At 41.1% G+C, this 576716-nt stretch overlaps 3 protein-coding genes across 10 annotated transcripts; 1 reads left to right on the plus strand and 2 right to left on the minus strand.

Moving 5' to 3' along the window:
* Positions 1-43960: 43960 nt before the first annotated feature.
* Positions 43961-158969, minus strand: map3k9 (mitogen-activated protein kinase kinase kinase 9). The gene is made up of 11 exons (XM_048538127.2): positions 158609-158969; positions 148026-148578; positions 85026-85206; positions 81994-82142; positions 77287-77462; positions 74619-74859; positions 74046-74168; positions 68385-68538; positions 56344-56456; positions 53586-54377; positions 43961-52110 (listed from the first exon to the last, which is right to left on the minus strand). The coding sequence occupies exons 1-11, from the start codon at positions 158924-158926 to the stop codon at positions 51641-51643; spliced, it is 3270 nt and encodes a 1089-aa protein (XP_048394084.2). The 5' UTR covers positions 158927-158969; the 3' UTR covers positions 43961-51640.
* A 25962-nt stretch (positions 158970-184931) lies between these two features.
* pcnx1 (pecanex 1) lies at positions 184932-433423 on the plus strand. Of its 4 annotated transcripts, none has more exons than XM_048537155.2 (36): positions 184932-185284; positions 247443-247651; positions 267248-267353; positions 273405-273444; positions 282588-282680; positions 286789-288534; positions 303870-303999; positions 308076-308260; positions 321859-321940; positions 326549-326606; positions 327686-327900; positions 331802-331955; positions 332048-332080; positions 333549-333720; positions 336926-337036; positions 339673-339764; positions 343300-343409; positions 355969-356074; positions 357459-357551; positions 365210-365360; positions 366712-366853; positions 370363-370540; positions 372919-373027; positions 374699-374828; positions 375710-375768; positions 385599-385814; positions 397211-397464; positions 398681-398911; positions 400507-400607; positions 403058-403208; positions 410000-410230; positions 416701-416975; positions 419331-419530; positions 422135-422571; positions 429055-429195; positions 432175-433423. In XM_048537155.2, the coding sequence occupies exons 1-36, from the start codon at positions 185132-185134 to the stop codon at positions 432313-432315; spliced, it is 7035 nt and encodes a 2344-aa protein (XP_048393112.1). In that variant the 5' UTR covers positions 184932-185131; the 3' UTR covers positions 432316-433423. The 4 variants fall into 4 exon arrangements, with proteins under 4 accessions (XP_048393112.1, XP_048393114.1, XP_048393113.1 ...); XM_048537157.2 differs by having other exon boundaries at positions 327701-327900; XM_048537156.2 differs by having other exon boundaries at positions 282591-282680.
* A 3759-nt stretch (positions 433424-437182) lies between these two features.
* Positions 437183-479479, minus strand: LOC125455589 (polypeptide N-acetylgalactosaminyltransferase 11-like). 5 transcript variants are annotated; one of them, XM_048537745.2, is made up of 12 exons: positions 479255-479479; positions 476380-476688; positions 475511-475634; positions 474550-474716; positions 474150-474275; positions 472591-472840; positions 472246-472363; positions 471955-472107; positions 465578-465802; positions 454282-454386; positions 451273-451410; positions 437183-443077 (listed from the first exon to the last, which is right to left on the minus strand). In XM_048537745.2, exons 2-12 carry the CDS (start codon positions 476648-476650, stop codon positions 442946-442948), a joined length of 1809 nt encoding a protein of 602 aa, XP_048393702.1. In that variant the 5' UTR covers positions 476651-476688; positions 479255-479479; the 3' UTR covers positions 437183-442945. The 5 variants fall into 5 exon arrangements, with proteins under 5 accessions (XP_048393702.1, XP_048393703.1, XP_048393705.1 ...); XM_048537746.2 differs by having other exon boundaries at positions 479058-479479; XM_048537748.2 differs by lacking the exon at positions 454282-454386.
* Positions 479480-576716: the final 97237 nt, after the last annotated feature.

Genomic DNA, 576716 nt, shown 5'->3' on the forward strand with positions numbered 1-576716 from the left:
GGTCCTGCTCTCTGATGTATCCATTACAGCTGGAAGCATAAATATGCACAAGAAGAACAGGGCCAGGTCTGAGCTGTTTAAAGCGCAGTCATAGAATCATTGTGGCAAAGAAGGAGGCCATTTGGCCTATCAAATTCATGCTGACCATCTGTATAGCAACATGTTCAGTCTCCACTTCAGCTGTTTCATATGTAGGTTTTAATGGCTTCTCTCACTAAAAGCACTTACAGCAAAGGTTACAAGATTATGGCAAGTCACAATGTACAGTATTCTCACAAATGCATTTCTCGAAGCATCTCACATTTAATAAAAGAAGCGAAGCGAAAGTAGTTGTATGCAATATCATTTGCAGCTACAAGTTACCGGTTGTCAATATAGAAAATATTCCTCCATAATATTAAAAAAACTGCTCATCCCAATCTGTCACACTTTTGTCTGTCTCTGCAAATGTATTACATCCATAATCTTTCAATCTTTCAGGTCTTTTATTGGCACACATGCAAGTTCTTTGTGGACAGTTTGTCTGGCATCTTTTCACTCCTGGAGTAATATTTCTTCTCCAAGAGTGTTGGTTCTGAGGCTCAGAGCTTGCCCGGGGCTGCAGGAGTTTTATTTTCCTGATTTTTTTTTTCATTTCTCTTCCAGTTCCCCTATTATGCCTTTCAAGCTGGATTCAAGGGCAGTCGGAACAATCCTCAGCAGATGTTGAGTTGGTTTCACACTTTATCAACTTAAGATGATATTCACTTGGAAGACATCCAAGACGGGTAAAAATATCTGTACAATTTGTCAGGACCCGTCCAGTTGTCCATCACCTGCTGCCCTGAAAATGCTGCAAATTCTTTTTGGTACATGCAGGCTTACGGTAAACTTTAGACTTGCTGAGGGACTTGCAGATCTTTGTTATTTCCATTACTTTGGGCTTTCATCTTTATTTGTTCGCTTGGGGTGCACATCATTCCCTCATACGGTTTTAGCTCCTCCCTCTGAACAGCATCATAGCCAAACCCAGCCACCTACCTTATTCCTGTAATCCTGCAATTACTATGGATAATCTGCCGAGCCTCCATACCCCTGAGCCCACGCAGACATGGAGAGAATGTGCAAACGCCACACAGACAGTCATCCAAGGCCGGAATCAAACCCAGGTCCCTGGTGTTGTGAAGGAGCACAGCTAACCCCTGAGCCACTGTACCACTTTATAGGGTTGCTTTTCTTGTTTCCAGTTAAATACTCACATGGAAAGTGATTTAGCTTCTTGTGTTTTCAGTACTGGGTTTCCCAAAGCTAGCTGTGTTTCCCTTCCTTTCGTATGGCATTTTCTGCAATATGTACATCCCATATTCTGGCCTTGACCTTTCTGTGAGTCAATGTCATCTCCTGTGCCGTGTACCAGCTTGTACAGTGGGGAAGGGCCTTGATTTAGAGGATGGAGCCTCACTCCAGTTCTGGTCCAGAGATGCAGACAAATTGGTAGACAAAGGACAGGATGATAAGCCTCTTACACTGAATGCCAGAGCAAGTGAAAAATGCATAAAGCAGGCTCATGGCACCACCCATGCCCTCCACTTCCTCCAGGACTTCCAATTCCCGGGCCCCCAACACCTCATTTTCACCATGGACGTCCAGTCCCTATACACAAGTATTCGGCATGCAGATGGCCTCAAGGCCCTCCACTTCTTCCGGTCCCTCAGGCCCGACCAGTCCCCCTCCACCGACACCCTCATCCGCCTAGCCGAACTCGTCCTCATCCTCAACAACTTCTCTTTCGATTCCTCTCACTTCCTACAGACTAAGGGGGTGGCCATGGGCACCCGCATGGGCCCCAGCTATGCCTGCCTCTTTGTAGGTTACGTGGAACAGTCCCTCTTCCGCACCTACACAGGCCCCAAACCCCACCTCTTCCTCCGTTACATTGATGACTGTATCAGCGCCGCCTCTTGCTCCCCAGAGGAGCTCGAACAGTTCATCCACTTCACCAACACCTTCCACCCCAACCTTCAGTTCACCTGGGCCATCTCCAACCCATCCCTCACCTTCCTGGACCTCTCAGTCTCCATCTCAGGCAACCAGCTTGTAACTGATGTCCATTTCAAGCCCACCGACTCCCACAGCTACCTAGAATACACCTCCTCCCACCCACCCTCCTGCAAAAATTCCATCCCCTATTCCCAATTCCTCCGCCTCCGCCGCATCTGCTCCCACGATGAGGCATTCCACTCCCGCACGTCCCAGATGTCCAAGTTCTTCAAGGACCACAACTTTCACCCCACAGTGGTCCAGAACGCCCTTGACCGCGTCTCCCGCATTTCCCGCAACACATCCCTCACACTCCGCCCCCGCCACAACCGCCCAAAGAGGATCCCCCTCGATCTCACACACCACCCCACCAACGTCCGGATACAATGCATCATCCTCCGACACTTCCGCCATCTACAATCCGATCCCACCACCCAAGACATTTTTCCATCCCCACCCTTGTCTGCTTTCCGGAGAGACCACTCTCTCCGTGACTCCCTTGTTTGCTCCACACTGCCCTCCAACCCCACCACACCCGGCACCTTCCCCTGCAACCGCAGGAAATGCTACACTTGCCCCCACACCTCCTCCCTCACCCCTATCCCAGGCCCCAAGATGACTTTCCACGTTAAGCAGAGGTTCACCTGCACATCTGCCAATGTGGTATACTGCATCCACTGTACCGGTGTGGCTTCCTCTACATTGGGGAAACCAAGCGGAGGCTTGGGGACCGCTTTGCAGAACACCTTCACTCTGTTCGCAATAAACAATTGCACCTCCCAGTCGCAAACCATTTCAACTCCCCCTCCCATTCTTTAGACGACATGTCCATCATGGGCCTCCTGCAGTGCCACGATGATGCCACCCGAAGGTTGCAGGAACAGCAACTCATATTCCACTTGGGAACCCTGCTGCCCAATGCTATCAATGTGGACTTCACCAGCTTCAAAATCTCCCCTTCCCCCACCGCATCCCAAAACCAGCCCAGTTCGTCCCCTCCCCCCACTGCACCACACAACCAGCCCAGCTCTTCCCCTCCACCCACTGCATCCCAAAACCAGTCCAACCTGTCTCTGCCTCCCTAACCTGTTCTTCCTCTCACCCATCCCTTCCTCCCCACCCCAAGCCACACCTCCATCTCCTACCTACTAACCTCATCCCACCTCCTTGACCTGTCCGTCTTCCCTGGACTGTCCTATCCCCTCCCTACCTCCCATGCACCCAACCCCTGCAGCCACCCCCCAACTTTTTTGTGTTGTCATTGTTGCTTTGAGCTCTTGGCCAAACAATGCTTTGCAGGTCACGTATACATTCAGCACCCAGTGTGCGATCTCCTGGATCTGGCTATCCATGAGAACTGCTAAATTGTCAATGGATAAAGCCAAGCAGGCATACTCCTGAGATATGGCAGCACCTCTCCGAGAGATAGAGATGCTGCAGCCTCCCAACTTTCTGGAGTACTGAAATCTATCTGGCAGAATGTAAAATGTTTGGATAAGACTCCCACATTTCCCTCTATAATCTAACGTTGCTATCCATATTCATTTGTCCGGAGTGGACAAATGAGCTGACAGCCTCGTCTCTCTCTCTCTCTCTCTCTCCCTCCCTCCCTCTCTCTCTGTCTCTCTCTCTCTCTTTGTCTTCATTTGCAACTCCAGACTTGCCATCTGTAATCGCCAAACCGTGCGGCATCCTTGCCCATTCAAGGACCTCCTCATCTGCAAGTGCTAGCAGTGAATCTATGGTAGTGCACTATCAGCCTTGGGCTTCTCCTTGCTGTTGTGAGCTGTTTATCATGCAGGAAGGAGGAGGAATACTATTCGTCTCCACACAATGGTCAGCTGGATGTGCTGCAGGTATCGCCCTGTCATGTCACTGAGGCTGATATAGCGATCTCGGAGGATGCAGGGAATTCAGGTCTAGCTGCCAATTGAAGATGATACCAACATGTGTCTTTTCATCAGCTGACGCGGTAACCGATGTCTCTCTGCCCACTCTATCATGTGTTTGGACAAATCCCACACCCCAATCTTACCAACTGCCCAGCCATTCACATTCTTCCCAGTTAACAACGTGCCCACTTCTAGCTCTGTTGCCAGGGCCCAGCCACAGTAATTCAATTCAACCCAACTCAAGGTACACCATTTACAAAAATTTTTTTTCATATCTAACCCATATTTTCTGATCTGGAAGGGCTTGATGTCAGCATATTTGCAGGTTTTGGGGGAAATGGGGATTTCGTACTTAATTAACCAATTCCCAAGAAAAACGGGGCAGGGAGTTCTCTGTGAGTTTAGTTCTATAACTTGTGGCTCATCATAAAGTAAAGGGATAAGACAGGAACATGATAACCTTAAAGTCTCGGAAAGAAATTTTCTAAATTTTATTCCTTCAGATTGTGGCTCTATCTTTGTTCTAATCCAAAATGCAGTGAGAATACACTGGGAAAAATGCAATATGTCAGGTAATGTGTATGGGAGAACACAAATCTATTCTGGGGTACTTGAAAACCTATACCATCAACCCTGCTTTCCTCATCAACCCTATCAGGTTAAAAACTGAAAGAACTGTGTGTGCTGTAAATCAGGAACAAAAATAAAGTTGCTGGAAAAGCTCAGCAGGCCTGGCAGCATCTGTGAAGAAAAAATCAGAGTTAACGTTTTGGTTCAGTGGCCCTTCCTCAGAACTTTATCAGGTTTGTCAAACAGGACTTGCCTTAAACAAATCCATGCTGACATTCATTTACAAGAACATATTTTTCTGAGTGATATTTATTTTATCTCATATCATTGTCTCCAAACATTCCCTATACTAGATTGAATCATTGTGTCACCGGATTTTCCCTTTTTGAACAAAGCTAAGTGTTTGCAATCCTCCAGCAAACCTGAACTTGATTAATTTTATATTTAGTTTAATATCTATAGTCCATGCGAATAAACGATTGGCATAATTGTAGAAGATGTTATAGGTTCTGGATTAAGTAGGAAGCAGGGTTGGGAGTGTTGGGTATATAAGCAAATGATGTTCTACAAAAGATAGGATGGCTTATCCTGAAGACTTTTGTCCTGATTTCAAGGCATCATCAAATAACAGAAAAGAAATCATGTGAGACAAATACCTGGAACAAATCCTAGCTGACTATTACTTACAATCTCAAAGACTGGGAGTACAAGCCCCAAGGAGATTCAGAGTATGCTAGATCTACTAGAAGAGGAACACAGGAGGAAGGGGAGAGTCCTCAGCTGGAAGCTATATCTGCCCAATGTGTACATTGGCAACCTTGGTGCTAAGCTGGAGTTGTCAGGCTGTTTGCAATTGAACTGTTGAGTGCAGAATAATTAAGCAGCCTGATGTCCCTGTCCATTTTTGGCAGCTACTGTATTTTTAGGTCTGCACAGCCCAGTAAGGATTCTGCAATCTGAATGTTTGAAAAGACACGGTAGAACTTTGTGACTATACCTGCAGCGGGAATGGAGGCGGAAGTGTCCAGAATTTACCACTGGAGAGCCAGAAAATTGATTTGTACACATGGGCCCATCATGGTCCAGGCCATTTCTACAAATGCCAGGATGAGGCAGATACCCACCCACAAGCAGCGAGCAGCTTTTGAACCCATCCCATGCTGACTGGAGATTTCTAGTCCCCAGTGGCCAAACACAATCAAATAAGGGGCAGTATACCAATACAATAAAATATTATACTTGTGGGAGGAGGGGTGTCAGTGTCCAGTATCCATTCTCCCCAATGGCTGACTGACAGACTCCCACATGCAGTCCTGTGCCGCACCCCCGGCCCCTCCCCACCCCAGGTGGTCTAGCAGTTGTGTTCTCAATGATAATGCCAACTCCAACTTGAGACACTCCCTCTTTTGACTGTGTTAGCAATCTTTAGCTCTCTCAGGCTTGGAGGGTCAACTCCCAGCATCTGTATCCTCCAGTCCAAAATGTACGGTTTTGCACAACCCACCTTCATGAGGGTATATTGACATTGGGGGTATGTTACCAACAATTCACTAGGATAGAACCCGGTATGAAATGACATTAATGAATCACAGCATGAATGTGTTTGGTGAAGGACTCCCCAAAGCGTCTCCCCCAAGTGCGTGATGGAATACTCTTCATTTGACTAAATGATGGTATCTGCAACAAAATCCAGGCTAAAGCGGCTTGCTGGATCAACACAACTTCTACCACCTCAAACATTCACTCCATCCAGCTCGGATCCACAGTGACAGTAGTTTGTACCATTTACAAGGTGCACTGCTGCAACTCATCAAGGTTCCCTCAAACATACCTTCCAAGCCTTTATCACCTAAAAGGACAAGGGCAGCAAATGTGTGAAAACGCAACTGCCTTCAAAGTTTCACTGCAAATTGACTTCAGGAAGTGGAGCAGAGGGCACTGCTCTTCTGCACCAATGCTCCTGAGGTGGAGATGGTTGAGAGAATCAAGTTCCTGGGAATGATGATCACCAACAACATGTCCTGGTCCACCCATGTCCACAACAATGTCTCTATTCCCTCAGGAGGTGCAGGAAATTTGGCATGCCTGCAAAGACTCTGGTCAATTTTTATAGATGCACCATAGAAAGCATTTTATTTGGATGCATCACAGCTTGGTATGGCAACTGCCCTTCCCAAGACCACAAGAAATTACAGAGAGTTGTGAGCACAGCTAGCCCATCACCCAAACTAGCCTTCCATCTATTAACTCTGCCTATACTTTGCGCTGTCTCTCAGGAAACAAACCACACCAGTTATACTCTCTTCTACTCTCTTCTGCTGGGCAGAAGATGTAAACGTTTGTATACACGTACGAATAGATTCAAGAATAGCTTCTTCCCTGCTGTTATTAGATTTCTGAATAGACCTGTCAAATTTTAAAATGCATGTGATTTCACTCTCAGTGCATCTTCTCTGCAGCTGTAACATCATATTCTTTGCTCTGTTCTGTTACACTAATGCACCTTGTTTGATATGACCTGCCTGTACTGCACGCAAAACAAAACTTTTCACTGTACCTAGGTATATGTGGCAACAGTAAATCAAATCACATTACAAAATTCTGACTTGGGACTATATTGCTATTCACTCTACTATCATCAGGTCAAAATGCTGAAACTTCCTTCCTTTCCACACCTCTTGGAATGCAGTGTTTCAAGAATGGAGTTCGCTGCCCCCTATTCATGGGCATTTGTAATAAAAGCCGATATAGCCAATGATAGACATCCCAAGAAAAAAATGTTAATTGTTTAAAGTGCATTGAGCTGTAAATGACAGAGGTTGTCCGTATTGCCCACAAAAGGGTCGAAAATCTCCATTCTGCCACAGAAGTTGGGAAAATGTCCACTTACCTGCAAAAGATAGGAAACAACTATTCTGGCCACATAAAGGTAGGTAGGCCCCCCGGTAAGCTGTATCATTATCATTTAAATTATCTAAATCTTTTATGGAAGAAAACAAAATAGCATGTGATATTTCACAGTTTTAAGGCCTGCAAAGAGGAGAACATATAAACAGCATTATTACATATGGAAGCAAAAGTCTTCCAAAGAAAGAATTTCAAACAGTTTTATTACTACATAGAATTACTATAGAAGTAAAAACATGAAAACAGAAATATAGCAGCATTTATTCTCTGCAGAATTTAAAACAGTTTAAAAAGAAGCAGAATAAGTAATTACGTAAGGAGGATATTGCAGGAGAAATAATATTGCCACAGAGAAACAACATCCTTAAAAGAGATAGTAGTAACTGCCGAGATAATGGGAACTGCAGATGCTGGAGAATTCCAAGATAATAAAATGTGAGGCTGGATGAACACAGCAGGCCAAGCAGCATCTCAGGAGCACCTGATGAAGGGTCTAGGCCCGAAACGTCAGCTTTTGTGCTCCTGAGATGCTGCTTGGCCTGCTGTGTTCATCCAGCCTCACATTTTATTATCGTAGTAACTGCCGATGCTGGAGTCTGAGATAACAAGGTGTGGAGCTGGATGAACACAGCAAGCCAGGCAGCATCAGAGGTGCAACTTTTAATGCAAGAGTTTGATGTCCAGGGGAATCTAGACATAATTGCAGAAAGGATTCCTCTACATATTAGTGTAAAACTGGGGCCAAGAAGTTTTGAAATCAGAATTCAGGAGAGAAAGAATAATTATTGAAATTATTGATGAGTCCTTGTCAAATATATTACAGTGTGAAGAATTTGGACTTTGAAGAAAGCAATTCAAATTTCACTAAAAGCAGAAACTAGGAATGCTTACAAATAAATCTTGGGATGAGAGAGACAGCCTTAGCACAAAAGAGGGAAACAATCCATTCACTTTCTAAAACTAGATGTGACAAGCCAACATACCAAGAGTTCACTAAAAAGCAGTTATGAAGATTCAGTGCCAGTGTATAGAATAAAAATGCCTCAAAGTCACAAGCAATGCCCAGCTTTGAGAAATTAATGCAATATCTGTAAAGTTATAGACTACTCCACAAAATGTGTAAATGTTAGACATAACTTCAGGGCTGCAAAAAGGCAAATACTCATTCATATAACAATGTTAATACAATAGAACGACCACCAATGATAATATATCTAAGCATTCCTTGGGGAAATTGGCAATTCAGCCAACTCAGCTTTGATATAATCTTTGTATGTCAATGGACATCTCATTAATTTTAAGCTTAATACAGATGCAAATCTCACAGTCATATGAAATCAAGTACCAAAGAAACTGAAGTTACAGTCACGGAGCTGAAGTTACATTATCCAGATGGCACAATTTTCCAAATTAAAGTAATGCTTCAGCAACTCTACAACAAAGGGTGGAAGATGGTTGAAAATGTGTATGTAATTCACTATTTAATTTCTCAGTTTGAGTTTCCATGAATATCTTGAGAACTGAATTCTGAAGAAGAGTCATACCAGACTCAAAATATTCAGTCTGTTTCTTTCCCACAGACCTGCTGAGTTTCTCCAGTGATTTCTGCTTTTATATTATTATAAGTAGTATTTTATAGTACAGAATAGGTATTGTATGCAATACCCCAGCTTCTGCCTTATTTTTGTATTTGTTAAGGTGTTTTATTAACTTAAGTAAAAATTTAAACTTGGAAAGAAGTGGGAACATCTGAGGTGTTCCTGAAACTGGCCTGGGCTTCTGGATTAGCTAGGTGGATTGGCCATGCTAAATTGCCCGTAGTGTTTGGGAAGGTGTAGATTAGGTGGGTTATCGGGGGATGGGTCTGTGTGGGATGCTGTGAGGTTCAGTGTGGACTTCTTGGGCTAAAGGGCCTGTTTCCACATTGTAGGGATTCTATGATTCTATGATTACTAATCCAGTGACAATACCACCATGTCACCATCTCCCCAGCCAACTGTCTTTCTACACTGGTTCGAACATACTGTTTTGTTCACAATAGGAGATATGTTATGACACATGTCTGGAGCATGTTGGACTTGAACTTGGACCTTCTGACCCAAAAGCAAGGACATTACCACTGCACCGCAAGACATTAACCAATTCATCAAATTATTTTATTTCAATCTACTCCAACAGGTATGACACTCCTCTGGGGCAAACAGGAATTGAACCTAAGGTTACTAGCCCAGAAGTAGGGATGCTACCATTGCAGCACATGACCCTTAACAGTGGTAGAGGATGACACACTAACTAGTCTCAAAAAGATGTAGTTTAATTCATGAATAAATAGGTACAAGTTGCATTGGTTAATTAGATGTAATTACTAACATTATCAGGGGCAAGGGATTCCGGGCCTGATTCAATCAGGATCTGAAGCTAGACTCCTCAGTTGCCCACCAAAAAAAATGTGGAAAATAATCAGGTCTGTAACATTACCCCTTCAGGACAATTGCCCTATACTGCAATTATCACATTACTATTTGTGCGTGCAAATTTGGTGCCCCATTTCTTACATTAGAAGAGTGCTCACTCTTCATAGAGTCATGGAATCATAAGGTCTGCAAAACAGCAAATGGCCCATTTTTGCTCACTGTGTGTACTGAAACGCAGCATCATAGACTCATGTGGCACAGAATGAGGCCATTCAGCTCATCAAGTCCAGGTTGGTCCTCTGTTGAGCAATCCAACAATGCAGTGTGAAGACATGCTCCTGAAGAATCTGGTGTCTGTGGACCCATATTAGGAAAACACATGACACCTTCAGGAAAGAAGAGGAAAGAACATTCTTCCTTTGCATGTTGAGTAGCTTTTATTTGACACGATCTACATAATTAATGCCATGCTGAACAGATTTCTAACTTAATTTATTATTGAAGAGCCATTCTGTGAACTATTTTTATCCACATTTAAATTTAGATGGTGAAAATTGGCCAGATAAAACAAGACTTGTCTTTCCTGAAAGCAGTTTCTGAAATGTATTAATTCTTCTGCTAAAATATCTCAAAAGAGCTTTTAGGCCAGTCAGATCACCTGGCATCAAGTTGGGCACTAGAAACATCAACTGCAAACACAGCCATGTCTGTCCTGCAAGGTCCTCCTTACTGCCATTTGGGCTGGCAAAATTGGGACAGCTGTTTCACAGACTGGTCAAGCAACAACTGGATACAGTCATCCTCACAGAATCAACACAGGATGTCTTAGATATCACCACATACCACAGGCAGGACAGACCCAGCAGAGGTGGCAAACAGTTGGCATGAAGTTACTCCTGGAATCCTCAAATTTGAGCCTGGACCCCATGAGGTCCCACAGCATCAGGTCAAACATAGACGTGGGAACATCCCACTGACTAGAACCTACCCACGGCCCAAGCCACTCACCATCCTAACTTGGAAATGGATTGCCATTCCTTCAATGTCTCTGGATCAAAATCCTGGAATAAACTTAAACTTACAGCATTGCATGCGTATCTACAATAAATGAACTGCTGCAGTTCACCAGCACCTTCTCAAGGTGAACTGGCAATAAAAACTGGCCCAGCAAGCAATGCTTACATCTCATGAATGAATCAAAAAAAACATATTTCAAAGGCCTGCACCCACCAGAAATGAACTGTGAAGAGATGTTCTATCTGGGAAGAGTGTAATGGAAACTACGGCTTGTTGATCAGTTACCCTCATTCTTTATCTGTGGCCTTTGAAGGTGAGTGGGACATACTTCAGTAAAGTCAAAATATTTCCCCACGAAGGATTAAAAGTTGAAATCCAGACTAATGTCTATATTTGCTTAGACCTGGGTGAGTTGACTAATTATATCACCCAAAGCTCTACCAGCTGACCTCAGTTAATTCAGGACAGATCTACTTGGCTGAATGTCACAAGTACGACAATGACGAACATTTATTCAGCATCTTTGATCTATGAAAACACAGAAGTGTCATTAAATAAAATTTGACATGCCAAGCTACAATAAAGGCTTTTAGAACAGGTGACCTCCAGCATGGTCAAGAAGTTGGTAGGAAGTAACACCTTAAAGGAGAAAAGAGAGATAGAGAGGTAGAAAGTGCAGTTAGGATCATAGCAATTGACTGCACGATGATTGGTGGAGAAAGTGCATTTCGAGATGCATGAGGGAAGCGGATCATAGGTTCCCTACAGTGTGGAAGCAGGCCATTCATTCCCCACCTCGAGTCCACTCCAACTGTCCAAAGAGCATCCCAGCCAGACCCACCCCCTATCCTTGCAACCCTGCATTCCACATGGCCAATTCACCTAGCCTGCACATCTTTGGACTGAAACTGGAGTACCCGGAAGAAACCCATGCATGATGGGGACAATGTTCAAACTGCACACAGATGGTCATCCAAGGCTAGAATTGAGCTCATGCCTCTGGTGCTGTAAGGCAACAGTGTTAATCACTGAGCCACCATGCCACCCTCACTGAGCCACTGTGCAGAAATATTGAAGGATTTTGTAGGGCTGTAGGGGATACAGAGAATGAGGGCATGAAGGAATTTAAAAGCAAGAATATGAATAGAAACAAGAATGAGACATTATGCCTATTAATTTCTCGGATGAGAAATTGTACATTTTCAAATAAAACTAATTGGTTATTTAAGTTTAATGAAAATGGATGTGGATTATTCATTGCTCAACCTTTTTAAGGCTGAATCTGGCCATATGCTTCCAATGAGTTCATGTATGTATTGACAGAAGGACTTTCAGTATCATACTCTGTAAAATTCAAACAATGTTCTGTACATGTTTGGGCATTAAAGTGTAGCTTCTAAAAGGCCATGAACAGGCTTAAGTGTACAGTAGGGCACCAGGCTAGAAGAGAAACAAGTCATGTGCAAGCTACAATGTCTCAAAGCTGTTCACAAGTGCAGCATAAAACCAAATATGACACTGAAGAGGACATTAGATCAAATGGCCAAAAGCCTGGCCAAAGAAGTAGGTTTTAATGAGTTTCTCAACGGAGGAAAGCAAAGGAAAGATGTTCAGAAGTTTAAGGAGAAAATTCCCAAGTCTGGCAACTGAACTCAGTACCTCTACTAACAGGGTGATCAAAATCAGGGATTCACAAGAGGAAGAGGAGGGGAATGGAGTAAGGTTAGGTCTACTTTCAAGTGTGTGAAAATTAACAGGTTTTATTGAACTGTGTGGTATAGAGCACAGAAGAAACCTTATCTGAGACCCTGCATAATCAGGTCCTGTTTCCATTTTGTTCTGGCACCATCATGACACAGCTCCTCATGCACATTCTCAGTAGGTACATTGCAGTAAAGGTAGTGTTAACTCTATACTCTACACCTCCTCCAAATTCTTTCACTGTATCCCATTCAACTACCAACAATTCCACTTCCAACTTGTCCTGACATCTTCATGAGTCCTTAAGTATGTGTTCAGTCCATACAATTAGAATAAAATGTAGTTCAGCCATGACTCAACAGGGGATCTTCTTTTTTCCAGGTTAGTTAGTGATTAATTAATTTTTCAAGTTAGTGTGCAATCCTAACCACAATCCATAGTCCTTACTTTTAGAAAGTGCCCAAGGAAGGAAAAGGAAGGGTAAATGCATTGCTTTGTCAGCCTTAGTTATGCCATTGATTTTCTTGCAAATCCAGTCTGCGTTTCTCTTGGGACTCAGTGGCACCTCTATCCATTAGTAACATTTTTGGCAACTTCCTCCAACTGAGACTTATCTCTCTCCATTTCTCTCTTACCCTACTCAGTCTCTTAAAGGAGAACATGGAGGTTGCTCTGCCCAAAATTATGAGCTGTTCTTTTGTTGCCCTGTGTGAATCCCTCACCCTTTCACTTTGGCTGTCTGTGGCAGACTGTACAGCAGTTCAGAAAGTGGCACAACATCAAGCAGAGACTGTCCAATGCAACTAACATAGCAGTGAACGCAGTAACCCAAATAGCTTGCACATGACTTGTTTCTCTTCTAGCCTGGTGCCCTACTGTACACTTAAGCCTGTTCATGGCCTTTTAGAAGCTACACTTTAATGCCCAAACATGTACAGAACATTGTTTGAATTTTACAGAGTATGATACTGAAAGTCCTTCTGTCAATACATACATGAACTCATTGGAAGCATATGGCCAGATTCAGCCTTAAAAAGGTTGAGCAATGAATAATCCACATCCATTTTCATTAAACTTAAATAATGAGTAACTTTGGGGCCCAATTAGTTTTATTTGAAAATGTACAATTTCTCATCCGAGAAATTAATAGGCAAGTTTCAATGTTTGAGAAATGTAGAGAATACTGAAGTGTTGGACGATTGGAGATATGTTTTACAGACATTTCACTTTACAAGCCAATGTGATATTTGCCTGTCACTGGGAGCGTGCTATCTCCCACGGTGACAAACTACATGGTGTGTTCTCCATGGATGCAACTCCTTATTATTTGGAATGCCCTCTCCGGCTTCCTGCTGCTTGAATAATAGGACAGCTGACAACTGAGGATTGTACCCTGAGAGGCAGACATATGAAATCTGGTGGGGATGCTCTTTTAATGCAGAAGAAATGGAGCCATATATCTACCTCTGTAAATATGACACAAGGTAAGAGAAATCTGCAAAACAGTGAGGAAAATGAGGGACTGGAGTACCCAACACCTTTTCAAAATCACTGCATTCTACTTGCAGCAGGGAAGATGGGGAATGGCCCTCCATCCACTTATTTGACACAGTAGCACTTTTACTCAGTGCCTGTAATGGAAACTTCTATTTGCATATCGGCAACCAAGACAATTTTCCTGAACAATGTTATCGGATTTTTATTGTGATCATCTAACATTATTATGGTTCGTTTTACTGACATCTGCTCTTGTTTTGAAACTGAATTCAAATTCTCAAACTGCTATAGTCAGATTTGTACTGTAAATTATTATTAATATTATATATAACTTATATTATTAATTTATGCTACCATTAATAATCCATGTTCCAGCCCATTGCCATAACTATTACATTATATGGGAACAGCACCTCAGGTACTTCATGAGCTGTAAGGTGATTTGGGATAGCATGACGTGAAAGACTCTATATAAATGCAATTTTTTTTCAATATTATCATGCCCCACCCCCAGGGTATCCTGACTCCACATTTCTTTAACTATTTTTATTATTGCCAATGGAACAATTTTTTATTTTGAATAGTTTTAGAAGAGGTAAAGGTGTGTCAATGCCTTCAAAAACAAAATCTTTGGATCCAAGGTCAAAGTAAGTCAGTTTGATCTTCAGCCGTGTCTGTTTTCTGAACTGTAACCCACACGTTGCTGAATGTTAGAATGCTGGCAGCAGCAGCCAAGTCGCATTGGTGTGACTTTCATCCGACTGTTTTTTAAGTGAAGCATTAAACAATTTATAGTAAATAGCCCTACCACTTCCATTCATGATGAACGGAGAACTATCAAGTTAATCATCATCCAACAGTCATTTCAAGCACATGTTTCTCTCTTAATGATTTTAAAACTGCTTATTTTCCTTTACTGGATGCAAATTGCATTATTCTCTGCAGTCATTAAGCGTGTATAAACCTGTTTTACCAAATTGGAATTGGGGAGCCTAATTATCTGTGTTATCAGATGGTCCTTTCTGGCTGAATTCACTTCATGATTGGTGATTAATATCATTGCTGACATTGCCTTATTAGAGTTGGCCACTCCTAACAAATGTAATAAATATCTCTCTCCTTGGTTCCTGCATGGAGATTGCTGGGTTTGTCCTGTGTTCAGTATGTCAATATCCCTTTATGTGACTTAGAGTATGAAAATCTCAGACTCCACCTTAACCCAGAACATTGAAGCATGACGTGCTATTGAAGGCATGCTGCTCTATTTTAACCAACTGCTTAATACTAGTTCAAGACACTTATGTGCCTAAGGAATGCAATGATTATGTATAACGGGTGAGCTGCGATAAAACGTCTGAGAGATCCTTCAATACCATGTTATCCGCATCATTGTTTCTTAGGTTATGAGTGGTAACATGAGCATTGCCACATCAAGTATAGATACCCTGCTGAAGGTTAACCACACATCAGATAGCTTTCGATTTTAACAACCAGCTACCACAATATGTTCATGAAAAGGGCAACTACACACAGTAATCTAGATTTACCAACTATAGAGTCATATAGAATGGAAATAGACCCTTCAGTCCAACTAGTCCAAATTTCCCAAACTAAACTAGTTTCACTTGATGCTTTTGGCCCACATCCCTCCAAACCTTTCCTATTCATGTACTTATCCAAGTTGCTTTTAAATGTTCTAACTGTACCCTCAACCACCAGTTCCTCTGGCAGTTCATTCCACTTGTGAACCACTCTCCAGGTCAAGAAGTTGCCACTTGTGTCCTTTTTAAATCTTTCTCCTCTCACCTTTAAAACATGTATCTCTAGCTTTGAGCTAGGGAAAAGACCTTTGCTATTCACCCTATCTATTGCCCCACATGATTTTATAGGCCTCTGTAAGGTCACCCCCCAAACTCCTACGCTTCAGTGAAAAAAGCCCCAGCCCATCCAGCCTCTCCTTATTACTCAAAGCCTCCACTTGCAGCAACATCCTGGTAAATCTTTTCTGAAACCACTCCAATTTAATAATATCCTTCCTAGAGCACGGCAACTAGAACCGCACTATATTACTCCAGTCTGTGAGAGAATCTGGGGCAGAGTGAATGTGGGTAGCTGTGGAGCCCCCATCACATTCTCAACACCACTGAGTCCTCCACGTAACAGTAGCCCAGTGGTCAACATCCCTCCCACCCAGAGGCCAGTTGGCCCATATAAGCTGCAAATTAAGTGTCCTTTCCTGCTGCTTCTGCTGCTGGCATGTACCAAAAGGTTGTGCAGTGGTCACTTTTTCTAGAGTGGATGGGAGACACCTCGTAAACATGCGCTTTGCGGCTCATGGCACCCAAGCAACAATGGCCACACCCACAGCAATAGCTCAGATAAATATTATGAAAAGTTTCAGCAATTTTTTGTTTTAATTTCCTTTATCCCAACTCTCGGTTTTCAGCAACTCAATCTGTTCCCAAATGAAACCGCAAGGCCACCTCCAATTTGTGTGCACTCGCATTTTCATCTTGGGTGGGCTTTTCTTGTGAACCTCTCTGGCATTCCATACATACAGTAATAACCAGAGGCATAACCAGACAGTCATAGAGATATACAGCGAGGAAATAAACAAGGTGTAGAGCTGGATGAACGCAGCAGGCCAAGCAGCATCAGAGGAGCAGGGAGGCTGACGTTTCAGGCCTAGACCCTTCATCAGAAATGGGGGCAGGGAAGGGGGTTCGGAAATAAATAGGGAGAGGGGGGGAGGCAGGTTGAAGATGGATAAAGGAGTGCCTTATATTCCACTTGGGAACCCTGCAGCCCAATGGTATCAATGTGGACTTACCAAGCTTCAAAATTTCCCCGTCCCCCACTGCATCCCAAAACCAGCCCAGCTCATCCACACCTCCCTAACCTGACCTTCCTCCCACCTATCTGCTCCTCCCACATCAAGCCCCACCCCTTTCTCCTACTTACGAATCTCATCCTGCCCCTTGACATGTCGATCCTCCCTGGACTGACCTATCCCCTCCCTAACTCTCCACCTACACTCAACTTTACTGGCTCTATCACTGCCTCTTTCACATGACTGTCTCCTCTCCACCTATCTTCTCCTCTATCCTCTTCTATTCGTCTTCCCCTCTCTCCCAACTTATTTCAGAACTCCCTTCCCCTTGCCCATTTCTGAAGAAGGGATCTAGGCCTGAAACGTCAGCCTTCCTGCCCCTCTGATGCTGCTGGGCCTGCTGTGTTCATCCAGCTCTACACCTTGTTATCTCAGATTCTCCACCATCCGCAGTTCCTACTATACCAGGAAATAAACCCTTCGGTCCAACTCCACCATGCTGACAAGGTATCCTAAATAAATCTAGTCCCATTTGCCAGCATTTGGCCCCTATCTCTCTCAACCCCTGCTACTCATATGCCCATCCAGATTCCTTTTAAATGTTGTAATTGTACCAGCCTCCGTCAGCTACCCAGGCAACTCATTCTATGCACGCACCACCCTGTGTGTGGAAACGTTGCCCCTTAGGTCCTTTTTAAATCCTTCCCCTCTCACCTTAAACCTATGTCCCTCTAGTTTTGGACTCCCCCACTCCATGGAAAAGACTTTGTCTATTCACCCTGTCCATGCCCCTCATGATTTTATACACCTCTGTGACCCCATAGCGTCCGATGCTCCAGTCAGACTTAACTTAGTGGTGATCTCCTGTTTAATTAGCCTAATTTGTTGAGACCACAAAAGCCTTGTGCCTCTGATAAAAGCTGTGATTTTTCCTGCAAATTGCTGACGCTGAAAAATCAGTAGACATTTTGATTGTTGAGTATCTGTGAGTGCATCTGTTAACAAGAAATAGAAAAGAGAGAAAACAAAAGGTACTTTTCTTCATGTTATTTATAACACCTGAGTTATTTCGGACAAAAATTCAAGCTTCATCATGGGTTCCTACACTTCACATGCGCACAAATTCAACTTCTGGTCAATATTTATTGTGTAGTTTTATACAATGCTCCGTGACATTCTAAGCACATGTGAAATTTGAAAACGGTCACTTTTCCTGGCAATAAGTTACCACCAATCCAAGTGTCTGAGTAAATCACATATGAGAATTCATGAGCTGCCAAGATGTCTGTTTGAGAGAATTACTATAATGTAGCTGCAGGCTTCTGAGGAATTGTTTAGAATAGCCCCATCTGGTGGTATGCCTTGGAAATGTAGCCGTTTCACAAAAACGCAGGGAAGAATTTTCGCAGCCCCTGGGGCTTTGGCAAGTCTGTTGGTAAAATATAGGAGGAGTGGAAAAGTGAAATTGAGGGGATAAAAAAAATCATATTTTCCACCCGTGGTTTTAACGGTGAGGTGACAATCTTGCTAGTGAGCATCTGGGGGAATGAGGAGCCTATTTTCATGCATTAACATCTCATGGTTAAATAATTTGAGCTCATTCACATGCAAGTTTCTGTTAACCAAGGCAGTAGAGAGAAACAAGATGGCAACAACGCCAACATTCAAGTCTGAGCTGGTACCTGAGGGGCACCAGTCGAGGAACATCGTCTTTAGGCCTCCATCTTGCCCCAGCAGTCTCCTACATCTCAGGGTATGTCCCATGGTCAGAGGCCACCTGCATGGATCCCTTATCCCCATGGAGGCTGGCATCAGACAAGCACCAGCCTCATCACATGAATATGGAACACTTCTGATTGATTTACAGCACAGTTCACCACTTCACTAGGACTCGCCAACACCTCCCATTACAATGTTGCTGCCAGTCAGCTTGGCCCAAAGGCATCCAGCTCACACATTGGGAATAGAGTGTATCACTGGGCTCCTCGCTCACTCTCTTCGTGCCCACTCACTCTGTGCCCACATGGATGCTCATTACACTCTGCCTTTACTTGCCTTTTGGCACATTGGTGCCTTATTACAGCTGTCAGGTTCACCGTAGTTGTGTCTTGCCTTGCCCCTTAATGCAGAGACAAAGTCAGGTAACCTGCCATCTTTGCCAGTGATAGATACACTGTATTGTCTTCCATTCTCATCTGAATGTGCTTTGAGTAATCCTATCGCGCTTAGAGTAGTGGCACTAAGGGACTAGTGGTTTATTTTTATAGCGGCAGCTGCTTTAACAGTTGACCAGACGGGTGATAATGTAAAGAGGCAACATTTTCCGAATGTGATCTCTCGTTTCCAATGAAGTGCTCCTGGAAGCTTTTGGTTCTCATCTTGCTTCTACTCTGTCCACTGCAAAGGGCTATTCCTGACTAACAGCATTTGATCTGGCGTATTGCTGGACTTCAACCTGGAAGGTCCTGGCCGCAGCAAGATCTTCAGTGCTGGTGAGCATAGGGGAATGGGAGGTCGGTGCCACAGTTAATGAGAGGAACTGTTAGAGCTCATGAGGGGTGAATCGTCACTACATTCCTGGAAATAGACCGTTGGACTCAAAGATTCAGAGTTCTTATGATAGGTCACCAATCCTACAGTATTGCCAGTGATTGTGGCAGAACAGAAAGTGTTCAGGCCTGTTATATTGACTGGGTGATGGGATTAAAGGCAGCACAGGGGCTCAGCGGTTAGCACCAGGGACTTGGGTTCGATTCCAGCCTCAGGCAGCTATTCTCTCTGCGTCTGTGTGGGTTCCCTCCAGGTACTCCAGTTTCTTCCCACAGTCACAAAGATGTGCAGGTTGGGTAGACAGGCCGTGTTAAATTGTTCCATAGTGTCCAGGGATGTGCAGCCTAAGTGGATTAGCAATGATAAATGTGGGGTCACAGGGATAGGTTTGGAAAGTGATCCTGGGTGGGATGGTCATTGGACGGAGGGTGCAGATTTGATGGGCCATGTAGACTCTATCTGAATTGTAGGATTTCTATGATTAAAGCTCGACCTTCTCTGAATGTGAGATTAGAAGCAGACCTGTTCTGCGATCAGGTAAGTACATTAAAAATTCCACCTTGTTGACGCTGCTTTGATCAGGACCAGGAGATATATCCACCTTTATACAGTCTAAGACTTCCAACAGCTTTGGCTAAGTGTGGTCTGCTTCATATTGAAAAACAACGTCGCACTCTGTCGTCACATTTTCAGCTCATTTTCTGCCAGCATAGCTCCAATAGTAAGAATTCCAACACAAATCTAGCACAGAGGTGATGGCCTAATGGTATTATCGCTGCACTGTTAATCCGGATACCCAGATAATGTTCTGGGGATGTGGGTTCACATCCTGCCATGGCAGATTGTGGAATTTGAATTCAATAAAGTATCTGGAACTAAGAATCTAATGATGGCCGTGAACCAATTGTCGGGGTTCACTAATGTCCTTCAGGAAATGGAACTGCCATCCTCACCTGGTCTGGCCTGCATGTGACTCCAGACCCACAGCAATGTGGTTGACTTGTAACTGCTCTCTGGGCAATAAATGCTGCCCAGCCACAATGCCCTCATCCCCTGAATGAATAAAGGGAAAAAAAATCTGTATCAATTGTTTTGTGCATTGTCTTTTGGAATTTGCCAACACAATGTCAAAGGGTCATTCAGAAAGGTAGCATGGTTCAGAATTTGAAGCTGTCACCTCAAATTGCAAAATTGCAGTACCAAGGCAATGCTCTTCCAAAGAATTCTCATTCAGCCCATCTGTTCTCAGAGATAGAATTTTAATTTACTGTCTCTTGACTGTGGATGCCCTTGTCCTGTTTTTTGTTAACACTACCAGCTAATTTGGCTGATCATTTTTTTTTATTAAGATGCAACAATTCCCATTATGGATTCTGCCGCTAACTTCAAACTAGGCAATAGTCTCCATGTTGAACAATGCATGGAGGAAACACTGGGAGCGCCAAAGGCACAGAATGTGCTCTGGGTGCGGCATTTTTAATTTCAACCATCAAGAGTGGCTCGGCAGCAGTACGACTGATCAAGCTGGTTAGATCCTAAAAGACATGGATGCTGGACTGTGTCTGCAAAAGGTAATGAGGGGAAAACGTACTTGACCTCATCCTTATAAGTCTGTTGGTTGCAGATGCATTTGCCCAGGACAGTATCAGTAATAGCAATTACTGCACAGTCCTTGTGGAGAACAAGTCCTGCCTTCACATTGAGAATACATCATGTTGTGAGGCACTATCACCGTGCTAACTGGGACAGAATTTGAACAGGGCCAGCAACTCAAGACTGGGCATCCCTGAGGCACTGTGGACCATATGCAACCACATGGCCCAGCGTATTCCCCACGGGATAGTCTTGGCTGAGAAAATAGTTGAATCCAAAGAGATTCTTTAAGTACATTAAAGGAAAAAGAATAACTAGAGAGAGAATAGGACCCCTCAAGAGCTAAAGTAGACATGTGTGGAACCACAGGAAATGGTGGAGCACCTCAATGAATATTTCTCCTCTGTGTTTACCATGGAGAAAGACACGAAGACTTGGGAACTTGGGGAGTTTAGTGGTGATATCTTGGGGACAGTCAATATCACAGCAGGAGAGGTGTCGGACGTTTTAGAATGTATGAAGGTGGATAAATCTCCTGGTCCTGATCAGATATATCCAAGAAACCTGTAAGAGGCTAGAGAAGTAATTGCAGGCCCTGCATCATCGTTGGGTCCCAGAAAACTAGAGGATAGTGAATGTTGTACTCTTATTCAAGAAAGGCTACAAAGAAAAACTTAGGAATTATAGGCCAGTGAGCTTAACATTTGTGGTAAGTAAATTACTTGAGAAGATTCTGAGGGATAAGGTATATATGCATTTGAAAAGACAGGGTTTGATTCGGAGTAGTAAGCATGGTTTTGTGCTTGGGCAATCATTCCTCACAAATTTCTTAGAGTTCTTTGATGAAGTGACCAGGAATGTTGAAATAGTCTACATGAATTTCAGTAAGACCTTTGATAAGATTCTACATGTTAGAATGCTCTAGAAGGTTATATTGCATGGAACCCAGGGAGAGCTGGCAAATTGGATACACAACTGGTTTGATGGTAGGAAGCAAGGGTAACAGTGGAAGGATGCCTGTCGTACTGGAGGCTTTTGACTAGTGGTGTGCCTCAGGGGTCAGTGCTGGGCCCATTGCTGTTTGTTATCTATATCAATGATTTGGCTGAGAATGTACAAGGCACTTTACAAGAATGTGGATGACACTAAAATAGCAGGTATCGTGGACATTGTGAAAGGTTTTCAGAAATTGCAGTAGGATCTTGATCAGCTGGGGAAGTTGTCCGAGAAATGGAGATTAATATAGATCAGTGGGAGGTGTTGCATTTTGGAAAGTTAAATCAAGGTAGGAGTTTCGTAGTGAATGGTCGGGCCTTAAGGACTGTAGTGGAACAGAGGGACCTTGGAAATCAGGTGCATGGTTCTCTGAAAGTGGAGTCATAGGTAGACAGGGCAGTGAAGAAGGCTTTTGGCAGACTGGCCTTCATCAGTCAGGGAGGTGAATACAGAACTTGGGAAGTTATGTGGCAGTTGTACAGGACATTGGTGAGGCTGCACTTGGGAGTATTGTGTTCAGTTTTGGTCACCTTGCTATCAGAAGGATGGTATTAAACTGAATAGAGTTCAAAAGAAATTTACAAGGATGTTGCTAGGCCTCAAGGGAATGAGTTATAGGGAGGTGTGGACAAGCTAGGACCTCTTTCTTTAGAGCGTAGGAGACTCGGGGGGATCTTACAGAAGTGTATGAGAGCGTGGGAGGTATGGATAGGGTGAATGCACTCTGTCGTTTTCCCAGGGTTGGGGAATTGAGGACTAGAGGGTATCCGTTTAAGGTAAGAAGGGAATGAATACATGAGAACCTGAGGGGCAACCATTTAGCACAGAGGCCAATACACATATAGAATGAGCTTCAAGTGGAAGTGATTGAGGAAGGTACATTAACAACACTTATTTGGCATGTGGACGAATACATGGATAGGAAAAGTTTAGAAGGATATGGCTCAGTGGGGGGAAATGGGGTTAGCGTGGGTGGACATTTTGGTCAGCAGGGGCCTGTTTGGACTGAAGGGCCTGCCTCCATGTTATAGAACTCTATGAGCCTACGACTCTATGACTATCAAGCCAGAAATCACCACTGGTTCAATGGAGAGTGCGAAAGTGCGTGCCAGGAGCAGCAGCAGACCTGCCTAAAAATGAGGTATCAACCTGGTAAAGCTACCAAACAGGACAACTCACATGCCAAACAGCAAGTGACAGACAGAGCTAAGCGATACTGCAACCAACGGATCAGATCTAAGCTCCGCATTGCTGCCACATGCCATTGTGAACGGTGGTGGACAATTAAACAACTCACTGGAGGAGGACGCTCCACAAATATCCCCATTCTCAATGATGGAAGAGCCCAGCACATCAGTGCAAAAGATAAGGCTGAGACATCCTCAGCAATCTTCAGCCAGAAGTGCAAAATGGATGATCCATCTCAGCCTCCTCCAGTGATCCCCAGTATTACAGATACCAGTCTTCAGCCAATTCGATTCACTCCTTGTGTTATCATGAAACAGTTAGAGACACTAGATATTGCAATGGAGATGGGCCCCTACAACATTACGGCAAGAGCATGAAGACTTGTGCTTCGGAACTAGCCACTCCCCAATCCAACTTATTCCAGTACATTTACAACACTGGCATTTACCGAACAATGTTAAAAAAAAAGTATGTCCTGTACACAAAAGCAGGACAAATCCAACCTGGCCAATCACCAAGATTCTACTCTTGAACACCAGTAAAATGATGGAAGGTATCATCAATTGGAAAGCTAATGGCATGCTTGCCTGCATAGCAGGAGGATTTGACTATCGGAGTAAGGATGTCTTGCCGAAGTTATACAGGGTCTTTGTGAGGCCACATCTTGAATAATGTGTGCAGTTTTGATTTCCTAGTCTGAGCAAGGACATTCTTAATATTGAGGGAGCCTAGCACAAGTTGACCAGTCTGATTCCGTGGATGGCAAGACAGACATATGAGGAAAGGTTAGATCAACTGTGTTTGTGCTCACTGGAATTTAGTAGAATGAGGGGAGATCTCATAGAAACGTGTAAAATCTTGATGGGACTGGTCAGGCTAGTTGTGGGAAGAATGTTCCCGACATTGGTCACAATCTAAGAATAGGGGGTAAGCCAGTCAGGGCTGAGATGAGGAAGAATTTCTTCACTCAGAGTTGTGATACCCTGGAATTATTTCCCCCAAAAAGCTGTTGAGTCCAGTTCCTTAGATATATTCAAGAGGTAGCTAGATGTGGTCCTTGTCACTAAAGAGTTAGAAAGGTATGGAGAGAAAGTGGGATAACAAAGTGTGGAACTGGATGAATACAGCAGGCCAAGCAGCATCTTAGGAGCAGGAAAGCTGATGTTTCGGAAGGGTCTAGGCCTGAAACATCAGCTTTTGTGCTCCTAAGATGCTGCTTGGCCTGCTGTGTTCATCCAGCTCCATACTTTGTTATCTTGGATTCTCCAGCATCTGCAGTTCCCATTATCTCCGGAGAGAAAGTGGGATGGGTCTGAAATTGAACGATCAGCCATGACCGTACTGAATGGTGGTGTGGGCTCAAAGGGCCAAATGCCCAACTTCTGTACTGGTTTCCTATGTTTCTAATAGTGCTATTAAGCAGCACCTGCTCAGCAATAACCTGCTCAGTGACACCCAGTTTGGGCTCTGCCAGGGCCACTCAGCTCCTGACCTCAGTACAGCCTTGGTTCAAACATGGACAAAAGAGCTGAATTCCAAAGGTGAGGTAATTGAGCCAGCCCTTGACATTAAGACCACATTCAACCAAATGTAGCATCAAGGAGCCCTAGCAAAACTGGAATCAATAGGAATCACGAGGCAAACTCTATGCTAATTGGAGTCAAAGTTGGCACACAGGAAGATGGCTGTGATTGTTTGAGATCAATCCTCTCAGCTCCAGGACATCTCTGCATGAGATCCTCAGGACAGTGTCCTAAGCCCAACTTTCTTCCGTTGCTTCATCAATGACATTTCCTCCATCATAAGATCAGAAGGGGGGATGTTTGCAACATTTGTAACTCCTCAGATACTGAAGAAGTCCATGAATGCAACAAGATCCAGACAATATCTGGGCTTGAACTGACAAGTGGGAAGTAACATCTGTGCCACACAAACACCTAAGACCACCTCCAACAACAGTCAATCGAACCATCACTTGTTGACATTCAATGGTGTCACCATCACTGAATCCCCCACTGTCAACATTCTTGTGGTTATCAGTGACTAGGAACTCAATTATACTTTTCACATAAACACAGTGGCTACAACAGCAGTTCAAACACTAGGAATACTGCAACGAGTAACTCACCTCCTGACTCCTCAATGCCCGTCCACCATCTACTAGGCACAAGTCAAGAGTGTGATGGAATACCCCACTTTCCTAGATGAGTGCGACTCCAACAACACTCAAGAAACTTAACAGCATCCCGGACAAAGCAGCCCGCCTGATTGGTACCACATCCACTCCCTCCACCAACAACATTCAGTAGCAGCAGTGTATACTATCTACAAGATGGCACAGAAATTAATCAAAGATCCTTAGACAGCACTACCCATACGTATTGCCATTTCATCAAGAATTACATGGGCAGCAGAGGCATGGGAGCACCACTGTCTGGAATTCCCCTCCAACCCAGTCACCATCCTGACTTGGAAATATATCACCAATACTTCACTGCTGCTGAGTCAAAACCCTAGAATCCCCTCTCTAATGGCACGGTGGAGCAATTTAGGCTGCAATAGCTCAAGAAGACAGCTCACCAACTGAAGTGCAGCTAGTGACAGGCGATAAATACTGGCCAGCCAACTGTATCCAAAGCCATGATCTTCCCTCATCAAATTCATACTGACATTCAATCTCAGTCATGATCCAAGCAGTCAATGATGACAATAGAGTTTTACTCTGCTAATAGTGCAGATTTAACTGGCTGTCACTGCATTTGGATACCATCTTTCAGTGAGCCGAAAACTGCATCAGGCCCAAAGTGTAATTAAAAAGCATCCTATCAAACACTCAGATTGATTCAAACCATAGAACCTTCACCAATGTCCATGACAACATAACCCACTCTTGGCTGCACCAGACTGACCCTAATTAAATGGGCCCTAATTCATAATTCTTTTGATCTGACATAGTTGATGAGTTTTGCGGCCTTTCAGGATTTGCAGTGTGTTTTTAAAATTAATTAAGATAGCAGTCTGGGAATCTCTTTCCTGTAGATGTTCGTACGTACACTGGCTCTGAGGCTGCACATTCCCTATCTCTAAGTAAGGTTCTTCAGTTCCCTTACTTACATCTGTGTACATACAGCTCTCTAGTGCAGTGCCTAAGATCTGTCTCTTCATATGCTCAGTCTAGACTGGTGTCTACTCCCTTGCTGATAGCAGTCATATATTCGGGATTTACATAAATCTCATTATGCTACTGTTTGAAGAACTTGTGTGTATGTGACATAGTCATTTACAGCTCATCAGCCTCACAGTGCCAGGGACCCAGATTCAATTGCAGCCTCGGGTGACTGTCTGTGTGGAGTTTGCACGTTCTCCTTGTGTCTGCATAAGTTTCCTCTGGGTTCCCTGGTTTCCTCCGACAGTCTAAAGATGTGTAGGTGAGATGGTTTCACCGGGCTCAATTGCCCATAAGGTCCAGGGATATGCAGGCTAGAGAAGTTAGCCTTTGGTGATGGTGGGGTGGGATGCTTTATGGAGGGTTGGTGTAGTATCAATGGGCCGAATGACCTGCTCCCACCCCCTAGGGATTCTGTGATCTAATCCAAACAGTACAGTCTTGGGCATACAGCTATGTCACTTCATTATGTCAAAGATTTCCATTAAATGTGCCCACGGTCTAGAGTTAAACAAAAAAAACTTTCAATGCCTGGTACAGCTATATATGATCTTTGGAGTTTGCTAACAGCCTAGCACTGCTTAATGTGAATATTTTCAGAGCTTTTACATACCGTACCTTGTGAAAGGTCTGCTTAGTAATCAGCTGGTATAGAGAGAGAACACGTGAGCTACAGCAGAACAAAATGTGAGGCTTGAAGCCACCTGAAATAGGTTCATATTACCTTTAATAGTTCCTTTCCTGACAAATTACAACCTTTCATGGACAGCACTTAACAATCACATTCTTTGAGAAAAGACACAGAAGGGAGCAGTAAGATTCAGAGACACCAACTGCATAGTACTCCTAATAATATGCAGTGAAAAGAATTTCTAAGTTGGTGCATTTTGCACAGTGGGTAAATGATGGGCAACAGATGGCAGGAACTTTGATTGGCAGGTACAGATTTCCATCCCTTGCATTTCATGAATATGGTAGATTTTCTTTTCTATTTAAATTTCTAACCAGGCTGCTAAAGCAACATTTTAAAAATGTTTGTCAATTTCATTCTCCGTGTTGTATCATTTCTAATTAGTCTTATTTTTTGACATGCTTTTAACAAAAATCAATCTCTTATCCAATCTGCAACGTCAGATCTGCACAGTTTCTGCAGTCATTAATGTGATACATATTTAAACCACATCTTGCCTAGGAAAGCAAAGAAACAGTTACACTTCTGTCCACATCTAAAACAGTAACTATGAGAAAGCAGCACGATATCCAATAGTAAAGTACAGTGATAATTGTTGTCAGTTTGAGTTCTGGATGATGCTTATGGGTCTTACTCAAAGATAAAGGTATGGCCAGACTCTTGGATTATCTTAAAACAGTTCTTTATCTACAACAAGCTAACTACATACCTTACAATTTTGCATGAGGTCGAAGTTAAAGTCTTCTCATCATCAAGTTTATCATCATGTAGACATGACATCAACAATGGCAAACTTCTTTTGCGCACGTCCAGGAATTAATCCATTACTGCACTATCGTTCTTCAAATCTCTATCCTATACCATGCTATACATATTTGTGTATAGATATTCTCTTACATCTCCCTAAAGTCTGTTCTACAGTGGCAGTTTTTGTGGTGGTTTCAATGATCTCCCTGATTGTGCTATTGAGTTCTCTTTGAGTTTGTTGAGGTTCTGTTTTCTCTAAATTCACCTTCTTCATCTGAGAGAAGTTATTGTTTCTCATTGATTTTCTTCCCTTCTCCTCCATTTGGATGAAAGGCTGTGTTTTAATTTAAAATTCCAATGTTTTAATACTTGCGTGGAAATATTTGGTGCTTTGAGAAGAATAATCTCCAACTGCTTTGACAAATCTTCCTGTTATAGGTAGTCATGCATTCTCAGTAATGTATCTGTAGTAGTTTATATTTGCCTTGAACTCAGTAATGATACCATTTTATATTTGTCTCAGTCTGAATTATTAGGCCTTAGGCAGCATCTTAGTGATTTCCTTTGTAATTAACAAGGATATAAGTGACTTATGGTTGTTTCAATCCTGAACTGTAATCCACAAATATATTCCTAAAACTCTTGACTGTCTACGCGTCTGCGAGGGTGCCTTTTCTTCTGTGAATATCATTGGTGCCAAAATGACAGCAGAGGGAAAATGGTTAAAGCAGCCATGCCCAAGTGGCTTAATGAAGGTCAGTAACAACTTCGACTGTCCATCAGAATCTATTATTCACACCCAGTTTTGTGAAAATAGTGCTTTTTGTGAATTTTGCCAAGTTTTCAACTACTGATGCCACTGGGGGTACATCACATTCTACAGCCTTGTCCAATTGGGAGAGGTTTATGCAAATTCTAATAGGTCCATTTGCTGCTGAATTTTATGTTTTTTTTGGCTAAGGTGTCAGTGTTATCAAGTTTTCTGCAGGGTTTCTTGCCCTGAGGCCTAGTGAAATCTTTTGCAAGATCTAAACAAATTTGTCTCATTGGCTACGTGTCCCATTCCCATGACACCTCTGATTCCATCTATCTCTATTCTGCCACTTGCTCTTCCTGCCACTACACTGTCAAGCTACCTCTGAAATGACCAGCATCCCTGGCACTATCGCCATCTTTAAAAGGCTACTGTGCACCCAGACAAGCTAGACACAAACCATCTTGTCTCAAATACCTCACGTGCACACTATCTCTGCAACTGCACCCACCTCCCACCGAGGCTCATGCTCTACCACTCTCTGTATTGCATATAACTTCCCTCATGCATCCTCATCCACCCCAAAGCCTGACTCTACTAACTTTGAATGTGCTGTTTACTCACTCTCTTGGGACACGTCCCCAACTGCACCAAAAGCAAAAGCCCTTCCACCCAATTTCATCTCCCATACTAACAATCTCTCTCTCTCTCTCTCTCTCCCCCCCCCCCCCTCCCCCTCTATCTCCATCCAGGAGGAAAGCTATTGCTGGAAAAGCTCAGCAGGTCTGGCAACATCTGTGAAGAGAAATCAGAGTTAACGTTAATGTCCGGTGACCCTTCCTCAGAACTGATGCGGTCTAGGAAAATATTGATTTTTATGCAGAAGATAAGGGGGTGAGGGGAAGAGCATAAGGAATAAATGATAGGTGTGGATAGAGTCCAAAGAGAGAAAGGAACAATTGGACAGACAAAGTAATTGATAACAATCTGGCTGGGAGCTGTTAATGGAGATGAACAATAGGTAATGTATAATGTCAGGCCATGTGATAACAAAGCCTGGTGTGTGGGTGAGGAGGCTGGGACATGGGAAAGTTGATATTGAGTCTGGAGGGCTATAGGGTCCCCAAGTGGAAAATAAGGTGTTGTTCTTCCAGCTTGGGGTGCATGTGGTTGGCGCTTATGGAGCGTGCTCTGTGATGTTGGTGCTCAGTGTGCAACACGGAGCTTGTTTGGAGAGAGTGGCAATCTGAAGTTGGCAGGTACTCACTTTGGCTTCTATGTCAAGAACTGTCAATGTCTGAATTGCTGGTAGAATAAGAAGCTGCATATTAATAAGGTGAGTTTGCAGTTAACAAGATTGCCAACAAGCAATAAAGTCCCATTTAATAGGCAGCCCACCACTCGGTTGCAGGAATCTCACCTTGACATCCGGAGCTTAGTTAAAAGATGGAGCTCATTGGTTCCATGATGAGATAGGGATCTCTGGGTCTCTGGTCTGACTGCCTCATTTCTCAGTGTAGCCTACATCATTCAGGCCTCATTAAGATCCCTCCTTTGGTTTTGGCACAAGAACCAAACCAGAACACCAAAGAAAATGTCTGGCTAAGTAGCCCCTCTGTCCCGAAACATTAATGGTGTTTCTCAGCGGCTTGGCCTGCTGAGCTTTTCTAGCATTTTTTGCACTTGTTGCTACCAGTGATCCATTCTGTCTGAAACTTAGCATTTTGAATTTTTTTTAAAAATATTTAATAGTGAGACAACAATAACCGATTGAAGAATGGCAAGAATTTGCCAATGAAGGGACAATGTAGAGAGAGCCACAGAATATCTTGAGTAAGTGTTGAAGAACCTTTGAAATGTAGCTATTGTAGAATTTTAGAATAGGCACTCCAGTGACTGCCAGCTAATCCCGTGGCTCAATTTCTGAACAATCAAAGACAAGAAGCCATCTAAAACTGTATCAGAGATAATGGGAACTGCAGATGCTGGAGATTCCAAGCTAATAAAATGTGAGGCTGGACGAACACAGCAGGCCAAGCAGCATCTCAGGAGCGAGATGCTGCTTGGCCTGCTGTGTTCGTCCAGCCTCACATTTTATTAGCCATCTAAAACGTTTCCTTTCTCAAGGATTTCAGTACGAGATACTTCCTTGGGTTATAGAGTTAATGCATTAGTGGGAATTAGAGACAGCAATAATAACAGCTTCCCTTTAGTGCACATAGTTTAGTTATGAGAGATGCAGAACAATTCTCATTGACATGATTAGAACTTACAGCTTTGAGTTACTGGGTCTTTGAGACCTAGGATATGGATTTATAGGCCTTGGGTATTTGTGCCAATGATGTCAAAACAGCCTGTCATTCCCTCTTCCACACCTACACAGGCCCCAAACGCCACCTCTTCCTCCATTACATTGATGACTGTATCAGCACCGCCTCTTGCTCCCCAGAGGAGCTCGAACAGTTCATTCACTTCACCAACACCTTCCACCCCAACCTCAAGTTCACCTGGGCCATCTCCAACCCATCCCTCACCTTCCTGGACCTCTCAGTCTCCATCTCAGGTAACCAGCTAGAAACTGATGTCCATTTCAAGCCCACCGACTCCCACAGCTACCTAGAATACACCTCCTCCCACCCACCCTCCTGCAAAAATTCCATCCCCTATTCCCAATTCCTCCGCCTCTGCCGCATCTGCTCCCAGGATGAGGCATTCCACTCCCACACATCCCAGATGTATACGTTCTTCAAGGACTACAACTTTTCCCCCGCAGTGGTCGAGAACGCCCTTGACCGCGTCTCCCGCATTTCCCGCAACACATCCCTCACACCCCGCCTCCGCCACAACCGCCCCCAGAGGATCCCCCTCGTTCTCACATACCACTCCACCAACCTCCGGATACAACGCATCATCCTCCGACACTTCCGCCATCTACAATCCGACCCCACCACCCAAGCTATTTTTCCATCCCCACCCTTGTCTGCTTTCCGGAGAGACCACTCTCTCCGCGACTCCCTTGTCCACTCCACACTCCCCTCCAACCCCACCACACCCAGCACCTTCCCCTGCAACTGCAGGAAATGCTACACTTGCCCCCACACCTCCTCCCTCACCCCTATCCCAGGCCCCAAGATGACCTTCCACATCAAGCAGATGTTCACCTGCACATCTGCCCATGTGGTATATTGTATCCATTGTACCCGGTGTGGCTTCCTCTACATTGGGGAGACCAAGCAGAGGCTTGGGGATCACTTTGCAGAACACCTCCGCTCAGTTCGCAACAAACAACTGCACCTCCCATCGCGAACCATTTTAATTCCCCCTCCCATTCCACAGATGACATGTCCATCATGGGCCTCCTGCAGTGCCACAATGATGCCACCCGAAGGTTGCAGGAACAGCAACTCATACTCCACTTGGGAACCCTGCAGCCCAATGGTATCAATGTGGACTTCACAAGCTTCAAAATCTCCCCTTCCCCCACTGCATCCCAAAACCAGCCCAGCTCGTCCCCTTCCCCCACTGCATCTCAAAACCAGCCCAGCTCGTCCCCTACCCCCACTGCATCCCAAAACCAGCCCAGCTTGTCTCCGCTTCCCTAACCTATTCTTCCTCTCACCCATCCCTTCCTCTCACCTCAAGCTGCACCTTCATTTCCTACCTACCACCTCATCCCACCTCCTTGACCTGTCCGTCTTCCCTGCACTGACCTATCCCCTCCCTATTTCCTCACCTATACTCTCCTCTCTACCTATCTTCTTTTCTCTCCATCTTCAGTCCGCCTCCCCCTCTCTCCCTATTTATTCCAGTTGCCTTTCCCCATCCCCCTCTCTGATGAAGGGTCTAGGCCCGAAACGTCAGCTTTTGTGCTCCTGAGATGCTGCTTGGCCTGCTGTGTTTATCCAGGTCCACACTTTGTTATCTGTCATTCTCCACTGATTATTTCAGCTCTAAGATTCAAATGAGAAGGGAATTGGCACAGCACGGAAGCTGCTGTGTTCTTGGGGAGATCGTGCACTGAGCACGGGGTGGGCCGTGTGCTCACTACCTTTATTCCCAAGCCATACGGGGAACTGGAAAAGGCGGGTGAAACTTTTTTTTAGTCTTGTGTGACTTTGGGGGGAAGCATGGCAGGATCAGATGTCGTGTATGGCCTCTGTACGTCTTGTGGCCAGACTGAGCGAGTGTGATTACTTTCTCTCCACGCTTGAATTCAGTGGGCTTCGCCGGTAGCAGTCTCAGCTGCAAATCACAAGGTTTTCGGGTTCAGGTTTGACTCCTGGACTTGAGCACAAAAGTCAGCGTCGATACTCCAGCACTGCACTGAAGGTATGTTGCACTGTCAAAGATGCCAACTTGCAGGTGTGGCATCAAACCAAGGCACTCCCTCTCTCTTCAACCTAAAGATCCTGAGGTTCTTTTTCATAGATCAGAGGAGTTCCCTCATGTGTCCTATCTTATACTTAGCCCCAGTGAGCATCACAAGAATTATCTGGTCGTTATCACACTGCTGTTTGCAGAAGCTATGCTCGCCTTTTAAAACACTGGTCTCATCACAATCCACTGGCTGTAAAACATTTTGAATCAGCCTGTTCTCATAGGCACTGCGTAAATGCATACCTGTCTTACATTTTATTCTGCTGGTTGGAATTTAGAATAATAACTGGGATTAAAAAAAGACAATGCTAATTTATTGCATAAGAAATTAACTTAACTTGGTATATTTATCTTGGCATGAAGGGGACAATTTCAAAGTTTGCGAAGGATGTAGAAGTTAGGAGCTTTGTGAACAACAAGGAGGACAGTGCCAATGTTCAAAAGGACATCGGCAAGTTGGTGGAGTGGGGACATAGGTGGCAGATGAAGTTCAATGCCAAGAGGTGTGGGGTAATGTGATTTTGCAGGAGGAATAGTGCTAATAAAAAGGGTATTATTCTAAAAGGTGTGTGGGAGCAAAGAGACTTGGTTGATTATGTGTATAAGTCATTAAAATGTGCTAGGAAAGGTAGAGAGAACATTTAATAAAGCATACAGTATTCTAGGCTTCCTTAATAGCGGCATAGAGTACAAAAGCAGAGAGGTTACACCGATGTATACAGAAAATGAATTAGACCTCAGCTGCAACACTGCTGTACTGGGTAGTGTGCTTTGGGAAGGACGTGAATGCGTTGGAGAATATAGAGAAGACGTTTATGACAATGATTCTAGGGATGAGAAATAGTCAGGAGGATAGATCAGAAAATTCGGCACTGCTTTTCTTGGAGAGGAGAATACTAGAGAAAATACTAAGTAAAAACAGAAAGAACTGTGGATGCTGTAAATCAGAAACAAGAACAGAAGTTTCTGGAGAAGCCCAGCAGGTCTGGAAGCATCTGTAAAGGGGAAAATCAGAGTTAACGTTTCAGGTCTGGTGACCCTTCCTCAGAACTCATGGTAGCTGGGAAAATGTCAGTTTACATTAATTGATTGATTTATTGTCACACGTACCATAGTACAGAGAAAAGTCTTGTTTGTTTACAAGCCGTCCAGGTAGATCACAGTAAGCAAGGATGACACAGATCAAAAGGAATTAAACAGAGACATACAGGTTACATTGCACAGGGCCTGGGCGAGGCAAAATCAATGTTAGCAAGATCAGTGTTATTTGAGGCTAAAGAGTCCATTCATCAGTCTAATAAGAAGAAGCTGTTCCTGAACTCGCTCGTGTGTGTGTTCAGGCCTCTGTATCTGCTGCCTGATGGAAGAGGTTGTCGGAGATCATTACCAGAATGCGATGGGCCTTTGATGATGACTGCCTTCCCAAGGCAGCGAGCTGTATAAATAGAGTCCATGGATGGAAGATTGGCTTCTGTGATGGTTTGGGCTGTGCACACCACATTCTGTAGTTTCTTATGGCCTCAAGCAGAGCAGCTGCCGTATCAGGCTGTTATATACCCGGACAGTATACTTTCAAATGTGCATCTGGAGAAGTTGATGAGGACATATTGCGGACATGCCAAATTTCCTGAGCCGCCTGAGGAAGAAGAGACATTGCTGGGCCTTCTTCGACTGTCGCGTCTACATGGGAAGTCCAGGGCAGGTTGTTGGTTAGCGTTGCTCCGAGGAACTTGGCAGTCTCCACCCTGATGTAGGTGGGGGTGTGTTTTCCTCTCTTTTTTCGAAGCCGATGATCGGTTCTTCAGTTTTGCCAATGTTAGAGACAGGTTGTTCTCTTTGCACCACATCACCAAACCCTCCACCCCACTTCTGTAGTTTGGCTCGGCATTGTTAGACATCCATCCCACTATGGTGGTGTCGTCAACAGACTTGTAGATAGCGTTCATTCGGAATTTGTTGGTGTACAGAGAGTACAGTAAGGGTTTGAGGATGAATCCATTGGTTGGGTGGGGGTGGGGGCCTTCAGTATTGAGTATTATTGTGGAGGAGATGCAGTTACCTATCCTCACTGATTGCGGTCTGTGGGTCGGAAAGCTGAGGATGCAGTTGCAGAGGGCAGAACCAAGACCAACGTCATAGAGTTTTGAGATCAGTATAGAGAGGATAATGGTGTTGAAGGCAGAGCTGTAGTCAATGAGTAGGAGCTTGATGTAGGTGTCCTTGTTGTCCAGATGTTCCATGGATGAGTGCAGGGCTAGGGATATGGCATTTGCAGTGGGCCTGTTGCATTGGTAGGCAAATTGTATGGGATCGAGTCACCCTGTGGGAGACTGGATTTGATGTGGGTCATGACCAGCTCCTTGAAGCACTTCATGATTATTGAGGTCAGAGACACTGGGTGGTAGTCATTAAAGTATATTGCATGTGCTTTCTTTTGTACATTGATGATGGTGATCTTCTTGAAGCAGATGGGGACTTCAGCTGGTAGGAGGGAGAGGTTGAAGATGACGGTGAATACTTCTGCCAGTTGGTCCGCCCAGGATTTGAGTGCACAGTTGGGGACAACGTCCGGGCCTGTCGCGTTCCTTGGGTTAATTCCCACGAAGGCTGACCTGGTGTCTGCGGTGGTGACTGAGGGAACAAGAGTGCCCGGGCCTGTTGGGTCAAGCGTCACCATGCTGTTGGCATTCTGCTCAAACCGAGCAGAGAAAGCATACATTGCATCATTGAGAGGTGTGTCTTTGTCTGCTATCTCACTCTGCTTCATTTTTGTATCCTGTAATGTTGTGTAGGCCTTGCCAAAGGTTTTGGGAGACTGTTTGGTAGTTTTGGGGTTGTAACTAGTTCCGGTGCTGCCCCTTGGCCTCCCTAATGGCTTTGCGGAGTTCATATCTGGATTTTCTGTATTAGTCTGGATCATCTGACTTGAATGCTGCACATCTTGGTCTTCAATGGAGAGTGGATTTCCTAACAGGGAGGGATTCCTGTCTGCAGAAGATACGGTGGGGGGAGGAGATATAGTGGGGATAGAGCCCAAAAATAGAAAAACAGTTTGACAGACAAAGGAGTGGATAACGATTTGGGTGGGAGAATGAGTTGCCGTTAATGGAGACTGTTAGCGGCTAACAATAGATAGTGTGTAATGGCAGGTTATATGATAACAAAGACTGGTGTGTAGGTGGCGGGGGGGAGTGGGGGGCGCGAGGATGTGGCAGAGATCAGGCTCTAAAATCATTTAGCTCGATATTTAGTTTGGAGGGCTGCAGGGTCCCCAAGTGGAAAATGAGGTGTTGTTCTTCCAGCTTGTGCTGAGCTTTGCTGGAACACTGCAGCAAGCCTGAGACAGAGATGTTGGCCAGGGAATGGGGTGGTACATTGAAGTGGCAGGCAACAGGTAGTTCAGGGTCTTTTTTTACAAGCAGAATGTAGATGTTCTACGAAGTGGTCACCCAGTTTACACTTTGTTTCCCCAATGTAGAGGAGGCCACATTGTGAGCAACAAATGCAGTAGACTAGATTCTGGGAAGTGCAGGTAAAGTGCTGTTTCACCTGGAAGGTATGTTTTTTGCCCTTGGATACTGAGGAGGGAGGAGGTAAATAGGCAGGTGCTACACTTTCAGCAGTTGCAGGGGGAGATGCCATGGGGCTGTGCTGGATGTTTGGGGTGAAGAAAGTGTGGACCAGGGTGTCCCGGAGAGAACAGTCCCTGCAGAAGTTGGGCTAGGGAGCGGAAGTAACTATGCATCTGGTGGTGGCATCTTGTTTGGGGCGGGGGGGTTGGCAGAAATGGTGGCCAATGATCTTCTGGATGTGGATGCTGGTGGGATGGTAGTTAAGGACAAGGCAGACCCTATCGCTGTTGTGGCAGTTAAGAGAGGGTGCGAGGGCAGATTTGTGGGAGATGGGTCAGACCCGGTTGAAAGCCCTGTCAACAATGGAGCTGAGTAATCCTCGGTTGAGGAAGAAGGTGGACATTTTAGAGGCTCCCTTGTCGAAGTTGGCCTCATTGGAGCATGTACGTTGGAGACGGAGGAGCTGACAGAATGGGACGGAGTGTTTACAGGAAGTGGGGTGTGAATATGTATAGTCCAGGGAGGTGTGGGAGTCAGTGGGTTTATAATGGATATTAGTGGCCAGTCTATCCCCAGAAATGGAAATAGAGATGTTGATGAAGAGGAGGGAGGAGCCAGAGATGGGCCTTGTGAAAGTGAGAGCAGGATGGAAATTGGAAGCGAAGTAGATGAACTTCTCCAATTCCAGACAAGAGAGGGAAGCAGCACTGCTTATATCATCAACATATCAGAGAAGGAGTTGTCGGTGGACACCGGAATAGGACTGGAAGAAGGAATGTTCCATGTCCTCCAAAGAAACAGGCATAGCTGGAGCCAATGTGTGCACCCATGCCCACCCCCCTGACCTGAAGAAAATGTGAGAAGTTTAAAGAGAAGTTGTTGAGGGTGAGGACGATTTCGACCAAGCGGAGGAGGGTGGTGGTGGTGGGTGGGGACAGCTCAGACCTTTGTTCCAGGAAGAAGCGGAGAGTCCTGAGACCCTCCTGGTGGGAGAAGGACGTGTAAAGGGATTGCACTTCTATGGTAAAGGAGGTGGCCGGAATCTGCAAACTGGAGTAAAGTGACAAAGGAATCATGGATGTATGTGGGAAGGGCCTGGACCAGGGGTAAAAAGACTGAGTGAAGGTAGGAACAGAAGAGTTCTGTGGGGCATGAGCAGGCTGAAACAATGGGGTCTGCCAGGACAGTCCTGTTTGTGGATCTTTGGAAGGAGGTAGAAGTGAGCTTTGAGGGCTTGGGTGACTATCAGCTTGGAGGCAGTTTGGGGGGATCATCAGATGAAAGGATGTCCGTGACCATTTTTCATACAATGGCCTGATGCAGCATGGTTGGGTCATGGTCCAGGGGAAGGTAGGAGGAGGTATCTGAGAGCTGGCACTCAGTCTTTGCAAAGTAGAGGTCAGTACGCCAGACTACAGCAACACTACCCTTATCGGCTGGCTTAACAACAAAGTGAGGGCTGGATATAAGTGCACGGAGTACAGTCAATTCAGAGGGAGATAGGTTGAATTGGGTGAGGGGAGCAGAGAAATTAAGAAATTCGGGCCCAAGCATACCTTCCAGGTGAAGCACTTGACACAATTTAGTCTACTGCATTCACTGCTCAAAATGTGGTCTCCTCTACATTGGAGAAACGAAGCATAGACTGGATGACCACTTTACAGGACATCTACCTTCTGCCCGCAAAAAAAAAACAGACCCTGAGCTACCTGTTGCCTGCCACTTTAACACACCACCCTATTCCCTGGCCAACATCTCTGTCTCGGACTTGCTGCAGTGTTCCAGCGCAGCTCAGCGCAAGCTTGAAGAACAGCATCCTATTTTCCACTTGGGGACACTGCAGCCATCCAGACTCGATATCAAGAACAAAAACAAAGTTGCTGGAAAAGCTCAGCAGGCCTGGCAGCATCTGCCAGTTCTGAGGAAGGGTCACCGGGCCCAAAAAATTAACTTTGCTTTCTCCTTCACAGATGCTGCCAGACCTGCTGAGCTTTTCCAGCAACTTTGCTCTTGTTCCTGATTTACAGCATCTGCAGTTCTTTTGGTTTTTATTTAGTATCAGATTCAATATCAAGTTCAATAATTTTAGAGCCTGATCTCTCCCATATCCAAGCCCCCTACCGCACACACCAGGCCTTATTATCACATAGCCTGCCATTACACACTACCTATTGCTAGTCACTAATAGCTATTCACTCTCCTAATGAGATTGTTATCCACTCCTTTGTCTGTCCAGCTACTCCTCTTCCTCCTTGGGCTCTGTCCGCACCTGCTGTTTACTCCCTACATCCTCGTCTTCCACATAAAAACCAACATTTTCCTAGCCACCATCTTTTCTGAGGAAGGAACACTGGACTCAAAAAGTTAACTCTGATTTCCCTTGAGAGATGCTTTCAGACCTGCTGAACTTCTCCAGCAACTTCTGAAGGTTGAGGAAAGTTTTGATGTAAGTTTTCAGAATCATGAAGAGTCTGGGTACAGTCAACAAGGGAAACAAGAAGGCACATGAGAAAATATTTTGCAAAAGAAGCAAATGTGGTTTGAGAAAAATCCTTGTTCACCAGTGAGCAGTTTCAGGTTGGGATGCAGTGCCTGGAAGTGTGGTGATAGCAGATTTAATTGAGGCATTCAAGAGAGCATTTCATGTTTATTTAACTAGAAACAATATGCAGGGTATTCGGGAACAGGCAGGAGATTGACACAAAGCCTAAATGATCAGAAACCAGTGAAGAGATGCTGGGCCAAAAATCTTCTTTCTGCAGAGTAACAGTGATAGTAATGACATGTTCACAGCAGCTATATCCTCAGAGTGGTCCATTACCAATTTATTGGAGCCTACTTTTAGATTTTAATGCTTCAACTATGCAATACCTCTTAGCACAAATGTATGGTCGAAACAAAAGGTTAGTTTATTGCACAATTATTGCTGAAAGCTATTAGAGTAAAAAGTGACAAACACCTAAAGCATAGCTACAAATATTTAAAGTATGGAAGAATATGAAGTTTAAAATTGGATCAGAAGAACTTGAAAGCTTGAAATCAGAATTTAGGAACTGTGATTGCTTCTGTTGTCAAATAGTTTGAGGTTGTCCTCACAGGGTGGACTGAACAAAACTGGTCCTCAGTATGCATGAAGACTCCTTTGTTTCATATTTACAATGTATCAGGTTGTGACTCTTAGTAGTCTGGTTCCATGCAGTAGTCCTGAATACTCTCCACTTGTCTGTCTATTGAGAAGCAGTTGTGTTTCAAGGTCTTTCTCTGTGCACACAATGATTGCTCACAGCTAAATGTTTGCATGGATCAAAACATAAATGTTAATAAAACTATGCAATGAAGCTTCACGTTAGGTTTAATCTCATCTACCCACAAACTAGTGTAGGTGCAATGATGGACTTTTTACCTTCAGTAGGGCATTCACATCTGATGAGCCAATCATAAGGCCATAAAACAGAGAAGCAGAAATTAGGCCATTTGGCCCATCGAGTCTGCTCTGCCATTCAATCATGGCTGATAAGTTCCTCAAACCTATTCTCCTGCTTTCTCCCCGTAACCCTTGATTTCCTTGAGAATCAAGGACCTATCTATCTCAGTCTTAATTGTACTCAATGACCTGGCTTCCACAGCCTTCTGTGGCAGTGAATTCCATAGATTCACCACTCTCTGGCTGAAGAAGTTTCTCCTTATCTCCGTTCTAAAAGGTCTTCCCTTTACTCTAAGGCTGTACCCTCAGGTCCTAGACTCTCCTACCAATGGAAGCATCTCCCCAACATCCACTTTGTCCAGGCCATTCAGTATTCTTATGTTAGCTCCCTTTAAGACAAAAACTGGATGCAAGTTTCAATACTTCAGCCTTTGCTAACCACATCTAATAACAGGCACTCGTGTTTAGGCTAATATGAAGGAATTCTATTGCAAACAGTTGGTCGGTTCTCTAAGGGAGTCATGCTGCAAGTTCACTGAAGAGGTGGAAACAGAGATCTTTATATCATCATCAGGTCACATGCTGTTTAATGGTCATACCACCTACAGGTGTATTGCACATTAGCTGAGAGACATAATGCAACTAGTTTAGTCTGGGTCTGGAATATGGAGGCATTTATTATCGTTCAGTCAGGGTAATTGGCAGTTTAACTCTCTCAATTTTTAGTTTGGATGATTGTCATCCTGTCAGGTTTCTGGTGAGATGGGAAGACTGTTCACACCTTCAGGAAACCACTAGAAAGTCCCTGCTTACCTTTGAAAATGTTCATTAAATTTCAAAAAGAAAACTTGTATGTTTTTTTTCTTGAGAAATGCTACGTGAATCCAAAATACTTAGTGACTTGATTTCTGAGAGATATTTTGAGAGATTCTTTGGGCCCATTTTAAGGACAGATAAACTCACTTGTGGCATCAACGTAAGTGAAGTTTTTTGTTCATGGGATGGTGTTCCATGCATCTACTGCCCTTGTTTTCCAGGCCATAGAGGTGGCAGGTTTCAGAGGTATCGATGAGGGAGCCATGTTGAGTTGTTTCTGCGTATCCAGTAGATGTCACCATACATCAATGCAGGGAATGATTGTTGAAGGTGTCATATATGAGGTACCAACCAAATGGACTGCTCCAGGCACATGGCAAGAATTTCATTCACACTCCTGACTTGTGCGTTATAGATGGTTGACAGAGTAGGGAAAATCAACAACTGAGTTACTCAATGCAGGAACCCAGTCTCTGGCAAGTCTTCAGCTTGAGCGTGAATGTTGTCTAAATTTTGCTACTTTGAACATGGACTGCCCTAGTATTTGAGGAGAGAAGATACTGGTAAGGCCCTATTAGCAGTACTGTGCACAATTCTGGTTGCCCCGCCGAAGGGAGAACATTATTAAAGTGAAAACAGTGAAAAAAGATTTACAAAAGGATGTTACTGAGACTGGAGACTTTAAATTATAAAGGAGAAACTGGATAGGCTGGGACTCTTTTCCCTGGAGCATAGGAGGCTGAGGGTTTTTAAAAAGGTTTATAAAATCATGAGGAACATAGATAAGGTGAACAGCCAAGGTCTTTTGCCCAGGGCAGGGAATCTAAAACTAGACAGCATAGTTTCAAATTCTTTGAGGAAGTAACAAGCAGGGTAGACTAAGGAGGGCCAATGGATGTTATCTACCCGGGCTTCAAGGCAGCCTTTGATAAGGTGCCACACAGGAGGCTGCTTAGTAAGGTAAGAGCCAACGACGTTAGAGGCAAGGTGCTAGCATGCGTAGAAGATTGGCTGTCTGGCAGAAAGTAGAGAGTGGGGATAAAAAGGTCTTTTTCAGGATGGCAGCTGGTGACAAGTGGTGTTCTGCAAGGGTCAGTGTTGGGACCACAACTTTTCACTTTGTACGTTAATGACCCTGATGAAGGAACTGTGGGCATTCTGGCTAAGTTTGCAGATGATACAAAGATAGGTGGAGGGACAGGTAGTATTGGGGAGATGGCAAGGCTTTAGAAGGATTAGGACAGGTTAGGAAAGGGGGAAAATAAGTGACAGGTGTAATACAATGTGGGAAAATGTGAGGTCATGCACTTTGGTAAGAAAAATAAAAGCATGGGCTATTTTCTAAATGGGGAGAAAATTCAGATGTCTCAGGTGCAAATAAACTGGGGAGTTCTAGTCCAGGATTCTCTCAAGGTAAACCTGCAGGTTGAGTCAGTAGTCAGGAAGGCAAATGCAACATTTGGCATTTATTTTAAGAGGATTTTAATATAAAAGCAGGGATGTACTACTGAGGCTTTATCAGGCTCCGGTCAGGCCACATTTGGAGTATTGTGTGCAGTTTTGGGCCACATATCTCAGGAACGATGTACTGGCCCTGGCACATGTTCAGAGGAGATTCACAGGAATGGTCCCAGGAATGGAAAGCTTAACATATGAGGAACGTTTGGGACTAAACTCATTAGAATTTAGGAGGATGAGAGGAGACCTAATTGAAACTTTCGGAATACTGAATGGCCTGGACAAAATGGATGTTGGGAAGGTGCTTCCAAGGGTAGGAGAGGCTAGGACCCGAGGGCACAGTGTTAGAGTAAAAGGAAGGCCTTTTAGAACGGGGATAAGGAGAAACTTCTTCAGCCAGAGAATGGTGAGTCTATGGAATTCATTGCCACAGAAGGCTGTGGAAGCCAGGTCATTGCGTATATTTAAAACTGAGATAGATAGGGGATCAAGGGTTAAGTGGAACAAGCAAGAGAATGGGGTTGAGGAACTTATTTATCAGCCATGATTGAATGGCGGAGCAGACTTGATGGGCTGAGTGGTCTAATTTCTGCTCCTAAGTCTTATGGTTTAAAGTAAGGGGAAAGTTTTGAAAGGGAGCAGAGGGAAAGCTTTTTCACACAGAGGGTGGTATGTACATGGAATGAGTTGCCAGGGAAAGTGTTAGAGATGAGTATAATTACAACATTTAAAAGATATGGTTAGAAAAGGTTTAGATGAATACGGACCAAATGCAAACAAATGGGACTTGTTCAGCTTAGAAACCTGGTCAGTATGGATGGTTGGGCTGAAGGGTCTGTTACATTGCTGTATGACTCTGAGTCAATGAATTGTGATTGGTACTAAACATGGTGCAATTATTGGTGAATATCCCCACTTCTGAGCTTATAATGGTTGGAAGGGCATTGATGAAGCAGCTGAAGATGACTGGGTCTGTGGTACTGTACACATGAAACTCCTGCAACGACATCTTATGACTGAGATAGTTCACCTCCAACAAACACAATCAAATGAACACATACTTCCTGAGCATTAGTCTATACCTCTGGATTACTAGTACAGATACATTACCACTTTGCCACGCCTTCACCCAGACAGTGTCTTGGTTTTACATCCTCATCCAAAAGTCAGCATCTCCAACTTTGCAGCAGTCCCTTAGCGCTACACTCGAGCATCAACCTTTACTTATCTGCACGTGGGTAGGAATGACCCAGTGGTATTATCCAGCTAGACGAGAATATTAATCCAGAAACCCAAGTAATGCTTTGGGGACCTGGGTTCAAATCCTGCCATGGCAGATGGTGGAATTTGAATTCAATAATAATCTGGAGTTAAGATTCTAATGATGACCATGAAACCATTAATGATTGTCAGGAAAAAAAAAACAAACAATCTGGTTCACTAATGTCCTTTAGGGAAGGATATCTGCGACCCTTACCTAGTCTGGTCTAAATGTGACTCCAGATCCACAGAAATGTGGTTGACACTTAACTGTCCTCTGTGCAATTAAGGATTGGCAATAAATGCTAGTCCAACTCGTGATGCACACATCCCATGAATGAAAAAAAATCTTGAGGTGGGAATTGAACCTAAGATTTTCTGATTCATGGATAAAAGCGCTACCATTTGAGCTGTAGTTAACACATACTGAAGAAAGAAAAATGTTGTGTTTAGAAATGAATGCATGTGGCCACAATTTTAATGATACAAGAACTTTATTCAAGTTGATATATTTAGTGCAGAGATGAGGCTGAACAGTTTGAACAACAGTAGGTTTAGTGAGTAAACCAAGCCTGCTTGGCTAAGTGGTGTCTCTTTTTTTAAAAAAAACAAAAAGTAACAAATGACTTCATTTGATTCTTTTTAAACAAAAATATATGTTCTTTTTCTCTTAAACCATAACTTAATACAAAAAATGCAAAATACGTACAGAATCAATTTACATCAACCAGGCAAGACGAGACAGTGGTATTTCCCAACCATGAAATATTTTGTTAACCATTGTCATTTTAACTGAAGTGCACACAAAAAACTTGAGTAACCACTTCAAATCAAAAAGAGAGATGTGAATAACAGAAAGGTCCATTCCTGATGCCTGAAGGATGGCAAACACAAATGTTTCTCTGTGCAATAAATAAGACCATTGTGCATTTGCCCTGTAATTAAAGTCACTTCCTCTCAAATATTCCAAACCAGTTCAGACTATTCAGTTGGGAGCTTGAAAAATATTTCTCTCACTTTCAACAAATAAATTTAACAACATTAAAAAGATAGTGCAATAATCCAAATCAGAATGCAGTGTTGTAGAAATCTAAATCAGCCCAACTGTGTAAGAAAACAAGAATTAAATAAAAACCAGACCAAGAATGGGGTGGGCTGGGATGGAAGGAGTCGTTATCTGTGCTGACTGCCCTTTAAAGGTGACTGTATATGGTACCACTATTCTTGGCATGAATAGAGCTTATGTAACTACCTTCCAATCAAATTCAAGTTAAATAAAAACCTTTGATCAGGTGACATTACTGTTGTTTCAGTTACAAGTTCTAGTTGCTTTAGTTTGAAGAGGCTCTTTTCAAGTACATTCTGTTTGTTCAATAAACAGACTTTGTTCACTGTACCGTAGATTGTGTTGCTGTTCATCCTGCTGCATATGCAACACCGCGTCTATTTAGAGACAGTAAGAACTGCCGATTCTGGAGTCAGAAAAAAACAGTGTGGAGCTAGGGGAACACAGCAGGCCAGGCAGCATCAGAGGAGCAGCAGGCTTGATGTTTCGGGCTGGGACCCTTCTTCAGAAATGTTGTGTTCCTCCAGCTCCACACTGTGTTAACACATCTATTTAATTGGCTACCAAAGTGGAGATTACTGCTTTCCCCTCTGAAATGTTCACACTATGTGCTCCGAAAACAGTAGAAGAATCATTTGCATTTGCAGAGTGACTGACTGCAAAATAGTTTAGATTCAGAAACAAGTTGTCCGTGTCAAACGCCTACAGTTTCATAATGGTCAAAAAGGGATTGCTAATTTAAATACTGACAGCAGTGCAGATAAAATAATAAAACACCAACAGTCACAGCTTTGCATAAGTTATTTCATTACTCACTGGCTGTTGGTCCCCAAATTCAATTAACTAGACATACTTTGTCATCCCAATGTCATTTAGCTACCCAGTTTTTAAAGTAAAGAAACCTATTTACTAATTAGTGTCAGGTGATGCAATTATAACCATACACGTTTATATTATTTGTATCTTTCAACATTCACCCACCACCTAATTCCCACTGAAGTCTTTTCGCACTTAAGTGGATGTTGAATTGCCAGGAGCAGAATGTTGTATTGAACACAACATGTATTTTGCTCACACATTCTTTTTAGTTGCAAGATATTTTATGTAGCCCAACTACCCTCTTAAATTAAACAGGAACCCCTGAAAATGCAAAGAATACTAGAAAAAAAATGCAACTTACATTTCTTAAATTTCAAAGGACCACCAAACACCAAAGACATTGACAGTATTAAACATTAGGGATTTAAACAAACAATTATTATAAAGATCAGGGTGGACTTGTCCACAAGCCACAAAATGGTATAAACCTGAACCCAAAGTTTGAAATAACAAGTGCACACAGCCTTTCTAATCAGCCAATAATTATCACTTCACAGCCTTCAAAATCAGATGAAAGTTAATATCTTCAAAAATCAGACTTAGAACAAGTAGTGTGAGTGTTTCTAGCATTCATATTATACATAGAACATTCAGTAGTGAATTAGCCTCAAGAAATAATGCCTAATCTGCCAAATTATGCAAAAAAAGGGGAACTAAGTTTGATCACAAAGGGTAACTTTCCCATTTTATTCTGCTAACAATCTCTGTCCAGTCAGCGCTATGGTGAACCTCCATCTCAAATATGAAGGAGGCAAGCTTTAAGTTACAGATTGGGTGGAGGAGAGTTGAAAGCGTCATCTCTTCCACAGACCAATGTTGTCACTTTAACATGTTGTCATTTATGCCCCACTGCTCTGGAGGAGCCGCTAACCAAAGATATAAAATTCCAAATCCTCCTTTCAAAATAAACTTCATTGAGAGCACAGAGAAGAGGCATCTGCAACATTACCTATTAGCAATGGTGCAAAGGGGAAAATGTCTCTGAGTCAGTTCATGTCAGGAGAGAATCTCAGCATTTGTCTTCATTGCTGATGGTATAGGTTTGGTCACAGCAACTACTCACAATCATAACACTAGCACTGTAAGCATCCTGACTCTAGAGGCAGCATAGTAATAAAAAAGAAAGGCAATGTGTATGTTTATTGGGTTTGTTCTGTATTGGGGTTACTGTCCTGAACTGCCTGTTAACAACCAAATTGAGATGTCCAGGGCCTCCATACCATCTCCTAAGGTCAACTCTGAACTCCCATTGATAAAAGCAATGGCTCAACACAAGTTGAAAGCAACTCAAAAGCAACTCCACACAATAAAGTGCCATCCAATTACCCTATCAGGCAAGTACAATCAAAACGTGCTCCAAGTTGAACTGAAGGCAGGTGAGGTGAAATGGGATGGGGTGAGGTGAAATGGGGTGAGATGAAATGGGGTGAGATGAAATGGGGTGAGATGAAATGGGGTGGGGTGGGGTGGATGAGGTAGGGAGGGGAAGATCTCATAATGACTGGCTCATGAGTAAAATTTGTTGGTGCTAGTTTTGCCAGTGAGTGGAATTTATACCTTCAAGCAGCTTAATGTCTCATTCTGAAAAAAAAATCTTGTCTCTGATTTATCAGCTGACGTGCTTAATCCAACAAACCATGTGCAAATTCATTTAATAAGCTGGTAGCTCAACACAGGCTCTCAACTACTGTTCATACATATTGCCCAGTTAAAAAGACAATTAATTTTAATCAGCATTGTGCTGTCTATGAGTTAGATTTTCCAACTAGTGCAGCAGTCAATGTATTTCAAGATCAAATTGTTGAGAGACTTTCTAGCATCCAAAGATATTCAGCATTAATTTTCTAACAGCAGATTGTGGAAAGGCCTGCACTTTCTTAGTAAAGTGCCTTTGTCTTAATTTAAGGAACTTTAACAGAATTTACCCCATTTTCCTTCAGAACAGGGGACGACTCAGCTCAAATCTTCTCTTCAGACCAAAATTTGCTTTGGGCATCTAGTGATTTCAGGTACAGTTCTGTATTTATTCTATTACGCAGACACTAACTTCCTCATTAACTAATGATCTGACAATACATTCGTTGGATTGGATTATCAAATATGCCAGAGACCTCTCTATTTAATGATTTGAGGTTTCTTGCACAAGGTCTATTCAAGTCTTGCGCTGGAAGAAAATCTAACACTCCACACTGTTGTCATTTCGCGGAGAGCCATGAAACTCTTGTTATCCCTCATTCTCACAATCGACTATGTTTTCACTAAATTTTTAAGTTCAGAGTCACTTGTATACCGATTGTTTTGTGCCATCCTATTGACACATCAGACGTTATCTATTCTCAGTTATCAAAGCACTCTGGTGAGATTGAGTGGGTAGATTTAGCAGACTAATCACCTGTGTCAGCATTTTGCTCTCAGACAATAGGCTTAAAGAAACAGAAACTCAGAAGCAGGCTGGTAGCATACTATTGGTTTGAAGTTAGTTGCCATCCATTCTTGCTGCAGAGATTATTCTATTGTATCTTCTGGGTCAAATCAAAAAGTGTAGGTAGTGCTCGGCTTTCAGGTTTCCCACTGACGCTCTAAACACCAAGATCATGGGTACAGCACGTGCCTTTTCTGGTCATACAAATGGGGCAATGGTTCTGCTGGAAAGGTTACATACCTATTCGGGGGAGTCACATTTATAACTGTTCTTATAGTCACATCCTCGATCAGAACTCTCAAATTCTGACTGCATTCTGTTTACACCCTTGTCTTCTACAGAATCTAGAAAAGCCATGGAGTAAGAAGCAGTACAATTCCATGTATGTAGGATTTTGAACATTTAATTCACATCTCCAAAATGCATTTGTACCTATTCTACACACTTTTAGTTTTTGATCAGTGCACTGAAGTCATTTTCAGATCATACTAGTGAGCAAATTTACTGGGTAGTTGTTCATGGTAACTGGCTCCCTGTGCTACTGATCTTTATTGCCAGCATTAACACAAGTGGCTGAATGTCATTTGTATTTTGTTAAATTCTGTTCCAAACAGCCAGAATGCCACTCGGGACTAAAGCAACTTGACTGCCTATTTAGAGGTGAGCAGCACTAAAAGGCAGCAAACTTTATGAATCCACCAGTGAATATATGCACTCTTGGACAAATCATTTACTGTAGCCAAAGTCTCAAACACACACTTCTCTACCTTCTGTTTTAATAAATATATGGAATAATATATATATGCCAGTGATAGGAGCATGCTGTCAGAATCCGTTAGTGCGCAGACCCACATTCCACATGTAAATGATTTTAAGGAGTCAGAATTATCTTCTGTAAGTAGAGATCACTCATCAGTTGCATCAGAGGTGTATATTTGGTCAATTCATTAAGTGGACTCACACACGAAAGTGTCATCCAGCATATCATGAGGAGTGAACTGTGAAACATTGTTTCTAAATTCACTACCGTTTCGTCACTAACATATTATCAATTCAATACTGACTGAGAGCCAAGAAGTACGCATTGCCTTGGCTAGTGTGAGTGTGAGTGAGTGTGAGAGAGATAGAGAGAGAGAGAGAGAGTGTGAGTGAGAATGAGAGTGAGTGTGTATGTTTAACTGTGTGTGTGTGAGAGAGAGTGATAACAAAGGAAAAGGCAAATCCAAAAAACATTTGACATTTGCCTTTGTAAGGGAAAATGTTCATATGCCAGAGCCAGCTGACAATGAGGTTGGCTTTAAAAAATGGAATGGTCAACCTGCACAATCTACTCTTTGGCCTGAACCGCACAAGATTGAAGTAAACCAAAGACAAAAGTGTCAGACCTTACCTTCAAAAGGAAACAAGTGAAAGGAAACAAGTTGTACTATCCTCAGAGCAGAGATGTATTTAAATGACGAGCACAAGTGGGTACTTGCTGCTTGTTCCAGATAAATCAAAGGGATTCCTGGTCAGATATGGGAATGGCTGTGTGTGAAGGTAACAGTGCCTTTCAACTGCTTAAAGACCACAATCCCATTTCTTTCCTCACTGGTCTCTTCTGTTCCCCTATCAAAGCTATAAAAGAGACAGTATAATGCCACTCACATCCATGCACTCCAATATGGTTTGTGTATCCTGTAACTACACCTTCCATTGACCAGGAGGAAATGCACAGACTCAAGGCAGGATGAAGAGGGTTGTCAGTTTTAGCTGAAACTTATTCTAGGTCCATCGCATTATGAAACTGGGAGACTTGTGAATCCCAAGTGCTCCACTGTGAAAAACACTTCATTCTTCCTGGAAGTTATAAGTCTGTTACCAGGGGCAGTGGGGGGGAAAAGAGAAAAATAAGGCTGATGCATTTTCCTGCCTCATAAACTATACCCACAAAGTTACCAAGCTTACAAGTGGGACAAATGAAAATAGAAACAAAAAAAAAATATGCACTTCAATTATGCCATTTGAGAAATTGTTTTCTGTAGCTGAATGCTCAATATACGCACTGAGTAAGCAGATTTTTGTGGAGTTGATAAATTACCATCATAGCACACACTGTGAAGATGTACTACATTTTCCTCCCATCAAACACTGGCTTGTATCAGTGGTACTTGTAATATCACTAGCAGACCATTTGCTTCCCAGCTTCCCACCATTATGGCCTTTGGCAAGTTTACTCTTCTGTAGCGGACAAATCTACTCCTCTTATTTGCTACCCAGGAGAAGTACAGGGAATTTAATGGGGAGGCAAGGCTGTTGCAGCATTCACAAATGGGGAGAAAAAAACCCTGCGGTGGAGACAGAACGATCAGTCCCACATACAGCAACCACTCTGTCACCATGTCTCATTAGTCTCGGGTGTCATTTGTTGAAAAATTGTAGGAAGCAGCCACCATAAAACGCTAGCAAGTAACACTGGCTTATGTCAAAAGGCATAGATAAAAGATTTGACTTCTGGACTGAGAACTTTTGCAAATACTGTTGAGCCTATGGACTTGAGGCTAATAAAATGGGACATCGTTTCCTCACAGTTAACAATAAAACATTCCACTGACAATTTTCCATTACACGTTATTAATAATATCATAATCTTTGACCGTCAAGGTCTCAGTGCAATAAATACTTACTAAGAGCATTAAATACAAGTGGTCACTTAGACAAGGACATGAGATGAACACTGGAATATATGTTCCCAATCCTTTGATTCAGCAAATACAATTAATAACCAATAGACCGGGGAGCTGTGAGCTGCATTGCTGGCCCAAAATCTTTGATGTTGATACTTTTCTTAACAGCTGATGTCCAGAAACAGATTTATTTGTAAATAGGTCAAGAATTACTTCAGCTGAGATAATGCAGTTGGACATATTTGCAGAAAAGTCTATTCAATCTCACTGACCATGAGAAAATAAAACTCTCTTTGTAATGGGTGCTTGTCAGGAATGGTGAGGGAGTTTAGTAAACAGATTCAGAAAAGTTGGCTCAAGAGGATGACATGAGACTCACTGGAAAAAAAAACACATGAATACCTTGCCTTCACCAGTCTGTTGAGCTGCAAGTGACTTGTCCATGTGACAAAAAGTTCTGAGCTGCGTATTCACTTCACAGATACTATTCGCATTGCAAAACTGCTGAGTTTCTCAGCTTTAAATCATGATCATCCAGCTTAAGTAATGTAGAGGTATGGGAGTGCCACAAATTTCTTCTCTCTCTTTCTCTTCACCTTTACTGCTTTTGTCATCATTTGGGATGGGAGGAACAACAGACTTGCAGAGAGGAAAAGAAATGTATGGTCTTAAAATTTTTGAAGAACAGGCATGGTTTAACACGTCTTCATTGGAGACTATTTATAGCTTGTTGGAAGGTGCATAAATCTCTATCGGTCATGCTTTATGCCTTTAGCATCTGCTAACGTGCTTGCCTTGGAACTTGTTTAAGTAGGTTACAACACAGGAGAATACAGACATAATTTTTTTTCTACTAACAAATGCAACTTGAACTTAGCCTTGATTCATAACAACATGATTCTAAGCCAAAAGGTCAATGGGAATGGGAACAGAAATCTTGGATACGTACAGTACAAGATGAGTTTTGGGAATAAGATGGATTAACCCAACTGAACTGCATCCAACTGCTTGTTTTTATTGTTGGCTACGTGGATCCCGGATCCAAGTTTGAAGTTCAGTAAAATTCTAGGATGACATTAAATGGCATTGAGTTCAAGCCAGTCTTTCAATAAAAGTGCATTCCCAGTGCAAGTTCCTTTCGTGGACTCATGCAGTATACCATGTGCTGCTATGACCAGAAGCTGTGCTGTAGCTCGTAGGCGGTTGTCTTACGTGGATTCATCTCTGCTCCACACAGTGGGAGCGTTCCATCCTGGCTCTGACCTTCCACATCTGTGTCTAACAATGTCCGCTCGTAGCTACCGAGTCCTTGCCTGTAAGGCAGAAAGAGGGGCCTTTCCTCCACAGTGCCACTGCTGCTGAGGCAGGAGTCCAGGTTGGATGGTGTTTCGGTGCTTGAACTGTTGACAGGGGAGTTACTGCATGTTTTGCTGGGTGAGACAAACCACCACGTGTCTAAACGTTGACGGTTTGCGGATGGGCGTGGCCTCGGTACAAATTCCAAAGTTTTGGGTCTTTCCAATGTGAAGTCTTGTTTTGTGTTCCTTCGTCTTGGAGTCGGTGGAAAAACCAGATTGGGATCAGGCAGGCGAGGAACTTCCGCTGGATCCCTGCTGGGACTTGGAATTTTACCTATACCTTAAAAAAAAACACAGAAATGTTAATCCCTACCAATTTGTATCTTTCCCCATTCCGTTATAATAGCCACTAATTGTAAGGGTACGGCAGGGAACAGAACCAAAAAAAGGTCATTAACCGCATTACTCCCATAGGAATTCCTTGGATGTGATTGCTAATACATCGTTTCTCATTTCCTCTTTCGCTTCCCCTCTGATCCTCCAGTATTCAGTCTGGTTTTCACTTGTATTATTAAACTGAAATATATTTCTTTTTTCTGTCATTTTCATTTTTTTTAATCTCATAGGAAGAACGGGCCACTAAAGGGTGGCACGGTGGCTCAGTATTTAGCACTGCTGCCTCATAGCACCAGGGACCCAGATTCGATTCTACCCTCGGGCGACTGTCTGTGTGGAGTTTGCACATTCTCCCCGTGTCTACGTGGATTTCCTCCAACAGTTCAAAGATGTACAGGCTAGGTAGATTGGCTGAGCTAAATTGCCCGAAGTGTTCAGAGATGTGTACATTAGGTGGATTATCGGGGGATGGGTCTGGGTGGGATGCTCTGAGGGTCGGTGTTGACTTGTTGGGCCAAAGGGCCTGTTTCCACACTGTAGGGATTCTATGAAGAAAAATCCTTAGAATTCCTGCCCTTCCCGAAACTACTTCCAATTTTAGTTGAGTCTATTCCATCTCAGCCTCCTTAGTGAATAAGTTAATTTCGATGTTTCTGCTCAAGGTGCGTAAACAGACAACAGTGGCCCAGCTCCTTGGATGCACCTAGTTTTTGGCAATAGAACTAGTCATCCAACAGGCATCTATTTCATCCCTTTCCAAAGTTACAACTGTGTAATGTGTAATAAATGTCCAAATACACAAGATAACTGCATCATGCGAAGTGTTAGACTACACCAAGTTATTTAGAAGGTGCATTTATCAATTTTTAAAAATATCTTTACTGCAATTCTACGTGGCAATATTTTGAGACAACATTAGAACTCTGTTCTTCCCACTGTTTGCAAATACACATAGAATGAAGTATTCACAGAAGTGGGTGTTCTGGTGACACTCTACAACTCACAATGGCAATACAGCCATGCAGCAAGTATGATCACGGGATTCGTTGCTTTCATTAGGAAGGCGCAAGAACTGATTGGCCTTCTTTTTGCATGGAGACTGGAATGGTTACAAAGGCAGAATGTTGGGTTTCCTCTGACCACCACGCCCCGCACCCAACCACAACCCTTACTGACAGGTTGGGCCTGCCTTGAGGAGTAGCTTGGGGGAAGTGGTGTGTGAGTGGGAGTAGGAGGGCAAAGGAGAAAATAGGGTAGAATTCAAAGTAATTGGATGGCTTGCACTTATGAGAACCAATAAAACACAAAGTTGCATTTTACAAGGAGCAAGATACCACAAATCCTTTCAAGGAGCCGCATTGGTTGAACTGCCTATTTCTGGGAACACCAAGACATCAATATAAAACACAAAGCACCTACCTGTAACAACAGAGCCCACGGCACCATTGGACGGCGTACAGTTCGGAGTCTGAGGAATTTGTTTAATAGCTCCATCAGAAGGAGTTCGCCTGTGACCCCAGTGCACTGCAGTGGAGGTTGTTGTCACATGTGTTGGAGTCAATGATTGCTTAGGGTCACGTTTGAAGCGTTCAATGGTTACATCAACCAAAGGATGATTGGTAATAAGCTTGGAGCTCTCATTCATCGAACTTGGGGTTGTAGGCATTTCATACACCACCATTTCATCACTATCTGAGCGTAACAAAGATCTCGTGGAGTTGTATTCAGAAATCGAAGATAATGAGAGCAATGTCAAAGAGGAAGGTGTATCAAAGGAGGCAATCACCGATTCTTCGTTCTTGAAGAGATTTCGAGACGGAGGGCTGGTGCTCCTTCGCAATCGGCTGGTGCGTTGAAAAATGCCTTCCTTCTTTTTCTTCTCCTCCTTTGGTTCAACTTCTTCTTGCAAAGTATGACATTTCCCCAGTTCGAGCAAGTCTAATCCCAAAGCCACTGCTGCTAGGACAGCCCCACAACCAAGGAAGACAAAGTCACATTTCTTCCTTTGCGAGCTCCGCTTTGTACTGTTGGTCGGAGTATGCTGTGGGGTGCTAGTAGCTGAGTTTACTGGAGTAGGATCCTCATTGTTGTCACTAACAGCAGCCTCCCCATCATTTCGGTCAAATGGTAAAGAGAGGTAGGCTTGGTTATGTAAAGCAGGTTGTTGTAGCGTTGTATCGAAATCAATAATGGTATCACCATCTTCATGCTCTGGAGGTAAAGGAAAAGGATCTTGAATCTGGTTTCTTTATGAAAGACACCCTTTCATATATCACACCCCAACAATATTGTTAACTTTGGATTTTTTTTAAACTCAGGAATAGTTCAATTCCCAAAACTCTTAAGAGTCAGACCATTCAGTCCCACAAGCCTTTTCCTTCATTCAACTTAGTAATGGCTGATTTGACTCCCAGTTCCATTTTTCCATTGGATCCTTCCATGGAGAAGGAGAGAATTTCAGATTTCTATTCTCTTTGCGAGGGGAAACATTTCATGATTTCAGTCCCAAGCATTCTAACTCTGACTTTATGATCAACAGTCTGCTCTATCTGCATGATCCACCAGAGGAAATGGTTTCTCTAAACTGTTAAGCACATTGAAGACTTATTCCTAACTTACAAGTAGGAAGGAAAGGAATACATAGGCCTCAAGAAGAGTTACAGGCTGTAACAGCGTATGGTCACCAAGCCCTTTCTTTTCCAGGTCCACCAAGACAACAAATGGACCGTCTGCTTACAAACTGACTTTGTGGCCTGCAGAAAGTCTGGCACGTAAAGAGAATCCTGAAAAAATATTAGTTGTTAAATTCACCTAAACAACCCTTCAGGAGTGAAAGTATCTTCTTTATTAGGCCTGCAACATGTGTTTTCCATTAACAGGACAATCACATGAATCAATAACATTTTTGCACTACTCTGTAAAAATGTCCCCTGTTCTCTTAAACACTCAAAAAAATGGTTAAAATGCATATAGGAAGGATATTAATAAGCTGTGGAGGGTTCAGAAGACATTTACCAGGACGTTGCGGGGCAGGAAGGTTTGAGTTAAGAAAGGCTGGACAGTCTGGAAAATTGGAAATTGAGAGGTGACCTTGTAGAGGTTTATAAAATCATGAGGGGTACAAATAGGGTTAATATTAAGTATCTTTTCTGTAGGAAGGGGAATTTCCAGACTAGGGGGCATGTGTTTAAGGTGACAGGACAGAGATTTAAAAGAAACGTGAGGGGAAAATTTTTTTACACAGAGAATGGTTCGCGTGTGCAATGAACTTGCTCATGAAATGGTGGACGTGGGCACAGTTACAACATTTAAAAGAAACCTAGGTAAGTACGTAAAAAGGAAAGGCTTGGGGGGGATATGGGCCAGGAGCAGGCAGCTGGGAATATGGACTGAAGGGTCTGTTTTCATGTTGTATGACTCTCTGACTGCGAATGAGTTTTGTGTTGTTATATTTAGGGGTAACACCATGAACAAGCAATCCTTTTTAGTTAACCTCTCAAAATACCTACTGCTAGATCTCAATTTGTCCACACATTAAGGAATTTAAAACATGCATATTTTCATCAGAAAAACTTATTGTTCACAAACTACTGAGAAGGGAATAGGGATATTAGCAGCTCTGGGGCAAATACTCTCTAATCAATCTGTTCAAAAATATGTGCACACCTCTACTACACTGAACGCATGCTACCTGGCACTGAGGTAGGGACACTACCAGTACACCACACGAGTCCTCCCATAATCTGCAATTTATATACTTAGATTCTGCATGTCTATGATGATTATTTGATCTGGTTGGTGGAACATATACTCCTATCTTGTCACATAGACGGTGGCAGAGTTTCACAACTTGTTAATTCCAACAAATTGCAGTGTAGTTCAGTGGGCAACTGGAAAAGCGTTGAATGTTGGGAGCCATTAATTCACCACTAACTACAAGATCTGGCCAAAACAAGTTAATTAACCTGTTGATACTCATTGACGCAATCCATGAGATGACAGCCCACTTGAACCATGGATCGTGGAACCACATGAACCGTGGATCTGCTTTACCACTGTGGAATAGCTAACCCAGTAAAACTTAGCACCTTTAGCAAAGAATAGGTGAAAAATGGAAAAAAAATAAATAATCAATGCAACAAAGTTTGATTTTTAGAACAGTTCACATTTTCCATACCTATTTCAACAAGGCTGGCAAACCCTGGGACAGTAGGAGTTGGTCGATGGCTTTTTCCCAGATTGGGAGCACTGGAGGACCACTGCTTGTTTCCATCTACCAGATGTTTAAGGCTTGGAGAAGGGAAATAATAAAAGAGAGATAATGCAATAACTAACTGTCAGCATACATACAGTTTGTAGGACATGCTTCAAACATTTAATACAAAGTTTGTCTGTTGTTAGGAGTGCAAGTAGACCTCTTTTGAATGACACACATCCCATGTCCTCACCTCCTGGAGCCACACACTAACTAAGATGCTTCTAGTCTTCTGTCAAAACTGATGAATTAGCTATGGTAGTAAATCTCTCTTTGAGGTTCCATCTGCAATTTCATACTGGAAATCAAAATTTCTGAGGGCAGTGAGAGGTGGGCATGGAGTAAAGATGGGCATTGCAGATGGCATTTTCCATTTTTCTATGATGACACCCCCCCCCCCCACCCCATTTTTCCTGACCATTAGATGCACACAATACAGCTTATCAATGATACCTAAGGCTGAGACAGACAGATTTTTCGGCATCTCAGAATCAAGGATACTAGGAGCATTCGTAAAGTTGGAATTAAATCGAATGATTAGCCATGAACTTCTATGATTGGGAGATCTTGTGACACAGTGTCAGAATTCCTACCTGGCCCAAAAATTGCATATTCAGCTCCATCCCTGGGATGTGATATCCAAGAAAGATGCTTTGTTAACACAACTGGTTACCAATTCTATTGTACTGAATGACAGAGCAAGCTCAAGGGATCCAATGGTATAATCCTGTTTCTATTTCTATGTTCAATAAACTGCATATTATCTTCATACAAATTACCAATCCAAAGAGATACTGTTATCATTAAGGATGCAGACCAAGAGGATTAGTTAGTTTGCAAGTCCCCAACGCAATTTGATTGCACACACTGAAACTGAACATAATAGAAAGCGCTTCCAATATCAGTGAATGGTCTCAACGGCTGCTGGTTATGTTGCTAAGAGGTAAAAGGAGGTACGGAGTGTTTTTCATACAATTCACCACTCCCTACTGAGTAACAATCGTGTCAATTGGTTGTCGATGTTGCAAATAATTGGAAATTAACAGAATGCAATCTGATGCAGCGTTGATATTTTCCACTCGACTGTGAAGCTCCTGACTGTTTGAGCTTTGCAATCACATCTTAAATAAAGCCAGATGGGACAACAAAGATTCAACAAGCATGCACTTGTTCATCCAAACATTAATTACAGACCTTCGCCTTTCTATTTTAATTAAAATGTAACATGCCACACTGTGGCTTAGATGCACTGTCAATTTTCATGCAAATTTTATTGCAAAATCTCACCAAACAAAAAAAATGCGTTTATCTGACAGTTATATTTTTGGACCCACAAGCAGAAGTCCAGGTGATAACAATGCCAGTCTGCATGGCTTGATAAAACAATTAATAAAACATTATTCATAATAAATTCAAATTATCTCAAGTCAGCGGAAGTCATCTCGGCCAAATATTGTTCTGTAATATTCTTCTGAATCCATCTTATGATGACACTTTATGCAGAAAGATTCAAGGAAAAGTATACTGGGATCATTTACTGAGTTAATTCCGTACATAAATGCTGTGTATTTCAATCCCATCATGAATCCTCAAATACGTCAAGCTGCAATGCAGACAAAACGTAGACACATTGAAGAGTCTTGATTGAATAGAAGAGCCGTGATGAACAGATGAGTTTTTAAACTGACTATGTTATCAGACGGATAAAGCCTATTAGCTATCTCTACAGGAACTCTACAAGAATACTCTGGGAGAAGCTTTCTCAGACTGAGAATCAAGACCTCACTTTCTTGGAGTTGGACATCCCAAGGCAGCAATGACTGCTGTGGATCTCTGACCTTGTTAATAACAGCCAGGAGGGCCCTTCATATCCTTATCATTCTGTAATGGTGACAGTGGTCTAATGACCGAAAGTTGAGAGCCAGCATCACAGAATTGCTACAGTGCAGAAATAGACCATTCGACCCATCATATTTGCAACCAACTCCTGTTCCGAAAAAGCCAGTGCAAATATAGGTTTTCAAAAAACCCTTAAGATGAAAGGCTTTGCCTCCCACCTTGTAACCTCATCCTGGATTTCTCCAGTCTAAGTTGCTACTGTGGGGTTATGGTAATTTTCAAGCTTTGAAATGGAGTTACAGCCATAAAATGACTGAAGCTGTGCTGCAGAAAAAAAATGACTTTTCATTTTGAGAATTGCTGAAAAAGGAAACATTTTGTCAAAGCTGTTCAGCTTGCATCGATCAGGCCAATTTCAGTACCACCAGTGCATACAAATAAACAACATAAATAATATTTATATTCACGGGAAGTCAGTGCTGATTGGTTAACAAGTAGACTTTGATTGAGCTATTTTCTTGAGAGTTAACAAAGCCTGGCAGTTAACTGCCAATCAGCATTAATGGGTGCATTCTCCATGGCATCTTGCATTTTGTTCTGATGAGTACAAGATGAAAAGCTTTGACAAAAGGTGCAGTGAAGACCAAATTTGGGATAGCAACATCTTTTCACCTTAATGAACATTGTTGGGGTAAGACAGATATTGCTATGCGGTCAAGGGTTCAAATTTAATTTTGGCAGCTGTTGGACTTTAAATCCAATTGATCAGACAAAAAAATTCTGAAATGAATGCTAATCTCAGTCATGGTGACCACCAAACTATAACTGATTACCATAAAAACCCATTGGGTACACTAATTTGCTTTAAGGAAGGGAATTTATTGTCCTTCCCTCATTTGGCCGATATGTGACTTCAGATGCAGAGCAATGTTGTTGACTCTTAACTGTCCTCAAAGTGGAATGAGGGATGTGGCAATAAATGCTGACCTTACCCATATAAAATTTTAAAAGCCTCATTTTCTCAAGTAGCACAATTCCTTTTAATTTTTTTTAAAAATAGTTAGCATTGAATTTATCCACAGCACAGGAAAATTAATTCTGTCTGAACTAGCCCAATGTCCATTCTGCATCTTAAAAGTACACCTTGCAATTCTTTGTGGCCACATTTAGAATGGAATTTTCTAGTAAAGTTTATTTCAGGTTAACTTCCAAATCAATTTATATCATCTGGTTCTGTGTCCAGACGCAATACTGAAGAGAATGAAATCCCCAAAGCAAACTCTGCCCTTAATTTGATGAATATTCACAGAAATTAGTATGTCATTAACCTTTTTGCTAAATGCCAACCTCCAATTTTACAAACACCAAGTACCTACCATATTCAACAGTTTCTAACTTCAATGAAATATTCCCAACAATCAGAGGACAATACCTGATTCTAACGCATCTTCCCCACCTGGGGGAAATCCAATTTCTTCTGAAAAAACGCTGAATATGATTGCTGTCAAGTTTTTTTTGGAAATACAGCAAACAAAATATTGCACCTTCAAGCAAAACAAGAAATCTCTGAACACTTAAGTCTGCCTGTGCAGAACTGATTAAAATATCATTTGCTCAAAGATAAAAATGTGAAAGATTTATTTTGAGATTTGAGAATTAAATTAAGTCTTGAGTGTAAGCCTTTAGGATAAGTAACACTGTGCACAATTTATGCATTTTATTTCTTCTCCTTCCCACCCACTCAATTGCAGGCCACACTGACTTATGATAGGGACTGAATCACACAAGCTGCATCACGACTTGTTGGGTAAATCTTATGTGATTTTAAACATTTTGAAAGTAAATTAATTTTTAAAATGTAAATTGAGACACCTGGGATTTTAGACGGTACTGAAATTTTATACTCAATTCTATTTTGTAATATGGATCCATTAATAACTAAGGTTTTCAATGACTTTGTAAAAACACATTCTGAGGAGGCAACAGCTTAGTGGTATTATTGCTGGACTGTCAATCGTCGGGAAAAATCCATCTGGAACACCAATGTCCAATAGGGACAGAAGCTGCCATCCTTACCTGGTCTGGCCTACAAGTGACTCCAGACCCACAGCAATATGGTAGATTCTTAACTGACCACTGGGCAATTAGAGATGGACAATAAATGGTGGCCTAGCCAGTGATGCTCTCATTCTGTGACTGAATAATAATATCAGGATTCTAAGGTTTTATCTCCCATTCCTGTGTTCACCCAGTTTTGCACCTCTTCTGGGTTTGAAATCTGCATTACAAAAAAAACTTTAAAAGGCAGTACAAGGCCATTCACTTTGCCTGTTCTATGTCAATGTTTATGTTGTATATAAGTGTTCTGCTACCCTGGTTCACCCTACAGTGTCAGAATATCCTATCGTTCTTTTCTCCTGAGCTTCCTTTCCATTATTTGGCTCAGCCAATGCACATCATAGCAGTGATTTGACATTTGAATGAATGAATGAATGAATGATAAGTAGGAACAGAAGATGCATTGACCTGAAATGTTAACCTTGTTTCTCTTTCCCCATGTACTGTTGGATCTGGTCTTTTCCAGCATTGTCTCCATTTGCAGACTGTTAGTATCTGCAAATATTTTATTGCTTTCCTCGATAAATGTTCATGAATTTGGTCATTTAATTTGTTAGTGAAAATCCATTTTTGTGGCCCTTACTCTAGATGATACAAAGTGAAAACAACTTTCTATATATCTACCAGAGATTAAATCTAACTTTCGCCACGACCACACCCCTTTTTTAATGCCAATAATGCCAATCGAGTGATGAAGGTTTGTGATAACTGTTATTATTATTGTTGTTGTTCTAATAGTGTACCAGTTTCACCGATTTATCTCATGGATTAGGTTTAAAACACCAATAGCAGCACTCAAACAACTTAGAAAGTATACAATCTACAGCTGAACAGCTACCCAAAGATTACTGCCTGTGGAAGTAAAACAGAGAAATAGAGAGGGTTATTGCATGAAATAGTGTGGGCAAGGGTTGAAATCTGGGAAGATGTAGTGAATTAAAGAGTACAAATAAAGCAAGAGAAAAGTATTAATATGTAAAATTATAAAAAGAGCATGATAGGTAGAGATAGAAAGTATAAATCTACAAAGCAAATCAACAGTTAAGACTAGTGGTTATAAAAATAATAAAGTAAACAAAATTGAAGCTCTCTATCCCAATGCACATAGCTTTCAAAATAAAACAGATGACTTGATGGCGCAAACAAACTCACATAAATAACTAAGTACGACCTGATGGCCAGACTGCAAAATGACATACACTGGAGCCTGAACGTTGAACAGCACGTGAGATTTAGTAAAGCCAGGAAGCTTAGAATAGGTAGAGCAGGTGGAAATGTTAATTTGTTGTGCTGATACCATCATTAAGAGAGATGACCTATATTCAGGAAACCAGGATTAGAAGTGAATCGTGCAGAGAGGAGAAATTATTGAAATGAATTGCTGGATTGGTGTACAAGCCCTTTCACAGTAACAACACGGTAGGATGAAGTATAAAGGAAAGCATAATGCAAACATATCAGAAAGGTGCAGCAATACTCCAAATCATGGGGGATTTTAATGTATATATCAACTGCAAAAACCAGATTAATCAAAATGAAAAGTGAGAACTTCTGGCACTTAGAAATCGAGAAATGGTTTTTTTGAAAAATATCTATTTATTCAGGGATAATGGGAACTGCAGATGCTGGAGATTCCAAGATAATAAAATGTGAGGCTGGATGAACACAGCAGGCCAAGCAGCATCTCAGGAGCACAAAAGCTGACGTTTCGGGCCTAGACCCTTCATCAGAGAGGGGGATGGGGGGAGGGAACTGGAATAAATAGGGAGAGAGGGGGAGGCGGACCGAAGATGGAGAGTAAAGAAGATAGGTGGAGAGGGTGTAGGTGGGGAGGTAGGGAGGGGATAGGTCAGTCCAGGGAAGACGGACAGGTCAAGGAGGTGGGATGAGGTTAGTAGGTAGCTGGGGGTGCGGCTTGGGGTGGGAGGAAGGGATGGGTGAGAGGAAGAACCGGTTAGGGAGGCAGAGACAGGTTGGACTGGTTTTGGGATGCAGTGGGTGGGGGGGAAGAGCTGGGCTGGTTGTGTGGTGCAGTGGGGGGAGGGGACGAACTGGGCTGGTTTAGGGATGCAGTGGGGGAAGGGGAGATTTTGAAACTGGTGAAGTCCACATTGATACCATATGGCTGCACGGTTCCCAGGCGGAATATGAGTTGCTGTTCCTGCAACCTTCGGGTGGCATCATTGTGGCAGTGCAGGAGGCCCATGATGGACATGTCATCAAGAGAATGGGAGGGGGAGTGGAAATGGTTTGCGACTGGGAGGTGCAGTTGTTTGTTACGAACTGAGCGGAGGTGTTCTGCAAAGCGGTCCCCAAGCCTCCGCTTGGTTTCCCCAATGTAGAGGAAGCCGCACCGGGTACAGTGGATGCAGTATACCACATTGGCAGATGTGCAGGTGAACCTCTGCTTAATGTGGAATGTCATCTTGGGGCCTGGGATGGGGGTGAGGGAGGAGGTGTGGGGACAAGTGTAGCATTTCCTGCGGTTGCAGGGGAAGGTGCCGGGTATGGTGGGGTTGGAGGGCAGTGTGGAGCGAACAAGGGAGTCACGGAGAGAGTGGTCTCTCCGGAAAGCAGACAGGGGAGGGGATGGAAAAATGTCTGGGGTGGTGGGGTCGGATTGTAAATGGCGGAAGTGTCGGAGGATAATGCGTTGTATCCGGAGGTTGGTAGGGTGGTGTGTGAGAACGAGGGGGATCCTCTTGGGGCGGTTGTGGCGGGGGCGGGGTGTGAGGGATGTGTCGCGGGAGATGCGGGAGACGCGGTCAAGGGCGTTCTCAATCACCGTGGGGGGAAAGTTGCGGTCCTTAAAGAAGTTGGACATCTGGGATGTGCGGGAGTGGAATGTCTTATCGTGGGAGCAGATGCGGCGGAGGCGGAGGAATTGGGAATAGGGGATGGAATTTTTGCAGGAGGGTGGGTGGGAGGAGGTGTATTCTAGGTAGCTGTGGGAGTCGGTGGGCTTGAAATGGACATCAGTTACAAGCTGGTTGCCTGAGATGGAGACCGAGAGGTCCAGGAAGGTGAGGGATGTGCTGGAGATGGCCCAGGTGAACTGAAGGTTGGGGTGGAAGGTGTTGGTGAAGTGGATGAACTGTTCGAGCTCCTCTGGGGAGCAAGAGGCGGCGCCGATACAGTCATCAATGTACCGGAGGAAGAGGTGGGGTTTGGGGCCTGTGTAGGTGCGGAAGATGGACTGTTCCACGTAACCTACAAAGAGGCAGGCATAGCTGGGGCCCATGCGGGTGCCCATGGCCACCCCCTTAGTCTGTAGGAAGTGGGAGGAGTCAAAAGAGAAGTTGTTGAGTGTGAGGACGAGTTCCGCTAGGCGGATGAGAGTGTCGGTGGAGGGGGCCTGGTCGGGCCTGCGGGACAGGAAGAAGCGGAGGGCCTTGAGGCCATCTCCATGCGGAATGCAGGTGTACAGGGACTGGACGTCCATGGTGAATATGAGGTGTTGGGGGCCAGGGAATTGGAAGTCCTGGAGGAGGTGGAGGGCGTGGGTGGTGTCACGGACATAGGTGGGGAGTTCCTGGACCAAAGGGGAGAAAATGGAGTCCAGATAGGTGGAGATGAGTTCGGTGGGGCAGGAGCAGGCTGAGACGATGGGTCGACCGGGGCAGGCAGCAGGAGCAGGCTGAGACGATGGGTCGACCGGGGCAGGCAGCAGGAGCAGGCTGAGACGATGGGTTGACCGGGGCAGGCCTGCCCCGGTCGACCCATCGTCTCAGCCTGCTCCTGCCCCACCGAACTCATCTCCACCCCGCCCCAGCCACAACCGCCCCAAGAGGATCCCCCTCGTTCTCACACACCACCCTACCAACCTCCGGATACAACGCATTATCCTCCGACACTTCCGCCATTTACAATCCGACCCCACCACCCAAGACATTTTTCCATCCCCTCCCCTGTCTGCTTTCCGGAGAGACCACTCTCTCCGTGACTCCCTTGTTCGCTCCACACTGCCCTCCAACCCCACCATACCCGGCACCTTCCCCTGCAACCGCAGGAAATGCTACACTTGTCCCCACACCTCCTCCCTCACCCCCATCCCAGGCCCCAAGATGACATTCCACATTAAGCAGAGGTTCACCTGCACATCTGCCAATGTGGTATACTGCATCCACTGTACCCGGTGCGGCTTCCTCTACATTGGGGAAACCAAGCGGAGGCTTGGGGACCGCTTTGCAGAACACCTCCGCTCAGTTCGTAACAAACAACTGCACCTCCCAGTCGCAAACCATTTCCACTCCCCCCTCCCATTCTCTTGATGACATGTCCATCATGGGCCTCCTGCACTGCCACAATGATGCCACCCGAAGGTTGCAGGAACAGCAACTCATATTCCGCCTGGGAACCCTGCAGCCATATGGTATCAATGTGGACTTCACCAGTTTCAAAATCTCCCCTTCCCCCACTGCATCCCTAAACCAGCCCAGTTCATCCCCTCCCCCCACTGCACCACACAACCAGCCCAGCTCTTCCCCCCCACCCACTGCATCCCAAAACCAGTCCAACCTGTCTCTGCCTCCCTAACCGGTTCTTCCTCTCACCCATCCCTTCCTCCCACCCCAAGCCGCACCCCCAGCTACCTACTAACCTCATCCCACCTCCTTGACCTGTCCGTCTTCCCTGGACTGACCTATCCCCTCCCTACCTCCCCACCTACACCCTCTCCACCTATCTTCTTTACTCTCCATCTTCGGTCCGCCTCCCCCTCTCTCCCTATTTATTCCAGTTCCCTCCCCCCATCCCCCTCTCTGATGAAGGGTCTAGGCCCGAAACGTCAGCTTTTGTGCTCCTGAGATGCTGCTTGGCCTGCTGTGTTCATCCAGCCTCACATTTTATTATTTATTCAGGGATGTGGCATTCCCTGGTAGGTCAGTATTTCTTTCCCATCCCTCCTTGCCCTTGAGAAGGTGGTGGTGAGCTGCCTTCTTGATCTGCTCCAGCCCATTTGCTGTAAGATAAGCCCACAATGCATTAAGGAGATAATTCCAAGATTCTGACCCAGTGACACCTAAGCAACAATGACATATTTCAAAGTTAGGATAATGAGTGGCTTGAAGGGGAACTCGCATGTGGTGTTGTTCCAGGTATCTGCTGCCCTTGTCCTTCTACACTGTAGTGGTGTTGGTTAGAAAACTGCTGTCTAAGGACTCTTGGGGAATTTCTGCAGTGCTTCTAGTAGAATGTACACAACTGTGGCAACTTTGTGTAGATTATGGAAGGAGTGGTTTTTTTTTGTGGAAGCTGTGCCTATTCAAGCAGATTGCTGTGTCCTGGATGGTGTCAAACATTTTGAGTGGCGTTGGAAGTACACTCATCCAGGCAAGTAGGGAGTATTCCATCGCATTGGTATACATGACAATAAATCAAAGTACAGTGAACATCCTATTTTCTAGGAGCAGTACAGGCAGATGAAAGTAAGCAAGGATATATGGATCAAAAAGACTTAGACAGAGGCATACTGGTTATGGTGCACAGGGAGTGCGCTAGACGAGATCAATGTTAGCAGGATCAGCATTGCTTGAGGTTAGAGAGTCCATTCATCAGTCTGATAAGGATACTTGACTTGTGCCTCGTAAATAGTGGGCAGGCTTTGGGAAGTCAAGTGAGTTTCTTGCTGCAAGACTCCTAGCCTCTTGTGGCCACTGCAATTATACTGTTTTCCTAGTTTAATTTCTGGCCAATGATAACACCGAGGATGTTGATCATGGGGGGAATGGTGATGCCATTGAATATTGAGGGGTGACAATTCAAAGATGATACTAAAATAGATGGGCTAGTAGGTTACAATGAAGAAAAAAGAAACTTACAAATGGATATGGATAGGTTAGATCAATTTGGCAAATGGAGTTTAAGTGAGAGGTTGTCAACTTCAGTCAGAAGAATCGAAAAGTAACTCATTATCTAAATTTTAGGCAGCAAGGTGACTCAGTGGTTAGCACTGCAGCCTCACAGCTCCACGGCGACTGTCTGTTGGAGTTGGCACATTCTCCCCGTGTCTGCATGGGTTTCCTCCGGGCGCTCTGGTTTCCTCCACAGTCCAAAGAGGTGCAGGCTAGGTGGATTGGCCATGCTAAATTGCCTGTCGTGTTCAGGGGGGTGTGAGTTATAGGGGGAATGGGTCTGGGTGGGATGCTTCAAGGGGCAGTGTGGACTTGTTGGGCCGGAGGGCCTGTTTCCACACTGTAGGGAATCTAATCTAATCTGAAAGTAAACATTTCTACAGATATATAGAAAAGGAGACCATTAACACAGCTAATGCTGGTCTTATAGAAAATGCAGAATTAATCATGGGAAATATGTAGTGATAGATGAAGGGACCAGTTATTTTGCATTTGTTTTCACTGGAGATAATATGCTTGACAGCTGAGTGACAAAAATCAAGAAATGGAACAAAGGGAAGAACTGAAGAAAATTATAATACCAAGGAAGTAGCACTGATCTCTAGGCTGACAAATCTTCAGGTACTGACAGGCTTCATCTTAGAGTCTGAAAAAAGTGAGGCTAGTGAGATAGCTGATGCATTGGTTTTAATTTTCCAAAACTCCCTCGATTCCAAGAATGTTCCATTTGATTTGACAATAGCAAATGTAGCTCCATTATTCAAAAAGGATACGAGATAGAAATAGGAAACGACATTCCACTTACCTTAACATCTGAAGATGCTAGTAACTACTATTAAAGACACTATAGCACAGCATTTACAAAATTTCAAGATAATTTATGCACTGGGATAGTGAGATCTTTTTGCACCTCTGAGCCCTGTGACAGGCAGTCAGTCAATGTGGCTTGTGAAAGGGAGATCATGATTAACAAATATATACATTTATGTGAAGAAGTAACATGAATAAAAGGGAACCAGTGGATATACTGTATTTAGATTTCCTGAAGATAGTCAATAAGATGTCATACCAAGGGTTCTTTCAGAAAATAAATACTCACAGTGCAGTGGGTAGCATATTGCCACAGAAAGAACACTGGATAACTAATAGGGAACAAACTAGGCACAAGGGGTCATTTTCTATTTGTAATGAGTGGTATACCACAGGAATCAGTGTTGGGGCCTCAACTTTTTATAATTTATGTAAATGACTCAGATGAAGGGACCAGAGGGTTGAAAAGTTTGCTGACACCACAATGATGGGTAGGAAAGTAAGTTGTAAAAAGGGAATAAGATGGCTACGAAGGGATATGGATAGGTTAGGTGCATGGGCAAAGATCTGGCAAATGGTTATAAATCTTAAACTTTAGCAGGAAAAAGGAAGCATATTATCTAAATGGTAAGAGTCACAGGGCTCAGAGGTGCAAAAAGATCTCACTATCCCAGTGCATAAATTGCAAAAGGCAAGAATGTAGGTAAAGCAATTAATTATGAAAGTTAATTGAATGTCATCATTTACTTCAAAGGGAATTGAATACATATGTAAGACGGTTATTTTTCAGTTACCCAGGAGTTGGTGAAATTGCATCTGGAGTACTGCGTGCAAAATTGATTTCTCAAAATTACCAATTGTACCTTCAGCTTCCAAGACCCTAATCTCTGCAATTCCTTCCCATTACTCTGCCTCTCTTTAGATGCTCCTCAAAATCTACCCCTTTGATGAAGTTGTTGTGTATGTGCTCTAATACCTCCTTCTATGGTTTGGTTTCAAATTTTAATTGATAACACTGCATCAAAGAGTTTTGGAACATTGTACTATGTTGCTGCTGTAAATTGAGGGCTGTCACACTTGTAAGAAATTACTACGTGTGATATTCAGGGTCAAGGTTGAAGTTTATCTCTGACCCACTGTCCCTCTAATGCAATGCACTGCTGGAGGACACCAAGTTATCCTACAAATAATTCTTTGCAGTCAAAAGCCTACAAATTTCCCTCAGAAGGTAACTGGAAGAATGTTGGTTAAAAATTGGAGTAAGCCCGTTCACTGTAACATTGTAGAATGACAACAGACAATGTGAACAGACAGAGTTGATATTGTACAATGCTTTAGTCTTACCTATCTTCCCCACCAGCAAGATCCTTTTGATGTAAAGAACTGGGGCCCCACGTCCAGCCCTTCTTTTTCTGCACTTTCTTTTCTTCCTCATCACATTCCTCTCGCTGAAACACTGAACTGCGGCCCCAGGTCTTATTGCTTTCACCTGGTGTTACTATGAAGAGGTTAAAAAGATGGCCATTTATCCCAGTAGTTTCATATCAGTCACTGGTGAAATAATTTAATGTTATTCAACATGTAAGACTTTCATACAAAAATGTACAAATTGTCCAGCAATGGAATACATTTAGCACAGCTCGCTAAAGGATCGCATACAGCTCAGATGCTGTCTACCAAACATCATAGCCCTATTACCTGACAATCATGATCTCCTTCCCAAATTTTACCAAAAAATGCACAATTTGGAGGTCTTCTTGTACCCACCATCATTGTTATTCAATGGATGCAAACTCAGAGACTGCTGACCTGTTGACTATTTGACCACAGGGAAAGAATGGAACTTCATAGCTTATCCTGATCCCAACCCAATGTCACCACGCGTGCATTTTCAGCAGAGGCTGTTGGGATACCAGTCAGGAGTGGTAATCCTCGAAGTGCTCCTTTGCTATCTCTGACTCAGGATACTAGTTGCACATTTCTGTCAGCATTTTCAAACAGTAATTCTACAAGACTGGGCAGGCAACATCCAGAAGAATGCAAGTTGCAAGGTTGACTGCTGGTTTTAACAGCAAAAGTAATGGAAATGCACAATAAAAGCTGAAAAACGCTCTTTATATCACTTGGAATTTAGATCATAATAACTGAATTAAATATTGACTTTTTAACCTTCTATTTCTTCCAGTTAAAGACCATTTGGAGTCATTTATGTTTAGTCTTTAAAGACAATATAGTTTCTCTTAGTGTTGAAAGATTAATTGAAACTTACTTTATTTACATATTTTGGCGCTTTACCAGTATGGTCATTAACTCTCCTCCAACAATGTGCCTTTGTAACACGTGTCAAAATCAATTCCACTCTAAGCCAATGCACCAGAGCGACGTTACCCTTGCCAATTCTGGCCATGTTTGCAACATTGAGATGCTCCCACATTTAAATCACAAATAAAGAGGAATAAAACCATTCAGCTAATTGAAGTGTAGACAATGAAAAAAAATTCCCTCAGCCTCTCATTTTTCTTTGCCACTGGAGCTATAATATCCAACTGCCTTTTGGACGACCCTCAAATTTTGTATCTTCACTCAGAACCCAAAATCCATTCCATCTGTCAGATCGAATGCTGAACAAAAAAACTTTCTGAAATCAGTCCTGATGTCAAAGTGACCTAAAGTAGGGCTCTTTGCTAATTAGCACAAAATTATATGCATTGCAATGCTGACAGCAATTGTAAGAATTCATGAGATAAAAACTCAAAGCAGCCCAGTTTCAAATGATAAGATTTTCCATATTATCAATTAATAAAACAAATTTAAACTGGGCCATGGGCTGTTTCTGAAACAGATTCCCAGCAAATTCCAGGGGCAGCTGCTGGCTGTGTATTTTGGATTAAATTGAAGGGGTTTTGGATCTGTTTGGTTTCTAAGTCTTAGATTGAAATAGCAACTGTGAGGGTGGGACAGCAGTTATCTCATAGCTCCATTGCTATGCAATTCAAAGTGAGCTTGGTGTTTCAAAATCTAGCTGGCCAACTTTAGGAATGAGACTAGGGTAACAGAAAGCCAGTGCAGTTTTCACACTGTGTCATTTGGGTTCATGAATTAATTGTGCACAATGCAGAAAGTCAATTAACTCTTGACAAGTGCAAAAATTAAGGACCCTGATCATAACCTGAATTGCATACTGAAGCAATTCTCCACTTTGAAAAGAGGCTGAATGGGAGACCCTGTTGGATATGTGATAAATTACCCATAGGGCTCCACTGGACTCTTGGAAACCACTTTTGCTTGACGAATTTGTTATGATAAAGAGAACATTATTTTAATGAAATTGTTCCTTTGTCATAGAGACATAACTAAGGCTACCTTCCAGGTGCTTTATCTACAGTTTGGTTATTCAGGTTGGGGTTAGTACAGCACTCCAGTCACTTCTAACCATACACATCTCCTGCATGATTTATTCACCACACAGAACTGCTGAAACCCAACGAGTGACTATTGTTTAGGAACCTATGTAAGACAAGTGTCGCGATTGTGATGAGGTCAGTTAGGTGAATCTCAGAATACCAGTTCCCTAACTGGGGCCATTAGAAGAGATAACAAGGTGTAGAGCTGGATGAACACAGCAGGTTAAGCAGCATCAGAGGAGCAGGAAAGCTGACATTTTGGATCTAGACCCTTCTTCAGAAATGGCTGTTAACCTGCTTCAATCAGGGAACCCTGGCTGACAAATATAAACAATAGTGTCAGAGAGTGTCTGAGAGCTCGTGCTGAGGGAGCTGGGTCAGTGTCAAGTACAATGCACGTGTAAATAAAGGGTGTCATGGTGATGGGATATTGCGCAGTATTTCAACAAGTATATAAATTGAATTTATTTGCTCATTTCTTTTCATTTCTTCTTAATAAACTCACATGCTGGTTTTCTGCTTGAATTATATGAATGGTCAATCTGGTGTTTAACAATCACTCAGACTCAGATGGGATCCTAGATTACTTTCAGCACTTATTGTAACAACTGAAATGGTCCATGATGCTCCTCAATAAATGAAGTCATGCTGTGGATGCAAAAGTTATCAAAGCGGCATCAAGTATTAGTAATGAGGTGAAAAGATGCATTGGAAAGATACCTGAATTACGTGATTTGAGATTTAAAAGGGAACTAGATTGATATCTGTGGAGAACGTCAATTGAGAATGACAGAAATTAATGGCATTGTTTGATTTCTTTCTCCCCAGGGGGATACAGGTAGCACTCCATATACAGAGTGGGATAGAGGAGGGGCGCGGGATGAAGTCAACACACAGTCTGTCAATGGAACTGAGACAGTGAGTGAAATCTGAATTTTACCTTAGAACTCGTTGCAAGCCAATGATGGCTTCTGAGAGCAAAAGCCACTGTTCATGAAAAAGAACTATTCAAAATGAATTAAGTAATTCTAATTAATTATATCAAAACTAAACTCATTTAGATAATGAAAACCATCTGCCAATGGAGCAGAAAGGAGAGGTCATTTTGTTTTTAATTCATTCAAAAGGATGTGGGCACTTCTGGCTGAACCACTATTGTTGCCAAACCCTTGAGGAGGTGATGGTGAGCAACATTCTTGAAACATTGCAGTCTATTTGATGTAGCTACTCTAGGCACAGTGCTGTCAGGAAGAGAGTTCCAGCATTCTGAAACAGTGACACTGAAAGAACGGTGGTATATTTGGTAATCAATTGTACAGGAGCCTGGTTAGACCACCCTGGGTACCGAGGGCAATTCCCTTACCAAGGAACGATTTATTGCCACAGATGAAACGCAACAAGGGCTCCACAGACTTCTTCCCGGGATGGTGGGACTATCTTGGAAACAGAGATTGGGAGAACTGGGCCTGTATTCTCTGGAGTCTCTAAGAATGATCTCGTTGAAATCCACAAAATACCTGCTGGGATTGACAGGGTAAGATGTAGCTAAGATATTTTCCCTGGTCTGGGAGTCTAGATCCAGGGAGGTCAATTTAAACATAATGAAGCTGCCATTTAGGGCTGAGCAAGGTCTACTTTAAAAACTTAGACGGAAGTAAATCTTCAGAATTCTCTACACCAATGGACCATGGATAATCAACCTTTATGTATGTTTAAAGCTGAGGTTGACACATTTTTGATTACCAACGGCCGATTGGGTAATGGAGATTGTGTGGGTAAAAGGGCATTGAAGCGACTGGTCAGTATGATTGTATTAATTAGTGGAGAAAGCAGAAGGGCTGAATGACCTATGCCTGTTCTTATGCTGCAAGTCAGGATGGTCAGTGGCTTGGAGGGGAACACAAAGGTGGAGGTGTTCCCATATATTTTTGCTGTCCTTGTCCTTCTAGAAGGTAGTGTTCATAAGGGCAAGTGCTTTCTAAAGAGCCTGGATGAACTTCTGCACTGCATCTTGTAGATTGTATGCACCACTGTTGCTGGGTGTCAGTGTTAGAGGGAGTGCCTGTTTGTGGATGTGGTGCCAATCAATCGGGCTGCTTTGTACCAGATGGTGTCAAGCTTCTTGAAGGTTGTTGGAGCTGCACCCATCCTGGGCAAGTGGGGAGTATTCCATTACAGTCTTGGCTTGTGACTTGTGGAAGTGCTCTGGGGAGTCAGGAAGTGAGTTACTCTTGCCTCTGATCTGCTCTTGTAGTTACTGTATTTACAGGGCCAGTCCAGTTCAGCCTCTGGCCAATGGTAATACCCAAAACATTGGCAGTAGAGGATTTGGCAATTGTGATGGAATGTTCAGTAACAGTGGTTAGACGGTTTCTCATTGGAGATCTCTTCTTCATCTGTCTAAGGTGGAACTGAACTCAGCTCGAAGGACGGTGTTCAAGTTCTTTGTGCAGAGTGCTTTTTTAAAATTAAAAATGGAATTTAGCTTTTTACAACCATCAAACATAGGCAATGGCAAAAAACACAAGACAGTGATAGAGAGAGAGAGAGAGAGAGAGAGAGAGAAGAGAGAGAAAGACGCACACAGATTAGCGTCTGAGATAATGCAAAATTGGAGTTTGGTTTATTAAACTCAGCATCATCAGTAGGTCAGCATTGGAAATGAGGCATGTTAGATACAGGTCTGATTGACAATCTGAGAAAGTGCTATTGCTTAGACAAAAAATGTAGCTGCAGTCTCATGTTACTACGCTGATACAATATCTCTGTTTTGTGAGGTGTGCCATCTTGTGTCTTAAATGAGCACTGGCAAATCAAGACCTTTTATAACTCCTTCATCTACATGCTGAGGGCTAAAATGCCCCATAAGTAACCCTGGAAGCTCCTTTAACTGGGTGCCCATGACTCATTCATTGTCATTAATAGACAGCAGCTACTTAGGAGTATGCTAAAACAGACAGAAGGCTAGAGGTGGTCAAACATAAAAGCAAGCTCACAGACAGTTGTTTGAAACTAGAGAAATGTTACAATTGTGCATCTTGCTACTAGCTACCACACATTTTAGATGAAAATCCTAATACATTTTGTAGAGTTTTGATAACAACATAGATGTGGAATATGTCTTTGAAAACAGTAGTGAGGCAAATCTAGCGGAAGCCAGATGTCATTAATGTTACTGAAAACAACAAATGCTGGAGACAGCATCCATGGAGAGAGAGCAAAGAGTCACCTAAACTCGAAATGTTAGCTTGCTGTCTCTCCATGGATGCTGTCTGAACCGCTGTGATCGCCAGCATTTGTTGCTTGCAGTACAGATTCGGGAATCTGCAGTAATTTGCTCCTATCATTAAAGTTAAGAATTTATTGGTCAAATTGTATCAGTGTATTAGGTGATATAAGTATTGTATAGAGGAACCGGAATCATGAGTAGTGAGACATAAAGCACAAACTGTACTGACAAATTCTGTTGAATATCAAACTATCTTTGGTTCATTGCTGCCTTCAGTATATTTGTTATCAAAACGATGTACAACATCTGCCTTGTCAGAAATGATGCTTGATGTTCCACACATCAAAGCCACACTGTTACTGCAGTACTCACGCTGAATTGCCCTGAGTCGTGGGATGATGGTAGGGCTTGCTGGAGGACTTGACTTGCTGCTGATCAGACTCTTCCTCTTGTCCAGGGTGGGGGAGGCCTGCACGGTGATCTTATGCTGGAAATCTGTAGGATATTTGAAGGCCAAAAGAATTCAAGAAGAGTTGGAGAGAGTTGTGGTTGCTGGAGTGGAGGGTGGGGAGGTTGGAGGAGAAGGGGCAGTGGACAGAAATGGTGCGGAGAGCAGGGAGAGAGATAGGCATGAGAAAAAGACACTTAAGTGTGGTTAACCAAGTGTGAAGCTGGATGAACACAACAGGCCAAGCAGCATGTTAGGAGCACAAAAGCTGACCTTTCGGGCCTAGGTGACATGGCAGCAGAGCGAGTCATTACAGACCAGTTCACAGTGGAGTGTCCGGAGTAAATACTTCAACATGTTTACCTGCCTTTCAAAGTCTTGACCACTTTTACTAGCATTCCTTTTCATTGGCCAAGCGAAGCATCCATCACTGCCATTTGGTGAGAATGATTAGGGATAAGTCATGGAAGGTAAAAAAGAGAAACAGCGTCACTTACCAGAGGGCAGACTGATCCGGTTGCCATCCTTGAGCTTGAGCCTGCTCTTCTTGAAGTTGCCTTTGCGTTTCTTCACCTTTGGTTTCTCCTGGTGGAGCTGGTGGAAGATGATGTTGAGCTCTCGTTCCAGAATGTCAATCTCTCGCTCTGCCAGCTCCTGCTCCCGGCGCCGCAACACCTCCTCGTGGTTCTTCTGCTGCAGGGCAGCGCGGGACAGCTCTTCCTCCCAGGTCCGCAATTCCTGGTTAAAACAGCATGTTACTGGCGACAGAGTTAAAGCTACAGAAAAAAATACTGGTCCCAGATAAAACCCACCATTAAGGACAGTTACTGTTCTCTGCTCAGAGCTTCAAGTGTTGATTCTTGTTTTCTTAAATCAGCAATCTGGTACATTAATGTCCATTAGGAAAGGAAATCTACAGTTCTTACCTGTTTTGGTCTAAATGTGAATCTTTATTGTGCTTGAGCATTCAAGAAATGGGCAGTGAATGCAGGCCGAGTCACTGAGACCCACATCCCACAAATGACATTTTTTTTAGAAAAATGACAACACTACAGTAGGCAGAAAGACTTGCAAATGGATTATAATGTGGGGAAATGCGAGGTTATGGACTTTGGCAGGAAGAATCGATGAGTGAATATTATTTAAAGGGAGAAAGATTGCAGAAAGCTGCAGAATCCCAGGGGTTGAGACTTCTCCTGCATAAATCACAAGAGGCTGGCATACAATTTCAGCAGGCATTTGTGAAGGCTAATGAAATGCTGGCCATTATTTCAAAGGGAATGGAGTGTAAAAATCAGAAAGTCTTGCTAAAACTAGTTAGGCTACACCAAAACTGTAAACAGTTTTCGGCGCCTATTCATATTCCCATCTAGATGCCTTTTAAATGTTGTAACTGTACCAGCCTCTACCACTTTCTCTGGCAGCTCATTCCATACATGCACCACCATCTGTGTGAAAACCTTTGCCCCTTAGGTCCCTTTTAAATGTTTCCCCTCTCACTTTAAACCTACGCCCTCTCTTTTTGGACTCCCCGACTCCAGGAAAAGTGACCTTATATATTTACCCTATTCATGCCCCTCATGATTTTATAAGGACACCCCTCAGCCACCACTGCTCCACGGAAAATAGTCCCAGTCTATTTAGCCTTCCCTTTAGAGTTCAAACCCATCAACCCTGATAACATCATTGTAATTGTCCTCTGAACCCTTTCAAGCTTCGCAGCATCCTTCCAAGAGCAGGAAGACCAGAATTGCACGCAGCATTCCAATAGTGGCCTAACCAATGTGCTATACGGCCTCCACGTGACTTCCGAACTCCACTAGTAAACGCACTGACCAATAAAGGCAAGCATATCAAATGACTTCTTCATTATCCTACTTACCTGGGACTCCACTTCCAGGGAACTGCACTGCAAGTATCTGCACTCCAAGATCTCTTTATTCAGCAATACCCTCCAGGTCCTCACCATTAAGTGTATAAGTTCTGCCCTGATTAGCATTTTCAAAATGCAGCACTTCACATTTATCTAAATTAATCTCGATCTGCCACTCCTCAGCCCCTTGGCCCATTGGAGTAAGATCCCATTGTACCCTGAGGTAACCTTTTTTGCTGTCCACTACACCTCCAATTTTAGTGTCATCTGCAAATTTACTAACCATAGCTCCTATGTTCACATCCAAATCACTTATATAAATGACAAAAAAAAAGTGGACCCAGCACCGATCCTTGTGGCACACGCTGGTCACAGGCTTCCAGTCTGAAAAGCTCACTCCACCACCAGCACCACCACCCTCTATCTTCTACCTTCGAGCCAGTCCTATATCCAAACAGGTAGTTCTCCCTCTGTTCCATTTGATCTAGTCTTGCTAACCAGTCCACCATGAGGAACCTTGTCGAACGCCTTGCTGAATTCTATATAGATCACATCCACCACTCTGCCCTCGACAATCCTCTTCGTTACTTCTTCAAAAAAACTGAATCAAGTTACTTGATAGGCTGAATAGCCTGTTTCCACACTGTAGGGATTCTATGATTCTTCTTCCCTTTGCTCACGCCCTGTGGCATAAGAGACAGACGTAACATCCACTTACATCTGTTTCCACAGTTAGGTTTTATATGAAGCAGGTCACTAGGGAGTTGCCAGGGTTATATTTTGAGGGGAGCCGTTACACAGCAAGCATGGCTGACCAGGATGTTCCGCTGAATTTAGCACCTGCCCTAGGTGTATCAGAAGGAATTTAGAGGATAACCTGTTTGGTCACATTGAGGATAGAGCATCTGTGACCACCAAGTCTCGGGCTTGCAGCCTCCAGCCTGAAGATTGGAACACTACTGCCGTGCCACTTAACCTTCAGACAAGTCTCATAGTGACTCAGTTGGAAAGTGATGATCTGTTCTCAAATTGGAAAACCTATGGAGGACAACAGAGAGATGCACTGTATTGCTACTGCTTCACCCAGCGGTGCTGAATTGCACAGAGGGATGTGCCATCTGGTTCAACTTCATGTGAACTGGTTCACGAATCATTCCTAACTCGCTTCTCTTGGTTGAAGTATAGTGCACGTGGATGACAAAGAGAATATCCAACTCAAAGAAAGCAAAATGGGTTCGGGAAGGAGGTGAGGGAGTGGAAAGCGTTAAGGTGGAAAAGTTTAAATATCCTACTTTCTCCTTTTCCCGGAGTTGTTCAAACATTTCCTGGATCTCCTGCTTCCATTCTTCTTGCAAGGAATGAAATGAATCCTGCGGCATTTCAAAAAAGCCTGACTCCTCGATGGCTGTGAGTTGGTCCAGAATGCAGCTGAACGAGGGGCGTGAGTGTGGATCTGTGTTCCAGCAATCTGAAGCAAAGATGCCAAAATTTATATCATGTTATGCATGAAGCACAATAAAATTGTTTACCCTCATTCTACAAGTAGGAGGGGACACAAAAACAGGTCAGGGATAATATGCCTTCACAACTTTCTGATGGAAAATTAACAAGCTTTTAACTCAGCACCGAACCGAAGCAATCTGGTGAAGTATCGGCATTTGACTTGTATTTCACAGTCTGCACAACATTGTGCTTATCCCCACCATTCAAGGTGGCTGCAAACAACAGTCCCTCCCTGCAGCCATACTGGAAACTGAAATAAAAACTGAAAGAAATCTAGATGCTGTGGATCCACAAGGTAGGTTTTACATGAAGCAGGTCACTAGGGTGAAACAAAAACAAATTGCTACAAAAGCTCAGCAGATCTGGCAGCAACTGTGGCGAGAAATCAGAGTTACCGTTTTAGGACGGGTGAGCCTTCCTCTGAACTTGAGAACTCAAAGTAAAACGCTGATTTTTCTCCACAGAACTGCATCCTCTCACAGAAGTGAGAAGAGTCGGCACTGGTGCCTCACAGCACCAGGGACCAAAGTTTGATTTCACCCCCCACCCCACCGGCTAACTGTCTGTGTGGAGTTTGCACGTTCTTCCCGTGTCTCCGTGGGTTTCCTCTGGGAGCTCGTTTCCTCCCACAGTCCAAAGACGTATGGGTTAGGTGGATTAGCCAGGGGAAATGCAGGGTTACAGGGATAGGGTAGATCTGGGTGCAGTACTCTGAGGGTTGGAGTGGACTTGATGGGCCAAATGGTCTGATTCTGTACTGTATGGATTCTTTGAGTAAGCCACCCTCCTGTGGATACAAATTTAAAATTGCAGTTGCTCCTATTTCTATTCTCTCCAGCAACTGAAATTTCAGTCCCTCATGCCCTCTAACAGTTTACTTTCCCATACTGCTTTATATTGTGGGCAAATCCAGATATATTACATCATAGAATCCCTACAGTGTGGAAACAGGCCCTTTGGCCCAACAAGTTCACGCCAACCCTCACCGCATCCCACCCAGACTCATCCCCCCAATCTACATATCCCTAAACACTACGGGCAATTTAGCGTGGCCAATCCATGTAGCCTGCACGTCTTTGGACTGTGGGAGGAAACCAGAGCACCTGGAGGAAACTCATGCAGACACGGGGAGAAAGCGCATACTCCACACAGACAGACAGTCAACCAAGGGTGGAATTGAATCCCGGTCTCTAGTGCTATGAGGCAGCAGTGCTCACCAAAGACATTAGTGAACAAGATGGCTTTTTCCCAACCATCAACAATGGATTCATGGTCATCATTGGATTCATAATTCCAGATACTTTATTGAATTCAAATTCCACCATCTGCTGTGGTGGGATTTGAACCCAGGACTCAAAATGTTATCTGGGTCTCTGGATTAACAGTCCAGCAATATCACTAGGCCATCACCTCCATCTAGTCCCTTTATCTAATTCACCAATATGTATTGGAACTGCCTGAGGTCCCAGCCGTGATTTGCATGGTTGCATGCAGCCTGTCAATTTGAAAAATGTCCCATTCGCCCCTGCGCTCTGCTTTTGGCCCATAACCAACTCTCTACTCATACTAATATATTACCCTAATCCCAATTTTATGATCATGACTGCTTCCTTTGTGGCACCTTATCAAAAGCTTCTTGAAAATCCGACTAGAATGCATCCACTGATTCCTCCTTTGTCTACACTGTTAATTACATCCTCAAAAAAATTGACATATCACACACATAGTAGAATCCTGACTCTGCTTAATTATCTTATTATTTTCCAAGTGTACTGATGCCATTTCCTTAACAATTGATTCAGCAAATTGATTCTCAAAGACTAATATGTGGTTAACTGGCCTACTGTTCCCAATTTTGGCTCATTTCCAGAATAATGATGTTCGCATTGTGCTACTTTACAATCCACTTGGGCCAATCTGAAATCTAGGGAACTCCCAGTGATCACCATCCACTGCAGCCTCCTCTTTCAATGCCTTCATGAGTGAGGTTTCAGGGCCAGGAGTCTTATTACCTTTCAAACTGATTCATTTCACAAATATTTGTAGGTTTCTCATTCTCATTATACTGTTGTCTTCCCACAATTTCTGGGACCGGTTGTATACTCTACAAAATAATTCTCTAACATCTCAGCCATTTCTTTCGCCCCAAACTAATTTTTCCCTTATCGCCAGGAAACTAAAGGCTGGTAAGCTTTATGTCAGTGGTAGAGAAATTAATGGAGAAGATTCTTAGGGATAGGACTCACTCACATTTGGAAAACTATGGGCTTATTAGAGATAGGCAGCATTGCTTTGTGTACGGAAGCTCATGTCTCACAAACTTACTTCAGCTTTTTGAGCAAGTGACAAAAGTGATTGAGGGCAGAGCAGTGGATATTGTCTACATGGGCTTCAGCATGGGCTTTGACAAGATCACTCAGAACAGGCTGATACAAAAGGTAGAGCCACATGGGATCTGCAGTGAGCAAGTAAGATGGATACAGAACTGGGTCAGTCATAGGACATGGAGAGTATTGGTGGAAGGGTGTTTTTCTGACTAGACATCTGTCACCACTATCGTTCAGCAGGGGATCAGTGCTGAGACTCCTGTTGTTTGTAATTAGTGGAGAATGTAGGTGACCATAAGTTTACAGATGACACAAAGATTTAGGAGGCTGCAGATAGCAAGGAGGATTGCCAGAGTATACAGCCGGACAAAGACAGCTAGAAATTGTCAAGTCATGTCACCTCTGGAAAGAAAGTTAGTTAGGCCACATTTGGAGTATTGTGTACCGTTCTGGTCACTACAGTACAAGGAGGAGACTTTGGTGAAACAGTTTATCAGGATGTTACAAAAGCAGAGATTGCCGGAAAAGCTCAGCAGGCCCGGCAGCATTGTTGAGGTAGTGGCACCAGTACACTTGGAAAATAATAAGATAATTAAGCAGAGTCAGATCCTGCTATGTATGTGATATGTCACTTTTTAAATGTAATTAAACAGTGCAAACAAAGGGGAAATCACTGGATGCATTCTATGTGGAAAGAAATCAGTGTTAACGTTTCGGGTCAAGTGACCCTTCCTCAGGAGTCATGACAACTGACACAAAATGTTGACTCAGTTCTCTCCACAGATGCTGCCAGACCTGCTGATCTTTTCCAGCAATCTCTATTTTTGTTTCTGATTTACAGCATCCATGGATATTTTACCAGAATGCTGCCTGGTTGGAAGTGTATTAGCTAGGAAGAGAGATTGGATAAATTTGGTCTGTTTTAACTTGAATGTCAAAATAGAAGTTACGGCCTGACAGAAGGTTACAAATTTATGAGAGGCAAGGGTAGCATGGATAGTTAGAGTCTTTATCCGAGGGTAAAAATTTCAATTACTACAGTCTAAGGTGAAGGGGGGCAAGTTTAAAGGGGATGAGAGAGGTGGAATGTGCAGCTAGAGGTGGTGCTGGAGGCGGATACAATAGCAACTTTTAAGAGGCACCTTGATAACTCAATAGGCAGGGAGCAGAGAGATACAGCTATGTCCAGGCAACAGCTTATTAGTTTAGAAAAGCATCATGTGTCAGTGCAGTCTTGGTGGGCTCAAAGGCCTATTTCTGTGCTGTCTTGTTCTGTTCTTCTTTCTTTGCTCACTCTCCAGGGGACCCAAGTTTCTTTCCACTAGTCTCTTCCATTTTACAGACTTGTCTCAAGTTTTCTTCTCAGTTTACTCTCATATTCTAGTTACACCCTCTTTCAATTTTGGGTCACCTTTTGCTGGTCATCGAAAGTCTTCCAATCCTCAAGTTTACTGCTCTTCTTGATAATATTATGAATCTTTTCTTTTAATCCAATATTACCCTGAACCTATTTCGTAGCCACACTGGATCACTCTTTCCCTGGACCCTTAATTTTCAGTGAAATACCTATTCCTTGTAAATTGTAATGTATTTTCACAACTGTTCAGGATTACTTAGATGCCGTAATAATTTCCTGTGCCCATTCCAGGCATGAATGGTATATTCTTCTACCATTTTGTACTACTCGTATCCTTGCTGAGGATGTGGTTACAATACAAGGACAACATTTTTATCGTTTAGCCAAGCCTCTGCAATGTAGTTGTACAACATTTTCAAAACTAAGATATTGGGCATTGCTACATTGGTATGAGCTGGTGATGTAAAATATAAATATTTAAAAGAAGCTACTTTACCTACATTATTTGTTCTCTTCAGTTCTACCCTTAATTTTGAATTGGTGGATATGTAAGGGAATTAGGATATTTTGTACAATGGAGTGTCTCTACCAGGGTATTTTTATAAACCTGTCTTTAAACAGCAGGGAAAATGAAGCACAATATTGAAGAAAACATGTTAAATCAAAGAAAGCTTCAACACCTACAGCAGGTCTTTGATAAAGAAATAAGATGTTGGAAACATGAACTCATCTCATCCTTTGTTTTAGCTTTCCATTTGAATTGTTGTGCGGATGAGAGGACAATTCTGGTCCAGTTAAGGTGGGCACCTTACCTTCCATGAGTTTACTGAAAAGCTCTGGGCAGGTTGAAGGAATTGGAAGGGCCAATTTGTTCATAGCCACCCCATAGGCCACAGCCAGTCCATCAATCCCCCTGAATGGAACCTCCCCAGTCAGCAGTTCCCACAGCAACACACCATAGCTGAGGAAAAAGCAGAAGGTGCTCGGTTAGTGAAAAAAATCGCAATCGTATAAAACCCACAAAACGTAATACGAAAGATCTAGAATTGGAGGTCGCATCGCTAGGCTGACTATATCTTTCCTGACTGTGGCCACAAATGGCGTGAAAACTCCCATTTTGCAGTCAAAGTTCAATGACATGTGGAATTGAGAGTCACTTAGAGTGGGAGGTAGAGGCCGTCTTTCTCAAATGATTACATGGCTCCCAGCTTATTACACACGCAACATGGCAAACGCTGGGCTGAGGTGAGCAGGAAATCGATTCCCCACTGTTGCCATGAAGGGGGTCAAAGCCCCCATAGTTAAAGGGTCAGGCATTTACTCGCTGCAAGCCAACACGCGGGTTCCCGGTCTGGATGCCTGTAGCAAACATTCTGGCTGTTGCCCAGGCAGCCTGCCTCCTTTCCTAGACCAGTCCACTACCTTGTTTTGGTCAGATGGCCATCCTTGGTTACCCACCATTTCCTGTGACACTGCAGCTTTCTTTACTCCTCCACTCTCCTCTCTCCCCAGTCAATCATCCTTCATGGCCTGTGCATTGTAGACAACTGATCTCAACCACGGCAAGGCACAGACAATCTTTCCTCAAAGAGATGACAACTCGCTCCAAAGTCAAGCAGGTACAGCATGTCACCCATTGGATACTTCTGATATGCCAGGATCCATAAGGCACGTCCTGCTCACTCGCAGAGAGCTTCATTGGAAAGGGGAAACTTAAATTCTGATGAGCCAGCTATTTAATAAGCACACATGAAATGCAAAAGCGAGCAGAAATGTTTCCTACATCCTGCTGTCGGTGAGCTTGATTCATTGTGCAAGTTCTGAGAACTTAACTGCAAGCTAAGTTCATACCCCCTGATCTTTGACCTCTCACCCAATAATGTTCTCCCACCCACCCGGCTTCCCACTCTCAGGAGTGGTGCAAGGGTCTGCCCATCAAACAAGAAAATGAACGGTTCCCATACAAAAGTTGTTTTGTCTGTGGTTTTTCTTTTTTCAAAAACAGAACAGCCAAGTTCGCAAGTCAGGGATAATTAGTTTCAAACCTGAAGAGTGTTGGTTCTTCGTCTTTAAAACAAAAACATTATTAGACCTGTACAAGATAGTCAATGATACTGGCAGTTGAATTTCTAGCTCTGCTTTGAGGACAGGGCAGGGATTCAAAACAGCCTCAAGCTCAGGGCAAGTATTCTCCACCTGAAGAATGATCCAATCATAGAACAGACCCTAAACCAGCAAAGGAAGCAAATCACAGTGAGTTCAGTTATTTTTGGACAGGCCACAACTGGAGTGCTGTGCGCAGTTCTGATTGTCTCATTACAGGAAGGATGTGATAGTATGAGAGGGCATACAAAGAAGTTTAACTGGAACATTGCCTGGGATGGAGAAACTGAGTTATAAGCAGAGGCTAAATAGGCTTGGTTTGTTTTCTTTAAAGCAGAGAAGGCTGAGTGTTACAAAATTGAGGTGTGTAAGACTATGAGGAGTACAGACAAGGTGAATAGAGAGCAGCTAATCCCCTTGGCTGAGAATCAATCACAAGAGGGCATAGTTTTACAATAAGGGGCAGGAGATTCAAAGGGGATTTGGGGGAAAAAAAATCTTTTAAGTCAGCAGGTGGTCGGAATCTGGGATGTACTGCCTGGGAAGAGAGTGGAGGCCGGAAGTCTTACAACCTTTAAAAAATATCTGGATGAATGCTTCAAATATCAAAACATTCAAGCATATGAGACAAGTGTAGGAAACTGGGGATGAGCACACTTTTAGTAGTAGCAATGTCGATGCAGACTCGATGGGACAAAGGGCCTTTTCTATGCTGCATGAATCTATAAATCTGCAAAGGATGCCTTGGGTACAAACATGAGAGTGAGGGACATTGAATAACTTAGCAAGAGGATTGAGCAACGCACCTTTCTTTAAATGGACAAATACATCCGCCTCACCCATGTTTACTTTTTGATATAGCTTCTTGCCTTACAAAGAACCACATCCTTCATACTTGCTGGACTCTGTAAACACTGAGCTTTATGTTTGGAAAGTATCCAGAGCTGTCGATTACATTTGAGCTTTGTGTGTGTCTGGACAACCACTGCTAAAATAAACATTTTCAAAGCCTCTACATGCACAAAGACTGGGGTGGCAGGAAAGCAGTTTGTCTTAATAGCATAGTTTCTTGAGCCCGCAATCTGGGAGTGACCTTTCGGTCTTCCTGTCTGACAGGCACAGGGCAGTTTGGAAGTTGAAATGCCTCACATGCCTCATTCTGTTTGACTGCATCCCCATGCCTACCGCTGGTCATGTCCTCTCTGACATTCTCACCCTGAGTGACATGGGATGGGGACGTGAAGACAACAGGCAGGGGGCGAGAAATGAAGAAGCAGAAGTTGACAAAGAACCACACATGAGTTGACGTCGTGCAACTCCTCATCTCTGTGCACAGTAGCACTTTTTCAAACATGGCACACATGCAAAGTCAAAGACACTTTGGTCTAAGGGATTGCAATGGCAACTTTGTAACCCCACATCAGTGCCTCACATAATTAAATGTTTCAAAGTAATGAACTACCAAAGGTTTCAATCCTTTCACATGTTCTTCCCAGAGCTCACCTTGGTTTGTAAGAGCTGGATAACATGCCATTCAGTAACCAGCCAGCTAGCTTTCACCCTCACTCTTCCTTCCCTCAGACTAATATGAATTAAGACAATTCACAACTTCTCCGTGCTGTACATTGCCACATCATTATACTTCTCCAAAGAAATCATATCGCCCCCTATTTTTTTTCAATGCAGAGGATGCAGTCAGGAAGAAGGACTTAAGGAACAAGGCCGACCAATAAACTCATACCTCCAGATGTCGCTGCTCTTGGAGAACATGGAGGATCGGATGACTTCTGGAGCCATCCAGGCATAGGTCCCTGCAGCACTCATTTTGGTTGTTTTGTGCCACTCTCGTGCCAGGCCGAAGTCTGTGATTTTCAGAGTCTTGTTACTTAGGGTCTCGTTTTCCACCTTCTCGTGTATTAAAACTAGAGATAAACGGAGCAAGAGCTTTTAACCTCAACAAAAATATCCTCAGTGAACATCTCATCAAAAACTGGGAGATGCCTGTGTCGTGTCCCTGGCTGGCATATATCCTATTGCAAACTCCACACCCTAAAAGTGGGGATAGAAAGGCTGGAAAATGTGGCTGCCCGAGGGCACCTAACCTCTTTTATGGATTCAATCGACAAACCCATAAAAGGGAATAAAAGAACATTCCGCACAGAAGTGAATCATTGAAGAATCAAGTAAGTAAAATCCACTGAATGGGACAGGTTTACATTTTGAGGAAATCAAATCTCTGAATGTCTCAAAGTCTCAAAAGACATGGTCACAAACCTTTAATTTGGAAAAGATTTTGTATTTGTAGAGAAGTTACACAATGGAGCAGCCATGTTGTCTCCATCTGCTCAATGACACAGCGCAAAGCTGGATCCACCAGAAGCGAATGAGTCCAGATTAGCTGCGCGTCAGCAAGCAGCCAAGGTGATTAACTGCAATATCTTGCAAACTGTGGAATATGACAGAAAGGAGGATTTACCCCACACACCCTCCCCCACTTCCAAAAATCGTTCCAACCTTAAGTTCACCTGAGAAAACATCCTGAAAATTTGACAACAGATAATCTCACAGCCTGTGAACCTCTCCCTTTCAAAGCCCAGACCTCAACTTTGAGGCATCAAAACCATCCAAGGAACTACAGGCCTGTCATGGGAAACTGGTGACTGTAAATCAGAGGATGAGATAATCATTAATATTTTCTAACCGACCTGTTCAGAGATATTACAACACATCCCTGGAGTGGGTGTGGATGAACTCAGGCCGCTTGCTCCATAGGTAGAGATGCTACCACCACAAGATAGATTTTTTCAAAATCTACCTGCTCAGATATTTTATTACATCACTGTGGGGCAAGTGAAACTTAAACCCAGGCTTCCTGGTCCAGTGATAGGGGCACTGCCATTGCAAGGTAACGACAAGATATTTTCTAACCAACCAGTTCAGAGATGTTACTACTCATCTCTGAAGCAGGTGACTGTTGAACCCAGGCCCCTCAGTCCAGGGGTAGGGACATTGCTACTGTGCCACAAGAGGGCCAATGCAAGATAGTTATATTTTTTTTTCCCGCATTTAACTTATTTCCTAACTAACCTGCTCAGAGTTGTTACTACATACATTTGGAGCAGGTGGGACCTGAACCCAGGCCTCTCAGTCCAGGCGTAGGGACACTACCACTGTGCCACAAGAGGGTCAAGGCAAGATAATTATCATTTCTTTATTGATATGTTTTGCCAATCAAACTGTTCAGAGATACCTTTACACAATTCAAGCAGGTGGGACTTGAACCTGAACCGCCTGGTCCATAGATAGGGACGCTACCACTGCACCACTGGATGGCCGGTGCAAGATAATTACAACTTTTAAATTTAACCCATTTTTCTAATCAACCAGTTCAGAGATGTTATTACTCAACTCTGAAGTTTGAACCTGGGTCTCCAGGTCCAGGGGTAGGAACACTACTACTGCACATCAAGAGGGCCAATGGAAGATATTTACAATCTGAAACAGTACATTCCCTTCACCTGCGTACAATCCTTGTACATGTAAGATATCACATTTGATTTGGGCTAAGTGTGCAAGGATCAATAACCTTTTTACTTGAAGCAAATAAACCTGTCGCTGCAATTGCTTAACTGGGCTAAAATAACAAGGATAAGAGAACACACATCTTTCATCACAAGGCAGAGTAGGACATTCTGTCCAAGAGACATGGGTGTCTTCCATCTTCAGGACAGACAATATCAAAGAATTATCCACCAGAGATTTTCAGGCTGTTCAAATACAAACATTCACTTTTTAGATCTGACACAGTGTGATTGACAACTTTTTGATTTTAATTCTGATTCTCATTATTATCTGGATGCTTAATTATGTGTGTGGTACCAATATCCCCTCAAAGCTATGCAGCTGTGTGCATCCCCAAAAGTTCCTGTGCAGGCCAACTGAGAGTCTGCTGTTTTTAGTCATTATGAGGAGATAGCATCTTGCAAAATGAATGCAAAGGGCCTGCACATTAAAATAAAAACTCAAATTAGAAGGTTACCATGATTTCTGTGTGCACACACAGCCGGATGCACATCTTGTTCTATGGGGTGAAATTGATGTTAAAGGTCCCAAGTCATTATGAAGATCAAGAGAATTCTTCAACTGTACTGGCCAATAATCCCACCCTACCTTTACCACCACCATTACACACTTTAACCATTGGCAGTGAAGAGGAGATCTGCAAGTATTGCTATTTGAGGGATCTTGCTGCATGCAACATGTTAGCCTCATTAGCCAGCAAATGGTTAACACACCATAGTCTCATTGACTGAATGGAGTTTTTTGTGGCATTGACTGAAGTAGAATCCCCTATGCAGGATTCCTCCTTCTGATCGCTATTAGATAGAGAGCAAAGATCGAGCCCCACTGTTGCTAAAGCTGGGCAACCTTACAATTTTCAGTGCTTTGGATCAGACACAAAGAACGGACATGTAGAAGGCAGTAATTATCGCATCTTGTAATGAATCAAGACTTTCATAAGGTTCAATACATATACATCATTAGTTGGTCCCAGTATGTGATGATTCATTTTAGTGCAAAACAATATTGGCTGGATTTGGTCTAATTAACTCAGGAGTTTGAAGTATAGGCTATGAGGATGCATGGAAAACACTCATTAAGGTTACAAACTCAGTACATTCTGCTCACTTTCAACTTCATCATTGAAGCACTTTGAAAATACCAGTGGGAGATCAGAAAAATTAAGTACCTTTTTCACCAGCAACAGGCATTTAATAGGTCAGTATGATCTAGGTTACTCTGCCATAACTACAAGCTGCTACGTAGTGTGAACATCTCCTTAGTGTGTTTCCGTAATGCCAGGTCCAGTGGACAAAGCGAAAGGAAGGAAGAACCACCTAATGACAGTCGGTCATTCACTACTTTACACATCCAGCAACCATCCAGGGAAACCTGGGGTCTCTCCACCTTCTCCTTGAACTCAGTCCAAGCACCCAGCTGAATTTGTTCTCACATTCAATAACACCATCTTCAGCTCCAATCGCTTTCGCCAAAGGCATTGTTTTTGAGAACTCTCACAGGTACAAGCAATGCCTGTCTTCTGTAGGACATGTTAAACACCCTTTGTTCCAGTTTTATTCATGTGTTCTCTCTGACCTCTGTTAGCACTGAGAAAATTGCATTAGTGCTCTTCCCCATCCTTACCCTGAACTGGAGAATTTCATTACATTCTGCTTCTAAGGAGGACACTTCTAACTGTTCCATTCCTTTCCTGACCTTCTCGAACCATCTCAGAAGAGGGTCTGCACATTGATAACAAAGTGCCACCAACTCCTATATTTGCTGTGGTTGTGCGTCTTCCCAGCCTGGTTCCCAAGGAAATTCCACTTTCCCTCCCCAGTTTTGACACTTTCTTCGCATCAGCTGTGATGATGTAATTGTCCACGCTACAGCTTCCTGAAATTGGGTGGCAAGGTGGCTCAGTGGTTAGCACTACAGCCTTATAGCGAGAGTTCGATTCCAGTCTCAGGCGACTGTCTGTGTGGAGTTTGCACATTCTCCCTGTGTCTGCATGGGTTTCCTCCGGTTGCTCCGGTGTCCTCCCACAGTCCAAAAACGTGCAGACTAGGTGGATCGGCCATGCTAAATTGCCCATAGTGTTCAGGGGAGTGTGGGTCATGGAGGATGGGTCTGGGTGCGATGCTTCAAGGGGCAGTGTGGACTTGTTGGGCCAAAGGGCCTGTTTCCACACTGTAGGGAATTGAATCTGATCTAAAAAAAATGGTCTCTTTGTGTCTTCAATCAGTCTTCAATCACGCCCCTCCATTTACGTCTACAAGCAAGATGGTCTTCACCTGAACCAGAGGGGTACCGATATCCCGGGGGGGAAATTTGCTAAGGCTGTTCAGGTGGGTTTAAACTAATTCAGCAGGGGGATGGGCACCAAAATTGTAGTTCGACTATAGAAAAGGTTGAGAGTAGGGTGGTCTGAAATAAAGTTTCAGGGAAGCAAGAAGTTGGATTGAAGTGTGTCTACTTCAATGCCAGGAGCGATGGAATAAGGTGGGTGAACTTGCAGCATGGGTTAGTACCTGGGACTTCGATGTTGTGGCCATTTCGGAGACATGGATAGAGCAGGGACAGGAATGGTTGTTGCAGGTTCCGGGATTTAGATGTTTCAGTAAGAACAGAGAAGATGGTAAAAGGGGCGGAGGTGTGGCATTGTTGGTCAAGGACAGTATTACAGTTGCAGAAAGGATGTTTGGGGACTCGTCAACTGAGGTAGTATGGGCTGAGGTTAGAAACAGGAAAGGAGAGGTCACCCTGTTGGGAGTTTTCTATAGGCCTCCGAATAGTTCCAGAGATGTAGAGGAAAGGATAGCAAAGATGATTCTCGATGGGAGTGAGAGAGGCAGGGTAGTTGTCATGGGGGACTTCAACTTTCCAGATATTGACTGGGAACACTATAGTTCGAGTACTATAGATGGGTCAGTTTTTGTCCAGAGTGTGCAGGAGGGCTTCCTGACACAGTATGTAGATAGGCCAACAAGGGGCGAAGCCACATTAGATTTGGTACTGGGTAATGAGCCCGGCCAGGTGTTAGATTTGGAAGTAGGTGAGCACTTTGGTGATAGCGATCACAATTCTGTTATGTTTACTTTAGTGATGGAAAGGGATAGGTGTATACCACTGGGCAAGAGTTATAGCTGGGGGAAAGGCAATTACGAGGAGATTAGGCAAGACTTAGGGAGCACAGGGTGGGTAAGGAAACTGCAGGGGATGGGCACATTAGAAATGTGGAGCTTATTCAAAGAAAAGCTCCTGTGTGTCCTAGATAAATATGTACCTGTCAGGCAGGGAGGAAGCTGTAGAGTGCGGGAGCCGTGGTTTATGAAGGAAGTGGAATCTCTGGTCAAGAGGAAGAAGAAGGCTTATGTTAGGATGAGATGTGATGTGAAGGCTCAGTTAGGGCACTTGAGGGCTACGAGGTAGCAGGAAAGACCTAAAGAAAGAGAGAGCTCAGAAGAGCCAGGAGGACACATGAGAAGTTGTTGGCGGATAGGATCAGGGTAAACCCTAAGGCTTTCTAAGGTATTTAAGGAATAAAAGAATGACGAAAGTAAGACTAGGCCCAATCAAGGATAGTAGTGGTAAGTTGTGTGTGGAGTCAGATGAGATAGGGGAAGCGCTAAATGAATATCTTTGAACAGTATTCACTCTAGAAAATGACAATGTTGTCAAGGAGAATACTGAGATACAGGCTACTAGACTAGGTGGGATTGAGGTTCACACGGAAGAGGTATTAGAAATCCTTCAGAAGGCGAAGATAGATAAGTCCCCTGGGCCGGATGGGATTTATCCTTGGATCCTCTGGGACGCCAGGGAGGAGACTGCCGAGCCTTTGGCATTGATCTTTGACTCGTCATTGTCTACAGGAATAGTGCCAGTTGACTGGAGGATAGCAAATGTGGTTCCCCGGTTCAAGAAGGGGAGTAGAGACAACCCTGGTAATTATAGACCAGTGAGCCTCACCTCAGTTGTTGGTAAAGTGTTGGAAAAGGTTATAAGGGATAGGATTTATAATCATCTAGAAAAGAATAAATTGATTAGGGATAGTCAACACGATTTTGTGAAGGGAAGGTCGTGCCTCACAAACCTTATTGAGTTCTTTGAGAAGGTGACCAAACAGGTAGATGAGAGTAAACCGGTTGATGTGGTGTATATGGATTTCAGCAAGGCGTTCGATAAGGTTCCCCACAATAGGCTATTGTACAAAATGCGGAGGAATGGAATTGTGGGAGATATAGCAGTTTGGATCAGAAATTGGCTTGCTGAAAGAAGACAGAGAGTGGTAGTTGATGGGAAATGTTCATCCTGGAGACCAGTTACTAGTGGTGTACCGCAAGGGTCGGTGTTGGGTCCACTGCTGTTTGTCACTTTTATAAATGACCTGGATGAGGGCATAGAAGATAATAAAATGTGAGGCTGGATGAACACAGCAGGCCAAGCAGCATCTCAGGAGCACAAAAGCTGACGTTTCGGGCCTAGACCCTTCATCAGAGAGGGGGATGGGGGGAGGGAACTGGAATAAATAGGGAGAGAGGGGGAGGCGGACCGAAGATGGAGAGCAAAGAAGATAGGTGGAGAGGGTGTAGGTGGGGAGGTAGGGAGGGGATAGGTCAGTCCAGGGAAGACGGACAGGTCAAGGAGGTGGGATGAGGTTAGTAGGTAGCTGGGGGTGCGGCTGGGGGTGGGAGGAAGGGATGGGTGAGAGGAAGAACCGGTTAGGGAGGCAGAGACAGGTCAGTTCGCTCAGTTCGCTCAGTTCGCAACAAACAACTGCACCTCCCAGTCGCAAACCATTTCCACTCCCCCTCCCATTCTCTTGATGACATGTCCATCATGGGCCTCCTGCACTGCCACAATGATGCCACCCGAAGGTTGCAGGAACAGCAACTCATATTCCGCCTGGGAACCCTGCAGCCATATGGTATCAATGTGGACTTCACCAGTTTCAAAATCTCCCCTTCCCCCACTGCATCCCTAAACCAGCCCAGTTCATCCCCTCCCCCCACTGCACCACACAACCAGCCCAGCTCTTCCCCCCCACCCACTGCATCCCAAAACCAGTCCAACCTGTCTCTGCCTCCCTAACCGGTTCTTCCTCTCACCCATCCCTTCCTCCCACCCCCAGCCGCACCCCCAGCTACCTACTAACCTCATCCCACCTCCTTGACCTGTCCGTCTTCCCTGGACTGACCTATCCCCTCCCTACCTCCCCACCTACACCCTCTCCACCTATCTTCTTTGCTCTCCATCTTCGGTCCGCCTCCCCCTCTCTCCCTATTTATTCCAGTTCCCTCCCCCCATCCCCCTCTCTGATGAAGGGTCTAGGCCCGAAACGTCAGCTTTTGTGCTCCTGAGATGCTGCTTGGCCTGCTGTGTTCATCCAGCCTCACATTTTATTATCTTGGAATCTCCAGCATCTGCAGTTCCCATTATCTCTGAGGGCATAGAAGGATGGGTTAGTAAATTTGCAGACGACACTAAGGTCGGTGGAGTTGTGGATAGTGACGAAGGATGCTGTAGGTTGCAGAGAGACATAGATAAGCTGTAGGGCTGGGCTGAGAGGTAGCAAATGGAGTTTAATGCAGACAAGTGTGAGGTGATGCACTTTGGTAGGAGTAACCAGAAGGCAAAGTGCTGGGCTAATGGTAAGATTCTTAGCAGTGTAGATGAGCAGAGAGATCTCGGTGTCCATGTACACAGATCCTTGAAAGTTGCCACCCAGGCTGACAGGGCTGTTAAGGCGGCATACAGTGTTTTAGCTTTTATTAATAGAGGGATCGAGTTCCGGAACTAAGAGGTTATGGTGAAGCTGTACAAAACTCTGGTGCGGCCGCACTTGGAGTATTGTGTACAGTTCTGGTCACCGCATTATAAGAAGGATGTGGAAGCTTTGGAAAGGGTGCAGAGGAGATTTACTAGGATGTTGCCTGGTATGGAGGGAAGGTCTTACAAGGAAAGGCTGAGGGACTTGAGGCTGTTTTCATTAGAGAGAAGAAGGTTGGGAGGTGACTTAATTGAAACAAATAAAATAATCAGAGGGTTAGATAGGGTGGATAGGGAGAGCATTTTTCCTAGGATGGTGACGGCGAGCTTGAGGGGGCATAGCTTTAAATTGAGGGGTGAATGATATAGGACAGATGTCAGAGGTAGTCTCTTTACTCAGAGAGAAGTAAGGGAATGGAACGCTTTGCCTGCAACGGCAGTAGATTCGCTAACTTTAGGTAAATTTAAGTTGTCATTGGACAAGCATATGGACGTACATGGAATAGTGTAGGTTAGATGGGCTTGAGATCGGTATGACAGGTCAGCACAACATTGAGGGCCGAAGGGCCTGTACTGTGCTGTAATGTTCTATGTTCTATGTTCATTGCTTATTCTTCAGCCTTTATAGATTCTTTTCCCTTGTGGATCTGTTAGGGACTCCATAGACAATGGATCACCCTTCGCCAAATCCATCCTGATTCCATCACCAAATACATCCCCTTTCAGTGATTTCAAACTGATCACTCCTTAATGGCCTGGTCCACACATGGATTACCTTCTCCCACCTTTTCCCTAGTACATTCCTGTGCATGCCCGTTTGTTCTTTCACTGCCTCACGTACAACTATGCAGAGGCTACAAACACTTCTGCTGGATGAGAAGATGATTTATTATGCTCTGCTCATATGATTGCCACCCCCGCTTCTACATTGTGGAACTGGGTAATTGCTTCCATTCTAACCTCAACTGTGATGCTGAGCTTCTGGTCACTCACTGCTTTGATGGTCTGTTCCACTCCTGGCTCCTTTTCTCTTCAATGAAATCTTGACAGAGCCTCCGGAAGCAGCACTTCATATTTTTACCAGGAACTTCCCAGCTGTTTGGGATTAACCTTGACTTTGAACAACTTCAGGTCTTAACCATGGTCCGTGCTTTCTTTCAGAAAGCTGGTGGCAGTAAGATGCAATGGGGGTACCAGCGTTTTCCAGGAACAGAGATGGTGGTTAATCAGTGCTTGGAATGAGGTGACCAACAGATTTCGTATTCACCTGCCTTCTTCTCCCACCAGAGCCAGGCTTCTTTGCCAGATTCTTCACATTTCCCTCTCATTTACTGTCCTGCTGCAAACCATTTGCGCATTCTATGGCTCTCACGCATCTTTCATTTCTCTCCTTCATTGCTTCTTTCTGTATTCTGTTGTTACAGCTTTTCAGTTAATAAGCTCCTATCCTCCCTCTGATTACTGTTCAATTAAGTTTTATCTTGGTTTGCAGAGTTACACAAGCAGACTTTCACGGATGCTGGAAATCTGGAACGAAACTGAAGACATCAGGAACACTCAAAGAAATCAGGCAGCTTCTGTGGAGAGACAAAAGGATAAAAGCTTACAGCTTGATGACCTCCCGGTGAACCAGTTCTGACGAGATTCAATGCTACGAGTTGCATGGCAAAATATAAGGAGAAATGAGAAAATTAGGGGCTCTTGTGTGAACCCGAATAGAGTGCACATACATGCACACACTACTGTCAGTTCAAAACTAGTTACTGCACAATGAATAGCAGAGTGCAGGACACACCCACTAATTCTTAACAATAAAGAAATAATTCCTTGATTCAAGGTTTCAGACAATTTAAGTAACATGAATCATGTTACTTCACACTTAACATTAACATTACCAAGCACTTGGCAAGCCTACCTGATAACATTGGTTACACAATCAAATCATTTAGAATGAGGTTCATGGGCAAAACCTCGATGTCTCCTTCTCTCCAGCCCAAAAACTCTCATTACACAATAACAAACAGAACCACATTAAAATTTAAAATATTCAATGGAAAATACTGAAGCCAGTTACACCGGTCAGGAAAAGCAGTGAATCATCTCATTTTGCATCAGTAAGAGGAGGCCATCCAACCCATCATTCCTGCATTAGCTCTTTAAATAAATATTCACTTAGACAAAATTCCTTACTCTTTCTCAAAATACCAATAAATTTATCCATGTTCACGTAATTATAACATTTTTAAAATAGGTTTTCATCGAATCTGCGGTCACCATCCCTCTCAGACAGCATATCCAAGTTTGCAGTGATGGGACATTGTGAAACTCCAAGATGTAAAGGGATCTGGTTGACCTGGAAAAAGGTTGGGTGTAGGTTCAGTAAGAAATTGGAAAGCTAAGAGAATGTCATCATTTATTTTGAGGGAAATCAAATACAAAATTTAGGAGGTTAAGCTTATGTAATGATTACTGGCAAGGCTGCACCTGAAGTACAATGTTCAGTACTGGTCACCTTAGTTTGGGAAGGATGAAAATGCATTAAGAAGCAGTTCTGAGGTTGTTTACAAGACTAACACCTGAATGATCAAACTGACTTATAATAAAGGTTGGACAGGCTAGGCTTGTAGATTAGGAAGAAGAGATGAAGTTGGGTCTTGAAGCTTCCAAGTGATAAAGTTGTGATTATTTCCTTTGGCAGGCCATTGTGGGATCATTCTTTGGGAAGAAAGTTTGTTGATGAGGAGTCTTGGAAAAAGGTCCTTGGTAGCTGAGAGGTAGGCCACCTTATGATGTGCCATTGCCAAAGGGCACCAAGTTCTTGTTTCTGGCAATTCCTACCAGCCAATTCCATATTTTACAGACCCTGGTGAATCTATTGTTCTCCAAAACTTTGCTGTAGTGATTTCCATTCCAAGTTTTCAATCAGGAATATGACACTCGTGCATTTCCCAAACAGATTCATGCAGTCATGCAGCATATCTTTGGAATGGCATCTTTCATATTTACTTCTCTTGCTATATAATGATCTTACACAACATATACTCTAGGTTTGGATGGACAAGTACTATTACTGCAACTGTAAGCAATAACTGTTAGTTCTGTTGCCACACCAAAAGGTTCCTCCTTAGAAATACAAGAACCATATTTGCTTTGGATGTCATCTGCTGAATGTGGAATCCGCATTGAAGATTGTTTTTAAGATGAACCCCACAAACATGGTTGTGTATTTATCTGTTGAAGAATTTAATTATAGGACATCAAATTATCTTTTTCAAAGCTGCGGGTGTCCACATTTGATTCATAGAAACATAGATAATAGGATCAGGAATTGGCCACTTAAGCCTGCTCCGCCGGTCAATATGATCCTGGTTGATACCAACTCAGTACCTCGTTCCCACATTTTCCCTACACCCTTTGACTTCCTTTAGCCCCAAGCACTACACCCACCTCCTTGAGAGCATCCAATGTTTTGGCCTCAACCACTTTCTGTGGCAGAGAGTTGTGCAGGCTCACAACACTCCGGGTGAAGAAATTTCTGGTTTCAGTCCTAAATAAACTGCTCTGTACCCATAAACAGTGACCCCTGGTTCCGGACTTCTCAACATTAGGAACATCCTTCCTGAATTTAGTCTGAATAGGTTTGTCTGACATTCCCCCCTTCCATTCTTCTGAATTCCAGTGAATATATTCCTAACCGATCCAGTCTCTCTTCCTATGTCAGTCCTGCCATCCCAGGAATCAGTCTGGTAAACAGTACAGTAGCAGTTCATAGTTGGATAGCAACTTCAGTAACTTTTGAATTCTGTGGCTTTTGAGAATTATTAACTTACCTCATTTATGACACTTACTGGCTCTTGTTACTATCACTTGGGCCATTTCTCCATTGCTCATTTCGAGTGAGTGAGGGGAGTGAGTGTGAGTGATCGATCTCTAGATCAAGACAAAGTGAAGGAAAGAGATTACGGAGTAATTCATCTTCCAGCTCCTCCATCTAATCACGACTTAGCAATTGTTGAAAAGTGAGCAAGTCACAGTTGGTTCAGTGTAGGATTTGTGCTGCTTCTTGCAGCTGAACAGCCTGACTTACAACTAGTTAAGGATTCAAATCCTGAGCAGTAGCCACATGAGTAAGGCACCAGAGGACAGCAAGCATCAATGAAACTTCATCTCAGCAAGAGGCTGGACATTCAAGTGTGGAGTGAACAATTTGCACTCTGTTGATTCTGCAGAACAAATTCCCTTGTCAGCATTCCAGGAATTTGCCAGCCTTGCTATTTCCAGCTGACTGAAATCTGGCTCAGTACAGTGAGGCTCTGTACAGCCTGCAAGCTGCTGCCTGATGTTTGCAAGCTCAGCTTAGTATGTCAAGCTGATTAAGCAAAAGTGCACTTAACCAGACAGTAAGCACCAGCAGCAAAGTGGACGGCATCCAGCTCTGGAGACTACCAATAAAGAGTTTTCTGTCACTCCAAACTGGACCCAATGCCTGACTGTGCAATGTCAGGCTCACAGATTTAGAAAATGCAAATCAGAATTAGCACTGGAAGCTCCATCTGGCAGAGACATTGAATCCTGAAGGGTGCAGTCTCTCAGAACATGTTAATCTGCTATTTCCTTTTCACAGAAAGGAAAGGCTAACATAACTCCTCAGAATGATTTTATTAAATTAAATTGTATAGTTTTCTGAACTTATTGCAAACTAGAGACTCCATCACAAAGAGTTATATTTTGTCATACATCTTCAGATCAGCAAATCGTAACAGGGTCAGATAGATCACAAGACCACAATGGTCAGTAGGCGGCTGACACAAGGTCAGTATGGCTTCAAAACAAAATTCAGCTAAGGAGCTTCAATGCTGCAATCCAGGGGATAAATGCATGAGTGGTTCATAAAGTTAAGGTTCCAGTCATGGTTCAACACTACACCAGTTTTCAAACTGAACAAATGTAATTCCTCTACATCCTACTGTGCTTCAGCTGCATTCTGGCAGAGTCCACAGCATGACACAGCACCCACATACAGAATACACTCAAGTAAAAACAAGGCACAGCCAGCACATTTACACAGTGGCCGAGAGGTTGTATAATTACGATGTCAAAAATTTGACCCTCGTCTCTGACCAAACTTAGAACATTGCTATAAGCTTTAAACCTGGTGAATGAACTTGAAGGATTATTAGTGTCATGGCAAATCACCAGCTACGACTACATATAGTACAGCATATGATTATTTACAGCCGTTCTTAGAAGCTGCTTATTCTGTTGCAATTTGACCTAAATCCCACCAGGTGGAAGCAAAACCATAGATCGCCGACAAAGCTTGATCCACCATTAAAATGGAAATCATAACTTTACTATTTAAGACTAACAAAGGCAGGCGCATGAATGAGAAAAGGACGGGGAGATACAGTAAGAGAAGGAGTGGGAAGATTGAATTCATCACAGATAAGCATGAGGTGATAGATGTTGGCACAGGGCATGCTAAGGCAATTTTTGCAAAGTCGTTGCATATACAGTAAATCCGGTCATGACATTACAATTTCCCCAAAACGAAACCCAGGACAGGGATTCCCTGTGAACTCCTGAGCCCTTTGGTCAGGGTGAAATGTGGCTCGAATGGCCAACTCAATGTGACTTTCCCCCACAGACTCGACACCCAAACCCCCAAGAGGCAGCCCCCAGAAATCTGGAGGCACACCAGAAATTCCACGTCAACAGCCTTTAATTTCCTGAACTGACTTTTAACAGAGCAGTTATAAGTGCCACCTGCTGACAGCTATCCCTGCCACCAAACAGCCCTCCATCCTAGATAATAGGAACTGCGGATGCTGGACAATCCACGATAACAAGGTGTAGAGCTGGATGAACACAGCAAACCAAGCAGCATCATAGGAGCAGGAAGGCCGACGTTTCGGGCCTAGACCTTTCATCTAGGCCAGCCTTCTATGATGCTGCTAGGCTTGCTGTGTTCATCCAGCTCTACACCTTGTTGTCACACCTTCATCCTATCCTCCTTCTGGAAACAAAGGCCCAAGAGTAGGATGGAACAGGAAACCAGTATGCTGGCCAGAACTGGTAATTCGATCCCCTTTTAGCTCGTCCTTCCTGCATTATTCAAGTCTCCTTCCAGTCCAAGTGGGGCATTTAAATCAAGCACAGTGTGTTTCTAAGGGGTCTGAACAAATACTAAAGGTGCTACTTGTGATAAGAATTAATGAGAAAAGAACCTTCCCAAAGTCAAATTAACAATTTCCTCTCTCTGCTTATGAAAGGTTAAAGGTTATGTGGACATGGTAGATGAAGAGAACACAAGACTAATTAGTGGGAATCAGGAAACCTCTGAAAAGTACTGAAGGAAATAGCATTTCTTATTTTAGGCCTTACGTCAGTATTACTAGTGAACCAAAGTGGGTACAGGGTGAACGTATTTCCCAGGGGGACCCAATGAATGGATGAGTTTACAGCAACTGCAGAAAGTGCAGGAACAGCTACTTGCCAGTTGAAACATGGGTTGTTATGCTCAAGATGATAGCCAAGAAGTAAGGTACATGGGGGAACAAAATGGATGGTCAGTAAGTGAAGTATAAGTGTTGATAGAGAGTGACTCTTACATCAGAAAGTGCTCATGGAGTAAAGAAAGTGCCTCCAATGGTGCAAATGAGAGATTTTGCAATGGCAGCCCCAATGAACTTAGAAGGAAAAGCCACAACATAAACAGATTAGAGAATAAAATAAATGCTACAAGCATTTTCTCAACAAAAGTAGGAGCAGAAAGCCTCATGACGCTGAGTTTTTGGTGGCTGTCAATAAAGCTAAGGACAAACAAATAAGGAAGGAGAGAAAAATCGACAACAGTTTGGAGTTTATTCTGAGGGAGTAGATAAGGTTCAACAAACTTGATTAGATTTGAATGGAAGAAGTCTTTGCAACTGGGACTTAGGGTGAAAGTGAGGCTAGTTACTTGGGTTTTTGAAGAGTAGATTTTTCCACAGCTGGAAAAGTAATTTTAAAAATCTTATTGGCTCTTTGCACCATGTATTTTGGGAGTGTAGGTGAACTGACATACAAGCTGAAGTTCTACAAAGTACACTTTTCAGCAAGAGGCACTTCTGATACCAAAGAGACAGCAAGTATAGAAGGAAAACCAATGCAAAGTGGCAATGACCTGAATGATGCCTGGGAAGCTGGCTTTTTTCAACTGAGATCTATTTCGCTATTCAGTTAAATTCTGATACTGCAGTATTTTATTCCTATCATAAGGGGAAAAATCATTTATTAAGAGGAGGGTGGCACTGTAGGATTTGAGAAGTGCATTAGTAATAAGATTAGATTGTGAATCAGGCTTCTGGTGCTTTCAAACAAATTGGTTTCAATATTAAGCAGAGTCGATCTACAAAACTTTAAATTAACAATACTATTCAGAGTTTTATGCCAATCCTGTTTAATTATTTTTAGGTCATTACAGAATGATGTTACACCTAAAGAAGACCGGGCTAATGTGCAGCTTGGTTCATCAGTTGAAATGACAACGCACACTGAATACACCACGTTTGTTCTGATGTTCAAGAATCAATGATGGAACACCCGAAAGTGAAGAATATTTTAAGGGAAACATTAATTAAATTAATCGACTAACGTGTGCTTAATTTTCCATCCTGCATGTCCTATGGTGTGACTTGTAGTTTACTTAACAACTCTATGGGAATTTCCTGTAAAATTTCTGTAAGGCAACAAGTAGTGTTTGATGGAAAATATTCAGCCTGGAGTCGGTTACTAATGGTGTGCCTCAAGGATCTGTTTTGGGGCCACTGCTGTTTGTCATTTTTATAAGTGACTTGGACGCACGCATAGGTGGATTGGTTAGTAAGTTTGCAGATGGCACTAAAGTCGGTGGAGTGGTGGACAGTGTGGAAGAATGTTGCAGGTTGCAGGGAGACTTGGATAAACTGCAGAATTGGACTGAAATGTGGCAAATGGAATTCAATGCGAATAAATGTTAGGTGATTCACTTTGGGAAGAATAATAGGAAGACAGAATACTGGGTCAATGGAAAGATCCTTGGTAGTGTGGATGTGCAGAGGGATCTTGGTGTCCATGTACATAGATCCCTGCAAGTTGCCACCCAGGTTGATAGTGCTGTTAAGAAGGCTTACAGTGTGTTAGGTTTTATTGGTAGAGGGATTGAGTTCCGGAGCAATGGTGTCATGCTGCAACTGTACAAAACGCTAGTGAGGCCTCACTTGGAATATTGCGTGCAGTTCTGGTCGCCCCATTACAGGAAGGATGTGGAAGCATTGGAAAAGGTGCAGAGCAGATTTACCAGGATGTTGCCTGGTCTGCAGCGAAGGCCTTATGAAGGAAGGCTGAGGGACTTGGGTCTGTTCTCATTGGAGAGAAGGAGGCTAAGAGGGGATTTAATAGAGACATACAAGATGATCAGAGGATTAGACAGGGTGGACAGTGAGAGTCTTTTTCCAAGGATGATGACATCAGCTTGTACGAGGGGGAATAGCTACAAATTGAGGGGTGATAGATTTAAGACAGATGTCAGAGGCAGGTTCTTTACTCAGAGTGGTAAGGGCGTGGAACACCCTGCCTGCCAACGTAGTTAACTTAGCCACATTTGGGGCATTTAAGCAGTCCTTGGATAAGCATATGAATGATGATGGGATAGTGTAGGGGGAGGGGCTTAGATTAGATCACAGGTTGGCGCAACATCGAGGGTCGAAGGGCCTGTTCTGCGCTGTATTGTTCTATGTTCTGTGTTCTAAGCCTGCCTCTCCATTCAATATGATCAAAGCTGATCAAACACTTAACATCTTTTACCCACCTAGTCCCCATAACACCGTATGTCATTGTTAGATTTCTGAACAACAATCTCTTTGCTAAATATAAGCAAAAACTGAGGTCCCACAGCTTTCTGTTGCAGAGAATTCCAAAACCCTCTTCAGTAAAAAAATTCTACACCCTTTATTTTCATATTGTACCCCCTCATTTACACTACCCTACCAGGGAAACATTTTATCTGCATTTACCCTGTGTATCTCTAATTTTTTTTAAAAAGATTAAACAAGGTCACCTCTTGTACAAAACTCAAAGAAAATTAAAGTGGTAGCAAGAACTGCAGATGTTGGAGTCAGAGATAATGCAGTGTGGACCTGGAAGAACACACAAGCCAGGCAACATCACAGGAGCAGGAAAGTTGACGTTTTGGTTCGGGACCTTTCTTCACAAATCAGGTCCCGACCCAAAACATCAACTTTCTTGCTCCTCTGATGCTGCCTGGCCTGTTGTGTTCTTCCAGCTCCATGCTGTGCTACCTGAAATAAAAAGCCCAGTTTACCTAGTCTCTTTTCAAAAGACAGCCCTGCCATCTGGAACAAATCTGGTGAAATTTCGTTGCACTCCCTCAATAGCAATAATATTTTTCCAGGGAAAAGATGATGGATGATAAAAGATGATTGGGGCAGCATAGTGGCTCAGTGGTTAGCACTGCAGCCTCACAGCGCCAGGGATCCGGGTTCAATTCCAGCCTCGGACGACTGCCTGTGTGGAGTTTGCACATTCTCCCCGTGTCTGCGTGGGTTTTCTCCAGGTGCTCTGGTTTCCTCCCACAGTCCAAAGATGTGCAGGCTAGATGGATCGGCCATGCTAAATTGCCTGTAGTGTTCAGGGGTGTGTGGGTTATAGGGGAATGGGTCTGGATGGGTTGCTTCAAGGGGCGGTGTGGACTTGTTGGCCCAAAGGGCCTGTTTCCACACTGTAGGGAATCTAATCTAAGCTAAACACTATTCACACTATTCCAGTTGCAGTCTAACCTTTCTGCTATAAAATTCAAGCAAAACTTCATTATTCCTGTTATCAGTTCCTCCTGCACAAAAGGTTAACATTGCATTAGCCTTCCTAACAGCTTTATGCCCCAGCATGTTAATTAGACCATAAAAAGTAAGAACAGGAGTAGGCATTCAGCTCCTTGAACCTGGTCTGCCATTCAATAGGACCATGGTTAATCCAACATTTCTCACATCCATTTTCCTGCTCTTTCCCCATAAACCTTGGTTCCTTGACTGATCAAAAATCTATCTCAACCTTAACTATATACAAGGACCAGAATTTATTCTGTCAAGCCTGTTAACAGTCTTATATATTTCAATGAGATCACATCATAAATCTTCCAATGAGTAAAGTCGCAATCTGTTTAGCCTTTGTCATAAGAAAATCTCTCCATACCAGGGATCAGGCTAGTGAACCTTTTCTGAACCTCTTCTAAAAGAAATATCTTTCCTTGAAGAGGTCAAAGCTGCTCACATTACTCCAGATGCGGCCTCACCAGAATGTTATACAGTTGCAGGAAGTTTTATCTACTCTTACTTACCAAACCCTTTGAAATAAAGTTCAAGATTCCAGTAGCCTTCCTGATCACCTGCTGCACCTGTGTGCCAGCTTTCTGTGATCCATGCGCAAGTCTCCATCCCACCAGGTCCCTTAGTGTTGCAGCTTTCTGTAGGTGTTTTTGCATTTAAACAAGATCCTGTTCTTCCAAAATGAACAATTTTGCATTTCCTGCATTGTAGTGTTGTGTGAAAATTTGCCTTCAATACATTCACTTCCTTCCTCCAAGTCATTAATATATATTGTAAACTATAATGAAGTCCCATCACTGACCTCTGTGGAACCCCACTACTTATGGGTCGCCAAATTGAAAACAACCCTTACTGTTTCCTGCCCATGAGCCAATTCTTTTTCTATGCCAATATACTACCTCCAACAATGTGTGAGGTATCATATCCTATAGCCAACCTTTTGTCTCATACCTTGTCCAATGCTTCCTGCAAGTCCAAATGCAACACATCCACTGCTTCTTCTCTATCCGTTCTTGTTCAGACATCCTAGGAAAATCTAGTAAATTAGATATGATTTCCCCTTCATGAAGCCATGCTGACTCTGCTTGATTAGATTATGATTTTCCAAGTATTCTGCTATTATTTCCTCAATCATTGAATTCCAATTGATTCTAATATTTTTCCAATAGTGAGCGTTAGGCTAATTGGCCTTTAGCTAACCACTTTTACCCTTCCTCCCTGTTAGCAGTTTTCTAATCCTCTGACACTTCTCCACACTCCAATGATTTTGTAAAATTGCAACCAATCCACAATCTTTCAGCTTTCAGTTCATTTTCAGTGACACATCAACAAGGACACCGATGTCAATTTGTATATCAATACTTTCCATCTTCTTAGTATTTCAGAAATACTATGTACATTTGTTCCACCTACCAAAGTGAATAACTTCATATGTTTCCATATTACATTTCAGCTGCTGTGTTCTTGCCCATTCAGTAAGACTGTCCAAATCCTCCTGAATTTGCTTTACAACTTTCTCACAACACACATTCCAACTCAACTTTGTACCATCCACAAATCTGGAAATAGAACATTTGCTCCCCACCCCTCCAAATCATTGCTATATATTGTGAATTGCCAGGGCACTAGTACTGATCCTTGCAGAATCCCATTATCACAGCCTGCCAACATTAGAATGATTAATTTATTCCTACTCTTTGTTCTGCCTGTTTCCCAATTATTAATCCACTCCAGTACATTACCTCATACCCCATTTTCTTTAATTTTTTTTTGCTAACCAGCCTACTGTGGGGACCTTTATCAGTGACCTTCTGAAAAAATCTAAGTATACCACATCCTCCTTTAACAATTTGATACTAACATCTTCAAAAAGATTACATGAAGACTCAAGCAGCACACAAAGCTAACGATGGGTGGAAGACATAGAGTTTCCAAAGTAAGATTCTCCCTGGGTGGGAGACTGGTTTCCTGAGTGCTGATAATTTAGGAGAAATAGTCCTTATATGCTAGTTGTGCTCATCCTTGCGGTCACAGTTTGAATGAAAACCCCAAAGGCTGGGTCTGGAATATATCACCACTGTTCACTCACAATGCTTCATCTCCAGCTGTTGGAATAATAGCACTGGGGGTCCATGAAAAGCCCCTGCAAAGTCTGGAGTCCTGAGAAACTAACTTGGCAACGAGGGAACAATGCAAACTGTAGGGATGGAGGGGGAACAGATACACCAGCTGAAAAAAAAGCAAGAAAGAGAAAGCCAAAAGAAATGGGGGAAAATGTAGTCAATTCTGTGATGAACTTTTTTGTCCCAGAAGTCAGGTAGTTAAGGTGTTTCAAGCTTGGAGAAGGTGCTGTACCCATGTTTGTGTTGCCCCTGTTCTTGACAAGTTGATGTGGTGCATCTCCTGTATGATACACTGCACGGATACAGCTGTGGTGGAGAGTTTGAAGTTTAATGGTGGTGGAGGATTGATCAAGCAGGTTGCCTTGTCCTGGATGGTGTCAAGCATCACAAAATGCACTCATACAGGCAAATGGAGTGTATTCCAGCATACTTATGATGCGTGCCTTACACAGGGCAAATGAGCTTTCAGAAATCCAGCAAGAGAGCGAGTTCCTGAGAGCTGTGAGCTCCACATCATGAGAGGTGTAGACAGGGTGGATAGCAAGAAGTTTTTTCCCCCCAGAGTGGGGGACTCAATTACTAGGGGTCATGATTTCAAGGTGAGAGGGGAAAAGTTTAAGGGAGATATGCATAGAAAGTTCTTTACGCAGAGGGTGGTGAGTGCCTGGAATGTGTTGCCAGCAGAGGTGGTAGAGGCGGGCACGAGAGCCTCACTTAAGATGTATCCAGACAGATACATGAATGGTCAGGGAGCAGAGGGATACAGATCCTTGAAAAGTAGGCAACAGGTTTAGATAGAGAATCTGGATCGGCACAGGCTTGGAGGGCCGAAGGGCCTGTTTCTGTGCTGTATTTTTCTTTGTTATTTGTGCTTTGTTATTGTTGGGTATATGCCAATGTTATAACTGAACTGGAACAGTTTGATTAGGAATGTTGCAAGTTCTAGAGGAATGGTCTTCAGTACTATCATCAGAATGGCATCGTCTTTGCAGCATCCATTGTCTCTTTTCATTTCTTGATCTCACATGGATTAGCTGATGATTGCCACCTGTGAGGCTGCGGATCTGTGGTGGAGACCGAGATAGATCAGCCATTTGGCACTTCTAACTGCAGACGGAAGCCAATGTATCAGCCTTGTTTTGTTTTGTATTGATGTGCATGGGCTTATTGTGGTACCTCCTTTTCCATCGAGTTATTCAATTGTACAGCATTATTCGTGACCGGCTGCAGCAGAACTGCAGAGTTTAGATCTGATTTGTTGACTGTGGGTTAGGCAGGGTTCATTTAGCGCTGTCTATCACTTGCATAAGTTATTTGACATATAGCGTTATAGTTTTACCAGGTTGACACCTCACTTCTAGGTATGTTTGGTGCTCCTCCTGCCATGACCTCCTGCACTCTTCACTGAACCAGGGGTAGTGCCCCTAGTGTGATACTAATTGTACAGTAGGAAATATACTGGGTCATGAGATTACAGATTATGATTGAATACAATTCTACTGTTGGCCCATAGAACATCATGGATGCGCTGAATGTGTACGAAGTCTATCCCATTTAGCATGATGATAGTTCCATACATCAGGATCAAGGGGGTCCTCAATTTGAAGAGGCAACTTCATTTCCACAATGGTTGCACCATGTTTACTTCTACTTATGGATCAGTTGGAGGCATGGACTGAAAATTTGCAGATGGAGTTTCATCTAGATAAATGTAAGGTGATGTATTTTGGAAGATCAAGTATAAGTGGAAATTACACAGTGAATAGCAAAGCCTTCAGGAGTATTGATAGGCAGAGAGATCTGGGTGTGCTGGTCCACAGATCACTAAAGGTGCCAGCATAGGTAGATAAGGTAGTAAAAAAAGGCCTCTGGCATGCTTGCCTTCATTGGAAGGGGCATTGAGTACAAAGATAGGCAAGTCATGCTGCAGCTTTATAGAACTTTAGTTAGGCCACACTTGGAATATTGCAGACAGTTTGAGTCACCATATAATCAAAAGGATGTGAATGTTTTGGAGAGGGTACAGAAAATGTTTACCAGGATGTTGCCTGGTTATGGGGAATTTTAGCTATGAAGAAAGGTTGGATAGAAAGGGTTTGTTTTCACTGGAACGCAGGAGGTTGAGGGGCAACCTGATAAAAGTTTATAAGATTGTGAATGGTGCAGAAAGCACAAGGCTTTTCCCCAGGGTGCGGGTTTCAGTTATTAGGTGACACAGGTTCAAGGTGCAGGGTGGGGAGGGCAGGGGAGTGTGGTTTAAGAGAGATGTGGGAGGCAAGTTTTTCCACACAAAGGGTGGAGAGTGCCTGGAACGCAGTGCCAGTGGTGGCGCTGGAAGCAGACACAAAAGCAGCATTCATGAAACACCTGGAAAAATACATGATTAGGAGTGGAATAGAGAGAGATACAGAGCCTGCAAATGAAGACAGTTTTAGTACGGAAGGGCAAAATGTAATGGCACAGGCTTGGAGGGCTGTTGTTGTTTGTTCCCATGGAGAGATAGATATATCTGTGGCAGGTAGATTGGAAAGGACAGGATCAAATCAGTTATTTCCTCTTTTTGGTTCCCTCACCACCTGCTAAACTCAAGTAGCTATATCATTTAGGATTCAGCCAGCTTAGGCAGAAGCGATGCTGCTGAATTACACTTGGGGCTATTGAAGACCCCGCCTAAAGTCTTTGCCACACTCCCTGCCTTCCTCGAAGTGGTGCTGAGCAGTGGAGGAGTGCTGATTTATCAGCTGACAATACCCGGTAAAGATCAGGAGAATTCTTTGCCCATGTTTGACCTCATGCCATGAGACTTCATGGGGCCCAGAATCACTGCTGAGTGCTCTCACAGCAACTTCCTCCAATCTATAATACCACAGTGCCACCATTTCTGCTGCATTTGTTCTGCCAGTGGGGCAGCATGTACTAAGGGAGATGGTGTCTGGGACATCATTCTGAGTGTATGTCAGGCTCTTTTTTTCCCAAAAAATTATTTGTGGGATATGGGAGTCACTGCTGGCCAGCATTTATTGCACATTCCCTAGTTACCCTAGAGGTGGTGATGGCAAGCTGCTTAAATAGTCTGTGCACGGTTCTCCAAATGTTGACACAAGTAGGAATTGGCAGGCTCGTAGAATACATAGTGTGGGAGCAGACCATTTAGCTCATCAAGTCAACACCAACCCTCCAAAAAGCATCCCACACAGACCAACTCCGCTACGCTATCCCTGTATTTCCCATGGCTAACCCATCTGCCCGGGTGAAGTGAAGGAAAGCACACAGACACAGAATTTATAGGCAGAGAGATCAATAGACTAATGGGAAGGTCAATACATGAGCAGATAGCTTCAGCCTATTCAGCCTCTCCCTATAGCTCAAACACTCCAACCCTGGCTACTTGGACCCTTTCGAGTTTCTCAATATTCTTCCTATAGCAGGGAGGCTAGAATTACACGCAGTATTCCACAAGTGATCTAACTAATACCCTGCACAGCTGCAACATGACCTCCCCCAACTCCAAGACCCAATGCACTGTCCAATAACGGCAAGCATATCAAATGTCGCCTTCACTATCCTATCTACCTGGGAAATATGAACCTGGACTCCGAGATCTCTCTGTTTAGCAATTTAGTGAGGAGGAATGTGATGGACGGCTACAAATGCTGAAGTACATTCTCATAGGAATGAAATATGGTGCTGAACTCATCGATCACCAGTCCCAACATGCCACAGCCAATAACTGCAATGAACAGACACAGGACACAACAGGTACAGTACCCTTTGTCTTCCTGTACTTCCCTGGAGCGCAGAAACCAGACCATGTTCTTCACTGCCTTCAATCTGTCATAGATGACAACGAACATCTTGCTAAGATCATCCCTACTTCTCTACTTCATACCTTCAGACAATCATTACACCTTAAACAGGTCGCAGCAAACTACCCAGCCTTCAGGACAATGTCGACCACTACACCACACAATCCTACCACAGCAACCTCTGCAACACATGCCAGATCATCGACATGGACACTACCATCACCCACCACGGACAGGGCAAGTGACCCGGACAGTGTTGGCTACGTCATACATTGCAGGCAAGGATTCCTTGAGGCATGGTATAATGACGAGACCACGCAGACTCTACATCAACAGATGAATGAACACCGTGCAACAATTGCCAGACAGGAATGTTCCCTCCCATGTCCAGTAGTAGTGGAAAACAAGGAAATGGCAGATGACCTCAAGACAGGATTACCTGCATGGTAAAATACAAATTCTGCAGTCCTGCCATATGCAGACATGTATGGTGGGTGAACAATTAAACAATTCATTGGAGGAGGAAACCCCAAAAATATCCCCATCCACAATAATGGCAGGGATGCCCAGTATTTCAGTGCAAAAGATAAGGATGAGCTCTTGAAACAATCTTCGGCTAGGAGCACCGAGTGGAACGACCCATCTCAGTCCCTTGCAGAGGCCCCCAGTATCTCATATGCTGGTGTTCAGCCAGTTCAATTCACTCCAAATGGTTACAAGAAACAGCTGAAGACACTGGATAGTACAACGGTCATGTGTCCCAACAACATTCCAGCAATAATGCTCAAGACTTGTGCACAAGAACTTACAGCACCCCTAGCCAAGACGTTCTAGTGCAGGTGTAACACTGGCAGCTACCTGGCAATGTGGAAAATTGTGAAGGTATGTCCTGTACACAAGAAAAGTGCCAGGCAATGACCATCTCCAGTAAGATGAAATAATTCCACAGAGGCCAGTATCTAATTACCAACCCACCCATTATTTACATATGAACAGTCCTTGTCTACAGTACTGCCTTATTCAGAGTCAGGTACCAGAGTGTCAGTATCAGACAAGCAGCCCCAATCAGGGAACTCATTCTATGATGTCCAGCTGGCTGAATTCATTACAATCACAACACAAGAGGCAAGCTAACCATTGACCCTTGACATTCAAAGTTACTACTATCACTGCATCCGTCACTGTCAACATCTTGGGTGTACTATTGACTAGAAACTGAACCGGAGCAGTTACACAAAAACGTGGTTCCAAAGACAGATCAGAAACTAGGCATTCCACAGCTAGTAACATATCTCCTGACTCCCTAAAGCCATCACTGTCAAGTCAAAAGTCAGGTGTGTGATGGAATTGACTTCCAACTGCTTAGATGAGTGCAGCTTATAATACTCAAGACGCTTGACATCATCCAGGACAAATGAGCCTGCTGGATTGGCACCAAATTCACAAACATTCATTTTCTCCACGACCGATGCTCAGTTGCAGCAGCGTATACTACTTGCAAGCTGAAATATAGAAATGCCCTTAGTCAGCACCTTTCAAACCCACAACCACTGCTCTTTAGAAGGGAAAGTGCAAAGATACATGGGAAGACCACCACCTTCAAATTCTCCTCCAAGCTGCTCACCATCCCGACTTGGAAATATATTGCCTTGCCTTCAACATTGTCACTGGGTCAAAATACTTGAACTTCCTTTTAACAGCATTTTGATGGTACTTAAGGCAAACCGACTGTAACATTTCAAGGCTGTAGATCATTACCACCTTCTCAAGGCAAACCAGAGATGGACAACAAATACTCACATTCCATGAATAGATAGAAAACAAATTAGGCCCCTCCAGCTCCTGGAATCACGTAGGACCTTGCTCCAAAACCAAGACCTCAAAGCTATTAAGACCACATAGGCCTTACCTCTTAATATACAAATATGTGGGCATGCCTCCAGCTGCTGCTTTGGAGATCAGACATAGATTCTAATGTGTCATACGGAGGATTAAATACTGTTTAAAATGCACTGAAGCTGCACATTGCTGATTTTTGAGATGTAGTAAACTTGGTTCTCGGATGAGGATTTTGTTTTTGATCATTCAGTCCCCACAAAAATAAGTGCTTCAAGGTTCCAAGAAGAACTGTCGCCAGCGGCATCTTGTAGCTATGAGGAGATTATTTTATGAACAGCAAAGTCAGCACGTCTACCAAACTGAAGCAGAAAGGAAAAATATCTTTTGGACTAAACATCAGTAAGAAGAATCACGCAGGAAAAAAGCAGTGTTTTAATAACTTCAATATGGAATGTAAACTTAGCAACTCCTTCCTCCCCTTCTGTGTTTAACTCTAGGATGTTGAATTGGAGGTTTATGGGTCATACCCATAGGAACATAAAATTCACTGCTCATAATCATTTTTGAATGGCACACCCGAATTCCTTCCTGTGTGCAAGATACTGCCCTCAACACAGAACTCCACATAGTACAGCAAAAATATAGGAACAAATTGTAGGAGTAGGAGTAGGAGTAGGCCATTTGGTTCTGATGATCCTCTATCTCACCATCATACCTCCACTCTAACCTCATACGCCTTGAGTATTTCAGCCTTGAAAAATCTATTTCTTCCTTAAATATATTCAATGAATTGGGCCCCACAGCCTTCTGTGGTAGAGAATTCCTTTCTTCTAAACTCCAAAGAATACAAAGACCAAAACTGCATGCGATACCCCAGAAGTGGTCTCAACAAGGCCCTGCACAGCTACAATAAGACTTCTTTACTCAATACTACTCACAATGAAGACCAACAATATCATCTGCCTTCCTAACAGCTTGCTACATTTCCATGTTTGTTTTCACTGACAGACGTACAAGGATATCCAAATCCTTTTGTACATCAACATTTCCCGGCCTATCATCAATTAAATAACATTCTAACATTCCACTTATGCTCCCAAAGTGGATTTCTTCACATTTAAAACATTATGCAATATCTGCCACACATTTGCCCATTCACTCAAGCTGTCCAAACGAACCTTACACCTCTTCACAATCTCATCAGTCACAATCTCACCTAGCTCTGAGTCATCAGCAAACTTGGAATATTACATTTCATTCCCCTATCCAAGTCATTGTAAAAACAAACACGTTAAATTATCTTTTCCACAGCCCCTCCCCCAACTCCAACCCCCCATCAATCTTTGCTTGGAGTTTCTCCAAAAAGCAGGCTGGAATCATGTGGGACATTACTCCATAACCAAAACCTCTCGCTACTAAGATCACATAGGCCTTAGCTCTAAATATATAAACATGCTATGCCTCCTGCTCCTGCTTTGGAGATCTGACAAACACCACGCGAGGGATTAAATACGGTTTAATATGAACTGAAGCTTCACATCACTGTTTTTTGAAATGTAGTAAACTTTGCTCTGAAATGAGCATTTTGCTTTCAATCTTTGAGTCCCCACAAACACAAACGCTTCTCATAAACGCAGGCCTGCAGCACAGAACTCTAAAAGCAGACTAATTGAAGGAGGGTCACAATTGAAACATTATACATTCAGCATCACCAAGTCAGCCTTTAGACAGAATTCCTAGTGTGCAAGCAGGCCATTCACCCTATAGAGCCCACACTGCCCCTCTGATTAGCATCCCACCCAGACCCACACCCCTACCCTATCCCTGTAACCCTGGCCAATCCACCTTGCCTGCACATCCCTGGATACTAGAGGGCAATTTAGCAAGGCTGAGCCACCTAATGTGCACATCTTGGGACAGTGGGAGGAAACCAGAGCACCCAGAGTAAACCTACAGAGAGAATGTGTAATCTCCACATAAACAGTAGTCCAAGACTGGAATCGAACTCAGGTCCCTGGCACTGTGAAGCAGCAGTGCTAACCACTGAGCTGCTGGGCAATAGAAGAGTTTCTAATAGGTGACAATTTAGGATTATTGTTCTACAGTCGTCCTCTAAATGCCGCTGGTGCTATGGGATTAGATGCTCTTGCGTTTTGACCTCCCACTTGCACTAAATTGCATAACATTCAATGTTAAACAGGAAAGATACAAATGAGTCTTCTTCATCTTTGAAAAACTAATTGCGGCCACAGTTTATGGTATGGTGCATGGGAGTTATAAATTGAAACAAAAAACTGATAGATTGCTGGCTAGGTAAGAAGAGAACAATGGGACATTCAAAATCACTTCAGTTGGTCAGAGAACAGCTTTCAGAAAGAAACTTATTCAGAAACCATAATCTGAACAAAGTGGAGCGGATGTGATCAAGGATGTTGGTTGCTGAGGCTAGGCAGATAGCCAACCGGAGAACAAGCGATTGCCACTGTGCCAGAATTCCACACACCCTGCCAACAGCAATTAAACGAAGGTCCTTTCTTCTCAGTGCCTGTTTGGGTCACCAACCCCTGTGCCTGAAATGTTTTGCCTTTTTTTGTTTGCTTTGCAGCAGGCAACCTGTGGTCTGCCAGCTGTCAGCTCACAGGCTGCTGCCCAAAGCTGGGACAATGGGACACAATAGCTTGACGGGGGTGTGTTTTCAAATGATTCAGGTCAGCAGAAACTTCTGACCCGAGTAATCAGAAATTTATTGCAGTTTAACTGCCAACATGGGGATTTTGTGATTTACTTGTAAAAGCAAATAATGGCACAACTTTGACTTTGGCCTGTTATAGTTAAACCTCTGATGCATCAACTCTGAATTAAGAAAACGTCTTCGAGAAGGCAGCTCGTCACCACTTTCTCTAGAAGAACTGGGGGCAAGCAATAAATGCCGACTCAGCAAGTGATGTCCACATCTCACAAGCAAATAAACATTTTTTTAACAATGAAGGCAAAATAACTTAATTAAACTCTCCCATTGATCCATGATTGACTTCTGTCCAAGCTCTCTTTCTTTTCTTCTGCATTTTCCTGCTAAGTTTTTATTTCTTGCACTGAACATTGCTCCCTTTTTAGAAGCTTATTTGTCCATTGTCTCATCTGGCCTCCCAGTCTGATTCATGACTCGAGCCCTCTGTATTGTACTTTGGCACTACTCCAGACAGGAATGGGACGTGCCATCCACACTGCACCACTTCTGGAGTTACTGGAAGTGGGAGGGTCTTCTACTCACTGTCTCCAGGCACGCAGATATAAACATCGAACCATCAAAGCATTCTTGTTACTTTAGCCCTGACTGAACTTTCAGCCCACCAGTAATGGAGAGCAATCTGCTCACAGTGTTGCGACATTGAACTCACAGCTGGAGTTGTTTCTTTCTTTCATTCATTCGTTGGATGACGGCATCACTGGCAAGGCCAGCATTTCTTGCCTGTACCTAATTGCACAAAATTCAATATTAAAACAAAGATACAAATGAGTCTTCCTAATATTTAAATAAAAACTAACTGTGGCCACAGTTTATGGTATGGTACATCAGAGTTGTAAGCAGAGGGCAGTAAAGAGTCACATTGTCGTGAGTCCAGAGTCACATATAGGCCAGACCATGTAAGGATGGCACTTTCATTCCCCAAAAGGATATTACAGAACTAAATGGGCTTTCCTGACAATCAATAACTGGGTTATTGACATCATTAGACTCCTGGCCCCAAAATTCTCTAAATGAAATTCCCTCTGAGCCACAGCCTTCTCAAAAATGCTTTTCCTAGTTTTAGCTACCTTGATTGATTGAACAAGTTGCCTGGAGAGATTATATGAAGGCAACATTAGACATTATCCCATGTTCAGTCTTGATACACGTACACATAGGAATCAATCATTGCACCAGTGGGAATGATTTGGTCAGCTTTCCATTTGCTACCCACTGAATTTCAAAAGCCGATTCCTTAATTTTTAAGCAAAAGTCAGAATTATGATCTTTTTTCTGCTAAGTGGCAACCAGTAATTTTCAACAGGAACTCTTCTCACTCTACTTCTGCTATTCTATGCAGTTTAAAGCAGTCAAGTGAATACATCAAAGGCTTTTTTTTCCCCTACACTCCACACTACAGTGAAGGCACTGACACAGCACTTTGAAGGCAGCTTTTTCTCAATAGATTTGAAACCATCTACTGCATCAAAGCAACATCAATGTCACTGCTGCTGGAGAGGCACAAATGACACTGGGTCGGATCCCACTGCAACACAGCATCATTCAGCAAATGATATCAATTCCCGTCCTAGTACACTCCTCAAGGCAAAAATCTTTCGTGCCAATAGCTTGTTGCTTGTAAAAACGGATGACAGTAGGAGAAAAGCAACAGGAGCCTTGGTTCAATTGGAGGTCAATCCTTCTAAAAATTGATTTTTGAGATGGAGAAGGAAACAGGAGAGCATGAGAGCGGTTTAGAATGAAAGAGGTATAAAAAGAAGAATCGAAAAAGGAACAGAAAGGTATATTAGTAATAATGATTTTTTGATTTGGCACATGTAAAATCATGACGTTTATATATGTAATATTTAGTTGCATGCTTAAAACTGCGCCCCTTCTGAGCAGTGCATTAACTACTTAAGCTGTTCAATTCCAGCCTGAGCTTTCTTCAGTTAGTTTAATTGGCAATTAATTTCACAATCAACAAATTTTTAAAAGTAACAAGGTGGCTGAGTGCAAGATAATATATGTGCAAAACAGCATGCTTTAGAGTTTAATAACTCTTGAAATATCTCTGAATCCTTGTAAGTTGCTGGTCAATGTGGGCATGCTAGTAACGTATTCTCTCTTTTCACGGCTTAACCTGGCCCAATAAAAAAAACAAATCGTTCAATGTAGTATTCCTACCAGAACCACTGATTTGATTTTGACTTTATTGTCACGTTCAATCCATCCATTTCATTCTCTTTTTTTTTTGCCTTCACTTTTGAGTTATTACTCACAGTACAAAAGTGCAGGAGAAGAGTGAACAGTGTGTAATGTTGCCACACATGTTGCCATTTTAACAAGTATCTAGGTACAGAATCTTAAAAACAAAGTAGAAAAAAAGAACAAAGTTAGAAGTTAAACATTGTTGTAATTATAGTATGGCATAAAACAGGCCTAAAGGTGAAAAGGTACACATTGCAGACCTTCTTAGTTTTGAGCAGAAAATAAAGAAATTAAACTGAAAAATCCAAACACTGCAGATTTTCTCAGCCACACTACTTTGAGGAATCACATTGGGAACAGTAGTCCATGCTGAGCCGAGAGACTGCCACGTACCACCTGAAAACCACCATGCCAGGCTGGGAGGCTGCCACACCGGATCTGCGCTGATTCCAAGGCCTGAAGTCCATGGCCAGGAGAAGCAAGAAGAGAAAAGGGAAAAATAACTCCAAAGAGAAGGCAAAAAAAAAGGAAAGGAAATGAACGGATTGATCGTGTTCTGTCTGAATCATCCTACTCTGCTGCCATCTTAGCTGGAGACTTGTTCAGGTGCAGGTGCAGCTTGACCCCAGGCCTCCTGGCTATGGAGGTCAGCATGGTGACAAAGTGGAGAATTAAAATGATAAACAATCCAAAGATTGGAATTACACTTCCAGAAGCAATGGGGGTGTTCACTAAGGTCATGCAGTCTGCTTTTAGTCTCCCCAATAATGCAGTCCAAATCAGGGCTATGTTGCAATCAATCTTTTGTATCAGCACCAGCTAATTGAAATGAATTACAGTGCACTTTCTGCACGTTAACATTTAAAGAATTTCCTTTACTCCTTTCAGGACAAAGTACAGATCAGTTACAACATCAATGTCAATTATGTCTCAATTCTTTTAGCTGTCAATAGAATGGAATACTCCAAAAAATAAATTTCACACTCGGGCTTAACACCAACTGAGTGCAACTGTTGCAGGTTACTCACAATTATATTTCGCACTTTGTCCACTGACAGATACCACATTCACGTACCAAACAAGAGAGAGAGAGTCTAGAAGAAGAATAAAGGAATTCATGCTTTTACAGGTCTGATTCTGAATGGTACAGACTAAATCTTGCTGTTTCTTCCCTCAAGAATCAAGCAAATTTCACTGTTTTCAGACAATATGATTGATTGTGATGGCGAGTTCTAAACTGGGGTTTAGAATATAAATAACACAGCTTGAAAATGGACACAAAACCAATTTTTTTTCAGGACTATGCTAACCAGTTATAAAGTTGGGCAGGACATCCTATCCAGTTTTTACAATGGCATGTTACCAGTCTGCGCACTGCTCTCATAGCTCCAGAATTACAGAAGTCCACAGGCACATTTCTATGGGAGTGCAGCATGACTCATCAGTCCATTGATCTAGCATGAAATGCTGTTTCACCACCAAAGCAGAAATATCAATAATGCTTCTTTTCCAGTGTAGGATTTGATTTTGACTGGTACATCTCAGTATATTTTTGCAGCAGGCTGACATCCTGCAGCAACACAGATGAACAAAAGGAGTCAGACAGATGTTTTACTGCATTATTCCCCCGAAGGAGGTGGCAGCAGGTCTGAAATGTGATATGATCTGTTATTCTTGCAGTTTTGTAATATCTAATGCTTATACTTCAATGTTCAAAATGGCAGAATCATCAAGTGCCAGTCATTTCACAGACACACACTGCATCTTTTGCCAACTCATCACCACTCCCAACCATCTGCTCTATCAAAGTTTCTGCAAATTAATGGAGCAGCTACAGAAGATGAAGTGTCTTCCTTTCCTTTGATGACCAAAGTGGCTATTGGCTCTGCCGATGGTAACCTGAAGTCTGGTTGGCTTATATTCAAAAATACTTCCAGCCAATTGAAGGAAGTTGTGTAGTTGTAGATGTGCTCACTCTGAAGAAACTCTACCAATCTGCAGGCACGATTCAGTCAAACATAACCCCAGTACCCTTGGTTTTCTGATGGACAACTGCAAATAAGTTAGGTCTAAATTGGCTGTTTCTGACCTAAAGCGATTTGCAGTGTTAATATTCTTAGTTCTACCCCGACATCGGGAACAATTATTGATGTAGGCTGTGGTTTTTATATATTATTCCACATTGCATTTCATACAAAGTCAGGTTTCTGTTCAGTAAGATGTCTTTAAGTTTATTAACAACACTATTTACAATACCACAGACTTATACACACCATCTGGTCTTGATGCTTATTGATGTTATTTTACATATGAATAGCTGACTGACTGAACATACCATACTGACTCAACTACACAGAAAGAATAGCTGAAGGTAAGGTGGGTACATTTATATGAAAACGTCATATCATAAATCTATGTAATGGTCATTAAAGGTATAGGTCTGTGTTGTCGAAAACATATGCCATTATACAACATGCTCCCCTTTCCCTTTGAAGAAATGTGAACTCTTTCACTTGATAAAGATGTACAATATATTATTGCTAATCATTAATATATACCTTGGCGGATGTAAGACATGACCAGATCTTTTACAGTAATAAGGACATGGCCATGTAGCCTTATACTGTGGTGTGGTCTCTGTACCATCTGTCATGCACATATGATTGGTGTTTCAGAATGACGGTCATGTTTTCTAGTTTGGATATGTTGTCAGTTTCATTGCAAAATTTGATCAGCTCATTAAAGTACTAAATGATCTAGGTTGGACACAATAACGTAGTATCGTTCCGTTAATCTGTGTATTCATATGAAACCTCAAACTCTTTTGCTTCGTACTGATTCAAGTCGGGACATCTGCACTTTCATTGATCACTCTCTTGTACCATTTCTTCCATTCTTTCCAACATCCTGTACGAGTTTGTGTGGAGATAGTGCAGGAGGAAAGTCTTCTGTTGGAAAATACAGATGTTGACATCATGTGAGGGCAAAATCAAGTCTAGCTACAAAGTTGTCGCTGGTCACACTCAAAGGACTTTTAGAGCAGATACTGGAGGTTTGGCTATCTATTGAGCTGTCATCAACAAGAAAGTCTTGAAGAGACATGGGGGTGGGGGGGGGGGGGGCGCTGTAACTGTAAAAATACTTTGTAGAAATGGAATTGGATAGGGCGTAGACATGTGCTGCTGGGTAAAGAATCTCAGATATATTGTTTTAGTCACAAATTACGCACCATAACACCACCTGGGACAAGATTCCTGATTACAATCATCATTAAAATACACAGGCACAAACAAACAACAACTTGTTTAGTGTAATTATCACACTTGCCCAGCCTGAACAAAAGCCACTTGTAAACAACACGGCACAGAACATACTGTACTCTGTAAGCTGAATCACAACAGCACAGGAGGAACCTGGTTAACTCCTCCAATGGAGCTGCACTGAAAACACTCCTGATATTTTAAAAACATTCAAGGAATTCCTGCTGAGCTTTAACTTGGTTCAGGATTGTCAATAGTTCTGTTGCCTGGCACACACCCAACAGGTCATGGAATAGCCAAGCCCAGGCTGTTCACTGTTTACATAAAGAAATATCAGTTCCCAGTGCAGAGCACTGCTAAAAAGTAACTTAAAGAAGCAATGTAATCTACTTTACATAATTCTCATGAGTGCTTACAAAACATGTTCTATTGAAAATCAAGTTAGTAAGACCCATTCTTATCGCAATTCTCTAAAACAATGCACAGAAATAAAGGAGATAACAAGGTGTAGAGCTGGATGAACACAGCGGGCCAAGCAGCATCAGAGGAGCAGGAAAGCTGACGTTTCGGGCCTAGATCCTTCTTCAGAAATGGATTTCAGCAGCAATTCTTTGAATGTTTTTAATGGAAAAGTTCATTACAAACAAAGCAATCTCCACATTAAATTAAATTTTATGGCCCCAATTGAGTTTCTGCCCACTGTTGTAAATATTTCTCAATATAATGTTCAGAAATTCCTGATCTTGAAGTAGAACTTTATCATCTATATTACAGCCTGATTTACAAACAACTTGTTGTTATAACCAACTGGATTGCAGGGTCATCTTCATGGGTCATTTCTAAAATCAACTGCCTTTCTTGGTCATTGCTTTAACCAAGAGGCAAGTTCCTGTGTTCTGGGAAAGAGGGTGCCCGCACTGGTTTTGAAAGAGGTTGTAGAATTTCTACAGCCTTGCAAGTGCACTCTCTCAATGAAGACAGGAGTTAATTAGCATACGAATATGTAAAGAGAAAATAATTACGAGCAATCAGTCCAGATTTAAAAAGGAAAATTCCTGTCAGATAAAGCTCGCAGAATTTCTGATGTGGGTAACAGATATGGTAGAGGTAGAAAATGCAGTGGATGCAGTGCATTTAAATGATTGAAGCCTTCAACAAGGTGTTGCATAGCAGATCACTAAAGAAGATGAGATATGGAATTAGCAGATTTAATTACGGATTGGGTATCATTCTGTTCATGCTCTGCAGTGCAGTTTAACTACATTGGTTACAAGTGGTTATTTAGTATTTAGTATTAGGGTTCATGCATTCATAGGTTCATACAGCATAGAAATAGTTCTGGGGCAAGTATTACTCATTACATGTTTGCATATTGTTGTGGTATCCTAGATTCAAAAAACTGCTATCATGTAGCTATGATTATGTTGTTAGATATTAGAAATTAGGAAAAATAGGAAATTAGATAGAAATATTGGTAAATAGGGATATTTGGGCCAGAAAATGCAAATATGATTCAAAATCTTTAAGCGGAAGATGATGGGTGAAGTGAATAGCTGTAATTGCATTTAATTGGAAACAATCTTATTACCATTGAAGAGCAAAGGGTTTGGAGTTTTCAGATTAGGTCAAGTTAAAATTTTGCCCTCTGGCCCTCAATTCTTTAACAAGCAGGAATATTTCTTCCTATCTACTTAGTCCAAACCACTCATGATTTTGAAAACAGCTTTCAAAACTCCTTGTAGCCTTCTCTCCAAGGAACACTCTTCAAAACAAGGAAAACAACTTCTCCAATCTTTCCTTGTAAGTCAGAGATAGTAAGAACTGCAGATTCTGGAGTCAGAGAACACAGTGTGGACCTGCAGGGACACAGCAGGCCAGGCAGCATCAGAGGAACAGGAAAGTTGACGTTTCGGGTCAGGGCCCTTCTTTCTTTTCTTGTAACTGAAGTTTTTATTTCCTGGAACCATTCTTATAAAATCACTCCTACACTCTCCCCATTCCTTTGGTGTGGATCCCAGAACTGTACATGATACTCCAAATGAGGTCTAATCAGTGGCTTACAAATGTTGTAACCTACTTACTCTTGTGCTCTATGCCCCAATTTCTAGACTACCATAGACTTTATTAACAGCGCTCTCTACCTGTCCTGACAACTTTAAAGTCTCATGCACATATTCAACCAGGCACACCCTTTAATACTGTAGTCTTTATTTTATACTCTCTCTCCATGTTCTTTGTACCAAAGTCTATTATCTCACTTCTCCAAATTGAGCTTTGTCTGCGGCCTAACCACCCTTTCTATCAACATGTCAATGTTCCTTTGAAGTTTTCTACTGTCTTTCTCAGAATTTACAATTGTCCTAAGTTTTGCGTCGCCTGCAAACTTTGAAACTGTCCCCTGCACACCAAGATCCAGATTATTTATACATATACATGGTGATATTATTCACTTCTCACTGTACCTGGGTACAAATGACAATGTATTAAATAAATAAGTGTCAGGAAAAGGAAGGGAGCCAGTGCTGACTCCTGGGAAACTCCACTACAAAATCTACTTCCAGCCATAAAAATACCAATTAACTATTTATCCCATTAGTGAAGAATCTAACTATCACCGCCTTAAATATATTCAATGACTCAGGTGCCATCACTGTCTGGGGAAGAGCATTCCATAGACTCATGACAGAAAACAAATTATTTTCATCTCCATCTTAAATATAAGAACATTTATTCTTAGACTGGTGTCCTCTAGTTCGTGACTTTCCCACAAGAGGAAATAACCTTTTGGCATTGACCCCGAGACGTCTTCTCAGGACTCTCTACCTTTCAATTGCATCACATTCTTCTAAGCTCCAAAGGATAGAGTCACTCCTGACCAACCTTTTCTGCTCACACTACACCCTTTACCCAGAATCTGTAGTGAACTTTCCAAATCATCTCATCATATGTTTGCCTGCAAGTAAAACCAGAGTCATAGTTTTCAAACAAACAAAAAACAGGTCGGTAAAACACATTAAACTTATCTTTCAAACTTGGCTCTCTGTATAATCAAAGGAAAGGTGTGGAGCACACAACTGGAGTATTTGATTGATGTGGAGGCCAGGCCATAGATTGCATATATCATCAAAGAAAAGCAGCATTTGGGGACTAGGTGAACATACAGGATTAAATATTTGCTTATGTCGAGAATAAACACCATGTGATGTGCTGCATGTTTTTATACTGCAATTTCTGTTTAAGACTCAGTGACAGGTTTGGCTGTCCAATCCATACGTGATTCTGAAAATTCATATGAAATCTCCTCTCAGCCTTCTTCTCTCCAAGGACAGCAGTCCCAACTTTTACAATCTATCCTGAGGTTTCTCATCCCTGGAGCCGTTCTTGTAAACTGCTTTCTCCAAAGCACTCACATCTTTTGAATAAAGTGGAGCCCACAAGTGTACACACAAAGCAACAAGACCTTAAAATCTAGTAGAATGCCTTGAAGCCTTTTGGGGTTTAAACTTAGGGAAGTACATGGGCACGATAGAGACAGGATATCACAGATCCATCAGAATACTTGGATAACTGACAAAACAAAAACTTGGAAACACTTTTTTCTTCAATGAGTATAGCACAGATTATCGATGTCATGGAACAGTCACAACTGTATTTGGATGCAATAGGTTAGATAGAAGACAAGTTCCAGATGATGACAGGACCACAAAATGAACAGTGGAAGCACGGTTAAAAGTAAGAGACTGAACAGCAACCGACAGATCACATTAAACGCAGAATTGTGAAACAGTGGAATTCAATTCCAGGGCTAGCAGAAACTATTTTGATATCAATGACTAAATTGGATAGGCATATGAAAGAAAGAAAAGAGGTTGAGCAGTTACAGGAACAGGGTGGGTCGACTATCCGCTCCTCTGAAGGAGAAACAATGAGAAAGGTGAGGAGGGTCAAGTAGCATGATTATAAGTTCAAACTATTTCTATTTCACAATTTGACACTTCATGTCCTCAATGAACTGCATGTGGTTAAGGAGCTATGGGAGAGGCTGCACATTGGAAAGGCAAGCACAAGTGTGCAAAATAGGAAGTGCACACCATGTGCATTCTATTCTGAGTACACTATCTGAGAATCTGCCGGGCAAGGGATGGTGGAGCAAGTTTTCAGGGAGGAGTGAGGCTGATACAGGCAAGGCACTTTGCCAGGCAAGGCCTGGGAGTGGGGTAGCAGATGGCTTCCTGGGGGAAGGAACTAATGGATGGCTAGAAAAAGGAGGGGAGAGAAGTCTGCATGGCTACAAATGGTGCTGGTAGAAGAATATTATGACGGTGAATGCAAAGGGCAAAGGGGCACTGGGCAGAAGGAAGGAGAGAATTTCAACAATACTTAGCAAGGGCTTCGCTGACCAGGTAGCATTTATTGCCCATCCCTAATTGCCCAGAGGGCAGTTTAGAGTAAACCACATTGCTGTGGGTCTAGAGTCACATGTAGGCCAGACCAGGTAAGGATGGCAGTTTCCTTCCCTAAAGGACATTAGTGAACCAAATGAGTTTTTTTTGACAATCAACAATGGGTTCATGGTCATCATTATATTCCTAAATGCCAGATATTTTATTGAATTCAAATTCCATCTGTTGTGGTGCGATTCAAACCTGGCTCTCTGGATTAGTAGTCCAGTGATAATACCACTAGGCCATTTCTTCTCCCTTGTATTGCTAACTTATGGCTTTTTTGCTGTCCCACTTTAAATTTTGCGGCATCTAGCACATTCAAGCTTTCTTTGCATGTTATGGTTTTATGTTCAATGAAGGGTTGATAATTCTGGAGGATATTAATGAACTCTTCGAATTCTGCTTCTAAGTCCAAATTTCCCACATGTTAATAAAAATGCACATTTGAATACAGCAAGACTGAAGACGTTTGATCCTTCTGGGGGGCACAGTGGCTCAGTGGTTATCGCTGCTGCATCTCGGCACCAGAGACCCAGATTCAATTCCAGCCTCGGACATCTGTCTGTGTGGAATTTGTATATTCTCTGTGTCTGCGTGGGTTTCTTCCAGGTACTCTGGTTTTGTCCCATGGCCCAAAGCTGTGCAGGTTAGTTGGATTGGCCATGGGAAATTAGCCATTGTGTCCAGGGATGTGCAGGCTAGGTAGGTTAGGCATGGGAAATACAGGACTATATGGATAGGGGGGAGGGTGGCGTTGGGGGCAGGGTGGGGGGGGGTGGGGGGGAAAGAGGGGAGGCCGGGGAGGTGTTGGGTCTGGGTGGGATGTTCTTTGCAGGGTCGTTGAGGACTCAATGGGCCTACTTCCACACTGTACAGATTCTGCAGGGAAGGAGCAAATTCTGAACACAACAGTAAATAATCAGTGGTACCTTCTGCAAGTCTGCATAGAAGCAGGGCAAACCCACACCGTGCTCGCTATGCGATCCTACAGCCATCTAATCAGCTCTGCAGTCCTGCCATATCAAGTCATGAATAGTGTGGGCAAAATAATGACTAACAAGAGGCAAAGACTTCACAGATATCCTTATCCTCAATGACGGGGGAATCTAGCCTGTCATGTAGAAGAGAAGGCTGAAACATTAGTGCCCATTGACAGCCAGAAGTGTCAAGTGGATGATCCATTGTGGTTTCCTCCATAGGACCCCAACACCAGATGCCAGTATTCAAGCAATTCCAATCGCTCTGTATCATACAGAGAAATAGGTGAATGTTTTGCAAAGGCCATGACACCATTCCGGCAATGGTACTGACAGCTTGTGCTCCTGAACAAGCTGGAGCCCAGCTGTTCCAGTGCAGCTCTACTACTCAGAACAAGCCGCACCTTGTGCAAAGCTGTTCCAGTACAGCTACAACACTGGACAATGGTGCAAATTGCCCTGGTATATATGTGCACATAAACATGACAAATCCAACACAGTCAATTACTGCTCCATCAATTTATTTTCAGTCATCACTGCCTAATGGAAAGGATCACCAACAGTGCTTTCAACTGCTATTTGCTCGGATCGAGTACAGTAGCTGTATGAATTCTATGGCTGAAAGAGTAGGTCAGAGGTTAACTGTTCTACAGCTCTTGTCGCCTTCTATGTCCCCAAAGCCTGTCTACAAAGTACAAAGCACATTGAAGGAGCAAGATGAAATACCTTCCACCTTGCCTGGATGAGTGAAGATAAATTCCAGCTGAATGCCAGCACAACATTCCAAAATAGAATCATCATGTACCTAAAGTAGCAGGCAATGAACGTCACAAAAGCATTTTTTCCCCACTCTATCCACCCAAAGAAAGCCTGTCTAAAGCCTAAGTAGGTTAAAAATACACATAATTTAATAAATACAGTGAATCTCAAAACATGGCTCCTGGCTGAAGACTGTATTTATTAATATCAGGGAGATGTATAATACCTGCCTGTCCTCTGAGCCAAAGATATAACTAAATGCTCACGTCCCTTGACCGTTGCAGTGACTGGTGATTCTGGACCCCATAGGCTGAATAGCTACCAAAATAAGCATCTGCTGAATACATCTAATTGAGTTGGAAGAAATCAAGCTGTTAATCAGTGAATCAGATTTACAATACAGTAAAACAGGCTGGTTTGTGATGCAGAATGACATCAACATCATGGGTTTAGTTCCTGCACCACCTGAGGTTACGATGAAAGACTTTCCTTCTCAATCTCTCCCCTCACCTGAGGCATGGGTACCATCAGGTTAAACGACCACCTATCCTCTTTTTCCATAGACAGGAGCCCCGTTGTCTGGCAAAACTGTGGTGACTTTACCTTTTGGAACCTACCTCACCTAAGCTTGAGGTCATAGATCCAGATTTCTTGCATATCAGTGGGGAAGTTTGAGAACTGTGCCTTGAGGTGCTTTGATACTTACGTGAAATCTGGTATATTAAGGGACACATCCACACGGGTTCCTCAAGATAAAGTCCTAGGTCTGGCCATGTTCAGCTGCCTGATCAATTACCTTCCTTTCATCATTAGGTCAGAAGTGGGATGATTCGCTGATGATTACACCATATTCAGCACCACTTGTGACTCCTCAGATGTTTAGTAATCCTTGTCCAAATGCAGCAAGACCTCAGGTTGACAAGTAACAAATAATGTTCACGACACTTAAATCCCAGGCAATGACCATCTTCAACAAGAAAGAGTCTAACCATCACCCTTTCACATACAATTGAATTACAACAGCTGAATCTCCGACGATCAATGCTTTGGGATTAGCAGCGACCAGAAACTGAATTGGACTAGCCATATAAATATTGTGGCTACAAGACTAGGAATCCTGCAGTGAGTGAGCTATCTCCTGACTCCTCAAAGGTTTTCATACAAGCCACAATACAGGAGCTCTGAATGGTGAAAGATTGCAGAGCTTTGAGATGCAGAGAGACCTAAGTATCCTCGTGTATGAATCTCGAAGGGTCAGTAGCAAAAAAAAATGAAGCTACTAAATTTTATCATTTCTCAGGAAAGGAATTGACATAAAAGTAGGGAGATTATGCCTGTCATATAGGGCACTCGCAAAACCGTATCTGGAGAACTGAGCACGCATTGGTCACCTTATTTAAAGAAGGATGTAAACGGATTGGAGGAAATTCAGAAATGGTTCAGCAGACTAAAATCTGGTAATAGTGGGTTGTCTTTTAAGAAATGCCTAGACAGGCTAGACTAGTACTTTCTAGAGTTTAAAAAAAGTAAGGGACTACTTAACTGAAATATACAAGATCCTGAGGGGTCTTGACAGGGTAGACATTGGGAGAATGTTTCCTCGTATGGCAAAACCAAAAATAGGTTTTTGATGTTTAAAAATCAAGGGTTGCCCATTTCAAATTGAGGCAAGATAGTAAAATGTGAGGCTGGATGAACACAGCAGGCCAAGCAGCATCTCAGGAGCACAAAAGCTGACGTTTCGGGCCTAGACCCTTCATCAGAGAAGGGGATGGGGTGAGGGTTCTGGAATAAATAGGGAGAGAGGGGGAGGCAGACTGAAGATGGAGAGAAAAGAAGATAGGTGGAGAGGAGAGTATAGGTGGGGAGGTAGGGAGGGGATAGGTCAGTCCAGGGAAGATGGACAGGTCAAGGAAGTGGGATGAGGTTAGTAGGCAGGAGATGGAGGTGCAGCTTGGGGTGGGAGGAAGGGATGGGTGAGAGGAAGAACAAGTTAGGGAGGCAGAGACAGGCTGGGCTGGTTTTGGGATGCAGTGGGGGGAGGGGAATAGCTGGGCTGGCTGTGTGATGCAGTGGGGGAAAGGGGAGACTTTGAAGCTGGTGAAGTCCACATTGATACCATTGGGCTGCAGGGCTCCCAAGCGGAATATGAGTTGCTGTTCCTGCAACCTTCGGGTGGCATCATTGTGGCACTGCAGGAGGCCCATGATGGACATGTCGTCTGAGAAATGGGAGGGGAAGTTGAGATGGTTCATGACTGGGAGGTGCAGTTGTTTATTGCGAACCGAGCGGAGGTGTTCTGCAAAGCGGTCCCCAAGCCTCCGCTTGGTTTCCCCAATGTAGAGGAAGCCACACCGGGTACAATGGATACAGTACACCACATTGGCAGATGTGCAGGTGAACCTCTGCTTAAAATGGAAAGTCATCTTGGGGCCTGGGATAGGGGTGAGGGAGGTGGTGTGGGGGCAAATGTAGCACTTCCTGCGGTTACAGGGGAAGATGCCGGGTGTGGTGGGGTTAGAGGGCAGTGTGGAGCGAACAAGGGAGTCACAGAGAGAGTGATCTCTCCGGAATGCAGACAAGGGTGGGGATGGAAATTGTCTTGGGTGGTGGGGTCGGATTGTAGATGGCGGAAGGGTCGGAGGATGATGCATTATATCCGGAGGTTGGTGGGGTGGTGTGTGAAAACGAGGGTATCCTCTTTGGGTGGTTGTGGCAGGGGCAGGGTGTGAGGAATGTGTTGCGGGAAACGCAGTCAAGGGCATTCTCGACCACTGTGGGGGGAAAATTGTGGTCCTTGAAGAACCTTGCCTCATCCTGGGAGCAGATGTGGCGGAGGCGGAGGAATTGGGAATAGGGGAAGGAATTTTTGCAGGAGGGTGGGTGGGAGGAGGTGTATTCTAGGTAGCTGTGGGAGTCGGTGTGCTTGAAATGGACATCAGTTACAAGCTGGTTGCCTGAGAAGGAGACTGAGAGGTCCAGGAAGGTGAGGGATGTGTTGGAGATGGCCCAGGTGAACTTGAGGTTGGGGTGGGAGGTGTTGGTGAAGTGGATGAACTGTTCGAGCTCCTCTGGGGAGCAAGAGGTGGCGCCGATACAGTCATCAATGTAACGGAGGAAGAGGTAGGGTTTGGGGACTGTGCAGGTGCGGAAGAGGGAATGTTCCACGTAACCTACAAAGAGGCAGGCATACCTGGGGCCCATGCGGGTGCCCATGGCCACCCCCTTAGTCTGTAGGAAGTGGGAGGAATCGAAAGAGAAGTTGTTGAGGGTGAGGAAGAGTTTGGCTAGGCAGATGAGGGTGTCGATGGAGGGGGACTGGTCGGGCCTGCGGGACAGGAAGAAGCGGAGTGCTTTGAGGTCATCTGCATGTGGAATACAAGAATACCGCCCAAAGAGGATCCCCCGCATTCTCACACACCACCCCACCAACCTCCGGATACAACGCATCATCCTCCGACACTTCCGCCATCTACAATCCGACCCCACCACCCAAGACATTTTTCCATCCCCATCCTTGTCTGCTTTCCGGAGAGACCACTCTCTCCGTGACTCCCTTGTTCGCTCCACACTGCCCTCCAACCCCACCACACCCGGCACCTACCCCTGTAACCGCAGGAAATGCTACACTTTCCCCCATACCTCCTCCCTCACCCCTATCCCAGGCCCCAAGATGACTTTCCATATTAAGCAGGGGTTCACCTGCACATCTGCCCATGTGGTATACTGTATCCATTGTACCCGGTGTGGCTTCCTCTACATTGGGGAAACCAAGCGGAGGCTTGGGGACCGCTTTGCAGAACACCTCCGCTCGGTTCGCAATAAACAACTGCACCTCCCAGTCATGAACCATCTCAACTCCCCCTCCCATTCCTCAGACGACATGTCCATCATGGGCCTCCTGCAGTGCCACAATGATGCCACCCAAAGGTTGCAGGAACAGCAACTCATATTCCACTTGGGAACCCTGCAGCCCAATGGTATCAATGTGGACTTCACCAGCTTCAAAATCTCCCCTTCCCCCACCGCATCCCAAAACCAGCCCAGTTCGTCCCCTCCCCCCACTGCATCACACAGCCAGCCCAGCTATTCCCCTCCCCCCACTGCATCCCAAAACCAGCCCAGCCTGTCTCTGCCTCCCTAACTTGTTCTTCCTCTCACCCAACCCTTCCTCCCAACCCAAGCCGCACCTCCATTTCCTACTTACTAACCTCATCCCACCTCCTTGACCTGTCCATCTTCCCTGGACTGACCTATCCCCTCCCTACCTATACTGTCCTCTCCATCTATCTTCTTTTCTCTCCATCTTCGGTCTGCCTCCCCCTCTCTCCCTATTTATTCCAGAACCCTCACCCCATCCCCTTCTCTGATGAAGGGTCTAGGCCCGAAACGTCAGCTTTTGTGCTCCTAAGATGCTGCTTGGCCTGCTGTGTTCATCCAGCTTCACATTTTATTATCTTGGATTCTCCAGCATCTGCAGTTCCCATTATCTGAAATTGAGGCAAGGTCTTGTATTTTCTTTCAAAGGGTCATGAGTTTTTGGAACATTATTCCTGAAAAGATGGTGGAAACAGAATACTTGAATATCTTTAAGGTAGTTACTTGTCTAGCAAGTGAGTGACAGATTATCAGGAATTCTTGCCCCTCAATTCCCAACCACAGGCCCCCCTCAACATTCAATGATATTCTGGTGTACATATACCAAATGGACTGCTGCAGTTCTAAAAAAAAAAGCTCACCAGCATCTTCTCAAGGGCAGCTAAGGATAGAAAATAAATACTGGACCAGCTACCATCCAAACTAAATCCCACTTGCAGCACTATAAATAATCCACAAGTTGCACTATAGAAATTCCCCAACATTTCTTTGACAGTACTTTCCAAACCCATGACTACTGCAATTTAGAAGGTCAAAGGCAGCAGATACATGGAATACTATCAACAACAAAGCAAGTTTCCCTCTTAAGTCACACATTGCCATTCATTCAGTCGGGACAGTGTCGTTCCATGTCTCAGAGTCAAAATGCTGGACTTCTCCGTCAAACAGCACATACAACAGACTCCAGCAGTTCAAGAAAGCAGCTAAACACCACTTTAAGGGGAATTAGAGGCCAACAAATAGTACCAGCAGCAAAACCTACATCCCCTAAATTAATTTGTAAAAGTTCAAGTTGTTGCAATCATCAGCAGGGTCTTTCATTACATTGCAATTCATTAGATGCATTTAGGTTTCATTAATATCAATAACAAATTATTAGTTAAGGTGCTCTTCCCCAGTATAAGCATAGTTTAATAAAATAATTTCTTTACATTTCTCAGCAGTAACACAAAATGAAAAGCACCAATAAATCTAAATATGTTAAGTGGCATTATTGTTAGCACTGCCACTAAATCATATTTAAATTAGTAGACAACACATTTATGATCCCAGAACAGATCACTAAATTATGGTATAATCCAGTGAATAAAGCTATGAATGAAAACTTGCAGCAGTAATATAATCAGCAATACATATAGAACTTAGATTCTGATATTCAATTAGGAGAATTAGAGATAACTATGGGCAACTGGAATACTGTGACATGATTCAAGTGGCAAATGCAGTCAAGGCAGATCCTCAGGAACCAGATTTCTCAGGAATCCCAGATGATGGTGTCATGGTGGATCATCAAATCTCATTAAACCCTCACAAGGGATTATAATTCTTTATTTTTAAATGATCTAGCCTTGACGCTTTCTTAAGAGCCAATCTGTAATGGACTGTTCACATTGTGGTCAGTCACTCTCCTTTCCCAGAATGATCTTCCTTGGTTTCTGGAAAATGCGTTCTAGCATTTACAGGCACAACTCCAGCTTTTCACAACAGTGAACTTCCGTAAGGTCGTACTGCCCATGTTTCTCCATGTTATAATCTTGCTCAGTCAGACAAAGCAAATAATGCTTGTGGATTTTCTTCACATTCGCTCTCTGCTGCGCTACACTATTAGTAGCACAGTTTCTTCTGAGTTTCCATAACTCCCAGGACTTCCCTGACCTCTAGACCCAACATGGAGAAGAAGCCTATGAGTTAGAATTTGCAGCTTAGTCCTAGCAGCTGTTACCATAGCACGTTTTTGAGATAGAACATCATCTTACTGCTGTTAAGTACTTAGCTGACTAGCCGCAAAAATTTAATGACTTCCTCCTCTGACTGGCTCCATCTGTAAAGTGACTCCTGTATGATATAGAATGATTTTACTCAAAGCATTAACTCCAGTTATTTCTCCACAGATGCTGCCCGACATACACAATTTCTCTGGCACTTTGCTTTTATTTCAGATCTCCAGCATCCACAGTATTTTGATTTTATTTGACTAAATTGACTATTCTGCAACCACTAAATTGTTTTGAATTACCTACTGTGAATCCCACAAGCTGCACACTGGTTCCTGGACAATAGTGGATATGTTTACAGTCAAATGTAGCAAGTCCTTAGAACTCTCCTATGAATGTTAAAATATTCAGATTGCTGCATGACACTGTACAAAATGGATACACAATTCCAGAATTCCAGCTTAACACCAAAGTCACCACTTCCTTTATTTGTCCCACCATTTCTATTTGATTGTCAGTGTATTTCGTTGTGACAAATATTTCATATTCCCGACAAAGTATAGACTTTCTGCATTATTCCAATATGTCTCCACACATTTAACAAGTGTCTATTGATTGTCTATGTGTGTGTATGCGCATTTCTTAACTACACAAAAGGGAGTAAGGTGAAAAAGTCAAACATATCAAAATGACAGAGAAACTCAGAAGGTCTGGCAGTGTCTGTGGAGAGAAAGCGGAGTTAACTTTTCGTATTCATTAGAAGAGGTTCTAAAAAAAGGTCACTGGCCCAGCAATATTAATTGTGCTTCCTCTGTATAGATCTGCCGGACTTGCTGCGTTTATCCAGCAGTTTCTGATCTTATTTTGGATTTCCAGAACCTGCAGTTCTCTAGGGATTTTTTAAATATCAAGTTGATTCCTACAATAATAAATCATCAATCAGAAGCAGTTGGGCTTTGAGCACCAAATGCCATAGAGTTATTGGATGATTAGAATGACAATAAAAACACTGACTGTGGCAAGACTGAAACTCTGGCTGCGTACAAGCCTGGTGCAGAATCCAGTAAGGGTAGAAATGAAGAGATAATCGGAAGTGCAGATGCTGGAGAATCTGAGATAACAAAGCGTGGAGCTGGATGAACACAGCAGGCCAAGCAGCATCTTATGAGCACAAAAGCTGACGTTTCGGGCCTAGACCCTTCATCAGAAAAAGCTTTTTCCCATTATCTCTGATCACAACTTTAACCTCAGTGTGAAGCCTCTTCCAGGGATGCCTAACCTGAAGAAGTTACCTTTCTCCCTCCGGACAAACCTCAGGGGATCTCTCTCCCACTGCAACTCTCTTGTCATCTCTTCGGCCTTGAAACTGCTTGACCATGTCCTGAAGCAAACCAGGTACCACAGCCACATCACCTTCCTCAGCACCTGCCTACGGAACCAGATCATCCCCAATGGACTAGAGTCTACATTCAAGCCCTCCCAATTTGGCCCCAACCATGACCATATCTACATCCAGAACATCGAGACCCTTCAGAAGCGTTTCTCCCTGCGAGTCCGGAAACACACACTCGCAGCCATGCGCCAGCATCTCCAGGTACTGCAATCCAGCCTACCGCAGCTCAGTGCGTCCCTCTCCCAGACCTGCAAAAGGACCTCTCCTGTTTCTTATCCAGGGTAGAAATGGAGTTGTCTGTCTATCAAATCAAGAGAATGGTGACACGAGTTGAGACACTGCTGCAGAATCAAACTCAACACCTCTTTTTATTATGGTTATCAAATCGGTCATCTGTCACTCACCGAATGACTGCTGCCTCTGCGAGAATTTAATGGAACATTAAAATCCCTCACAACACACAAATAATCTTTTATTCTCATTCTGATTTCCCAATCCTTCAACAGCTTCAGCCCTTCCTATCTCTGCAAACTGCTCAAGCCGCAAAACCGCAGCCAAACTCACCCAGTGACCCATTCCACACTTCCACAGATGGAAACACCCATCTAATGTTAGTCATTAAAACATCCCTGATGTTAATCATTTCATCGTTGGTGACCACGTCTTTAGCTGTCTAAATTTCAAGGTAGGGAATGTCCTTCCTACACCTACCTATAAATTGCCAATAAAATGTAATTTTAATTCTACTCATCTACCTCATTTCCTTCTTTAGGAGACTTCCCAATCTTTTGTAGTCATCTGGCTTAATATCTTCTTATATGGCTCAGTCTCTTATTTTACTGTGTAATGCTACCGTGAGGCACCATTCAGGTATGATATAAATTATTTTTGGGCATAACCCATACAAATTTTTATGGAGATAACAAGGTGTAGAGCTGGGTGAACACAGCAGGCCAAACAGCATCAGAGGAGCAGGAGGGCTGATGTTTCGGGCCTACACCCTTCTTCCAAAGAGTCAGCCTTCCGGCTCCTCTGATGCTGCCTGGCCTGCTGTGTTCGTCCAGCTCTACACCTTGTTATCTCAGATTCTCCAGCGTCTGCAGTTCCTACTATCTTTGAAACAAATTTTTACATTTTTGTAAGGCAAATTCACTGACACTTGGGGCAGAAGGTTCACTTATAGAAAGTGGTAAGGTAACACCAATCAAATACCATTACTTAGGTCTTTCTGCTTTCCAAAAAATCTTGGGGTCTGACTTTCATGGGATCATGAAGATTCCATCGACTTTTTAAAAAAATGGTGAAGCATCCAAATGTTGATGTTCAGCTCCCATTTGCAATAAATCTGATTTTTGCAAGTTGCAGTTCAGGGTGGGACGTGAAGCACGGAGGGAAACCTAAAATTAACTTCACACTGAGTTCAGACACCCCCTCCACTTGAAGGTTGCAAGAGCCAAAAATGCACAATGTGTGAGCCACGAACTGATGAAGTAGAAACAGTCATGACCTTAAGTTTCTTTAAATTCCTCTCTTTTATAGGTGAATAAGAACAAGCTAAGTTGTCGGTGGGAGCTGGGGAAAACAAAACTCTGCAGGACTGTTTTAATCGAAAGGCCATCTGATGTAGGTTAGAAAGGAACATTACGTCTAGTCATTATTGTGGCCCATACCAAAACTCCTCGAAGTATATCAGGAGATAGCCTCAACCCTAACTTTTTCTTACTCAAAATCAATTGCAAGGCATTTGATTTGATTGGTTAAACTACTAGGCTTTAAGCAAAACACACTCTATACTTACACTACAGTTAAAACACAAACAGATCCTCACCAGGCCTTTGGCTACGATGGGATGGCTCTCCATCATTGTTCTCAACACTACTCCTACCTTTCCTCTCTACCTGCATCACTAAGTTGACTGCCTTCTTGAATTGCTGCAGTCCACTTTCTGAAGGCATGCCTTTGGCTAGGAAGTCCAGGATTTTGACTCAGTTAGCACTGGAATGGTGATATCTTTCCAAAGTCAGCATGGAGGGGAATTTGCAGCTGGGGCTCCCAAATATCTATTGCACTTGTCCTTCTAATTGGCAGCAGTTGTGGGTTTGGAAGGTGCTGTCTGAAGAGTCTTAGAGAATGTCTGCAGTACTTCTTGTAGATGGTACACACTGCAGCTGCTGAGCAGTGGTGTAGGGAGTGAACGTTTCTGGCTGTGATGCTAATCAAGTTGGCTGCCTTGGTTTGGATGCTGTCATCCCTCTTAAGTGTTGTTGGAACTGGGCAAGGCAGGGGTATGCTGTTAGTGGTCCTGAGAAGGATTGTGATGCCTGGAAAGTGACCTGGAAAGAACATCATGTTCGGTAAATGACCAGTGCTCGGTCAGTGACCTGGGGAAGAATCAGAGCGAGACAGGTCCAGATCCCAAATGTAGCAGGAGGGTCCGAGTTGAGATGAACTCGGATGCTAAATAGCAGCAAGTCTCTTGCATTGAGCCAGTTAGAGATCAAACTTATGTCAGCCTTTAATTAAATCGGCCTTAGACACTCTGAGGAAAAGATTTTCCTACATGGATCCATGTCTGAGTTGAATTAGGTTGGTACTGCTGTAAATCAAATTGATTTAAAAAGTTATAATACATTTTGGACTTTTACTTTCACCTGCTTACTTATTTATTTAACCCTATTTACCTATGCGATCTGAAACAATTGATTCTCTGAGGCACCAAGAGTTGAATTTGAAGTTTGGAAACTGCAATTCCTGCACCTCCAACTTCTCTGTTCCTGAATCAACAACTAATTATGCAGAATGTTTCTGTAAGAGAATGGAAGTGTGGCAGGGTCCATTATTAAACTACATTATTTTTGGACTGCAAATTGGGAACGAGCAGAGTGAAAACAGATCCAGGGAATGCAGTGAGAGAGCAAGGATTTTTGGAAAAGCATATAATGGGCTGACTACAATGTGTGTATGGCTGAGCTAAGCTAAACAAATAATATTGATTTGATGTTAAACCAGAGAGAATGCCTGAAGTTAACTTCATTCATAATTAGTTGCCAGATTTCAAAAACTCTTATCTGAGTTCATAAGCCACTAAATTTCAACCATTCAACAACAACCAGGAAGACAAGGACCTAGTGTTATTAATCGCTGGACTGTTAATCCAGAGACCCAGGTAATGTTCTGGGGAACTGGGTTCAAATCCTGGCACCACAGATGATGGAATTTGAATTCAATAAAAAAAATCTGAAATTAAGAATAAAATGATGACCAATGTTGATTGTCAGGAAAAACTCATCTGGGTCACTGCCATCCTTACCTGGTGTGGCCTACGTGTGACTCCAGATCCACAGCAACGTGGTTGACTCTGAACTGCCCTCTGGACAATTAGGGACAGGCAATAAATGCTGCCTAGCCAGCGACACCCTCTTCCCTTAAATGAATAAAGGAAAAAAAAACAAAACTGTGTCAGTTCAGCCTTCCACAATGCCATTCCAGAAACAAATTATGGGAGATTTGTTTAACATTAGTGAACAAAACTATCTTGTTTATAGATTCCAAGTTAGAAGACTTAATAGGGTGTAGAGCTGGATGAACACAGCAGGCCAAGCAGCAGAGGTGCAGGAAAGCTGACATTTCGGGCCTAGACTGTTCTTCAGACCTTTTTTTTCCCCTGAAGCAGGGTCTAGGCCCAAAACGTCATCTTTCCTGCTGTTATCTCAGATTCTCCAGCATCTGCAGTTCCTACTATCTCTAGACGATTTAATCTATCTGTATGTATGCAACCTCTGGCATGTGTGCTAATTTGGCTTTCTAAAGAAGAAAAACCTTAGACTCAAAGTTCAACATAAGTATAGAAAGTGATATTACAAAATGGGTGCATCACCTCATAATTAGTGAGAATGAAAAATCATCCCCAAAAATCAAGTAGCTACCTGAGAGATGTCTCACAAAGAGATAGAAATCTACTTTAGGCTCTGATTGATAGCTTACAATGAGAAGTTCTGCAGCAAGTCTTTTGCTACTGTAGTGGGTCTCTGCAGGCTGGGTCAGCAAGACCTTCTACCAGGTGAATAATAATAACTCGACTTACATTAAATATACACAGGTGTTTTGCATTCAAGCAAAAGATGCTGATGCCCGAGGGTGTAGACATCATTATGCAGAAGCTGAACAGAATTGCAGTACAGGACAGTCCAATGTGATTTCAGGAAAAATGGTATACACACAAATGAGCAGGCCCAGGCACAAGAGGAATGGTTCAGTGGTTGAAATCAGGAACTATCACATAATTTTGCCAAAGTTCAAGGAAGGTGTGATGAATATTCAAGGCAAAAAAGTCCAAGAACATGCCAAGGTGCAGAGTACAGAGTACAAACTGTGATTCTGTAAGATGTAACATGCCTGTGCCTCAACAACCCACACCCTTGAATTTAGCCCCTTTTTAGGCCCTGGGTCTGGCTCTTTTCAACCTGCTCTGACCACTACTCGTGGCAGCTTTCCACCACATCACTATATCCTCTGTAGACTTCTTTTGGCTCATCAGATCAATAGCAGGAGGCAGGTTTTGAAAAATAGCTGACGACAGTCTTGTTATCAAAATCAAGACTGTGCTATGGCTCTCTTCCCCCACTGAATTTCCTCTGTGACTTAGCCTGGGATGCCCTGGTAACACACCTTGCTTTTTGACCACTCATTCATCATGAGACATGGGGCGGGGTGAGGGGGCGGGGGTGAAATTTCCACTTCTGGTTTTGTATCTGGCTTAAGTTGTAATGTTGAGATGTTGACAACACAAGGTCGAAATACAGTGGTGCAGAAAATGCCACTGGTGAGCAGCTTTTTACTGGTTACTTAATCCCACGATGAAGTTCTGGAATCTTTTGCCACAAGAGCTGGATCAGTGGGTGGAAGAGGTGGATATTTTTAACCAAAGGATTCTCAGCAACTTGCTCGTCAAATAGAAGTTCAGGTCTTATTTACCCACATGCTACCAGGTCCTGATTCTGAATGTGCTCTTTTAAGGCCTCTATGCTTCCTCTATCTCCTCCTGATCTTAGTTCTCCCCTCAGTTGTGTGCGAGAGAATGAGTGAGTGCATTAAGTGAGATCGCAAATACGAGACTTGGCTTTTGACATTGTACATTAGAAGCAGATATAGGCTGTAAATTTTCAAGCTTTTGTTGTTAGACATCTGTTTTTTCACATCACTTATTTCGGGGACTTTAATGATGAATACATTGGAGAACAATCCAATAGTAAATTCAGAAATGAAACAGCCATCATAGTTTCTCAGCACTCTCATGTCTCAAAATTTCATAATACATCCTTGGGCATGAGTGCAAGTAAAAACGCGTAAAGTCTTTCGTTTATACAGGATTTTTCACAAGCACTGTTGTCTAAAAATGCAGTACTTAGGAAGTACACTCATTGTCATCAGGCAGGAAATGCAGCAATTAATTGGCACACAGCAAACTCATACAAACAGCAACTTGATAAGAACCAGAAGATTTTTGATGCAACATTGATTGGGAGACAAATATTGACATTGATAGTGCGGATAACTTCCCTGCTATTCTTCTTTTTGTCCAACGAGATAGTAACTAAATAGTACAAGTGCAGAGATATGATATATGTCAATTCTACCAATCCAATTACTTTCTAATTCATGAATTATGGAGCGAAACGAAAGGATACTCTTCTTTTCATTAAGGGGAATTTTATGCCCTTCATTACCATTCCTGATGTGAGCCTTCCATATACGTTTAAAGTTTTCACCTGGTACAAACTAATATTTCGAACATCCTTTCAATAACTTAAATATTGGATAGTGATCATTAAAAATTTAAAGGTGCAAGGAAATGCACAGACATGTTTATGTTGAGTCAGTCACAATAAAATCAACATGTAGCCCATTAACAAATGCTATATGTTTTGAATATTGCTTAGAATCACTATCAATCAATTTATTTTTAAAGAAATGCCAATCCTTCTTAACCATTTGGAATGATTAATATTTTAAAAGAAAATTGAAAACAAGTATATTACAGGGCACCAACCAGACGCCGTGACCAATGCTTCATAATTTAAAAAAATCGAAGAAAATTCAAAATTCAGTTCACCATCTTTTCTCAGTTGGGCAGATCTTCGTAATGATGATGGGGTTCCTTCAACTCTTCCTTCCCACTAATTGGCTGGAGTGGGTGTGTCAGAAAGACCAAGGGAAAATAATTAGATTTACTGCTCCCACTCGTTAGCCATTAACAACTGCTGAAAAGTGCATACATGTACACAATAAATAAGCAGGACTAAACCATGAGGTCTTCCAAGTCATGTTGACTCACTTTCCATTTGCTTTTTCCACTTACTTGGTTGCTACAAGTCACCAAATAATAACTCCTACTTGTATATTGCCTGTAAATGTGGTAAAGCATTTCAAGATACTTGACAGAAGCATTAAATAAAGTCTGACAACAGTTGGATCAGCAGGCCGGGGAGATGAATATTTTATCAAAGAATCCTCCATGACTTCCTCCTTGAATAGAGTCTCAGGCTTTACTTGCCCCAAACTAAGTCACACAAGGTGCTTTCAGGGAAGTGTCTAGTAACTTGATCAGTGGCAGATTTTCAGAAATGTTTTAAAGGAGGAAGGAGAGGTGGAGAGGCAAAGAAGTGCAGGAAGTAAATTCCAGAATTTGCACCTAATCAAGTGAAAGTACAATCACTGACGGTACAGCAATTATTATGGGTGCTCAAGAGGCAAGAATTAGAATAGCAGTCAGAACAGTGAATGCACAGTAAATCGGTGAGGAAGAGATAGTGCAAGTTAGGACACAAGCAGCAGAGTTGCAGGCAATTTTAGTTTTGTGTCTAGTAGTATGTAGATGCAGAATGGCACATTACGTCAACTGTAGAACTCTATGTCAGCACCAGAGCACATCTTGAAAAAAGAGAAGGAAAAAGCTTGGATGATAAATTCAGATACTGCTACAGGTTTAGAGTGAATGAGGGTGGAATCTTTTCAAAGACAGATAGGTCAATAGGACAGTTGCTCAAAATAGAACATACTCTCATGACGTTGCATTTGATGTGGTTACAAGACAAGCTTTTTGTGTCCTCAGCAATTTATCTAAAATGATAAAATCTCTACATACTTCAATATCTGTAATGTAGAAATAGCATGTTGGCTTGTTAATTCAACAATTTTAATTCAACATAACCCTTCTTCAAGCATCACAATAACCACCTCCCCATTACTTACCGAATTTGTTTTTCTATTTTTCTTACCTCATGATTGTTTATATAGTTGCATTTATTTAATCTAATTACTTAACCGTTATCTAATTTGAGTAATACTGCAATCAGCTTTTGGACTGTGAATGTAGTTCTGGAACAAAATACCTTTACTATTAATAAATGAAGAGCTTATTCCATCACATTTTATCTCATATTTCCAAACCACTGAGTAATTTTACACTATTCATCCGACTTACCATGGTTCCTTTCAAATTCATGACCTCTACCTTCTGGAAGGGCAAGGGCAGCAGGTTTTTATGGGATCACTATCAACTACAATTCCACTTCGAATCACACACTACCTGGCCTGGCAACTGTATCATCATTTGTTCACTGTCACTTAAAATCTTGGAAATCATAATGCGTCTACTGTACATGGACCATAGTGGTTCACGAACACAGCTCTGCAACATCTTCTCAAAGGCAATTAGAAATGTGCAAGATGACAAAGTGTGAAGCTGGATGAACACAGCAGGCCAAGCAGCATCTCAGGAACACAAAAGCTGATGTTTCAGGCCTAGACTCTTCATCAGAGAGGGGGATGGGGAGAGGGTTCTGAAATAAATTGGGAGAGGGGGGGATGCGGACCGAAGATAGATAGAGGAAAAGATAGGTGGAGAGGAGAGTATAGGTGGGGAGGTAGCGAGGGGATAGGTCAGTCCAGGGAGGACGGACAGGTCAAGGAGGCGGGATGAGGTTAGTAGGTAGGAAATGGAGGCGTGGCTTGAGGTGGGAGGAGGGGATATAGAAATGTGCAAGATTGTTTTTCAGACTGGAGGCCTGTAACCAGCAATGTTCCAAAGGGATCGGTACTGGATCTACTTTTGTTTGTCATTTATATATATTCTCATCTAAATCATTTACGAGGCATTGGTTAGTAAATTTGGAGATGACATCAAAGCTGGTAGTATGGTAGACAGTGAAGATGGTTGCCTCAGATTACAAAGAGATATTGATCAACTGGGTCAATGGGTAGAAGAATGGCCAATGGAGTTCAATTTGGATAAATGAGAGATATTACATTTTGGTAAAACAAACAAGGACAGAACTTATGGAATTAAAAGAGGGCCTTGAATAGTGTTATAGAACAGACAGACCTCGGGTTTACACAATTCTTTGAAATTTGCATCATGTACAGATAGTATGTTTAAGAAGGCATTCAGCACGCTTGCATTCATTGTTCAGCCCTTCGAGTATAGGATTTGGGACATTATATTGAGATTGTAGAAAATATTGGTGAGGCCTCTTCTGGAGTACTATGTTCACTTTCAGTCACCCTGTTATAGAAAGTACATTATTAAGCTGGAGAGAGTTCAGAAGAGATTTACCAGAATGTTGCCGGGAATAGGGAGTTTGAGGTACAAGGAGAGGCTGGGACTTCTTTCCCCCACTGGAGTGCAGGAGGTTGAGTGGTGACCTTACAGAAGTTTATAAGGTCACGAGGGGTATAGATAAGGTGAATGGCAAGTGTCCTTTCCCTAGGGTGGGGAATTTCAAGACTAGGAGGTGTATTTTTAACATGAAAGGAGAAAGTTTAAAAAAAAGACATGTAGGCATTTCTTCTTCTTCTTTTTCCACACTTCATGTGTGGAATGATCTTGCAGAGTAATTGGTGGATATGGCTATAGTTGTAACGTTTAAAAGCCATTTAGTTAAGTACATGAATAAGAAAGTTTTGGAGGATACGGGTGAAGCGCAAGCAGATGGGGCTAGTTTATTTTAGGCTATCGGTTGGCATGGACTGGTTGGGCCAAAAGGTCTGCTTCCACACTGTATGACTCTGACTCCACACTAATGCCAGTCTAGCTGACCCACATTCTGAGAATGAAAACAGAGAAAAAAGGAAATCAAATTGTACCTCGGCCTTAACAACTCTATTCAATTTTTTTTGGGGGAGTGGGCCGTGGGGAAAGAAGCAGGCCAGATTTTTTGGGAGTGGCAATCAAAGAGGTTGGGGTGGGGGGAGAAGTTGGATTGTGGATGTAAGTATAAGGTCACTTCGTTAAATTCTCAGGAGTTGGACTAAGTACGCAATAGTGTAACCCATCCAAAAAAACTAATCAGAACTACGCAAAGTCTCTGGCTTAAGTAGGGACTTTCACTGGGTTCCAGGTTTAGAGGAATTTCCTAGTGCAAAATTCAATTTCCTATGCACTTCTTTTGGAATGTGCTACAATGGGGATTCTGCAGAATCCCTGGACGCCACACCCATTTATGATGGTATAACGGCTGCATGGCCAGTGAAAAATCTGCCCTCATAATTCTTAGCATTCATTGATATTTGCTTTTGAGGCCAATTCAATGTGCTTTTGTTCTGGGGTGCCTAAATGTGACGCAACAGAATTTTCTTTTCAATCCTCTGCAAGTTAACCTACGAGATGTTTCACACATATGGACAACAGACAGAAATGACACTGTGCTCCATCATGCTTATACGCACCTCCCCATGCTATTCAAAACTATACAATTACCTGGACAGACAAAGATTATAAATGGAGGCAAATTCAGGGTAGGATAGTTCAGGAACATTCTTTCCAACCACAATATGGTGATCACTCTGGCCTCCCAAGCTCCAAACTTCTGAAAGATATTATCTCCACCTTAACCACTTGTCCAGCTCCTTCTTGAAGTTGTTCAACAAAACAGATGCCATTTTAGAAGCCATCAGAATGTACCAGAACTCCACTATTTTCTGGAAAAGAACTACATCATGTCTTTAACCTAATTCAGATCTTATATAAATCTTAATTTTCATTCTTGGTTTTTCCCAATCCATTCAACTGGAAGAAACTGTCAACTTGGAACAAAATCTCCCTCCTTCACTGTACTATTTGTTAACCTTGACCAATTCCTACCAACTGCATATTTCAACCAAGTCTAGAGTCCCAACTGTTTTAGCTTATCTTGACACCGTATTCTAACTGAGGTCTACTTAAAGGCTTGTACAATGTCAAAATAGCATGCTTAGCCTTCTAAATAATTGTCCTATTTATGCACCCTAACGCGCTATTCATTATAGCTATTGTTTCACAGCACTACTCATGATTTATTCTCCGGAAATACTTAGATCCTTTTCTTTCTCCAACTACTTGAATGCCTTTTCCTTAAGATTGTATGCATGTTCAGCATTCACTTTTCATGAATACATAACACTGCTCCTCTAAGTTAGCCATCATTTGCCAGTGACAAACTCAAACCTCCAGCACATCAGGGTCCCTATGAAGTCACTGATCACTATTTCTAGTCCTAACACCTACAAGAATCCTCGTATCATCGGTAAATTTGTAGGTTATGTTAAAAGCCCCTCATCTATATCATTAATTAACAGTAGAGTGTCAGTGCCCCAGCATAGATCCCCATTGAACATCACAGCTGACCAATTTCCAGAAAACTCCAGATCCAATTTCCTGACTATGTCCTTCCCAAAAGCTTTGGGGATCTACCTTGACAATGCTCGCTTGGATTTCCTCAGCTGTCATCCTGTTACTTCCGTAAAAGGAATTACTAAATTTGTAATGCATGACCTTTTTTGAAGCCGATTACACTTATTTGTGAATCATCTAAATAATTATTTTTTTTTCTCCAAATGATTTCCCTCAACAACCATTCCTACATTGCTCTCCATGAAAAGTGAATGCTGAACATGAATACCTTTTCCTTAAGATTGTATGCAAGTAGATGGAGAAAGAAAAGGATCTCAGTATTTCTGGAGAATAAATCATGAGTAGTGCTGTGAAACAATAGCCATAATGAATAGCGCGTTAGGGTGCATAAGTAGGACAATTATTTAGAAGACTAAGCATGCTATTTTGACATTGTACAAGCCTTTAAGTCGACCTCAGTTAGAATACTGTGTCGAGATAAGCTAAAAAAGAGTTGGGGCTCTAGACTTGGTTGAAATATACAGTTGGTAGGAATCGGTCAAGGTTAACAAATAGTACAGTGAAGGGAGGGAGAGTTGTCTCTTTTTCTGAAGATGGGAACTCTATCAGTCTAGTCAAAGGCATTGTCCCAGAGTTCACGCAGCACGTGGCCCACCTCCAACGGACATTCAGGTGGATACCATCTAGACTGGTTGCCCTATAGTCAGGTTCTTAGTTCTTTCTGAAGCAACATTTGTACCTGCGATAATATTACAATTGTTAACATTCATTAAGTTGAACCAGTCATGCATTATCCTCAAGGTGAAGGCTGATGCAAATTGTTATATTACCCTGTTATATTATCCTTTACTGGCACCTCTACCAGTATGTGGTACAGAGAACAGGTTGCTTAAGGTGGTTGACTGCCATTAATCCTCCCTTGTTTGCACCTGATCTAGGCTCCAATGAATAATCAGTTGTAGTATATATACCACCATAGAAGAGACCAAAGTTGTTGATTGCATGATAGCAGTAAGTACAGCTACGTTACTCATCCAGTGTAATTACTAGGACTCTTGAGAGCTGAATAGAATACATCTGCTCTGTCCAAAGTCAAGTGTTAAATTCACTGACTGACATCAACAGAATAAATGGAGCTCAATGAACACGTAAAATATTTCCTTCAGCACCATCACATTATATAATATAAAACACTTATTTATTATAGAATTGAAAACATGCTGAAAGTACTCAACAGGTCAGATAGCAGCTATGGAGAGAAAATAGTTAATCTTACAACAAAGCTTTTTCCTGTTTGTATTTCAGATTTGTAGTATCTGCAAGAATTTCCTTTCACACTTTTAATATTTACTAAATCCCTTGTGTTGAACCTTGAACAACTTCAATGCCCCAATGTCTTTCGAAGTCTTCTAATTCTTCACAAAACAAGAAAAAGTCTTCCAAACAGTTAATTACTGTCTCTAATTCTCTTTTCCAGTCTCCTGTTGGCTGACCTAAAGACAACCTTAATTTTACTCAACTCCATTTAACTGAGTATTAGGTGTCTTTGCACTGTAGAAAGACTTTTTGTAGGAAGTGTTTCTACATCTTATCTGGCCAGTCAGGCACTTGAGTGCATATGTATCTTCTGCATTGTTTAATGTTCCCTTAGGATACTGGAATAGGATGTTGATTTTTGAAGATGAAGATCTCTGACTCAAACTCCCTTCCCTCTCTGGCACTATTGATTAATCTTGTTGCCAACTTTATTTTCACCCAGCTTATCTGGGTCGTTTCTGCAGTGGTCAACAGACCTGTGTACTGTGGAGTAGCTTCACTAAGACTGCAGGTGGTGGACAACATATGTCAGTCTCCTATTCCATTTAGTTATGCAAGGTTTTATCAATTTGGATCACCTGGGTGGTACCATGGTCAATTACTCAATCTGTGGCTTCTAGTTAATGCATGCATGTTGAGCTACAAATTTAACCTAATAGTTACTTTACTGTTTAAAATCAGTATCAAGACTACAGGTGCACTTGGAGAAAATGTTGAAATGGGAGTCTTAAACACACACTACATGATAAAACATATTAAATTAAAACAAAATTAATTTGAATAAAAATCTAAGCACCTAATATATTTCCAGTTGCGCACCAAAATCAAATTCAGTTAAGTGTCATTAGCTCCTTTCCCTGCTTGGTCTCATTGGAAAAAATGCTTTAAAGGCCTCTTACTTATGACCTGAGAGGGGTAAAATCAATTTGCTGACCTAAGGAAACATGCTGCAGAATGAAAAAAGGAATCATCAACAATGGCTGTCACAAATTTGTCATCAATAAAGGAAATCACGTAAGTATTTAATCTTCACCTTGTACAAATCAGCTTGGGAGCAGAGTGGGGGGGGGGGTTGTTGAGGAGGGTGAAGCTGAAAACAAAAACATCTTGAAGTATTTCATGGCAAGGTGCTTACAACCAGCATACTTGAGGCCTGGGTTCAAATCTCACCTGCCCCAGAGGTGTGTAATAATATCTCTGGACAGGCTGATGAGAAAAAAAGATGAAAACTGACCTTTATATTTATCAAACTTGAAACTGAACCATAAAATCCAGAAGATCCCAGACTCAAAACTTGATTTGTGCTGAGGTACCAATCCCAGGCAAGATAGCAGGAAGAATATACAAGTGAACCCTGATGTCCCGGAGAGAAACAAACTCATAACGAGGGGAGAGATCTGCTTGGCCTGCTGTGTTCATCCAGCTCCACACTTTGTTATCTCATAACGAGGGGAGATAGTAGGAACTGCTGATGCTGGAGACTCTGACACAACAAGGTGTACAGCTGGATGAACACAGCATGCCAAACAGCATCAGGGGAGCAGGAAAGCTGACAGTTCGGGTCTAGGCCCTTCTTCAGAAATTTCTGAAGAAGGATCTAAACCCGAACCGCCAGGTTTCCTACTCCTCTGATGCTGCTTGGCCTGCTTGGTTCATCAAGCTCTACACCTTGTTGTCTCATAAGTAGGGGGAGAAAGTTAACTCACCAATCCTTGTTCAGTGATCCTCAGCATGTATGTTGGTCAACAACTAAACTGAGCTCAGCCACACATGGTCATAAAAAAAAGATTCAGGCAAAATTCTTTATATGCTGCTGGCACACTCTCACGTTTAGATAACAAGAAGCGCTGTGGGTTGTCATTAATTGTGAAGTCACTGGCCTTTGCAGATATAAATAAAACTTGCAGTTATCCTTAAAATTAAACCTGTTTTATGTTTACTCTACCTTGTGTGTATTCAGGCCATGCATATTAGTGTTGAGGAGATGGGAATATTTTCTGACATTCAAGCATTCCCAGGGAAGGCGTGATAAAACCAGATGCAGCATAAAACTCACTTTCCCCTGTCCACAACTACATGTTTCAGTTCAAATCTGTGAAGAACACTCCCTTCACAAACCAATTTCACAAGATAATGCTAATGAACAACAGAGACAATATACAACCTGTCTAGATTGGGTTCGAAGCGAGGGACCAAATTTCTCTGGGTTCAGTTGGGCTTTCCGTGCATCCTATAGTGCAATTTTTCACCCCCATGAAATTGTTAAAAGTGCAAACTGATATCAAGGGCAATAAAAAGAGGGATACTGATCACAAGTAACCAAGGTGTAAATTTCTTCATTCCTTGTCCAGCTGACCTAGGCCAAATAGAAAAGTTTCAAGAATGAATAAATTAAACCCTTACATATGTTTGTTCAGGCTACCTCACATAAATCAAGTGCAGCAGTGGTAAATATCTGTGCTGTCAATTTATTTGGGATAAAGTGCAATATGTAGTAAAGACAATGGAGTTCAACGTGGAGGATAAAGAAGTTATCCTCTTTAAGTCAACGCAAGACAACGTTCTCCCTGCGGTGAGAGAGAAGGATCTGTGGAGAAGGAAGGGATCTGAGTGTGCACACAAACAAATCACAAAGCTAGGACACGGGTATAAAAAGCAATTAAAAAGACTAATGGAATATTGACATTTATCTCTATAGATTTGTAATTCAGAGCAGGGAAGTGATGCTTTGCATGTATAAAGCCTTTTAGAGCATTCTATTCAGTTTAAGTATCGGATCTCAGAAAATAATTATCATAAAAGGTCTACAACTACAGATTGACGAGAACGTTCCCAAGGTTTAAAAAAAAATTATAAAAGCAGGTTTGCATAACATTGGTTTGCAGCCCCTTGAGTTCACAAAATTGCCCGACCATCTCATTGATTTTTTAAAAAATGAGCAAGGAATTTGGTAGTTTCCCTTTATCACTCAATCCTCTGATACAGGAATCCAGAATAAAGGCAAAAAATGTTAAAATTGAAGGCAGACCATTTGTGTGTGAAATCAGGAAACATTTCATCCACATGAAGGGTGCTGCCTGTGTGGAACTGTTTCCTCAAAAGGTGCTGGGAGAAAAGCCCAGAAATTTCCAAACCTGGGATCAACAGATGAAATTCAGACAGAATCAGTTCTGAGGATTGACAGTATATTTCTCCAACTGTGGGCAGACGTTTTGGGGGAAGGCCTGATCTAAACTAGGTCAAGTTGCTGTAGCGCTGCTCCTTCATGACAGAGAGACAACTAGCGATGAGTTTAATTTGAGGGTCACTATGCCTCAGGAAGAGAGTGAAGTCAAGAAAGTAAGGCTTTCATAGGAATTGAAACTGTGCTTTTGGCATCACTCTGCTTTGCAAACCAACTACAACGCAACTGAGCGAACCAACCCCCAAACCCAAACTGGGCTCATCTAGAAAATATTGGGCTAAAAACAGCACTAAATTCTTTTTAAATCCCACAATCAAGCAGGACCTGGTTCTTTACACTTGCTGAATGTCAACAGAAAGCTATGTGATCTCATAATGTAGCTTTATCTTCACTGAACCGTGGTACAATGCAGCAGTGGAAGAAATCTGCAACTATTATCACTGGGATAGATCTTTCATTATGGGACTGCATGGTACGTCATGGTAATCCTACCCTCAATTCCTTCTGTATTTTAAACATTAAACGCACACTCAAGGGAACTCGTTTTAAATCATGACTGGATGAGTGAAGTGAACTGAACTGAAATTTGTAACACTCAATTTCACAATACACTTTATCAACCACAATGTATGCAGCAAAATAATTTATCCCCTGAAGCTATTTGAATTCCTCCCACCAAAACAACAAGCACATACTTGTCAGGTGGCAAACAACTTGCAGCAGACATCGCTGATATACTTACTGTTACTAGATTTGAGGTCGCGATGAATAATAGGAACAATTGCTTCTTCGTGTAAATAATTCATGCCCCTTGCAATCTGTACTGCCCAGTTGACAAGAATATGTGGAGGTATCTTCTTGCCTGACAACACTCTATTTAGAGAGCCCCCACGGGCAAACTCCATGATCAAGCAAAGATTGGGCTCTTTCAGACAAATCCCTTTTAAGGCTATGATGTTAGGATGCTTCAGCATAGCAAACAGTTTTGCTTCTTGCTTAACATTCTCAATGGTCTGACTAATATCCTCATCTGGATCCTGGCGAGCTGCTTTAACAGCTACCTCTTCTGACCTCCAGATGCCCCTGTAGACTTTTCCAAAGCCACCGACACCAATAATCTCCTCCAGCTGCAGCTCATTGAAGTCCATTTCCAGTGGCAGAGGGTAGTGTTCCGTGCTCCGACCTTGCAACTTACTGTAACATGGGGCACTGGTGACATAGTTGCTGGGAAAGATGCCAACCTGGTCATTGATTTTGCCTGTCCACCAGCCTTCATCTCCAGAGACTTTGAAATCCTAAACAGTCAACACAGGAAGTGAAAGAGAAAGGGGGGGGGGGAAGAGAGGAGGTGGGGGGGGGGAAAAGAGGGGGGGAGGGAGAGAATTCATTTATTTAGTTCATCATACATGCCTTTTGTCCCTGACAGCACTCATCATTTCTTCTTGTTCTCACTGATAGCATTACACCTAGCATTACACCTGCTCCATACTATTTGATTTTCACTGTATCTTATGCACTATGGACACACACTGAAGTTTCCATTGTCAATTATATTAAATAATCCATCCTTTATTTTATGCATGTTTTCTTACAAATGATCAAAGTATAGAACAGGAAAACATCTCCATAAAATAGGAGCACACTTGAATTTTTAAGCTCAAATTCTTCCTGCCCCTCCAAAAAACATTCTTACTGTGCTATTTGAATGAAGGGGCCTCAGTGTAGCAGCAAACAAAAATTTGTCTCTTCCAGATGCTGATCTTATTGGCATTTCTACTTTATCCTGTGTTTAATATAGCTTAAACTTAATATCCTTTGTGTATTATTCATATCCTGAGGCTTCCTGATTTCTTCCTATTCTCCAGTCATTTTCCCCCTGTACCTTTAGGTATAGAAATTGGCTTGATAAGCAATTTCAGGGTTTTAGCCAAGTATTCATTAACAATAAGTCAGGTTTTCAATGTTATGAATTACGAAAATTGGTCTTTGCAATGAATATGAAGTCAACCTATTCTAAGCATTCCTTCGATCCAAATCAGATGTATTAGTTGTTTGTACTACATATAGAAGAACCAGTCCCAATATGAAGTAAAATCAACACAAAGCAAAAATTGAAATTCGAACTGACCACCATTACCACAGATTGTGAAGAATGTTGACCTTTGAAACTTTGAAAAAGATCCTTCCAAAAGCAAGGGTTGATTTAAACACAAAAATGCGTCCAGCCGAGCAGAAACTAGGAATGAAAACATTTGGCCTTGCCTCCACTGGGAAACACAGGGTCCACACATGGGTAGGTGGCAGATCTGGATTCAACTTCTTTTGGGGAGAAGAAATATTTCCAATTTTTTTAAAACAGATTTAGTTGTTCTGATGCCTTACAATGAACATTTGCACCAAAATAAAAGAAATGAAATCATTTTCCTCCCCTCTAATTGCACTCAGCATAGGAAGCAAGAGACATAACCAACATTTTCATAGTCTATTGCAAAACTTGATCATTCTATCCTTCTCTATTATAATCTATCAATAGAAAAACTTCAGAGACCATCAATAGATATTTGGTTAATTGACCCACATGTAACTTGGCAAAATCGCTTGTTCCTATTTTCAAATCAAGTACAATACTGAACAGTTATCAGAACAACTATTTATTAAAACCCACTGTTTTTTTTTGTACAATTCACATAATAAGAAAAATGTTAATACTCATGAAGGAAATAAAAATAACAAACATCTTTTGCTGACAAAAATTTGGCCGAAGCTTTTCAACTTGCACAAATCAATGCACTGTAAATGTAAAGGGGAATAACATTTTATACTATACGAGAAAAGAGTTCTGTTGGTTGGCAAGACGCATTGTCATGGCAAATGCAGCAGTCCAATGATGACTGACAAGTGAAACCAAGCTTTGTTTAAATCAAAACCAGGCAGGTTGACACTGATCGGTCCGGGCATTGCCCCAAGAAACAAACCAGAAAATGGATACCGCCTATTTTGTTAGTTGAAATAGAATATGTACGGGTATTGAGCCTTTCTGTCTGCAAATATGGCCTTGTACATTGATATGTCACTTCCAGTATGTGCACACGCACTACTTTGGAAGCCTGACTGATGATCTTATAGTAGATGTCTGAGTAATTACTTGCACACTCAAACGTTGATCAATTTTGGAATCACCCCAATACTTTGTTTGCAGTTTTGTAAACATAAGCTGGGTTGGATGCGGTCAGTACTTTGTCTTATGCAGACAGAAGAAGGCCATGAGCTTCAGACATCACATATCACACGACTCATTTGAGAGTCTTATTGCCTTGAAAGCAATATCCTGTTAGTGGTGAACAACACTCATACTATTATTACGTAGCAGCAGCGTGAAACAGGTAGCTTCATCTGTTGCTCAAACAGGAGTATACATTTATCAAGACGAGAGAGGATATCCTAGTGGTATTATCGTTGACCTGTTGATCCACTGACCCAGCTAATGTTCCGGGCACCTTGGTTTGAATCTGCCCATGGCAGATGGTGAAATTTGAATTTACTAAATATCTAAAATTTAAGACCTAATAATGGCTCTGAATCAATTTTGATGGGCAGCTCGCTGGTTAGCACTGCTGCCTCATCACCAAGAACCTGGGTTCAGTTCCACTCTTGGGCGACAGTCTCTGTGGCATTTGCATATTCTCCCTATGTCTGCAGGGGTTTCCTCCCATAGTCCAAAGATGTGCATGCTAGGTGGATTGGCCATGCTAAATTACCCATAGTGTCCAGAGATGTGTAGATTATATGGATTACAGGTAGATGGGTCTGGGTGGGATGCTCTGAGGGCCAGTTTCCACACTGTAGGGATTCAATGAGTATCTTTGAATAAGACTAAGAAAGGTAAGAATTGGAAAAACACAACACACTTGCTTGACTGGCATCCAATGACAGTCTAAGCTTTAGCACAGGCTAACAATCCCAACCACTGTTAATGATGTATGATAGAATATGTACACGCAAATGCCAATGTTTTACATTAAATAATGATATTGAGTTGTGTCGACTGTGCAAAGCATAATGACCAGGCTTCCCAGAAATCCACACAAATGTTTACAATCTGAAACTATGGATAATTTGGGGGCGGCACGGTGGCCCAGTGATTAGCACTGCAGCCTCACAGCGCCAGGGACCCGGGTTCAATTCTAGCCTTGGGCGACTGTCTGTGTGGAGTTTGCACATTCTTCCCATGTCCGGGTTTCTTCAGGGTGCTCCGGTTTCTTCCCACAGTCCAAAGATGTGCAGGCTAGGTGGATCGGCCTTGCTAAATTGCCCGTAGTGGCCAGGGGTGTGTGGGTTATATGGGAATGGGTCTGGGTCGGATGCTTCAAGGGGCAGTGTGGACTTGTTGGGCCGAAGGGCCTGTTTCCACACTGTAGGGAATCTAATTTAATACATAATCTCCTTGGGCCCCCATCCCCGGTTTTCTCCATCAGTCTCACAGCTGCCAGATTAGGAATTGTCACATACAATTAGAAAAATTGTTTTGCTCAAATTGAAATTTTTGGTTAGACTGACCAAGTAATCGCTCAGAAATTAGTCAAACCACAACCCACGGGTCCCATCAGCACAAGGTGCATTAGATCCTGTAACGATTTGGTTGTTAGTCCGCAAAATTTTTGTAGATTTGAATTCACTGAAAAAAGTTTCACCAGTTCAACGGTTGTTTTAATTTTTGCAAATGCATTGCCTTGGCTTGGGATTCACTACAAGGTTGGGGCAACATTCCTCCAGAGAATTTACAACCCAAAAGATGAGCTTTAACAGTGCTCAGAACTATGAATTTGAAGTGTGCAAGGAAAAGAAAAAAAGATACAGAATACAATAGTTCAGCACAAAATAAATCAAGTAACAAACATTGTTTGAATTCTTATGAATAAATCATTTCACAGATGAGCACTTAACTGTCACATTGCCATTGGTTTGAAAAACATGCATAATAACCTTCGCACCTGACTGCATGATAAAATCTGCAGATATTGTCCACCAATAAGGGAAATGGCTTTCAGTTTTACAAGCTTGAATCAATTTCTATTTAGAGTTTATAAATTTAAAGGCTGTTAATGTGGCAAGTTGACAGGTCACCAGGGAGTGAAAACCAAGGTAATAATCTCATCTTACGACCAAAACAATTCCATAAACGAGAAAGTCAAAACTGTTTAATACTCTAGAAAGAAACTTTACAACTTAATGCATTTTGCCTTGAATTAGTATTGAACAGCAGTCAAGAAAACAACGAATAAGAACTATATTTTGATGTTTCAGATCTCCAACATTCCCAGCAAAATTGATGTTTTTTTTAATCTGAGCAATAGCAAAGATCAGCAACAGCAACTCAACGGAAAGTCATAAATATTGGAAATCTAAAACAAAGCTAGAAATTGCACTGAGTGCACAGGTAAATGCTGGAAGAAAAATTATGTAACATTTTCATATAATCCTTCATCAACACTCGGGATGCATCTAATCTAAAACTTTAACCAGCCTTATGCTTTCAGATTCCGAGCGAAATGTTGTTCATTGCCCCAACATTCTGCTTTTATTTCAAATGTCAGAAATCATAAGCATTTTTCTGGGCACTGCTGATGCCTGATGGAGTGTTTCTACTTTTTCCATTTTTATTTCAAATTTACGGTATATGTTTTTTTTTCTAGTGCTTCAGTGTTGACTGCAGTGACATTGCTTGCAAGGCAATGCAAAATGTAATTCCAGTGAGAAAGTTCAGCTTTTTGGAAATGAGTAGTGGTGGGGAAAGAAGCTTGGGTAGATAAAAAAAGATTATGGATACTTTGAGCAATGGATGGAACAATACATACACTGAAATTTATTAAAAGGCAGTGTCACACTTTACCAAATCACAGAACAATTTCTTGAGCTCCATTCTGACCAAAATGTTCTTCAATTAAAATGTACCAATGTATTTGCTATGAGGATGGAAAATAAAAACATGTTTATTCTCGTTTCAGCAATTTAACTTAAGGTTCAGTTAGATGGCCAGATGCAGGATCCCACCTTGCTACTGGCTAGCTCTTAAATAAAATCGGTAATTTTCCAGCCCCATTTCAAACACACTATATTGATGTGCTCCTCAGTCAGTGATTCAAGGATGTAATACTTCTCAAAAAATATACTATTGCCTTGAAATGGGAATATGTTGGCGATATGGACTATCAGAAGGCTTTTGATAAAGCTAAACTTGGGTCAAATACGTAGACACACAACATATTAAAATGTAATGTCAACCATTTGAAGTGATAAAACTTGGAAGGAAGAATGAGAAGCAGTAATATGGATTAAATAGTACATTTAAATAGTAATTTAGTGGGCATGTTGGAACAGATTTTGACATTTGGGAATGAAGTCAGGTTTCACAAAACAGATTTTTGACATGGCAGGCGAATTGATTAGGCTGTTTCTTTATAAAAATAAATGCTTGATTGTTGGCTTGACAAGTAGAGTCAAAGAGCACAAAAGCAAGGGATTTATATTAAACCTTAAGGGTTCATTAGTTACCCTCAACCGAAATACAGACACCACTCTTCAAGCAGAATACCAAAGTTTTGCATTCATTGCAGAGGAAATAATCTAGAATTCCAAAATTACAACTCTCTACCACTCTTTGCTCCTTTAAATCTCTCAGTTCTACTTACAAATACATGTGTCAGGCATGGTGACTTCATCTACAGTATTTTTGTGCTATTACAATTTTATTTCACATTTCAAATTTATTTTACAACTTATTCTTAATTACAGGTATTTCTTAAAACAATCCTTTACTCTTACACAGTTGAGCACTTAAATATCCCTCCCCCAGATGGTACTGATCTCTCTAAATTATGGAGTTTTTTTTTAAACTTTCTCATAGTCATACAACACGGAAACAGATCCTTTGGTCCAACCAGTCCATGCTGAACATAATCCCGAACTAAACTAGTCACACCTGCCTGCTGGTGGCCCATACCCCTCCAAACCTTTCCTCTTCATGTACTTATCCAAATGCCTTTTAAACATTGTAATTGTACCCACATCCACCACTTCCTCAGGAAGTTTATTCCACATGCAAACAACGCTCCGTGTAAAACAATTGCTTCTCATGTCTTCTTTAAATCTCTCTCGTCTCACCTTAAAAATGTGCCCCCTAGTCTTGAGGGCCCCTATCCTAGGGAAAAGAGAACTACCATTAACTATCTGTACCCCTCATTATTCTATAAACTATCAGATCACATCTCAACCTCCTATGTTCCAGTCAAAGTCCCAAGGCTATCCAGCCTTTCTTCATAACTCAAACCTTCCATACCCAGCAACATCCTGGCAAATCTCTTCTGAACACTCTCCAGGATATTAATATCTTTTTTGCAACTGGACGACCAGAAGTGGACACAGTATTCCAGTAGAGGCCTCATCAACATCTTGTACAACCTCAACATGACTTCCCAATCCTATACTCAAAAGACTGAGCAATGAAGGTAAGTGTGCCAATTGCCTTTCAAACTACCCTGTCTATATGTGACACAAACTTTAAGGAATTATGTACCTGCACCCCTAGGCCCCTCTGCTCTAGAACACGACCCAAGGCCCTAACATTAATTGTATAAGCTCTATCCTTGTTTGTTGAACCAAAATGCATTACCTCTCATTTATCCAGATTGAACCCTTGACCCATTTGATCAAAATCCCTCCGTAATCTTGGGAAACCTTCTTTACCGTCTACTATGCTACTAATTTTGGCGTCATCTGTTCACTTACTAACCATGTACTCCTCCTAATCACGTATATAAACGACAAAGAAAAGAGGATCCATAATTAATCCCTGTGGACCACCGCTGGTCACAGGCCTCCAGTGTGAAAAGCAACCCTACACCATTACTCTGTCTCCTGCCATTAAGCTAATTATGTATCCAACTGGCAAGCTCACCCTGAATTCCACGTGACCTAACTTTACTATTTAGTACTATGTGAAACCTTACTAAAATCCAAACAATGTCCACTGCCCTGCCATCAATATTTTTGGTACCTTCCTCAAAAAACTCAGTCAAGTTTGTGAGACACCATTTTCTTTATACAAAACCATGCTGACTATCCCTAATCAATTTTTGGCTCTCAAAATATCCATAAATCCTATCTTTTATAATCACCTCCAACAATTTACCCACAACGGAAGTCAGACTCACAGTTCTATAGCTTCCCAGTTTCTCCTTATAAGCTTACATAAACAAAGGTACAACGTTAGCCACCCTACAATCATCAGGTACCTCACTCGTAGTTATAGATGATAAAGATATTTCTTCAAGGGGTCTCATAATTTCCTACCTTACTTCCCACAATGTTGTGGGATACATTAGATCAGATCTCAGTGATTTATATTCTCTAAGACCTCTCAAAATTCCTCTTCTGTAATGTGAACTCTTTTTAAAACATTTATTTCTCTGCATTCTCGAGACTCCATTTCTTTCTCTGCAGTAAAAACTGAAAATATTAATTTAGTATTTCTCCCATCTCCTTGGGCTCAATACACAGACAACTTCCTTGATCTTTAAGGGTCTCTATCTCCTCTCTAGTTACCATCTTGTTCTTAATATAGTTGTAGAATCACTTTAGATTATCCTTAGCCCTTTCTGCCAATGTTATTTCACATCCCCTCTTTGACTTCCCAATTTCTCTCTTAAGCATGCCCATAAACTCTTTATATTGATTAAGAGATTCAATTGTCGATATCTAAAATGAGATTCTCTTTAATTCTTGACTAGAATCTCAATATTGTTATTCATCATGTTGTAGTAAATCGGAAAGGCCCCATATGAAGTAAGTTTTGCGTGAGAATAGAAAAAGGAGTAATTCTCAAAGAGAAAAGCAAGATTCTGGACAAAACACATGCACTTAAGGTTATGGTGGTGAATAAAAACTACTAAAACTGACAAATGGGAAGATATTAAGGTAGCTGACATTGAAAAATATCGAAACTAATGAAGCAGATTTGTTATCAATAAATGAACTTACATCAGACCCATACTGACAAGAGGATGGAAAAACCATAAAAGTGATGCTGTCAAGTGCATGGGTGTCATAAACTCTCGTAATTCAAAGCATTCCCTTTTAATAATCTTAAGATCAATTTTGAGTGTTAATCTAACAGCACATTGCACCATTGAACATGATTTACGTAAACAGATTTTTAACTCACTCATGGGAATGTGAATAATCGCTGGCTGGGCCAGCATTTATAACCCATCCCTAGCTGCTCTTAAGAAGATGGTGTTGAGCTGTGTTCTTGAACAATCGTTGTTGTTATATAACACCTAGAGAGTGAAATACAACATAGTTCCAACATCAACTTTTAAAGTTCTACCCAGCACAGCAATGAAACGTCTGTGGAACAACAAACCAGCTCAGCGAGCCAACCAACCTGAACACCCACAACCTAAGCTACAGATCTATTCCAAAACCTTAAAATTCGACTATTTAAACCATATTGTTTCTTCATTCTTCTTTCCAAAGGGCATCATTTCATAAGTCGTCAATTCACATTAAACTTGACCAGTTACATGTTTAGCAATTTCATCCAAGTCTAACTCTGTCAAACACCTTCATACACATGCTGTCACCCTTGTCAATGTTACATCAAAGAAGGACTGAAGGAGATGCATAGATCGCAGAGTGAAGCCACAGAGGGAACATAATGATGGAAATTTCAAACTGAGGATCAGGAGCCAATGGAGGTCAGCGAGTACGGGAGAAACCTGTAAATTTGACTTGCCTGTGGGTTAGGATACAGGCAGCAGCATTTTGAATGAGTTCAAGTTTATATAGGATAGATAATAGGGGAGCAAGGAGAGCCCATAAGAACAGCAGAGGTTACAGTGACATAAATGATGGCTTCAGCAGATGGGCCGAACTAAGGCTGGAGATGGATGACATCACTGAAATAGACACAGATGGCATTGTAGAGGTGGTGATCAGGTCAGAAGGTAAGGTTAGGACCAAAGAGGAGATCAAAGCTGGAAATAGTCTAGTCCAGCTTTAGACAGAGGTCAGGGAGGGGGACTTGACCAGATAATGCAATTTGTAACCAGGCATGGGAGACAATAACTGTAGATTTCCCAACTAAATTAATATATTAAAAGCCATATGATACTGGTTATTACAGAAGCAGCATAACAAGGCATAAGGAGCAAAAAGGGTGAGACAGTTGGCAATTATGTAGAGTGGATTCCATTGCCTAATAAGTGAAATTTGACACATTTTCAGACAATGTGCCAACGTACAGTATGGGGATGAGATGTGGGAGAGGGCCAAGTATGTTATTGGGACCCTACGGCCAACAATGAAGCAGTAGGAAGAGAAGCCATCACAACAGAAACTCTGGCGATGACTGGACAGATAGGAACATTGTCAATCCAGGTAAGAACAGTTCTACCCAACTTATAACAAAGGGGGTTTAGAATAGGATGTTATGCTTCTTTGTATCCATAGTAACAGACACCTTGAGAAAAATGAAGACACAATTATATATCCATGTGGAGATGTAAAACAGGGAGTTTCAGGATAGATGAACACAAACTTCTAAAGTTGCAATGTATTCATTGGGAAGTTGGAGATGGTACGGATGTTTACAAGAACAACAGGATCAGAGTAGAATTTTGGAGATAGCAGGTAACTGCAGACTTGAAAGGAACGGAGAACCATCATGGGAGGGGATCATTGACAAGAGTAACTATCAGCCTGGGTGGACATGAAATGGGAGGAGGGAAATGTCCCTTTAAATCATTGCAAAACACTGCCATAGGTGTCCTGTCATTCTACTGTCCTCCTTTCTGCTACCATCACATTCCCCCATCAGAAAAAAGGTAAAAGTTTGGCTACAATTCACAAGCTAAATTAAGGCGAATTTGCTTTTCGGGTGAAGGTTGATTCGATATGGGGTTCGTGGTGAGGTTGGACACGCTTATCGCCCTACACTTTTGAATGAAAGCTGCTCAAACGCTCGCTTTAAATGACACCAGCGCCCCGATCACTGGTGCGTTTCATCACCTTTCCCCACTTCCTACAATACTGCCTGCATTTGCTCTTTCTGTTCGCGTACAGAACGCTTTGTTTCTTGATATAATAAGAAAAGAAAATGAGAAATTTATTTGCAAACCGACGATGAATAGCTGGAACTTGGGGGGCGGGGGTAAGGAATGAGTGAAATTCCTAGAAGAAGACGCATGCCTTGCCCGGGTAAAGGGGGTGGGGGGGGATGGGGTGGGTAAGAAGAGGGAAGATGAGGCAAAAAAAGGGCAGCCTTACCTTGGAGAGCACCTCCACCACGTCCCCCTTGCGTAGGCTGAGCTCGTCCTCGGCGCTCGCCTCATAGTCGAAGACGGCGGTCCAGAACGGGTTAGACGGGGGTGGATGCTGTCGCTGCGGGGGAGGGGGAGGAGGATGAGGTGGCTGCTCTTCTTCTTCTAACTCATCATCATCCTCCTCTTCTTCTTCCTCCTCCTCCTCCTCTTCCAGCGCCTGCTGTCGCTGCACCGCCCTGTCCTTTTCTTCAGCCTCTTCCTTCCCAGCGGCAGAGGAGGGGGAACAGGGAGACCTGATGAACATGGACCGGAGCTGCTCCATGGGAGAAGGTTAGAGAGAGAGGGAGACGCAGACAGCAGCCTGACGCCACTCCTCCTCTGCCTCGCCTGCGTTCACCCTCCCCCCGCCTACCCCCTCAGCCCCCACCTGCGGCTCACTCTAACCTGGGGAGGGAGGGATGGAGGAAAGGGGCGGGGTTCAGGATCCTATCCCCGCCCACTTCCCTGCAGCTCCCCTCCCCTCCCATTGGACCATCTCATCCCGCCCCACCCGCAACTACAGCAGTTCCGAGGACTGATTAGTCGCACCTCGCTGTCAATCACGCGGATGCCCACCCCCCCCACCCACCGGGGGCGCAGGCTGCAGGAGCAGCCGCAGCGGCGGTGGTACTTGTGCGAGACGAACGTTTGCTTCCCTTCCTTCGATTCCCACTTTTGGGCAGGTTTTCAGGTCGGGAAGCAAATACCGTCCTTCATTCGCCCGCCCAATTCCGGCCACTCGGTCGAATTTGCTGCTGCTTCACGACAGAGGATGCTGATTGCAAGGCTGTCAGTGATCTCCATCTCCAGCGACGGTGGGAATTGCGGTGCTGGCTCAGGGTTCGACATCTCAGATGAGTGCACTGTCAGGACTAGGCAATTTTTTTCTTGGGTTAACTCTTTTGGGACGGTCGGAAACCACGCTGTGCGCCTTGCTACTTCTGCTCTCGTAGGACCTCATCGCAGACGATTCTTCACATTCCGTCCATATTCATGTGTATGACTCCAGCTAAAGCCAGGGCCTGACCTGCTGAAATGGTAGTCCCGCTTCGGGAAATCTTTACATTGGAAATAATCAGAAGATAGGTCTTGAAGGTTTCAAGCGATGGGGCTGTGATTGTTTTCTTTGGCAACTTGTTCCATCGTGGGATTGTTCTCCTGGGACAAAAGGCACTCTTCAGTCCAATCAAAACAGAATGGACAACAAATTCAATGTCCATGATTCTTCCTAGGCATTTGGGATATTGCATTTATGTTTATTAATGTTTGATGACGTCAACCATTTGTATAGCCAAATAACCCAAGGAAGAAATGTGTACAAAGCAAACTAGTGAGTAGCAACGCTGCACAGATGGCATGCTTCCATAGGACTTAATTTAAGTGGCTGCAGGAATATGGACACCTTGGTTGTAAACCTTCCAGAATTCCCTAGGTTTTGGAAAGGCCCCAATATATATGAAAACGACATCTTACAAACCTATTCAAAACAAAAGGAAATAGAATGCAGGAGATTATTGGCCAGTGGGTCTGTCACTGTGAAAATGTTTGAATTCATGATTAAAGAAGAGGTAGCAAGCTTTTTTTTAACAAAAGCAATCAAATAGAGCCTATTTAGTTTTATGGAAGGAAAATCGTATTTCTCAAATGTATTGTAGGCTGCTTTATTCATTTATTGCATGTGTGTCAGTTGCAAGGCCAGCATTTTGGCCATGCCTAATTGCCCAAGAATGGAATAGTTTGCTAGGCCTTTTCAGAGGACAGTTACAAGTCCACCACATTGCTAGGTGTCTGGAGTCACATATAAGCTAGACCAGGTTAAGTACAGAAAGTTTATTTCTCTATAGGACATTAGTGAACCAAATGTGCGTTTTTTTAAAATAACAATTATTACGTGATCATTGTTAGATAGCTTTTCATTTTAAATTTTTTTTAATGGAATTAAAGTTTTACCTATTGCCATGGTGGGATTTATGTCCTCAAAGACATTAGCCTTAGATTCTGGATTACTAATCAAAGAAAATATTATCACAATACTACTGCTGTCCTTGTGGAGGTAACAAGCAGGGTGAATAAAGGTGAACGATGTATAGCGTATTTTGATTTTCAAAAGCAATTGATAAGGTGCCACATTATAGGCGACTGCACAAGATATGAATTCAAAGTGTTGAAAGTACAGTGAAATCAAAGTACAGTGAAATCACTGTGACTGAAACACAGATGACACAAAATTCTAGTTATTTACTTTTGTTGAACATTACCAACAGTAAAATAGCAAATTCAATTAGAATAACATTCTAAACTGGAATTCTACACTGGTTGCTCCAGATTAGGTAAACTTGACTTACCATTTGAACAGACCAAGCAATCAGATTGAAGTTAGAGCTCACAAGAGTATGAACTCATGGACAAGCCACCACTTGATATCAAGATTTTCCCACGATAGGATACACAATGGCTTCCAGTTGGTTAAGCATATGATAAAGTTCAAAATCTTGCCATTTGGAGAGAAAGAGAAATTAATACAGCAAGTGGAAAACCCTGGCATGAAGTGGAAAGTGGACATTAGAGAGGAGTAGGTGATCCCACCATCAAGCTTATCTACCATTATGTAAATCATTTTGGAGCAGGCAGATATTCTTCCCAGCAAGGAAGAGAACGAAATCTGTTGCCTTAAACTGAATAAACTGCACTCTTCAATGCAGTTTGAGCAGAGAACATTCTCATCCCCCAGCCAGTTCTGCAGGAAAGGGCAGTCATCCTGGCAAGGAGGCTGACCGCAAGGAGTCACCTTTAGCAACAGATGGTTGAACCGAATTAAGACAAGGCACATCAACATGGTGAGGGTGCGGCAGTATGGTAGAAATGTCAGATGATTGGCTCCAAAATGCTCCCAACATTCTGAACAAATGTGGACCATACCCATTATCTGACATTTTTAACATGGATGAAACCAGACCATTTTACTCTGTTTTGCGAAATCTCTTTGATGTTTAAAGGTAAAAGTGGAGCAATGAATGATGAAAAAGATGTGAAAAGTGGTGGTGGAAGCCAGAATCATCATCTGCTTCCATCACCCTTAATTCAGCAGTTAAACAGCCACACGAGCCAACCAGAATGTGAAGGAGCACAGTTGGGACAACCTATTGTCAAGGCTCCTTTCACTCAGCTGCAGGAGGCCGGAAATGAAATTTCAGCAGAAGCAACGATGGAAACTTCCAATATGGTGCATGACAATGTACACCTCACAATGGAACTGACGGATGAGGCAATCATATGTTTAGTATGCTTTTTCAATCAAGGAGGCCAGTGACCTTAAAAGTCCAGTGAATGCCTACATGTTTGCCCAACTGTATCCCTATCCAACACCATAAAGCCATAGAAATCTTCCAGGATTTTTCATTGCAACATAAAAACACAACTGTTTGACTGCGTGTAAAAGGGGTAAAGTTACCATTCTCTTACCAGACCATAGGGCTGGGGAGAGATGACTGTTTGAGGTTGAGAAGAAGAATCCTTCATAGTAACCCCAGCCAGTGTGTGGGAGTTGAACTCAACTGTTGGTGCCACTCTGCATTGTAAACCAACTGTCCAACCAACTGAACTAACTAGCCCCTTGTCTGTGTGACAGCAAGGTGGACTGTATGACGCTTGTCTGCAGAGAGTACAGATGAGAAAAAGATTACAGTGTTTTACCAGAGCTAACTCTTAGGCCTTTTTCAACGCAAATTCTGTGCTTTTTGCAAGGTCAGGCCATTGCAACAAATTGAATAAAGACTTTTTCCTACATTTAGCATTGACTGTGTTTCATTTGGTGACTGAATCTGTTGTTTTTGCCATAGACCATGTTTCAAGGCATTTTGAGTTACATTGAGACACACATTCCTGTGGGAACTGGGCCTTTTTGGCTATCACATTCTCCTCAACACAATTTGAAGGTGGTTTCCCTGGAATTCAACATATCAAGATTTTTCCATTTTATAATGGTGTAGTTTGAGGCTTGTCTCAGCTGTGACTCATTTGGGAGCCCACTTGTCTGTGTTACAAATCAAGTCCCGCTGTCATTGTTGTGCAAAAAGTCAAGGCTGTCACTCCAACATATTATTGAGTGGGTTCAGTATTGAAGACGTAGTCCTTCCGAGGAGGTGAAAACAGAAGGTTTATCTGCCTCCTCCAATGGATTTTAATGTCATGTTGCATTATTTCAAATAAGATCTGTTGGCCTGGACGATATATATTTCTCAATAAACAGCATAAAGGCAGGTTATCTGATCATTATCACATTACTCTTGTGAACGTTTGCTGAGTGCAAACATTTATGATTTGAATTATTTTGTTTATCGCTATGATCTGGCACGAAAAGTGTTAAATACGTTTGGTTATGTTTCAAAGACCTTTCAATATCCTTACCATTCAAAGTCCAGTTGATCTATCAGTAACAAGAAGGAAACAAGACAAGTTAATGTGAGTTAGGTACAACAACAGAATTATATTTCAGATTCAGGTCATACAATATATTTTTTCTTTCTTTATTTTGGATTTCTAGTAATGTGATCTTAATTTTACCAGGGTTAAACACAGAGTTTAAATCCTTTTCTGTGTCCCTCCCATAGCTTAGGTTGAGATCCAATTGGGTATCTTGCTGCTCTGGACAGTTCCCAACTGGATGAAATGAATTGTGTTTTGTTTCTATATGTGTAAGAATATAGTAACATGTAAAATAGAATTAATAAATGTGGCTCTTTATTCCTGCTGTGTTTTTTAAAAAGATCATACCTGATCTGATTTTAGTCTGAACATCTATTTTCCGCTTATTCCCCATAACCTTTGACTCTCAAATCTTTCAAAATATTTTCCTTCTCAGCCTTGAATATATACAATGACTCAGCCTCCAGCTCTCTTTGGTGTAGAGAATTACAAAGATTCAAAATCCTCTGAATGAAGAAATTCCTGCTAATTTTTTACTTCAATGGGGAACTCTTATTTCAAAACCATGTCCCTTAGTTCTAAGTTCCCAATTCCTGAGGAAAACACCCTGTCAGTATCTATCCTGTCAAGCCCCATCAAAATTTTACATTTAAAGAATACACCTCTCGTTCTTCTAAATTATACTCAGTATAAGTGCAGCTTGCACACCCTTCTTCATAAAGCTTCTCTTATAGAATCAATCTGCTGGACTTTCTCTGAACAGCTTCCAGTCCAAATATATCTTCCCTGAAACAATGAGCCAAAAATTGTATACTCTAGGTGTGGTCTCTACAAAGCCCTGTACCATAGAAGCAAGGTGTTACAACTTTCAACTAATCATTAGCCTTGTAATAAAGTCCAATATTTAATTTGTTTTTCTAATTACTTGCTGTATCTACACACGTTTTTTGTTAGCATTCAAGGACACCCAGATGCCTCTACTACAGAATTCTGTAATTCTTCTCCATTTAAATAGTACTTCACTTTTCTACTTTTCCTGCCAATGTGGATAACTTCATTATATTCCACCTGCCAAATTTCCCACTCACTTAATCTATCCATAGAGCTTTGCAAATTCTTTGTACCTCCACACAACTTCCTTTCCTGTCTATCTTTGTTTCGTCAGCAAATTTGGCTGCCACATGCTCCAACCCTTCATGCAAGTCATCATGACAATTGCAAACAGTTGAGGGCCTCATACTGATCCTTACAACATCCTACTAGTTATTGTTTGCCAAGTTGAAATAGATCCATTTATTCCGCCTCTCTTTTTTCTGATGTTTAGCCAACAGAAACAACAGAAGACCTGCTTTTGATATAGATTTGACAACCACTGGACTGTCAATATGTGTCGAGCCATTTGATGAAACAGAAAACTGAGACACTTTGTGGATTGAGTTTATTGACTACTCAAGTCTTACAGTTTCTTCCATTGACCAATGCTATATGTGCTTGTTATATATGTGTGTTTAAACTTTGTCTCAGAGACAGTGATTACTATTTAACATTCTATGGGAAATATTTCCATAATCTGATTGGTGCACTTCCATTATCTGTTGCTTTCACTAATACCAGTATTTCAGCAACTGAAGTGCTTTTTATCCTTTTTTGCGAAAAATTTCTTAGCTTCCCAGGCCAATGACCAACATTTATTATTCCATCCCACCAACTATATGATAAACCTAACATACTGGAATATCTGTCTGAGATATAGGCACATCAAGCATTATTATAAATGAATATCTTCTGGATCACCCAAAGCTGGAGACATGAATGCATTTTTCTCTGAATTTAACTTCTTGGTTATCTGAATCTCCCCAACCATTGCACGTTTTAACATGGTGCTCAGTTCAAATAGGTCATAACTTTAATCTTAGTGCACAACTAGTTCAGCTGGCTAATCACATTTCTTAACTGGACTATGTCTACCTTGGATGCAGGATTCTCCTTCTGTGAGAACCTCATAATCTCCATCCTTCTCATGGGAAACTAGGGACAAGTAATAAATGTTGGCCAGTCAGTGACACCTGTGAGTAAACAAATACAATATAAACTACTTTTGAGAGCTCAATTTATGGATTTCCAAGTTGATCCATCACGCACGGATCTGTGAAGCTCATGATGCACGAGACACATGTTCAACACTTTATGTTGACTTGATGTCCCCCTTCTGTAGTCATAATTCCAAGTCATGAACTATTTATCACCTATCAACCTGAGACACCACACAACAGTGATTCATCAGAATCTTTAGCTCCTATGTCTCCAGTGGTTATCCAAACTTGCTTATTAGGTTTTTTTCGCAAACACTTGTTTGCAAAATGATTCAACTGTTTGCAGTGAGAATACATTTCCTGCTACACAGTGATCAAGCCTTCTTTTTCTTTGTGTGATGTCCTCTGCAATATCTGCATCCTGCCCTTTGTCCATGACGCTTTTGGCCTGGAATGTCTATCAATATGCTGCAAGGTCTGGTCTATTCAGTCATTAATATTCGTCTTATTTCTGACTTACAATATCAGTGCTCCTATACACGTCAATCATTTTCTTGAGAGTAAATTTTCCTCTGTCAGAAGATGTGCTCTCACTGTGGGTTCTCTTATGCCTAAGAAAATGCAGTCTTTAATTAGATGATGTTCTAACTGTCCAGGTTTTTATGAGCTGTGTTAATGCAGTCACATATTGATCAGTGGGCTTTGATTTCTTTGTGGCCTTATAAACGGAACACAAACCATTTGTAAGTTACCTTCACTTGGGGTTCAAAGTTTTTTATGGGGGAGTCTATGGCTTAGCAGTATTCTCGTTGAGCTGTTAATCAAGAGACCCAGCTAAGGTTCTGGGGACCCACGTTTGAATCCTGCCAAGGCAGATGGTGGAATTTGAATTCAATAAATATCTGGAATTAAGGATCTAATGATGACAATGAATCCATTGCCAATTGTCAGGAAAAGCCCATCTGCTTCACGAATGCCCTTTAGGGAAGGAAAATGTCATCCTTACCTGGTCTGGCCTACATGTGACTCCAGACCCACAGCAATGTGGTTGACTCTGAACTACGCCCCCCCCCGCCCCAGGCAATTAGGGATGGACAATAAATGCTACCTAGCCAGTGATGTCCTCATCCCATTAATGAATAAAGCATTATTGCAAACTTGTAGTTTTGCCACTGCTAATGACTCATGCACACTTATTGACGCTGGTGGTGAGTAGAAGTATGAAGCTTTACTTCTAATCCTTTTCACAAACTGGCTGGAGGAAGTTTAATGATTATTGCCAGGATATTAAATGTAGTATCCCATAAATACCTGTGTTGGGACTTCAGCTATTCATTGTTTTTATCAAAGACTGGATAGAAGAGTGTCTTTCCAAACTTGCTGGTGATGCTGTACATAGTGTAGTCAAAAATGTAAAATTACAATGACATATTTATAGATTAAGTAAGTGGGTATGGCTGTGGCTAGTGGATTTCACTGTAGGTAAATGTAAAGTCATCCACTTTGGACCCAAAAAAGAATAGAACAGGCCACTTTCTAAATGGTGAGAAGCTAGAAACATTGGATTTCCAAAGTGATCAAGGGGCCCAGGGTTCATAAAATAATCAAAAAATCCTTGGTCCTTATGTCAAAAGAATTGGAATGCATACAGTTTGAGATTGTGCTTCAGCTGTACAAAGCCTTTGTTTGATCACAAATGGAGTTCTGTATGTGATTCTTGACATTCTATTGTTAACAAGGATATTGTATTAAAATCACTTGTAGGACATGGGCATCACTGGCTGGCCAGTATCTGTTGACCACCCCAAACTGCCCTTAAGAAGGTGATGTCAAGCACTGTAGGTTGACTCACAATGCCTACATGGAGGAAATTCCAGGGTTTTACCCAGTGACAGTGAAGGAACGGCAACGTATTTCCATTTCAGAATGGTGAGTGGCTTGGAGGGGAACTTGCAAGTGGTGGCGTTCCCATGTATTTGCTGTCCTTGGCCTAGATGGAAGGGGTCATAGGTTTGGAAGGTGCTGTTCAAGGATCTTTGGTGAATTTCTGCAGTTTATCTTGTAGACAGTACACACTGCTGTTACTGTGTATCAGTGATAGAGGGAGTGGATGCTTGTGGATATGTTGCCAATGAAATGGGCTGCTTTCACTTGGATGGTGTCAAGCTTCTTGAGCGTTGTTGGAGCTGCACCCATCCAGGCAAGTGAAGAATATTCCATCACACTCCTGACTGTGCCTTGTAGCTGGTGAACAGGCTTTAGAGACTCAGAAAGTGAGTTACTCGCTGCAGTTCTTTCTGACAGTACATTGGAGACTGAGGACAATGGGCATAAACCCAATGTACGGGCGTGCGTCCTCGCTACGTTGCATGAGTTGCTGCTCTTGGTGAAGATAGCTTTGCACAATCCTCTCTAAGGACATAAACTACAGGGTCTGCTTGATGTAGCATGGTATAAGAAACCCACTTTATGGTGTATCTAGAAGTCTCTTGGATTATGAAGATATAATTTATTTGTGTGTGAGCAAGTAATTCGGTTTACATTGATGTGAGACACATTGTTACAGACACTTGAGATTAGATGTTAGGTCTTACCAGTTCAAATTTGTAAACTGTTTCGTCATGCTTGTGCCTTTACCAAGGTTGCCTATTTTCACTTCCATAATATTGCCCAACTCTACCCTGTCTTAGCTTAACTGCTACTAAAATGTTTATTCATGTCTTTGTTACTGCCAGACTCAACAAAGTACACATTGCATGCCTGGCTGGGACCCTCCATTCTACTTTCTTTAAACCTAACATGATCCAAAGCTCTTGCTGCCTAAACTCGTAACATGTATTAAGTCTCTTCTTCTATCTCCCCCATATTAACTGAACTATATTGACTCCCAATTAAGCAATGCCTTGATTTTAACATGTTCATTCTTGTTTTGAAATTTAAAAAAAGATTCACACAAGGTTATTAGTGTCACTGACTGGATGAACATTTATTGTCCATCACTATTGCCCTTGATAAGATCTTGGTGAGCTTCCGTCTTGAACAGTTGCATTCCATTCGTGTGGGTACACCCACAATTCTATTACGTTCCTGGATTTTGTTCCAACGACACTTAAGGAATGACAATATATTTCCAAATATGGATAGTGAGTGGCTTGGAGGGGTGCTTAAAGGTGGTGATATTCCCACATATCTGCTGTCCTTGTCCTTCCAGATGGTAGTGGTCATGGGATTGTAGGGTGGTGTCTAAGGAGTCTTGGTGAATTTCTGCAGTGCACACTACTGCTACGGAGCACCAGTGGTGGAGAGTCTGAATATTTGAGGATGTGGTGCCAACCAAAAGACAATAAAACCATTAGAAATAGGAACAAGGGCAGGCCATTCAGCCCCTTGAGACTGCTCTGCCATTCATTAAGATTATGGCTGATCTGATATTCATCCACTTTCCAGCCTTTGTCCCATAAACCTTGATTTCCCTACTGGTCAAGAATTTATCTCACTCGGCCTTGAATATACACAATGATGCTGTATCCCCACCAACACCCAAACAGAGAACACACACACACACACACACACGCGCACACACACACACACACACACACACACACACACACACACACACACACACACACACACACACACAGAGTCCTCTGTAACAAGGAGCTCCAAAGACTCACAACACTCTGGGAGAAAATATTCCTCCTTATCTCAGTCTTAAATTGCAACACCTTTATTCTGAGACTATGCCCACTAGTCCTGGATTCTCTCATGAGGGAAAACATTCTCTCAGCATTGATCCTGTCAAGCTCCTTAAAGCATTGTATTTGCTTCATTAAGATCACCAGAACTACTCTCAGTGTTTGAGCTGTAGCCTTACCAGCACCTTTGTATGGTTACAGTGCTTTTATATTTTAACCCTCTTGAAAAAAGGGCTAACATTCTATTAACCTTCCTTGTTAGCTGCTGCACATTGGTTTCGTGCACCAGTCCCTTTGTGTTCCAGCTTTCTGCAGTTTTTCTCATTGAAATAATAATCTGTTGTCTTAAAAAAATGCACAACTTGCATTTTCCCACATAATATTCCATTTGTCAAATTCTTGCTCACTTACTTAACTTACCAATATCTCTGTGTAAACTGTTTGCTTTCCTCTCACAGCCTGCCTTTCCAACTATTTTAATGTTGTCTGCAAATTTGACAGTAGTATGTTCACTTCGTTCCTCTAAGTCATAAATGTATATTGTAAACAGTTGCGGTCGCAGCACTGATCTCTGTGGAATTTTACCAGTCACGGGTCGTCAGCCTGGAAAAGAAGTCCTCATCTTCACTTGCTGTTACCTGCCCATTAGCCAATTCTCTACCCATGCCTCTTGTACTAACTCCAACAGTGTGGGCTCCTATCTCATGACTTATCCTTTTGTGAGGTATCTTATGACTGAGTTATCCACGTTAGTTAACTTGGTGCAGGCTGACATCTCAGACCTACTTTTCTCAGAAAGAGAGCTAATTTTCTAATTCCTCATGTTCTCATCACTTATTCCTGAATTCCAGCATTCTGAGATGACCCATGAGGCAGTAAATGAAGTTTTGTCAAGTTCACAATGCAAAGTAGCTTCGGGAAGCACTAAGACTGTCAGTGTGTCCTGGAGTTCTGGGATTAAGATTTATAATCACTGGACAAAACAATAAAACTGAGAGTATATTTATGATGGTTATTATTTCCCCGTGCAGTTAGTAACAAACACATGCACTCTTTCACTGACTCAAAAAATGTTTAAGTTGTTTTCTTTTAAAAGCTAACTTCCTTTGGTCTGGGAGAAGGGTATCCACAAGAGAAGGAAGCTAGGGGAACAGTGCTTGGTTATTTGCCATTGTCAGCCCAAGCCTAGATATTTTCTGGGTCATGCTGCATTTGGACATGGGCTGCTACAATATCTGATGAGTTGGAATAAAGTATGATGATGAGAGTTCAGAACTGGCACATTCCAGTAAGGAGGACGGTCAAGGACGGCAAGTTGGGTTATGAATTTCATCAAAAGGAAAAAGGAAGCATATGTAAGGTTTAGGAAGCTAAACTCAAACAGGGGCCATGAGGAATACAAAGAAAGCAGAAAGGAATTCAGGCAGGGAATTAGGACAGCAAGAAGGGGCCATGAAATGATCTTGGCAAGTAGGATTAAAGAGAATCTCAAGGCATCCTTTACATACACTAAAAACAAGAGGATAACTCGAGAGAAGGTAGGACCACTCAAGGATAAAGGAAGGATCTTGTGCTTGGAGGCAGAGAATGCGGGAGAGATCCTAAATAAGTAATTTGTGTCAGTATTCACCCAGGAGAAGGATATTGAGGATAGTGAGATTTGCATGGAGCATGCTAATATGCCACAGCACTTTGAGATCAAGAGAGAAGTGATTTTGGGTCTCTTGAAGAGGTTTAAGGTGGATAGGTCCCCAGGCCCCAATGGATCTACCCAGATTATTGAGAGAGGATAGACAGGAGATTACTGGGGCCTTGTATCCTCATTAGCCATGGGAGAGGTCCTGGAGGACTGGCGAGTAACTAATTTTGTTCCTCTATTCAAGTAGGGAAATAGGGATAACCCAGGAAAACATACATCGGTGAGTCTCACATTGGTGGTTGGGAAGCCATTGGAGACAATTCTTATTTGGAATTCATTTGGAAAAGCATGGCCTAATTAGGAACAGTCAGCATGCCTGCATGCATGGAAAGTCACGTCTTATTAACTTGATGGAATTTTTCAAGAAAGTGACAAAGGTGCTTGATGAGGGTAGAGCAGTGGATGTTGCTGACATGGATTTTAGTAAGGCTTTTGACAAGGTCCCTCATGGAAGGCTCATCCAGAAGACTAAGACATATGGGATCCATGGTGCCTTGGCCGCACGGATTCAGAATTGGCTTGCCCATAGAAGGCAGAAGGTAGTGGTAGACGGGTGTTTTTCAGGCAGGAGATCCATGAATCATGGTGTTCTGCAGGGATCAGTACTGGGGCCTCTGCTGTTTGTGATATATATATATATATAAATATAAATGATTTGGATGAAATTGTATTTAGTGGTTTAGTAAGTTTACAGATGATACAAAGATCAGTGGAGTTGTTGATATCGTAGAACGTTATCAAATGATTCAGTGGGATATGGATCAGATGCAGATATGGTGGACAAATCGCAGATGCGGTTTAATCCTGAACTTTGGGAGATCAAATGTTAAGGAAAAGTATACAGTTAATGGCAGGACCTTGAATAGCATTGATTAGATTGAGGTCTTGGGGTTCAAGTCCATAGCTCTCTGAAAGTGGCCTAGCAAATAGTGGTAAAGAAGGTTTATGGCAAGCAAGCCTTTATTGGTTAGGGAATTGAGTACAAGAGTCAGGAAGTCATGTTGTAGCTTTGTAAGACTATGGTTAGGCCACACTTAGAGTACTGCATTCAATTCTGGTTGCAACATTACAGGAAGGATATGGGAACTTTGGAGAGGGTGCAGGAAAGATTTACCAGGATGTTGCCTGGATTAGAGGGTATGAACTACACGGAGAGGCTAGAAAAACCTGGGGTGTTTTCTCTGGAGCAGCAGAGGCTGAGGGGGAGACTTGATAGAAGACTATAAAACCATGAGATACATAGATAGGGTTCTCAGTCAGAATCTTTTTCCGAGAGCTGAAATATCTAAAGTAAATTTAAGGTGAGAAGGGAAGTTTAAAGGAAACATGAGGGCCAAGTTCTACATGAAGAGTGGTAGGAATGTGGGATGTGCTCCCAAGGGTGGTGGTGGACGCATTTATGAATGGAGTGTCTAAGAGATTTTTAGATAAGTGCATGAATATGCAAGGGATGGAGAGATAAGGCCCAAAGGCAGGCAGAAGGGATTTAATTTGATGCCACGTTCAGCGTAACATCCTTAGTCGAAGGTTCCATTCCTGTGTTGTACAGTTGTTTGTTCTATATTCTAACATATGAACTTCTCAAGTCAGCTGAAAATGATGATACCTGATTCTGAACGTAACATACCAGTGGCCTGTGACCAGCAGTTTTCCAGGGATGGTGTTGGGTGCACTTTTTTCGACAGTTCTGTAAATTATTTGGATGAGAATGAAGGAGGCATTGCTAGTACATTTGTGGATGACACCAGAATAGGTGGTATAGTGGACAGTGAAGAAGGTTATGAAAAGAACTTGACCACTTGGGTCAAAGAGCTGAGGAGTTGGCAGATGGAGTTTAACTTGGATAAATGCGAGCTAATGCATTTTGGTAAAACAAACAAAGGCAGGACTTTTACAGTTAATGGTGGGGCCCTGAGTAGTGTTGTAGAACTGAGAGACCTAGGAATTCAGGTCTGTAATTCTTTGAAATTTGTGTCACAGGAAGAAAGGCCTTCATTGCTCAGAACTTTGAGTACAGGAGTTGGGACGTCGTGTTGAGGTTGTACAGGACATAATGAGACCTCTTCTGGAATACTGCGCACAGTTCTGCTTGCCATGTTATAGGAAGGATATTATTGAACTGGAAAGGGTTCATAAAGAATTGACCAGGATGTTGCTGAGAATGGAGAGTTTGAGTTATAAAACTAGGCCAGATAGGCTGGGACTTTTTTCACTGGAACATAGGAGGTTGAGGGGTGATCTTTTTGGAGGGTTATAAAATCATGAGAGCACAGATAAGGTGAACAGCAAAGGCCTTTTCCCTGAGGTGGGAGCGTTCAAAACTAGGGGCCACATTTTTAAAGTAAGAGGAGAAAGATTTAAAAAGGTCTTGAGAGGCAACTTTATCACAAAGAGAGTCATTAGTCTGTGGAATGCACTGCCAGAGGGTGTGGTGGCTGTAGGGACAGTTACGTTTGAAAGATATTTGGATAAGTACATGAATTAGAAAGGTTTGGAGGAATATGGGCCAAATGCAGTCAGGTGGGACTAATTTAGTTTTGGGAACATTGTCAGCATGGATAAGTTGGACTGAAAGGTCTGTTTCCGTGCTCTATGAGTCTATGCTAAAATTCATACTGGCCCCTACAAATGATAATTTACTGCAGAGCTATTATGTAACTTTCTATGTTGAAGCAATAAAGCTTGATGCAGTTAATTGTAACCCATAGCAAATTTTATAGTTGTGCTACTTCAAAGTATCTCATTAAAGAGAATAGTGATACCCAGATGAATAAAATCTCTAATAAGTACAAGGGGCTACCACAAAGCCTGCATTTTCTCAGTGCTAGCATATGTAGTCCGATTGGGGTGAGCACAATTAGTGTCCAAGTTCGAAGTGGAAGGCTGGATTCCAAGTCCTCAAATGGTGTTTGCAGTGAATCTTCATTTGCTGCGCATCAGCGGGTACCACTATTCACTGAATGCCACCTTGTGGTATAATTTAGACTCTGCGACATGAATCATTTAATAGTATGCATAGCGTGTTAAAAATTAAATCGTTGAGGAAATATGATTCAGTTTGGTGATCGAAACAAATAACCGCCTGGGTTCCATTAATCTGTTAAATTCCACCCAACTCTTAAATTTGGCCAGGAAACCTACACCAAGGTGCCCACTAACATTGATAGATAGTAAGAACTGTCGATGCTGGAGTCAGAGATAACACAGTAGACCAGGCAGCATCAGAGGAGCAGGAAAGTTGATGTTTCAGGTCGGAACTCTTCTTCAGAAATAGGGGAGTGAGAAGGGAGCTCCAAAATAAATAGGAGGGGTGGGCTGTGGAAAGTAGGTGGGATAGTGATATGTGAATGCAGGTAGGCAGTGATGGGGATCAGTCAGTGAAGTGGAAAGAGCAGATAGGTGAGAGAGAAGACAGATAGGTCAAGGAGGCGGGGATGAGAGGGAGGGTTGGTCATGGGAGGAGGCCGGAGGGGGGGGAAATTTTGAAACTGGTAAAGTCCGCATTGAGACCATTGGGTTGTAGGCTCCCAAGGCAGAATATGAAGTGCTGCTCCTCCTTGCTAAAACTGTGAACTATTTTATTAGAAATGTCATTATTCCTCAACCATCTTTTCTGCTAAACCCCTTGCCCAATCCACTTCAGTAACCTCTGCCCTCATTCCTTTGTTCCTTCTTTGATCTTTAATAAATGGTTCTGTGACATCTTTTATGTGACATCTGAACAGAACAGGGGGACATTGATTCAATGTTTCATCTGAAAGTTGATATCTTCAAAAATAAAGCAATCCATCAGAACTGCACTGAAATACTGGGTTAGTAGATATATATGGCAGACATGCAGACATATGGATGTCATATTGGGGGTCATAAAATTCCTTTTTAAAGGTAAAGTCACCATTCTCTTATAACAGTATAGGACTGCAGCCTCATCAGAGTGAAAGAATTGGTGTGGTTGGACTGCCTCGGTCACCTATACCTCAAGTAAAGGGAGAGGTTGAGAAGGTAACCCATGATTTTGGTGTCACTTTGCGTCATAAACCAGCTATCCGGCCCGCTGAGCTCAGCTAGATGAGAAAAATCTTTTATCAATGCTTACATCCTTTCAAACATTGTAATTCTCAGAAAATAAGGGTAGAAAGATCTCTGATGGCTTAGAACCTGCTAATATCTAAATTAGATTTAGCAACGCTGCTATTTCTAAAATGGTTTTACTTTCTCCATGCTGCGAACAAAAATAATCATCCAATCCAAAGTTGCTAGTGCGCTTCACCACTGGGAGGCTGAAAATGTTGAAATCCTGTTTACGTAGATGCCTGGATACTGGACTTGGTTGATCATGAATGCTGCATTGAGTGGCAAGGTACCCGAAAGGGGCTGAAGAAGCCCTGCCAAGATTTAGACACTTTGAGACGTTATTGCTGTAAAGCTAAGAACTAAGACAAGTTTAAGAACAGCAGAATGATTGTCACTGTTCTAAACAAAATTGCTGTAAACATACAAAAGCAAGGTATACTCTCCAATACGAACTCTCGTTTATCTTCAGAACACTCAAAGGTCAATGCTTTCTTTGGAAAGGATTAAAAAAATTACTCTAATTCCTGAGTACTTCTTAAATTGCCCGGACTCCTCACTGAAACCCACATCCCAATGACACCTCCCTAGACACTTACAACCGACAGCCATCACACCCAACCAGAAAATCCCCTGATCCAATCTAATTGGACACGCACTGTATCCTCCGGAACTGACATTCCTAGAACCCATGTCTCCACCAGCCTGAGCACCATCCCACTGAACTGTGACAGCCTGATGCAACAATACCTCTCCTCCACCCACTAACATTGCCACTTCCAACCTCCCAAACCCTGCTCAACATCCTCCTTCCTCCTACCACCAGCACCACCGGATAGCCTCTAAACCCAAAGCAACACTCCACTCCACCAGCTGAGTTCATTCCCTTCCCCTCAAGACTCCCCACCCCCACACACATCCCCCACTGGAAGTGAACCCAGACCCTCACTGGTCTAATACCCCTGACCTGACAACACCTTGACACTTTTATCTATTGGGCGTGTCACTGCCACACTTACTTATCTGTCACCGAACTTGACACCCTGATCTCTCTTACCCCCACTTCCATGCTAGCATCCCCAAACTCCAACCTGTTTACCGTCCTGCCCTACTTATTCCTTCACTTCTTGGGTATCATACCTTTTAGGCACTCTCCCCACCTGGCATGCTATTGATCTTACCCACAGAGCACCCTAAAGCTGCACTTAACGGACATATTTATACTTTCACAGGAGCTACCAAAGTGTCTAGCTATGCTCCTGGACATTTCCATCGCAGGACTCCGCTCATTATCTGGTGCAAAATGAGACATGGCTTCTATGATCAACTTCACTGATGGTTTCGTGGATTTCTGGACAGGCTGGAACTGGATATCCCCATCCAAGAATCAACTTGGAAAACATCTAAAGGTAAATAGATAATTTTTAATCCAATCATAGTCAAAAATAGGTTTACTCAACCTTGAGGGAATATCTGGGACATTGTGTTAAATGCTATAAGAATTTTTTAAAAGTGAACACACAGAGGAGCCAACAAACCTTAACAAAGAAGGAGTTATATTGGCCCAGATCTTCTGATCAGCATCAGATTTGCTATTTGCAATTCTGGTTGAAGAATTATTTACTTTACTCTGATTTTTCTGGCAAAAACATACGGTGAAGGATCTTGCAAACCAGAGCAGGAAACCCAGCGATATCAGCGAATGGAATCTGTACAGAAGCCAGTCTTGTCTTTCATGGCACTAGCTGTCATAGTCTGCAAAGTAAAAGCTTCTCAGTGTATTTGGGTATGTGTGTGAATGCGTATCTGCACAAGTAGACTCAGCAAAAAGGTACAGAACTTGGATGGGTGAGGTAAGTTGGTACAGCTGAGCAGAATGGCAGCTAGGTAAGATGGCATCTGGGTTGGTTGCAAGATAAGGTCAAGTTGGGTTGTTGAAATTAGGATACAGTGACAGGTGATGGTTCATTGGCAGATTACTGGGAGTCAGGAAGGTTAGTTTTAAAGTAACCAAGTCATTGGAATGAAATTTTCTGTACCGGGAAAATATTTGGGTAAGTCATTGTCAAAACTGTCTGAAGTCTCCTCTGAAGGAATGTGGGAGCAGAGGGACTGCCCATCAGAAGTTCAAAGTTCCTGGGAAATTTCCATGCAGTCAGTGTATCAGGACTTTTCTGGTGTCCCAACGTGCATCGTGGGACATAGATTTGGGCTCCAAGAGTGGAAGATGTAGGTGTGTTAGCAGCCAACTAGTGAAGGTTGCAAGTGGGGCCAGGAGATTGCAATAAGGTGCAAAAACAAGGATATATGCTGTGAAGGGGATAACAAAACGCCGTTGCTCTTATTCTGTTTTCCAGAGCAGTTCTACTCCTCATTTCACTGCAGTGTGCTATTAATTTCTAGTATCTTCTTTTGAATTCTTTGAATACAGTGTTGGGTGTTGTTCCTATACTGCTACTTGCGGACTTAACTTCATTTTAGTACTGAGTATTTAGCAACATTTGAACAGAGATAGTAGGAACTGCCGACGCTGGAGAATCTGAGATAATACAGTGTGAAGCTGGTTGAACACAGCAGGCCAAGCAGCATCAGAGGAGCAGAAAAGTTGATGTTTTGGGTTGAGAAATGGGGGAGGGGAAGGGAGTTATGAAATAAAATTGGAGAGAGGGGGAGGTGGATAGAAGATGGATAAAGGAGAAGATAGGGTGAGAGGAGACAGACAGGTTAAAGAGGTGGGGTTGGAGCCAGTAAAGGTGATTGTAGGTGGGGAGCTAGGGAGGGGGTAGGTCGGTCCAGGAGGACAGACAGGTCAAGTAGGCGGGATGAGGTTAGTGGGTAGGAGAGAGGGGTCGGTCTTGAGGTGAGTGGAATGGTTAGGGAGCTGGGGACTAGCTGGGCTGGTTTTGGGATGCGGTCGGGGAAGGGGAGATTTTGAAGCTTGTGAAGTCCACATTGATACCCTTGGACAGCAGGGTTCCCAAGCGAAATATGAGATGCTGTTCCAGCATCTTTCGGATGGTGTCATTGTGACAATGCAGGAGACCCAGGATGGATATATCGTCCGAGGAGTGGGGGTGGGGGGCAGTGGAGATGGTTTGCCACTGGGAGGTGCAGTTTGTTGCGAACCGAGCGTAGGTGTTCCGCAAAGTGGTCCCCAAGCCTCCACTTGGTTTCCTCGATGTAGAGGAGGCCACAACGGGAACAGTGGATACAGTATATCACATTAGCAGATGCGCAGGTGAACATCTGTTGGACGTGGAAGGTCTTCTTAGGGCCTGGGATGGGGATGAGGGGGAAGGTGTAGGGGCAGGTGTAGCACTTGCTTCGGTTGCAGGGAAAAGTGCTGGGGGTGGTGGGGCTGGAGGGGAGTGTGGAGCGGACAAAGGAGTCACGGAGAGAGTGGTCCTTCTGGAAAGCACATAAGGGTGGGGAGGGAAAAATGTCTTCGGCAGTGGGTTCGGATTACAGACGGCAGAAATGTCGGAGGATGATGCGTTGGATTTGTAGGTTGGTGGAGTGGTACGTGAGAACGAGGGGGGTTCTGTTTTGGTTATTATTGCGGAGAGGGGGGTGTGAGGGATGAGTTGAGGGAAATGCAGGAGACACAGTCAAGGGTATTTTTGATCACTGTGGAGGGGAAGTAGCGGTCCTTGAAAAAAGAGGATATCTGGGATGTTCGGGAGTGGACTGCCTCATCTTGGGAGCAGATGCGGCAGAGGTGAAGGAATTGGGAATAGGGGATGACCATTTTACACGAAAGTGGGTGAGAGGAGGAGCATTCAAGTAGTTATGGGAGTCGGTAGGCTTAAAATGGAAATCAGTTTCCAGGTGGATGCCAGAGATGGAGACAGAGGGGTCCAGGAAGGAGAGAGAGGTATCAGAGATGGTCCAGATGAACCTAAGGTTGGGTGGAAGGTGTTAGTGAAGTGGACGAACTGTTCGAGCTCCTGGTGGGAACAGTCATCAATGTAATGGAGGAAGAGATGTGGGATAGGGCCAGTGTAGCTTTGGAAGAGGCATTGTTCCACATAACCTACAAAGAGGCAGGCATAGCTTGGGCCTGTGCAGGTACCCATGGCCACCCCCTTTGTCTGTAGGAAGTGGGAGGAATTGAAAGAGAAGTTGTTGAGGGTGAGGACGAGTTTGGCTAAGTGGATGAGGGTGTCAGCAGACGGGGACTGGCCAGGCCTACAGGACAGGAAGAAGCGGAGGTCCTTAGGCCATCTGCATGGGGAATGCAGGTGTATAGGAACTGGGCATTCATAGTAAATAGGGTGTTGGGGACCAGGGAATTGGAAGTTCTGGAGGAGGTGGAGAGCGTGGGTGGTGTCACGGACGTAAGTAGGGAGTTCCTGGACCATGGGGGAGAAAATGCGGTTGAAATAGGTGGAGATAAGTTCGATGGGGCAGGAGCAGGCAGAGACAATGGGTCAACCAGGGCAGCCATGTTTGTGGATTTTGGGAAGGCGATAGAAGCGGGCGGTGCGGGATTGGGGAATGATGAGGTTAGAGGCTGTGGGTGGGAGGTCACCCGAGGTGACGGGCTGTGGATGGTTTGGGAGATGATGGTTTGGTGCTCGGGGGTGGGGCCATGATTAAGGGGGTGATAAGAGGAGGGGTCAGAGAGCTGGCGTCTGGCCTTAGCGATGTAGAGGTCAATGCACCATACGATCACTGCGCTTCCCTTGTCTGCGAGTTTTATGGTAAGGTTGGGATTGGAGCAGAGGGAGCGGAGGGTTGCATGCTCTGTAGGGGAGAGGTTGGAGTGGGTGAGTGGGATGGAGAGTTTGAGACGAACACCACCCCAAGGCCTCCTAATCTCCCTTGATCTCTTCATCTCTAATTGTCATTGAGACATCAATCGCCTCAAACTCTCCACGCTTCTCACCCATTCCAACCTCTCCCTCACAGAGCGTGCAGCCCTCCGCTCCAATCCCGACCTTACCATAAAACCTGCAGACAAGGGAGGTGCAGTTGTAGTATGGCGCACTGATCTCTACATCGCTGAGGCCAGACGCCAGCTCTCTGACCACTCCTCCTATCGCCCCCTTGATCATGACCCCATCCCCGAGCACCAAACCATCATCTCCCAAACCATCCACAACCTCATCATCTTGGGTGACCTCCCACTCACAGCCTCTAACCTCATCATTCCCAATCCCCGCACCGCCCACTTCTATCTCCTTCCCAAAATCCACAAACTTGACTGCCCTGGTCGACCCATTGTCTCCGCCTGCTCCTGCCCCACTGAACGTATCTCCACATATTTCAACTCTATTTTCTCTGCCTTGGTCCAGGAACTCCCTACCTACATCCGTGACACCACCCACGCTCTCCACCTCCTCCAGAACTCCATTTCCCCAGTCTCCAACTCCCTATTTCCTATGGATGTCCAGTCTCTATACACCTGCATTCCCCATGCAGAAGGCCTAAAGGCCCTCCGCTTCTTCCTGACCTGCAGGCCCGGTCAGTCCCCGTCTACCGACACCCTCATCTGCTTAGCCAAACTCGTCCTCACCCTCAACAGCTTCATTTCAATTCCTCCCACTTCCTACAGACAAAGGGGGTGGCCATGGGTACCTGCATGGGCCCAAGCTATGCCTGCCTCTTTGTAGGTTATGTGGAACAATCCATCTTCCAAAGCTACACTGGCCCTATCCTCCATCTCTTCATCCGATACATTGATGACTGTTTCGGTGCCGCTTCGTGGTCTCCCGAGGAGCTCGAACAGTTCATCCACTTCACCAGTAACATCCACCCCAATCTTAAGTTCATCTGGACCATCTCTGATACCTCTCTCTCCTTCCTGGACCTCTCTATCTCCATCTCTGGCATCCACCTGGAAACCGATATCCATTTTAAGCCTCCCAACTCCCACAACTACCTAGAATACTACCCCTCTCACCACGTTCCTGTGAAATGGCCATCCCCTATTCCCAATTCCTTTGCCTCCACCGCATCTGCTCCCGAGATGAGGCATTCCACTCCCGAACATCCCAGATGTCCCCTTTTTTCAAGGACTGCAACTTCCCCTCCACAGTGATCGAAAATGCCCTCGACCGTGTCTCCTGCATTTCCCACAACTCATCCCTCACACCCCCTACCCGCAATAATAACCAAAACAGAATTCCCCCTCATCCTCACGTGCCACCCTCCAACCTCCAAATCCAACGCATCATCCTCCGACATTTCCGCCGTCTGCAATCTGACCCCACTACCAAAGACATTCTTCCCTCTCCACCCTTATGTGCTTTCCAGAAGGACGACTCTCTCCGTGACTCCTTTGTCCGCTCCACACTCCCCTCCAGCCCCACCACCCCTGGCACTTTTCCCTGCAACCGAAGCAAGTGCTACATCTGCCCCTACACCTCTCCCATGACCCCCATCCCAGGCTCTAAGAAGACCTTCCACATCAAACAGATGTTCACCTGCACATCTGCTAATGTGATATACTGTATCCACTGTTCCCCTTATGGCCTCCTCTACATCGAAGAAACCAAGTGGAGGCTTGGGGACTGCTTTGCGGAACACCTACTCTCAGTTCGCAACAGCAACTACACCTCCCAGTCGCGAACCACTTCAAATCCGCCCCCAGCCCGACTCCTCAGGTGACATGTCCATCCTGGGCCTCCTGCATTGCCACAATGACGCCACCCGAAAGATGCAGGAACAGCATCTCATATTTCGCTTGGGAATCCTGCAGCCCAAGGGTATCAATGTGGACTTCACAAGCTTCAAAATCTCCCCTCCCCCGACCGCATCCCAAAACCAGCCCAGCTAGTCTCCGGCTCCCTAACCATTCCTCCCACCTCAAGCCCCACCCCCATCTCCTACCCACTAACCTCATCTCTCTTCCTGGACATGTCCATCCTCCCTGAACCAATCTATCCCCTCCCTAACTCCCCACCTACATTCACCTTCACTGAGTCTAACCCCGCCTGTTGACCTGTCTGTCTCCTCTCCACCTATCTTCTTCTTTATCCATCTTCTATCCACCTCCCCCCTATATCTATTCATTTCAGAGCCCCCTTCCCCTCACCCATTTCTGAAGAAGGGTCTTGACCCGAAATGCCAACTTTCCTGTTCCGCTGATGTTGCTTGGCCTGCAGTGTTCATCCAGCTTCACGCCGTGTTATCTCAGCAACATTTGAGCCTATGTTTTGCAGACTTTTAAAATAAAAACTAATTGCCAAAAATACATCTGCAGCAGAATAGTTTGGTTTGGGGTGGAGAGGAGTCATATTGCTATTTGGTATCTGATATAACACTTCAACTGAATGATCCACCCTTGGTTATTTGGCAGACCTAACAAGAAATGTTTGGTCAGTATTTATACTTAAAAGAACTAACTTACTGTTGATTAGTTATGTTATGCATATGATTTTGAACATTTTTTCGAAATCCCTCACCTGTCTACCTCATTCTGAATTTTCCAAAAGCTAATCTTTCTAAACATACCACTTGTCTCTCCTAATGCTTGCAGAGCGTGATTCTTTTTACCCCCAAGAACTGTCTTGGAGTGTCATTCTCAAGGCAGCACAGTAGGAATGTGAGTGGCATTAACTGAATTTTTCCTTCAGCAAACTGGTGCAACAATTGTGGATTGAATGCTCTCTAGCCATGCTCCAAAATTTGATGAATTCCCTCTTTAACGTATTTTGTCTCCCCACTTCTATTTCCTCATTTAAGCCCACCTTAAAAGCCATTTTCGAAATGAAACTTTCCATCACCCTTTCAAATATTTCCCTCTTTGGCTTCAAATTTGAGTTTTTTTGATGCAACATGGGACAACTTCGAGCTGTTAGCAACAGTACTGGCAGTTTTCTCATAATGCTTATAATTGTGAGCACTTTGGGAGAAGATACTTTCTTCTGAAATGACATCTTGAATGAAGTAGTGATTCTGACATCTTGAAGGATTTGAGCAGTGATAGAGCCATTATTAATAATTCTGAGCAAGTGTCACTGGACCCAAAACGTTAACTCTGATTTCTCACCACAGATGCTGCCAAATCTGCTGAACTTTTCCAACAATTTCTGTTTTTATTTCTGATTCCAGCATCTGCAGTTATTTCGGTTTTCATTATTAATAGTTGCTTGGTAACACAGAATTTGAGTATTGCTGAAAGAAGCCATGTTTTGTTTAAAAGAGTTTGTTTTGCATTCATCAGAACTATTCACAAGAGTACCAGTGTGATGGGGAACAGCAATTTCAGACTGCATCAGCAGAGGTACTCATTGGTTCGCAGTTAACTAGGCACGATGACTCTGATTAGTCAAAGCATTGCCTGAAAAATAAAGCTGAGAATAGTTGTTTAGGTGAAACAGACCAAGTGTGTACACACGTTCTTTCCGTCTGTAAAGAACAGGGCCCTGTGTACATGTATAAAATTATTCTTAGACACCTTAATGCACTCCATCCTGCGCTCATTATTCACCTCCGAAATTAAGGAGTCATATGAGCTTCTTTTTCTTGCTAGTTGAGACATCTGCCAGGGTGTGTTGTGTGTTGCAAACCAACCTTCACCGGGCAATATACACATTGGGATTTCTGTAGTTTCACAAGTTATAAGATTGACCTAACTGACAACACCAAAAAGAGCATGGAAGCCATTTGTCCACCATGCAAACTTTATGCTGAAGTAGTGCATATCAAAGCCATCCTGTGAAATAATACCAACTCTGATCATATAATTTCTCATCATATATTGTGCAAACTTATGAACAGGCCAATGGCTAATATTTTCAGTCCTGAAAAATGCTCAGACTATCTCAGATTACCTTACCAAAAGATTAGAGGAACAGGTGAAACCAGATGTTTCATTCTGCCACTAAACAGTAGTGTTCCCCATTAACAGGATGTTGTTGTCAAACTAGAAAGATGTTTTGTCTAACAAGTGAATGCATTGAATGGTAAGGTCATGGGGAATGTTGCCAAACAAAGACAGCTTGGGGTGCAGGATAATAGTTCAATGAAAGTGGAGTCGCAGGTAGACTGATGTGGATAGGGTGAATAGACAAGTTCTTTTCCTCAGGGTAGGGTCATCCAGAACTAGGTGGCATAGGTTTAAGGTGAGAGGGGAAAGATTTAAAAGGGATCCAAGGGGCAACATTTTCACACAGAGGTGGTGCATGTATGGAATGAACTGCCAGAGGAAGTGGTAGAGGCTAGTTCAATTACAACATTTAAAAAACATCTGTCATGGTATATGAATAGGATGGATTTAGAGGGATACGGATCAAATGTTGGCAAATGGGACGTGATTAATTTAGGACATCTGGTCGGTGTGGATGAGTTGGACCGAAAGGTCTGTTTCCGTGCTGTATATCTCTGTGACTCGACGTGGTTGGATAAATTTCAGTGCTGGTTCTGTGGCTCCTGGTCAAAAAGCAAACTAAAATTTCTTACCAAGTAAAAACTAAAAGAACTGTAAGATGAACTGTAGATGCTGTAAATAAGGAACAAAAACAGAAGTTCCTAGAAAAGGAGCAGGTCTGGCAGCGCCTGTGATGAAGAAAAAAAATCAGAGTTAATGTTTTGGGTCCAGTAACCCTTCCTAAGAGTTCTCTGATTATTTTCCTCACAGATGCTGCCAGACTTGCTGAGCTTTTCCAGCAACTTCTGTTTTTGTAAAAGTTCTTACCCTTGTGTTCAAATTCCTTAATCCTCCCTATTATTGTAAATCCCTCCAGCCTTATCATCTTCCATGAGCTCCGCGTTCCTCCCAATTCTGGCCTCCAACCCATATGATTTCTCCTGCTAAGTGTTGTTGCAGCACTCAACACAACTGTCCCTTCAGTTGCCAGGCTCCAGTTTGGCGAATTTCCCCTCAAAAGCTGACTCTGTACTTGGACCGAAACGTCAGCTTTTGTGCGCCTGAGATGCTGCTTGGCCTGCTGTGTTCATCCAGCCTCACATTTTATTATCTGTACTTGGATATCCTGCTTCAAGACGCTTGAAAATCCACAAAGCTGTGTTGAATTTTGTTTCAAGATGCTGTGAACCACCTTCTATCACTTCACTCTGTTCCTATATCAATGCAAATACTTTTCTTTGTGGTGATGTCAATGAATCACGAGTATTTTTTAAATATAGAGGCAATTCACGCCAAGAAGGACGTGTTGTCAACCTATTCATGAAGATCTCTTCCAGTGAGCGCTTCGACTGTCAACAACCTTTCACTGCAGGATGGCCATTGTGCCTGCAGGTGGGGGTGCGGAGCGCAGTCGTCGCAAGGAGCGGCCAGCGGGGTGCGTCCCTCTTGCTCAAAGCACGCTCGTTGGCGGTGCTTGCCAGCTCGGGCCTTTGTTATTGGATAGCTGACGTTCCTGCTCTGCCAGGCTGTGGCCCCGGGCGCTGACGGGATAGCATAGCTGGAGCTGGAGGACAGCGGGAAGTCATCCCAGCTGCTGCTGTTGCCCAACGACAAGATGGCTGTCGGGAGTAAGCTGAAGTCAGCGGCGACCAGTACAGCGGCATCCTACACGTATACAGGAGGATAGCCAGGGCTCAGTACTCCTGCTTTCGTATCGCTGGGATACCGTTAGACCGATATATGGACAGAAATGGGGTCTCAGACTCTGCAAATCCTGAGACAGGGAGTCTGGGCTTCCATCACTGGCGGGTGGTATTATGATCCTCATCAAAATACATTCGTGAATGCTTTCCATCTCTACATCTGGCTCTTCCTCCTTTGTTTCCCATTTACACTGTATATGGTGAGTATTTGGCTGTGCGTGTTTACTAGCAATCATTTGGGGATGTTTTGTGATTCATCATTGAATTTCCGAAATGTACGTGTGTGTTAATGTAGGTTAAACTGTTATTTATATGATAAACATATGATAACTGTAGCTCCGTGTAAGGGTTCCCCCCCTTTAAGAAAGCAGGCTGTGCTGGAATAATGTGAGATGTTGGTCAAAAAGAAATCCCAATCTGACATCTGTGGAAATATTGGAGTAACGAAAATAGACAAGCTGCATAAGTGACAATTAACTGGAATATGAAACACGATTGTTTTTGTAATTAATACGATGGAATGAAGATTTAATCATTCACTCTGATTATTAATATCAAAGATTTCTGGGCTGTGCATCGTTGTAGAGAGCTGATGTAAAATTTTATTTTTTGTTTGTTTAACTGGTGTATTGGTTTTTATTTTAATTTATTTTAAATGGGATTGGATTCAACAAAGTTAAGATGTAAGTTTTAACAATAATATGTTGGATTTTAAGTTTGTTTAAGCATATTGGTATTTCATTAAGGAACACATCTTTACTGCCTCTGTGCTTTAGCAGCTGGTGTTGTTTTTTGTTTTATTGCTTGTAATGTCACCTGATTCATTTTAGTAGGTTGTGCTTCTGGAAAAATAGCATGTAACATGTAAGAATAAACAAACGGAAAAGGCGAGGCATTGTGTATGATCCGGACGAGTCATTTTTTTTCTAGGGTTGGAGAGTTAATGATCATTCTTTTGCCAATGCAGAAATTAGCTCTGGTTTATGATAGCCTTTTTATTGTAGACAGATTCTCTGTACACAGGTCTTGTGGAAATACTTTTATACGTATAATCCTGTTTTCATGTTGCAATAAACTCATAACAATGGCCTTTAAACCAACCTTCATTTCAGTAGTTCCCTCCTCAGAGTTAGGTGTTCTGAGGTGCTACTCAGACAAAAATTGACACTGAAGCAACAATACATGGGCAATATATCTTTATGTGGGTTTTAGTTTTTTAAAAGAAAAACAAGTTAGTTTTGCTCAATGGTGGTACCCGTCATGTACATCTGCTTGTCACATTCTTTTGATTCAGCCTTGAGCACATTTTGTATAACAAAACATTCCAAAGTGTGTTGTGGGGCAAAGGTAAACACAGAGATGTGAAATACTTTGCAACCATTCAGAAATGTTTTGAGTTTTGCAAGGAATTGGGGTTAAAAATCATAGTGGTATTATTTAATTTTCTTTGAACAAATCTGTTTTATACAATTATTGGAGAAGGTTGTTTGATTGGACAGAATGGTGAGAGACTGAGAGTCATGTGATCAAATCTTCAACACTTTTCATGACCAGAGATGGTAACCATATGGAGAAGATCTTGCAAGTTACCAACAAAATATTTTGAAGAGCTCTGAGGAGGAAAGAGTGACAGTTAACAATGCATGGTGATTTACAGAGAACATTGTAGATTGTGTGCCCAAGATTGCAACTTCAGTATTACAAGTTTCACCATGAAAGGAAAGCGGAGGTGCATAATTGTGGGACTTGAAAGTACAGGCTAGTAGATAAGAATGGAAGTGATTGCAATATTAAAGAAGAGTGAGTGTGTTGATAGTGCATTGAGATTTTCCCATTTTTGAGTTGCAGCTTGCGGATCTAGAGCTCAGAAAATCAGCAAAGCGAGTGGTTCTGTCAGATCAGTGAAACAGAAAGCAGTGAGGATGAAGTACAGGTGGAGGGATTGATGCTGCAAAAAAAGGGTAGACTTTTCAATATCATTTACCAAAAATAATGTGTGCCATCAGTGGAAAGGGAAACATAGATTCTACTTCATTAAAGAACAAAATTCTGAAATGTAATGGAGTGGTGGACATAATCCGTGTGGACTTCAGTAAGGCATTTGACAAGGTTCCTTATGGTAGACTGGTTAGCAAGGTTAGATCACGTGGAATTCAGGGAGAACTAGCCATTTGGAGACAGAACTGACTCTAAGGAGAAGACAGTGGGGGGTGGTAGAAGGTTGCTTTTCAGACTGAAGGCCTGTGACCAAGGATCAGTGCTGTGCCTACTGCTTTTTGTCATTTATATAAATGATTTGGATGTGATCGTAGGAGGTATGGTTAGTAAGTTTGCAGATGACACCAAAATTGGAGATGTAGTGGATGGTGAAGAAGGATACCTCCAGAGTACCACAGGATCTTGATCAGTGGGGCCAATGAGCCAAAGAGTGGCAGATGGAATTTAATTTAGATAATTATGAGGAAATACATTTTGGAAAGGCGAATCAGGGCAGGACTCCTACACTTAATGGTAAGGTCCTGGGGATTGTTGCTAAACAAAGAGATCTTGGAGTGCAGATTCATAGTTCCTTGAACGTGGAGTTGCAGGTAGATGGGATGGTGAAGAAAGCATTTGGTTTGCTTGCGTATATTAGTCCATGCATTAACTATAGAAGTTGGGGGGTAATTTGCAGCAGTACAGGACATTGGTTATTCCACTTTTGGAATACTGTGTGCAATTCCAGTCCCCCTGCTATAGGAAGGATGTTGTGAAACATGAAAGGGTTCACAAAAGATTTACAAGGACGTTGCCAGGGTTGGATGGTTTGTTATAGTGAGAGGCTGAATAGGCGGGGGCTATCTGCTCTGGAGTGTCAGAGGCTGAGGGGTGACTTTACAGAAGTGTATAAAATCATGAGGGGCTTAGGTAGCGTAAATGGACAAGGTCTTTTCCTCTGGCTGGTGGAGTCCAGAATTAGAGGGCATAGGTTTAAGGTGAGAGGGGAAAGATTTAAAAGGGACCTAAGGGACAACTTTTTCACGCAGAGGGTGGTGCATATGTAGAGTAAGCTGCCAGAAGAAGTGGTACAATTGCAACATAAAAATAATCATACGGATGGGTATATGAATAGAAGGGTTTAGAGAATATGGGCCAAATTTTAGCAAATGGAACTAGATTAATTTAGGATATCTGTTACAGATGAGTTGGACCGAAGAGTTGTTTGTGCTGTACATCATAATGGCATTGTAGCAACTTTGTCTTGCACCTCAGTATATGCTTCAGGTGAAATGGCAATGATGAGTTGCTTTGCTGACAATGCATAGATAATGTGTAATTAGTAGCAGTTTGACCTTATGGGCAATAGTGGATGCTGAAGTTGTGACGTTTTGTAGTTGTATTAGTGAAGCGTTGAATCCTTTTCACTCTCCTCTCATTCCTGCAACGCGTCCACACGTGCTTCTTTCACTCTCACACTCTCACCTTAATGCCCCTCCCCCAAGCATTCTTTCTTGCTCTTGCACGTGCACATATTTTTAATCTCTCTGTCATATTGTAAATGCTGTCTAGCCTACATTGGTTCAACATTTACGATAAATGTTTGGAGGATGATGAGTGACAGGAGGGGAAGAATCTAGTACTGCATTGATTCTCTTCTAAAGGAGTAACCTTCAATACCTTGTTGCAACTACAGGTTGTCTGAATGGGAAATGATCCACTTACATTACCAGAATCCATCCCAAATTAATGTGTAAATCAACAGAATGGAAAAAGATGAAGCAGATGAATTAGAAGGCTTATGCTGCACCATAAATTCCAGTCAATCTGATGTGGTTGTATTTTCAAAGTGTTAGAACAAGAAAAAGTGTAATCATGTCAACACTAGTTGAACACTAACAAAGCACAGGTCGACCTAAAGAAGGAGCATGCATTGCACTTTAAGAAGAGTAAGATAATTGACTTGATGAAGGCATCAAACATGTCACAACTCTTGCCTATATTTAAGAGAGCTGTCTACATAACTATATATAGGTAAATGTATATTGTGTATCTGACAACGCACTGATAAATTTGCTCTGGTTATGTCATAGCTATATAGGAAGAGAAAAAACCTGTGAACATTGATTTTCACGAGTGTCAGTGCCGCATCTCACTCACTGAAAGATGTCAGGATTCCAGCATTCTATAAAACATTTCCTTTGTTATTATATGGTGTCCATACCTAATGTTGAGAGAAATGCCATATGTAGTAATTCATGGAAGCTTCTATAATTCTTATGAATCTCAAAGTTTTTAAATAATTGGTAATTATTTTCAGTTAGCATTTAGCAAGTTTGGCAATTATGAGGCAGAATTGTAACATCGATTCTGTTTGAAATATTTATATTAAATGGTATTTTTCTCCTTTCGTTTAAAAAATGTAATGGGAATGTTTTAAGAGAATATTTTGTTATATAATATTATCCCATTGTGTATTTGAGAATTCCACTTCTCAGAAGTTCCATACTGAATGCTAAAATGATACTGAGCTGTGTACATTGATGTTTGGCCTCTGGTCTTTTTTGTCTTTAAAGGTCTTTAAGGACATTACAGTTAACCTTAAGTTTGAAGGGTGTGATTGGGGGAATGTGGTGTGGAATGATGCTAGAGTGATGTCAAGGTTAGTGAAAGTTCAATTGTCTGGTTTCCCTAACCTGTTTTGCTATTGAGCAACAATCACTCCTGCTGGGAAGTAAGAAAATGTTTGGTTGAAGCTCGATTGGGGTTGGCTGTGTTTCTGAAGCCCATAATTCTGGCTCGTTCGTGAATAATAGGCATTAAAATGAGAGTGCTACAGGTGCTTTGTTACATCAATAGTTGCCATCTTTCGCAGTGAGGAAACAGGGTGGGTTGAAGCATTCGGAGCCATCAATTACTAAAAATACTTAGTGGATCTTGATTTGTGTCAGCTTGGACTAAATTTTTGCTTCTATTCTTGTCAGTCGTCATAAGGTTAGAAGTTGAATAAATGCATGTCTGATACTAAATAAGGAAATATTGTTGACCCTGCAATGCCCTGCTTGAGGGAACATTTCTGTCCAGCATTTGGTTTAAGCAAAAAAGCTTTTCCTGTCACAACAGTACAATGTTTTCCAGCTTCCTCTGAATTTTTCCCCTTATTCCTTCCAACTCTGTTTCTTTGTGATTGTTTGTGACTTATACTGAAGTACTTTTTCCTGCATGGCAGCTGTTTTCTGATATCTTGCTTTGCTGACCGATGAGTACTGTCAGGCAGTTTGGGAGAAGGACATATCACAGCTAGGCTCAATCTTTCCTTTTTATTGAGTATCCACACAGCTGCACCCAGCTGGACTCGCAGGACAATGGAGTCAAGTGCTTTCATAGCCGACTAATATAATATGATATGATATATATTTTAATTTGGATAATTGATTTGATGAGATACATTTTGATTAGTATATTTTTAAAATGCCCATGTTGTACCTCTTTGGGTATTGAAAGATTTTCCAGTTTGTTGCTGGAATGCTTAATAGGAGATTTGACAAGCTGTCCACTTGCCAGCTGGAACTTTCCTTCGCTTTTACGCAGGTCAGGAGGTTGATTTCAAGTGCCAGTGACATGAGAAACTGATAGGGAAAATAACACATTTGGATTAGAGTTGTGGGATTTTTAGCAGGATATTGCGCCACAGAAAATCATTTGCTTTACTGTTGTGATTTGTTCTGATCTCTTCCAGATGTGCTATTGGATTGGCGTCTTCTGTTGTCACTGATTGTCTCTACATGAAGGCTGAAATTATGGCCACGGCCTTTTAGTGCTCCTTCACATTGAGAGCTTTTAAAAAGAAAAGTAATAATGCTAATTTGAAGTTTCACTAACCTCGACAAAGTCTTTTCTGTGCCTTTTATTTTTAAGCCTATAATTTGAAGTTTTTTGCAGCGGTTACTGTAATTTTGATGTTATGCAGCCTAGAACAATAAAAAGAGCAACTAATTCCAAATATTGATCATAGCTGCAGTTGTGTAGCCTGCACAAGAAAGCTCTTGCAAAACTCTGGTTAAAAACTCTCTAAATAATTCTGAAGCAAGCAATGCTGTAATGAGAAATATTGCTGTGGAGTGGATGAGCAAACTAAAGCTAAGAGCTTTCTTGCTATTGTTGGGATCAGAATGCAAAATCTCTCAATTTAGGGCATGATGATATTTTCAGACTTTTGTTCAGGTCCAAATAATCAGCAGAAGTTAAATTTTATTCCAAAGTTCAAAGCCGGCCATTGAGCACCATTGTTCAGGGCCAATATCCAGCTAAACTCACTAATTTACTTGCAGAAATTTGTTTTTTCTAATGTGTCTGATCCAAGGCACGTAGCAAAGCAGAGCAGCTTTAACCAAATTTGAGTCAGCCTGTAGTGTACATAACCTTTTTGAAGCCTTGACTGTTTTCCAGGTTCCCCAGAGAATACTTCTCACACCCATTGCCACTTGATGTGCATTTGTGCACAGTAGAACTGATTATTTTGACAAACTCTAAATTAATTGAAGGGCTTGTGGTTGTTTCACAGAAGAAGAAAATTTGAGTGTACTGCCGAAGTTGTATGAACAAACTTCTTCATCTTCTCTATTTGACCTCTCAGAGACTGGAGTTCTTGTTCTGTATTCTCCAACCCGTCCCCTGACAATTTCCAGTTGTTTTGTTTTTCCTTTGTGCAGAGTATCTTGATTAGAAATGAATGATCCATAGTCAGCCAATCCAAATCTCCAGTCTCATTCCATAAGTCTGCAGCGAATTCTGTTGCCTTGCAGTTTGCATGGAGCTGAGAGATTTGAAGCATGAGTTTGGATTTGCTACATTGGTTCCCTGCAGTATACAGATGATTGTATGCTGAATTCGGGTTTTTCTGTCTTCAGAATTTGGACAAATGCTCTTCTTCTTTTCTCGATCTACTTTCTGCCATCTCATCCTCCCTGGGTTTAGGGGAGGGTCATGGCTAAATTGAAGCTAATATGCTCACTGCATAAGCAAGGCTTGCTGGAATACAATTATTAACTCAAATGGTGACCACTTTTGTTTATCTAGCATAGGTTTGTCCCATTCAAACTGTTATTGAGTAGCAGATTATTGTGTTGTCATTCATCATTGGAATTGAACTGAAGTTGAAGGGGTTGAACACCGAATAAAATAGATTGCAGCTTAAATGCCACCTCTGTGCTTACTGACTGAGCAACGTTGGCTCCCTAACCTTTGACATCTTCAATTTAAACTTTTCATCTGATTCAAATTCCTTCATAGCCTTGACTGACACTATATCCTCTGTACAGCCTTCTCCATATTTGGCAAAATCTGGCCTCTTTGTATCACCTGCTGTCTTCCACACTATAGCTGGCTGTACTTTCATTGTTGTTGATTAGCCAGAAATAACTGGATGACATGCAAGACACAGAAAATTGATCCTTCTAATATGCCTATAATTTATTTTAAAAGTTAATCTGTTCATTGTGTTTTGCAGAAAATTATCCTTTCCTCTAACCAGTTATATTGTATGTTTTTTGTGGGAAGGTGGGATTAGAGTCAGGCAACTGGTGGAGCAAGATTAATTTGACATAATTCATATGTATAACTGTAAATCAATCTCTATAGAGTATGACAATGTACAGATATACATCAGGATATGCCAGGCTTTCCAGTTCTGTTTCAGTTTTATAAGTTGATATTTTCATGGGATGAATGTGTCACTGGCAAGGCCTGCGTTTGTTGCTCATCTTTAATTGCCCTTGAATTGTGTGCCTTGCTAGGCCATTTCACTGAACACTTAGGAAACAATCAGTTGTCAGTCAGACCAAGTGTGGATGCCAGATTTAATTCCTTACAGCTTGTTAGTGAACCAGATGAGTTTTTACAGTGATGGATGGCAAATTCATGGCCGCCATCACTGATACCAGCTTTATGTTCCGTATTTATTAAGTGAATTTAAATTCTACCAGCCCTGTGGTGGGATTTGAACATGTGACCCCAGAGTATTGTCTTGAGCCTCTGGATTAACAGTCCAGTGACAGTGTTACTAAATCACCTTCTCCCTCTAACAGTATCTGACAGGAAAGATTGCAAATGTTAGAGAGCTGATCTATTCCATCCGGTTTTGAAGAAGAGTCTTTGGATTTGAAGCAAAAAGTCTTTTTCCCTATCCACAGATGTTGGCTGACTTGCTGAATTTCTCTGGCATTTTCTGTTTTTTAGCTGTAATCTATTCTTAATCAATTTCAGCTGAGTTAGTGCAATAGAATTGTTGTTTATTTGTTGTTGAAAAGAAAACGAAACATTTTTTTTCCTTTTTAGAGATTGTAGGAACTGCCGATGCTGGAACCTGAGATAACGGGTGTGGAGCTGGAGGAACACAGCAGGCCAGGCAGCATCAGAGGAGCAGGAAGGCTGACATTTCGGGTCTGGACCCTTCTTCAGAAATGGGCGAGGGGAAGGGGCTCTGAAATAGAGAGGGGGGCTTTGATGGAAGGTGGATGGTAGAGCAGATAGGTGGGAGAGAAGATGGACAGGTCAAGGAGACAGGAATGAAGCTAGTAAAAGTGAGTGTAGGTAGGTAGGAAGTGAGGATGGGGTTTGATCAGTCAGGAGGGAGGGCGGATAGGTGGGAGGGAAGATGAACAGGTCAAGGAGGTGGGGATGAGAGGTGGGTCTGATCTTGGAATAAGGTTGGGGATGGGGAGATTTTGAAGCTAGTAAAGCCCATATTGAGACCATTGGGTTGTACGGTTGTAAAGCAGAATATGAGGTGCTATTCCTCCAGTTTACGGGTGGCAACGTTGTGACACTGGAGGAGGCCCAGGATGGACATGTTGTCTGTGGAGTTGAAATGGTTTGCGACTGGGAGGTGTTGTCGATCTGAGCGTAGGTGCTCCACAAAGCGGTCTCTGAGCCTCTGCTTGGTCTCCCCGATGTAGAGGACGCCATATCAAGAACGGCAGATACAGAATACCACGGTAGTGGATGTGCAGGTGAACATTTGTTTAATGTGGAAGGCTTTTTTTGGGGCCTGGGATGGGGATGAGGGGTGAGGTGTAGGGGCAGGTGTAGCATCACCTGTGGTTACATGGAAAGGTGCTGGGGTGGTGGGGCTAGTCGGGAGTGTGGAGTGGACAAGGGAGTTGCGAAGGGAGCGGTCCCTCCGGAAGGCAGATAAGGGTGGGGAGGGAACTATATCCTTCGTAATGGGGTTACATTGCAGGTGGCAGAAGTCTCGGAGAACAATGCGTTGAATCTGGAGATTAATGGGGTGATAAGTGAGGACAAGGAGAATTCTGTCTTTGTTTTTATTGCAGGGAGGGGCTGTGAGAGCTGAGGTGCGGGAAATGCAAGAGGTGCGGTCAGGGGTGTTTTCGACCAGTGGGGAATGGGGAAATTGCGGTCCTTGAAAAACAAGGACTTTTTCCTTCATGTTCTGCTATACTGTGATGTTGAAATATCTCAAAGCACTTCACACTTCGAGCTGGGGACTTCATATTGTGGACAAATATGATAGCCATGAAGTATCTATACTCTTGTAAATTTGGAGTGGCTTTTATATTATTTCAGTTTTAAAGTCATCGAGTCCTCCGGCACAGAGACAAGCCCTTTGGCCAAAAATGGTCCTTGCTGACCAAGATGTCCTTTTATGCCAGCCCAAATGTTTCTAAATCTTTCCTGTCCATGCATTTGTCCAAATGCCTTTTAAATGTTAATGTACCTGCCTCAACCACTTTTGCTGGCAGCCCATTCTATATGCATACCATTCTCTGTGTACAAAAAGTTGTCCCTCAGCTTCCATGTATTCTTTTCCCCTCCTAACTTAAACTGATGCCTTCTAGTCTTCGATTACCCAACCCTGGGAAAAGACTGAGTGTATTCACCCTATCCATGCCTCTCATGATCTTGTAGACTTCTATGAGATCCCCCTCCCAGTCTCCTACGCTCTAAGGAAAAAAACTCCCTGCTTGTCCAACGTCTCCCTATAACTCAGTCCCTTGAGGCCTGGCGACATCGTTGTAAATTTCTGAACTCTTTCCAGTCTAAGAACATTCTTCCAGTAGCAAGGTGACTGCAACTGAACACAGTACTTCAAGCGTAGCCTCACCAATGTCCTGTCAAACTGCAACATAATTTCCTAACTTCTATATTCACTTCCCTAACTGATGAAGGCCAGTCTGCCAAAAGCTGCCTTCACTGCCTTGTTTACCTATGACTCCACTTTCAGAGAATCATGCACCTGATTTCCAAGGTCCCTCTGTTCCACTACACTCCTTAAGGCTCAACTATTCACCACGAAACTCCTACCTTGATTGAACTTTACAAAATGCAACACCTCCCACTTATCTATATTAATCTCCATTTCTCAGCCCACTTCCCCAGCTGATCAAGATCCTACTGCACCTTCTGAAAACCTTCCTCACCGTCCACAATACCTGCTATTTTAGTGTCATCCACATTCTTCTACAATGCCTTGTACATTCTCAGCCAAATCATTGATATAGATAACAAACAGCAATGGGCCCAGCACTGACCCCTGAGGCACACCACTAGTCAAAGGCCTCCAGTACGACAGGCATCCTTCCACTGTTACCCTCGCTTCCTACCATCAAGCCAGTTGTGTATCCAATTTGCCAGCTCTCCCTGGGTTCCATGCAGTCTAACCTTCTAGAGCAGCCTACCAAATGAAACCTTATCAGAGGCCTTACTGAAATTCATATAGACGATGTCTACTGTACTGCGCTCCTCAACCTTCCTGGTCACTTCTTTGGAGAACTTGTGAGGTATGATCTCCTACACATGAATGTATTCCAAATAAAATCCTGTCTTTCCAAATGCACCTATATCTTATCCCTCAGAACCTTAATTAACTTAGCGACTACAGATGTTAGGCTTACTGGTCTTTAATTCCCAGGTTTTTCTTTGCAGCCCTTCTTGATCAAGGGCACAACATTTGCTAACCCCCTAGTCTTCTGGGGCCTCACCCATGGCTAATGATGATGCAGATACATCAGCCAGGGCTCCTGCAATTTCTCCTTCAGCCTCTTGAGGGTTCTTGGATATTTCTGGTTAGGGCTAGGAGATTTTATCCATGTTCATACATTTTAATACTTTCAGCACCACCACTACTGTGATATTGACTGTCCCCAAGATATCGCCTATAACTTCCCCAAGTTCCCAAGTCTTTGTGTCTTTTTCCACAGTAAAACAGAGGAGTTTCCTTTAATGTACTTAAAGGATCTCTTTGCATTCACCATAATCTTCTCAGCCAAAGCTATCTCATGCCTCCTTTTTGCCCCCTGTATACCTCCCAGGGATTCGCTTGATCCCAGTTGGCTGTACGTAAGCCATGCATCCTCCTCTTTTTATTAGGTCAAAGCCTCAATATCTCTTGTCATCCTACGTTCCCTACTCCTGCCAATGTTGCCCTTCACCCTCTCAGGAACGTCTATACCTTGAACTCTAGCTATCACACTTTTAAAGGCCTCTCACTTGCCAGAGGTTCCTTTGCCTCCCAACAAACTACTCCAGTCAATCACTGCAAGCTCCTGTCTAATTCCATCAAAATTTGCCTTGCCCCAATTTAGAACTTGAATGTATGGACTAGTGTTGTCCCTCTCTGTAACTATTTTAAAAGGGCGGTCACTGTTGCCAAAGTATTCAACTGTTTTCCCCTCCCACCCCCCAAATGTCACAACAGTCACCTATCCTGCCCCATTTCCCAAGAGGAGATTGTGTTTTGTCACTTCCCAAGCAACACCCTCTATAAACTGCTTTAAAAAACTTTCCTGAACACATTTAACAAATCCCACCCCATCTAAACCCTTAACACGATGGCAGTGCCACTTTGTTACGAAAATTAAAATCCGTCACTATGACAACACTATTGCTCTTGCAAGTCTCCCTAGTCTCCCTGTATATTTGTTCCTCTAATTCCTATTGACTATTTGGAGGCCTGTAGTACAACCTCAATGACTCACCATCCCCTTCTTATTTCTTACCTCCACCCACAAAGCTTCACTGGATGATCCCTCAGTTATTTCACCTCTGATTACTGCTGTGATACTCCTCTTAATCAAAAATGCAACACCCCATCCCTTCTTTCCTCCACCTCTGTCCTGCCTAAAGCACCTGTGCCCTGGCACATCAAGCTGCTAGTCCTGTCCCTTCCTTATTCATGTTTCTGTAATGGCTATAATATCCCAATTCCACATACTTATCCATGCCCTGAGTTACCTGTCAGCCCTCTTGCAATAGATACAATTTAATCCAACAGGTATTCCTTGTTTCTTGTCGTGTTCCAGTCTGACCTGTCTCTTCAGTGTACAATTTCTGATTACTGTATCTCCTTCCACCCTTGCATTTGCTTCCCTGCTGTTGCGGATCCTACCCCCCTGCCAATCTAGTATAAACTCTCCCTTGTAGCACTAACAAATCTGCTTCCCACGATACTGGTTCCTCTCCAGTTCAGGTGCAACCCACAACCCATCCCTCTTGAACAGCTTTGCCCCAGAAAAGATCTCAGCGATCCAATTAATTTGTTTTTGCTTTGGTGCTTTTCACTGAAGCAAGAGCGTTGGTTGTTTTCCTGAATTATCCTAAAAATAACACATTGTGATCAAAAGGCAGATGAGACTTCAACTTAACACATCATCTAAAGGCCAGCAGTCCCTAAGCAATGCACTGCAATGTGAGCCTACAGTATAGACTGAAAGCCAATGGTTTTCAAAGAAGAAGTCTGAGAATAAGCTGGCAATGCCTAATTTCGTTGTCTTGAAGACTTATTTGAAATTGAATGATTGTAAATTTAATTTCCTACTGAATATGACATTCTTTTACAGCTCCTTATGGATATTCAGAGTTGTACGACAATGTAGATTAGTCAACCTCATTCTTTACAAAAGTTATTGACGTATAAGTATTATGTTTTTTGGAATAAATTTGAAACTGATAGTTATGAGGTTTGTAGGATTATAGTTTGGTGTTTTAGCTTTAAAACTGGCCAGGAGAGTCATGTAACTTATTGTAGACTGCGTGGGGTTGATTTTTAGAGTTCATTCGAAGGTTTAGATTTGTTTATCTGAGAAGGCTCAAGGTATTTATGCTTGGAGGCAATGACAGCAGTTTCTGTGTCAGTCATGGGTAAACCCTGAATTTCCTAGAAACCCCAAAAGGCATTATAAGTGTTGGGCTGTAATCTATCAGTTTACTTCAAAACAGAAAGGGGGTTGAGGTCAAGAATAAATAACTAGCAATTCACTGACATGGAAGGTTAATGTGTTTCATGTTGTGGACATGTTGTTGAGATAATGTTATAGAGTGCCCTACAAACCATAAACCTCAGCCAGCAGGTGTTTGGTGTGGTCAGCAGTGTGAAAAAGATGCGTGAATTTGCAAACTGCCATGGTTGATTTCTGGAGGTGGATTCTCTTTAATTGAAGAGATGCATCCTGCAACGATCTACAGATTCATAGAGATTTATTTTGGCCTGTCCTTAGGATGAAGAATAATTGGAAAAAGCTTCACTGCTGCTGGTGAATTTAAGAAACACTTAAACTGAGTGAAGTACTTGGAGGCAGTCACTGAAGTAATTATGTGAGGTGAGGATATCAGAACCCATTGGAAGCTGGGAGCATCTAGAGATTACATGCTAAAAGGACTGTAATTTTGAAAGTGTTTGATAAGCAGGGGATTGCCACTGTCTGTAGTTCACCAGCATAATTTACAAGTAATACAAGTTGAGTATATTTTACTTGCAAAAAGAAAGTGATTTATTTAGTAAATAATCACTGTACAAATCTGGAATGTGAAATTTTGTCATGGGGCTTTGAAATCTACAAGAAATGCCGCTGGCTGTTTCTGGCTACTTTCTAGATCGTATGAAGTTAAATACAATGAATATTTCAAGAAACTTGGGTGTCAGGTGCATGGATCTTTTGAAGTGTCATGAACTAGTACAGAAAATAAGAAAGCTAATGGAATGCTGGCCTTTATAACTAGAGGACTAGAATATAAAATTGGAGAAGTTATGCTGCAGTTTTACAAAGGCTCCACTTAGATACTGTGAGCTGATCTGGATACTACACCTTAGGAAGGATATATTGACCTAGGAAGGTGTACAGTGTGGGTTTACAACCAGACTTCAGGGGTTGAGTTAGGAGGAGATATACAAAATAGGCCTGTTTTCTCCAGCATTTTAGATGGTTAAGAGGTCATTTGGTTAAAGTCTTCAAGCTATTAACAGGAAAAGATAAGGTAGATAAAGACAGACGTATTCCACTGGTTGGGGATTCTAGAACTAGGGATCATAGTCTGAGAATTAAGGTCAGACTGTTTAGGTGAGATGTTAGGAACCACTTCTACACCCAAAGGGTAGTGGATGATTAGAACTCTCTTCAACAAATGGCTGTTGATGCTGGATCAGTTGTTAATTTTAAATCTGAGATAGTATCTAAGGTATATGGCCTAAAGCTAGGTATATGGAGTTAAGTTGCAGCTTAGCCGTGATCTCGTTGAATGGTGGAACAATTTTTGAGGTCAGTTTAAGTCAAATACAGTTAGAAGTTGGGAAATAAGTTTATCTATGAAAGTGGTATGAGCTGTTGGATTGACAGAAATTAGAGTATTAAAAATTACACCAGACTGGAAAATAGATATAATAAATACAATCCATGATAAGGCAGAGTTGATCTTTCTCTTTCATGGTAGGTAGCAGATAGTGACAAAAGTTGACAAACAGACCTTAAGAGCCAGAATCATGAGTATGGACGGAAACTCGCAAGGGATGTCAAAATCAACACATTTTTATTTTCTGAATTATGTATGACATGAGGATGGTCAGACACAATTTTTACCTTTTTGAAAATTTATTAGTAAGATTAAAAATTAAATTACTTTGTGCCATTATGAAGAGTAGAAAAGGCAAATTGCATGTCAGACATTCCAAGATGTTAATATTGAATTGGCAGAGGGTTTAAGAAAACTAACATGAACAGAAACACTCGCCAATTAAATAATGGCGCTAAAGAGTTATGCACCTTCAAAACCAGTTGGCTTCCAGGTTTTCGAAGAAGTAGGTGAGGACATTGAAGGGTACCTTGAATATTTTCAGCTGAAGGGAGAGAACTAGTATGAATTTGTCATGGACAAGCTTGCTTAATGAAAATGTTTGAATATTTTTGAATGGCTCACTGAAGTTATGGGAAGTTGAGTATTGTTAGGTGTTATTTACATGAGCTTCCAGAAGATATTTAGCAAAACCTCTGTTTAGCGACTGTTAGCAAAAGCTTAAGCTCACGGAATTTAAGGAAGATTACTGGATTGCTTAGGAAATTGGCTGAGTGAATAACAGAGAAATACTTTAGTTATCAGAAGCAAGCAGAGAAAATGCTGGAGAAACTCAGCAGGTCTGGCAGAAAGGTGCTGGAAATTTTTTTACACTTGTTAGGTGGAGGATAATCAAGGTGGCCAGATAAGACTATGCAAAATAGGAACAGGAGTAGGCCATTTGCCTCTTTAGCCTGGTCTGCCATTCATTAAGATCATGGTTGACCGAACATTTCTCCCAAGCCCTTTTCCCATAACCTTTAATTCTTCTATGGATCAAAAATCTATCTACCTCTTGCTCCTGCAGCTTCCTGTGGCAAGGAGTTCCAAAGGCACTTCACAGTCTGTGATAGCAAAAGCTCGCATCTCAGATCTAACAGATGGCTTTAATGGTTATGAGGTAAAGCTGGGCATTGTGAATTAGGACACAGATTCTCTGTAATCTCCGCGAAAGGTGTTTATACAGGCTTGAAGACTGAATGGTGCTCTCCTATGTACAAGTTGACTATAATTTAAATAACTTCAAGTTTTCATTTTTGAATGTATTGGAGTCTGTTACTTTTGCCATCAGAAATATCTGATGCAGCCTCACAAATTCCAGTCGTGGGTTTGTCCCTCAGTCTGCCCGCTGTTCATTCTTAGTTTCTTCATTTTTGTTGATCTGCCAGTTCACTCTGCTTGAAATACCCCTGTTTTTCAATCTCTTTTGTCTCCTTTCCCAAAGATATGAACTCTGGTTGGAATATATTTTCATGGACAGTGTTTCTTTGGCAGCTGGAAGTTAATATAGGTTTTTTTAAAAATACCAAATGCATTTGGCAAGTGCAAGTAAAATATCTTCATGTTGCCTGAACCAAAGCCAACTATATGTGGATTGATAAATCAAAATGTTAGAATTAGTAACTCTGTTTACAACCTTCAGAGGCTCACTGACATTAGTTGAAAGGCCTGCCGAATGTAACTTCACACTGCAATAGTATATTGCTGAAATTTTAAGTCAGATGCAGCTTATTGTATATTAGATGAGAAATACTGCTAATGATGACCCTTGCTTTGACTATTGCAGGCAAAAAAAATCACTTATGCAATTGCGTCATTATATTTTTTTTAAAAAGCAGCTTTGCATGCAATGTTTAATTATTTACACATGGAGCATCTATGATTTTGAGCAATAATGGCCTTTGGCATTAACTTCAGTTGGTGCCTCCTGTTTTTTTATTGTTGACGATTGAAGGAAAACAGCTGCAAGCAATGTTGGATCATGCAGATTGTTAGCTATGTGCAGCTTACCGTAAATGATAAAAGCATGGTCAGACCTAAGTAAGCAGTCAAATGGGCTGCAAACTGGTCTGATTCCACAGATTGCTATATTTAATTCAATTTTGTACATTAACTCCATGAGTACTGAACTTGTTAATATAACTGTCAATGTTTTTGCTTATATAACTAAGTATTTTTAAAAGAAGTTAGTTCCTGCTATTCATTCTGTTTGCTGAATAAACCACCTCCAAACTGATTATAACGGATACCTGGGTAGAATTGCAAAGTTAGCATTTACTTGTGTTTACATGTTTATGAACTGTTGTGTTTATGATTTGTTTCCTGAATCTTGAGTTTGGATCACTGCCTTGTACTATTCAGTACTCTTGAAAGAGCCATTAAAACTGTCAGTGCTTGCCAAACTGAACATTGGCTGCAGCAAAAAAGCCTTATGGTACCTGTAAATGAAATACCTTTTTATTAGACCAAATGAGATGGGATTAATTAATGACCACAATACAGGTTCCTTGAGGAAAGAGTGATCATGGCATGCTGGAATTTCAAATTTGGTTTGAGGATCAGAAATTTGAGTTGTACACCATGCTTAAGTGTTTTAAACAAAGATAATTACATAGGTGTAAGGGCAGTTTTGTCCCTAATGGACTAGGCAGAAAAGCTAAAATACTGTATAGTTGATGAACAGTTGTAAACATTCAAGGAAATATTCAATTCCTCTGAAATAAAACATATTTCAGAAAGCAAAAATAAAGTCATACTATATTGCAGAGGTCAGTGGCAGGCTGTACGATTGGCAAACGTTTAAAGACCAACACATAGTTACCAAAAAAAAGTGATAAAAAGAGAAGGTTAATTATGAGAGAAAACTAGTACAAAATATAAAAAATTATATCAAAAACTTCAAGATATGAAAAGGGCTAGAGTAGCTAAAGTAAATATTGGCTCCTTGGACAAAACGGATGTTAGTAATGGGAGAACCCACAGAAATGGCAGAGACACTAAATCAAAATATTGTCTGCTTTCACAGTGGAGGACACTGAATCACCCCAGTATTAGCAGGTAATCTAGAAGTTACAGGAAAGGAGGAACTTAAAACAATCTCAGTCACTAGGCAAAAAGTACTCAGTAAATTGTTTGCATCAAAGGCAGACAAGTCCCCAAGGCCTGATGGCCTACACCCTAAAGCCTTGAAAGAAGTAGTAGCACAGACAGTGGATGCATTGGTTATAACATTCCAAAATTCCCTGGATTCTGGAAAGGTTCCAGTCAATTAGAAAAATGCAAATACAACACCATTATTCAAAAATGGAGAGAGGTTAAAAAGTATGAAACTACATATCAGTTTGTTGAACATCTGTCATTGGGAAATTATTGGAATCAATTAGGAAGGAAGTACTATGGTAATTGAACATTTGGAAAGTCAAAATACAATCCATCAGAGTTAGCATGATTTTATGAAGGGTATGTTGATTTTGATCGGCTAATTTGCTCAGCTGATCAAAGCAGGAACAAGCAAAGTGGATAGTAGGGTGCCTGTAGATGCAGTATATCTTGTCTTTCAGAAGGCATTGATGAGATGCTGCACAAAAGGTTAACGTATGAGGTAAGATTTGGGGGAACCGATAGCCTAGTGGGATTATTGCTGGGTTGTTGATCCAAAGACCCAGGTAACTTTCTCAGGACCCATTTTCGAATCCAGCCACAGCAGATGGTGGAATTTGGATTCAGTAAATGTCCGGAATTAAGAATCTGATGATGATCGTGAATCCATTGATGATTGTCGGGAAAAACCCATCTGGTTCACTAATGTCCTTAGGGAAGGAAACTGCCATCCTTAACTGGTCTGGCCTACATGTGACTCCAGACTCTCAGCAATGTGGTTGAGCAATTAATGCTGTCTAGCCAATGACACCGTCACCCCTTGAATGAATAAAAAAGAAAAAAAATCACGCTGAGTTAAGGGTAATACGTTAGCTCGGATAGACAATTGCCTGACCTATAGGAAACAGAGTCAGGATAACTGTGTTATTTTTCTGGTTAGTAACTAGTGGCATTCTACAAGGCTTGGTCCTCGGGGCCCCAACTTTTAACGGTGAATATTAATGTTGTCTGTGATGCCAAATTTGCACACAATTCTAAAATAGATGGGAAAGTAATTTGCAATGAAGAAATAAGAAATTTACAAATGGGCATGGAAGGGTTAGGTGTATAGACCAAAACTTAGTGAATGGAGTGTGAGGTTATGTCTTGGACGAATAACAAGGCAACCTATTATCTAAGTAGAAAGAAACTTCAAAACACTTTGATACAGAGGGATCTGGGTATCTTTATGCATGAATTGCAAAGAAAGCTGGTATGCTTTCCAGCGGGTCATAAGGAGGACAAGTGGAATTTTGACATTTAATATGAAAGGAATGGAGCATAATAGGAGGGAAATATGGTTGCAACTGTACAATGCATTTGTGAGACCATACCTGAAGTACTGTGTATGTTTTGACCCCTCACTTGAGGAAGGATGTATTTGCTTTGGAGAGAGTTTAGTGAAGGCTCACCTGATTAATTTGAAAGGTTTATCTTATGAAGAGAGATGGAATAGTTTCAGCTTATACTTGCTTGAAATTAAATGAAGGAGAAGAGATCTTTTTGAGACATGTATGATGTTAAAGGGATTGACAGAGTAGATGCAGAGCAAATGTTTCCCCTTGTGGGCCAATCCTGAATGAGAGCTGATAGTTTTAGCTAAGGGGTGGCAGATTCAAAATAGATGAAGAGGAGTTATGTCTGTCAGCGGGTTGAGTGTGTGTGGAATTCACAAACCCAGAATGCAGTATGGACTGGGACATGGAATACATTTGAGGAGATTAATAGATTTTTTTTTAAACTAGTAATGGATTAAAGGATTATGGGGAATGAGCAGGAAAATGGAGCGGAGGCTGACATCAGATCAACAATGGTCATGATAAATGGTAGAGCATGCTTGAAGGCTTAAAATTGCTTACTTCTGCTCCTTGTGTTCTTCATACTGGCATTCATCTGGTCATCTGCAGACCTCAATCTTCCATGAAAATATATCCAAGATTTTGTTTTTGGAGAGTGCATCCATATTTGCTTCTCCTATTTTACTTTAGATAGCCACAATTCTGGTTGATCACCCTTTGTCCATTTTTTCTTGTCAGTCACATATTCTTTTTATAATTTTGCAGCATTTAAGTGTCTCACCACTGCATTTTTCTACCTTGTCTTGATCATTTCTCCCTCCCTCTTCCTGGCAGTCTCATCTGCTTCATTGATCTCGCCCCATATCCTTTCCCTCTTCATGGTATATCATTTCAGTCTCTTTTTAGCTACTTCCCTGATGCTTCTATAATCTTTACCGGTTCCTATGTGCTATGTCTCTCTTTCATAGGCCTATGTACTCAAAGTACACATTTAACAAAACTGTCCCAGGGAGTGATCTTGACTTTAACAAATGTTTTACCATTTTAATCTCGGTGTGTAAACTTAAAAATCTATGAATTAAAAGGATAGCTAATTAGTTCATTCATGGAACACATTGTTCATACCATAGCCAGTTTAAAACTTTGTGAGCTTTATTGTGGTGGTGTTGCTGGAATAAAAAATGTAAGCTTGAGACTGCGTGTGTCTGTGTTGTCGTCATCATCGTGTTATCTGGGATGATTGTGGGGTGGGAACCTTTGATGTAAGTGTGAAGCTGAAGACCCAAGAAAAGTATAGAGTCAGAAAATGAATGCGAAAAGTATTTTGGATATTTGCTCCTCCCTTCTTACGAACCAGGAGGTTCTAGTCAGTGAAGTTCCATATAGAACCTGCTGAAGACTGACTTTGAGAATTGCCCGGGCAATGCAATGATAATCCACTATGCTTTCAGTCAATTCTGCAAGCCACGCATAAGCTGCACCACTAGCCATTGCAATGTACAGTGAACATTTCAAATATTGTTATCATGCTCAATATGCAAATATATTGTCTGGTTTCAATGATTAATTATTTTTGAAAATTTCCTTTGTGATTTGAGGACCTGTTTTCTGCTAATGGTACAATCCTATTGTTGCCACAGCGTGCTGACATATTCTAACCAGTCCTTTTCTCAATATTGTTATTACTCAGTTTTGCATATTCAAATTGAGCAGTTAATTCAATTGTAAGTCATAAATTTACCCACTAAAACCTTGTGCCATTCTGGACAATCTGCTCACTCCCCTCTACGATCCACTAATACTCTTGAGGGGTAGTGCTCAAAACTGAATTTAACACTTCAAATGTGGCATGACCAACACTCTCTTGTACAGCTGTGGCATTACTACCAGCCCCTTTGTGTTAAAAGTCAATGTTTTATTTGCATTTTTGGTTACTTTTTATACTAGAAAATTAGCTTTTAATTAATGAAGTTATACTTTCAACTTGTTTGTTGCATTTCAACGCCAAGTGGATGACCCCCCAGCTGCTTGAATTAGGCAGTATTTGGCATAGTTTTACCTATTGAACTAATTTATCTTGGCCATTTTGATAATTTCCAGCTCCTTATTTAGTACCATTTTCAAACTTGCACTTTGTTTCTATTTATTATTGATTTCAGTGTTGAGCCCCAAATACCTACCTGAGATCACCAATACCAAACCATTCTTGTGGTTGCTTGAAATCTGAAATAATGGTTCCATGAAAGCTCACAGATTTAAACTGTTAATTGTATGTTTCCTTTCGTGAATGCTGCCTGGCCCATCTGATATTTCCAGAAACTTGTTTTTATCCCTGAGAGCATCACTTATCATATCTTGCAATTTGGAGTATACACTTTTTATCTCAATATTTGTCTCCTCCTGACTAATTTCCTTTCCAACCCAAATCAAAAAGTTATCTCTAACCACTATCATTTTTGCTAAAACTCTCTCGGGCAAAGCCCTGTTAAATGCTTCTAAAAGTCTGTACAGAGCCATCTACTTGTCTATCTTACCGATGACCTCAAAATTCAACAATATTTGTCACACATTAGTTCCCTTCAACAAAACCATTTTGGCATTCTCGGAGATAATGGGAACTGCAGATGCTGGAGAATCCAAGATAACAAAGTGTGAAGCTGGATGAACACAGCAGGCTAAGCAGCATCTCAGGAGCACATAAGCTGATGTTTCGGGCCTAGACCCTTCATTCATCTATCCATCTTCGGTCCGCCTTCCCCTCTCACCCTATTTATTTCAGAATTCTCTCCCCATCCCCCTCTCTGAAGGCCTGAAATGTCAGCTTTTGTGCTCCTGAGACGCTGTTTGGCCTGCTGTGTTCATCCAGCTACACACTTTGTTATCCTGGCACTCTCTGATTAGCTCAAACTTTTGTTGGGACTGAGCATTTATAGATTCTTTTAACTACCCTACAACTTTTGATTCTTCCCATTCCTGTTAAACAATAGGAGTAAGAAAAAGAAAGACTTGTTTTTCATTTGCTGTTTCCACAACTGCCAGAGATCTTTAAGCAGTTTAATAAAATGATTTGCTGTTGTAGAGTGATCACTGTTGTTGAAAATGTGGCAGTCATGCAACCTGTGCATACCAAGCAGCAATGTCAAAATGACCGGATAATCATCTCTTGTGATGTTGAGTTGAGGGATAAATATTGGCCAGTGGGCTTAGCTCACCACACGTCCTCCTAACTGTGTCATGAGTTTATCTTCACTGGAAGAGCATGGTATGCTACCTGAAACCCAATGAAATGTGTTATCTAAGGTATGGTTCTGAAAGATTTAACGCTGAGGGATGCCTTAAGCACTACCCATTATGGTGATAAATTAGGCAGGAAAATAGCTTATGATTTTGAAGGGATAAGACTACCATCTGGGTCTTGCATATTGTCCCTGTAACAAAGTCTGTTATAATAATAACATAACCCTAATTGCTATCCATGCAATCAACTTAATATTGTTAACGACAAGAGCCTGTTGTTAGACTACCATGTGGTTTTATTCTACTGCAGTAGGAGCTTCAATTCTTTAGCCTAAAAGGATGCTGGCAGTGAATCTACCGTATGATGATCAGTAGCACAGAGTTCATACATATGATGAACAATGATACAAATTGCTTGTGCACTTTAGTGCACCCTCCATATTGTGGTGGCACCTTCAATTTTTGAGCACACACCTGGGTAGGCCTTAAACCACGAAGGTTGACTCAGGTAACAGCGCTATCCACTTAGCTAGAGCTCTTACAGAATGACAATGTGACCTCAGGATGAAAATGTATCAATTTCTTTGCATAATGTAACATGTATAATGTTTAAATGATTTATCTGCTAATTACTCAAATTAGCATGGGTGGAAGCCATCAGTTTCTCCATCAACATTTTTAAAAAAACTTGAACTGAATCCAATAACCATTTTCCCTATTCATTTTTATTCCCACTCCAGGCACAACGTAAGGAGGGTTCAGAGTAACTTCGAGAAGTGAGCGAGGAGGACAATGCATGGCAGATGCAGTATAATATGAACAAGTGTGAAGTTGTCCACTTCGGTAGGAAGGACAGAATAGCACAGAGTTCATTTAAATGGTGATAGATTGGGAAATGTTGGCATGCAAAGGGTCTTGGGATGTCCTCTACGCTAGTCAGTGAAAACAAACATGAATGAGCTGCAAGCATTTGGGAAGGCAAATGATATGTGGTTTTCAGTGCAAGATTGTGGAAGTCTTGTTGTAGCTGTAGAGGGCCTCGGTGAGATCACACATGGAGTGTTGTGTGCTGTTTTGGTCTCCTTACAAAAAAATTATATACTTGCTGTAGAGTGAGTACAGCAAAGTTCACCAGCCTGATTCCTCTAATGACGGGATTTTCAAACTAAGAAAGATTAGGTCACTTGATCTGCCTTCACTGGAATTTAGAAGAATAAGAGGGGATCTTTACGAAACATATGACATTCTGACAGGGCTAGACAGATTAGAAGCAGGGATGATGTTTCCTTTGACCAGGAAGTTTTAGGATACAGTGTAGGCCAATTTGAACTGAGATTAAGAGAAATCCCTTCACTCAATGGGTGGTGAACCTATGGAATTTTCTACCACAAAAAGCTGGGACGTCAAAACAAAGGGTATGGGGAAAGGGAGGATCAGCCATGATCATGCTGAATGGTAGTGTAGAGTCTGTGGACTAAATAACTTACTCCTATTTTTGATGTTTCTAAATATTTCCATGATTTGAATTACAGAAAACCGTTTATTAACTGGCACCTATGGGACCAGCGGTTTGCTGGTTGATCAAATATTCCAGTTGAAGAAGAGGTCCACATAAGCAATATAGTAGTGCACGCTAGTAGTAGAAACATAAAGCAAGGTATACATGCATCACTGTTATACATTATTTACAGCATAGATCACTTAAATAATAATGCAACTTTGCCTTAAATAAAACTTAACAGCAGACTGCTTTCTCACATGCACACTGAATTAACTTATCAGACATTATGATAATACAGTAAACTTCAGCTTTTTCAGGTACAGAAATTTTGCCGGTTTATCAAGAGTGCTGGTTCATAAAGTGCTGGCTAAAACAAAGTTTATTGTATTTAGAATCATAGGAGTTTACAGCATAGAAACAGGCCTTTATACCCAACTTAATGTCCCATTTTCCTGCATTTGGTTTGTACTTAACCCATTCAAGTACCTATCAAATATTTCTTAAATGACAAAATTGTACTTGCCTCCACGTGAACCTCTGGTAACCTGTTCCAGACACTGTAAACCCTCTGTGTAAAATATTGCCCCTCTGGCCCCGTTTGTGTATCTCCCATCTCACCTTAAACCATGCTTCTAGTTTTAGACTTTCCTACCATGGGAAAAGCTGTTGGATACCTATCTTAGATAATGGGAACTGTAGATTCTGGAGAATCCAACAGCTGTCTGATGAAGGGTCTAGGCCCGAAACATCAGCTTTTGTGCTCCTGAGATGCTGCTCGGCCTGCTGTTTTTCATCCAGCTTAACACTTTGTTATCTTTGATACCTATCTTATTTGTGACTCTCATGATCTTACAAACCCCTATAAGGTCACCCCATCATTCCTGACGCTACAGGGAAAACGAGAAGTCCCAGCCTATCTTATCTCTTCTTATAACTCAAATCTTTCAGTCCAGGTAGCATCTTGGTAAGTATTTTGCACATTCTTTGTGGTTTAATAATATCCTTTCTTTAGTAAGGCGACCAGTACTGCACACAGTACTCCAAATGTTGCTTTACCAATGTCTTGTACAGTTGCAGCAAGTCATCCCAACTCCAATACTTGGTGCTCTGGCCGATGAAAGCAAGCATGCTAGAAGCCTTCACCACCCTGGCTATGTGTGACTCCACTTTTCAAGGAACTATGAACATGTACCCCCAGATCTCTCAGTTATATAACACACTCCAGGGCCCTACCATTGACTGTGTAAGCCTTGCCCTGGTTTGACCTACCAAAATGCATTGCTTTGAGTTTATCTAAATTAAACTCCATCTTCCATTCCTCAGCTCACTGGCCCAGTTGATCAAGATCTTGCTGTATCCCTCGATAACTACGTTTACTGTTCACTTTACCACAAATCTTAGTGTCATCTGTAAACTTAATAATAATACTTCCTAAATTCTCATCCAAATTGTTAATATAAATCACAAATAACAGTGGACCTAGCAACAATCCCTGTAGTACACTTACGGTTACAGGCTTGCAATTTGAAAAATGCTGTACCCAACTCCTCTGCCTACTATTTTTGATTCATACTTTTTGAAGCAATATAGTATTATTTACTTGGTAGTTTGTCTAGTTGTGGTAAAAATGACTTTCAATGCTCTCGTATGCATATGAGGTGAAAAGGTAAAAGTTGAATTTGTGTAATTGTAATTGCTAAATGTTGCACTAAATATTAGATACATGAAGTACTACTGCAAAAGAATTACATCTTGAATTATTAAATTGAATGTTTAGCAAAAGACTGTATTGTGTTTGTCATACATCATTTACAAAATTTCAACTTTTTTCTCCAGGTAGGACTATTTTTCACAAGTAGTATCCTGACAGTACAAAAATATTGCTACTGCCTTTCTCCACCTCCCCCCCCCCCCCCCCCCCCCCCAAATCCCCCCACTCCCTCTCCTTATTCCCCCCTCTCCCTATTCCCCCCCCCCCCCCCCTTCATACTAAGGGAAATAAGATAATGGACAGGGGCATTGACAGATGGGAAGAAAGTTCCTTTCCTAAAGGAGCTCTAGTTTACAGCATGAGAAAAGTAACAGCATTTGTAGGCAATTTACATAGTGCTTTATGTTAGTTCAAAGTGTTTCTCCATATCATGAAATCAGATACTGTTGTTACATAAGCAAGCATGAGAACTTTCCTTGTGTAAGAGAGATGATTTGATCTCTAGTTCAGTTAAGATTTTGCTGGAAATGGGTAACTTCCACTTCCAGCATCTTTAAAACATTGCTTGCCATACGTGGTGTGTGACTAATTCCTAATTATGCAATCCTACAGAGACTACACATGACTGGCTAGAAAGCAGATTTAGTTGTTGAGATTTTTCTTTGCTGTGTTGGTCTAAATTCCAACTCGTCGTAATTCTTTCTCCTGAGTCAATATGCTTCAGATATTTCAGTGAAAATTCATAAATTGATCTTTCACCTGATACTTTCTAAAATTAGTGAGAACTGCAGCGGGTATCCTGTTGAGCTGGAGTGATGAAAAGAAGGATCTATGGAATCACTGATAGTATGGTTGTTGTACAAGTAAAAAGATTTTGTAGTTCATTCAGTAATTTACTTCTAGGAAGGGGTCACTCTGTGCTTCTGAGGTGTAATCTGACACAACTAAGTTCCAAACTAAGCAAAAAATGTGCAGAGAATTGATGAAAAGCTCTAAAGTACAGTCTTGAAGGAGGAGAGGGTGGATGTACATGTTGTGCAGTTTGGCAAGGGAATTCTGCATTCTAAGTAGCTGAAGGTCTGACTAGTTTGCCATTTAGGAAAGGGAGAGGAGAGAACATACTTAAGTATTAGTATGAAGTGAGAGATGGCTCCACCACCCCATTTATGCTCGATCTTCCACCTTAAATGAGTGGATTAGACGAAACACTTTGAACTGCTGGATAAGGCTGTGTTGAGTTTGTGCTTTTCTTTAAAAGATTGAAAGAATGTTGTCATACTTGGATCTGATTTATTGCAAATTCCTTAATATGTTGTGTTCCTTTATAAGATTTCAGAGGTATTAATATCTATGCACAGGAACAAATGTCTTAGACAGCATCTCTTTCCAGAGATTAGAAGTAGAGGCAGAATTATCCATTTGCAATAATAAATCTTCTAATGTTTGTGCATTATTAAAATTTCCAGGCAGCCATTGGAGATAATAAACCCCTTTAGTTGGATGCCTATAATTATCATGTAATCATTGTGTATCATATCATTGTATCATGTAATTGCTGCCACTTAATGGGGCTAAATCTTAAATTCCCCACCTAAAAAGGATTAAGGATTTTGCAGTGACTGATAATGACAAAGCTACTTCCTTTGCAATTGCAACTTAAAATTCTTGCAAGTGATTTTTAACAAGCTGACCACTGTATTGCAGTTACTTTCTCTGGAGATTGCTCTGTGAAAATTGCATAGCCCAGTGTCATTGACTAATAGTTATTCATGTAACCTGCGTCACCTTATGCATTATTTTGCCTTTGAGTTCAAATGTTCCGTTGCCTAATCTGTACCAGTTGACCTTCTCTTGCTCAGATGTTATGACACGCACCTGAGGAAGACCTGAACTGAGGTCTTATGGTAGAAATACTACCACTGTGCCACAAGAACCTATTTTCTCTAATGGATAATTTTAGTAGTCCTTCAACTATTCACATTATACATAATGACCTGGACAAAGGAACTGAAGATGTTTTTGCTAAGTTTGCAGATAACACAAAGATAGATGGAGGGTTAGGTCGTTTTGAGGAGGCAGGAATGCTGCAGAAGGGCTTAGGTAGGCTAGGAGACTGTGTATTCCATATGCCACTCCTTTGTATAATGTCAGAAAGTAATCTATATCTCTAACTTCAGATGTTGATTTTGTTTTGTGCACCTCCTGTGCAGCTGTAAGCTTGTCTGCCATGCTCTGTCTAAGCAGCCTATGATCTGTATGAAAACCAAAGAACTGAGGCTGCTGTGAATCGTGAACCAAACAGAAGTTGCTGGAAAAGTCTTGCAGCTTCTGTGAAGAAAACGTCAGAGTTAACATCTCAAGTCCGGTGACCTGAGGAAGGGTCACTGGATCTGAAACGTTAGCTGCGATCTCTATGTCCTTGTTTGCTATGATCTGCCTCTACTGCTTGCAAAACAAAACTACAATGAATCAAATCAAAGTGTGAGGTTATACACTTTAGTAGGAAGACTAGAAGTGTAGACTATTTTCTAAATGGGGAAAGGCTTTGGAAATCTGAAGCTCAAAGGGACTTGGGAATTGTCGTCCAGGATTCCCTTAAGTTTAACTTACAGGTTCAGTTGGCAATTAGGAAGGTAAATACAATACAAGCATTCATTTTGAGAGCACTAGTATACAAGAGCAAGGATGTAGTGCTGAAGCTGTATAAAGCTCTGGTCAGATTCCATTTGGAATATTGTGAGCAGTGAATGGATTATAATATTCATTTTTAGAATGGTGTGATACATTTTTAAACAGATTATTATCCCTGTTATGCAATTTACCATCAAACGTTTGGGCCTTGCATCAAAGGAAAGATATGCTGGCTTTGGAGGGGGTCTAGAGGAGGTTTAAAACAATGATACCATGGATGAAGGCTTGTCATATGAAGAGCGGTTGAGGACCCTGGGTCTGTACTGGATGAAGTTTAGCAGGGTGATGGGGCCGGATCTCATTGAAACTTACAAAATACTGACAAACTTGGATTGAGTGGACACTGAGAAGGTATTTCTACTAGTGGGAGAGACTTGGATCCATGGGCACAGCCTCTGAGTGAGGGGACAACCATTTAGATGACTAAAGGGGAATCCTGTAACCCTGCATTTCCATGGCTAACCCACCTAGCCTGCACATCCCTGGACATTGTGGGCAATTTAGCATGGCCAAGCCACCCAACCTGCACATGTTTGGACTGTGCGAGGAAACCAGAGCACCTGGAGGAAACCCACACAAACACAGGGAGGATGTGCAAACTCCACACAGACAGTTGCCCCAAGGCTGAAATTGAACTCTTGGGTCCCTGGTGCTGTGAAGCAGCAGTGCTAACCATTGAGCCACCATGCCACCTTACACCAAGTGGTAGGTGTTTTGGGTGATGATCGAAGCAGGTACCATAGGGGCATTTTAATGGTCTTTTAGATCACACAAGAATGCACAAGGATTGGAGGGAAATGGACCCAGGGCAAACAGAAGGGATTAGTTTAATTTGGCTAATAGATGAAACTCTTGCTGAATGCAGTGAATGGGCTATAATATTCATTTTTAGAATAGTGTGATACAGATTGTTATCCCTGTTATGCAATTTACCATCAAACGTTGGTGCTAAATGATGATTTTGTGTTAATATCTCTCTCAACAATATGTTTAAACTAGGTAGACAAACAGGAGGTTGGAAGAACACTGCAAGCCGGGCAGCGTTTGGAGGAAAGGAGAAGTCTACGTTTTGTGTATTACCCTGCTTCAGGACTGGATGTGGGGGTAGAGGGAGCTGCAGATGAAGAGGGAGGAGGGTAGCAGAATGGTGGTGATAGGTGGACAAATTCTCTGCGTCCTTCAGACCGGTATCCTCCAGATGCTGCCTGGCTTGCTCTGTTCTTCCAGCCTCTTGTGTGGCTACCTTGGAACCCATCATCCGCAGTTTTTTTTGTCTCTAATATGTTTAAGCTATGTGCCTCGCTGTTGTTATTTTGACAGTTTATTTTGAGTGTCATTGGTGAAAATATACCTTTTGGCAGGGAGGAGGATAATTGATTATTTGAGAAGGTATTGCAACTGTATAGGGTAGTGTATAGCAAGTGTACTGTTCAATCTTTTTGTTACCACCTAAGAGACTATCAGAAGAATGACTGTTAAATTTTAGTTTATTTTTAAACTTGCAAACTGTGCCCCTGAAGTTATTAGTTATCAGGAATGCAGAGCCTGTTTTAAATTAGTGCTGAGTTATTCATCCTTGTATTTTAAAATATTGTTCTTCAAAAGTTTGAAAATTTTCTACTTGGGAAAAAAATTTTGGAATCATTGAATTTTGTCACTGAATCAGACCATTCCTCTCTTCCAACAGTTGAAATACTGTAATTTAATTCTCCTGTCCCACTCATTTCCTTTTCAGTGACTCTTAAATTTGCTTTTACAGAATTTGAATTGTGCATAGACAATATTGGCAGAAAAATTTACATTTTAGGAAATTTCTAACCTGTTTAATTCTTTCTCTGATTAAAAACTGTCTGTAATTCTTGTAATGGTAGCATGGTTTAAGGATCAGAGCGAATTTTTCTTTGCTTTAAAGTAACATGAAAAGTGGAGCATATCTTGACACTGGTGGTAATATCAGATTGCATTGCATTTCAATCCTAGAGTTGCAAAACTCAGCATCTGATGACCTAATACCCTATCTGCAGACTATAGCATGTGTGTGAGTGTCAGCATTTGGGAGTCAGGAAGGAAACTGAGTGTGGGATGATGTCATTAGTAACAGAGGTTTCAACTTCAAAGGCTATTTTATTGCTTTCACAACCATATTTAGAGTCAATTTAGTTAAGAGGTTTGTTCTAACTTGAAGGTGCAATCAGTTGTTTCAAGTTTAAGTTGACTACCACCTTTGCACTTCAGATTTGCAGAGTCATGTCATATGGACATTTGCCATCGCTAGGAATTGAAGTGTTAGAGCAATGAGGTGAAAAATTGGAACTGTTTTAATCAATTTAGTGCTCTTTTTTTATGGGCATCATGGATTAATGAATTAAAATGGGCTACTTGGTCGTCTTCATCCATTATTACTTCTTATTGATTTTCAAGAAGAGTTCTGAAGAAGGCTTATTGGGCTGGGAATGTTAACTCTGCATTTTCTCCTCAGACGGTACTGGACCTGAGTTTTCCCAGCAGCTTTTTTGTTTTTGTTTCTAATTTCCAGCATTCACTGTTCTTTGGCTTTTCTTTTCTTCATAGTCCATTGTAGTATTCTGAAAGCCAAACTAATGTGTTCCTTTGTATTATGTGACCTTGTTGTGTTTGATATTCTGTTTTCTTTGTTTTGGATTTCTCTCTGAGGGGACTGCTAGCTCTTTTATGGTCTTGACAGCAACATTACTAGTTGTAATATGTGGTTACTTTTCTGACCGAGCCTAAGTTAATGGACAGAATTTTTCTTTGGTAATAGGTCAGCCTTCAATCAGGGGAACTTTCTGCTTTTCTTGGCGGTGGGGGGGTGAGGGGGTGGAAGAAAGGCAGAGGTTCTCATCATCAAGTTTGTCTTGGACATTAATTGACAACTGAATTCAGAGAACAGAAGATGCATATGCAAATATATAACCATAAATTGTATAAGTATTGGAAACAATTACAATAAGCAGTCTTTTGGGAATGGTATCAAACCATTCAAAGCTTAGCAATCTAAACTATTTTCTGGATTGCTTATATATCATGCTATACAAACTATTTTTCAATGTGACCCCATATTAATAATTGCAAGTTAACATTTCCCAGATACTCTCAAAAGCAAAACGCCAATAAATCATAATACTATCATTAATTATGTAAAAATTAAAGTTTCTGTGAGTGAATACGTTATAAATTTGATCATCTGAGTTTGTTAGTATTGCAGAATTTTTTGTTTTTATTGTCATGTCTTAGGTCATCTCTTCATCTTCATTGAAGTGAAGCTCCTTTCTCCCACACTGCGCACAGCAGGCTCCCTTTGCAAATTTCCAAATCCTCCATCCAATGACCCACTCAGAATACCCTCTTAAGAAATTTTCTCAACTGGTTTACTCACCAGCCCCTCTTCCCTGCCTCCTCCACACCCTGTCTTAACTGTGCCACTTTTTCATATGCATGCATTTAGCCCCTCCTCGCGCAAAGCAGAGTTGCTATTGTGATGAGGGAGACAATGCAACGGAAATATAATCAAGTTTGAAACCTTTCTTCGACAACCTCATTTTCCCACAGGATGTGGGCAACACTGACTAAGCAGTATTTATTGTCTATCCAGTTTAAAGTCAACCCTGTTGATGTGAGCGTGGAGTCACACGTAGGCCAGATCAGGTAAGAATATTAGTGAATCTGGTGTGTTTTCTGACAACAGACAAAACTTTCCTGGTCATCCTTAGACATTCCAGATTTCTGTTGAATTCAAATTCCACTTTCTGCTGTGTGGAATTTGAATCCAGGTTCCCAGAACATTGATAATAAAATGTGAGGCTGGATGAACACAGCAGGCCCAGCAGCATCTCAGGAGCACAAAAGCTGACGTTTCGGGCCTAGACCCTTCATCAGAGAGGGGGATGGGGTGAGGGTTCTGGAATAAATAGGGAGAGAGGGGGAGGCGGACCGAAGATGGAGAGAAAAGAAGATAGGTGGAGAGGAGAGTACAGCTGGGGAGGTGGGGGTGGGTGGTGATCGGTCAGTCCAGGGAAGACAGACAGGTCAAGGAGGTGGGATGAGGTTAGTAGGTAGGAGATGGAGGTGCGGCTTGGCGTGGGAGGAAGGGATGGGTGAGAGGAAGAACAGGTTAGGGAGGCAGAGACAGGTTGGACTGGTTTTGGGATGCAGTGGGTGGAGGGGAAGAGCTGGGCTGGTTTAGGGATGCGGTGGGGGAAGGGGAGATTTTGAAGCTGGTGAAGTCCACGTTGATGCCATTGGGCAGTGGGAACCCTGCAGCCCAATGGCATCAATGTGGTCTTCACCAGCTTCAAAATCTCCCCTTCCCCCACCGCATCCCTAAACCAGCCCAGCTCGTCCCCTCCCCCCACTGCATCCCAAAACCAGTCCAACCTGTCTCTGCCTCCCTAACCTGTTCTTCCTCTCACCCATCCCTTCCTCCCACCCCAAGCCGCACCTCCATCTCCTACCTACTAACCTCATCCCACCTCCTTGACCTGTCCGTCTTCCCTGGACTGACCTATCACCACCCACCCCCACCTCCCCACCTGTACTCTCCTCTCCACCTATCTTCTTTTCCCTCCATCTTCGATCCGCCTCCCCCTCTCTCCCTATTTATTCCAGAACCCTCACCCCATCCCCCTCTCTGATGAAGGGTCTAGGCCCGAAACGTCAGCTTTTGTGCTCCTGAGATGCTGCTGGGCCTGCTGTGTTCATCCAGCCTCACATTTTATTATCTTGGATTCTCCAGCATCTGCAGTTCCCATTATAACTTCCCAGAACATTGCTTGGGTTTTTGGATTAATAGTCTGGCGATTAATACTGCTAGGTCATTGCCTATCCATGTTATCTCCCGGTTTGCCCCTCACTCACCTGTGTGGCTGGCTACCTACACCATATTGACATACTAGCATCCAAACCTATTTGAACTCTGTCCTAAGATAATAAAATGTGAGGCTGGATAAACACAGCAGGCCAAGCAGCATCTCAGGAGCACAAAAGCTGACGTTTCGGGCCTAGACCCTTCATCAGAGAGGCCCGAAACGTCAGCTTTTGTGCTCCTGAGATGCTGCTTGGCCTGCTGTGTTCATCCAGCCTCACATTTTATTATCTTGGAATTCTCCAGCATCTGCAGTTCCCATTATCTCTGAACTCTGTCCTAAAATTGGTTTCTGGTGTTAGGCCATTTGGGACTGTCTGAACCTTGCTGTTTGGCAGCATTGAACCAGTTGCTCCTAGCATGTTGATCCCAAATCTCCAATGGGCAATCTGCTTGTCTTGGAGAAGGGGGTTTCATGACAGCAGTTGTGGCCCCTCTGACCCCATTGACCCTTGGTTTGGAAACCCCCGCATTATAAAAGATCATTCTTGTTACTCTTCTGACAGCTGATGCTCAGATGATCCACACTATTTATCTTTAGGTTCCAATCTATTTGAATTCTAACATTCTTGGCTCAATATTTTCCCCCCCAGTGTTGGATTTCAATAATTGTTGACTAAGTGAGGAAATCACTGTGTTTTGTTTGAATATGTCTTGGTTCCTTCAGCAAGCTTTCTGCAGACTGCTGATAAATTCTTAAAACAATAGTTTCAAGTTAGGCTGGAGACGTGATTCTGACTGCAGCAGGTGTTGATGCTGTTGTATGACTTTTGGCTGATTGAAGTGGAGAGATAAGATTACAACAATATCCCATTTTCCTTCTGGTTTATCATAAGGCCCCAGACTCTTCTCTGTTGGGAAGTAATTGAGCTTGGTAGTGCTTTTGTTGGAGAGAAGAGGTGACTGAACAGACAATTGTATACAAAAAAATTTGAAAGAACTGCAGATGTTGGAAGTTTGAAACAAAAACAGAAATTGCTGGAAAATCTCAGCAAGTTTGGCAGCATGAATGAAGAGAAATCAGAGTTAACGTTTTGAGTCAAGTGACCCTTCATCAGAATGCTTCTTCGTTTGGCCCCTGTTTCAAAGGGGTTGAATTCAGTCAGGGTGGCAACTTCAACTTAGAGGACTGCTTCTCTCCCCCTCCGATCACACTTTGGCACATCATAATGAATGAAAAGAGACAAAAAAGTTGAATAACCAAATACTTGCAGCATGTTTTATTTACAATAAGACTTTGTCACCACATCTGAGTCACATCTAAATTGAGTTGTTTCTGTGTTATGCAACATGTTAGCCAAAAAAAAATTAGCGATAAACAACGTCATTCTCAGCAGTCACATTTGGACAATGTACAATGTATAATTTAACATTAGTTATTTGTGTATTAATTAATATGGGAAGACAAAATGCAGTCCCAGCAGGTATTTTGATCATGTGTAAATTTAGCTCAACCAAAACTCAGCAGCCTGCATCCTATTTTGCCCAAGATATCACCACATTCTTACTGACCTGTATTAGCTGCTGAATTCACCTAGTTAAAATTTTCATCCTGGTTTGAATCCTTTAGCGACCTCGATTTTTCTCCCTCCTTCTGTTATGCCTTCGGTGCAGCATTCAGCTCCAAACAGTGCATTCTCCAATAAAAATGATTTGTGCATTCTCATTCTCTTTGCACCATCTTTAATAGCCATGCCTTTAGCTGTCTGCAATACATAAACCAGAATTCTTTCTTTAAATTCCTTTGTATTTATGACTTCCTCCCCACTCTTAAGACCATCCATGGAATATGTCTGTTTGACCAAGCTTGTGAACTTTTCCTGGCTGGATATGAGTCCCTATTATTCCTCTTCTCTGTGCAATAAGCTTGGCATGTTGTTCAACATTGAAATTGCTATATGAATGCAATATTTTGACAATATTAAGTAGTCAGAATTTACGATCTTGTGGTTCTACAAAACAAGCTATGCCTCAAGTACACTTGAATGGTGATATCTTCAGGATAAAGTGAGAAAACTGGTTCCAATTTCATGATCACCCACAGACCTATGGCACTTGCCACTGACCTCAAAATAGATCTAACGATCCCTGTGTAGATTTCCCCTTTCTCAATGTCAGATTTAATCTGGTGCAAAATCAAGAGGACCTATAGGTCTTTAACAAACGTGTCATCAACCCAATCACAATGAAGTTCTTTTGTTTGCAAACACAATGTTGAAATTCAATCCTGGCTGATATCCTGTCACTATTTTACAGAAAAGAAATATGTGATTGCCACAGACGTATGAAGCAAAGGTGAAATATGTAAAAATACATTTTGAAATATTTTCAGCTGTGAGATTCCATAAATACAATAGTTCTCCAGATTTTGAGAGGCTTTTTTCAGAAGTAACTACATGTTTTTGTTTGAAAAGCTGTGTTTGCTTTTTCTAAAGTATAGAATACTTGTAAATTTCAGAAAACAGTTTTTGAGACATAGAATACAATTAGGTTTGGAAAATTTAAAAGAATCATTTTTGTTCTCTTGGAAATTCCACTCTTTGCGTCACCTGTAGCACTTAATGTAAAATAACACAATGTACTAGAACAGCAACAATGACTAAGTCAGGCAGTCACATCCGGTGTTAAATGTGCAAGACAATTTAAAATGTTTGGAAATGTGCGTGATTTGAAGAGCCAGAATGTTTTTTGAATAGACTATTCAGTGCTAAAAATACAGAGCATTCCTTTTCTACGCATCTTATGTTGCAAATCCTGGCTAACCAGTTAACCATTTCACCTTGCCAACCTACATTGTTATGTAGAGGTTTTGTTGTGAAGTCAGCTTAATAGCATCAGTCACAATATTGGATTTGTTCATCCATTGGCAGCTAAGTTCTGCAACCAGTGAGGCAAATATTTCTCATTCGGACTTAAATTTTCATAGTTCAGATGGCTCCAAATGAGTAGTGTAAAGTGAGCATTCAGTTTAGACGGTTTACAAAACACATGATTGCCTATGGAAGGAAGTTTTCTTCAGTCTACAATAAATATGTAAAAGAGTTACATGAATGACATGAAACTAATTTCATCACGTACATAGATTGTAGAATCCCTACAGTGCAGAAACAGGCCCTTTGGCCCAACAAGTCCACGCCAACCCTCAACGCATTCTGCCTAATCTACACATACCAGAATACTATGGGCAATTTAGCATGGCCAGTCCACCTAACTTGCACATCTTTGGACTATGGGAGGAACCTAGAGTACCCAGAGGAAATCCAAGCAGACTTGGGGAGAATGTGCAAACTCCACGCGGTTTTCTGAGGGTGGAATTGAACTCAGGTTCCTGGCACTGTGAGGCAGCAGTGCTAACCACTGAGCCACTGTGCTGCTTCATGAAGTGGTTGTAACAAAAATGATGCTTCGTTCTTTTGGACCCGTACAAAAAATGTTCACACAGCAATTTTTTACCTTGTAAGAAGTGTTTATCAACCCAATGTCCCCACACAGACATTTACCTCTGTTGGAAAATGAGCGTCTTTAGCAGGCACTGCTGAGAAGGAACATGTCTTCCTAGTAAGCCTCTGGCTTTTAGCAAAGAAAGCAGTAGAATTAGATGGCAACAGTGGCATTGTCTGTTGATTTTTTTTATCTCTTTGAAGCACTTTGTAATACTGAGTTTTTGTATCTTGACACAAATCAGAAAAATTTCATATAATGGTACTTAATTGATATGTACCATTAGTTTTAATTATGCTTCTTGGGTGTTTTGAACATTTTAGAGGCGGCACAGTGGTTAGCACTGCTGCCTTACAGCACCGGGGACCCGGGTTCAATTCCAGCCTCTCTGTGGAGCCTGTCTGTGTGGAGTTTGCGCATTCTGCCCGTGTCTGTGTGGGTTTCCTCCCACAATCCAAAGATGTGCAGGATAGGCGGAGTGGCCATGTTAAATTGGCCATAGTGACCAGGGTTATGTAGGTTAGGTGGATTACCTGTGGGAAATGCAGAGTTACAGAGATATGTTGAGGTGGGGGTAGGGGAGGATGCTCTTCAGAGAGTTTGTGTGGACTTGTTGGGCCGAATGACCAGTTTCCACACTGTAGGGATTCCATTTTAGAACAATCTGACTGTGACCACATTAAGAATACTGTAAATGTTAAAATAGCTCAGTGATGCAGTAGTTGATGGCCATTCATTTCGTTTGTTATAGTTGTGTAGATAGTGAATGATCTAGGTCTCAGTTATTTATAGCTGAGTTTTTAATTGTCACAGAACCGTAATTTATGATAATAAAGTAAATGAGTTATTTACACTCGGCATTGCCAGTGATAGGTTTTAAGTTGTCGGGCAAGTATTAGCTTTAAGTTGTCAAATTACCTCAATTTGGACTACTGCTGCACATGGCATTTAGGATTGAACCCCTCTCAAGTGTCTGTTTGGAAATATCTGAAGGAAACAGCAGCAAAGGTCAAAACTAGAATTAACCTATGAACCAAATTTGCTTGATCTGTGTGGGGTGCTACTGCCATTATGCTCCAGTCTCGTTACTCGTACTGCTGCAGAATATGTTAGGGCATCGTGCATTTGACTGGCCTCGCACAGTCGTTTCATTGATGCTCAATTAAATGTAACAGTGGTTATCATAACGGACATTCTCAATGCAGTACCCCTCCCAGGGTTCCTGTCCTCACAAAAGTCACTCCCCCACATGTTCAACAGCTGATGAAAACCTGCAACTTGTTTGAAACCCTTGGTGCTGCAGCACACCTATGATGATTTGTTCACCTCCCCTTTACCTGCCTTCCATCTTGGCTTGCTAGATCGAGCAACCTTCCTGAGTAAGATCCACCAACAGAAATCCTTTGGGTTAAGGAATGGGAAACACAGAAACTCACTGACAAATTAGTTGCATAGCTGCCTTTGAACAATGACAGCGTGAGTAGTTCTTGCTAAATGGGGTGAAGATGGACCAGAGCTACTGCTCATCCAACTTCCCACACTAATGCCAAAAAACATATCCTTTCGATGCTTGTGCAGAAAAACAGACAATACTTTGTGTTACTGAGTAGGCCCCCCCCTACAGGCTAAGTGATTATTCATCTTAAAATCAGCAGATGGAGGTTTTTGCTTGGCTTTGGGGATTTGAATTTTGTAACTTAAAATGGAAATAAAAATGCTGCATTTTACTTATTTCATTTAAATGTGATGCAATGTCATGGATTTAGATGTTAGATTCCCTACAGTGTGTGGAAACAGGCCCTTCGGCCCAACAATGTCCACACCGCCCCTTGAAGCATCCCACCCAGACCCATCCCCCTATAGCCCACACACCCCTGAACACTACAGGCAATTTAGCATGGCCGACCCACCTAGCCTGCACATCTTTGGACTATGGGAGGAAACTGGAGCACCTGGAGGAAACCCATGCAGACAAGGGAGAATGCGCAAACTCCACACAGACAGTTGCCCGAAGCTGGAATCAAACCCGGGTCCCTGGCGCTGTGAGGCCGCAGTGCTAACCACTAAGCCACCGTACTGTCCTCTTTTTGCCTAACTTACTGTAATTTCTATCAGATGTAATATTTATTTTCTTGTCAATTGTGAATAATTTTAACGGAAGCAACCACTTATTTATGGAATTAAATAAGCATGAACATTCATCAGGTCAAAAATCACAAAAGGATTCCCAGGTTGCTTAGTATAGTCGTCTTTTTAATTGCACTGTTACTTGTGTTAAAAGCTGGATATAAGCTGCATCATTATTTTGACTGGTATAACTGCACTTAAGATAAGAAAGGTCATCAACCTGATATGCTAATTTTGTTTCTCTATGCCTCTTCTGCTGAGTTTTTATTTTAGATTTCTGACATCTGTGGTGTCCATTTTCATAATTTATGTTCTCACAGTTTCCTGATGACTCTTGCCCATTAGTTTCCTTTGCTGTTGCTCGCGTAGTAAAAATTGACACGTGAGTTGTTTCTCTCTGCAGACCTACTTGTAACAGGAAAAGGTAGTATTAATTGAATATAAATTGCCAAGAGCCAATGCAAGTGATTTAAAGCAATATGTTTTTGAATGCACTTAATATGGCTTCCAAGAACAATGTAACCTAAACCTTTTTGCTCAAGATCATTAGGCTGTGGAATTCTCTTCCCTGGAAAACAGTGAACACTGGATTGTAGGGGATGGACTGGAAGATAAATGGTTTAGTTATAAGTAGTGTAACAGAAATAGTTAAGATTCTGATTGTAGGGGAACAGTTGGGAATAGTGATGAGCTTAAAGGGTAATTCTAAAAGATTAGAATCGGGATATTGGATCTGCAGGCAGTGATCTCAGGAAGAAACTGCAGTGGAGTACGATTGGTGCTTAAGGGGTTGTTGAATTTAATAAAGGTAATGACAAAGTAGAATACTGTGAATGACAGGGGGATGCAGTTATACTCTACAAAAATTGCTTAAATCGGGGACTGCAAAATAGCAAACAGGGCATCTGCGATATGAGAACGTCAGTTCCATTAATTCATCTTTATGCCACACACTATCCTACCCTTGAACTATACTGTTGTTCATTCGCTGTCACCAGGATGGAATTCTGGAACACTCTTTCCAACAGCACCGTAGACGTACCTGCTGCAAAGGACTGCAGCTGTTTAGGTGCTTAGGTGCTGCCTTCTTACTTGAAGTATAGACAATGAATGGTACACACATCCTGTGACCGAATTTTAAAAAAAGCATCACCCAAAATGATGTTCTCGCAGATACTCCTAGATGATACTCCTAGAAGAGTGAAGAAAATTGGCAAGCATAGGACTGGAGATATTATATAATTTAATAAAAGGAAGTTAACACAACATTGAAGGAAATGTGGGCAACTGAATCAAATTGGAAAGAATGTTTTTTGCATTATCATCATTGTTTGCAAGTACATGGAGCCAGCACTGAAGAATTCAGCGAAAATTTTTCTCAAGCAATTATTGGAATGCAGAATATGTTACCCCAAAATGGCCATAGATAAAAGCAAAGTAAAATAATTGCTTGAAACATAATGATATTGGTTTGAATAGAGTGGGGGTGTGTGGGGTAGAAATTTGAAATTGATGAAATCGAGCTCCAAGTATTATAAATAATGATCTGGATTTCTTGTTCTTAACCTGTTATTACCATTGAATGCATAACTTAAATTAAGTTCCATTCCTGGTGTTTATTTATTTCTTTCCTTATTGTTTTCACTCAATACTAGACCTTCTCTTTCAGTCAGAACGAGGAATAGTCTCTCTAGTATGGCCAGTGAGTTCTTAGTTGACTGGCAGTTTTGAAGAGGATTCTGTTCCTCCTTAGTGTGCTTTTGTACAAAGGTAACTGAGTTTCAGCATTTTTAAAAATTCAAACTGAGTAGTTTGAAGCAGCTCATATTTATTGCAAAAAACACCAGTCAGGAATTGGGCTTTGCAGGCCTCACTTTGTAGGGAACAGAATTTGATTAATGCTAACACAGAGTATAGGATTTGAAAACAAGACTAAGCCATCTAGCCCTTTAAGCCAACTCCGTTGTTCAGTGAGATCATGGCTTTTCTGATTATAGCTTCAACTCCATTTTCTTGCCCATGACCCATAACTCTTAACTCCCTTGTTCAAGTTCTATATAACTTCTTGTTCTATATAACAACCTTGGATAAATTCAATGACCCAGTCTCATCAACAACAGGGAGACTGACCAGTAAAAAGGTTCTGTTGGCTGCCTGATGAACTTGACATGAAGCACAAAAACAATATCATTGTCTGCAAGATTCCCTACCCTTCAATCTCTACTGATCTGGGGAAGAGAATTCTATAGCCTGCTAATTGTCTGAGTAAAAAGGTTTATTGTCTGATCTACCTTAAAAGAGATCTCTTATTCTGAATCTGTTACCTAGTTATAATTTCCCCGAACAAAAGAAAACTGTCTTCTGGTATCTGCTGTTTGAAGTCCCTTCATGATCTTGTACGTTAATATTTAAAGCTAAGTAAACAGGAAGGTGGGAATGTTATGGGAAGACCTGTTATTCCCTAGCATGGGTTTCATTTTCTAACATTTCCCCTTTTTATTGAACTTTTTTTTTCCCTCTGTGGATTATGCTAACAAGGGTGCATTGGTCATGAATTTTATTTCTTGAGCCATTGATGCCTTTGTAACATTGGTGACCCTGTGTTGGAGTGACTGGAATTAGACAGTATTGGCTTATTAATAACGAAGGAATGGCAATATATGTCTAAGCCTAGCTGGTGCGCACATGTAACGGAAACCGCAGATGATGGCTAAGCTTACAAGACAGCCAAGAACTTTTTGAATTAAGTACTCGACCATATAATCTTTTTAGTGATCTAAGTCTCTTTGCTGTAGATGAGAATAATAAAGGAGGAAGAGCAAATTATTGATTTTGCTGGGAAACAACTAAAGCTTTCACAATTGGAAGAGAAGAAGTCATGGTCAATAGAGGCAAGCTATTTTCGCTGTTTTGGAGACAAGGATGGAAGACCATGGTCTACATATTAGAGCAGAGTGAAATTAGAAAACATCCTAATGGATGAAGGATGATGAAATTTTGGAGCTCTCTTCCACGAGTAGCTAGATCAGTTATGAGTTTTTAAATCTGAGATTCATAGAATTTTCTTAATCAAAGGTATTAAAGTATATGGGAAAATGTGGATGTATAAGGTTGATTTGCAGGTTGACTATGATTTTGTTGAATGGTGAAATGGGCTAAATAGTTTAATTCTGTTCCTATGTTCCACTTTAGTTGCAAATCAAATTAACTAAATTTCCCATCATGATTGATATTGCACTTTGGATCATGGATTAATACAATTTTTATTTGCCATTTTCCATTAATCTTCCAAGCACAAAGCCTCATTTAGAAGAGAGCCTCTCTACCTCTCGCAATACCATTTTGCAGGCAGGTACAAAATATGATCAAAATGATTCCTGACGCTGAATTGCAGTCTTCAAGCAAGACCTGTGAGGCAGAAACTTCTGCTTGCAGCTCAACAAAGTTGCAGCTTTTCTATGATGAAAGCTGCTTTCAGGAATCAATATCTCATTTTGTTACATCTTTTGCTATGCTATCAGACATTTATATAGGAGGCTAATAAATAGTTCATTTGTAATTTTTGAAAATGTATTTTTATATTTGCCATTGAAAGTAGACTGAGCCATTTGCTATTTTGTTTGTAAGGTATTTAAAAGTGATTTTGTACACAGTTTTTGGTTAAAGGAAGGACTAATCCAGATCTGGAAACTGGAGCTCTTTATACCTGTTCTGATTGGAAGATAGGAAACATTGTCTCATTTAAATAATACTGCAGTTGTTTTATTAAACATGTTGATTGTTTTGGAATGATATCCATTTATTACAGCTGTCAAAATGTGATTAGGCAGAGAAAAGCCTCCAGAAAGAGCAATAATGTTGAGTTAACAGCGTTACACTGTTTTATACTCTAAGTGCCCCTTCAATTGTTTATTAAAGTAATATTGTTATTTTGTTTTCAGATTTTTGTGGTTGGTATTTTACCTTTTGAATCGAGGCTGTAATTCTGAATTAGGATGTCTGACTGTTTAGTACCAATTCAGTTCTTCTTATGTTTTGTTTATGATCATGAGAGAAACTGATAACCCAAAAATAATTCAAACTTCTAGTTAATAGCTAAATGGGTAAAAGAAAATGTTTCACGTTAAAAGATGTTACCTGTAACAAGAGAGGTTAAATCTACTGTTTACTAAATGCTAATTTTGAAAGCAGTTTTAAAGCTGTAGAGTTATCTTTTAACACAACTGAAAAACTTATACTCAAGAATGGGCAGCATGGTGGCTCAGTGGTTAGCACTGCTGTCTCTCAGTGCCAGGGATCAGGGTTCAATTCCACTGTCAGGCAACTATCTGTGGAGTTTGCACAAACTCAGTGTCTGCATGGGTTTCCCCCGGGTGCTCCGGTTTCCTCCCACTGTCCAAAGATGTGCAGCCTAGGTGGATTGACTAAATTGCCCAAAGTGTTCAGGAATGTGTAGGTTAGGTGACTTGCGAGGAGATGGTTCTGGGTGGGATGCCTTTAGTGTCGGCGTGGACTTGTTACTGTGAAAGACTTGTTTCCACACTGTTGGGATTCTGTGACCTATGACCTGTCTTTGTAAGCAGACATTTAATTCTTCCCAAACTAATCCAAAATAATTCTTGGCTCTCAAGGTTTTTCTTGGGAGTTTTTTGTTTCTTTCCCTGCCTGGAAGTGTTTAACTCCATATCTGCCTTTCATGCAGTGAGTTTTCTTCGAGCTTCTGCCTTTGTCTAAAACTTGCCAAATCTTCCAGCCTCAGTTTAACTCCTCATTAATTTGGACTTCCTGACCTGTGTCAAGTTCCTACCAGCATTTTATGTGGTGGTAGCGTCTTGATGCTTATAGTTGCTCTCCTACACTCTGATTTTGCCAGATGAGCTTTGTTTGACAGATTTCAAAGATATCTTAGACCATCTCATTTCAAAGTGCATCTCCACAACAATTGAGTCATATTAATTCTGTAGCTATCCTTGACTGTCTAGCTCTCCATATGTGAGCAATTTAAAGTTCAACTGTTTATAACTGCCATTCTGAACAGTTTTCTTTGCAGAATTTTGGAGACTGTTGATCATCTGTGAGCATGCAAGGAGTTGCTATTGTCTAGCCTGAATTCCTTGCACCTTTTTCCCTGTAAAACAGTCTGGGCACTCTTTAGTCTCTCGCAGTCAAACCACCCAAAGCTTGCTATCAGACATGTTTCAGAATAGGTCATATGACTTCCTTATGACTCCCATTTTACCTTACAATAAAGAGACAGTCCGAGTTGTGACAATTCGGTGATCTCCCCAGTCGTGCTTGCTGAAATCCGGACCCTAGAATATTGTTTCTGACATTAGACGTCAGATCTTTATTACGTTTAGTTAACTCAGTTGTTACTTCTTGTCAAATAGGTGTGGTTAATTTATTTGCTACCAGTGAAGGTGTCCAGATTTTGAACAAAACTGCAAAATTCAACGCAAAGAAAAGAATATAAATAAATAAAAACTTTGAAGGTTAAAAAATTGGAACGGGTAAAGATGGTTTCTGGGCTCCTGCAACGAGGTGTGAAGGAGAGAGCAATTGTGACTATTTTTGATTAATCTCAGTTTAGAAGTAGCTTCTCTTTCGGGCAGGGATGATGAAGGGTAATAGTTTTCCCAGTGCTGTGGAGCTGAGGAAACATATTTTGTTAGATATAAGTACTTTATGGTGCTTCTGCAATGCAGATGATGGTCAGTGACACCAACTTTACGATGAAAGGCTAATGGTACCAAAATTGAATTGAGGCCTTATAAATGGCAGCTGAATAACGTGATTTCACATTCTAATTGATTATGGATACTAAAACTTTGGAGTGAGGCCTCTAAGGTGCAACAAGTAGAGAAATGGCTAAACATTGAGTAATAGCTTTTAACTCATAAAAGCTTATAAGTACCTAATTGGATGTAAGTTATTAGTAGCCAAGGATGGGACGAGAAAGCCCATCACAATATGCATCATGAGCTTGCTAGAGGAAAAGGCATTCAATTTTGTAAACCATATTTTGACGAAAGTACACTCCATTGTGATAGATTAGTATTGAACAAAAAGCTTGATTATTCAGAGCTCATCCTCAAGTATGTATTCTAAAACAAATTTTGATGTCAACAGTTTGCTTTCTGCAGGTAAATATCATAATTTAATAAAATGATGGGATACTTAGAATATGGAGCTCTCATTCATTAGTCCTAAATGGTACATGATATTTAATAGTAGATTATTGAATATTAGAAGTTTTTCTGATTGTATGTTAAATTTTAAAAAATCCATCAAGATGAGATGTTCTGTTCAGCAGTTGGTGTAATTATATTTTGCATAAAAATTGTTGTTTGGAATAGTAGGTATTCATATTTCAAGCAATAAGCAGGAATAACTTTGCACTTCTGTCCAACTGCTTTAGTACTCAATTTATTTCTTGCTCCCAATTTGAGGTGTAATGATTTCTTTTTCTGTCAGACCTCTGTTTGCAGTCAATACTTGCAAAAGAACCGAAACAGAGACTGCAGAAAATGATTAATACAGTTCATTATAAAGCTTCTGTACCTGCCTGCCATTTTAAAAGTGAAAGTAGAAGCATTAGCCCTAACTGTTAGCCAACTGCTGCACACCACACAAAGCTGAACATTAATATGAGCACTGATGACACCAATGGACAGAATTGGTTGTGAAGATTCTTTTTTGTCATTGGAATCATCTATGTAACATTGCATACTAAGTATAGCATGGTCAGGAAAATGTTACGTTTTTCATTTTAGTCGCAGCTGATTTTTTAAAAAATCTGAACTCCAATGCTGAACTGTTATCAGAATACTGTAGACCTCTGGTGGCCATTTTCCCACAAGGTGAGGTGCCGATCTTAAAGTACTTTTATATTATTCTGACGTACGTGCTTCATGAATTGATTGTCAAGCGATGAGATGAGTTTTTTTGCTGAGCAGTAGCAATGTGTCGATTAAGGGAAGTTATAGATTGTTCAGCACATCATCGATATTCAGCTTCCTTTCTTAGCAAATGTTGTAAACAGGGGAATTGGAGGAGTGTGAAAGAAGGGTTGCAGGATGGCTTGGAGGCTTGGCCTTGGTCATTTGTCAACTTGGGGTGCGCAATGTTAGGGGATTTGTTGAGTGCAGTCAGGGGAGCTGTCAATGGTCTGTTCTGTAGGGCCAACAGCAGCAATGAGGAGAATTAAGTAGTGTCAGTTGGCAAGTTGCAGTGATATTAAACAGGGTTTGTTCAGTCATGCCTAGGGCTGCTCGCTGATGTTTGTCAGAGTTTTAAGGTGAGTACAGCTTTACGGCTAAGTCTGACTGCGGAAATGAAGGATTCTAAGGCACCCAACATGGGCAGCACTGAGATCACTGCCTCATACCTATTGATAATCACTGCTCTGGGGCAGTGAATCAGAGGAGGTGGGAACAAGGACAGCATTGGTAGAAACTCTAGTATGTAGTCTATTCCTGTATTCTTTCTACCAATCTGCACAACCGCACGCTTTCCCACATATCACCATTTGTCATGGTGGGAGTCAAACCCATATTCCCAGATCTTTGGAATGAGGCTCTGGATTGATGCAGTGGTATTACCACTTCACCATCCCTCCCCCTCGCTTTGAGTGCAGCCAGGGCCATGCTGTCCTCTGAGTTTTTGAAGTTTACTAGTAATGTGAAGAAAATAAATAGGTCGAGTACTATCGACCCTCGTTATCTGGAAAACTAGAAGGTAATCACTACTACAACTATTATAGGTCAAAGAAATGAATATAAACCTGGAGAAAGTCATGTGTAGTAGGACTGTTTTTGGTCTGTTTTAAACTAATTGATAGACATTGATTTTGATAATTAGTCACTAACTCCATTGTCATTGTATAATAAAGTTGCCATAGTTCTACAGGACCAGAGGGCTGCTCTGCCATTAGAGTGAGATAACTAGTGGTGATTTAATCTGAGGGACTCCATTCCTCAGTTGAGGAAGGTGCGTATTCATGGTGACCTCTGAATTCACTGCCCTTCTGCTCATTCTAAACCTTTGCACTCCATATAAACTTTTCCTTTCATGACTTGTTATGGCCTCTTTACTTGCAATGTTTCCAACAGTAGCAAGTCTAATTCCCACTGCTCCTTTGTAGTCTCACCATCTGCATCCTCTCACCACCTCCTGCACCGTTGCCCTCCTGCACCCGATTCAGCACTTCAGCAATCAGTAATTTTCTTATCCACTTTTTTTTACCTTGTACCCAGTGAAATGTCTATTGTCCTCCATTTTAGTGATCATCATTGGCATAGCTGCCATCTTTTGTCTCTTGAAATCCACAGGATGTAGATGTGAATAGGAGCACAATGGTAATGATCTTGTATTTACGGTAAAGAAACTCAGCCACACGCTTCAGAGACATGAGTTCATAGCCACCTTGGCCGCTGCAGGAATTCAAGTTCCATTATTCAATTGGGAATGAAAATCTACTCATCAACCATTGTGACCAGGAAACTACTGGAGAGTCAGAAAAGCCCATTGGTTTTGCTCGATCCGTCATTGAAAGGAATCTCCTGATTAGCTGATCTAACCTACATCTGACTCCAAACCCACAACTCTTAACTGTACACTGAAATGGCCTGCCAATTCACTTCATTGTATAAAGCTGCTGCAAACAAATGGCATAGGAATAAAGGCATGGACCACAAGGCATTAACCTAGGTGCAAGAAAATTATGTGCTGCCCTGCCAGCTTTGTGAAGTTCCCCACACTAGTATCTGGGGGAGATGACGGGATGGTGATAATGACACTGTCTTCACTGGTGGATTTGACAAAGATGTGGTATTGTGTTATAAATGGGCAAGAAAGCCTTCTGATTGTGGCCAACTTTATCTTGCTCCTCCCCTGACACATGCCAGCACGCACACACACAGACGCCCATGCACACAGACAAGTGCAATGAATCAGACCTCTTTGGAAGGCACACCAAGAGTAACAAGGGCACTGAATGCACTCTAGCTATATTTCAATGGCTTTGTACTATCATAACTGCGTTGGCTGAGTCTTGATTGACATGTCTGTCACACTGGGTCCATGCAGGTCATGAAAGAACCAGCATCGAAGGGAGACTTCTTCTTACTAACTTACATCTATACATCTGTCCATTAATTTACAGTTAGTAGTGACTATTGCACAGCCCATATGGAAACTGAGTTCTGACTTCACACTGAGGGCATCCTCTGTTGTGTGACACTACTGATGTTATAAGGGCAAGTTCGGAGCAGCTCTAGACTAGGTATTGATGTCGGCCAACAACAGAAATCTATCAACAACATTCTAAGGAAGGGTCACTGGACCTGAAACGTTAATTCTGCTTTTTCTTCCACAGATGCTGCCACACCTGCTGAGCTTTTCCAGCAACTTTGTTTTTCATCCTAATTTACAGCATCAGCAGTTCTTTTGGTTTTTTAACAGAAATCTATTGTTTCATGGCCTGAGAAATCACTCTGGCTGCCTTTGCCATCACGCTGGGGAAGCTACTGTGGCTCAAAGACGAATGGAGGGGAATATACCAAGAAGTGCAATGCATAGCAGCAATGAAATGCTAATTTAGTTAGGCTACAACACACTAAAGAGTAGAAGCATGACATCACCACCTTGTAAAGGTCAGTTAGGAGTGGATAATAAATGCTGGCCTGATTAGGAACACCAGTATTTTATGAAACAATTTAGAAAAAAAGACAGCAAAGTGATATGACAGTTAATAGATCAGATGAAAGCTCTGCAGTCCTGTTGTAGCTAGTCATGAATGGTGGGGCCAATGAGATAGAGCTCCTTCCTCTGGCTAGCTATGACCATCCTTATGCTGAAAGGCTGGGGGCACCAGCACTTCAGTAAAAACGTAAGACTGGAGAACTTGTAGCCATCTTCAACCAGGAATGCCAAGTGGACAATACATTGTAGGCTCTTTTTTAGTTCCTCACTATTGCACTTGCCAAGCTTAAACAATGTGGAAAATTGCCCATTTAAAAACAAGGACAAATTACAATCCAGCCAATTACCAGTCTATTGTCCCTCATTGGCAGAGTGTTATCAGGCAGAACCTGCTTAAAATTCTGCGCACTGCTTGTTTGGATTCTGCCAATTCCACTTAACATTAGATCTCAACATAGTATTTGTTTGAACATAGATAAGAGTTGACTTGAAGAAGAAGAAATGAGAGAGACTCCCTTTGACATCAAGGCAAAATTTAATTGAGGTAGGGCATCAAGGAGCTTGAGGAAAATTGAAGTATGAGAGCCAGGGGAAATTTCTTCACTGCTGGAGTCCTACCTAGCACAAAAGATTATTGTAGTTGTTGGAGGCCAATCATTTGAGCTCCAAGAAATCAAAGAACAAAGAACAGTACTGCACAAAAACCCTTTAGCCCACGAAGAAACTGCCGACACATGCCTTTTCAAAACTGAAAAGTTTTGTCTCTGAATTTCACATCCTTGTATTCCCTGCCTATTCATATTCCTCAAGATGCCTCTTAAATGCTGCTGTTTTATCCACGTCCATTCAAACTAGTCTGCAAAGAAAAAAACAACTGCCTCTCAGTTTAAACTTACCCCTTTCACCTGAAAATTATTGATACTACTGTGGGGAAAAAGACACTGGCTATCTGTTCTATCAATGCCTCTTAAAATTTTATTGGCTTCTGTTAGGTTGCCCCCTCATCCTTCGACATTCAAAGTGAAAACAAACCAAGTTTGTCCAATTTCTCCTCATTAGTTAATACCCTCTAAATCAGGCACTATCCTGGTAAACCAGTTTGTACCCTACCCAAAGCGTCTGTCATCCTCATAACATGACGACCAGAACCGTACGCAGTATTCCAATTGTGGTCAAAATAAATTTCTATACAGCTGCAACCAACTTGCCAATTTCTGTATGCTGTGCTCTGACCAATGAAGGCAAGCATGCTATATGCTTTCTTGACCAATTTATCCAATTGTATAGCCACTTTCAGGGAACTGTGGACCTGAGTGGCTAGATGCCTGTGAGTGTTTCTGTGGTCTCTATGTTCACTAATATCCTTTAGGCAAGGGAACTGCCAACCCTACCTGGTCTGGCCTGCATGTGACTCCAGGCCCAAGCAACGTGGTTGACTCTGAACTGCCCTCTTGGCAATAAGTGCTCGGCCTTGCCAGTGATGCCATCATCCTGTGGATGAATTTACAACAACGATGATGCTGTTAAGGCTTCTACCATTTACTGTACACTTCCCTCCTACATTAGATCTCCAAAAATTAATCACGTTGCATTTGTTTGGGTTAAACTATATCTGCCATTTCTCTGCAAATCTTTAGCCTGTCTATATCGGGCAATCCTCCTCAGCTAACTGCAGCTCCCCCAATCTCTGTGCCATCCATAAATTTACTGATCAAGCCACTTACATTCTCTCGAATTATTTATGTACATTACAACAACAGGGTCTTACCACCAGCAAAACACCACTGGTCACAAATCTCCAGTTAGAAAAGCAGGCTTCCAACACTAATCTCTGTCTTTTATAATTAAGCCAGTTCTGTTTGCATCTTATCATCTCACTGCAGATCCCATGTGACCTCACCTTTCCTATCAACCTGCACTAAAGGATTTTGTCCAAGGCCTTGCTGAAGTCCATATATTCAACATCTACTACTCTGCCCTCATCAATATCTTTGTTACTTCTTCATAAAACCCACACAAAACTATGCTGCCTATCGATAATAATTCCATATTTCTCCAAATGTGAGTAAATTCTATCTCTAAGAATCTTCTCCGGCAGCATCCCTACCACTGACCAAAGACTCACTGGCCTATAATTGCCCATGTTATCCCTGTTGCCCTTCTTAAACAAAGAAACATTGCTGACAGGCCAGGTCCCAGAGAATAGCCAAAGAGAATGTGAAGATTTTGTACAAGGCCCCAGCTATCTCACCTGCCTCCCTCAGGATTTTGGGATAGACCCCATTAGATCCTGGGGACTTGCCTACCTTAATGCTTTTCAAAACACCCAGCAACATTTTTTTTTTGGTGCCTTGACATGTCCTAGAATATCAACATACCCCTCCCGAGACTTAGCATCCACTAAATTCTTCTCCTTTTGTGAATATTGACGCAAAGTTTTCAATAAAGATCTCACCCACCTGCTCTGTCTTCATACAAACATTCCCTCCTTTTGTTCTTGAGTGGACCTACCCTTTCCCTCACTACCCTCTTGTTCCTTTTATTTATGTATAAAACTCCTTGGGATTTCCCCTAATCCTGTTTGCCAAAGTTGTTTCATTGCCCCTTTTAACCCCCTAATTCCTTGTTTGAGCTGTTTATTGCTATCTTTGTATTTTTTGAGGGCTCAGTCTGTGTTCTGTTTCTGAAACCTTGTGTACCTATTTTTTCTTTTTGAAGCTCCCAATTTCTCTTGTCACCCAAGGTGCCTAAATCTTGCCATCCTTATTTTTGATTTTCACAGAAACAAGCTGGTCCTGAACTCTAAGTGGCCTTTTAAAAGATTCCCACACTCCATATGTGGATTTACCTTCAAACACTTGTTTCCCAATCTACATTCCCCAATTCTTCCTCAATATTGTGGTAGTTGGCCTCTTTCTTCTTCCCACTCCTCTCACCATCCCAATTTAATGCTTCCACCTGAGGACTACTGTTGTCCTTTATCCCTAAAAAACTGAAAGCTTACAGACGTCTTACATCACTATAGGAACTTTTCTGTGGTAGCTTCCTAGATCCAGCTGTCTTAACCTACTTGCATCAGTGATGTTAACTCCATCATAACGTCATAAATCGGAATGTTCACTGTTTGCACATGAGCATGCACTGTTTCAGTACCTATGTGCACTGAGATTTGATCAACATTCAGGCTTGTGAATTATGTAGCTTGTAATACTTTGCACCAAACTAGTGCTGGTCAATGATAGTCTCCAAGAAGAGAAAATCTGTCCATTTTCACTTAATGTTAATAACATTAACATTGCTGAAGCTTCCATCATCATCATTCCAGAGATCACCATTGACCAAAAGCTGAGCTGGCCAAACTATATAAATACTTACACACGCATCAGTTCTGATGAAGGGTCACTGGACCCAAAACATTAACTCTGTTTTCTCCTCCACAGATGCTGCCAGATCTGCTGAGCTTTTCCAGAACTTTGGTTTTGTCCCTGATTTAAGCATCTGTAGTTCTCTTGGTTTGTATATAAATACTTACCTGCAAGAGCAGGTCAGAGACTGGGAATTTTCAGATGATGAACTCACCACCAATGTGGCACAATCAGGAATGAAATGGAATACCACGTTAGTTATCTGGATGAGTGTTGCAATGTTCAAGATACCATGCAGGACGATCAACACACTTGATCAATATAGTAATATCATAAACATTTACTCCTCTACAGTCAGTGCACATTGGCAACAGTTTGTACAATATGCAAGACGCACCACAGGAATTCACCAAGTCCCCTTTGATAACACCTTCCAAACCCATGACTTCTGTCATCTGGAAAACAAGGACAGTGGATGCTTGGGAATTTGTCACCTTCAAGCGCCATCCTGATTTGGATTTGCAATATGGTTCCAACAGCTACTAAGTCAAAAAGCTGGAACTTCTGATCAGTGTTGTGAATACACCTACACAAGATGGACTGCAGTGGTTCAAGGGGATTTTTCACCACTACATTGAGAACAATTAAGGAAGGGGAGTGAATACTAGCTGTAGCAGTGACACTTTTTAAAAAAAAATCATTGAACGCAACAAACTCATCATGAGGTGTTGCTGGACGAAATCAAGTGGTGCTGAGAGTTATACTATTTTGCTGAGGTCAACCACTTGTGTCGGACCATCCTGGAGAGAAAAATTATATCCTGGTTTCTTGTCCACTACCAGCTACCATGTCCTTTTGTATTCTGGCTTTTAATAATGACCAAAAGGATCTTTATACACTTCCTTGCCACCAGGTTTCTCGTGACTTTTGCTGCTTACCCCTTTCCTTCCCCACCATGCTATATTTCATCCCGTTCTTTGCCCTGTCCTTTCACAAAACTCACTTAATTTCTCTGTAGTTTCTGTGCATTTACTCCCCAATTGGGTCCTCCTGCATGCAATTGAGTTCCTTTTCCTTTAACTGTTGTAACTATTAAGCTATTGATCATCAAGCTGTCCCTCTTGTGTACTGGTATTTTAAATGGTTCCCTTTGCTCATCCTCCATACATTCAAAACTCATCATTACCCATTTTTTAAATACCCATCTTTTCAACCTGTAGGAGCAAATTACTGCAGATGTTGGAATCTCTATTTGTTTATGGTTTTTACCTTTTGATCATTTTGCTCATGCTTATGAGCACCCCATCACTGAAATTTATTTTTCTCAAGTACTTGCATTAGTTGCCAGCTTCCAAATCCATTGCCATCTCTCCATAAGTTGGTTGAACCTTTTCAATTAGGTTTCTACAAACTCCAGATTTGCATTACAAACACATTTTTCCATGTTCATAGCAATGATTTATTACCTTTTTGTGTGTGTGTGTGTGTGTGTGTGTGTGTGTGAGAGAGAGAGAGAGAGAGAACAACAATGCCAGCTGATATTCTTGCCAGACACATCAGATCCCAGTCAGGAATCTGGGTTGATTTGATTTTTATATTTTTATTTGTTTTAGTTTTAGCAATATTATCTCTCTGTGCGCAAGCATGCCATGTTGCAGATTTTGTTTTAACAATAAAATAGAAATTTACTGACAAAAGCAATGAAAATAAAACAGAATAATCTAAACCATCTACTTGAAATGCATAGCATTAGCAGAATCCAGAAAGAAGCAATCGAGTCTGTACTAACTCTCTGAAGAACATTCCACCCTGACCCACCTTTTATCCAAACACATCTGGTCTGCGTCTAGCACTAAAGTCTTCACTCTAAGGTAACCTATCAATATAACCCTACTGTTCTCAGGCAACCAGGTCTACAGCCTAAGTCCAAGTTAGACAGGATAGTGGAGAAGCCGTTTGGCGTGTTTGCTTTTGTTAGTTAGTGCATTGAGTATAGGAGTTGGGAGGTCATAATGCGGTTGTTTCTGGTCTCCCTGCTATAGGAGTAATGATCTGAAACTGGAAAGAGTTCAGAAAATATCTATGAGGATGTTGCCAGGGTTGGAGAATTTTGAGTGATATGGAGAGATCGAATAGGCTGTGGTTATTTTCCCTGGTGCATCGGAGGCTGAAGGTTGACCTTGTAAAGGTTTATAAAATCATGAGGGGCAGGGATAGGGTGACTAGACAAGATCTTTTCCCCAGGGTGGAGGAGTCCAAAACTGGAGGGCATAGGTTTAAGGTGAGAGGGGAAAGACTTAGAAGGTCCCTAAGGGTCACCTTTTTCACAGAAAGAGTGGTGAGTGTATGGAATGAGCTACTGGAAGAAATGGTGGAGGCGGATACAATTAAAACATTTAAAAGGCATCTGAATAGGAAGGGTTTAAGAGGGATATTGGCCAAATGCCGTCAAATGGGACGAGATTAATTTCAGATATCTGATTGGTATGGGCGAGTTGGAAGGAAGGGTCTACTTTCATGCTGTATGACTCCACGTCTCTGTGACTCTGACTCTATGACTTTGCAGGACTGCCCCACTCACAAGTCAAAATGAAACTAGAAGTCTTCCAATGTCAGCTATGGACATTTCCTTTGATCTTAAAAAAGTAAAGTTCTAGAATACAGTAACAAACTTTTGAGGCCCCGTTATTTATATTACTGGTTTGCAAATTCTAAATGAACAAAAGCCCAATAGAAATGTACAGAACCCATTCATTCTAAAGCCAGGCCTTAAAGATTAAAAAAAAATCATTGTGGCTACAGAACTGCTCACAAATTGATTTCAACTTTAGTTGAAGTGTAATTTTTCTGTTATTGCTATTCAGTTGCTAATTAGAATGAAGATTGAACACAAGCTCATGTTTTTCTTGGCTTATCCATTGCAAATTAAACATAAGAATGAAACAAATATTTTGTAGGACTCTTATGTCATGTGTTTTTTTACTGTGACAGTCATGAGATTTTGACTAATAATTCCATAGGGATGTTGAAAGCTATAAATGAAATGCAAATGATAAATAACTTGAAGTTTAGCGAATCATTTTGCTATTAACAAATTCCCAAGTTACTCAAGTTCAAAATGAGTTAAGAGTTGCCCTCTTGACACCATGTCTGATGTTTTACAATTGGAAGAAAACCAGACCTAATGAAACTGGCCAAGTTGTTGAAGCATCTGGGGCAACATTTTGGAGATGATTGGAACTCCATTATATTCAAGATTGTTATGTAAAATCAAAATTATAAACTGAGAACTGATTTTAAATAGGGACCGATATGAATTGGCTGAAGTGGACTGACAACAGATACTTCTAGGTGATTCTGTATCAGAGCAATGGATGCATTCAAGAAAAGAGAGAAAGTACAAGGCAGGCATGTTCCAATAAAGCTAAAAGAAAACCCGGGAAATTGAGGGATATATGTGTTTGAATAAAAAGAAAAAGGAAGTTTATGGCAGATAGTGAGGGATCGAAGCAGCAGAAGCCCTAGAAGAGTATAAAGTGTATAAGAGGGAACTTAAAATGTAATTGGGATAGAGCAAAAAAGAAGCATGAAAGCATAATAACAAGTAAGTTAAAGGATTGAGCCAAGTTACTTCGCAAGTACATTAAGGGTAACAGGATAACAAGGGCAAGAGAAAGATCCCCGAAGGACCACTGGTCATTTGTGTGAGGTAGTAGGAAGGGTGGATATAGAAATCAGAGAAGGGCTATGATGAAATTAAATAAATTAGCTTTGATAGAGAGGGATTTTAAGGGTTTGGGAGCCTTAAAAAAATAACTAAATTTCTAGGATCCCATGCAACAGACCCCAGGCTGTTGAGTGAGACAAGGGAAGTGGTAGTGGTGGCTCTAGCAGTAGTTTTCAATTCCTCTCTGGCCACAGGAGAGGTGCCAGAACACTGGAGGCCAGACAGTGTAATGCCCTTACTTAAGAAGGAAGGAAGGGTAAACCAGGAAACTACAGGCCGGTCGGTCTAATCTTATTGTGAGGAAACTATTGGAAGCAATTCTGAGGCACAGAACTAATTTACCCTTGGAGAGACATGAAGTAATAAAGAATAGTCAATATGTTTTATTGAGGGGACGCCATAGCTGATCAAACTGATTGAATTTTACAAAGAGCTGACTAGGTGTGTAAATGAGAGTGATACATTTGACATAACTTATATGGGCTTCAGCGAGGCTTTTGATAAGTTCTGGCATGGAAGACTTAAAGCAAAACTAAGAGCCTGTGGAATCTAAGGAAATTTGGCTACTTGGATCCGGAAATGGCTGATATGCAGGAGGCAGACAATGATGGTTGAGGGGTGTTTTGCTGTCTGGAAGTCTTAGTAGGGTCTGCGGAAATTAGTATTGAGGCCTTTGCAGTTTGTGATGTATAGGAATGATTTAGACTTGAATCAAAAAGGAAGGTAGAGAGAAAACAAGGAATTAAAGACGAGTAAGCCTAACATTGGTAGTGGGGAAAATTCTTCAATCCATTATTAAGGACTTTATAGTGGAGCATTTAGAAAGCAGTGGTAGGATCAGACAGAGGGTAGTACGGATTTATGAAGGGGAAATCATGCTTGATATATCTGTTGGAATTCTATGAAGATGTAACTAGTAGAGTTGACAAAGGGGAGCCAGTCAATGAGGTATATTTGGACTTTCAGAAAGCATTTGACCAAATCACGCATGAGAGATTACTGCGCAAGATTAAAGCACATGGGATTGGGGAAAATGTATTGAGATAAATAGAAAACTGGTTGGCAGAGAGGAAGCAGAGTAGGAATTAATGGGTTGTTTTCAAATTGGCACCCCACTCATTACTGCTTGTCACGGGGATCAGTGCTGGGACCCCAGCTATTCAGAATATATATCAATAATTTGGATAAGGAAACAAGATGTAACATGCCCATGTTTGCAAATGATATCAAGTTGGGTGGGAGGGTGAACTATGACGAGGATGCAGAGGTCCTTCAGCATAATCTGGCCAGGTTGGGTGAGTGGGCACTTCAATGGCAGATGCAGTATAATTTGGATAAATGTGAGGTTATTCACTTTGGAAGCAAAAACAAGAAGGCAGATTACTACCTGAATGGCTGGCTGTAAATTGGGAAAGGGAACTGTGCAGCGGGACCTGAGTATCCTTGTCCACCAGTCAGGAAAGGTAAGCATGCAGGTGCAGCAGGCAGTAAAGAAGGCAAATGATATGTTGGCTCTCATTGCAAGAGGTTTTGAGTACGAGCAGGGATTTTTTTTGCAGTTATACAGGGTCTTGGTAAGGCCACACCTAGAATATTATGTGAAGGTGTGGTCTCCTTTTCTGAGGAAGGATGCTCTTGCTTTTGAGGAAGTGCAGTGAAGGTTTACCAGGCTGATTCCAGGGATGGTGAGATTGATGTATGAGGAGAGATTGACTCGTTTAAGGTTGTATGTTTTTGGAGTTCAGACGAACAAAGGGGGATAAAATTGTAACAGGACGAGACAGGGAGGATGTTCTTAATGGTGAGTGTGTTCAGAACCAGGGGGTTACAGTCTTAGGATTCGGGCTAGAACCATTTAAGACGGAGATGAGGAGACATTTCTTCACCCAGAGTGCTGAGCCTGTGGAATTCATTACTACAGGAAGTAGTTGATGCCAAAACATTGAATGTATTCAAGAGACAGCTAGATGTAGCACTTGGGGCACATGGGATATAAGGTTATGGGGAGACAGCAGGACTAGACTATTGAATTGGGCAATCAGCCATGATCGTGATGAATGGTGGTGCGGGTTCGAAGTGCTGAATGGCCTCCTCCTTCTCCTATCCTCGACCTTTCTGCCTTAATAAGTTGGCAGATGATGTGAAAATTTGTGGGTTGGACATTTAGATGAAGTGGTTAAGAACACTTACGGGGTACTTGCCTTAACTAGCTGAGGCACAGAGTTTAAGAGCTGGGTAGATTATGCTGGAACTGCACAAAACACTGGTTGAGTAACAGCTACAGCATTGTGTGCAGTCCTGGAATTCATATTGTCGGGGGTATATGATTACACTGGAGAGGCGCATAGAAGATTTACCAGGGTGTTGGAGCAGAGGAGCCTGAGGTGGGGGTCTTTTGGATGAACATCAAACAGAGGCCCTGTCTGTCTTCTGTCATGGATGTCAAAGGTCTTAAGACATTGTTTAGAAAGAGTTCACCTTTAAATTAACATCACAAAAGCAGAGTATCCATCACTGTTATTATTCTCAGGCCATTCCTCATAATTGAGGCTTTCTTCCAGTCTGATGTTGTGGATCCTGCGGTGGATTTGTACACTTTGTCCACTTGACCTCTATCTGGACCTGTTCAAATGGTTGGAAACTTTATGGAGGCTTCTTGTTTTTGCATAGTCTTGTTTTAGAGATTCCCATGAGTCAGTGGCATATTGCAATTTTTCACGGAGGTATTAAAGATGAACTTAAAAGTGTTTCCTCTGCCCTTCTAGTAACCATTTGCCAAGATGAAGCCAGGAGATGAGAGCTTGTTTTGGAAGTTGTGTTAGGCATGCAGAGGATGTGATGTGCCTAAAATGTAGCTGATTGACTAACCTGTGCCACACTACTGGGGACTTTGGCCTGAGAGAGGATGCTGATAATGGAGTGCCTATCCTGCCATTAGATTTGCATTATTTTGAGGTAGCATCGCTAGTGATAATTCTCTTCAGGTTTTCGATGGCTACTGTATATTGTTCATCTCTTTAAAGCTTACATGAGGGCTAGTAAAACTGTAGCCCTGTAGATGATGAACTTGGTGTTGGGTTTGAGGTCTTTGTCCTCGATCACTCTATTTCTCACATTGCCAAAGGCTGTGCTGAAGTATATGTTAAATTTCACCGCTAATGTTTGTCTTCACTGGGAGGCAGCTCCCAAGATATTAGAAATTAATCCATATTGTCCAATACCTCATTGTGGATCTTAATAGTCATGGGAGGTGAGGGTGGATTTGATGGCGTTTGTGGGATTATATGGACTGGGCAGACTGTTTAAAGACTTTTTTTGTCTTCAGCATGTTTAGGTCTATTCTTTCATGTGCCGCTGTGAATGCACTGATGATAGTTTGAAGCTTGTCCTCTGTGTGCACTTGACAGTTGTCTGCATACTACAGCTCGGACGGAACTGAATCTGCACTGTGTGATACCTTGGGTTAAACAGTATCTTGCTTGTCCTATTGATTATCTCCCCATTAGCAGAAAGTTTCATGGAGATGAGATGGAGTGTTCTGGCAGGGAGGATGGTAAAGAGTATTGGTGCAATGGTGGAGCCTCACTCGACCCTGGTTTCCACACTGGATTTTTGATGGGTACATTGATGAAAATCACAGCTTCCACTTGTTATTCAGCAGATAGCAGACGGTGATGTAATTTTGTGGGCACCTGATTTTTGAGAACTTTCCATATCTTTCCCAGTTGGTGGCTCAGTGGGTAGCATTGCAGCCTCACAGCGCCAGGGACCCAGGTTCGATTCCAGCCTCGGGCAACTGTCTGCGCGGAGTTTGCACATTCTCCCTGTGTCTGCATGGGTTTCCTCCAGGTACTCTGGTTTCCTCCCACAGTCCAAAGGTGTGCAGGCTAGGTGGATTGGCCATGTAGTGTTCAGGGGTGTTTGGGTTATAGGGAGATGGGCCTGGGTGGGATGCTCTAAAGGGCGGTGTGTACTTGTTGGGCTGAGGTGCCTGTTTCCACACTGTAGGGAATCTAATCTAATCTAATTACTGCTGCTGCTATCTGTGTGTCTATTGAATTTGTGCGTCTTGATTGATGGAATCGCATTGTGGATTAGGAGTTCTTCATCCACTGAGAGGAGATGAATGAGGAGAATTTTTGCAATGACCTTGCCAATGCTGGACAACAGGCACAATAATCAGCAGGTACTCCTGTTGGCCTTCTCCCCTCTCTTGAAGACATTCACAATTATGGCATCTTGAGAATCCACTAGCATTCTGTCCCCTTTCCAAATGAGGGAGATGAGATTAAGTATACAAGTCAAGAGTGTTTCACTGCCACTTTTTGGGTATTTCAGCACTGGATCTAGTTATGTGGGTCCTTGGACCGTAGATTATCATAAACGCGCTGAAGAATCCACACGTGTCATCAATGTCTCGGAGTGGCTGCATTTCCTGTGCAACTTTTATCTACCATCTTTTCTTTCGGTCATGAGTTCTTTTTTCGACTTTTGCTTCAGTTGTCTGTAGACCTACTTTCTATCCTTTAAGTTTGGTGATGCCTCCAGGTTAGCAATGCCTTACACTTGTGAATTTAATAGCTTCTGGATCTCTGTCATTCTCATTTAAACTAGTTTTGATGCTTCCTGGTAGAGAAACAGAGTGTCTTGTCATAAGTGCTGTTTGTGATGTATGGAGGCTTACAGTATGGAAAAAAACCCTTCAGCTGGCCGTATCTGTGCTGGTCATTGTGCACTTATCTCCTTTAATCCCATTGTGTGGCGCTTGACCTGTAACCATGTTTGGTATAGTGTTCAGAGCCTTATACTTCCAGTCCATCTTCCTCCATTTCTATAACTACCTTAAATCTTAATGAATTATATTGCTATCATTGACATGCCTTCCCATTGACGCTTCTCCAGCTTGCCCAGTTTTATTACCAAAATTATGTCCAACACTGTACACTCCCATAGGACTTTGACTGCTGGTTTAGTAAGCTCTCCTGAACTCATTTGGAACAGCTACAAGTTTGCTGATGCCACTACTGTTGTAGGCCAGATCTCAAACAACAATGAGACAGAATACAGAAAAGAGCTAGAGTACTTGGTGGCATCATGTAAAAATAACAATCTCTCCCTCAGTATAAGCAAATTGAAAGAGCTGATTATTGACTTCTGGAAGCCAGATGGAGGGCACACTCCTGTCCACATCAATGGTACAGAGGTGGAGACGTTTGACAGCATTAAGTTCATAGGAATGATGATCATGAACAGCCTGTCCTGGTTCACGCAAGTTGATCCTCCAGTCAAGAAGCTATCACAATACCTCTACTTCCTCAGCGGGCTAAGGAAGTTTGGCATGTCTGAAAAGGCCCTTACCAATATTTTATAGAGGCACCATAGAAAGCATTCAATGCAGATGCAATATGGCTTGGTATGGCAATTGTTTTTCCTGGAACAGTCAGACCACAGAGATATGTGACCACAGTCCATCAAGCAAGCAAACCAGCCTTCTATCCGTTGACTCCATGCACACTTCCTGCTGCTTTGGGAAGATCGCCAACGTAATCAAAGACCCCTCCCACTCTAGATATAATCTCTTCAGGACTCTTTCATCAAGCAGAAGGTACGAAAGCTTATACGTGTGCTTATACGTATGCTTATACGTAATTAGATTTCAGAATGGGACCTAGTAAATTATAAGTCTAACGTTGACCTCGCTGTTTGTGCACCTTCTCTGCAGCAATAAAATTCTTCACTCTTTGCTCTGTTGCCCTAATGCACCCTGATGTATGATCTGCCTGTACTGCATGCAGAATAAAACTTTTTGTTGTACATAGGTACACGTGACAATAATAAATCAAATCAAACTCTGTACCCTCTGAGCCTTACACGCGTTTTCTTTCCCATTTAATATTTGGGCTGATGAAGTCCCTTTTTGGTTTGCAATAATTTTCTTCAATAGTTGGTCATATTAAATAGAACCTGAGATTAGGCTCTTGCCGCAGAGTTTTTACAAACATGCCTCATTGCTCATTTGGCTTAAAAATGTTTAAGAATAGATTCAGTTCTACAAAATAACGCCAGATTTGCTTCAGTATTGCAAAACTTCACCTTTATTACTTTTACACTTCTGAGATTTGACATGTATCTGTTCTTCTATCCCTTCATGACGTGCTATTGTGCACTCTCAATAATGTAGTTGCCTCCTGTTTCTTTAATGTTCTACCAGTTTTCTCTCAATGTAGGAACCTTCAGTATATAACCCTCTTTTTATTGCAGTAATTAGCACCTTGTTCAATTTTGCAGTGCAACCTCCTCTTTTGTACCATCTCCCCAACCCACTCTTGCCTGAAAATTCTCTACCACAGAATATTGAAGTGCCGGTCCTAAGGCCAGACAGGTGTTATGGACATTGTGGTTCTGATGCATTGAATGTTATTGTATTGCTGTTTGTGGATGTTTGCTCTGTACTAGTTGGTTGCCTGCCTTACTAGAATGGCAGCCTTATTAAAGCACTTCATTGGTTGTAAAGTGCTTTGGGAAATCTGGTGCCATGCAAAGTGGTATATAAATTCATTTTTTAAATTTCCTTAATAGAAAATATATATGTAATTTTTAGGTAAATAGTTAGCAAGTAGGTGTGATCAGCAGTTAGTTATTTTGGATTTGCAAATAGACCTTTCACTTTTGTTAAACTGTAAAGAGGCATGAAGATGTATGCTTGGATATTTGCTGGTAGGAAGGAGAGATGTAATCACTTTTATTACTAATTTTGTTGTAACTTACATTGATGCCTGAAAGCTTCCCTCTATTATTTAAGTGACCCTATGCAGAACAGACAGAAAATTGTCGTAGGAAAATAATTGGAGTAAAGTTGACTTTCTTTTTGTATTTCTATCCTATAAAACATTGCTTGAAGTTCCTTAACATTTTGCATTCTTTCATTCTCTTGCAGGCCCTTCCATCAAGCATGATCATTGTCGGAAGCTACAGTGCTGTTATAGCAGCGGTGTTTATTGTCCTTAAAACAGTGAATTATCGGTTGCACCATGCATTAGATGAAGGTGAGATTGTGGATCAAAGCAGCAGTGAGGTACCTGAGAGACATGCAAAAACTGAGCAACAGGATGGATCATCAAGGAGAGGTGACGGCAACGGACCAGGGTGAGTGAGTGAATGAATGCAGTCATTACATAATACATCAAAGATTCAACTGTTTTCAAAAATATTAACTTAGGTACCTGATTACTTTGAAAAGTTATTAAAATTTTCCCAGGCAGTGATTCCCTCATTGCCAGAATTAAAATAAGACTAAAGAGATTACCTGAAATGATCTATTGCAAATTACCAGACTCAGTTATCAAGAGTCTATTTTCCTTGGCTGTCTGAATTGTCTGGTAATTCTTCAAGTTTAAGAGCTACCAATTATCGTTGCATTTTTCCATCGAGGTTTGAGTATAATTGGGTGAAGCATTTCCTCAATGCTTAAAGCTGATTCTGTGCTTTAAAATTTACCATTTACTATTCATACTTTGAATTCTGACATTGGATTATAACATCAAGTTTACTCACTTCTCATGTGTTACTAAATCTGCGTTTGGAAATAAGGGAATCTTTTAAGTAGCTTTCACGCAATTCTTATGTTGTAAGAGATATGACATTTGAAAGTATTCCGTGTGATTCAAGATGTTTCATGATGTTGGGTTAGCAGTTAAAAACATTGCATTGTTTTGGGAAGGTCACTGTTTTTGATAAATTTTAGTTTCCTCCATAATTGTGTTTTAGAACGTCTGGCACAATAATGCAGTTCTTCTCAGTTTTGTGCAGTGACAAGATGTATGCCAAAATCATTGAGAGCCGATGATAATGGTCACATTTTAGGCTGAATACACTTAGAATAATACACAATAAGAATTAGCTCGACCTGTTTTGTAGGGTTGTGTTCCTGTGGTAATGTTCACCTGTAATTATGGAAAGAAAGAACTTGCATTTATATACGTGCCCTTTGGCTATTACAGGATGCTCAACAGTCAATTAAATACTTTTGAAATGCTGTCACTGTCATTGTTTAGGCAAACTTTGCAGTCAACTTGTATGTAACTATTGATAGTAGTGAGGCAAATGACTCATAAATATTTTTCTAGTGGTGTTTGTTGAGAGATGAGTGTTGGCCAGGAGGTGAACTCTCTTTCACTTTGAATAGCACCATGAGAATCTTGGTAGTTCACATCAGATGACAGATGGGTCTTTAGTTTAATGACCATCCCAAAGACAGTGCAACTGACAACAATCTTTCACTTAGTACTGTATTGAAGTGTCAACTTAGAGGTGACCTTGAGCCTATAACATTGTGACACACGGGTAAAAATGCTATCACGACGCCAGAGTGATTGTCAAACTTGTGAAATCATGGAAATGGGTTTTGCAACAAAGTTTGAAATCCCTAAATTGTGGTGGAAAATACCGACAGTATTTGCCACAAAATGCTGTAAATGCTGCATTAAACCCATAACATTTGCTTTGAGTTTGCTATTAAGAAGAAAAAGACATTTTGTATATATTAGAGGATCCTCTTCATGAGAACAATTTTTTTCTTAGAATCAATATTCAAAATATGGACCACACTTTTAACAACGCTAAGTGTATTTACCAACTGTGAGGCAGACTTACCATTTAAAAAGTTGTTCAATTCAGCTGAATATTTTCCTTGTTTAAAAAAGAGAATGAAACAAACCTCTCCATTGGTACATCACGGGGTAAATGTACTAAGAAATGTGATGATTAATGATTCAAAAATGCTTTCTAAGATGGTCCTGAGACATTTCCAGTGTAATATATAATGTTGATGATACTAATAGCAACTGTTCAAAACTTAGTTCAAAATCACTTCAGTCTGACTACGTAAGAAATCTCAGTCTCATACACGAGTTCAGCTTCAGTACAAGGTGTAATGACACAAATCAAACCCTAAATTTAAATGTCAGTGCGATATTTTCCTTGTTATTGTAGTACCTTGCCTGAAGTCCAGTGACTTTTTTATGATCTTCGAACATCCCAAGATCCGTTACAGTAATTTTGATGTATAGTCATGGTTGTAATATAGGGAATTTAACACGCAGTTTGCTTGTGATAGCTTGTTGTTTGCAACAATGAGGTTAATGACCAAGTAATTTGCTTCAGTAATGTTAGTTTAGGATAACATTTGGGCAGCACACCAGAAGATCATTGTTATCCTGAGCGCCATTATATCTTTTATGTTTATTTGAGGAAGCTCAATATCTCCCTTGAAAGATGGCACCTCAAACAGTACAGCATCCATTCAGAACTGCATTGAATTGCTGACCTGAGTCAAATCTCTTGAGTGCGACTGGAACTCGTAATTTTGTAACTCAGATGTTGTTTTAACAGCCAAGGTATCCCTCAGCTATCTTCCAGGCTTTCAATTTAGCAACTATGTAGCAAAGGCAAAATTGCATTAACCCAGGATTTAATCTTAAATTAGGTTGGGGCAGGCACCTGCCAGAAAGGTTGTGAATTTCTGGAGTGTGACCGGGATAGTTTTCTGTAGTAAAGTGTCTTGGATGTAACAAGGGTTCAAGCAGTGTTGGCCCTCATAATGAGCAATGAGCCTGATTTCATTAATGACCTAGTTGTAAAATATTGATCTTAATGTGATCAAGTTTCATGCAGCATTTGTAAGAGACACACAGATTGAATACTATAAGTTTGGATTTAAATAAGGCAACTTGAATCGGATGAGGCAGAGACTGTCCGCAGTAAACTGGGAAGTTCTGCTAATGGGTAAAACAATTGAGGAACAGTGAAGAGTGTTCAAAGAAACACTTAATGCTATTCAGAAACAGTTTGTACCCATGAGAAGGAAAAGCTCCACCTCTGAGAGGGGAGAAACCACGACGGACATCTAAAGAGGTAAGGGATGACATTAAAATTAAAAGAAAGGACTTATAAAAACACAACCGTACAGATCTCACAGAATGGGATAAATGTCACAAAGCAGTTCACAAAAGCAGCTATGAAGGACTTATGTAAGGAAACTTGCAAGGGATGTAAAAAGAATAAGAGGTTTTATAAAGGGATAGTAGCTGGTTAAGAAAACTGTTGGATCACTGAAGGCTGAGTGTGTAGATATTGTCGATGACCATGGGGAATGGCAGACATGCTGAACGATTAGAGATAATGGGAACTGCAGATGCTGGAGAATTCCAAGATAATAAAATGTGAGGCGGGATGAACACAGCAGGCCAAGCAGCATCTCAGGAGCACAAAAGCTGACGTTTCGGGCCTAGACCCTTCATCAGAGCTGAACGATTATTTGGTTTTCGTATCCACACCAGGAAAGGAGAATAGCCTGTCAAAGAAATTAAGATTATCAAGAACAGGGTCTAAATAAAATTAGCTTTTGTAAATTATCAGTGATGGGGAAATTAATGGAACTGAAGAGTGACAATCCCCATGATTTGATGGTTTCCACCCATGGAAATTAAAGGAGATAGGAGAACATGTTGCCAGTGCCATAACTGTAATCTTTGAGTTCTTTGGATTAGAAATTTGCTCATTATTATGGAAACCCTGCTGTTTAAGAAGGGTGACAGAGGGAAACAAAGGAAATGCAGACCAGTTAGCCTGATACTTGTGTTAGAGAAATTGTTGGAGTCTGCAATCAAGGATAGATTAACTAATCACCTCACATTTTCAGTTAATCGGGGAAAGTTGGCATGATTTCATGAAGGGTAGGTCATACCAGACAAACATCATTGCATTTTTTTGAAGAGGTGACAAAAATGGTGGACGGTGGTAAGTCAATGGATGTTGTTTATTTGGACTTCTAGAAGGTTTTTGATAAAGTCCCATGCAAGAGACTATTAGCTAAGGTGGAAGCCCATGTAATTGATGGCAAGTTATTGACATGGATAGGAAATTAGTTGAGTGACAGGAAACAGGGTTGAATAATGGATAAGTAGATGACTAGTGGTGTCTTGCAGATATCTGTGTTGGTGATTCAGTTATTTGTAATTTTCATTAATGACTTGGATGATGGCATAAAAAGTTAAATATTCAAATTTACTGATGTCACAAAATTGGGTAGCATTGTAGACAGTGTTGATGACCCCATGAAATTTCAATGGCTATTGATAGATTATGTGAAAAAGCATCAGATGGATTTTAATATAAGCAAATGTGAAGTTATCCATTTCAACTGAAAAAGGATGGATCAGCATATTTTTCAGAAGGCACAAAGTTAAATTGTGAATGTCCAAAGAAATATGGGGACCAGGTGCAAAGCTCTTTAAAATGTCATGAACAGATGCAGAAATTAACCAGGATGGCTAGAGGAATGCTGGCTTTCATATTCCGACATGGTTGAAGTGGGAACATAATCTAAGAATTGGGGGCAGGCCATTCAAGAGAGCGCTTCTGCAGGCAGAGTAGTGGAGGTTTGGAGCTCTCTGAAATGGAAGTGGATGCTAATTCAGTTGTTAGATTTAAATCTGAGAGACAAACTATTACTAAGAAAAAGTATGAAGGGATATGGGCACAAGACTGACATTTGGAGTTAGGTCACAGATAGGAATTATTGAATGGCAGAGCAGGTATGAGGGTGTGAGTTGCCTACTTCTGTTCCTATGTTCCTAATTGTGAAAATATAGTAATAAAGCTGTGTTAGAAATGCTTACTAATTGTGGTTTAGCTGCTAGAATAAATGTGTTTTCTGTTTGGGGTGATCTGACATCTTTGTGAAGTTCAGAAAGAGGCTTTAGGCAAAGTACAGAGTTTATTATTTTGTAAAGAAAAAACCTGAAAAAAAAACCCTCTTTGTGTTGATTGAAAGAATATTTGGGGAGTGATATGGAAAACAGCTCTCATCAAAAGTTGTTAAAACTTTGACAAGAAAAGGTGGAGAAGTGTTGGTTTCAAAATTTGGCCAAAGGGCAAATAGAGATGATCTATTGTGAGAAAGTATATATTTTTAAAACTGCTTGAGTTATCTTTACAACGACTGTTGTTCGTATGAATTTTATGTTTGGGCTGTTAAACTACATTCATGTTGGACACTTTGCTTTATTGTTTTAAATGGTTGAAAAAAATCCCGTGATCTTCATTTGTGTTGTGGTTTCCATTTGATTGTTTTCCTTCATCAGGTTTGGAGTCTGTACATCAGGTAAGTTTTCTACCTGGAGGAAATGAGTTTGACAGGTCAAATAACATTTGTTTTGTAGACTTATATTGTTGCGGAAGCAATTAGGCTTTTTCAAACAGCTTTTCGCTTCATTCCCACGTGGTGCAGCTTTTCTTATTTGAGGGTATATGGCATATAAAAAGTGTTGAATATAGAAGCTCAGTTAAACATGATATTTAAGGAGAAATTAGATCAATAGAGGAAGTAAAGAAAGAACCTGCACTCATCTAGCACTTTTCACATCCCAAACACTTCTCATTGAATAATTATTTTGAGATAATGGTCACCATTATTGTGTAGGTAAATGGGACATGTGTGCAATAACATTCCACAAATAACAAACTAGATGAAAATATGACAATAGGTAATATGCTTTTTTTATTCTTTCTGGCAAAATGAACAATTTTACACTTTTCTCCCCACATTGTACTTCATTTGCCAGATTTTTGTCGGCTTTTTAGGATTGCTTCATAACTATTTTCCTACCTACCTTTGTGTCATCAACAAGTTTAGCTATTTAACCTTTAATCCCTTCAAATAATTTATGTAAATTGCAATAAAATGAGGCCAAAGCACTGACACCTGCGGCATACCATTCATAGCATCTTATCAAAAGGTCCATTTATTCCTACTCTCTTTTTGTTAGCCAGTCAATCTTCTGTTCATGCCAATATATTATGTGCTCCTAATCAAGTACTTTGTGGAAATCTGAAGTACAGTGCACCCACTGACTCCCTTTATCCACAGAATAAGTTAGTTCTTCAAATAACTCCAATAAATTAGTTAAACATGGTTTCCATTTTAGAAAACCATGTTGGCTGTACCTGATTACCTTGAACTTATCAGATGTCCTGCTGTATTGTCCTCAATAATAATTTCTAGCATCTTCCCTATGATAAATGTTAAGCTAACTAGCCTATAGTGTTCTGCTTTCAGTCTTCCTGTTTGAATAAAGGAGTTACATTAGCTACTTTATAAACTAACAGAAACTTCCTGAATCTAATGAGTTTTGGTAAATTTAAAGCCAGCGCATCGACTATCTCACTAGCTACTGAAAATACCCGAAGGTGAAATTTATCAGTTCCAACAATTTTACTTGTACTGCTTGCTTGGTAATGCTAATTTTCTTGAGTTATTTCCTCTTTTTCAGCTCCTGATTTGTAGCTGCTTCTGGGATGTTACTTGAATTCATTCTTGCCCTATTTTTAAATGCTTGTTTCCACCCAGACCCTCCTGCAAGCATGGCCCTATCATCTGCCAATCAAAGCACCGTATTGACAGGATGCAGAGATGGGCCGAGAGGTGGCAGATGGAGTTCAACCTGGATAAATGCGAGGTGATGCATTTTAGAAGGTCGAATTTGAAAGCTGAGTACAGGATTAAGGATAGGATTCTTGGCAGCGTGGAGGAACAGAGGGATCTTGGTGTGCAGATACATAGATCCCTTAAAATGGCCACCCAAGTGGACAGGGTTGTTAAGAAAGCATATGGTGTTTTGGCTTTCATTAACAGGGGGATTGAGTTTAAGAGTCGTGAGATCTTGTTGCAGCTCTATAAAACTTTGGTTAGACCGCACTTGGAATACTGCGTCCAGTTCTGGGCGCCCTATTATAGGAAAGATGTGGATGCTTTGGAGAGGGTTCAGAGGAGGTTTACCAGGATGCTGCCTGGACTGGAGGGCTTATCTTATGAAGAGAGGTTGACTGAGCTCGGTCTCTTTTCATTGGAGAAAAGGAGGAGGAGAGGGGACCTAATTGAGGTATACAAGATAATGAGAGGCATAGATAGAGTTGATAGCCAGAGACTATTTCCCAGGGCAGAAATGGCTAGCACGAGGGGTCATAGCTTTAAGCTGGTTGGTGGAAAGTATCGAGGGGATGTCAGAGGCAGGTTCTTTACGCAGAGAGTTGTGAGAGCATGGAATGCGTTGCCAGCAGCAGTTGTGGAAGCAAGGTCATTGGGGTCATTTAAGAGACTGCTGGACATGTATATGGTCACAGAAATTTGAGGGTGCATCCATGAGGATCAATGGTCGGCACAACATTGTGGGCTGAAGGGCCTGTTCTGTGCTGTACTGTTCTATGTTCTATGTTCTATACCAGTCACCAATGTAGGGTGCGGGCCGGGAATACAATTCTCGTGTCTCCAACTTGAGTGTAGCGTCAATCTGAGTTGCTCATCCTTTGCTGAGGCTTATCTTCTTTATCTTATTGGTTCCTCCAAGGTCTGTAGTTTGTCTTTGACGATTGGTAACCTGCTACCACACTGTATACCTCCACAAAAGTGTATAAAGAATTAGCAGTGCTGTTATTAATTTAACACTACTTACTGTGACCAGGCTGAGGAGATGTGGCTGAAGTAGGCCCAGAAATAGATATCAAGGTAAACAGTTGTATTTATTGTCATGGATGATGGAAGAATTGAAAGACAAGTTTATTTTTGGAGTGAAAGTAGCAGTGTTCAGGTATGTTTTTGGTGGGCTATTTACAGCCTTCTCACAGGCCACCCATGGATGAGAACCCATGTGGTAAACACATTTTTGGAAGAGTTAATTTGGTCCAAAAGTAGGACACTTGACCTCTCTAATTCTTCCTACCATTCATGGCTAATCTCATGTTAACCTCAACTCAATATTCTGTCTACCCATGGTAACCTTTTATCCCTTGTTTACCAATAATCTATCCACCTTCCCTGTAAAAATATTCAAATGCTGTGCTACCATCTCCTCTTGAGGTAGTAAGTTCCAAAGACAACCCACCCATTCCTAATGTTCTTCTCATACACCGTCTCTGATCTGTTTCCAATGCATTTAATTCCCTTCTTAAATAAGGACACAAAAACTGTACATGATACTTAAGACATGGCCTCTCCAATTCTCTGCTGACTGAAGCATAACTCTTCTACTTTCATAGTTTATTTCCCTTTTCATAAACAACAATATTCTATTAGTTTTCCTAATTTCTTGTTGTGCATACACACTACCCTTCTGTGATTCATGCACTAGCTAGAATAATAAGATCACCCTGTACCTCTAAGTAATGGGATCTCTACTAAAATAGGCAGTTTCATATTTTTTCCATAATATACTCCATTTGCTTACTCCTTTAACCTGTCTCTATTCCTTTAGAGCCATCTTATGTTTTCTTTACAGCAGCCATATCTTTGATTCAGATACTTCATTCAAATAATTTATAATAGTTGTTAAAAAAATGAAGCTTCTTGCATTGATCCCTGTGTCACATATCTCCTTACATCGTGCCTACCAGAAAACAATCCGTTTTTTGCCTGCTTTCTGTTTCCGGTTCCGGCTAATATATTACCCAGTACACTATGAGCTTTTATTTATCTTTTACCAAAAAAAGCTTTTCAGTAAAACAGAATACTTTAATATTTAAAATGATCATAAAAGTCTGACATCCTAGCATCTCATATCTGCCTCTATGCTGGTTCATTTCTGTAGCACTTACTTTCAGAAAATAATTAGCTGCCCTGATAGCGATTGGCTATCTGACAGCCAGATTGGAATTGAAATTGTCAAAAGTAGGAATTTCTTTTTCAAAGCTTAGAACAGGAGTGAGCCATTTGACCCTTTGAGTTGGGTAGAGTATTTGTGGATTGAAAGGCAGGATGTTAGAATTTGATGGTTATAAAATGATTGGGAGGTGGGGAAAAATGTGTGCTCCCTTGATCCCTTCAAAAGATTTTTTTTTTAAGGCTTGGAGATTAAAAATAACGTCTGCAGGCAGCAGTAGATGTACAGAGTTTTTGAAATTGAAACATTGTATCAAAAGGTTATACAGTTAGCAGGAAAAACACCATTTTTTTAACAAGACAAGAAGTCTTGGTTTGAATTTAGCCAATTAACATAAACCAGGCTGTAGATACCAACACCCAATCAAATTTAAATCTGATGGTTTTGACAACCTAGGACCAATCCTATTGGAAGAAATTAATAGATTATCAAAGTGTATAAAAGAAGAGAACATTTGAAAACTGGTGAGAGAGTCATCTGTCTGCCAAGAGAACAGCTCTCAGCTATAAAAGAAAGAATCACTTGCTCTCACAGGATTCTCTAAGCCCTCAGAAAACTACCAACTCAACTAAAGGTATAGTGACACGCTTGGCAAATATTTCTGACAGAGGGATTCGTTGGAAGAAAGGCATTCCTGACTGGAGGACGGCAGAGAAGGCAAACAACATTCCAGATGTCTTATTCTGGCGGTAATGTCAAGATATTAGGTTTTAAATTTAAAACAAATTAATTTGGATTATATAAGTGGGCTTTGTATCTATTGGAACAGCATACTATTAAAATTTTGTTTTATTCAGGAATAGATAGTAGTTAAGGGGGAATTATTTGGTTTTTTAGTAGTTCTGTTAATTTGTTTACTGTTCCAGTTAGATAAATCAATAGTTACTTGTTGATTATAAAGTGAGTATGAGAGATTTCTTTCATTTAACCACTCCTTTACAACAGATTGTTGGGAGGGTGGGGAGAAGCAAGCTGTACCGCTTTTCACACATTGTTTAACAGATTACGAGGCGAGACAAGCTTCTCTGGGTGATTCGGTTTTAATTACCAGGACGGGGTTGACCTCAGCTTCATAGCACTCTGAATATTAGTTATGACCGTAGCTGATCATCGAGCTCCATAAGCTAATCCCTTGCGCACCCCTCCCCTCCCCAAACCACCACCACCGCTCGTATTTCTCTTGAACTTTTTAGTCACAAAAGCTATATGTATCTCCTTGGAAACGCTCAATGTTTTGGCCTTGAGCACTTCCTGTGATAGTGAATTCCATAGGCTTGCCATTCCCTGGATGAAGAATTGTTTCCTTGTCGCACTCATAAAATGTTCATTTCTTATCCTTAAACTATGACTGCTGATTCTGGACTCTCCCTCCATCTGTAACATCCTTCCTGTGTCTAACTTGTCAGGCTGTATTAAAATTTTGTAAGGTTCCATGAGACCACCCTCGTTCTCCCAAACTCCAATGAATACCAATCCTCGCAGACTCAACCTCTCCTCATTTGTTGATCCTGCCATCCCAGGAATTAATTTGGTAAACTTTTGCCACACTGCATCTTGAGCAAAAGCATCCTTCCTCAGATAAGACAACTGGAACTGCACATACTATTCTGGGTGTGGTCACACCAGTGCCCTTTATAATTGTAGCAAGACATCCTTGTACCTGTACTTGAATTGTTGCGCTACGAAGGCCAACATACAGTTTGCCTTCATTGCTGCCTGCTGCATCTGCACACTTATTTTCAGTGACTGATTCATGAGGATGCCCATGTCTCATTGAACATTCCCCCTTCTCAATTTATGGCCATTCAAATAATAGTCTGCCTTCTTTCTTTTGCTGCCAGTGTGAATAACCTACGATTTATCCACTTTATATTGCATCTGTCGTGCATTTGTCCACCTGCTCAGCCTGCTCAAATCATGCTGCAACACCTCCTACATCCTCCTCACAGCTCATTCGTCCAGCCAGATTTGCGTTGTTTACAAATTGTAAAGTATTACATTTCGATCCTTTATTTAAATTATCTGCATATATTGTTGTAACATTTTATTTGTATTGTTGTATTTACTATTATAATATGGTTATTGGGCGGAATGAAATGGGATATTTTCTCCCAGATTACTGCTAAATACTGCTTTTTTCATTAATGTTGCAAATAGCTGACACTTCTTACATGGGAATTGTTAGGTTTATGTGATTTGTTGTGCCCAAAAGAGTTCTACTTCATGTTTTGCTTTGGGAGTAAAAGATGTGTTTTATTCTTTAAAATCTTTTTTCTCGTTTTAATCCAATTTACTTCTGCAGACACTGTTTGAAGTATGGTTCCATTCATACTGATTTTTGCATTTTGTTTGAGTTTTTTTTAAAAGTTTCTTCTGGATGATGTTAGCAAGTCTGAATTTATTGTCCATCCTTAGTTGATTCAAGAGGATTCTGTTTGATCGTTTGCATGGAGCCCTGCAGTCCTTGAGTGTTCAGGGCACTGTTGCGAGTTTTTCTAATTATTGATGGCAAGGATGCAGAGCTGGGCTGTGCTGTTGTAGGAAGCTTAGGAATTGCTATATTTCATCCTGTAGGTATTAGTTCTCCTGAAACATGAGGATGTAAGGTGTTTAAACACATGAATGTTTATATAAAGGATGGTTTGTGACCATGTATTCTTCAGGAGAGAACATTAGGTAGTGATCAAGTGTCTAGTTGTTTAATGTAATACAGACACAAACTCTCTCTTCTCCGTCATCTGTCTCTTCCTAGCCTGACATACTTTGGTTCATATTCATGTCCCAAGTTGCTTGTCTTACACAATATATCTTAAGTTGTAACCTGACCTGCTCAGTTCTGCATGTTTGATTAATACACAATGAAGAGGAGTTGATGAGAAACGGTGGCAGGATAGCTGAAGGGGAAATGGGTGGATGTTGGGGACAGTGTGTGCAAATTAATTTTAATATAATGGAATAAAAAGGAACTGTTTGTGTATTGAGCCACTTTCTGTTTTATACTAGTCATTAACTGAATCAGATCAGAAATCTGTTATATGTGAAACTTTGTTTAAAGGTATAAACTGAATAAACTCTGTCTTTACTGGTTTCAAGTAATTCATTTTTGAGTTAGGTTTCATGTTCTGATGAATAAGTATACTATAACTTCAAATGTACCTGAACATATCCATCCTTGCATTAATGGCTGTTCTGGTAGTGTACATTAGAATAATACACTACTGACTTTGTAAAGGGTCTACATACAGAGTCTTGATTGGAAGATTAACAAATATTATGAATATATTATTATGGTACATGTCAGTAAGCATTCTATAATTGAGTATTAATTTTCTGTTTCATTAACATGTAGTTTGTTGATGATTCATTTTTGACCAAATCTATTGGACAGTTTTTTTGGTCGCTTTTTGTATTTAATTAGCTTTTGTGTCCCTTTATTAGTTTACTGTTAGGCGTATCTTTTGTGCAGAAGCGTACATTGGACCATCAGCGCGCTCTGCTAGTAAACACTAATGTAAGACTCAGCTGCACTACCGTAGAAAGATACTGAATCGAATTCTCACATTTCCCCACTGAAAATAGCAGATAATCAAAAGAATTATGCACAAGTTTTACATGTCCTAGCAGTCAACTTCAAACTACGTTAGCATAGAGCTCTGAGCAGCTCCCTAACTCTTCTTGGCAATAGTGAGTACATAGCAGTGGAAATTAGACACTGTGGAAGGAAACTAAGGTTCTTGTAATTTTTTTATAATGAATCCATCCTCCAATATCTCTTGTTCTTTGCCTTTCTTTCACATTCACCTGCAGTTTTCTTTTGTGAAAAGTAATTACTTTATAGGAAAGTTGACATTGCTAATAACCAGCTTTTAACGACTACCACTGAGATACTTAAATGGAGGAGATAGCAGTAGTGAAATGTAGCAAATCCGATAACAAAATATCAAAACTGTCAGTCTATGTTAGATTGTTGATAAGTCACACTTTGGTAAAACAATTTTGGTATCTGGTAGCCTAAAGACTTGCTGTCTGTGTCAAAGGATCAATTCTTTTCTGTCTCAAACAAAGTGACAGATTCTCTAGAAAGTCTTCTAGAATTAATACTGCATATCACCCTGCTAGTAAGAACAAATAGACTAAGTTTTAAACATTTTAGGTATAGGAGGAATTGTTGAAATTAAGAAATAATATCTCCTCTTTTAAAATGTGGTTTTGTTGTTTTATTAATTTTAGCATTCAAATAGAAATGTTGTAATGTTGCATGCTAGGAATAAGACCGATGTTGCCACAGATTTACTTCTGATAAATCCTGGCTTTGATTCAGCCCAAGGAGCCTGTGACAGTGTAACCCCAATTGTATGGAATTCCATTCCGCATTCCTCCTGCTGTAGAGCAATAGCAGGATAATTACAAGTCTAAAATATTTCAAGTTGCCAAAAAATTGGGTGCTACTTGCATTTTGAAATTACTAGTTGTTTCCACAGTTTAACTCAGTGGCGGTGGTCTTAACCTTGAGTTAAAGACCATCAGTTTAAGCCCTACTCCAGGGACTTAAGTACAACACCTTACACTCAACTGCAGTATTATGGGGATGCTAAACCGTTGCCCTGTCTGCCTCCTTCAGTAGCCAAAAGATCTCACAAAACTATTTAAAGAAAACTTGGACTCCCCATGGTAACCTGGCCAATGTCTACCCTCAGTCAACATTGCATAAACAAGTTATCAAGCTATAACTTTGCAATGCACAAATTGGCTACTTAGCTTCCTTGTATTAAAAGGTTAAATATACTTCATTGGCTGTGAAAGGATAAAGGTTAACCTAAGTTCATGAAACGTACTGGATAAATGAAAGTTCTTTCTTTAAAAATCAAAGCTTTCAAATTACATAATTAAGCCACAACAGATGAAGCTTGATCCGCTGTGTTTTGTAATTTGTTTTTCTCCCCTTTTCCCTGCGCAGATTTTTCCCTGCCATGCACCTTCACTAGCCAAGAGGACAAGCTGCCAGGCCTCTCTGAATGCTGTCAAGCTGGGCACAAGGAGGTGTGTGAAAATGGCCCATGGTAACTTGGTCCCATGAAACCCCACACCACACCATTTCTCCCCACCCACTCCTTCACCACATCCCCAACCTTCAACCTCTGCTCATTTGAAAGTGCCTGATTTCTGTTTTGCACCAGCCCTGTGATGACACAGTTTACAAATAAGAAATTTGGCATGCAAGGATGTTGATGTTTTCAAAGTTTAAGCGACTTTGAGAACCAATCCCTGATTAGGTTTTGTTTCTTTGAAATGACCTGTCGAATTTATTTTTTGAATTAAATGTATGAAATATATAATTGCCAATCTTAAAACTAATGTAAGTGGCTTATTTAAGGTCAACTTGGTGACATTGAGTACATAAAGTGGGGCAGTGGAAGTTTGTTTCTCCCGCTCCAAGCAATGGATTTATGCTCTGAAAAGTGGATTAATCGTGTGATATCCCTGAGCTGGAGAGGAAAAATATTGGATTTGCAGTTTAAACTTCCTACCATCACTCTAAACAATTGCAAAGGTTGGGACCGTTGAGCAACAAAAAATTTTGAGTCTTGTAGGAATCATTAATTTTTCTTGGAAGGAACACAAGAACATAAGAGCTAGGAACAGGAGTAGGCCATCTGGCCTCTCGAGCCTGTCCCGCCATTTAATATGATCATGGTTGATCTTTGAGACTTAGCTCCACTTACCTGCCCACTCACCATAACCCTCAATTCCTTTACTGTTCCAAAATTTATCTGGCCTTGCCTTAAAAACATTCAATGAGGTAGCTTCAACCACTTCACTGGGCAGGGAATTCCACAGATTCACAACCATTTGGGTGAAGAAGTTACTACTGACCTCAGTCCTAATCTGCTTCCCTTTATTTTGAGGTGATGCCCTCTAGGGCTGCAGTAGAAGTTCTGGTGTTTGATTCTACAAACCTACACGCTTAGATATGTGGCTTCTACATAGATGCCAGATGATATTAACATTGAAAAATTAATGTAATTACTGCAGGCTTATGTAAAAAAAAAAGAACTTGCAGATGAACAGTGGTTTATTATACTGACTATTATATATTGTGTTGAAACATTTATAAATTAAACAAGTGAAGGAATTGAGATTGTAGAGAGTGTACAACGTAGATTCACTTGAACATTTCAGAGTTTGTAGAAATTAAAATGCAAAAAAACTCAACAAAAAAACTTCTTTGACCCAAACTGCATGTGAGTTTATAGATGACTTTCATTTTATGAATGATGGGACAAAACCGATTGAAATCAACTGTTCCTGGTGGTGGAAGATTTGTGAAAATGTGCCATCGTCCTACAATCAAATGTGAGGGAGTCAGGACAGAGCTGTAGATAACATTTTTACAGCTTGCAAACCGCAACACACTGTCAATTTCTAAGCAGCCTATTTTTATATGATGTCTTGACTCTAAATTGTTGTGTTCTAATTCATTCATAAAATGTATGCCTCATTGACTGAGCCAGCATTGATTGCGCATCCCTCGTTGCGCTTGAGAGATGCTAGTGAGCTGCTTTTTTGAACTGCTGCAGCCCATTTGATGTACATACAACCATAATGCTGTTAGAGAGGGAATTCTGGGATTTTGATCCATCGATACTCTAGGAATGATGATACAGTTATCAGGGATGTTGAAATATCATTTTGTTAGATCACTGAACCTACTCCAGGACACGTGGGCTGAAATGAAGAGGTTATGGGAGAAATTAAAGGTCAAAAGGAATGTCTTCTCAAGGCCAAAATTTTTAAAAAATGAGGTAATCACCAGATGGGAGGATGGCAGTCTTATTTTTCCCTTGCAGTGAGAGGTAAGGGGAATTATTTTTACACATTTGTTCTACCTTGACTTCAGTTTCCATAAAAAGCTGTAAGGGGAGGCTGTTTAAGATTAATGGGCTGTAGGTTGTGGGAGGGGGTATAAATTAGGATTTTGAAAAGATAGCTAAATTGGAGTAAGATTAAGAGTCATAAAGTCATAGAGATATACAGTATGGAAACAGATCCTTTTGGCCTAATTTGTCCAGACCTACCAGATATCCTATATAAATATAGTCCCATTTGCCAGCATTAAGCTCATATCCATCTAAACCCTTTCTATTCATATACCCATCCAGATGCCTTTTAAATTGTAATCATACCAACCTCCACGACTTCCTCTGGCAGCCATACACCCACCATACTCTGCATGAAAAAGTTGCCTCTTTTATGTCTTTCTCCTCTCACCTTAAACCTATGCCCTCTAGTTTTGGACTTTACTGCACCAGGAAAAAGACCTTGCCTATTTACTCAATTCATGCCCCACATGACTTTATAAACCTTTATAATTTATAAACCTCAGTTTCTGACACTGGAAGGAAAATAGCCCCAGCCTATTCAGCATCTCCCTACAGCTCAAACCTTCCAACTCTGGCAACATCCTTGTAAATCTTTTCTGTACTCTTTCTGTTTTCACAACATCTTTTCTATCGGACGGAGTAGTAATTAGAGTAGTTAAAGGCAGTTTCTCAAAGTGTCGGCTGTGACTAGTTGTGTTTTCAGAAGCCTCCTGTATATGTATATACCAGGTGTTCCATATATGGCTCAAAGAAGTAATGCCCAAATATTATGTCCACCAGTACAACAATAGGCGAGGTAAGTAATTCTGAAGACTGAAGGAAGCTTTAAGTACATATTTATGGTGAAGTGAGTGAAAAAATGATGGATGGAATTCATTATCTGGAAGTGAGGTAACCTATTTTGGTGATAACTAAAAGTGTGGTTTATATTTTGAATGAAGACAAGTTTGGAAAAATGGTGAGATTTTTTTGATTCAGTTCACAAAACTGCATTGCTAGGTTTTGTAATAAAACATAATGAATATAAAAGTTGAGACTTCTTTTTTTCATCCAAGATTCATGTAAAATCTTGGTAGGGCTGTAGTTGAACTAGTGAGTGCAATTTTAACTATAGGAAAGACTTGAGACAGTACCACAGATTCAAGAAAATTTTACAATGCAGAGGGAGCTCATCCAACCCACTGTGCCTGAATTATCTTGTTAAATGGGCATGATTACTTAGTGCTAATCTTCTGGTTTTCCTTCATACCCTTGTACATTTATTTTCATCCAAATAATGATCCAGTGCCCTCTTGAATGTGTGAATTGACCCTGCCTCTACCACAATATTAGGCAGTGCATTCCACGCCCCAACTGCATACTGACTGAAAACATTTTCCTCACCTGATCCTCACTTCTTTTGAAGATCACTTTAAATCTATTCCCACATGTTCTTGTTACTTTTACCAGCTGGAACAGTTTCTCCCGATCTAACCTCGTCCACTTGTGATTCTGAAAATCTCTATTGGATCTCTTATTAGCTGCCTTCTCTCTAAGAGCAGAGCCAACTTCTTCAATCTGTCCTCATAACTGAAGCGCCCATTCCTGGAACCATTTTTTTAATAAGAGACAGTAGAGAGGATCCAGCATAGATTCACTTGGATATTGCAGAGATTATAGAAATACAAACACAAAAAGATTAGGAAAATGGAGTTGCAAAACATACAGAAACCAACTGTTCCTGATTTCTGAATGAAAGAGTATGGCCATAAAATGGAATGTGAGGAAATGTTAGTCTGGAGAAACATTTTTACATGGTATATTCCACAGCCTTACAGTCTTCAGTTGGCTTTGTTAAATAGAGCAGTGAACGTGTCAACATTTATGAAGATTGTTAGATAAGGGGTTGAAGGACTCGGTGATCAAGCTGGTGCACATGATAGGTTCATGGGATTAGATCTAAGTATCATGCAGTGAATGAACATTAATACTAATTGGTTATGCCGAACAGTGTTTTAATTTAAAAATTTGAATGTGATTCTGCCATTTTACTGTAATGGCAACTTGCACTTATACAGCATCTTCAATGTATTAAAGCCTCCAAATTGTTTCTTGGGAGTGTGATCAAAATTTGGCAATGATGCAAGAAATGGGATGTAAGAACAGTGAGCAAAAATGTCGCCATAGATGTGTTTTTTAGGGAATATCTTAAAGGAGGAGAAAATGGGTTGAGAAACAGACAGAGTTTGGAATAGAATGCAGAAAAGTAGGGCCAAGGGCAGCTGAAAATATGGCTGCCAATAGAGGAACTAAATATTCGGGATGCATAAAGGACGAGAATTGGAGGAGCATGGAATATTGAGTGATGAAGGAGTGGAGGAGATTGTAGAGGTCGAGAGCAGTAGAGGGATTTGAAAAGAAGAACCAACATGTTAAAATTGAGACTTTGCTGAAACAGGAACCTGAGTATCAGCCAGCTTGAGGCGAAATAGGTGAAATAAGTGGAATAGTCAAGTTTAGAGGTAACAAAATTGTGGATCATTGTGTTAGCAGCACATGAGTTTGGGTGTGGGGCTAACCAAAAGATATTAAGGGGTAGAAGAAAAGAGTCTTAGTACTGGAGTGGAAGTGTGGTTGAAAGTTAAATGTGACAACAAAGTTGCAGTCCAAAGCAGCTTTACAGGTGTCACCCAGAGATGTACACTCAGTGGCTACAGAGCAATGTCTTCAGTTATGATTTAAGACAATGGTTTCATTCTTTCCAATATTTCCAGTAATTAGCTAGAGGAAATTTCTGCTCATCCACCTAGTAAATGTTGATCAAGCATAGAGAACAAATTGCGAGTCGGTGCTGGTTATTGTCAGCGTGTATCTGGGTCAGAATTAGCAACAACAAAGAATGTTCCGATAGAGTCATTTTGGACTCCATATTAACTATGTTTCTCGGTCCACAGATCAGCCAGGTCTGCACTTCGCTTTTATTTCAGGCATCCAGTATCTAATTTTGTTTTTGTTTGAATGTCTTTGGATATTGTTACTGAGTAACAGTAATGGAAGGAGGTCAAAGATAGACCTTAGGACTCCAGAGGTGATTAATGTGAAAATGGGGGGAAAAAAACCTGTAGTTGATGATTCTCTGGCTACAGTTGTGTATAGATAGGAATGGAAATGGCTGAATGAGGAACAGGAGGTGGAAGGCCCCATCCAGCTGAATAATAGAGGAAAATCATTGGAGGGATTGACTACTTTAAAGAGTGGTCGTTTTCTACGGTCACTGCAATGTACTGCCTCCTGCACTTTGATTTTTAAAACAGTGCTCCAAATCCAAATTATAAAGTTTTATATTAAATAAGCTGTTAAAAATAGCTTTAATTTTTTGAGCCAATAACCAGAAGGAACAGATTTAAGGAAATTGGTGAAAGAACCAACGGCCACTCACATAATAATTTCTTTAATACAGTGACAGGACAGGATTCAGAATGAATTTCCACATTTTGTGGTGAAACAAATTTAGTAACAGCATTCAAAAGGGAATCAGATTCACCCTTGAGGGAAAATACCAAATATATGGGAAAAGATAGGTGAGTGGAACCAGCAGTTTGAAGGAAGAATTTGAAGGGTCAAATGGTCTCCTGTCGTGTTTCCTGCTTCTGATCTATGGCTTTGCAAGAGTTTCAGTAAATTTGGAAACCTGACTGGAGGTGTTCAAAAATGAAATTGTGCAAAACCATTATATTTAGGAGGTGACAGCATGTTCAAGAATTTGAAGTATAAAGGGGAATTGGAGATGGCAATTAGTGTGGATAGAGGAGGTGGATTTTATGATCCAAATGAAGAACGAGTGGACTTCCATTTATGTAGTGATTTTCATCACCTCACAACAGCCCAAAGTGCTTTCGAGTCAGTGAAATAATTTTGTGATGTACCCACTGTTGTGATGTAGGAAATATGGTGAACAATTTGCATGTCACAATGTCCCACAAACAATATGTCATAATGATCTTGCAATCTTTTGAGTTGCCTGAAGGCGATGAACTGTACCCTTGCAAAGTGTATGTTGCAGTGTTGTGGACAAGTTTTAATCAAAACTTAACTTGACATAGGACATATTGATATCATTTTTCTTTAGTTGTCTTCAAATTTCTCAATTGCTTATGTTTAATTTACAGTGACCCAGGAGGTGGAATAGAGATGACTGAATTTGTACGGGAGGCTACCCCTCCAGTTGGCTGCAGCTCACGCAATTCCTATGCTGGTATGGACAGCAACCATCAGGTACTGTTAATATATTGTTGCAAAGCATATTTCTAATATGGAACATATAATATATTGTTGTCCCGTATCATGAACACAGCTTAACATTCAAGAATTAAAACTGAAGTAAATGTTTTTAACATTTTTCTTGTTCCTTGTTTCAAAAAACTTTTAAAATTACTTTTTAAAATCTACAGCATGTAACATATGGAATTCCACCGCCACATTTTCACTAGTGCTAGTGTCACCACTACAAAATTGATAATATTAAGACTGCACATGAGAACCACATGGATAACACTGACTTAGTTATGTATTGAATCTAGAAAATTGTTGGTATGTCATCTTACACAATGAGTATGGATTTTGTAATTGTTTACTTATCTGTTATATGTTACTGAAGTAATTAAGATGAAAATTAGGCAATGGTTATGAACAAGTTTTGGATGATTACTAGTGAAGTTGCATTAGCTAAAGTTGTAGCTTAAAATTAACAACAAATCAGTAAGTTGGCAGAGCACTGGCAGTTAAAGGATAGGGATCATGACAGGCATTCTGATTAACAGGGTATGACTTGTGGTGTCTTGTGAAGATTTGTGTTGGAATGAATAGTTGAAGTTTGGAATTTCCCTCATAATGGCGGTTGATACTCAGTCAATTGTTAATGTTGAACCTGAGAGAGATTATTAATTACTTATACTTAGTAAAAAAAGTATATAATGGGGCAAAGTAGGGCATTTGGAGATGAGCTCAGTTCAGCTATGATCTCGTTGATGAATTACATTTTGTAGATGCTACATCTACATGTGTTCATTTGCTTCAAAGATTTGGATAAAACTTGAGAATATTAAGAGGTGTCCACAATTCATCTTCACATAGCAATCCTGCAGAAAGTCTTTTGCAAAAAGGGCATTGGTTTCTTTGCTGTGACCAGGCAGAAGTTAATATCCGACATGAACAATCCCAGATAAGTGGGTGATGCACACAACTGTGTACTCCTTCTGCCATTGCAGGCATCAATATAAATGCACTAATGATGCAACTCTTGATATTCATCAGCTTGTATCAACATCAGATTTTGTGAAAATGGATTTTAAATATATATTTACAAAAAAATTTCTTTGCCTTTTCCAAAATTGCTTCGCTGACTCAAATCCAGAAATTTTCTAGTTAACCTTTTGTTGTGGTTTTGATTAGAGAAAACATGTGTTTGAGCCTTTTATTTCTCTGAATTTTGAAGAAAAACAGACCAGGGTCTGTTTGACAAGAGTTCAGCATAAAAATGATAAAAGTAGAATGAGCTGATTCTTTGCAATATTACTTAAAAAGTAAATTTCTACTTCAGAAAATATTAAATGATATAGCTGTTGTATTCTGCAGATGACGTTTTTACAGCTCCATAAAACTGAAATCAGTGTCCTGTCCTGCAAATGTTGAATTATTTATGCTTCTGTTTTTTTTTTAAATCTCGAATTGTATTTTTATCCATATGTTCATTTATCCCATTGTACATACCAGTTAATTAACATAAATCTTTATTTGTGATGTCAGTCGATATGTTCAGTGATGTCGTGCTACAACTAAAGTGTAAAGATGAGATCTCACCTTAAATACTCTGTTCACTTTTGGCCCCTACCTTTAGGGCATGCAGTCTGTACAGCTAAGCCCTGAGGTCAGTCCCCAACAACAGAAAATAATGTAACGAGAGGAAATAATAAACAGATTTGATAGGCTGAGTGGCTTAGTTCTGTTCCTACCTCTAAAATGTAATATAAGAATTTTTTCTTTGCACAGTGACTAATTAGCATATGGAATGCACAGGCTGCACTGGAGGATGCAGCTTCATTTGACTCATTCAAGAGGGTACTCCTCAGGAAATATCTCCACTATCTTCCCAGTCCTGTCTCTTGGGCTGTCTAATCATATGAAAAATTCTTGTGAACAGTAAGCCAGGAAGTAAAATTTGCTGATTTTGTTTCACTTAATCATTTTACAGAAAAAAAGTTAAGATTATGGCATTGAAATGATATGAACAGGAGAAATGGCTCAATGTTTAAAAAAAGTATGAAAAACCTAAAGGAGTTTAATTATGATGGAAATAACAGTGCAAAAGACAAGGTGGAAGCATTTGAAAGCACCTTCAACCAAAAATGCTGAGTGGATCTTCCATGTGGACCTCTTCCTGAGTTCTTTCAACAGATGTCAGCCTTCAGCCAATTTGATTAACTCAAAGTAGTGTTAAGAAATTATTGAAGGCGTTGGATACTGTGATACTGGCCGTTGATAACATTCCATCAGTAGTACTGAAGACTTGTACTCTGGAGCTAGCTATGCTCCTACCCAAGCTGTTCCAGTACAGTTTACAGCCGTGGTACCTGGCTGTCAATGCAGAAAATTGCCCAGATATGACCTGCCCACAAAAATACAGGACAGATCCAACATGGCCAATTACTACCCCATCTCACTCAGCAGCAAATTGACGGAAGGTATAAATGGCAATTATTCAAGAAAAGCTTCATTACTGATGCACAGCTTAGGTTCAGTGAGATCCACTCAGCTCCTAATTCATTGCATCCTTGGTCGAAAAGTACTCGACTCGAGAGGGGAAGCGTGGGTGACTGCTTTTGACGTCAAGGAGCCCTAGCAAACTGAAATAAATGAAAATCAAGATGAAAACTTTACACCGGGATAACATCTAGCACCAGCTTTTTTGCTTCATTAGTGACCTGCTCTCCATTATAGGGTCAAAAGTGAAGCAGTGTGCTGATGATTATGCAATAACATTGTTTGTGACTGCTCAGATTGCAGTGATTCTGTCCCACTACTACACTACTGTTTCATAAATTTAAATGTTTCACCCTGTTACCAAATGGCCAATAATTATGGTCAAAGATGTTGAGCTAGTTAATACCCATCAAGAAATAGGAAAAGTGTAGCCTTTTTTCCTTCTAAATAGCCTACACTTGGGCATACCAGATAGTGGGCAGAAAGTAAAGATTTTGTCTGCAGAAATTATTTTTTGGGAAAAGACGTTTTGGTTAATAATGGTTAGTTCTTGAAGGAGAAGTAGATTTATTATGAAATGTTCAGGATGGCTTTCAGTCAGTGTTCTTATACATGTAGATGGATCTCACTCAGTACAGGACGTTGTCATTGTGAGCTTGAAACGTAAGCAAATGTCAATATTAACTCTTCCAGTGGATTTGCAGGAGAATAGCTAGAGCAAGATTTCAGTTACAGTGTTGGATCCTCAGAAAGGCAGATGATAAGCTGGTTAGCTTCTCCCTCTCAGCAGACTGCCCTCCATTTGAACTCCATACAGTATCCAAAGTAAAGACCATAAATCCCAGCATTTATAGTAAATCCAAAAGTTAACCGAAGATATGGATCCTCTAATAAATCCAGGAGCTCCAAGGGCTTGGCTGTTTGGTTAGCATAAGCATGTGATAAACTAATAAATTGTTTTGACAAAAAAGTGCCCTTGAAATAAATCAACAGTGGCTGATATCCTGTCACCAAGTCACTCCTTATTTACACATGAACAATCCTTTACTATAGTATGGCCTATATCACATTCAGGTATCAGAGTCAGTATTTCTGAAACTCCATTCTTTATCTGTCAGCCAGGGTTCCCTGACTGAACTAGATTAACAACCCCAATCAGGAAGCTCATTTTCTGAGGTCCGGCTAGCTGATCTGTTGACGCTCAGTACAGTCATCCTGTCCTTTTAGTGACCCCTTTTCTTAAAGAAAGGACATGTTCAGGAGTCTGAAAGCCCTTTGTCTACAAAAATGTGTTATTGGCCAGAATTTTCATTTGGCTCATTAATTGTTCCTAAGATATAGAGAGAGTTCTGTATGGGTACTCTGGCTATCAGACACCTAGGGAATTTTCCAGGCAAGGAGACCTATACTCATAACTTAGTCGTTTAGTCCAGGTATTTTTTTTTTAACGATTCTGCATTCATCTCCTCCACTATATTTTCTAAAGAGTCTGATACCTACAATTGAATTCAGTATTCAAATTAAGATGTCTCTGTAAGTTTATATAACTTAATTCTGAAGAAGTTCTGAGGCAGGGTCACCGGACCCGAAACGTTAACTCTTTTCTCCGCCACAGATACTGTCAGACCTGCCGTTCCAGCAACTTTGCTTTTGTTCCTGATTTACAGCATCCGCAGTTCTTTTGGTTTTAATTATTTTAGAGACAGTAAGAACTGCCGATGCTGGAGTTGGCATAACAGTGTGGAGTTGGAGGAACACAGCAGGCCAGGCAGCATCAGAGGAGCAGGAAAGCTGACGTTTCGGGCCGGGGGTGGGGAATGTTCAGCTCACTGGATTCAGAGTATGATCACTAGTTGTGGTGGGATGATCTGAATGCAATAGCGACACAACTAATAATGTTGGGATTTCTACAAAGTTTCCATAGTCAAAGTGGCTCAGAATGAATTCTGTGAAATCTTTGTATTGGTTTGAAAAATTAACTCTGCCACGTGAATTTACTTTGAACTAGCAGTGTTTTTTTTATTATTCACATTTTAAAATGGCAACCACCAGCTCCACATTAGCTGTTAAAATTTTAATCTCATCAAATTAAGTTGAACCCTGTTTTTGGAAGGATTCTTGGAGGTTTTGAAGATTAACTTATAGTCTGGGATCTAAAGCACCATGGTGTTCTTTTTTGAAGGCTATCATCAATTCGTACGCTGTGTACTAGATTTTTCAATCTTTATTGCTTCCCTATCCACATAAATTTATTTAAACATTAAAAAAGGTTTATTAAGTCTGTCAGCTCAAAGGTATCCTTTATTTGTTTCATGTTACTGGTAAGTTTTAAGTTCAGGCAGCTTCCAGCGTATACTACTATTTTGGAGTGCGTTGTTTGGCAAGAATCATCTCTCCATGTTTATTCGCTAAAAATAATGGTGAGGCATTTCACACTGGCTTATGGTTAGTTACTGGAGTGTAAGTTACACTGCTATCTTCCACCACTGCACACCATAGGTCATAAAATGAACATCAGTAAATAGTAATAGAAGCTCTTTTGGAGGTTGCATGATGACAATATTGCTACTAAAAACTGAGCATTACAACACATGATGCAGCATGAAGTTGCCATCATTTTATGACACTTAATGGATACCTACTGAATGAGCCTGTTTGTTTGAATTGGCACGTTAAAACCTTATTACTGCAAATCAACTTCTGTTGGCATAGAACATAATTTCCTGTAAATACATTATCTCATTTCTTCAGATTTTCATTTAGTTGGGAATTTAAAATAAAACATTGGTTTAATAATTTTTGTTACTTTACCCCTCTACCTGAAATTTCCTCTTTCTTTACCTCTTTTTTATTTTATTTTTGTTTGTATGATTTGATGTTGAATTAAATATTCACACTGACACTAGCTTATTCATGCTATCTGTATTTCAGTAAGGTTATTTTGATCTAATTTGTTAAGGTGATATGCAGTGGTTTTTCCCTATTCATGAAAGCACCAGATCCTCTGAACAAGGCAGTGCACTGAAACAAATATTTCGTCACCATAAGCCAGTAATGAATCATTAAGGCATTTGTTTTCAGATGACTGCTAAATGTGATGCATATTTATTTGACATTGTAGAAGCTAGTTATTGTTGCAGTGTATAAAGGCACCATATTTCCTTTGGGAATTTTGAATCTGGCACTAAAAAGTGAGGGCAAGTTCAGGAAGATGCTGAAATACAGCACCATTTTTTAAACATTTTGTATTCAATATGCATGGTTAAAACCCAAAAGCAATATATTCATGCAACATGAAATAATGAATTTACAGAACAACTTTTGGGAATTATTGGGATCGATTACTATAATTGAAAAAACATTACTTCGGTTTTGTTCTGTTGAAGTGTGCATGGACTGCAGCAATATTCCATTTGTCTCATCTTGGAGGTGTTGCTTTTTAAACTTAAGGTTCACTTTTAATGTTTGAACTATATCTTGTTCTTAATAAAGCAATTGGATAACAGGAAAGAAAACAGAATTTTACAGCTTGTACCTTTTTAATTATTTCCAATTCTTTGTTAACAGGTTGTGCAGCCTCACACTGGAGCAACATTGAGTATGAAAGGTATGAGATCTCCAATCTAACGAGTTGAAGATCTTAATTTATCTGGTAGGGTTAAATGTGCCTGAATTAGACTTGTCACTGTATTGTACAGGAGTAATGTGTGATAGTTTGCTATGCAGTATTGGTACTTTGCTAGTGAGCGGCCTAAGTGTAAGCATTTGAATCCTCAATCCTATGAATTTGAGAGCTGTTTGACCTCCTTTTCACTGTTACCAAAAGCTGGAACTAGAAGTCAAATGTTTTGACGTGTTAACCTTGATTGTAACTGAATAAAAAGACTAAGATGAAACAATAATTGAGAGGCAGCATGTTCAACGCTGCTTGAATGTAATACAACTCTACTGCCATATTTAGGAACAGGCAGAAACTGAGTCCATACACTTGGTCTGACAAATCCCTGAAGGTGCCTTGACACGAAAGCCTGCTCCCTCAATAATATTCTCAGTAGGAATAGAAAAGTTTTTGTGCAGGATTTCAACAAACACCAGTTCGTTTTGTATTAATTTTTTTTCGAGAATTTCCTTTGGTAACCTTTTGGTTTACCATTATTTTGTAATTTTTCTTTCTTTAATTTTATACAGATTAACTATTAATTGACATTACAGATATTTTGTTAATGTAAATCTCCATTGCAAGCCATACAATTCTGGTTTACGTCCTATTACAGAATGCAAGTACGTAATGTAGGTTGCCATTCCAGTCCCGTAAGGATAAAGTAAATCAAAAATACAGTCCTTTGATTGAAAAAATTAAATCAGGGCTTTATTTCAGGTGGATATTTGAGGATACTGTGGTATTATTTGAAATGGCATTGTCCCAGTCTCTTGGAACTTTGTATTTCCAAACATCATCTCAAACCACGCTCTTTTCAAAAGATGTTGACTTCACTTAATTCTGTGCTTATCTTTCCCATTCTAGCTTTTATTTTTGACAGCTATATATAGTATCAAAATGGCCCTGTTCAGTGTAATTCTCTACATAATTATGACCATGATGTATTACTCCACCTGACTGTTCTCCAGCTATTGACTTCATCCAGTTAACTGTCCTCCAAGTCAGTAAGACTAGCCTTAATTAATTCTCCTTATTTTGATCTTGGACAGATATCTCCAGCAATGATTTTCCATCTTGTGCTGTCACTGTTAGCTCAATAATTTTTGTTTGTGTTAGACCTCTTGAGAGCAATCTTTGATAAATACCTTGAAATTAACAAGAATATTTACTTACGCTTCATAGATTATTAAACTGTTTCATTGTTTTTATTGCCAAAGTTAATACATATATTGCTGAAAGGTGATATTAACAGTAGAGACAAGATAAATCCAGTGCCTGTATTGGGACCAAACAGTAACATTAGGCCAGAAGAGGGATAAATCTGACCTGTTTCGGCTGAAGAGTGGAGCATAATAAGGATATGTGTCATTGCTAAATTGTTCAAATTGTACACAGAACTAATTTTTTGAGAATTGCACGTCCTTCCAGGTGTAAAAATAGGGGCAAGAGCATAAATTCCAGTTTGCTGACGACAAAGCACTTCTTGCAGAATCCGAAAACGTTCTACAAAATACATCAAACAAAAGAAGCTTGGAAATCTACAAGTTTAGAATATGAATTGAGTTTGAGTACTGAGCAGACAAAAGAGCAATGGCAGTTATAAAGGAATGCATTAGGACGAAGGGAGCACATACCAGAGAACACCATCACCTGCAAGTTCCCTTCTAAGCTACTTCCATCGTGACTTGGAAATATTTTGCCGTTCCTTCAGCGTCACTGGGTCAAAATTCTAGAACTCCTGTCCTTGTGGCATTGTATGCCTACATGGACTGCAGCAGTTCAAGAAGACACTACCTTCTCAAGAGCAACTAGGCATGGACAATAAATGCAGCAACAACCACATCCCAAGAATTAATTTGTAAAAATACAAGTGAAGATTGTAGTGAATGGTGTCACAGTGGAACAAGTAAATAAGTTTGTATATTAAGGAGAACTTGTAACACATGATGGCAAGTGTGATGCAGCAATTAAGAGGAGGTTAGAGATAACCAAGAATAATTTTGAAGCTGAATGGTGCAATTATAAGGAATCTCAAACCTCACAATAGAGAAAACATATTTAAGATGCTACATTCTATCCATTTTCCTCTATGCCGTAGTAATGTGGCAATGAATAAAAGACTGGAAGGTGACAGAGAACTGTGAAAGATATATGCTGAGATTTATGCTTAAAATTTTCTACTTAAATATAAGACAGATGATAGGTGCACAAAATAACAAACGTAGCATCCAGGCATGGTGGCTCAGTGGTTAGCCCTGGTGCCAGGGACTTGGGCTTGATTCCACCCTTGGGCACCTGTCTGTGTGGAGTTTGCGCATTCTCCCCGTGTCTGTGTGGGCTTTCTGTGGGTGCTCCAGTTTTTTTCCCACGGTCCAAAGATGTGCAGGCTAGTTGAATTGGCCATGCTAAATTGCCCGTAGCATCCAGGGATGTTTCGATTAAGTGGGTTAGACATGGTGAAATGCAGAGGTAGGGGAATGAGTTGAGGTGGGATGCTGTTTGGATTGATTGCAGCCAAATGATCTGTTTCCACACTGTAGGGATTCTATTAAGTTCTAATTCTGTGAAGAAAAGGTAATGTCAGACATTTAGCCAGAGCTCAAAATCTACAAATCTGGTCTAGAGGGCAGTCGAATTAGAGGCTGTCGATGTAATTGGATGACTAATGGCGCAGTGTGTTTTCAGGCATTGGATATTTAAGAATGGTACAAAACAAATGCAGTGTAATGGAGTATTTGTGCGTGGTACCATTTATCTGTGCAACGTGGATCTAAGATCTAACATCACTGGATTGTGGTGCAGAATGGGTGAGAGGAAAGGTTAGATACCACTTCTTCAGAAATAAGAAGAGTTTTTTGTTGGCTTCTCTCACCTAGCCCCTTGTGTCCAATATAAGAGCAAGATTGAGGCAGTCTGAAAAGGAGCTCATTTTCACCTTTTAAAGTTGGGAATTGTACGTGGCACAAATGATGAATTTTGAGATTTAAAAATATAAAGGAATGCATTCGTTTAGAGTTAATTTGTTACCTTTTATATAGTGAGATAACAAGGTGTAGAGCTGGATGAACACAGCAGGCCGAGCAGGAAAGCTGACGTTTCGTGCCTGGACCCTTCATCCTGCTGCAAAGATGCTGCTTGGCCTGCTGTGTTCATCCAGCTCTACACCTTGTTACCTTGGATTCTCCAGCATCTGCAGTTCCTATTATCTCTGATACCTTTTATATCGTGATGTCCCAACTCAGATCAGAGGAGCAGCCACTGATCAATAATTGAAAAGTTAGGAGAAATTATGGAAAATGTGTTCAGAAAGGGATTTTGAGAAGGATTTTCAAAATAAGGATAGAAGTACAAAGATGAAGGGAATGCGGGAACTATATTTTGAGAGATGGCTTTGGGACAACTTTCATGTAATAGAGCTGGAGGGGTACTACATAAACCAATAGCATTAAACCGAAGGGCATGGACTAACACAAGCAAGGCTGGAGGAGATGACAGAAATGAAGTAAGATGAGATGAAAGAAGTATTCATAAATGATGAAAATGAAATGAGGCAAGGGAGTAAAGATACAACAAAGAATGCCTGAGGAGTGAATTGAACTTTGTGTGAAATTATGGACTGGAGGAGATTTGGTTAAGTTAGAACTAATGTAAACTGAAGCCTGAGAGTTTTTTGTTGAGGCTTTGAGTGAAATTAAATCTGGAGGTACTGAGAATTGTAATGGGGTCACGTATGGGCTGAGAATCGAAGAGGATAGTTTTGTGGATTGTTGAAACATCTGGTCAGCTTAGGGTGAAATGGAACACTTGGAATTTGCTTAAGAGTGGTATGATTCTTAAGGAAGTTGAAAGTAGCCCACCTCCTCTGCCCTCTGGTCTCTGAAACTTGAATTCAAAATCGTTCAATTTGTTTAAAAGTTATCCTGCACCAATAGATCCCTTAATAGCTGGCATTTTGTGGCAGTAGAAAAGTGCAGTAGTTAAAGGATTGTATCGAGCATATCTATGCAACAGTGAGAGTACACTGCAAAGGTGATGACTGAAATTGATTTGATTTGATGTGATGTTAAACTGAATTCACTGCTGTTAAATTATTTTGAGGTTTGGTTTAAAATTTCTTTCATGGATTGTTTTGTTAAATCCAATTTAAATGATGCTTGAATAATGAACAATTGAAAATAAAAATGTTATTGAAAATGCCTCCAATGCATAGATATTTTCATTTAATATAGTATTTGATAAAGTAAACTGAGGGTAATAGACCATTCATAGATATTTTAAGATGAATTTAGCATTAAACTATTGCCATTTTTTGCTAATGTTAGCTTTTTCAAGTGTTTTAAAGAACATAATTCTACTGTGTGCCTTCAAGCGCTTCCAGCAAATACTTTGCATCTCCACAATGTGATCATAGGCTGTAAGCTAAACTATTGGCATCTTAGCAAAACACTACCTGTGCTGTGCAACTGAGCCATTATTATTTCAGTGTTAGCAGAGGATATTGATATTTGGCTCCTTCCTTTTGTGAAATTTGTTTGCATTGTAAAAAGACAATTGAGATTTTGCAACCTAATGTTTGGAGTTTTTCAATGTCAGTTTCCTGGAGTGTTGACGCAGCACCTGAGAGCAGCAACATGCTATACCAAAACGGTAGAATGTAATTTTCCACCTGTTTTTAAATAGCAAATAAGTTTCACATGCTTGCCATCGAAACATAGTAAATCAGTAAATCAGTTGTGCAATTGACTCACTGTTAACATATGATAACACGAAAATTTCTTAACTGGGTAAATATGGGAGGTTTTAAGATACTCATGCAATATTTGAGTAAAACTTAACTTTATCCCTTAAATATTATTTGTGCATCAGCTAAGGTATTCAGTGATGAGGGACTTTGACAGAATTGTTTTTTTGTTCGAAACCATTATTAGCTGGGAGCCAAATTGATAATCAAGAGTGCAAAATACTGAGTTATACCTCAGCATCAGTAAAGGCTCCATCACATGACAAGTCAGACTTTTAAAATGTCAAATAGATTTACTTCTGAATTAGTGAAACCTACTACTTGAACTTCCCCTTTAAGAAGGTGATTTTTTTCAATTAAGCACACCTTGTGGAGTTAATCTGCAGAATGAGTAAAATTTGCAGTTAATGAAAATTGATCATGCACAGTAAGAAAGCAGAGAAGAAAATGGTATTCATTGCTAAATGGCTCATTGCTTTGCTTAACTTAATGAACTGTGGAAGTGATTCAATCCTGGACAAGCTGGCCAATGGAAACTTCGAGTCCTGTTTCAGATTTTAGTTGTAATCATCATTAGAACATTACAGCGCAGCCCTTCCACCCTCGATGTTGCGCCAACCTGTGAAACCAATCTGAAGCCCATCTAACCTACAGTATTCCATTATCATCCATATGTTTATCCAATGGCCATTGAAATGCCCTTAAAGTTGGCGAGTCTACAACTGTTGCAGGCAGGGCATTCCACACCCTTACTAATCTCTGAGTAAAGAACCTACCCCTGGTATCTGTCCTATATCTATCACCCCTCAATTTAAAACTATGTCCCCTTGTGCTAGCCATCACCATCCAAGGAAAAAGGCTCTCACTTTCCACCCTATCTAATCCTCTGATAACTCAACTTAAGTAAGGTTGTAAAACAATATTTGTTTCTGATTCAAGGGAGGAAACTAACAAAAAAAGTTAGGGATAACTTTGTATCACAATAACATTATGTTCAAATAATGAGATAGCTTTGTATTATGAAAACTCTGGCAACAGTTTTATTATGTTATCAATTTACGTCATGATGTGGCAAGATTCACCAATTATAAGGTGTCAGTGATGCTTCAAAAGGATGTGGTGTTAACATAAAGATCTCTTCAAATGGCTTTAACATTTTCTTTTTATTTACAAAAAAGCATCTGCCAGATAAAAAGGTGGGCAAAAGTAGGAGGTATACTTTGCCCTATTGTCTATCTGTGTTAACAGTCATTATTTTTCTTCATGGGTAGCAAGTCAACATATTGTGGGTCAGCCTCCTTAACTGTTCTGTAGGAGGGATGATGCATCAATACTGAAACATTCTTGCAGATTAGTTCTTGGATCCAGCACTCTGGGTTAGCCAGTAAAATTACAGTTATTCTGTTTTCCTACGCTCTGAATACTTCAGAAAACATTTCACCAAATATTACTAAAGGTCACTACAGATTGGTAATATTCACAGTAGTAAAGAAGAACATGGATGATGGTAAAATTAGGGAGGGGTGTGTTAATATTTTAGGGCATGTCAGTATTAATGAGGAGGACACTGAGGGAGGCAAGAGACGAGATTTCTGCAGCCTTGATAGAAACCTTTGTGTCCTCTTTGGTCCGAGAAGACTGGAGAATAGCTAGTGTTGGTCCCCTGTCTAAGAAGACTTAGTGGGATAATCTAGGAAATTGTAGGCTGGTGAGCCTTACTTCAGTGGTGAGGAAATTATTGGAGAAAATTCTTTGGGATAAGATTTACTCACATTTGGAGAAGAATGCACTTAATAAGGATAATTGATATGTCTTTGTGAGGTCTATTTTTGAAAGAAATTGAGTGGGATTTCCAAAGAAGTGATAAAGATGATTGAGTTTAGGGTAGTGGATGCTGTTTGCATGGACTTTACTCAAGCATTTGACAAGGTCCCTCAAGGTCAGCTGGTCCAGTAGATTAAAACACGTGACCCTCGGTAAGGTTGTTCTGAAGAAGGGTCACTGGACCTGAAACGTTAACTCTGTTTTCTCCTCCTCAGATGCTGCCAGACCTGCTGAGCCTTTCCAGCAACTTTGTTTTTGTTCAAGGTTGCTTACAAAGTTGGCTTGGTCATATAAGACAGAGGGCTGTTGTGGAGATGTGTTTTTCTGACTGGAGGTCTGGGACCAGTGGTATTCTGCAGAGTTTGTAATTTGTGTAAGTGATTTGGAGGAAAATATAGGTGATCTGATTAGTAAGTATTTGGACGACATGAAAATTGGTGGAGTTGTCGATTAATGAGTAAGGTTGTCAAAGGATACAGCCGAATTCCAGATCTGAGGTGAAAGTGACAACCCTCAACATCAAGGTCACTTTCAACCAAGGGTTGCATCAACATATGTCTTACCAAAACTGGAATCAGTGGGTATTAAGGGCAAACTCTTCACTGGTTGGAATTATATTTGGCACATACAAAGATGATTATGGTCATTGGAGGTCAGTTGTCTCAGCTGCTGGATGTTCCTCTAGGAATTCCATAGGCCCAGCCGTCTTCAGCTGATTCATCAATTCTCTCCATCATAAAGTCAGAAATGGAGATGTTCACTAATGATCGCACAATATTCGGAACCATTTGAGATTCCTCCAATACTAAAGCAGTCAGTGTTCAAATGTGACAAGATCTGGATAATATTCAGGCTTGGGCTGACAAGTCGCAGGTAAAGCTCGCACCACACAAAAAAGCCAGGCAATGTTCGTCTCCAATAAGAGATAATCTAACCGTCGTCCATTGATATTCAATGGTGTTACCATCATTCAGTCCCTATGAATCAACATCCTGGGATTTATGATTGACCAGAAACTCCACTGGACTTGCCACATAAGCACAGTGGCTACAAGATTAGGTCAGAGATCAGGAATACCGCGATGAGTAACTCACCTTAATACTGTCCAAATCCTGTCCACCATCTACAAGGCACAAGTTTGCAATGTGATGGAATGCTCCCCATTTGCCTGGATGAGTGCAGCTCCAACAACGCTAAAACATGACACCATCCAGTACAAAGCAGCCTGTTTGATTGGCACCACATTCACGAACAACCACCCATTCCACCACTGACACCCAGTAGTAGCATTGTGTACTATCTGCAAGATACACTGCAGAAATTCACCAGAGATCCTTAGACAGCATCTTCTAAGCCACATCCACTTCCATCTAGAAGGACTAGGGCAGCAGATATTTAGGAACACTATCACCTGGAAGTTCCCCTCCAACCCAGTCACCGTCCTGACCTGGAAGTAAATCACTCTTCCCTTCACTGTTGCTGTGTCAAAATCATAGAGTTCTGTCCTTAACTGCATTGTGGATCAATCTACAGCATATGGACTGCGGCCGTTCAAGAAGGTAACTCATCACCTTGTCAACGGCAGCTAGAGATGTGCAATAAATAGTGGGTATCCAGCGATACCCACGTCCCATTACTGAATTAAAAATGGATATAGATCAGTTCATAAGTTGGGCAACGAAATAGCACATGTATTTTAATCCAGACAAGTGTGAGATGGCATATTTTGGAAGGTCAAAAGGAAGAAAAAAGAATTCAGTAAGTGGCAAGACCCTTAGGAGTATTGACATACAGAGCAATCTTGGGGTGCAATCCATAGCTCCCTGAAAGTGGCAACGCAAGTGTGGTAAAGAAGGTGTGTGGCATGTTTGTCTTCATCGGCTAGGGCATTAAATATATAAGTTGACAAGTCATGTTGCAGCTACGTAGAATTTTAGTTAGACATTTTGACTACTGTTCTGATCATCACACTATGCAAAGGCAGTGGAGGCTTTGGAGAGGTTACAAAAGAAGCTTACCAAGATATCGCCTGGATTGGGATGTGTTAGCTATAATACATTGGACAAACTTGGACTGCTTTGGCTAAATCATTGGATCCTGAAGGGGTACCTGATAGAAGTACATAAAATTATGAGAGGCACAAGTAAGGTGAATAGTTGGATTTTTTTTTGTTCCAGCATGGAAATGTCAGATTCTTGGTGACATAGGTGTAATGTGAGAGGATGAAAGTTTCGAGGAGGTGAGCGAGGCAATTTTTTTTATGCAGAGGGTGCAATATGACTGGAACCCGCTGCCAGGAGAGGTGGTAGAAGCATTCAATGTTTAAGAGGCATTAAGACAGGCACAAAAGCAGACAGGAAATTGAGGGATGTGGACCATGTGCAGGCAGATAAGATTAGTTTGGAATGGCATCATGGTTTGCATAGACATGGTGGGCGAAAGGGCCTGTTCCTGTGCTATACTGTTCTATGTTCTAAATTATTTCAATCATTTGGAAGATTGATATTTCTTTTTGTGTCCACAGTAGGTGATGAAGAAACTGCAAAAACTTCTGACGATGTTAGTTTGAGCCTGGGTCAAAGCTGCAGTTTGTACAAAGATGCGAATGAGGAACAAGGTGAGCTTGGACTGCAGATAACAGACTGGCAAACAATACAAAGCTTTTTGTTACATTTGGGAAAGATCTGCGCAATATCTTGCTGACATTCTGTTTGATTTCATGTAAAATCGCCAAGTTTATTGTTGTGTAATAGTTTATTTTGAGGAAGAATGCAATTTGAAACTTAAGCTACACCTCATGGAGACAGATTAACAGTAAAAATGAATCTGATAAATTAGCTTAATTAAATTGTGCAAATGTTTAGTGGAGCATTCAGATTTTGCAAGCAATATCTCTGGCACCAGTACTACAGAAGGAGGAACTGTTTCATTTTAAAAAATGCTTCACTTAAACTGGACTGGAATTGGCATCCTGGCAAGTTCTGACTAGTGGATAGGACTTTATGTTGACAAACATTTAAAAGTGATTTAGAAATATAAAGGGAATAGTCAAAGTAAAAGAGTGGTAGATTTGGATAAAGCCAGACAGAATTACATAGGAAAAGTGAGACTAATGGTTAAGGGTGCATTAGCATACAATGTCTGTACAACCATAGTGGTTTTTAAGAAAAGACTGTTTAATGGAACGAACAAAGCATTCATAATAAGATGGCCAAACAAGCAGTGCAGAAAGAGATAAATAGGTATCATCTAATCTTGTTTACAGAGATGCGGTTGTAACTTGACTACATTTGGGCAAAATATTCTAGGATACTGAACATTTGAAAAGACAGAGTGGAAGATGAAGAGAAGTCAGTTGAAAATAAAGAATGACAGGAGCAGTAGAAGGAAACGATCTTGGCTCAGAAGACCAGGAAGTAGGATCACTACTGGGGGAGATTAGGAATAACAAATGTCAAGAAATTTTTGAGAATAATTTATAGACCCCCTAAAACAAAAAGGTTATTCTGTTTCACAGTACTTAAAGAAGAAATAATTGGAACTTGTGACAAAGGCAAGTAAAAAACATGGGGAATTAAGTTTCTTTTCAGGCCAGTGGACAAATAAAATTAGTAGTGTCATCTGGAAGATGATCAATAGACTTCAGAAAAGTTAAGGATAGTTTAGATTAAAGTTTGTGTATGTTATTGAGAAGAGTAGTATTAAGTCTGAGCATTGAGAGTCTTTATATATCAGGAAAGGGTAATCGAAAAGCTTAGATGAAGGGAAAGAAATAATGCCGGAGTAAACTAACTATGAATATAAAAGAAGCATGTAAGAAATTTTGTGTGTGTACATAAGGAGGAGATCAGTTAAAGTCTTTACATACTGAAGCCGGAGGAATTATTATGGAAGATGAGGTAGAGATGTTGGACAATTAATTTGTCATATCAGAACTATAAGATAATTAAGGGAGTAATAGGATGCAGAAACTTTAAAGAAATAAACAAAGATTAAGAGCTACAGGAACTAAAGTGACTGAACACTGACAAATCTGCAAGACCTGGTGGGCTATATCCGAGGGTGTTAAGCAAGGTAGCTGTAGAGATAGTGAGTGCACTGTCTCTACCTGTTCTCCAATTACAATTTTCTAAAATTTCCTGGATTGTGGAATGGCTTGAATGAATTGAGAGTTCCCAAGTGTTACACGACTATTCAAGAAATTAGGGCAGAAAGAAAATTAAATGATCAGCTAGTTAGCTTGACATCAGTACTGAGAAAAATGCTGAAATCTATTTTTAAACAAGCTTTGACAATGCACTTAGGAAAATTTTGATATAATCAGACAGAGTCAACATATTTTAAACAGTTGAGCTTGATTACTTGAGGATATAGCTAGGAGGATAGGTAAAGGGTAACCGGTAGCTGGTGTACTTTGTTTAAAAGGCAGTCTATAAAGTGCCACATGACAGATTAATATGCAAAGTATGTGACCATGGAGTTGAAATTTATAAAAATATTCAGTTTTTCTTATGACTTATCTTGTTGGCCCACTGTTATTTTATTGCCTACTCATGTATCCTCTGTGTCTTCATTCCTTTTCAGATCATTGGGCACAGTTTTAATGTTAAATAAATGAATTGAAAATGTTGTCCCATGTGTCCACCCCACAGCTTGCTTTCCCACTTAGCTTTATTGAGAAAGGTTGCAGGAAACCACTCCACTACACTTGGAACTTTCCCTGCTACTACAGGAGGTGCGACACCTGTCCCTACACCTCCGTCATGGTCACAAATGATCCTTTCAATCCAGCAGAGGTTTACCTCCACTGCATCTAACCTCATCTACTGTATTCATTGCTCCCGATGTGGTTCTCTATATAATCGGGAAGACCAAACACAAACTCCGGGACCAGTTCACGTACCACCTGAGCTCTGCACACACCGACCAACCAACCTGACCTTATGGTTGCTATCCATTTTAACTCCCTTTCCCAGTCCCCGATGACATGTCCGTCCTTGGTTTCCTTCACTGTCAGAGTAAGGCCAAACGTAAACTGAAGGAACAACACTTCACATTTTGCTTTGGGAGTTTACAGCCCAAGAGCCTGAATTTTGACTTTACCAGCTTCAAAATCTTTCTAACCCCAACCTGTCTATCTTTTGTCTCACCTGTCCACTCCACCTTCCCACTGACCCATTACAATAACTCCCTACCTACATCCACCTATCCCTATCTCTGTCCCTATCCCACCTTCCCTTCCCCTAGCCCCCACCCCACTCCCCATTTATATCTGGTTCCCCTCTCTCCAAGACCTGACGAAAGGCTTTGACCCGAAACGTTGATTTCCATGCACCTTGGATGCTTTCTAACCTGCTATGCTTTTTGAGCTCCACGTTTATTGACTCTAGCTTGCAGCATCTGCAGTCCTTATTGTCACCGGGTCAGGGAGAGAGGCAGGTATTGGAGGGGTGATGATCTAGATGTTTGGGAGGGAGACTGCTGATGTGGTGTGTTGGGAGTTTGGGGAGGGAAGTGGCAAGCATAAAGTTGTTTTTCACTGAAGACTCAATTATTGTGTTTAACTCAAAATGCAATTACCACATTTTCGAGATTGTTGCATGCAAAACTGAAAATGTGCATGCACTTTAACTTTTGCTCAGAAGAACCCATTTAATTTAATATTTATTAGGCAGTGAGGCCAACTTAATCCACAGAGAAGGGTGGCTATTGCTATTGGAAGGCAGTGCTCATGACATAAAGACAGAATTTTGTTGAAAAATTCAGGAGGTCTGGCATCATCTGTGGAGAGAAATTAGAGTTCAGTGACCCTACTTTAGAACAATGCTAATGGCTGTGATCTTAAAGTCTAATGAATAATTAGTGAAGCATGTAACTGGAGTACAAACAATAGATAACAATTTCAGTTTCTTTTGCATTAAGAAAGCTGAAGCATTTTCTTCATGTGTGCACTCAACCCGACAATCACAAAAGCTTTGCACCCACGTTTAAGTCCATTCACCTTCTGGTCACCATCTCAACCTTGACCAAACTACAACCTTGGTGTCAAAGGCAAAGTTTAGGCAATCAATCATTCCTATTACAAGACACTGTTCTTTTCTACTTTCATAAGCTTACCCATTTCTTTTCTCATTTTAGTTCTTTTTCCACTGGGATTTTTATCCATTCATTTGTTATTTTAGACTCACATGTTTAAAGGTCCCTTGGCTAAACACTTGACCATTGCTCTCCATAAACTTAAACCCATCCAGTGTCATCCGACTCATCCATAACCATCCCTTTTGTCAATAACTTCTGGCTTCCAACACAATCACTTCCCATCTTTTTGCTTAAAATCCCCTCATGATCTTGTCACCTTATTTCTGCAAAAACCCCTAAATTTCTAATCCCTTTTGTCAGTCTCTGTTCGTCCACCTCCAATCTGTTGAGCTCTTGCATGTTTTCCATTTCTTTCGTGTCTCATAATTTTTTTTCCTTTTGTTAAAGGTGTAATTTGAAAGCAAGTCAGAAACATTAACCTTGGCTCAACTATTTTCACAACTCAGTTGATATAAAGTTCAAGTTATGAAATATAAAGTATCATGTGATAATCTTAGTTAATGGGAATAGTACAATTTAATTCTTTATTACTATAATGTGATGACAATGGGACCTGTTTTTAATGATTAACCATAAGTGTGTTGGAAGTTATGCAAACTTTTGTCACTTGCCTTTTCTTCCCACAGAGTTGGCACTCGATTCCAAGCTTTTCCAAGTTGTGCCAAATGATTCTTTCATGTCTAACAACACGCTAACATCTTCAGGTGCTCAAGACTTTCCAGTGGATCCAAATGACAACACGTGCTACCACCATGTAGAACATTCATTGTCAGCTGCCTGTGATACAGAAGTAGCCTCTGTTGTACCCTTGCATTCCCTGTCTTACAGGAAAGACCATAGGCCTAGGGGTGTGCCAAGGACTTCAAGTTCAGCAGTGGCTTTTCCTGACACATCTCTTAGTGATTTTGCTCTCTTTCAGCAAAGGAGAGGATTAGACACTGTCTGTGAATTAGAAGGTTCCAAACCACTTTCAGGATCCAAGGACTCGTTGACTGAAAGCTCTTGTTGTGCTGGCATTTTTCAGCTAGATGACTTACATAAAAGTGGTGCTTCCCAGCCATCATCCAAATCAGAAGTTAGTAAGCCTCTCAAAACAGAAAATAGTGTTGGTAGCTTGCAGAGTCTCAGCACGAGAAGTAGTGGGTCAACGGAAAGCTACTGTAGTGGGACAGATCGAGACACTAATAGTACCATCAGCAGTTATAAGAGTGAGCAAACGAGCTCAACCCATGTGGAGAGCATTCTTTCAGAGCAAGCAGAAACCTCAGCAGATGAGCACAGCTCGGAGAAAAAACATTGTGGGAAAAACGGGTATGGTAGTGAACCAGAAGGAACCAGCACTGTGGAAAAAAGGACTAATGGCAAAAGAATAAAATTACATGCTGCAGGTAAAGATGAAAGTTGCAGTCAAGATCTTGGGCAGGCTTCTGACCTGACACAGACTTCTGATCAGATGCACACTTCTGGCCCAGTGGAAACTGGAGAGAAGCTCAATGGGTCAGGTGATGCCAACAAAAACCCTCACGCTAATGAATTGACTGTAGATATACGGAAACAACAAGGTGGGCCACTTAAAGAGTCAATGACTGAGCAAGCAGTAGAAGAGGTTGTTGAAAAGCCTTCTCTCTCAATTGATATACAAACACTAAAGGATGAAGCTGTTAAGCAAAATGATGGGGATGTGAGGCCTAAGTCTTCTAACTTTATTCACCGAGCTTCTACACATAAGTCAAACCGGAGAAAAGTGGGGAAGAAAAGAGCAAGCAGCTTCGATTCGGGTCGGCATAGGGAATATGTGTCCTTTCGTGCCGTGGCTGGTGTCAAAACTAGCAATAGCAGTTTTTGTCCAGATGAGGACTCAAGTGATCAAAGTGATCTGAGCAGGACCTCCAGCATGCATTCAGCACATCGTTTCAGTTCAGACAGCTCATCCAGCACCACCTCACATTCATGCCATTCTCCTGAAGGGCGATATCATGTTTTGAAAGCAAAGTACTTGACTCGAGAAAGAGGCGCAGACTCTGAAGCTACATTAAAGGTTCATTCTGGTTCAGAAAGCTGTGCAAATGCCAGGAGAAGATCAACACGGAGGACTCTTAGTGCAGCCAGTGCCAAGACTCATGCAAGAGTGCTGAGCTTGGACAGTGGCACAGCAGCCTGTTTAAGTGACCCCAGCAGACTAGGAACACCAGATAAAACCCGGCCTTTAACAACATCTAAATCAGATTTGGAAGCCAAGGAGGGAGAGATATTAGATGAGCTGTCTCTTATAGGCAGAGCTTCACAACTGGAATCAGTAACTCGTTCAAGAAATAGTTTGCCAAGTCAAGTAACCTTTCCTGAAGTAGAAGACCAAGGGGCAACCAATGGAGGTAAGTTGCTTGTTAAATAAATTATTTCATTAACAAATATTTTTCGTATAAAGTGAACTGTTTTTCTCAGCTTCACTTTGCATTGAATTCTTGTTACAGTTAAGTTTCAGTTTAAATATTTTGCAGCATTGGGAATATGAGTTCTTCATTTGCTTGTAAAATGTACTCCCATAGAGTTGATGCTGTCTCTCATGGAATGTGCACAGCTGCTACCAGCATAGTAATAACAGGCTGAACGCTGAGCTAAGTGCCTAGCAGCCAGCAATGTTAAGGAAGTTGGTAATTAACATTTGGAATGCAGTAATGCACTTTAAATTGAATGCACTGATAGGATTACATATAAAACAAAATTCAATGAATCTGGCACTACAGTCAAAATTCAAGCATAAACTGGCAGGACTAGGTTATTAAAGAATAACTTCTGGGATGAATACCTAATGACTACAGTTATTTAACATAATTAGAGCATGCTTTTTTGCCTGACATAATGTCCGCAACACTGCTTTCAAAAGGTTAAGGTAGCTGTACATTGAGAAGGTTTTGTCAAATAACAACAAAACTGAAGTTTTCCAGTGTTCAGGATAATAAAATGTGAGGCTGGATGAACACAGCAGGCCCAGCAGCATCTCAGGAGCACAAAAGCTGACGTTTCGGGCTTATCTTCATCTCTGATGAAGGGCCTAGGCCCGAAACATCAGCTTTTGTGCTCCTGAGATGCTGCTGGGCCTGCTGTGTTCATCCAGCCTCACATTTTATTATCTTGGATTCTCCAGCATCTGCAGTTCCCATTATCACTTTTCCAGTGTTCATCCTGGTAAAGCACAGTGCCTTAAACAGGACTGAGTGGGGAATCTTTACTGCCAACAGTACAGGAAGAAATGAATGCTAATTGACTGCTCATACATAGTAAACAGATACTAATGATGCAAAGCAAAGAATTCTGAAAGAATACCATCTTGCTATATGCTAAAAGAAATTACGTTTATAGATTGTTGAGCGATCATTTCTTTTGACAAGGAAATGAAACTGACTTTAAAACACTTCCAGATGAGCTTGCCATACTTCTTACATATATAATCCAAAATAATGGTGTTAGAAAGATCTGATCCATGATTGAAGTAAGTGCCCAAATTAGAAAGTCCACTGGCCCATCAATATTATAAATTATGTACAAATCTGTTATGATCCGGAAATAGTGTCCGTTCTCTGACTCTCCTCATCAGCTGTTCTCATCATAATTATTTAATTTGGAGAATTTTCTTTGCCTGATTTTCATTATGTATTTTAGAAACTTTGGTTCTGTTTCCACTCAGTTGAATCTCTAAGAGCATAATTGAAATTCTCCAAAACACAATTAATATTTTTCTAAAAATTCTCACAGTTCTCCTTTCTGATTTTCTGCAGTCTGAGTTGTAGCATGTTGGGTCTTTGCTTGATCTCATCAATGGAGAGATAAAGTTGGAATCTTTCTGTACTTCCTTTGTCATAACCTCTTATGTAACTAGCTGGTCAGTACATGTGTATCATTTTTAAAATGGTTCTCTACTTGGGAAAGATAAGGTGGAATTTTCTGTTAAGTCTCTTCATCTCATTAGTTTCTGTTGACTTTCCCAAGCTATTCAACAGTTGCTAGCAGATGGGCTTTTAGAAATATCCCACTGCCAAATTGGCCTGCCAATAACAGATATTACTGAGCAGCTCTGGAATGCACTTCTAATTTCCCTTTTGCATTGTGGAAATGTCCTTAGCCTTCACTTGGAACCACATGCAGTACTGCTAGTGAAATTGCGTGAGAGCGTTGTGGTGTGACATGGAGCTGAGTAGAAAATAAATCCTGTATTCCATAATGACACTGATAATGTTGGTATTTCAGAGTTGGGGGTTGTGTTCGTTTCGGACATTGGGCATAATTAGTGAAAGCTCCTTGAAAATCAGTTGCAAAGTGGCGAATAATATTTTTAGGTGTAAGCAACAATAATTTACAGATGTTGGTAATGAGTTCTGAATGCACTAGTGTGCAGTTCCTTCGCTATTTTAATGAAGGTGAAAAAATATATTTCATGGAAATTGTCATAGTTCTGGAGTATTTTTCTGAATTTTGTACTTTACCTTGTCATTACTTTGCAAATAAAGATGCTTCAGTACTTAGGACTCTAAGTAGTTTTAAATATGGACTGTCTTCATCAAGTCAAAAATGCTTTGAGCAGCGTTAAACTTAGTAATAAATTTGAATTTAATCTTTGTTCAACGCTACCATTGGCCATACTGTTTCAGTATGTCTAGAATTCAGTTTGTCCCAATTGTGTATTAAGTTTTATTTTGATTCCTTGAATAAAACAAAAACCTTGTGTTAATTGCTGGCTAGTTTGAAGTATCAACCATGGCGTAATTAATAGCATTCTTGCCTCTAGGCCATCAGATCTTGGGACCCAACTTGCACTTCAGGGCTTAAGCATAAAAATCAAAGTCGGCACTCAAGTGTAATTGTGAGAGAGTGCTGTACTATCGAGAGTGCCATCTTTGAGAGATGTTAAACTGAGATCCATTTGGATATGTAAAAATTCCCACTATCCTGCCAATATTCATACCACTGTCAACATCATAATAAAAATTCTGATCAATATCATGCCAAGCGTTTGCTGTGTATAAATGGAGTTCCATGTTTCTTATATTGCTACAATGCCTACATGACAAAGATACTTTATTAGCCTTAAAAATGCTATTACAAATCTGGCAGTTTTTGAAAAGTTTTGTATAAATAGAGGTTGTTTTGCTTTCTCTGAAATTTGGTCTAATTGAACAGCTACTCATACAGTACTTGCTTATTTGCCATCCTGAAAACCCACACATTATTTAGAAATTCCTGACTTAGATTTTCACAACACAGCTTTGTATAATTCTATAGAAAAGTGCTAAAATAAGTGAGCAAATTTCCATCTTTAAACAGTTGAAACTTCTACTCTTTCACTTAGTGCAGATGGTATATAATGGACAGTGGCATTCAGCATTTAAATCTAAATAAGTAATGTATCAGAATTTAGTGTGGCTTAATGAATGGAAGATTTTTTTGAAGATTTACTTTGTATTTCTTTGTTCTTGCTCATCCATCTTTTGGTTCTGTGCTGTCATTCTGCTTTATTCATTCTGCTGTTCCCACTACTATCCACCCCCATCTAATGGTCTCATTTTTCAACCGTCTTACTCCTGTCCTTTGATTTGAATCTGAGTACTTTGTACTTTTGACATATCTGCTTGGTTATGTTTTCCCAGTTATACATTTAGTGCTGGGCAGGGGAGCAAGAACAGAATAGGGCTCTTCAAGCTAAACTAAACTAAACTAAACTAAACATAACTGTCAATGGGGAAAGTATGCCTAACTGTTTTAGAGTACAAAAATTACTTAACATATTCAATTATAAAATATTCAATGCAACCTTTCCATCATAAGAATAAACAGAAGCCACCTTGACATAGTGTTGCATGTTTTAAAGTCTTTGATAATCGTTGAATTAATTTGAGACTACAAACACTATTTTAAAGGCAAAAAAGTTGCTTCACAGTTATAAATAGTTAGGATGCACAAATTGTGATTAAAATAGATGGGTCAGAATGATGGGGATACTCCCAACTTTTCAAATACTTCAATGGTATTTATTCTTAATATTTGATGAGAACTTCATTTAATGTCTCATCTAAAGGGCAATATCTTGAGCAATGTAATAGTGAAGTAAAAGCCTAAATTGTGTGTTTTGGTTTGAAGCGACACTGGGAACCATACCTTCTGATTCAGAGGAGAGGGTGATCCCAACTGAACAAGCCGATGCTTCAGTGGTTAATATGCATCCGAAGTAGGATGTTTCCATGGCATTCTTTGATGTGTTATTGTATAATGTCTTCATCAATATAATTGAGTTATTGCTTTATTGAAACAGGGGACAAAAGAATTTAATGTTTTTATTAGTATTGATAGGTTCGGTCTTAAAGTTTTGTTTTTTTTAATTGATTATATCGTTGCACCAAATTTAAAATACGAAAAGAAGCTATTCTAATTACCTTGACTATGCCTCCCATAAACCACCTTTCACTTTGCTTCATCTTATTGTATTAGTATATCCTTCCACTCCATTCTTCCTTATGTAAAACAAAAGGACTTGCATTTATTATAGTTCCTTTCATGACCTCATTACTTCACAAAGTTCTGTCACAGTAAACTAAGCATTTTTTAGTATAGTCACTACTGTGATGTAGGAAATACGGTTGTTAATTCAGGCACAGCAATCTCCTTACAAAAGCGATATGATAATGATAATATCATCTGTCATTAACAATATTTTCCCAGATGGTGGAAATGCCTCCTCTGTTTTCTTGTAATAGTACATCCACCTGATAGGGCAAATGAGAGCTCAGTGTTTAACTAATAAAAGACAGAATTGAAATGAGAAGCATTTTCAGGATGGCAACTTGTGGAATGCACAGGGATCGGTACTGGGGCCACAATTACTTTTAACCTATATTAGTAACTTGGACAAAAAATGTGAAATACTTTAGCCAAGATTGTCGATGACACACAAATAGGTGGGAAGACAGGGTGTTAAGGATGACAGAAAAAGAGGGATATAGACAGGTTAAGTGAGTGAGCAAACACTTGGCAGATGGAATATGATATGGGAAATTATGCTGTTATGATGAGGAGTTGAGTATTATTTAAATGGAGGAAGACTGCAAAAGGCTGCGTGAAAAGGAAATTTGGTGGGCCCTCGTGCATAAATCACAAAGCTAGCATCGACATTCATCAAATAGTAGAGAAAGCAATGGAATTTCAGCTTTTAATTTAAAGGGAAAAGAGCATGCAAATTGAAAAGTCATCTTCTTCTGAAGAGATCACACTGGACCAAAAACTTAATTTTGTTACTTACTCTGTGTGTAGTTGCTGCCAGACCAGCTGAGTTAGTCCAGTTTTCTGTTTGTTTTTCTGATTGCCGGTATCTGCATTACTTTGCTTTTATAATCTCTATACTTTATCCTCATCACTAGGGTGTACGCGGCTTTGCTCCCTTCAAGAAATACTAAAAACTGGGCTATTATAACTGTTATGCGGTGCAGCACACTGAAATAAAGCACTGCCATATAATTCTGCTCTTTAACAACCAAACATGGCTGCAAATGCTACCTAGTGCAAAGAACACACATGAAGAGGAACTTGACACTCTTATAACGTGATGGAAAGCAACAGCTAAACTAATGACGGTGTTGCAGAAATTGTATTTGAGTAATGGATTCAGATTATTAGGCCTTTTTGGGGTGGCCAAAGCAGTGAAGCCGAATCAATGGCTCTGTTCCTGCAGCTCTCCATGGAATCTGAAACCCGGAAGAGGAAGTGGCGAGAAGGAACAGGAGGCTGTAAGGAACAGGTACTGCAGCAGTTGTGGTCATGGCCTCCCGGTTCTGGAATGGGCTTCTTCCTGGGTAACGTGATAGAGTTGGATGAATACGATGAATGAGCAGTGGCCAAGGAGACCAATTTCACAGAAACTGCCAGGAAGGGAAAGTTCTGCTTCATCAGCCCATCCTCCATTTGAGGTGCCTCCTTGTCCCCAGCCTGGTGGCATCTGTGGTATGTGCATCCACCACTAGTTACTGTGTCTGCTGTGGGCTCTACCCGTGCATATTTGGGTTCCGTTTTGTGCAATGGAGAATCATTCCAAATAAGCGTTCGTACTATCAGACTGAGATTTTGGCAGTCAACAAACAACGGAAATACGTCACCTACATATGCATCTCATTGCAGCGAGATGACGTACACTGTGTACAAGTTAGCTACTTACAATACACTTCAGCACTTCTGTGGCAGTGAATAGACATTTTGGAAAGCCAGATGTTATTGTGTTATATAATTTACAAGTCCTTTTCTGTATTCAAATTATGGAAAACAAATGTAGCCTAAGACATTAATCATTTTGAATACTCTTTGATATTTTAATTCATAAAGACAGCACTATCCATTTGCAGGCTTTAATTCAAAAAGAGCATTTCTTACACCGTGAAACCTCAACTGGTCAAAAATTCTTGGCTGCAATAAAGTTGAATGCACAACTATTTTGCTGGTTTTCTGTTTGCCCTACCCACTTAATGAGGAAACTCTGAGAAGGATTCTTCATGGAATTGCAATCCTATCCTTTTTGACATTCCATGCAACAGAATCTGACAGCAAAAGATTTTATTTACTTAAATATACAGCGAGTCGTAGATAATGTTATATGGTCCAAGCTGTGTAATATGAAAGCTGCAGTCATTTAATCCAATTAGTATTTAGGTTTCCTGTTTTGTTTTTCACCTAGTAGTTTGTGGCATGTGAAATCTGTTGAAGCCAGCATATTTGCTGTCCTAATTGAAAGATTTTCCTTTGAGAGAAATCCTATAACTACTGTCATTATTTCTGAAAATTATATATCAGGTTAAAGAATGTTAATTTAAACAAATCTCAGTATAAAACATTGAAAAGCTATTTGTGCAGTCTCTACCCATGTTAATAAACACAAAATTTGTTATTCTAGTGCCCAGTAACAAGATTGATAAGATGTCTAATGTTTTTTAAACATGTCAACACTTGGAAGATTACCATATTATAATTTGATTTGGGCTCGTATTTGTATGTTTCTAATAAAACATGCTAACCTGTCAGATTGTAGGGAAAAATGGAGAATGTGAAAGTATTTTAAGGGTAGTTTTGTCCAAGGATGGGAACTATATGCATGTAATATCCAATTTCAGAAACAAATAGCATATGAATTTAGTGGCCTTTTATTTATCCCCTCAAGCGAAAATAACTTTTTTTAAAAATACAGTTGAGTTCAGTTCAATTTTTGAAAATATAATAATAATCTTTGCTTACTGAGCATTGCATGCAAATCCATAATAAAGCAAATAATTCCAAAATTCTTAGAGGTAGTTAAGTAAAGCTTTATACTTATTGTAGACAATTTATGAATTATTGACTTGAGTATTGAGACTTGATGGCCGGTACCTATAAATGAATAAAGAAGGGAGGAACAGTAACCGTCCCACTGAAGTAGAACCTCTGGATTCAAGTCCCACATGAACAGTTAATTGAAGGTATGTTCATTATGTGGCCAAACAGATTGAGTTTCAACCTGCAAATCCTTCCATTGAATACCAAATGGAGGGGTTAAGAGTGGGAGAATTTAGGGAAGTAGAAGTCATCCATGTGATTGGAGGAAAATTGGAATATTTATCATAATTATTCAGAATTCTGGACTGTATGGTAAAGAACATGTTGCCGTAGCAACGTGTTTTTTTTAAGGGACAAGTTTGTTTCTAGTTAGCTCAGACTGGACGATCAGTGTTGATCATTGGTATGGATACCCATTTCAGTGTTAGTCAAACCTGCCTTCTTTACTTCTCTGCCAGAAGAGTAAGAAGGGGAGAGGAAAATCCACAAATATCATAAAGAATATTTGATCTTAGTCATAACATTGAGGGAAAAGTGAGAATGAAAACCTTGAGGAAAATCTAGGCTCATTTAGACAGGGATGATTTCAGTATATGAATGGTACTGAGCATTGTGCAATCACCAGCAAATATCTCCACTTCTGACCACCTGATGGAGGAATGGCCACCGAAACAGCTAAAGAAGGTTGGAACCAAGAACTTACCTTGATGAACCTGAGGTGCTCTTGTGTTGCAGTTGTGGCTTCCCTAGTACTGTCCAGACCTCACCCATATTCCATCTATACCAGATGTGTTTAATAACATCTCTGAGCAGGTTGATTGACTCAGGTGACACTAGTTTGCAAGTACTCTGAGGACCCTCTGCTAATGTCTTGCAACTAAGTATTGATTGACCTCCAGCAACCACAACTGTCTTCCTTTGTGCTGGACATGACACCAACCAAGGAATCTCTTTCCTCCAAAATCGCTGTGATAAACTGAGAAATAGTTGCTGAGAATGTAAAGGTTTAGGCTGGAAAGTAATCCTATTTGTTATACTTTCCAAGCAATCTGCTGAGAGATGTTACTATACACCTTTGAAGTACATGGGTCTTGCACCTGGCTTTCTGGGCTTAGAGGCAGGGACACTGCCATCGTGCCAGAAGAGCTCCTAATGCTGAGGCTGCTTGATTTTTGTATCTGAAAGTGTTATCGCATGCAACTGAATAACTTTCTTCCCACAAAATCATTGTGACTTTTTCAGGTCATTGTTGTTAACCACTACCAGCAATCACCCATTCAGCCAATTAGAAGTTTACGTGCAAAGCCCAATATAGGCAGTGCGAATGGGTGTGCTTTTGTTTTGCCCCACTGAGCAAGTTTCCATGAACACACACAACAGCTAAACAAAAATAATTGGCATAATGTGTATACAGAATTCTTATTTGCTGCATAACCTAGACAATTGTACAATTCATGTAGTCTCACAGAGGAGCTAAAGTGGCTTATCATTTATCACTGAAGATTTCAACCAGCCTGCAGATTTGAGCGGCTCAGTCTGTTGAACAGTTGCAGTTTATTATTATGTTAGGTAGCAGTAAATCAGGTAATTCCAGGCCAGATAATTTACTACCTGATGGTATTTTCCTTAGCTCTTGGAGGAATTGCAGGAAATTTGATATGCATGAACTTTGATAATGCCTTAATAAAATGACTTAAACAGAAGAATGTTGGCGAAAGTGATGTGGTATTAAGGAGTAAAAATTTCTTGATGTAAACTTGAGTTCAGAATGTGTTGGAATGGAGGCAACAGCAGTTGAGGGAGGTTTTTGTACTTGGAAATAGATGGTGATTATGTTTTGGGGTCACTTCATTGACCTCTAGGCAACAGTCATTGCAATATCTGGAATTATTTACAGGTGTTAATAGATTAGAAAACTTAGTAAATAACCTAAAAATCAAAGAAAGCCATAGAGAGATAATCGAAAAGGTGGGAAAAGTTGTGACGAGTGAAATTCAGTACTGTCGTTTCTGTGTACTACTAAATGTTGTCATTTTTGTCTTGGACCTCTTTATGAAGAAAGTGTTACAAACTATTTACCATAACCATAGTAAAGTTGCCAAGTCCTACCAGACTAGAGCTACGGTCTCATTAGAGAGAGAGATGACTGGTGGTGCTTTACCCTGAGGATCACCATAGCTGAGGTGAAGAGAAAGATTGAGAAGGCGAGTCCCTCATGGTAACCTCAGTTGGAATGGAATTGAACCCACATTGTTGGCATTTCTCTGCATTACAAACCAGCTGTCCGGCCAACTGAGCTAACTGTTCCCACAAATAATCATGGGCACTAGTTGCAAAGGCACACAAACGATATTCAGCTCTTTCAGGCAGTTCAGGAAACTGTTCATACCATCGAAGTATGATTATTCCCTCCACCATTCCATGACTTCTAGAACACCCATCGCTACTACAATCTTTTCTTTCTGGTTTTGCTGTGTTTTGTTTTTGCGCCACAGGCTGGTCTCACTGCATTTTTCTGAGAATCCACCCATTGCCGAAACATTGCTTGGAGTGGAAGATGGCTCTAGTGATCTCCTGCATTATCTACCTATCTGGCAGTAACATGTTTTGTTGTTCTGCACTCTTTACTTGTAGTGAAGAAGTAGAAGTAGACATAAACAGTTTGTTTCTGTTGATTTAAGGAATTTGGAAATAAGAGACATATTTTATGCAATCAAATGCAAGACTTGGCAGATAGAAAACTGAAGAAGCACCTGCTGAAACAGAGAGGATTGAGGTTGCTTTACACAACCAGCCATAGTTGGTGATTGAAGCTGACACCACGCCGAAAAAGAAGTGTGCTAAATAAACAATTGAAGCAAATAGGAGTATTAGGATGTGGACAGGTTGACACATGGGATAAAGTCTACTTGTCGAACTAACGGGTTATAGGTGTCAAGGTATTACTGTAAAAGTAAAGATATTGCATGCTGCTCAATCCATCTATATTGATACTTATCATGATTATTAGTCCTCATCTCACGTACACTACTTCTTATCCTGCTAGCTCTATGAACAACTAAAACATTGGTTCGGATTTTACAGTAATAAAGACTGGAATAATTTCTGCATTTGCAGCCATTACTTCTGGAATTCATGTATCTGAAATTTAATAAGGAAACATGCAGTTTGATTATACTTAACTTCAGAGAGGCATTTTAGTTCCTCAGAAAGAATTGCTGAGAATCTCCACTGTTTCCTTGCAAAGTCAATGCCTTTTTAAATGAAACATAATTCTGTTTTTTTTAGAGGGGAGAATGAGGATCACAGTTACTACTAAACAGCCTTGTTTAAGTAATTTTATATCTGTTGAATAGCAACAGTCTGCATTGATCAGCAAGAAAATACATTTTTAAATATTTATTTTCACTTTACAAAGGTTTGTTTATTTTAACTTGGACATAAATCCCATGGATATGTCCCAGTCCCTCTTCTATTCGTCAATGTAAAATTTAAAGTAAGAAGTGCAGGAGTGCAGTCACTATCTGACTAAGAGTACTTCACTGCTTTTCGGCTCCTTATCTTGTTTGATGACTTCACTGTACATGTTAGGAAATCTCCTTGACTCGCTGCCAAATTCAGAATGATGTCAGGAGAAGGGAAATCCACAGCACAGAGATTGCTAGGCCCTTATAGGGAACTTATTTCAAAGTCCATGACAAGTGCCGTTACTTCATGCCTCAGCTCAAAATTATTGTATGAATGTGCTTGTCCTCTTTGTCAAGCATTTAATAGCCTGAAGAGTGTTGCCATTGTACTGAATTAAATTGGCAATGTGTTTCTGATTGCAGTTAAGCTTTAAAACTCCTGGGAGCAAATATTTCTCTTTCATGCTCCATTAGCACAGGTTGGTGAGGCAAAGAAAGGCATGTTCTCAATTTTGATTTGTTTCTTGTAACTTTTATTTACTAAATCTTAATGGATAGGAAATTGTGGACACCCTATGCCCATATTTATGATATTCATGCTTTCACCTTGTTTTCTGCCTGGGTACTCTGCAAGAAAATCTGCCTCTGTGTGAATTATAACAAGCGGTAAAACCATTGCTTATGTAAAACAATAGAAACATATTTCACTAAAGCATATTGTTTATTTTTGCTCCAATACTGAGAGAGAAACAAGTTACTGATGCTGCCTGAGTTACTGAGAGAAATTTTTTTTTAGTGCAACTATCTTACCCCCTCCCGCCCCCTCATTCCTCATTCAGTTCACATAATAGTCATCAAACTAACTTGAGAAAATTGAAATTCAGAGGGGATATATAGTTATCATGGTTAATATAATGTCATATTTAAACAATAGATTGGAGAGACTGTCCTGTTTACTTGGATTTCCTTTCACGTCATATTCCTTGCTATCTTATTTTTATTGCACTGCTGTGCATATTGAAGTCTTTCTGGTGGCACATTTATGCTCTGTTGCATACTGGCATTAAAATATTAGCATCTCAACAAGAAAAGCTAACACTTAAATGAAAAAAAAAGTAGATGGTAGTAATCTTAAAAAAAAAACAAATTGCTGCAGAAACTCAGCATGTCTGGCAGCATCTGTGGGGAGAAAGCAGAGTTAAGGTTTCAAGTCCAGTGACCAGTTCTGAAGAAGGATCAACATTAACCCTGCTTTCTCCGCACAGATGTTGCCACATCTACTGAGTTTCTCCAGCAACTTCTTTTTAAGTTAAGCTGACGCCTTTGATGTTGTAAAATGTCAAAAGTTGCATCATATTAATTACTGATTATAATTTGAATCAAGCCCACATAAGATATTTGGAGAGTTGATTAAAAGCTTCGTTAAAGAAAGCCTCAAAAGAAGAGAGAAGGTTGGATTCCTTCAGTAAGGGAATCCCGGAACTTGGGGCCAAGGCAGTCAAACGCATGGCTGCCAGTGGTGGAACAATGAACATTTGGGATCGCAAAATATTTTACCAATTCTTTGATATTTGGGAGAGAATTTTAAGACTTATAAAGTTTTAACAGTCATACCTTTTTATTATTATTTAAAAAAAAGTTAACTGCAGCTGCTATTCGGCACTATTTTTTGTACACCAGACTTTTGACTAATTCTAGCCCTTTTTTGACTGCATTCCTGGTTACCAGGAATAAAACCAGTGATAAAATAGACCTCCCACCCACACATCACCTCAGGGGACCTCCCACCCACAGCCTCCAACCTCATTGTTCCCCAACCCCGCACGGCCCGTTTCTATCTCCTTCCCAAAATCCACAAACGTGCCTGCCCTGGTCGACCCATCGACTCAGCCTGCTCCTGCCCCACCGAACTCATCTCCACCTATCTGGACTCCATTTTCTCCCCTTAGGTCCAGGAACTCCCCACCTATGTCCGTGACACCACCCACGCCCTCCACCTCCTCCAGGACTTCCAATTCCCTGGCCCCCAACACCTCATATTCACCATGGACGTCCAGTCCCTGTACACCTGCATTCCGCATGGAGATGGCCTCAAGGCCCTCCGCTCCTTCCTGTCCCGCAGGCCCGACCAGGCCCCCTCCACCGACACTCTCATCCGCCTAGCTGAACTCGTCCTCACACTCAACAACTTCTCTTTTGACTCCTCTCACTTCCTACAGACTAAGGGGGTGGCCATGGGCACCCGCATGGGCCCCAGCTATGCCTGCCTCTTTGTAGGTTACGTGGAACAGTCCCTCTTCCGCACCTACACAGGCCCCAAACCCCACCTCTTCCTCCGGTACATTGATGACTGTATCGGCGCCGCCTCTTGCTCCCCAGAGGAGCTCGAACAGTTCATCCACTTCACCAACACCTTCCACCCCAACCTTCAGTTCACCTGGGCCATCTCCAGCACATCCCTCACCTTCCTGGACCTCTCAGTCTCCATCTCAGGCAACCAGCTTGTAACTGATGTCCATTTCAAGCCCACCGACTCCCACAGCTACCTAGAATACACCTCCTCCCACCCACCCTCCTGCAAAAATTCCATCCCCTATTCCCAATTCCTCCGCCTCCGCCGCATCTGCTCCCACGATAAGACATTCCACTCCCGCACATCCCAGATGTCCAAGTTATTTAAGGACCGCAACTTTCCCCCCACGGTGATTGAGAACGCCCTTGACCGCGTCTCCCGCATTTCCCGCGACACATCCCTCACACCCCGCCCCCGCCACAACCGCCCCAAGAGGATCCCCCTCGTTCTCACACACCACCCTACCAACCTCCGGATACAACGCATTATCCTCCGACACTTCCGCCATTTACAATCCGACCCCACCACCCAAGACATTTTTCCATCCCCTCCCCTGTCTGCTTTCCGGAGAGACCACTCTCTCCGTGACTCCCTTGTTCGCTCCACACTGCCCTCCAACCCCACCACACCCGGCACCTTCCCCTGCAACCGCAGGAAATGCTACACTTGTCCCCACACCTCCTCCCTCACCCCCATCCCAGGCCCCAAGATGACATTCCACATTAAGCAGAGGTTCACCTGCACATCTGCCAATGTGGTATACTGCATCCACTGTACCCGGTGCGGCTTCCTCTACATTGGGGAAACCAAGCGGAGGCTTGGGGACCGCTTTGCAGAACACCTCCGCTCAGTTCGCAACAAACAACTGCACCTCCCAGTCGCAAACCATTTCCACTCCCCCTCCCATTCTCTTGATGACATGTCCATCATGGGCCTCCTGCACTGCCACAATGATGCCACCCGAAGGTTGCAGGAACAGCAACTCATATTCCGCCTGGGAACCCTACAACCATATGGTATCAATGTGGACTTCACCAGTTTCAAAATCTCCCCTTCCCCTACTGCATCCCTCAACCAGCCCAGTTCATCCCCTCCCCCCACTGCACCACACAACCAGCCCAGCTCTTCCCCCCCACCCACTGCATCCCAAAACCAGTCCAACCTGTCTCTGCCACCCTAACCGGTTCTTCCTCTCACCCATCCCTTCCTCCCACCCCAAGCCGCACCCCCAGCTACCTACTAACCTCATCCCACCTCCTTGACCTGTCCGTCTTCCCTGGACTGACCTATCCCCTCCCTACCTCCCCACTTACACCCTCTCCACCTATCTTCTTTACTCTCCATCTTCGGTCCGCCTCCCCCTCTCTCCCTATTTATTCCAGTTCCCTCCCCCCATCCCCCTCTCTGATGAAGGGTCTAGGCTCGAAACGTCAGCTTTTGTGCTCCTGAGATGCTGCTTGGCCTGCTGTGTTCATCCAGCCTCACATTTTATTATCGATAAAATTAGTTGCTTGGAGATGAGTTCAAATGGGGTTTAGATATGATTTCTTCTGATGTACCGTTTTTGAGATGATACTCTGCCTTCCCCAAAATGACATGGCTGAGATCAGAAATGAATAGTATAATGTGATTAATGGACTTCATTTCACAACTTTGATCATTTACTGTATCGTACTAAATGTTGCATGTAAAACACCTCCAAGATGGTGCAGTGTCTGGAAATGTGCAGCAGCACAACTTTGAAGTATTATACCACTGCGAAGTAATGTAGTAGTAGCTGCCAGGAAGCATGTGTGTTTTTGTTTTGAAAGTTATGCAATGAATTTCCAGAGCTGCCTTGTCCAGCCGCTCCCGGCACACACAAGCTTCCTGTGGATTGTCAAGGCCACCTGATGTCACAGCCTGCTTTTGTGCCTGTGTAAGTGGCCATTTTGTGGTCAGTTTGGTGGCCAGGGTAATTACTCTATTTTAAGCTGCCATAATGTTGTCTTTTAAAAGCTAAAATTTGCGAATAGGCTTTGAAGTTGCTGGTATCAATAATATCACTCATAAATGTTATGATTCTAATAAAAGTTAGATTTGTGAAACATTCTTGTTCTATTTGTATATTTTTTTTTAGACTGGGCAGCAAATTCAATCCTCTTGTGACACATCTCTGCAATAAATCTTTGAATAGGGATCTGTGATGTTGGAACATTTTTTTTCCATATACCCAATCTTCTTAATGCCTTTGGATATCAGTTGAGCGAGCTAATTTTCATACAAGCAACCTCCTCAGCAGCAATGGCATTTAACTTTAAAAACTGTCTGCTAATATTTTAAATTGACTTTTTCTGGTGCAGATATTGCTTTGGGATACATTTTATGTCTTTTGCAGCTATTAGCTTTTGGTTAAATTGATCTGAAACAAAGAGAAGGTATTAAAGTTCTCTGATTAAATTGACAAAATTTGGTCTATGACCTTGAGAATGCCACTTTGTTACAAAAATGAAAATCGTCTGTGTTTTTAAAGAGCTCATTGACATGACCGGAACAGAACTGTTCATCCTGATTTTTGAATGAGTTGTTAATGCCTGTTTTGCTTACACCTGTCTTGCTGTGCCAGCCCAAACCACTGATGAGACAGTTACTTTTCGTCGTGAACGCAGTACGTTCAGGCGCCAAGCCGTTCGTCGGCGGCACAATGCAGGGAGTAACCCTACCCCTCCAGCATCGCTCATTGGATCACCTCTCAGGTATGATGTGAAATGACCATACCAAATGCATGCCACCAATATCTGTTACATTTTGCTGTTTTCCCCCTGCTGCTTTTTAAAGTAAAAGTGCTGAAGCATGTTCTGTACTTTTTAGACCATTGCTGCATGACGTCATGAGCATGTTGGCATAATGAACGTGCATGCTGTCCTCTGCTTTGTGCATTGAATTTTCATGATGCCGATAGATCTTGGAAGATTTAGCTTCTCTGTCTTTAAAATGCCCCAAGCCATTATTTGGTATTTGTTGGGACACTCATCTAATCAATTAGAATTTTTTTTCTTGCGCACTAGCAGTTAGGAGTTATTACAGTGGTTTTTCAATTCATAGTTAACTAAAATATTCAAACTATTACTTCATTTCAGAAAAGTTGTACATTGGCTGATGTACTTGAAATAAATTCTGGAGTCTGTCAAAGTACTTGATAAATTCTGACGCACGTTGATTCCCCAATTTTTATCAATTTAGAATGTTGACAGTCTAGCCTTTAAAGTTTTGGTGCCAAAATAATGTTCCTCCCTGTTGTTTGTACAAATTGTTCCAAGGGATAGGTTGCAAGTGGAGACTGACTAGGATTCAACCAAAGATGGGAATCAGTGGAATGGTTTATTTGCCAGTGGGGAGCAACCCTAAATTTTGATGGAATAGGTTTGTTTCAGGATCTTAAACCTTTTGAATGGTAGCGTTTAACGGCTAACGTATCCACTGCTTCTCATTTGTAAGTTTTTGTTGTCACTAAGGGAAGACATGATGTCACTATAGTCACTAGGTGGCTCCCAGTAAATAATTTTCCATAAATAATTTGAGAGAAAAGTTAAAATATAATGTGTAGCCATTCACATGGAGCTGGGGAGAGGTGGCGGGGTGGGGGGGCTAGTGGGGAACAACTGCTACTTATTATTTTAAATGAGTTACCCTATAGATGATAGCTGCAGGAAAGCCTGGAGCAAAACTTCAACTTTCTGTTATGAAATGTGCAGGTTATCAACCCATAAGAAGCTAACTGCTTTCCCCTTCTTATTGACATGACAGCTGGTCAGTACTTTCATGTGACAACTGCAAGGTTGGCAATGAATTTGTGCAGGTGTTTGACTTTCAAAGAGCTCACAGCTAAATTTAGTAATAGAAATGTTGGAAACACAAGCAAACCCTGCAACTTCGGAGCCAGGCCCGCAACAGAAGTAACGTTTTCAGGCTAGTGGCAGTTCCTCAAAACAGAACAGTTTTTATGCATGTACGAACCTAGGAAAAAGAGGACAAGGAAAGAACAAAAAGTAAATTTTGTGGTAGTGAAATAAACCTGTTCCCAATTGACACACATCCAGCCTATTGGAAACTTTCTGGTCTCAGTGGTTCAGGTTTATGCCTCCTAATGCTTTTTCCACTAATCCATTCATGGTCTAACTGTTGACTTGTTATCACACAGAATTGCCCTTCATACTGTTTTCTGTTCACTGTGCACACTATGCACCATTGCTGTGTAAAATGCAAATTTGAAGCCCTCATCAGTACATCCCTGTAATTAGCATCTACAAGTTGGAGAAGTGAGAAATTGAAATGCCTTGCATGTGATTTTATTTCTCCTGCTTCCTTTCTCTGTGTGGTGTAGCTAAGACTTAGACTTGCAGTTGCAGTATCAGAGTTATAATGCCATCCTGTTTCAACTTAACACCTGGAACCTGCATTTTATGCCTGTTACTTCAGAGTCACATTATTTCTTTCAGCATGCATATTTTCAATTTTGTAGGAGGTCCATCATCTGTTATGGGTACAGCCACAACTACAATTTTGAAGTTGATCTTTTTAAATTTTTCGCTATCTCCCTTTTTAGCTTTAAGCTCTAAGATTTATGTTGACCTCTGGATAAAAAAAATTAAAAATTACATTGGTGCAAAACAATTACTGAATTATGGATTTGCACTTTTTTAAAGGAGTTTTGCATATCATTTTATGCAATACAGTCCGTAAGAGGAGATATCATGTCAATATCCACCTTGTTAAAGTCATTCAGGATCTTGTATCAATCCAGCTATCCCTCATTCTTGTTAAACTCCGTTGCAAATAAACCCAATCTGCCCAGTCTTTCCTCATGAGAACCTGCTTATTAACATGCCATGCCTATAATTAAATTGGTAACTTCTGAGTGAATCTCAGAGGTAACAAAAGTCATTTATTTCACCTAAATTTTAGTTTCAGGTGCAAATAGCTAGTATTAATTCCTGTTCACTTTTTGGAATGGTGGTAAACAACATTTTGTCCGAGATATGCGTATGCAGACAGAGTTCATGGTATTGACTTTCTGTTCCAGAAGGCTGCCATGAATGGGCCTTTGATGTCCATGAGGATGTTAAAAGAAATTAGCAGGAACACTGCTGCAAGCTCAGCATTTACTAATTGTCCTGTATTTCCCTCGAACTTATTATCTTGTTAGCCATTGCAGAGGGAAGTTAAGAATGAGCCACTATGGTGTGGGTCTGGAGTTTCATATAGGCCAAACCATGTGGATTTACTTCCCTCGAGCAGGTTAATGAATCAGATGGGGTTTTTATGATCATTGATAGTTTAATAGTGTTCATTATTTATAGACCAGATTTAATGGTGACATTTGAACCCCTGTCCCCAGTGCAATATCCTGGGCTTCTATCTTATTAATTTAGTGAAAATGCTGTTATGCCAGTGCATCCTCCAATGTAGATAAGTATAGGTAGTCTTCACAGATAAACCTTTAATAAGGCAAATATTTAAAAAAGAGCACTGAAAAGATTAATTATTTCATCAAATGTTTCTTCTCGTCACTATTTGCAAAATATGCATTGTTAGCCTCAGCTGAATGGCTTGATCATGTAATGAATTCCTTGATCATGTAATCCCTGTGAAAAATTACAAAGATTTACTGAAGTTGCATATGATCCTAACTGAGATCTTGCTTGTTAGCTTATTGAAAATAACAGCCCACAAGTCAAAGAATGGTGGACAGATTGTTAACATTTAATGCATGTGAAATATGATGACACAAGTGGACAGTCAGATTCTTGTTTCTGTGTGCTTGTACACTATGTATCTGAAGACTGCTATGCCTCATTGATGTTACATGTACACTTTTCCAAATCATATCAGTCGTTCTGTAATTGGAATAGGTAAACTTTATAGGGAAGCATATTCAAAATATATCTATTTATGAGCAAATGGGTATTATAGCTTTAAGAGAGAGCTGTTCTTCACATTGGAGTATATGATGCATTATCAGGAATCCTGCTTCATGCTCCCATGGAGTACCAACTGGCGTGATTTTTGTTTATGCTGTGCGTAGTCTGCTGTTAAGGGTTCCATTCAGATTAAAAACTAAATTAATCCCTTTCATTTCCCTCTGGTTTTTATATTTCAGATTGGGGATGAGATGCAACATAGTTTTTTTTCATGACCATAGTATTTCTATTGTAGTACATTAATATAGATTTTTTAAACTGCAAATTTTGATGGATTTTGCTTGCCTTAAATTTTTCAATAATTGGTGCAATTAGAATTTAGTGAACCAGTGAGCCACAACACTCACCCATTATATATTGAATCAGTTCTTGCTCTGGCCGGTCCCATGACAAGTCATCTCCTCAAGCTCTACAATGTAATTTCCACATTTATATTTTCCATTATGTTGCATTGTCATTTCAGTGCATGGAATTTGTACTATATGACACACAAAGTATTTAAATCTCAGCTGCAAAAGAGTCATACATTTCCAGTGGAAAAATAAATCCGCATCATTTGTATTTTCTGAGATGTAACTTAGAAAATTACATCTGATTTAGTGGATGCTGACCCATCGTCTGAAGGCTTTTTGCTGCTTCAAAAATCCTCTGCCTTGTGCTTCCTTGATGTTCTTCGCAATGATTCATTTGGTTATCTTCCTTGTTTTCATAAGTATAAAACTGCATGAATTATCCAAATGTGAGCAGTTGTGCTTCTTTTGGTTCAGTGCATAATCAATTCTGTTATATTCATGTTAACGCTCGTTGTCTTTTTATGTGATGTCTTTGTATTCACTCTTTTTTTACTGTAGCCTTCAAGATAGTCAGCAGGGTCAGCCATCTACTTCTCAGATCAAAATACAGTCCCGTCCCCCGTCACAGGCTGCTGTACTTAGTGCTAGCGCCTCCTTACTGGTCAGGAATGGAAGTGTCCATCTGGAAGCATCACATGACAATGCCTCTGCTGTTGGTGGCTGCAGTTTACAGGATGGGTTTGGTAGGCAGCTTGGAAGAATACCCAAATTATTAATTGTATTATAATTAGTATAAAATCCTGTTATTAACACATCAGTAAAGAGAGAGTATTCCTTTTAGAGAACTGCATTAGCCAATTCCAATCAAAATTAAAACTGACAGTATTGCTAGTATCACATGTCCTGCAAACACTTGTCCAAACCTCTACTTCAGAAGGAGCAGCTGGCAGTGATACCAGATGTTTGGTCTACTAGCAGTACACTAATTGTAAGCAGTTTGCCCAAATTAATAACATTTGTTTAATGCTATAAGTAAATTTTGTTTGGGTGCAAAATCAAGCCAACTTTAAAAAGGATGTACTGTCTCTTTAACTTGCCATTTTTTAGAATCTTCATATTTAAAAAAGATGATGCACCTTCTGATCATTCGCCAACTTGAGCTTATAAGTAAAGATTGATTGCAAAGACCTCTGGAATGAGCATGCCTATATTTTGATTTGTATTTCGCATCTTGGATTTTGTTAGAATCAGTTACATTGCATATCTATTACATTTTCTTCATGGAATACAAATGGAATGGCTGCAATTCAGAAAATTAAGAGAAGTGAGAGCAGGAGAAAAAACAGATTTTTCAAAGCTGCAACAAATGTCAGTGATAGGCAAGTTAGTGCTTAATTGTTAGGACTGAAGATTCTTGTATTAACATAGTAAGCTGCATCATCTTTTCTAAGAAAATGGTTGGTCCTTTGTGTCAAAAATGTGTTTTTTAATGTTTCAGAGTTGCTTGAAAGCTCTCACAAGACAAAAATTGACATGAAGTGTTGTTATAGTCACAGATAAGAGAAAGAAAACACACTCTGACAAGCAACTCATTGTATTGCTTTGTTCCCTTGAGATGATGTTCGCATTTAAAATTATTTGTTGAAAAGAACCTTCTTTATTACAGCTGAAGTACTAATTCACTTTCAAAGGCCCGATATCTCCCTGATTTTCTCAGACAATGTGCTGAACTAACGTAACTATAAAGCCAACTATCTGATTGTTATTACATTGCTATTTGAGAGTCTTTGCTGAACAGATTGACTATGTACATCCTATTCTTCCAAAGTGCTTAATTGGCTGTGACTATCATCTTAATTCCCTTTCTCTTGTCTTCTCTATCCTACTGTTAAATAACTCCACCGAGGTTAGTATCCTGTCATCAAGTTACCGTTTATTTGCACGTGGAGAGTCCTTGACACTGACCCAGCTCCCTCAGAGCCAGCTGACATTTCTTTACTTCTCTATTAGCCAGGGATCCCTGATTTGGACCAGATTAACAGCCTCAATCAGGGAACTCATATTCCAGCTAGCCAGGTCCACCTGGCTGACCTCGTTACAATCACTACATACTGTTATGTTACAAGGAATCCTAGCGACCTGCAGAGCAAAAAAAGCATTGGCGGGTAGGATTAAGGAAAATTCCAAGGCATTCGATACTTATGTGAGGAACAAGAGGGAGGCCAGAATGAGAGCAGGGCCATTCAGGGATAGTGGAGGGTACTTGTGCACAGAGTTGGAGGAGGTTGGGGAGGTCCTTAATGAATACTTTGCTTCAGTATTCATCAGTGAGAGGGACTTTGATGTTTGTGAGGACGGCATGAAACTGGATGATGTGCTTCAACAGGTTGATCTTAAGAAGGAGGATGTCCTTGAAGTTTTGAAAAAGATGTGGATAGATAAGTCCCTTGGGCCAAACGAGATATACCCAAGGTTACTACGGGAAGCGAGGAAAGAGATTGCTGCGACTTTGGTGATGATTTTTGTGTCCTCACTATTCACTGGAGTAGTACCAGATGATTGGAGAGTGGCAAATGTTATTCCCTTGTTCAAGAAAAGAAATAGGGATAATCCTGGGAATTACAGACCAGTCAGCCTGCCTTCTATGGTGGGCAAATTATTGGAGAGGGTTCTGAAAGATGGTTTTTTTGATATTTGCAAATGTACAGTTTGATTAGAAATAGTCAGCATGTCTTTGTGAGGGGCAGGTCATTCCCACGAGCCTTATTAAATGTTCTAAAAAGATTCTTTGGCCCCTGGTGCCAAAAACAACCACTTAATTCCTGATTCCATTTTCCAGCACTTGGTCACTAGCCTTATATGCCATGGAGTTGCAATCTATATTTAAATACTTTTTTAAAAGTTAAGAGGGTTTCAGCCTCTACCGCCCTTGTAGGCAGTGAGCTCTATATTCCCTGCGTGAAAAAATCCTTCCTCACACACCCTCCAACCCTCCTGCCCCGACTTTAGATCTATGCCCCACCTAATTTATTAATCCCTCCACAAGGGGAAAAGTTTCCTCCCATCTATCCTGTCTATACATCTCAATCATCACCCCTCTCCCAACACCCAGTCAGCTTAACTATAGGGAAAACAACAATTGGTTTATCCAATTTCTCCTTCATAATTAAAATTCTCTCATCCAGGCATTCATTCTGGCAGACCACCTCTCTTCCCCCACTGCCCGTGAAGCCAAATATAAATAAGGATTTAATTGACTTGTTTGTTACTAGAGTTGAGACTTTCAGATCAATTGCTGTATTTGTCCCTCCATTCCACACGCTCAAAGTTCCAAACATTGTCAAATTTTCCTTGCCTTGCCTCTGGATTTGGGCCTTTCTCACTTTTTTTTTTCCAAACTATCACCATTCCTTTCTCTAGAGCTGCTTTTGTCCATTATTACCATTTCCTGTTTCCTCAACCTCTTAACTATTGATCGTTTGACTTGCTTTCCTAACTTCCACTTCTAGTAGGCTGAACTGTTAAGAATTTTCCCTCCTCAAATATTGTTCCTCTCTCTCAAATTTGTCAGTATTGCTCCTCCATTAAAAACAATCCTTTGACTGCACCCATCTCCAACCTCTCTGTCCTCTCCAAAGTCTTTGAATGTGTTGTCTGTTCCCAAATTCGTGTCCACCTTTTCAGGAGCCCCAGTTTTGAATTCTTGCAGACTGTTTTTGTTCTGTCATTTCACTGAAATGGCTTGTAACAGAATCACATTTTGCATGACTTGACAAACATAAACATTCCCTTGTCATCCTCCTTGACTTTTTCGCTGCCTTTGACAAGGTTAACTGCGCTCCTTGCCTCCACCACTTCTCCCTGGTTTCCAGTTGTGTGTGATTGCTCTTGCCTAGTTCCATTCTTAGCCTAGGCTGGGAGCATTATTTGCAATTGTTTTTGCTCTTCCTCCCTCACCATTGTCTGACCTTTCTTCCCCATACCCCATCCTATTTCTTATCTTCATCCTGCTTCTCTCTGACCATCATCTGAATCATAATGTTGATTTTCACATGTATCCATATGGCACCCTATTCTACCTCACGACCTCTTTGCCTAACTACTCCACTGTTGTTAAATTATCAGATTGTTTAGCTATCATCCAGTACTTAATAGACCAAGAATTTTTCCAGTTAAATATTGGCAAGAGTGCGGCCATTGTCTTTGGTCTCTGCTCCAGAATTCATTCCCTCTTTTCAGTCATTCTCCCTGGCAACAACTTAGGTTGTTCAAAAACCCAGTGTTGTATTTTACCATGAGATGAATTTCTGGCCGTTCCCCTCCTTGGCTTTAGCATGCAGCACAGTGTTATTCAAACCCCGTTTCTTGGGTAAAATCTTTTAAATTACAATTGCAGCAGTTAGCTGTCATTTGTAGTTTTATATGATTCATGACCCTGAGCAGTATAGGTGTGGTTCCCAACACTTGTGGTCAGAATTAATTGCGATATCTCAGGTACCACAGCGTAGGGTGATCATTTTTTTTTTGAAAATGAGGTGAAGAGGAGAGAGACCTGTGTATTTAGAGTTCAGAGTAGTAAGATCAGAACAGTTTGTGGAAGATTTGACTTGAAAATAGGAATCCAGTTCATTTAACAGTGTTGTGTTAGCAGTTTCCCTTGGTTATAATATAATTGTTCTGCTTTTCTGCCAGTGACCAGTTTGGTGGCACACTGTAGATCTCACCAATGAAAGTCAACTTTTTAGAATAACAAGAGATTAAAATTTAATTTATTTGTGTACCCTAAATGATTTATGTATTTAGACCATCTAAGTGGTAATGTCATAGATTGCTGTTAAATTTCTTGCAATGTGATCAACTTATGGTTATGGGGTATGATGCAGTAGATTGGCAGGTTATCCTTGAAATTTAAATTTCCTTAAAAGTTCCAATTACATTGACTTAAATGAAACTGAAATTTGAAAATACTTACAGAAATTGGTGTATTGGTATGTTGACCTTCTGCTCAAGAAATCTAGAAATGTTTTTGAGGTGTACGCACTCGCATTCACTCAAACTGAAATAATCATACAACAGTGAAGCTTATTCAACACATCAACTGGTTTCCAACCTGAAAAAGACTGTTATCGTGACTTTCTGTTTACTGTGTTAGTCGATCCTCAGTTAACGCTACCCACAATACCATGGTCTTTATTGTGGCGAAATAATCTTTTTTAATCTTCTTTTAATGAAAGCCTTTTGGAAATCGAAATACAGATAAAGATTAGTCTTAGGGCCTCAATTATTTACTGTATGCCTATCAGCGCGTTGGTGTAGTTGTCAGAGTGTAATGATCCAAATTTGCTGATGATACAAAAATAGGCGCAAAGACGTGTTTCTCATCCTCTTTTCTTTTTTCTGCATCCTCTATCTCTTTTCTGCATCCTCTGATTGTAAATGGTTGTGTCATTTTTAAAATTTTGTGTCATTTGGTGAATGTGAGATTTTGATGTGCGAAAGTGCTTATCTCAATGAAACAAGCCTTTTAGGTGAAATAAGATTGCCTAAAATCAGCTGTCACCACTGACGTTAGGCGATCTTACGTCCGGCTCAATTTAACTATGCAAAGTGAATCCTGCACCTATTTCAGGACCACCCTGTAAATTTTATGAAAGAACAGGTGGAGTGTGCAATTTGGAAGCTCTAGCTGTGTTCTACACCATGCTTTAAAATTTTGTCTGCTGGAGGCTACCAAAAATATGATTGCATTTTTTTAAACTTCCCTTTCTATGTGAATGAGTGCAGCAGAAGTGCATTTGCCAGCCCCACTCTAGGAATGCAACTGTACTTCGGCAGCTTCCTGCATCTGAGCCCTCCCTCTTTTGGAGCTTGTGATTCTCTCTGAGCATAGGGAAAATGTTTGGTATCTGTTGTTTAACTACTTTTCCATCAGCGAAAACAGTCTTGCACTCTTTATTAACAGAAAAGTCTCCAGTTTTCATTCAGACTTTTGCTGACAGCTCCTATCTTGTTACTATTTTGCTGTGCAGAAAACACTGGGCCCCAAACCCACAACATCTCTCTCTTTACTCCGATGCCAAGTCCTCACTTCATTCTCAGACTTCTGTCTTTTCCCACTCATTTTCAGGGTCTCCCACCCATCCCCCTGTGCAAATGAAACTGTTCTCCCCCTTCTGTTAATTATAGCATCCACTGCAAAGCTACTTGAATAGAATGAACCTCTCAACCCTACAATCTGCGATAAAGCAGAGGTGAAATTAAACCAGTGAGGACACAAAATGAACTTTAGTGGAATACCATTCATTATTCTTGCTGTCTGACAATTTTTTTTCCTTTATTAAACTCCTTCTTTCCCATTGAAAATTGATTGGAGTGTGTACCGGGTGACCAATTCACTAATTTGCATCCCTGCCAAAGTTGAATTTGTTCCCTAACATGTTTAGACTTGCTGGACCAATAAGCCATAAGTACATTTTTGGGAGTGTTACTTTGTCCAATGGCAATCATTAATCACACTATAAATGGTTAAACCACGGCACTGAGGAATGTATAAAATACATTAACCTCCTTCCATTCCCACTTGATTCTCTCACCATGATGTTTTATTTTTTTCTGGTTGTACGAGTTGTCAGTGCCACAAGAGAGGAAAATTCAGCCTGGTGATATGTAATGGTAGTCCCCAACCCCGGATGGCTCTAGCAATGGATTTATATCTTTGTTACTTTGTCTGCTGTGGCCTAGTAATAATGCTGTGGTCCAGTGTTAGAAGAATGAATTCCAATCCTATGCAAGACTCTTGAACACAAAATACAGGTGGAATATCAGAAAAATGCTTAAGGGGGTGCTGCTCAGTCTCCGGTATCGTCTTTAGATGCAAGGTTCCATTCCAGTATTTCAAGCAAGAACAAGTAAGTTCTCTCTTTAGTCCTGGGCAAATATTGATTTTCTGATCAGGGAAGCTATGACATAGATACAAAGATGGCTCATTAATGGAAAACAAAAGGTGGTGATGATGGGTATATTTTAGTTCTTTTCCTGAAGAGTCAAATTTAAGCTCATTGCTCTGCAATTTTTATGAACAGCATAAAATTGAGCGCAGTGAGCAGCAATATAAAATTTGCAGATGCTTGGTATGTGGCAGTACAGTTGATTATGATGAGGATTGTTACAGGCTACAGGATGATGAAACCTGGTAGATGGGGTTCAGCACAAAAATTGGTAACTTTGAAAGCCCAAATATAAAAAAACTGAGTATTGTAAGAAATATAGAATGCAAAGGCGAAGAGATCACATGTAGCGTCATTTATCAATGACTAGGCCTCACCAAGACAATTGTGGTCACTTGTTGGCGTTATACCTCCGGAATAGTCTAAAAGCCTGAGAGAAGATTTGACAGGATTAACAGGGCTGAGGGACTAGTTATGTTGAGAGTTTTCATGGTGATAGTTAAAGAAAAACAATTGCTCCTGTTGAGTGTGTTGAAAAACAGATTGTAGATTTAAAATCATTTGAAAAAAATCAAGAGGAAAGATAGAAAGAAATATTCTCACTCAATGCTTTGAAAAGGTTGTAAAAGCTGATTTCATTAATAGTCTTCAAAGCGAGTTGTACAGTTGTTTGAAGATGATTAAATTGGCAGCAGGATTACAAGCAAAAAGTGAGGCGTTAAAGCAAAGCATGATTATTACACAATAGAACCAGGGCAGGCACAATGGTTTGAATAGCCTGCTGTTTTGCTTCATTTTCTAATTCTGTGATTATCACTTTTTTTTAATGGAACCTTCCATATTTCAGTGTTATGCACTGTTTGACATATGGGAACTGTTTATCCATCAATATGCCTTATTCTTGTCTTCTGATCCTATATAAAGACCTTTACATGGAAGGACCATTGGGAACCTATTGATTTCTGCCTTACTGTTCAGCTTCTTGATGTAAACCTGTGTAAGATTGAAAGCGAAGTGCAGTCTAGATACCGAGAAAATAAGATTGATGTTGCGATTTCAAATGAAAATCGCAGCGTTTCAATTCGTTTTTCCTGAATGTTTTCCATTAATCTTTGGACAGAGTAAAACTATGTAATTTATTCCATGGAATTGTTGTGAAGTTAGGTAGATTGCTGGTGGATTAGAAGGCAGGACATTATAATTTGATGATTGGAATAAAACAGCTCCCTCAGATCTTGGAGAAAGCATCATCTAAATAAAGGTACTGTGGGGCACTTTAGTTAATATTCCTGACAGATGAATTCACAGAGAAGGCGCACCTGACAGAACCCCAACAGAGAAGACAGAACATTCCAGAAGACACAACCTGATTCTAATTTCAGGCAGCATCTTAGGAGCACAAAAGCTGATACTTTGGGCCTTCATCAGAAAATTTCTGATGTAGTTATTCAGGAATTGTTCAGTTTGTTAATAGTTCAGATAATTTGTTCACTGTTAGAGTTAGAAAAATAAATTGTTACTTGCTCATTATGGAGAGAGCGTCAGGAGTTTAGTTAATTTAACCATTCCTTTATAACAGATTGGGGGGTGAGAGACAGGTTATGTCAGTTTTCACACTTCTTTTAACAGATTACATGGTGCACCAAGACTCTCTGGATGTTTTGGTTTTTGCTTTTAAATGGGTACAGACCTCTGCTTTATAACAGTATCAATAACAGTAATGGAATTGGATTTCAGTTGGTGAATAAATTAATTTTGTATACTGTTTTTACATAGAGGTTAACAAAAATCACGTGATGTGTCTAAATTCAGCGTACACTTTTGTCTACTTTGTGATCCATGTAATATGATTAATACCAATACTCAAGTTTGTGCAGTGTTTATGTTAATCATAACTACTATCCACATGTCAATGCAAGAAATTATTTTATCATTCTAGTGCTTCAAATATTTGTATTTAGGCTGTAATACTTTTTTTTAATTAGTATAGCTAATTTTTATTGTTATAAAGATGTTTGGAAAGCATGTTTTTCTTGAACTCACATGAGGGATTTTTTTTTTGGATTCACGTGGCATTCAATATTCAGACCAACATTCATGACACTTGATGACCCATGCATAATTTGCAAATATTTTGACCTCTTTAATTAACTGCAGTAACATTTATGTACCAAAGTGACAATTAGGGATGCTGTTAAACTAGTAAGTAAATAAGTATTGTGCTTAATTTTCCAAGGAGCTTAGTAATTTATGCTAATGATATAATTTTAATTTGAGTATTGCCTCCTAAGCCCTTTCAAAAAGTATTCCAGTATGGTGGAACTGACCATTCATATTCATAAAATACACTAGCTTCATGTCAAATCCATATAAACATGTTATACATTCTTGAAAAATTCATATTGCGTGTTGACACTTATGAGGGGACATCTGTATACTTTATACTGCATTGCAGACGATAAACTCAAAGGAAGTTTTGTAGCTGATTTGCATTTTTGCAACCAGGCAGGCTTGAGTTTTCTATGAGGGTTGTGAATCTTTAATATTAGATGTGTCTTGAAGAACTGGTGTTAACGCAATTAATTTTGGTTTTGTTTCAATAATGGAAGTACTCAACTGTTACAGAATGAGCTTAGAAAAATTTCAGCTTGATTTATGGAAACAAAAAGCTAGAAAATTGAAAAGAGTTTCCAAATGCAGTTAGATTTGGACATACTCGTTTTGATCAACAGGTAGTAAAGTGATACTGTGATCCAAATAAATGGCCATTCTGGTGCAGGTACTGTTGCATTACATGTAGCACAGGTGACTATACTGAATGCACATGTGAATCATAACAAGAATAAGCTGGCCTTTGTGCTCATCTTTAAATTTAAGAGTAAGGTACTTCCAGAAATTATTTAAATGTACCATTTTTCCAATTATCCTGTCTCCATAATGTTCTTAACTTGTAACTTTTTTAAAAAGCTGTGGTCTGAGAAAAGGACTATCAAAATTACAATCTTTCTGACACAGGTATAGGATGAGAAATCCAATTGTTTAGCACCCATTATTAAAATGCACACAAAAAAAAACACACTGTCGTGCCTAAGAATTGACTTATCTGCATATTTGAGAGAATCTCTAGAATCAACTTCCTTATCAATGGTCATTTGTTACTTACTTGCAAAAGCAAATCTGATTATGCTTACATTTTAGTAAGTTTTGTGTGTTTGAACATGAAACATTTGTTGTACTTACCCAGCACCAGGCCTGTATTTTATAAAATTTACAGATTAAACAAATGTTCAGTATTGCTAAATCCTGCATTAACTATCAACAGTTTACTCTTATAAACTTGTCATCACCATTTTGGTTTAAGAGGTTGACTGCCGAAATCTGCTGAATAAAACACCTAGCTATGAATCAAATCCTAGGATGTCACTATATAGAAATAGCTGTGCTGCTGTTATATTTCATGCTGTTCAAAAGGCCTGGGTGAAATGGCCTCCTGCTGTGTGTGAATCCATGAGCTATCCAATCTAACCTCAGTTCTCCCTTTTCCTCCTTGGGCTTCTAATGTTACATTTTTATTAAAGGTAAGGTTTGTAACAAAGAAGTTATTACTGGGTTGCTTTTCACCTGATCTTTCCACTTGCCAAACATTTGTTTTTTTTGCCAACTAGACTTCTAGGTTTTATTTTAGTTATCTTAAATTATTAACCACTTATTGTCGTCATCTCCTTGCTTTTCTATAAACTATACTTGCCTCAAACAAAATTTTGTTTCTTCTTTGTTTCCACCATTAGTCCTGCTTTGTAAAATCTTTAAATCTGCATTTATAGATTTATCTGTTTGTCTCCTGTATTGAGTACTTTACCATTATATTTTGTATATCGATTTCCTATTCCCAAAATATACTGCTTCACTTTATGTAACCCACCCAGACAGTGAACATTTGTATCAACACCTCAGACCTACCAATACCTTCTGCATTGTAATTTGCTCTTCATATATTTGTTGGATCTTCAATTTGGCATCAAGTGCAAATTTTGATATTCCCTCTCAGTTTATGTTTAATTTATTTATGTATTTAGGCCACACTTATGCACCAGCTACACCTCTCAAATCTAAAAAGTAGGAACTTAATCTTACTCAGTGCTATCAACATTTAGGTTAGCTTTCTCTTGACAGAGACTCTGCAAGGCCAACAGTCCTAGGCATAATGATGCTCTTTATTCAATGCATCATGTTTGACATTTCATCAGATGCTTTTTGAAGGTCTACATATGTCTGATCTATTTCATAACAGTTGTTTATCCACTTTATAATTATCTTGAATTTGATTCAATTACTCATGCCGCCATGATTCCTGCTGATTGTCTCACATTTGTTTAATAATGTCTAAGCAGTAATCCATATTTTACAGGGCAGCATGACGCCGGGGAACTGAGTTTGATTCCACCCTTGTGTTATTGTCTGTGTTGAGAGTGCACATTCTTCCCATGTGTCTGAGTTTCCACTGGGTGCTATAGGTGTGTAGTTTAGGTGGATTAGCCATGCTAAATTGCTCCATATTGTCCAGGATTAGCCTTGGTAAATGTATGGCCATGGGGATAGGGTAAGAGGGTGGATCTGTTTGGGATGCCCATCGGAGAGATTGTGCAGACTAGATGGGCAGAATGGCCTCTGTCTGCAATGTTGGGCTTCTGTGCTTTGGCAGCCACCAGCAGAGCAAAGTGAAATAAGGATTTGAAAATGCACATGGGTGAAGGTAGAAGCTGAAATACCAGAAAAACAAACTAAAAGAGACATTTCGTAACATATAATTTCAGGGCGAGGGTTGTTGTTCAATTGTAGTCATTAGTCACATGAAATTAAAACCTAGTTAACCTGATTGGTTTGAGAGCAAAGGCCAAGTTCTTAACAAATCAATTGATTTTGCTGCAGTTGGATACACAGCAGTCAGATGGGGGCTGGAGACAGTTAGAGATGACTGGGCTGGTCTGTTCTAGAGTGCAGCATATGGCAGAGTAGTGAATGACTGGTCTCAAATTCAAAATATTTGTGGTAGTTTGTACTTGTGCTCAATCCTGAGGTTGATATTAGAGTTAGAAGGGTACTGATAGTTATCATGAAAACTCCCTGTGAATTCTAGGCCATTGTCTATGAGGAGTATGCGATAACAAGGTGTAGAGCTGGATGAACACAGCAGACCAAGCAGCATCAGAGGAGCAGGGTTCCTGATGCTGCTTGGCCTGCTGTGTTCATCCAGCTCTGCACCTTGATATCTCAGATTCTCCAGCTTCTGCAGTTTGTACTATTTCTATGTATGAGGAGTATCTTTGACTGAGTTGTATCAGTGAATTTCTAGCCCAAAGATCTGAATGATGTAAAATTCCGAGACTCCTTGAAAATGGTCAAAGGTGCAGCAATGAAAAGATATTAGCTGCAGTTTGTAAGGAGTGTGAAAGAACTGTCTTTGAACAAATAGAATAGATATGATTTTTATTGACCTTTTAAAGTATATGAAGTAAGTCCGTCTACAATGATTCAGATGTCCTACCAAGAAATATTAGAAAAAGCAAAGTAAATATCGAGAGCATTGTATGCTCAGATGATCAACAGGAGAAGTAGCTACAGTGGGGAAGGCTTTGAAAAGGAAGGACAGAACAGTTATTCAGTTGGTGGAGAGAGTCAGACTGTGCTTCAACTATAACTTAGTGTATATTTAACATAACATATCCTAAAACAACACAAAAAATAATCTGAGAGGAAAGCAGGTATACTTGAACATCATTTCTGTGATGGATTATGTGAGGGTAACTGGTTCAGATGTGCACAAAACCTGTCATAAGTTTTGGAAATATCCAAGAGTGATATGTGATTCACAAAGAGCAGTGTTTCACTAATAAATGGTTATTTGTTGGCACAGAAGTTGAGAGTTGCTGGACAAACAGGCATATTTTCTTAAAGCTTTTCATTTGACTAGTGACAAGTCAGAGCTACCCTGCTTGGCTTAAGATTTAACTAAAGCTTGGCAGTTAACTGACAATCATCATTAAACTGTATATATTCTACAGTAGTGCCTCTACCAATTGGAGTCTGCTTGGCAACTAATCTGCATTGTCCTCTCAGAAGTATTAATCTTGTTTTCTGTTAACGTTGGTATTCCTGCAAATTTACTTGATAAGCCTAAGATGTAAAAACTTTGGTAACATTCCCTTTTCCCAGCAATACTTGACTTTCATTAATATAAGAGGGAGGATATCTGAAGAATTGATCATATTGCTAACATATAATTGACTAATAAAGTAAGTTGTAGCTGGATTGGTTCTGGATTGGGGAACCTCAAACAAATTGGGACTTTGGTTTTCTGACTAAACCCTTGCTTTCCTATTAAGCTTGTTCAAGCTTGAGAAGAAAAAGAACAGTAATTAATTATCACATAGGAAAATAATGGCCAAGATAAACAGGAGTGGATTGTTTCTGCTAAAAGAAAGACTGGGGCCATAATTAGCAAGACTTTCTAAATGTATTTGTATGTTACTTTCTGCCTAACGTTCGTGCAATATTTTAGTACAAGATAATGGTTGAAACCTTTTTCAGCATGATAGAAGAACAGAGTTTGGAATTGATGGCCTCTACCTTCATAAAAGTCACCTTGAAGAAAGTACAAATATTAATTGTTGGAAATACTGAACCATCTAATTAATGTACAATGATTTTGCAAAGTGACTCTTCCATCAACTAAATATGCTGTTAGTTTTAATAAGTCTCACTGTGTTACTTCAGTTTATTGCAGCTCAGGATAAGCACATTTATTCCCAGTAGTAGCACGTATATTTTGGAAGCTGTTTAAATTAAGCAATTATTTATTGATAAGAGTCAGTCAGTTGGGAAGGCAATTGAAACGAATTGCTTGGAGTGGATGGAATTAATTTGAAATTTTGCTTAGGTAATGTGTTTGGTTGCAGACCTTTGTGGAACGAATGGGCTGGTTTGGCCAAAATTGCTTTTTTTTTTAAGCGATGTAATTTTTTCTGAATAAAACTTGTACTTGATTTTAAGACCTTGAAATATTGAATTTTTATTAAGAGATGGAACAACGTATTTGTAAATATTGGAGGTTAGTTTGTTACTGTTTAGTTCAGTGGGCTGCCGCTTAAGTTGCTCCCATGAATGTTGCCTGATGGAGTAGATGGTTGTTCTGTAGGTTATATTATCAATGCCGATAGTAACTACATCACACACTGGAATTTGGATCCGGAGTTTATTGAAGTAACTTATTTTTCTCTTGTTCATTTGTGAACCAATCTGTATTCATCATTATTATTCAAATGATATTTTTAAAGGATATCTTGAAAGCTTTTTAACCCTCTATGTTTCTTTTTAAGCATTTCTTCTTATTTCAGGCAAATTATATGAAACAGGGGGCTGTGACATGTCACTTGTGAACTTTGAAACTGCCGCAAGAAGGACATCAAACAATATTTGGTATGTAACTAGGCTGAGAAAGAGAAGTAATTAGCCTAATTGGAAAGTCACCATGATGTCATTTCAAATTATTCTATACTTTTCAAAAAAAGCATCATTGTTGTCTACTTCAGGCAGTAAGCCTGAGAAACCCTTGGTAACATCTGTTGATATTAACTTCGACACTTACTATCCTGCGAATCTCTCAATTAAGTTAATTGCATATAATATATGCATGTTGTGCTGTTCTGTTTCGTACATATCACTACTTGCTAAGCATTGTAATTTTGTTGTGGAAATTATTGCTTTTCGATTTGAAAGCACGTTGGCAGGAGATAGGCAACTGCAAAGCGAGGTACTGATGTTAGGTTTGTATTTGTGCTAGAGCGACTCCAAGTTAAGAATTATTAAGGCTCCTATGTGGTCTTGATTATTTTATGACACTGCTGTGTTATTGCTTTATCTTTTATCAGGTTTACCTTGTTTATAAGTTGTAGTCATTTTCAAGCTAATCTTTTTTTTTATTGCCAACTCTCTCATTGATTTATATTATGTATACCCCTTAACTAAATTAATGCTTTGTGATTTTGGCTAGGTTCTTGTTATCAAAACTTTCTCTAGTCGAGAATACACAACTCTTAAATATGGAATGCAAAAACCAATGATATTCAGTGTACTTACATGCCAGTACTTAGTCTACTGTAAGATTTTGGGGTTCATTTAACCTAAAGTGAAACATCTTCATCAATTACAATGAGTAGGTTTGAAAGATCTGATTTAATGTTTACTGGTTTTGATTAGTTACAAGTAAAAATATATTTTCATAAGTTTTGCAAAATTTAAGTTTATCGTAGCAAGTCCAAAATAAATGATACTTTTTTTTTTAAAAAAGCAGCCGTACATACAAAATGAGATGAGCTGCAGTGAATTGCATGAGATAACTGAGAGAAACCCTCAGTGAAACTCTCTGAAATTGATGCTTCATAATTTTGTGTAAATTTCGGTCCTCTATCTCATCCAACAAAAGAAAGCTTGTCCAGAGCTGCCTTAAGCAGTGGCTTAACAGTTAATCCACTTTCAAAAGTTAGTTTGTGAAACTGCTTGACTGTGCATCTTGTTCAGTTCTGTTCTTCCAAAGAGAATCAGACAAGTAATTAAGTGTTTCAGGCACCGTTGGGCATGCTTTCCTTTGTGGCAGCTGTTTTCCATTGCCAATACGTACTTATGACTTCCATGAGAATGGAAGCCATTTCAGATTGCATTTAATGGACTGAAATACAGTTATCAATCTGATAATCAAGAAGTTTTCCCTCCCCACCAAATCTAGATGTGCCTTACTTCCCTGCACTCCCTGTTGACCTCATCACTACTGTGCTTCGACATGTTCACACCCTCTGATACACTGTTGTCTCCACCCCTATATATTGTTATCCCCTTCACAACTATGAACACCTCAACATCGTAGCATGCGGCCTCCAATTCCATAATGAACTTGTCCAGCTTTTCCACCATAACAGTGACCACTGATAACTCCCCTTGAATTTCATTGTGGCCACATTAGGACTGACCCTGGGCCACCTTAGGACTGACTTTGACAGACAGCTTCAATTGAAACATGATCAGATCTTCACTGACCTCTGTGAAGCTTCCTGAGTGCCTTACCGTGAACTACTACTGATTGTGTTGGAACTGCAGTGCTACCCAACCTCTGATCTCGACCATGCCCAAATTTTTAGACTAAGACTAGACACTGCCTTTGACTGAAGGCTACCTGTGTTGATCTGGTAGAGGACTACTCCCCTTAAAGTTTGGGGCATGGCCATTTGGCCTATTATCGTACAATATGTTTACTACTTCAGCTGCTGGAGGTATGTCATCATGTGGCACAGTGCTATACTGCAACATTATCAACCCCCTTGTCTGATCACTGCTGACAGCCATGAAAAGTTGCCTAGCTTTTATGTCTGCGCTAAACAGCAAGGCAAGGTAGATGTACTGTGAACCTTAAAGTTCTGAGTCAGGTGGCAATGCACCAAAAAGTCAAGCAAAGAAATATAAGCATTCAAGTAGGTGAAAACTGAACTAAGAGAACAAGCAAGGAGGCCTAAGGGTGCACCCTGTTCCAATCAGTGAGGTTGTGTGAAAAGTGGCCTGGCTGCTGCATTGAAGAGGAGAGCTGTATTGTGGCTGGATTGGAGATTTTCCATGAGAATGTAATGCATGTGGTTGCTGTTCATGGAGCATAAACTGAGATGTCGGAGACTGCTATCCAGGATGCAGACATGGAAGATCAGGATATGACCTGGCATCTCCAGGTACCCACTCTGACTCTCATGTAAAGAATTATCATCATCTGGTTTCTATCATGCGCATGGGGATACGGTAGACTAGATAATAAAGGTAGAATCATTATCGTCTTACAGACTATAGAGATGCTGTCTCATTAGAGAAAGATGACTGGTGTGATTTAACCTGAGGGGCACTATGCCTTCAGCAAGGGTGAAGGTTACTTAGAGTCCTTCAAAGTAACCTCAGCCAGTATAGGAATTAAAACCATGCTGTTAGTGTCTCTCTGTGTCACAAACTAGCCATCTAGCCAACTAAGCTAAACACTCCCTCCTACTCCTCCCTCCTAAGCGTACTCCCTCCTCCCTCCTCCCACACAAAATAGATACAGATGAGATGCAAAGATGTCTCTTGCCGCTTGCTAGCCAGCTCACAATGTGGTTGCAGATGCCAATGCCATGAATCTTATTTTTCTGAACTTGCCATACTTTCCCAACTGACTTGCAAATTCCCAATGGAAAATTCTGCCCAATGAGTATAAGAACAATGTCATTATGTTAGAACGGTATCAAACATTAGTTAGGCCTCAGCTGAAATATTGCATACAGTTCAGGTGACCTTAACATGGAAGATGTGTTCACAGGAGAGAACGATGACAGAGAAGTTTTATGACAACATTGTAGCTTTGGAAAACTGTAACCAGTTTGAATAGATTAGATTTGTTTTCTTTGGAACAGAAGAAGTTGATGGAAAATATAATTGAATCTAATTGGTATAAAGTTATGAAGGAGGTAGAAATATTTCTTTTAGAGAATTCTGTTACCAAGAAGTATAGACTTATTGACAGAATGCTCAGAGAATTTTAATTTCTACGCTAGGAGCCTTGGGATCTAGAATTTATAAGCATTGTAATAGCAGAAACCTGTTACTTGTTTAAAGTACTTGAATATCAGTTTGCAGTCCTGTAGTCTGCAGTACTGCAAACCAAGAGTTAAAAATGGGATTAAGCTAGATAATTCTCCTCTTTTGGCTGGCATAACCACCATGTGTATAATAATTTTCAAAATCTGTGCACAGACAGTGACAGTAAACTATTGAGGTCCTCAATCCTGTTTCATCATTGTGTTAAGTTTATGGATGATTTGTGACTTAACTGCATTTACTTGCCCTTTCTGATATCCTATTGTTACATCTTAGCAAACAAAAGCCCATCAGTCTCAGTCTTGAAAATTTAATCATAGAAATAACAATTGACGAATCAGGCCCTCGTGCCTGATCTGCTATGCATTCAACAGTGACTGATCTGTACCTGTTGGCTCTTTTCTAGCTCCTTATTTCCATTTAATGTTTTTGGCATTTCTTTTATTATGCTTGGGGATACAGTGTTAATTTTGGCTGTGTGCTTAATACATTACACAGGAATCTAGTCTTCAAAACTGTGGAGAGTGAGCGATTGCAGGTTTCTTAATTTGTATAAAATACATGGAATCATAGCTTTTAAGTCCAGGTTTTCCTCATTCTCAACGTCACCTTTGCATTTTGCATAATATTTATTAGATAACGTTCAGGACCAGAAACTTCAGAAAATTTTTGCTCCCTATTCCAGGAAGATTCAAGGCAATTGCAATTGCAATGCATGCTGGTTGAGAACACTAGCTCAGCACAGATGTGCGTTTGAATTTGGAAAATTTCCCTTCCTTTTTAAATTATTCGGTACTCTTTTGATAATTTGCTCCTAATTTAGAGGATGGACTCCGGACTCCAGACTCCTGTAGTTGCATTGTTGGTGTATTTATGAAACTAAGCTAGTCAGCAGGACAGATGGTTGCTAATGTTTCCTTTTAAAGTGAGGTCTAACAGAAAGGTGGCAGTTCATCATCGCATCGGGTTGTCACAATTGAAAGTATGTCTGCATGGCCAACCACAATTGAGATGGGAAGCAGATCTAAACCACTTCCTCACCTGCATTTGATTGTATCCTTCAACACACATTGAATATAGGTAGAACTGGTGACTGACTAACTGTATTTATCAGAAAGAGAAGACAGTGTACTAGCAATTTTTTTTAATAGTCCCTCAGTTTAAGATTAGCCTGTTATTTGCATCTTGTGGGCTATGTAACATTTCAACTGTAAAATGTCAACATTTTTCTGAAGATTAAAATCTCCCTCTTGTACTGTCCTGAGACGTTCAAGCTATTTATAGTGATAGCCACGATTAAAACAAAATAAAAACTGAAAATCAACTAGATTGTTGATTTACCATACAGACTCATGTGTTTGCAAAACAGATAGGATTTACCCTTATCATCAGTGAATGCAATTTTACTTCTGTTCTTTACAGGGACACAGATTCCCATCTATCAAGTTCTACCTCAGTTAGATTTTATCCACACGATCTAGTAAGTATTTGGTATAATGCTGTTTGTGATGTAAATGAAACTTGGCAGTTTTCAACAGTGGTGGCAATGTGCAGTGAGAGATTTATAACATGACCAGGAAATGTTTCAACCTATTTAGTGTGTGTGTGGCGGAGGGCGGAGAAATGCATACTAAAGGTTTTGAGTAAATCCCTTAAGATCCTGGTTTAGATTTTGTGGCTTTTCTAATTAATTGATCAAGGAAGATATTTTTATCTGTATTGCAGGATGAGAATATATTAGGATACTGAGTAATTTTTGTTCATTCAGGTAGGACTTTATCTATGAAATAACAATGGCATGCCTAAGAGATCCCCAATATGTATGGCATTCTGATTTTCTATTTACATCTGCACAGAAAAGCCGTTATATGGAGATAATAAATGCCTCTGGAATATTAAAACTGTTAAAACAAATTTATTTTGTCGTAGGCCTAATTAAAGTCTCTGACTGTTGTAGACAAACAAATAATGCAGCCTAATTAGGTTATTCCACCACTGGAACTAATATAATTCCACATTATGTTCCAAATACTCTTACAGGACAGCTGATGGAGGCTGGCAGACAACAAAAAAAAAAGCAGAAGCAAAAACTGCTGGAAAAAGTTTGGCAGGTCTCGCTCAAAAGGGTCTGAGAAACGGTCATTAGACTCGAAACATTAACGCTGATTTCTCTCCATTGGTGCTGTTAGACCAGCTCAGCTTTTCCAGCAATTTCTGTTTTGTTGCTGATTTCCAGCGTTCATGGTTCTTTTGTTTTTTAAGACACAAAATTGTTATTTTCAAGGAAATAGAAATGCAAAGAATAATGGTGGAAATATTCAAACTTCGGTTTTCAATGAAATTCTGTTCTTTCAAATCTTCCTGGTGATGAGCACCCAGTTTGTTTTGGAAAGGTTTTCATTTTGTTTTAAACGTACAAATTCATGTGCTGGGATGTGCCAACTTGTTTGGCTCAAAAGAATAATGCTAACATTTAATTTGATTTTCTTCAAATCAAAGACCTAGTGCAATTTTGCACATGTGCATTTTCAATACAGCTTTGACCTAACCCAGTTACAGTTGTCTCTTCCACAGATTCGACTGAACAGGTTGCTGACAATTGATCCTGATCTCCTGGAACAGCAGGACACTGATCTTAGCCCAGATCTACAAGATCACATCCAGCCACAAGAGGAGGCCCAGAGAATCAAGCATTACTACAGGTTCTGGATCCTTCCCAAAATATGGATAGGAGTGAACTTCGACCGCCTAACCCTATTGGCATTGTTTGATAGGTAAGAGGTGATAACTGCTTAAGCTGACAGTGACATGAATTTACATTGTACTCCATTATATTATGGTAGCTGAATTGAAAATTTTTGCCATGAAATAAAGCCTTTTTTTCCTTTTCTCTCATCTCCACTTTTCTGAACTTATTTCCTCTTCCTCTGGTGTTCAGTTCCATGGTTGTCAGCACACCTCTAGTTGCCTATGTCTCAATTTGTTCTTTACGTGCACACTCGAGAGTGAAAGGCAATATGTTATTCAGTCATGGAAAGGATATAATTCTCTCATGGAAAGCATATAATTCTCAAATATTGTTCTCATCTTGTATCTGTACATGGGTGCGTGGTTTTTGTAATGTATAGTTACAAAGTGATGAAGAATGGGAGCTCTGTTTAACTTTTTAGTGGCCTAAGACCAGGGTCACTAAGATCGTAGAGGAGGTGATAGCCTGGTGATATTAGCACTGGATTGTTAATACAGGGATCACTCAATGTTCTGGGAATCTAGGTTCAATTCCTACATGCCAGATGGTCGAATTTGAGTTCAGTGGAAATCTGGAATAAAGAGTCTGCTGACCATGAATCCATTGTCAATTGTTAGGGGGACAAAATCCCCATCTCCTTCACCGAATGTCCTTTGCTGAAGGAGTTGTCATCCTTACCTGGTCTGGCCCACATGTGACTCCAATCCCACAACAATGTGGTTGACTCTGAACAACCATCTGGGATGGGCCTAGTCTAGGCAGCAGTGCTTTTTGTCCTGTGAACTAATACAAACAAAAATCATTGTGCATTCCACCGAATGTTAACAAACAGTGGGAATGAAATCTAGAGCTCTCTGGTGTGCACAGCACGTAATAACTTCAGCTCCTATTCCGAAATGCAGTCTGTACATTGCAGGATTTAGTTGAACTCCCATGAAAGTCTAAAATTAGAGAACTGAAGACAACAGGGAGTTTAATGAAGACAACAGGAAGTGAACTATGGAAAATGCATATCCAGTGAAATCTAGTTATTATGTTCATAAATTTTCTCATCATAGGCCCTTGATGCCTATTCATTGACTAGTTAATTGTGATAATCATGGCTTTGTATTTTGGCATGCTTTAGTTGAGCAATATGCAAGTCAGAATGAATGTATCTACAAAATTGATATGAATAATGTAACGTAGTTTATTGCATCACAAACTGAAATTATTTCATGCTTGACATTTATGCTTTCTACATATTGGGTACAGTTTCAAGGAAATGTAGAAAATAATCCCTTTGGCTAATTTTGCTGTAATGGAAATATGCAGTGATTTATCAATGTCACTATAGTTAGATTTCATGTAAATTGAGCTAAATGGTTTTGTGCATTTTATACTTAATATGTGCGTAGTTTGTACACTTTAGTGGAATGTATTTTGCCTTATATTAATAAAGCTTGTACTGAAATCTGAGCATAGCAAGTAAATTGTCAAATGGCCATTCATAAAATAATTCTTTAGTTCTTGAGTATTTTATGATGGAATGGATGTAACATGATGTAAGAAAGAAGTTCTTCTAATGGATTTGTACGAACATGTCAGTTGCGATCACATTGAACGGCAAAGCAAGCTGAAAGGGCAAAAAGGCTTACTTCTGCTCCAGTTTTCTATGCTTCTATTCACAAATGCAAAACACAATTCAACTTACATACATTTGCAGAGGCAAGCGTTGATTAAGGATAGTCAGCATGGTTTTGTGTGAGGAAAATCATGTCTCACAAACTTGATTGAGTTTTTTTAATGAAATAACGAATAAGATTGAGCGCAGAGCAGTAGATGTTGTTTACTTGGAGTTTAATGAAGCCTTTGACAAGATTCTGCATGGTACACTAATTGGGATTCGGGGTGAGCTTGCCAATTGGATACAAAACTGGCTTTATGTTAGGAGACAGAGGGTAGCCGTGGAGTTTTTTTTTGGGTGGAAGGCCTGTGACTAGTGGTGTTCCACAGGGATTGTTACTGGATCCACTTCTTTTGGTCATTATGTTTCATGATTTGGATGAGGATATAGGAGGCGTGGTTGGTAAGTTTGCAGATAACACCAAAATTAATGGTATAGTAGACAGTGAAAAAGATTATCTAAGATTAAAAAGCGGTCTTGATCAATTGGGTCAGTAGCCTAAGGAGTGGCAGATGAAGTTTAATTTGGCTAAATGTGAAGAATTGCTTTTGATAAAGCAAACAAGGGTAGGGTCTATACAAGTAATGGTAGGGCCCTGGGTAGTGCTGTAGAATAGAGAGACTTAGGGGTTCAGGTGCAGAATCCTTTGAAATTTGCCTCATAGGTTTATAGGGTAGTTAAAAAGGCATTTAGCATGCTTGCCTTCATTGCTCAGACCTTTGAATATAGGATGTGGGATATCATGTTGACGTTGTACGGGACATTGGTGACACCTCTTCTGGAGTACTGTGTGCAGTTCTGGTTGCCCTATTATGGAAACGAGATCATTAAACTGGAGAGGGTTCAGAAAATATTTACTAGAATTTTATCAGGAATGAAGGTTTTGAATTTTTTTAAAAAACACTTCACTGGAGCATAGGAGATTGGGGGTGACCTTGTTAAGGTTTGTAAAATCATGAGGGGCATAAATAGGGTGAGTAACAGGGGTCTTTGCCTTGACTGGGCAAGTTCAAAACTGAGGGGCATATTTTTAAGCTAAGAAAACATGAGGGGCAACTTTTTTAGGCAGAGAGTGGTTTGTGTGTGTAATTAGCTGCCAGAGAAAGTAGAGGATACAGGTGCAGTTACAACATTTAAAAATCATTTGGATAAATGCATGAGTAGGAAAGGTTTGGAGGGATGTGGGACCATAACAGGCAAGTAGGATTAGTTTAGTTTGAGAACATGATCAGTGTGTACTGTTGGACTGAAGGGTCTGTTTCCATGCTGCATGACACTAGTTATAGTTTAAAGGTTTTGCTGCTGATAATAGTGGAAAAAATGTCTGCATCATTCTTGACCATTATTACCTGAATATCAGCAAATACATTGGACTTAAGTCTCATTTACACTGTGGCTTGCTACAATCCAGGTCTCATTTTAAACGGCCTTCAGTGCTATGTTCCAAGTGTCAGGCTTGACCTCTGACTCCTGTGTATTCCAGGCTGATTGGTTCTGCGGAGCAGTGGTTTCAGAAGCAGATCCAGATAGACCTTTTTTTAAAGAAGAAACTTTCCCTGTGCTATTGAAATTATTTAGATTAGATAACTAAGACAGTGTGCCATTGACTATGACATTCACATTCCTTGAATTAATGCCACCAAAGAGGGAGAAGAGTAATTTTTTTTTAGCTGGTTCGTCTCTCCTGCTTTGAAATTATTTCCCAAACAAGTGCCCACTTGTTTCCCAGCTGCAAGTGTAAGCTGACTAATCTTTTGAGCTTTTGACAATGTTACCTGAGGGGAAAATACTTGCTTTCTTCCAGACCTAAATTTGGAAAGGTAACATTGGATAGCTGTCATTATTATTCAAGCATATTTGATTAAATCACATTCGCATGTTATTGGAACTGTCACCTGTCACTGTGTCAAAGCAGTTGTACCTGCCTACATGTTTTGACCGAAGTGACTTGTGCTGAGATTTTTTGTCAAAACAACTGAATGAGTAAACATTGGAAACCTGGAGCAGATCCTGCTCCGAAGGTAAAAGTGGCACTGTGAAGATTGTACTTGGTAAATTCAAATAACTATAAACCAGCAGACCAAAAATAAATCATAAGGTGGAATGGTATTTGGCTGAGTATCATCCCTTTCTGTTAAAGTTCCAAGCAGGTCTGTGCGAAATTGGGAAATTAAATGGATTCATTATATTTTGTATGCCCAATTTTGAATTGTCTGCTCTCTTACTCAGGAATAATATTATATTTTTGATTTACTCCTAGGAATCGAGAAATTATGGAGAATGTTTTGGCTGTTGTTTTGGCAATTCTTGTTGCCTTCCTTGGATCTGTTTTGTTAATAGATGGGTTCTTTAAAGACATTTGGGTCTTCCAGTTTTGCCTTGTTATTGCCAGCTGCCAGTATTCCCTTCTGAAGGTATGGATTGTTTGTAGTCCATGTTATTACACATTATATGACAAAATATTAATGAATGAATGAATTACAATTATTGCATCTTATTTTAATAGAGTGTACAGCCTGATTCCTCCTCTCCAAGACATGTAAGTTTAAACAGTTTTCTGTTTGAAAAATCATTGTTTAGTGGGAAAGTGTCATGATAGGTACCTTGTGTTATATTGACCTGGATTTTTGTAATTGTGGTGAAACATTCAGTGCTTGCAGTCATTAACTTCCCTAAATTGACAGCAAGCTTCAACTTCTGAAGCCCACAGTGTACAATTAAATATGGAACCAGAAGCTGCTGTCACTCATTACTGTCATTCTTTGCAAGATGTACAGATGAAGTCTGCCGAGAACACAGTCAGGTTGTAATCAGTGCACTGACAAACATGCCCATTTATACTGTTAATTCTAATGTAAAATTCTTTGTAAATATTGCACCTTGTTGAATTATTTGGGCTTTTGCAGTATACTAATTTCATAATTACTGCTAAACAATCTCACTCTTCCTGAAAAAATAATTTTAAATCATGACATGTCAAATTTCTCCATCATGCTGGAGTCGCAATAATTATTGTTTGGAGAAATGGTTTGAAATAGTTTAGCTTCTACTCCAATCCCATGTATCTGTTCCAACCATTTATTTTGTTCCCTACAAAATTTTAATTAAAAATGAAAAATTCAATACATTTAAGTTCCTGATTTGTTGTCTGTAAAAATACGTGATTGAATGCTTATCCTGTATGACATCAACATTGTTGAATGCTTGTAGATCCACTTAACTTGGTGCCACATTCATCCTGTTGCTAGGAAAGGAGATGTCCACATGACAAATATGTTAATTGGCAAATGATAGCTTATGAAACACTCGATAATACCTTTAGCTTACAGATATAGTTAAATATCAAGCTTGTTTTAAACATATGAACCCTGAATTATACGTGACATCCCATTTGTCAGTCTCTTTCGTAATGTTGTAACATTTGCATGGTCATATAATTGAATCTCATTGAAATTATCTTTGTGCACTGCGATTGGTTGCTTGATGTTAAATAATTAACTCTTTATGTGCCTCCTCAAATACTTTGTTCTTCTCACCAATATGCACAATTTCTCATAACTGTTGTAAGTTTATGTTAGGTTAACAGCTGTTTTAGACAAGCTAATGATGAAGTCATGCTGTCAGTTTGGTGTAAAGGTGCCACACTTTTTTTTGCTGCTTAAAAGTTGCATTGTCACTCAGAAGCCAGCTCCCAAGCTAACTTTGAAAGGCAGCATTGTGAAACCATTCTTATATTGTTTAGTTTGGCACTGTACAGAGCAATGCCTTAGTAATTGCATTGCTTAGTACATGGGTAACCCATGCATTCATAAGACTAAATATTTAGAGGCTAGGATTGGGTTTCTACTCAAGCAATCTTGGGTTTTGCGGAATATGATTCAGCCAGATAGTAATGCAAAGACCTTGTTGATTTTGATTTTTGCAGGTGGAGATGAATCTCCGATCAGTATAGTAGAATTGTGTGTATGTGAAGTGAAATTATATTGTGAATTTTTATTTTCTCCTAGGGGCATAATCGCATTATAGCCTATAGTAGGCCTGTCTATTTCTGCGTGTGCTGTGGCCTGATCTGGCTGTTGAATTATGGGAGTAGACAAACATCAGCAGCAAGATTTAAGATGTATGGAGTGGCTTTTACCAGCCCTTCACTTTTGACTTCTGCCAGAGATCTTGTCATGGGTAAGGAACATTGGATCAAAGATTATTAGGATTGAAAAATAAAAATAATTGAATCTTCTTCAAAGGTATTTTAAAAGGTTTACAAAATCAAGGCAAACCAGTTAAATCTCAATTAAAAGGTCACCTAAATGAGGTTTCTGACTAGGAAACAATGAAGTGGATTTTGTTTTTATTTTTCAAAATAATGTGATTACCATGTTGCTCACCAGTCTTCAAAGTGGTGATTTAGTATAGGCGCACCTCTTTTACAAAATTTCCTCTCTGACAGTAGATATGATTTTTAGCTTTCTTGCTGAGAGAAAATTCACATGAACAGCTTTCCAGTTTAAAAACATGACTTGGTATCGCTTCCAAAGAAACTCTTTTAAGCAGAAATAGTTATGTTTGGAAGTTAAGCGAACTTGTTTGCTCTCTTTTTAACTGGTGTATTGTTTTGAGTACTTCACACCACTACGTAGATCTTTGTTAAGTTTAGATAAAAAAGAATATAGTAATGTTTAGTATGCAATAGTCTGGCTGCAGGGCAAGTTTTGAACCAGACTGTTGTCTTAGGGCAGTTGTACGTTAAGTTACATTATTGCCAACTGGATGGTAAAAGTCACATTTTTAAATAGCCCTGACTTTGTGTCTGACAGTTTTTTCTCATGTAAAGGTGGAATGGTTTTGTTCATTTTACAGAGTTCATATTTACACAGTGCACCGCATTAGATAACAGGTGACAACTTTACAGGAAACCTTGGACAAAATTGTTTTAGTTTTATGAATTAATTGTTACTTTTTTTCATTCTGCTCAATGAACAAATTCAAAAGAGTGATACCAAGTCCAAAAATAACACTTTGACACCACTTAATTTGCCAGGTGTGTCTATGTGTATGTATTAGAGAAAGGAAGACAATGAGAGAAATTCAGTTCTTCTCTGCCAGCTAAAATTGGACTGTATAGAATAAGCATGTTCAAAACTGTCACAATCATTGACTCATGAAAATGATGTCATTGTTGTGTTGTCAGGTAAGCTCGCTGATTTTGGTGAAGTAAATGCAAGCGTTAATTCTCACATTTACACCCAAATGTCGTCTCTGTTCTCAGTATGTTTCTCTCTTAATGAGCACACTGCCCCCTTACTAAAAGCAGTGTGATTTGGTAGACTAACAGCATATATAGTTAAGCAAATTAAGTTTGTGGAATTACTTAAGTGCAAACTAAGAATTTATTAATTAGGTAGGCAGATCTATAGCAATGTAATTGATTAGTTCCAACCTTTCATTGCAATTATAGAAACTGATCTGAATTACCAACCTAGTTATATTAATTTCTTTTGACTTTTTCTATCAGTATAGAACTCATCAGTTAGTAGATGTTATTCTTGAAAGGATCATTTACTCAGACACAGATTAATTCCCCGTATATTCTAATGAGAAAACTGCTGGTTTACAGGAACAATGTAGACTGAGGTTGCTGCTTTGTAGCTGCGATTCTTAGGCACCATTGCAAGGATAGCAGATGTAAGTACTTTAAACAAAAACAACAGTGAGTAAATCTAGTGTTGTATATTTTTCATGGAGACTGTTCAGGATTTACTTAAGCATAATTCCAGGAAGTCTAACTTGCTAAGTAGGTTTTCTGTAAATTCTATTTGAAAGAAGCCTGAGTTTAAAAAAATCACCCCAACAACTGATCTTGCACTGTCATTACATCTATCTGAACCAGTTATTGGAGTTGACATAATTGCTTGCTTTCTCTTGAGGCATATTGAGAGACAGAGCAATACATAACCATTTAGTGGGCTCTGCATTCAATCACCAAGATAAAATGAACATTTTGGTTGTGATGACTTATCATTAAGAAACTCCTGACATAGTAGCAGTTCCTTACTTCATCCACATTCATTCTACTTGCGCGACCATTTTTTATTGACAAAAAAATGCATTTGGGAATTTGAGAAATTCCATTGAAATTTGCTGGTGAAACCCATTTGATAGGTGGGAAAAGAGGGTAGGATAGGTTTAATAAGATAAATTATCTTAAACAGTGGTCAGTATTTCAAGGGGACGTATACTGCCAGGGTGGGAATATAGTTTGCAGATGCAGTTGAATATTTAAAAATGTGAAATAAAGCAAAAGAAGTGCACTTTGAAGGATCAGTTTTTATGTGAAATAAAGAAGCAGAGGAATCTTGTGCAGTTGTGTTAGTTTTTAAAAGAGGCAAACATAGAAAATAACATCAAGCAAAATATCCTTTTTTAATATCAAAATGCAGAATACAAAATCAAAAGGATGATATTGAACTAATTTGACATATTAGAGTCTCGTCAAAGTTGATGTATTACTTAGGTCACTGCAATATAGGAAAGTTACTGAGGTTACTGTGAAAGAGGTATAGAATTAAATCTCTCGAAGAATTCTCGGGTTGAGAAATTACTGTTACAAGGAGAGTTTTGAAAGTTGGAGCCTTTGTTTTAAATTGGTACTGAGAAAGTCGAAGGTGACCTGATGGGCACTATTAAGATTATGAAGGGTTAAGATAACGTATGTAGTAGCCGTTGTTTTGAACTTTAATGAGAAGACAGCAAGAAGCTACAAATATAAGACAACAAAGAGGAACCAAGTGAATTTTAGAAGACATAGCATTACATAGTTTCTGATTAGAATATAAATTCATGCCCACAAATGCTTATTGAATCATCATCTAATTATTTTCAGTAAAGGAATGATGACTGTTTAAAAGAACATTGAAGGTGACAGAGAAACCAGGACAAGAATGAGATTAGATGACACGTGGAGATAAAATGCTGTGATAAGACTTGAACTTGTATAGTCTATTTTATACCGTACATGTTTCAATAATTCTACTCTTTTGGTGATAGCGTTATAAAGAAACTATTCAGTGCCAATCATGATACTAGTAAAGTGTTTGGAGTACTTTTGTTATCTGTTTGGCTTCATTTGCACTGTATTTGGAGTGTCAGTACTGATACCTGAAGATTACTGTTTCAAAGATTAAAATGTCTGTGCACCTTTAACGAATCTGTATAAAGTTTACTAAATTTTGGTAAATTTCTCATATAAAGACTGCTATGATCCTCTTTCCTTTCTGACTTCATTGCTGGTATTTGGAATATGTATAGCACTGAAACTTATTGTCTAATTTCAGTTTAATTTTAATCATGCCCACAATGCTTATTGCTTTTTCTTTTTATTTTACAGCATTTACATTGTGTTTCCCAGTCATATTCTTCATTGGGTTGCTTCCACAAGTGAATACATTTGTGATGTACCTTTGTGAGCAATTTGATATCCACGTGTTTGGTGGAAATGGTGAGTATTCTGATGTTTGAAGGATATTTTAGTATGCCAGATGTCTGTCATGCTGGCAGCATCATGCTTCATTGTCTTCAAAATAAGATTGCCAAATGGCCTTATAACCATATCACAATCTTTTGCATTATGAGGCCTTGCTTTCGCTTCAGTCTCCATCTGCAGTATATTCTAAGACCTAAATTGAACATCCCCCATGTGGGAATTCCAGTATTTTCTGTAGCTCATTGTATTGATGCTCTTGATGAAGTTTGCTTTGTTTTAAACGAGGAGAGATCATGTTCACTGAAATCTTCCATGAAGCTGCAGTCACCAGTGGATTGCAGTTGTGTCCCCACTCACGTGCCACTCACTTCTGAGCAGCTCCACATTTTTGTTTCTTCAGAAGAATGCAACTAGTGTGTTCCATTTTAGTGACTTAATGTTTGGAGGAAGGAAAGGGAAGTCACACTCTATTTTTGAGGCATTGGCTGTAGTTTTTAAGCCTAAATGTCCAATGTGGGTGTTAATGAATGAGTGAATGGGCGGTAATGGATGAAGTAAGTGGTTAGAGTGGGTAAAGTGGTTTGGGAGTGCAGTTGTTTCAGCTTGGAGTGTAGTGGCAGAGTTGAGGGGTGGTGGGCATTGTGAATGACTAGGAGATCAGTTGTGTAGTTGCCAAGTAGTTAGACTAGGATTTTCAAAACTGTTTGAAGTTGAGAATCTGAGACTTTTGATGAGAGTCCTGGGAAGCAGGGGGATTTTCCTGTTGTAAGTTCAAACTTCCAGGGCAATTCCCACGGAGATCAGCAAGAAGCCCTGATGCATTTTAGACAGTACACCCTATCTTAAAACATCCAGAGACCAGAAAAGTTGTGCCAACATTGTGGATTATTTTTGCCTCCATCTGCATGCATCTCCTTCTAAGGGTAATACCTCAACATAACACATTGAGTGTAACAATTGTGCCCCTCACAACTGGCAGCTTAGTTTATTATTATACCACCATACATACAACAGTCCAGGGCTTGTTTTCAAGTGTATTCATTTCATATGAAAAGGAATTCTACTTACATGGATGCCTCAACTTTTCAATACTTGGGGTCTTTCAAAATAATTCACAGGCAACAAATTAATTTTGAGAAGTCCATGTTGCATGCAAATTCCCAGATAGATTTAAGTATAAAGCATAAAGAAACAAGCAGTTCAAGTTGCCCAGTTTGGTGTTTATCTTCTGCACACAATATTACTCCTATTTTTCTATATCCCCTTCTTAAGCTACTCATTTTTAAATATTGCAATTTTCTGTACTTCAGTCAACAGTTCTGGTAGAGTAGTCCACAAGCATTTCAGCCTTTTCTATCATACATTTCTTCAATATATTTTCAGTGTTCCTTTGTTCTAGACATAGTCTGTGGAAGCAATCACTTTCCATCTCCCACATGTCATCCAATACACTCAAATTTTTTGGAATGTGCAGACGATCTGTTTAAGTTTTCAAACCACTTACATCTTTTGCATGGACATGGACATGGACATGGGCATGCACACCTGTTAGATTTAAAGGGACCACTTGAACAAGGTCTGCATGGGGATATTAACATTGCTATACAGTCATGATGCTGATGGGAATTTGATCTCATCCCTTGCAAATTTAAAATAGTTCTATTAATTTCCAAATTCTGACAAAATCTGGTCAAGTTATTCACTTCGACATTGAGTAAAAAGGTAGATGGTCATTTGATATATTTAGGGTGCTGTTGATTGAGGAATATATTTTGGTCAGAAAATAGGGAAGATATTCACTGATCTGCTTTGAATAATACAACGGAAGCTTTTGCAACCTTGTAAGGTGGCATGGTGGGTCAGTGTTTAGCACTGCTTCCTCACAATGCCAGGGACCCGGATTCGATTCCACCTTCAGGCAACGGTCTGTGTGGAGTTTGCATATTTTCCCCTCATCTGCATGGGTTTCTCCAGGTGCTCAGTTTTCTCCCACAGTCCAAACATGTGCAAGTTAGGTGGTTTGGCCATGCTAAACTGCCCATTGTGTCCAGGGATGTGCAGGTTAGGGGGGTTAGCCATGGGAAATGCAGCGTTTCAAGGCTGGGGATAGAGGATGTGGGTGTGGGAGGGATACTGTTTGGAGGGTCTGTGTGGACTTGATGGGCCAGATGGCCTGCTTCCACACTATACTGATTCAATGATTTAATAGACATTGACTTAGTTTAACTGGAAGTCTGAAGGATAACATCACTGACATCTTGTGCAGCAGTGTGATTGAGTGCCAGGCTAGTGATACTTGACCCCACAATGTTTTAACTCTGATGCAAGAATATTCCCAATTGGGTTCTTACTTCCACTGACTTCAGTGCATTTATTTGTTTTATGAAAGAGTAAAAAGTTTGGAAAAATATTGGAGAACGCATGGATGTAGTAATAATTCTTGAGTATAACTGCTTGCCGATGAGAACCCTGAAAACTAAATACTTAAGCAGAACTTTGAGTGCATTCTGTTTTATTGTTATGTCTTCATTGTCTAATGCTTAAGCAAATGGGTTTATATGAGTTCTAAACAAAATAACTAGCTTAATTTTCAGACCAAAAAATTGATTTCAGAAAAATATCCAGCAATTTCTTAAAATTGTATTTTCCAGCTACCACAAACCTCCTTGCAGCACTTTACAGTTTCATTCGTAGCATTGTGGCAGTAGCTTTGTTGTACGGACTTTGCTATGGTGCCCTGAGGGTAAGTGTTTCTACTTAATATTACTCTTTGTGCCGCAAAGGTAATCTTTAACAACAACCATTGTATTTTTTGTGTGAATTTTGTGGTCATCAAGTTGAAGAATTTTAGCACTGGAGAAGGGAATGTTTTCCCACTTTGGAAAATCAGTGTTGGCAAATTAGGTTTTACAGTTAGGAATGTTACCCCTACAATGAAGTAAGTACAGATGATAGTCTTTCATTTCATCCACTGATCCTTCAGTAAAAACTTTAAATTTCTTCCTCTTTCTGCTCAGTGGCTCCACAATACATTTGGCTTGTCTGAAGTATCCAAAAGACTAATCTGCCTCACTCAGTTCTCTAACACTGGAAAATAGCCTTTTTATCTTCCTTTGTACGGTTTCAAGGGCTTAAAGTTAAACTGTTAACCTCAGGAGCAGCCCTCTGAAACTTTCTTCAACTAGCTATTTCTTGTTCTTTGAATGAAATTCTCAATTATTGCCAAATAAATAGCACGTTTATATTGTGAGGTTATTTGGTTGATTGAAATTGTCCAAACTCATTTATTGAAAACTCATTTATACAGAAACAGGCCATTTGGTCTGGCTAGTCCATGCTGGTATTTTTCCGCATATTAAGCCTCCTCCCAAATTTTGTCATCAAAATCTACCATTGTAACCATCAATTTCTTTCTCCCTCATGTTTTTCTGTTTTTCCTGTAAGTGCATCTTTATATTTGGCCTAAACACATGTTGAGGCAGCAAATTCCACCTTCTAACCTATTTTCCAGTGAAGAAGTTTCTATTGAATTCCAATTTGGATTTATTGGTGATCATGCTAGACAGAGGGCGTCTTGTTATGCTCTTCCCCTCTGCAAGAGGAGACATTCCTCCCATAGCTATTCTGTCAAACCTGTCATAATTTTAAATTAGATTTTGGTTAGATTGTGTCCTAGTCATCTTTTTTCAAGAGACATGATAGTCAGTTTGTCAGTCCTTTCCTGATATGTAGGGAGCAGTTTAATGCATGCAATGGGGTCTTGCTTGCCAGTTGAATGTCTGAACGGAGAAGGTGCCAGGGAAGCTGAAAGGTAGACAAGAGGTGGGTAAATCACCCAGACCAGATGAACAGCACCCCAGAGTTCTGAAGTAGATGACTGAGGAGATTGTGGAGGCATTTGGTGGATTGTGGTGGTTGTCTTTGAGGAATCACTGAAGTCAAGGAGGGTCCCAGAAGACTGGAAAATGACGAATGTAACACCCCTGTTTAAGATTGGAGGGAGGCAAAAGTCAGAAAATTATAGGCTGGTTAGCTTGATCCTGGCCATTGGTAAAGTTTTAGAGACCATTATTAAGGATGAGATTGCAGAGCACTTGGAAGTGCTTGGTAAACTAAAGCTGAGTCAGCATGGCTTTTTCAAGGGAAGTCGTGCTTGACGAACTTGTTAGAATTATTTGAGGAGACAACGAGTAACTTAGATAAAGGAAAGCCAGTGGACATAACCAGTTTGGATTTTAAGAGGACACGTGACAAGGTGCAGCACAGGAAACTGCTAAATAATGTAAGAGCCCATGGTGTCGGGGGCAAAGTATTGGCATAGATAGAGGATTGACTGACTGGCAGAAATAGGGAGAAATTTGAGTTTTTTACTGAAGGATCCGTTGGATAGAATGAACATCTACATCATTTGCATTTATTTTATTGTAGAGGAAATATTTCTAGCTGCAAAACCTAATTTGTTAACACTAACTTCCTAAAATGGAAAATGTTTCCTTCCGAAGTGTTAAAATTCTTCACCATGTTGACCATAAAATACATTATCAAAATACAATTGCTGCCTTTCCTGAAGGCAGATAAGCTTCCAGATGGAGTAGTGGAGATGAAACCTGGAATCCTTTCAATGCTAGAGGCTCATTTTGGAAGCGTTAGTTCACATGGTCAAATAGCTTTACGGATGTATTTTTCGTGTAATTTCTAAGGTATAGTTCTCTTGCTCCTGAAGTTTCCAAATATTATTATTTGTCATTCCTGTTTTACTCTGTTATAAACCATTTTTTATTTAAAAGGCTTGAATCATTCAATTTCCCCACCTGAAGGGAACACCACCAAAGTCATTAATTATAGCTAAATTCTTTTACCCCTAATGTCACTGCGGTGAATTATTGCTGAATTATTGCCTTTTCAAAGGCCACTGTATCCTTCCTGAGGTGTAATGCAAAAAATCTGAGCACAGTGCTATGAGTAAGGTCTGAGTGATAATAAATTTGCAGTAGTTGTTTTTGTTGTTCTATTCCTGTTGTGATGAAACCTGGTGTGCAGTTAATCCTTTTAATTGGCCTTTGCAACAGCATGCCAGTTTTTAATAGATTATTTAGTCAGAACCTTTAAATTCCTCCTTAATCTATTTCTAGTATTTCCTGAGCAAGCACTATTCTCATGCTGCTTTTTACGACTAAAGTGCGCTATTTCGTGCTTGTTATGTTAAACTGAATGTGTAATCATAATGTCCGCTGGCTTAATCTTTTGATAGCCATGAGCAACTTTTGCTGTCATTTTTACAGTTCGATATACTTGCAAGCTTAATATCATATGCAAAATCGGATATGCCTTCCTTTTTAAAAATTGTGCTCAATTGTCCACAGCGTGGAGACCTGGGGCCCCTATGAAGAAATACTGAACATTGCTCATCAATCTCAGTTTGTCTGGTGTTTTTTTTTGCCACAAGATTGCCTCCAGTTCCATGCCTTCAATTTTAGTGAACAGTTTCTTTGAAGAGTTCTTTTTAAAGTGCACGCAGTAATTTCCTTCCGTTCATCGCCTCAATGACTCAGTTTAAAAAAAAATTGTTTAGCTTGATATACCTTTCACAGAACCAGATTCTTCAATGTTTGACTGTAAATGAAGCAATTAACTCGTGTTCAATGTTTTATTGCACTGGTTTGTTTTTGTTTTAAATGAACTTTATCCAGCTGATTATAGAACATAGAACAATACAGCACAGATCAGGTCCTTTGGCCCTCGATGTTGCGCCAACCTGTGAACTAATCTAAGCCCATGCCCCTACACTAGCCCATCATCATCCAAATGCTTATCCAAGGACTGTTTAAATGCCCCTAATGTGGCTGAGTTAACTACATTGGCAGGCAGGGCATTCCATGCCCTTACCACACTCTGAGTAAAGAACCTGCCTCTGACATCTGTCTTAAATCTATCACCCCTCAGTCTGCAGCTATGCCCCTTGTACAAACTGACATCATCATCCCAGGAAAAAGACTCTCACTGTCCACCCTATCTAATCCTCTGATCTTCTTGTATTCTATTTCTTAGCCTAGCTTTATTTTGAAACCATATCTCTTTAGTAAGATCTACCTTAAGGTGAGTATCTTATCCTGTTTATTAGTGGATCTTGCCCATTTAACTTCAAGTTACAAACCAATTCCATATTTTGATCAAAGCATCATTAACTTAATGTGGTGCAACAGAAAATGACAAAAAAAACAGTAAGTATCATTTTGTCTTCAACAGTTTTAAATATTGTTTTTACTGCTGCCTTTCAGGATCCCTGGGATGCACAGCATGTTCCAGTTCTTTTCTCTGTCTTTTGTGGCCTCCTGGTTGCAGTCTGCTATCATCTGAGCAGACAAAGCAGTGACCCCTGTGTACTGATGTAAGTTGTCCCAGTGCAAGAAGCATCTCATCATAAATTTTTATAATAGCTGAACAAATCCAAAGGATCAGATAAATGTGTAATATAAAGAGAAAATTCTGGGAATACTAAGCAGGTCAGGCAGCATTTGTAAAGAGAGAAACAAAGTTATTTAATCAAGTCGTAACATAAGAATAGGGTCAGGAATATGTTCTCTTGAGTCTGCTCTGCTATTAAAGATTTTGACTCAGTTATGACCTGAGCTGAACCTGCTTGCCTGCTCCTCATTGTTGATTCCCTTAAAAGTCTAAAATTCTACCAAACTCTGCCCCTGACATACTCAAAAAAGAACATTCATAGACTTTGGAGTAAAGACTGACAAAGATTGATAACCCCTTGAAGGTCTTCATTTCTTTTAATCTCAGACCAAAATAGCTAAACTGTCATCCTATGCCTCCTGAGTTCTAGATCCTCCAGCCAGAGAATCAACCTCTCAACATCTACCTACCAAACTCTTCAGAATATTTCAGTCATTTCATCTCATTCTTATGAACTCCAATGTATTGGTTTATTCTACTTTATCTTTCTTGTGAGATAATCCTATCATTTGAAGAATCAGTCTAAATTGAAATATAGTTACCTTTCTTCAGACGTTCTGCTTGCAGCCGTAAATTGGGACTTTTTGCTTCAAGTCTACTAGCAAATGTGTCTCTTCCAAAGTTGAAGCTGGAGTTGTAACTTTTAATTGGTGTTATCATGCAAATTTCCATGATGTAGTTGTGTGCAAGAACGGGCTAACATGGAATCTGGGTGACATTGGATGTATCAAAACAGATATTCAGTTATAAGATATTCTTTCTAATTTTGAGGTCCATAGAACCCCTACAGTGTTGGAAACAAGCCCTTCCGCCCAACAAGTCCACACTGACCCACTATGCTTCCCTGAACACTATGGCCAATTTAGCATGGCCAGTCAACCTAACCTGCATGTCTTTGAACTGAGAGAGGAAACCGGAACACCCGGAAGAAACCCATGCAGACACGGGGAGAATGTGCAAGCTCCACACAGACAGTCACCCAAGGGTGGAATCGAATCCGGGTCCCTGGCACTGTGAGGCAGCGGTGCTAACCACTGACCCACAGTGCTGCCTGGCATCAATCCCACTACCTCTTGCATGCCAAGCGAGATAATGTGGTACATAATTATAGAGCCTTGAATGAGAATGAATTTAAAGACTCAGAAAAAGCCTTTGAGGTGATATTTGAGTGGAAAATTTGTAAAGAAGTATTAATAAAGCAGTAAAACTCAAAATCCAATTGAAAAAGCAGGCATGCTTGGTAGGTCAGCAATGTTGATGATAAACTTGTGGCTTGCTTCCCCCATTTGACAAATCTATGTTTAACTGATTGTTTTGTACCATATATGATGAATAATCAATCTTGAATTTTATTCTTGACATAATGTATAATTGCACATGGCCTCAACAATACATTGCCACCATTATGGCACTTTTTATTAGCCCATGTGGTGTGACACATGATCAGTTATCTGGCTGTTGTACTCTTCCAGTTTTTCCTCAGGTAAATTAGCATTAAAACATGCATGCAAATCTGACATAGATTTTGTATTTGGACTACCATTGATTGTGGGTGCAGAACTGTGCAGAACTAAGATTCAAGCAGGAGTAGTCATGAAACCTTGGCTCAAGCTTAAAGTAAATACATGATGATCATTGGGAACAGTTGTTTTTCCAGCATTTACCTTGTCTAGTCCTGTTGAATTGTGTATGTTCCTGTGAGATCCCGCCCCCCCCCCCCCCTTATTCTTCTAAACTCTCGTGAATACAGTCCTAACTGATCCATTGTCTCTTCATATGTCATTCCTGCTATCTCGGGAATCAGTTTGGTAAACCGTTATTGCACTCCCTTCACAGCTAGGACACTTTTCCTTACATAAGGAATCCAGAACTGCACACAGTATTCCAGGTGAGGTGTCACCAAGGCTGGGTGCAATTAATTATTGCAAGACATCCCTATTTCTGTACTCAAATATTCTTGCTATGAAGGCCAATATACTGTTATGGACCAGACACACTCAAAATATTTTTGGAAGGTCGCCCGGACCCAAACTTTTTCTTATTTTAATGGTAAATGGGAAGTGCCATGTTCCAGGCCCAATACGACCAGAATTAAGCAAAATCACAATTTATTCAAACACTATTGTTAAAATACAAACAAAAGAAAGATGAATTCAGAATAACTTAACTCTATTGCAAAACTTAATTACCTACTGTATCTATTATTCATTAACCATTCCAATAGACTAACATCCCATAAACATACCTTTGGCAAAAAGAAAAGTTCAGATGCAGATCCTCACATGCAATTCTCCAACCCAAGAGGCAAAAACAAGAAAATATTGAGAGAGTAGCAGCTAGGAAATATCCACTGAAGTCTTGAATTCTGTTGAATCCCCATTAGTTTCTGATGCTACTGAGGTGGCTCAGTGGTTAGCACTGCTTCCTCACAGTGCCAGGGACCCAGGCTCGACTGTCTGTGTGGAGTTTGCGCGTTCTCCCCGTGTCTGTGTGGGTTTCCTCTAGGTGCTCCACTTTCCTCCCACAGTCCAAAGTTGCACAGGTTAGGTGGATTTGCCATGTGAAATAGTCCGTAGTATCCAGGGATGTGTAAATTAGGTGGATAGACCTAAAAGATAGGGGGATGGGTCTGGGTCTGGATAGGATCCTCTTTGGTGGGGCAGTGTGGATGTGTTGGGCTGAATGGCCTGTTTCCACATTGTAGAGGTTCTATGAAAATCCAGAAGTCCTAATCTGAGAGAGCTGGCCACACCCATTCAGGCTGTTAGTTTAAAAAAGAACTCAAGGCCTCACAAGCTGTTTATTCAAGTAGTCTTTACTCGCCAGCTCAGTATCTCTTGTCCACACTCACTGTTAAAAGAAAGCAGGACAAAATCACCGCTTGAAACCATAACATTGTCACAATACCATTTGCCTTTTTCACTACCTGCTATTTCTGCGTGTTTACTTTCGATAGCTGGTGGACAAGGATTCCCAGGTCTGTCTGCACTACGTCCTTTCCCAATAAATTACTCTTTTGCTACCAGAGTAGATAACCTCAGTTGTTCAGACAGAACATTTAAGAGGCCCTGCATAAATAGAAGTTTGTACAGGTTAGGATAGAATTAGCAGTGATTAATTCTTTGTTGATCAGATGGAGAGAGAGTTTGAAGAGAAGACGAATTTAAAACAGGCATTTCATAAACTCATATTTCAATGGTTTTAATATTTCTGTTCCATCACTCCAAAACAGCCTTGTATGCAGGCTTTCAGTTCCTTGTTCTTCGGTTCAACACACATTGCTGCCACTAGTATAGTATAATATTGCTGTAACTTAGTGTAACTGCAGCATAAACCATATCTTTAGTGGGCAGTTTTTAAGGTGTTTCAGTACTTTGCTGTTGAGTGTTAATGTGGGCAGTGTATCTGCCATGTCAATGTGGCTTTATATGGATACATTGCAAATGTACTGCCATTTATGTAGCTGAGCAGGTTTCATGGGGCCACCTGCAGATATGAAGTGGTGTAACAACAACAGTAAAACTTGTATTCATTTAGCATCCTCAAAGAAGCATTCCAAGACACTTCACAGGAACATTATAAAATGAAATATGATGTTGAGCTACATAAGGAGATATTAGGTCAGATGATCAAAAGCTCGCTCGAAGAGATTGGTGTGAAGAAAGTGAGCTAAAGAGGCAGAGAGTAGTGAGGTTATTCCAAAGCTTGGAACTAGCACTCACGGTAAGCAGCAGTGGAACACAAAAGGTCAGCATTAGCAGAGCACTGATATCTTGAAGTATTGTGGACTGTGACAGTGAAAGCAATAGAGGCAGCATTAAATGCATGTTAATTTAAAAATCAGCATGTTGCTTGACCATTAATTTGAGAGTCCAGGGGTAATCGGACAATGGAATTTACTGTCCACTGATGTGGGCAACTAAATTTTGGAAAATTAAATTTATGGGAGCTAAAACATTGGAGACCAGGATACATTAAAATAGTTGATAATGAGAGTTAAGGTTTTGGCAGTGGGTGAATTGAGACAATGGTAAAGTCAGATGAAAATGTTCACCAATATGAGGTCACAAGTTCACCTGTGGAGTACATCTGATAGTGATACAAAACACTGTCTTGCTTCCAAACCTTTTCCAGGGAGAAGGGTGGATTTGGTAACTAGCAAATAGAGTTCGGATCAAGGACCAAACTCTCTTTTTTAAATTGTAAAAAAACTTCTGCTCATCTAATACTAGAAGTTCGATGAGCAGTCTGATAATTTAGTAACAGTGCAGGGATTCAGAGAGCCAGTGACGAGAAACAAAATTGTGCTTTCAGATTTGTCACTGAGGAACAGCATGTACTTGAGAAATAAGAGAGAAAAATGGGTAGTTGCTGGGTGATACCAGAGGTAACAGAAAGAGAGCAGGAGGAGAAGTTATTCCAAGCTTTTTGCTTCCTTCAGTTATATAGTTAAGAATGGAACTGCGTGAGCAGCCCCAGTTACCCCACCCAGCTAGACTAAAGTGGAGAAGTGTTGCAGAAGGCTAGTTCAGTCAACCGTATCAAAAGATACAGGGAAGCTAAGAAGGATGAAAAAGAAAAGTTTCCCTTTGTCACAGTCATTTATGTTGCCCTTTATGACTGGTAAAAGCCATTTTGGTGTTGTTGTACCAAAAGTTTGGTCTCTGTTGAGGAGTCAAACATGATGTTCTGGAAAAGATAAGAATGAATTTGAGGGGTGCCTACCTGTCTCAGGACTTTGGAGAAAAAAGTGTTTGCAGGTGGGATGCAAGGACAGAGTAGGTCACTTATTTGCATTTTTTAAGATGATGATGCAGATGTGAGGGATAGAAGCACAGCACCTACGTGAGAGAAGAGTTTAACGGTCGACATGGAGACCAAGAGGGAAAGTTGACCGATCAGCATTTTATAGGAAATAGGACTAAAGTAACACAATGGTTTCATGGTCAGGAGGCATAAGTTGAGATACGATAGAAGCTAAAAAGATGAAAGATGTAAACTTGTGGCTGCGGAAAATAGAAAGGATTAAAGGAGGTGTTCTGTCAAGTGAGCAAAGATAAGCACATATGGATTGAATTGTGTGCCATCCTACAACAAATTCCATAGGTTTCTGATTTACCAGGTATAGTATTATAACCATAATTTTGTATCAATAAGCCCCAGAAGAATTGAAAAATTCTAGCTCCAAATAAATCTGTGAATGCAAATTAGGACAGCATCACTTCACTTGCCTTACAGGTAAGCAGATTGCTTGCTTACATAAGAAAAATATCATGTATTTGCCTTAGGAACTTTCATGACACCTCATGATTTTTGAGAATCAAGTAGTGCGTGAGTAAAATAAGCAAAAGAAACTACTCTGCATACTGAATTTACTTCTTCAGTAGATAATTTATAATCCACTCCATTCAGAAGAGAAACAATGATGTTGTGGTAAGCGGCTTAAACTAATACTGTAGAGACGTGGATCCAAATCTCACCACAATGACTGATAGAATTTTTTTAGTACTTGAATTTAAATTATAAAATTGAAAGCAAGCTTCAGTAATGGCGATGATGAAGCAGTCATTGGTGGTTTTTAAAAAAAAAACCCATCTGTTTCACTCATATAGTTTAGGAAAGGAAATCTGCCATTCTTACTTGGTCTGGCCTCCATGTGACTCCGTTCAATGTGGCTGACCATAAGTCCATGGCCGAGCAAACCATTCAGCTAAAGGGCAAGTGGGGATTGACAGCTAATGCTAACCATGTCACCGATACCCACGTACCATGAAAGAATAAAGAGAAAAGTAATTGGACTGAAATGCATAAGAATTATGCATTATCTAAATATAGAAAATGCTGAGAAAAACAAATTTAGTTTTAGCATCAGTTGTTGGATAATTGCTAAATTAATCATCATCAAGTCAGACTGACTGACTTGGAAATGTATAAGCTGATTCAAGTCAGAATAGATTTGCGAAGAATTGGTCATTGCTGATATATCCTTTTTTTTTGAGAATGTCATTAGCACAACAGTATAGGAGTTGATAACTTCTGCTGTCCCAGTGGAAGAGATGCAACTTTGATGTTTGAGGGTCTGGCACAGGTGGTGGTGAGGCATTGCCAGAGAAGAATCAGTCCGGGGCAAAAGATGGCACCTGAAGAATGGCATCTTCAGTGTTGGTTGGGTCTTGTGTAGATGACGGTGACATGGTGGTGGAGGGATGGTGCTGCTAGGGTTGTTGATGTTGAGCTGGCTCAGGACAGATGGATTCTCTTTCAGCTGTATCTTCCATTTTGTTTCTTATTCTTAAAAACTATTAAAACTTGTACTGGATTGTGATAACAATGACAGCAGCTTTTCCCTATATTTTGCTGTTTTTCCCACTGTCAAATACTTGTAACAATAAAATCATTTATCATTCATGGATTCTGTGGCAAGTAACTGCCTTCCTGGATCCTCAAAGCCTTTCCACTATCCTCAAGACACACATGTGATGGCATATTCCACTTGCCTGGGTTGGTGTAGTGCCAACAACATCCAAAAAACAGAACAAAGCATCCCACTTGGTTGCCATCCCGCCTTATTTCTTCAACATTCACTTCTTTCATTGCTGACAACGTACTGGAGCAGTATGTACCCTCTACAAAGTGCATGCAGCAACTCACTGTAGCTTCTTAGACAGCACCTTCCAAACCTACGACCTGTAGAACCTACACGGACAAAGGCAGCAGTTACATAGTAAGCACCAACTCCCAAAACTCCCCTTTAAACAGTCACCATCCACATTTGGAACTCGATTGCCATTTCTTCACTGTCACTGGGTTAAAAGTTGTATGGCAAGGTGTAGTCTAATTGGGTGGAGGAACAGGTTTCAGGGGCTGAATAAACTCCATCTGCAATCCCGCCACAATCCCCAATCGACAAGCTCAACCACTACCACTAAAAGGCAAAATATGCAAAACAAAATTCCAGACAAACAACATAAGATGTTAGAAATACTCACCACTTAAGGGGAGAGTAACAAAGTTAGTGACTCTTGTAGGTGAACACCATGCTGTCAGAACTGGAGTTCTCTCTCCATAGATGCAGCTGGGTGTGTTTAAAACGGATGTGGTATTCTATATTTTACGCTTACAAATAAAATTATAGCTCTAAAAGCTCTGTAAATACTCTCCATGATATACACTCATGAATATTTGTCACATTCTTTTGATAGACCTCTCAGGTGTTTGAATGGCGGATTAATTCATCTCAAAACAACTCTGTTTAAGACTTGAATGGAGAAATACCACTCAATACCATTCATTCTGTTCACTGTTTGTTCATATCCATCACAGACAGTCAGTTTTGGGCTGATCTAAACAGGTAAACAGATGCAGAATGGAATTTCTTTCACTAATTTACTGGGAAAACAGATGACTATGATTTGGAAATAAAAATAAAATTGCTGGAAACACTCATCAGGTTATTAGTGAAGGGAGGATTGAGATAATATTCCAGGATCTTTTTCCTTGTAATCACCAAATGGGAGGAATCCCTTTGGGTTCTATCAGGTGATAGCCTCCACCAGAAGTGCATTTTTGCTGACACAGGTGAATATATAGAAGTATTGGCCCCATGATTGAATACTTGGCTGACATTTTCGAGCGTGACCGCTACCCCTGAAACTATAAGGACCAAGCACCTTGGGAGTAAAGAATATTACTTTGAAGCAAGGAAAATTCAGAATTACAGAAAGTGTAAAATGAAGTTCCTTACCGTTTATATCGTTCAGCTATCTAATAATGCATAAAGTTAGTCACAGTGCACAGCAAGAAAGTTAAACATGTTTGTAAAAATCTAGCTGAGCTTAACTTTTTTCTTAGATGAAGTTTTTGATTACTTAGGGAGATGTAAAGTATTCATAATACTGAGAGAATCAGATGAAATAAATAAAATCAGGCATAATGATTACTTCCATAAGATTATGAAGTGTGAAATTGCCATGTGTCCACAAGAAGCAGGACAAATCTCATCTGGACAGTTTTCACCCCAGCAGTCTGTTGTTAACCAGAAGAATGTTGGAATCATAGTGCTTAACAATTGGCTCCCACCAACCACTTCATTTCACCAACCTTAAATGTTTGAAATAAAAACTGAAAGAACTGCAGATGCTGTAAATTGGGAACAAAAACAAAGTTGCTGAAGAAGTTCAGCAGGTCTGGCAGCATCTGTGAAGGAAAATAACAGTTCTGAGGAAGGGTCACTGGACCCGAAACGTTAACTCTGTTTTTATCTTCACAGATGCTGCCAGACCTGCTGAGCTTCTTCAGCAACTTTGTTTTTGAACGTTAATATTCGGTTGTATTCCATCAGGACCACTCAATTCAGACCTTTTTCTTCGTGAAAATGTTTGCTGGGCTACAAGAAAAAGACAGCAAGCAGTGTAGGGCTATCTCTTGGAGTCAGCATGGACATAATGAGCCAAGTGGCCACTTGTTTGTATCCATTCTATGACGTAATAAAGCTTAGTCCTGAACAATGGGACATCCAACTCTTTCCATAATGTTTTGTTGAGTGCCAAGAAGTTTGTCTTCAGTAGGTTGGAGCTGGGTGGATTGTGTGGTAGTGTAATTCAGAGCTCCAGGCTAATGCTTTGGGTGGTTGAAACCAATCACATCATGGCACATGGTCACATTTGAATTCAGTTAAACCTGGAATGAAAAACGGTGATAATGTAGCTATTGCCAGTTGTCACCATAACTCACCGGCATTGAAGTTGTATTGTTGGCAGTCCAGAAGATATGCGGTAGATTGATTCCAGAGGTGAAGGGTTTGTCTAATGGAGAGAGATTGAACGTGTGTATACTCTATACTGTCTAGAGTTCAGAAGAATGAGAAGAGATCTAATTGAGGTATAGAAGACAATAAAGGAGGTTGACAAAGTGTACATAGAGAGGGCATTTCCTCTTGTGGGGCAGTTTAGAAAGAGAACCATAATATAGGGATATGTTGTAGCAGATTTAAAACCAATGAAGAGGAATTACATCACTCAAAAGCCATGAATTTGGAATTCACTACCATAGTGGTCACAGTGGTAGGATATTGAGTAAATTTGAAGAGGAGATTGAGTTTTAATTAGTTTTGGATTGAAAGCTTGTAAAGAGCGGCCAGGAAAGTGGAGTTGAGACCAATTAAAGGTTGTTTATTATCATACTGAATTGAAGAGCAGGCTTGAGCTGACTGCCTACTCCCGATCCTAGTTCTAATGTTCTTATACTGTACCGCAGGGAAATTCTCAGAATTGTTGGTGTGTAGAAAGAGGCCATTTGGCCATAAGCTACAATATAGAACTACTTACATGCCAAAAAGCAGAAACATCATCTGCGGATAGGGTTAAGCAAATTCTACAACTGACAGATCAGATAGAAGCTTTGCTGACCTGCTGCATCCATGAATGGTAGTGGGATAATTAGTGAAGTATAAACTGGAGGAGACAGTTCCACAAATATCTTCAATGATAGAGTATCCAGCACATCAGGGGAAAAGACTAGGATGATATATTTGCAAATATCTTCAGCCCAAAGTGTCACGTGGATGACCTATCCCAGTGTCCTTGGTGAACAACATTGCAGAGACCAGTCTTCACTTAATTTCATTCATTCCATGTAATATTAAGAAATGGCTAAAGGCAGCAGATTCTGCTATGGGCACTGACAACATTGTAGCAAATATGCTGAAGTTTGATACTTCAGAACTAATTGTGCCTGGCCAAGCAGTTCTGGTAGAGTTACGACACTGGCAATGAGGAAAATTGTCTAGCTACGTCTTGTCTGTAAAAAGCAGGGCAAATCCAACCCAGCGGTTATTTCCTGTCAGTCCTGTCAAGATTGGAGACAACAGTAATCGAGGGAAAAGTTTTGTGGTGGCCTGAGTCATACCTAGCGTAGAGGAATGTGGTTGTGTTGTTGTTAGAAGTCAGTCATCTCAGTCCCAGGATATTACTGCATGTGTTCCTCAAGGTTGTGTCCTACAGTCAATCATCTTCAGCTGTTTCTGTAATAATCTTTCCTTCATCATGAAGTCATAAATAGAGATGTTCGCTGTTGATTGTATAATGTTCATAGTTATTTGTGACTCCTCAGATGCTGAAGCAGCTCATATGAATAGGTAGCATCCACGTTTTTGTTGATAAGTGGCAAGTAACATGTATGCCACTCAAATATCAGACAATGATCGTCCTAAACAAAGAGAATATAACTATCTCCCTTCATATTCAATAGCGTACCTGTCTCTGAATCCCCAACTACCAATGTCTTGCAGATTGTTATTGACCAGAAACTGAGTTGGACCAGAAATAGAAGTACTGTGGTCAGCAGAGCAGATCAGAGACTAAGTATTATGTGCCAAAAACCCAACTCCAGACTTTCAATGCCTGCACAAGTCTACAAAGCATCCTATTGATTGGTCTCCCATCCACCACCTTCCATGTTCATTTCCCTCATGAACCAGTTACGATGACAGCAGTGTGTGCCATCTACAAGATGAACTGCAGTAACGTACCGAAGTTCCTTTGACAATACCTTCCAAATATATCACCAAGCAGGCCAAGGGTCACAGATGCTTTAGAACATCTGTTATCTTCAGTGTCTCTACGTGAGATATGCAGAAACTCCTGATTCACTGAGTTTCCCAAACTGAACTGAACTTGAAGAAAAGCACTGTCTGCTTGAACTGTTCAAACAGCTTAAGACTTCTTCCATAGCCTGGAGAATGCCACAAACTTAACTGCCCTTCTACTGATATGAATCTTTCTTGTCAACTGTAATCCAGTGTGGCCCCTGGCCATCTGCTTTTCATTATCATAGAAGTTTATATTTGTAAACACTTCATCAACAAACTCCCTGTGCAGCTTAAGTCACATGCTTCCATAAAAAGCCTGTTTTGAAATCCCAGTTTAAAAAATGACAAATTTGTCTTCTTTGAATGAAAAGTGTCTTCCACAAAATTAAAGTCTAAAATGCATTTACCTCTATTTGAGAATCCAAGTTCTTTGCCTGAGTCCAAATCTTGGGACTCCATGCCTAACAGTACTGTGTGCTCGCACACACCAAGCTGTTCAGGAAGGCAGTGCACCACCACCTTCTCAAGGGCAATTAGGAATGGGCAAAAAATGCTGGTTTAGCTGCCGATGGCCATGTCCCATGAATAAATTTTTTATAAATTATAAAATTGAAGTCATTGGTAACTGGGAACATATGTTTCACTGACTCAAGTCATAACTAACAAAGTAAAATAGATGATTGTGGTTGTTGGATACTAACTGTCCCAGCTCCAAGATATCATGCAATGAATCTTCAGGGTCCAAATGATCTAATTAAGTTGAAATTTCTTTAAAAGAACTCATCTTTTGTTTTGCCTGCTGGTGCAATTAAAAAGGTGAAAATTGTCCAGAGTTTCAGTACAGATGATAATTGTCCGTTGGCCCGTGCTAGCAAATTTGGATGAGTTCACATTAGTCTGACTTCAGACTAATTTTCTCTGACTTCAGAATGACTAAATGCAAAGATGTTCAATTGAACAGAGATTGTTGGAACAGCAATAGAAATGAGTAGCAAAAATGTACCAGGCCTGGTGGCATGTATTGGAGAGAAAGCAGGTTTGACGTTTCAAATCCAGAACTCATTTCTGAAGAAGGAGCTGAAACATGAACTCTCTACAGAGGCTGCCCAACCCTGCTGTGTTTTTCAAGCAATTTTTGTTTTTGTTTCCGATTTCCAGCATTTGCAGTTCTTTAATTGTTTATGGAATTATAGGAAGTCCAACAGCCTTGGAACTGTGTCCAAGATGCAGCATACTAGAAGGGGAAGGGAAAATTAAAACAGGTTTAGTCATAGAATCCCTACGATGTGGAAGCAGGCCATTCGGCCTAGTGTGTCCACGCCACTCTCCAAAGAGTATCCCACCCTGACCCACCTCCTCTTCCTGTAACCCTGCATTTTCTATGGCTAATCCACCTAACCTGTGCATCCCTGGACACAATAGGCAATTTAGCTTGACAGTTGCCCAAGGGTGGAATCGAACCTGGGGTCTCTGACTTTGTGAAGCAGTAGTGCTAACCACTGAGCCATCATGCTGTTCTAGTTATTGGAAAGTTGTTTGTGAGGAGTCATGCTCTGACCTAGTTATTGCTGTGTAAGTCAGAATATAACTTGACTCTCTTGGTAAGGAGCTCTGTTTGTACAGATAATCACACAGAGGTACATTGCTAAACATTTTTATGGCTATGATTACTTTATGTTGATGTGACATAATGTGAGTGATCATAGCCATGACGGCAGAAGTACTGCTGGGCAGACTCCCTTCTGTTTTACTTTAAATTCATTTCCACAGTAAGTACAAGTTTAAGTCCTTCACGGAGGCAAAATAATAGGATTTAGAGTTATTTAAAGTGAACAGAGATGATCTCCTAGTTAGAGTTTAAGTAAATACTGTTCCGTTTGCTTCACAATTACAGGTCTTTAATAAAGTCAAAAATCTTTCCAACTACTGATGATAAGAATCCTGAAGATCCTCTAGCAGAGGTGAAAGATCCTCTACCAGAAAAACTGAAGCAGTCTGTTGTAAGTAATATTTTTTATTATTTACTGCTTGGATTTATATGCAACTTTACAGTCTAAAAATAATTTTCAGATATGCAGTTTTATATATTTGTATTTATATAAGCGTGACAGAATAAGGTACTGGAAACATTGTGATGACAGATCCCTTCCAATAGAACCATAGTGAACAAGTTGAATTTTTACAATACTCCAGCAACGTTCGACTTATTCTTCTTGTGGTAGCCCAGAAATTGCTACATGTATTTAATTCAGTTTCACAATTCACCACAAAGGAAATGTTGGTTTCATAGATTAAGTACTGAATTTATAATCCTTCTAGCATGGAAGCATTTCCAAGTTCATCCATATGACCTGTTGGTCTTTCTGCTTTGTTCTTCAACTGGACCCCTGTCCTGATAGTTTATTGCAGTCTTGAAGGGACTGACCCAGAGCAAATTACAATTCTACCATTCCATAAGGAACTGCGAAGGCTGGATGTCTGAAACAAAACATTTTATTATGTGCTTGGGGACCCTCTAGCTTGCAGGACTCTCTATTGAGCTCATTAATTGTACAGCCTGATCACCACACCTTCCATGTCCTTTACCCACCCCTACTCCCCAATCCCAGTCTGACATGGCCTGATTTCAGCGTAGCCACCCCATCTGACCCACCTTTGCTGCCTATTGTCAGCTTTTCTGCCTCCCTGCCACAATTATCATCCATCCTTTAGAGTCTGCCCAGCTGTCATTCTTTGTCTCTCTCGGCTCTATTTCTGCCTATTTGCTTAGTCTTTCTACCACCTGCACCTCTACCCTGCGCCCCATTTTCAGCACCACATAAGCCACTATTTGCAAGCTCCTATCAGCCTGAAGAGGGATCACTGGACTTGAAACGTTAATTCTGCTTTCTATTTACAGGTGTAGCCAGACCTGCCTAGTTTCTCCAGCAGTTTCTGTTTTTGTTTTGCAATTCCACAAATACGTGTCCCTTCAGCCATTTACCCATGCCCACACTTTAAGTAAACTTGTCGGCAATTTATCTGATCATTCTACGAGAGGTGGGGAGCATCAAGATTGAATCTAGAACTGTCATTAATCAAAGTTGATGTGTATATTCTTCCATAATAGTTAGAAACCTTAGCATTTTGTTTTTCCATAAAACCTTGTTTAGATAACCTGTCACTAACTGGAGTTTAAAATCAACATTTTCAACATTTGTGATTTGTTTTTGGCAAGTATTTATTGTGCTAGCCAAAGTGGAGGCTGAAGAGATTCCCACAATGAAGTGACTATTTTAGGGAAAAACATAACAGGAGTTGACTGTTAAATATAATTGTTAAAACGATTTAACACAAGCAGTTCTGAAAAGAGCTATTGATTTCTTTTTCTTGTGTCTTCTCCAGAGTGAACGTTTACAGTCCGATCTGATAGTTTGCACAGTCATTGCCATCTTATACTTTGCTATCCATGTCAGCACAGTCTTCATTGCCCTGCAGGTAAAGAATTTGAGCTTTTAATCTGCAGAATAACACACAATAAACCAAGGTTTTCCAAAGCTATGTCTGATGACCATTTTGGGTGCCCTAGAAAAGGCTTTAGAACAAAATGTATAATTTTGGAAGCTCTCCTCACTTCTGAAAATCTTTGCCAATTGCTGTCACATCAAAGTCCTATCTCATCATTTAGTGCCGAGATGACTGACAAATGTTACTCCAGCCAGCCCACATTGCATGAATGAGTGATTATTTTAAAAAATAATACCGTTTAGATTGTTAATTTTAGTGGCTAACTGACTTTTTGGTATTAGCTTAAGAAGTAAAATTCATCTGATTCTGATATCAACATGAATTATATTATTTGATTTGGAGTTACGGAGTCTGTTCTTCTGTTTGTGGCTTCCTTACTCTTCCTGTTTAGACGTAATCTATCAACTACAGCATCTAGAATCTCAAACTTGTTAGAGCACAGGAGAATGCTGTTCAGCTCATTATGTTGCTGCTGGCTCTCCAAGAGTATCTCATTCAGTGCCACTCTTTTATTTTCTCCCTGTAACCCTTTATTATTCCTTTTCAAATGAGTACACTTCCCTTTTGAATGGCTTGAGTGACCCTGCATCTAACCATACTCAAGCAGTGTGTTCCAGACTCTGACCACTTGTTTTTCCACTGTCACTTCTGCAGCTTTAACTAATTTTGTTTTGTAAATCTGTGCCCCCTCATCCACAATTCTTTAATGAATAGGAACATTTTCTCTCTTTTCATTCTGTCCAGGCCCCTCAAGGTTTTAAATATGTCAATCAAATCTCCTCTCAGCCTCCTTTACTCCAAGGAAGACAGTCCCAGTTTCTCCGATCTGTCATCATAACCAGAAAATCCTCACCCTGAACCATTCTTGTAAAACCTCTGTACTCTGTCCAGTGACCTGTCTTATGTCCTTCCTAAAGTGTGGCACCAAAACTGGATGTATTCATTCAATGAGACAAATGGCTATTGATAGATAATTTGTACATTTTTAAATCTAAGATTGATAGATTTTTATTAACCAATCAAAAGTATTAAAGGACATGGGGCAAATGAGGATGTATAGCATTAAGTTATAGATCGCTCACAATCTCACTGAAGGATCCAGCCAGTTTGAGGTGCCAAATGCCATTTTCTGCTTCCTTTGAGACTTAAAATCTCCTGTTCGAACTATGTGGCAAAAATGGTAAGATTCTAAAACTAATCCAAATGGCTCAGAGCAGCTTAAACCACCCAAATCCACCATGACTTAATGAGTGGCAGTATTCCTTGCAGTATTGGTATAGGAACCCTCGCAAGACCAGTTGAATTAACTAGAGTAATGTTGGCACAAATGACAACTCTGTGTAGTATTTATAATTAACTTCCCAAATCATGAAGTAACCAAAACAAACGCTGAAAAAGTTTGACTTTGTTTTACTTTTAGCTTTTTTTACTGTTTAAATTCTAGTCTGTGAGCCTAATTTTGCTGGGGGAAAATATGGAATGTTATCAATTTGCAAATCAGGAGATCAAGAGATTTTGAGTTTGCGATTTAAGTTGCTTTGCACAAACAAATCTCGTTGTTAATCTCTGTTCTTTTTAAAAACCTGTCCAGATTTGCACATTAATTGCTCATTAAACTTGCCACAGAAGGTTAAGTCCACTAAATAACAGAGTAAGCACTTTTTCAACGCGATGATTATTAATGCAGTGGTACCAGTCTCTGTTAGAATTATAGAAATTGACAGCTTAGAAGGAAGCTGTTTGATGTCTTGTGCCAACGTGGTAGTCTCCCTACCATTTGAGCCAGGAGGCCTGAGTTCACCCTTTTGCCCTGGAGAGTGCCATAATATGTCCAAACTTTTTGATTAAAAATTAATTAGAAGGAAACCATTAGGGCTGTTGCAGTGCCTCTAACTATGGGCCAGAAGGTCCAGTTTCAAATCCTAGTGTCACATGTGCCTGAACAGATCAAATAAAATATCTAGAAAGAAGCCATTGGCCTACTTTATAAACTTAGACTTCTTTAAGATTTTAAAAGCATTAAATTTGTGTTTTAATATTTGTTTACTTAATTTTTGTCTTTCTTCAGTCTCTTAATCCAACTTAATAAAATGTGAGGCTGGATGAACACAGCAGGCCAAGCAGCATCTCAGGAGCACAAAAGCTGACGTTTCGGGCCTAGACCCTTCATCAGAGAGGGGGATGTGGGGAGGGAACTGGAATAAATAGGGAGAGAGGGGGAGGCGGACCGAAGATGGAGAGTAAAGAAGATAGGTGGAGAGGGTGTAGGTGGGGAGGTAGGGAGGGGATAGGTCAGTCCAGGGAAGACGGACAGGTCAAGGAGGTGGGATGAGGTTAGTAGGTAGCTGGGGGTGCGGCTTGGGGTGGGAGGAAGGGATGGGTGAGAGGAAGAACCGGTTAGGGAGGCAGAGACAGGTTGGACTGGTTTTGGGATGCAGTGGGTGGGGGGGAAGAGCTGGGCTGGTTGTGTGGTGCAGTGGGGGGAGGGGATGCACTGGGCTGGTTTAGGGATGCAGAAGGGGAAGGGGAGATTTTGAAACTGGTGAAGTCCACATTGATACCATATGGCTGCAGGGTTCCCAGGCGGAATATGAGTTGCTGTTCCTGCAACCTTCGGGTGGCATCATTGTGGCAGTGCAGGAGGCCCATGATGGACATGTCATCAAGAGAATGGGAGGGGGAGTGGAAATGGTTTGCGACTGGGAGGTGCAGTTGTTTGTTGCGAACTGAGCGGAGGTGTTCTGCAAAGCGGTCCCCAAGCCTCCGCTTGGTTTCCCCAATGTAGAGGAAGCCGCACCGGGTACAGTGGATGCAGTATACCACATTGGCAGATGTGCAGGTGAACCTCTGCTTAATGTGGAATGTCATCTTGGGGCCTGGGATGGGGGTGAGGGAGGAGGTGTGGGGACAAGTGTAGCATTTCCTGCGGTTGCAGGGGAAGGTGCCGGGTGTGGTGGGGTTGGAGGGCAGTGTGGAGCGAACAAGGGAGTCACGGAGAGAGTGGTCTCTCCGGAAAGCAGACAGGGGAGGGGATGGAAAAATGTCTTGGGTGGTGGGGTCGGATTGTAAATGGCGGAAGTGTCGGAGGATAATGCGTTGTATCCGGAGGTTGGTAGGGTGGTGTGTGAGAACGAGGGGGATCCTCTTGGGGCGGTTGTGGCGGGGGCGGGGTGTGAGGGATGTGTCGCGGGAAATGCGGGAGACGCGGTCAAGGGCGTTCTCAATCACCGTGGGGGGAAAGTTGCGGTCCTGAAAGAACTTGGACATCTGGGATGTGCGGGAGTGGAATGTCTTATCGTGGGAGCAGATGCGGCGGAGGCGGAGGAATTGGGAATAGGGGATGGAATTTTTGCAGGAGGGTGGGTGGGAGGAGGTGTATTCTAGGTAGCTGTGGGAGTCGGTGGGCTTGAAATGGACATCAGTTACAAGCTGGTTGCCTGAGATGGAGACTGAGAGGTCCAGGAAGGTGAGGGATGTGCTGGAGATGGCCCAGGTGAACTGAAGGTTGGGGTGCAAGGTGTTGGTGAAGTGGATGAACTGTTCGAGCTCCTCTGGGGAGCAAGAGGCGGCGCCGATACAGTCATCAATGTACCGGAGGAAGAGGTGGGGTTTGGGGCCTGTGTAGGTGCGGAAGAGGGACTGTTCCACGTAACCTGAGACGATGGGTCGACCAGGGCAGGCAGGTTTGTGGATTTTGGGAAGGAGATAGAAATGGGCCGTGCGGGGTTGGGGAACAATGAGGTTGGAGGCTGTGGGTGGGAGGTCCCCTGAGGTGATGAGGTCATGAATGGTGTTGGAGATGATGGTTTGGTGCTCGGGTGTGGGGTCATGATCGAGGAGGCGGTAGGAGGTGGTGTCGGAGAGTTGGCGTCTGGCCTCAGCGATTTAGAGGTCAGTGCGCCATACTACCACTGCGCCACCCTTGTCTGCGGGTTTGATGGTGAGGTTGGGGTTGGAGCGGAGGGCACCTTCCACCCCAACCTTCAGTTAAACACCTTCCACCCCAACCTTCAGTTAAACCCACGCCCTCCACCTCCTCCAGGACTTCCAATTCCCTGGCCCCCAACACCTCATCGTCTCAGCCTGCTCCTGCCCCACCGAACTCATCTCCACCTATCTGGACTCCATTTTCTCCCCTTTGGTCCAGGAACTCCCCACCTATGTCCGTGACACCACCCACGCCCTCCACCTCCTCCAGGACTTCCAATTCCCTGGCCCCCAACACCTCATATTCACCATGGACGTCCAGTCCCTGTACACCTGCATTCCGCATGGAGATGGCCTCAAGGCCCTCCGCTTCTTCCTGTCCCGCAGGCCCGACCAGGCCCCCTCCACCGACACTCTCATCCGCCTAGCTGAACTCGTCCTCACACTCAACAACTTCTCTTTTGACTCCTCCCACTTCCTACAGACTAAGGGGGTGGCCATGGGCACCCGCATGGGCCCCAGCTATGCCTGCCTCTTTGTAGGTTACGTGGAACAGTCCCTCTTCCGCACCTACACAGGCCCCAAACCCCACCTCTTCCTCCGGTACATTGATGACTGTATCGGCGCCGCCTCTTGCTCCCCAGAGGAGCTCGAACAGTTCATCCACTTCACCAACACCTTGCACCCCAACCTTCAGTTCACCTGGGCCATCTCCAGCACATCCCTCACCTTCCTGGACCTCTCAGTCTCCATCTCAGGCAACCAGCTTGTAACTGATGTCCATTTCAAGCCCACCGACTCCCACAGCTACCTAGAATACACCTCCTCCCACCCACCCTCCTGCAAAAATTCCATCCCCTATTCCCAATTCCTCCGCCTCCGCCGCATCTGCTCCCACGATAAGACATTCCACTCCCGCACATCCCAGATGTCCAAGTTCTTTCAGGACCGCAACTTTCCCCCCACGGTGATTGAGAACGCCCTTGACCGCGTCTCCCGCATTTCCCGCGACACATCCCTCACACCCCGCCCCCGCCACAACCGCCCCAAGAGGATCCCCCTCGTTCTCACACACCACCCTACCAACCTCCGGATACAACGCATTATCCTCCGACACTTCCGCCATTTACAATCCGACCCCACCACCCAAGACATTTTTCCATCCCCTCCCCTGTCTGCTTTCCGGAGAGACCACTCTCTCCGTGACTCCCTTGTTCGCTCCACACTGCCCTCCAACCCCACCACACCCGGCACCTTCCCCTGCAACCGCAGGAAATGCTACACTTGTCCCCACACCTCCTCCCTCACCCCCATCCCAGGCCCCAAGATGACATTCCACATTAAGCAGAGGTTCACCTGCACATCTGCCAATGTGGTATACTGCATCCACTGTACCCGGTGCGGCTTCCTCTACATTGGGGAAACCAAGCGGAGGCTTGGGGACCGCTTTGCAGAACACCTCCGCTCAGTTCGCAACAAACAACCGCACCTCCCAGTCGCAAACCATTTCCACTCCCCCTCCCATTCTCTTGATGACATGTCCATCATGGGCCTCCTGCACTGCCACAATGATGCCACCCGAAGGTTGCAGGAACAGCAACTCATATTCCGCCTGGGAACCCTGCAGCCATATGGTATCAATGTGGACTTCACCAGTTTCAAAATCTCCCCTTCCCCTTCTGCATCCCTAAACCAGCCCAGTGCATCCCCTCCCCCCACTGCACCACACAACCAGCCCAGCTCTTCCCCCCCACCCACTGCATCCCAAAACCAGTCCAACCTGTCTCTGCCTCCCTAACCGGTTCTTCCTCTCACCCATCCCTTCCTCCCACCCCAAGCCGCACCCCCAGCTACCTACTAACCTCATCCCACCTCCTTGACCTGTCCGTCTTCCCTGGACTGACCTATCCCCTCCCTACCTCCCCACCTACACCCTCTCCACCTATCTTCTTTACTCTCCATCTTCGGTCCGCCTCCCCCTCTCTCCCTATTTATTCCAGTTCCCTCCCCACATCCCCCTCTCTGATGAAGGGTCTAGGCCCGAAACGTCAGCTTTTGTGCTCCTGAGATGCTGCTTGGCCTGCTGTGTTCATCCAGCCTCACATTTTATTATCTTGGAATCTCCAGCATCTGCAGTTCCCATTATCTCTTAATCCAACTTGTTGTTTTATTTACCTTTCTACAACTTACTTCACTCATAAATAATCTGCCATTTCCCTTTTGCATTCATTGTTCCATTCTGGTTTAGTCTTTAAATCATCTTAAAGATTCCACAAGTGAGTGGACATCAGTGAAGAATCAAAATTCCCCTAGAATTGAGGCTGCAGTGCTAGTTGCTCAGGAGGAATTGAGCAACTTAAATTTACGATCAGCCAAGGGGGAAAAGATTGCCAAAAGAGTCGGGGAGTCATAGGGCTATACAGCATGAAAACAGACCCTTCAGTCTGACTCATCCATGCACACCAGATAACCTTAACTAATCCCATCACGTTTGCCAACATTTGGTCCATATCCCTGTAAACATTTCCTGTTCATGTACCCATCCAGATTCCTTTAAATGTTAAAATTGTACCAGACTCCTCCACTTCCCCTGGCAGCTCATTCCATATAAACACCAACCTCTGCATGAAGAAGTTGTCCCTTAGGTCCGTTTTATATCTTTCCTGTTTCACGTTAAACCAATGCTCTTTAGTTTTGGACTCCCCTACCCTGTAAAAAGACCTTGGCAGTTCACACTATCCATGCCCCTTATTATCTTATAAACCACTGTAAGGTCACCCCTCAGCTTCCAATGCCCCAGGGAGAATAGCCACAGCCTATTCAGCCTTTCCCTATAATTCAAACTCCAAAAACGTCCTTCTAAATTGAATGTGGTATTCCAAAAGTGGCCTAACCAATGTCCTGAATAGCTGCAACATGACCTCCCAACTCTTATTCTCAATGCACTGACCAATAAAGGCATGTGTACCAAATGCCACCTTCACTACTGTCTCTCCCTGTGAGTCCAAGGAACTGTGAAACTGAACTCCAAGGTTTCTTTGTTTGGCAACACCCCCAAGACCCCATCATTTAAGTGTATAAGCCCTGCCCTGATTTGCCTTATCAAAATACAACACCTTTCATTTACCTAAATTAACCTCCATCTGCAGCACCTTGGTCCATCTGCCCATATAATCCACGTATGAAGCTTAGTTTGTGCAATGTAAGTCTGGTCAACATAGGAAGAACTTTGTATCTGCTATGAACTGTTTTCTTGTGTTGTAGGATTACTACAATTGTGGGTGAGTGTTTGATGTGGGTCAGATTAGCCAGGGTAGTAGAGAAAGCCAACAGAATATTAGCTTCAAGGAAAGTTGGAAAAATTGCTGGTTATTAATATTTGACATTATTACTGAACATTTATGAATTTCATCAATTAATCTCAGTTACTGTATTTCAAAAGGTGTTGAATTTTAACCTGTTATCTGCTCCCAGAAGAGGAGGCTGTAATAAAGCTGAGAGTAATGCCAATAGAAGGGATATAACACCTGATGGGCCTCTTGGTCTTCAATTTATAAAGAAAACTAAATTAAATTTGCATTTATGTTACATTGTTAACTTATCCCAAATTGCCTTGAACAGTAAATTGCTGTTAAGTGCTGCCAACCGAATATACTGAAGTTGATGTACTGTATTGACTATGTATTTTTCTTGTCTCCCAGCCTGTCCTCAGCTATGTGCTGTATACCCTGATAGGTGCAGTAGGATTTCTAACACATTACTTGCTGCCTCAGCTCAGAAAACAACTCCCTTGGCATTGCTTCTCTCATCCACTGCTGAAAACCAAGGAGTACTATCAGTTTGAAGTGAGAAGTAGGTACTCCTCTCATAGCTATACAGCAATAACTGTAATGAGTTGCGACTATCCATTCAGATGCAATGAATGGTTCTTGAGGTTGTTGAAGTTGGTTGGCTCGCCGAGCTGGTTTCTTGTTTCACAGACATAAAGACATGACCAATACTCACTCATCTCACTCCACATGGACAAGGAGACCCACCGCTTTGACTGGGACAACACCCAAGATCCTGGGACAGGCTAGGCAGAGACAGGCACGAGAATTCCTAGAAGCATGGCACTCCACGAAGCATGCCATTGATAAACACAGTGAACTCGACCTCATATACATTCCATTACGAAGGAAAACAGGAAGTGAGGCTATCCATCTCCACGGACCCCAAAGTTTAATAACCAGGTGGGAAAACGCACCGACGCTTCATTGGAGGCTGCACTGAGGATGTTACCAAGCCTGGGATTGAAATGTCTGCTAAACAAGATACCAGCTCGGCAAGCCAATCAACCTCAACACCCACAACCCGAGCTACAAATCTACTCCAAAACCTTAATGAACGTTTCATTGATCTAATTGCTGTATTGTATTTTCTCAAAATATTGCATTTCAAAGGAGTCTGGCCATAATGTTAATATGAGATTTACCAGAATAAGCTGTAATGTTAGTTGCATTTTTCAGGAAAGAAGCAAGTTCGAAATGAAAATTAGTTTTTAAGAATTCAAAAGGCAATTTTAAAAAAGAGGAACAACTCACAAAAAGACTTGAAAAATATCTTTAGGGAAATAATAAAGGATAAACAAAACGGTGAATGTGCTATTAACCAGCTGTAGTTGAGGTTATATCCCAAGATCTTCCTTTGCTAATCTTTCATTTTATTGGCGGGGATCCACTGCCAGAACTCTAAAATATGTAATTAGGTCAATTTTCAAAACTGAATTTGAAGGAAGAAACATTTCTGCAATTATTGAAATGTAATTAGAATGTAGTACAATTAACATGTAAGTTTCACCTCAGAAGGGAAAATCCTTCATACATTTGACAAATACAACATCTGGATCAGTACTTTTGATTTGCGATTTGAAATTGGTTCAAAATGTTCAAAGCATTTCTAAGATATCTCTGGATAATATGATATTTTCATTGCCAAGAGTGAGAGTTGTGTATCTGTAAACATATTTTGGTTACAAGCTTCGCTGGTCCCCTGGTCTGCAAAGATTAATAGTCCAATTATTATTGGTATTATTTATGTGCTGATTTTTTTTTTTTTGTTAAAGCACCTGTAGTATTACCTGTTTGAACCAGTTACGTACTACTGATGGACTGATTGGCTTTGCGCCGTTCAAAAAACAACCTTATCCATTTTCTTCTCTCAGATGCTGCACATGTCATGTGGTTTGAAAAGATGTACGTTTGGCTTCTGTTTGTGGAAAAGAACATTATTTACCCATTGATTGTTCTCAATGAATTGAGCAGCAGTGCTAAGATGATAGCTAGCCCAAAGAAACTGGACGCAGAGTAAGGTGTTTCTCTTTATTATTCTTTTCCTCACCTGTGTCGTTAGCTTTATTCCCTACTTTTTAACTTTGCTTGGCCAGATGCAGCAGGTATTTGATCAGTCTGTAGCTCCTAGCCACTTCCCAAACCTGTCAGCTCAAGCAGCTTAAGGACCGCTTTGCAGAATACCTACACGTGGTTCGCACTGAACAACTGCACCTCCCGGTCGCGAACCAATTCAACTCCCCCTCCCATTCCACAGACGACATGTCCATCCTGGGCCTCCTGCCGTGCCACAACGATGCTACCCAAAAGTTGCAGGAGCAACAATTCATTTTCTGCTTGGGACCCCTGCAGCCCAATGGTATCAATGTGGACTTCACAGGCTTCAATATCTCCTCTCCCCCTACTGCATCCCAAAACCAGCCCAGCTCGTCCCCGCCCCCCTAATCTGTCCTTCCTCCCACCTATCCCCTCCTCCCACCCCCATCTCCTACGTGCTAATCTCATCCTGCCCCCTTGACCTGTCTGTCCTCCCCAGACTGACCTATCTCTTCCCTACCTCCCCACCTACACTCACCTCTACTGGCTCCATCCCCACCTCTTTGACCTGTCTGTCTCCTCTCCACCTATCTTCTCCTCTATCCATCTTCTTTCTGCGTCCCCCTCTCTCCCTATTTATTTCAGAACTCCCTTCCCCTCCCCCATTTCTGAAGAAGGCTGTAGGCCCAAAACGTCAGCTTTCCTGCTCCTCTGATGCTGCTTGGCCTGCTGTGTTCATCCAGCTCTACACGTTATTTCGAGAAGCTTCAGAGACGTAACCTTCCGAAGATCTAAAGTACATTTTTTTAAGATATAATTTCACAGATTGGGAATTGCTTTATTTTTGTCTGTTTTTCTGGGTTATCCATGGAGATTTCATAACTACTTGTGAAACCTCAAGGAACTGTAAAACTACGTTTGTAGCTTTTTCATTCTACAAGAATTGTTACTCAGGAATGTTATTCTTTCAATTGAAATGTCATTAATGTATTTGAATGGATAGGAAAAATACATTAGAAGGCACGACTATGCAAAGGCAATGAACTGCTTTTTAAAAAAAAATCAATGGGGTTACTGCAACAATACATTCAACCAAGGTGCAAAAACTCAAAGATTGGCCAACCATGCCTGACAAAGGACTTTAAGGATTTTGTTTTGAGAAAGCTGATAAGATGGCCAGAAATAGTAATAAATCTGAGGATGGGTATGATTATAAAATACAGCAAAGACAAGCCAAGAAACTGATTAGGAATGAAGGAACAGATACAATTGCCATCTAGCAAAAAACAAAAATGACCTGTGACACCTGCTCCAGGTATGTTAAAAAAGAAATATTTGACTAAGACGAATGTGAATCCATTGGAAGCTGAGTCGAGGCAATTTATAATGGGGAATGAAGGAGTGACAGAGAAAGTAAGTGATTACTTTGTGTTTTTTCCACTTAGGAAGCTATAGGAAGTCTCCCAGAATTAGAGGTTCAAGTGATTAAGGAGAATGAGCAATTGAAAGAAATCAGTACGAAGGTAGTACTAGAGAGATCAATGGGGCTGAAATTTGGTAGCTTCCTGGGACCTAATGGTCTACATCCCAGAGTTTTGAAGGACGTGGCGATAGAGATAGTTAATACATTGGCGAGTATCTTCCAAAACTCCATGGATTCAGCAATGACTTCTGCAGATTGGAAGTTTACAAATGTCACCCTGTTTTTAAGATTGAGATTTTTTAAAGCAGTTGCTGGATGGCTGGTTTACAATGCAAAGTGATACAAACAGCATGAGTTCAGCTGGTGCACCAGCTGAGGTTACATGAAGGACTGGCCTTCATAACCTTTCCCCTCACTTGACTCGTGGTAACACTCAGGTTAAACCATCACTGGTTGTCCTTCTCGAATGGCAAAGCAGACCTCTGGTCTGGTGAGACTGTGGTGACGTTACCTTTTTTATTTTTCCTTTGCTCCTTTCCTTAAATAATCTGTGAATTATAGACTTACCAACCTTACATCAGTAGTGAATGCATTAGAACCTATCCTAATGGTTATAATGACTGGATCCTTGGATAAAAATAATCAGATTGGGTATAGTCAGGAAACATTTGCAAATGGAAAATCCTGTTTGATGAGCTTGTCATAGTTTTTGAGGACGTTTTAAAGAAAATTTGATAAATTGGAGTCTGGATGCAGTATGTTTGGATTTTCAGAAGACTTTTGGTATGGTCCTCCACTGGATGTTGATTTTGAAAATTAAAGCATGTGGGATAGCAAATAATGTACTGCCATGGATTAAGGATTGGTTAAAAAACTAGGATGGTGGGACTCTTTTATGAAGAGAGATGGAACAATCTGTGCCTCTGTTCTTTCGAGTTTCAAAGAATGAATGATTTCAAGCATTTTGTAGCTTTCAACAATAGCCAGGGTAGATGCATATCGGATGTATCCCCAGGTTGACAATTATTTAAAATAAGAGGGTGCTATTTAGGACTGAGACGAAGGGAAATTTCTTTGCCCAGATAGTGATGAATCTTTAAGACTGTGTGCCCCAAAGGGCTGTGAAAGTTTAAATTTTGATTACATCTGAAGTGTAAAGTTTGATTGTCAATGGCACAAAGGGATAGTTTGGTAAAAGGCAGTTGATGTGTTTAATCCGTTGTGATCATACTGAATGACAGAGAAGCCTCGACAGGTTGAATGACTTCTGACTGTTTATGCTCATAGATTTGTTCATGTACAGATTTTGAAGTTTGTAAGTATATATTGGTGTTGAGCGCACTTTAAATTAGGAATGTTTGCTGCCATTTCGATTCTTGTGCAGGACATGGACATCATTGGCAAGGTCAGCATTTGTTGTCCATCCCACACTACCCTTTGAGAGCTGTTAAATGTCAACCTTGTTGCGTTGGGTCTGAAGCCAATTGTAGGCCAGGCCTGGGGAGAATGGGAGATTTCCTACCTTACCTAAAGAACATGACTGCGCCAGATGGGTTTTTACAGCCATCAACCATGAGGCCAGCTTTATAATTTGAGGCTCATCAATTGAATTCACATTTCAAGAACAGCCTTAGTGTGATGTGGATCCCTATCCCCAGAGCTTTTTCTGGGCCTCAAGATTGCTAGCCCATTGACCAGACCATTTTGCCATCTTTTCTATATTATTTAAAGAAGACATTTAACGTTCTTAAATCGTAATTTTTCAAGTGAAGTGGTAATGGATCCCATCAGGTTTTTTGTGGAATGAGAGTTTTTGATCTGATTAATAACTTTAGTACCATATTGAAGGTACAGTTAGATAGTTGGACTGTTGTATTCAAGGAAATGCAAAAATGCATGGATTTGCGTATTTATTACTATATACGTTCAGTTTAATAGAAAATGACATTATTCATTTGGAATAGAATTATTGATAACCTGAATGATTTAATGCTCATATTTTTGTTGACTTGGTGCAGTTGATTATGTATGGTACTCTCAAGAACCAATTCTGTCCTCTCCCCAGGTTTGGTGCATTAATGATCACCATCGCAGGGATGAAATTGCTTCGATCTTCTTACAGCAGTCCTACGTACCAATATGTAACTGTTGTTTTCACTGTGCTGTTCTTCACTTTTGATTACAAAACTTTTTCAGAGACTTTGCTTTTGGACCTTTTCTTCATGTCTATACTGTTCAGTAAGGTATGTTATAAGAACAAAAATACAAGTGGCTGATGTAAAATAAACACTTTGTTTAGCTCTTTGTCAAGACTAGAAAGATCAGCAGAGAGACAGATGTTGCACAGTTCAGATTTTACATATGTTACATGTATCATATATTGAACGATAACAGTTAATTTCGGGTGAAATCTAGTTGCCTTTTACGTACTGACTGCTGTGTTCATATGACTTGCAAAACTTGCAGTAGGGTGTCTTGTTTGGCTATCCTTGCAGGCCTCCTGAGACACCAAGTGATTGAAATCGGTGCATTCTGCAACATGGTTTAGTGGACAGGTTGATGTGATGTGTTCAGTTGTCGGAACTGATGGCCATAGTCACACTTCATGCCATCCATTTATGGTGGCTCCATCAGCTTTGCAGCATTTGGATTTGGTGAAACATTAACCACTGCCCTCAACGTATTGCTGCTGTAGAGTTGTTGATAGGGTGGTCATTCTTTATGCTGTATATGTCTCATGATTCAACTTCACCTTTTGAATATTCCCAACAAAATGTCTCAGTGCCTTCCCAACTGAGCCTTCTGTGTTTTTGACAGTCACAAGCCATGTACTCCTGTAAGTTGGCAGGGATGTTTGACCTCTTCCAGGCTTTGAGGACATCCCTAATATGATCCTGCTGTTCTCCTGAAAGTCTCCTGACACAAACAAATTTTGAGTAGACCGGTTACTTTAGGAATCTATCGTCAGGCATACAAAATATGTGTCCAACCAAGCAGAGCCACTTTTAAATGATTAGTGCCTTGATGCTTGGCACATTGCCTTAGAAGTGAACACTGCTGACAGATCACTTTCCTTGCCACAAGATCTGCAGGATTTTGAGATTGTTCGAGTCTCTGAGGTAAACCCTGGACCTTATGATTGGGTTTGAAACACTGGGTCCTCAAGTTCTCTTCTCACCATTCAATTGAAGGCTGAATAGGCAAATTGAAGATGCTGATTAAATTTATTGTCTTTGCCAGTCTTTGCAAGAGAATGCTACCAAGAAATGTTCCACATTTTCTAAGATTTTCATCTTTGATCCTAATTGTCAATAGAATTGGTGCTGTGAAGCTGATGAGCCTTAGTTTCCTAGAAGCTTAGTGAAAGGCTCTCTTTTTCATGTGTTTCAGGGAAGAAGTCACCAGTGACCTGAAGCTAAGTGTCTCATTGAGCTTTGTGAGCAAGTGTCTTTTGCATACAGAAGCTCATTGACTAAGTTGAAGTGATTTTAATTTTGGATTGAAGGAGGTATAGACTGAACAATTTCCAGCTGTTTTGTAGATTATCTACACAATTGTGGGTAGTATGCTAGAGTTGAGATGTAATACTGTAACTGAGAAGTGGAGAGTTTATTCAATTACTCAAAGTTGTTTGAACCCAGTTTTCATCAAATGCCTGTGGTGTTTCTGTTGGTGAGGACACAGCTTGTGTGTTTTCATGGTGCAAGTACATGTTGGTGGTAACAAATTTGAGATCATCCCAAGTTTTGTGAGAATACTGTTAAACCTTTGTGGTTAACAAGGTCAGACAATTTTATGGTGTCAGAAAAGACCTCAGACATTCTGAGACTTTGCTGCTCAGTAAAGATCTGTTGTGCTTCTCAATGGGAGAGACTATACTGTGACTCTTGAAGGAGTTTTTTGCTGCTACAGAGGTGGTTTAGGGTGATGCTTGCAACAATCTTCCCCGTAGCAGATCACAAGGAGACCTCTCTGTAGTTAATGCAATCAGACTCGTCCTCCTGCTTAAATAAATTCAGGATCGCCACAGCATCTCTCACTCCCCCAGGATGAGCTCCTATCCCATGATGAGGAGTAAGAGGTTGTGCAGTCTTGCCAGGAGTACATTTCAGAATTTCAGCAGAAATCGTGCCAGCTGCAGTTGCCTTGATGATGCCAGCTGCATAAATATTAGCTGCAGTTTCCCAGAATGATTGTAAGTGCTTTTCTGATAGATTTTTCACGTCTTCAGTATTACTCATATTTTTATTTAATCTCTTGGAGTGCAATGGCAAAACACAGATGACTAGTGAGGCAAAATGAGACAGAACCACAAATCAGAGAGAGTGGACTTAAGCATCCTTGGTCCTGAGCACATGAAACATTTAGATACACATTCATGATCTTCATGTGACAGCTGAAGTTCTGTGAGGCATACACTAGAGGAAATATTGCTAGGTGAAGTGTTAACTAAGGAAATAAAATGCAATAACTTAGTAATACTATCATGGAATCAAGTCATCAAAACCATCATCAAACTAAATCTTTTAGCAATCCAACTTCAATCAGTATTCTATTCAAATGTAACATGAAAGTAAAGAGTGCTAATGTATACACTTAATATTTTTCTTTTTGATTTTAGTTGTGGGAACTTTTCTACAAATTAAGATTTGTCTACACCTACATTGCTCCTTGGCAAATCACATGGGGATCGGCGTTCCATGCTTTTGCTCAACCCTTTGCTGTACCTCGTATCCTGTACTCATAATTTAGGAATTATTACTGTTGTTTGTATCTCTATTTGCTGCACTATTTACTGCACTTGCAACACAGGATTTTGTCGACATCTGCCTGTCAGTTTTGAGAGTTAAGTATTAGCTGTGAACTTGGGCTAGCCTAATGCTCAAAGAGTAGTTACCCTCCTATTGTAATAAAAACCTAAACGAGAGCAGCAGCTCAACAATAATAAAACACTCAAATGACATTAGATGAAATCTAATCGCAAAGGCAATTAATGTTATTGCACAGTAGTGTTACAGTACCATTTATTTTAAAAGATAAGGTACTCAGAGTAGTTCCTGTGTTTTGTGATCTCCATTACAGATTATTATCAGATTAACAGCTTTTAAGCGTAAACTATAATCTGGTATCCCATGCTGAACTTAACTCTTGTCAGTTAGACAATTTACATTGGTAGCTTTGTGTTCATAGAACGCCATCAATACTGTTTTGTGAAAATCAACCAGTTAAAATTTCTCCTTGGGTCTGGCAGCATCTGTGGAGGACAAAACAGTTAATGTTTCGGGTCCGGTGACCCTTGCTCAGAACTGCAGTTGGTCTGGATTTTTTTGCTCCTGATTTACAGCATCCACAGTTCTTTTGGTTAAAATTTCTTCTTATCCATTTACAGGATGAGGGTATCACTGGCTAGGCCAACATTTATTGCCGTTCCCTAGTTGCCCAAAGGGCGGTTAGGCGTCAGCCTCATTGCTGTGGGTCTGGAGTTACATGTAGTCTAGGCAATTTCCTTCCCTAAAGGGCATTAGTGAACAGAGAGGTTTTTCTGACCATTGACAGTGGTTTCATGATCATCATTAGACTCCTAATTCAAGACTTCTGTTGACTTCAGATTTCACCATCTGCCCTGGTGGTTTTCGAACCTGGGTGCCCTGAACATTACCTAGGTCTTTGGATCAACAATCTGGCTATAATGAGCGTCTAGATATAGCACTCGGGGTGAATGGGATCAAAGGTTTTACGGAGAAAGCATGATTAGGCCATTAAGTTCAATGATCAGCTATGATTGTGAAGAATGGCAGAGCAGCATCGAAGGGCTGAATGGCCTTCCCTGCTCCTATCTTCTGCGTCTCTGTGTATCATTTATATCGGCTAAAAGCTGAATTGCAGAGGGAAATCATTTTAACATGTCCATGATAAGTATTTGAGCCAACATTTGACATAGTTATTAGCACAATGTATAGCACAACTGCAATCCAGTTACAGACAGCTGGCCGTGTTGAACGATAGTGCTCCATAGTCTATTTCAAATCAGTAGTAAAGATTCCATGTACACAAAACTTGGAAGAAATAATGGCATGGGTGTGTGAACTCATTTAGTACTTTCAGTGGTATTTCTTGAAAGGATGGAACTGATCAATTTCTTGTGGCCGTTGTTGTTTGCTTGTTTTACATTGTTCTTGGAGAAATTAAGAAACTGAACGCTGTGTACTAAGGTACCATTCCAGCAGATGCAGTGACGTTGTTAATACAACAGGAAGCCAAGTCTGAAGGGGTGCAGCTGTTGGACAAATAGAAAATGCCTCAAGAGAGGGTTTGATGGTGTATGCCATCATTCCAAGGGGTTTCACTGTAGTGTGTGGTGGTGTTATGATTTTTTTATTCCTTAACATGCCTTTCTTTAGATTCAGCCATGTTGTTCATCCAGGCAGTGGTATCAGCTTTATTCTCAACTCCTTTAAACCCATTCCTTGGAAGTGCAATATTCATTACTTCATATGTACGCCCAGTCAAGTTCTGGGAAAGAGACTACAAGTAAGTGCATTGAACATTGTGTATTAATAAATTTAACACATGTTGGTAAAAGAAATATACTATTTAAAAAATACAAGCAATTTTCTCTTTGATACATCTTAAATTGCCATTTTTCTTCACTTGGTCACATTGGGATTCTTGTTATCAACACTAGGTAATGCCAACAGTACATTAGCATCTAGTTTAAGAAGTTAACATTTACTATCCATAGGGCAGAAATTTTGTCACAGGAAAATTAATGAATTCTCATTTCAGGCATGCAGTGTCTACATTAGACATTTGCAAAACAAGAATAACACAGTTAGATACAAATATAACACCCTTTTCTCTAAAGTAGTACCTCATCTGACATACTAGATGAGAGCACTGTATCCTTTACCCCGTTCCCCCATCTTTCCTGTAAATTAAGTGAGATTGCATAATCTAAGAATTAAAGGACTATGTTGTTCTGTTAAAATGTAACCACCAGGCACTGCATTGCAACTATTCAACCTTGTATTTTCTTGGCACCTATAGCTGGCAGGCAGAAGAGACATCTCAAAGTAGATTTGAAGCCTGATATCAGAAATGAAAGGCTAGTTTCTACTCCCTTCACCTCTTACCCACCAGATTCCTTCCAGTGCCATTCTATTACCAGCCCCTGGAGTCTGTGTCATTATCACTTAATTGCTTTATACCTTCTCTCTTTCCCTCTCAAGTAGCAGCTAGCGTTCCATTGGGCTGAGATTATGATTTCTGAGCTGGGTGGGTGGAGCACTTGTGAAACTGAGCTCCCATTCTTGGCAGTCTCTGATTAATTTAATGTGTGTCATTGCTGACTTTTGCAATTTTAACTTTGTGTGCTGCAGAATTCTGTGTTAAAACTTCACTTTGTCTTGTAGCACCAAGCGGGTGGATCATTCAAACACCAGATTAGCTTCTCAACTTGACAGAAACCCAGGTAAGATATGATGGGCTTTCTAGAAACTATTATATTACATAAATGTAAATCAAGCAGAAGCTTCTTCACGGCAATTGAATTATACCTTAATCTTCAAGTTTACATAGTCTATCCTCATTCTCTCAGCCCTGGTATTAGCCTGAAGCTCCACGTGAAAATTGATGTGAATGATGAAGATGTTAACTACTGGCTGAAGACCTGGTGGGAGCCCTATAAAGTTGTAGTGTATTGGATACTTAAGTAGCTGACTTTAGGCCGTACCCTGGATTAAGGATCCTGGCACGATTACTGAATTCTGCTGACCAGTCGGAAGCCGTAAACTCTTCTTTTCCATCAGCATTCACTGGGAGTGGTGACAGCTTCCAGTGGTCCACTCACCAGAGGCCCAGGATCACTGAGGGACCAATATGACTGAGGGCAGGATGTGAGTTGGGGCTTTGTGGGTGGGGTGGTGGGAGGCAAGGGAGTGACTTTCAGCAGAGCCACCCCTTCTAATGCCTGACAATGACCATACCCCACTCAGACACCCATAAGCAAACTCGACAGGATTTGCTCTTCAAACTTCAGGCATTGTGACTCTTGGACAGATGGATGAAGCCACTAAGCAGGCCTCAGTTAGCATTCATGGGGAAGGCCATCCATAAGCCTCTCACGCTGGACTTTATTGGATGGAGCCACGAAAGTGGTGAGGGTCCCCCATGCTCTTCCACCTGATTAAATGCCTCCCACCTCCAAACAGCAGAAAAGATACCTTTGAATTTTGCCCAATGTTTATTTCTTAAACCCTCTTTTAACTTGCCACTGTTTGCACACCTATCACTGACTTTGCCCTTTGTAAATATGCTCACTTCAGATGGGGAATCAGTCTGAGCTTTTTTTCAAGATAGAATTATAAAGTATTCAGAATTGATCTTCATCTCAGTTCAGCTCAACTACATGTGTCAGTCATTTTTCATTTTGTACTGATACTTGTACTGCTCACTAGAACTAATGTGTTATTGAAAGCTTCAGTGGAGCAAATGCTTCGATGTTGCCAATTTGCCAAATAAAATTGGTGGAATTCATCTGAGTACAATACAACTTTGCAGAACTCATAAATACTCTAAGTGATGCAGTGCAACTGTGCAGTGACCATCCCTTTTTACCCCAAAAGTCATACTGGTATTGCACCAGTGTCAACAATGCTACACTGCACAAGGTATCTTAGGCAAATTAATTTATGGGAGATTCAATTGGAATCAGCAGATATTAATAATATTATATGGTGATTAAAAGCTTTAAACGATACAGTAGGGTAGAAAAATAGGAAATAATTTTGAATAATGGATGAATCAAGAATGCAATGACATAATCTTAAAATTTAGAAGTAAAGGTTGCTTAGGAGGTAGATCAGGACACATTTTCCATAAAAGCGATCATGGGAAACTGGATTTTCTCTGGTAACCAGAGAGGTTGTTGAGTTGGAAAATTGAAGTTTTCACTTCTAGCAGTACTAGATTTACGGAGAGATGTGGAGCAACAGCACACACTCTCTCCAACATAATATTTCTTTTGTGTTGCTCAGAGCTACTTTTTGTGATGCTTCTGTGATGTTTTATTTTACCACAGACATTTGGGTGGATTTCATGCCTATTCATAATTAATGTTTTCCAATTTCACTTAATACCTCGCCCTCACCATCACCATTTCCAATCTTGTTAAATTATCAAACTAGTTGACTGACTTTCAATCCTGGCAAGAAAAAATGTCCTCCACTTACGTATTGAGAGAACCAAAGCCATTGCCTACTATACTCCAAACTCTATTCCCTAGCTATTGACTCCATCTCTTGCCCTGGCAGCTGACTTCAGTTTCACCAGTTTGTTCGCAGACCATTGAGCCATGCCAACACTTTGGCCAGCTATTTTCAAATCAGCAACATTTCCTGACTCCACCTTTGCCTCAGCCCAAGCCTCCATTCGTACCTTCATTACCTCCAGAGTTGATTGCTTAAACACACTGCATTAAACACACATATTTCCCTCTGTAAACATGAGATCACCCAAAGCTTTGCTTTGCATGCCCTAACTCTTACCCTCTTTATGCGTTGCCCTTGCACTTCCATTTAATCAATATCTTAACCTTAAAATGCTCATCCATGTTTTTGAATCTCATATAGCCTATCTTTGTAATCTCCTGTCTAATTCTCTAAGTTAGAGTCTTATAGAGTCACAGATCTGTACAACATAGAAACAGGCCCTTTGGTCCAGCTTGTCCATTCCTGCCAAATATCCTAGATAAGTGTAATCCCATTTGCCAGCATTTGGCCCATTATCCCTGTAAACCCTTCCTATTCATGTACCCATCCAGATGCCTTTTAAATGTTGTAATTGTACCAGCCTCCACCACCACCAGCTCATTCCATACACATACCACCCTTTGTGTGGAAAATGTTGTCTCTTGGATCTCTATTAAATCTTCCCCTCTCACCTTAATCCTACGCCATCTAGAGTTCAAATCCCCCACCCTCGGGAAAAGACCTTGTCTGTTCCCCCTGTCCATGCCCGTCATGATCTCATCAGCCTTTATAAGGTCAACCCTCAGCCTCCAACAAAGTAGCCCCAGCCTATACAGCCTCTCCTTATAGCTCAAATCCTTTAACCCAGGCCACATCCTTAAAATCTTATCTGAACCCTTTCAAGTTTCACAACATCCTTCCTCCAGCAGGAAAACCAGAATTGCACACGTCTGCATTTAATTCCTCTATGATGGGTGACTGAACTTTTTGTGCATACTAAATTATCCTGCTTGTCAATACATATGCTTCTTGAGAGTATAGAAACATTAAATAAAAATAGCATTTGGCAAATCTTGGCACATCCAATTTAAAAATGTTGTACAAGTCTATTAAACAGCATTTCCGAGTTTTTAATGAATTTGGATGTAAAAGTAAAGTCCCCATAGTCCCAGGAGATCATAGGGCTGCTCCTTCATTAAAGAGAGACAACGGGGGGTGAATTCACCCTGAAGATTGTCATGCCTCAGGTGAGGGATGAGGTTGAAGAGATGGGACCTTCATAGTGACCTCCGCTGCTAACGACACTTAAGCCTGTGCTACTGGTGTCACGGTTGCAAACTAGCCATCTAGTCAGCTGAACTGTGTACTGTTATTTATATTGTGATCATATGATGTATGTTTCACAATATTTGGACAGGCAAAAATATCCCTTATTATTCACAGTGGGATGTGTTGAGGGTTTGATGGTGCAATTCAGCCTGCATGTTGAGGTTTGCCATTCTTAACAATGGAAAATCTCTGGCTGTCACTTTGCCATGCAGTTATGGCCTGTACAATGCTGGATGTTGTGTTATCACAAAAGCAATGAAAAAAAACTAGTTTTTACATTACTTATTTATAATCGCCAGTTCATATTCCTATAAGTAACCTACAATAAGCAGTTCAGTACAGTACCTCTATAAAGAACATTGAATGTTGCAGTTCATCACGTTTTTATCTCCCTTCGGATTTAGCCCAGTCTAATTCGTTGAAAGACCCTTTACTCTGAAGCCTATTAAGGCCTCAACTGTAATGAATTTGAACAGTTTCATTACAATTTCTAGTGAGTAATGCAGTCAGCAAAGTGCTGATAGCTAACCTCAGGCCATAAAGATTACAGGTGCAGGAAATGAGAAAATTAGATTAAGTTGTGCTCTTGTGAGAATAGAGTTAAGATGCATTTGAGGAGGTGAATATAGAGAGTGTTCTGTCCCATATTGTATCTGACCATCTAATGGTTTATCATGAATGGAGTTTCTTGGTTTGAGTACAACAGCATAATGGTAATGTTGCATGGTTAGTAACCCAGTCAGGCCTAGAATAATAGTATAGAGACGTAGCTCAGATCCCAACTCATCAGTTAGAGTCAGTGGGGCAAGCGGCCTCTTTCTATATCCTAACGACTCCATGATATAGAACATAGAACATAGAACAGTACAGCACAGAACAGGCCCTTCAGCCCACAATGTTGTGCCGACCATTGATCCTCATGGATGCACCCTCAAATTTCTGTGACCATATGCATGTCCAGCAGTCTCTTAAATGACCCCAATGACCTTTCTTCCACAACTGCTGCTGGCAACGCATTCCATGCTCTCACAACTCTCTGCGTAAAGAACCTGCCTCTGACATCCCCTCTATACTTTCCACCAACCAGCTTAAAACTATGACCCCTCGTGCTAGCCATTTCTGCCCTGGGAAATAGTCTCTGGCTATCGACTCTATCTATGCCTCTCATTATCTTGTATACCTCAATTAGGTCCCCTCTCCTCCTCCTTTTCTCCAATGAAAAGAGACCGAGCTCAGTCAACCTCTCTTCATAAGATAAGCCCTCCAGTCCAGGCAGCATCCTGGTAAACCTCCTCTGAACCCTCTCCAAAGCATCCACATCTTTCCTATAATAGGGCGCCCAGAACTGGACGCAGTATTCCAAGTGCGGTCTAACCAAAGTTTTATAGAGCTGCAACAAGATCTCACGACTCTTAAACTCAATCCCCCTGTTAATGAAAGCCAAAACACCATATGCTTTCTTAACAACCCTGTCCACTTGGGTGGCCGTTTTAAGGGATCTATGTATCTGCACACCAAGATCCCTCTGTTCCTCCACGCTGCCAAGAATCCTATCCTTATCTGCTTATTATGGTTTCAGCTCTCACATCTGTACTTGTTGGTTCTGTCCAAATCCCACTTTCTGATTGCCTCATGACATCCAATAGTCTGAAGTCATAAATTGTTCAATTATGATCCTGTTACCTCATTTCTGTGTAGTTGCTTTGCTGTACTCAACATGTCCACCTATTGCATCTAGTACAAGATTTATTTCTATAGGACTTTAACAGAGTTTCCCTATGTAGTTCAGCTTTTAGCTGTCTGATCATTGTCTTCAGCCAAAATTCTCCCTTCGCACTTTTGCATTATCACCTCCTAAGTACATAAAGATTAATCATCTGTTTACTGTAATATCTCATATACATGCTGCACCACTGATGTCTGAGGTCATTTTAATAGTAAAGCAGATGATGCTTAACTGTGCATGTCCAGTGTATTTTTTTAAATTCTTGACCGCCACCATTTTATTGGACGACTTTGACATCTGCACTCTTTGGGTAAACCTTGTCTTCCAACAACTAAATATTAAGATAATCAAGATTATTGCCTTCAGCCTCATCCAGAAATCATACTACTTTGTCATTTTCTTCAGTCAAACCAGGTTGTTGGTAACCTTGGCACCGGCTTAGCCCCAAGTTGAGTTAATTAACTTGTAGTGTACTGCAATGCAAAGACTTCTTGCTTCTATGTTCCCAGCGTCATCTCTGTCTCCCACCTCACCACCTCTGCATGACCAGATTGACTAATCCAGCGTTGTCCTTGCAGGCTGTACATCCTCCACCTCCCATGAACTCCAGTCTGCTCAAAATACTTCATATATTCGACTGAGTCCTCATTGGTAGTTAATCTCTCTTGTACGTGTAAAGTATCTAGCTTTAAATCACTAAATGGCTGATGCACATTGTGGCTCCCTTTTTTTTCCAAGTGCTATATTACTCCAAACTCCTCTTTTACTTGAATGCTTTTATTCGTGCTTCTTTAGTCACTAGTATTCCCCATTAACAACTATTCACCCTCCCAGCCTGATTGTTAGCAACTCCTTTGTCTGTCCAACTGTCTTTTCTCTCTCTTTGGGCTCTTTCCTATCGTTTACTCCCTACCCTACCCAGCTCCCTATTTTCTGCATATTTCCAGCCACCATCAGTTCTGAGGAAGGGTCACCGGACCTGAAACGTTAATTCTTTTTTTGTTCACTTCCACAGATGCTGCCAGACCTGCTGAGCTTTTCCAGCAACTTTGTTTTTGTTGTTTTTATACATCTCTGCTTTATGTGTTCACTATTGCCTGACCTGCCACTTTGATACTAATCTTTGGAAAGACATCTCTTGACCCAAGACTTGACTTTCCTAATTTCTCCCTTCTGCCCAGTGTAGCCTTTTATCCTTGTTCATTTCTGAAATATTTGGCAAAAAGTTAAGGCTTTGTCTTATTGGTGATGTCAAAGATCAAACTGTAGTCTCTGAAACTTACAAGGGAGTTCTTTTAGTCTCCTTCCTAACATTGCTTTGTCAGCACTTGATTAACTAGTCATTCATCTTTTAGCTTCTTGTGAGGCCTATAAAATGGTTGCGAGATTTTTTCTGTGCAGTATATATTCCTCTTATTCATCATGATTCACCGTATGAAATGTACTATGAAGATTTCTGAAAAATGTAGTCAGCTGACATATAAAATTCAAAGCTTTTGTTTGATCAGGCCACTGGAAGACATGCCAACAGTGATTTTCCTCCACCTGTGTTATAAATCAGTCTTGGAAGTGCTTCTGGCTGTGAGGAACAAAAGCACTGATATTTGTCCTGATTATGCTCTAATACAACCAACATTTTTGTTACGGGCGACTGCTACTCCAGAAATGGCAAATTTCCTGTTACCACACTTAATAATGACCATTCGGAACAGCCTTTATAATCCTCCCATTGGGTGTTGAGCTTTGCTTCTGCTAAAACAAGTTAATCTTGAGGTGTGCAGGTTTGAATTTGCATGGATCTTGGAATCCATGGATTGCCACAATTCAAAAGCAGTTCCAACAGACCAGTAAGGTGTACGCTTACATTTCCTGTCCTCTATGAACTCTATTCCAAATCTTAATCATGCTGTCATTGGGAGCAGGAGAGAGACGTTGATACATCAGCAAGGAAAGTAGCAGACATAGTTCAATGTAGAAAAATGTAGATTAGGAATAAGGAACAGAAGAACACCTTAAATGCTAAAATCTTACATAGAATAGAGATACAGAGGAGGGGTCTTAAAATTTTTTAGAAGGCTTTGATTTGGTTTTTGGGAGCTGTATTTCCATTCTCGCTAACTCACGCTGTTACAATATAACGTTATTTTCTGTATTGGGTTTGATGTGGATGTTATGCCTGGCACAGTAGTAGAATTATAAGAAGTAATCAACATCCTCAATAATTATAACCCTTCCATTGAAAGACAGAACCACATCTAACAAGGAAAGCACTAAATTCCTAGATATCTCAGTGTTGAAGCTGGCACGTGACAATAGGTAATTTGGTAAAATGGTAAGTTAAGTTATTTTCAAAATAACTAACCCACACAAGTCCATTCCTCCAACACGTCTTCGGTAGATTGGTGAGGTCACAGTTCGTGCATTTCTATTGAATATGCACAAAGCTGGAACATTTTACCAGGCAGTTAACACCTTCTTTACTAACTCTCAGATGCAGTCTCTAACTTAAATTTAGCAGCTAACACAATATTCTTTACAATATCATGCAACATATTTAACCCCATATATTAGCTTCTGAACACATGCAGTTTTGAGCTAGGAATTCTGTGCTCATTTGCAAGGAATTTATTATCTCAATGATTTCAAGTTTTCCCAACTCCCAGTTAGCTGATTGTCTTTGTGGACTGGTTAAAAACTGTTCTTTCTCCTTTGCACCCTGGTTCAGGCTCGTTCTATTCACCAGCCTCTTCCCAGTTAAGGCCATCCTCTGCTCTTCCCACACTCCATTACAGCTTCCAGTTCTCCCCTCCTTAGGCCCATTGCCTTCTCCACTCATGGACACATCTCCTCCTTCATCATGCTACTTTGCAGCCTTCTCCTTTGCCCCTCTTGCATACTCCCTCTGGCCACTTACTGCCTCTTCCTTCACTGTCTTTTAGGCTTGTCTTCTTCTTCCTGTTTAGTTTCCTATCCTTCCTGCTCCAACTCTCTTATGACCTCCCCAAGCCTCCTCGTGGCTGTCTCCCCTTAACTGGTCTCTGGAAACCTCCTTCGAACACCCGAGGGTCCTCCAACCAATTTCCCTGCATTCTTGTTCTCTTTGCTTTGTAAATTCTTCATTCTCTGTCCCCCCTTCTCGCTCAGCCATCTTCTCCCAACCCCCTTGCAGTCTCCTCTGACTTGATCCCCCACAACCTTCCCAGTCCCCTCATTCTTCATGTAGCCTCCTTTTCTCAGCAGTATGTTTGTACCGCTGCCTGCACCCAGCACCCGCAACCACCTTCTCCACGTCCTCCCATGCAGCTGACTTCTCTGGCATCCCCTACCAGCAATTACACAGGAGACAGCACTCTGTGACTGTAGGAGCGTGGCCTCATCAACTATCTCCCATGTGCAGGAGCACCGTCTCTCAGATAGTCTCTGTCAATTCTTTTTACAGTTATCCTGGGGGCTTTGGACACAGATATGAGATCTGCCCCTCGTCTGTTTGTGCCTTGGTTTAGAGTGACTGCATTTGCCAATATCTGGGTTGTTAAAGGTGATCCTGTAAACATATAACAGATAACAAGAAATTGTATTCATAATAGTACTTTCATGATGGATGGCACAAAGATCTAGAAGTTCTCAAATGAAGCAAATCAAATCCTTGGCAGGTAGGTAATGTTGAGTTTCATTAAGGTACTGTTAAATTCTGACACGCCGTTTCAGGTAACTTATTATTGGAAGGATATAAGAACAAATAGAAAAAGTGCATAACAGTTTGAAAAGAATGTTTCCAGAGAGAGGCTGCTATTGGTTTGATGAAAGGCTTGAAAACTTAAGGGTTTTTGTCAAGTTTAAGGAGTAACCTGATAAATGTGTTCAAGATTGTGAAGAGTTTCGAAAGAATAGTAGGCACCAAAAATTATTTGCAACTGACAAGGGTACACAAAAATAGTTAATCTGGGAACGTTCTTCAAACTTCCCATCAACAGGTGATTAGAAAATGAAATTAGCTGCCAAGTTATTGAAGCAAAGCACATCAAAATAATTAAGTAATTACTTAAAGCAGAGGAATATTAAGGAGAATGATGAATGAGCAGAAAATTGGCATTATTACCAGGAGGTTCACATGGAGAAGAACACTTTCATAGATGTGAATGCCAAATGTCCACTTTCTGTGCAGGAGAGGGACAGTCAGGATAAGAGGTTACTCTGCAGCCAGCCCACATTCATCTCCTGACGTTCCACTTCACTGAAGTAGTGGCAGGTGGATTGGGATGAATCACTTGGTCAGATGCCTGGGTCCTCTGCAAATACGAAATAAAACATTATAAGGAGAAAGAAAACAAAATTCTCACTTGAGTAAAACCAACTTCATGTTCTTTTATTCACTTGTGAGACATGGGCATTGCTGGCTCAGCCAGCATTTATTGCCCATCTCTAGGATTACCTGTTGCAAACTCAAATGCCTATGAAAATACAGCAAATGTGCACACAAAGTAGTTTGCTTAACTAAGACGTCCTTCGGTGAGAAAATCCATTTGTAAGGGAGTTACAAGAAACCAAGTAGATTATGAAATTCCCTCACTTGTGGATGTGCCTAAAGCACAGGGCAGCTCACTACATTCTCAAGGATAACTCTCTGAAGCTTTAACCCAAACACTATGGTTACTGTTTTCATTTAAGTGGACACAGCAACATAGTACTGATGCTTAAACATTTATTTCCAACACCAGAGGATATTATTGAGATCCAATACAATGCCACGGTATCTAAACAAAATAACACTTGGATAATCGGATATCAGTTCCTCATCATAGTCTAACTTGTGAACAGCACTCAAGTTCGTTCATCTTTACAGTTCAAGAGTCAGGATCATTACCGGTGGGGAAATGCTGTCGTCTGGTGATTAACAATACAGTGATGTTAGAATCATTATGGATTTGAAGTACATTCCTAAACCCAAGACAGATCTCATAATCTAACCATTTAATGGTGTGTTTTCACTTTTTGTAGGTTCAGATGACAACAATTTGAATTCCATCTTTTATGAGCATTTGACAAGATCTCTGCAGCACAGTCTTTGTGGGGACCTGATGTTGGGACGCTGGGGCAACTTCAGTACTGGGGATTGCTTCATTCTCGCTTCTGACTACCTCAACGCACTGGTTCATCTCATAGAAATAGGAAATGGCTTGGTCACGTACCAACTCCGGGGCCTGGAGTTCAGAGGTGAGGGTCAATTCCAACCAATTTCTGAATGGAAAGTTTAAAAATTCTAAGAGTTTCTGCCTTCTCCTCTAAATTGGCGCACACCTGTCTGTTCTATTAATTTATCCTTTCTTTTAAAAGAAAACTTTAAATTGTGTCAACTTTATGTGAAATGAATATTGTAATTTTTTTTCCGAATCTTTAGGAACTACTTTTTATGCATGGGGTAAAGTGGCGTATGTTTTTTTTTCTCTTTTTATTTCTTTATTCTTTTGATTTGCTCGTAGTAAGGGCACAGTTCCTTTGATTATGAAATCCTTCTTGTACCAGTTGCTCCTAATTTAGAACATGCAAGCTTCAGTAAGCTACTTAATAATGGAAGAAGGGATGGGATAATAAAGGTGCGATTGCTGTTGTCCTCATCTTCTCACAAATTAATGTATATACATGCAAACATACCTTCCATCTTATAGTTGTTGAATAACAATTAAGAGTGGAAACTCTTGCTGCCTGTTTCACAATTTCTGCAACAAGGTCCTGCGAACATCAATGAGTGACCAGACTGTCTCCTTTAATGATGAATAAATATTGACCAGGACACAGTGAGAACATTGCTGCACCTTGTCAAATTGTGTTGTGCACTGTTTTACGTTCAGTCTGGGAGGAAAGACTGTGTCTTATTTTAATATTCATTCAAAAACTGGTACCTGTTAAAGTTGATTAGTCCCTCAGTACTACACAGAAATGACCATCTACATAGGTCCAGAATTTGAGATGAGAATTAACAGAGAAGCTAATAGTGCTTCGTATTATAAAGGAGAAAATTGGATACCCCCTCCTAATGTGAGCACGTTTATCGTATTTATGCACACTTCCACATCTAGCTGTCAAAATGATATTTAGGGTGGAGCCGCAATCCCTCAAAAAAATTTAAGGTTGGTGACTTTTTTAATAATTGACAATTGCGTATTATATAGCACCTTTAACATAATGAAATGACTCAAAGCATTTCACAAGGGAATTGTACAAAACGTATGATACAAGCCACAAGGTGATATTATATCAGATGATCAAAAGCATGTTAGAAGTGATAGGTTTTAATGTGCACCCCAAAGGAACAATGAAAGATGGCAAATCCGAAAGGTATATTGGTTATTCCCAGAGCTTGAGCTTGGCCTATGCAAATGAAAGAACAGCCATCAATAGTGATACAATTAAAATAAGGAATTCACAAAGGCTAGAATCTAAGCAGAACAGATCTTCCACGTTATTCTAGGGATAGAGAAGATTGCATTGACAGGGAATGGTCATGCAATAGAGGGATTTGAAAACGAGGATAAGAATTTTTAAATCAGGGCATTGCATGACTGGGAGCCAGTGTAGATCAGCGAGCGCAGAGATATTTGGAGAACATGACATTCTGCCAGTTAAGTTAAGATGTAGGTAGAACTGTTTTGGATTACTCGAACCGCCCAAAGGGGGAAAAAGGCATGAAAACCTATCTAAGTGTGTATTGGAATAGTTGAGTTTAAAGATAATGAAGGCATGAATGAGAATTTCAGCGACAGGTGTGCTGAGACAGTGATATAGAAGTTACTGAAGTAGAATTACGTAGCCTTGGTGATGGCATGAAAATGGCATTTGAAGCTCATCTTTGAATAGCGTGCACACGAAAGTTGTGAAATCTTGCCTAACCTCAGAAGGTTGCTGGGGAAAGGGCTGGATTTTATACCATGCGAAGGGATTTTGAAGCAAAGGCTGAAGATAATGTTTATTTGATGAAAGTTTCTTCCCATCCAGTAGAAACAAAAGCGTGCGTCAACATCTGGAGAGTGAAGAGCTATTATTGTAATTGTTGTTAACTATCTAAGCTAATACACAAGGCCATTATTATAAGATGGAGGCCAGAAGTTGAAGTTGGATGTTTGGCAGTTTAATGGGAATAAAACTAAGGGAAGTAAGTCTCGAGGACAAAGTTATCTCAGGGAGGGCATGACAAATAAAAAGAGAAACAAGAAAAAGATGAAAGTTCAGGGCTTAGGGAGGGGCCGCATGAAAAGTGATCGAGCCAGATGGGCCAATCAAAGGCAAGGAAATGTTGGAGGCAGCCTTTCGGCTCACCTTAATTTAAGTGACAAAGAAGAACTCCTTGCACGTAGAAACTAAGGAAGTAGGGAGAGTGGTTTGAGAAGATGGCTTTTAGTAGAGAAAAGAATCAGATGGCTATCTTTGCATTCCAGGATGATCCAGAATGCTGAGCAGTTTTAGGAGATGACGTCTGATTGGGCAGATCTGTGGCAGATGGAGCTTAATCATGATAAATGTGGGGTGATGTACTTTGGAAGAAGAAATAAGACAAGGGAGTACTCAAGGATAATGGGAACTACACATCCTGGAGAATCTGAGATAACAAAGTGTGGAGCTGGATGAACACAGCAGGCCAAGCTGCATCTTAGGAGCACAAAAGCTGTTGTTTTGGGCCGAGATGAAGGGTCTAGGCCTGAAACATCAGCTTTTGTGCTCCTAAGATGCTGCTTGGCCTGCTGTGTTCATCCAGCTCCACACTTTGTTATCAAGGGAGTACGCAATACTAGGAAGCTCAGAAGCAGAGGGATCCTCGGATGCTTGTTGACAGATCCCTGAAGCTGGCAGGACAATGTAATCAGATAGGTAAGACTGCAGTTTTAGAAGGCATACAGAACGGTTGCCTTTATCAGTTGTGGCATGGATTATAAGAGCAGGGAGGTTGTTTTGAAGCTGTACAGAACTTTGGTTGGGCCACAGCTGCAGTACTGTATTTAGTTCTGGTCACTACACTATAGGACGGATATGATTGCACTAGAAGGGAAGCAAAGGAGACTGACCAAGTATTTCAGTTATGAAAAAGTGCTGGGTAAGCTCAAGAGATAACAAAGCGTCGAGCTGGATGAACACAGCAGGTCAAGCAGCATCAGAGGAGCAGGAAGGCTGACATTTCGGGCCTAGACCCTTCCTCCAGAAATGGGGAAGGGGAAGGGGGTTCTGAAATAAGTAGGGAGAGAGGGGGAAGTGGAAAGAAGATGGATAGAGAAGAAGATAGGTGGAGAGGAGACAGACCAGTTAAAGAGGCGGAGATGGAGCAAGTAAAGGTGAGTGTATGTAGGGAGGAGATAGGTCAGTCTAGGGAGGACAGACAGGTCGAGGGGGTGGGATGAGGTTAGTAGATAGGAGATGGGGTTGGGGTTTGAGGTGGGAGGAGTGGATAGGTGGGAGGAAGGACAGGTTAGGGAGGTGGGGACAAGCTGGGCTTGTTTTGGGAAGCACTGGTGGGAGGGGAGATTTCGAAGTGTGTGAACTTCACAAGCTTCAAAATCTCCCCTCCCCGAACCGTATCCCAAAATTAGCCCAGCTATCTCCTCCCTACCTACACTCACCTTTACTGGCTCCATCCCCGCCGCTTTGACTGGTCTGTCTCCTCTCCACCTATCTTCTCCTCTCCACCTTCTATCTGCCTCCCTGTCTCTCCCTATTTAATTCAGAACCCCCTCCCCCATTTCTGAAGAAGGCTGTCGGCCCGAAACGTCAGCTTTCCTGCTCCTCGGCCTGCTGTGTTCATCCAGCTCTACACCTTGTTATCTCAGATTGTCTCGCATCTGCAGTTCCTACTATCTCTGGGTAAGCTCAGTTTGTTTTCTTTGGAGCAGAGAAGATGGCAGGGTTGGAGTGCATGATAGAGATGTATAAGATTGTGAGGGACATGGACAGGATGAATAGAAAGCAGCCATTCCCTCAGTCCAAGGTTCAAGGACAAGAGGGCATACATTTAAAGAAAAAGCCAGGAGGCTTAGAGGGATTTGAGGAAAACGTTTTTTACACCCTGAGGGTGGTGGAGGTCTGGAATGCACTGCCGGGGAGATTAGTTGAGGTGGGAAACCTTACAACCTTTAAGTAGTACTTGGATGAGCACTTGAAATATCATAACATCCAAGGCACAAGCCACTAGTGTGGAAGAGAAAATAGGAACTGCGGATGCTGGAGAATCCGACATAACAAGGTGTAGAGCTGGATGAACACAGCAGGCCAAGCAGCTTCATAGGATCAGGAAGGCTGACGTTTCGGGCCTGGACCCTGCATCTGATCCTATGATGCTGCTTGGCCTGCTGTGTTCATCCAGCTCTACACCTTGTTATCTCACTCGTGTGGAATGCAGGGCTAGTGTACGTAGTAGTATATTTTTGGCAGTACAGATTTGATGGGCCAAAGGGTTTCTTCGGTAATTATATGATTCTGTGACTATCTGAATGCAAAACCTAATAGTGTTTTATGTGGTTCATTCTCATCTGAAGATGATTGGCAAAACCAGTTGTTCACCATAACCTTTCAAGCCTGCGACCCTCCGACTATAGGGAGGGAGTTATCAGCATGTGTGCTAATGTACAAATTAGGAGCAGGAGTAGGCCAGTTGGCCCATCGACCATGCTGTGCTGTTAAATAAGGTTACTCAACGTTCCCACCAACCCCTTTTCTGTTAAAAAAAATCAATCTGCTTCTGCTTTCACTATCTTTTGAGTAAAAGATTTCAAAGATATTCATCCCTCTGAGAAAATAAATGTTTTCATCTCTATCTTACATTGAATTGAATTAGTTTTATTGTCACATACAAGTGAGTAAGTGAAAAGCTTACAAGTTGCCATTTTCAGTGCCATCTGAGGTACAAAACAGAAAAATAAGGAAAACCAAGTTAAAAAGCTAACCATTATTTTTCAACTTTTTAGTGAGAAGAATTGCAAAGAAACACAATTAACAGCTTAACACCACAGTCAATAAGTGCCTAGCCTTGCTGGGCTAGCACTCCTGACAGTGGCTTGACTTCTCCCCTCACTGCCACCTCAGACTACCTGCTCTTGCTGCCCAGCAGCCCCTTAATTTTAAACAGTAATTACCGACATCCAGGCTGTGAAAATCCATCGGGATATTCTATGTTTCAACCAAGTTGCCTTTTGCTAATCGTAAGCCAATGCCTTGTGATCACGATTTGTACACCACATAGTGAGATTTTGCATGCATTTTGCATACAGGATAGAAGGATTACAGGTAACTTCGTTCTGTATTGTGAAAGTACCTGATTATAGACAATAGGTGCTGGAGTAGGCCATTCGGCCTTTCGAGCCAGCACCACCATTCATTATGATCATGGCTGATCATCCACAATCAGTATCCTGTTCCTGCCTTATCCCCATAACCCTTGATTCCACTATCTTTAAGAGCTCTGTCTATCTCTTTCTTGAAAGCATCCGGAGAGTTGGCCTCCACTGCCTTCTGGGGCAGAGCATTCCATATATCTACCACTCTCTGGGTGAAGAAGTTTTTCCTCAACTCTGTTCTAAATGGCCTACCCCTTATTTTTAAACTGTGTCCTCTGGTCCTGGACTCACCCATCAGCGGAAACATGCTTCCTGCCTCCAGAGTGTCCAATCCCTTAATAATCTTATACGTCTCAATCAGATCCCCTCTCATGCTCCTGAACTCAAGTGTATACAAGCCCAGTCGCTCCAATCTTTCAACATATACGCTGCACTCCCTCAATAGCAAGAATGTCCTTCCTCAAATTGGGAGACCAAAACTGCACACAATACTCCAGGTGCGGTCTCACCAGGGCCCTGTACAGCTGCAGAAGGACCTCTTTGCTCCTATACTCAATTCCTCTTGTTATGAAGGCCAGCATGCCATTAGCTTTCTTCACTACCTGCTGTACCTGCATGCTTGTTTTCATTGACTGATGTATAAGAACACCTAGATCTTGTTGTGCTTCCCCTTTACCTAACTTGACTCCATTGAGATAGCAATCTGCCTTCCTGTTCTTGCCACCAAAGTGTATAACCACACATTTATCCACATTAAACTGCATCTGCCATGCATCCGTCCACTCACCTGGCCTGCCCAAGTCACCCTGTATTCTAATAACATCCTCCTCACATTTCACGCTGCCATCCAACTTTGTGTCATCAGCAAATTTGCTAATATTACTTCTAATGCCTTCGTCTATATCATTAATATATATCGTAAACAGCTGCGGTCCCAGCACCGAACCTTGTGGTACCCCACTGGTCACTGCCTGCCATTCCGAAAGGGACCCATTTATCACTCTTTGCTTCCTGTCAGCCAGCCAATTTTCAATCCAACTCAGTATTTTGCCCCCAATACCATGTGCCCCAATTTTGTTCACCAATCTCCTATGCGGGACTTTATCAAAGACTTTCTGAAAGTCCAGGTACACTACATCCACTGGCTCTCCCTTATCCATCTTCATAGATACATCCTCAAAAAATTCCAGAAGATTAGTCAAGCACGATTTCCCCTTTGTAAATCCATGCTGACTCTGACCTATTCTGTTACTGCTATCCAAATTAGTCATAATTTCATCTTTTATAATTGACTCCAGCATCTTTCCCACCACTGACGTCAGGCTAACCGGTCTGTAATTTCCTGTTTTCTCTCTTCCTCCTTTCTTGAAACGTGGGACAACATTAGCCACCCTCCAATCCACAGGAACTGATCCTGAATCTATAGAACCTTGGAAAATAATTACCAACACGTCCACAATTTCTAGAGCCACCTCTTTAAGTACCCTGGAATGCAGACGATCAGGTCCGGAGGACTTATCAGCCTTCAGTTCTAACAGTCTATCCAACACCATTTCCTGCCGAATATAAATACCCTTCAGTTCGTCCATTACCCTCGGTCCTTCAGCCACTACTGCATCTGGGAGATTGCTTGTGTCTTCCCTGGTGAAGACAGATCCAAAGTACCTATTCAACTCATCTGCCATTTCCTTGTTCCCCATAATAAATTCACTGGTTTCTGACTTCAAGGGCCCAATTTTAGTCGTAACCATTTCTTTTCACATACCTAAAAAAGCTTTTACTATCCTCCTTTATATTTTTGGCCAGTTTTCCTTCATAGCTCATTTTTTCTCTGTGTATTGCCTTTTTAGTTATCCACTGTTGCTCTTTAAAAGCTTCCCAGTACTCTGGCTTCCCACTCATCTTTGCTATGTTATACTTCTCTTTTATTTTTGTACAGTCCTTAACTTGCCTCGTCAGCCACGGCTGCCCCCACCTCCCCATAGGATCTTTCATCCTCTTTGGTATGAACTGATCCTGCACCTTCTGCATTATATCCAGAAATACCTGCAATTGTTGATCCACTGCCATCCCTGCTAGGGTATTGTACCATAGGGTATTGTACCACTGCACTTTGGCCAGCTCCTCCCTCATAGCTCCATAGTTCCCTTTGTTCACCTGCAATACTGACACTTCCGATTCTCCCTTCTCCCTCTCAAACTGCAGATTAAAACTTGTCATATTATGGTCACTACCTCCTAATGGCTCCTTTACTTTAAGGTCCCTGATCAAATCCGGTTCGTTACACAACACCAGATCCAGAATTGCCTCCTCCCTGGTAGGCTCCAGTACAAGCTGTTCTAAGAATCCATCTCGGAGGCACTCTACAAACTCCCTTTCTTGAGGTCCAGTACCATCCTGATTCTCCCAGTCTACCCGCATGTTGAAATCTCCCATAACAACTGTAATGATACCTTTGTGACAGGCCAATTTCAACTCTTGATTCAACCTGCACCCTACCTCCTGACTACTGTTTGGGGGCCTGTAGATAATTCCCATTAGGGTCTTTCTACCCTTAGAATTTCTCAGCTCCATCCATACTGACTCTACATCTCCTGTCTCTGTGTCCCTCCTCGCAAGGGACCGAATATCATTCCTCACCAACAGGGCTACTCCACCCCCTCTGCCCACCAGTCTGTCCTTTCGATAGCACGTACAGCCTTGAATATTCATTTCCCAGGCCCTGTCCACCTGAAGCCACGTCTCAGTTATCCCCACAACATCATACTTGCCAACTTCCAACTGAGCCTCCAGCTCATCCACCTTATTTCTTATGCTTGGTGTATTCATGTATAATATTTTTAATTTGTTTCTCCCCTCACCCTTCCTATCAATCTCTATTTCACTTGGCCATACTGTATGATCCCTTCTTGAGTTTTCTGCTCTGTTGATTCTGTTGTCCTTCTTAACCTCTCTTATTCTCACTTTCCCTTTAACTTCATTCTTAAATTTCCAGTTTGGCCCCTCCCCCCCATTACTTAGTTTAAACACACCTGTGATTAATGCGATTGCCTTTTAAAGAGTCTTGTGGTACTCACAATAGGCAGAGTAAGTTTACTTCCCAGAAAATGCAGGCTCTATATAAAACAGAGCCTGCATTTTCTGGGAAATAAACTTACTCTGCCTATTGTGAGTGTGGTTGCAGCCATTTTCTGCCTCCATTGAACACTCACGAATCACATGAGTATGGAATGCCATGCTTGCCACAGAGCATCAGAGGCTCAGCTCATAATAGCGGCCACCTCCCCCCCCCCCCCCCCCCCATCCCCCCCACCCTCCCCGCCCCAACTTTGCACGTCACCAAACCTCACATGATCCTTTTTCTTCCTGCCTCTATCTGTCGAGCACGTCATTACTGAGCTTTCAAATATTCCCACATGCCACTTTGAATTATAATGTCATCTCCCAACTTTGTCTCTTAGCCCTGGCCCTGTAGCTTAGTCATGCCAATCATTGTGCTGCACGGTTTCCACATCTCCCCCCCCCCCCCCCCCCCCCCCCCCCCCCCCCACCAACAGAAACCCTGGTTACGGCAGTGGTAGTTGTGACCATGTAAGACAATGATGTACGATAAGATGTCCATTCCCTTGACTGATGACTGCTGACACCCATGACAAGCTTTGTGTTTGTGCTAATATGCGCTGAAATACTGTAAACCTTTTAAGCTCTGTGTGATTGGTGCAAAGTGCAAGAAGACAAGTCAGTGCAAAGCTGCAGTGAGCATATATGGAGGTGCAAAGTGAGCGAACGCAAAAAGAGCAAGCAGGCAGCCCTGAGATGCACCCTGGTGCAGTCCATGTATCAGGTATCTGGGCCTGCACGCAATGTCTTGGTGGTATCATTCAATGATTGGAGTATGCTTTGAAGTGCAGAAGCATATTAGAAGTGGATTAGAGATGTGCCTTGAGGGTGCAGTGGAGCTTGAACATGTCCAATACCAATACCCGTGGATTAGAAAATTGGCAGTGACTGATGTCCAAGATGGAGAGCCGGTGGCACAAGCGGCAAGCTCAAGTTGCCAATTAACAGCCCTGACTTTTGTGTCAAGACTTGTCACAACTACTTTGTATCAGAGGGGGAGAATAGGAAACTGCATGTAAAAGAGGCAAGCCTAAATAATAATGGCATGCTAATGCCACTCACTGATGAGATTCTCATCGCACTGTTCAGCTTTTGTTTGAAGAATCAGACTTTTTTGCTCTTGACATAATAAAACCTCTTAGTGACAATCTTGCCTGTCTCTTCAACTTTATCGCCAAAGACCACCATATTCAGTGGCTAGGAAGATTCCTCATTATTAGGCCTCAAATTAGGCCTTATTAATTTTTTTTAAATATTCTGTCTGACTTTGATCTGCCACATATCTTTCTACAATTATATTTTTTGTTTAAGCTTAATTTTTTGTTAAGGTGACCACAGATGTTGGTATTCTTCATATATTTTTTCTTTGGAATGTATCTGTTCTGTGCTTTCTAAATATCCAAATAAATATCTACCCATGTATCTTTATTGACCTATCCCTTAACCTAATTTGCATGTTCACGTAACCTAACTATGCCTTTATTCCTCCATAATTGCCCTTCTTTCATTTCAAATACTGGTCGTGAACCCACTCTTCTGTCCCTCAAATTAAACATTGAATTTTATCATTTTATGATTACTTCTACCCAGGGATGCCTCCACTATGTGGTAATTAATTAATCCCATCTTGTTACACAAGATCGAGTATAGATAGTAGGAACTGCGGATGCTGGAGAATCCGAGATAACAAGGTGTAGAGCTGGATGAACACAGCAGGCCAAGCAGCATCATAGGATTAGGAAAGCTAACGTTTCGGGCCTAGACCCTGCATCTGATCCTATGATGCTGCTTGGCCTGCTGTGTTCATCCAGCTCTTCCTTCGGGTGGCATCATTGTGGCACTGCAGGAGGCCCATGCTGGACATGTCGTCTGAGGAATGGCAGGGGGAGTTGAAATGGTTCGCGACTGGGAGGTGCAGTTGTTTGTTGTGAACCGAGCGGAGGTGTTCTGCAAAGTGGTCCCCAAGCCTCCGCTTGGTTTCCCCAATGTAGAGGAAGCCACACCGGGTGCAATGGATACAATATACCACATTGGCAGATGTGCTCAGTTCGCAACAAACAACTGCACCTCCCAATCGCGAACTATTTCAACCCCCCCTCCCAGTCCTCAGACGACATGTCCATCATGGGCCTCCTGCAGTGCCACAATGATGCCACCCGAAGGTTGCAGGAACAGCAACTCATATTCCGCTTGGGAACCCTGCAGCGCAATGGTATCAATGTGGACTTCACAAGCTTCAAAATCTCCCCTTTCCCCACTGCATCCCAAAACCAGCCCAGTTCTTCCCCTCCCCCACTGCATCACACAACCAGCCCAGCTCGTCCCCTCCCCCCACTGCATCCCAAAACCAGCCCAGCCTGTCTCTGCCTCCCTAACCTGTTCTTCCTCTCACCCATCCCTTCCTCCCACCTCAAGCCGCAGTTCCATTTCCTACCTACCACCTCATCCCACCTCCTTGACCTGTCCATCTTCCCTGGACCGACCTATCCCCTCCCTACTTCCCGACCTAATACTCTCCTCTCTATCTATCTTGTTTTCTCTCCATCTTCGGTCCACCTCCCCCTCTCTCCCTATTTATTCCAGAACCCTCTCCCCATCCCCCTCTCTGATGAAGGGCCTCGGCCCGAAACGTCAGTTTTTGTGCTCCTGAGATGCTGCTTGGCCTGCTGTGTTCATCCAGCTCCACACTTTGTTATCTTGGATTCTCCAGCATCTGCAGTTCCCATTATGACTCAGACACATTAGTCTACATGAACAACTAATATGTACATTTATTTTGAAATCAGATATGTAAAATTTAAATTCTTAGACTGAATGGAGACAGACAGTTCCAGATGGAGAAGAAATTATCAGATGAGTGTTAGCTAACTTCACTTTAAGTAATTGGCTTCAGGGGAGATGGTTAGTGACTCAGGCTCATGGTTGAATCCAGTGGTTCTTTAAAGAAAGTGCATCTCTGTTTGTTGGGTGGTGATTAGGGCAAGTTTGGTTTTAATACGTAGCATATGCTGAATGCCCCAAATTCAGAATAGCAACCTGAATTTAGTATGAGGAGACTGTTGGTACCCTTGAGCCTCTCAGAAAGCGGAGTGCAAGTTGTTATCGGAATTTAGATCCTTTATTAATTATTTTAATGTTGCACTGACGGCCTTGATCATTCCTCTTTCCTTGTAGGCACATACTGTCAACAGCGTGAGGTGGAAGCTATTACAGAAGGGGTTGAGGAAGATGAAGGATTCTGCTGTTGCGAACCAGGCCACATTCCTCACATGTTGTCTTTTAATGCTGCTTTTGGTCAGCGCTGGCTTGCTTGGGAAGTACTAGTCACCAAGTATGTGCTGGAGGGCTACAGTATCACTGACAATAGTGCTGCATCCATGCTGCAGGTGTTTGATCTAAGAAAGATTCTCACAACTTACTACGTAAAGGTATCTGTTTTGAAGATTGTCACCTCAATCATATTAACATTTTAACGTTATCTCTGAATGATAACCCAGTTCTATTTAACAGTGTATAGATATTATGAAAAACTAAGTGTTTCTATCTTTCAAGGTTTGTGTACTTTATGGGATTTTCTGGTGGAATATATGGCAGTGAACTAAAATTCCTGATCAGTAGAATTTCAGTGCCCAGAAAGCTAAATGTACACTTTATCTTTCGCATTGAGTCATTTATATCTTGGTTCACAAACTCGTCCTTCTTGAGCAACTTCAGCAATTTTATAATGTTGTAATGTTGTTGGACCTAGGTTTTATTTCTGCAATTAACCAAGCTGTATTAAACCTTGACATTCTTGCCGCTGGGTGACACTGAAAGGGTGTTGAAATTTTTTTCCTATTCATCACTAAAACAATTTGCCCACTAAAATAATAAAAATGTAATGGAAGAACAAGGTGGAAAAGTGATAAAATTAAATAATGAGTTCATTCGTTTTTTTTAACTTAACCTTGCTTTGACGAATTTCCGTATGCACACTAATTTAAGTTCAAGTACTCATTGGTGCTTCCCTTCTGTACTGACTTTCTGAGTGAGGTTCCTTTTTGTTTTCACAAGAAAACAAAATAGAATAAAAACTATTTGAAAATACAGAATTAAAGAAATTGAGTCAAGGGATGAAAGCATTGTCACCTCCATTTTGTTTTAGCCATTGCCATTTTTAGAACTGTAATATCTTGCCAGTACAGTTAATATGATTCTGCTAAGCAGCAGGGTCTATCTAGTCATCAGAGCTTCCACTTAATGAGTTCATATTTTCTGCTGTGCTGCTGTAGGGGACAGCACCAAGAAGAGGCCAAGCATTTGCCAGGCAGGCGAGATTAATGATGTTTCACCTGCCAACAATTGCAAGGCAGCCTTGGCGGAGACCTCAGTGCAAATTGGACCAAGCTGGCGCATTGGAAAACAAGAACTGTATAAAAGACAATGGGAGAAAATAATGTCAAAGTTGACCTAAATCAATGAAAAGATATTGCTCAAGCCGCGTGCAGTGGCCGTGAGCTTATGTTTAGTTTGCAACAGATTTGGAAGGTGTCAGGAATGACTAGTGTTAACGAAATTTTGTTTAAGTGCTTGCTGTTTTTGTGGGAAAAGTTACCCATGAGTAATTTTAATGTCTTCAACCTCTGTCTTCATGTTTGCAACTAGAGTATTTTATTCTACGTAACAAGCTCTCCCAAGCTAGAGGATTGGCTTGCAAATGAAACCATGCAGGATGGACTTCGAGCATGTACTAGCCATAATTATGTTGATGTTGATCCCACCTTTAACCCAAACATTGATGAGGACTACGATCATAGATTGGCTGGAGTATCAAGAGAAAGTTTTTGTGGGGTTTATCTGAACTGGATCCAATATTGTGCTTCTCGAAGAGAAAAGGTATTAAATGCAACACAAAACCTAGTCGCATAGTGGAAAATTTTTATAAAGGAAATTGGTAAAAGACTAGGTGAAAGATAAAACAAAGATATATGGGGATATAACAGGATTGGCAGTAAGTAAATAGAGTCTGCGCTGCCTGTTTGCGATGAGCTGAAAAGCCTCCATTTAGCTATGTGCATAGTTTCAGATCAGATTCTCTTGTATGATTCTCTTGCCCTTTTGACCTAGTCAATTTCTGAACCAGTGTGATGCAGTGAGTAACTCATTGCATGTACTAAAATTAGCTGAGTCTCGTACAAAGTGCGGTGATTTGTGGATGCTGAAAATCTGAAACAAAAACTAGGAATGGCTGGAGGAAACTGGAACGTCTGAGTTTCTCGGACAGTTTCTGTTTTTGTTTGTGGTGGTAATTGGTCTCCAGTTGTATTTTGGGGACCACTGAATGGGAAGTAACCTTATTTTCTGATTATTCTTCCTATGTTACAATTCATAGCTAATTTCAAAACTGTTTCCTGATAGCAGAAGTGTGTGATAATGTGATTGTGAATAATTAGAATGTTGTAAAGTGATTAATTAATTCATTTTCAGAAGAATGAGTTGTATACCCAGTTATTTCAACTTAGCTGCATATAGTAAATGATTTTCAACATTTTAAAACAAATTTCTGGTTTGAATAGTTTGTGGGGCTCCTTGGCTGCCGCTACAGGCCTGGCACGCACCATTGTATTACAAGTTGAATTGGTTGCTCAGAATGCTAATCGTAGCATTCTGTTGACCAGGTGATGTGACAAACACAGAAATGATAAAATCAGTATATTTTCCTAATGTCCTTATGATGGATATTGATTTCATTCTAAACTCTAAGATAAGAGATGCTTACATAGAACTTGCAAAAGCCTGGCAATAGGTCTTTAAGGTCACAAGTTCAAATGTTAAATGGGAAGAGCAGGTTCAAAGCTTTACTTTTTATTATTATATAGAACATATGTAGTTGAGTAAATGAACAGTATATGATTAAACAATATAAAAACACTGCACACGGTATTCATATCCACATTTGTTTGTTCTTAAAACAAAGCCTTTTAATAATTTCATGAGGGAGTCTGCGTGTTCTAGCCAAGCATAAGTTAATAGTAATAGGACTTCCTCTTGTGAGACTGAAGGGCAAATCTTACTTTACTTTTATCTGATTTCAATGATTCCTGATGGTTAAAAAGCTGCATGCAATCCAGGCTCTTGTGGTGCAGAGGTAGTGTCGCTGCTTCCAAGCCGGGTGGCCTGGGTTCATGACCCACTTGCTTCAGAAATGCATCATAATATCGCTGAACAGTTTGCTTAGAAACTAATTTAAAAGAAACTGCATACTAGGGTTCTGTGGCATGGTGTTAATATCCAAACCTTTGGGTCAGGATCCTCGGGTTCGCATACCAGCTGTTCCAGAGGTGTGTCATAGCATCTCTGCAAAAAGTTGATTTGAAAATAGATATGTTGAAAAAAAAATCAAAAAGCTGCATGCTGAGTGAAGCAATCATGGACTGTGCATCTATACAATACGTATTCTGATGGCTTGCTCTTTTTTAAAAAAAAATCAGCCTCTATCTTCAGACAGAGATTCTACATTGGTGACTCTGTGCTATGGGCTCAGTGTGCTTGGCAGAAGAGCTCTTGGAACAGCTTCCCATCACATGTCCAGGTACGCACTCACTTAGACAAATTGAAGATTAATAAATTGTATGTCAAAGCTGGAACGATGCCAGTGAAATTCATTGTTATGTATTCAGGATTTTAAGACTCCATCTGAATGCAATGGATTGATATTTTAACTACTGTAGACTTAAAGTACAGACATCAGACAGGTGGCCTTGTTAAATATTTGACAAGCTTTGTCAGCTAGCAAGGTTATAACATTTATGAACTATTCCTCGGCTGGTTTACATATTTGGAAATTGCAAGTCAAAGACACTAACATGAACAACTTCACAGATTTCGAGTACTAAAACAAGTTTGGGAACAGGTGGCTGAGACACAGTTACATTATGACGATTCATTAGAAGAGAATATAGAGCCAGGGGACTGGCTGACTGCCAGTGTTATTCTTATATTTGTAACTCGAGACAGAATAAATTTAAGAAACTGCGTATCAATTAGCTTATAGTTAATGGTAGAAAAAATAGGATATTTAATCAAAAAGATGTAATCGAAAAACATCTAGGGGATGAAGCTACAATTCTGAGCAGTCAGCACAGATTTTAAAGGTACAGTAATGCTTGACTAAACTCAATGAGGTCTTTCAAGAGCTAACAGAATGAGTTGACAGGATAATGAAGTAAATATTGAATGCCTTTTGAAAATAAAAATAAGATAATGCATGTTTTAATTAGAATTAAAGTCATAGAACAGGAGGCAAATAACACTGAAAAACCTAGGGGTATCACCTGGACATGAAAATTACAGAAAGAATTTCTCCATAGGGATTGGCACTAAAACCACTGTTCTTCACAATTTATATTAATGATTTGGTCTCTGGAATCAGAAATGCAATTTCAAAATTAGTGGGTAAGGAAAAGAAGTAGACCATTTGACCTTGCAACCCTACCGTTCGTTAAGATTGTAGCTGATCTGATAGAGGCCTTAACTCCATGCTCCAGACTCCCTTGTAGGTCAGAAATCTATATCTTTCAGTATTGAGTATATTCAGTAGCCCAGTTCCACTGCTCTTGATAGAGGATTCCAAAGGTTAATGACCCTCTGTCCCTGAACTGGCAAACAACTTATTTTAAAACTATGCCCCTCATTCCAGATACCCAGCAATAGGAAACATGGATTCAGCATCTTCCCTGTCAGGCATCCATTGTGTTTTATTTGCTTTGGTAAGATCATTTCTAATTTTTTGTAAACTCCAATGAGTGTTCATCCAAGTTGCTCAGACTATCCTTGTAAGATAACACCTTTATCCTATGAGATATTTTAATTTATCTTCTTAGAACTTCTTCCAAATCAAAACTACCCGTCCTTACATGAGAAGATCAAAACTGTACATAGTGATCTCACTAAAGTCCTATATAGAAGATACAAAGAAGATTCTTTTTATGGTAGCTAAATATTTGCTGGTCTAATCAATGCAGGAACAATGGCGATCAGTTTGGTGTATCACACTCTGCTTTGGAAAGCTCTGTAGTTTTGCACCAAAATAGTTTTTGCTGTCCCTTTATTCAGAGGATTGTGGTAGCTGAATGGGCTTGGAATTGGGAAATGAGTTAACTTTCAGGTAGTTTATTTTGGTAGGAAGAGACTCTGCTTGGATAATGGGGATTCAAATGGGATAATAGAGCAAAGAGATCTAAGGATAAAGCTACACAAATTCCCAACAACAGAAAGAGATTAATAAGCCCATAATAAAAAGGATAAAGGCAGTATAACGTTAAACTTCAATAGAAATAAGTAGATTGCTACTTGAAGTCCAGTTAGTTCCTGCCTATCATAGACTCGTCTTGGGCAGAACCTGTGTTGAGATTTTGCTGTTAAAGAAGACTTAGTTTCTTAGCAATGCCATAGTTAGCTGCTGCAGTGCTTGTACAGGGACAGAGACACAGGTTTATAGTGTCATGTTACTGCAAGGGGATGGAACAAGAGGCGCAAGAAAGAAAGACAGCTCTGCCTGGATAATCACACTTCAGTTTGGCTCTATTTGGACTAATACCAGAGTTGTGGTCCAGGGTAGAGTTAGACTCAGCCTGCAGATAGTAAGAGGGACAGAAATGACAATGATGACACTTCAGCTACAATTCTAGGAGCAAAACCAGTCAACTGCGTTTATGTGGCTACATTTTAGAGAAATACTATTGCTGTCTTGAAAGTTGCCTCAGTTCTTTCCCATTACTGGGTCAGCAGTGCCTTGTTGCTAAATGGGTATTGTTCATAGACATAGAACATAGTCTTCTAAAGAAAGCTGTGTTTAACATTAGAGATGAAATACGGAGCTTAACTCAAGGAGAAGATGAGTCCAAGTTTTTTTGAATGTTTGATGTTGAATGTTGATGCTTCACAGCTTTGCAATTGCTATCTTAAACTTGTTGATTTATTCATACAGAACCATTTTGTAGTTAATTTAACATTAATTTAATGTAACATATTTCCTTTTAGTAATCTAGAGTCATTCCTATATGGCCTTCATGCACTATTCAAGGGAGATTTTCGAATTTCCTCAGTGCGAGATGAATGGATATTTGCTGATATGGAGTTGTTGCGGAAAGTAGTAGTTCCTGGAATACGGATGTCCCTTAAACTTCATCAGGTAAAACAACCTATTTAGAACTGTATAAAAGTTTCCACCTGATACCTATGGAGTTTAAATGCCTGACATGTGTATTTTCAAGGAAACAGATAATTCCTTAATGACATCCTTTAGCTATTTACTAGGAATTGTTTGCAATTTTGCCTCCTAATGGGATGAATGATGCCTAACCTGGTTTGGTGAGCCACCTTGCATTCAGATTGGGATGAATTTAATTTACGAAATCTTGATTTGTCTACTTTTGTCTACTTTTCAAGCTGTTGAGTGAATGAAGAGAATACTTCTTACTGTATCAACAGGAAAGAAGCCAGAAAATTAGCTGACTTGGTTTGTTAATCCGTTTTACAGTAACCTGTTCTGATTGGGATGAATTTAATCCAATAAATCTTGATTTGTCTACTTTTGAGCTGTTGATTGAATGAAGAAAATATTTCTCACTGAATCAACCAGACGATGAGTCAGGCAGTAAACACTATCTACTGGTTACATAATCACAGAAGATACTGCGTATTGAGCTTCCCAGTAACATGAGCCTGAGGTCATAAGTTGATGAGGTTATTAAGAATATAGAGCAGGGAAGCAGTCCATTCAGCTGAGCTGGTCTAGACTGGTATTATACTCTATACAAATCTCCTCCCATTCCATTAGCATCATCTCAACCTTTCAAATCTTTCTGTATTATATTTTTCTGCCACATATATTCTGTTTTGAAAATATTCATGCTGTTGCTGAGACCTGGGCAAATGAATTCCACATTTGCATGGATTTTGATCATCCCACAAATGGAAATATCCTTCCACATCTCTCCTGCTCAACCTATTCATAACTTTAATGATCTCTAATTAGAGATAATTTATAAGCTACTTAAGAAGTTATTCTTAAAGTTAACAGCTTTGAATGGCCACTCATTCAAATATCTAAAGTTTATTTGAGTTTGTGAGAACCTTCAGGTTATATATTTTAATTCACACAAATAGTGTGGTTGTGTCACTGTTCCCTGGGACAAGCTTTTAACATAGGAACATAAAAAATACAAGCGGGAATAGGCCGCTTGCTTGCTCCTTGCCGATTATCCAACTAAGTATCCTGTTTCAGTTTTCTCTCCATGCCCTTCACTCCCTTAAGCCCTAAAAGTTATATCCAACTCCTTGAAAACATTCAATGTTTTGACCTCAACTGCTTTCTTCGACAGGGAATTCTGCTGGCTCGCCACTCTCTGGGTGAAGAAATTTCTCCTTAACCCACTCCTAAATGGCCTACCCTGTATCCTTAAACTGGTCTCCTGGTTCTGGTCATCGAGAACACCCTTCGTGTTTACCCTGCCCAGTACTATTAATATCTTCCTGCTTTTGTCAACTAACAAAACACCTAACTAACAAACTCTCATTAATCCACATTGTACTACACCTGCCATGCATTTGACCATTTACTCTTATTGTCCAACTCACACTGCATCCTCCTCACATTCCTATCCAGCTTTGTGTCATTTGCACGTCTGGAGACATTAAGTTAGTTCCCTTATTCACATCATTAATATATATTGTGAAAAGCTGGGGTTCTAGCACTGATCCTATAGTCACTGCCTACCATTCTGAAAATGACCCGTCTATTCCTAGTGTTTGTTTGCCAACCAGTTTTCTATCTGTCTCAATATACTTCCCTTAATGTACTTGAATTTTACATGCTAATCCTTACATGGGATTTTGTTGAAAGCCTTTGGAAAGTCCGAATAAACCATATTCATGGCTCCCCCACATCAACTGGTTACTTCGTCGAAGAATTTCAGTAGATTTGTCAATCATGATTCTCCTTTCGTCAGGCCATGCTGACTGGCTGATCCTGTCACAGTTTTCCAAGTGCTCTGCTATTAATTATTTTATAATGGACTCCAGCATTTTCCCTACTGCCAATGCTAAGCCAATCAGTCTAAAATTCCAGAAACTTTTTGTTTAAAATAGTGGGTTTATACATTAGCTCCCTTTCAATCTTCTAGGTCCATTTCTTTAGGTACTCTGGGATGGAAACTATTGAGCCCTGGGATTTATTAGCCTTTAATCCCACAAATTTCCTCAGCACCATTTCCCTGCTACTACTGATTTCCTTCAGTTCTCCCCCTCTCAAGACCCTGCATATTCCCCAATATTTTTCAGTGTTAGTTGCATACTCCTTTGTAAATGCAGGACCGAAATAGGTATCTACCATCTCTGTTCTGCATTATAGCTTTCCCCCCCTTTCTGACTGAAAGGGGCCTACATCTTTCTAAATTAACCTTGTTTCACTTCAAATACCTACAAAAGGCTCTAATGACCTTCAGGGAATCAAATCTGCCATTCTTAATTTGACTCCAGACCCACAGCAATGTGGTTGACTCTCGGTTACCCTCTGACATGGCCTAGCAAGCCACTGTATTCAACGGGAGCTAAAGATGACAATAAGTGCTAGCCTGGCTAGTGATCCTCTCATCCCATGAGTGAATGAAGAAAATCAGTTTATACATGCTCCATGAGTTTTCTTGCATACTACCCCCTTCTAACTCCATCTTAAACAATACCTTTGCTCTCCTTCTTTGAAATTTAAACTGCTTCCCTTCCTCAGTTCTGCCCTTTTCTTTGAAAAGTTTGTATAATACTGTCCCGAATTTCTCATGATAGCAGACTGTGTAGTTGTAGATAGCCTTAAACATCAAGTGTTTTTGCAGCCCACTCAGTAAGGCATCTTCCGCCACTCCTGACTTGTGCCTTGTGGATAGTTGACAGGCTTCACAAGATTCTCTTGTATCTTTTAGATGCTCTACTGTTTGTACTGGACCACTTGAGTTTCTGGTCAATGACGATTGCAAGGTCTTGGCATCAGCAGATTTGGCAATAGCAATACTGTAGGTAGGCGCCTGGGTGCTCTCTCTGTTAAGAGATGGTCATTATTTGGCACTTCCATACCAATTAACATTTGTGCTATTCATCAGCCCAAGTCTGGATATTGTTCGGTTGATACAGCATTCATTATCTGAAGAACTACATTATCTGACATACATAAGAACTAGGATAAGGATTAGGCCACCTGGCCCCTCGAGTCTGCCCCGCCATTTAATAAGATCATCGCTGATCTTTTTGAGACTTACCTGCCCGCTCACCATTACCCTTAATTCCTTTATTGTTCAAAATTTTAATCAAGCCTTGTGTTAAAAACATTCAGCGAGGTAGCTTCAACTGCTTCACTGGGCAGGGAATGCCACAGATTCACAACCCTTTGGGTGAAGAAGTTCCTCCTGACCTCAGCCCTGCATCTGCTTCCCTTTATTTTGAGGCTGTGCCCCCTAGTCCTAGTTTCACCTGCTAGCAGAAACAACCTCCCTGCCTCCACCTTTTCTATTCCCTTCATAATCTTACATGTTTCTATAAGATCTCCCCTCATTCTTCTGAATTCCAATGAGTATAATCCCAGTCTCTCCTCATAATCCAACCCTTTCGACTCTGGAATCAACCGATTGAATCTCCTCTGCACCCCCTCCAGTGCTAGTGTATCTCTTCTCAGGTAAGGAGACCAAAACTGTGCACAATACTCCACGTGTGGCCTCACCAGGACCCTATACAGCTGCAGCATAGACTCCCTGTTTTTGAACTCCATCCCTCTAGCAATGACAGACAAAATTCCATTTGCCTTTTTAATTACCTGCTGCACCTGCAATCCTACTTTTAGCAATTCATGCACGAGGACACCCAAGCCCCTCTGCACAGCAGCATGTTGAATTCTTTACCATTTAAAGCAGAGTCCATTTTGCAGTTATTCCTACCAGAATGGATGACTTCACGCTTATCAACATTGTACTCCATCTGCCAGACCTTTGCCCGTCACTTAGACTATCTATATCCCTCTGCAGACTTTGTGTCTTCTGCACACTTTGCTCTACCACTCATCTTAGTGTCATCTGCAAAGTTTGACACACCACACTTAGTCCCAAACTCCAAATCATCTATTTAAATTGTAAACAATTGCAATCCCAACACTGATCCCTGAGGCACACCATTGGCCACTGACCACCAACCAGAAAAACACCCATTTATCCCTACTCTTTGTTTTCTTCTAGTGAACCAATCCTCTCTCCATGCCAATATATTACCTGTAACACCATGTAACTTTATCTTATGTAGCAGCCTTTGATGTGGCACCTTATCAAATGCTTTCTGGAAATCCAGATACACCATATCCATAGGTTCCCCATTGTCCACCAAGCAAGTAATGTCCTCAAAGAATTCTACCACATTAGTTAAACATGACCTACCCTTCATGAACCCATGCTGTGTGTTCCCGCTGGGGCAATTTATATCCAGATGCCTTGATATTTCTTCCTTAATGATAGATTCAAGCATTTACCCCATTACTGAAGCTAAGCTAACTAGCCTAAAGTTATCTGCTTTTTGTCTACTTCATTTTTTCAAACAGTGGCGTCACATTCATTGTTTTCCAATCTGCAGGAACCACCCAGAGTCCAGTGAATTTTGGTAAATAATTACGAGTGCATTTGCTGTTTCCCCCAGCACGTCTTTTAGTACTCTGGGATGCATTTCATTAGGACCAGGAGATTTGTCTACCTTTAGCCCCATTAGCTTGCCCAGCACTGCCTTCTTAGTGATGATAGTTTCTAGGTCCTCACCAGGTATAACCTTGCTGTCAGTTTTTGGCATGTTATTTGTGTCTTGCGCTGTGAAGACCAACACACAATAACTGTTTAATGCCTCGGCTATTTCCTCATTCCCAGTTATTAAATTGGTCTTCTTATCCTCTAAAGGACCAATGTTTACCTTTGCCATTCTTTTACAATTTACATATTTATAGAAACTTTTGCTGCCTGTTTTTATGTTCTGAGCTAGTTTACTTTCATCATCTATCTTACTTTTCTTTATAACTTTTTTGTGGCTTTCTGTTGGCCTTTAAAGATTTCCCAGTTTACTAGTTCCCATCATCAGCAAGCAGCATACCTCTGTCTCCTACCTTCTAATCAGTTACCTACTCATGCATTTCCTTGTATTGTTGGTATGAAAGTGAGAACTTTTTCAGTTACTTAACTGCTACAGTAAGATAATCTTGTACTTCACTGTATGTTGACTCTTTGGCGCACTATAATGAGAACAGAAGCTAATCTAATTATCAGCTACTGTCATTCTATTCACTGTTTAAAGTTGGCAACAGGTATAAGCCACAGTACATTCTATAAGAAAGAAGAAAAATTGGTTTGGTTGTTTTTGCAAGTCGTTCCACACTTGAGAGTCTTCAATCAGAAATGCTGTCTGATCTTCAGCAGATTGACTTTAAATTGATGAATGCATTAATCATTTATTTTTGAAGGTGAAAAAGGAAAGCATTTCTGTCAAATCCATACAGTATCATTCATTTAATACTGAAGACATTTTCCCAGGCTTGAGTTACCTTATTCCAATTAATCCATGATTTATACAGCAGTTATCCACGCTTCACTGCACACTGTTCTCCACACAAGTGTTGTGGAATAACAAGAACAGATGCAGCTGTCTGCAGTAAAACATGGAACATATTCTGTGAAAATCACAAAGGTGAAGGATATTTATCAATGTAAATTTATTTTCCTCCCAATGAGTCATGACAATGGATGTATTTCAATAATCCCTTTTTCAGTGAATCAGCATTATTTTATCCACATAATGCTATGCTTAATCAAGATGCCCTAATGAGTTGTGTTGCAACATTTTGCAGAGTTGAGCACTGAGGTTCCATATGTTATTTGGAGGCGATGTAGTGAGCTGAATTTAAAACTCCAGTGCTGTGGATTAGACTGGAAGCCATTGCAAGCATTAATTAATATGCTACATTTTGATTAAATATTTTAAAGCATATTTAAATAGTAAATAGAGTGAAAGGATCTGCAATTTATTGCAATCTTTTACTTGTTGAAACATTAACCATTTCACTACTCAGAAGTCTTCAAGTTTATAACTGGTTACCATAAATTGTTTCAAAATGTAAAGAATAGTAATATTTGGAGCAGAAGATAATGGTCTTGCTGACCCTTTGTTATTAGGTTCCCCTATTGTAATTGGAACTAATAGCACTGAATCTGTTCATTAACACAATAAATCATCTGTCCTTTATGATGCAATTCATTGAGCTATCGAGATCCATTACTGTTTTATTGGATTTTAATGATGATGCTAGGTATGCTAGAAAAACAGTTTGCAAAGGCTTGATTTAGGGAACTTCCTTCATATGTAATAAACTACCAGAAAAGTAATTGCAATAAATGAATTTTAAGTGTAGGAAGTTTCCATGTATTTTAAAAATACTTTTAAGCATATTATCTACTCAGAAAAAGAAATTTAAAATTGTGCATTGCTTTCTGGGAGATTTACACCTAGCATCCCAGAATGTTTCCATTGACTGGAATGGAGGCCACTCCCGAATACCCGAATTTTTAACACTAATACAGGAATAGGTATATCTAGAATCAGTTCCAGGCTTATCTGAGCTCTCAACTCCTGTGACACTCAGTGGAACTGTTATTGCCAGATAAAGCACTGCATTGTCTGTTAGCAATCCAGTGAGCCCATTGGATCAGCACTGAGAAAAGTTTAAAAACAAGTTAAACACGAAGACTTGTTCTTTCTGAATCAGCAATGGGAGATGTATGAAAGCCTTTGTGGATTTCACTGCCTCTAAAATTCTAAGACCATTATTAATCAGACAGTTTATTTTAACGGTATTACATCAGTGATGCACAAAATCCAAGAGTTTCCTTAAGTTTGGTCTGTTTGTGTCTTCAGGATCACTTCACCTCACCTGATGAATATGATGATCCAGCAGTGTTGTTTGACGCAATAACATCCCATGAGCAGAACTTAGTCATAGCTCATGAAGGAGATCCAGCCTGGCGAAGTGCGGTGCTGTCCAACTCACCCTCACTGTTGGCTTTGCGACATGTTATGGATGATGGGACCAATGAATATAAAATCATTATGCTGAATAAGCGATATCTTAGCTTTCGAGTTATTAAGGTACATTGCTTTGAGTTGCTGTATTATATCAGATGTTTGAAGTCTTTGGAGACATTACAAAATCATAGAGGTTTGTTACACAAACTCTAGCACTTCACAGACTGTCCATTTCAATCTATAGCTTTGTTTTATTTCAGTTTCACACTTTGGAATGTAGCATTTACATAGGTTGACTATTAGGCCTTACTTGAAGCCCAGATGATAGAATGTAACTCATTAACTTTGTAGATGCAATGGCTTGTAATTACCAGTTTGCAAATATATATCCTTTACAGAAATTAATTTTCTTAAGGAGAAAAGGTAAGGGCTGAGATTGTACTGTTCTTCATTTGGTATATCTTTAAGAAAGCCTGAATGAAGTAATGAAGAGTTTTTGCCCATCACTGTTAAGCCAAGAGTCCTCAGTATCAGAAATCAGTGCTCTTGATGGTCAGCAAACCACTGCCTCTAAACTTAAACTTAATGCTGAGTCTTACTTCATATTTACAGAATTGGACCCGGTAGAGGCAGCTTAAACTTCACCCATGTCTTTCACATGTGTTTACTCTTCTTCCTGCCATTTCTCTGCGTCAGGCTTGGATTCTTGCAATTTCCCTTGCTGAGAAGGAAGGAATCTGGCTCTGTGTGTTAATGTTTCCCTGGCAGCTCATGAAAGACATACCAAGTTCATTATTGAATACAATTGGCTCTCCAAAGTCTAGGCTTGTTTCAGAAAGTGCCTTTGATACCAGTGGCATTCCTTGTGGTATTCCTTGTCCGTCCTTGACAAAGCTTCCAGCAGCTGATAGCTGCCTTATGATTCTTTGACCAAGCTATTGTACCAGATTATTATCTTGATCAATTAATGGATGCATGAGTTTTATTATATTTTAAAAAAAGGATGCCTTCCTCCCCTTTGTTTTAACTCTCTTAGTCAATGGCATTATTTCTCAGTTATGTTATACAGTTCAACATTTCCTTTGGGAAAGCAAACTATCTCATTTCCTTGTATTCATATTTGTGATATGCAGCTGATTTCTCTGCTTATTAACTGCACTGTAGCGGGGGCACCATATCTCACTTAAATAAACAGGCATTTTAGAAAGTGTGTACGCACAAAGTGGAGATGTCTACAGTATGGTATGACAAGTTGGCTGCATGTGTAATAACTTTGAATCACGGAAAAAAAACCTGAAGTATGTTGCTTTCGGCCGACTGGCTTACTGGCCCCAAACTGGTAAACATCTTTTGATGCTGTCACCTTCTGTATGAAATTTGAGACATTGATCTTGGCAACTGAAAGTTAATAGAACATCAGTATTGCTGCCATTTTTGTATATTTCAAATTTTTTCCAACGCTGTAACCAACCAAGATCTTTGCATTCAGAGATAATGGGAACTGCAGATGCTGGAGAATCCAAGATAACAAAGTATGAAGCTGGATGAACACAGCAGGCCAAGCAGCATCTCAGGAGCACAAAAGCTGACTTTTCGGGCCTAGACCCTTCATCAGAGAGGGGGATGGGGAGAGGGTTCTGAAATAAATAGCGAGAGAGGGGGAAGCGGACCAAAGATGGATAAGATAGGTGGAGAGGAGCGTATGGGTGGGAAGGTAGGGAGGGGATAGGTCAGTCCGGGGAGGACGGACAGGTCAAGGAGGCGGGATGAGGTTAGTAGTTGGGAAATGGAGGTGCGGCTTAAGGTGGGAGGAGGGGATAGGTGAGAGGAAGAGCAGGTTAGGCAGGCTGGGATGAGCTGGGCTGGTTTTGTGATGCAGTGGGAGAAGGGGGGATTTTGAAGCTTGTGAAGTCCACATTGATACCATTGGGCTGCACGGTTCCCAAGCGGAATATGAGTTGCTGTTCCTGCAACCTTCGGTTGGCATCATTGTGGAACTGCAGGAGGCCCATGATGGACATGTCGTCTGAGGAATGGGAGGGGGAGTTAAAATGGTTCACGACTGGGAGGTGCAGTTGTTTATTGCGAACCGAGCGGAGGTGCTCCGCAAAGCGGTCCCTAAGCCTCCGCTTGGTTTCCCCAATGTAGAGGAAGCCACACCGGGTACAATGGATACAGTATACCACATTGGCAGATGTGCAGGTGAACATGTGCTTAATATGGAAAGTCATCTTGGGGCCTGGGATGGGGGTGAGGGAGGAGGTGTGGGGGCAAGTGTAGCACTTGCTGCGGTTGCAGGGGAAGGTTTTTGCATTGCTGGGGCCTGTTGCACACCCTCAGTTTTAATTGTTTTACCATTGATGACTGGAGCTTCTGCTCCAAAAGCTGTAAGCTCTTGACCCCTGCCTAACCACTTCAGGCTTTCATCCTTCTCTCCTCCTTTAAGACATTCATTAAAACTTACTTCTAAGACCAGGCTATTGTTCTTGTACACATCTCCTTATGTGGCGTGGAGACAAATTTTATCAAGGTCCTGTGAAGTTGCAAGGAACAGTTTTCTAACCTAAAAGTACTTTATTAATACAAGTTGTTGTTGTTGTAGCAGCAGTAGTCGGTTTTTAGAGAAGAGAATCCCTGCAATGTGGAAGCAGACCATTCTGCTCATCAAGTCTACACTGACCCTCCGAAGACCATCCGGCCCAGACCCAAACCCCTATTCTAATCTTACATTTCCCGAGCTTACACATTGACACTACGGGGCAATTTAGCATGGCCAGTCCATCTAACCTGCACATCTTTGGACCGCGGGAAGAAACCGGAGCATCCAGATGACACCCACGCAGACACGGGGAAAATGTGCAGACTCCACACAGACAGTTCGCTGAGGCCAGAATTGAATCCGGGTCCCTTGTGCAGTGAGGCAGCAGTGTCAACGCAGAGCCACCGTGGCCCATTGATCAGCAAATGTCCATCAGCCAACATCTGTGTATCAGTAAAGGTATCTGCAGACCTTCATGCCAGAGTCAAAGGAATCAGCATCTGTTATTCCACCAAGATACTTATTTTGTACAATAGCTAGATCTAACTACCAAACAGCAGCTGTTCCTGTAACATGTCGTAAATACATCCTTGGCAAAGGCAAAATCAATAAAATAGATTGTCTCACATGCAACGTTTCACCAGACCAGGAGGAAAACATTGAGAGGGAATAAACTCGCACATTTGCTATAGAAGGGAGAGATGTATGGCAGCTTCAAATCGCCAACAACTACTGAAAACTAAACTAAAACCTTGGTTCCTTGGGAGCCTGACCCCGCCCATTCAACCATTTCAACCCCGCCCCCTCGTTCCTCAGATGACATGCCCATCATGGGCTTCCTGCAGTGCCACAATGATGCCACCTGAAGGTTGCAAGAACAGCAACTCATATTCCGCTTGGGAACCCTGCAGCCCAATGGTATCAATGTGGACTTCACAAGCTTCAAAATCCCCCCTTTCCCCCACTGCATCCCAAAACCAGCCCAGCTCGTCCCCTCCCCCCACTGCATCCCAAAACCAGCCCAGCCTGCCTGTTCTTCCTCTCACTCATCCCTTGCTCCCACCTCAAGCCGCACCTCCATTTCCTGCCTACCACCTCATCCCGCCTCCTTGACCTATCCCTTCCCTACCTCCTCACCTATACTGTCCTCTACCTATCTTCTCCTCTATCCATCTTCAGTCCACCTCCCCCTCTCTCCCTATTTATTCCAGTTCCTCTTCCCATCCCCCTCTCTGATGAAGGGTCTAGGCCCGAAACGTAAGCTTTTGTGCTCCTGAGATGCTGCTTGGCCTGCTATGTTCATCCAGCTCCACACTTTGTTACCTCGGATCCTCCAGCATCTGCAGTTCCCATTATCCCCGCCCATTCATGCTGCTTCTACTGTTCCAACTTTCCTACTGAACTTTTTGTTTAATTGGTTGGGAACAGACTACTCACACCCCTGTCTCAACCTCTCTTCATAAAAAGACAAAACACACCTCTTAAAGTCACACTTCCCCCCTTTTTAAAAAAAAAATCAATTACAAAGATGGGTTCGTTTTTAAAACCTTTTAGTCTTACGCTATTAGTACAATATAATACATATACATTGCATTACTCTAAGCATGCAAACAATTTAATATTACAGTCCATTACAATCCATTTCTTCTGAAACCGGACACCTTCATCTTCTTTCATCAAAGTCGTGATAATGCAACGACAGTTTCGTTCTCTTGTGCTGTCACATGGATAATTTTCAAGTTGAGTGGCTGTAACAATAAAATCCACATAAACAGTCTGGTATTTTTATCTTTTAAAATATTCCAAAATCGTTTAATGGTTATGATAATTATACACAGTTGGCTCTTACATATTACTGGCAACATAAATATGGATATTTTACAATGCCAATGCTAAGCTCAAGGCCTGCTTCTCAATTATGGAACATCTCTGTTGCTGAACACTCAGCTTTCTAGAAAAATGCCTAATAAGTCTTTCGATCTTCTCATCGTCCTCTTGCAAGAATACAGCGCTGAGTTACAAGGAAAGGGCAGGAAAGTGGACATGAGGAATATCGGATCAGCCGTGATCCTATTGAACAGCCAACTCCTGTTCCTGTTTCTTATTACCTGAAGGTCTTAATATTCAAGCCATATGAGTGCCAAAAAATGACCACCTCTAATATGAGACATCTTACCACCACCCCTCGATGGTATTACCCCCACTATCAACATTCTGGGGGTTACTATTGACCAGAAATTGAACTGGCCTCGCCATGTAAAAAGAGTGACTGTAACAACAGATCAGATAATAGGAATACTGCAATGAGTAACTTGCCTTCTGACTCCTGAAAGCTTGACAATCACCTACATTGCACAAGTCAGTAGTGTGGTAGAATACTCCCCACTTGCCTGGATGCAGCGCCAAAAAATTCAAGAAGCTTGATACCATCCAGGACAAAGCAGCCCACTTGATTGACACCGCACCTATAAGCATCCATTCCATTCCATTCCATCCACCATCAATACTCAGTCACAGCAGTGTTTGTTTTTACAAGATGCACTGCTGAAATTCACCAAGGTTCTTTCAACTGCGCCTTCCAAACCCACAACTACCACCATCTAGAAGGAGACCAACAGGAAATATATGGGATTACCTGCACCTGCAAGTTTCCCTCCAAACCACACTCTGTTCTACCTTTCCGTTAGTGTCACCAGGTCAGAAACCTGGAATTCCCTGTCTCGGGGCGTTGTGGGTCTACCTGCAGCAGTTCAAGGCGGCAACTCGCCATCACCTTCTGTTGGGCAACTAAAGATGGTTAATAAATGCTGGCCAGCCAAGTGATGTCCACATTCTACGAGTGAATAAACCAAAATTGACACAGCATTTGCAACTTGAACGTATGTATCCAATGCTTAAAGACGGTGCTGCTTTGAACTGGCAGGATAACCGACCAGCTGCACTAAATACCGTGCCCTTTTAAGCCTTAAGGGGGAAAAGCAGAGTCAGCAAATTTACATCATTTTTCAGAAGTTTAGCTGCCTTTTCCAGGAATACTCATGGGTGTTGGATAGCTCAGTTGGCTGGATAACTGGTTTGTAATGCAGAATAATGCCAACAACAGCACCAAGGTAACCATGAAGGATCCTCCTCAACCTCTCTCCTTGCATGGTGATCCTTGATTTAAACCACCACCTATTCATCCCTCTCTCTCTGTAATGAAAGAGCACCCCTGTAGTCAGGTGTGATAATGGTTACGATGACTTTACCTTTACCTAGGTAGACTGTTTTAGAAACTGAAATGGATTTTGGTTGAGAATTGGCTGTCAAAGAACATAACCACAGATTTTGAGTTTTAGTGAGGAAATGATACAATTTTGTTCAGATTATTCATGTTTGTAAGAATCAGCAAGTTATATGTTAGACAGTACAGTATGTGATGCTTTTTAATATAATCTGCATGAGCTGTATAGTGTTCCTGTATCTCTAAGAAGTGCCATCATTTCATTAATTCATCTCAAGTTTTTTTTTATAGTCTACTCTGAGTAAATATTTATTTTCAAAAGATGGGCATGTGGTAGATATTCACACTGTGCTGAATCAGCATGCACAGCATTTTGCTTTGTAACAGTATTTCTTTTGCTGACTATGCTTTCACCCAATTAGACTGAAAGCACTGTGTCAAAGTGAAGACCTGTTAGATTGCTGGAGAATTCATTGACCACAAGGAACCTACTTATTGATGGAAGCTGGCTTTCACAACATTGTAATGGCCCAGTATTGCAAGCTGCACATCACGGAACTCTTAACTACTGAAGGCTCATGTCAGCAGTTCCCCTTTATGCACAAGTGTATGTGTAGATGCTTTAAGGTTTAGAACATGGCAGGTTGTGCAGTGTACTTATTGTCACTAATGCAAATAGAGCCACTGACAGTCAAAAGGAGCTGCTGACTTCGTGCCAAAATTTTGTGTAACATCAGTAAAGCTACAGTAAAGAATTAAAGAGGGAGAGAAAGAACTAATGACTGATCTCTCTGCTTTGGTTTCTCACACACTGTTCATATCTCCGTGCAGGTTAACAAAGAATGTGTCCGGGGATTGTGGGCTGGGCAACAGCAGGAGCTGGTCTTCCTGCGAAACCGCAATCCTGAACGAGGAAGTATCCAAAACGCAAAACAAGCCTTAAGGAACATGATAAACTCTTCATGTGACCAGCCAATTGGTTACCCAATTTATGTTTCTCCACTCACAACATCCTACTCTGATACGCATGAACAGCTAAGAACCATCCTGGGAGGACCCATAAGTATCACAAATATAAAGAATTTTATTGTGTCTACATGGCACAGGTAAGTTTGCACTGTAGCACTGAAACTGAACATTTTTCAAATGAAAAGGTTTGGTATACTTTATTCAGCAACCATAAATAATGCAAAGTAACAAAAGTCAGTGTGTTACTGATGAGTGTAGGAAGTAGACAAAATATTGTTTCTAATCAAAACTAACGTTACCCCCTCTTGAGTTAGATAGATGTTAACCCTTCATTTCAAAATGATATTTCACAGTTTTACTCCACACCAGCTGAGTTTCCTTGATCTGGAAATTCTTGTGATGTGTGTTCAAATCATCAAATCGTTGCAACCGTCACCTTGATGAATGTGCACAAGTTTATCTGAAGGAATTCTTCTGTTAATGGTTATTAATTACAATAATGCTGGTCCCCTGTTATTCATGCTATCAGTTTTAGACAGTGCAAGCTTGTTTACAGTAAGTGTGTTGGGAGATGGTAGCATAGTTGTAATGTCAGTGGGCAGGTTATCCAGAGACCCCATGGTAAGGTTCTGTGGGCATGGGTTTGAACTCCAATCTTGGGAGATGGTGAAATTTGAAATCAGTATGTATGTGGAATTAAAAAAAACATGTCTAAAGTTGAGCATCTAACTATTGCCAACGATTATGAAAAACCGTCTGGTGCATTAATGTCCTTTAGGGAAGAAAATCTGCCATACTTACTTGTGACTTCAGACTCACAGCAATGTGGTTGTCTCTTAACTGCCCTCTGAATTACAAAGACCCCATACTTGAACGAAGTAAAGATGGGCAATAAATGCTGACACATGCCACATCCCACGAGCAAATAATTTATCAAATGTTTTAGGGTCAAAATCTGGTTTTAATCTGACATGACCCAGGTGATCTATTTTTCTGTTGACTTCATACTGGATGATTTAACAATATAGATTTATGATGTAGATAAAATTGCCAGTCATGTTTTAGTGCGTACCACATTGAAAGTCAATGGGACAAGAATGCTGCTGACTCTACATGCAAGGTTTAGTCTGCGTGTAAGCCAGCATCATGCTAAGATCAATCATGTCTGTTGAGCTTCCTTTGGTAGTTCCTGAAGATCACATGGCAAAACAAATAACTGACACTGAGGTGCTCACCCAGGTGGCCTGCCAAGGATCCACACTGTACTGAGATAGTCATAACTGAACTGGATAGGTCATGAAGTCAGAACTCCTGACTCTTTCTTACCAAAGCAAATCTAATATGGAGACACTGAGTTTGAGGTGGACTTGCGTGATCATCAATGGAAGTGCTACAAGGACACTCTGGAGGCTTCTTTTAGAAATTTAGTATCGACTTGAAGTTCTGGGAGAACCTCAGATGGAATCAGTGCACCTGGTTTTAACCATATAAAACAGAAGTACAGCCTCTGAATAAAATAAGTAGATTCCAAAGGCAGAGATAAAATGTAAGAAGAGGAAACCCTGAGCTAGCAACTTGGCAGAAACTCAACAAACTGTTATCTTCTCCTATTTACAACAGCACCTTTCAGGTACAGACCAGCCTTAACAGTAACCTCTGTACAAACCAGGGCCTCAACAACACCCCAAATCATGCACATGGTGATCTTGCCTTGAAGGCCAAACAAGAACACGATCTCGTTGTTTTACATGCCAGAAGTTTGCATCCAGCATTGGCATCACTAAATGTTTTGCACTCATATTAAAGTTGTGTTGCTGTTTGCCTAAGTGGGCAAATATTCACAGTACTTGGCACAAAGCTTGGAAAGGAGAAGGAGGGTGGATACACTAAAGGCAGGCTGACGTTTCGGGCCTAGACCCTTCTGAAGAAGTTCAGCTTTCCTGCACCTCTGATGCTGCTTGACCTGCTGTGTTCGTCAGCTCTACACCTTGTTATCGCAGATTCTCCAGCACCTGCAGTTCCTGCTATCTCTGGAAACACTGAAGTTGGCTTTGAGATAAATGGGTTTAATTCTAACTATTTATTCTAATGAATTATAATTAGTAACAACTGCTTCCAAACATGGCCGAAATTTTCTTGTCACTTTATTTATTGTGTCAGAAAGGAGGTTTCCAGAGGGAACAGGTGGAAGAGAAAGAAGTCTGATTACTGATAATACAGTCAATGGTAGCTGAGAAATAGCTATCATTCAGTACAGTTCTTTTATTTCTGAACCACATCTGTGGATGATGACAGAAAGGTCTAGGCCCGAAACGTCAGCTTTCCTGCTCCTCAGATGCTGCTTGGCCTGCTGTGTTCATCCAGCTCTGCACCTTGTTATCTCTGCTATTCCTATGTTATGTGTTGGATTGTCAGAAGCTGACATACTGTTGCTTGAGAAACTCTAAAACAAGTCTCCACCTACTCTACCTGATTGTATCTGTCCTTTTCAGGTTGCGCAAAGGTTGTGGTGCCGGTTGTAACAGTGGAGGAAATATTGAAGATTCAGATGCAGGTGGAGTCTCCAGTGCCAGTAATAATGTAACTACAAATGAGTCCCAAAGTAGTACTTCCCATGCAGGCTCTGGACCAGCTGGATATGGGCCTGGTGCAGGTCTCCAGCCTCCAGTCACATCTAACCCACCGATATTGGGTAAGATTTTGTTATTCAGCGGTATACTTAAGTGCATTTATTCAATACTACTTTTGTTAGTCCCAGTATTTACTAGGGTGCATTGACTGCATATTAATCGTAATTGGCTCAGTTTCTACGACAGTGCATTGCCGATCTGTTCAGCAGTGAACTGTCAGAAAACACTGAACTTGCTAGACGTTTTGGATAGGTTTGGTGCCCAGAGTGTTAAATAACAAAAGGTTTCATGATGGAGCAGCAAAAGAGCATGGTAATGGACATGACAAATCACCAAAGAATAGTGATCTAATGAGTTATGAATGGCTAAATGTCTATAAAAACCATCTGAATACAGCATGAATGAGTAAGGAAAGACCTAAGACCAATACCAACCCAGAAAAATAAAACACACCATACGATGCAGGCAGACATTGTAATTTAAGTTGTTGAATTCAGTGTTAAATCCAAAATGCTCTGGAATACTGAGTCAAAAGAGAAGTTGCTGCTCTTTGAAATTGTGTTAATCTTCACTAGATCACTGCAGCTAGCTGTGATCAGAAAGGTCAGCATAGGAACAAAGCACAGAATAAAAATGACAGCAACCTGAAGCTCAGTCATGTTTATAGACTAGCAGAAGTGTTTAAGTGAGTAGAAATTCAGTTTGCGTTCAGTCTCCTAAATGCGAAAGAGAATACATCGTGAGCAGTGAATACTAAACTTAAAGAACTTAGGATAATCACCATTTCACCTGAAGGAATATTTTTGCGCCTTGGGAAGTGGGAAAAGAGGAAGTAGAAGGATAGTGGTTACATCCTCTGTGCTTGCACAGAAAGATACTACACGGAGGGAAAGTATTTTTAGGGCAGTTTGAGGAGTAACAACTTTAGATCATCATAATGTCTGCCTTCACCTTGCCAAGTTTTTCCAATATTTTCTGTTTATATCTCTGATTTCCAGCATCAATGTATTTTGCTTTCGTTTTAGCATTCTCCCACCATCCGAGACAACATTATACTTCGGCCAACATCATTAAAACAAATTATCAGGTTATTATCTCATTGATGTATGTGGAACCTGGCAATGCACATATTGGCTCCCGCCTTACACTTCAAAAGCACCTAGCTGGTTCCAAAGTGATTTCTGGAACATCCTGAGGCTCTGGAAGTTATTGTATAAATAAAAGTCACTCTCTCCCAGCTGATAGATTTCGAGGGAGTCAAGCATTCAGTTTTAAAGATGTGCAGATTTTGTAATTGTTTCATTTATAGATATGACACCCAATTATTTTTTGGAATCGGGCTGGCAGCTGTGAATTTTGAATACAAGGCAACCTGCAAAGGGATATATTTAAAAAATAATCTCTGAAGTAGGACTGTATCAAATAAATGACAAGTTTCTTAACTCTTGCAGCTTGTAAAGGAAATAAAAAGGGGAATAAATGCTTATCACAATTGCTTATCGTAAATAACTATTTAAAATCTCGATTCCAGCTTGCATTTCCAGTAAAATAAACCTTGCCTTCTGTGACTCATTTTTACCACAGAACATTTTATAGGGTCTTAAATGTAGCAAAAAAATCCCCCACAGTGCTTCACAAGGAGAATGGAAAAGCTGGCTATACAGCCTAGGGAGAATTATAAAGCAGGCTGCGGAAAGAGGTAACATTTAAGGAAATTTCTTAAAGCAATACAAGGGTGGTGGAATGGCAGAATTATTTAAACTCCAAGTGTGGGACTTTCACAACCCCAAATTATTATCAAAGCTGGGGAGGGTTGTGCTGAGGAAGGAATCAAAAGTTGGTTAGTGCTTATGAGCGTAATAGATCGAGAGGGGCAAAGACATAGAGGGACTTAAAAAGGCAAACATGGATCTTAATCGTGAGACACTTGTCAATGGAGAGATAAGGTGAACCTTTTAATTGTTTCATTACAGTTTTCACCAACATGGGCTTTGACCTAATTTTTTTTAGGAAGGTCATAGCTACAATTTGAACAAGTGGATGATTACCAGTTGCATAAATTGTTTAAAGAACAACTTTGGGATCAATTTCAAGTGATTAATAGAGGAAACATTTTTTATTTAAGTGTAGTTGAAGCCTGTAGTTTTGAGCAAGCAGAGAGAAAAAGATTTCCATAATGAGTTAGTGTTTGAACTTAATCTATTTGTTAAGCTTTGGATGGTGTTTGAATTATACTGTATACCTACAGATTTTCTTTAAGATTGTGTGATGGAAAGAAACCAGAATGCATTTCTTCCTCTTGGTTTGAATTATTTTCTGAAGATCAAATTGTTCATAGAAATCGAAAGCAAGCAGAAATTTAATTCTCACCTACCCACCATCCATTTGACACCACAGCTAGTATAATTAAGTTTGAGACTATCACCAGACATAAGGATGTAAAAATCCATTATTTAAGTCACTATTCCAGGAGGATGGTTCCTTAAAATAATTTCAGTCTAATTGCTGATGAGTGATTTATTACAAGACTAATATAAAAGTAATTGCATATCAAGCATATATGTTCCACAATTTACTGTGTGCAAAGCATATCATTGTTTAATTGAGTTCAGAATTTGAGTTGATTCTTTGATGAATTAAAAAAAATTTGTTCTCAATTCCCACAGGCACCAGCCACAGTAGTCACTCTGTGCAGTCCAGCCTTGTCAGACATTCCCCTGCCCGTGCCTCGGTTGCCAGCCAGTCTTCATATCGACATAACACCCGTCACTCTTCCTTACGGACATCTGCCACTGGTCTGGTGCCATGCCGCCGTTCATCCACTAGCCAGCTGTCCTTGCGAAACCTGCCCAGCTCCATCCAGTCCCGACTGTCCATGGTGAATCAGATAGAACCAACGAGTCAGACAGGCACTCTGAGCATACAGTGTGGTCTGCCCTCTTCCAGCAGTTCCAGCCAGAGCATTCCCATCTGCAAACGCAACACACTAGCAGGACTTCTTGGAGCAGAAGGTGTCACCAGTGTGGACATTCAGCCAGGCAGCAACTCCAGCACAGCGTTTAACACCCCTGCCAAGAAGGATGAAATTAACTACAAAGTCCAGGTACACGCTTAGAAATATTGTGTTCCCCACAAAAGGGAGACAAAAGTAAACGTTTTGTTATGTTTTACTCCACTTTAACCAGATGTATTTTAGATTCACCCAAAAAAAACTACTCTTGAGGAGGACCTCTGAACCTTGGATCCCGTTGAGAAAGCCCGAATAGATTAGTTTTAAATGTGTTTACATTGTCATTAGCTGTTGTTACAGAACTTCACAGTGCTGTTTTAGTGCTGTTGCTTCATAATGGATAAATCTTAAACCAGTATATATCTTTTAATATCTATAACTTGAAAATAATGATGACTTTGACATTTAGAATCATGGATGACCCACAAGGGTCCATGAAATGCAATCTACATTCATCTATTCAACTAAAACACTCTTTGTTATTCTTTCACTTCTGTGACCTCAGTTTTACATGTGACTCAGGTAACAGACTGGTAGAAAGCCAACTCCAACTGTTAGATATCCAAAATTACTGTAAAAAATAGAAATGTTCAGTGAGTTTAACAGCAGTTTCTACTGAGTCCAATTCATTCCTTATCTGAACGTCTCCAGTGATCATAATTCTATTAGTTTTAAAATAGTGATGGAAAAGCATAGACTGGATCTAAAAGTTAAAGTTCTAAATTGGAGGAAGGCCAATTTTGATGGTATTAGGCAAGAACTTTCAAATGTTGGCGGGGGTTGCGGATGTTTGCAGGTAAAAGGATGGCTGGAAAATCAGAAGCCTTCAAAAATGAGATAACAGGAGTTTAGAGACAATATGATCTGGCTAAGGTGAATGGCAAGGCTGGTAGGTATAGGGAATACTGGATGACAACAGAAATTGAGGTTTTGATCAAGGATAAGAAGGAGGCATACATCAGGTGGACAGCATAGATCGTGTGAATCCCTAGAAGAGTATAAAGGCCATTAGAGTATACTTAAATGGGAAAGGGGACCTGAGATAGCTTTGGCAAATAGGGTTAAGGAGAATCCAAAGGGACTCTACAAATATATAAAGGACAAAGGGGTAAGTAGGGAGAAAATAGGGCCCCTTAAAGATCAGCAAGGCTGCCTATGTGTGTACCCACAGGAGATGGGGGACATAGCAAACAAATACTTTTGCATCAGTGTTTACTGTGGAGAAGGATATGGAAGATAGAGAGCTTGAGGGAATAAATAGCGACATCTTGAAAAATGTCAAATTATAGAAGAGGTGGTGCTGGAGGTCTTAAAATGCATAAAGGTGGATAAATCCCCAGGACCTGATCAGGTGTACCCTAGAACTCTGTGGGAAGCTAGTGAAGTGATTGTTGGGCCGCATGCTGAGATATTTCTATCGTCGATAGCCACAGGTGAGGTGCTGGAAGACCTAGGAGTTGGCTAATGTGGGGCCACAATTCACGAAAAGTGGTATGGAAAATCCAGGGAACAATAGCCCTGTGAGCCTTCCATTGGTGGTGGGCAAGTTATTGGAGGGATTCCTGAGGGACAGGATTTACATGTATTTGGAAAGGCAAGGATTGATTAGGGATAGTCAACATGGCTGTGTGCGTCGGATATTGTGTCTCACAGCTTGAGTTTTCTGAAGAAGAAGAGGATTGATGGGGGTAGAGTGATGGACATGATCTATATGTACTTCAATAAAGCATCCAATGAGGTTCCTCATGGTACACTGGTTAGCACGGTTAGATCACATGGAATACAGCGGGAATGAGCCATTCGGATACAGAACTGGCTTGAAGGTATAAGACAGAGGATGGTGGGGGAGACTTGTGAACAAGAGGTGTGCCACAAGGATCAATGCTGTGTCTACTGCTTTTTGTAATTGATATAAATGATTTGGATGTGATCATAGGAGCTATGGTTAGTAAGTTTGCAGATGACATCAAAATTGGAGATGTGGTGGACAGTGAAGAAGGTTACCTCAAAGTACAACAGGATCTTGATCCGAGGCGCCAACGGGAAGCAGGTGAAGTTTAATTTAGCTGAATGTGAGATGCTGTGTTTTGGAAAGGCAAATCAGTGCAGGACTTACACACTTAATGGTAAGGTCCTGGGGTCTGTGGCTGAACAAACATACCTTGGAGAGTAGGTTCAAAGTGGATTTGCAACTAGACAGAATAGTGAAGGCGGCGTTTGGGCTTGCCTTTATTAGTCAATGCATTGAATACAGGAATTGGGAGGTCATGTTACGGCTATACAGGACACTGGTTAGGGCACTTTTGGAATACTGCATTCGGTTCTGGTCTCTGCTATAGGAATGATGTTGTGAAACGTTAAAGGGTTCAGCAAAGATTTACAAGGATGTTTCCAGGGTTGGAGGATTTGAGCTATAGGGAAAGGCTGAATAGACTGGGACTGTTTTCCCTGGAGTGTCGGAGGCTGAGAGGTGATCTTGTAGAAGTTTATAACATCATGAGGGACATGAGTATTTTCCATTAGTATAAATGGAAAAGGTCTTTTACCCGTGGTTCAAGGAGTCCAAAACTTGAGGGGTAAGATTTAAAAGCAACCTAAGGGGCAGCTTTTGCACACACATGGTGGTGAATGTACAGAGTGAGCTGCCAGAGGAAGAAGTAGAGGCTTGTACTATAATAACATTTAAAAGAAAATGGATGGCTATATGAATAGGAAGGATTTAGAGGGATATGAGCTAAATGCTGGCAAATGGGGCTAGATTTATTTATTCTATTTGGTTGGCATGGAAGAGTTTGACCAAAGGGTCTGTTTCCATGCTTTATGACTCCATGACTCATAAAATCAGAATGAATCCATGCAGGAAACTGATAGGTAAATCCTGAATGATTTTATGCTATAGAAACATTTCTGAATATTTTTAGCTGTATGTTCAGTCTCTGTGCTGTGTGTAATTTAGTTTTTTTATCAATTTATTAAAAGACGACATAAAACATTTGGTAAATGTAAATCTGAAGATTTTACGTTTGTCATTTGGGGGCAGCTGAGTGATCCATCCAATTGTACTGGAGTATTCCATTCAAGTGTTATATGGTATCTAGGTATGATTATATTAAACTATATAATTTGAATAATGATTTTGACTGATTTTTGTATTTTAATTTCTTAGATGTGATAATAAATTATACACTGATTTTTCTAAAAGCATGATAAACTATCACCATAAAAATCATTTAAGATTTTCCTTTTGTCTGTTCATCATAAACAAAATGCAAATACGTAATAGTGCATTTGTTTGCTGCTGGTGTCCTAATTAACTAATCATCGGATCATTAACAGTCAGAGACCTCACTGTGTTCTTGCTGCAGAAGCTCAAATACTTAACATTAATTTAGACTGCTTTTGCATTATAAACTGCTGGGGGAAGCAAAATATCTCAGAAGTAACAGATATATGCCTATAGTATGTGCAGTTATTGGTGATTTGTTACTGTCTTCTGCCCAGTGTGCCTCTACTCATTTCCCAAGTGAGAAGCTATGTTGTTGGTTTGGATGAGTGAGCTGCAACACTCATATTTACGGGTAGCTGCTGTGACAACAGGAAGCAACAGGTGAAAAAAACACTACCTTAGACAAATCTAAAGTGACACCGGGATACTTATCAAATTAAGGCATTAAACTGCAGTGTAAATACGTTGGTGTTTTTCTGAACCCAGTCACTGCTATAATTAGCACAGATAGGACAGAAGACCACAGGTAGGAAGTGTATCAGTATGTGACTGAATTCAGTAGATCACTTCATTCGGAGAGAGACTGTGAAGCAACAATCTGTGAACATTAGAGAGAACTGGGAAGGTGATAGCCTGCCTGTGAAAATAATTAGACAAGTAGATGAAAAACAGAAACTAAGAAATATTAGAGTGTCTTCATTAACTTCTGACAATGTCAAAATTTCATTATTTAGCACTGTTGAAATCATGTAATGGCGATGAATACAAATCTGTTCTCAGCTTTCATCCTGGCTGTAGTACTGAAGACATGTGGTCCAGAACTAGCCACACTACAAGTCAAGCTGCTCCAGTACTGTTACACACTGACATCTACCCAGCAATGTGAGAATTGCCCAGGGATTTCCAGTTCACAAAAAGCAGGGAAAACTCAATCTGGCTATTTATAACATACGATACTTTCAATGATACCATTACTGAGGCTGGTTTTCAAATCCAGACCTTTTTCCTAATGAATTCAAATTCTAACAATTGTTGTGATATAAATTGAACCCATAAGTCTAGAGAATTTGCTAGTAGTCTCTAGTAATAATCATTAGGCAACCTTATTGAAACATGGAAGATTCTTAAGGGCTTGACAGAATAGATGCAGAGAGATTGTTTTGCCTTGTGGGACAGTCTAGAACCAAAGGGCATGATGTCAGAGTAACAAGTCACCCATTTAAGACAGAGATGAGGAGGAATTTCTTCTGTAGGAGGCTAGCGAATCTGTGGAATTCTTCTTGCAAATAACTATATAAAACAGAACTGTATAGCACAGGAACAGGCCCTTTGGCCCACAATGTTGTGCCGAACATGACGCCAAATTAAACTAATCCCTTTTGCCTGCCCTTGATTCACATCCCTCCATTCCTTGCATATTCACATGCTTATCTAAAAATTCCTGTAATATCTGCCTCTCCAACACCTCTGGCAGGATACAGACTCCTATCTCATTGTGTAAAAACAAATTTGCCCCTCTCACCTTAAATGCATGCCCCCTAGTTTTAGACATTCCAGCTCTGGGAAAAAGATTCCGACTGTCAACCTGATCTATGCATCTCAAAATTCTATAGACTGCTGTCAAGTCTCCCTTAGCCTCTGCCATTCCAAAGAAAACAGCCACTCCTTATAGCTCATACCCTGTAATCCCGGTAAACCTCTTCTGCACCCTCTCCAAAGCATCCATTTCCTTCCTGTAATGTGGCCACCAGAATTGAATGCTCTTACGTTTGGCCTAATTGCAGCATGACATTCCAACTGTTGCACTCAGTTCCCGACCAATAAGACGAGCATGCCATACGCCTTCTTACCACCATATCTAAGTGTATGGCCACTTGCAGGGAGCTGTGGACGTGGACTGTAGTGGCTGTGTCATTAAGTATGCTCAAGGCTGAGATAGATATTTAGTCAGCAAGGGAATCAAGGGTTATGGGGATAAGGCAAGAAAGAGGTGTTGAGGATTATCAGATAAGCTATCATTTCATCGAATGGTGGATCAGGCTCGATGGGCCGAATGGCCTACTTCTACTGTTATATTTTGTACAGTGGTAATCTTTTGATTACTAGTCTGGTGACAATACCGCTCAGCCACTGACTACAAAACCAATACCTTCCAAACCTTTGAGTTCTATCACCTAAAGCAATAGTGCAGCAGATGGGAACAAACTTGCAAGACCTCCTCCAGGTCACAGTCCTGATTTGGAATGATATGTCCATTCCTTTATTGTCTGTGTCATAATCTCCCTTCCTTACAACATGGGGGATACTGCCTTAAGCGGTTTAAGTGTCTTGCCGTCACCTTCCCAAGGGCAATTAGCTATGGCCAAAAAAATTTAGACCCTAGAGTAATTTTGCATATCAGACTTCACTCAAAGATCAAATTTGTTTCCCTCTTCAGCCCCACATGAAAGTGGTATTGCTTTCAAAATGTGACCTATAACAACAAAAATAGATAAAATCCATTCCTGAACAATTGAATATTAAGTTGAAATTTAAATTTCTGAAAGCCAAAGCATCTTATCGCACAGTTGGATTTGCAGAGTCATCTCACAGTGCAACTCAGTTCATGTACAGTCTTACCACAACAGTGAGACCAGTGTAATTCGAGAAGTGCTGATCTTTTAGCTGCTGAAGTACAACACTGGGTGGAATCTACTCATTCTGTTGTGAGCAATCCATTGTGATGAGAAGTTTTCCCCTGTCTTCCCAGCATGTCGCTGACTGGGGAGGGGCAGGGGGCAATGCCCCTGTGATAACTGTAAGCTGATCGTAGCTGAGGGCTAAACAGCGGTTCAGGAATTGGCATTTTTAATTTTCTATGGATTAATGTATATTTAATGGTTGTCAGTAAGTTAAACGATAATTCTTTAAAAGGGAAAAGATATAACACAAGCCATGCTATTATTCAGTACAAAGGTAGCCCTTTGTATGGACAGAATGTTAAGTGATTAAAGTAAATACCAACTTAAGTGGTCAAATATTTCTGCATCAATCAAAAGTCTGGCGATAGCTAATTATACAGCTTGGAAGCTCTTGTAAGAATTGAGATTCAACATTGGACTCAGTATATGAAACATGACAAATGTTCTGGTGCACAGATCTTCAATAAGTTGTATATCCTATCAAGCATTACCAAGTATGGTAACAGTGGCACATGTATAACCATGTTGGAACTTTGTCACCCTGAATTTAACATGGAGCCTTAGTTTAGAATATAAATGGATTTTGAACCTGAGTGCCAGATTAGTATCCCTCTTAAATATTTGTCAACTAGTGACGCTCGTTTTTTTTTCCTCTGATTATTCTGGCAGATAATTGACACTGGCCAAGTCATGGAAGCCATCAATGTATCCAAGAGAAGGGAGCTTCACTGGCCAGATGAAGCAATCCGAATGCGAGCTGGTCGAATCAGCTGGAAGGACTGGAGCCCTCAGGAGGGCATGGAAGGCTATGTGAGTTTCTTTATCCATCAAGACTTCCTCCATTTTTTCATAAATAGCACATGAATCTAGTGTGAGTGTAGCTGTTTTTAATATGGCACAAAGGATTCATAGGTAAGCACGGGAAGGATGAATTGAGAATTTATGAACAATTTGGTATATGGGAGAAAACAACAAATGCTGGAGATTGCAGCAGGCCAGACAGCATCCATGGAGAGAGAGCAAGCTAACATTAAGTCTAGGTGACTCTTCATCAGAGCCAAGAGTTATCTGGACTCAACATCAGCTTGCTGTCTCACCTGCTGGGATCTCCAGAATTTGTTGTTTTCAGTGCAGATTCCAGTTCTGAAGTAATTTGCTCCAACTTGGTAAAAAGGAAGGCATGAACTCATTTAAGCTAGATCATATGTATTCGGTTTTACAACTGAGAGGTTAAGACAATAGTGAAGTGAAATGATGCTATTGATAATCAAGTAGTAAGAAGTGAAATTCATTATCACGATGAATTCAAATATAATGAAATTTTGTAAAGCTCAATTTAATGTTGGGTGATGCCAACAGCTTTAGTAAATAGTGGTAAAAATGTTTCTTAATTTGATTTTATCTTTCTCTGAAATTATAAATATCAGCTGTAAATGCATGACAATAGTTTTAACTGTGACAAGTTTTCAGAATGTGCTCAAACATCTCACAGCTAATGAAGTACTTGTACAGTTTGTTCACTGTTGTAATATAGAAATTGTGGTGGTCAAAATGTACCTGCAAGTAATTTCATGAACCAGATGAAACCACCTCAAAATATACTAAGAAGAAGATAGCCTAGACCCCAACTTTTTCTTATTGTTAAAAGGCAAGTGTAAGGCAGAATGTTCCAGATGCAATTCAATTAGTCAAACTACCAAATGTAAAGCAAAATCTACTTTATTCTTACATTATGGCTAACATACAACAAAAGACAGATGAATTAGAATAACTTAGTGTCAGTTGAAAACTTAACAGACTAATAGATTATTTAATTCCTGAACAGCAACTGTTCCAACATAGTAACAATAAACATACCCTTGGCGAAGGCAATTTCAGTAGATTATCTCAGACACAATTCTCTAGTCCAGGAGGAAAGAACATCAGGAAAAAGCTGTGTGAGAGTGAGTGTGAGAGTGAGTGTGAGAGAGAGGGAGAGACAGAACTCAAGCACTTTGTTACGAAATGAGAGATGGATAGTAAGTGTTCTGCATTTGGGGAATACCCCTGCCCTTCTTTGATTAGTGTCACAGGATCTTTTATGTCAACCTAAGGCACATGTGGCTTAGTTTGATTTCTCATCTGATAGGCAACACTTACTCAGTTCTAAAATACTAGCCAAGATTATACACTGGAACCTCTAGAATGGGATCAAGCCCTCAACCTTTGATTCTAAGGCAAGAGTACAGCCACTGACCAAAGCCACAATTCTGTAAGCTATCTTTTAAAATGTGCCTTGGCTAGATTGACAGCAGGAAATAGAATTAATAGGAAAGAACTGCAAATAAAAGTTGCAGATTTTAAGTGTTACAGCCCTGGTTTTTCATGCAGTGCACAATACATCATCATCGTCATCATCATCCAGTCATCCTTTGAAACTCTTATAGTCCGTGTTCTTTGTAATTTGCAGTATTCGGATTCTTCAAACTAAGTTCCAGCCAATATTTGCAGTTAGAATGTTATCTCTCTTTAGTTCATGAACCAAGCTATACAAATTCAAATTGCTTGTCAGATACAGACTAGCCTGTTTACAGCTTCATTGCCAGTCTTCTCTTCACTGACAAATGAAATAGAGAAACAATTAGACTTTTTGTTGAAAAATGTCCAATGAACACAGCTATATTATAATAATAATCAGTAATATATAACATTGCCAGGGTTCTGCTTTACACAAGTTTCCAAATACCTTGTGTCTTGTAACAAATAATACAATCCAGTTAAAAACAGAAGTATGCCAGGAAAACTAAGCGGGTTTGGCAAAATCTGTGGAGAGAAACAAGAGTTAACATTTCAGTTCTGTGACCTTTCTTCTGATAAGTGTGGAGCAAGGGGTGGGTTGGGACAAGGACAGTTGGAAGATCTGCATGAAAATCAGTGGACATTGAATGACAGGACAGCTAGTCTTCCAGGGCCAAAGTAAATAGTAATGAGACAAGAAGCAAGCTCAATAGAAGAGGTGTATTGCTGACTAAAAAAACAAGCAAAAGAAACAAACAGAGGACAGAATAAGGTCTGAAACTATTATACTCTGTTGCATCAATTGCCTGGTGCACCTTTTCATGAAGGGACAGTATAAAGGTCAACGCAAGATTGCACATGAGCTGCTGTACAGTACCTTGACCATTACAACTGGGACTGCCCTCAACCATCCAATTTCAGGAATTGTTTTAATGAGAGGATATTTGCAATTACAAATGGGCATCATAACAAATAAGTACAGTTAAGATTGGCTCACAGGTGCTTTCAATGAGAAATTTGGATTTAATTTTTATTGAAACTGTACTGAAAAGCCAGAATAGCTGCTTTAATATTGATCTCCAGTCTGAGTGGTGGAGGGCCAGTAATTGGGGAGGGAAAATGAGGGTAATCTCTGGACCTCCATTACCCTCATTGCTCTATCTAAGCACCTTAAGATCTGTATGATATTGTTTAGTATGATCTGCCTGTACTGCTAACAAAACAAAATGTCTCACTGTACAAAAAATGTTAACATTAATAAAAAAAATAAATGAAAACAAATAGTTTCAAAATGGCACATGATGGACATAACTTGGCGGTGGGAAGCTGAAGAAAAGTAAGAAAATAAACACAAAACAGCTTAAGTATATTCCAAGGCAGTTTTAGTATAGAATTAGTGCATTTGAGGTCAGTGAAAATATTGGATAGAATAATTTGCTCTACTGATCATGAAAATTCTTTATTCCATATTCCTTTGCTGTCAACCAATTCATTATTTCTTTTCTGTACTAGGTGATTCACCGTTGGGTGCCTTGTAGTAGAGAGCCAAGTAACAGATCCCACATAGACAAGACGATCCTGCTGGTTCAGATTGAAGACAAGTATGTTCCCATCATTGAGTGTGGGGTCCTGGAACTTGGAGCTAAAGTTTGAAAACTTGTAGCAGTTGCTCAAGTACAGAGGATAGAAACAGGAGTAAATCTCCCTCTGCCCTCCTGTGGTCTGAAAACATTACTGCAACAGCTGGAGGCTGGATTAGACTATCCAGAATGTAACTCGTGCAGTAGGGACGTTGCTTTTGTCAGAGCTAACTGACATGTAAAAGGAAAACTGCATGGAGGCAGAACTCTGATCTAAAATTATATTTTGTTTTTTTTAAAACCTAAAATTCTATGCATTTCATATGCTTTAAATAACATTTTTCTTAAGTTGTTAAGTAGATTTTGTTGAGTATTTTGTCTGTGTTTATTTATTTGCCAATACTGAGAATGCCCTAGTTTCATGCAGTGCACGTTTAAAATCTCTTTAAAGAAAATATTGTTTTTGAAGTTATTGATAGGTTAGAATTCTATTGACCATACAAAAGAACTCTAATGTCCAGTTTAATCATTTCACTACTGTCTCATTCCTTCTAAGTTGTAACTGTGTTGAAGACAACTGCACTAATTAACAACAATGCACTAAATATTTCTGAGATTGTTCAGAGCTTTTTATTTATACAAATGCCATTATATTTTAAAATGCCTTTCGGGATGAGGACATTAATCATCAGCTCATGTCATGCTCCAGTCTTGCCTTTACTCTTTTTATTTTAACTTGGAATTTATTGTGTTTCAATAGAACTTGTATACAGTTGTATAATTTTCTTCTGATATTTATTACTGTGAATTATTCTTTGTTATAACAGCTTTTGTTTCCATACATTCAGGGAAAAGAAATTTTAAGATAAAGTTAAAAGCGGGTTCAGCATTAGTTTTGCTGGACTGAATTGCAAAATGACTGGATACAGTTCACTGTTTCCTCACAGGCCGTGCAATTTAAACCCTTTCACTCATGCATTAAACAACCACCACCGGAAAGCATATATCAAGGGGACGGGTGCTTATGTGTATGTATACAGAAAACTTGTAAATAATGTAGTTGATGTTTAAAACAAAGACAACAGAAACCTAAGTAAAGATTTTTTTTTCGCAGTGTACTGCATCTGAAACTAAATACAGTATTGAAATTATGATCAATAAAGAAATTTTATAATAAAGCAGGTCCTTTTTGGTGTAACATTTTGCTTCAAATTTTACTTAATCCTTGTATTGGAGAATATAGTCCTGTGTTTGTATAAAGCATAAAGATTAAATATTTTCAAAGGCTGCAGGACTGACATCCAAAAGGTACAGACAGATTTAAGGCAATTGGTGAAGAATCAGAGGTGACAGTTCTTTTAATATAACCCATAATTATTAGGGTTTGGAATATTTTACCTGCTAAGTACATACAAATTCAATAGCAGCCAACAGAAGGGAAGTAGCTCTTGATGGAGAAAAAAAAAATTGCAGAATATTGGGCAACAGTGGGGCACTGAAGCTAACAGCCAACCAGTGTTGACTTGGTCTGCATGTTACTGCTTTATTTTGTAAAAGATCCTTCAAATGCTCAGCATATTCCAAAGCAATTCATAGCCTACAACGTAAACATCAAGTCAAGCCACTGTTGGTAGCAAACCTTTCCCCAAAGGTTTCGTAACCACCAAAACCTGAATATTTTTTCAGTGATGGATAACTATTGACAAGACCACCAATGAATGCCATGAAATCCTCTGCATCCATCTTTGAGGGTAGGCTAGGTTTAATTTAGCATGTCCAACATCATGTCGTCAGTGCAGTTCTGAAAAGGTCAGCCTACACCTTCTGGAGTGGTATTTAAACCCCACTTTTTCAGTCAGAGCCAGAGTTGCGATAAAAATGAGTTTGTAAAGATGTTATACCAATATTTCCCCCCCCCCCCCCCCCCCCGAGACCTTCTTTCATTGTAAACCACCACCAATGTCCATTAAAAGAGAATCAGTTATAATGCATTTGACAGTGCACAATCTATACTGAATCAATATTTATATAAATGTCTTGTACCACATGTATTACCACGTATCACAAACCAAAGTGCTGTTTCGGAAGAAATTCCAAGATTTTGGAACAGAGAGACAGTGAAGAATGCAGCAATATAATTCTAATGTCAGGATTGTTTGGAAGATGCTGTGAAAGAGCCTTGGAGAGTTGCTGCAGTGCATTACGTATACACTATTTTCAGTGGTGGAGGGATTGAATGTTGATTGCATTAGATGGAGTGTCAGGCAAGTGGAGAATATTCAATTACATTCTTATGTCTTGCAGATGCAGTACAGGTTTTGGCACTGGAATAAATCCTAGAATGACCTATCATATACCTTAGGAGCACTTTTCACCTCACTGCAGCACACCTTCTAAATGGGCGCACATGATGGGCAATAAATGCAATGTCCTTATCTTAAGAATATCAGACTCTTAAAAAGAATCTTAATACACTATGGCATTTATTCCTTAACTGTTATATAGTCTACCATGATTTTACTTCCCGTAATACTGTTTGTTGTTTCTATTTAACTAGAACCAAATCATGCAATTTCCTCTTGAACGCCTCACAGTTGAATCTGCCTCCTCAATTCCAGCTAGTACACCCCAACCGAGACCACTCACTGTGAAAATGTTTCCTTACCTCCCATTTTCTTTTGCAGAACACTTAAATGAGCACCAAGGAGCACAGTTTTAATGAGCAGAAACAGCTTCTTCCTATTTACTCTGTTCAGATCACTGATTTTGAAAATTATCAACTGTTCCTTCAGCCTTCTTTCCAAGAAAATCTGTCCCAGCTTCTCCAACTGATACTTAAATGAAGTTTCTCATCCTGGAACCTTGGAGGGAATTGATGGATGATTTTCACGTACACTTATTGTCCTTGTTCATTCTCGATAGTGGAGTTAGAGAAATGCTGCCAGTGGATACTTGGCAAGTTGCTGGCGTGCATTCCGTACACTTTACAGGCCACATGTGTCACTAATGAAGGATGTCAATGTTCAAGTTGGATGGAAACACCAGATAAGAAACTTGTTCCACCTTGTTCCAGTTTCATCCAAGTAAAGGATTATTTCATCACACCTCTGATTTTATGTAGTAGATGGAGGAGAGACGTTAGGGTCAGGTGGTGAGTCACTTAGCAATTTTTTTAATATCCTCTAATAATTTGTTTTAGCCACAGCATTTAAATCCAGTTTAATGACAGACCACTGGTGATCCCCAGTTTATTAATAATCTGGGGAGAAGGATGTGAGGTGTTCAGTAATGGTAAAACCATTGAATGTCATGGATAAGATGGTTCTAGCATTTTGCCTATTGGAGACTGTCATAGCTAGGCAGTTCTGCAAACATCACTTGTCATTTTTCAGGCTAAATCTGTATCCATGTTGTGCTGATTACAGGTATAGACCGATTCATTATATGGGGAATAATGGAGTTGAGGGCTATGCTAGATAACCTGGACTAATCTCAAACAGCTACCTTTGGGCTCAAGATGAGTCTACCCCCTAGAAATATCTTCCTATTGTTCATTACTTTTCATTAGACTTTAGTTTTCTTGGTGATGCATTTGATAAAATATTGCTTTGACGAACAGGGCAGTCACTCTGCCTTTCACCTCTGGAATTCAATTTACATTCATAGTAAGGACTTAAAAATCAGTTCTGAAGGCAGCAGAATATTGCCAAGTAAGTGCCACTTGATAACACTGACTACATTAAAACAATAAATTCAAATAAGTAAGTACAGAAAGCCCTCAACACAGCACAAACAAACAATGTCACAACCAGAGAGACACTTCTTTCCAGTGTTATAAAGCTGCAATGGCAAGTTGGTCCCATTCACTGTGGTTTGACACTGCCAAAATTCAACTCACCAGTGGTTAGGATAACGGTGACATCTGACAGTCCTTACATTAAAGCCATAAGGAGGCTTCTGCCAAGGTTGTTAAATATAACACTGAGTCGATGATACGAGGGATAGCTGACGACAACAATAAGTGCAACTAGACTAGCTACTACCCTGATCTGTTGCATCAATAGTAGTCATGTAGTTACTACTGAAACATTTTAGCCAGAGATTTTGGTACTTCTAGAACAAAAGATCTTCAATATAGCCAGAATGCTGACTAGATCCAAAGCATTTAGTTTAGCTACACAATCATGCCTAGTTATGGGCACAGTTACCCCCCTCAATGGATTCAGCACCTTTGCTATCTTCAATGCTTTCTCGAAGTGTTGTCTATCTTGAAGGAGCTACATGATCAGCTTAGGAAAGCAGAAGTAGTAGGTACTTAATTTCCTTGGCCAAGTCGAGACTTAATCAGCACCATCTCACTTATCTACACAACTGTACACCATCCATTTCCCCCGTGCCCTCAACTCTGGTCACTCTACAGCAGAAGATGGTTTACTGGAGAGATATAGTATCAAAGGTCTGGAATTGTACAAATATTAAAGAACATTTAGTCCAAAGCCTGAACTCAGACTGGGTGTACAACTGACCTCCTATGGTAGGCCAATGACTTTCCAGCTATGATATTCTGATTTCCACATGCTGTTTTATCTTGTTGTTCTGACACTGTCAGCTTTATTCCTTCATAACCTGGCTGCCAAATCCCCTTCTCTTTAATACACAATTTTATTAGTAATATCATTTCTGAAAAATTGACTACAGAAAATCCAACTGGTCAACTCATGCATATTTACTAATTGGCCCATGCTGAATTTTTTTTTGTCAAAGTTCTGTCACTTTTTCTATTTGCTGTGAAACAAAAAAAATATTCAAAATCACATGGCTAAAAATGTGAATAACTGCATTAGATGACCAAAACTGAACAGTTATTTAAAATTAGATCTTTATTCCAATAAATATCTAGCAGCTTTATCATTCAATAAAATAAAATTGTTATCCGTTCAAACATTCTTTTAACAATTAACAATGCTATAAGTAACATGAACAGAATGTCTAATTTACAATGGTTTGCTGCTTGGGCTTAAGATGAATTACTCATACAATAATACAAAACGTAAGTCAATGTCATAGCTGCATCATTTATGTAAACAGAAATGATCCAAGCCTTTTTTGAACTGGGCCTGAACTTTGTCCTCAATTCAGAAAAAACAAGTATAATCATCCAGTTGCGACCAAATCATGTTATAATAGACAACTTTCCAGTTGTGTTCATTTATTAAACTAAAATTTAATTGAGTTTTAAAATGAGAAAAAAACTGCTTTGAAAATTAAGTATTCTGCATGATGTGGACTGATATTTCAGATCATGAGTCCGTATAGTATGTTATTTCTTGTTAGAGTCTATGGTCTCTACTCAAAGTGACTTAATCAACTGGGAATGTAGCTTAAGGAGGAAGAATGTCAGTAAATTTGATTATAAAAAAAAACTTTGCTAAACACTTGGCTGAAGTTGCTTCAGAGTACAAAAGATTTATTTTTCTAAATTCCCAACTATGTGACTAATAACCTAGGTTTTCTACTTAAGTGCTCACATTCATGGACTGAAGTATACAGAGTAGAACAATTATACTGGTTGAATCTATATTCAATATTAGTGACTATAACCTGCTCTATACCAACCATCATTACTCCATTTAAAAAATCATGCTTAAAAAAACCCAGAACGCAATTACTTATAGGACAGATGCATTCTCCTATGTTATTTAATATTGCGATGGACCCTCTGATTAGTATGCTTGAGGAGCTAGGAATGGGAGTATCAATGGAGTGGCAGGGTGAGACGGTCAATTGTACCGCATTAGCCTTCGCGGACGATATTGCTCTGGTGAGCAAATCTCATAGGAGTATGGCGAATAATCTGAAAATTGTACAATGGTTTTGTGATAACACTGGCCTTAAAAATCAATACTTGAAAAACAAAAGGCTTCCATTTCCAATAAAAGAATAAAACATTCTTATATAATTGTATGAAGGAATGGACTTTAGGAATCAGAACTGTGCAATATGTCAACCCTGGCGAGTATGAGAAATATCTTGGAGCTATGATTGATCCACAGATAGGTGTGCGGTTGAAAAGCTGGGAAGGGATCTTGGAAGAATGGACAGTAAACCTACGGAAAGCAGCCCTCCGACCGTTACAGAAACTGGAGATTCTTTCGTATATATTTTATACCTCGGCTATGCTATCATTTGGTCCTGGCGGAAGCATCACAGAACGTTTTAAGCAAGTTAGATTCTTTTATTCGTGGTTTTATAAAGGATATTTTACATCTACCATCATACATAGCTAATGGGATAATTTATGCCCACAGAGATAGGGGCGTAGGGATTCAAAGATTGGAGATACAAATCCCAATTGCAATTTTGAAGAAAAGGTTGGCATTGGAGATGACAGACGATATTGTTATTCTGGCGTCATTTCAGTTTTGCCATGAAAGAAACATCGACGACAACAGAGAATTGATGAAACTGAAGACGGTGCAGGAAGTGTGGCCGGTCAGGTGGGAAGGGCTAGAATTGGAAAACAAGAAGGGATAGACAGAGAAAAGTCTGAGCTCGAACTACTGGGACTGGAGGAAGGTTGAATTATGCAGATGGGAGTCATTACAGTGCCAAGGATTGGGAGTACAGTATTTTAAGAACGATGATATCTCTAATGCATGGATAAAGATGGCCCCGAATATGAAGACAAAGGTGATAAATACTTTACTGTTGCGTGCCAATATTTACCCCACACGTACAACTTTAACTCATGGGCAACCTCTCTGCAATAAAACTTGCCGGAGATGTGATACTTCAGTACAAACGCTCCCACATATAAATCGGGATGGTGTCTGGCAGTTAAGAATATGCGAATAAAGAGGCATAATAAAATAGCGGAGAGATTATATAAGTTCGTGAGTAGATATGGATGGAGAACTTTTGTGGAACCCCGAATAAAGGATACAGATGGTAAAATATGGAAACCAGACCTAATTCCCTGCATAAGAACTGTAGTGAAGAGCTAGATAGTGGACTTAACAAGACACGTCGACAGGTGACGTAAAAACTTGGAAAAGACACTGATAGATAGTGGAATTAATAGCCAAATGCCTCATCATCTAATTAGTGACGCGCATGAATGGATGAACGAGATTCCCACTGTCCCTACCTACTATCTAGCGAAACCACAGCCAAGGGAACGGGCTTGGCAGAATCAGCGGGGAAAGAAGACCCTGTCGAGCTTGACTCTAGTCTGGCACTGTGAAGAGACATGAGGGGCGTAGAATAAGTGGGAGGCCTCGGCCGCCAGTGAAATACCACTACTCTTATCTGAAGAAGGGTCTAGGCCCGAAACATCAGGTCAGCTTTTGTGCTCCTGAGATGCTGCTTGGCCTGCTGTGTTCATCCAGCTCCACACTTTGTTATCTTGGATTCTCACTTTCTACTGATTTTTACATAAATCTTCAAGTAAATAAATATTGAAACTATCAATCCTATTTGATATTTTCTGGTCTACTTGACATTTATTTCACTTGCTGGTTGAAGCAAAAGAATTTGGTCAGAAATTGCAACTCAGAATGAAAACTCACTAAATTAGTTTGGAATAAACTTGGCAAAAGAATAGTTTAACTTGATTTTTTTGAAGTCAAAATGGGTAATAAGACCCATTTAGTATAACTGTCAGTTGATAGGCTACTTCAGAGCACAGTAAGAACTGGAGTATCCTTTCAAAGAAAATTTTCAACCATTTTATTTTAAATAACAACAATTCAAGAGCTTTACGGTCACATTTACTGGGTTTTTTTGTCTATTTCCAGAATTGTTAAAACAGGTTTTCAAATTTCCAGAAGGAACAACTCTAAAAGGAAACAAGAAGTTAAAGCTTTCTGTCCTAGATTGATCAGAATAAGATTGAAAGAAACAGACTTAAAGGAACATCACTTTATACAGCACATGAAAAGAGTATGCTGCTATTAGTTGGGCCATCACTAATTTGGAGATGCAGCAAGAACATAAAACTGTCTGCTAACACTCAGGTCAGGCAGGTAAACTGTGACTGGATAGTGTGTTCCCATGGGGTTGCAGCAGCAACTGCACTTTTTTAATAAACTAAAGGGTTTTGGAGACAGCCAATGTATGAGATTCCTTTTACTTTTATAAATACACAGAACCCCATTTTACATATGTAGCTTCAATCACAAAATAGCAGAATTGTGCCAACCAACCAATGATTGCAGGCATCAAAAAAATTATATCCACCATTAAATCTGATTCTGATATTGGAAATCATGTTAGTTAATGCATAACTTTTGAAATGGAGCAACGACAGATGGTAAAGTGCAGACTGAAGTCACTAATACTGAATATAGATTAATATAGTTAATGACGTCCCAACTAATCAGCATCCTCTTCTCATGCTGTATAAAATGGTGTTCTTTTGTTTAAGTCTGCTTCTTATATCCTAATTCTGATGAATGTAAGACAGAAAGCTTCAACTTCTTGGCTCCTTGCAACTCACGTTCCTCGAACTATTAGTCTCTGATTACTAGTCCAGTAGCAATTATTATACTGCTGTATCCCTGTGACTAGCACATCACTGGATCAGAAAATTCAAGAAAGGCTCGTAAACGAAACAGTTCTAAAGTCTGGACCAACTTTTTCAGGGATATCTGATCATTAAATTAGTGGCATTTCAGCAGCAAGATTTCTTAAGTTTTCTAGTGAAATCATAAGCAGAACAGGTTTACACGTTGGTTAGAAAAGATTGGTGGAAGAAATCCTCCTGTTTTTGTCATTATTGCACAATGAGGACAAGAAAATCCTCTTGCAGTTACCAAGCAAGAGTTAAATGAAACAGAAGAAAATCTCTTGCTGAATTATGAGAACGTGACAGGCTAGTAACATTAGAAAGATGGAGCAGCACAGAGGCTCAGTGGTTAGCACTGCTGCCTCAGTGCCAGGGAGGCAAGTTCAATCCCACCTGTGGGTGACCATGTGGGGTTTGTGCATTGTCCCAATGTCTGCCCAAGTTTCTCCTGGGTGCTCTGGTTTCCTCCCACAGTCCAAAGATGTAGAGGTAAGCTTGATTGGCCATGCTAAATTGCCTGTAGTGTCAAGGGTCATGCAGGTTAGGTAGAAATGTAGAGTTTTGTGGATAGTTGGTTTGGGGGGGGCGGGGAGTGTTCTGGGTGGACTCAGACTGAATTGCCTATTTTCACACTGTAGGGATTCTATGATAAAACATCATCTGAATGAGGTTTCCCACATATGCAGTACTCCTTTCTCTCCCCTCGTTCTTTTAACTTCCCCTGATTCTAAGTATAACTTTCATACACTTGAAGCAGACACTACTTTTAAACAATATAATAGTGACCAAGCTATCATTATCACTATCTAACACAACTTTTTAAATTCATAAAAACAAGTGTGCACGTCACTGGGTTGGGCCAGCATTTACTGTCCTTCCCTCATTAGTCCTTGATCTGAGTAGCTTGCAGGGACTATTTCAGTGGGCAGTTAAGACAACCACACTGATGTGGCTCTGGAGTCACATGTAGGCCAGCCGGGTAAGGATGAAAGATTTCCTTGTGAAAAGAGACTTCAGTGAACTAGATGTTTTTTTTTGTTTCTGCAATTAACACTAGTTACATGGTCGCTACAGAATCCATGGAATTCCACGTTTTTACAAATCAGTGAACCAGATGGGGTTCAATGGTGAGATTAAAATCCGTAGCTCCAGAATACTCACCCAGCGCTCTTGATTACTAGTCCAGGGATACTACCACTGTCACTCCACAAAGTAAACATCTTGATATATATCTAATTCAGTGTTAAAATGAACTTGAAGATTTTGCAGGTTTTTCACAAAAACTCATTAAAAATTCAAGGTTGTACACTCAACCCAAAATAACATTGCTCCCTTCTTCATATGGTCTGTTGTACCACATAATTACCAGAACAAATAATAAATCAAAGGTTCAAAATATCATCATACCCAAACAGACAATGTAGAGAAAAAGTATTTTTTGTACATTTGAGTTAGTGATTTCTGTAAAACTTACTTATTTTTGCAGAGTTTGAGCTTGGAAGAGAAATGGGTAAAACATTCAAGTATGCTTTGGTACGGTTGTTGGACTGCAGCTACTCAGTGATACCTCTCACAAAAGGCAGGCATTCTTTTCAGACGATGGGTTCTAGCAGACTATTTAAATTGTGGTTCTGTCATTGTGAAATCCAAGCACACTGGTTAGGAGTCAGTGAAGCAGGCACCTGGGCTGTTTCCTCATCTCTAGCCCAGGGGAAAGAAACTAGGTACATCAAGCATAGTTCCTTGTCTACGGGACTTAACCACATTGAATAGTGCAGACACAATCCAAGTCACTAGGGGAAATTTACTTTGAAGTACTGGAACAAGGTATGCCTCTATATTACCACACCAGCTGAACAATTGGACCCCTTTTTAAAACAATTAAAAACATAAATAACTGATTAAATATTTTACAAAATTAAAATTTTCAATCTCACTCATGGTAAAAAAGTCAAGGGGAGAAAACTGACAAAACATTTTTGATAAAATAGCCACTGAGTTAAAAGTGGACAGTCTACCAACATCCAGCATTTCTACTCAAACGTTAATTGTCATCCTTTTTATGTCAATCATCTTGGAAGTCAGTCTCAGGTTGTTTAAATTGCTCCCTATGACAGTATTCAAAGTGTTGCTCACGTCAGTTGTCTAGTTTCCACTGCTGTGATCTTGAACCATCACAAATTGCCATGGCAACATATCCTTTAGGACTATCCGGATCAATCACTTTCAGGCATTGTCCAGCTGATATCTGATACAAAGAATTGTTTGCCTATAAAAACAAAACATAGGTTAGAGAAAGGCAACAGGTCTTCTCAGATCAGGGAATCTGATCTGCAGTATTCTGACAACATTCACATTCCTAGATAACAAAGTGTGGGGCTAGATGAACACAGCAGGCCAAGCAGCATGTTAGGAGCACAAAAGCTGATGTTTTGGGCCTAGACCCTTCATCAGAAAAAGGGGGATGGGGAGAGGATTCCGAAATAAATAGGGAGACAGGGGGAGGCGAGCTGAAGGTGGATTGAAGAGAAGATAGGTGGAGAGGAGAGTATAGGTGGGGAGGTAGGGAAGGGATAAGTCAGTCCAGGGAGGACGTACAGGTCAACAGGGCGGGATGAGGTTAGTAGGTAGGAAATGGAGGTGTGGCTTGAGGGGATAGGTGAGTGGAAGAACAGGTTAGGGAGGTGGGGATGAACTGGGCTTGTTTTGGGATGCAGTGGGGGGCGGGGGTGGGGGAAGAAGGGGAGAGTTTGAAGCTGGTAAAATCCACATTGATACCATTAGGCTGCAGGGTTCCCAAGCGGAATATGAGTTGCTGTTCCTGCAACCTACAGGTGGCATCACTGTGGCACTGCATGAAGCCCAGGATGGACATGTCGTGTAAGGAATGGGAGTTGGGGGGCGGGGGGGGTGGAGAGTTAAAAAATGGTTCGCGACTGGGAGGTGTAGTTGGTTATTGCGAACCGAGCGGAAGTGTCCTGCAAAGCAGTCCCCAAGCCTCTGCTTGGTTTCCCCAACGTAGAGGTAGCCACACTGTGTATAGCGGATGCAGTATACCACATTGGCGGATGTGCAGGTGAACCTCTGCTTAATATGGAAAGTCATCTTGGGGCCTGGGATGGGGGTGAGGGACGTGGTGTGGGGGCAAGTGCAGCACTTCCTGCGGTTGCAGGGGAAGGTGCCAGGTGTGGTGGGGTTGGAGGGGAGTGTGGAGCAGACAGGGGAGTCGCGGAGAGAGTGGTCTCTCTGGAAGGCAGGCAAGGGTGGGGTGGGAAAAATGTCTTTGGTGGTGGGGTCAGATTATAGATGGCGGAAGTGTCGGATGATAATGTGTTGTATCCGGAGGTTGGTGGGGTGGTATGTGAGGATGAGGGGGATTCTCTTAGGGCGGTTATTGCAAGGTCAGGGGGTGAGGGATGAGGTGCGGGAAACACGGTCAAGGGTGTTCTCAACCACTGCGGGGGGGGGGGGAGGAGTTGTACCCTTTAAGAACGGAGGACATTGGGATGTGTGGGAGTGAAATGCCTCATCCTGGGAGCAGATGCGGCAGAGGCGAAGAAATTGGGAATAGGGGATGGAAATTTTGCAGGCAGGTGGGTGGGAGGTGGTGCATTCCAGGTAGCTGTGGGAGCCTGGGGGCTTGAAATGGACATCGGTTTGTAGGTGGTTGCCTGAGAAGGAGACAGAAAGGTCCAGGAAGGTAAGGGATGTGTTGGAGATGGTCCAGGTGAATTTGAAGTTGGGGTAGAAGGTGTTGGTGAAATGGATGAACTGTTCGAGCTCCTCTTGGGAGCATGAGGTGGCGCCGATACAGTCAATGTAATGGAGGAAGAGGTGGTGTTTTGGGCCAGTGTAGGTGCGAACAGGGACTGTTCCACATAACCTACAAAGAGGCAGGCCCACGTGGGTATCCATGGCCACCCGCTTCGTCTGTAGGAAGTGGGAGGAATTGAAAGAGAAGTTGTTGAGGGTGAGGACGGGTTCGGCTAAGCGGATGAGGGTGTCGGTGGAGGGGGACTGATCGGGTCTGCAGGACAGGAAGAAGCGGAGGGCCTTAAGGCCATCTGCATGGGGTATGCAGGTATATAGGGACTGGACATGGTGAAAAGGAGGTGTTGGGGACCGGGGAATTGGAAGTTCTGGGAGGTGGTGGAGGGTGTGGGTGGTGTCACAGACGTAGGTAGGGAGTTCCTGGACCAAGAGGGAGAAAATGGAGTCCAGATAGATGGATAATAAAATGTGAGGCTGGATGACCACAGCAGGCCAAGCAGCACCTCAGGAGCACAAAAGCTGATGTTTCGGGCCTAGACCCTTCATCAGAGAGGGGGATGGGGGGAGGGAACTGGAATAAATAGGGAGAGAGGGGGAGGCGGACCGAAGATGGAGAGTAAAGAAGATAGGTGGAGAGGTAGGGAGGGGATAGGTCAGTCCAGGGAAGACGGACAGGTCAAGGAGGTGGGATGAGGTTAGTAGGTAGCGGGGGGTGCGGCTTGGGGTGGGAGGAAGGGATGGGTGAGAGGAAGAACTGGTTAGGGAGGCAGAGACAGGTTGGACTGGTTTTGGGATGCAGTGGGTGGGGGGGGGGAAGAGCTGGGCTGGTTGTGTGGTGCAGTGGGGGGAGGGGACGAACTGGGCTGGTTGAGGGATGCAGTAGGGGAAGGGGAGATTTTGAAACTGGTGAAGTCCACATTGATGCCATATGGCTGCAGGGTTCCCAGGCGGAATATGAGTTGCTGTTCCTGCAACCTTCGGGTGGCATCATTGTGGCAGTGCAGGAGGCCCATGATGGACATGTCATCAAGAGAATGGGAGGGGAAGTGGAAATGGTTTGCGACTGGGAGGTGCAGTTGTTTGTTGCGAACTGAGCGGAGGTGTTCTGCAAAGCGGTCCCCAAGCCTCCGCTTGGTTTCCCCAATGTAGAGGAAGCCGCACCGGGTACAGTGGATGCAGTATACCACATTGGCAGATGTGCAGGTGAACCTCTGCTTGATGTGGAATGTTATCTTGGGGCCTGGGATGGGGGTGAGGGAGGAGGTGTGGGGACAAGTGTAGCATTTCCTGCGGTTGCAGGGGAAGGTGCCAGGTGTGGTGGGGTTGGAGGGCAGTGTGAAGCGAACAAGGGAGTCACGGAGAGAGTGGTCTCTCCGGAAAGCAGACAGGGGAGGGGATGGAAAAAGGTCTTGGGTGGTGGGGTCGGATTGTAAATGGCGGAAGTGTCGGAGGATAATGCGTTGTATCCGGAGGTTGGTAGGGTGGTGTGTGAGAACGAGGGGGATCCTCTTGGGGCGGTTGTGGCGGGGACGGGGTGTGAGGGATGTGTCGCGGGAGACGCGGTCAAGGGCGTTCTCGATCACCGTGGGGGGAAGTTGCGGTCCTTAAAGAACTTGGACATCTGGGATGTGCGGGAGTGGAATGTCTTGTCGTGGGAGCAGATGCGGCGGAGGCGGAGGAATTGGGAATAGGGGATGGAATTTTTGCAGGAGGGTGGGTGGGAGGAGGTGTATTCTAGGTAGCTGTGGGAGTCGGTGGGCTTGAAATGGACATCAGTTACAAGCTGGTTGCCTGAGATGGAGACTGAGAGGTCCAGGAAGGTGAGGGATGTGCTGGAGATGGCCCAGGTGAACTGAAGGTTGGGGTGGAAGGTGTTGGTGAAGTGGATGAACTGTTAGAGCTCCTCTGGGGAGCAAGAGGCGGCGCCGATACAGTCATCAGATAGATGGAGATGAGTTCGGTGGGCATTCCTGCTGTGGTAACAGATCTCAATTGACATAACTATTATTATAGATAGTTATAACATGACTGACCTGCAAAATTACTGTACTGTTAAAAGAACTTCAACATATCAGTAAATTTCATTCACAGGTCTAATTAAACACAAAATTTGACAAAAGGAAACATGAAACATGGTGATAAAAAAAAGGTGTTCAAACAAGACTTTAAAAGCAGGGAAGTTCAAACTATACATGGATCCAGGAAGAGAATTCCAGAATGTGAAATCTAGAAGGCTGATGGGTAAGGAACTAGGGGCTCACTTGAAGGAACGGATAGTTCTGGGACGGACTGATTTTGGGTGGGGGTGGTGGTGGTGGGGTGGGGGTGCAGCATAAGATTAAAGGGCAGAAATATGAAAGGGATGAAGCAATGAAGCAGAACAGAATTTCAAAATCATAGAAAATGTGGAGACTAGCAACATTAGTGAGCATTGGAGTAAAAGTCAGTGGAACATTGTGCAAGACAGCTTATGGACCACAGGGTTTTGAGTAAGCTGACACTGATGAAGGATATAGCATGGGAAGCAGATCATATGATGACTACAATGAATAGCCCACATCATATAGGCTGTGTGAATGTTGACACAGATGGTGCAGCAGAACTAACAGGAGTCAAATGTGTGCATGGAACTTGACTCCCTATCTTAGGTTGATGTCAAATCAGGGAAAGCGATGGGAGCAGGGAGGGAAATATTTGCTGTATCTGCTCTAGCTACAAACAAAATCAAGCAAGGCCAGTCACACTCAGCCAAACAATGCAATTAGGATGATGCGGTCACCCATATAAAAATGCCACAAGTGTGATTTTTGTAACTTTGTAGACATTGATTTAAAGTTGTTTTGGCACAATCAAAATTTTGATTGTCAAAATTAAATAATGACATTGCCAGAAACATAGACATTAACTTGGGAGGCAACCATGTATGAGCATCGTAAACAGGAACTAGACTAAGCCATTTAAGCCTACTCCACCATTCAGTAATAAAAATAGCTTTCATCGAAAAACTTCATGCTCCTATACAACGTTCATATCCTATAATTATCAGTATTTAAACACCTAGCAACAAGCGATTTGAATCTGCACAAAAACTGAACATCCACAGCTCTCTCTCTGGTATAGATAATTCCAAACATTCACAAGTAAAGGATTTGTGTCATTACAAGAATAAGTGGCTGCTCCTTTATTCTTATACTGTGATCCCATGTTTCCAGATTCCCGAGTTCAGAGAAGTATTTTCTTTGCTCTTTATACTGTCCAGCTCCAGAAGAGAGTCTTGTGTGTTTCAATTAACTCTTCAGTCAGTATTATAAACTTGATGGAATGTATGTCTACTCAGGTCTCTCTTCACAAGATATTCCTACCATCTTCGGAACCAAACTAGTGAGTTAGCTTTGCTGCATTCCCACTAAGGCAGTGCTTTCTAAATTCTTTTATTACTGTGACCCCAACTTAACATGACTCCAGTCACGAACAAAAGCAGTAATATTGTAACATTCAGTTCACAAATCATTAAAGTTTGGGCATTATACATCATAAGTGATAATCTGAATGTAAAATCTTTACAAAAATATTTCATACACTTATGTAGGTCCAAGTTAAGCTTTCTATTTTCCCCATGACAATGGCTCAAAAAAAAAGTCCCTTCCTCCCAGATTCCAGGCCCAGAATGGTCAATGTGCCTGGAGTAGTACGAAGTATAACTAGGTATGGAGGTATTAATGAGGGGGCAAGATGTCACCATCTTAGAGTCAAAGGCAGTCTATCAATGCAATCAATCATTAACAATGGATAGCCAGTGTAATTTGATAAGTGACTAGATATCCTAGAGGAAAGTGTAAGGTCAGGCAGTGATTGCTGATTTATTGAGAACACCTGAAAAACTGCGAGTATGGGCTGAGCAAAGTTGCCGAGTCTTGGCAGGATTAACATAGTACATGGGTTGTGAAAGTCAACCAAAAAAAAAAGGACTGTCAGCTTCCACAAAACAGATGAGTTTCTTCAACCAATCCTTCAGAGAATGCAGAAGCAGAGTATGTGCAGCCTGATTCAACAGGAATTCAAGCCTAGAGTAGTGACAGTAAAGCTGATATCTGATGATGGATAAAAGTGGAGATTGTAGGTGAAAAGTAAGACTAAATGAACATTTTCCCTCAACAACAAATGTACCTCACTACAAATGAATACAAGGCAATTTGGTGTAATCTTAAACAAAACCATCCAAACGAAACATGTTTCTTTCTAAAACCAGGATGGAGGACAGGAAAATTGCTCTTGAATCTTCCACTCTAGAACAGGCCTGACAATATTCCAGGTAGTCTCCTCCTGACTGGATTAAGTCTCTACCATTGAGAGCTGCCATAATGAAGGAACCATCCCACAACAGAAACATTTAAAAGTATAAACTGGAATGAAAGGAAGTCAGAATACTTTGGGCGGCACGGTGGCTCAGTGGTTAACACTGCAGCCTCACAGTGCCAGGGACATGGGTTTGATTCCAGCCTTGGTCTGTGTGGAGTTTGCACATTCTCCCCGTGTCTGCGTGGGTTTTCTCCAGGTGCTCCGGTTTCCTCCCACAGTCCAAACATGCGCAGGCTAGGTGGATTGGCTATGCTAAATTGCCTGTAGTGTTCAGGGGTTTGTGGGTTACAGGGGAATGGGTCTGGGTGGGATGCTCCAAGGGGCAGTGTGGACTTGTTGGGCTGAAGGGCGTGTTTCCACACTGTAGGGAATATAAATCTACTATACAGTTGAAATACCAGGAGAGTTTTGCACCATGGAAGAAATCAAATAGTGCATATTTGAGGGTTTAAAAGATCATGTCGCTTTTCCAAGCAGTGAGAAATTATTTATTTTAAAATGGCCCAGTGGCTAGTACTGCTGCCTCACAGCACCAGGGACCAGGTCTGACTCCAGCCTCAGGCAATGGTCTGTGTGGAGTTTGCACACATTCTCCCAGTGTTTGAGTGGGTTTCCTCTGGGTGCTTCAGTTTCCTCCCACAGTCCAAAGATGTGCAGGCTAGATGGGTTAGCCATGCTAAATTGCCCATATAGTGTCTAGGGGTGTTGAGGTTATGTGGGTTAGACATAGGGGGTCGAGTCTAGGTGGGATGCTCTTCAGAGGGTCAGTGTGGACTTGTTGAGCCAAATGACTGATTTTCACACCGTAGGAATTCTATGATTCTAAAGAACAACCGGCACCAGGTATCTCTGAATTAATACAAGACTGTCCAGCAAGAACCCTGGGATTGGTCAAGCTGTAGTTTGTTACAGATCTGTAAATGCAGAGCAGAGACCACCAAAGCCAGCAAACAAAAAGCAACTTGCTCTTCCTTCTCTCGTGAGTGTTAAGATAGAAAACCCCGGAAACTTGAAAGGAGGAAGAAAAGGATAGAAGAAAAAGCAGAGATCTACAAGAATAATTATAAAAATGAAGAATAAAACTTACTTTACACACGTGTTGTTGTTGCTAAAATCAAAGGAATTAGAAAATACTCAAAATGAAAAGGAAATATGAAAGACAAATGTAATCTCGCCTTTTTACCTTTGTGATTTTCCTTTCCCTGACCATATTTCTCCATGTACAATATTTGTGTCAAACTCTATCTTTTATATGAACTAATCATGGATGATTGTATAAGTTTGGAATTTTAAAGGGTATAGTTTAAGTTGTAAAACAATAGATTAGTGGTCTTTTCTGTGCCCTTATTAATTCTATTTATTGTCATCGAACTCACCTTAGTTCTGTTAATGAAGAAACTTGGTGTAAATTACTTCGGTCCTGAATAGCCAGCAGTCAGGCAAATTGGTCACCTCAGTGGTCTAATAAGGTATTTAAACATTTGTGACAGCTCATGGAACAGTGGGTTCAATTATTGGCATCCTAATCCCCCATAAATTGTGACAGAACCAGTGGCATGTCCCATCAATTTGTGACATGGTACATTTCCAAATGAGAATCACTATTATTTCTTTGACATATCGGTTCAGATATCCCAATGGCCAGATTAGAGGGATACGGGCCAAATGCTAACAAATGGGACTGGATTAATTTAGGATATCTGGTCGGCATGGATGAGTTGGACCAAAGGGTCTGTTTCCAAGCTGTACATCTGTATGACTTTATAGTTCACAGCAGTGCAGACTGGAGCTGTGTAATGTTGCCATGCAGAATCTCAGATGCAGCAGAATCTGTGGGACTTGCTTGGGAAATTCAAGATTCCAATGGGGAATTCCCCTGAAATTCCTGATCAGCAGCCCTTCAAAATAACCCATTAAAGACATTCGGAGGGTTCCACATCAGATGTTACCGAGAAAAAGTTAGACAATTAAAATCCTAGTCTAACTCTCAAGTAACATTGAGCTGACACCCTTCACCTGCTGGCTGAGTAGTATCATCTTGCCTTTGATTCTCCAGAAGCATTGTCCAAACAAAGGGTTCAGCTTGTTTTCAGATCTACACCACAGATTTTACAAACACCTTGTGAACTGTTCCATTTTGTTTCCCTTGGCTTCAAATCAGTGCTTAAGGGCAACAGCACACCAGGATCCGTAACAAGCTGGAAACAGTGGGAATCAAAAATACTGTGCTGTTGTCCAGTTACACTTTCTGTCAATAAGCAAGAAACAAAGCCACCATGGAAATACTGTTAAAAATGTTTATTAAAAAAACACTTTCCAACTGGAAAATCTTACCCCCAGAGTCCAATGTTGTGACCCTCCACTACCATGGCATTTCATAAGACGAGGAGAGTCTGACAAATGGGTCTCTGACATATCCAAACAAAGCAGGTTGGCCAGAATCAGGTCATGCTCTTCATTGTATATCCAAACCTGCAAAATCCAATCAAGAAAAATTGATGGAAAAAACAAAGGCACAACAATATCTCTGTTGTTAAAATTCTCGTTGATATTTTGCAATGGGTACAGGTCTAACCTACTCAGTCTCTCCATATCCAGGATCAGCCGAGTGAATCTTCGCTGGACTGACTCCAATGCCAATATATCTTCCCTCAGATAAGGAGACTGAAACTGTTCACAGCTTTAGTCTCACTACTGGTCTGTATAGTTTTAACAAAACCTGCCTATTTATTAAATATACCATTCCCTTTGAAGTAAAGGGCAACATTCCATTTGCCTTCCTTATTATCTGCTGAACTTGTATGCTACCTTTTTGAGATTGTGCACGCAAGGATTCCCAAATCCCTCTGTGTAGTTTTCCACAGTCTTTCCCCATTTATGTAATATTCTCTTCCTTCTCCTTTCCGCCAAAGGGTAGAACCTCACATTTTCCCATATTATTTTCCATATGCCCATTTTTGGCCACTCATTTAGCCTATGTATTTGCCTTTGCAGACTATCATCCTCACCCACTTGCCTTCCACCCATTTTTGGGTCATTTGCAAACTTGGATATTGGACCAGGAATGTGAATGTACAGGTTATTAATGATTCATCGTTATGACATTAAGACATACGGAAATCCAATCAGACTCTATCCTTGTATTTGCAACATAGTAAAATAAAACAAAACAAACAAACAAACAAACAAACAAACAAACAAACATTCATTCAATAATCTAATGGTTCCTAACCAGACGACTTGGAAAAAAGAGAGTACTAGAGATTTTGAATATCTGATACCAGGCACCAGGTTTACAGCTTAAACAAAAAAGATTAATAGTTTGTTAATAACGTGGTAGCTTTGTCAGAACAAAGTTAAGCAACAAGCTAATCTAATTCAGCAGGTCTGCAGCATCTGTGAAGGAGAAAACAGATAACATTTCAGGCCCAGTGACCCTTCCTCAGAACGTTCTGTCATTGCATCCTTAATAATAGATGTTTCTAAATAACAGGCATTTTAAATAAAATAAAAAAGGAACGTGGGTGTCACTGGCTAGGCCAGCATTTATTGCCCATCCGGAATTACCCAGAGGGCAGTTAGGAGTCAACTACATTGCTGTGGGCCTGGAGTCACATGTAGGTCAGACCAGGCAAGGATAGCAATTTCCTTCCCTAAAAGGGCATTAGTATCAATCCTGCCACAGCCGGATTTGAACTTGGGTCCCCAGAAAATTACCTGGGTGTCTGGATTAACAGTCCATCAAAAATGCCATAAGGCATCACCTTCCCCCTGTTAAGCTAATTGACCTTTGTTACCTTACCTTTCTAAACAAAGGTGTTACACTGGAAAACTGCCATGCCTCTGGGACTTTTCCAGGAATTTCCCTGGGTTTTGGATGATTACCAGTGCATCTGCAGTCTTTGCAAATACTTCCTTTAATGTCTACAAGTCTAACCTACTCAATCTCTCCATATCCAGGATCAGCCTGGTGAACCTTCTCTGGACTGACTCCAGTGCCAGTATATCTTCCCTCAGATAAGCAGACTGAAACTTCACAGTATTCCAGCCTTAGTCTCACTATTGGTCTGTATAGTTTTAATAAGACCGGCCCTTTTTTTAAAATATATGGAATGCCTTCCATCATGACCACAAAAAAAACTTATTGGTCATTAGTCTCATTCTTCCTTAGCATTTTTGTTGCTAATTACTGTATTTTTTATTTCCTGTTCTTTTGCTCATTAATTATTTAGTAAATTTCAAATACTATTATAATACTGTGAAACCAAGATAAAACATTCATTCAACACCTGAAATTTCCCCAGCCTTATTTTCTCAGGGGCTTGTGTTGACTTTAACCGCTCTCTGCCTTTTTATATCTTTAAATAAGCTCCTGCTGTCTTGATATTACTTGCAAGTTTACTGTCCAACTTTATCTGTCAGTGTTTATTTTGTTTGTTGATTTTTAAAAACATTCCCAATCTTCTAGTTTACCATTAATCATTGCCATAAATGAAATAAAAGCAATTTGATGCTATCCATATCATCGAACATTTCTGACAAACTCCCAATGCTTCTTTCTGCAAGAATCCTACTATCTAGTTTTTGTTAGAGGATCAGTACATCACTCCAAGTAACCCCTTGGTTTTACCATTTTTTAAAATCTCAATCCTCATCACTTCTACATCCTGGTTTCCTAAACTTGGATCAGTGGCCTCTCCACCTTTTTTCCAGCTTGTTTTTCCTAAATGTCATTTACCCTTCAATATTCAGGCTCTAAATCTTTATCATCCTGCAGCCATGTCTCTGGAATAGCTATCATTTCATTATACTCATTGTGGTTGCCTTTTGGTTTCAGAAGCCACAGTTTGGGGTTTGCTTTGCTGTCCATTACAAGATTCTAAGTTTTGCCAGTGCCAAAATCCACAAAATGACATGGATATGTACTTACAATGATAGAGTTAATTCCATAATAAATTATTTATTCCAGCCCATCACATTCAAACCAACAAAACTAATGAGAAAACAATAGTTTGTGCCACTTTTGGAACTAGAAACAAAGATTCCATGTTTTCCTGCAATACATATCCTGTCAAAGTGCATATCATAGCTTAACATGGCTTTAACTCATTGAGTGAGCAGATAAAGCTCCAATGACCAAATGTTTCCAGATTCAATTCCAAGTCTCTTACCAGTTGTTGTCCTGGTGTTAACTGAATTAGGATTGCAGGTTGATTTTAACCAAAAGAATATGTAGCAATTTCACCCTAAAGTTAGAGTTCAAAAATTTATTTGAACCAAGACCAATTTATCTTCTTTTGATGAAAGATTACGATGGAATTAAATCTCAAAACAGCTGCTCACCTGATTTGAATCTGTCCAATCACATTCTTTAACAACCACGATGCCTCCTTTTTGATCAGGATATTTTTGGGCAACCAGGCATTTGCTCGTCTGTAAATTGTACAGCTGATGAGATACAAAACAGTGCATAGAAAAGCATTAACTCAGACAATCTAATCTGAATTGAAGTGAACCCTTTATTCAAGTAAACATCGCAATTCCTAAATGACATACCTACTTAGAAACATTACTACTCCCCTATTATCTGGATTGTAAACAGAGTTCAGCAAAGTCTCATTGATGTTTACTGCATATGGTAAACTCTCCAGCTGGAACGCTTTGAACCATATCATTTCTAGATAACTGAACAATATTAGAAGGTTTAACCATAAGTGACAGAATTGGAAACAGCACGAATTAAAAAATATTCGGTTGAAGCAAAAAGCACATGATAAAAGATATAAACCAATCATAAAAATTCTACTTATTTGGATAACATATCAGTAGTAAAATACTTTGGGAAGGTAAATAAATTTTTCCAAGAGATGTTTGGAAGATATCTGAAGTTTCTGAATTAATGAGGTTTCAGAGAATCACACTTTAAAGAAAACCTAATCAATTCAGGTCCATATTATTCTCCCAAATCAGTTAGGTAAGCATTAATACAATGATCACAAAGCCATGAGGAAACAAGGTATAAACTACATGTAAATTTCCTAGTCTCAATTAAGCCAACAATGGGGATGCTTGGCTGAACTAATGAGGAAACAAAACGTGACAAAAGATACGGTAGGAAATCACCTCCTGATAGAGGCCTGCAAAACCTAACCTGGGAAAAAAAGGTGCACAGTGCAAACAAAAATACTGTAAAACTCATCTGACGAAGCCCATCTTGTCATTCATCTTTCAAGAATGAAGACTAATTGCTTGACTCCACTTTTTCACCCCCCCAAAATGACATGGAAATTTGTTTGTCAGAAAAATACATCATAAATAAAAGGGATGAAATTTTGTTACTTAATGAACAGCCTGATAAGCAGTATATCAATTTGGATAATACCTCCAGGCACAAAAAAAATCTTATTTCTGCATTTTATCTTTTAGACGTGACAGGGGTCACATACTGCAATAAGTGCTTGCTCAGGGGACAGATTCTGAAGTATGCTAGCAGTGTAATTTTGAACAGCTAATGAAATTCATCTGGGTGTTGGTGGGCAAAAATTAATGATGGCAAAATATCTAGATCATAGCACTGTAAACACTTACAGCACATTTCACATGATTGTTGTCTTCAAAAGGTTTAGGTTCAATAGGCAAACATAGAATTATGGGATGTATAGACTGGGTAACTTCATAGATGTAAATCAAGTTCCCTTGGAACCCTGACATTAATGCAAACAATTTAACTTCTTAACCTGGAGTTCTTCCTGACAAGAGTTGGGTGCTCTCTGAAGTTCTAGAGATCCAGCTTGTTTATTTTTTTTCATCAATTAGAACGCACATTCTTTCTTTACTCATTCATAGGATGAGGCCATTACTGGCTTGACAGCATTTATTGCCCAGAGGGCAGTTAATCAACCACGTTGCTGTAGGTCTGGAGTCACATGTAGGCCAGACCAATTAAGGATAGCAGTTTCCTTCCCCAAGGACATTAGTGAGCCCGATGGGTTTTTCCCCAACAATCAATAATGGAATCACAGTCATTATCAGACTCTTAATTCAAGATATTTATTAGGTTCAAATTCCACCACCTGCTGCGGCAGGATTCGAACATTATCTGGGTCTCTGGATTAACAGTCCAGCAATAATACCATTAGGCCATCGCCTTCCCCTGAACATGTACATGTCATGGAGAGCATAAAACAAGTGAACAAATCTGTCTGTAGATAAATTTCTTTTTGGAGTCAGACTGCAGGTAGCAGAGAATGATGTGTTGCATCCAAACATTAATGGGGTGATACGTGAGGACAAGCTGTTTCAAAGAACAACCCAGATGGTTCTATTTCCTGGCTGTTTTCCCACATTTTTCCCCTCCCTCAAAATATTAAGACATTTCCTTTTAAAAGCCAAGGAATCGGTTTGCACCATCTTTTCATTAATCTGTACCCTATCCACCCATTCTACCAGTCTGACTGTGTCCTCGTCGAGGCTACTGCTAACTTCAACATTTACTATAATTCCACATTTTGTTTGGATTGTGTGCCCCCAAGTCCAGGACATCAACTGTATGTGAAAATAAAAGCAGGGTTCTAGCATATGTCGCCTAAAATGGGCTTAATTTGGTATCAATGTTTTAATGGTTACCTTCTGAAGATGAACAAACCATACAGAATAACAGAGATAACAAAGTGTGGGGCTGGATGAACACAGCAGGCCAAGCAGCATCTCAGGAGCACAAAAGCTGATGTTTCAGGCCTAGATCCTTCATCCATAAATGTTGGGTAAATGTGTAATTGTGGCTTCTAATCAATTGATGCTCTTGCTGCTTTCAACAAACAAATGGTCATATCAAATGTCTTCAGCCAGAGGGGGGGGGGGGGGGGAAAAAAAATTGAATGCCTCCACCTGTCCATCACTTCTGTACCTGATGGATGCTTTTTTGGGAGACAGGGTTTAATAAGTTTTCAAACTCAGGCAGCATCTGCACAGATGAACTGATCTGTCAAGTATTATGTTGCATGGAACACTGTTGGGAATACATACATATATAATTGTCTATTATGAGAAGCAGAAGCTTGAAGATTTGGACCATTCCTTGGCTGCAAATGATTTACTATGACTTTTAGGAACATGACAGTCAAAAGAGCTGAGGATCGTCTGCAGTTTACAAAAAGCCAAGAGGCTTCAGGAGAAAAAGGTTTTTAATGACTTTAATTACTAGACACAGCCTGCTTTGGAAGGTGGTGAGAGTGATAAAGGTTGCCTAGCAACTATTAGATCTGGTTTTACACAGACTTGAGTATTATTCTGTTATAAGAACAAAATAACAAAAGAAAGTTAAGCACAGGAACAGACCCTTCAGCCCTCCAAGCCTGTACCGAGCCAGATTCTCTAGCTAAACCTGTCACCTATTTTCCAAGGATCTGTATCCATCTGCTCCCTGACCATTCATGTATCTGGACAGATACATCTTAAATGATGCTATGGTGCCTGCCTCAATCACCTCCGCTGGCAACACATTTTAGGCACCCACCTCCCTCTGCGTAAAGAACTTTTCCCCCTCTCACCTTGAAATCGTGACCCCTAGTAATTGAGTCCCACACTCAGGGGAAAAAAGCTTCTTGCTATCGAGCCTGTCTATACCGCTCATGATTTTGTAGACTTTAATCAGGTTCCCCCCTCAACCTCTGACTTTCTAATATGAATAATCCTAATCTACCTCAACCTCTACATAGCTAGCACCCCTCCACACCAGGCAACATCATGGTGAACCTCCTCTGCACCCTCTCCAAAGCATCCACATCCTTTTGGTAATGTGGCGACCAGAACTGTATGCAGTATTACAAGTGTGGTCAAAACAAAGTCCTATACAACTGCAACATGACCTGCCAACTCTTGTGCTCAATACCACATCCGATGAACGAAAGCATGCCATATGCCTCCTTGACCACTCTATCCATCTGTTGCTACCTTCAGGGTACAATGGACCTGAACGCCCACATCTCTGTGCATCAATTTTCCCCAGGGCTTTTCCATTTACTGTATAGTTCGCTCTTGAATTGGATCTTCCAAAATGCATCACCTCACATTTGCCTGGATCAAACTCCATCTGCCATTTCTCCAATCTATTTATATTCTGCAGCATTCTCTGACAGTCCCCTTCACTATCTGCTACTCCACCAGTGTCATCTGCAAACTTGCTAATCAGACCATCTGTATCTATAGTCAAACAGTGGTCCCAACATGGATGCCTGTGGAACACCACTGGTCACAGTTCTCTATTTTGAGAAACTCCCTTCCACTACAATTCTCCTGTCTCCGGTTGCCCAACCAGTTCTCTATCCATCTAGCTAGTACACCCTGGGCACCTTGCGACTTCACTTTATCAGTCTACCATAGGGAACCTTATCAAAGCATCTTACTGAAGTCCATGTAAATGACATCTACAGTGTTTCCCTCATCTATCAACTTTGTCACTTCCTCAAAAAGAATTCTATGAGGTTAAGACATGACCTTCCCTGCACAAAACTATGCTGCCTATCACTGAGGGGGAGAGGATCTATTTACATTTGCCTATCTTCTCCAACAGTTTCTCCACCACTGACGTCAGGAAGTTGTGGGTAGACCTGGAAGCAAGCAATGTGATCTTGCTCTGACAGTTAATTCTCAAAGATATTTTGTAAAGAAAATTACTGTAAGATATTTCAAAGAAAATTACTGCAAGAATTAATGTCATGAAGGCAATTCGTAAAGAGAAAAAAGTTCCAGGAATTGGGGTGGCACAGTGGCTAGCACTGCAGCATCAACGCCAGGGACCCAGGTTCGATTACAGCCTCGGGTGACTGTGTGTGGAGTTTGCACGTTCTCCCTGTGTCTGCGTGGGTTTCTTCTGGGTGCTCCAGTTTCCTCCCACAATCAGATGTGCAGACTAGGTGAATCAGCCATACTAAATTGCCCATAGTGTTCAGCGGTGTATGGGTTAAGGGAATGGGTCTGGGTGGGATGCTTCAAGGGGTGGTGTGGACTTGGACTGTAGGGCCTGTTTCCATACTGTAGGGAATCTAATCTAATTAATATCTCAATCTCCTCAGATGCTGAAAGCCAAACTGTTAACTGACTCACTACCCAAGCTGATTTTCTATTGCTTTCTGGCTGATAATGTGATCTTATCGATAAGGAAGAGATGAAACTGCAAGATATTCTATCCTTTTATAGAGAGGCAAGGTGAGACATCACTGCACTGGTGTCCAAACTTTTTACAAAAGGGAGTGCGAGCGCAAGAGGATGAAGGGAGTCAGGGAAAATGTAGTTAAGTCAGCATGATAACTTGATAATTACACAGATAGTAGGAACTGCTGATACTGGAGAATGTGATAACAAGGTTGAGAGCTGGATGATCACAGCAGGCCAAGCAGCAAAGGAGCAGGAATTTCTGAAGGAAGGTCCTGACCTGAAATGTCAACCTTCCTGCTCCTCTGATGCTACTTGGCCTGCTGTGTTTATCCAGCTCTACACCTTGTTTAGGTTGATAATTAACTGGTTCTGTATGTTTAAAGCATAAATGTTTGAATTTATTGAAGAAAACCTCAAGACAAGTGATAAGGCAAAACAAATGGATCCATTTTTGGTGGCATTAACACTGATCAGCTCATGGATAATTGCATCCCTCGTCAGAGTCATAACAATTCCTATTCATTCTTGTTGGACAGACTTCTTGAATAACTGCAGATATCCAAACAGCAATCTAGCTGAGAATAAAATTCATCTGCTGCCCATTATAAACCAAGATGACTTGGAACCTAAACGTGAAATCCCTACTGTTCAAGAAGAGGGCATTCGGCTCTTCACCAACCCTCTGAAGAGCTCCCTTTCTCCCATAACCCCACCGGAGGTTTTTAAAACAATGGCTAACCCACCTAACCTACACAGTTCAGGACATGTCTTTCTTTTAAAAAGCATGGCAAAGTGCTCTGCAAGCTACTAAACCTGCACACTTGGTGGCCAAGGGAAGAACATGCAAATTCTAACCAGACAGACTGTCACTGGACTGGAAGCAAACCAGTTCTGGACAGTAGCAGTGCTAACCACTAGTTAGCCTGGGTAAAGATTGTTTTATTACTTTTAATTTAATACAAGGAAGAGAGTGTAATGAATTTCACCTTGTTTGCTTTTCAGTCTCTCTTCCACTTAGAGCTGAACCTTGTGCTTAGTACTACTCCAGAAGGATTGCCTCCTGCTAGGGGCAACTTCAAAAAAAAATGAACACTCAAGTTGAAAGCATGTCAAATAAGTGCTTCAAATTACACATTTTAGCCAGCAACTGGACACAGGCAGCTTTTAAATTTAAAAGAATGACAATTCTCTTTATTGGCCAGCATTTAAAAAAAGTGTTTAGGAGGTATGTCCATGCTTAAACTGGGAGATGTGTTTCAGTGGGTACCTGGATACCTCTGCTGCTGTAAATCAGAATTATTGTATAGTGAAAAACAGGAGGCTGGAAGAACACAGCAGGTCAGTCAACATCTGAAAGAAAGGAAGAGTCGATGTTTTGGGTATTACCCTTCTTCAGGGCTTCCAGCTGTCGGATACCAACATTTACCATTTTGTCTCTAACCAAGAGAGAGTTACTATACATTTGATTTCGTTATATCTGAATATCACTGAAGCGAGGGAAAAGCCAGAAGGGGGAAACAAAAGTATATTCAAAACGATAATGTCTAATGAGGAGATGAAGGAACAACAACAGGAGGTGGAGTTGCCTTTACATTAATAAACAGCTCACATACAGGACCAGAAGAACTTTAAATCAAAAAAGGTTATTAATACCATTTATCAACAAGCTAAAAATCAAAAACTAGACATCCACCTTCTAGCTAACTACCCTGGTATCAAATCGGTACTTGACCAGTATGTTGTAATATTACTTTTAAAAAAAAACCACAAAACAAACATGCATTAGCATGCTGCTGTAGACAATTCTGGAATGATACATCTTTAACCCAGTTGGGGAGGGGTGGGGGAAGCAGACAGTGAAGGAGCTGGGAGAAAAATAAACTCAGCAGATCTGTACCGAAATCTTAATAAAATAAAAGAGACAAACGCAGAAGTAAACATTTCAGTCCCAAGTAAAATGTTCTGAAAAGTTGCACATGCTTAAGCCAGTGTTTTCACAAGTACTTTACAATAGGAACATTATCCAATAGAGGAGATAATCAAAAAAAGAAGTACAGAATACAGATATCACAAAAACCTCAAGTCAGGAAAAACTGAACCAATGCTGAAATTTCCCACTTGATATGGATAATGGTGAGAAAATGGGCAAACAAAGAAAAAAGATCCAAAGTCAAGAAAAAAAGGATTTTCCTTAACTTTAAAATGCAAACTTTATTGGCACTCAGTAGAGGATTCTAAAGGGGATTTCTCCATCTGTCCATAAAGCTTGTTCCACTTATAAATCAGAACAAGTACCTGATGGCTGCAACTCACCAATTGCTTGACCCAGACTTCACCACAGCATACTTGTGTACTGAATGGACAAACCAGCAGGCTCACTACATAATGCCTGCTGTCAGACTACTTGACTTAGGAACTCAGGGACACCCACAACTCATGAGCTGTCATATCACTGTGTACGGAGGACACCGCAGGATGTATTTTATGGCTGTTAGCTTCATTTCTTAATGCTCACTTGAAGGCAGGAAGCTTGTCAGTGAATCAATGGATTGGACGTGAATTGTTGCACAATATCACACTATGGCAATATCCAACTGTAGCATACTGCCAGCAGCTACTCTGTAAACACACTGCATTGCTTTAACCTGGCTCGGTGGCTTATTGCTGGGGCAGCAGTGCTAAGTGCCAGGGACCCTGGTTCAATTCCAGCCGTGAGTGACTGTGTGGAGTTTACGCAGTCTCCTGGTGTCTGCACAAGTTTCTCCCAGAGTCCAAATTTACACAGGTTAGGTGGACTGACCATGCTAAACTGCTCAGTGACCAGTATGTGCAGGGTAGGTGAATTAACCATGGGAAACAGGGTTTTGGGGATAAGGTAGGGCAAGAGTCAAGGTGGGATGCTCTCTTCAGAGAAACAATGTGGACTTGAGTCAAAATGGTTTGTTTCCACAGCATAAAAAAGGATTCTGTGAAAACCAAAATTACTATGGTTGAAAACCAAGGAAAGCTGTCCTTCGTGGGATAACACAGGTGACGGTGAATCAATGAACTCATCGGATTCCAAGCCAAGAATTGTTTAGAGTCAGGCTCTTGGTCCTACTAGTGTCTGGAGACCTGCGGCCTTACAATTCAGAGATTCGACCACTGTTTGTCATGCAGGTCAACTGCAAATCAGGCCGCTTATACCTAGGTCAGTTGGGCTTCTGTCGAGACATCTGCCTGGGGTACTGGCCATGCTCAGACAGAGCTATGCTCATGCAAGGTTGTATATGGAAGTGGAAGAGGGAGAGGGAGAAACGAAACAGCAAGTCACATGCAGGATGGATTCAGTGGATTAGGGTTGCTGAGTGGAAAATGTCTACAAAAGAAAGAAAAAACCAAGAAGTCATTCAAGGATTAGTTTTCATAAACCATAGAAAGTGAGCTCAAACAGCATAGTGATATGTGAAACCTGATACTCTGGCCTGTAAAAAAAAAAGGGGGGGGGGGGGGGGGGGAGTTCTGGGGCAATAAAAGGACACGGAAATTCCCAGGAGGCAGAGAGGAAAAAAAAAAGTTGTTGCCGGGGTGTGGTGTGGAGAAATAGGGCGATAAACAGCAAAATCTTGACTTACGCAGAGCCTACAATTCACAAAAACAGGAAGTTCAAGCATTGCCACTTTTGATCCAAAAACAAAACAAGTGGCTGCCACCACATGTAGAAGTTATCAGAGATAATGGGAACTGCAGATGCTGGAGAATCCAAGATCAAATGTGAAGCTGGATGAATACAGCAGGCCAAGCAGCATCTCAGGAGCACAAAAGCTGACGTTTCAGGCCTCGATCCTTCAGAAAAAGGGGATGGGGAGAGGATTCTGAAATAAAATAGGGAGAGGGTAGGCGGCCCGAAGATGGATAGAGGAGAAGGTAGGTGGAGAGAGGGGATAGGCCAGTCTGGGGAAGACAGACAGGTCAAGGGGGTGGGATGAGGTTAGTAGGTAGGAAATGGAGGTGTGGTCAGAGACACACAGAGACACACAGAGACACACAGAGACACACAGAGACACACAGAGACACACAGAGACACACAGAGACACACAGAGACACACAGAGACACACAGAGACACACAGAGACACACAGAGACACACAGAGACACACAGAGACACACAGAGACACACAGACTGGTGAAATCCACATTGATACCATTGGGCTGCAGGGTCCCCAAGTGGAACATATGAGTTGCTGTTCCTGCAACCTACGGGTGGCATCATTATGGCCCTGGAGGCGGCCCAGGATGGACATGTCGTCTAAGGAATGGGAGGGGGAGTTGAAATGGTTCGTGGCTGGGAGGTGCAGTTGTTTATTGCAAACCGAGCATAGATGCTCTGCAAAACGATCCCCAAGCCTCTGTGTCGTTTCCCCAATGTAGAGGTTGCCACAACAGGTACAGCGATGCAGTATACCACATTGGCAGATATGCAGGTGAACATCTGCTTGATGTGGAATGTCATCTTGGGGCCTAGGATGGGGGTGAGGGAAGTGGTTTGGGGGCAAGTGTCACACTTCCTGCGATTGCAGGGGTAAGTGCTGGACGTGGTGGGGTTGGGGGCGGGGTGGGTAGAAGTATGACGCGGACAAGTGAGTCAGAGAGTGGTCTCTCCAGCAGGCAGAGAAGGGTGGGGACGGAAAAATATATGTCTTTAGTGGTGGGGTCGGCGGATGATGCATTGTTTCCGGAGGTTGGTGGGGTGGTATGTGAGGACTCTGTTGGCTGTTATTGCGGAGGGATGAGTTGCAGGAAATGCAGGAGACATGGTTGACGGCATTCTCGACCACTGTGGGAAGTTGTGGTCCTTTAAAGAACGAGGACACCTGGGATGAACAGAAGTGGAATGCCTCATCCTGGGAGCAGATGTGGCAGAGGCACAGGAATTGGGAATGGAATCTTTACAGGAAGGTGGGTGGGGGGTGGTATGTTCCAGGTAGCTGTGGGCTCGCAGGTGGTTGCCGGCGGAGATAGCAGGGTCCAGGAAGGTGGGGGACGTGTTGGAGATGGTCCAGGTGGACATCAGGTCGGGACCCCTGCAGCGCCACGATGCTGCCACCCGTCGGGTGCAGGGACAGCAGCCTGCATGCCGGACGGGAAGACACACACCTCCCCTCTCACCTCAAGCCATACCACTATTTCCTCCCTACGAACCTTGTCCTGCCTCCTTGACCTGTCTGTCCTCCCTGGGCTGATCTATCCCATTCCCACCTATACTCTCCACTATCCATCTTTGGTCCACCTCCCTCTCTCTCTCCCCCTATTTATTTCAGAACCCACTCCTCATCCTTTTCTGAAGGGGAGTCTTGGCCTGAAACATCAGCTTTTGTGCTCCTAAGATGCTGCTTGGCCTGCTGTGTTCATCCAGCTCCACACTTCCTTTCCTCCAACACCCCTTAAGAGTGGAATGAAATTGCTCCAAGCCCAGGCTGCAATTCAAACAATTTCATTAATTCATCAATAATGGCCTAAAGCAAAGCAATCATTACCATTTTTTGTCCACACTGATGGCCACCTCATATCAACTAAGCATACATAATCAGGCAAACACTCCCGAAAACATTCCACACAGTTATCACTGGAAGACGACACTTCACAGCTGCCACATTCAAATTGTAAGTATGCGAGGATGTGGGGTCTGTGCAACAGTTCCTTTTCTTCAAGTGCAAGGATGGGCTATAACAGCACCTTATGCCAGAATGCTAATCTCCCAATGCAGCATGAACACTCTGGTTGTGCATTGTTCAATTAGAAAAGGTTAAATACATCTAAACTCTTAGCAATATTTGACACTGACCTCCTTAGTAAGCCTTCATTATATACAGTTTAGGCATAGCTGTTATTCATTGTTATTGATGAGGGCTCAGGTATACCAGTTACTGAAACACTATTCTCCTTCTAATATCCCTACAGATTCTGTATGGCTTTGACATGGACATTGTTTGCTGGAGTTTTTATGTTAGTTCAAATGCGAAGACAAAGACAAAGCAAAAATGATAATAAGTTTACCAAAACAAGAACAGCAGCCAAGCCTTGAGCGAGAAGCAGGTGAAGATCCATCAAGAAGGCAGAAGAGAATGATATGATAAGACCCAGGAATCTACAGGCTCCAGCATCTGCAGTTCCCATTATCTCCAATCTACAGGCCTTTTGTTTTCCAGTTTGGTTGCTTGCTTAAAAATGGAAATTGAAATCTTGAGTCTGACTAGTTTAACAGCCATTTTTGAAATCACCAAGGATTTAAAAAGAAAAAAGAAAGACTGTATAAAAAGTGGAATGACCAGCTCATACCGAGCTAGCAACCAAAATTTTTTTAAAAATTGAACATTCTGGATCTTGTCGCCATTTCCATCAGATTATGCAGAAAATACACTGAAATATATCATGGATAAGAAGAGAGAGTATTTGAAACATCAAAAGTTTTATTTGTACATTAATTGAGGTCTATTGAATCTTACCCTTCCCCGCTGTAGTATTTTAGACCGTTTGGGACTTTTGTTAATAAAGAGTGGCTGTTGTATTCTGGCTTTTTCATTTAGTCCATTAACTTTCATCTCTGGATATACATTGTCCAGATACCACTTGAAAGAGGTACAGTTCAGTTTCTTTCTCAGTTCCAAACGCTCACTAATGTCACCATAGCTTTGTTTCCTCAGGTCAGGTCTTAAGGATAAGTATTGTTCCTGAAAAAGAATTTCTACATTTCAGAAATGAACAAAAAGTAAATCCAAGTTAAAACAAAAAAAATTCAAGAGCAGATGTTTGCATCCAGACAATGTCCTTTCAGTTCACTTCATAACCCCTCCAACAGGAGCTACAATGAAACTTATTTCATTTGAAATTAAAGTTTGCAATAAAGTATTACATTAAAAATTGAATTTCCATTTGATCTCAGTCAAGCACCTATATTTAAAACATGTCAAGAACCAGCTAAAACCTCTAGCTTCCTTCAATTCTAGAAGCTTCAGTTAACATCTCACCAGCAGCTATCAGGCTTTAGTACTATTAACATTAACCTACATTAAAAAAAAATCAATTGCCCACAACTTGTTACAGGGACATACTGCACATTTCAATACATGTGGGAAAGACAACAATATAAATGCAAAAATTCTAAACCATCACATACACAGGCCAAGGAAACAGAACAGATAGCCACATTTTAAAGCAGAAATCTTGGATTCCACCCCAGCAATTACAAAATGAAACTAAAATGTGAACTTCAGTTCTGGAAAAGAAAGTTAAAGTTAAAGGGGGAGAAAAAAAAAAACAAACCACAACTTGTATTAAATTAAATTTAGAAATAAAATCATGGCTTTGATTGTGTTTATTAGGACTTGCCAGGATTAATCCCAGTTAGTGACACATCAGCTAATCTCACCTCAATAATCAACAAGCTGCTGTACCAAGGCATCCAAAACTGGGATCGTCATAAAGCCAAAAAAGAAGTTCCAGGTTTTAAAAATCATTGCACAAAGTTATCCCAGCTAGAAATACACATTGGGTAACAATGGCAGATCAGGCTGGTTTATATCACGGACTATACTTACAGACACAGAAGGTTTGTGTCAATTAACAAGATGACGGTTATCCACAGTCAAGTTTAAAGAAAAAAGTTAATACCTTAAATCAGAATCATATTTGAAAACAGACTGCAAAGCAAAGTGCAAAAAATCTACTGCCATAAAATTCTTGCACTGATTACAAAAACAGAAAATTTCAAACCAATAATAAAAAAGTAGTAATCCTATTGGCATACAAATATTCCATGAACACATCTCCAAGTTTAGTTAGCAGATATTAACCTATTATGGTGGTACAGTGACCAAAACCAACATAACCTTTGTTAGCCCAGTTAATAGTTGACAAGTTGAGACAGTGGTAGTCTATTAATTTCTCCTTTAATTTTAAATACGAGCAAGGAGATACCTTGTGACTGAGCAATGCCCAGTGTACATGGGGTTGTTTTGTTAACCATTAGTACTGTTGGTTAGTAGCAGCCTGGGAGCAGATACTTTCTGTAGAATTTCTCATCTAGAACCGTAAAGTCTTCTGGAATCATACATAATGTAGGACAGCATCAGCTTGTTTCAAACAGAATATTTGTTGATCTTTTAAAATTAAAAAATACACAACTTTAGACAAAGAGGGCAACACAAGTTGTAGACTGAAGATAATGTTGATTTGAAACAAAAAAACACTAACTTATTATGTCTTATTATGTTGGCCAGTAGATGAAATAGGAAAGCTTTAATCTATCTCAAGTTGTTTCATATGGATCTCAGGGTAGTTTCTGGTGGTCAGGATTGCAAACAGTTCATTTAGTCTGAAGTGATTCTAGAAAGAGAATCTGGAGTGATGACGGTCTTAAAAAAAGTACCAGAACAAAAGTCATACGGAACTGAAGGCTAAAATCAGAAAAATATGCCTCAAGGCTTACTCTTCCTGAAACAGACAAATTATTGTTTTAAGACTCAGCTTAGGACAGCTCATACATCATGTAGACAGACATTCTTTTACTTCTAGCTTCTTACTGAAGTTCTAATTCTGTTATTGTAACTAAATCCAAGGTATTTGTGCACATTTGTTTGTTTAACACTTTGATATTGGAATAATCTATATTACAGATGTACTATGCATCAGAAAAGTTCATGTCTGTGACACACCAAATGTCTGAACTTTATAAAGATGGTTAGGTTTTGGGACCATCCAAGTTCAATGGTAAAAAATGGATCATTGAAATGTTCTGAAGTCCACCTGGCAAGCCTGGGTTATTTCACTGTTAGGAGATTGAAGCGGGGTGGTGGGTGTTGATTGTTTGAGTGGAAAAAGGTAAAAACAAAAAAACGGTGAAAGAAAGATGATGTTTATAGATGAAGGCAGTGGGCAGACAGCAGCCTTGGTGATAAGTGAATTGACAGATTTTTCTGAAGTTTCACAGAAAAAAAAAGGTGTTGATACTATTTTGTAAGCAGCTACATTTTAAAATTGCCTATTTAGTTCTAGACAGTCGCAACTCAAATGCTGATCGTCTATCCTTATTTGCATAAAAACCCAACATAACTCACATTATAATCAGATCATCATGGGCCAAGGTATTCTTTGAAAAGCTGATCAAGATCTGGGCAAGGTAGGGCAGCTATAGTCAAAAAAATGCTTTGGTTCATCACAGGAAGAGCAAGAGGGCTCATGCTTTGATAAAAATGATATCAAGAGCGAGCGAGAAGAATCATTTCTGGCATTTAAAAACAAAAAAGTCTTAGCTGAGGAGACAAAAGCCAAGAAATAGAAAGAGAACAGAAGAAATAACTTAAGAATCACTTTGGACTGGCTTGTGGGGATTTGTAAAGTGATGTGATTTTGGTTGTGCTAGAAGAGAAAAAATGGAATATTTTGTTTTGTGGTTTCAAGTGTAAACTAGCCAACTAGGATTGGTTTGGATTAAGTCGATAGTGCTTTATCTTTCATTATAGTAGCAAAAAAGGTGTGACATTCACTCACTACAGTCATTAACTTTAAAAAGAAAAAAAAAGTTAACCATTCAGTCTTTAGAGATTATGAACAAATTTACATGGCCAGAGAGCACAAAGCAAAGATAATGCTATAATTTTCAACATGAAATCTGTATCCTTAAAATTTAACATGCCCCACAAAGTTGTTAAATAGCCAAGATATTTTCAGAAGCCTCTGAATGCCATGGGTTGTATAGACATTACAGCTAAAGTTGGAAAATTGCTAAGAGATGAGCCATCTACCTCCTGCCAGCTCTGGGATAAAGGAAAAACCTCAAAATCCATCATGTTAAAACAAGCACTAGTGTTCCTACCGTATCTCTTCACAATGTAAACTGATCAGGAATTAAAGCAACATCATTCCGTTTAACGGCCATGATCCTGCAAAACCTATCACATGTTCTGAAATCTGAACTTGAATTGCTTAAAATCTAAAATTCCAGGGAGTCTAAGTCAGTTACTGTCTTGCTTCCCAAGGAAGAGCAGCATTCCAGGTGATGATGGCAGCTGTCTACCCTGAACCCTCCTGTCTTCAGGTACTAACTGGATTGCAGATTATGATTTGCTAGCAATAAGGAAGTTACTGGGCCAGTTCATGTAGGAAAATTTAACATAGACCTCTGGAAAGTTGTAACTTGAACTACTACAAACTGCATCAATCCATTTTTATCCTGTCCTCTGAGGTTCATGTGCTCATAGCCAGAGTAGCTATTCCCACACACAAAACCAGCCTCTCTTTTGAGATGAAATCAAGGGTTGTTTTGTAGGTTTCCAAAAAAAAGAATTGGAAATAAAAAAAGACAATGGGGTTTTGAAAACACCCTTAGGCCTACCACAGTAAGAAGAATGAATAAATCAAGCAATAATTCACTGCATGAGCTGGTGGCACTGTCAAGTGGTGTGCCACAAGGATCAGTACTTGCAACCTTATTGTTTATTATATATGTAAATGATACAGATGAAAAATGTGGAGGGAAATGTTGAGCAAACGTGCAGATGATAAAGATTGGTTGCTTCCTCTACATTGGGGAAACCAATCAGAGGCTTGGGGACCGCTTTGCAGAACACCTACACCTCTCAGTCGCTAGCCATTTCAACTCCCCCATCCCATTCTTTAGACAGCATGTCCATCCTGGGCCTCCTGCAATGCTATAATGATGCCACCCATAGGTTGCAGGAACAACAACTCATTCCGCGTGGGGACCCTGCAGCCCAATGGTATCAATGTAGATTTCGCAAGCTTCAAAATCTTCCATCCCACCACTGCATCCCAAAACCAGCCCAGCTTGTCCCCACCTGCCTAACCTGTTCTTCCTCTCACCTATCCCCTCCTCAAGCCGCACATCCATTTCCTACCTACTAACTTCATCTCGCCCCCTTTGACCTGTTCGTCCTCCCCACCCATACTCTTCTCTCCTCCATCCATCTTTGGTCTGCCTCCCCCCTCTCTCCCTATTTATTTCAGAATCCTCTCCCCATCCCCCTTTTCTGATGAAGGGCCTAGGCCCAAAACGTCAGCTTTTGTGCTCCTAAGATGCTCCTTGGCCTGCTGTGTTCATCCAGCTCCACACCTTGTTATCTCAGATTCTCCAGCATCTGCAGTTTCCAATATCTCCGAATACTGTAAGTGGTAGCAAGTTACAGAAAAATACAAATGGGTTTGTCAGACGGGCACACCAATGGCAGAGGGTATTAACCCTTATAAGTACATGAACTTGCACTTTGGAAGAAACAAGATGGAGTATTTAATGAATGGCAGGACACTTGGGAGGAATAAAGGAATCTTGGGGTAATTATTCACAGATCCTTGAAGTCAGCAGACCACATGAATGAATAAGCAAGAGGGCGTGTGGGAACACTTGCTTTCAGTCATGACGTCAAGTGCAAGAGCAAGGAGATAATGTCAGAGTTGTACAGAGTGAGAGAGTCGGTCAGGCTACAACTAGAATATGTGTGCAGTTCTGATCATCTCACTACAAAAGCGTTAGAGGTGGTACAGAGGAAGTTTACTAGAATGTTGCCTCCTGGACTCTTTAGACCAAAGAAAACAGAGAGGGGTCATGACTGAGGTGTACAAGATTATGGAGGATAGGACAGGGTGAAGGGAGAGCAGCGGACTCTCACACTGTAATGCACTGCTTGGGCAGTCAGTGGAGGCTGGAAACCTTACAACCTTTAAAGATTTTTTGGATGAGTACATCAAATATCATAACATTCAAACATATGGGACAAGTGCAAGGAATTAGGATTAGCACACTTTTAGTGGTAGTTATGTCAGTGCAGACCCAAATCAGCCTAAGGGTCTTTTAAGGCCTGTGGTGAGGTGGAGAACCCAATATTAATTCATCCCTGCTTCGCCTTTGTTACAAAAAAGGGTAAGTTTTACACAAACTGCACATTCATGAAAATAGTTTTGCTGCAAATGCAAAACTTGGCATGAACTCAAAACTGAACAGAAGTTTACAATCTACTACCAATTACATTAGCAACATGGAATAGCACACAGGTTTCAGTTCAAAAATACAGAGTTATGTACACTGCTTAAGAATACTTGTCAGCATGCTGAACAAAGCAAAACTAAAAATTTAAAGAAAAAGTGAAACTGTTTCCACACCATTGCCTTAAGACTTCAGGACCTTACTTCAGCTTGTTCCACTTACAAAGTGCAGGTCAATGTCATTAAGGACAGTCAAAATACTGATGACACCTAGCTCTAAATTCAAGACCTGATGAAGGGTCTAGGCCCGAAATGTCAGCTTTTGTGCTCCTGAGATGCTGCTTGGCCTGCTGTGTTCATCCAGCTTCACACTGTGTTGTCAAGTTCAAGACCTGCTCAATTTGTGTTAGTCTGTCAATTCTAAAAGCAGTCTTAATCTAAAATTTTCCTCAATCTCACCACTGGCACAGTCAACAACATTAATGTTCTTCTCAGCAGCATCATATCTAGCTTATCCAAAAATGCTAGGAAGCATCACAAATTAAGTCCTGGCTAGTCATTTCTACCAACAAAAATTGAACATCCTCATGTTGGAGTTTAACTCTCAACCATTACTCCTGCTCCTTGAACTACTGGTAGAACAGCTCAGTAAGTGAACACTTTTGCACCTCTTTCAAAAAAATCACACCTTGGCACTTAAACATGCAAGCAACCATCTAGGGTTGATAAATCAATTCCCTACACAGAAAACATGTTTTTTAAAAAAATGTTACTGCTAAAGATGGTGCTCATACATACAATGTTTGCAAAGTACAATCCAGTTAAATGTTGCTCATACCTTTCATTTGGACTAACCAAGTCAGATATTTCTCTTGTAAATATTTACCTTGTATTCATCCATCCAGACATGGGAAAGACGCAGAGAATTGTATGCCATAGTATCCACACCTCCTGGTGAACCATATGGTCGCCATTTGCGGAATATATGCCCAACACGAGAACATGGAACTATTTTCAGCTGGCCACCACACATCCAAATCTGAGCCAAAAACAAAAAAGCATATTTTTTAAAAAACACACAAAAGAATGAAGGAGTCAGTCAATTTGAAATGAGGTTTAGTTATTGCACAATAAAAAACCACCAATTCTTTAAGTAGGAGGCAATGAGGAAAATTACCCTGAAAGAAATTTCCAGATTTTCTCCTCCCCATATATCCATGCCACTGTCATACTGCCCAAGTTTATTGAAGTAATCCCGGTTCATGGCAAACAATCCTCCTGCCATTGTAGGTGATCTGAATGAAGGAATGCAAAGAACATCATCAACATCAACCACCAAATTTCAGTCTACCTAAAGCTATTCTTCTAGTTGGAGGCCTACTCAGCAGTGAGCAAAAAGTTCATTTTGCAGTTTTTGCCATTTCATAATCTATATATTTCTAATTCTACACTGCATTCAGTTTCTTTAGATTAATCCTCCCTCAAAAAGGAAGAAGTGAGGCAAATATTACTGGAATAGTACTTGAATGGTTCAGTTGCTCCTCCTGGTCCAGTCAGTAGTGACACAGGCACAGGATCCCACTTGAAGTGTAGCCCCCAATTAAATCCTCCTTTCACTATTGGTGAAGAACTGTAGATTAGTGTGTCAGCATTGATGATATCAATCAGTGGACAGACTACAGTGCAGTAATTTTCCTTAATTAGCGTCAGGAGAGGCTGCAGCCACATCTCATTCACTTCACAATGACTATCGATGAAAACCAGTACATCACCTGAAAAAAGATAAAAAGTTAATTTTGAAAATCCAAGCTAAACTCAAAAGGAAATTTAACCATTAGCAAATTCAGAACAATACTTCAAGATAAACCATGATGAATGGAGTAGTTTGACCCATGGTAAATGGGCACTTCCCTCCACTTCACCTGGTGGAGTAGGCACCAAAAGCTTGTAATTACAAATAAACCTGTCGAGCATAACCTGGTGTTGTGTGATTTCTGACTATGATAGAACAGAATTGTGACGTAGAAAGTTATTTCCATAACTAGTGATAACTCTAGAGCCAAGTTGGTGGTGTGCAGATTAAGAGACAAAAGAAAATCACAGGCATCAAGCATGGACCAAAAAACTCTACTTGCACAACAATTATAGGTATACTGAACAAGGAATGAAAAGTGGCAGTGATCAGGTTCTCCAGGAACCTGCTTTTCCATCAGCACAGCAGATCCAACTACAAGTGGATGAATTTCGCAACATGGCATTTGACATTAAGGGCGTGATGTCCACTTTTGACATCATGCCCTTAAAAAAGGCATGTACTTTTGTTTTTAAAAAGAGTGACTTTTAATTTATTACTTGGCATTTAAAAGATATAATCACAGCTTTCCCTCCAAGTGAATCCATGTTGATTGACGTGCTGGGGAAGCAACCCAAGATTTTCAGTGCATCTTTGGTGGGGACTTATGTTTCAGTAATACAACTGCCAGATTTGAACACAAGTGGACTTCCAGGGAGGTTGCAATGTTGTCGTATCCCCTCAGTAGCAGTAAACGCAAGTGCTTGCTGATGAATTAGATCTGCCTTCAGGTGTGCACTTTGATAGGTGAAGCTAATTGCAAGTAGAGGTTCCCTAACCTTTCACCACAGAATAGCTACTTTAGGTACACAAGATTTTTTTACCTTTGCATCTGTGTGGCTAGTGACACCATTTAAAAAATAGCTGGTGGCTATGATGAATGACTGAACAGCAGGGGGAAGAAAAGGTAGAACTGTTTAAAGGAGGGGGAGTTACTTAAGTGAGCACAATGACCCTTCTGTTGTCTGATTCACGAATTCTTCAAGTAAAATGTCTAAATAAGTTTAGTTTGACTAACTTTTAATTAGCAGTTGTAACAAAATAAAAACACAAGTAATAAATTCTAAACAAAGACTGATCAAATTATTCAGTAAAAATACTAAAAACATCCATTTCAAATAAAAATAAAAATTCTGCAAAGTTTCACATCCCACTGAAGTTTAACCAGAAAAATAAAAAGAACACAATGCGAAAACTAAAGCGTAATAAGACCATGCACAGTTTGAGACCTGTTGCATGAGACGACCCAACTATTCGGCCACGTATTAGTCCTTCTCGCATGACATTCCTTATTAGTTTCACTTTTTTAAGTTGGTTGTTGTCAATGTACTTCTCTAGTTCGTCTTTTAATTCAACTGCAGAAAACAAAAACAATTTGGGCAGGGAGGGATTAATGAAGAAAACAAACCAAACTTCAAGTCCTACTTTTACCAGCTCAGGAGGTATTACATACAAAGACAAAATCAAGTGTGGATTTTAGGAGATTAGAAGAATATATGCAGAAACTAATAATGACATGATAGACATTTTAGATAGTAAATAACACTGCAAGTTAAAGATCTGTTCTTTATAGGAAAGGAAATAAGCAAAAAAGTTAAAGCCAAAAAACAAGGAAAAAAATTTACATACTGAAATCACTCCTATCATCCACCAGGATAATTTCATGTAATAAGTATGCAGGTGTGCGATCCAGGATACTGTGAACTGTCCGAAGCAGTGCTGATAATGCTTCATTATAAAAGCAGATTATAATACTAGCAGATGGTAAATTGACAGGGTAGCTCTTTTCTTTACATCTACAAAAGAAAGACAGTTTACAATAAAGCTAAAAAATTTCTCAGAATTCACTGCAGTGTTCAGCTGAATAAAACTGGTAGCTAATTTTTCAAACAATTTAAATTGCATTCTGATGTAGAATCCTTACGAAGCCCCAGACATTTCTGTATCCACACAGTCGCAAAATAAACTTATGTTCATCAATGAGATAGCAAGAACTGCAGTTGCTGCAGTCAGATAACACAGTATGGAGCTGGAGGAACATAGCACGCCAGGCAGAATCAGAGGAGCAGGAAAACTGAAGACCCTTCTGAAGATGGGTCCTGGCCTGAAACAGCAACTTTTCTGCTCCTCTGATGCTGCCTGGCCTGCTGTGTTCCTCCAACTCCACACTGTTACGTCATGTTCACCTATACCATTGTAACTTTGCAGAGTCTCTCCAACCTGCAAAGATAAAGGGAAAAACAAATTCCAACAACTTTATAAAACGTTCACAACAATAAAATTTCCCACTCTGCACAAACCACTTATCTCAAAGTCTTCTTGAATTTGAGTTAATGGCAATAATTTCAACTTTAAGTGGTGACCTACTCCTTAACTTCACTAGAATGACCAAGGTAGCCACTAAGCACAAAGACTAGCGCAAGATGACTAGCACCAGCCACCTCAACTCCCAAAACCTCAATGTACAAAGCACTTGCATTTAAAACAAATTTCTCAAAACAAGTCAGTATTTTGGAAAAAGCAGCTCTCTGGTACCACAGATAATTCAATGCAGGAATCTATTTCATATTTTTAAAAAGGCAGGACTTGCTTTGGGTCTCTGGTATCAGGAATATCCCGATGATAACCCAAACGATTACTTATGAGCACATTGAAAGCATGTTTCTGGTATCCCATATCCCGAATCTTCTGATCAGCTTCATTGAAAATCCTTCCTGAAAAGGGTGAGAAATAGTATTATCACATTTCATTTCTAGCATGCTTAAACACTCGACTAGTTACATAGCACAAAAATAAACTTTAAATCCTACTTTGAAACATACTTCAAATTCTTAAAATAGCAGTCATTTTAATAAAGCTTAGTTCACCAATGCACCATTGTTGAGACCAACAGGACTCAGCCTTACAACAAAACAATGTTCTTGCCTCAATACATTCTAGTGCCACACAACAATCAGCTTACTTTACTTTGACATGGAGCAGAGTCACTATACTCTCAAGCTGATACCAGAGGAGTTTGCACATTCCAGGAGTGTCAGCCCGAGATTGTGCAACATTAGAAATTATTGAATGTTGTTCCATGTCTCGCAATATCTCTTTTCCACTCCACACTTGTTTCTATCCTAAACAGAAAAGATTTCAAGCCAGAGAAATGGGTTATTTTACACAATTCTCTTTACTTGGCATAAAAAAAGTGTCCAAACATTTAAAACGAGATGTACCTAGCTTGCCATCAAAAGAGCACAATTCAGATTTCACAGCAAATCATTTGGTTAGAATGCAGAAGATAACAAGAACTAAATCTTTCAATTTAGAAAAAAAAAGCAGGAGCATAGTGTCCTGGCTGATACAAAGAGTTGCGCAGGTTATAGAAGAGTTGGTTTTAGGGTGAGCGTACCAACATTCACTACATTTGAAGAATTCAGTTCAAGAGGAAAAAACACAAAAACAGTTACTCACCCAACTCAGGCGATGGCTCAATTTTCTTCAATTTTTTATTAACAGGTTTTATAAACTGAATACTGTGTTGCTGAAATTCAGGAAGCCATTTATGACTGTTTATTACTGGAGAATGAAATTTCTGCACTACTCCTGGATTCCCCTGGAAGGGCACATTACTGAAAGTATATCTTTCCCAATTTAGATTGAAATAGATGAACAGGAGCAATGTCCAAAGTAATGAAGCAAAAAGGCATCCATAACAGAAATAGTGGAACCTGATACTACCCATGATAGTCCTAGCATTGTCGGAGGCCCATTCTTCTCGCTCTGAAATGATAAAACATAAAATTGGTCATTCCAAATAAAATAGCAAAGGTCACATCCACTGAAATATGTGTAAAGGAACTAGAAGCTGTAGCAGTTGGTTAATAGCTCTTTAATGGAGGATTTTTAGGAGGTGGTTTTGCTGATCAAGCAAAGAGACAAGATATGCTAGAACTATCACCTGGAGACAGAATGGTGTTCAAAAATTCAGTATTTGTATGAGTAAGAGGAGAAATTCTTCCGCACCCTAGTGAGGAAAGAAACTTAAAGGGCAAAGTTTCAGCATCTGATAACCTCAAAAGGTACTTTTGATTAACAAAAAAGGAAAACAGGACAACTTTCTGAATAGCTCTCAGGAAAAAACCCGAGACAAACATGAAGATTGTTCCATGCTGTATGCTTCCAAAGTTTCTCGTGTCATAAAGAATCTCCCTGACATTGAGGAAAGTTAAGCCTACAGGAGGCTGCATATTAGATAAGTGTAAACATCTGAATTCAGATTAAAATGAATTCAGTGCAAAATTTTTAAAACAAGCCTTTTAATCAGAAAACTAAAATGTCATTACGGTCACCATTAACACAAACACACAAATCATTATTGTAAATGGGGAAAGTTTATGGTTCAACCTAAAATAGATGGGGGAATGTAAATTTAAAAGGACCCAATGGCACTATCCAAAAGCAATGGGATTCTCAACATTCTGAACAAAATCAAGGCCTTCAATTTAGAACAATGAAGCAGATTAGATAATCATTTATCTCAATACTGAATATCTTTACACTATGCACAAACTGACTGCCCTCCGTACCAACACTGCAATAACAACAGTAAGAATGATCCACCAGCTGGCTGTTCTCTCCTTAATTCCACAAGGAGAAATGATTCAAGGAGAAGAATTAGGCCATTTGGCCCATCAGTCTGTTTCACCATTTGATCAAAGGGAATATTTCCTCAACCCCATTTTCTTGCTTTCTCCTCATCATCATCCTCCTTGATCTCTTTATCAATCAAGAACTCTGTCCCAGGCTAAAGTACACCCAACAACTTGGCCTCCACAGATTCCCCACTTCATCACTGAAGAAATGCCTCCTCGTTTCCATTCTAAAAAAATGTCATTCCTTTATTTTGGAGGCTGTGCTCTCAGGTCTTGGTATCCACTGGGAGGAGAGGCAGCTTCTCCATGTTCACTACATCCACACCCCTCAGTACTGAGGTTTCAGCAAGATCACCTGCATTTTCCTAAACTCCACTGAGTACAGACCCAGAGTCTTCAACCATTCTTCATATGACAAGCCTTTCATCCCTAACATCATTCTTGTGAACCTCATTTGGACACCCAAGACCAGCACATCCTTTCTGAGATAAAGGGACTTAAAAATGCTTACAATATTCCAGATGCAGCTTGACCAGAACCTTGTACAACCTCAGCACCACATTATTGATTTTCTATTCTAGCCCTGTCAAAAATGACTACTAACACTTCATTTGCCTTCCTTAGTGCCAACTGAACCTTAAGGGAATCCAGAGTCCAGGTCTCCCAAAACCCACTGTGCTTCAGATTTCCACAGACTATTTTCTAAATGGGGAAACACTATGTTCCAATATGTTCTATTCTTCCAACAGAAGTGCATAACCTCTTACTGTCACACATTGTTTAACCATCTGCCACTTCTTGGACACTCTCCTAATCTGTCCAAGTCCTTCTACAGCCTCCTGACTACATCAACACTATCGTGTTTCTCCACCTGTCTCATGTGCTCTGATCATTCAGATGAATGCTATAAAAGGGATAAAATATGGCTCTTTAACTTTTATTGTATTTAAATAAAAACACTACACACTTGCAACTGAGCAGATTTTGGTAGCTCAAAAATAGGAAAAAAGGTCACAGAAGAGTCATGATGGTTCTCATGTCTGTACATGAACATATTTCTATTTCTCTTTTTCAAACTGTATCCAGTTTCAAACTGTCAAAACAGACCAAATATTAGTGTTTATTATTAACATTCATAGTGAGGCAACATCTTCAAAATAAGTATCCCAAAACCTGTGCTTAAACCAGCAATACAACACCAGCATGATATTTAATTAAATCCCTAAACCCTGTCAGGAACTAAACGAGTTACTTCAACTGATTACAAACAGTGGTATTCACCCCAATTCCCTCCACAAACTAAAACATGGTGGGCGTGGAAAGCAATTACAGAGAATCAGAAGACCTACAGACAGAAAAAGGCCACACGATGATGCCTCGAAACAATGCTCAAAATCTACTAAGAACAAACACTGAGAGGGTAGGAGTCACCAGCAACTACAGGAAACATGCATGGCTGGAGATATGCCGTCAAGCAGTCAGCAAAAGCGCGCATACCCCACAAGGGCCAATCTCAGCTGCTCCATCCAGCCACCTGTACCCACAGGCTCCAGGGACGCTCCCTGCTCCGCCTTTTATACCTACCACGAAGGAATTAGTGCGCAAGCGCAGAGCTTCAACCGAACCAACTCGCGCCGAGCCCCCATTCCAACGCATTTCAGCGAGATCGCCAGCATCGTCCTTGCGCCACTCACCGCTCTCCCCTCAGTAATGAGGGGCCGGGGCCGCGGCCGCCAACCCCGCCACACACCCCCCGGCCAGTCAATCCTTTGGCTCGGTAGGGTTTTTCCGTTCCACCGTGAGGTCGAGACAGCTGTCAATAAACCGGCGTATTCTGCCTGAACTGGGAGGGCCGAGGCGTGAGGTCGATTGACAGTCGCTCGGGGCGGTGCGTTCGATCAGTCATTGTCAGCGGCTCTAGGCGGGGCCAGAGGTGCGGGCTAGTGATTGATAGGCGCGTTGGGCGGGTCAGTTCGGGGCAGGGCGTTCGATCAGTGATTGTCAGTTCGCTCTGGGCGGGGCAAGAGACTGGTGATTGGCAGGCTCCTTTTCGGGGAGGGGTGGTGCTTTCGATCAGCTGTTGTCTATCGTTCGGCACAGGGCGGGTGATTGATGATTGACGGTCATTCGGGGCGGGGCCCGGCGTATTGTTGGTGATTGACAGTTGTTCGGGGTGGGGGGCGCTCGAGCGCCTCTCGGGTCATGTGAGAATTTGCAACTTTGGATTGCACCTCGGTTGGTCGAGTTCGTAGCGATTCGGGCTGAAGAAAGTATTCCAAAGCCTGGTAAGGGGATTCGGGCCCAGAGTGTGGACGGGTTATTGAGTTTGAAACGGATCGGGAGGTACGGGGCCCTGGGTGGGAGAGAGAAGGAGCATCAGGTGCGGGTCGGGGGCGATGTGTAAGTGGTCTGCAGGTGAAGTAGTACACTTGGGGTTCTGTAAGTATGGGGTCATTTGAATAATTACACGGGAGTATTTGATAAGGGGTATGGTGTCAGGAGGTAGTGTGACGGGTGGCTAGGTAGCAAGATAGCCAGCTGATGCAGTTAGCTTACGTTGGGATCGGTGGGAGAATTCGGGTCCCGCCAGTTCTGGCAGCGAGTAAATGGGAGTACCAGGACCGGGAAGTGGATGGACGCAGACTGTACTCGACAGTCTAACATGTTCTTGATTGTCTAACTCTTCATGTGTAACAATATCGCCTAGTTTTATCAGAACTCCCTAAATTCTTCCAAATATAAGTGGAGACTTTTGGAGAGTTCCAGGCGTAGAGGAATTGCCCAATAGAATCTTCAATATCCCATTCAATTCCTTTCGTCTGCTGTGATGGCATTCCGTGCGATCACGATGCTCGACTCTAATAGGGTCATGGAGATGTAAAGCATGGAAACAAACCTTTCTGTTCAACTTGTTCATGTCAACCAAATACCCTAAAATAATCTAGTCCTAGCTGCCAGCATTTGGCCATATCCCTCTAGACCTTTCCTATACATAAAGCCATCTAGATGCCTTTTAAATGTTGTAATTGTACCAGCTTCCACCACCTCTCCTGGAAGTTCATTCCATACATGCACCACCCTTTGCATGACAAAGTTGCCCCTCAGGCCCCTTTTAATTCTTTCCCCTCTAGTTTTAGGCTCCCCTACTTTGGGGTAAAGACCTTGGCTATTCATCCTACCCATGACCTTGTAAACTTCTATAAGGTCATCCCTCAACTTCCAACTGTCCAGTCTAGAGTACTGGCTCCCAGCTCCTCCTTTTATACTGACTGCAAAAGAGGCACTTCTCAAGTATGGGGGTCTGACTGAGATTGAATCAACTGCCTTAAAGATCACTTGTTATGGTGTCATTAAAACTTAGTGGAAGAGCAGCTGAACACATGTTCTCACTGTCTTTGTAACATTTTGACGAGATTTGCTGAAGATTACCACTCTCCCCAAGCTCCACACGTCTAATATGAGTTTCAATAAAGGCTCCTTCAGAAATGCAAAGCCATACTTCCATTCTGACAGCTCACTGTAGAGTGAAATTAAAGTCCTAAATCACAGTCAAAAACAAATATAAATTCAGGAAAGTGATAGTTTTGGGTACTAGGTTTAGGGCCCTTCAATACCAGGTAAGTTGGATGTCAACTGAATAATTTGCGAGGGTAGAAGTTGAATAGTTTCCCTCTGGATAGGTGGTAGAATACTAGGTGGGTAGGCTGTCCAGTGGATAGTCATCATTGGTTCCATTGGATCGGATGGCAAATGACAAGGTAAGTATTACAGTGGTTCAGATAGGTTGGAGTGGGTTGTTGAAATTGAATCCAGGAGGGAAGGGAAAGGTTGGGCTGGAACTTGAAGTGGGATCAAGAGGTTGATCGGGTGTGAGGCAGGAAAAGGGGAGTGGTGTATGGGAAGGAGGTAGCAGGTCCAGGGATGCAGAAGGAAGTACATCTCCATCTCCTGTGGGGTTAAGGGTGCTGAGTTTGGAGATGTGATGGGGCATAGAATAGCGTCCACTGGAGGTGAAGGACAGTTTGGTAGGGTCTAGACAGGGTAAAGGGATGTCGAGTGGGTGTGATTCCAGAGTGGGGCAAGTGGCCTGGGTCGGTAGCAAGGGAATGGAGGCCAGGTTTGGAGGGATGTGTGGCATCCCATGCTGGATGACTAGTTGTTGTGTAGAGAAAGAGTTGGGGTAGTTCCATAGCAGGGGGAATGGCCTGGGTCATTAGCGAGGGAAGGGAGGCCAGTTTTGGAGGGATGTGTTGAGTCCGAAGCTGGAGAAGTAGGTGTTGTGTGTGGGAAGAAACGGACACTGGATCATGGAGAGCGCGGGGTTATCAGTTCAGGGTACAGCTATGTAAGTGGTTTGAGGGAAAGTGTAATGATTGGGAGAGTAGGGGGGTGTGGGGAAGGTGGTTATCTGGTAAATAAGGGGTCAGTTGAGTAGTTTCTAATGAATTAGACTACTACTTTGGTAGTCTAACTTTTCCTGAGTAATTATTTACTTAAATAAACACTAAATATGACTGCCTTGACCTTAAATCTTCTTCAAGTGGCAGAACTAATGGCCAAACTAGTCATAGTCAAAGTCCAGAGACAGCCAGTCATGGAACAACAGGTCAATGAACATTTTGTTAAGGAACAATCAGTCCAAGAGCAACCGATAAATCAACAATAGGTAGAGGATTTCATCGGATTGCGTAGATTCGAGGCAGAAAACAAACAGAACCCCAAATCCATTAGCTTTCTTAACATACAAACTTTGTTTTATGCTGTTAACAAGAAACTGTGGCCAACAAGCTATAATTGAATCAAAATATACAACAGGAACAGAAAAGAGAGACTAATTTGTCAGTATTATGTTGAAAGTTGCCCAAGTGAAGGGCCCACTGGGTTCTCCATGAAAAAATGACTTGAGTATACTTGATAGCAGTTCTCAGTCATGGATGACTTGCAGTGTATGATGGAAGACTTATTATTCCAGCTGATTATTTTGGGCAAGTGTCCTAGAGAGGAGACAAAAGGCTTGCTTCATGATCACCAGATTTAGAATCAGGCCTTGGTTGTGGATGGCTTGAGCTCTTCAAAAACATTGAAAACTTCATATCCCATTGTGAAACCCGTATATATACTAGGTTGGCAGAAATATTTTCTATCACTATCAAAAAAGTGTTCAGACTGTAAAGATGAGCACGGTTTGCAAACAAATATTTAGCAAACACGTTGCCAGTAAGCAGTGTTCCCCACTTGAGTTCATTGATTCCTGTTCAACGGAAGAAACTCAGATGGCAATACAGCTTGTTAAACAAATACTTATGATAGATTTCGGCCTGGTGTCAGATGCTGCATTGATTCAGAATACGCAAATTAGAAGAGAGGATTTTGTTTCTTTTATCATTATTCAATACAGTAGAAAAATAATGAAGTAATGCCAAGCAAGAAGCAATCCCTAAATTTAAAGTATGGTGATTCCATCAATATTGCAATCACTGAGGTCTGCTAAAAGCTTACACATTAAATCAACAAATTAAAGTAAATAATCCCCATGTTTCAAGCAAAGTTACGGACAGACTTCAAATAAAAATCTCCTACTGTGATTAAAGATATGTGCAAAGAACTCATGGGAGCCACCACTGAGAAGGGACAACTTATATCCAGAGATGCAGGATATGGCCCCTAGTTCAGTCATCCAGGAGACTGCAAAAATGAAACAGGATAGCCACCTTCAGTGAAGGAAATAGAAGGTTGAATGTCTCCCAGAATGTTGCAATAGAGCAAATGCTTCTTTTGGAAGGAAAGAACACCTCATCTGAATGGAAATACAAGAGATTAAAGTTTAAAAAGTCTCACACAATCAGGAACCAACGACCTGTCCGTCCTCCCTGGACTGACCTATCCCCTCCCTACCTCCCCACCTACACTCTCTCCACCTATCTTCTTTACTCTCCATCTTCGGTCCGCCTCCCCCTCTCTCCCTATTTATTCCAGTTCCCTCCCCCCATCCCCCTCTCTGATGAAGGGTCTAGGCCCGAAACGTCAGCTTTTGTGCTCCTGAGATGCTGCTTGGCCTGCTGTGTTCATCCAGCCTCACATTTTATTATCTTGGAATCTCCAGCATCTGCAGTTCCCATTATCTCCCATGTCAACAATGTTCAATTCTGGGATCAATCAATCTGCCCAGTCCAAATATAATAAATTCTGGGAGAATAGAATAGCTTCCAGACTTCCTGAATTTGTAAGGTCCTAAATTTGGTTAGGAAAAGTTTGGTAGTGGTAAATGCAATTATATACGCAAATGTATATATAAATAATGGGTAAAATAAACTTGGGAAGAGGTGTTGTATAATGGTTTGGCAGGATAATTACTGAAGATACCTTACGTACAACTGACTGTGATGATGCCATTGTGACTTAGTGGGAGAACAGGTTAGGATCTTGAATTAGCAAGATTTACAATCCAGATCCTCATCATAGTCTGTGTAACAATGTCTATCACATCAGCATAAATTGTCCTTAGTTGCTAACATACAATAAATGACAATATGTTTAGATGAGAGCCTCTTCTTATAGGACTTGCAAGTTGTTTTCCTCCACCACTTCAGACCAAGAGGGTGCTAGCAATCCCTACCCTAAAATATGATGATAACAGCAGATCTACAACATGGTGAGCAATATTACCTGCTGTAGTATGATGCCGGTTGTAAGGACAGCTCTGACATCTAATGACAGCAGTTAACAATCAATCATATTTGTTTCAGTTGGAATACATTTCTGCTATGTTGTTAATAAAGTTCAAGTAGGGTATCTTTTATTTTACAAGATCCCAGCCAAAATCCTCTATTGCAGTATGTCTTTTTACAATACACAACAATAAGTCCAATCTCTGCATGAAAGATCTTCATCTTCAGTTTTCATTTGCATGCTGTCTTCCAACAATTGATATTTCATCTCGAGGTTTATTTTAAACTAGCAAAGTTTGTAAGATTTGGTTTATTCCCAATGCTACACGCACGAAAGTGCAGTCTTTCAATAAGAAGTTTGGTTGAATATGCCACTACCCAACCTGCCTGCCAGCTTCCTCAGCATTTATTGATGGTTTGCTGAAGAACTACCTTTTCAAGCATGGCGATAAGTTGGTGAACACTGCTGTCACTCTTCTGCAGCCATGTCCGTCCCAGTCCCCAGATGGTCATGTGGTCAATTTCTAGTAAGTCATGAGGGTAAATTGCATCCATGACCTTCTATACAGTACCCCCAGATCAATAAGTCATCCCTTTAACCCAATGCAAATGAGCCCCAGTAACCCTTATAAATCATTAGCTCCACCCCTCTCCCACAGACATTTTGCTCACCTTCACTGGCCTGCTGCCCACCAACACAGGATTGTGGAGAAAAATCAACATTCTGGATGAAACAGAGAAACTTAGTGACGCAAGTTGGTATGATGCCCATACATGTATATGTCTGGGCATCAGTACACTTGTGTAGCCCTCCTCTCCTTAGTATAGGAGTCCAGTCGTCCTTCCTTTAGACTTTGACATATCATACAAGCAAGAGAGTAAGAGAGTTGTGCAGCTGCACCAATTGTTTGGTTACTCCATGATCCAATCAGTCATACAGACACTGTTGTAGACATCAATTAATCCATTCAATTACATGCACAGAAAAAGGTTACCATTCACTGAATGTTAAAATTTTGAGGTGACCAAAAACACAGTATGCTGGAAAGTGCCGCAACTCGTTTAATCCAACTGATAAGGTTAAGAACCTGGGATTTCATAATGAAAATCCAAGTTGATTTTCTGGCACAACTAAAATATCTATCCCGGGATTTTCCACATGAACTCTCCTGATTGGTTCCATAAATTTTGAACTTTAAAGACGCAACCTGATTTATCATTGGGTAGAGGAAGAATAAATAAGATCACTTTAGTTGGTAAAATGCACCTACTTTTTTTAAAAGCCTTCAGTGCACAATAGAAAAAGGAGCTTTCCTTCTGTGTCCAGTTGAAAGATATGTGTATTCATATAATCTTTAATTTGGTCAAACAAAATCCCTGGATATGTTTCACAGATGAGATAATTCATTATGTGCGTTAACTGACTGTAGGCAAAGGAGTTAGGATTAAATAAAGTAGTGTCGGTCTCAGTAACTATTTTATACTGATGACCTTTAGTTATGCTCTTCACCACAAGAAGAAGTTTCTTTGTATCTCCTTCATCAACCTTTTATTTCAAGAGAGAAGAGATCCAGCCTGTTAATCTTTTCCTGATATGTATTCCTTTGCATTTCTGTTACCGTTGTAAATGCTCTCTATGCTTCCTCTGCTCCCTATACCCATTTTATAATTCAGTCAGTATTTATGGTCAAAAAGGTTCAAAGATTTCCTTACTCTTCAATTCTGTGTCAACAAATAAAAACTAGTGCTTATTCTTATGACCTTGTTAGCCAATCATTACATGATTGATGGTTTGTTTTGAAATCCCTTTTTTTACCCCACCTAGACTTGTACCTTCCAAGTAATAAATAACTTTCCAGTTTTCCTCCATTTTTTGGAGTTTCAATTTAATATTACGATGTTAACTTTTAAAAGGGGAACAAAATAAACAAGATAATGCAAGTGAGCTATAGAAACTAAAGAAAGACTTGGGATTTATTTAATACGTTTTTAAAACCAGTGGACACCTCAAAGCCTTTTACAGGTAATGAACTACTTCTGGTAGTCACAATTAGAATGGAGGATTTTTTGCAGCTGATTTGCTCGCCAAAACTCCTACAAACAGCATGTAGTAACCAACTTGTATAATACCGATTGAGGGATAAATATTCACAAGGCCAACTGAGATAACTAGCTGCTTTATTAGAAATAGAGCCACCCTTTCCCCTTCTCCCTGACTCTGCCTCACCTTTGAGGTCATTACACTTGGTTTTGCATGTAAATTAAGCAATTGGAAAACATGGGTGATTTACTAATGGTGGTGGTTAATAGATGAAAAAAAACACGTGATTTGGTGATAGGGAACAAATGTTAAATGTAGGAGCCATGAGATTTTCTACAATCAGCTGAGGAGGCAGATATGCTTCAGTTTAACGTTTCCACTGGAAGACAGCACCTGTAACCGTATAGCACTCCCTGAGCACTATTTGAATTTATTTTCAAATATTGGAGTGGGATTCAAATCTGAAACTGTGTGACACAAAGGAGGGAGTTATAACAACTGTGCTTTAAGTAATTTTCTAATAAATTACACTGCAATTCTTCAAGGGCAATATATCCTTCCCAAGGCTTGGTGTGCAGACCTGAACACAATACTCCCAGTGTGGATTAATCAGGGCTTGGTTAGCTTTAGCAGAACTCTATCCCTTTGTTTTCTGGTTCTCTACATATGTATTAAACTTGTATTCTATTAAGCTTTTTGAATATTTTCTATATCTGCCCTTGATGTTTAAATAATCTGTAAATGTGGATGCACAAGTTTCTTTGGATTACCAAACATTTTATCCTCTTAGGTCAAAAGCCTTATGTTTGCCTGCATTGAAATTGATTTGCTATCTTTTTCTCCATATGTTTATACTTACAGTTGCTTCGTAATCAGAACTTAAGTAGTATTGAAAAAAAAAGACATGTCGCCAAAGTTTTTTTTCGCCAATACAGGACAAAGGAATGCTATAATTGGCTATGATGAGACAGCACCTTATACATACGTTTTTAGGGAAGGATATGCTTGCCCGAGAGCAACAAACTCGATTTATTTCTGAAATGAGAAGGCTATCCAATGAGAAATGTTAAGTAAATTCCTCTGTGATGTTTAGAAGAATGGGAGTGAACTCAGTGAAAAACATAAGCCTCACCAAGGACATGACAGTATTAAATCTGAGAGGCTATTCCCCCAGTTTGAGAGTGAAAAGCCAGCTATTATTGTCTTTGGACAGCAGACTGATCGTTTGTGACTGAGTGAAGAGAAATTATCTTACATACCCCAGAAGGCTAGGGTGCTTAAGTCAGTATATATTCAGGACTGAAAAGTTGACAGATTTTGGAGCACAAAGGGGTTCAAATTATATGGGTAAGGTTAGGAAAGTAGAGTTGATAGAAAAATTCAACCATGATAATAAAATGGCACAGCAGGCTTAAGAGTGTTTATGGCCTATTCCTGCTCTGATATGCAATGTTTTTATGTCTTAGCCTCTATTTTGTTTTCCTCTAAGTTCTCCTCCACTTCTCTACATGTGCATATAAAATATTCATAACTTTTTTTATTGAATAACGCCTCAACTTCCTCACTTCAGAGAAAAGGGATCCTCTCTTCAACCTTTCCTGCATCCTTTTAGTTCTGTACCATCCCTTTATCTCTTCTTAGTACTTCCTCTGAAGCATCTTAATAAGCAAACTATAATCGTGTACAATTTTCCACATTTAGTCTAACCAACATTCTATTTGGTTTAAGGTAACTTGTCAGCTTTTCAATTATATTGCTGATCCCCAGTGTTTATTTTGCTTCTTGTTATGGCCTCATTAAGCTGTATTGCTGCCTTTAATGATAGTGCATATGTACTCTTAAATCGCTTTGTCTATCATTCCACCTGAACTCATTATCCAAGCAATGTGGCTGCATTCTTCCTACCAGAAGGCACTAGCTCACAACTATCTACATTTAACACGGTCCCACAACAATGAGAGGGATTAAGTCATAAAATTTAGGAAACTTACCATGAATGTTCCTACTCCTGTGTTGTCCCTGTGGTACTCCAGGCATTCAAGTACCCTATCCTGGGGAGCCAGCTCTGATATATTATTAAATTCATCACATTGAGGAAGTTTTTGCAGCAATCTGAAATTAGCATTTCCTGTATGGGTTTCCCAGGGTCTGGGAAACTCATCAGCATACTGTCCAGGCGCACAACGGCCTGTTATGGCAACTGCTCTGCCCAAGACTATAAGAAACTACAGAAAGTGGTGTGCAAAGCCCAGAATATCACAGAAGCCAGCCTTCCACGGACTGTATTTACATTGCTTGCTGCTTTGGAAAGGCAGCCAACATCATTAAAGACCGATTGTACCCGGGTGATGATTCCATGCCACCTCAGGCAGAAGACACACAGAAGCCTGAACACATGCACCAGCAGGTTCAAGAACAGCTTCTTTCCTGGACGTCACCAGAGGTTTGAATGGATGCTAGTCTCAAATAATGTACCCTGCAATATAACCTGTATGCCTCTAAGTCTTTTGAACTGTACGTCCTTTGATTTTTGTGATCTGCTTGTATTGCTCATAAACAAAGTTTTTCCACTGTATTTTGGAACACGTGACAATAAATCAATCGAGCAATCAGTGAAATGGAAGTGAGATTGAATAGCATTTCACAGGTATGGTTGAAAATTGGATGCATTATATGAATAAAGATTGAGTAGGACATCTTGCAGCACAGTGAGTAGCATCCCTTCCTTTTGGTCAAAGACTCTGATTCAAGTCCTACCAGTGATGACCACAGGAGGTGTGACATAATGCAGCCTTTTATTATTCCTATGGCAGGTGATAAGACTGGAGGAATTTTCTAATCAACCAGAATCGTGAGCTAACTGCAGTGTCCCCACCTTAACTATCTCTAGGAAATGGTTTGATGAGTGTGCTATTTTGAGAGAGTTGGGTTCAGACAGAGAATATTGGGATGGAAGTATTATGGCTGCTTTAGATTGAAACAAGACAAAAAAAAAAGACAGTAAGAATAATGCAAATAAAGGAGAACAAATTGGACCAACTGAATGACCACATTTGGGGGAAACACTACAGTACATTAACAGAATCTAATAGAAAGCTCCAATTGACATCACAGGGATAGAAATTGCCATCAATTGTGTGTGTCTGACAGTGAGAATAAATCACCAACATTCATCAAATTGGATGGAAAGTTGATAAACTGCTCCAGTTTGAGGCGAGAGTAGGAAATAATACTGATGTGGTCAACCTGATTGAAATCTTCCTCTTTCAGCATAGATGGTCAATCCCTCAACAGCTCCACACCAAATTAAATCCTTCAAAATAAAATCTCTTTCTTTGGAAACTTGCAGGGTTCTGAGCAATGCCTCCTCCTTTGTTGAAAATGTGTATTCTAATTCTAATCAGTTCCCCTCCCTCACCCCTTTTTAACAGCACATTGATGACAGTACAGCCAGTATTTTCTGTTTGCAATTTTTTCATACTGTTCCAATAGTTCCCTTCTCAACTTCTTGGTCTCCAGTTCTGAGAAAGACTATCCGTGGTATGATGAGGTTGATATAAATCCTGATGATACAACTGACCACATGACTCTACCACCAGTGACAGAAAAAAAACACCTAGTCTAAACTGAGCATGTGACAAGAGAAGTCTTAGGCACCACAGTAGAGATCAGAATTCAACAACCTACTATGTCAGATGAAAATAAATGTATTACATTTTATAAATAGTTGAAGAGCCTTACTTAGAGGTAAGGAGCAAGCAACCTCAGGGACAGCTTATATAAGACAACCACAACCTGAGATACTCCAAATCAGTGTCTCAAATGTACAGGTAGTAGTTTTGACTTAAAACACAAGATAAAGCATGGAGTTAGACAGGGGGAAAAGAAAGCCTCTGAAGTTGAAACAGAGTCTGAGCATAAAAGAAAGACACCAGGGATATGACAGGATCTCAGAAGACTTTGAGAGAAACAAAAATTGGAAAAGGAGAAATATACGGAGGTAGGAAAAATAAACTCAGTAAATGTCAATTAGAGAATACAGTGCAAGAATATAGGAATGGTCAAACCTGCTCCACTGTTGAATATGAATATGAAAATTAAATGCCTTTCACCCACACTTCCCCATAGCCCTTCATATAATTGTTAGCCAGAAAATCAGACGTTGGTTGGCTCATGGACAGCTGATTTGCATCATCTGATTTGTTGGTGAAGATGAAGAGATGTGGGAGTGGCATAGAAATAAAGTTGGACTATTAATGAGGTAAATTTATGGGAATAAGGTAGTCACTGCTCAATTGCAAGATTCTGAAGTCTCATGTGAGGCACAATCAGAAAATTGACCTAATTTTTCTCATATACGCAGTAGATCATTCACCTCCGTTGGACAGGATTTGAAGATATTCAAATTTGAAGATACATCTTCAGTAGAGAAGATAACCGAAGCATTTCACCTGAAAATAAGAGATCCTTTATAAATGTAGATGTCTGAATCTTCTTCTCTCAACGGACATCTTAGCCAATTAAGCTTGCCACAGGGGCAAGTATCACTGTCTATCCAACCATGGCCCTTAGCTGAAATACATGAATTACAACCTACAAATCTAGAGTTCCACAGATTCAACAGCCTTTAGCTGGAGAAATTCCTCCTCCATGTTAGTTCTAAATTATCGTCCCTTCACTCTGAGGCTGTGGGCTCAGGCCCTGGTCCCTCCTACTAATGGAATCTTCTCCACATCCACTCTACCCAGGCCTCTCAGTATTCTACAAGTTTCAAACAGATCACCCTCTCATACTTTTAAAAACTTCATTGATTACAGACAATTGTCCTCAACCACACCTCATGTGACAAGCACGTCTTCCCTTGGATCATTCTTGTAAACCTCTTCTTTACCTCCTCCAGTCTCAGCACATCCTTCCTTAGGAATGAGGCCCAAAACTGCTCACAATATTTTGAATATGGTCTGACCAGAGCCTCACACAGCCTCAGCAAAACATCCCTAATCCTGTATTATCTCTTGAAACAAATGTTACCGTTGCATTTGCCTTCCTACCTGCCAACTGAACCACATTAACCTTAAGAGAATCCTGAACTAGAATTCCCAAGTCCCTCTGTGCTTCAGATTTCTGAAGCCTTTACCTGTTTAGAAAATAGTCTATGCCTCTAATCTTCCTACCAAACTGCATAACCTCCCACTTCCCCGTATTGTATCCCATCTGCCTGTTGTTTTCCCATTCTCCCAGCCTAAGTCTTTCTGCAGCCTTTCAGTTTCTGCAATGCTTCCTGCCCCTTTATCTATTTTTGTGTCATCTGCGAACTTAGCAACGATGCCCTCAGTTCCTTCATTCAGATCATTAATATACAATGGGATAGTTGTGGTCCCAACACTGACTGCTGTGGAAATGCATTGGTCATTGGCTGTCATTCCGCAAAAGATCCCTTTATCCCCAGTTTCTGCCTGCTAGTCAGACAATCCTCTGTCAATGCCAGTACGTTTCCCCCAAACTATGGGGTCCTGTGTAGCACCTTGTCAAGGCTTTATGGAAATCCAAATAGATCATGTCCAATGGGTCTCTTTCTTCTGGCTTGCTTATTAAGTCAGCAAGGTATTGTAACAGCTTTGTAAGGCATGAACTCCTTTGGACGAAACTGCACTTAGTCAGCCTTATTTTACCTTGCACTTCTAAGTACTCTGCAATCTCATCCTTAATAATGGACTCTAAAATCTATGGCTCCTTGTGAGCATATGATTTACTTGTCCTGTTCATGAACATTGAAAGCTTTGACAAAGGGATAATTGACATGAAGGTCAACTATTTCTCTCACAGCAAATGTTACCGGAGTACAGTTTGATTTTGGCCTAAGTACAAATAGTTGTGGATAATAAAATGTGAGGCTGGATGAACACAGCAGGCCAAGCAGCATCTCAGGAGCACAAAAGCTGACGTTTCGGGCCTAGGCCCTTCATCAGAGAGGGGGATGGGGTGAGGGTTCTGGAATAAATAGGGAGAGAGGGGGAGGCGGACCGAAGATGGAGAGAAAAGAAGATAGGTGGGGAGGAGAGTATAGGTGGGGAGGTAGGGAGGGGATAGGTCAGTCCAGGGAAGAAGGACAGGTCAAGGAGGTGGGATGAGGTTAGTAGGTAGGAGATGGAGGTGCGGCTTGGGATGGGAGGAAGGGATGGGTGAGAGGAAGAACAGGTTAGGGAGGCAGAGACAGGTTGGACTGGTTTTGGGATGCAGTGGGTGGAGGGGAAGAGCTGGGCTGGTCGTGTGGTGCAGTGGGGGGAGGGGACGAACTGGGCTGGTTTTGGGATGCGGTGGGGGAAGGGGAGATTTTGAAGCTGGTTGTGCTTGGGTACTGTCGGTAGTGAAAACAGTAGATGGCGACGTTTACCTTGTGATGTGAGAAAAGGACAGACAATCTCAGTTTTCTCAACTTTTTAAAACAAGAAAGTCAACCTGTTTCAGTCAAATGTGTTCAACTGCATGCATGATTTGTTTCTTTTCCAGAAATACCCCATTTTACCTTTTTTAAATGTCATCGCTTAATTATAAGGCAAAGCTCAGAGGTACCATCCTCAACAATGATTTAGAAGGTTATGTAGGTGTAATGCTATTGTATGTTGCATTGTAAGGGTTGAGTATTTTGCAATACTGCTCTCCCTCTCTGCTGACTTGTTTTGAGAAGGTAACTACAGTTGCTTTCACAATAGCTGATTGCAGGATCCACAAACTGAGTCTTTTCTCAGTACAGTACACTGGAAGTTTGAGACGAAGCTGTGTGTGGATGTTTGAAATTACTGGGCTGTCAGAGGTTTGGTGTCAGTGAATGGTCTACGTTTTGTGTCAGAAGATTTTGAAATATTTCTGAGTAAAAATGCAGACAAGCACACACTAATAATACAACCTCACCCAATGTCGAATGGGATTGCAGAAAGAAATTCACAGACTGTGCAGAGACATTTACAAAACTCTTTACTAGGTGATAATCAAGGCTTTCCCTTCAGCACAGGCCAAACAAATTTCTATTCTCTTACTGAAGAAATCATAGTCCACTATCAATTGTTCGACTCAAGTTAATATTAATTGTGATCCTAGAACAAGGTTTAATTTGCTTGAGCCTGCAATCAACAGCAAAGTAAGAGAGAAGGAAGACAAAGTGAAATTGAGCTAAGGTATGAGGTTTGAAATTTACAAAGTTCAGTACTACTCAATAGGTGATGGAGAAAAGCCAGCAAAATGAGGAGATGTATGTGATTGGAGTGATTGTAAGGAAACCAAGTACATCCACATTTCTATTAAAGGTCAATCAGTGTCATGTTGTTCATTTAGCTCAAAGAGAAAATCTGATTAACAAGTGCATAACTCCTCTATAGTCCAAATTCAGCCTGTAGCCCAAATGGTAATCAGAAAGAAAGTATAAGTTGCAAATAAACTGGAAGACGGCCGGCTTACAGAATTCACTGGTGGAGCAAAGTGAATCAGGCTTCTCGATTAAGAAAAATTAACTGATGATACATTTTATGGAATAGTGGTCTAAGAAAAAGTTCAGATTTTATCTTGTGTGGGATGCTGAGAAAGCATAATCAAGCTAATTGAAATGGAAGGTACCGAGACAGAGCGAGAAGAAAACCAGATGATGTGTAAATTGAGAAAATGTAGGAAGGAAGAAGAAAAAAGGTTATTCTTTTCATTATTTCCTGCCAAATTATGATGTTTTTGCCACCACATACTAGTCAAAGGCCAGCATATATTGCCCATCTTTAACTGCCTTTGCAAAGGAATGGTGAGCTTCTTACTTAAACTGCTCAAGTCCATGGTGGTTGGTTCACCCTCAATGCTGTTAGGAAGAAAGTGCTAGGATCTTGACCTAGAAACCGTGAGAAAATTGCCATATAGTTCCACTTTAAGATGGTGCAAGGCTTGGAGGGAACTTGCAGACAGTGGTGCTCCCTCGCATCGCTGAACCTATCCTTCGTGGAAATTTCTGTCAAAGGAGCTGTGGTGAGTTGCTACACTACATCTTCACACTGTGCACTAATGCACTTTCAACAAGTTACTGGACTCAAAATATTGACTGTTTTTCTCTACACACATACTGCCAGACATGCTAATTTTTGTTTCAGCTCTCCAGCATCTACAGTTCTTTGTTTTAGTTCAATGATATTACTTCTACTTGCAGAGCTTCACCAATTCTATTGCCCAGACTATTATTAAGCAATACCAAGAGTAGCTGAGACCGACTTGATTAATTTCTCTTCTTTTCTCTTCCAAAACTTCAATTTTCACATAAACTTGTAGGTTTAGAATCAGGAAGCCAACATAATTCTGAAATGCAAACTGAATCACACAGTATGTGCTATATTAGCATCAAGAAATCTTTCTGTACTTTCCATTTCCCTGACCTGTTCTTCATAACTATCCACTTCCCTAGCCAAGATGTTTAAGTATAGTCATACAGCCAACAATGTGGAAAGTTGCCAAGGTATGCTCTATCTTCCAAAATGTAACATGGTCAATTACTGCCACATCAGTCTATTCTCAAATCCTCATTAAAGTAGTGAAAGGAGTTGTTGACGGTGCTATCAAGCAGCACTTTATGGAAATAACCAGCTGACTGCTGCTCAGTTTTGTTTCTGCCAGGACCGCTTGGCTCCTAACCTCATTACAAGTTTGGTCCAAACAAAAGAGAACTCCAGCGGCTGGCTGAGAGTTACTGCTCCTAACATCACGGCAGCATTTGACCACATATAGCAAAGTGCCCTAACAAACCTGGAGTAAATGGCAATCAGGGGAAAATCTCTCTGCTGGTTGGAGTTAAACCTAACCCAAATGAAGGTGGTTGGAGATAACGTTCCCTCTAAGCTTTGTAGCTACACATCCGCTCTGACGGTCTGTACATGTCAAATGTGTCCTGATGCATTCATTCCAGTTTCTCCAGCCACTGCTGTGCACTGACCTCAGGAGTACCCACGCTGAACGGAGAAATTAGAGGGAACGTAGGTTGTGGTTGTTGGAAATCAATCAGCACAGCCTTGGGACATCTCTGCAGGGGTTTCTCAGGTTAGGACGCTGGGCCTTACAATCTTCAGCCACTTCATCAAGGCCTCTCCTTTCATTATAAAGGCCAGATGTGGGGAAATTCACTGAAGATTGCACAGTCTTCAGTACCATTTGCAAAGAAGAATCCTGTGTCCACATGTAACAAGACCTGGATAATATCCAGGCTTGGGCAGATGAACGATAAGTAACATTCACACCAAAAACATGCTAAACCATAATCACCACCAACAAGAGAGAATCTAACCATTGCTCCTATATGTTCAGTGGCATTACCATCACCTGTTTCCACTATTATTAACTTCTTGTGGTTTATCATTTACTAGAAACTGGACCATCTATTTACTACTGTGGCTACAAGAGCAGCCAAGAGGCTAGAAATTCTGTGGCAAGTAACTCATCTCACATCTTAGTAATGCACATTCATCATCTACAAGTCACAGGTCAGGCATATGATGGGATAATTTCCACATTCCTGGATGAATAAAGCTCTAGTACCATAAGAAAGTTAACACAATCAAACATAAACCAGATCGCTTGATTGGCATCTTATTTGCTCATCACATTCACTCTCTTCACCACCAATGCACAGTAGCAGCATTGTGTACCATCTACAAGGCTACTTCCACAGTACCTTCCTAACCTACCACCTAAAAGGAGAAGGGCAGGAGATGTATGAGAGCATCACTCTTGCAAGTTGCCTTCTAAGCAAATGCACCAGCCTGACTTGGAACTGAATTTCTTTACTTTTGCTGTCGCAGTATCAAAATCCTGGAATGTCCTTCACCCACCTATACTCCAAGGATAGCAGCAGCTTAAGAAGGCAACCTTCTCCAGGCTAACTGGGATGGACAATAAATGCTGGCCAAGCCAGAAACACCCACAGCCCTTTGAACAAATATAAAAAGACTCCTGTGATGTATCAAGATAGTTAGCTCTTATTTGTACTGTGATTTCTCCTTCTAGAAAATCAATTATATCTAGTAGGCAGAAAGCCAATGCCCACCTTGTTGGAGCTAACTATTGATTATAAATGCTGGCTTAGACAGTGATGCACACTTTTGCTGTAAAAGCAGAAAATGTTGGGAAGCTCGCCATGTCCCTACTTTTCTGTCTTAAGTAAGGGTAGGTGAAGTTACCATAGTCACCACACCTCAGTTGAGAAGGAGAGTCTCTCATCTGAGAGGATTCTCAGCTAACATAGGAGTGGAGCCCACACTTTCGGCATCATTCTGCATCATAAACCCATTGTCCGGCTAACTAGCCCTCCCCTATTTGATAGGGCCCTACTTTAAGCCTATTTTTGTCCGGAGGAGTGCACCAAAAGGAAGCGCTTACGTGGCCTGGTGTCAAACCTTACTCATGTAAAGTGCTTAATATAAATGGCACTGTATGAACGCAAGTTGTTGCAGTATGCCAACGCCAGCAGTCCTGTACTATTATTCTCAGTATTTCACATGCAGCATATGCCTTCCTTTTTCCTAAGTTGTTACAGAGAGTCATACAGCGAGTGAGGAAGCAAGAGGCATTACTGGAGAAATATCCTCTGTCTTAGCACATTTACAAAAGGAATGGAAACAGAGGGTTCAGAACAGTTTGTGACTAATGCAGGTCTCGTGTTTATTTGCATGTGAGACTCCAATTACAGTTCACCAACAACTAACACAGTGCATATTAAGAGGAGACGCAGAACATTGTTAAAAAAAAAAGTAACATCTGCTTCGCCATCTCCCAATACTATTTTTGTATCTCCTTTCTCCTCAGGATGTGTGAAGATTTTGTCATTTGGGAATCCACAGCTGTTCTCTGCAAAGATTCTCAGCCTAGTACATACAATTTAAACCTTTAAAAAGATAGCAAAGAGAATTACTTTCTAAACACCAACAAAAACAGTAATGCCCAGGTGCCTACAATGCAGTGAGGACAGCAACAAGAAGTTAGATTCCATATATATAAGGCTTTTAGCACAATGATTACATGCCCGACTGAGAGTCAAATATCACTTGCAGCAAAATTCAAGGGATGCAAAGCCCACTGCGATGTTTCCTTGCTATCAAGGCTAACCAATTCAAACACTTTAACAAAATGTGCGAAAAAAAAATCTGCAATTTGCAGACATGCTCAGGTCATGGGTATTTTTAGAAGCTATGGATGAATTCACTTATTTTCCCTAACACCTTAAAAGCTATTAAAGGCCTTCTGGTGCTGAGAGCTAGTGCCTGGAGTTGTCACAAAGAGCTCTGCACCTCCCCCACTCTCCCCCCAGCCCCCACCAAGAGCTTTTGTGTTTCGATGGCAGTGTCCCTACCTCTGAACCAGGAGACTCAGGTTCAAGTCCCACCTGCTCTGGAGATGTGGAATAACATTTCTGATCAGGTTGATTAGGGAAAAAATAACATCCCTGGCTCCCTCTACCTGATTGCCTTGAGCTTTCTTCAATTTTTGATCCTCCGTAGAGACAGTAACACTGCTATGAGAAAAAAGACTCTGCAGATCACTCGGAGTGAAGCTTTTGGAGACTGAGTGAAGGATCTTTGTCGTTTTCTGAGTATTGCTGGCCCTTTTAAATTGCTTCAGCCTGTAACAGCTATCCTCAAACTGGTAAATCCTCCAACACTGACAATTTCAACATCTGCAGCTCATACAATAGCTGTAGGACATCTCGTGGACAGAGACATGGACAGATTTGGTGCTCACACAAGTCCTAAACCTTCAAACCTCTCGAGGAACGTTTGCAGGCAATCTAAATTGAAATTAACTTTGTATCTGCTCTGGGATTATCCGTACCTTCCATTACATTTCATGTTTACATATACAGCAAACCTTGTCTTGACTGGCACCTTAAATGGATGGCATTCCCTCAATAAACTGGCAAAATATAGATATCTAAAATACTGAAGGTTTACTGCATTATCGCAGTCTCTGCGATGTCAGATTAGTCTGTTGAAAGAGCGAGTGAGAAGGCTGTCTGCTGGTGAGTTTTATTTAGGAAAAAGTTGCATTGTTCTTTAGGTGATTTGTGCTGTAAATAAAATACAACAGAGAGGGGTATTATATTTCCCTGCATTATATTTCTATTATTTAGCACGCATTTTTAAAATTTGATTTATGTGGGCCTCTTGATCAGTTGGAATATTTGATCAACTGGCACACTCCTGGTTCCATAGATGCCAGTGAAGGAAACATTTGTTGCATTAGAATTTTCTGGGCTGTGCGGATTGGTGAGAAAAGTTGGGAAAATCCAGTCAGAATGAGAAATGTCAGATTCCTGATATTGCGAAAAGATTTTCCTGATGTTTTCCCCGCCAGTTTCAACAATTAGTCTGAATCTTGCTGAATTAGTGCTGACTACTTTATTTCCAGGCATTTGCATCTCATTATTTGCGAACATTGCCTTATTTTTAAGCAGCTTCCAATTTTCCCATCCTTCCCCAAAAATCTAGTTGATGCGAATTTTCCACATGAAAGTCCATGTGGTGACCTCAAGGCAGCAATTTGCTGCTTGCTTCTCCCAGTCTTCACACAGCTCCACTATTGTCACCATATGATAAGTAGACTTGGTCCTCAGCTTCTCTGATGAAGGGTCTAGGCCTGAAACGTCAGCTTTTATGCTCCTAAGATGCTGCTTGGCCTGCTGTGTTTATCCAGCTCCACACTTTGTTATCCTGGTCGTCTGCTAACTTCATTCACACTAGCAGGCATTGCCAAACCAACAGCTTCATCAGAACAAAATGTCTGCTTCTGCACACACAACTTCAGCCCTTCAGCATTTCACTTTGGAGCATAAGAACCCTTATGCCTTCAAGGACCCTTATGCCTTACAAGCTTCTGCAAGGTTGCTTCCTGCACAGGCAACTTGTACATCTTAAAAATCTACATAGGATGCAGCTTATGGCTCTTAGTTTACTTTCTTAGAAAGCACTCACTTCCTCCTATGCAGGAAAGAAAATCAAGCCTTCACTTTTTTAAAAAAACTTATGAAAAATAAGGAAAGCTGAAATATCAAACTGGCTGCAACTACTGAAAGGGCGCTACCTCCATCTGGTATGGTAACCATTATAAATAAAGCATTCGCTGCAACATGTACCACTCTGTGCACAGTAGATGAGTAGCTAGCTACAACACCACCATGATGATCATTTTACAACTTCAGAGGGTTTTACATGCATCAACAGGTAAAGTCACCCGAAATTAATAAAGACAGATTTGGTCCTGCTGAGAAGTAGATTGAATATGGAAACATCTCTGGTGAGACTAATTGTAATTATATTTAAGATGTATAACACACAATGTGCCCTGATCATTTTAGCAATTAACAGAACAACTATTGTCATGTTTCTCTCTCTGGATCAGCTTCCTGCCATCTGATGATGATATGTGATTGGAGGCTTTGGCTTGGTCATAGTCCTAATGATGTATAGGACTATTATATTACCCAGGCCTTCATCCTAAAGTGTCCCAGAATCAGGCTTGAAGTCTAAAGATGAACTTAAAATATGGATCAGCTAGGTCATTTGGCTGTAAAGATGTTGATGGAATGGTAAAGCAAAAAAACTGCAGCTGCTGGAGATCTGAAGCAAAACAGAAATCAAATCTCCGATGAATGTTAACTCTGCTGTATTGCCAAAAGATGCTGCCAGACCTGCTGAGTTTTGCCAGCAATTTCTGTTTTTATTTCTGACAGTATGGGTTCGATTCCTGCATTTGGCTGAGGTTACCATGAAGTAGTCATCCCCTCAGCTCATCCTTTGCCCGAGGCTTGGTGATCCTCAGGTTAAACTCACCACCAATTTCTCTCTAACCTGACAGTAATCCTCTGGGACTACGGTGACCTTATGAATAAACCTGGGTGTCACATTAATTTTATAGGAAGTATGAAATAACCGAACTAATTAATTCATTCTATTTAGGTGTACATCGTTCGGTTACTAACATTAACTAAATAAAACAAATAGCCAATAAATCTAATCATATTTGCTCTTTTAATTCATATTGTTTTAACTCTCAAAATGCCATGATTAAAAATGATAATTGCAACTTCTTGTTCTACTGTCGTCTTGTGATTAATACATAGGAACTTAAAATATGGATCAGCTAGGAACTGTGACAGCCTCTTTTGATGAACCAGAAATAACTATATTAATTTTGAAATAAATTGTCAGAAGCTTTAACATTCTTAGATTTACTGAGTAAGGAAATAATGTGGTAAGGTGATGGTTTGAGCTCAGATAGAAATTTAAATATTTATTTGCTAGACAGGTCTACCAGCATTGGATAATGTAAAGTATTTACTTAGCTGGTGGAAATCAGTGTCACCCGCTTGGTGAGTTTGGTAGGAGGGAAGCATTCAGTTGAGCTTTAAGTGCAGGTAGAGGCCCCATTGCCTTCCAATATCTTGCCCTGATTAATTCCATGGCAGGAAGGTTCATGGTCGGCCTTCCTGATCCATTGCCAATTGAGGTTCTTAAATGGACAATTAGTGGTCACCTAAGAGCTCTATCCTGCTGCCTCGATTGGTGTCAACCCAATGGTATCAAGGGAAGATAGTTCTGCATTGCTGAAGTGTGAAGTGTGTGAGAATAAAAAAAACCTTTCTGAAAAATGTTTTACAGGCAGTCTATCCTTCTTATACCAGCATTTCCTGGTGGCTGACAAATAGTTTTGGGGTTTCGACAAAGACACTATACAATTGTGGCTTGCCATAGTCAAGTGATCAAGTTTTGAGCAGCTTTCGCTTTAAACACATGACCTGAAACATTGTGAGAACAATGCAGCGAGAATAACGTGGACTTTATTTTATTAGTTATTTTACTAATGGGAGAATGTATGAGGCTTTGCATTTTGCAGTCAAACAACTATAACATAATGGGGAAAAAAGGAGAAAAATTAAGGCCTGAGGACAGATATTACAGAGAAAAGGGAATATTTCCAATGTGGGAAAGCAATGTTCCCAAACTTTGCATTCTTGTTTTTCACCAGAAAGAATCAAAATGAGCAAAAAGCAGTGGCTGCTGGAGAGAGGTCAGTGGATGACTCTGGTAAATCACTCTACACCCTAGAATAGGTTGACATCATCAAGACTAAAAGGTCATAAATGTTTTGCTATTGTTATAAATGATGGCTACAAAAGATGAGGATCAAGTAAATGGGAAGTTTAGGACAGTCACTGATGCTTTGTGCATCATACACCTGTGCAGACTGGCTCAAGACGGTCATCCAAAAATTAAATCTCTATGATGGTGGAACAATATTCATCCCAACAGGGCAAATGAAGTTGGAAGACCAATGGAGTGGGAAAAATGATGATCTGCAATTCAAGATAAAAGTGATTAAGAAAAACCAATTTGTTTTAGCAGAAGCAAGCCTGAAGCTTGAATTAGTAACAGTTCACATACCAGAAGAGAAGTGCAAAGTTGTGCATGCTGATAAGCCATTGACAGCTGAACAGATCCTAAAAGATTTCAAATGTTTTTTACAGGACTATGTCTTTCATGCGAACTTGCCTGTTGATAATAATAACAAGGAGGAAAAACTTTCACTCACTACAGGATGATATAGACAGGCTGGAATTTAATCTGGAAACATCCGGAATGCTAAAGCTTCTGACAATTTATTTTAAAATCAGTATAGTTATTTCTGGTTCATCAAAAGGGGCTGTTTTTCATTAGACACCGTGATAATATTGGGAAGACTAACATGGCACACATGATGAATGTTAGGACCTTACAGAATTTCCTTCTGCAGCTTAACACACTCCATTTGAATTTGAGCACGGGATGGAGTGTTTTTGCTGTGGAAGGAAATTCTTCCATGCAAATGCCAATTCAAATATAGCAAGCCTATCATACAAGTATGAGAAATATGTGAGCAGTAGAAGGTTAGCGGCCAAACCACCACAAATATATTTCATGGAATTAAAATCAGGAAGTCACGTCCATGTGTTTCTGGATTGTTGGCAGTAACAGGGATGTTAAAATGGCTTTTGCAGTTCAGTAAAAGTCCAATTAAACTTTATGAATTTTACAATTAAGTTATACAGTGCAGTATACGTGGCCCTCTATTGTCAAATGATTCACTAAATAGTCAACATGGTTGGAGATTCTTTCAGGACTTCCCCTTCAGCAAAGAAGTGTTAATTAAGTGGTATCAGAGATAATGGGAACTGCAGATGCTGGAGAATTCCAAGATAATAAAATGTGAGGCTGGATGAACACAGCAGGCCAAGCAGAATCTCAGGAGCACAAAAGCTGACGTTTCGGGCCTAGACCCTTCATCAGAGAGGGGGATGGGGTGAGGGCTCTGGAATAAATAGGGAGAGAGGGGGAGGCGGACCGAAGATGGAGAGTAAAGAAGATAGGTGGAGAGAGTATAGGTGGGGAGGTAGGGAGGGGATAGGTCAGTCCAGGGAAGACGGACAGATCAAGGAGGTGGGATGAGGTTAGTAGGTAGATGGGGGTGCGGCTTGGGGTGGGAGGAAGGGATGGGTGAGAGGAAGAACAGGTTAGGGAGGCAGAGACAGGTTGGACTGGTTTTGGGATGCAGTGGGTGGGGGGGGGGGGAAGAGCTGGGCTGGTTGTGTGGTGCAGTGGGGGGAGGGGACGAACTGGGCTGGTTTAGGGATGCAGTTGGGGAAGGCGAGATTTTGAAACTGGTGAAGTCCACATTGATACCATTAGGCTGCAGGGTTCCCAGGCGGAATATGAGTTGCTGTTCCTGCAACCTTCGGGTGGCATCATTGTGGCACTGCAGGAGTCCCATGATGGACATGTCATCTAAAGAATGGAAGGGGGAGTGGAAATGGTTTGCGACTGGGAGGTGCAGTTGTTTGTTGCGAACTGAGCAGAGGTGTTCTGCAAAGCGGTCTCCAAGCCTCTGCTTGGTTTCCCCAATGTAGAGGAAGCCACACCGGGTACAGTGGATGCAGTATACCACATTGGCAGATGTGCAGGTGAACCTCTGCTTAATGTGGAATGTCATCTTGGGGCCTGGGATAGGGGTGAGAGAGGAGGTGTGGGGGCAAGTGTAGCATTTCCTGCGGTAGCAGGGGAAGGTGCCGGGTGTGGTGGGGAACACCTTGAAGAAAGTGCTCAATTGTGACCCAAGTAGTTCAGAATTGTTGGGACTGGCACTGATTTTCTTTGGCAGTATCATGCTGAATTCTAACTTGAGCACTATTTTGATTGGTTAAATTATTCATTTTGAAATAGCACCCAAAGCAATTTTATAAAAATAGCAAGCTACCTGAGGAAATCGCATCTCCCAGATGTCCAATTGCTGCTTTACTTTAATGTAACAATGTCTCAGTTGGTAGCATCTTTCTTTTGGGTCACAAGGTTCTGGGTTTCAGTCCCATTCTTGAACACAAGTAAGTATCAAGGCTGTCTCCAATGAAGCACCGAGTAAATGTTACATTGTTGGAGTATCATTTTTCAGATGAATTATTACACCAAGGTTGAATTGGGATGCCTGGATGTAGAAGTTGTTGTGCCTGCTGTCTTGGCCAATATTAACATGCAATCAATATCAGAAAAAAAATGCAAATTAACTGGTCAAATTACCTCATTGTTGTTTGTTTGAGTTGGCAGTGCGCATATTGGCTGCTCATTTCCTCAATTACATGAGTGAGTACAATACAAAATTACTTCATTACAAACATACATAAGAACGTATGGATTAGTGGGCTACTCAACTCCTCTAACCTGCTCCACAATATCATGTCTGATGCGATTACTTCACACTCCCATTTTTGCATAACTTTTCACTACTTTGTTTATCAAAAATCTATCACTGCTGCCTTCAAAATTTCAAAGATTCTGTCTGCACTACCTTCGGAAGATTTATGACCCTCTGCGAGAAGAGATTTTCCCTCATCCCTAACCGAAGCAGGCAACTGCTTATTTTTAAACAGTGATCCAATTACCAGAGTCTCCCACAGAACATAGAACATTACAGCACAGCACAGGCCCTTCGGCCCTCGATGTTGTGCCGACCTGTCATACCTATCTGAAGCCCATCTAAACTACACTATTCCATGTACGTCCATATGCTCATCCAATGATGACTTAAATGTACCTAAATTTGGCGAATCTACAACCGTTGCAGGCAAGGCGTTCCATTCCCTTACTACGCTGAGTAAAGAAACTACCTCCAACATCTGTCCTATATCTTTCACCCCTCAATTTAAAGCTATGCCCCCTCGTGCTCGCCGTCACCATCCTAGGAAAAAGGCTCTCCCTATCTACCCTATCTAACCCTCTGATTATTTTATATGTTTCAATTAAGTCACCTCTCAACCTTCTTCTCTCTAACGAAAACAGCCTCAAGTCCCTCAGCCTTTCCTCATAAGGCCTTCCCTCCATACCAGGCAACATCCTAGTAAATCTCCTCTGCACCCTTTCCAAAGCTTCCACATCCTTCCAATAATGCGTTAACCAAAACTGTACGCAATACTCCAAGTGCGGCCACACCAGAGTTTTGTACAGCAGCGGAACCTCTTGGTTCCGGAACTCAATCCCTCTATTAATAAAAGCTAAAACACTGTATGCCTTCTTAACAGCCCTGTCAACCTCAGTGGCAACTTTCAAGGATCTGTGTACATGGACACTGAGATCTCTCTGCTCATCTACACTACCAACAATCTTACCATTAGCCCAGTACTTTGCCTTCTGGTTACTCCTACCAAAGTGCATCACCTCACACTTGTCTGCATTAAACTCCATTTGCCACCTCTCAGCCCAGCTCTGCAGCTTATCTATGTCTCTCTGCAACCTACAGCATCCATTGTCACTATCCACAACTTCACCGACCTTAGTGTCGTCTGCAAATTTACTAACCCATCCTTCTACGCCCTCATCCAGGTCATTTATAAAAATGACAAACAGCAGTGGACCCAACACCGACCCTTGCGGTACACCACTAGTAACTGGTCTCCAGGATGAACATTTCCCACCAACTACCACCCTCTGTCTTCTTTCAGCAAACCAATTTCCGATCCAAACTGCTATATCTCCCACAATTCCATTCCTCCGCATTTTGTACAATAGCCTCATGTGGAGAACCTTATCGAACGCCTTGCTGAAATGTTTCCCAATCATTCTTTTCACATAGAATCTGTCAAAATCTTTCAGGATCTTATGTGTTTCAAAATAAAGTAATCTCTTACTCTTCTGAACTCCAGTGAATACAAACCTAGACTGCCCACCCTGCTTCATAACAGAACAAGTACATTCCAGGCATCGTTCTGGTAGACCTTCTGCAAACTGCTTCCAATACATTTCCATCTTTTGTTAGAAGAAGAGACAAATACAGTACACAGTTATCCACATATGGCCTTACCATCCCCACCCCTACCCACACCAATTGGTTGAAGCATAATCTCCCTACTTTTGTATTCAAATCCTCTCACATTGAACAGTCAAACTCTACGAGCTTCCCTCAGGGCTACTTGCAGTACCTGCGTAAATAAACTTTGAGGTTAATGACTGAGATCCTTTCAGAGCTTTGCAACCTCTCACTATTCAATTAAGTTGCTTCTTTTTAATGCTTTCTGCCAATATAGAAAATTTCAATTTTTCCCCGCAATAAAATACGTTGAAAGGCCCAATGGTAAAGTTTTCCTTTCTTTAGCAGCAAAGCTATTAGCGGTCATATTATTGGGTAAATCCTCATCATCGTTTCTCGTACATGCACGTTTCCAATTAAACATGCAAATCTTAAGGTATTGTCAGAGATCTGCTTTTTTGTAGGATGCACCATTGAAGTGCTTGCTAATAGTCTCTGAAATGATCATAATGAGATGTACTGCAGTTCCTGTTTCTAACTCTGTCTCTCTTACCATTGGTGCCCAATGTGCTCTCTGTTATTAAATTAGCTCTTGTAACATGAACACTGAGATGGGGTTTCTTACTTAGAACAAGTAAACTGAGCAATTGATTGTCTTTCACCAGCTGAGAGAAAATTCCTGGCTAATGCATACTTTAAATAGAATGCCTATGACATAATACAGCTCAATTCATTGAAGCTTGCGGGAGATGAGTGTTGCACTGCTAGTCAACTATTACCAAAGAAGGAAGCAGGAGTTACTGTCTTCCACAGCAGTTTGTTTGCACTTCATAATTCAATACAAACTCTAATTTTCCCTCTTCCCTTCTGACCAATTGCCCTTACAATAAAAAAAGTAATCCTTACATATTTTTAATCCACCTCATCAGATGTGCTATTACATTCCTCTGGAGAGGTGGGACTTGAAACCGTAACAAAATAAGACCATAAGATGTAAGAGCAGCGGTAGGCCATTCAGTCCATCAAGACTGCTCTGCCATTCAATGATATCACGGCTGATCCGATAATCCTCAACTCCACTTTTTAACCTTCTCCCAAATAACTCTTGATTCACTCACTGATTCAAAGTCTGCCTATCTCAGGCTTGAATATACTTAAATAATGCAGCCTACTGCGGGAAAGAATTCCACAGATTCACTTCGCTTTAAGAGAAGAAATTCCTTCTCATCTCAGCTTTAAATGAGATAATGTCTTCTGGTCCAAGGCCCACCTACAAGGGAAAATATCTTTCTGCATCTACCTTGTCAAATCCTCTAAGAATCCTCCGTGTCTCAGTAAGGTTAGCTCTCATTCTTCAATAGCCCAATGAGTGCAGGTCTAACGTACTTAACCTCCCCTCATAAGACAGTCCCTCCTTACCTGATATCAGCTTAGTGAACCTTCTCTGGACTGCCTCCAATGCCAATGCATCTTTCCTTAGATAAAGGGTCAAAATCTGTTCACACTGTTGCTGTTCTGGTCTGACTAGGGGTTTGTTTAGTTTTAGAAAGTCTTCCCTGCTTTTACACATTTTGGTTCTATTTGCCTACCCTATTACCCACTGAACTTGAATGCTAGCTTTTTGTGATCAATAGATGAAGACTTCCAAACTTATCTGTTCCATAGTTTTCTGCAGTCTTTATCTATTTAAATAATATTCAGCTCCTTTATTCTACCTGCCAAAGTGCATATCCTCATATGTCCTCACATTATATTCCATCTGCCAAGTTTTTGCCCATTTGTTTCACCTGTCTATATCCCTCTGCAAACTCTGTGTCAACTTCACCACTTGCCTTCTCGCCTGTTTCTGTGTCATCTGCAAAGATGGCCATAACACAGTCACCACAGCACACAAGGCTACGGGCCAAGTAAATGAGAAAATGAGATTAGAATAGATGGATGTCTGATGAACAGCATGAAATGATGGGCCAAAGGGCTTCTTTCCTTACTGTAAAATCCCTCTGACTCTTTAACGTGAACCCAGGCTGTTTGGCAAATTGGTAAAGAAGCTACCACCGTGCCACAAGAGCCCCAAAACCAGCCTTCAATTTTTTTTACTTTTAAATCAACCGGCTTGGAGATGTTATTACATACCTTTGGAGCATGTTGGGTATGGACCAGGCCTTCTGGCTCAGAAGCAGACTCTACCAATATCACAAGAGCCACATGGCCTCAATACAATATACCAATTAACATTTGCTGCTTTCTATTATCTCTGGAGCATGATCCAGCTCATTTTTTGCTATGTTGTGCTAGTGTAGTGGTAGATCTCTACCTCTAAACCAGGAAGACAGATTCAAATTCATTCTGATCCGGAGGTGTATAATGTCATTTCTGAATAGGTTGATGGAAAATATCTGCCCTGGCTCATGCGTAAAGAGACCATCATGTGCAACACTTGGCAAGTGGTGGACCATGAACTTGTATATCAATTGCTATACGTCACAACCCTAATGTGGATGATAAAATGCAATTAACAGTTATGAAAGAAGACTTAATCATGTCAATTTGCTTCACTTTTTCGCTTACTGCATTCAAGAGATTAATGTCCCAAACTACATAATGTATTCTCAAATCATTTTTGAACATAAACTTCAATTCCTTCATTTTTAATGGGTTCATATTTCAACAAAATAATGAACAAGCAACTGTGTTATGAATATTAATTTCATACAAATTTCTAGGCTGATGTTGAAACTAAAACCTGAACAGTAAAGCGTGCGGAACAACTTAACATAAATTTTTCCACTCTGTGATAAGTTTTCTATTTATTCCACACTTTAGTTTTATTTCACTGATGAATTATTGAGAATTAAGTCAGTATTAATTATTCATGATTTTATATACTCCCTTAGCAGGAGAATCAGTTCCCATTTAAATACCCAGTTAAAGGAAATTAATATTACTGGCTAATGCAATTTAGTTTATGCTGAAATGGAGGAGGAATAGTAATTGTATTTAATTGCATTTAGTCGATACCAGCATCTGCACGACAAATGTAAAGTTGAAAGCAATAAATAGCCTTGACTTTGTTTTGCACAGAAATTGCAAATGTAATAAAGTGGTGTACCTCAGAGACGTAATTCAATGACATCTAACTTCATTCAGATATGATTTGCCTGCCTTCAGTATTCTTCTGTCTTCCCTGCTGGTGTCTCCATGCGCAGTCACCTTTAGAGAAAAAAGCCTGGGGCTAGAATCAATTTCAATCCCAATTTAAATGAACAAGTTAGGAGTCATACTGTGTGGCCCACAGGCTACATGTGCTTCATTTCCCTGCAGATTGTTATCCATTAAATTTCCTCTTGGATTTGACAAACATTTGTGATTGACATTGCAGCAGAAATTAGTTAGGAAAAGGATGAAACCCTACAGAAATCTTTTCTGACAGAATAACAAAGTTCTTGAACTCTATTTAACACAGGCCATGATTTTCGTAATTTTATTTGAAGTGTGGGGTCCTGCAATTTAGGAGGCAACTAATACTCAATGCGCCACCGCCGAGGGAAGTCAACTGATCACATGCTGATCAGTTCATTCAGAGCTGACAGACAAGCTAGGCCAAGTTTCTCAACCTTGATACTGGGCCACCAGATTCTGTGAATCAATCAGAACCCTGCAGCTTCTGAGCCCTAAAGAATTTTGGTTGAGGCCTGATCCTTTTTGGAGATAACACCACCCAGCCATCAATGCTGAATGGCACACGTGCCATAAGAAAAGCCATTTTCAAATCATTTGCTAAAGCCGTGATAGGAGATGTCAAGAAAGTTTCAGAACAGAACACTTCAGCCTGCAAAGTTGATGCAAAGTAGAGACATTCTTGTTGTTGAAATAATTTCAGCAATGGTCAGCAACTCAGGGAATACTATCGAAAGTAACATCTAGTTTAGGTACGTTCATGTTCATCTTAAAAGTTCAGAAATTATTACTCTCCCAGAATGCCATCAACAATCCAGAAATGAACCTAGTTATCTTCTCAAGGGCAATCAGGGAAATGGACAAAAAAAAACCTAACTTAGCCAGCAACGCTCAGATCCTGCAAATTAGTAAAAAGGAAGTAGAACAGCCAAATCTTCATTCAGTAAAGGCAAAAGAAACCAAACTACAGAGCTTCCAGAGACATAGAAGGCTTTGTTGATCGTGAAAATGGAGCTCGCACAGATAAAAATTAAAGAAAAATTGCCACTGTCTAAATATCTGAAAAGGATTACTGACGTAAAAGCCTGGCAATTAGTAGCGACACTGTACAATCAGGCCTTGGGGACTGTAAAACAAAAGGCCATAGCAGATTTCCAGATATCCTCAATACAGACAGCCAATGTTCTTACACAACTCACAACAATTAGACATATTTTTGGTGGGAAATGTATCTTTCACATAAATGCTCCAAACAGCAGAATCATTGAAATATCAACTGTAGCAGGGGACAAGAGAATAAATCATTTATGGTTAAATGAGGTCCTGAAAAAAAATCTTGATGATGATGTAGAGCAAGGGTTAATTGTATCCTTATTCCAATAACTACAAAGCCTTTGCAAAAGGAGCTATGACATAGTGATGTCAGATCACATGGAACCATTGCCTAAGTCTCTACACCCAAAGAAGCATCTCTACTCTTACCATACCTTGTAGATAGTTTTGTTAATCAAGTTTGTTAAGGTTGATTCAAGAGTATATGGAATCTTGGGATTGCCATTGATAAGCAATCTAACTGGACAATACAAGAGCAGATCAGAATGCTGGACTGTAATTTAGGCTGGGGATAGGGTTCCTATCTCCGAGCACCAAAAGCCAGGAGCAAATGCACTCACATTTGATCAGCCTGCAGACACTTAAGCCAATTGACAGCAATTGAGGCAGTATTTCCACCTGGAGGGGAGGATGTTCCAGTTATAAGAGCTGCTATCCAATAAATAGGCTGACAGCTCTTTCTTTCAGGTTATGTATGCGGTCTTGTTGGCTTCAATTTTGGATAGATGGTATTGGTCACTCCCACATGAGCAAACTTCCAGGGACAGTTGGCCGAGGCTGTTAAGTTGCCACTAATAGGCCAATTCAGGGCTTCAACTAGCCCACGGGGAAGCAGACACCCAACCCTCCTCCCACTGCTTGTAAAATAGTAGTGTGGTGGGGACAAACAGGCAGGCACCAGGAATGGCACAGCTACCATGTCACCCAATTTTACCACTCTACCAACAACCAACCCATCCGTGGAAAGTTCAGCTTAGGAATTCTGTGATGAGTAATTCACTTCCTGCCTTCCCAAAATCTGTCGCAGCCTACAAGGTACAAGTCTTGACTGTGATGGAATGCCCTCTTCTCGCCTAGAATTCAGCAGGCCCATCAACAGCCAAAGAAAGCCAACACCATCTAGGACAAAGCAACCCTCTTGATTGGCAACCCATTGGTCACCCTCAACAATCGTACCCTCTATCACCAAAGCACCCCACTAGAATTGTGTGTACCATCTTCAAGGTTAATTTGAGGATCTCACCAATAGTTTTTTGGATTCCATATCTGGAATCTCTAACACGGATGAAGAGAATAGTGGCAGATGCATAGGTCCATCTTCGCCCTCCAAGTTCACTTGCAAGTCGCATACCAAAATGCCATGGAAATGTATTCCTTCACTGTCACCAGATTAAAATCCTGCAACGCCCTTCCTACCAGCACTCCTGAGGGTGTTCGTACAATAAATGGATTATTTGCTGTGTCAGCAATTGATTGCCTCCCCAGCTGTAGTCTCTGCAATACTGGGCTACCTTCCCAGCAGTGGTATGTATCATTTAGGATCAATTAAGGACTTAAAATGTGGAAGTTTTTGATTGTCCTGGCATCCAACCAATCGAGAGTCTACAGCAATGGGAAAGTTGATCATCATCTCACTAACCACATTACTGTGCTTCGTGAATGAAAAGGATACAGCCTGGGCCATAAGCATTTCTGTCATGGTTTCCTCTCCACTGTGATGACACTAACAGCTCTGAGTCTTCTAAATTCATAAGTCTTAGACAAGCGTGCCTATAATTTGCACCAGTCTTGTAGCTCCCATGCACCTAGTTAATTGTATACATTTAGGTTAAGTATATACAATTGGAGTTTGTTCATCAGCTAATTACTTGAGCACATAAAGTCCAGTGGTAATGCCACTACTTCTGGGCCAGAAGGTCTGAACTCAAGTTCTGCCAATGTCGAGACATGCTAAGATACATCTGGACAAATTGATTTTAAAATTTTCTTTTGTGGTTGTGTGTCTTTCCTCTAGGCCACAAGGTTTGCACTTACGTCCCATTTGCCATGGAGATGCCTCAAGTCAAAAATCACACAATGCTGGGTTAGAGTCCAACAGGCTTATTTGAAGTCCCAAGCTTTCGGAGTGCAGCCCCTTTGTTGGGTGCAGCGAGAGGAGACCACGCAGACACAGAGTTTATAGGCAGAGAAGTGAAGGGCAGAGAGATCAAAGGATCATACAACTGGTGTGAGTGGAGTGAACAAACATAAAATGGCTGGCTGACTGCCTCCTGCTGAATCTTTAGTCATTCATACACTCCTGCATTCTAGAAATTGCAAAAGTGGGATATGGAGAAATCTATGAGTTTCGATCAATTAAGATGTGAATTCCAGAATCTGTTTCAAGTCACTGCTCAGAGATAATTAAAGGTTTCATCGGTGTCTGCCTCACTTACCAAACTTCAAACAGGCAGAGCAATAAGAATATACAGTAGGTGGCATCTCCGGTCAGACACTGTGAATTGAAGGTGTGAGGTCTTGTCCAGAATCTTAGAGTTTTAACTGGAATCAGGCTGGTTTTGTTGGAAAAGCAGAAATTTATAAAATGCCACACTGATTGACTAAAAAATTGTGTATCTCTTCAGCAAAGTAGAATGTATCTGCAAATAAGCAAACATCTTGGATGAAATGATTCACCCCATAGGTTTATTTCTGTATGTGTGTGCGTATATGTGTGAAATAGAGAGAGAGAGAGAGAGTGTGTATGTGCGTGTGTGCGCACGTGCGCACGCACGCTTGAGGGAGAGTGGGAGTGTGTCATAGATCTTTGAATGGGCTTTTTTTAAAATATCTAGACATGCTTATTTGGTCATCTGGCATAAAGCAATGTTATTGTAGGGTCCCGTCGTGCAATGATAGTGTTGTTATCTCTGGGCCAGAAAGCCTGGGTTCAGGTCCAACATGTTTAGGAGGTGTGCAGTAATATATCCAAGCAGGTTGACTTAAAAGTTATTATTTTTGTTAATTCAAGAGACTTGTTTAGATAGTCCTGTTAATACTCTAAGACGGGTCACAATATGTTTAAACAGGTTGGTTAGAAATCATATGGGGAAATGTACACCCCTGATACTGAAGTGCCTAATTTTCCCGAAGATATTATCACAATTTCAAATTCCTTTAAAATTTTGCTTTTTGTATACAGCGTCCCTTTTAATGAGTTAATTTGATATTCAAAGAACAAAGAACAAAGAAAATTACAGCTCAGGAGCAGGCCCTTCGGCCCTCCAAGGCTGCACCAATCGAGATCCTCTGTCTAAGCCTATCATCTATTTCCTAAGGACCTGTATCCCTTTGCTCCCTGCCCATCCATGTACCTGTCTAGATACATCTTAAAATACACTAATGTGTCTGCGTCTGCCACCGCCACTAGCAGCCCATTCCAGGTACCGACCACCCTCTGCATAAAGAACTTTCCACGCATATCTCCCTTAAACTTTCCTCCTCTCACTTTGAACTCATGACCCCTAGTAATTGATTCCCCCACTCTGCGAAAAATCTTCTTGCTATCCACCTTGTCTATACCCCTCATGATTTTGTAGACCTCAATCCGGTTCCCACCTCAATCTCCTTCTTTCTAAAGAAAATAATCCTAATCTACTCAACCTTTCTTCATAGTCAGCACCCTCCATACCAGGCAACATCCTGGTGAACCTCCTCTGCACCCTCTCCAAAGCATCCACATCCTTTTGGTAATGTGGTGGCCAGAACTGTACACAGTACTCCAAATGTGGCTGAACCAAAGTCTTATACAACTGTAACATGACCTGCCAACTCTTGTACTCAATACCCCGTCCGATGAAGGAAAGCATGCTGTATGCTTTCTTGACCAGCCTATTGACCTGCGTTGCCACCTTCAGGGAACAATGGACCTGAACACCCAGATGTCTCTGTACATCAATTTTCTCCTGGACTTTTCCACTTACTGTATAGTTCGCTCTTGAATTAGATTAGATTCCCTACAGTGTGAAAACAGGCCCTTCAGTCCAACAAGTCCACACCGCCCCTTCCGGCATCCCACCCAGACCCATCACCCTATAGCCCACACACCCCTGAACACTACAGGCAATTTAGCATGGCCAATCCACCTAGCCTGCACACCTTTGGACTGTGGGAGGAAACCGGAGCACCTGGAGGAAACCCACGCAGACACGGGGAGAATGTGCAAACTCTGCACAGACAGTTGCCCGAGGGTGGAATTGAACCTGGGTCCCTGGCGCTGTGAGGCTGCACTGCTAACCACTGAGCCACCGTGCCGCCCCAAGATGCAGCTGTTGCAGTTGCAGCTGGATCTTCCAAAATGCATCACCTCACATTTGCATTCAAAAGATCATGAAGAGACATTTACAGTGTGAGGACTGGAGTGCATTATTCTCCACCACCAATACAGTTTCGCTTAATTCTGAGGTTCGGCTTTGAAGTTTTGATCTTCATAACAGTTCCCATTTGAAGGATGGGTCATTAATTAGTTGGTTATTTTTGTTTATTTGATAATGTAAAGAAACACCTACTGACACTGAATTTCAGTTGTAGAGTTAGAGGCAGTACACTTTGAGGGAAAATCTTTTTCAAGTAAAGACTGTTTCTGGTTTCTTTCTTTACCAACTGGTTCTCAAGAGTAAAATGGTGAGGTGGTTATCATTCTGTCCAAAAAAGCCCTGTGCAAAACCTTGAATCTGCACCATTCTACCACCAGCTAATGGAAATAGCTGTACTATGTATATCTTTTCTGAACCATGCTTCTCCTTTTCTCTGAAGAGAGCAACAGCAGCTTTTTCTACCTGACCTCATAAATGCATTCAACATTCTGGTAAATTTCCTTTCTACCGTCTTGAGGAGCCTCATATTATTCTTAAAGCACCATGGCCAGAACTAAACCAGATAATTTAGATAGGATCTCAACATAAATTTACAACATATCCTTCATAGAATCCCTACAGTGTGGTGGCAGGCCATTTGGCCCATCAAGTCCACACCACCGTTCTGAAGAGCATTCCACCCAATCCCTCTAACCCTACATTTTCCATAGCTAACCTGCCGAACCGACACATCCCTGGAAATTACAGACAATTTATCATGGCCAATCCACCTAGCCTGCACATCTTTGGACTGTGGGAGGAAACCCATACAGAAACAGGGAGAATACGCAAACTCCACACAGTCACAGGGTGACTGCAGGGTTAAATCAAACCGGGATCCCTCATGCTATGGGGCAGCAGTGCTAACCACTGAGCCACCATGCTACCTACAGTTGGTATGCTTTTTCACTTGATACCTTTACTTATGAAGCCTCCATTCACTTTCCCACCCCTTATGATGACGACGCCCACTATCAAAAGATATATAGGTTCAGACGCTACAGAAAGCATTAATTCCTCACATATCATTTTAATTTAAGTTTTTTTGTTTCCTTTAAAATTCAGCATTTTGTTACAGTGTCCCTTCAAAGCCAGCCCCTCAAGTGATTTGATTTTCAAGTTAAGTTGTTTTCAAAAGTGTATAAAAGACACACTTACAGTACAGGGATAGATGATAAAAATGTGACTAAATCTAAGACTTCCGGACTTTTCCCTCAGTAACAGGCTGCCAGGAGTTATATAATGTGTATAATCTGCATCCTTAGCTCTAGGAGCCTGCAGTTGGTCCAGTGCTGCAAGCCATCCAATTGGGCATCCCATCTTGGGAACTATCCATATTTATTAATTGAATGGCAAACTGCCCAGCTCCTTGAAGATTCCCATTGCCAGCTTTCCCCTTGCCCTGGAAATGGACTCAATTACTCAAATTTTTCTGAATGCAGAAGATTCTTCTCATAGTCCTAACCAGGAACTAATAACCAGAAGTGAAATGTTAGCTATAGGTGGAAAGAAAAATAGAAGGAAGAGAAACCTAAGAGACGGAAGAAGCATCACAACCCCCAACTTTTTAAAAACTTCTAATATCAATTCAGAGAATGAAACTGCACACATGTAAGATTAAATTTCCAGTGCAACCTTAAATTAACCTCTTCCCTAACTCCTCAAAGTCTAGCAGCGAGATCTCAATCCATTTCCTACATTTAGATTTAGATTATAGAATTCCTGCAGTGTGGAAACAGGCCCTTCAGCCCAACAAGTCTACACCAACCTTCAGAACATCCCACCCAGACCCATCCCACTAATCTACACATCCCTGAACACTACAGGCAATTTAGCACGGCCAATCCATCTAACTTGCACATCTTTGGACTGTGGGAGGAAACCCACACAGACATGGGGAGAATGTGCAAACTCCACACAGACAATCACCCAAAGGTGGAATCAAACCCAGGTCTTGACACTGAGCCACTGCGCTGCCCATTTTCAGATCCAATATGGATTATAACTTCTGGCAATTCTCTTTCCCTAAATAGGATTAATTGCTTTCATGTCAATGAGTCTCAATTGCACTAAAGAAGACATTTGAACTGCTCGATTTTTACCAATTCCCATCAAAGTTCTCATTTGAATTCTATTTACATGAATTAACATACTCCAAGACTATTTATGAACCAGCAAGTGAATTTCAAATTACACCACTGACTACAACACAAACAGGTCCAGGGTTAATATGGGACATGTTTGATGGCTATGTTAATACCCTGTTTCATTTCAGATGTTCAGCATTTGCTGATTTTTAAAATACTTGGCACATGGAAGTCAGACATGCATCTGTTGACATTGTATCAAAAATGACACATACTGAGGTAAAACTGAAGGCTTTCTGATAGTTAATTGGTGTCTCCAACATTAACAAAAAGGTCAAAATAATCATTAAAGCAGATGGTATTGGAAATTGTCTTAATCAAATTAAACCAATTTCTCACAGAGCATTCTCCTAAGAGAAAAAGAATCAATGAGGTCAGCAGTATGTGGTGTTACACATTGCTTAAAACACAAAAATGGGCTATTTGACTCAGCAATTTCCTGTTGCTGCTTATAATCTGCGATTACGTCATCCCTTGCCAGCCATTTCCTTCTGAGGCTGATGGAGCAATTGGTAGAAGACACATTTACAGACATTATACACTCATGTGAGGTCATTAAACTTTTTGTTGCACTGTATGCAGCTAGGTGGAGTTATCCTGGCATTCTCCATTACCTCTAGACACAGCCTTCTTTGCATTGCCAATATGGGTTCTCTGATCATTTCCACTTCTTTCACAAAAACTCCCATTAAAAAAAACCTTGAGTGCTACTCTTTCCGATAGCTTGTTATCATTGTTTGTTGCACAGCAGTATTCCCAGGGATGTCAAGACTTCCAGCAGACACAGTACACCTTAATCTCTTTTGGAGGTACAGGCCAGCTTTAAGCTGCGTGTGTTAAGTTTATGTAATATCAGGAAATAACCATACTGGACCCCCTGCTGGTTGGTTGTCTGCAGAAATCAGCAGAAAGAACAACCATCATAAAATTTATGAACTGCCTGGATTTCATCTGAAAGCACATCGATATTTGTGCATCATGATGCCCCTGCACATGTTGAGAGTTAACCAATTTAAGCCCGTTTAAGTTTAATGTTTGTTTATTGAAGACGTATGTACTTAGGTTGACGACTTGTTTACCTCAGCTGTAAATGTGAGTATTCAGGATGTAAATTTGTTACTGCAGGTGTAACTTGAGCATTTAGAATGTAATTGTGTGAGTGGATAGAAGTGTGTATATATGTTGTAGCTTAAGTAGGAATATTTTGATTGCAGACTTGTTTAGAGCAGATGGTGATATGTCTGTCAGATACCAATTAGGTGAGTTCAGCACCAGGAGGCAGTCTTGTATCACCTGAGCTTTACACATATTACAGCAGAGTTGTAATCAATGCCAGGTGGACTTTAAGAAAACACTGAATGGTGCAGGAACTTATTGCACCTTTACATTTTGTAGGATACATTAACTTCAAAAGTAAATGAGAAATTTTACCTTCAATCTGTAATTTTGCTATATGTTAGCTTTTCAGTAGCTTTTAAAGAGCATCTGATGTCTTATCAAGAGCAGTTTCAGATGTTCGAAGAGGCTATCTAAAAGTGTGAAAAATCTCCATGCCTGCATTTTAATGCTAAGATACATTGGTGACAGAGTGGGGAGCAGGGTTTGGAATATATATAGAAACCAAAAAAAATAGGAGGACACATTTATCTGTGGCTTTTTGAAGACAACCACTATATTAATTAGAGATAATGGGAACTGCAGATGCTGGAGATTCCAAGATAATAAAATGTGAGGCTGGATGAACACAGCAGGCCAAGCAGCATCTCAGGAGCACAAAAGCTGACGTTTCGGGCCTAGACCCTTCATCAGAGAGCTCTCTGATGAAGGGTCTAGGCCCGAAACGTCAGCTTTTGTGCTCCTGAGATGCTGCTTGGCCTGCTGTGTTCATCCAGCCTCACATTTCACTATATTAATTAATCTATTTGTGTCTGTGGGAACAATGATACTCACATGTTGCAATTTTAACTCTATTATTTATAGAAATGTTCTAAAATGTCATAAAAGGTAACAGTCCTGAAGGAGTTAATGGTCATGTTGTATTGACCTCCACCTATTCTGTTCAATGTGTGGGTAGAGTTCGGGAATTCCATTATATTCAGACGTATTTTGTACATCTCTTGAGTGAACTGTCTCAAACGATCCTTATTCTGAACACCAAAATATCAGAGTTGCCAGACCCACATGGTAATCCCACAATAGTGGCAATCAGGGTATTAGAATATGGTGAGCAGTGGCACAGATTTAAATTCCGGGCAGACTTCCACCACAAAGAGAAGGTCGATGAAGACAAGTGAATTCACCACTTTAAGAATGCACAGAGTCAGCAGCTGAGACACGATTACTGATAGAGAGAGATACCGCGGCATTGTGGAAGAAGCAATTGGCCAAGTTCAGCACTCCAAAGACAAACCTTCATCAAAAAGTTGGTGAGAGCTGAAATGACAAGAGTATTGGCTAGCAAAAGAAAAAGTTGTCACCTACACTTAGAAAAAGCCTTAGACTCAGAGAGATGGACAGCACAGAAACAGACCCTTCGATTCAATCATCCATGCCTTCCAGATATCCTAAATTAATCTAGTCCTATTTGCTAGCATTTGGCTCATATCCTCGAAACCCACCCTATTCATCTACCCAACCAGATGCCTTAATGAAGGAGTCTCTGTAGGGAGTTGGAAAGGCTGCCAGTGTAAAGTTAGATATCGAAAGAGAAAAGACAGTACCTTTAAGAATATGGCACAAATACCCCAAAAGAAAGACAGTGTGAGCTTTTTGGGTTTATTTTAACTTTAAGAGCAACGTCAATCCCAATTGCAGGTAGTTCTGATGTAACACGAATTGGCTGTAATGTGGTTGATGATTAGTGGATGCGGTTCAGATAATGTGACCTTTCTGCTGCACAGGTATAGCGATTTCCCCATAATGAAATTTTCCATGGCGGTTTTCTATAATGCGATTTTCTATAACAAGAATACAACTATCGTGTTATAGGAAAACTACCTGTATAGACTGAGTTGAGAGAACCAGTCTAAAGTCTTACTCATCCTATTTAGTTACATGACTCTTTCACAAGTTTTACTGAATTTTTTCTAATAACAAGTAGAAAAACTTCTTGTTTTTAGATATAGTAAGAACTGCCAATGCTGGAGTCTGAGATAACACAGTGTTGAGCTGGGGGAACACAGCAGGCCAGGCAGCATCACAGGCACAGGAAAGCTGATGTTTCGACCCAAAATGCCAGCTTTCCTGCTCCTCTCATGCTGCCTGGCCTGCTGTGTTTCTCCAGCTCCACACTGTGCTGCCTCTTGTTCTTTACTGTTAAGTAAAGTTCTTCTTGAGTTTTTTTTCCTTCTTGTGGACAAAACCAGTAAGAATCAGCACTTGTTAACTCTTGCTAGCCACTACCTGCATGGTAAGAATTTGTCAAAATAGAAAAAACACATGATCCATCCCAGATTGGCTCAGTGGTATATGCAGAATTCATGATTGGCTCCTCTAAAAGAGAAAGCTGCCATAATGGTATCACTTCCTACCATCTTCTGATTTGTTAGTTGATATGCCTGTCACTTTGCACGATTACGCCTTCCTTAACAGCTTGTCTGCAACAACCTTACAAGTTTATTGATAATTTGGCAGATCAAACAGTCTACCTTCATGGACTACGAGTTGTGCTCGCCCTCCTCACCACTAGGGATTTCATATCATCCCGCCAATGCCCCAAATATTTGTAATGAAAGAATTCTTTGAAATCTAACAATATTCTTTAACTACCAGAACACTGTGTGACTCCACAATAACTGTTGATTGCATGAACAAATTAAGCCACAAATAAATCATGCAAAACATAATTAAATTATGACAGTTTCATACTTGAAGTTCCAAAAATAAACAAATCTAAAACATAACTGTTCCCTTAAGCAAAAGTCTTTTATTTTAAAACATTTTCACTTTTGTTAGCCTAAGCTTACATGAACCTAAGCCACAGAGGCTGCCATAAATTCCTGACCTTATTTTTGACTTTACTGAATGGCTATTCTTCATTACAAAAAATGTTTCACAATTAACCACACTAAATTAAAATGGAATTTCATTCCTCAGTTGCTTCATCAGGTCAAATGATCAGTTATTGAAAAATAACTCAAACCAACAAAGAGTGATCTTTCTTTAAAAAATTGTGTTCTCACCAATCATAACGAATATTGAATCTTTGAAAATAAGCTCTATGAGGCACTGTAATGAACAATGAAAAGTCCAGAAAAAAATTCCTTACTCTCAATCACATACTGGCAGAAGTGGCAGATACCCTAATATACCAGTGGTGCCGATCAGTATCTAACCACACAAACTTACGAAACCTAGGTCAAAGATGATACTCCACTTCAGTGATGCCTCTCGTGAAATGTTGCTGGGGCCTGTGAGGAAAGGACACTGAAACTAGCAAGACATGGAATAAGCTAGCTGGATGCTAGGTGTCGTTGGAGTTGAAACAAGAGGTTAGATGCAGGTACATGCTGCCATGCTTCTGCATATAACACAGGAATTAGTTTCTTATCTATGCAGGACAGGAAAAGTGAGAGCAATGGTGCATTGCCTACATCCTGACATGGATATCACCCTAACACCTGGCTCTGCCTTCTCAAGCCTATTCCAGCACATCACTCCTCACTCCAGCTTTGCAGTAGTCTTCTTTGTTACTCACTTTCATCCTAATGCATTGTAATACCTCTCCCACACTTCATAGCACTCAACAAATGCTCTCCATCCATGAGTTGAAGATACCCCATTTCTCTTGCTTATAGAACTCTTCTCTCCTCTCTGAAGAACAGGAAGAAAGCACTGAAGACTAGGGAGGGAGAGAACCAGAGTTCTTTAGCCATCACAAGCTGACAGATACAGAGAGTATCAGGTGCTGGAGTTTGGTGGAGGCTAGGCGTATCTGGCTATTGAAGATAGGGATAGAGTGGCTTTGCAGTTACTGAGGGGGTTGGACAAGGTTGGTACTGAGAAGTTTCCACAAGTGGGCTGATTTCCAACTAAGGAGCATAGTCACAGAATAAAGGGATATTCACTTAAAATTGAGATGCAGCAGAATTTCTTCTTGCAGAGAGTAATGTATGTTGGGATTCTCTACCACAGAGAGCTGTGGAGTTAGATCACTAGAAGTATTTAAGGAGCAGTTAGATAAATTTTTGAAATATCAAGGAGTTGAGAGCTGTGAGAAACTGGCATGAAGGTGGAGTCGAGGCTTGGAGTACATCAGCAATGATCTTATAGAATTTTGGGACAGGCTTGGGCAGATAAATATCCTACTCCTGCTCCTTTGCTTTATCTGCTTATGTTCTTATCTTCCTATCCCCCTCACAAGCTCTGGAGAGGACTCCTGGCCCACAGGAAAAGCTGAGGAGCAGATTTTAAAGTTACTCACTGGGACTCTAATTTCCCACGATGTGTTTCTGGTAGTATGTCCTGAGCTGATACCTTTGCACCATCTGCTCATGCCTTAGCTTGAAGCAAGGGATGATGACAGCAGCTGACCTGAACTACATACTTAAATGTGGACCTTGTTTCCTTCAGGTTGGGACCCTTCGTCAAAACATTGGCTTCCTACTCCTCCTCTGATGCTGCCTGACCTGTTGTGTTTCTCCAGCTCCACACTCTGTTGGCTCTGACTCCAGGATCTGCAGTTCTTGGTATCTGCCTCATTTCCCTCCACATTCCTGCTCGCTTGCTCAAAAAGCAGGTTAGTTTGGAAACATAGGATGGTAGCAGAATTGGAGGAGGCAAGTGACTCCTGTTATTTTGACTGTCCTCCTGAACCTGGTTTCCCCCAAAGAAATGTAGAAATGTGTAATGCAGCCCAGCGTTCCAGTACTTGTGACTATTTATGCCTTTTGAAAAGTTGGTCAGTGGGTGGGAATTGTTGGACATCCTCACACACACTACAAACTTATGTCAGTTGCCAAGTTTTAACTGCACAGTTGGGTTATTTCACCGATATGCAAGAGTCAAATTGGTATGATATCAATGAGGGCTAATGCATCCAGTAATAAAGCACTTAATGACTGTCTACACAATTACAGTTTTTAAGTGCTCAATTCAATTGGAACAAAAAAAATTAGTCATGAGTTCATAATTTTCTCCAAGAGCACAGGCAGCCGTACTGCTCAAGCTCATAACCAGATGCAGGGCATAGGCAATAAGAATAAATTTAATGTCAGACTGCAGATTGCAAGCCTTATGTGCAAATTGTATGTGTTGTACGACCAAACTGTTGATTCTTTGTTCTATTAAACTGTCAGAAGCAGTCAATCAGCTTGCTTTTGAGCTAGCAAGATTTATTTCTGGCAAATAAGGGATTTAAAAAACATTCTATTGCCTTTCTATGGATTTATTTATTGCAGAGTCCATCTGAGGGAGAAACTCCTTGCTGGTGACACTGTGCTGATTGAGGGGTGCCCCTCCTTTGTCCTGTTACCAATCTAACAGTTATGAATACAGGATAGAAGCTGTAATATTGATATCTTATATTTTCCTATAGCATGGCAACACATTTAGCATCAGGGCTGAAAGAAACATGCCTCTGCAGGGTAGGAAGGTGGCTGGAAGCCTATGGCTGGCAAACGGAAAGAAAAACAACTTATTTAGATAGCACTATTAACATACAAAAGTCCCAAGTTGTGAGGGAGAAGATATTTCCAATAGTGGGGGAATCTCTAACAAGGGGATATACTTACTGGATAAAGGGATGCTCATTTCAAACTTATAAGTTAAGGAATTTATTCTCTTAGAGGGTAGTGTATGTCTGGAATTCTCTATCTGAAAGACATAATTGTGGAGATTAGATCACTGAAAGTATTCAAAGAGAAGGTGGATAGGTTTTTGAAATATTGAGGAGTTGAGGGTTATGAGTAGTTGGCATGAAAAAATACTTGAGGCCTGGGGAATGCCAGCCATGATCTTATAGAATGGTGGGACAAATTTGATGGGCTGAATGGCCTATTTATGCCCCAATTTCATATGTTCTTACATTTCACAGGAAAATTATATTATAAAGGAAAAGGCAAACTGAATCAAATAAGGAGATTTTGAGACTGATGACCAAAAGCTTGGTTAAAGAAAGAGGCTTTAGGTAATATCTCAAAGGACGAAAGGGAGCCACAGAAAGGAAATTCTAAAGTGAGCCCCTAAATAGCTGAAAACAGGACCACCATTGCTGGAGTAAACAAAATTACAGATGTTCAAGAAGCTTGAAGCACAGGAACCCAAATATCTTGGAGAGTTAAGCAATTGCAACCATCGTAACTTTGGACTTAGCTTGTAGTGATAATCTCCACATTGTTTGAGTATAAGTAATTCCATTGGCCACCCTTTTATATCCAAACTTATACGGAGGAATTTGCCCAGTAAAAAGATAAGATTAATAGTCATAATGTACCAGCATTCAACATCTCCTTAGCAAATTCTCCTTGGCTGAGATGGTGTAGAAAGAATGGTTGTTCACTTCCTGCACAGTGAAAGATGTAGCAGGAAAAGTTAATGTTGATGAGAGGTCTCACTTTTCTCTTCGAGTGGCTGTTCCAGCAATAGCTGTCAGTCTGCTAAAAAATCTAGTTGTAATGTAAAGGGGTAATTAGATTAGATTACCTACAGTGTGGAAACAGGCCCTTTGGCCCAATAAGTCTACACTACCCCTTGAAGAATCCCACCCAGATCCATCCCTCTATAACCCACACACCCCTGAACACAATGGGCAATTTAGCTTGGCCAATCCACCTTGCCTGCACATCTTTAGACTTTGGGAGGAAACCGGAGGAAACCCACGCAGACATGGAGTGAACGTGCAAACTCCACACAGACAGTCGCCTGAGGCTGGAATTGAACCCAGGTCCCTGGCGCTGTGAGGCTGCAGTGCTAACCAGTGAGCCACTGTGCTGTCCCTCAAGATAATCAGGATAATTCAGGATAATCCTGACCTAATGTTCTGTTTTATGTAAATTAATACCCAAATGTGGACATCACTTAAAGTAATTGTTTCAGAGATAGTAGGAACTGCAGGTACTGGAGAATCTGAGATAACAAGGTAGCTGGATGAACACAACAGGCCAAGCAGCATCAGAGCAGCAGGAAGGCTGACGTTTCAGGTCTAGACCCTTCTTCAGGCCTTTTTTCTGAAGAAAGGTCTCAACCCGAAACTTCAGCCTTCCTGCTCCTCTGATGCTGCTTGGCCTGCTGTGTTCATCCAGCTCTACACCTCGTTATCACTTAAAGTAAAACAAGCTACCTCTTGTGTTAGACTCCTGCAGCTGATTCAACATGAAAGACAGAGAAATAATGAACTGAAGTTCCTCCATTCTAAACACCCCATCTGTGCAATTTTTAAAATCTTTTACCTATTAGTACACATTCCAGATATAATGTACGATCCCTTTCAAAGAGGATTCATGGTGCTGTTTTGACATTTGAATTATGTTCTAACACCCATGGACTAGATTTTAACTTGGTAATGCAGTAGAAGTATCTAGCTAGGAATGGTTTATAAACAAACTAAGTTTGTTTGAGATAACATGGTGGAGAGCTGGATGAACACAGCAGACCAAGCAGGTAAGCTCCTGCTACTCTGATGCTGCTTGGCCTGCTGTGTTCATCCAGCTCTACATCTTGTTATCTCAGATTCTCCAGCATCTACAGTTCCTACTATATCTGAAACAATAAGTTTGTTTGACTTTGTTTTAATTCTATATTATGATCATTACACCAGATGATTGGTTATTCTGAAGTCAATGGATGGGAGCTAGCATACTGACACGCCTTCAATTTCTACACCATCAATTACACAGACACACATCCCTGCATGTTAAAATTCAACCCAAAAGGTTTCTGGGAAAGAGCATTGATCACTTTCAATGGGGAGAGGCCTAGCAGAAGTCCATCACAGCTTAGGAATTTGTCGGACTGCTCAAGAGGCAAATTAATTTTTGATATTGTTAATGCTGATTGAGCACGGCATTAAATTACATCTGGTGAAGCAGCGAAAAGCAGCTAACAATATATGAGAAATGGCTGTAAATTGGGATTGAGCAATGAAATCAACTTTCTTTCAAATCCCATACATCTGGTGATCTAATGAATGTCCTTGGACCACAAGCATCAAATAACATAGGATCAAATTTACTTTAGTCACTACTGTTAACAACCATGAGAATCACTGCAGACAATTTGCCTTATTCCTGAAGACCTTATCAACTATGAAGAAAAATCTAGTCTTGCCAATTGAGGTGTGCTTCTTCGTCGAAAGAGCTTTTGTTACACTCAAGCTTCTGTTTGTCTGAGTGAGAATTGGTTGGGCTTCAAATGCAGCTAATACGTTTGACAAAATGATTACCGTGTTTTTGTTTGCAGAGTCAAGGATTGTAAGCATGTAAAGGCTTGACTTTAAAATTAACTACAATTGCAAAATGTGTCAACTGAGGTATTAAGTTCCAAATAAATCGAATCATATGTTACAAAATACAGTAGACATACATGTGCTTCATGTTGGTATATTAATATTCCGTGTATTTGCAACAAATACACATTTGAGTTTTGAAATGTATCCTATTGGACATGAATCGCACGAATTGAACACTTTATTCCTTACATTTTGCTTTAATGTGTAAAACATTAGAAAAACGTGGCAGTGTGGAAAGTGATGAGGGAATCTGCTTCTGTAAAATTCCTTCAATCAGTACTATTGTTGTTTGAAAGTAATTTCTTCCTGTTTGTAAGATCCTGATGAAAGATGGGAAGAAGCATGATAAAGGCTTGATAATAGCTTGTTAACATTAGGAATGTGTTTTCTGAACTGTTTTATAATAGAAACAATCTGTGCATTCCTTAACTTGGACACATTTCACAGAGGGTAATGGTGGGTTATAAACTGAAGTTTTGGCCCGAATCAAGCAACATGGGTTACAGAGAGAATTGGGTTACCATTTCAGTGAGGCCCATCTCAATCTTGGACATGATCTTCCTCCATACTTTATCGTTTTCACAAGTGATGTAGCGAGATGCCAATTGAATAGAATTAATTGAAGGTTCTCTTTTCTGAAGAAGGGTCCAGGCCTTCCTGCTCCTCTGATGCTGCTTGGCCTGCTGTGTTAATCCAGGTCTACAACTTATTATGTTTAATTAGTATTAATGCTTGTTAAACATTTTGCAAATGCAACAGATGCCTCATTAATAAGCAGACTTGCATCTTCCCAAACCTGGCAAACAAGCTAGATGTCAGGTCAACTCAGGAACAAAAACAGAAGCTGCTGGAAAAGCTCAGCAGGCCTGGCAGCATCTGTGACGGAAAAAACAGAGTTAACATTTCGGGTCCAGTGATCCTTCCTCAGAATTGACGGTGGCTGGGAAAATATCAGTTTAAATGCAGAAGAAAGGGGAGGGTGATGGGATAGGGAGTAAACAATAGGATAAAGCCTAAAGAGAGAGAAGAGCAGTTAGGCAAACAGAGAGTTGATAAGACCAGGCCAGGAAGGTGAATACTTGTTAATGAGGACTACTAGTGACTAATAACACGTAGTGTGTAATGGCAGGCTATGTGGTAACAAGGCCTGGTGTGTGGTGGAGGGGATTGGGACATGGCAGAGTTTAGGCCCTAAAATTATTGAACTCCATATTGAGTCTGGAGGGCTGCAGGGTCCCCAAGCAGAAAATGAGGTGTTGTTCTTCTAGCCTTCGTTGGCCTTCGCTAGAACACTGCAGCAAGCCAGAGACAGACATGTTGGTCAGGGAACAGTGTGGTGCGTTAAAGTGGCAGGCAACAGATAGTTCAGGGTCTTTTTTGCGAGCAGACGTAGATAGCCACATAGCCTACCATTACACATTACCTGTTATTAGTCACTAATAGTCCCCATTAACAACTATTCACCCTCCTCGCCTGATCTTCAGCAACTTGTCTGTCCGACTGCTCTTCTCTCTCTTTAGGCTATATCCTCTGGTTTACTCACTACCCCATCCCCCTCTCCGTTTTTCTGACATTTTCCCAGCGACCATCAATTCTGAGGAAGTGTCACCAGACCCAAGACATTAACTCTGTTTTTTAACTTCACAGATGCTGCCAGACTTGCTGAGCTTTCCCAGCAACTTTGTTTTTGTTCCTGATTTACAGCATTTGGAGTTCTTTTGGTTTTTATCAGGTCAACTCAATAAAGAAATAACACAGTGTGTCTGCCAGACTCTGTTTGCTGCTTGCTCTGAATGACCTTCAAAACATCTCAAGGCATGGCTTTGGGCATGTACTCTCTGTCCATGCACATTGATATCCAACATCTGCTGACATGTCAGATGATCACTCTACTATTCACTGGTTGTGTGCTATGGAAGCACAGACTTGCACTGAAAGGCTACATTGGGACAATTTGCATGCAGCACAGGTCACAGACTGGACCAAGCAACCTGCATCCCATTTGTGCTTTCTGTCTTCAGTCTTGTACATAGCATCTCTGCCTTGCCTTGGCATGCCATTTAGCACAGTCACGATATCAGGTGTAGAGATAACAAGGTGTGGAGCTATATGAGCACAGCAGACCAAGCAGCATCAGGGGAGCAGGAAAGCTGATGTTTCAGGCCTGGCCCCTTCTTCAGAAATCAGGCAATTTGGGAGGAGAACATCTTGCAATGTAGCACTGGGCTACGTCAATCTCAAACTAGCACCATGTGTAGCAAACACACTGCACATGCCACATACAGGATCCAAATCACCAGGCAGTAGTCCTCAAAGAAGTCCTTGGAAGCACTCAACAGTCAGGGGCATAGTAGGTCAAGGGCAGCCTCCCATACTAGCCCAAGAACTGGGCCACTGTCAGGATGGGGTAGCTGAGGCCTGGAAATCTGTGGCAATCCAGGGAGTGGGTCATGATCTATGTGTCACACCCAATCACTGAAACCAAGGGTAAGTACATGTAGCCATCACGGTAGGGCTGAGCCTCAGCTACTTACAATTGGGGACTGGGGAGCCGTAGGTGCGGTCGTAGCACATTTGTGAAAGGTCGCAGCAGGATTTACAAGGGGTGGGGGAGGGTTGGATATAGTAGAACATTGCATTGAGAATGGGGTGAGGCATTTCTCTACAGTGCGCAAGCTGATGGAACCAGCAAGACAAAGAGAGAAGGTATCACAGTCAGTGGTTAGAAGTGACATGCGACGATTGAAAAGTAACAGTGTGGTAAATAGGAGAACGGTACTTACTCCATGGTGGGATAAGGATGATTCTTTATCCCTGCAGTGGTAATCCTAGTTTTCTGATGTGAGGGCAAGGATTGTCTTCTTGCAAATGTTGCCATTGGGTTTTCAGACAATAGGGCTGCTCTCTCATTACAAAAGAGACAACTGGTAGCTGTCTAACATAAAGGTCACGATGCCTCAAGAGAGGTGAAGAGATTGAGAAGGCGAATTCTCCATGGTAACCTCAGCTGGTGTGATAATTGAACACATGCTTTTAGTGCTACAATCCATTGCAAACCTGTCACCCAGACAACTGAGCTAAGCAACCCCTTAGTGGCCGAGGACCCTAATGTCACTCAAATCTCCACACACATGTTCACTCTTGCTGCCCTACTAAGGGTTGACTTCAGTTGTAATAAGCAAAAGGGGCAGGGGGGTAATGGGTGAGATTAAAGTGGGTAACATGGCGATTAGCGCTGATGGGCAAAGCTAGTAAGCTGTACCTAAAAGACTGAAGAAGCAGTACAGAGGACATGCACAGACAGTGATGTGGAAGGTTATAGGGTGGAAGTGAGTCGGGGTAAGTGATGTAAGTAATAGTGATAGTGTTAGAGTGCGATCATTGGTGGGAATTGCTTACAGTAGCACAGAAAGAATGAGTGTGAGGTGGCAGAGAGAGCAGAGTATGGCTCTTATCCTATCATAGGAGCTTCTTTCTGTACTGCTGGCTATTTCTCCACACCATGGATACTGATGAGAAGAGGACTCTTTTATGTTGTACCACCCTTTCCTGAAGATAGCCAAGCCTTCATCTGAGGAGCACATTGCCATCTTCCACTTCTCTGCCATGTTCCGACTGTGCCTCGGCCTGTGTGGGACAACATTGGAATCTCAGTGCTCATCCTGACGTAAGGAAAGCTGGTGTTTTGGTGGATATCCTCAGAGTAATGAGTTGATCTGGGAATGGCGTGTGGTAAGGTTGAGTAGAAGTCAGATGCGAGAGGCGCCATAATGGCAAGGCAGGGAAGCAATACAATAAGTTGGTGAGATAGGGCAAGAAAAGCCATTAGATTTTGCAGTGAGAAACCCTTCAAAAATCATGCTACCAGCACAGACTTAGCCAGAGAAAAGTAAGACACAGCCTGGACTATTCTTTTTCTCTCAATAGATGCAGCCAGACCTGTTGAACATTTACAACATTTTGTGTTTTTATATCAAATAGTTACTCAGTAAATTTCTAACAGAGGTATACCTGACCAATGTGTATGTTCTATCTAAAAATCAAAAAACTGTAGATGCTGCAAATCAGAGACAGAAATTGCTGGAAAAGCTCAGCAGGTCTGGTAGCACCTGTGGAGAGATATCAGAGTTACCCAAAGTGTCTGAGGAAGGGTCACTGGACCCGAAACACTAACTCTGATTTCTCTCCACGGATGCTGCTAGGCCTGCTGAGCTTTTCCAGCAATTTCTGTTTTTGTTTGTGTATATTCTACTGTAATCTGACTGTAAATCAATAATAGTTTAGCTGAAGATATTTGCAACTACTGCTAATTCATGGTATACAAGCTTGAAGGTCCTGGAACATTTACAAGCATTGTTCCAGTAATGAGAAACTTCATTTATGAAGATAGTGTGGAGAGATTTGGACAGTTCTCCTGGGGGAGAGGTTGGCTAAGATTTATTAGAAATTTTCAATATCATGCAAGGGCTGGATAAAATGGGGTTGGGCTTAGGGTTAGGGTAAAAACAAGTAGGTAGAAACTTTCCCTGCTCATAAAAGGATTGGGAATGAGAGGGCACAAACTAAAAGTGATTCACAAAAGAAGCAAACGTGATGTAAGAAAACCTTCTCATGTGAATATTTGGGTTTGGAAGTGTGTGGAGGGAAGATCATAGAGTCATAGAGCCATACATCTCAGAAATAGACTCTTTGGTCGATCCAGCCCAGGACAACTATAAACCCAAACTAAACTAAGTCCCACCTGCTTTAAGTATACTGTTTAAGTATACTCAAAGTCAGGCATTCAAGATGATCATTTAAATGGAAGCAATGTTCAAGGCTATGCGGAAAAGGCAGAAGAATGGCACTAAGTCATGATGGTAATTTGGAGAGCTGCTGCAGAACTGATGGGTCAAATGGTCTGTTCTGTGGTGTAATACTTCTGAGATTCTGTGATGCTCAGGCAGGCATTCATTCCCTGAAAGCCAGGAGCAAACCTCAGGATCTTGGAGTGAATGCTCCACCTAAGCATTCTTGCCCTTCAGTATTGCCCTGCTCAGCATAACACCCACGCTGAGACATGGTCAGCCTGTCAACACTTGACCAGCCTCATTGACCCATGCCCCATAACAGTCAAGCTTTCCTCCTGCTGTCTTTCTCTGTGCCTTGTGCAATCTACTATGACCTGATCTCAGTCATGGCATGGCAAAAGTGACAAAGACAAAGATGATGAGACCAAGAGGATGGGAGCTATGCACTCTGACTTCTATGAAGTCTGGTATGCTGCTACATGTATGCTTCTTGTGTGCAACTGTGAATCTGAAAGCACAATTGCTTGCTCAAGGATAACTCAATTGAGAAGGAGAATTGAATGTTGGTGAGCTAACCTTGGAATGAGAATATATGGCATACATATACAAGCAAAAGGGCTTCCTGATACCTCCTTAGATAACAAGGTGTGGAGCTGAATGAGCACAGCAGGCAGGCAGAGTTACAGGAGCAGGAAAGCTGATGTTTCGGCTCTGGACCCTTCTGAAGTTCCACACCTTGTTATCTCAGATTCTCCAGCATCTGCAGTTCCTATTATCTCTCAGCTTCAAAGATGTTGCATGGCCTGCTGTGTTCATCCAGCTTCACACCTTGTTATCACAAAGTCTACCTGTTAGTTCAGTTTCTTCATGGAGAATGTCTTCACCGTGTACAGTACACAGGCTTGTTGGGAGACAATCTGCTTTAAGTCATTTTGCCAGTCACTGTCTTCTACAACGTCAAATGGTGCACTTTAACAAGTCATGTCAAGTAATCTATTTGCTTATCACACCTTATCTGTACACTTGGCATATGTAAATTCATTTCCCCAAACTTTTAATTTGTCTGTAACCCCAGGGTAAAGCACTTCTGTGCAAGGCACTGTGTTCTAGATCTGAACAAAAACAGCAATTGTCTGAGATTTACAGGAGCAGCAGTAGGGCTGTAAGTGAATACAAGAGTAACCTACAAATTAAATTTTAATGTCTGTACTTCAAGGACTCATCAGAGTCTCTAATATCAACTGGTGTTTGTGCAGTGTGAGATCAGCACAGGTCTTCAACGGCAGGAGCAAAGGGAGTTTGCTTTCAGCAACTCATTCTTTTTCCAAAAGGGCAAACTATTCTGGAGCAATATTATCTTTGAGTATTTTGCTGTTGTTCTCGATCTCCGCTCCCTCCACTCAAATCCCATCCTCACCATAAAACCCGCAGACAAGGGAGGTGCAGTTGTAGTATGGCGCACTGACCTCTACAAGGCTGAGGCCAGATGCCAACCCTCCAACACCTCCTCCCACTGCTCGATGGATCATGACCCCACCCCCGAGCACCAAACCATCATCTCCCAAAACATCCACAACCTCATCACCTCAGGTGACCTCCTACCTACAGCCTCCAACCTCATTGTTCCCCAACCCCACATCGCCCGCTTCTGTCTCCTTCCCAACATCCACTAACTCACCTGTGCTGGTCAACTCATTGTCTCTGCCTGCTGTTGCCCCACTGAACTCATCTCCACCTATCTGGACTCCATTTTCTCCCCCTTGGCACAGAAACTCCCCACCTATGTTGTGACACCACCCACACCCTCCACCTCCTCCAGAACTTCCAATTCCCCGGTCCCCAACACCTCATTTTCACCATGGACGTCCAGTCCCTATACACCTGCATTCCCCATGCAGATGGCCTAAAGGCCCTCCACTTCTTCCTGTCCCACAGGCCCGAGCAGTCCCCCTCCACCGACAGCCTCATCCGCCTAGCCGAACTCGTCCTCACCCTCAACAACTTCTCTTTCGATTCCTCCCACTTCCTACAGACAAAGGGGGTGGCCATGGATACCTGCATGGGCCCAAGCAATGCCTGCCTCTTTGTAGGTTATGTGGAACAATCCCTCTTCCGCACCTACACTGGCCCTAAACCCCACCTCTTCGTCCGTTACATTGATGACTGTATCGGTGCCGCCTTGTGCTCCCAAGAGGAGCTCAAACAGTTCATCCACTTCACCAACACCTTCCATCCCAACCTCAAGTTCACCTGGACCATCTCTAACACATCCCTCACCTTCCTGGACCTCTCTGCCTCCATCTCAGGCAACCACCTAGAAACTGATATCCATTTCAAGCCCACCAACTCCAACAGCTACCTAGAATACACCTCCTCCCACCCACCTTCCTGCAAAAATTCCATCCCTTAATCCTAATACCTTTGACTCCGCTGCATCTGCTTCCAGAATGAGGCAATACAATCCCATACGTCCCAGGTATCCTTGTTCTTCAAGGACCACAACATCCCCCCACCGCCCGCAGTGGTCGAGAACACCCTCAACCATGTCTCCCACATTTCCCGCAACTCATCCCTCACACCCCACCCCTGCAATAACCGCCAGAAGAGAATCTCCCTCGTCCTTGCATACCACCCCACCAACCTCCGGACACAACGCATCATCTTCTGACACTTCCGCCATCTACAATCTGACCCCACCACCAAAGACATTTTTCCATGCCCACCCTTGTCTGCTTTCCGGAGAGTCCACTCTCTCCGTGACTCCCTTGTCTACTCCACACTCCCCTCCAACCCCAACACACCCGGCACTTTCGCCTGCAACCGCAGGAATTGCTACATTTGCCCCTGCACCTCCTCCCTCAACCCCATCCCAGGTCCCAAGAAGACTTTCCACATCAAGCAGATGTTCACCTGCACATCTGCCAACGTGGTATACTGCATCCGCCGTACCCGTTGTGGATTCCTCTATGTTGGGGAAACCAAGCGGAGGCTTGGGGACCGCTTTGCAGAACACCTACGCCCAGTTCGCAGTAAACAACTGCAACTCCCAGTCGTGAACCACTTCAACTCCCCCTCCCACTCCTTAGACAACATGTCCATCCTGGGCCTCCTGCTGTGCCACAACGATGCCACCCAAAGGTTGCAGGAACAGCAACTCATATTCTGCTTGGGAACCCTGCAGCCCAATGGTATCAATGTGAATTTCACAAGCTTCAAAATCTCCTCTCCCCCCACTGCCCAGCTCATCCCCGCCTCCCTAACCTGTTCTTCCTCTCACCTATCCCCTCCTCCCACCTCATGCCGCACCTCCATTTTCTACCTACTACCTCATCCCGCCCCCTTGACCTGTCTGTCCTCCCCGAACTGACCTATCCTCTCTCTACCTCCCCACCTACACTCATCTCTACAGGCTCCATCCTCTCCCCTTTAACTTGTCTGTCTCCTCTCCACCTATCTTCTCCTCTATCCGTCTTTGATCCGCCTACCCCTCTCTCCCTATTTATTTCAGAATCCTCTCCCTATCCCTCTTTTCTGATGAAGGGTCTAGGCCCGAAACGTCAGCTTTTGTGCTCCTGGGATGCTGCTTGGCCTGCTGTGTTCATCCAGCTCCACATCTTGTTATCTCTTTTGCTGTTGCGATGTAATGATCACACAGGTGAATGTAAGGCTCAGATTTATACATGCGCATGTTTAATCTTACAGTTAGAGCCAAAACTTTTCAAAGAAAAATTACAACGCACCTTTTCAAACAAGAGTCAGTGAAAACCTGAAAGTTCTCTCACCTCAAAGTTTGATACTGGGTGGTACTTGGACATATTGAAGATGATGATTGATGGATTTTTGTTTGGTGAGGATATCAAGGCATATCAAATAAAGGTGGCTAAATGGAGTTGAGATACAGATCAGCCATGAGCTATTTGAAATTTAGGACAGGCTGGAGGAGCTAAATAGATAAGCAATAAATGCATTAGCTGGTTCCTCCTGTTTGCATCTCCTCACCCCGCCATTCCCTACCCCCAAAATTTTGAATTCGTCGTGACTGTGTTGTGCAATCCATTGGACTCACAGATGTGTGGGAAGATATAAAGATAATATTGCACAGACTGGCTCTTTGTGTAATTGCTGTTATTGGATACTGTTGCATCATCATAAAAGGAATGGAACATTTGATTTGATTTATTACTGCCACGTCTATCAATGTACAGGAAAGGTGTTGTCTTGCGTGTTTTACAGGCAGATCATACAGTACAAGTGCATCAGGGTAACAGAACAGAGTGCAGGCTACAATGTTACAGCTGCCGAGAAGGTGCAGAGAGAGAGATCAACATTAATATTAAGAAGGTCCATTCAGAAGCTTAATGTTCGTGGGGAAGATGCTGGTCTTGAACCTGTCCATACGTGTATACAAACTTCTATATCTTCTGCCCAATGAAAGAGGGTAGAAGGGAGTATAACTGGGTTGGGGTGGGGGTGCCTTTGATTATGTTGGTTGCTTTCCTGAGGCAGTAGGCGGTATAGATGAAGTCAATGGATGGGAGGTTCATTTGTAAGATGGATTGGGCTGTGCTCACAACTCTCTGTAGTTTCTTTCGGTCAGTTATCAGACCACGCAGTGATGCATCCAGATATTATACTTTCTATGGTGCATCTACAAAAATTTGTAAAAGTCTTACAAGCCCTTCAGTACACTTCAGCTCATGAGGAAATCTTCCTTTCCAAACTTCTGGGGTCAGAAGTTATGATCTAAAATTGCTGAAGTCAGTGTTGAGTCTGGAAGAATGTAGTGTGCTGAGTCAAAGATGAGGTTCAAAAAGAATTATTTCATGTTAATTTTGGGCATACATTGTACTATTTATTTTCTGAGACAAAGTCAAAGTAAAATTTCAGGTTTTTAGCTCAGGGAGAAAAGAAAAGTTTGCATTTACATTGTGTCTTTCATACCCATGGGATCTTCCAGATGCTTTTACTTTTGAAGTATAATTGTTGTCATGTAGAACATATAGCAGCCAACTTGTGAATAGAAAACTTCCACAAACATATAATGACCAGATAATCTGTTTATTGATGTTGGTTGATGGACAAATAGGAGCCTGAACAACATGAGAATTCCTTGCTTCGCTTCAGTATTGTGCTGTGGAATTTTTTCAGTCCCTCTAACAGGGTAGGCCTCACTTCATTTTAGCATCAGATTGAATGGCTGACTTTTCCGGCAGTGTGCCCCGCTCTGTGTGGTGAACATGAATGACACTCCTAATTTCTGTGCTCCCAAAATCCTGGAGTGGGAATTGAACCCAACACATTCTGCTTCAGAGGTTTGAGTGCTACACTTAGTGGGCAGGATTTTATGCACTAGATAGAGTGGAGAGTCGGGTCAGCATAGGGAGGGTGTAAGAGGATTGAGGAGGTGTCTTTGAGGGTAAATTGGCGTCAGGTTTATAGTTACTCATGAGTCAGTTTTAACGGTCCAACTTTTCCTGAATAATTGTTTACGTAAATGCTTACTCAACAATGAATTCTCCACGTTAAATGGATATTTGCAGAGCATTCTAGGCATTGGTGGGGGGGGGGGTAACTGCCTAGCAGATTCTTCAATTTCCCAGGCAATTCTCTTGGATTCTGCTATTTTGCGGATTCTGCCGAGGCCCTGTGTGTGACTCCCATCTACGCTGGAATAAACACTGGCCATTTAAAAATCTGGGCCAATTTTGTTTTCTAGACACAGAGCTTATCTAGTCAGGTCAAGTGAAGTGAACCATTATGTTTTGAATTAAGTTGGCTCCACTCCATCAGACCTCAATTTGCTGGAGCCGATAATGCAACTGATATCTTGGCTTAATGCCAGGTGTCAGGTGTGGCTTCTGATTTCTTTTTTGATGAGTACCATATTCCGTCACTTCCCAATTGAGAAACCCAACACAAACTAATGTAAAATCCATTCATGTCTCAGCCTGATTAAACAAGCTAATTTCATGGCTCGGTTGAAATCTGTACAACATGGAAAATGACATCACAGCATCCTGACGAATGGGCAGACACCTCAGTGTGTGTGTGCACGCGTGTGCGCATAAAGATGGCTCTCCTATTGGCTGCGTATGATTGTTCATATGACCTGTTAGTCATTCTGCAATCTGAATGTTTTATAGTAGGTTAACAGTTTCTCTGAAAAATGGATCCAAATTGGCACTCTAAAAGAAATACTATTGAACTATATAGGAATAATTACAATTGAGCTTGGAAGCTGATTTAATTTGTAATCAAATCTCTCCATTTTTCTAAATTGGGGGTTACCATTGTGACGGAATCTCTGCTCAACTTTTTGATACCCTCTGACCTGGGCTCCATCTGTAGTTTTGGCCACTTGATGACAGATGTTTTTGCCAACCTCATTTGAGGTTTACACTTTACCTTATGAGGTCACACCTAAGATAGCTTCCACCCATGCCCCAGTTGATTGATTCCCGAAATAATTTTGATGAGATGGATTTGTTTGTAGAATCTGTACTTTTATTTCTGCCACCTCCCCCAACCCCAGGTGAATTTTACGAGGCTAATAACTGCAAGCCCATTGTCTGATGTCTCTCCTCTTTTTGCCTAATGCCTTAAATGTGCTATTTCATGACTATTCCACACATAGCAGGATTTATGGCAGACAAGCTAAAAGACTAAACCCCCATTCATCCTGCCTCAAATTCCAACCATTTTTCTGCCTCAAGGATACTGGAATTTTAGGCCAATCTGTCCAGGATGCGCTTTGACATACATTTACACACAGCGGTTGATACACCATGTTGTGTAAGAGTTTCAGGACCCTGGAGCAATCACTGAAGATGTCATGGCACTGCCCCTGACTGTGCATAAATTGCACAGCGTGCGTGGAGTTAGTTAGGTAAGTAAGGAGAACATATGTAGAGAAACATGTGGAGTAGACCAAACACAACCTGAAGGCAGCTCTTGACCTTGCCTTCTCCTTGACCAGTCTGCCTTCAGCTCAAATGTTTGCACGGTTTTATGACAATGTCCAATAAAAGAGACCTTTCATGTTTTTTTTGAAGGATACTTCGCAATAAGGAAAAGAACGTCAATTCTTTAAAAAGAGGAGCAGAAGCAAGAATCAGAGTCAAAAGCTTCGATTCTCCAGTAGGAGCCTTGGTGTTAATTGGATTGCACAGTGATAAAGGGAATAGAAATTGCACATCTGGAAAGCTGCCCACTTTGTGCATTGGCACTGGTCGGGGTGAATAGCAGAACTAGTTGTTGCTGTCCAGAATGACTGGGTGTCCTACTTAAATATTAAATGTGAGGGTGGGTCTGACTGATCTGTGTGATATTGTGTACCATTATTCACTGCAGAGCATTCATTTAACTCCGATCTGCTTGAAGTGGCTGTCTGTGGTTTCAAATCATCAGTAATGCAAAGGAAAATGCAGGAAAGGAGATCTATTTTAGCCAGGTTTTTCTTTAAATTTACTTGTGTTTTCTTCCTCATGCTGACCTTTAATGCCAACTGACATCATTTCATTTCTACCCCTGTCCAATACTACAATTCCCATCACTGGGCTTCCCACTGATAATCCTAGTTTCTTTCAAGTATTGGTGGAGCAGAGAGGGATGAGATTCAGGTCAAGTTACTGGTGACAACTTTAGTACCATTTAACAGAGATTAACACAGCTCAGTTAGGCAGGCATTTGAAGCATTCAGAGGTTCTCCATCTGAAAGGAATCTAGGACAATGGACCACTTATAGATGTCACAGTGTGGAGCTGGAGGAACACAGCAGGCCAGGCAGCATCTGAGGAGCAAGAAAGCTGATGTTTCTTCAGAAGAAGTTCCCCGACCTGAAACTTTAGCTTTCCTGCTCCTCTGGCCTGCTGTATTCCTCTAGCTCCACATTGTGTTATCTCTGACTCTGGCATCAGCAGTTCTCACTATCCCTCAGTGGGTCATTTAGCACCTTTCCAATCTTTTGTTAACTGTGTCCAGATATGTCCTACCATTCCTGACACTGTGAGAGAGAAAAATATATTAGTGATTGATGACCAGTGTGCGCTGATCGACTGCAACTGCCAGGATGCAAATAATTTTTTTTGTAGTTTGTGGCACAATTTCCTGGCAATAAATATGGAGAACTGCCTTCTTAAGATTCAAGTTTAGAACAGGCAGATGCACTTATAGAATATATCAACATAGCTACCAAAGATAGGCAAAGATCAAATGGAGTTCCGAATTCATGTTTGTCTCCATACAATAAGACTGAAATGCATAAGAGCGTAATAGGGTCATTGAGCCCATCAAATCTGCTCTGCCATTCAAAGAAGTCATGGCTGATCTGATTATTCTCCAACTCCACTTTTCACCAGGATTAGGATAACTTAGTTGCTTTTGTACTCCATGCAACTCCTGAAAAATCCCAGGATGCTGTCTGCTTTATTCAGTGCTTCTCAATGTGTCCTGCCACTTTCAATGTTTTGTTGACATATACAGCTAGATCCCCTTGTTCCTGTACCGCCTTTGGAATTTTGTTGGACTTTATATTGTCTTCCTATGATTTTTCAGGTAAAATGAATCATTTCACACTTATTTCCATTAAGTAACTGCCACTCATGTCCACCCATCACGTTAAATTGCTTATGTCCATACTCCCCTCCTCAGAGTTCACAATACATTCAAGTTTTACAACATCTGAAAATTTTAAAATTGTGACCGATATATGGAGTTTGAGATCATTCAGTTGTATAATGGAAAGGACAGGGGCCCTAACACCAGCCTCTGCAGGGCTTCATCCTAAAACTTCTTTCAATCTGAAAGAATATCTGTATGTTCTCTGTTTCCTGTCTGTCAGCCAACTTCATATCCATGTTGCTATTCTCCCTTTTATTCCAGGCTGGTACTCAAGATTGTTGTGTAGCATTTTATCCACTGCCTTTTTGGAAATCCATATATCATAAATCAACACCGCTGCCATCTCATCAACTACTTCATGCAAGTTAATTAAGCACAATATGCCTTGACAAATTCATGCTCCATTTACTTAATTAACCTGCATTTGGCAAGTGACTATTAAATTCATGCCAAATTTTCATATCAAGAACCTCACTGAGGTTAAACTGACCAGCCTGTAGTTACTGGGCTTATCTTTACACTCATTTTTGAACAAGGGCATAATGATTGCAAATTTCTAGTTCTTTGGCATCACCACTGAGTCTAAGGAAGTTTGGAAAAGTATGACCATATCCAGTTATAGTTTTGCCTGCAAACTTGTGATTCGAGCTGATTTGGTCTAGATTCTTTCTTACACATTTGCAGTTAACTTTTCCCGAGTTAATCATTGTTACTTTTCTTTTCCACGGTCAACTCATACTTTGAGAGATAAGATCTCTAAATGTTCCTATACCGATACTTGATCCACATGACCCTCCTCATTCTGCAGAACTAGGTTTAGTCATCCCAAATTTTTCATTGGTCCAAACGTGTGCTCAAATGGAAATCTCCTGAACACACTTTAGGAACTCTAGTCCTCTATGCTCTTTAAAATGCCACTATCTCAATCTACATACAGATATGTAAAGTCATCCATTATAATCACTTCATAATTTTTACATCTCTGAAATTTTCTCTCAAATTTGCTCCTCTTTGTCTTTCTCATTAGTTGGTGGCTTATTGCCTACACCAAGCAATACAATCTTTGCAAAGAACACAGTACAATTGGATATACCATTAGCAACTCCACAAGACAGCATACTTCCAATAATAAATGAAAAAAATTGCCATCTTTTGTGGAGGGCATATCTGCCCTTCCTATTGCTGCACTTTCTGCCATAGGTTTCTCCAAGTAAGACAAGAGCAAATTGAAACTGGAGATATTAGGCAGATGTAACCCTGCTATTAGGAGATCTGCTGTCATGGTACAACAAAAAAAAAATCAACAGGAAGGAAAGCAGCTTCTAGACAGTCAGTGAGACACTACTACAAATTTACAAACAGAAGTTACATCACAGTCTAAAAAATCAAATTTAACTTTAGCAAAGAAGAAAAACCTTGAGTGGAAGCTAATCCTCAGTGCCTTTGCATATACTGAGGTTGTTGACTTGCTCACCAAGCTGGTTTGTTTTCATTCTGACATTCCATCACCATGCTAGGTAGCATCATTGGTGAGCCCTCTGATAAAGCGATGTTGCTCTACTCTGCTTGGAATTCATACCTGTCCTGTCTGTTAAGGTGAGATGTGTCATTTCCAGTTTTGTTCTGTATTGGGTTTGTATAGGGGATCTAATTCTATATGTTTGTTGATTTCATGAACCATGCCTCAGGAAGTCCCACGCGTGTCTATGATTGGCTTGGGGTCCTATGGTTACGTTGTCTCAGTTAAACTGATGGTCTTCATTGTCCGAGTGTACCAATATTAAGGAAAGTTTGTTGTGTTGTTTTGCTGCTTGCCGATGTTCGTGTATTCTGAAGGCTAGTTTCCTTCCTGTCTATCTGTTGTGAGGTTTGTGGCAGTCATTACCATTCTCAGGACTCATTGCGGGGCAGTCATGAAAAGACTGAAACACACTACCTTCCACCTTCAACCTATACTGTGGACTGGTGTATGTACGACACATTTGTCATCATTAAATGCACCAAACTAGAAAAGACCCACCACCTTATCAACAATGTATTTGCCTGGATCAAATTCACGAGAGAAGAAGACGTCAGAGTTGAAAGTATGACGAACGGGGAGTTCCAAACTTCGGTATACAGGAAAGCAACCCACACTGACCAAATCCTCAACTTTCATAGCAACCACCCCAGTGTCTACAAACCAATCTGTGTTAGGACACTATTTAAACGGGCCGCCACTCACTGCAACACGCCAGAACTACGCAGGAAAGAGAAAGAGCGCCTATTCAAAATCTTCACAGTGAACAGATATCCCTGCAGCTTCATCCACAGGTCCCTACTAAATAGACAACAGCAGGAGGACACAACACATCCCACAGAGACCACATTGTACAACATGGAGAACATATCAGAGCTGACTCTTGCCGCCACTAGGAATCATGATAGCACACAAGCCCACAGCTATCCTACGACAAACACTCACGAGGATTAAAGACCCCATACCCACAACATGTAGAACCAAAGTAGTTTACAAAATACCATGCCATGGCAGCCACATTACATTGGACAGACAGGAAGGAAACCATCAGAATACACAAAAATCAGCTAGCAGCAAAACATATAAAATTGGACCTCATATACAAACCCAGACAGAACAGAACTGGAATTGACACATCTCATCATAACAGGCCAGACAGTATAAGTTACAAGTGGAGTAGAACAACATCTTTTCATCGGAGGCTCCACTAATGATGTTACCTTGCATGGTGAAACGTCTGAACGAAAACAAACCAGCTCAGTGAGCAAGTCAACAGCCTAACTCACGACCCGAACTACAGATCTTTGCAAAAACTTTTGCATAAACTCTTTGCCATTCACTGATGCACCCGGTGTACTTTCAATTTCATATCAAAGCGCTATCTCATGCATAATACTTGAGCCATGACCCTAATACGACTCATTTAGTAGCACTTTTGCCTTTGCATCTGAAAGTTGTGGGTCCAATTCCTCCTCCAGCACTTGGCTACAGAAGTCGAAGTGGTTGCTATTATAGCATGACAGCATTTAGTGCCGTACTTTTGGAGGGTCTGCTATTCAGGTGAGTTGTTAAATGAAGCACCCATCTGCCCTTTCAGTTACATGTAAACAATTTCAAAGGAGATTCAGATATGGTGTTCAGGCCAATGTTTATATCTCAAACCCTACCAAAGCAGACTATTTAGTCATTATCACATTGTTTTTTGTAGGTGCTTCCTATACGTAAATTTTCTGCTGCATTTTTAATGTTACTACAGAAAATCACTAAGTCACTACATTCAAACGTCACTTCAGAAAGTACTTTGTTGGTTGGAAAATGATCTAAGATATTTGAAGGTCATGAGAAACATAAAACATATAAATGTAAGTTACTTGTTTATTTTACAGTCAAAGAAGCTGCAAAACAATTCCCAAGGAAGGAAATGTGAATCAACACCAAAAGAACTGTGGATGCTGTAAATCAGGAACAAAACAGAAGTTGCTGGAAAAGCTCAGCAAGTCTGACAACATCTGTGAAGAAAAATCAGAGTTAACATTTCGGGTCCAATGAACATTCCTCAGAACTGGTAGCTAGGATAATGTTGGTTTATATGCAGATGATGGGGTTGTGGGGTGGGGGGGGGGGGGGGAGCGCAGGTGGTATGGCGGTGGGCATGAGGGAGTATGGAGTAAACAATAGGTGGGGATAGAGCCCAAGGAGAGAAAAGAGCAGTTGGGTAGACAATGGAGTGGACAGTGATCTGGCTAGGAGGGTGAATAGCTGTTAATGGGAACTATTAGTGACTAACAATAGGTAGTGTGTAATGGCAAGCTATGTGATCACAGGGCTGGTATGTGGGTTTGGTGGTTGGGGCATGGAAGAGTTTAGGCCCTGAAATTACTGAGCTCAATAATGAGTCTGGAGGGCTGCAGGGTCCCCAAGCGGAAAATGAGGTGTTGTTTCCCCAGCTTGTGTGGAGCTTCGCTGGAACACTGCAGCAAGCCAGAGACAGAGATGTTGGTCAGGGAGTAGAGTGGTGTGTTAAAGTGGCAGGCAACAGGTAGCTCAGGGTCTTTTCTGTGGGCCGGGCATTGATATCCTGCGAAGTCTATGCTTCATTTCTCCAATGTACAGGAGACCGCATTGACAGCAGTGAATGCAGTGGACTAAATTGTGAGATGTGCAGGTAAAGTTTCGCAGCACCTAGAAGGTACATCTGGTCCCTTGGATACTGGGAATGGAGGTGGTAAATGGACAGGTGTAAAGTTACAGATGTACACCTTTGGCGGTTGCAGGGCAAGGTGCCATGGGGTCGTCAGGGTGGGGGTGGTGAAGGAGGACGACAAAGGAAAGGAGAGGAATGGGTGTCTGGTGACGGCATCTCACTGGATGTGGCAGGAATGGCATCTGATGATCTTCTATACATGGATACTGGTAGAATTGTAGGTAAGGACGAGGAGAACCCTATCGCTGTTGCCGGGGGTAAGAAAGGGGTGAGGGCAGAAGGGTGAGAAATGGGTTGGACGTGGTTAAGAGCCCTGTCGACACATGCAACAGAGGTGGAGGAGCTGAGAGAATGGGATAGAGTCTTTATTGGAGGCAGGTGCGAGGATGTATAGCCCAGGTAGCTGTGAAAGTCGGTGGGTTTATAATGGATATTAGTTGCCAATCTATTCCCAGAAACGGAAAACAGAGATGTTGAGAAAAGGAAGGCAGAAGTCAGACATAGACCAGGTGAAAGTGAGAGCAGGGTGTAAATTGGAAGTGAAATCGATGAGCCTTTCCAGAGAGGGAAGCAGAACCAATGATATCATTGATATATCAGATAAAGCATTGTGGGTGGGCACCAGAATAGGTCTGGAACAAGGAATGTTCCATGTCTTCCAAAGAAACAGGCATAACTGGGGCCCATTCGGGTACCCATGGCCACCCCTCTGACCTGAAGAAAATGAGACGAGTTTAAAGAGAAATTGTTGAGGGTGAGGACGAGCTCGGCCAAGTGGAGGAGGGTGGTGGTGGGTGGGGGCAGTTCAAGCCTTTGCTCCAGGAAGAAGCGGAGAGCACTGAGACCATCCTGGTGCGGGATGGACATGTAAACAGACTGCACATCCATGGTAGAGAGAGGAGGCAGCTGGAGCCTGCAAACTGGAAATCCTGAAATTGGCATAAAGCGTCAGAGGAATCACAGACATATGTAGGCAGGGACTGGACGAGGGGAGAAAAGACTGAGCCAAGGTAGGAAGAGATGCGTTCTGTGGGGCAGGAGCAGGCTGAAACAATGGGTCTTTTGTTCCTGATTTATAGCATCTGCAGTTCTTTCAGATTTTATTTAATATTTAACTCACTGCCACATCTCTTTTGGGCATGCCCATCTTGAAGACGTTCTGCTCCTCTCTCCAGTGGGATTTCCATTCCAATCTTTCCTCCTGTCCACTGACATCAATTTCACTGTCGCTCCTGGTGTTTGACCGGTATTTGTTTCCAGAGCCTTATCACATTCCTTAGTGAATTTCACAGCTATCTGGACGACACCTATTCGCTATCTGCTTCCTGTAAAGGCTCCATTCCATTCTCTCAGTCCATCCATCTCCGTCACGTATGCACCAATGAGGCCAAGGTCGACATAGGAGCCTCCGAAATGCCCATCTTCTTCTGCAACCGAGAATTCTCCAGTATCATAGTCAACGGAACCCTCAAATGGACTGACCCATCTCCTGCCCTTCCGCACTTACCCCCACTCTTCATTTTCCAGTTGCCTGCTACTTTAATGCAGCACTCTGTCTCAGACTTGCTGCAGTGTACCAGCAAAGGTCAGTGCAAGCTGGGAGAACAACATCTCATTTTCTGCTTGGGGACCCCGCAGCCCTCCGGACTCAATATCAAGAGCAATAATTTTACAGCCCAAACTCTGCAGTGTCCCAGCCCCCAACCCCACACACCAGGCCTTATTATCATATAGCCTGCCATTACATCCTACCTACTGTTAGTCACTAACAGTCTCCATGAGCAGCTATTCACCCTCCCAGCCAAATCATTATCCACTCCTTTGTCTATTCAACTCTCTTCTCTATCTTTGGGCTCGATCCATACCCATCATTTACACCTTACGACCTCCATCCCACCTGATTTTCTGCATATAAACCATTATTTTCCTCATTATCACCAGGAAGGTGGTCTCTCAGAGGAAGGGTCAGGGGATCCGAAATGTTAACTCTGATTTCTCTTCACAGATGCTGCCAGACCTGCAAAGCTTTTTCAGCAATTTTTGTTTTTATTCAGGAAGTGTAAATTGACTGAATTGTTCAAAGCATGATTTGAAGAAAAGATATCCTTGCCAGTGCTTCACATTAAATGAAACTTAGGGGAACGAAGTTGACCTTGGGCGCTGGCACAATATCAGATAGACTGCCCTTTACACACAGTGCCTGATATAAATATGCATTCACCACAATGGGACTCAATATTAGGTGCTGTGTGCAATAGGCAGCTGACATAATACTGCTTATTTTATGTGCACAAACTTCCAATCCATAGAGACCAAGATTAATTTTTTTAGCAGAATAAAAAGATCATAATGTACATATTTAAAGCAGTGTGAGTAAAATCGCCTCAGCCTATGTCAAAAACTTAGGATTTAATAAGATATTGTTTTATTTTTATCAGCCACATCCGTGCATTCTGAACATGTGCAATTTATGAACAGTTGATTTATCTGAGTTGAAGCACAAAGGTGAGCCCTGTGATGATTTATGAGTTTGCTTTTTCCAAAACACTTTGTAACTAACTGGAAATTGAATTTCAGCCAAAAGTCACATATACATTCTTAACAATTGCTGACTTTCCATTATACAGATGTATGATTGACATCGCTGTTGCATTTTTATAAACATTTGGAAAACAGAGCAAAAAATGTGTAATGAACCAACAGCAACGTGCCATGGACACTGCAAATCTGAAATAAAGCAGAAAATACTGGAAATATACAGGAGGTCCAGCAGCTCTCATGAAGAAAGAGAGAGAGAGAGAGAGAGATAGTGAGACCTAACATTAATGTTTCAGGTCAATAACTTTGTCCCTAATCTCCACAGATGCTGACTTGCTGACTATTTTTTACATTTTCTATCTTTAATTTTTTTAATAAAAAAATCAAGAGTAGATTCTTTTTCTTTCACAGAAGTTGCAGTTTTTAAAGCTATTTATGTTCTTATTATTGCAATTGATTGAAACAGACCTGGAGGATGAATTTGAACAATGGTCTTCCTGCTGATCGACCAACAATCATAGACAGAAAATTTCTCTCTTCACCGCAGCTCTGATTTTGGTTTGAAAATCACCTGTGAGGAAGAAGCAACCACTTTGAGTTTAAAGGGGAGTATTTCTGCACGAAAACTCACCGGTTGCGCTCACAATGAATGGTGTATAACAGTTGTTTTAAAAAAAACAAGGTAAAATTAGCTAAAGAGAGGAAACTAACTAGGTAAACAGTTGAGGTGTAATTGGTAACCCCAAAGGGGCTGTGGACTGCTTTACAGAAGAGGCTGGCAGCTGTTTGAGAGGGATTAGTACCCATTAGTCCAGATAAAAGAGAGTATCATTGGTTTCATTCTCCAAGACTTCAGCTCCTCACCTTTGCTAGACATTGCTCCCAATACTGCTGGGGTCTGGGCACTCCCCCACAGAACCAGACATACCAATCTCATCCTGGTAATACCCTCAGATGTTTCTCCCCCATCCTACTGGAGTTGACCTCCAAAATCTTGCACCCAGATCTTGAGTTCTCCTTCCCCCTAAAAATAAATCACAGGCCACCTTCCCAGTACCTTCAGATCTGGACATTGCCCCAGTACTTATCAATTCTTAGGTCCTTCTCTCAGATCCTGGAATCTGATACATGGTCCCAGAAAGCCCTCTAAGCTGCTTTCTCTCCAGTACATTCCCAGCTTCATCAATTCCTTTGAAATCTTGTCAAACTCCAACTTTAGCCCAACTTCTCGCCAACATCCATTACTTCTCTAACCCACCTCTCCCAATCATGCTGTCCAAAATTAGCATCCTTGAAAATAGTACTTGACATTCATCACTGGTTCTGAAAGCCTGTGACTGACTGAGCAACCCCACAAAAATTTCAAGTGTCTAAAAGGCACCCATTCAGCTCTAGTTGAGACAGCTGCATACAGTTGTACAACAAACCATTTTATTCTGGACTCAACAGCCTAGGACCTCCAAATTCATACTGGCTGTCCTCTAACGGACCCAAAGAATTGAAAGTTAATCCCTTTACCTCCTAATGGTCTAGAAGGGATGGACCCATTTAACAGACAATTATATCTGCACTTCAGACACCAGTCTACATCACGCGAAATGCACTAGTGGTCCTAAAAATTCTCATGTATCTAAGTAAGTCGCGAGTGCCTGATTCTGCATGAACCAAGGACACATACTGAGAGCTTGCGACATTTGAAAATTAACTGAGGACCGATTAATAAAAACTAAGTGTATAACTGACTGTAAACTGCCAACAGATATTTTATCTAAAGATGATATCTCAGCCTGATGGGAAACATAAAGGGGAGAGAACACGAGCCAGAAAAACAACAAGGGTCTAGTTAAGACTGAGAGCAGATTTTGAAATGACAAAAACAGCTGACCTTGATGGAAGAGAGACAATAGAGGAGCTCAAGGTAACACAACTTATTGTGCATTTGTAACAAGCAAAACGTGACAACAAGAATGGGATCATTACATGTCAGACAGTATATGTATACATATGTTTTTATGTGTATAAGCTAACACAGACAGATGGAAATTCACTTGTGAAACTCAAAATATTTCAACCAGATATTGAAGTTGTATAAGTACTGCTTTTCCCCTGTCCAAAATACTACAATGGCTCTTCACTTTTAAGTCATATTAGCAAAGTTTATTCAAGAGAGGGATAATATCAATTTTCATTGCAAACAAACAATTTATTCTGTCTAATGGGCTTGGTGCGAAATAAGTAATCTAGTTCTGAGTTAACAAGAGCCTTAGAGACTGTAAGAAACTGTTGTTCAGCATGAAATGAATAATCAAATTAATGAAGAAATTAAAATGTTAAACTTAAAGAAAATCAGTGTTGGTAACATGATTTTTGAAAAAAATAAAAAAGCCCTACTGCAAAATTTGAATCATGGCCAAGACCACAGCTGATACACAAGTAAATGCAGGACAGAAAACAGTGAAACCCTGACAGAGAATAGGACCCCTGAAGGCACCCAATGGTCCTTCAGTGAATTCTTTTACACAAAACACACGATAAGCGAAGAAAGTTACTTTTAAAGCATTGTGTTTTACAAAGTGACATAGCTATTGTTAAAGGTAGCTTGGAAGACCAGATCAGCCCCCTTTAAAAACATTAAACATCAAAACCAGAATCACAAACTGTTCGGAATGTACAGATTCTGTTCTCCTCTTTGGAGAAGTTTAAAGCTGGTTCGACTATTCATAGTAAAATCATAGTATCTTGCTTCACCCCAAGCTAAGCATCTGATTCCATATCAATTCAATTTTAAAAATCCCTACTTCCTTCTCCAATCCCTCACCTCAACAGGTCTTGTCTCCTGGGTTGGGCAACCCAAACTAGGGGGCATAGTTAAGGTGAGAGGAGAAAGATTTGAGAGAGACCTGAGGGGTAATGTTTTCACACAAAGGGTTGCTTGTATGTGGAATGAACTGCCAGTGGAAGTGGTAGATGCTGGGACAGTTGCAACCTTTTGGTTGTTTGGGCAGGTCCATGGACTGGAAACATTTCAGAGGGATATCAGCCAAATATAGGCAAGTGGGTCTAGTATACTTTGGGGAACTCGGTTGTCGTAGTTGAACAGAAAGGTCTGTTTCGTGCTGTAATGACTCTGTGACTGCATGTGAATGTGTGACACACAACATAGAGTCAAGGTCTGAATAGTGTTAAAGGCAGCAGGGCACCCAAAAACCTACAAAATAGATTGGGATTTTAAGGCATTGCTTTCATAAAATATTTCTTTGTAGAGTTTATTTCCAGGTGGATTTGAACATTTCCCATCTATTTTGATGTAAATTTTAAAATTCTGACCAAACACTTGTAGGTAATTGAAAATTGTTTTGCATTTCTAAATAGAAAATATTACAGCAGATTTCTTTCTAGGTGAATGTAAGTAACATCACTTGGTGGATTCATCACTAAAAGTTATTTTTAGATGAATTAACTTTTTTATTGTCATATGTCTTATAATATTGCAACCGTTACTATATATAATCCAGGCTTGGTTCAAATTCACACTGAATTATATCTCAGAAAGCCATTTTTAAGTATAGTTTTGGATGTAACTTAATTTAGTCATGAAATGTAACTGTTACTGTAGTTGGCCCTGACTGAAGATTGTCACTGAAGGAAAGATAGATGAGGTGGCATCACTGGGCCCAATTAAGGGCATCCCATTAGGTGAAGATGGGGATAGGGTATAGGAGTCAGCTCAAATGGTAGGCATAGGTTGTCCCATGTGGCTGAGTTTTGCCACTGGCTTATCTCTCTGTTGTATGTAGTTGACCAAATAAAACTTTTTTTTAAATTTCAAAAACATACTTTTTCATTAATTATCTATAATTACAAATATAAAACAGCTCAGTACCTACTTCGCAGAAAATACAATGGAACTTTGACATTCTTCATGAGAGCTTCAATCTAGTTGCAACAGAAAAAGAATTTCCTAAACACGAAGAGAGACTATTTCCATTCCCCTTAAGGTCACAACAGCCCCCAACAGAAAGACCTAGTAGGATGCACACCATGACCACTATGATATAAGTATGCCATGGTATACTTGGCCATTATTCCACAGGGCATAATCCAGATCAACCACCTGTTCAATACCAATGATAATACATGAGACCCTGAAGTAGTCCTATGACTATGGTTCCCCAGACATTAGCTGTCGAAGAAATGTGTGGCCATTTATATAATGAACAGAAGTTTGGGGGACATTAGATCCCTGGTTCATTCTACACGGTAATACATTGACTAATCAATCAACTTGCCAATCATAACTTGGTTTTTTATGTAACAAGTTGTTGTTCCCTCTGAAATTTTGCATTCTTGCGCATGTTCTGATGAGTGTGAGGTGAAAGGCTTTGACAAAATATCCCCTTTTTTTGCAATATGCAACAAGTAAGATAGTTCATAAGTTTGTAAAGAGACTGGTTAAGAGAGCAACTTGACTCATACATCAAAACAAGACCCATGCTCTTTTTTTGTTGTGATGTGATGTCTTCTACTTGTAGAATATCAAATAATAGGATCAAAAGTTATTTTTGTTTTAACAAGAAAATGAACTGAAAACGATATTTAATAGAAATGGAACTTAGGCTAAAATTAAAGCAGTTCAAAATCGATGTAAATGTGAAGAGTTGCATTTTGATCAAAAGTAGTGGCATTTTCAGTCATTAAATATTGGTTCAGTGCTGTGGAAAAACAAAATGCAAATTTTCAGAACATTAAAGCAATCACTTCAGATTGCTACAATTTTAAATTATTATGTTGCTCGTAGAATTCTGTTTTAAGAGGTGTATAACCTTGGTGCAGTGGTGCCCCTAATTCTGCATCAGAAAGCCAAGGTTCAAGCTTTATCTGCCAAGGAGATATGTCTGAATGGGTTAATTAAAAATATACATAAAAACCAAGGGACAAAGAGCCTAGGTAAAGCTTAATAAGACCTTGATTAGAATACCATGCTTCCATGAATATCAGGCTTTGCACCATCTTGCACATTTATTAGGATTCTGCCTATATGAGGAAACATAAATATGTGGAAAGATTTGAAACCCTAAGTCTCACTTTGTTTGAACAATCGGATTTCAGCTCAATATAATGCAAGTATTTACACTGAGACATAATAAATCGACACAGAACATATCTAATAGTTAAAGGATTTGGAATAAGAAGAACTTTTAATACAAGTTTAAATGTAAGACATTGAGATCAGAAGTCTAGAGAGATCTATTCGTACAGAATTGTGCAGAAATTGAAATTGCTTTCAGGGTTGTGTGTTCGAAACACAAACTAAATGACATGGGAACTTGGTGGGGTATTGATTAGAATTAATTGCTCACATATGAACATCAACATGGACTGGTTAAATCAAATGCCTTATTTCCATTTTGTAACTTAATTATCCATCATTCCATTCCTCAGTGTTTCAGTATGTAGCAACACTGTCTAAACGGACAGCAATTAATCTCCCTTTCATTTAAAATGTTAATTTAATTCTACTTGTCCATTTTAAATAAACTAGGAACTTATTAGAAATTAATAGGCTTGTTAATGCCAGTATGCTATGAATATTTAAAAAGTTTACATGTGAGGCTTTGTGCAAATAGAAATTTTAATTTGTTATATTGTGAGGATCAATCTGATGAAGTTTCATAAAATTGTCATGTCTTATGTGAGAAATTAAAAATAAGCTCTAAGGCTATTGCTAATTTTGTTTCCACTGATAATCTTTTCCAGACAATCCTGTCGGCCTTTTCAAGTTTATCAATTCCGTGTGGAGATTGGAATAATTCAATAGAGGATTGCTTGCACAAGCTCAGAGCTGCAGCATCAAGTATAACATTAAAAATGTGAGGCAGATTTAATAAATTAATGCTCTTTTTCAAAAATGTCATGCTTTGGGAGCAGTGTTGTCATAGAATCTCTACAGTGTGGAGCAGGCCATTCAGCCCATTCTGATCCTTCAAAGAGCACCCCATCCAGATCCACCCCACTACCCTATCCCTGAAGTTCCCATGGCTAATCCACCCAAACCAGGTATCCCTGGACACCATCAACAATTTAGCATAGCCAATCCACTTAACCTGTACATCTTTAGACTGTGGGAAGAAGCTGGAGCACCAGAGAAAACCCATACTGATGGAGGGAAAATATGCAAACTCCACACAGACTGTGGCCCAGGGCTGGAATTGGAACTGTGAGGCAGCAGTGCTAACTATTGAGCCAGTAACTGGGGTTTCAGGATGTTTTGTGAAGAGCGGAAATCATTGGAGGTGCAGCCATGTTCTAAAATTCCAATTTATAATCCCATTGCATGATTGGAATTATTAATCTGTGAAATCAAGCATTTTATATTTGGCGATTATTACTATAAATTTTGATTCATAATGCAAGTTTCATTTCTCAATTAAGTTCTAACATTTCAGTTGAAAAATTTTCCCTGCATATTAAAATTAAAATCACATTCACTGATTCAGGATGGATTTAATAAAGTTTTATTGAATTATTGCAATTGCATAAATTAAACTGGGAAATCTAGAAAAAGACAGGACAAAATATTAATGTTAATGAAATCAAATTTCATTACCTGATTCATCATATGCAGCTTGCTAGTTAACTTATTTCGATTGCACTCAGTTACATGTAGTAACTCAGAAGAAAGTAATAAAATGCAATATCAAACACAGACGCAGATATAAAATTTAAAAATTGGAGACTGTCCACCAAAATGAAAAGTCAAGAATAACAGTTTTTTTTAAAAAAAGTCCTTATTGTAGTTTACTCTTAAGTTGAGATCACTTATTTAATTGATGACTTATATTCTCACCAATAGTGAAATGTGCAAAAATCCTTGAGTTCTTGCATAATGCCTATTTCTGCAATTGATTTTTCACATTTGTTGGTTTTCAAGAGACGGGGAGAAAAAGAGAGAGAGAAAGAGAAGGCAAGCCTTCTAGTCACTGCTGACATAATCCAATGTTCTTCTCTCTGCCCTGTCCAAAAGGTTGTTGCCTGAAATACAGTTCCTGATGTATTCCCATGTCTGACTCCATCGTTTATCTTAAGCTGGATAACCAGCACACACTTCTTATCCCAATATGTGAAATAAGCAATCACAATCATTTCTCTGGGATTATAGATATATAGGAACAGGAATATGCCATTTAGTGGTTTCAATGGTTTCAAGGCTGAACTGTGGCCTAGATCCATATAATTTGTTCGCCCAAATCCCTTAATACCTTCTGGTTAATGAAAAGAAAACTGTCACAGATTTAAAGTTAACAATGAATTCCAAGCTTCTACCACCCTTCCAGTTATCATTTCTGAATAGTCTGATCCTAATTTCAGACTATGTCCCTAGTTCTAGAATCTCCAATCAGTGGAAATAGTTTATCAAGGGGAGGCAATGGCCTAGTAGTACTATTGTTGGACTGTTAATCCAGAGACCCAGATAACGTTCTGGGGACCTGGGTTTGAACCTCACCGTGGCAGATGGTGGAATTTGAATTCAATTAAGAATATCTGGAATTAAGAATCTAATGGTGACCATGAACCCATTGTTGATTGTTGGGAAAACCCATCTGGTTCACTAATGTCCTTTAGGGAAGGAAACTGCCATCCTTACTTGGTCTGGTCTACATGTGACTCCAGACCCACCAGCTATATTGTTGACTCTAAACTGCCCTCTGGGCAATTAGGGATGGGTAATAAATGCTGCCTGGTCAATGATACCCTCATCCTGTGAATGAATTAAGGATCTACCCTGTCTCTTCTTGTTTGTTATCATTAGGTGAGCTCTGTCTGCCTTGAGGGAGTGCTTGAGAGTTGATGTTACATAGAATTATGCCCACTAAGTGGACATAAAGCAAAGTCAGTTCATTTCTGTAACTTGTTGCCATTCCAGTGGCCTTGGTCACAGCGTAGCAAGCATAGAAGGGCCCCTAATTCTGCAGTGGCCAGTGAATGGCTGCCGTCTGTTTATTGTACAATGAGCATTTTCATAGCACGACTATTTGAACACAGGATGAGTAAAACAAGGCACAATGGTAAAATGATAGGCCACTAATTGGGAACAATGAGGTACAGAGAGCCAATGCTGAAAATACCCAATTTTAGATTTAAATTTCATAATCGTCTCTCCTTCAATCAACACTCTAAATGGGTATTGTGCAGATCCACCATTCCTCAGAACCTTGCCTTGCTTAGATGGTACATTTCATAAGATGTGGAGCTCTGAGCAATTGTTGAGCAGTGAATGTCCTAACATGATAGATGCACCATTCAGTGGGATCTAGAACCTAGGACATTCAATTAGAGAACAAATGGTCTTCCATTCAAGATGGAAATTAGGATGAATTTCTTCTCACAGAGATGCATTAAATTTAGGAATGCTCTATACCTCAGAGCAATGGACTATAGCTGAATCACTGAATGTGAGTTAGACAGATTTTTCATCTACAAGGGAGTCAAGGTTTTTTTGTGGAAAAGGACGAAAGTGGTGTTGAGACCATTTTTGTGAATGGATGAGAAAGCTCAAGAGGTGAATGGCCTTCTCCTTCTCTGCATGGTATGCACCCAGATCTCTGCAATTGTGCTGTTAGCCCTGATTATTGAGTATTAAGCAAAGCATGTGGTCTAATGGTTTGTTCCTGTGAGATGTCTTTCAGATGTATTCTCACACAAATGTTATGTTATTGTAGTGTCTTCTTTTCATCAAGTGGTGTGGCAGTAAAATGTGACATGGTTTCTTGGGTCAAACAAACACTGGAATTATGATAATAAAATGTGAGGCTGGCTGAACACAGCAGGCCCAGCAGCATCTCAGGAGCACAAAAGCTGACGTTTCGGGCCTAGACCCTTCATCAAGGCCCGAAACGTCAGCTTTTGTTCTCCTGAGATGCTGCTGGGCCTGCTGTGTTCATCCAGCCTCACATTTTTATTATCTTGGATTCTCCAGCATCTGCAGTTCCCATTATCACTGGAATTATGATATTGTCTGAGTGCTTATCCATATATTAACTTGGTAATATATCCCACAAGGACTGTATTCTTGTTGAGACAGGTATCTTGAAATGTATTAACAACACTGTTGTCATTGTTATAAGATCTCAGACTTACACATCATTTGAATTCAATGCTTACTCATATTAACTCTCCATTACATTGACTGTGACATTGCACATGGCTGACTAATTAAAGTCATAGAGTCATTGAGTTTTACAGCATGTAAATACACCCTTTGGCCCAACTCATCTATGCCACCAGACATAGAGTCATAGAGCCCTACACCATGGAGGCAGGCCCTTTGGCCCAAACTGGCCCATGTCGACTAAAATGTTCATCCATGCTAACCCCATTTCCCTGCACTTGGACCATATCCTTTTAAACTTTTCCATGTATTCATCCAAATGCCTTTTAAATGTTTTTAATGTAACCTCCTCAACCACTTTCGTTGGCAGCCCATTCTATCTGCATACCAGCCTCTAAAAAAAAGTTGCCCATCAGGTTCCCATGTATATTTTCTCCTCTTACCTTAAAACAGATGCCCTCAAATCCTTGATTCCCCAATCCTGGGAAAAAGACTGAGTGCATTCACCCTATCCATTCCTGTCACAATCTCATACACTTCTAAAAGAACCCCCCTCAGCCTCCTACACGCTAAAGAAAACGTGACCTATTGCAACATGACCAAACTGAACACAATATTCCAAGTGTGGCCTCATAAATGTCCTGTACAACGGAAACATAACTTGCCAACTTTCATATTCAATGACCTGACTGATGAATACCAATGTGCCAAAACCCTGCTTCATTGCTCTGTCTACCTGTGACTCCACTTTCAGAGAACTGTGCACCTGAGATCCAAGATCCCTCTGTTCCACTACACCCCTTAAGGCCTTACCATTCACCATGAAACCCCTACCTCTACTTGACTTTCCAAAAATGTAACACCTTACGCTTATCGATCTTAAACTCTGTTTGCCATTTCTCGGCCCAGCTCCCCAGCTGATCAAGGGCCTGCCACAATTTCTGATAATCTCCCTCGCTGTCCACAATATCACCTATTTTAGTGCCACCTTCAGTCACTGGCCCAACGTTCTTTCCCAAAAGGAGGTCCAGTGTTGCACCCTCCTGAGTAAGGCGCTCTTTGTATTGATTTAGGAAACTTTCTTTGACAGATACCACCCCATCCAGGCCTTTTACACTTTGATTGGCCCAGTCAGTATAGGGGAAACAAAATCTCTAACCAATACTACTCTTTTATTCCTACAGGTATCTGAAATCTCTCTATACATCACCTCCTCTAGTGCCCACTGGCTATTTGGGGATCTATAATCTAGTCCCAACAGAGTGACCATCTCCTTGTTTCTAAGTTCTAACCATATGGCCTCAGTTAATGACCCCTTCAGGATATCCTCTCTAAGCACTGCTGTTATGTCCTTCCTTATCAAAAGGGCAACTCCCCCTCCTCTCTTATTGTACTTCTGTCATGCCTGTAGCTTCTGCATCCTGGAACATTAAGCTGCCAGTCCTGCCCGTATCTCAGCCATGTTTCAGTAATGGCTATAATATCCCAAACCCCAGAGCCAACCAATGCTCTGAACTCATCTGTCTTACCAGTCAGGTATTGTGTTTGAAATAAATGCACCTTACACCAGAAGTATTTTTCCTTCCTTCATGTGCCCCTGGCTATCCTATATTGTAGATAATAAAATGTGAGGCTGGATGAACACAGCAGGCCCAGCAGCATCTCAGGAGCACAAAAGCTGACGTTTCAGGCCTAGACCCTTCATCAGAGAGGGGGATGGGCTGAGGGTTCTGGAATAAATAGGGAGAGAGGGGGAGGTGGACCGAAGATGGAGAGAAAAGAAGATAGATGGAGAGGAGAGTATAGGTGGGGAGGTAGGGAGGGGATAGGTCAGTCCAGGGAAGACGGACAGGTCAAGGAGGTGGGATGAAGTTAGTAGGTAGGAGATGGAGGTGAGGCTTGGGGTGGGAGGAAGGGATGGGTGAGAGGAAGAACAGGTTAGGGAGGCAGAGATAGGTTGGACTGGTTTTGGGATGCAGTGGGTGGAGGGGAAGAGCTGGGCTGGTTGTGTGGTGCAGTGGGGGGGAAGGGACAAACTGGGCTGGTTTTGGGATGCGGTGGGGGAAGGGGAGATTTTGAAGCTGGTGAAGTCCACATTGATACAATTGGGCTGCAGGGTTCCCAAGCGGAATACACCCCATCCCCCTCTCTGATGAAGGGTCTAGGCCCGAAACGTCCATCTTCAGCCCGCCTCCCCCTCTCTCCCTATTTATTCCAGAACCCTCACCCCATCCCCCTCTCTGATGAAGGGTCTAGGCCTGAAACGTCAGCTTTTGTGCTCCTGAGATGCTGCTGGGCCTGCTGTGTTCATCCAGCCTCACATTTTATTGTCTTGGATTCTCCAGCATCTGCAGTTCCCATTATCTCTTATCCTATATTGTACACTTGTTCTCGATGGCTAATGTATTTTCCCCTGCCTTCTCGATGGCCCCTCTCTTATTTAGAGTCCCACCATCCTGCCAAACCTGTTTACACCCTCCTGGGTGACACTAGCAAATCTCCCCGCGAGGATATTGGACGCCATCCGGTTTCAAGTGCAACCCACCCTCTTGTAGAGGTCACCTCAACCCCAGAAGAGATCCCAATGATCCAAGAACTGAAAACACTGCCTCCTACACCAGCACATTAGCCATATATTCATCTGGCCCATCTTTCCAATTTTCACTGGCGTGTGGCATTAGGAGTAATACATGGATCACTACCCCTGAAGTCCTGCTTTTTAACATCTTACCTAACTCCCTGTATTCATTTTGCAGGACCCCACCCCTTTTTCTATCTATGTTATTTGTACCAATGTGCACAATGACCTCTGGCTGTTCACCCTCTTCTGTCAGAATATTCTGCAACTGCGACACCCTTGACCCTGCCTTCTGGGAGGCAACACACCATCCTGGTGACTCTCCTGAATGTGTCCCTTACAAATGAGTCTTCTATTAGTATCACTCTGTCTGACTGCACTCTCTCCGTCTGAGCCTCAGAGCCAGTCACAGTGCTACTGACCTGAGTGCTTCTGGCTCATGAAAGGTCACCTTCCCAAACAGGATCCAAAAGTGGTTATTTACCTAGTATTGAGGGGAATGGCCATCAGGGAACCTTACACTATCTGCCTTCCCCTTTTACCTCTCCTGGTGGTGGCGGTCATCACCCAGATACCTTTACTTTAGCAGTGACCACTTCACTATAGCTCTTAACAATGATGTTCTCTGCACCCTGCATGACCCTGAGTGCATCCAACTCCAGCTCCAGCTCCAGCTCCAGCTCCCTAATGCGATCTATCAGGAGCTGCAGCCAGGTGCACTTCTCATAGGTGTAGCCACCAGGTACACTTGATGTCTCTGATTTCCCACATCCTGCAAGAGGAGCAAACCACTGTCCTAACTGCAATCCCCACTGCCTTCAGTCTAGACAGAAAGAAAATACAAATCAAAGAGCTCTCATTGGCACCCCTGCTCACCACTCTCTTAGTGGCCTAGTACATTTTTACTTTGCCAGTGTTTCCCTCACATAGCCATTCCTCTTTTAGTCAGAAAAGGTGGGAAGGCAGAAAACAACAATGCAACATTTCAGGTTTACACTCACCTTGACACCAAGTTCTCTCTGACTTGCTGTACAGCTATGCTGACTGTGGCCATGGCTCCCAGAATTCCACTGTGATGACTCTCAACCACCCTTTAATTCACTGGCCTTCTTCATTGTCTCATGAGAGGTGTCCTATGGAGGTCTTCTGTACAGTCGTGATGACTACGACAACGTCTCCCAAAATTCCACTGTGCTGACTCTCAGCTGCCCTCATGATTATATAAACCCCTTTCGTGTCACCCCTCAGAATCTGATGTTCCAGGAAAGATAGCCACAGAGTATTCAGCCTCTCCCTAAAGCTCAAACCTGCAACCTCGGCTATGTCCTTGTGAACCTTTATTGAACCTTTTCAAGTTCCACAACATCCTTTCTATAGCAGGGAGACCAGAATCGCACACATATTCCAACACTGGCCTAAGCAATGTCCTGCACAGCTGTAACATGACCTGCCAACTCCTGTACTCAATATGCTGACCAATAAATGCAAAAACAAAAAGCCTTCTTCACTATCTTATCTACCTCAACTCCACTTTCAAGGAACTATAAACTTTTACTCCAGGTCTCTTTATTCAGCAACGTTCCCCAGCTTACCATTAAGTGTATAAGTCCTGCCCTGATTTGCCTTCCCAAAATGCAGCACATCACATTTATCTAAATTAAACCCCATCTGCCATTCCTCGGTCCATTCACCCCATTTAATCAAGATCCCATTGCACTCTGAGATCGTGTTGTCCACTCCACCTCCAATTTTGGTGTCACCTGCAAACTTACTAACCATAACTCTAATGTTCACATCCAAATCTTTTACATAAATGATAATAAGCAGTGGACCCAGTACTGATCGATGTGGCACACTGCTGGTCCATTGTGTCTCCAGACTGAAAAACAACCCCCTAACACCACCCTATATCTTCTAACTTTGAACTAGTTCTGTATCCAAATGGCTAATTCTCCCTGCATTTCATGTGATCTAACCTTGCTAACAAGTCTACTATAAGGAACATTGTCGAACTCTTGACAGACTAAGTTCACACTGCATTGACTTCATTGTACTGCTCTATGAAGGACGGGAGAGGACCTCTATACCTGACTGTCACATGTCATCTAAAGAACTTAAAGATATACTATCTGTCTGGTATGGAATCTATGCAATAATACAACAGTTTTCCTTTAGCTATCTTAAGTATGGGCATGCCGTAAACAACAACATTTGATTTCCTGTTGAAACCTTGGAAACCAATTTGCTACTTTTTTGCAGCAATGTTGCTTACATATGGCTTGTTGAATCCCACATGCACTTACAATGGAACAGATTTCATAATTGTGTTTTATTGTGTAAACAGTATTGAAACAGGGGTATATCAACTTCTGAGTCAAGTGGTAGTTTCTGTAAAAGCTATTCTGTTATTTGACAGATGGGCTGTGCTTCTGCTGCTGCAGATTATCCTCTAGCTCTGCACAACATGACCTGGGTATTGCTGAGTTCTAGTTCCTTGTCCCCATTATTGGGCTTCCCTCCAGCTCAGAAAGAAGACTGCATGCAGAGAAATAGAAATATCTGCTCAAAATGGACGGTGTACATTGTACATTGTGAGCATATTACACTAAAGATTTGCAATGCATTATTTTTTACGGTTTATCTTACATAGGTTGAATGAATATTGAAGCCATCAGAACTATAGCTTCAGAAACAGGTCACACTGAACGGGAAAAAATAATAAATTTCAGGAAGTGAAGTGAAGCATTGTATTAGAGGAAGTTCTCTGAAATTGAGATGTTCGAGCAATTAACATCAGGGCACCTTTTACAACCATTTCCTTCAAAAACATAAAGGCAATCTTTTACAAACAATTCAATCTATTTATTCAAGTGAATCAAAGTCCTGTGGAAAATTGGGAGCTCATAACTGATGGCACATAAGCCATTGTTCAGATTTTAAATGGCTCTTTTGCGAAGTCTCTTAAGGGGTCAGGAATAACATCAATGAGAATAATTGTGACATTTTCTGATAGAATTGTTACTAGACAGGATGCCTCTGGAAACTAATAATTTCTGCAGATGTATCTCAGCTCCTTCAAAGCCTGAACCCTCTCAAAGAGTTCTTGCAGTTCTTTTCAGTGATTGGCTGGACAAGCATTTTCTTTCATTCAATTCTCTGAAGACATTTTTCCTTGTATTGTTTAACGCAAGATATGACTGTACATGATCAGCATTTACATCTATCACTGCACTATCGTTTAATCTGTTTGTATTCCAGATGCCATTTTACCTTTGTTTCGCTTCATGATCCTAATAGTCCTGCTTTGTCACTCTGGCTTTAAACATCAATACAATGCATCTGTTTTTACTGCCGTGTACTTGAACGCAATTCTATTTCTTTGATTCCTGTAGCTCCTGTCATGCTTTTCTGTGATGTTTAATCATAAAATCTTCTTCATCTTATTTCTTCTGCTGATTTCTGATTCTTCCTATGTGATTGACTGCCAGTTCTGATTCTCTCAGCTCCAGTTATCCCAGGTCTAATGTGAGCTTAGTGCTTAAAGCTCCACTGTAACTTTGCTCATTCAATTTGCAGGAAGGGTGTCATTCATTTCTCTTGACCTTGCTGCAACAATGTCTGACCATTAGTATTGAAGGCTGGTATCCTGTCACCAAGTCACACTTTATTTACACCTGCATAGTGCATGACACTGACCCAGTTAGCTCAGAACCGACTCCTACAGTTCACAGAACCCCTGACACTGTTATTTATATCTGTCAGCCAGGGTTCCCTGAATGGATCCAATTAACAGCCCTAATCAAGGAACTCATATTCTATGAAGTCCACCTGGCTGACCTCATTCCAATCACTACAAGTACCTTACAACATACAGCACTTTTGTAACCTCAGGATGTCCCGAAATACTTGGCATCTTCTAAGTACTCTTGAGGTGTAGCCATTGCTGTGTTTCCTTCATTACAACAATCAATTTGTTCACCGTTGTTGAAATGAGATGGAACATGAGGAGAGGTGACTTGTTGCAATTGTCCAGGATATTGGTGAGATCTCACCTTGAGTATTATGTAGAGTTTTGGTCTCCTCACATCGGAAATAATATACTCACGTTGTAAACAGTTCAGAGACTTATAGCTTCAGTGACCTGACAGAAGTTAGCAACTGAGGGTTTTCCTATGTGATGGTTAATTCTCCAACTGAAGACGAACATTTACATTTTGATGCCATTGTGTGAATATGGCATGTTTCTGGTGTGGGTTTACTGTAAGAAAAGGTGTTGAAGAATAAACATTTTTAATTTAAATTCTGAATTTATTTGGAGAAATTTGCTTCACTTTTGGAGGATTGGTTTGGAGAGAAAGTGTTTTTCCATATTTTAATTTCATGTGAACTACTTTTGTGTCGTGTTATATTTTATATTAAATTGGATAATGAGGGTACCATTAGATAAAGTGATTCACTACAGCCCAGCACCAGTAAAGTCAGTGTTATTAGCATATTTTTAATGTCAACAGCATTGCTCAACTACTTCATTGCTGCTTAGCTCTGATTATATTGCTCATATTTCATTTGGAAGTATTGCTGCTAAGCCATTAAGCAAACTGTGGTTCATAATGCTGATAACTTATAGATTTTGCCAAGGGCAGGGGCAGTAGAAGTGCATTAGAATCAGGCTTTAGCTTTCACAAGCCACAGTCAATTCAGGTTTCAAATGAAATATCTGTGACACAAATAAACTGTCCCTCCTCATCCTGCATATAAGAGCATAAGGCATAGGAGTAGGCGTGGGCCATTTACCTCTTGAGTCTGTTCCACCATTCAATAAGTTTGCGGCTGATACAGTTGCGGCTTTAAATCCACCTCCATTCTGCTGCCGGCTCTCCCCAAAACCTCTATTTCTTTGAGGGTTAAAAATCTGTCTGACTCAATGTTGACCATATTCTACTACTTAAGTTTCACTCTTTACTCAAGAAGTGAAGCCAGGCGTCATCTGAGTTAAGAAATTACCTCCCCACTCTGTTATTAAATGGGAGATTCCATATTTTGGAACAGTGCCACATTTTTATAGATACATCATGTGAGGGAACAACCTTTTCGCATCTTTTATAATCCATCTCGCTTGAGCTAAAGATCAAAGTTCCATTTGTTTTCCTAAATGTGTTGGAACTGCATTCTGACGTTTTATAATTTGTATACAAGGATACTCAAATCCCTCAAATCCCGATGTAGTCTCTTTCCACTTAAATTCCATGCTTTTTTCCTAATTTTCCTGTCAGACTATCTACATCTCTTTGAAGACTTTTTGTATCCAATGTTCAGCTAGAAAACATTCAGTCTCTTCATGCAAGTCATTGATGTAGATTGTAAATAGCTTAAGAGCCAGCGTTGATCCCTGTGGCAATCCATTTGTTACAGTTTGCCAACCTGAAGCTGAAAGATCTATCCTGACTCTGCTACTTGTTGGTTAGCCAGCCCTCTAATTAATCCAAAATATCAACACAAACACCAGGAACTCTTATCTTGTACTGTAACCTTTTATGTAGCACCTTATTGAATGCCCTTTCGAATTCAAATACTCTACTTCTACTGATATCCATTTATCAATTCTACTTCCTACTCCTGAATAAGCTGGAACAAATTTGTCAAACATGATTTCTTTCACACAAAATCACAATGACTCTACTCAATTGTATAAGGATTTTCTAATGTCCTGCTACTAGTTCTTTGATAATCTTTGATTTTAGCATTAATTTATATGGCTATAGCTTAATGCATACTCTGCTGTGTCATTTTAGGATGACTGCATGGACCCACCCCCCCCCCCCCCCAACCCAGTTTCTGTGCCCTCAAAACTGCCACGGAGCTAGCTGGCTTTGAGATGTTGCAGTGTGTGGTTGTGCCCCAAAAGCCTGGAGCTGCTCAATATCATTCATCCCAACCATCTCAAACATCTTGAATGGAAGTTATGGGCCCCTGGACAAGCACTTTGATGGTTAAAGGAAAGAAAAACCACAAACAACAAACAATCACTAAGGGCAGGGATATGGGTGATTCATTATTATTTCTGCTCATTGTAGGATTGAACAGAAAGTAAGTGTTTGATAGATTTTTGCTTTGTCCTTCATTTATTGTTGATCCTCATATTTGTGCTGAAGTAGGAGCAATACCAATGAGCCTAAAGCAAAGGAAGGCAATGGAGCAGTAAGGATAAGGATGATAGTGGGGCTATGGATTCCATTTGGTGGTGAAGGGGTAGTTCCAGTTTTTGGATACCAAAGAAACAGAAAAGGAAATATATCGAATTCTTCTGAGGAAAAGAAACAAACTTTCTTCTGGAAGTGGTAAAAATTTTATGCATGGCGGAAAAGGAGATGAGAAATTTTTTAGAGATATTATGCAAAATACCCAAAACCTGGAGCTGTACCATCATGACCCGCGGGGCCCCGAGTGAGAAGGGCTTTCTAGAATTGTGCCTCACTGATGGTACCTATGCTATAGAACTTGGAGGTGAAAGTTGTCGTCAGATAGGACTCCAGACCTGCCCTACATGAGGAAAGAACAGCATATTGTAGAATCTGCAGCTATACAGCTGCCAGGCATGCTGAAGGAGAGTGCTTTTGAATCTATAAGATGTACCTTTCATTGACTATTTAAAGGGAATCACCATTATTTATCTGAATATCAGTTCCTGCTAATTCATCTTTATATTACATTGGTTGTGATTTGTCTTAAAACAAAAGCAACAGACAGTGAAATCTTGTTGGTAATTTCTTCTTTGGGAACGATTCAATAAATATACTTTCTTTGGTTTATGGTTTTCTCAAGGGAGTAATAACAGTTTATGGCATGCTGTACCATTGGCTACCCCCCTGTACTAAAATGTTTAGTGCTCTCTTGTCGTCCTTCAGTCTCTAGGTATTCCTTCTGGTGCAGAGAACCCCATTCACTCCCCTAAAACATTACTGCACTGCCAACTTGGAGATGCCACCTGTTGCACCCTATAAAGAACTTGCAGTACTTAAGTTTAGTGCCGCAAGGACCCTGTCAACTACAGCCTGTGTTGCCGCTTTCTTGTTTCAAGGCTCAGGTTATTTTTGCTGCAGATTTCACAGCTCTGTGGCAGCCTCCTTGATGGAGTAAAGAAGCCTTCGGCATTATACCCCTGGGAATTCTGTGTAGGAGAGGTGCTCCCTGACCTTACAGCATGACAAGCCCACTGTACGCTGCCCTGTTACCTCTAGCTGCAGCTGCTTCTGATGATTGAATGATGTTCAACACAATTCGTGACTCCTCAGATATTGAAGCAAATCATGTGCAAACCTGCAAGATACACACACTTGGGCTGACAAGTGGCAAGCAACAAGTGCCAAACAATGATTATTTCCAACAAGAAATGATCTAACCATGGTCCCTTGACAGTCAGAGCCACTACTGAATCCCCAATTATCAACATCTCGGAGGTTACCTTCTTCAGAAATGATTTCTGAAGGGATTGCTGAAGAATGGCCCTGACCGGAAACGTCAGCTTTCCTGCTCCTCTGATGCTGCCTGGCCTGCTGTGTTCATCCAGGTCTACATCGTGTTATCCCATCTCCCTAATACCTGTCCGCCACCTACAAGGCACAATCAGGACCATGATGGAATAGTCTTCACTTGCGTGGCTGAGTAAAACTTCAACCGCACTCCAGAAGCTTGACACCATCAGGACAAAGCACCTCGCCCGACTGCACCACATGCTCAAACACTGTTCACTCCATCACCAATGCACTGTCATAGTAGCAATGTGTACCGTCTACAAGTTGCTCTGCAGAAATTCACCAATGCTCCTTAGACGGAAGCTTCGAAATGCATGTCAGTTCTAGAGTAGCAACTTTGTGGGAGACAAAGGCAAGTTTCCTTCAAGCCACTCACTGTCCTGACTTGAAAGTATATCACTGTTATTTCACAATCACTGAATCAAAATCGTAGAACTCTCTCCATAACGGCATTGTGTGTGTACTACCACACAAAATGATCTGCAATAGTTCAAGAACCCTGTTCAACAGCGGCTCACTGATTAGCACTGCGGCCTCACAATGGCAGGGAACCAGGTTTGATTCCACTCTATCAATCTATCTGTGTGGAGTTTGCACATTCACTCCGTGTCTGTGTGGGTGTCCTCTAGGTGCTCCAGTTTCTTCCCACAGTCCAAAGATGTCCAGGTTACGTGGATTGGCCATGCTAAATTGCCCATAGTGTCCAGCAATGTGTAGATTAGGTGGACTAGCTTTGAGAAATGCAGGGTTACAGGGATAGTGTAGGAGGGGTAGGTCTGGACAGGATGCTCTTCAGAGCATGGGTGTGGACCACACTGTAGGGATTCTATGATTCTTAAGGGAAACTAGGGATGGGCGTCTTACCAGAGACACCTGTATGCCAAGAATGAATTAAAAAATAATATTTATCCATTGTAATACAGTAAATTCCCTGTATTCATGAATTCATGAATTCACTTGTCTGTGCCAAACAGTAAGCAACAACAAAAATCAACATGCATTGTCAAAAATTGCACATCTGCAACAATTTTAACCAATGTTTAACAGGCTCCACCCTTGTGAATTTTCTCATCAGTGCAGGCTCTCAGGAACGGAACCTACACACATATGGAGGAATGACTGTATGTTACACTTTACATCATGACTTTCTCAACTACTGCAATAACTTTTGATGTGTCACCTCATCAAATGCCTTCTGCAAAGTGGCCATCCTTTGGTTTGCAGAGGTGTCTCCAATGTCGTTGGCACTTTGTAGATTACCGCAAAAGGAAAACATAAAAATGCCTCCCAAAATACGGGGTTTAATCTTGCTCAATTTATTACTTATGGTCATCCACCAGCTAGTTGTTGTGGAGCCCAAATAATTTTCAGTTTCTGTTTAGAATATTGCTGTCATGCAACACCTGCAAATCAATATACGGATGGTCATGATACACTGCGACATGGGAGACGAGGTAAACCCTGCAATCTCAGCTAAAGCTGTGTGCAGGTTTCTCCTGCAAGAGGGAATCAAATAATGTGAGCTAACCTTTCAACATATTGCAAGTATCATTCATTTCAGCCTGGACAGAGCCACATGGCTAACATTGAAGTCCACGTGGACCACACCTACACAGGCCTTTGTCCATGATTTTTGTAGGCTCGTCCAAACATTCAATTAAAGCTGTGAGGCAAGACCTCAATTTCACAGGATTACCTAGAACCTAGAAACAACTCGTTTGACCCGACTAATCAATGTCGGTATTCACACTCTGTTCTGATCTCCTCCTGTCTTTACACATTTTTTTTTGATTGGAAAAATATACTTTATTCATAAAAGAATCTTTATCTACATTCACAGCTACCAAAGCAGCTGTGGCAAGTATTTACATATCAAGTAAAGCAAACTTTGGAATCTGACATTCTCTGAAGTTGCAAAGTCATTTCTTACTCATGCAGGACACTATTTACACACATTGAAATGAGAAGAGGGTCTAATTACTGAATAGACCCTCATTATACTTCAGCAGAAAGACCTTAGACAGTGACCTTTCCCCGCTGTGCCTTCTTGGCAGTTGGCCCAAACTTTATTACATCTTTCAGGACGCAGTCCTGGACCTTGGAATGTGCTAGTTTACAACACTCGGTTGAGGTCAACTCTCTGCTCTGGAAGACCAACAGGTTTTGGGCAGACCAAGGAATGCCTTTCACCAGGCTGATGGTCCTCCGGATGCAGTCGATGTTTGTCTTGGTGTGCAATCAGGGAACAGCCTGTAAAGCACAGAGTCCTGCTTCACGGAGCTGCTCAGGGCGAACCTGGACAAAATCCACTGCATCTTTCTCCAGACTTCCTTTGCAAAGACACATTCCAGAAGGAGATGTGCGACAGTCTTTTCAGCAGTGCAGCTGCTTCGAGAGCAGTGTGTGGTGGTGCAAAGATACCATGTGTACATGAAGGATCTGACGGGCAGTGCCCTTCTCACCGCCAGCCCAACTACAACTATAGCAATAGTATGTTCTGCCAAATGACTTTGAGAGTCTGCACAGGGAACCACTCGACAGGATCAACCCTCTCCTTTTCCCAAAGGCTCTTTGGGACACTACATGCTGACCACTTATTTCATGATAGACTTGTGGACAAAGGAGGTTTCTTTGCAAATTTTTCCATGGGACAGGTGATAGAGAATGGTCCAACCACTTGGAGCGCTCTGGCTGAGGCCAATCCGATCTTTTGCAACACAGGGGGCCAGTAGAACTTCTGTACATAATGGCACTTGGTGATTGCATGCGGAGGATCTGTGCACTATTTGATGCAGATGCACACAAAAGGTAGTCATCAGGATGAGGGCGGTGCTGGGCATGTCTTTCCCTGCCTTATACAGATCTTTGTACATGGTATCCCTACGGCCACTGTCTTTGGCTTCCAGATGAACAGGAAGGTGGCTCGGGGAATAGGCCATATCTGTGCCACATGCAACAACGCCAAGAGTGCCTCACACCTGATGACCAAGCTTTCACTCACAATGGCAAAGGAGCAGTACTCACATAAGCCCAGTTTCTGCCTCATGGCGTCACACTCCTCCCAAGTTTTTATGCACGCCCGGCCACTCCGAACGCCACGAGAAGGAGCATTCTCTCTCTGTCTACCCTACCAAAACTTTTCAATATTTCAAAGACCATGCTGACTCTCTTTGATCAATTTTCACCAGTCCAAGCACCTGCTTCTCTGATGCTGATGATAAACGCCTGTCATTTCCCCAAAATAGATGTTAAACTAACAAGTCTCTAGCTGCCTGGCTTCCCACTCTGTTCATAAATGGTGGAGTGACATTTGTCATTCAAAAGCAAGATACATGTTCCCGGAGAGCTCTGGTAGATTATAATTAGGCTGTCTGCAATTTCCTTACCTACTCCTTTTAAAAGCGCAGCCACACTGACCTCTGAATCAGAAGATCGTGGTGGAAGCTGGAGTGAAAAATCTTGCCCACGGTAAAGTACAACTTTGAAGAATTGTGGCAAGAGGAAGACCTGAAGATAATCACCTATATGAGTAGCAAAGAGGGAGACTGAGAAACAGTCACCAGCACCCGAAAGAGTATGAGAGAAGATGATCCTGTGCTTATGAAACAGGCACAAGACATTGTGGACAGCAGCTTCGAAAAGTGTTTGAGAGAAAGTGCAGTCTGCAGCCTCTCAAATCATGTGAGGAAGCAGGCACAACAGTTTCTTAAAGAAAAGAGCAAGACCTTCATGATAGTTACTGTGAGGATGAATTTGGCCAAGTTTGGGAGCTTAATATATTTGACGTATGGGAAGAAAAAGGATAAAGAGGTAGGATAGCTTTACTAATAAATGAAGTGTGGTGGTGAGTAGGCTATATAGGTGCAATAGGTTGTGATGTGGAATCAGTTTGTGTGAAATAAAGAGTAACAAGTGGAAGAAGTCACTGGCGATGCACTTTGGAGGATCAAATTTAGGTGTGAATTACACTGTTAATACAGAACCCTTAGAAACAGTACCATATAGGCAGATCGGGACATGCAGGTCCACACTTCCTTAAAAGTGGCAACACAGATAGCCAAGTGATTAAGAAGGCATGTGGCGTGCTTGCCTTCATTGGCCAGGTCATGGAGTACAAGAGTCGACAAAACATGTTGCAGCCCTATAAAGCCCTTGTTAGGCTGCATTTGGAGTGCTGTGTGCAGTTTTGGTCACCGCAACACCAGAAGGATGCAGGAGCTTTGGAGAGAGTGCAGAGAAGGTTCACCAGGATGTTGCCCAGTCTCAAGGGCATTGGCTATGAGGAAAGGTTAAAAAGGCTAGGATTGTTTTCACTGGAAAGATGATGGCTGAGAGGTGACCTGATAGCGGTCTACAAAATAATGAGAGGCATAGAGAGGGTGAATAGGCAGGGGCTTTTTCCCAGGGTTGAAATCTCAATTACATGGGGGTACATCTTCAAGGTGAGAGGAGGAACGTTGAAGGGAGATATGCGAGGTGAGTTTTTCAAGCAGAGAGTGTTAGGGGACTGGAACGCACTGCCAGATGAGGTGGTGGAATCAGGCACATTGGCTACTTTTAAGAGGGACCTGGACGGTTATAGAGGGATAGAGGGATTATGGACAGAAGGTTTGTTTCTTTAGTTCAGTCGGGGCATGATGATTGGCACAGGCTTGGAGGGCTGAATGGCCTGTTCCTATGCTACACTTTACTTTTATTCTTTTGTTCTTTTGGTGGGAGTTGTCCACACAGTCCTTCAGTCTTGCCACACTGTGGGACCAAGTATACATTGGAGAATAATAGAGGCATGTAAGAAAAACACCGCAACTGTCATGGGTGAATTTAATTTGAGTATTGACAGCACAAATCAGATGAGCAAGATATCATGGAAGACGAATTTGTGGAATGCGTCAGGGATTCCTAGAGCAGTACATTGCAGAAAATACCCGGGAACAGGCCACTTTAGATGTGATGAGGCTGGATTAATAAAGGATTCACAGTTAAAGATCCTGCCAGAGATAGCAATTGTAAAATGGTAGAATTTCAGATTCAGCTTGAAGGACAGCAATTCAAGTTTGAAACCAATATCTTTAACTTAAATAAAGGCAATTACAGAGGTATAAAGCAAGAGTTTTCTACAGCTGTCTGAGAAAATAGAAAAGTCAGTGGATGAGCAATAACAGACATTTAAGCAGAAATCTCATCGTGCTCAACAAATGTTAGATGCTCTTATCAAAGATGTTATGACAGGGCTGTTGGATAAGTTCAAAGTAACCAGATAAAACAAGCATGGTTTTATCAAAGGGAAATCATATTTACCTAAGTTATTGGAGTTATAGAGTCATATGGATGTATAGTACCAAAACAGACCATTCAGTCCAACTCATCCATATGACTAGATATCATAAATTAATCTGGTCCCATTTTCCAGCTTTTGGCTCATATCCCTCTAAACCTTTCCTAGTCACAATATGTCCACCCAGATGCCTTTTAAATGTTGTAATTGCACCAGCCTCCACTATTTCCTCTGGCAACTCATTCCATACGCACACCACCCTCTGTATGAAAAAGTTACCCCCAGATCCCTTTGAAACCTTTCCCCTCTCACCTTACATCTATGCTTTCTAGTGGTGTGTCACAGAGGGCAGTGCTGTGGCCTCTTATCTTTGCAATGTATATAAATGATTTGGATGAAGGAACAGGAACAACCTTTCAGAGCCTCAGTCCTTCTTCAGGTGTTAGTGTGAGAGGTGGCATCAGACACAGAATTTATTAGTTCGCACCATTGATGAGAATGTACTAAATAAATCTAAGATGCTATTAAATATTTAATCATTTGGAAGGTTTTGATTGGTTAATATGTATATGTAAATACTCAAATTCCTTGCAAGTCACGGTCCCGAGAGAACTAAAGATTTTATCAGTGTAAAGAAGAGGTGACATTTTAGGTCAGACAAAACATGTTAGGTATGAGACCTTGTTTGGAATCTGTTTGTGTTTTAGTTTGGAGTCAGACTGGTTTTATTTCTCAAGTGGGGATTTATAAAATGTCATACTGATTGACACTCTATAAATTGTGTAATTTTTGAACAAAACAAAATATCTGCAAATTCAAATTCATCACATAGATGTGTGTGTGTGTGTGTGTGTGTGTGTGTGTGTGTGTGTGTGTGTGTGTCTGTGTGTGTGTGTGTGTGTGTGTGTGTGTGCATGTGTGTCTGTGTGTGAGGGAGAGAGAGAACGTATAGTGTGGTGGGGTCACCTGTAGTGCAACATGAACCCAAGATCCTGGTTGAGGCCATCCTCATGGGTACTGAACTTGGTTATCAGCTTCTGCTTGGAAACTCCGTTGTTTGTATCCTGCTTTGGACGATGCCTACCCGAAGATCAGAGGCTGACCGTCCTTGATCACTGAAGTGTGCCCCCACTGAGAGGGAACATTCCTGTCTGGCGATAGTTGCATGGTGTCCATTCATCCGTTGTCATAGCATCTGGGTGGTGTTACCAATATATCATACCTTGGGGCATCCTTGCCTACAGCATATGAGATAGGCAGCATTGGCCGAGTCACATGATTATCTGCGTGATGGGTGGTGGGTGGTGTTCCCACGTGTCCATGTCGAAGATCTGACATGTCATGCAGAGGTTACCATGACAGGGTTGGATTGTGTTGTGATGGATATTGTGCTGAAGTCTGGGTAGTTTGTTGCAAGCAATGATCTGTTTAAGGTTTGGTAATTGTTTGAAGGTGAGAAGTGGAGGCCTGGGGATGGCGTGGCAAGGTGCTTTTTAGAACTGATAATGTGTTGAAGGCTGCAAAGAACATGGCAGAGTTTTTCTGTTCCTGAGAAGTACTGGACAATGAAGGACACCCTACTGGAAGTGTCCCATGTCTATCGTCTGTGGAAAGTTGGAACTGGCGATTGTTGAAGTGAGCATCGTATCCTGGTCCTGTAGACCAAGCTTCAGCCCCTTCAGGTGTCTGTCTTGTTCCTCCTCATCTAAACAGATCCTGTGTAACTTGTGATCCTTGTCTGTAGCTAGAGAAGTACGGCATTGTACGGTTATCCACAGGCTTGTGGGAGAGTAATGTACTGAGGTGTCCATCCTTGAAGGAGATGCATGTGTCCAAGAATGAGAATGATTCTAAAGAGTAATCCATGGTTAGTCTGATGGTGGGATGATACTTGTTGATATCACTATGTGGTTGTCTCAGTGATTCCTTGTTGGGAGTCCAACGGAAGAAAATGTCATGAATGTATCTGCTGTATAACATTGGTTGGAGGTTCTGTGGAGTAAAGAAGTCTTGTTCGAACCTGTGCATGAAAATTTTGGAATTTTGGGGAGTAAATCTGATCCCCATGGCTGTTCTGGATGAAGAACTAGTTGTCAAAGGTGAAGACGTTGTGGACAAGTTGATAAGTTGTAGGATGGCGTCTGGAAATTGGCAGTTGTTGGTATTGAGTACTCAGGCTGTTGCAGCGATGCTGTTGTTATGGGGGATGCTGATGCAGAGCGCCAAAACGTTTGTTGTGACAAAGAATGTTCGACTGGTCCATGTGTGCTGAGTCTCTGTAAGAAATCTGTAGTGTCACGACAGGAACTGGGGTTTCCCTGTACAATGGGTTTTAAGATGCCCCTGACATAGCCAGATTGCCTAATACGATGGAATGTCCAGGTGTGTTGTCTTTGTGCACCTTTGGAAGGCAGTGGAAGTCCCCTACATGGGAAATATGAGGGATGAAAAGGTGTTTGGTACTCTGAAGGACTGGATCAAAAGTCTTGACCAGTTTTGTTCAGTAGTGGGGTGTGTTCTTTGGTCAGAACAGCAGGTAGCTGTCTGTTGTATTCTTGGTTGTTCAACTGTTGGTATACTTCTTTGCAGTAGTCCGTTCTATTCTGTGTGACAATGGCTCCTCCTTAGTCTGCAGTTTTAATGACAATGTTGCAATTGGCCTTGAGAGCATGGATGGCATTGCATTGTGCCTGGGTAATGTTTTGCATTACCTTATAAGTGTGGATGATAAATCTAGCGTTCACACGTTCTCTGATGGCTCGAGCATACCTGTCAAGCCCCAGGTAATGGCCCTCCAGAGGGGTCCAATTGGATTCCTTCTTTGCCCAGTCCCCATGGATCTCTCTGTCGACTGATCCAATTTGTTGGTTGCCTCATTGGGCTCACTGCTGAATTTTTGGAATAATTTCTGGAGCCTCATTCGTTTGATGAATTCCTTTGTGTCTGCTGGGAGACCAATGGCATCTATTTCGATCTCATCCAGTTGAACACACACACACATATGCATACATACACACACACAGACACACACACACACACTTACATACATACATACTCACACACACACACACACACACACACACGCACACACACACACACACAGATACACACACACCCATTCATACACACACTCACACACACAGACACACACCCGTACATACACACACACACACACACACACAGATACACACACACACACACACACAGACACACACACACACACACACACACACACACACACACACACACACACACACACACAAATCTATGGAGTGAATTTGTGCAGATAGATTTAGTTTTGTTCAAAAAGCACATAATTTATACACAGTCAGGCAATATGGCATTTTATAAATTCTTACTTTAGAAATGAAACCATTCTAACTCCAAACTGAAACACGAACAGATTCTAAAGAAGGTCTCACACCTAACATTGTCTGACCCAAAGTGTCACCTCTTCTTTGCACTGATAAAATCTTTAGTTCTCTGAGGACCGTGACATGAAAGGAATTTGAGGATTTACATTTACATATTAAACAATTAGAACCTTCTAACCGATTAAAGATTTAACGGCATCGTAGGTTTGTTTAGTACATCCTCATCAACGGTGTGAACCTTTGATCTTTTACTTATAAATACTGTGTCTGATACTATCTCTCTCACTGACACCTGAAGAAGGACTGGGGCTCTGAAAGCTTGTATTTTCGAATAAACCTGTTGGGCTGGAACCTGGTATCATGTGATTTCTGAGCCCAACACAAAATTAGGTAGGAAAGTATGTTGTGAAGAGGACATAAAGAGCATTCAAAGAGATTTGGGAGGCTAAATGAATGAGCAAAAGTCTGACAAATGGAGTACAACATGGCAATATGAGAAAATGTCCACTTTTGCAGAAATAATGAAAAGGGACCATACTTCTAAATGGTGTGAGATTGCAGAGCTCTGATATACAGAGAGGACTGCTGTTCTAATACAAGAATTGCAGGAAGTTAGAATGCAGGTACAACAAGTAAAGGAAAAATCTGATAGAACAATCTATTTTGTTGCAAGAGGAATTGAATGCATGAATAGGGAAATTATGCTTCAGTTATACAGGGCATTGATAAGTCCACATCTTATGCATAGTACTGGTCACTGTACTTACGGCACTTTGTTCATGCATTAGAAACAGTTCAGGAGAGATTTTACGAGATTAATTTCTGGAATGAGTGATTGCCTTATGAGGAAAAACTGGACAGGTTAGATCCATAAACTCCAGAGTTCAGAGAAGACTTAATTGAAACATATAAGATCCTGGGCGAGTAGGATTCACCAAGTAGATGTGGAAAAGATGTTTCCTCTAGTGGGATTCTGGCACTAGGGGGTCATACTTTAAAAATAACATGTTGCCCATTTAAGCCAAAGATGAGAAAACAAAAAATTATTTCAGAGGGTTATGAGTCTTTGGAATTCCTTCACTCAAAAGGCAGTGGATCCAGAATGTTAAAATATTTTTATGGCAGAGGTAGATAGATTGTCAAGAGAATGCAGAAGTTATCACAAGATAAGCAGGCATTTCTTTAATGCAGAGATAATGGGAACTGCAGATGCTGGAGAATTCCAAGATAATAAAATGTGAGGCTGGATGAACACAGCAGGCCAAGCAGCATCTCAGGAGCACAAAAGCTGACGTTTCGGGCCTGGACCCTTCATCAGAGGGGGATGGGGTGAGGGTTCTGGAATAAATAGGGAGAGGGGGGGAGGCGGACCGAAGATGGAGAGTAAAGAAGATAGGTGGAGAGAGTATAGGTGGGGAGGTAGGGAGGGGATAGGTCAGTCCAGGGAAGGCGGACAGGTCAAGGAGGTGGGATGAGGTTAGTAGGTAGCTGGGGGTGCGGCTTAGGGTGGGAGGAAGGGATGGGTGAGAGGAAGAACCGGTTAGGGAGGCAGAGACAGGTTGGACTGGTTTTGGGATGCAGTGGGTGGGGGGGAAGAGCTGGGCTGGTTGTGTGGTGCAGTGGGGGTTCTTTAATGCAATCGGGTTCAGTTGTAAGTTTTCTAAGCCTGATTGGAATGTCTCAGTCAGCATAACTGCAGCTTTGCCTCTCACTGATGAATCATAATGTGATTTACAAAGTATTATAGAGAGAGAGTGTACTGTAAGACAGATGAGATAGGTTGGTGATATCCCTAGCACAATCCATCTTAAAGCTGCCTCTTCAACCGCACTGAAATCATCAAAATAAAGAAGAGTCAAGCATAAATGTACTACGGCCGAACAATCAAAAAGACTGAAAACTGGAATAAGGTAGCAGTGTCAGTTAATTAAGGACAATCTCAGTGAGGAGAGATGGCCTCAGTTCAAAACAGCATGATGTAGAATTAGCTTTGATAGAGGTAAGAATTAAGAAGTTACCAGTGGCAGTAGTTTATAGGCCACCCAACAACATTGACCCTACTGGAAGAAGTATACAAGCAGAAATAAATGGGGCGTGAAAGAAAGGTCCACAATTAGCTGCAGCCTTGTCGAGCTGTTTCTGTACAGCTGGCATCTACCCAACAACGTGGACACTTTCTCAGCTATTTGTTTTCCATAGAAAACAGAAAAAAATCCAAGACACTCCAATCTGTTCAATTTCAATCGTTGATATTGTTATCAAGCTGCATTTACTCAGCAATAACCTAGAGTACTGTATACAGCTTGAGATCCTCATTGAGAAAAAGATATCATTGCATTAGAAATACTTCAGAGAAGTAGGAGCTGGAATAGGCCATGCAGCTCATCAAGACTGTCCCAAAATTCAATAAGATCAAGAGGCCCAGGCCTCTACCCTTCTTTTGTGCCAGCTCATCATAGCTTTCAACTTCAGGGAATTTCAAAAATCTATCTCCTTTTACTTTAAAGATTTTCAAGGATCCAGCCATCACAACAGTAGAGAATTCCAGGCATTCATTATCCTCCAGAAGAGGAATTTCCTTTGCATCTCAGTTTTAAATGAAAGCCCCTTTATTCTGTTAATATATTGCCTAGTTCATTATTTCCCATAAGCAGAACCATCTTCTCAAGGTTTCTCTATTTCTATTTATTTCTATTTAAAAGTTTATTTCTAAACTTCAACTCCCTAACAATAAAGACCAAAATTCCATTTTCTTTCTTAATTACTTGCTGCATCTGCCCGCTAAGTTTTTT

This window comes from Stegostoma tigrinum, chromosome 10, assembly GCF_030684315.1.
Source record: "Stegostoma tigrinum isolate sSteTig4 chromosome 10, sSteTig4.hap1, whole genome shotgun sequence".
Taxonomy (NCBI): domain Eukaryota; kingdom Metazoa; phylum Chordata; class Chondrichthyes; order Orectolobiformes; family Stegostomatidae; genus Stegostoma; species Stegostoma tigrinum.

Coding starts and splice junctions, on each gene's coding strand:
- map3k9 (XM_048538127.2), bottom strand. CDS start 158,926: ATGGAGCAGCTCCGGTCCATGTTCATCAGGTCTCCCTGTTCCCCCTCC. Junction 82,143..85,025: donor AAGAGCAGCGACATCTGGAG/GTATGAGTTTAT, acceptor CTTTTTCCTCAG/CTATGGTGTGTTGCTGTGGG. Junction 54,378..56,343: donor TGCCAGCCTTGTTGAAATAG/GTATGGAAAATG, acceptor CTTTACCTCCAG/AGCATGAAGATGGTGATACC.
- pcnx1 (XM_048537155.2), top strand. CDS start 185,132: ATGGGGTCTCAGACTCTGCAAATCCTGAGACAGGGAGTCTGGGCTTCC. Junction 327,901..331,801: donor CTATTGGCATTGTTTGATAG/GTAAGAGGTGAT, acceptor ATTTACTCCTAG/GAATCGAGAAATTATGGAGA. Junction 422,572..429,054: donor AAATTAACTACAAAGTCCAG/GTACACGCTTAG, acceptor TTATTCTGGCAG/ATAATTGACACTGGCCAAGT.
- LOC125455589 (XM_048537745.2), bottom strand. CDS start 476,650: ATGGGTAGTATCAGGTTCCACTATTTCTGTTATGGATGCCTTTTTGCT. Junction 474,717..475,510: donor CCTGATACCAGAGACCCAAA/GCAAGTCCTGCC, acceptor TTTCTTTTGTAG/ATGTAAAGAAAAGAGCTACC. Junction 443,078..451,272: donor CACAACATTGGACTCTGGGG/GTAAGATTTTCC, acceptor TTGTTTTTATAG/GCAAACAATTCTTTGTATCA.